This window comes from Aquarana catesbeiana, linkage group LG04 (genome assembly GCF_042186555.1).
Source record: "Aquarana catesbeiana isolate 2022-GZ linkage group LG04, ASM4218655v1, whole genome shotgun sequence".
Lineage (NCBI taxonomy): Eukaryota > Metazoa > Chordata > Amphibia > Anura > Ranidae > Aquarana > Aquarana catesbeiana.
Window position 1 is genome coordinate 17,866,549 of NC_133327.1, and position 447,384 is coordinate 18,313,932.

General features: G+C 44.5%; 1 protein-coding gene across 1 annotated transcript; it reads left to right on the forward strand.

Moving 5' to 3' along the window:
- The first annotated feature begins 220,968 nt into the window (after window positions 1-220,968).
- On the forward strand, window positions 220,969-446,979 carry LOC141141116 (L-gulonolactone oxidase-like). The gene is made up of 12 exons (XM_073628825.1): window positions 220,969-221,097; window positions 278,976-279,077; window positions 285,155-285,280; window positions 307,392-307,486; window positions 322,033-322,123; window positions 329,142-329,327; window positions 358,755-358,862; window positions 361,668-361,744; window positions 435,343-435,492; window positions 438,079-438,243; window positions 443,278-443,368; window positions 446,349-446,979. Exons 1-12 carry the CDS (start codon window positions 220,969-220,971, stop codon window positions 446,475-446,477), a joined length of 1,449 nt encoding a protein of 482 aa, XP_073484926.1. The 3' UTR covers window positions 446,478-446,979.
- The last annotated feature ends 405 nt before the right edge of the window (window positions 446,980-447,384 follow it).

Genomic DNA, 447,384 nt, shown 5'->3' on the forward strand with positions numbered 1-447,384 from the left:
GGAGGCACAAAGCAACCCCCATGAGCAAGGGTGAGATGGTGGAGATTAGGGATGAGCTTCGTGTTCGAGTCGAACCCATGTTCGACTCGAACATCGGCTGTTCGATCGTTCGCCGAATTGCGAACATTATGGGCCGTTCGCGCTAAATTCGTGTGGCGCGTCACGGCCCATAATTCACTGCGGCATCGCAGTGCATTGCTGGCTGATGATTGGCCAAGCATGCACTATGACCCGCATGCTTGGCCAATCACAGCGCCGTCAGTAGAGAGAGCTGTAATTGGCCAAAGCCAGGGTGGCTTTGGCCAATTATGGCTCAGGGGATTTAGTACACACCCCACACTATATAAGGCCGCCTGCATGGCGGCCCTGTGTAGTGTGTGTTCCGGTGTGCTGAGAGATAGAGAGAGAGAGAGACAGTGTCATTTGATTTGAGTTAGATAGATTAGGCAGAACAGTCAGTCAGTTAGCTGCACTTACAGTGTATTGTGTATATATATGCATCCCAGGTGTTGCATATATATATATATACACACTGTATTCAGTTTAGCTAGATCCGTTCCTGTTATCTTCTATCTAGACTATTTACATTTAATGCAGTGCGTCCTGCTCACAGTGTTCAGCTAGATCCGTTCCTGCTATTTACATTTAGTGCAGTGCGTCCTGCTCACAGTGTTCAGCTAGATCCGTTCCTGTTATCTTCTAGACTATTTACATTTAGTGCAGTGCGTCCTGCTCACAGTGTTCAGCTAGATCCGTTCCTGCAATTTACATTTAGTGCAGTGCGTCCTGCTCACAGTGTTCAGCTAGATCCGTTCCTGCTATTTACATTTAGTGCAGTGCGTCCTGCTCACAGTGTTCAGCTAGATCCGTTCCTGTTATTTACATTTAGTGCAGTGCGTCCTGCTCACAGTGTTCAGCTAGATCCGTTCCTGCTATTTACATTTAGTGCAGTGCGTCCTGCTCACAGTGTTCAGCTAGATCCGTTCCTGCTATTTACATTTAGTGCAGTGCGTCCTGCTCACAGTGTTCAGCTAGATCCGTTCCTGCTATTTACATTTAGTGCAGTGCGTCCTGCTCACAGTGTTCAGCTAGATCCGTTCCTGTTATCTTCTAGACTATTTACATTTAGTGCAGTGCGTCCTGCTCACAGTGTTCAGCTAGATCCGTTCCTGTTAAATTCCTACTGACAGGCAGGCTTGTCTGGTTACAGTATATAAAGCTACCTGAAGAAAATTACAGGTGTTCTATTTGATCCTATTAGTACCACGGTCAGGCAGCTAGACTATTTACATTTAGTACAGTGCGTCCTGCTCACAGTGTTCAGCTAGATCCGTTCCTGTTATCTTCCTACTGACAGGCAGGCTTGTCTGGTTACAGTATATAAAGCTACCTGAAGAAAATTACAGGTGTTCTATTTGATCCTATTAGTACCACGGTCAGGCAGCTAGACTATTTACATTTAGTACAGTGCGTCCTGCTCACAGTGTTCAGCTAGATCCGTTCCTGTTATCTTCCTACTGACAGGCAGGCTTGTCTGGTTACAGTATATAAAGCTACCTGAAGAAAATTACAGGTGTTCTATTTGATCCTATTAGTACCACGGTCAGGCAGCTAGACTATTTACATTTAGTACAGTGCGTCCTGCTCACAGTGTACAGCTAGATCCGTTCCTGTTATCTTCCTACTGACAGGCAGGCTTGTCTGGTTACAGTATATAAAGCTACCTGAAGAAAATTACAGGTGTTCTATTTGATCCTATTAGTACCACGGTCAGGCAGCTAGACTATTTACATTTAGTACAGTGCGTCCTGCTCACAGTGTTCAGCTAGATCCGTTCCTGTTATCTTCCTACTGACAGGCAGGCTTGTCTGGTTACAGTATATAAAGCTACTTGAAGAAAATTACAGGTGTTCTATCCCAGCTTAGTGCAGCTACAGGCCATTAGTATGTCTGGAAGGCCAAGAAGGAGAGGCAGACAGTCACAAGCCAATAAGAGAGGGCAAGCAGGCTCTGTGTCTAGTGCTGGTCGTGGAGACGGTGCATCCTCATCAGCACGTGGCCATGGGACACGCTTGGCCTTTTTTTCGGCAGCTGGCCGTGTTGAGCCGCAACATGCGGAAGACTTGGTCGAGTGGATGACCAAGCCGTCCTCATCCTCCTCATCCTCTCTCACCCATGCCCAGGGTGCTTTGTCTGGCAAAGCAGCGGCCTCTTCCCTCAGCTCAATGTCATCAGTGACTCCTTCCCTAGCTCCACCATGTCCTCATGAGGATTCCCTCGAACTGTTTGACCACAGTGTTGGGTACATGCTCCAGGAGGATGCCCAGCGTTTGGAAGGCTCTGATGACGATACTGAGCTCGATGAAGGCAGTAACATGAGCACGGACAGAGGGGGTGTCCAAGAAGGACAGCAATCTGGCAGTCATGCTCCCCCTGCTGCAGCATACTGCCAGGTTTGCTCCAGTGATGAGGAGGGAGGGGATGATGAGGTCACTGACTCAACGTGGGTGCCTGATAGGAGAGAGGAGGAGGAGGAGGAGGAGGAGGAGGAGGAGGAGGCGGCGGCACATCACCAACGAGGCAGGATGCCCTCCAGGGGCCAGCCTAAGGGCAGCACATTGACTGCATCACACCCCAAAGCTCCACATGTGCAGGGCGCTGCAGTCTCTGCGCGTTATTCAAAAAGTTCTTTGGTGTGGGCCTTTTTTGGCCAAAACATCTCCCGCTTGGGTACCACATGCTTGACCAGACATATGTTGACCTGCCATGCAGTTCGTTGGCAAGCGTATCTAAAAGACCCACACCAAAGAACAAAGAGGATCTCTCCTTGCTCCTCATCAGCTGAGATTTCCAACCCCACTAGACCTTCAGTCCTCTCTGAGACCTGCAGTGAGAGGAATGAAGGTGTAGAATTAGGTGTGTCACAGCCAAGTACTTGTGGGCAATCTGCTTTTGGTACACCGACGTCAGATTGTACCAGGCAAATTTCCCTGCCCCAGCTGCTGCACCGCCGAAAGAAGTTTGCTCCCAGCCATCCACATGCCCAGCGGTTGAATGCTAGCTTGGCAAAATTGCTAGCACTTCAACTGCTGCCTTTTCAGTTGGTAGACTCTGCCCCCTTCCGTGAGTTTGTGGAATGTGCGGTTCCTCAGTGGCAGGTACCCAAACGCCACTTTTTCTCACGGAAGGCGATTCCGGCTCTCTACCGGCATGTGGAAGGCAATGTCCATGCCTCGCTGGACAGGGCGGTCAGCGGTAAGGTGCATATTACCGCTGACTCATGGTCCAGCAGGCATGGACAGGGACGTTACCTAAGTTTCACGGCGCATTGGGTGACTCTGCTGGCAGCTGGGAAGGATGCAGGACAAGGTGCAGTAGTGTTGGAGGTTGTTCCGCCACCACGCCTCCAAAATGCTGATTGTGACACACCTCTCTCCTCCACCCCCTCCTCTTCTTCTTCCTCCATGGCCTCTTCCTCGGAACCAGCGGTGCTCCGTAGGCGTTCAAGGGGCTACGCAAGTACGCAGGCCAAAAGATGCCATGCGGTGCTTGAGCTGGTGTGCTTGGGGGACAGGAGCCACACTGGGGCAGAGGTTTTGTCAGCTCTGCAGGGGCAGGTTCAGAGGTGGTTGACGCCACGCCAACTTAAGGCAGGAATGGTGGTTTGCGACAATGGCACCAACCTCCTCTCTGCCCTCCGACAGGGACAAATGACCCATGTGCCCTGTTTGGCTCACGTCCTTAACTTGGTGGTGCAGCGGTTCTTGGGCAGGTACCCGGGCTTACAGGATGTCCTGAGGCAGGCCAGGAAAGTCTGTGTGCATTTCCGCCGGTCATATAATGCCAGTGCTCGGCTGACGGACCTCCAAAAGGAGTTTAACCTGCCCAAGAACCGCCTAATCTGTGACATGCCCACCAGGTGGAACTCAACGTTGGCCATGCTGCAGCGGCTGCACACGCAGCAGAGGGCCATCAATGAGTACCTGTGCGACTATGGCACCAGGACAGGGTCAGGGGAGCTTGGTTTTTTTTCCCCACGCCAGTGGGCCATGATCAGGGATGCATGCACTGTCCTGTCACCATTCGAGGAGGCCACGAGGATGGTGAGCAGTGACAGTGCATGCATCAGTGACACTGTCCCCCTTGTCCACCTGTTGGAGCACGCGCTGCGTGGAATAATGGACAGGGCACTTGAGGCAGAACAGAGGCAGGAAGAGGAGGACTTCCTTAGCTCTCAAGGCCCCCTTTATCCAGACAGTGTTCCTGCGTGCCCGCCGATCACACAGGAAGAGGACGAGGAGGAAGAGGAGGAGGAGGAAGATTGTGTCAGTATGGAGGTGGAGCCTGGCACTCAGCATCAGCAGCAGTCTTTAAGGGATCAGTCCCAAGAAACACATGGACTTGTACGTGGCTGGGAGGAGGTGGCTGCGGACCATGTCGTTCTTAGTGACCCAGAGGACTCCGGACCGAATGCCTCAGCAAACCTACGCTCCATGGCCTCCCTGATCCTGCAAAGCCTGCGTAAGGATCCTCGTATTCGTGGTATCAAGGAGAAGGACCAATACTGGCTGGCAACCCTCCTTGATCCACGTTACAAGGGTAAGGTTGCGGACCTTATCTTGCCATCGCAGAGGGAGCAGAGGATGAAACATCTTCGGGAGGCCTTGCAGAAAGGTCTGTGCAACGCGTTCCCAGAGACTGGGAGGTTACAAACTCCTGTTTCTGGACAACGTGTTGCTGAGGCTTCGGTCAGTCAAAGAAGGAGCGGTGGAGAAGGTGGCCGTCTGACCGATGCGTTCAGACAATTTTTTGGTCCGCAGCCCCAAGGTATGATCGGTTCCAGCAACCATCGCCAGCGTCTGTTTTACATGGTGCAGGAATACCTAGGGGCAAGATCAGACTTGGACACCTTTCCCACCGAAAATCCTCTGGGTTACTGGGTCTTGAGGATGGATCACTGGCCAGAGCTTGCACAGTATGCAATTGAGCTACTGGCCTGTCCTGCATCCAGCGTTCTTTCGGAACGCACATTCAGTGCTGCTGGAGGCGTGGTAACCGATCACAGGGTGCGTCTGTCCACCGACTCGGTCGATCGGCTGACCTTCATAAAAATGAATGAGTCTTGGATCACCACCAGCTACCAAGCACCTGATGCTGATGTAACCGAATAATTTTTTTTGAAATCTCAGATCCCTTCAAAGACTGCCTATGCTGATGCTGAGTGACTATCCCTGAGTAATTATCCTCTTCCTCCTCAATCATCACGCTGATAGCTTGTAAGAACATTTTTGGTTCTGGGCGCCACCACCAGTGCCTAAGGCACAATTTTTCAGCCCCTGTTTAACAGGGGCGTGTAATTACAATTTTTGATGTAATACTTTGCAGCAGGGCTCGTTCCTGCATTCCAACTAGAGTGTCTGTGAGGGGTTGCAGTGTTGTGGCACCAGCACCAGTGCCTAAGGCCCAATTTTTCTGCCCCTGTCTAACAGGGGCGTGTAATTACAATTTTTGATGCAATACTTTGCAGCAGGGCTCATTCCTGCGTTCCAACTAGAGTGTCTGTGAGGGGTTGCAGTGTTGTGGCACCAGCACCAGTGCCTAAGGCCCAATTTTTCTGCCCCTGTCTAACGGGGGCGTGTAATTACAATTTTTGATGCAATACTTTGCAGCAGGGCTCGTTCCTGCGTTCCAACTAGAGTGTCTGTGAGGGGTTGCAGTGTTGTGGCACCAGCACCAGTGCCTAAGGCCCAATTTTTCTGCCCCTGTCTAACAGGGGCGTGCAATTACAATTTTTGAAGCAAAGCAGGGCTCGTTCCTGCGTTCCAACTAGAGTGTCTGTGAGGGGTTGCAGTGTTGTGGCACCAGCACCAGTGCCTAAGGCCCAATTTTTCTGCCCCTGTCTAACAGGGGCGTGTAATTACAATTTTTGAAGCAATACTTTGCAGCAGGGCTCGTTCCTGCGTTCCAACTAGAGTGTCTGTGAGGGGTTGCAGTGTTGTGGCACCAGCACCAGTGCCTAAGGCCTAATTTTTCAGCTCCTGTTCAACAGGGGCATGTAATTACAATTCTTGATCTAATATTTCACAGCAGGGCCCTGTGAGGGCTTACAGTGTTGTGGCCACAGCAATACCTAAGGCCCAAATTTCTGCTGAGTATATAGGGCAGGACCCTACTTTCAAACATCTAACTTACAAATGACTCCTACTTGCAAACGGAAGGAGACAACAGGAAGTGAGATGAAATCTACCCCTAGGAAGGGAAATTCTCTCCTGTAAGAGTTAATATGGGAAAACAATTTCTCCTTTCCACTGATGCTTTCCAATCCTTGTTCCACAAAAAAACCCAAATTTTCAAAAAACATTTTTCATTGGGACAAAAAAGTGAGGTGAAATCTTCTGAAGAGGAGGAAAGACAGCAAAACAAATGTCACAGGGGTGATAACCCTTCCCTATGTTTTCCAAAAAGCTTAGAAAAGATTTTTTGGCTGGAGCTAAACACGTTAAAAATGTTCAAAATTACAAACAGATTCTACTTAACAACAAACCTACAGTCCCTGTCTTGTTTGCACTGCTGTTCAGAGTATATAGGGCCTGGTGGCCCCACACCTTTCCTTATTTTAATTTGGGTGCGGGGTTCCCCTTAATATCCATACAAGACCCAAAGGGCCTGGTAATGGACTGGGGGGTACCCATGCCGTTTGTCTCACTGATTTTCATCCATATTGCCATGACCCGACATGACATTAAACCCGCAAGCAGTTTTAAATGAGATTTTTTCCTTTAAAAATGACATTTGGTGCAGGGACTGTTCTAAACATGGGAAACACGCGTCACTTTACAGGCATACTATAGACACCCCCCAGGTACGATATTTAAAGGAATATTTCACTTTTTTTTTTTTACTTTAAGCATCATTAAAATCACTGCTCCCGAAAAAACGGCCGTTTTTAAAAGTTTTTTTTGCATTGATACATGTCCCCTGGGGTAGGACCCGGGTCCCCAAACCCTTTTTAGGACAATACCATGCAAATTAGCCTTTAAAATGAGCACTTTTGATTTCGAACGTTCGAGTCCCATAGACGTCAATGGGGTTCTATTGTTCGTGCGAACTTTCGGTCCGTTCGCGGGTTCTGGTGCGAACCGAACCGGGGGGTGTTCGGCTCATCCCTAGTGGAGATGGTGCGCATACTAGAGAAGCACGACTATGACTGCAAGCTGCGCAATTATGAAAGGCCCAACAGCCGAAGGGACAGCATTTTGGATAAGGTCATCACCGTTTTGCAGGACGAATTTTCAGTGCAATGAACAAAGGACCAAATCAGCAAAAAAATGGTCTGATCTCAAACACCATGAGCAAGACCAGATGGAGTCCGTACATAAGATCATCAAAAAAGTAAGCAATATTTGTATCTAACCAATATGTATGTGTGTAAATTAGCTGTCTGTATATGTGCTTTCTCCAAGTAGCTCAAGAGAATTATATATAATGTTTTCTATAATCTTTGTCTGAATTGTTATTTTAAAGATGAAGTAAAATAGAAAGCAGATATGAACATTCTTATTTGGTTCTGTTTTTTCACATTTCTTTATTTTTGTACCTAATTTTTTTCTCTTCTTTCAACAGGGAGGCACCAAAAAATGAGGCAACAGCCAAGCCACCAGAAGGGACAAAGGGAGGCTACACTCGCTCGACCCCCAACAGGGGAGGCAACAAGGCCATCTTCCCACCAAAAACGTAAGTGACAACTTCAAACACATTCATTTAGCCACCGACAGGGGATGAATCTAGGTGGGCCAAAGGCCATGGGCTTAGGGCAGAACTGAAGGGGTAAAGAACACTTTCTGGTTGCTGCCTGGCTCATCAGTGCCCATTAATGCAGCCTTGCCAGTGTAGACATGGGTAGAGGAGAGGCCCCAGGGATCACAGTCACACAGAGTCACGCCTGCTAGAATGATTATCATATATCCCCTATCCCATAGAAGACAAGAGAGGTGGGGGGCAACTGCAGGACTTTTTCAATGTTGGCACTTGTCCAGTGTTTGTCCTCTTTAAAATGGCATCACCTTCCCTTTTCTATGCATTTTTCACTGTAAAAAAAAAAAAACACAGTGCAGCATGGTGGAGTCCACTAGTCAGGAGCAAACATTGTCATCAGACCAAGTGCAAGGTTGGTCAACTAATGTAGCAAAATGGATGCTAGAAACAGATGGGACTAGGGATGGCTTAATGAATGGCGTATTGTTTCTTTTTAGAGGAAAGTGAGTGTGGTCAGCTCACCCAGGATGTTGGTTTGGAGGCATGGGATCTGACTCCTGGACCCAGCACAGACCTGTCCGTTGTGGACGTCAAATCCCCTGACGCAAGTCACACTGAGGGCCAAAGCGACCCCGAAGAGGAAGAAAGTATTCGGGAGCCTCTTGTTTGCGCAAGTAAGTATTCTTAGAATCTGGCTTCAAATGTGTATACATTGGATGAGAGTGACATCCGCACTTAGTAAAAACAGCAAAACAAGCAGCTAAGCAGTATAACCCAGATATTTGGCACAAAAAATATAGATAGATATAGATGCAAATATGTGCAAACTAAATATGAAGTGCAATTGTGCACACGTAAACCATAATTAATGTACAATATTCATGTGAATAAAAATAGTGCAAAAGCAAAAATAACTGAATTACAAGCAGAAATTTAAATAAAGTGCAAATTAGACACGTGCAAAAAAGTTCATTGGTGATAAGAGTTCATAAGGAGAGATCCTCATAAAGACATTAAATGTGTATACATGTTGAGTGTTTCGCTGAACAAACAAAACACCCACTCCACACATTAGCAAAGTATGTCGTGCCCTATTGTTAGCATGGAGACAAGAGGTGGATAGAGCTGTCAGTTTTGCTAGGTACCCGAGTTTTGGAGACCCAGGCACCAGGGCCAAGATTACTGAGTAGTAGAAGTGTGTACATTCCTAGTAGTATAGGTGTCTGAAGGGCAAGCAGGTTGCAAGCAACAATAGACTGGGTAGGTAACTATTTCCTGAATTTGACTAGTAACTTGACCATAACTCACTATGTAAGGCCTCAGCCACTTGACCATTGTTCCCTTAATACTTTTTTGTCTTCTTACTAGGTCATTATCTTCCAAGATGCACAATTGGCCGAATGAGTGCAGATATTTTGCATTGTTTGAAGGATCTGGAGCAAATAAAGGTGGCTGCCACTGCTTTACAGCGAAGAATCAGTCATTTTGTAGACATGCTTGCCAAATTCTAATTTCCTCTTGCCTGGTCGGAAGTTTCCACTTGTTGGCTCCTGTTTGCACTTTTAATATTTACCATGTTTTTCGGAATTTTACATGAGAAAGTTTAGTGTCCAAACTCAGTGTTTCTCCACTCCTCTAGGTGCACCACCAGGTCCTGTTTTCTGTATTTTCCTCAGTCTAAAAACGACTGTGTGAATTAAGATTGAAAATGTCAACATCACCTGTGCCAAATTCAACAAATATAGAAAACCTGACCTGGGTTTGCATCTTGAGAAGGAGAGTTGGGAAACACTGCCTTAAGTAATGTGAATTTTAATCTTTCTGTGTTTTTAAGAATAGCAAAGCCAAAATCTGAAGCTGCCCACAAATTGTGCCTTAATATTCTTATTTCCGTCATGATCCCATGCCTAAAATGTGTGTCTTTCCCTACATCTAGTTTGCCAAAACACACTGTGTGTCAACACGTGCTAGCTTCCATCATGGGGTATCAATGGACGTGTTTCGGGGGTGCAACCCCTTTCTCTGACCTACTTTAGTTATGAGGAAGGGGTTGCACCCCCCAAAACGTATCCATTGATACCCTGTGATGGGAAATAGCACATGTTGACACACTGTGTGTTTTGGGGTTTCTAAAATAACATGTTTGGAACTACACACATTTTTGGCAGGGGATCATAAGGGACATTTAATATCTCTGTCTCTACGTGTATGTGGCTTCAAATTTTGGCTTTGAGAGGGGTGAGATCACCCCATCTGAGGAAGGGAACATCCACACAGTCTTGGGATACTAATGTCTCATTTGGCCTTCACTTTACCAAATTCTAACTTTGTAAGTTCCTGAGTTGGGGATGTGTATCTTATGTTTTCGAACATGCCTGTTTAGCCACTAAAAAGGCAAAATAATGGTAAACATACATGTTATACACCAAGATGTTAGTTTGTTTTAAAACCTTAAAACGCACATGTGAATGTGCTTTGAGTAAAATGTTTTTTTCTAAACAATGTGTGGATTATTATTTCAATGCTCAATACCAGTGTATTTGTTAAGTTGTTGTAGTTACAGTGACAATGTGCTCTTAAATGTGGCCAACTCTGACAATTTTTTGGCCTCCAAAAAATTAAAGTTGAAATTAGAGTTGAAAAGCCATAATGTTTTTGAAATTCATGCATTAGATCCATTAAGAACAAAAACATTGTGTGTGTGTGTAGCAGACCCACAGCACACCATAATAGTTAGCTGATGAAGAGATTGTCACCTCATGTAGCAAATAAGGTACGTTTGCACTATTGTAGCAAGTGGCCAAAATAAAGGCCATTTGAGAACATATTATACAGATAAGAAACACAGACAACAGTAGTTCAAATGAAATATGAGTTTATGATCAAATAAAATTATTATTCAGGATCAGCTCCAATTTGCTGCCAGGACACTGCCCATCTGCCCACAAAATAATCAAGGTATTTTTGACATATATCTCTGGCATTTTGGGAGGGCAATCCAGCACGGCCAGTTTCTAGAGCTGGGCCTGCCATTGCAGGGTCCGCATCAGTTGGCACTGAGTTAGGGTAGCTGCTAGCTTTCCTCTGTAAAAAAATTATGGAGTATACAGCAGCACAATACCACATGGTTGATTTTGTATTATGCCAGGTGTTAAAAACAGCCTATACCCACTGTAGAGGATGTCAAAGGCTTTTTCAACCACCCTTCTGGCATGAGAGAGCCTGTATATAAATATTCTCTGCTCTGGGGTGAGGTTCCTCATAGGAAATGGCTTCATAAGATGTTCCCCCAGAGCAAAGGCCTCATCTGCAACAACAAAAAATTGAGGCCCTCAACATTCTCCTCAGCAGGTGGCAAGTTTAAGGTGCCATTCTGGAGCCGCTTGTAGAACTCTGTCTGCATAATGACTCTTCCATCAGAGTTGTGGCCGTTCTTCCCAACATCAAGAAACAAGAACTCATATGTGGCAGACACTACAGCTAGCAGGATTATGCTGCAAAAGCCCTTATAATTGAAATAATATAAGCCAGAGTTGGGTGGTGGGACAATCTGGACATGTTTTCCATCAATAGCACCAACACAGTTGGGAAAATCCCACTGATGATGGAACTGGGCTGCAACGTCCTGCCATTGGCGTGGGTTGGAAGGAAATTGTGGATTCAAAAAAAGGAAAAAGAAATTACTACTTCTGCACATAACATTGCAAACAGATTTGACACAAACATGCTTGGCCAAAATAAGTATAAAACTTAAATGAGTATTTAAAGGCAAAAGTTTAAGGTCAACTTATCTGATTCCTCACCCCCTCTGGTGGCCCATTATAAAAATGTTATGGTGGGGGGGAGGTAATGGGTAGATGTTTTGGACAGGTAACCCTCTCCACTTCCATGAGAGCTGTTTGCATAAATAATGTGTGATACTTTGGCCAGCCCCTCCTTACTTACATTATTGGCAACCCAGTGGACAGGTAAAAAGTGTCATAATCAAAAAATATGGATACACACTGTCCAAATTACAGCACATTTTGACATTCAGAAATAACCCATCAAGATAATAGGAGACAAAAACTTTCTATGTTACAATTTGAAGGTAATCAGGCAGGCCCTTGCACTACGTGCTTTGGTGAATTCATCCAGAAATATGACTACAAAAGAGGAATAGTGTGTATGGGTTTTGCAAAGTCAGCAGATAGAGTATTTGTATCTGTTGACTTAGCATTTGGGGGGGGGGAGGGTTACAAATGAGTTTGGGCCCCAAAAAAATGGCCCTTTGCACTCTGCCTGAATTGGAGGAAAACAACAACATTTGGACACATTTTAGGGGGTGTTTAGGGTAAGCACAAAAATGTAGCTGACAAAAAAACATTGTTAAGTTACTAGACTAGGTGTGTATGGGCCCAGGATAGCATGCTGGGGAGGTTACTGAAGGAAAATATGCATGTAGGCCAAAAAAGAGCAGGAAAAGCTTACAGCATGCATGAGGACAAAGAGGACATTCACAGCATATTACAATACTGTTAATTATGGAATCAAGAAATTAATACAATACATTAGCAAACATTAAATACAAAGAATGTGATGTTAAAGGAAAAAACTTAACTGAATATAGTCCTTCTGCAGGACTTGAATAATGGCTGAGCAGGTATGAGTTCCAGAGCCTGGGGGGAGATCCCAGTGGTAAACTTGAGGTCCTGGAGACTTCTCCCCGTCACCAAGTACCACAAGGTGGCTATGAGCCTCTGCTCAGGAGTAATAGCAAGCCTCATGCATGTTTCCTGCTTCCTAATAGAGGGGGTCAACAATGCCAAGAGTTGGTGAAAGCAGGGGTCCGTCATCCAGAGATAATTCCAAAAATCATCTGGATTATTCTCCTGGAGCTCCCGCAGCAAAGGCATGTGACATAATTGGTCACGATTAAGCAACCAATTTTTGATCCAAGAAATTCTCCTCCTCCTATTCCTGGACTGGACTTGGGTCAAAGCAATAACTCGATCAAGGGGTTAATATGGCGCACAATGGAGGTAGCCGAGTACATATAACTAAAAATGGTGGGGGGAAGGGGGTGGGTTGGGGGTTCCTGAGAGGGGGAACTTGATGGTGGTAGTTAATGTTTCACAACAAGTTCGGGTATTAGTCCATGTAAGGATAAAATGATGCTGAATAAATGGAAGGCAGCCAGTCTATAAAAGCTAGAAGAAGCTCTGGAACAAATAAAAAAGAAAGAAGGACGGCGCCCTCTAAGTGCAGCATGTATGTTAAAAATATTTATTACAATAGATAAAAACACTCACATTTGAGTTGCTAAAAACCAGCATGTAAAGTAGTTTCATCCGCGTGCTCTCGGGGGATGTGGGTGTCACGGGCCAGTTCAGGGGTTCCTGGGATGTGAGTCCTGTAACCTGGGTCCTGGTAGCTGTTCCGGTGGTGCCAAGGGTCCTCAGAGCCTCCGGGCGGCCAGGATATCGGTCATGGATCCTCCGTGGAGCGCCGTGCTGACCTGCGTCTTCACTTCCGGGAGCGGGGTGAGGCGGGCGGTGCTTCGCGTTCGGAGCATGCGTGCTCCTTCATCAGGCTATGCTGGTGGCCATATTCAGTGTGGGAATTTATACCATAGGCAATGGGAGGGGTGGAGAGGTAATTGAGAGGAGGGCGGGACTATGTATAATGATTGGGCACGTAGGTAACCATGGAGATGGGGTGTACACAATGTGGAAGGGGAGTGGAGGGAGACGGGGAGTGGGCGGGGCGGGGAGTGAGGAGGGGGGGAAAAAAAAAAAAAAAAAAAAAAAAAGGAGATATGCAAATGAGTGTGTTGTGGTAAGAACATATATGTGTGTATATGGAATGTGGGGTAAGGAGAAGGCGGTCTATAGGAAGAGGAATGTTGTATTAATCATAGTGGACGGGAACAAAATATATATACATATATACACGTATACATATATACATACATATACATACACATACATACACACATATCTACATATATACATACACGTCAACATATATGGGAAGGGAATACAAAAATGCAGAAAATGGTATATAATTAAATAGGTATACAATTATAGGGAGAGATTGGTGGTATATATGAGAAGAAATGACGCAATGATGGAAAAGGGATAAAACATGTACAATGTATATACGTGTGTAAACACAAAGAACCGTTTAAAAAGGATCCCTTCACACACACATACACATATATACACATTTAAATGACGCGTAAGATTGGGACAAAAGAAGGGGGGGAGTGTGTTTCCAGACGGGTATTTGGGAATGAGAGGAATGTTATGGGAAATACAGGGAAATAAATAAATAAAAGTAAAAATAATAAAAATAATAAAAATATATAGAAATATAAATAAAAATAAAGATAAATATAAATATATATATATATGTAAAAATACAAGTACAAATAAATAAAAAATAAATAAAATTAAAAAATATATAAAAAAATAAGGAAATTAAAAATAAAATATTTTTTAATAAGAATAAAAATAAAAATAAAAAATAAAGATAGGAATAAAAATAAAAATGGTATGTGTTATATACTAGGGCTATGTGGATAGGGGTAATGGGTGGGAGACGGGTATACCCATACACGTGCTCCACGTGGACTGTAAGTTAATGGGGTAGTGACTAGATGATGGATAAAACAATAAATGAGACAACAGGTAGGACAAAGGATGAAACAATACGTGGTGAATTGGGATGAGATGATGTGATGAGGCAGGGATATGGTTGGGGTCACAGCAAAATGTTAATTTCAATGCCTTCATTGAGGCCTCCTGGCGATAAAGTGTCCAGTGTGTATATCCAGTAGTTTTCTCTTTCACACAACCTTTTGTAGCGTTCAGCGGTAGGGAGGGTGGGTGGGATAGACTCAATAACCCACACGCGTAGCCCTGAAGATGTTTGTCCATGATGTTCTTTAAAATGTCTTGGTACACTATGCTTGTCAATGCCCTTCTCTACAAGGTTACGATGCTCACCAAACCTTTTGCGGAGTGGGCGTATAGTGCGGCCTACGTATAGTAGGCCGCAGGGGCATGTGAGGCAATAGACCACATAATCTGAACCACAATTGAAGAAGTCGGGGATGACATATAGTTTACCCTTATGGTGGAAGTCTTTTTGCCTATGTGTAACATGGGCGCATGTGAGGCAGAGGGGCTTCCTACATTGATACATGCCTTTGATGTTAAAGAAGGTTAAGGGGGCACTGACGGTGGGGCGTGCTGTTTTCACTTTGCTTGGTGCTATTTGGGCCTTTATATTCTTAGCCCGTCTGTAGGTGACCAGTGGTTTATCACTTATGGTGGGTTTTAGATGCGGATCCTCACGCAGAATGGACCAGTGTTTGGTGAAGATCTTTTCCATTTGCTTAAATCTGTTGTGGTATTGTGTCACAAATCTGACGGGTTGGGTAGTGTCGTCTGTACTGGTTTGTCTCTTGTCCTTCGCGTTTTCACTGAGATAGTATTGGAAGGCATCTTCTATGATGTGGTCTGGATAACCCTTGTCTTTGAATTTGGCTTTGAGTAGTAGGCCGTGTGTTTCATAGTCCTGTAGGCGCGTGCAATTGTGTTTCAGGCGGCAGAACTGGCTTTTTGGGATGTTTTTAACCCATCGTGGGTGATGGCAACTGTTAAAGTGTAGGTAAGAATTTCCTGAGGTGGATTTTGTATAATTCTGGGCGCAGATGGTGTTTTCATAGTGGAAGAGTTCCAGATCCAAAAAGGCCAGTTTGTTATTGTCTGTGACTGATGTGAATGATAGACCCATGGAGTTGTTGTTGCAGTGTTGGACGAAGGGTAGGATGGTGGTTTCTGGACCATCCCAGATAATGACTACGTCATCTATGTAGCGCCCGTAATAGACTATGTGGGGCGCATATGGGTTATTGTTGTGTATATATTGTAGCTCCCAGTAACCCATGGTAAGGTTCGCGTAGCTGGGAGCAAAATTGGCCCCCATGGCAGTTCCTTTTGTTTGAATATAGAAGTCTCCGTGGGATTCAAAATAATTATGGGTTAGGCAGAATTCTAATATTTCCAGTAAGAATTGGTTCTGACGTGGGTTGAGTGATGGGTCATTGTTGAGGTAGTGTCGTACAGCTTGTAAACCAATGTTATGGGGAATGGACGTGTATAGTGAGACCACATCTAGCGAGAGCCAGCGGTATGTCGGTTCCCAGGAGTAGTATCGTAGCATGTTCAGAAGGTGGATGCTGTCTTTAATGTAGGAAGGTAGGTTCTGTACTATACCTTGTAGAAAATGATCAATGTAGATAGAGAAGTAGCTGGTTACGCTTTCCATGGCCGCCACTATTGGTCTACCAGGAGGGTGTGTGGGGTCTTTGTGCACCTTCGGAAGGTGGTAAAAGTAGGGCCTTTTGTAAAAGTCGTGTTTAAGAAATGAGGCTTCGGATGCAGTAACTATACCATCTGCTTGTGCTCGATCTATTAAGTTGTGAGCTTCAATAGAGAATTTGGGTAAGGGATCTCCGGAAAGTTTTTTGTATGTGGATGTGTCCGATAGGAGTCTAGTTGTTTCCAGCATGTAGTCTGCACGGTTCTGGACTACGATACCACCTCCTTTATCTGCGGGCTTAATAACCAGTTGTCTGTTGTTGGTGAGTGATTTAAGAGCCGTGCGTTCTGCTGGGGTTAAGTTAGATGGTGGATTGGAACGTGAGTTGGACATTTGACACATTCGTAGTATATCAGCATATACAACCTGATAGAAGGTCTGGACGTAAGGTCCTTTGGCAAATGTGGGATAAAAGATAGATTTCGGTTTGAAATTAGTGTGTAAGATGGGTGGAGAGGTAGGTGGATGTTGAGTTAGAGATTCAATCTGGTCGTCAATGTAGAGATCTTCCAACTGGTCTAGGGCTATGAGTTCTGCGGGTCCTAGGGTGGAGGAGTCTTCTGTAGTAGTACTGCATTCAGCGTGGTCATTAGTAGTATATGGAGTAGTGTTTGGGGTAATGTTTGGGGTACCATTACCCTTCTTAGTGTCTTGAATGTTGAAATATCGTTTGATGGTGATATTTCTAATGAACCTATTGAGATCCAAGAAGAGAGTGAAAGGGTTGGGAGATGCTGTGGGGGCGAAGGTGAGCCCGCGTGCTAGTAGAGATTTTTCAGGCATGGATAAAGTGTGATCAGAGAGGTTGAAGATTTTTACAGTCTGCGCAATTTCTCCCTCCTTTTTGTGTCTGTGTCTCCCCCCTCTCCTGCCTCGTCGGTGAGCTTTCTTTTTGGGCAGGGTTGGGGGGTGATCACTAAAAAAGAGGGGGTAGGGGTGGGAGATATATGTTTGTTGGTCGGACTGTAAATGGGGGGTGATGAGATGGCGTGGATACTGGGGTGGTCCATGGTGGGCCCAGATGCTTGAGTGATCTTGGGCTGTGCGGTGTGTAGATTCCCAATACCAAAATCCAGAGTGGATGACTGGGGGTCCTCATAAGTGCTGTGATCTGATATGGCACTGCCGGTCTGTGTTTCTTTGAGGGTAACCGGTATGGGAGGGATTGAGGTAAGGATGCCAGTGTGGGGTTTCTTCTTTATACTCTTGGAAGTTTTGGGTGTACTGGAGGAAGAAACTGGCACGGGGGGTGGTGGACGATGATGGTCCTCTTTTGGTGTGGGTGTGGGCTGTGGCCGTCTGGAAGGTGCCGGTGGCCTATGTGGTTTATAAGGCTTGGTGGAGGGGCCTTGAAAGGATAAGAGGGCCGTGGTGGGCCTAGGTACACATTCCATCAGGGGGACTGGGGCGTGGTTCTCTTGCCCTGATGGGGGTGTGGAGATTGGGGTGGTTGTTAACTTTGGGGGGGGTGTGTATTGCGTCTGGGGTTTTTTCCAACAGTGGATCCTGTTGGAGTTGTAATCGTCAAAGTCTCTGCGTATCTTCTGTAATTTACATTTGATGAGGCAATCCTCTTGGTACTTAGTGTTAAGTTTCAGTTTTTTGTACCATGAGGTGGGTAGGGGTGTAATGTATGATCTTAGTTCATCTATAAGATTGGTTAATTTGGACGATAATGAGTTGAATAGGGTATCCCTTTGCTTGATGATGATTTCCATCCATTTTTGAGTGCAGAATTCGGATATGGTGGACCATTCAGCAGCTAAATCTGCGCCCAGGAATGAGCAAGTCTTTTGGTTTCTGAGACCTCTGGGAGAAATTTTGTAGTTCAAATACAGTTCCAAGAAGAACTTATCCCACCATTGTTGGTTGATGTTATTGATGGTGTCCTCTATTTTGCGAAACTTCGCACATATGTGTCTGTATTCCAGACGGGGGATATTTGCTGATGGGAGGAAGTATCCATCTGGGAAGTGTGCGTATAAGTCATCTAATATGGTGTACTTGACTGATTCTATTTTTTGTATAATTTCCATGGTTACTATACAGCATAGGCTTGAAGTATTAGGTATGTAAACTGGGGGGAAGTAAATCACATAAACATGATGGGGCTGAAGATGAATGTACAATAATAATAATTGGCATAGATCCAGAGGCTGCGCATATATGTGAACTTCTTAAGAGGAGATAAAAAAACGATCAAGGGGTTAATATGGCGCACAATGGAGGTAGCCGAGTACATATAACTAAAAATGGTGGGGGGAAGGGGGTGGGTTGGGGGTTCCTGAGAGGGGGAACTTGATGGTGGTAGTTAATGTTTCACAACAAGTTCGGGTATTAGTCCATGTAAGGATAAAATGATGCTGAATAAATGGAAGGCAGCCAGTCTATAAAAGCTAGAAGAAGCTCTGGAACAAATAAAAAAGAAAGAAGGACGGCGCCCTCTAAGTGCAGCATGTATGTTAAAATATTTATTACAATAGATAAAAACACTCACATTTGAGTTGCTAAAAACCAGCATGTAAAGTAGTTTCATCCGCGTGCTCTCGGGGGATGTGGGTGTCACGGGCCAGTTCAGGGGTTCCTGGGATGTGAGTCCTGTAACCTGGTCCTGGTAGCTGTTCCGGTGGTGCCAAGGGTCCTCAGAGCCTCCGGGCGGCCAGGATATCGGTCATGGATCCTCCGTGGAGCGCCGTGCTGACCTGCGTCTTCACTTCCGGGAGCGGGGTGAGGCGGGCGGTGCTTCGCGTTCGGAGCATGCGTGCTCCTTCATCAGGCTATGCTGGTGGCCATATTCAGTGTGGGAATTTATACCATAGGCAATGGGAGGGGTGGAGAGGTAATTGAGAGGAGGGCGGGACTATGTATAATGATTGGGCACGTAGGTAACCATGGAGATGGGGTGTACACAATGTGGAAGGGGAGTGGAGGGAGACGGGGAGTGGGCGGGGCGGGGAGTGAGGAGGGGGGGAAAAAAAAAAAAAAAAAAAAAAAAAAAAAAAAAAGGAGATATGCAAATGAGTGTGTTGTGGTAAGAACATATATGTGTGTATATGGAATGTGGGGTAAGGAGAAGGCGGTCTATAGGAAGAGGAATGTTGTATTAATCATAGTGGACGGGAACAAAATATATATACATATATACACGTATACATATATACATACATATACATACACATACATACACACATATCTACATATATACATACACGTCAACATATATGGGAAGGAATACAAAAATGCAGAAAATGGTATATAATTAAATAGGTATACAATTATAGGGAGAGATTGGTGGTATATATGAGAAGAAATGACGCAATGATGGAAAAGGGATAAAACATGTACAATGTATATACGTGTGTAAACACAAAGAACCGTTTAAAAAGGATCCCTTCACACACACATACACATATATACACATTTAAATGACGCGTAAGATTGGGACAAAAGAAGGGGGGGAGTGTGTTTCCAGACGGGTATTTGGGAATGAGAGGAATGTTATGGGAAATACAGGGAAATAAATAAATAAAAGTAAAAATAATAAAAATAATAAAAATATATAGAAATATAAATAAAAATAAAGATAAATATAAATATATATATATATATATGTAAAAATACAAGTACAAATAAATAAAAAATAAATAAAATTAAAAAATATATAAAAAAATAAGGAAATTAAAAATAAAATATTTTTTAATAAGAATAAAAATAAAAAATAAAGATAGGAATAAAAATAAAAATGGTATGTGTTATATACTAGGGCTATGTGGATAGGGGTAATGGGTGGGAGACGGGTATACCCATACACGTGCTCCACGTGGACTGTAAGTTAATGGGGTAGTGACTAGATGATGGATAAAACAATAAATGAGACAACAGGTAGGACAAAGGATGAAACAATACGTGGTGAATTGGGATGAGATGATGTGATGAGGCAGGGATATGGTTGGGGTCACAGCAAAATGTTAATTTCAATGCCTTCATTGAGGCCTCCTGGCGATAAAGTGTCCAGTGTGTATATCCAGTAGTTTTCTCTTTCACACAACCTTTTGTAGCGTTCAGCGGTAGGGAGGGTGGGTGGGATAGACTCAATAACCCACACGCGTAGCCCTGAAGATGTTTGTCCATGATGTTCTTTAAAATGTCTTGGTACACTATGCTTGTCAATGCCCTTCTCTACAAGGTTACGATGCTCACCAAACCTTTTGCGGAGTGGGCGTATAGTGCGGCCTACGTATAGTAGGCCGCAGGGGCATGTGAGGCAATAGACCACATAATCTGAACCACAATTGAAGAAGTCGGGGATGACATATAGTTTACCCTTATGGTGGAAGTCTTTTTGCCTATGTGTAACATGGGCGCATGTGAGGCAGAGGGGCTTCCTACATTGATACATGCCTTTGATGTTAAAGAAGGTTAAGGGGGCACTGACGGTGGGGCGTGCTGTTTTCATGGTACAAAAAACTGAAACTTAACACTAAGTACCAAGAGGATTGCCTCATCAAATGTAAATTACAGAAGATACGCAGAGACTTTGACGATTACAACTCCAACAGGATCCACTGTTGGAAAAAACCCAGACGCAATACACACCCCCCCAAAGTTAACAACCACCCCAATCTCCACACCCCATCAGGGCAAGAGAACCACGCCCCAGTCCCCCTGATGGAATGTGTACCTAGGCCCACCACGGCCCTCTTATCCTTTCAAGGCCCCTCCACCAAGCCTTATAAACCACATAGGCCACCGGCACCTTCCAGACGGCCACAGCCCACACCCACACCAAAAGAGGACCATCATCGTCCACCACCCCCCGTGCCAGTTTCTTCCTCCAGTACACCCAAAACTTCCAAGAGTATAAAGAAGAAACCCCACACTGGCATCCTTACCTCAATCCCTCCCATACCGGTTACCCTCAAAGAAACACAGACCGGCAGTGCCATATCAGATCACAGCACTTATGAGGACCCCCAGTCATCCACTCTGGATTTTGGTATTGGGAATCTACACACCGCACAGCCCAAGATCACTCAAGCATCTGGGCCCACCATGGACCACCCCAGTATCCACGCCATCTCATCACCCCCCATTTACAGTCCGACCAACAAACATATATCTCCCACCCCTACCCCCTCTTTTTTAGTGATCACCCCCCAACCCTGCCCAAAAAGAAAGCTCACCGACGAGGCAGGAGAGGGGGGAGACACAGACACAAAAAGGAGGGAGAAATTGCGCAGACTGTAAAAATCTTCAACCTCTCTGATCACACTTTATCCATGCCTGAAAAATCTCTACTAGCACGCGGGCTCACCTTCGCCCCCACAGCATCTCCCAACCCTTTCACTCTCTTCTTGGATCTCAATAGGTTCATTAGAAATATCACCATCAAACGATATTTCAACATTCAAGACACTAAGAAGGGTAATGGTACCCCAAACATTACCCCAAACACTACTCCATATACTACTAATGACCACGCTGAATGCAGTACTACTACAGAAGACTCCTCCACCCTAGGACCCGCAGAACTCATAGCCCTAGACCAGTTGGAAGATCTCTACATTGACGACCAGATTGAATCTCTAACTCAACATCCACCTACCTCTCCACCCATCTTACACACTAATTTCAAACCGAAATCTATCTTTTATCCCACATTTGCCAAAGGACCTTACGTCCAGACCTTCTATCAGGTTGTATATGCTGATATACTACGAATGTGTCAAATGTCCAACTCACGTTCCAATCCACCATCTAACTTAACCCCAGCAGAACGCACGGCTCTTAAATCACTCACCAACAACAGACAACTGGTTATTAAGCCCGCAGATAAAGGAGGTGGTATCGTAGTCCAGAACCGTGCAGACTACATGCTGGAAACAACTAGACTCCTATCGGACACATCCACATACAAAAAACTTTCCGGAGATCCCTTACCCAAATTCTCTATTGAAGCTCACAACTTAATAGATCGAGCACAAGCAGATGGTATAGTTACTGCATCCGAAGCCTCATTTCTTAAACACGACTTTTACAAAAGGCCCTACTTTTACCACCTTCCGAAGGTGCACAAAGACCCCACACACCCTCCTGGTAGACCAATAGTGGCGGCCATGGAAAGCGTAACCAGCTACTTCTCTATCTACATTGATCATTTTCTACAAGGTATAGTACAGAACCTACCTTCCTACATTAAAGACAGCATCCACCTTCTGAACATGCTACGATACTACTCCTGGGAACCGACATACCGCTGGCTCTCGCTAGATGTGGTCTCACTATACACGTCCATTCCCCATAACATTGGTTTACAAGCTGTACGACACTACCTCAACAATGACCCATCACTCAACCCACGTCAGAACCAATTCTTACTGGAAATATTAGAATTCTGCCTAACCCATAATTATTTTGAATCCCACGGAGACTTCTATATTCAAACAAAAGGAACTGCCATGGGGGCCAATTTTGCTCCCAGCTACGCGAACCTTACCATGGGTTACTGGGAGCTACAATATATACACAACAATAACCCATATGCGCCCCACATAGTCTATTACGGGCGCTACATAGATGACGTAGTCATTATCTGGGATGGTCCAGAAACCACCATCCTACCCTTCGTCCAACACTGCAACAACAACTCCATGGGTCTATCATTCACATCAGTCACAGACAATAACAAACTGGCCTTTTTGGATCTGGAACTCTTCCACTATGAAAACACCATCTGCGCCCAGAATTATACAAAATCCACCTCAGGAAATTCTTACCTACACTTTAACAGTTGCCATCACCCACGATGGGTTAAAAACATCCCAAAAAGCCAGTTCTGCCGCCTGAAACACAATTGCACGCGCCTACAGGACTATGAAACACACGGCCTACTACTCAAAGCCAAATTCAAAGACAAGGGTTATCCAGACCACATCATAGAAGATGCCTTCCAATACTATCTCAGTGAAAACGCGAAGGACAAGAGACAAACCAGTACAGACGACACTACCCAACCCGTCAGATTTGTGACACAATACCACAACAGATTTAAGCAAATGGAAAAGATCTTCACCAAACACTGGTCCATTCTGCGTGAGGATCCGCATCTAAAACCCACCATAAGTGATAAACCACTGGTCACCTACAGACGGGCTAAGAATATAAAGGCCCAAATAGCACCAAGCAAAGTGAAAACAGCACGCCCCACCGTCAGTGCCCCCTTAACCTTCTTTAACATCAAAGGCATGTATCAATGTAGGAAGCCCCTCTGCCTCACATGCGCCCATGTTACACATAGGCAAAAAGACTTCCACCATAAGGGTAAACTATATGTCATCCCCGACTTCTTCAATTGTGGTTCAGATTATGTGGTCTATTGCCTCACATGCCCCTGCGGCCTACTATACGTAGGCCGCACTATACGCCCACTCCGCAAAAGGTTTGGTGAGCATCGTAACCTTGTAGAGAAGGGCATTGACAAGCATAGTGTACCAAGACATTTTAAAGAACATCATGGACAAACATCTTCAGGGCTACGCGTGTGGGTTATTGAGTCTATCCCACCCACCCTCCCTACCGCTGAACGCTACAAAAGGTTGTGTGAAAGAGAAAACTACTGGATATACACACTGGACACTTTATCGCCAGGAGGCCTCAATGAAGGCATTGAAATTAACATTTTGCTGTGACCCCAACCATATCCCTGCCTCATCACATCATCTCATCCCAATTCACCACGTATTGTTTCATCCTTTGTCCTACCTGTTGTCTCATTTATTGTTTTATCCATCATCTAGTCACTACCCCATTAACTTACAGTCCACGTGGAGCACGTGTATGGGTATACCCGTCTCCCACCCATTACCCCTATCCACATAGCCCTAGTATATAACACATACCATTTTTATTTTTATTCCTATCTTTATTTTTTATTTTTATTTTTATTCTTATTAAAAAATATTTTATTTTTAATTTCCTTATTTTTTTATATATTTTTTAATTTTATTTATTTTTTATTTATTTGTACTTGTATTTTTACATATATATATATATTTATATTTATCTTTATTTTTATTTATATTTCTATATATTTTTATTATTTTTATTATTTTTACTTTTATTTATTTATTTCCCTGTATTTCCCATAACATTCCTCTCATTCCCAAATACCCGTCTGGAAACACACTCCCCCCCTTCTTTTGTCCCAATCTTACGCGTCATTTAAATGTGTATATATGTGTATGTGTGTGTGAAGGGATCCTTTTTAAACGGTTCTTTGTGTTTACACACGTATATACATTGTACATGTTTTATCCCTTTTCCATCATTGCGTCATTTCTTCTCATATATACCACCAATCTCTCCCTATAATTGTATACCTATTTAATTATATACCATTTTCTGCATTTTTGTATTCCCTTCCCATATATGTTGACGTGTATGTATATATGTAGATATGTGTGTATGTATGTGTATGTATATGTATGTATATATGTATACGTGTATATATGTATATATATTTTGTTCCCGTCCACTATGATTAATACAACATTCCTCTTCCTATAGACCGCCTTCTCCTTACCCCACATTCCATATACACACATATATGTTCTTACCACAACACACTCATTTGCATATCTCCTTTTTTTTTTTTTTTTTTCCCCCCCTCCTCACTCCCCGCCCCGCCCACTCCCCGTCTCCCTCCACTCCCCTTCCACATTGTGTACACCCCATCTCCATGGTTACCTACGTGCCCAATCATTATACATAGTCCCGCCCTCCTCTCAATTACCTCTCCACCCCTCCCATTGCCTATGGTATAAATTCCCACACTGAATATGGCCACCAGCATAGCCTGATGAAGGAGCACGCATGCTCCGAACGCGAAGCACCGCCCGCCTCACCCCGCTCCCGGAAGTGAAGACGCAGGTCAGCACGGCGCTCCACGGAGGATCCATGACCGATATCCTGGCCGCCCGGAGGCTCTGAGGACCCTTGGCACCACCGGAACAGCTACCAGGACCCAGGTTACAGGACTCACATCCCAGGAACCCCTGAACTGGCCCGTGACACCCACATCCCCCGAGAGCACGCGGATGAAACTACTTTACATGCTGGTTTTTAGCAACTCAAATGTGAGTGTTTTTATCTATTGTAATAAATATTTTTAACATACATGCTGCACTTAGAGGGCGCCGTCCTTCTTTCTTTTTTATTTGTTCCAGAGCTTCTTCTAGCTTTTATAGACTGGCTGCCTTCCATTTATTCAGCATCATTTTATCCTTACATGGACTAATACCCGAACTTGTTGTGAAACATTAACTACCACCATCAAGTTCCCCCTCTCAGGAACCCCCAACCCACCCCCTTCCCCCCACCATTTTTAGTTATATGTACTCGGCTACCTCCATTGTGCGCCATATTAACCCCTTGATCGTTTTTTTATCTCCTCTTAAGAAGTTCACATATATGCGCAGCCTCTGGATCTATGCCAATTATTATTATTGTACATTCATCTTCAGCCCCATCATGTTTATGTGATTTACTTCCCCCCCAGTTTACATACCTAATACTTCAAGCCTATGCTGTATAGTAACCATGGAAATTATACAAAAAATAGAATCAGTCAAGTACACCATATTAGATGACTTATACGCACACTTCCCAGATGGATACTTCCTCCCATCAGCAAATATCCCCCGTCTGGAATACAGACACATATGTGCGAAGTTTCGCAAAATAGAGGACACCATCAATAACATCAACCAACAATGGTGGGATAAGTTCTTCTTGGAACTGTATTTGAACTACAAAATTTCTCCCAGAGGTCTCAGAAACCAAAAGACTTGCTCATTCCTGGGCGCAGATTTAGCTGCTGAATGGTCCACCATATCCGAATTCTGCACTCAAAAATGGATGGAAATCATCATCAAGCAAAGGGATACCCTATTCAACTCATTATCGTCCAAATTAACCAATCTTATAGATGAACTAAGATCATACATTACACCCCTACCCACCTCATGGTACAAAAAACTGAAACTTAACACTAAGTACCAAGAGGATTGCCTCATCAAATGTAAATTACAGAAGATACGCAGAGACTTTGACGATTACAACTCCAACAGGATCCACTGTTGGAAAAAACCCAGACGCAATACACACCCCCCCAAAGTTAACAACCACCCCAATCTCCACACCCCATCAGGGCAAGAGAACCACGCCCCAGTCCCCCTGATGGAATGTGTACCTAGGCCCACCACGGCCCTCTTATCCTTTCAAGGCCCCTCCACCAAGCCTTATAAACCACATAGGCCACCGGCACCTTCCAGACGGCCACAGCCCACACCCACACCAAAAGAGGACCATCATCGTCCACCACCCCCCGTGCCAGTTTCTTCCTCCAGTACACCCAAAACTTCCAAGAGTATAAAGAAGAAACCCCACACTGGCATCCTTACCTCAATCCCTCCCATACCGGTTACCCTCAAAGAAACACAGACCGGCAGTGCCATATCAGATCACAGCACTTATGAGGACCCCCAGTCATCCACTCTGGATTTTGGTATTGGGAATCTACACACCGCACAGCCCAAGATCACTCAAGCATCTGGGCCCACCATGGACCACCCCAGTATCCACGCCATCTCATCACCCCCCATTTACAGTCCGACCAACAAACATATATCTCCCACCCCTACCCCCTCTTTTTTAGTGATCACCCCCCAACCCTGCCCAAAAAGAAAGCTCACCGACGAGGCAGGAGAGGGGGGAGACACAGACACAAAAAGGAGGGAGAAATTGCGCAGACTGTAAAAATCTTCAACCTCTCTGATCACACTTTATCCATGCCTGAAAAATCTCTACTAGCACGCGGGCTCACCTTCGCCCCCACAGCATCTCCCAACCCTTTCACTCTCTTCTTGGATCTCAATAGGTTCATTAGAAATATCACCATCAAACGATATTTCAACATTCAAGACACTAAGAAGGGTAATGGTACCCCAAACATTACCCCAAACACTACTCCATATACTACTAATGACCACGCTGAATGCAGTACTACTACAGAAGACTCCTCCACCCTAGGACCCGCAGAACTCATAGCCCTAGACCAGTTGGAAGATCTCTACATTGACGACCAGATTGAATCTCTAACTCAACATCCACCTACCTCTCCACCCATCTTACACACTAATTTCAAACCGAAATCTATCTTTTATCCCACATTTGCCAAAGGACCTTACGTCCAGACCTTCTATCAGGTTGTATATGCTGATATACTACGAATGTGTCAAATGTCCAACTCACGTTCCAATCCACCATCTAACTTAACCCCAGCAGAACGCACGGCTCTTAAATCACTCACCAACAACAGACAACTGGTTATTAAGCCCGCAGATAAAGGAGGTGGTATCGTAGTCCAGAACCGTGCAGACTACATGCTGGAAACAACTAGACTCCTATCGGACACATCCACATACAAAAAACTTTCCGGAGATCCCTTACCCAAATTCTCTATTGAAGCTCACAACTTAATAGATCGAGCACAAGCAGATGGTATAGTTACTGCATCCGAAGCCTCATTTCTTAAACACGACTTTTACAAAAGGCCCTACTTTTACCACCTTCCGAAGGTGCACAAAGACCCCACACACCCTCCTGGTAGACCAATAGTGGCGGCCATGGAAAGCGTAACCAGCTACTTCTCTATCTACATTGATCATTTTCTACAAGGTATAGTACAGAACCTACCTTCCTACATTAAAGACAGCATCCACCTTCTGAACATGCTACGATACTACTCCTGGGAACCGACATACCGCTGGCTCTCGCTAGATGTGGTCTCACTATACACGTCCATTCCCCATAACATTGGTTTACAAGCTGTACGACACTACCTCAACAATGACCCATCACTCAACCCACGTCAGAACCAATTCTTACTGGAAATATTAGAATTCTGCCTAACCCATAATTATTTTGAATCCCACGGAGACTTCTATATTCAAACAAAAGGAACTGCCATGGGGGCCAATTTTGCTCCCAGCTACGCGAACCTTACCATGGGTTACTGGGAGCTACAATATATACACAACAATAACCCATATGCGCCCCACATAGTCTATTACGGGCGCTACATAGATGACGTAGTCATTATCTGGGATGGTCCAGAAACCACCATCCTACCCTTCGTCCAACACTGCAACAACAACTCCATGGGTCTATCATTCACATCAGTCACAGACAATAACAAACTGGCCTTTTTGGATCTGGAACTCTTCCACTATGAAAACACCATCTGCGCCCAGAATTATACAAAATCCACCTCAGGAAATTCTTACCTACACTTTAACAGTTGCCATCACCCACGATGGGTTAAAAACATCCCAAAAAGCCAGTTCTGCCGCCTGAAACACAATTGCACGCGCCTACAGGACTATGAAACACACGGCCTACTACTCAAAGCCAAATTCAAAGACAAGGGTTATCCAGACCACATCATAGAAGATGCCTTCCAATACTATCTCAGTGAAAACGCGAAGGACAAGAGACAAACCAGTACAGACGACACTACCCAACCCGTCAGATTTGTGACACAATACCACAACAGATTTAAGCAAATGGAAAAGATCTTCACCAAACACTGGTCCATTCTGCGTGAGGATCCGCATCTAAAACCCACCATAAGTGATAAACCACTGGTCACCTACAGACGGGCTAAGAATATAAAGGCCCAAATAGCACCAAGCAAAGTGAAAACAGCACGCCCCACCGTCAGTGCCCCCTTAACCTTCTTTAACATCAAAGGCATGTATCAATGTAGGAAGCCCCTCTGCCTCACATGCGCCCATGTTACACATAGGCAAAAAGACTTCCACCATAAGGGTAAACTATATGTCATCCCCGACTTCTTCAATTGTGGTTCAGATTATGTGGTCTATTGCCTCACATGCCCCTGCGGCCTACTATACGTAGGCCGCACTATACGCCCACTCCGCAAAAGGTTTGGTGAGCATCGTAACCTTGTAGAGAAGGGCATTGACAAGCATAGTGTACCAAGACATTTTAAAGAACATCATGGACAAACATCTTCAGGGCTACGCGTGTGGGTTATTGAGTCTATCCCACCCACCCTCCCTACCGCTGAACGCTACAAAAGGTTGTGTGAAAGAGAAAACTACTGGATATACACACTGGACACTTTATCGCCAGGAGGCCTCAATGAAGGCATTGAAATTAACATTTTGCTGTGACCCCAACCATATCCCTGCCTCATCACATCATCTCATCCCAATTCACCACGTATTGTTTCATCCTTTGTCCTACCTGTTGTCTCATTTATTGTTTTATCCATCATCTAGTCACTACCCCATTAACTTACAGTCCACGTGGAGCACGTGTATGGGTATACCCGTCTCCCACCCATTACCCCTATCCACATAGCCCTAGTATATAACACATACCATTTTTATTTTTATTCCTATCTTTATTTTTTATTTTTATTTTTATTCTTATTAAAAAATATTTTATTTTTAATTTCCTTATTTTTTTATATATTTTTTAATTTTATTTATTTTTTATTTATTTGTACTTGTATTTTTACATATATATATATATTTATATTTATCTTTATTTTTATTTATATTTCTATATATTTTTATTATTTTTATTATTTTTACTTTTATTTATTTATTTCCCTGTATTTCCCATAACATTCCTCTCATTCCCAAATACCCGTCTGGAAACACACTCCCCCCCTTCTTTTGTCCCAATCTTACGCGTCATTTAAATGTGTATATATGTGTATGTGTGTGTGAAGGGATCCTTTTTAAACGGTTCTTTGTGTTTACACACGTATATACATTGTACATGTTTTATCCCTTTTCCATCATTGCGTCATTTCTTCTCATATATACCACCAATCTCTCCCTATAATTGTATACCTATTTAATTATATACCATTTTCTGCATTTTTGTATTCCCTTCCCATATATGTTGACGTGTATGTATATATGTAGATATGTGTGTATGTATGTGTATGTATATGTATGTATATATGTATACGTGTATATATGTATATATATTTTGTTCCCGTCCACTATGATTAATACAACATTCCTCTTCCTATAGACCGCCTTCTCCTTACCCCACATTCCATATACACACATATATGTTCTTACCACAACACACTCATTTGCATATCTCCTTTTTTTTTTTTTTTTTTTTTTTTTTTTCCCCCCCTCCTCACTCCCCGCCCCGCCCACTCCCCGTCTCCCTCCACTCCCCTTCCACATTGTGTACACCCCATCTCCATGGTTACCTACGTGCCCAATCATTATACATAGTCCCGCCCTCCTCTCAATTACCTCTCCACCCCTCCCATTGCCTATGGTATAAATTCCCACACTGAATATGGCCACCAGCATAGCCTGATGAAGGAGCACGCATGCTCCGAACGCGAAGCACCGCCCGCCTCACCCCGCTCCCGGAAGTGAAGACGCAGGTCAGCACGGCGCTCCACGGAGGATCCATGACCGATATCCTGGCCGCCCGGAGGCTCTGAGGACCCTTGGCACCACCGGAACAGCTACCAGGACCCAGGTTACAGGACTCACATCCCAGGAACCCCTGAACTGGCCCGTGACACCCACATCCCCCGAGAGCACGCGGATGAAACTACTTTACATGCTGGTTTTTAGCAACTCAAATGTGAGTGTTTTTATCTATTGTAATAAATATTTTTAACATACATGCTGCACTTAGAGGGCGCCGTCCTTCTTTCTTTTTTCAAAGCAATAACTCCAAGGCCAATAATAGCATATATATATATATTTGTGTGCACCAAATGCCTTTGCAAACCCAGATCATACCCTATAAAAGTAGCAGTGGCATCATCACTGTGCTGTGTATAGCCTGTGCAGGGCTGTGGGGGGGGGGGGGTTGTCAGGCTCCACCCACTACAGAAAACTACAGGAGGGTGCGGAGATGAGACCAGTCACCCTGCACAAGGAGAGAGAGCAGCAGTGAGCGGTCTTTATTCCAGGAAAGTCTCTCAATGGATTAATGCACAGGTCTGAAAGAAATACACAAAGCACACCATGGGGTCTGTATTATAAAACATTAATTGGATGAATGTCCCACACATTTGTGCATGCTGTAAGAAGTTTGCCCGTAATTTCTCTAATAGAATAACTCCAGTGATCGTCAGCTCCATGTGTTGGGCAAAATTTGATATATTTTCTCATAGAGATATATATAACAAAAAAAAACCAAAATGATATCGTATTTTGGCCACTAGATGGAGCTGATGCTAGGATTTAATCTATTACAGAATTACAGTCAAAATCCAAGCAGCTTGCATTAATTTGTGTGACTTTCATCCCAACAAATTCTTTATAAATAGACCACCACCATTTTTTTTCACCTACGGAAGGTTTTGCAATTCTCTTAAAATTCGGTCACCTCTGTCGCACTGCATAGCCAGGTCCCTGACCTTACTTTTTCCTACTGCAGTTAAAGCAATACCGCTTGGTCGCTGACCTGCCCCAGGGAGGGAATGCGCAACAGTGTACTAATGGTATCCACATTGTACTCATCTCCTTTTGGCAAGCATTGAGTGTTAGATTTGCATCAAGGTTTGTGTAGTGTTTCTAATTTTTAGATTTTCTTTAGTAATAGATTGGCACAAGGCCAATGAGCATATCTGGGAACTTTTAGAAATTGTAATTCCTGAAGTTGTGGGAGGGGCAGTGGGCAGGGTGGGAGAGCTGAATTTTAGCTGTGAGTAAATTGCGGTAAACATAGGGAGGGGTTTAAAGAATAGAGTTGAGAGTCTACAGCAGTGATTCCCAACCAGGGTTCCGTGGAATCCTAGGGTTCCTCCAGAGGTTGCTAGGGGTTCCTTCAGCATTGGGCAATTTCTGCCTCTCAGATAGGTTCCCACCGACACCATTGATCTTTTTAGCTATCTGTAAGGAGGTAATTCTTCCCAATGACCACAAGTGTAAGGACCATTCCTCTCACTGACCATCACACTAATGTATCATGAGTTGTAAATCTCTAATTTTTAGCAGGGGTTCCTCGAGACCGGAGAATTATTTCAAGGGTTCCTCTGTGTTGAAAAGGTTGAGAAAGGCTGGTCTATAGTGAAATTAGCCAGCAGCAGATTCCGGCACTGCCAGGTCAATTCTGAGAAGTTCACACCTATGCCAATACGGTGCCTTTATTAAAAAAAAATATTGTACGTTTATCTTTTATAGGCAGGAAAATACTCCGCCTCCAGAACCTCTCCCTAACACTAGATACTGTCCCTGAAAGACTGGGAACCTGTCCCTACACTAAGGACTCGCAGAATGCACACCAAGTCAGGGGGGCTTTGCCTAAATAAGCACTGCCCTCATCCAAGATGGCTGCAGGGGTCAGGCGGTGCACCAGCGACAAATCAGGCAACTGCTCTGTCAATGATCCAGGATGTCATAGAAGAATCAAATTATCTTTCAACTTCCCTTCTGTATTGCCACTCAAGTCAAGCACCACCTATATAGGGGAGTACAGACTGCACCTACTCACAAGCAGGATAGACTCCCAGGTATGTGACCACTGTGTCTGTGACAGCGATCTTGTGATTAGGACACCTGTCCTGCCCCCAGACGTAAAGACCCATTTAAAGGGTTGTTGGGGCCGGGTGGAAAGAATTACCAGTAAGTAATGCACAAGGTATTTCTGACTAAACAGGCCCATGGTGAACATTTAAAAATTGCACCATAAGGTGTATACAGGTAGGAGAACTAAACTGTATATTATCTCTATCACTTCCAATACATTATTCATTTATTTCAGATAAAATTATTTACATCTACAGAACAAAACAATACGTTACAATCCCCGAAAGCAGCTGAAGATAAATCTTTGTATGTTTTCAATACCGAGGTGTTTCCCTCCACGGATCTGACCCAGAAAACATGGCCAGACGTAATGTCAGCGCCGAGAACTTCAAGGGAAGAATTCCTGCTCACTCGCCTCTTTTTTCTGTTCTAAGAACCGCTTGTTAGAGATCTGAGCCAAATTATGATTGACAAGATGCCCGGGATCCTCTCCAATAACGGTCCTGAATTATTAAACGCCAAGCAAATGTACTCGTACTTTAACAGCGGAGTCAGGAGCCGCGCAGCGTCAAACTGGCTACCGTAACGGGGAACCTGGAAGAGCGAAGGCAGACGATGCGCTAAGTGAACCGTAATGAACACAGCTGTGGTCCCCGGTGCACATGGTTACTTAAAGCTGTTCTCACTTCTACCGCCGGTGTTTCATGTAATCTGAAAGCGCTTGAGTGGGACGTATGTTAAAGGCCAACTTCACCCAAAAGCGTTTTTCTCTTTTCTGTGGTTGCTAGAGAGTTGAATTAGATTTCAATTTGTTTTTAAATTGTATGTCCTGCCAAAACTTTTTTTTTTTTATACAATGGGTAAGGATTAGAACCCCCGTTGGGTTGGGTGCAATTAGGACTTATGCTGGTGTTACTTCCTGCTTGGTGGGAGAACTACATATCCTGACGGAAGAATTATAGTCACGGTACAATCAAATGTTCATAATTCATAACTCCCCTGTTGTACGATCCAGTGTCAAGTCACTTCTATGGCTTACGGCCACCAACATTTCTAGGTTTCACCTGGAACACCAGTGCCACTGCCACAGCCATTCAGGAGGCAGCTCTCTCCCCTTGGCAATAGCTTCAACGGTGAAGCAATGCACGACTCTGAGTTTGAGCGATGCATTGCAACTCCTAAGCCAAGCCCTGTACTGCATTGACCCTTTGCTTCTGTTTCCTTTAGTGATCCCTGCTCTCCTGTGTTTTTCAGTGACCCTTGCCCTACTGCACCTTCAGTGACTGCTGCACTCTTGTGGCCTTCAGTAACCCCTGTGCTCCTGTACTTCCAGTGACCTGTGTGCTCCTGTATTCTTCAGTTACCCCTGTGCTCCTGTGCCTCCAGTGACCCATGCACTCCTGTGTCCATCAGTTACACATGCACGCCTATGCATCCAGTGCCTCCAGTGCTTCTGTGCCTCCAGTGACACTAATGCTCTTGCATCCATTAGTGACTCCAATGCTCCCATGTCCTTCAGGGACCTCTGTAATCCCTGGACTCCTGGGCTTCCACCAGGCCCGGACTGGGACAAAAAATAGGCCCGGGCATTTTAGACTGAGCAGCCAATTTTTCCATGGACCGGGGGGGGGGGGGGGTGTATCGGTCCTCCATGCTGTAATGTGCAGGAACACTGATATAAATATAAAGGGGACTGCACTGTAATGATTACCCCCCTTACATCAGAGTCCGCACAGAGGTCCCTTACATCAGAGTCCACACAGACCCCCCTTACATCAGAGTCTGCACAGAGGTCCCTTACATCAGAGCCCGCACAGACCCCCCTTACATCAGAGTCTGCACAGACCCCCCCTTACATCAGAGTCCGCACAGACCCCCCTTACATCAGAGTCTGCACAGACCCCCCCTTACATCAGAGTCCGCACTGAGCCCCTTTACATCAGAGTCTGCACTGAGCCCCCTTACATCAGAGTCCGCACAGAGGTGTCTTACATCAGATTCCGCACTGAGCCCCCTTACATCAGATTCCGCACTGAGCCCCCTTACATCAGAGTCCGCACTGAGCCCCCTTACATCAGAGTCCGCACTGAGCCCCCTTACATCAGAGTCCGCACTGAGCCCCTTTACATCAGAGTCCACACTGAGCCCCCTTACATCAGAGTCTGCACTGAGCCCCCTTACATCAGAGTCCGCACAGAGGTGTCTTACATCAGATTCCGCACTGAGCCCCCTTACATCAGATTCCGCACTGAGCCCCCTTACATCAGAGTCCGCACTGAGCCCCCTTACATCAGAGTCCGCACTGAGCCCCTTTACATCAGAGTCCACACTGAGCCCCCTTACATCAGAGTCCGCACTGAGCCCCTTTACATCAGAGTCCGCACTGAGCCCCCTTACATCAGAGTCCGCACTGAGCCCCCTTACATCAGAGTCCGCACAGAGGTGTCTTACATCAGATTCCGCACTGAGCCCCCTTACATCAGAGTCCGCACTGAGCCCCCTTACATCAGAGTCCGCACTGAGCCCCCTTACATCAGAGTCCGCACAGAGGTGTCTTACATCAGATTCCGCACTGAGCCCCTTTACATCAGAGTCCGCACTAAGCCCTCTTACATCAGAGTCCGCACTCAGCCCCCTTACATCAGAGTCCGCACAGAGGTGTCTTACATCAGATTCTGCACTGAGCCCCCTTACATCAGATTCTGCACTGAGCCCCCTTACATCAGAGTCCGCACAGAGGTGTCTTACATCAGATTCCGCACTGAGCCCCCTTACATCAGAGTCCGCACTGAGCCCCCTTACATCAGAGTCCGCACTGAGCCCCCTTACATCAGAGTCCGCACAGAGGTGTCTTACATCAGATTCTGCACTGAGCCCCCTTACATCAGAGTCCGCACTGAGCCCCCTTACATCAGATTCCGCACTGAGCCCCCTTACATCAGAGTCCGCACTGAGCCCCTTTACATCAGAGTCCGCACAGAGGTGTCTTACATCAGATTCCGCACTGAGCCCCCTTACATCAGAGCCCGCACAGAGGTGTCTTACATCAGATTCCGCACTGAGCCCCCTTACATCAGAGTCCGCACAGAGGTGTCTTACATCAGAGTCCGCACTCAGCCCCCTTACATCAGATTCCGCACTGAGCCCCCTTACATCAGAGTCCGCACAGAGGTGTCTTACATCAGAGTCCGCACTCAGCCCCCACTTGTATCAGAGTCCACAGAACACCCCTTAAATTAGTTTTATATACACAATGGAAGGCAGGAGAGAAGGTGAGCTTACTCACCCCAGGATGAGGCTCCGGAGCGGGCTGCCTGCAGCTTTTAAATCTTCCTTAATTCACCACCAGGGATGTGTGGGCGGGGCAGACGCAGGGAGTGTGGGCGGGGCAGACGCAGGGGGTGTGGGCGGGGCAGACACAGGGGGTATGGGCGGAGCAGATAGAGTAGAGGGGCGGGAAGAGGAGGAGCAGTGAAACTGTCAGCGTTGGCTGAGCTGTGTGTGAGAGAGACACACAGCTCAGCCGCTCAGCCAATCAGCTGCTATTGTAGTTGCACCGGAGCCCAGAGATGACACAGGCACGGCCGCATAGCGGTGGGTGAGCGGCGGCCGTGGCCTGTGTTAACCCTGTCCAGGCCGCGGGCGCCGCTTACCTCCCGCTGTGCGGCCTGATCATCAACAGGCTATGGAGCTGGAGGTCCCAGCCCACCGGGCAAATGCCCGGTCTGCCCTATGGCCAGTCCGGGCCTGGCTTCCACTGACCCCTGTGCTCTTGTGCCTTCAGTGACCTCTGCTTTCCAGTGTCTCTCAGTTACACCTGTACTCCTGTATTATTCAGTTACTACTGGGCTTCAGTGACCGCTGGGCTCTTGTGTCCTCCAGTGACCCTGCACTCCTGTGCCCTTCAGTGAACCCTGTGCTCCTGGGAGTCCAGTGACCCAATGCTCCTGTGTCCTTCAGTTACACCTGTACTCTTGTATTACTTAGTTACTCCTGTGCTTCTGTGTCCTTTAGTGACCACTGGGCTCCTGTGTCCTCCAGTGACCCTTCACTCCTATGCCCTTCAGTGACCCTTGCACTTCTGTGCCTTCAGTGACCCAGTGCTCCTGTTTCCTTCAGTGACTGCAATGCTCCTGTGTCCTCCAGTGACCCCTGCGCTACTATTTCCTTCATTTACCCCAGGCACCGTGCTCTGCTCAGAGTGGACCAAGAACTGAGTAACCAACAGTCATGTGATTGCTCAGTTCTCGGGCTTAGAGCCAGTGGGGGACAGCTGCAGCATTACAGCATGGAGTCTGTATGTCTGTTTCTTTTTCATAACCCCAGGTAGGTGCTAGAGTGATGATTTTTCAGAAGAGTAGTAAAATTTAGGCAGGCCTAGCTGGAGGCCTGTTTGTTTTCATTCTGGGCTTGGAGTGGCTCAGAGCAGGCCTGGGTGACTCACAGGTAGCATCATTGACACCTCCCTCTTCGTGCTGGAAGGAGAGGAAGGGAGGAGAGGGGGAGCTGCCTGGGATATCTTGAGGAGCCTTGACCAATCCCCAACTTGGACTGGCAGGGGACAGGCCTCCTTAAATACCCAGGGTCAGCACAGCTGGGGAGGAGTTGTCGGGGGGATCAGCTGGAGCGAGAGAGTGTGGAGGCTGTCGGGGCCCACGGGGAGCTCCCTAGTCTGGGGGGGTGACCCTGGGCCAGGGCTTGGGTGCATCCAGGAGGAGTGACGAGATCCTGATAGGAGAGGCACATGAGAGGGCAAGGAGAGGACAGCAGTTGAGAACACTTTTAAGAGTCTCCAGAGAGGACAACTGGTTGTAGCCAGGAGAGTTGGTGAGTGAGCACAGTCGGGAGGACTGGGGAGGCATGCCTGAGAGAACTTGGAGATTGCAGTTTGAGATGGGTGCAGAACCAGAGGAGAGGACTATGTGAAGGGCAGTGGAAAAAGGTCTTTGCAGCCAGGCTGTCTGGCAGGACCTGAAGAGAGCTATCTGGGAGTGGTAGCTGAATAGGGGACAGCTAGCACCTGAACTATTCTATACCACAGGGGCCCGAGGTCCCTGCCCGCAAAAGGAAGTTCACTGAGACCTGACTGAAGTAGTGTCAGGCCTAACCATGTAGTGCTAGCTAGTCTGGAGGAGTAACGATCTGCAGCAAGTGAAGTGCTGGTGGAGTAATGTTATGAGCAAGTGAAGTGCTGGAGAAGTGAAGTATAAGAGGTCTTGAACAAGTGAGGCATTGGAGTGTATATACTGGATTGTATAACTGGATTGTATATTGAAGTCCTAAGCAAATTTGCACTGAATATTCTGTGACATCCCATAATTCCCACACTATATTACCAAAAGTATTGGTACGCCTGCCTTTACATGCACATGAACTTTAATGGCATCCCAGTCTTAGTTCTTAGGGTTCAATATTGAGTTGGCCCACCATTTGCAGCTAAAACAGCTTCTTTCAGAAGCCCATTTGTGAGGTCAGACACTGACATTGGACTAGAAGGCCTGGCTCGCAGTCTCCGCTCTATTTTATCCCAAAGGTGTTTGAGGTTGAGGTCAGGACTCTGTGCAGGCCAGTCAAGTTCCTCCACCCCAAAGTTGCTCATCCATGTCTTTATGGACCTTGCTTTGTGCACTGGGGCGCAGTCATGTTGAAACAGAACATCCCCAAACTGTTCCCACAAAGTTGGGAGCATGAAATTGTTCAAAATTCCTTGGTATGCTGACGCCTTAAGAGTTCCTTTCACAAAAACTAAGGGGACAAGCCCAACCACTGAAAAATCAACCCCACACCACAATTCCCCCTCCACCAAATGATTTGGACCAGTGCACAAAGCAAGGTCCATAAGGACATGGATGAGAGAGTTTGAGGTGGGGGAACTTGACCGGCCTGCGCAGAGTCCTGATCTCAACCCGATAGAACACCTTTGGGTTGAATTAGAGTGGAGACTGCAGGCCAGGTCTTCTCGTCAAACATCAGCGCCTGACCTCACATTAGTGCTTCTGGAAGAATAGTCAAACATTCCCATAGATACACTCCTAAACCTTGTGGACAGCCATCCCAGAAGAGTTGAAGCTGTTATACCTGCAAAGGGTGGGCCAACTCAATATTGAACCCTACCGACTAAGACAGGGATGCCATTAACAACTTCAGCCCCAGAAGAATTTACCCCTTTCCTGACCAGGCCATTTTTTGCGATACAGCACTGCGTCACTTTAACTGGCAATTGTGCGGTCATGCGACGTTGTACCCAAACAAAATTGATGTCCTTTTCTCCCCACAAATAGAGCTTTCTGTTGGTGGTATTTTATTACCTCTGCGTTCTTTATTTTTTGCGCTATAAACAAAAAAAGAGCGACAATTTTGAAAAAAACACACAATATTTTGTACTTTTTGCTATAATAAATATCCCAAAAATTAAAAAAATAAAATAAAATTTTCATCAGTTTAGGCCGATATGTATTCTTCTACATATTTTTGGTAAAAAAAATTTGCAATAAGCATATATTGATTATTATTATTATTATATAACCATTATTATTGGTTTGCGCAAAAGTTATAGCGTCTACAAAATAGGTGATAGATTTATTGCATTTTTAAAAAATTTTTTTTTTACTTGTTAAGGAGGCGATCAGACTGCGACATTGCGGCAGACAGATCGGACACTTTTGACACTTTTTTGGGACCAGTGACATTTATACAGCGATCAGAGCTGAAAATAGCCACTGATTACTGTATGAATGTCATTGGCAGGGAAAGGGTTAACACTAGGGGGCGATCAAGGGGTTATCTGTGTTCCCTAGGTGTGTTCTAACTGTGGGGGGGATGTGACTGACTAGGGGAGGAAATCGATCGGTGTTCCTACTTAGTAGGAGCGCACAATCTGTCTCCTCTCCCCTGAGAGAGCCGGGATTTGTGTGTTTACACACACAGATCCCGGTTCTCGATCTGTCACGAGTGATCGCGGGTGCCCGGCGGTCATCGCGCCCGCTGGGCACGTGCATCGGGGACATGCTGCGGGCGCCTGCAAAAGCGTCTTAAGGAGCCGACGTACAGCTACAACGGCTCACCCAGGGGAGCCATCCTGCCGCAGTATAACGGCGGCGGCTGGTCGGGAAGGGGTTAAAGATCATGTGCATGTAAAGGCAGGCGTCCTAATACTTTTGGCAATATAGTGTACAGTTGTGGGAAAAAGTATTTGCCCCCTTTCTTATTTTTTTTTTGCATATTTGTCACACTTAAATGACTCAGATCATCAAGCGGATTTTATTATTACACAAAGATAACCTGAGTAAATACAAAATGCAGTTTTTAAATGATGCATTTTTTAAGGCAAAAAAGCTATCCAAACCTGCCTGGCTTTATGTGAAAAAGTAAACCTAATAACTGGTTGTGCCACCCTTGGCGGCAACAACGCAATTAAGCGTTTGCGATAACTGGCAATGAGTCTTTCACATTGCTGTGGAGCAATTTTTGTCCACTCTTCTTTGTAGAATTGTTTTAATTCAGCCACATTGGAGGGTTTTCTAGCATGAACGGCCTGTGTAAGGTCATGATACAGCATCTCAATTGGATTTAAGTCCGGCCTGTGACTGGGCCACTCCAAAACCTAAATTTTGCTTTATTTGAACCATTTGGAGGTGGACTTGCTGTTGTGTTTCAGATCATTGTTCTTCTGCATAACCCAAGTGCACTTGAGCTTGAGGTCACGAACTGATGGCCAGACATTCTTCTTTAGGAGTTTCTGGTAGAGCTCAGAATTCATAGTTCCATCAATTATGGTAAGTCGTCCAGGTCCTGAAGCTGCAAAGCAGCCCTAGACCATCACGCTACAACCACCATGTCTGACTGTTGGTATGATGTTCTTGTTATGAAATGCTGTATTCGTTTTGTGCCAGGTGTACCGGGACGCACACCTTCCAAAATGTTTAAATTTTGTCTCATCAGTCCACAGAATATTTGCCTAAAAGTCTTGGGGATAATCAAGATGTTTTTTGGTAAATGTGAGATGACCCTTGGTCAGCAGTGGCTTTGGCCTTGGAACTCTCCCATGGATGCCATTTTTGCCCAGTCTCTTTCTTATTGTTGGATCATGAACACTGATCTTACCTTAAGGCAAGTGAGGCCTGAAGTTCTTTAGATGTTGTTTTGGGTTCTTTTATCACCTCCTGGATGAGTCGTCGTTGTGCACTTGGAGTCATTTTGGCTGGCCGGCCACTCCTGGTAAGGTTCACCACTGTTCCAAGTTTTCTCCATTTGTGGATAATGGCTCTCACCGTGGTTCGCTGGCATCCCAAAACCTTAGAAATGACTTTGTAATCCTTTCCAGACCGATACATGTCAATGACTTTGTTTCTCATCTGTTCTTGAATTTCTTTAGATCACGGCATGATGTGCTGCTTTTTTAGCGTGCTTCACTTTGTCAGACAGCTTCTATTTAAGTGATTTTTCGATTCAACAGGTCTGGCAGTAATCAGGCCCGGGTCTGGCAAGTGAAATTTCCAAATTTCAGCTTTCCAAATAATTGTGGCTAATCACAGCTCATTCATGATTCAGCATGGGAGGGGGCAATTACTTTTTCACATAGGGCCAGGCAGGTTTGAACAGCTTTTTTTCCCTTAATAAATGAAATAATAATTTAAAAGCTGCATCTTGGATTTTCTCTGGTTATCTTTGTGTAATATTAAAATTTGTTTGATGATCTGACCCATTTAAGTGTGAGAAATATGCATAAAAATAAAAAAAAAAGGGGGGGCAGGAGGCGGAGCCTAGCAGAGCAGACATGCATTGTTAGAGCTCCACACCGCTGAGGAGAGAAGAGAAGGACAAAGCGGAGCCTGCAGGCTCAAAAGGTATCCATTTGAACCTTTTTGCCCCAGGGAACAAACTGTGAAAGTTTGGGCAGGAAATATGGTACTGGGAGGAAACCGTGGCAGAAATAAAAATCACCTCACAAAGAGCTCACAGGCACTCACTGCAGCTGAAGCAGCTCCAGTCACCTCACAAGATACAGCATCAGGGCGCTCTCACAGACAGAAAATGTCACAGCAAGACTCTCCATTTGAGTCAGATACAGAACAAATCCTCTCACAAACTTCTCCACAAGCCTCCTCAGTATCCCCAGTAATATTATTACAATTTGAAAAGATGCTTCATAAGGCTTTAAAACAAACCTCAGACCAAATAACAAAAAGCCTAACCAAAGAAATAAGAGAGCTGGGAAACCGCACCGCAGCCTTAGAAATAAAAATGGATGAAATTGAAATTACAACCCAAGAAAATATAACAGAATTGGAACAATTAAAAAAAGAGAATTTAATACTTCAAACTAAGCTCGAAGATTACGAAAATAGAGCCAGACGTTCAAACTTGCGCATAAGGGGAGTACCTGAAACTGTGACAGACCTGCAATCTACTATTACTGCTCTATTACAAGAACTAAAGCCAGATATCCCTATTGAACGTTTAGAACTGGACAGAGTACACAGAGCCCTCACAGCCAAAAAGAAAGATGGACCCCCACGTGATATAATCACAAAATTTCATTATTACAGAACGAAAGAACAAATACTAATTGCTGCAAGAGAAAAAAAGGAACTTAATTTTCAAGGACACAATTATCACATTTTTGCTGACCTATCCCAACTTACTATTATTAAAAGACGATCCATGAAACCCCAACTAATGGAACTGCAACGCCACAACATTATGTATCAATGGGGCTTCCCCTTTTCAGTCAGATTTAACTACCAAGGTACAATTTACAGAAGCAGATCAGCATATGAACTACAACAAACCCTTTTAAAATTAAATCTGACAGAACCCACAAACAGCAACACTCCCACACGCAGAATAATGGCATCATCTTCACCTTCAGGCAGCACCCAGAAAATTTCAGAACAAAATGGGAATCATCATTCTCACAAAAGAGGCCGTTATGCCACATCATCCATGGACCAAGAAGATTCAATGGACTGACATCCTAATTCCTGATATATCTCTTCATTTATTATACTAAGAGATGGTTCTCTATAAAAAACCTATATTTATAACTGAATGTAACTGCATTCTGATAGTCACACACTGTGTGGGATCATGTTACATTCCAGTTATATTTCTTATTACTTCTGATTCATATAGCCTTAGAATATATAAGTGAAATAAGGAAATTCTTGTTCAGTTATATATTATCAGGTAATAACAATAGATTTATTACTTTTTAGGACAAATATGTTCAATAATCCAGAAGTAATGGAAGCTTTTTCTTTCTTTTCTTAAAACAAATATATTATTACCTAACTAGTTCCTAGAACTATGTTTTTGTTTATTCTAATCTGAAGCAATACAACCTCAATTTTATGAGTTAACATATCTAAACAGTTACATATGAATAAAATATGTAATTGTTTACTCTAAAAGGGTTAAAATCCCAAAATAATTCAAACTATCTTCATCAATACCAAAGTTATTAACAGTACCTTTGTAACTGAATTATTTAGCCTAGGGCAAGACTAACCATATACAACCACCCTGGAATAAATAATTTCAACAAAAACTATATTCTGCACTCCAATTAATGAAACATCATTTTGATGTCTTTTGACATAGCACTTCTCTCCTGTAAGCGGAAGATCCGTGTACCCCCATTAGCCCTCCTCATTCTCCCAACCATATTATGTGGGAGTGTGACGAAGGCACTTATTCCCCTGAGAGAGATATTTATTCTCTTTCACGGGTAAATTGTGATTACTTGCAAAAAATAATTTATACAATGTATCATCTAATCACATATATTTTTTGTTTACTCTTTACTCCAGAATTCACTGGTTTATTTTCTATCTATTCATCTCTTCAGTCCACACAGGTTGATCTGCGCAGTCAGCTCTGCATAACAAAAAGTAAGTCAAAACTATTTGATCTATTGCCATGGCACCACTGAATATACTTTCCCTGAATGTTCAGGGAATAAATGTCCCTCAAAAAAGGACCAAAGCCTTCCGTACTTTCCATAACAAGAAGGCTCACATAGTATGCCTCCAAGAAACACACTTCACCAAAGATTCTACTCCAAAATATATTTCTCCTTTTTATCAACAAATTTACACGGCTTCTGCCTGTACCAAACAAAGGGGAACTCTAATTGCATTTCACCGATCCACACCATTCACCTTATCATCAGAAATTAAAGACCCAGAAGGTAGATACCTGATACTCATGGGTTATATAATGGATACAGCAATCACAGTGATTTCCTACTACGCTCCTAACAAACAACCTACACCATTCCTCTCACATATATTACAAGTGATTAATACACACAAAATAGGAACAGTGATAATGTGTGGGGATTCGAACCAGGTCCTCCTCCCATTTCTAGATAAATCACCTTTTACACCATCCAAAATAACCTCTAGATTACCTTTTTCTCAACTTCTTTCCAAATACAATCTGGTAGATTCATGGAGAGAAAGTAACCCAATGAAAAAGAAATTCACTTATTTCTTGCACCCTCATCAAACCTTCACCAGAATAGATCATATTTTTCTAACAATAGGAATGATACCAGAAATTATTGCATCAGATATAATTCCGATTCCGTGGTCTGACCATAATGCAGTATACACTACTATAGCCTCAGCCATACCAAAAGCGCATGACCCAACGTGGTACTTACCGGACATAATGCTCAAACACCCACTACATCAGATGGCCATTGAACAAGCTTTAAAGGAATACATATCAATTAATAATACAACAGACATCTCCCCAATAACACTGTGGGAAGCTCATAAGCCTGTCTTGCGTGGTACAATACAAAGACAAATGGCACTATTTAAACGGGAACGCAAAAATCTAGCAAAAAAACTAGAACTCAATTTTAATGCAGCCTACATATCATTTCAAGATAATCCATCTCAGAGTACAAAATCTCATCTGGAAAAATCTAGATTGGAATACGATCTATTTCTCACTGAGTCAGTTGATAAATCCCTCAAACGCTCCAAACACAATTTCTACATGAATACAAACAAACCAGGTACATATTTGGCTCGGGCATTAAATTCAACTAACAAATCTTTCAAACCAATACGTTTGAAATTATCAAAAAATGTTTACACTTGTAATCCAGTTAAAATAGTCCATAAATTTCACTCACATCTCGCAACTTTATACAAGACAAACAATGAATTTAATCCTACAGAGGCTGAATCCTTCTTCTCAAAAATAACCTTACCTGAGTTATCTCAGAATCAAAAAAGCAGTTTGGATGAGCCTATAACTATAGATGAAGTTGCTAACGCCATAAAAGACCTAAAACTTAACAAAAGACCAGGCCCAGACGGCTACTCGGCTTTATACTATAAAACATTCTCAGAAATACTCTCTCCCATTCTCACTGAAACTTTTAACAAACTTCTAGATGGACATTCTTTTCGGCAAGAAACACTAATGGCAATTGTTTGTATGATCCCAAAACCCCTTTCTGATGATACTTCCTGTGTGAATTATCGGCCTATCTCTCTGTTAAACCTCGATATTAAATTATTAGCAAAAATAATAGCAAAACGCCTCAATAGCATTATAGGAAAATTAATACATAGAGATCAAGTAGGCTTCATGCCAAATAGACAGGCAGGCGATAATATACGCAGGGCAGTGTTATTGGCACATATTGCTAAAAAACGGAAAATCCCTTTATGTTTTCTATCTCTCGATATTAAGAGGGCATTTGACACAGTATCCTGGCAATATATGCAATATTCATTACAAAAATGGGGTTTTGGACCCCATTTTTTAACATGGATCAAAGCATTATATAATAAACCCAAAGCCTATATAAAATATGCTGGATACAAATCTGAAGCCTTTAATATCGAAAGAGGTACCCGACAGGGTTGCCCATTATCTCCCTTATTATTTGCCCTTATACTCGAACCCATGGCCCAATACATCAGAACAAACCAAACTATAACTGGCATTGAAGTAGGAGGTATTACACACAAATTATGTATATTTGCAGACGATATATTACTTTTTCTATCCTCACCACAGGTCTCTGGTCCTAACTTAATACCAGCTCTTGATGGATTTGCAGCCCTATCCGGCCTTATGATTAATCCTAAGAAATGCCTAGTGCTTAATATTTCACTCACAAACATGGAATTGATCCCGGCTAGGGCTGCACTCCCATTCACATGGGCAGAAAAATCAATCCCATATCTTGGAATTCATTTAACAGCATCTCATTCTGACTTATTCTCAACCAATTATCCTCCTGTATTAAGACAGATCACAAATCTAATAAAACAATGGTCGCAACTTCCTTTATCCTGGATAGGGAAGATTAATGCAATCAAAATGACTATTCTACCCAAATTGCTTTATCTATTCAGAGTCCTCCCTATTCCAATTCCTTCCTATTTTTTTAGAATAGTACAAAAAAGAGCAACTTCGTTTATATGGGGCTCTTCTAAACCACGTATACCTATACACACACTACATCTTCCCAAAAATAAAGGAGGCCTGGGATACCCTAATTTTACTAACTACTACAGAGCAGCACATTTGGCCAGTCTGTCCAAATACCATGCAAAACAGGAAATCCCATTATGGGTATTTATAGAGGCTTCAGAAAATGACCCTCTATTAATATCAAATTTATTATGGCTTGATCCTAAAGACCGCTTTAAAATTCATAATCCCATAACTAAACACTTCTTATCTCTCTGGGATAAACTAAAAACCAAATATCAGTTACAATCTCCACACAATCCTCTCCTTTCTTTTATCAGAAATCCGGCCTTTTATCCGGCTTGGATCTACCCAAATTCTTTTAAAGCTTGGACAACATCAGGCATTCAGACACTAAATGACTTCATAGCATCTAAATCATTCCTTTCATTCCCATCGCTTAGAGAAAAATATGATCTACCAAACTCTGAGATATTTAGATATCTCCAAATCAAAAATTTCTATACACCATTCCTAAAGGGGGATACACCATTATCCCAATTATCCATTTTTGAATCAATCTGTACAAAAGATCCATTTGCTAAAGGTACAATTTCATCACTTTATAATCAATTATATGGAGTACCAAATCTTAATAGACCCTCTTACGTTCAGAGGTGGGAGGAGGACCTGGGATGAACTTTAGAAGACACGGACTGGTCTAACATATGGCTCACATCTAAGTCATCTTCACCCAACATCTTAGCACTGGAGACAAATTATAAAGTCCTAACTCGCTGGTACCTTGTTCCCGCTAGAGTGGCAAAATATTCACCTAATACCTCAGCTCTTTGTTTTCGAGGATGCCCAGAAATAGGCACATATTTACACATATGGTGGACGTGCCCAGTAATCCAAACCTTCTGGAAGGAAGTCTTCGTGATTGCATCTAAAATATTTTAAAAAATAATACAACCAGATCCATATTTAACTTTACTTAATCTAAAACCGGAATGGTTAACACTCTCTCAATTCAAACTTATGATCCAACTAATAACGGCTGCAAAACAAACAGTGGCCAAGGCATGGAAATCTCCTACATTGGTACTAGCAGAAACAATTCACAGAATGAATAATACAATGTCCCATGCTAAGATGGTAGCCATCGATCAAAATCAAATTCCAAAATTTGAAAAACTTTGGCATCCTTGGATAAAACAACAGTTCCTGTCAAACTTCAATGACTCTGTCCTGTTGCCATGGTAACAGATTAAATGACTTACAGAGACACCCATTCTAAGGCTTCAAAGAGAAATAAAAAGAATAATAAACTGACGAGCGGGACAACCTTGTGGACCATACCTCTACCTTTCAACCCTTTTTCTTCTTTCTCTTTCCTTTTCTCCACCTTACGATTAAAGCTCATTATCAGAATTTATTTGACCTATATACACTCTGCTTGTAAACAATATGTATAGTAGGTATAAATCATTTAATTACCTACAAAAGTAACTAAGGAAATGATATATATCTTTAATATAGGTTTACGTGAACCCAATGTTTAATATTTGAAATTTCATGATATTTACCTATATAAACCCTACTGTAAAACAATGAGCTTACTTTATAGATCCTTGTAAACTTACTTTATGTATCTTTATAACATTGTATACTCAATAAACTTCTTTTGACAAGGAAAAAAAAAAAAAAAAAAACAGGAAGGGGGAAAGTACTTTTTCACAGCACTGTATATATACAATATATTATAAACTCAAATAGTTGTCACTGCACAAATATCCAAGAGAAAAATGGGTCCAGGTACTCAGCAAAGCATGAAATACAATTTATCCCCAAAAAATAAACCAACACTCACGGGGCTTGAAAAGCGATGAAGTGATGAAGTGTTCTTTATTTGTGATAACACTATACTGTATAAGATTATTATAATTTTTTTTTCTCTTTTTTGAGGTGTACAGGTGACAGTTGCAGGCATCGTCATCTCCTAAACACTTAAAAAGGAGATTGCTAGCCAGCTCTAGCTGGGATGCTGACAGTCGTTTTGACATGTATGGATTTGGCATTAGCAGGAGTCAGATAAAATCACAGAATAAATCAGAGGCAGGTGACACTGCGGCAGTTACAGGTCTTCTATGAGGGATCCATCACTGGCTAATTGGCAGCCCGGATCTTCTGCTGTACCTTACTGGTCTGAAATATTGTTTTTCTGCTCGGTAACACCGGGGCAGATAGCCAGGTAGTAAAATATTGATCAGCCTTGTGTCATAAGAAACAGGATGGCCCATATAGCTGGTGGTCTATCTTGGATCAAAACAATCAGAACATTTTAAAAGTGACAATTCCCAGGGCAAAAAATTGGGGAAGTGCAAGTGGGAAGTTAGAAAATGGTCTTGGAGAACTGGCACTGCCAGGGGTGCTGTAGTAAACTTTAAAGGGGCAGAAATAAACTTTCAAGCAGTGGTTCTCAAACTTTTTCGTTTCAGGGCCCGGTAAATTTTTCCAAAACCTTCCATGCACCGACATTAAAAAATAAAGTTTTTACTCATACAATATAGGAATACCAAACATATTATGAATGGCTGGAAGTCTCTGGATGGGGCTGGGTGTCAATAGAGGAAGGAGAGGAGATGGAGGTTCTAGAATGGGTTGGAAATTCTGAAGCAGGTGGCCGTGTAGAGTATTTCTTCCTTTCTGGAGAAAGTTGGGGGGCACTGTAGGACACTTTTGGATGTTGATGGCACTATGGAGTGCTGGAGGCTCTGCATCAGGCTGGGGGGCACTGACGGATACTGTTGGAAGTAAGGCCACCATGGAGGGATGAAGGCTCTGCAGTCTGGAGTCTGTGCAACAGGCTGGGGGGCACTGTAATGCCACGTACACATGGTCTGACTTTTCGACCAGACTGGTCTGATGGACGCTGACGGACCAAATCCGGCGGACAATCCGATCGTGTGTGGGCTTCAATGGACCTTCAGCGGACTTTTCCAGTCGCAAATCTTATGGACTTTAGATTTGGAACTTGCTTAAAATCTTTACGTCGTAACTCCGCCAGACCCAGAAATACGCTTGTCTGTATGCTAGTCCGACGGACAAAAACCGACGCTAGGGCAGCTATTGGCTACTGGCTATCAACTTCCTTATTTTAGTTCGGTGTACGTCATCATGTACGAATCCGTCGGACTTTGGTGTGATCATGTGTAGGCAAGTCCGTTTGTTAAAAAGTCCGTCGGAAGTCCGTCAAAAGTCCGTCAAAACGCTGGAAAGTCTGTCAGACCCGTCCGGTCGAAAAGTCCAACCGTGTGTATGCGGCATTAGACACTGCTGGAGTATGAGAGCTCAATTGAGGCTCTGCATCAGGCTGACAGGCTCTGTGCAGGCTCTGTGTTACACTATTGGGGATTGATGATACTATGGGGGGCTGGAGGCTCTGCATCAGGCTGACGGGCACTGTGGGAGACTGGGTGGGCACTGTGGAGACTGATGGATCCTAGGAGGCCCAGGGACACTATGGGACACTTGAATGTTGAGGACACTATGGAGGGCTGGAGGCTCTGCAGTAGGCTGGGGGGCACTGTGGCACACTATTGGAGATTGAGGGCACTATGGAGGGCTGGAGCCTCTGCAGCAGGCTGGGGGGCACTGTGGCACACTATTGGAGATAGAGGGCACTATGGAGAGCTGGAAGCTCAGCAGCAGGCTGGGGGTACTGTGGGACACTATTGGAGATGAATGTCCAAACATAATATTCCCTACGCACACGTTTCTGAAAATGGCTGTAGTAATGCTGGGTGCTGTAATGACCACCGTCTGGAAACCATAGATAATCAGAGTGTAGAAATGTCATCAGCACACCAAGGATTCCTCAAAAGGGTCCAAAGCTGTGTACTGTGTGACCAGGGTCCAAAGCTTTATTCACATGGTCACACAGTACACAGCTTTGGACCCTTTTGAGGAATCCTTGGTGTGCTGATGACAATTCTACACTATCGGAGATTGAGGGCACTATGGAGGGCTGGAGGCTCTGCAGCAGGCTAAGTGGCCTGTAGGGCACTATTGGAAATTAAGGGCACTATGGAGGGCTGGAGGCTCTGCAGCAGGCTGGGGGCATTATCGAACACTACTAGAGATTGAGGGCACTGTGGAGGGCTGGAGGCTCTGCAGCAGGCTGGGTGGCCTGCGAGACACTTGGAGAATGAGATCACTGAGGAGAGCTGGAGGCTCTGCAGCAGGCTGATGGGCACTGTGTGAGACTGGGTGGCACTGTGGAGACTGATGGCTCTTAAGGAGCCTGGGGACACTGTTGGGTGTTGAGGACACTATGGAGGACTGGCGGCAATGCAGCAGGCTGCAGGGTGCTGTGGGACACTGTTGGAGATTGAGATCAATATGGAGGGCTGGAAGCTCTGCATCAGGCTGATGAACACTCTGGGAAACTGGGTGGCACTGTGAAGACCGATGGCTCTTAGGGGGCCTGGGGACATTGTTGGATGTTGAGGACACTATGGAGGTCTGGAGGCTCAACAGCAGGCTGGGAGCACTGTGGGGGGGCACTGTTGGATGTTGAGGACACTATGGAGGGCTAGAACTCTGCATCAGGCTGATGGGCACTATGGGAGACTGGATGGCACGGTGGAGACTGGGCAGCACTGTGGCAGCTGATGGCTCTCAGGGGACCTAGGGGCACTGTGGGCCGCTATGGGAGGTTGGGGAGCTCTATGGGAGCTGGGAGGCACTGTGGGAGGTTAAGGAATCTGCAGCTATTTGGATGCCTTGGAGAAGGTTGGCCATGGTCCAGCACTGGGCCACAGCCTGGTGGCTGAGAACCACTGACTTAAAGGGTATATCAACTCAAACATTCTCTTATTTGGTCACTTTTGACCTGTTAAATATACCATTGAATGCATTTTGCAATATCTGTTCAATGAGCACAAAATATGCCCATTTACTCTGCTTGCTTAACTGCTGAGTCTCTGGCTTCAAAACCTTGAGCCACTTACCCAGAAAAATAAGTCAAATAAGGTCTTATGACTTTTTCTGCAGCTTTCCTTTAAGTCCTCAGGGGGAAAACCACTGGAGCAATTCTATTATTATTCCTATTTATGATCTGCATACTTTTCCTATGTCCATGGTTTAGAAAGAAGTAAATCCAGAGGATCAGCATAACAGCCAGAAAACTAGAAGGAGGTCAGCGAAGGCAGCCCAGGTAATTATGGTTACAAGCTACACATAGTCCACAGTTTATACACGGCTTCGGCTTCCATCCAAATTCCGACATTCACAAGCCAAGGATGGACACAGGCGTGATGATTTGGGGTTTCAGCTTTCATTTGGAAAGTCGCTCATTAAATCCTCCTCTGTGATTAGGCGGGGGACTAAGTGGCGGTTTCGGAGTTCGGCTAAGTGAGCGGAGAGAATGATCCGATGTGGGAGGTTCTGTCCTCCGTGTTACAGAGTTAATTACCCTTATGAATGAGGTAATTACACTCATTACAAATAAGCACTCTGAATGAGATACACACAACTTTGTGAAGGAGACGCAAGTGAAACAGCTAATTTCTTCTCATTAAGGGCTCGTTCTTATGTGCCGCCCCTCTTAAAAGTGATCCGCGGTGCATCTTTTTTCAGAAGGCTTTCAACAAATGTTGAGGAAGGTGATATGCTGGCTTCTCATTGCCTGCTTTAGCCCTCAAAATGTTGACCCACCAGCCACATCTCATGCATTACAGAGCGGTGGCAACATGGCTCCATTGACTTGAATGGGTTGTGTTTGGTGGCTGTACCACCTCCCGAATGGAACATGCTGTTTAATTTTTGCCTTCGCACAGCCCTGAGTGGCTGCAGATCTGTGCTCAGGTGGGTGACAGGGGGTACAACTTCTACTTTTACAACAGTACAACAGAGTCTAATGGGACCTGGAGGGGGTGTCGCTCTCTAACAGTGTCCATTAGACAGCCTCTGTTAGAGAGTGATCCCCCTCCAGGTCCCATTAGAGACTACAAAGGAGTCTAATGGGACCTGGAGGGAATCCAAGTTATTATCCCCTCAACAAAAACAAAGCTTAAGGACTGTTTTCTGTGTCTGGATGCAAGTTGGAAATTCTACAGTATGTGACATTTGCAACTCCTACAGGGGTAGTGCTACATGTGCATGCTCTTAAAGTCAAAATCTGTCTGCTGCATACTATACCATAAAAAATATATCCAATATATACACAATGTTTATTAAAAAATATAAACTCTTACTTTCAATTTGGTGAATAACGCTTGGTATAAGCAGATATACGTCCCCTAATGAAGTCACAAGCCGTGACGTAACGCGTAGGGCATTGCGGGACCGGAAGTGATCTTGGAAGCCTGAATATTACCTTGTATCTGCTTATACTAAACGTTTTTCACCAAATTGAAAGTAAGAGTTATTATTTTTTATTAAACATTGTGATGTTAAACTACTACATCATGGGAGGTCACTTTGCTTTACTTTAAAATATGAATGCTGCGTGGTGGACAAAGCTTTAAAGGGACCATAACAAGGGAATTACCTAACACCTCTAAACGCATTAGAAAGACCGGAAACCGAGCCAGGACTGGTCCAACATTGCCCTAAGCACCAATAGGATTGGTGGAACATAACCCTGAGATTCTTAGTAATCAAAAAGCGCATTTGATTACTCACTAAGGTAAGAGTTCTGTGACCACAGAGGTGTCACCAGGAGGGAAAACACACCACAAAGTTTATCTATGTTCACTTGATAAGCACTGTATTTGGGAATAAGTGATCATTTCAGACACATCACAGTTGGAATATGAACTGTCACATATTTTGAGAGTTATTCACTTGCACTTGCAGATGGACTGCACTATAGATATGCACTTTATATGTTTATAACACCGTGTATAAAATTGTACATGGTTTTATGATACACATTCCAATATAGAGTCAACTTCATTCTTTACTACTACTTCATTGTCTATACTGGTGGCAGGTTGCAGCAACTCGCTTTTACTTTGTATATTTATTGTAGTTATATTTGATATTCTATTTCTTATTTCCACAAGTACACATTTTACTTGGATTATTATCGGGGTGCACATTCACTTTTTAACCCCTCATAATGGACACAGCAGGTGTACAGACCAAAGAAACTCAGCATGGGGATGGTGGGAACCCCTCATAATGAGCACAACAGGTGTACAGACATGGGAACTCAGCACAGGGATGGTGGGAAGCCCTTATAATGGGCACAGAAGGTGTGCAGACCCGGGAACCCAGCACAGGGATGGTGGGAACCCCTCATAATGGGCACAGCAGGTGTACAGACCAAGGAACTCAGCACAGGGATGGTGGAAACCCCTCATAATTGGCACAACAGGTGTACAGACCAAAGAAACTCAGCATAGGGATGGTGGGAAGCCCTCATAATGGGCACAGAAGGTGTACAGACCCAGGAACTCAGTACAGGGATGGTGGGAACTCCTCATGATGGGTTTAGAAGGTGTACAGACCCAGGAACTCAGTACAGGGATGGTGGGAACTCCTCATGATGGGTTTAGAAGGTGTACAGACCCGGTAACCCAATACAGGGATGGTGGGAACTCCTCATGATGGGTTTAGAAGGTGTACAGGCCCTGGAACTCAGTACAGGGATGGTGGGAACTCCTCATGATGGGTTTAGAAGGTGTACAGACCCAGGAACTCAGTACAGGGATGGTGGGAACTCCTCATGATGGGTTTAGAAGGTGTACAGACCCAGGAACTCAGTACAGGGATGGTGGGAACTCCTCATGATGGGTTTAGAAGGTGTACAGGCCCTGGAACTCAGCACGGGGATGGTAGGAACCCCTAATAATTGGCACAACAGGTGTACAGACTCGGCAACTCAGTGCAGAAATCTCACCAATAGAGCGCCCAGAGATAGATAGAGATGAAAATACAAGATAGAAGAAACAGGGCATAGTTGCATTGCTGCAGATTTTGTTTTATGGTCCCCATCAATGTGCCAATATATTTGCTCACAAACTTTTAAGTGCCTGTAAAAAAATGTCACTTTACCCCTTGCTGACATCAGTCGCCTGTGGCTGTGTAATTTCATATTCGGAGTGTATCTGCCTCCAGGCCTTCCATCTATAATCTGTTTACAGAGGAATTTATGTTACAATGTTTAGGATTCCTGGAGTTCTGCTTCAATTACACACTCACAGAGCAATGTTTATGTGATTCTGATGATTATTTTATGATATGGGACATTAGGACGGCAATGGTGCCTCGCAGTATGAGTATTTGGAATGAGGACGCAGTTTAAAATCTTATTGTAATCGCTATGTGAAAATCATTTATATATGACTATGGCAGATTTACTGTACCTGTTCCCACATTGGGATTATTGTATATAGAAGTTCTCTTACATACTTGGTGGTGTTTGATTGGAGGGGAACAACCATCAGGTTGTCACCATCTGCATTGCGCATTGGCTGCCCTATGAGAAACATGCATAAACATGTGAAAATCTGAAATGCTGAAAAAAAAAATCAATGCTCCCAGCGACATGGCATTTTTAAGAACAAAATGTTTGAATTGGTACATATTTGCCAGGGCAGTGCCCACCACTATGCTGTTTTTTTTAAACCCCTTTGCAAAATAGCCCAGAAAATTGGCAAATTGACAGATTTGGCTCCCAATAGGGGTTTGGGTTCGGCATCCAAACTTCTTTGAAGTTTGCTGAACTTGCTCGAACCGAACCCAGGGCAGTTCAACTCACCAATACAGTCAATTATAGTTCCTTCCGCTCTTTTTCTACCGACTTTCAGACATTACCCCTAGGGGGCCCATGCCATTGTGAACTTGGAGCTACCTCAAGAAGAAGAGTCACATCAAAGTGGAATTCTCACACTGGAATCCACCCCTCCACTTTTCATTGTTTGATAAATACCTGACAGCGGTCCTAACCCTTCATTATTCTGCGCAAAGCTAAAAAGAAACGGGACTAGTTATGGCTTTAAGATGTCACATATATATGTAAGAATATTAACGCCCAACCCTGGATTGTTATCCTCTTAATATATATATATTTTTTCTAATATAGAACTATCTCTAATGTACACCACCCCTGAGGAAGGAGTTTAATTGACTCCAAAACGCATTGGGTGCAATTGTACTGCCTCAAACACTGTATATACACTACTGCAATATGGTCTGATCCGCATTCCAAACAATAGAAGCTACAATTGTGTTATATTTTTTATTGTGTTAATTTAATAAATGATATTTTGTACTAATTATACCTTTTTATGGTTTTTATATGTGCCTGAAAAGTCCACCAATAGGGGACCCTCTTTGTTGTTGGTTGTTCTAATTTTGGATGTGGCACAAATCTACAGTTAGCTGCTGATCTACTGTATACGTTATACCTCAAGAAGAAGAGTCACATCAAAGTGGAATCCTCACACTGGAATCCACCCCTCCACTTTTCATTCTTTGATAAATACCTGACAGCAGTCCTAACCCTTCATTTTTCTGCACAAAGCTAAAAAGAAACGGGACTAGTTATGGCTTTAAGATGTCACATATATATGTAAGAATATTAACGCCCAACCCTGGCTGCATGTTCTCTCTCCCAAATGAACCCCCTGTCTACTGTGGCCCCAACTGGTAATATGTTGTGCTTTATTTGTTTTATTATTTACCTTTTCCAAAAATCTTCAGGCCAAGTCATTTTCCTCTTTTCTATTGGCTTAGCAGTCGTTACTGATGCAGGGCTCTATGGTGAAGTACCCTCAGATTGCGAGATCATGACACCCTGCACTCACAGTATGTGCTCAGTCTTCTGGTTGAGTGGCCCTGTGCATCGTTCAACCTGGAAGACTGAGGACATCTTGTGGTAATGCGGAGGCCAGCTCCATTTGTACTCTTCATTTGTGCTAGGAAATCCTAAAGCAGAATGGTGTAGTGAAGCACCTTCAGAGGGCAGGGTAATGACACCCTGCACTCATGGTCGAAGCTACAGGGGTCGCATAGTGAGTCTGCCCATGCTCCAGAGGCCCGTGTTATCACCCTATCACATTAGATACATTCATTTACACAGGGTGATGGGCCAAACTCGATCCCCCATCAGTGCACTCTCTGCTCAGCGTCCCCCCACGCGCCTAGCCCAGTACAGCCCCTCCCTACTCAACTGTGCACGTGCACACAAGGTGGGGGCAGGCAGGCCACACTCTGAGCTGCCGAGTGAAAGTGGTGGGCTTGTATGTGAATCTGAAATCTGAAAGTCAGAGGGCCCACCCTGGACTCCAGATCAACTTTTGCATCGGGGCCCACAAGCTTTAAGCTACTCCAGTGCCTGCACTCACTGTAGGTGCTCAGTCTTCAGGCTGATCCACCCCATGCATCAATTAATCCGGAAGACTGAGAACATCTTGTGGTGAAGAAACGGTACTGCAGCGGCAGTTCCATTTCTACTCTTCTATGGGTTTGGAAGTCAATACTGATGCAGGATGATTTGGTGAAACACCCTCAGAGGGCACCCTGCACTCACAGTATGTGTGCAGTCCTCTGGCTGAGCGACCCCACATGTCAATCAATCTGGAAGACCGAGGACATCTTGTGGTGAAGAAATGGTACTGCAGGGACCGCTCCATTTCTACTTTTCTATAGGCTAAGATTTTCTTACTGTTGGAGAATTATATGGTGAAGCACCCTCAGAGAAAGGCAGGCCATGACACCCTGCACTCACAATATGTGCTCAGGCTTCTGATTATGCAACCCTGGACAACAATTAACCTGGAAGACTAAGGACATCTCGTGGTGAAGAAAAGGTACTGCGCTGAGAGTTCCATTTCTACTTTTCTATGGGCTAGGAAGTCCATACCGATGCAGAATGATTTCGTGAAACACCCTCAGATAGCAGGGTAATGACACCCTGCACTTGCAGTATGTGCTCAGTCTTCTGGTTAAGCGACCCTGCATGTCAATCAATCTGGAAGACCGAGGACCTCTTGTGCTAAAGAAATGGCACTACAGGGACAGCTACATTTCCACTTTTCTATGGGCTAGGAATTTCTAACTGATGGAGAATTCTTTGGTGAAGCACCCTCAGAGGATGTGAGGCCATGACACTCTGCACTCACAATATGTTCTCAGTCTTCTGGTTGAGCAACCTTGGGTATCAACTAATGTGGAAGACTGAGGACATCTTGTGGTAAAGAAAAGGTACTGTAGGGGACAGCTCCTGGATTGAAGGTTTCAACACCTGATAGTCTTTTTAAAAAGTAGACATTTAGCTTAAGAGTTTCCCGAATGGGTTCCCTTTAAGAGCCGACAGAGGGCGCGCACGCTGCACGGCAGGGAACCCTATGCGCGTGGCCCGTGATCGCCGCCGGCCACGCACGATCGTGTGCATGAGAGCCAGGCACGGGGATTTGTGTGTGTAAAGACACAAATCCCTGTGCTGTCAGGGGAGAGGAGACATATCATTTGTTCCTACTAAGTAGGAACAGCGATATGTTTCCTCCCCTAGTCAGTCCTATCCCCATACAGTTAGAACACACTGAGGGAACACACATTATACCCCAGATCTCCACCTAGTGTTAACCCCTTCCTTGCCAGTGACATTTACACAGTAATCAGTGCACATATATATAGCTATATTTATATGCTGTATAAATATCAATGGTCCCAAAAATGTGTCAAAAGTGTCCGATCTGTCCGTCGCAATGTCGCAGTACCGCTAAAAATCACAGATCACCGCCATTACTAGTAAAAAAATAAATAAATAATAAAAATACCATAAATCTATCCCATAGTTTGTAGACGCTATAACTTTTGCGCAAACCAGTCAATATATGCTTAAAGAGATTTTTTTTTTACCAAAAATATGTAGAAGAATATATATCGGCCTAAACTGATGAAGAAATTAGTTTTTTTAAAACATTTTTGGGGGTATTTATTATGGCAAAAAGTAAAAAATTCTGTTTTTTTTATTTCAAAATTGTCGCTCTTTTTTTTGTTTATAGCGTAAAAAATAAAAACTGCAGAGGTGAGCAAATACCACCAAAAGGAAGCTCTATTTGTGGGGAAAAAAAGGACGCAAATTTTGTTTGGGTATAGCATCGCACGATCGCGCAATTGTCAGTTAAAGCGACGCAGTGTTGTATCACAAAAAGTGCTCTGGTCAGGAAGGGGGTAAAATCTTCCGGGGCTGAAGTGGTTAAGGTTGGGCTTTATAGAAAAACGACAATTCCCCTGTAATAATGGCTTGTCAGATTTGAGACAAAATGTCAGTAAGCCAGAAGTTACAGATCATACTATAATATATCCAATCTTAGTACTTGATAACCTTATTGGAAAGCCATCCGGTACGGCACAGGCGGTGTATGTCACACCACCGAAATTGGATGAGCTGTTGGAGGTCCAGAGTCCTGATGGCTCTGGGGTAAGGAATGACAGAGCATTCCCTCTCCAGCCTTATAATCGAATATGAAAGATTTGATGTGATTCAATTGTACCGCACTTGTCTCTATCGCCATTAAATAATGTACGGCAAAATGAAAGCGATGCATTTGGAGTACGTCTTATAACCCGAGGGATGTGCCTTCAAAACAGAACACAAATTAAATGAACTGCCTAACAATAACATAAAGAGAAACCGAGGATGCCCATTGGCTAAGACGGCAGCGATGTATATGTGTATAAACAGAGAAAGCTGATAATTTGCCTCATGCTCAGAACTAAATGGATATAATATAGCTAAGTGAGTTTATACTAAATGTAATGCATGATATTGCTGAGGAGGAATAATCATACCTTTATGACAGATCCTTTAACTCTTTTGCTGTCAGAGCCATTTTTTTTGGCTTTTAGAAGACATGTTTAAAATTTTATTATGGGCCTAAAGATTAGTTAAACCCCCAAACATGATTGATATATATATATATATATATATATATATATATATGTGTTCTAAAAGAAGAGACCCTGGAGCATAAATGGTGGTAGTTTCAGTTAAAAAAATACACTAAAATTCATTTTAGGACACATACATGCAATATATTTCCCAATTGTTTGGTAACATATAAAAGATGAAATAGGTAAATAGACGACAATTTACTTCAGGACCCCATATTTTCTATTGGCACCACTGTAAAACAGTGGTCTTCAAACTGTGTCCCGGGGGCCGGATGTGGCCCTTTGCTTACCTTTTATATGGCCCTTGGGGCAATATTCCTCCCACTGGCACCAACAATGGGGGTATAATTCTTGCCACTGACACCAGTGAAGGGGCACTATTCCACCCACTGACACCAGTGAAGGGGCACTATTCCACCCACTGATACCAATGATGGGACACTATTCCTCTCACTGACGCCAATGATGGGGCACTATTCTTCCCACTGGTACCAGTGATGGGACACTATTCCTCCCGCTGACACCAATGATGGGACATTATTCCTCCCGCTGACACCAATGATGGGACACTATTCCTCCCGCTGATACCAATGATGGGACACTATTTCTCCCGCTGACACCAATGATGGGACGCTATTCCTCCCACTGATACCAATGATGGGACACTATTTCTCCCGCTGACACCAATGATGGGACACTATTCCTCCCAATGATGGGACACTATTCCTCTCACTGATGCCAATGATGGGACACTATTCCTCTCACTGACCCCAACAATGGGGCACTATTTCTCCCACTGGCACCAATGATGGGACACTATTCCTCCCACTGTTACCAATGATGGGACACTATTCCTCCCACTGTTACCAGTAATGGGACACTATTCCTCCCACTGTTACCAATGATGGGACACTATTCCTCCCACTGTTACCAATGATGGGACACTATTGCTCTCACTGACGTCAATGATGGGGCACTGTTCCTCTCACTGACAACAATGGTGAGGCACTATTCCTCCCAATGATGGGACATTAATCCTCCCACTGACCCCAACAATGGGGCACTAATCCTCCAACTGACACCAATGATGGGACGCTATTCCTCCCACTGATACCAATGATGGGGCACTATTCCTCCCACTGACACCAATGATGGGACACTTTTCCTCTCACTGATGCCAATGAGGGGGCACTATTCCTCTCACTGACAACAATGATGAGGCACTATTCCTTCCACTGATACCAATGATGGGTCACTATTCCTCCCACTGACACTAATGATGGGACATTATTCCTCCAACTAAAGATGCGGCATTGTTTACTTCCATGGACACCAGGACATTTTCTACATCCAGTGACCACAGTCCACCCCCCTAATGTCTGAAGGACAGTAAACAGGCCCCTTGTCCCCTTGTTTAGAAACTTTGGAGACACCTGCTCTAAAAGCCCCTGCAGGTCATCAGCTTAGAATTAATTGTGAGCAAGGGACCTAGAATTTTTTCTCTCACTCCAGCATGTACGGCGATATGTAACGTGCTTCGCAAGCAGCAAGTTCACAGTGTTAGAATGACAGCAGTATGCAATGCAATAGAGCCTGAATGCCTTCCTCAGGGCCGTTTTTAAGGCAGGGCAAAAGGGGCAGCTGCCCTGGGCCCTGTCATTGTTGTGGGGCCCAAAGCAGCTGTCTCATACTTGCCAACTATGCTGGTTTAATTTCCCTCGTCCCTTGAGGTTTTAGTCCTGTGCTGTGTCCCAATATCTCAGTGTGAAGTGCTGCTACTAATGCTGCCCAGCTCTGCCCTATTGTTGTGTAAAGATGACTCACCTGCAGACCCTGTGTTTACATGAAAATTACCGGCATTCATATGTAAATAGGAGTGGCCAGCGGCATTGATATGCATATCATTCCCCCCTGAGGTCATATCCACAGTAATCTCTAGCAACCAATCAACAAGCAGAAATCATGTGCTGTAACCTCTAGCAACTAATCAGTGAGCCGTAATGTGTGCTGTAACCTCTAGCAACCAGTCAGTGAGTGCTAATGATACACTGTAACCTCTGGCAACCAATCGCAATAGCTGCCTGTTCTGATTCAGTAAACTCATTTTGAGTCTAGCTGCTATTTATTCTATGTCTCAGAGCAGGTGGAGAGCAAAATTGCATAGGGGGGGCCCCAAGAAAAGTTTTGCCCAGGGTCCAATCAATATTAAAGACGGCCCTGGCCTTCCTGGTGTGGTGACTAATTTACAGGAGATTACAGGAAGCTATAATAAATACATATTCCAGTACTTATATGAGTTGTGCTAAAAGATGAGCTGAACTATGGAAGCTAACCCCCCAAAAAAGGTAAGCAGAGGTTACCAGTATTGTCTGTAGGCTGCTTCCTGCAGACCATCTTTTCTTCCCTATAACTAGTGTAGCAGAATCTCTAACCTCTTGCAGTCTAATGATAACCTTTGAGGCCACAGACCACTGACATCCTTCCATATGTAGTGGGTTGTGAGGCATAGTGGGTGCAAAGGTGGTAAAAGTTATCGGGCAAAAGAAAAGGTCTTGCGAACTACCTATTAAAATCTCCCCTATTACTCAGTGATAAATTGACAGCTGCCAGCACTAATCACGTCCCATACTATCGTGTAATAGCAGAATAATAATAAGTTATGTGCTGTGCTACCTCTCAAATGGTCTGCCAAAAACCGCAGTCAATATAAAATTACAGAAACAAACTAATAAAGCTGTAGTGATATACAAGTGACTGGTGTCACCATACAAAATCCCATAAATGGTGAATAAACACACACATACTTAGAAGATATATATATATATATATATATATATATATATATATATATATATCTGCTCACCTCAGAGCGTGTGACCTCACATTTAAGTTCGGTCAAAACACGCTTTTGTATCACTTTACCAGGATTCCAGGTTAGTTGCATAGGTCCCAATAGTGATGCTTCCTCATACATAAATAGCAAAAAGAAACTCCATAGTGTGACATCATTTAAAAAAGTTTTATTTTAGCAAACAAAACCCTAATACAGGGTACTCACATGGGATTGGTGCGTTAAAAACACCGGGATACACTGAGGTCGTATGCTCCTACTCCGTGAGACAGACCAGCTGTCTCCTTCACCGTCCAGTCCCCTCCCCTACGCGTGTCGATACAAGGGAAATGACGTATCTTCCTCAGGCACTTCGGATACCTTCAGGCTTCACCCCTGCTAACCCGGCTCGGTCCATAGCTTGACACACAAGGCTGCTCTGCAAGCGTCACCTCCGCTGGTTGGGTCCCTGACTTGATCACCGCCTGAAGTTTCCCGTTTCTCCACCATGCCTGTTCGGTGAGAAAACTGCTCCGGTACTTGCTTTAGTTACTCACTGCAGTCCCTGGTGAAGGTGGTTGATCCCTTAGTGGCGACAGCTTCCCCTCTACCTCCGACCACGACAGGTTCTCCGGCCGGCAGAACCTTCACACTTTTGGTTGGACTGCAAGTCGCAGTCCCAACCCTGCTCTGCCCTCTTACTTCTGGATAGGCCCTCATACAGCCTGGCAGCCAGATGTCCACGGGATAGGCCCAATCTCTGGCCTAGCAGCCCGGGGCAGACGACACACGTCCACCTAGAGGGCAGTCTGAGTGGCACAGAACACAGGTCACCTGACTCCACCCGAATATATAGGCTCTCCCAGCAAGCCAAGGGATTCAAGAAAACCCCTGCCCATTGGCTGAGATACCCCATATAGAGATACCCATGACCTGACCTTAAGTTGTCCTTCTCATAACTAGTACCACCAACAGTGTCCGGCCACCTAGTGGTAGAAGAGAAAAGTACAACAAGGCCAAACTTAGGAAGAAATCAATGGATCTCTAACAATTTAACTATGGTAGCTACCCCTGACAAGGAATTTGGTTAAGGAGCTCCCTGACTAAACCCCAGGGCGCTACATCAGTGTATCAAGTCTTCTGCTGCACCGTATCTCTTTGTAGAGGTGGTCAACTTGGTAGAGGAGCTGGTCTGTACTTCCTTACCTTAGAGCTGCCCCCTCATGATTAGGGGGGGGAGGGGGTTAATGATAAAAGGAGAAATAAGCACAGAACCACAGAATGAATGAAGCAATAGCTGAAAGATACTTGCACTTCAGGTCCTCAGGTACAGCTTCCTCTCCAGCAAGGAGAACAGTGATTAGCACAGTAGCGACATCACCAAATCTCACCCCAAATCTGGTGAGACTAGCAGTCAGAGACAGCAGTGCCTTAGATGATCTCACACTGCAGATATACAGCCAGGGCTTTTTTTCAGTGGGAACGCGGGGGAAAGCATTACCGCATCTCCAGCAAGCACTGAATGTATGTAATGGCAAGGAGTGCTGGGTTGTGCAGCAGAGTCTATTAATGCTGGCTGCAGAGGGATCTATTGTTGCTGGAAGGGATCTTTTTTTTGCTGTGGAGGAGGGGTTATTGTTGTTGGGGGGAGGGGTCTATTGTTGCTGCTGGGGGATCTAATGTTGCTTGAGGGGATCTAATTTTGCTGGGGGTCCGGTACAACACACAAAATATCCACGGCATGATCTCCTCACTGCAGGGTGCTCACTCAGTTGCAGCTAAAGCAATAATGAAATTAAAATCCAGATGACTGCACACCAAACTGGGATCCAAATGCTTTTATTGGCATAAAACCATGAAGAACATGAAGAGCAATACATGTACAAGCAAGAGAGAAACGGCTTACGTGTTTCACACACAAATTGTGTTGCGTGTGAAACACGTAAGACGTTCCTCCCTTGCTTGTACATCTAGTGCTCTTCATGTTCTTCATGGTTTTATGCCAGTAAAGGCATTTGGGAGTCTTGGTTGTCTATTGTTGCTGGGGGTCTTTTGTTGTTGGTGGCAGGGGATCTATTTTATTGCTTTTCTTATTATCATTAACAAATTCCATAGAAATTACTTAGTATCTCAACCTGGTTCTGTATTGTCTAAAAGGGGTGGTACTGAAAGGTGGGTAGGGGGTGGAACCAAGGGTGACTCTGAAAAGGGGAATTCCTGCACCTATTCTCAGAGGAAAAAAAGCCCTGTATACAGCTACGAGGTTACAGAACAGGAGTGCCTAGGAAATTGAATAATTCAAGACAAAAGGTAGATTTTTCACAATTAACATTTGTAGTTGCTCCATTTAACCGCTTCCCGCCGGCCGGCCGTCAAATGACAACTGGGCAGCACGGCTCTCGTTCTGGGTGGACGTCATACAACGACCTCCCAGAATAATCGCTCTTACGCGCCCGTGGGGGCACGCATCGCGGCTAACGGAGGTGCATTGTGTCAGTCTGACACACAGATACACCGATCTCGGTAAAGGAAAGTCCATAGTAAGACACAGGCTAGGCGCAGGGCTATCATGACTGGGGCAGCAGGGAAAACCAGCAGTGATGGCCATGCTGGGGGGTGGTACTAGGAGTTCTTTCCTGGTGGTAGGAGTCCGGAGTTCAGTCTCTTATCACCGGCTGAAGAAGCAGCTCCCACCCTCCCGCCCTATGTATATTATATGATGTGTTTGGGGGTAAGTGGTGGCGGTTGGGGATCTTTGGAGGCGTTAAAAAGTAAGTACAAGATGGCATATGTGGGGAACCATCATGGTATGGGATCCTCGTATGATGCCAGTTAACCAAGGTTTAACTGGCATTGGGAGATGGGTGTCAGCGTTGTGGGGTGCAGAGCGGTTTTGTCTTCGAGTCGGCGAGCTGCGACTGGGGACCTTGTGTGGACACGTTGACAGGAAGAAAATTTGGTCTGGGCCTCCAATGATCCTCAACATAGTTAATATATATGGGAGAGTATGGTTAAATAAAGGTTATGTTGTTATGTTAATAAAATGGCCGTTGAGGCCAATTTACTCCAAAATGGGTGTCGTCTGGTTATTTAAGAGGTATGCAGTAAGTGATGGTATTTTAGGTAATATGCAGTTTGCATCTGCTTTACCATAGTCAAGAGCCTCTGATGGAGGCTCTTTACCACATGATCAGCCGTGTCCAATCAGACGCGAGTAGAGGAGAGCAGATCGCCAGGATGCTGCCAGGACCACAAGGGATGGCCACCGCACTGGACCACCAGGTATGCCACCCTAGACCACCAGGAAAATGCCAATCAGTGCCCAGGCAGCTGCCAATCAGTGCCCATCTCCAATGCCTGCCAGTGCCATCAGTGATGCGTAACAATGCCATTTATCAGTACCGCATATCAGTGCCCATCAGTGCCACATATCAGTACCCATCAGTGCCCAGCAGTGCCGCCTATCAGTGCCCATCAGTGCCCAGCAGTGCCGCCTATCAGTGCCACCCATAAGTACCCATCAGTGCAGCCTTTAAGAGCCCATCAGTGTCGCCTACCAGTGCCACCCATGACTGCCCATCAGTGCAGCCTATCAATGCCCATCAGTGCTGCATATCAGTGCCACCCATCAGTGCCGCCTACCAGTGCCCATTGTCAGTGCCTATCAGTGCTACCTCATCGGTGCCGCCTTATCAGTGCCCATCAGTGCCGCCTTATCAGTGCCCGTCGGTGCCGCCTATCAGTGCCACTCGTAAGTACCCATCAGTGCAGCCTTTCAGTGCCCACCAGTGCCACCCATGACTGCCCATCAGTGTCGCCTATCAATGCCCATCAGTGCTGCATATCAGTGCCGCCTACCAGTGCCCATCGTCAGTGCCCGTCAGTGCCGCCTTATCAGTGTCCATCAGTGAAGGGGAAAACGTACTTATTTACAAAATTTTATAACAGAAACAAAAGAAAAACTTTTTTTTTTTTTTACAAAATTTTAGGTCTTTTTTTATTTGTTTAGCAAAAAATAAAATACGCAGAGGGGATCAAATACCACCAAAAGAAAGCTCTATTTGTGGGAACAAAATGATAAAAATTCTGTTTGGGTACAGTGTAGCATGACCGCGCAATTGTCATTTAAACAGCGACAGCACTGAAAGCTGAAAATCGGCTTGAGCAGGAAGGGGTGTAAGGGCCCAGTATTAAGGTCGTTAAGGTAGTAACTCTTCACTTTTTGAGTCTGGTCTATAAAATTACATTTCATGTTTTTTATTTTTACAAATGGTGTTTTTGTTGTATGTGCCTAGAGTTTAGCTTTCAGTCTCCTTTTTATCTTTAGCTACTGAGCAATTAAAAACCTCCAGTGTGGTTAAAGCCCAACAACGTGCTATCGCTCATTAAACGCACTTGGTGTACGATCCCCTCCAGCTGTTTTCTATGGGAGCCAGCAATCCAGCCCTCTCTATTATTCCATTTGCCTGCAGCTGACGAGCTGAGTCCCAGCATCTTGTGTTTGCACATTCTCCTCCCTACGAAGATTATCAATATTATTAGAGCCTCTCCATGGATGTGGCATGCTGCCTTCGTGACGCGGCATACGATGGGAAAACAAGTCATTATTCGGAGCCCAGAGCCCAAATCACAGCGCTGCGCTCCAGAAGGGGAGAATCACATTTATTGAAGACAATGCCGTATTAGCGATGGAAGTAAAGCGCCCCGTGAATAATTTATAGGGAAGGCTTTGTGTGGAATACGGGATGTGGCATTTTTCAGAATGCGGAACATGAATTAACAAAACCACCGAGAGCAGCTGCAGTTCAAACCTCAAAAAACAAAAAAAAACGAACACTATATAAATAAATAAAGCGTCCTACAGAACGTTCACTTTCTAAATCACATGTGTGAAGGTACAGAGTGCAAATGGCCCTGGGCTGATTTATATCTACACTATATTACCAAAAGTATTGGGACACCTGCCTTTACGGCCTGATTCACACCTATACAGGTTTCAGTTTGCATATTGCAGGTGGATTTTGCGCTTTTTCAATACATGCTTTTCATCCATTGAAACCTATGGAACCAAAAACCAGAAAAAAGTCCTTGACCCTTTCCATAAAATGCACAGATGTGAACTACATCCATGGGAAACCATGTGAAATGGACTGTAGTGTGTTTCTGCAAAACTGAAAACAGGCTAAAAAATGCATAGGTGTGAACCAGGCCTTAGTCCGTAGGGTTCAATATTGAGTTGGCCCACCCTTTACACCTATAACAGCTTCAGCTCTTCTGGGAAGGCTGTCCACAAGGTTTAGGAGTGTGTCTATGGAAATGTTTGACCATTCTTCCAGAAGTGCATTTGTGCGGTCAGGCACTGATTTTGGATGAGAAGGCCTGGCTCACAGTCTCCGCTCTAATTCCTCCCAAAGGTGTTCTATCAGGTTGAGGTCTGGCACATGCCAGTAAAGTTCCTCCACCCCCACCCCTTGCTTTGTGTACTGGTGCGCAGTCATGTTAGAACAGGAAGGGGCCATCCCCAAACTGTTGCCACAAAGTTGGGAGCATGAAATTGTCCACTGAAATTGTCCACTGACGCCTTAAGAGTTCCCTCCACTGTAACTAAGGGGCCAAACCCAACCCCTAGAAAAACAACCCCACACCATAATCCCCCCTCCACCAAATGATTTGGATCAGTGCACAAAGCAAGGTCCATAAAGACATGGATGAGCGAGTTTGGGGTGGAGAATTTTTGACTGACCTCAACCCGATAGAACATCTTTGAGATGAATTAGATCAGAGACTGCGAGCCAGGTCTTCCTGTCCAACATCAGTGCCTAAACTCAAAAATGTGCTTCTGGGAGAATGGTCAAATATTCCCATAGACACACTCCTAAACCTTGTTGACAGCCTTCCCAGAAGAGTTGAAGCTGTTATAGCTGCAAAGGGTGGGCCAACTCAATATTGAACCCTAAGACTGGGATGCCATTAAAGTTCATGTGCATGTAAAGGCAGCCGTCCCAATACTTTTGACAATGCAGTGTATGTAGTTTAATGACACACGTAGCACCCTCCTAGTATAGGATGCTAGGAAAATTTAGTTTTTGGTTCCTCTGTAGTCATTGGACCAGCTATTCATTTCTTTGGGCTATTCTAGGTATCACAGGCTGCTGGTTTGGTTGTTTGCCCCCTGTATTCTGGAGGCTTCCAGAACATAGAGGGTTGGGAAAGTCAAATGGGAAGCCTGAATATTTATGGTGCCTCAGCCAATCCCTTAAGATGTGTGCCCAGTAGGTGGCTGAGGGGGACATAAATAATCTGGGACCTGAAGCAGACTGGGGTCTGGTCTTGCTGGAGGAGCTCTAAGCCTCAGGGGCTGCTGTCTAGAGTTGGCTGATGGTCATCGAGGTCCCAGCTGTGGCAGAGCTGGGGGGCCCTCTTCCTAATTTTGTCTGGAGCTAAAGATTTGGTCTGGATGCCTCACTGAGGAATGCCTGGTGCAGCTGCATGTTGTAAGCCAACTCTAGACCCAAGCAGAAGATTCAGTGATTGTGTGCTTCTCGCATGCGAACTGTAGCTATGTCTGAGACTGTTGGCTCCTGCTTAGCCTTTACAGTAACTTTAATATTAGAAGTAAAGATGTCAAAACATCTGACAAGTCCTTTATTAAAAAAATAAAAATCCCAAACAACGTCCCTTGTAAATAATCCATCATCAATTGTGCTGCCCACTGACTCTCTGAAAAGAACAACCTGATGACTCTGCACTCACGACTGATCCTGACGATACCACTAGCCCAATTGTATCGCTACCCTTGTGAAGGGCGCTGATAGAATCTGTACCCTTCTGGTTGTCCCGACTCTGCAAGTCCTCTGACACCCTGGGTTCAGTCATTTTACCAATTGTCACCAATAACAATACACTTACACAATGTAGGTGAAACATTTTAAATTTGTTTACTGAGGCAAAAATGACACATAGAAATGCATAACGCAAAACGGTACGTCATAAGGATGACTTGTTTGTAAATAACATAGCACTAGTATGAAATGTGATTGTACATAGCTCCCAACTGTCTCTGATTTCGAGGGACTGTCCCTGATTTTGAGGGACTGTCCCTGATTTGGAACAATGTCCCTCTGTCCCTCATTTCTCCTCATTTGTCCCTCATTTTGGTCTGATCTATATAGATGTATATAAAATGCATTTTTTATCTATCAAAAAGTGTTTTCCATCACTAAACACTTTTTATCTGATTTTCTAAATGGCTGCATTTGTAAATTCCAAAAGCCAATATAAAAGAATAGTAGTGGTGAAAAAATCAATTGTGGGTTTAACCAGTCTTTTTTTGTAAAATTCTCCTTTAAGGGGGCGTGGCAGGGGGTGTGTCCTATGCCTGCATACTTTTGCTGATAGGTGTCCCTCATTCCCATCCCAAAAAGTTGGGAGGTATGATTGTGCAATCTAGAGATTTCTATTTAGCAAGACAAAATGCAAAGAAACACAGTGCAATCCAACTCATTTAGGTCACAGAAGCCTATGTGAACAGGCAGGCAGAGAGGCAGCAGACTGACACTCAATAGAATCATGTCAGGCCACTCCCCTCTATCTCCTCAGCCCACAGGCACTTAACATCAAACAACTGACAAACATTCAGCAAACTGTTGTGTTTAAGTTGGCTGACTCCTTTAGGCAGAGTTCCAGAGAAATGAGAGCAGGCCCCTTGTGTTAGACAACACTCAGTCACTTGTGACGACAAGGAGAGGATAGGAGGGTTTAAAGGAAACCCCGCAGGATCCAGCAGATCTTCAGCTAGCACTTAAAGTATGATGAAAGAAATAATCCTTGATGTTAAAGCAGAGCAAATTTAGCTGGTATGTGCTGTGAATAACCCCCATTAAAAAAATGCAGACTTTTCCTGTGTGACCTCAGCACAAGTGGTCCCCATATATGTTGCTTCAACAGTATTGTATCCAGTGCAACTACAGATGACAGGGTTGTGAGCAAAGCACAGATGTCTTTATACAGTGTCTGGGATTGGCTGAACTTGCTTCCGGTGGCACTACAAGTATCAGGAATGTGAGCAGAGACAATGATGTCTATAGGATTAAATGGGCAGGTGCCCGCTCACCATCAGCGTAACAGAAGTTGCTGGTAGCGATGTAGATGATGATGAGGGCTCTTTCAGGAACCCTCTCTGGGTCCTGGCTCTGTCACACTGCGCCGCGGCCTACCCGGATCTGAAGTGCAGGTAACACTAACGGATCAGGAACAGCCTCCAAACTGCTATAAATAGGAAGAGCTGCTGTCCGCAGATGTCCCACTAGATGCAGCTGTATAACTCTCTCCAATGCAGGCCGCGACTCGCTCACACTGGCACAGAGCTCCTGCTGGCAGATCCAGCAATCAAGGCCTAAACCAGCCTTTTTATATCCTCGCCCAGCAGTCTGTTCTTCTCTCCTCAGCAATCTGGTGGTTGTAGTTCAAGCCAGTCCTGCTGGGCAAATTGGCAACTATCCCAGTTTAAATTCTCTTGTCCCCTGAGGTTTTAGTCCTGTACTGTGTCCTGATATCTCAGTGTGAAGTTCTGTTACTAATGCTGTTCAGCTCTGCCCTATTGTTGTGTGCAGATGACTCACCTGCAGACCCTATGTTTATATGTAAATACCGACATTGATATGTAAATAGCAACGACATTCGTATGTAAATAGCGGCAGACCGACAGGATTCATATGTAAATAGAGGCGGTATTCATATGTATATTATGCCCCCCTGAGGTCATATCCACTATCACCAATACTAAATGCGGCCCACTGGGGAGGTAAAGGGGCATGCTTGAAAGTCCTGCCTACAACTGTGGTTATTAAGCCTAACATCAGCCTGTTCTGCAAAGGAGGTAAGCAAATTAGTGTGTGTGTGTGTGTGTGGGGGGGGTAGTGTGGGGTGTGCAGAGGTAGGCAGAGAAGGAATTACAGTTTTGGGTGCACAGGTGAGCAAGAAGGGGATGTATTGAGGTAAGGAAGGTGGGTGCAATGATGAGCAGAGGAGGCAGGTAGAGTTAAAGGGGAGGTGGACTGGAGTGGACGGAGGGGGAGTGGAGAGGATGGGGGATGTTTGGGGTGCAGAGGTTAGCATGGGTTTAAGGATGCAAAGGTGTACTGACAGGGTGGATAAACATGTATGTCACGTGTAGGGCAGCCCATTCATTTCAATAGGCTGCTCTATGCGCTGCAAATGCAGAAGAAACTCCCAAACCCTTTTCCAAAATCACACGGTGCCAAGGCACATGTCAGCAGATGTGTGAGGGGGTCATTAACAATTAATGGCACTGCTGTGTATCTGCTAAAGGGCAGCACATTTCTGTGGTGTCAGGAAAGCGATTTTGCATGCTTTCCCAACACATACAAATGTGAACGCAGGCTAAATGTCTCAGTTACATTGGTGGTCAGTGTAAATCTTCTCATTACATTGGGGCTTGGTGTACAATCCTTTCATTCACACTTATGGCCAGTGTGAATGTCCCCCTTACATTGGTGGTCAGTGTAAATCCCTCCTTACATTGGTGGTTACTGTGAATGCTTCTATTACATTAGTGGTCAATGTAAACCCCTATTACATTAGTGGTCAATGTAAACCCCTATTACATTGGTGGCCAGTGTTGAAAATCCTCTTTAAATTGGTAGTCAGTATAAAAAAAATAAGCATTGCTATTGATCACACCCTCCCCCCAGCACTGCCACTGTGCCCAGGAGTCCTAGGATCCCTATAGGAGTTTTCAGTCTATTAATGGGCCCCCTCACCTCCCCAGTCCATGCTGTGCAGGCAATGAGGAGATGATGTGCTGTAACCTCTAGCAACCAATCAGTAAACACTGATGATGTGCAGTAACCTATAGCAACCAATCAGTGAGCAGTATTGATGTACAGTAATCTCTAGCAACCAATCAACAAGCAGAAATGATGTGCTGTAACCTCTAGCAACCAGTCAGTGAGTGGTAATGATACACTGTAACCTCAACCAATCGCAATTTCTGTCTGATCTGATTCACTAAACTGATTTTGAGTCTAGCTGCTTTTTATTGTATGTTTCAAAGCAGGTGGGGAGCGAACCTGCATGGAGGGGGGGGCAACAATTTTTTTTGCCCAGGGTCCAATCAATATTAAAGATGGCCCTGTCCATGTCCTATTGCTTTCTAAACGGTGAGGAAACTGAAAAGGCAGTTTCTTCTAACTTAACCACTTGCCAACCAGCGACATACCTGTACGTCGCTAGACTTCAAGTGGTTATATCTGGATGATGCCTGCACCTGCAGCTTTTTAGAGCCAACGGTCGTCTCTCTTGTAAAAGCAATCCTAGCAGCTAACTAACCACTGGATTGCCTTTACAAGCAGCGGGAGGAGGGGAGTCCTCTTCTGCTGCCTTACCGGAATCTCTCGTCCCACCGGGAGTCCTGCCCAACAGACCAACCGTCGCTTCCACCGGCTAATCATAGAGACAAAGATGACCTTACATCACTTCCAGTTTACCCAAAAACATTTGATTCCACCAATCTTGGTGTTTTGAATGCTTTTAAGGGCAGAGGAGGGATTTGGGGTCTTGCAGACCCCAAATCTCTCCATAAAGAGAGTGTGTGTTTACATTGCTTGTGACGGCAATAAAAGTGATTTAAAAAAAAATTAAAGCGGCAGTGTAAAAATAAAAATAAAAAAATAAATGAATAAAGAAAAACAAAACATTTAAAGTGGGAGTCCGGCGACCAATCTTTTTTTTTTTTTTTTAGGACATTGAGACACTTTGCTAATCCCAAAATAATACTCACAGTTTGGGTGTAATATTTCCGCCTCTGTCTGTTTTCGTACTGAACTTTAAAAATGTGATGCTGGCTGTTTCCATCTTGCTTGTGGGCATATGAAGCCCACAAGCATTGATTTCCTGGATGCGGTGAATGCTGTTCATTCACAGCTTGTTCACAAGCATGATCATTGTTCCCGCACTGAATCTTGGGAAGCCTGACACTAAGCTCACAGGAGACGGCGCCGGGGAAAGGCAATAAACACGCCTACTCCCATGGGAGGAGAGACAGGAAGTGCAACAATAAAGTACAATATAAAGGTAATTACAGCGATAAAAAAAATTTTCGTGCGGCATTTCAACATCTATGCAATTAACTGAGGGGGGTAAGATTAAGTTAAAAATTTGAGTGGAACCCCGCTTTAAAGTGCCCCCATCCCCCTGTGCTTGTGCACAAAGGCAAACGCATGTGTTGGTCCCGCACACACGCAAACAGTGATCGTCCCACACATGTGAGGTATCACTACGAACCTCAGATCATGGGCAGTATTTCTAGCACCAGACCTCCTGTGAAATGGTAACCTGTAAAGACTTGGCTTATGGATCGGGTTATGTAGTGTGTTTTTTGCTTTAAGCGAAAAAAACATTGTGTATGAAAAACTGCTGTGCGAATACCGTGTGACATAAAAAATTGCAAAACCCACCAATATATTCTCTAGGGCTTCTGCTTTAAATAAAAAAATATAATGTTGGGGGGGGGGGGGTTTGAAGATATTTTCTAGCAAAAAAAAAACCCTGGAGCCCCTCAACCTGCCTGGTTGAGAATGCTGGGTTAACCACTTAAGGACCAGCCTCGTTTTGGATTTTAGGTGTTTACATGTTTAAAACAGATTTTTCTGCTATAAAATTACTTAGAACCCCCAAACATTATATATGGTTTTTCTTCTAACACCCTTGAGAATACAATGGCGGTCATTGCAATACTTTTGTTTGCACCGTATTTGCGCAGCGGTCTTAAAAGCGCACTTTTTTGGGAAAAAATTCACTTTTTTGAATAAAAAAATAAGACAACAGTAAAGTTATCCCAATTTTTTTTTATATTGTGAAATATAATGTTACGCCAAGTAAATTGATACCCAACATGTCATGCTTGAAAATTGCACCCGCTCGTGGAATGGCGTCAAACGTTTACCCTCAAAAATCTCCATAGGCGACGTTTAAAAAATTCTACAGGTTGCATGTTTTGCGCTACAGAGGAGATCTAGGGCTAGAATTATTGCTCTCGCTCTACCGGTCGTTGTGATACCTCACATGTGTGGTTTGACCACCGTTTTCATATGCGGGCGCTACTCGTGTATGCGTTCGCTTCTGCGCGCGAGCTCGTCGGGACAGGGGGGTTTTAAAAATTTTTTTTTTATTTTTATTATTTATTTTACAATATTTTATTTATTTTTACACTGTTTAAAAAAAAAAAATTGTGTCACTTTTATTCCTATTACAAGGAAAGTAAACATCCCTTGTAATAGAAAAAAGCATGGCAGGACCTCTTAAATATGAGATCTGGGGTCAAAAAATACTCAGATCTCATATTTACACTAAAATGCAATAAAAAAAAAAAAAAAAGTCATTTAGAAAAATGACATTTGAAAAAATATGCCTTTAAGAGGCGTGGACAGAAGTGACGTTTTGACGTCGCTTCCGCCCAGCAGTGTCATGGAGACGAGTGAGCGCCATCTTAGCCTCACTCATCTCCAGACACACCAGAGAGCAGGACGCGATCGCCTCCGCCGCTACCGACGGCTCCGGTAAGCGGCGGAGGGCACCGGATCGCGGCGGGAGGGGGGGGGCCCCTCTCCCGCCACCGATAAAAGTGATCTCGCGGCGAATCCGCCGCAGGGACCACTTTTATCTGAAAGCCGGCCGCCGCACGAAAACGGGGATACCGGGGTTATGGCAGCTAGCTGCTGCCATAACAACGATATCCCCGTTCAAAGTTTGGACGTACATCGTCGTGCGGCGGTCGGGAAGTGGTTAAAGTGACACTAAAGGTTCGGGTTTTTTTTTTTTTTTAAAAATAACAAACATATCATACTTACCTCCAGTGTGCAGCTCGTTTTGCATAGAGTGGCCCCGAACCTGCACTTCTGGGGTCCCTCGGCGGCTCTCTCGGCTCCTCCCCACATGAGATAACCCCCTGGGAGAAGCGCTCTCCCGGGGGGCTACCTTGCAGGCGCGCTCCCGAGTCAGCATTCGGCCCCCTGGCGCTCACGTCATTGGATTTGATTGAAGGCACTGGGAGTCAATGGCTGCGCTGCTATCAATCTATCCAATCAACAGCCAAAAACCCCCGGGCAGAGAGACAACGGATCCCCGTGGGACAAGTTTGAGGGTTCAGGTAAGTAAAACAGGGGGGCTGGGGGGCCGTTCACTGCCAGTTGTTTTTTCACCTTAATGCATAGGATGCATTAAGGTGAAAAAACACAAACCTTTACAACCTCTTTAACATCACCCTGGTGGGGCATCGCACTCCCACAACATGTATAATTACAAGTTATAGAGAGGAACACTCTTTTAAACCAACACTCAATGATTAGATTATGGTTGAATACCCCAGGTATGTTATTAAAAAAAAAATCTGTAAAATGTAGAATCAATTTTACTGCATGAGGAGGGTCCCCTAGGAACACCGACCTTAAAGTGTGTCTATAGTCTCCTGGATTAAACATTGATATACACGGAGTAGGAAGTAGAACCATTCTGTTCTCCTTGCTGACTGATGTGTCTCAGGAATTGCCCAGGGAAGGACCCACATCATACATTCATGTATGCACATATGGCTTTAGTGAAGCGTTCCCTCTCATGATGAAGCTGTACGGGGTGGGACGCACACACAGCATGGAGGGAAACAAGTTCTCCGAAGTAACTCAGCCTGGAAGCATTAACATTTAATGGAAGCTGATCCTGATGTCACTTCACATTAGACGAGGCTGTGTGATTCCTCCTAACTCAATATGCGCCGAAAAGATCCGGGGGAACCAAGGAACAGGCTGTTCTACATGGTGGATTATCTGCTCGGCCTGTGTTTTCCTATTCAAGATAAATAGGAAAAATTACATTTTTCAAATATCACCTATATAACTGCAACACAAGACATTATACATTTAATTTTATTAAAATTAAATGTGCCGCCAACTTTTTGTCTTCTAAAACTATCCAAATTCCTTTTCCATGAAAACAATTCAAAAGTACGTAACTCTGGTCTTATCATCCTGCTCTTGCAGTTGGCTCACTCTTCTGTAACATTCGCCCCCATACCAAGCTCAGAAGCTACAGCTGGAGAGTGTTCCCTTCACCTTTAGCAACCCCCTGTTCCCTTAAAGAACACCTGAATCAGCAAAAAAAAAAAAAATCTTTCCAAATGTGTAAGAGGTGGGAGATTTGATTATGCAACGTCCAAAGGGAGAGTTAAAGTCCACATTAAGTCAAGCAGGCCTAAGGTCCGCTTTAAGGCAAGCAGGCCTACCAGTACTTGGTAGCTGCCATGTCCTTGCACATAATGCTATAGGTTCTGGCCCGTGGGCACAGGGACTCAACAAAGGTAACAGAAAAGAGTACCTGAGTCTCCCTACCCATATTGTCTCCTACACCACGTTACCAGACATGATGTCTTCCTAAAAAGCTCTTTTAATCCACAGGGACTTAACATCCGGGAGAAACGCTCTCAAATTTTAACCAGAACACATGCTCTAAAATATCCTTTTACAGGAAACATACTTTCGATCTGACAATATTACCAAGCTGCCTAACCGGGCATACCCAACTGTATTTCATGCTACCAATGAGCATGCCTAAAACTAAAGGCATCTCTATCCTGATCTCAAAAATCTATGCAGATTGAGGACTCCCTGGCAGATGATAAAGGCTTCTACTTTTTTTCTCAGAGGATCTCTCTGGGGAAGACTTATCACTTTTGCGAATATCTACAGCCCCAATGCTGCCCAGGTAGGGTTTTTCCAGAAAAATGCGCAAAATCTTGCAAGCGGCTTTACTAATTTTGGGAGGCGATTTTATTCTGGCAACCCACTGGAAGATACCTCCTCAGGCACCTCATCTATGCTATACCGGGTGTGCTCTCAAACAGATCAAATTAAAACTTCATGACCTCTTGCTCCATGACACTTGGAGAACCCTCCACTCCGGGGACAAAACTGCTTCTCAAGAATTGATTATCTGTTCCTCAGTCAAAGGGATCTTCCCTTTCTCTCAGCTGAAACCATCGAACCGGTGGTCATGTCCGACCATCAACCAGTCACACTATTTGGTTCCCTGACAAACTTACATATACCAAAACCTGGCAACTGGACCCCTCTCTTCTAAAAGACCTTGCCAATGCCTCCCAAGTCCATAAAAGCCTACATGACTTCTTCAGTGAGAATGATACCCCAGAGGTCATACCACTCCTACAGTGGAAGGCACACAAATGCATAATAAGAGGGACCTATTTGGGACCTTTCTGGCTTTGGCAGTGGCCCATTTGCTTCTCTCTTGCACAAGGTCTGAAAACTAGAGGCTGCTCACAAACGCACGCAGGCCCAGCAAACCTACTCGGAGCCAATCCACTAAACTGCTGGTCGAACTGGGTCACAAAATGAAATGTAAATTTGGGCTTTCGCAGAAACTCTATTAAGAACAGGGCAACAAAAGCTGCAAACTCTTTGCCAGGGCCCAACAAGCTAGAAAGGCAACTACCACTATTCACCATGAGTGCACCCCCAGGGTCGCACCTTACCGACCTCCACCAACATTGCGGCACAATTCAATAAATACTATTCAGACCACCACAATTTGCCGCCTACACAACACCCTCCAGATGATTCCAAACCTCGCATAGAGGTAATCCATGATTTTCTGACCCAATACTGCCCTAAGCCTATCCCCCACACGGCAGCTCGCCTAAGAGGAGTAAAATCTAGACATTAGGCAATTGAAAACGGGAAAAAGCCCAGTACCTGTCCGATTCACTGCAACCTATTATAAGACATTTCTTGACATTTTAGCGTATCGCTACCTGCATGCCTTCAATTCTTTAGTGACACCTTCCCCTTTACTGCACAACTTATTGGAGGTTCACATTTATCTTATCTCGAAAGCTGGGAAGGATCCCCCTTCTTTTGCCAGCTATTGACCGATCTCATTGCTAAAATTGACTTAAAAATGTTTGCTAAAATCCTTGCAAAGCGTCTTGTCCCGTTGCTTAACTCCCTTATTACTACAGACCAAGTGGGATTCACCCCAGGGAGAGAAATGAGAGACAACATGATAAAAGCCTTAAATATACACCACTGGCTCACCACCTCCAAGCAATAGTTTTCTACCTGTCATTGGACGTGGAGAAGGCGTTTGACAGGCTGGCCTGGGACTACATGGATGCAGTCCTTTGAATGATTGGCCTAAGGGATTGTTTATTTTTTTTAAATTATGTCCCTCTACGCCGCTCCCACCACAAAGGTGCGGGTTAGTGACCACCTGTGGAACTCCTTCTCCATCCATAACGGTACCAGACAGGGCTACCCCCTTTCCCCACTGCTTTTTATACTTACGTTGGAACCACTCTTGCATCGCCTTCGTTCAAATGGGGATATTAGAGGAGTAACAGTTGCAGGTCGCCAATACAAACTGGTGGCTTTTGCTGATGATTTTTTACTCTCTTTTGGAACCACACATTGCCCTTCCAAGTCTTCTGACAGTCTTTAATCTTTTCCAGTGCTTCTCCAACTATAAAATAAATTTCAGCAAGTCACACGCTCTCAATATTATTGTACCTACGCCTCTGGTTGTAGTATGTGCTGCTGGGCCAACTTTCCATTCACTTGGCAGTTGGATGCCATTACTTGCATAAAATGAGGTTTGCATTTGCATGTTAACAGTGAATTCAATTCAATATGACAACATATAAATCAAGTCTAGTGCATAGAAATCAAAAAGTGAGTCCCATGTGGTAGAACAGTCCGTAATGACACAGCATGAAAGTTCCAAGTGTAAAGGTTCCAATTACATTTAAGCCCAGCAAATGTGACCAATGTATGAATATAGATGACAATCCAAAAGGTAAATCACCCAAGTGTGCTTCCGCCATAGGGTAAAAGTTGGCTTCTTACCAGAAATTATGGACTCTTAATTAGAGTCAAAAGCGCTGTATAAATAAAGTATCATATAAAATGTAAACCATTTTAATTTTATGCATGCTATTTACAATTTCATCTGATTGTTTTTTGCCAGCAGCTTGTTCTGTTTGATCTGCTAGCGCAATCATTTTTGTTTTTAGTTGGATACCATTACTTACCTTGGTATTCAGCTGCCTGCCCACCTGTCTGAACTATACTCTAGGAACTACGTACCTATCCTACGAACCATTACGGATAACCCCCAAAAATGGGACAAATACATTTTCTCCTGGTTCAGCAGAGCGACCATCCTCAAAATGAATGTGCTACCACGCCTGCTATAAATCCTTCAGGCAGTTCTGATTGGGCTACCACCTGCTTTCATGCACTCCTACAAGAGGCTTTTCACAACCTTTTTATGGATGTTCAAAATAGTGAAGTGACTTCCGTGCTCCCCTTCCGATCCCCACTCACCAGATCCTATCACCCCTGCAGGGGTAAAGCGCTTATAGTGAGTTGTGTGGCAATTTCCAGAGCGATCACCTCCTCTTTGGCACATCCAATCTTGGGGTATCCAGATCCTTGTTTCCCAAGAGGATGAGGCGTTTGCACTGGGTAAGGTTCAAATAATCCCCTCCTCTGTGGCTCCAGTAGAATATCCTTGTTCTTAGAGTAGTCAGCATCCTTTATGTACGCAGTCCAAATCCCGTTTTACCCCAACAGTATGGTAATGGCACTAATCTATTTCATAGTGCTATTACCATACTGTTGGGTTGAAACGGGATTTGGACTGTATACATAAAGAATGCTGACTACTCTAAGAACAAGGGTATTCTACTAGAGCCACAGAGGAGGGGATTATTGGAACCTTACCCAGTGCAAACCCCTTATGCTCTTGGGAAACAAGGATCTGGATACCCCAAGACACAATCACTATAAGCGCTTTACCCCTGCAGGGGTGCTATGATCTGGTGAGTGGGGATCTGAAGGGGAGCACGGAAGTCACTTCACTATTTTGCACAAGAGCTGGGGTTAAATTCATGCACGAGTCACTTTGGATATCAGCACAAGTCACTTGAAAATTTGCCCTACAAAGACTGGACTGTTTTTTCATTTTCATTTGTATTTGTATTATTATTCTTTTTTTCTTTTATATATATATATATATATATATATATATATATATATATATATATATATATATATATATATATATATATATATATATATATATATATATATAAAAACTTTGATGAGTTTTTATGTGTTTCACGCATATTGTATTTTGTACACTGAATTTCATCTTTTGAGTTACACGATTCTAGACAGAACCTACACATAATAGTCTAATAAGTGATAGACCACTAGATATACACACTTTTTTGGTATAGGATATAGGGTGAGAACCCCTTAAATTACATCAGATTTAAATATTGACATATTACACTGAATGTCGCTTGGTTAAATTGCACTTTCACCTGAGAGAAGTGACTCACACAGGAGGTTCACTCTTTAGGTGACGGGCAGTGCCACTACCCCTACACTTCCATATATTTTTAACACTGTTGGTTCCCCAAATTTTGGAGCCCCTAAGGGGAGGCTGCAGCCTAGCCTACACCTAAGCGCAGAATTTATTAATTTATATATACAAAAAAAAAAATGATGTTCTCCCATATTTCATACCAGGCTCTTTAGGTCTGGTATGATTTTTAAAGTGGAGTCCATGCAAGAAAACAAAAAAAAAAAAGTGAGGTCTCCCACATTGCATACCAGACCTTTCAGGTTTGGTACAGGCTTAAGCGGAAACCCTAGGCAAAAAACAAGAAAGAAAAACTACCCGCCCACCCCCCATGCCAGTTTGCATCCATGCTGGCTGGGAAAGTGGGGGGAAAATGTGCTGTTCCCCCTTCTGAAACATACTTGGCCACATGCCCTTAATATGGGGGGTACCTTTCCAGGGGGACCCCTGTGGCGAAGCACTGTATCCTATTTTAAAGGGGGAAAAGGCCTCTTCCCCTTACAACCTTGGCCTGGGGCTTGTGGGGATTTGCAGGTGGAGAGCTTAGAGGAATCTGGAAACCCTCTTCAACTATAAGGGTACCCCTAGATACCGACCCCCTTATGTGAATGAGTAAGGGGTGCATACCAGTGGCGGTACGTTCATTAAGGGCGCACTGGCGCCGCTCCCTCTGTCGCGCCAGCCCCTCTATGAATAATAGATAGATTCATGCATTGCATGAATCTATCCATGGCCGCCACCCCCTATTGGTGGGGCCGGACGCCTGGCGACTTGATTACAGCAGCGGGGGTGTTTTTTTTTAAGCACCTGGATAGAGTGATAGGCTCTAAAAGGCTGTAAAAAAAGGTGGACTTGGAGCCTGGAACATTGCGCTCACAGTCCACCCAGGTGTATTAGAAAAGCGAATGAATATTTGCTTGTCTAACACTGAACCGCCTCTCTGCCAATCAGGTAGCGCGGCTCTAATACTGTTCACCTGATTGGCTGAAGGCACAGGCGTTCAGACTGAATGCCTAGCAGAATGAGAAGAGACACATGGAGGACACAGGAGCCGTCCCACAGCTCGCTGACGTCACCTGCTGCCTGACCCGCTACCAATATGGGGTAAGTGCCGGGGACAGCGGGCGGGTGGGGGGCACAGTGGTGGCATTTGATGGGCACAAGTGGTGGCATTTGATGGGCACAAGTGGCGGCATTTAATGGGCACAAGTGGCTGCATATGATGGGCACAAGTGGTGGCATTTGATGGGTACAAGTGGCTGCATATGATGGGCACAAGTGGCTGCATATGATGGGCACAAGTGGCTGAGTCATGGATCTGCCACCTAAGGGTTAACAATAGTGCAGACTGATTTCAGTGATTGGCACCAGGCTGCCTTATTTAAACACCTCAGCAGCACTGTGTCTTTGCTGTCTGATCTGCAGCTCATACCTGTTCCCGTGACTTCCTGTTCCTGAGATCCGATCTGTTACCTGTGTTTGACCCGGCTTGTTTGACTACGATTGTTTTCTGTTATCATGACCCCGGCCTACCTTGTAACCACACTTATCTCTACACTGCTTGATATCCTGTTGCTGAACTTTGCCTGTATCCTGACCATTCTCTGCCTGTCATCTATACCTACATCTGATTGTCTGTTACCAAACCTGGCTTGTCTGACTATGTATTCAGTGTCTCCTCAGCCCTGCACCTACCAGCCTGCTTCTTGTTTCCTGATGCACATGCTGAACTGACAACACCAAAGACGAACCAGGCACCAATACACCGCCAGGCTCTAGCGGCCACTGTTGCAACTCCGGTGGCCCTTGAGCCAGGGTTGTACGAGAAAGCCTTCCCACTGCACATCAGGCTTATCCGGAAGGTATGTAACAGGCTGCATTTGATGGGCCCAAGTGTACTGCATTTAATGGGGTCCAAGTGGCTGCATTTGATGGCACCAGTGGCTGCATTTGATGGCACCAGTGGCTGCATTGATGGCACCAGTGGCTGCAACTGATGTTTTTTTTTTTCAGTTTGTTTGCGACCCCCCCCTCCCAAATTTTGAGCACCAGCCACCACTGGTGCATAGTACCCCTACTCATTCACAAAAAATAATGCAAACAGTAAAAAATAACACACACACAGTCTTTTAACCTGAAGAAAAAAAATCCAAAGATGCATGATGTACATCTACCTCTCCCTCTCTTGTGGCATCTTCCCAAACTCTCTAAAACATGTGCTAGTCGCCCCCATACTTAAAAAGCCCTCACTGGACCCCACCAATCTCAACAACTTACGTCCCATCTCCTTACTCTCCTTCTCCTCCAAACTTCTTGAAAGGCTGGTCTACAAGCAACTAAGCGACTATCTGACCATGAATAAACTTCTTGATCCCCTTCAGTCCGGTTTTAGCCCTCAACACTCCTCGGAAACTGCTCTCCTTAAACTCTCAAATGACCTACTAATGGCTAAAACCAATGGACACTATTCTGTACTACTTCTCCTGGATCTCTCTGCTGCCTTTGACACAGTGGACCACCCACTCCTCCTCAAAAAACTCCACTCCTTTGGTCTCCGTGACTGTACTCTTCGCTGGTTCTCATCCTACCTATCCCACCGCTCCTTCAGTGTCACTTACAACTCTACTTCCTCCTCTCCTCTTCCTTTCTCCATTGGGGTCCCCCAAGGTTCTGTTCTTGGACCTCTCCTTTTCTCAATCTACACCACCTCCTTGGGTCAGTTGATTGCCTCCCACGGCTTTAAATATCATCTCTACGCTGATGACACCCAAATCTATCTCTCCACCCCCCAGCTCTCTCCATCTGTCTCCTCACGCATTACCAACTTACTAGCAGACATATCAGCCTGGATGTCACATCACTTCCTCAAACTCAACCTATCCAAAACCGAGCTCATGATATTTCCTCCCTCAGGTGCCGCTTCCCCTGATTTCTCTGTCAATATCAACGGCTCAACTATCAACCCATCTCCCCACGCCAGGGTCCTAGGTGTAATCCTGGACTCTGAACTAACCTTTCGACCCCACATTCTATCACTATCCAAAACTTGCTGCCTCAATCTCCGCAACATCTCCAAGATACGCCCCTTCTTAACCAATGTGACCACAAAGCTTCTAATCCACTCCCTGGTCATCTCCCGCCTCAACTACTGCAACTCCCTCCTCATTGGTTTACCTCTAAATAGGCTATCCCCACTTCAGTCCATCATGAACGCTGCTGCCAGGCTCATCCACCTCACAAACCGCACAGCGTCTGCTACATCCCTCTGCCAATCCCTCCATTGGCTGCCACTCAGTCACCGAATTAAATTCAAGATACTAACTATAAATTACAAAGCCATCCACAACCTGGCCCCCAGCTACATCTCTAACCTAGTCACAAAATACCAACCTCCTGCTCTCAAACTCCCTTGTCACCTCACCAAATGCTCGCCTTCAGGACTTCTCCAGAGCCTCTCCCATCCTCTGGAATGCTCTACCCCAATCCGTCTGATTTTCTCCAACTTTATCCACTTTCAGACGATCCCTGAAAACTCAACTCTGCAGAGAAGCCTATCTGGCCCCACCTAACCACTGTACATTTATCTTCTCAATCAGCACATCACCCACAGTTATTACCTCTTGTATCTCTTGACCTTCCCTCTTAGATTGTAAGCTCTAAGGAGCAGGGTCCTCTGATTCCTACTGTATCAAAGTGTATTGTATTTGTACTGTCTACCCTCAAGTTGTAAAGCGCTATGTAAACTGTTGGCGCTATATATCCTGTATAATAATAATAATCTATAGTCAATTGCGTTATCCAACAATGTAGATCCATGTAAATCAAGATGCCTGATGCCCACCACAATCTCACCCTGATGAGCAATAGTTATCTATCTATTTTTATATACTGTGTGTGTGTAATGTGTGTGTATATATATATATATATATATATATATATATATATATTTTTTTTTTTATTTTTCAGAAATAAAAAAACTGATAATTGACATGTGCGTATGTATTCACCCCCTTTGTTATAAAGCCCATAAAAAGCTCTGGTGCAACCAATTACCTTCAGAAGTCACATAATTAGTGAAATGATGTCCACCTGTGTGCTATCTAAGTGTCACATGATCTATCATTACATATACACACCTTTTTGAAAGGCCCCAGAGGCTGCAACACCTAAGCAAGAGGCACCACTAACCAAACACTGCCATGAAGACCAAGGAACTCTCCAAACAAGTAAGGGACAATGTTGTTGAGAAGTACAAGTCAGGGTTAGGTTATAAAAAAATATCCAAATCTTTGATGATCCCTAGGAGCACCATTTAATCTATCATAACCAAATGGAAAGTACATGGCACAACAGCAAACCTGCCAAGAGACGACCGCACACCAAAACTCATGGACCGGGCAAGGAGGGCATTAATCAGAGAGGCAGCACAGAGACCTAAGATAACCCTGGAGGAACTGCAGAGTTCCACAGCAGAGACTGGAGTATCTGTACATAGGACGACAATAAGCCGTACGCTCCATAGAGTTGGGCTTTATGGCAGAGTGGCCAGAAGAAAGCCATTACTTTCAGCAGAAAACAAACTGGCACGTTTTGAGTTTGTAAAAAGGCATGTGGGAGACTCCCAAAATGTATGGAGGAAGGTGCTCTGGTCTGATTAGACTAAAATGTAACTTTTTGGCCATCAATGAAAACGCTATGTCTGGCGCAAACCCAACACATCACATCACCCAAAGAACACACCGCAAGGATAGAGAGGGTAAAAAAGGGGGAGGGGTATGCCTATATATCAAGAATAATGTACAAGCTAATGTGAGAGATGACATCACTGAGGGAGCTAGAGAGGAGGTGGAATCCTTATGGGTAGAGCTCCAAAGGGATGAAGCTAAGGGGAAAATAATACTGGGAGTATGCTATAGGCCCCCTAACCTGAAGGAGGAAGTGGAGATGGATCTCCTATCACAAATTGGATTAGCAGCAAGGATGGGAAGTGTTATCATAATGGGGGATTTTAATTATCCAGACATAGACTGGGCGGAGGGAACCGCGCATTCATTTAAGGCTCGCCAGTTCCTTAATGTCTTGCAGGACAATTTTATGGGTCAGATGGTAGACGCACCAACTAGAAATAAAACATTACTGGATCTACTGATTACCAACAATACAGACCTGATCACAGATGTTGAAATACGGGACAATTTAGGTAACAGCGATCACAGGTCAATTAGTTTCAGTATAAATCACACAAATAGGAAACATAAAGGGAATACAAAGACACTGAATTTCAAAAGAGCCAACTTCCCTAAACTACAAACCTTGCTAAAAGGCATAAATTGGGATAAAGTATTAGGAACAAAGAATACAGAGGAGAGATGGGTTTGCTTTAAGAGCATATTAAATAAGGGCATTAGCCAATGTATCCCATTGGGTAATAAATTTAAAAGAGCGAACAAAAATCCTGGATGGCTTAACTCCAATGTAAAAATGCATATAAAAGCAAAGGAGAAGGCCTTCAAAAAATACAAGGTTGAGGGATCATCCTCAGCATTCAGACTTTATAAAGAATGCAATAAGAAATGTAAGGGTGCAATTAGGACGGCTAAGATAGAACATGAAAGACACATAGCGGAGGAGAGCAAAAAAAATCCCAAGAAATTCTTTAAGTATGTAAACAGTAAAAAAGGGAGGACAGACCATATTGGCCCCATAAAGAATGAGGAAGGACATCTGGTTACAAAGGATGGGGAGATGGCAAAGGTATTGAATTTATTCTTCTCCTCAGTCTTCACGAGTGAATCAGGGGGCTATAGTAACCAAAACTGCAGTGTTTATCCTCATGACACAACACAGGAAGCACCTACATGGTTAACAGAGGACGGAATTAAAATTAGACTTGAGAAACTTAACATTAATAAATCACCGGGACCAGATGGCTTGCATCCGAGGGTACTTAGGGAACTCAGTCAGGTGATTGCCAGACCGTTGTTCCTAATTTTTACAGACAGTCTATTGACTGGAATGGTACCAGCTGATTGGAGAAAAGCCAATGTAGCACCAATATTTAAAAAGGGCCCAAAAAACATCCCTGGGAATTACAGACCAGTTAGCCTAACATCAATAGTATGTAAAATCTTGGAGGGGATGATAAGGGACTATATACAAGATTTTAGTAATAAGAATGATATCATTAGCAGTAATCAGCATGGATTCATGAAGAATCGTTCTTGCCAAATCAATCTATTAACCTTCTATGAGGAGGTGAGTTGCCATCTAGATAAAGGAAGGCCCGTAGACGTGGTGTATCTGGATTTTGCAAAAGCATTTGACACAGTTCCCCATAAACGTTTACTGTACAAAATAGGGTCCGTTGGCATGGACCATAGGGTGAGTACATGGATTGAAAACTGGCTACAAGGGCGAGTTCAGAGGGTGGTGATAAATGGGGAGTACTCAGAATGGTCAGGGGTGGGTAGTGGGGTTCCCCAGGGTTCTGTGCTGGGACCAATCCTATTTAATTTGTTTATAAATGATCTGGAGGATGGGATAAACAGTTCAATCTCTGTATTTGCGGACGATACTAAGCTAAGCAGGGCAATAACTTCTCCGCAGGATGTGGAAACCTTGCAAAAAGACCTGAACAAATTAAAGGGGTGGGCGACTACATGGCAAATGAGGTTCAATGTAGAAAAATGTAAAATAATGCATTTGGGTGGCAAAAATATGAATGCAATCTATACACTGGGGGGAGAACCTCTGGGGGAATCTAGGATGGAAAAGGACCTGGGGGTCCTAGTAGATGATAGGCTCAGCAATGGCATGCAATGCCAAGCTGCTGCTAATAAGGCAAACAGAATATTGGCATGTATTAAAAGGGGGATCAACTCCAGAGATAAAACGATAATTCTCCCGCTCTACAAGACTCTGGTCCGGCCGCACCTGGAGTATGCTGTCCAGTTCTGGGCACCAGTCCTCAAGAAGGATGTACTGGAAATGGAGCGAGTACAAAGAAGGGCAACAAAGCTAATAAAGGGTCTGGAGGATCTTAGTTATGAGGAAAGGTTGCGAGCGTTGAACTTATTCTCTCTGGAGAAGAGACGCTTGAGAGGGGATATGATTTCAATTTACAAATACTGTACTGGTGACCCCACAATAGGGATAAAACTTTTTCGCAGAAGAGAGTTTAATAAGACTCGGGGCCACTCATTACAATTAGAAGAAAAGAGGTTTAACCTTAAACTACGTAGAGGGTTCTTTACTATAAGAGCGGCAAGGATGTGGAATTCCCTTCCACAGGTGGTGGTCTCAGCGGGGAGCATTGATAGCTTCAAGAAACTATTAGATAATCACCTGAATGACCGCAACATACAGGGATATATAATGTAATACTGACACATAATCACACACATAGGTTGGACTTGATGGACTTGTGTCTTTTTTCAACCTCACCTACTATGTAACTATGTAACTATGTAACATCATTCCCACAGTGAAAGATGGTGCTGGCAGCATCATGTCGTGGGGATGTTTTTCAGCAGTCGGACTGGGAAACTGGTCAGAGTTGAGGGGAAGATGGATGGTGCTAAATGCAGGGATATTCTTGAGCAAAACCTGTACCACTCTGTGTGTGATTTGAGGTTAGGACGGAGGTTCACCTTCCAGCAGGACAATGACCCCAAACACACTGCTAAAGCAACACTTGAGTGGTTTAAGGGGAAACATGTAAATGTGTTATAATGGCCTAGTCAAAGCCCAGACCTCAATCCAATAGAAAATCTGTGGTCAGACTTGAAGATTGCTTTTCACAAGCGCAAACCATCCAACTTGAAGGAGTTGGAGCAGTTCTGCTAGGAGGAATGGGCAAAAATCCCAATGGTAAGATGTGGCAAGCTCATAGAGACTTATCCAAAGCGACTTGGAGCTGTGTTAGCCACAAAAGGTGGCTCTACAAAGTATTGACTTTAAGGGGGTGAATAGTTATGCACGTTGACTTTTTCTGTTATTTTGTCCTATTTGTTGTTTCCTATACAATAAAAAATAAAAAAAATCTTCAAAGTTGTGGGCATGTTCTGTAAATCAAATGATGCAAATCCTCAAACAATCCATGTTAATTCCAGGTTGTGAGGCAAGAAAACATGAAAAATGCCAAGGGGGATGGATACTTTTGCAAGGCACTATATATATATATCTATATATATAGATATATATATAGATATATATATATCTATATATATAGATATATATACACACATATACATATATACCATTTTACATTTCCTTTAAACAAGTCCGGAATCCAGCCATTTGCATGCACACTGTGAGCTCCACTCCATTCTGCAATCCTATTTACAGTCCATCTTAGAGCCTGGAAATTGCCATGGTATTTCCCTTGTAATGATATTCATCTTTTCATGACCCGAAGATAAATTGAAGTGGTGAATTTGCCAGCAAATTGTTAAAAAATTGACCTTTCTTAACCTCGCACTAAATATTGCTGTGGAAATGCATCTGGAGCAGTAGGCGCTGTAGTGTCGTCTCTATAAATCTTGCAGGAGGTCGCAGCCCAAGGTTAACCCTGTAAATCCTATAATAACAGCCTTGACTGCTACTGCTGTCCAAGGGAGGTAATTAAGCATCTGCAATCTCAGAGGAGATGAAATCCTTTCATCAATTAGCAGAAGATCTTACATCAGGGTCCAGGATGACTTTTTTTTTTTTCTTTAATTCTTCTCTTGTCTTTGTGACTGTGATTTGGCTAATTACACTCTGGTGCATTTTCTCCATAGCGATGAATACTCAAAGTACTTGGATGTCTATGTGTAGCAGTGCAGAGAACAGGGGCAAGGTGGGGAGGTCATACATGACTTTGTTAGCACTGTCAGAAATAGCTTGCCTTTAATTCTAGAATATAATGAGTTACTGCTTTGTTACATGTGAAACTGCCATAGTTTTAAGTAGAGACTACCAAGCTTACGGATGACTTAAAGCCATTTATTTTTTTTGGGGGGGGGTTGGATTGAGTGTTCAAGAGTTAGAACCCCTTTTAGGTTTTTATTTCTCCCTGAAGTATTTAGTCTAACCATAAAAAACACTAATAGCAAACATATTAACACTCTATATCCTTTGTGCGAGGAGAACCACCTAACCAAGGCATTGGGGAGACCCCGAACAGCAGATGGCCAAACATCAATGCAAATAACCTTTAGTTTATTTATTGGCCAAGGCTTAACCTTTAAATTACAAAAAGTCATGCCCGTGACCCTAAATCAGAGGGTGGGGCACAAAATAAGCTTTTTTGAGTAAAAAATGTAACAGTAGGCAACCTTTGGTGTCTGGCCCTAGGTTGGGATGTAATACTCACATTTAATTTTAGAGCTGCCCCTTGCTCACCCATGTAGTAGTCTCTTTTCACCAGAAGATGTCCTCAGTCTTCTTGTTTGAATCATGTGTGAGTGCAGGAACCCACCCCCGAGGGGCCATCACCATGGCTCCTTGCACTCACTGTGTAATGGTTCAGAAAGTAAGGGTACATCCACACCAGGTGCCGTGAGACATGCGTTGGGTGGCTATTCCAGGGCAGCCCCATAACATTCATAAAATACTGCTGCCATACCCCACCCATTGACTTATACTCATCACCTTGCACGCCAATGGTTTTAAAGGGCAACAATGTAGTTGGCAGATAATTCATCACAAAGACTTGCTAAAGTTACCCTATCCTAAGGACAGGACTGTGTTCTATTACAGAGTTTACGTTTGCAGGCCTAAACCTAGCCTATTTGTTTTTAAGGGCTCTCAAGTGACATAGGGGGTTATTTACGAAAGGCAAATACACTTTGCACTACAAGTGCAAAGTGCACTTGAAATTACACTGAAAGCGCACTTGGAAGTGCAGTCCCTGTAGATCTGAGGGGGACAAGCAAGGAAAATAAAAAACAGAATTTTAGCTTGCACATGATTGGATGATAAAATCAGCAGAGCTTCCCCTCGTTTCAGATCTACCCCTCAAATTTACAGCGACTGCATTTCCAAGTGCACTTTCAGTGCAATTTCAAGTGCACTTTGCACTTGTAGTTTGCACTTGTAGTTCAAAGTGGATTTGCCTTTCGTAAATAACCCCCATAGTCTGCTCTACTTCTTGATTTCCCCTACTGGGTTGCCTGAGGTGTATTGTCTCATAAGGAGAGCTGCTGTTTATGCTCTTGAGGTCACAAACTAAAATTTGATTTTTCATAAGCACCTCTTGTGGAGTGAGTTACAGCGGGGAAAGTAATTATTTGATCCCCTGCAGATTTGGTAAGTTTGCCCACTTACAAAGAAGTGAAGGGTCTATCATTTTTATCATAGGTGTATTTTAAATGATAGAGACAGAATATCAACCAAACATCCAGAAAAAAAAAACATTAAACAAATTTTATAAATTAAGTTGCAGCTCAGTGAGTAAAATAAGTATTTGATCCCCAAGCAAAACATGACTTGATACTTGATGGAGAAACCCTTGTTGGCAAGCACAGAAGTAAGACGTCTCAGGAGGGATTTTGGTCCACTCTTCTTTACAGATCTTCTCTAAATCCTTAAAGGAGTTGTAAAGGCAGAAGGTTTTTTTTTTTCTTAATGCATTCTATGCATTAACCGCTTCAGCCCCGGAAGATTTTACCCCCTTCCTGACCAGAGCGTTTTTTGCGATTCGGCACTGCGTCGCTTTAACTGACAATTGCACGGTCGTGCGACGTGGCTCCCAAACAAAATTGATGTCCTTTTTTTCCACAAATAGAGCTTTCTTTTGGTGGTATTTGATCGCCTCTGCGATTTAAATTTTTTTACGCTATAAACAAAATAAGAGCGACAATTTTGAAAAAAACGTATTATTTTTTACATTTTGCTATAATAAATATCCCCCAAAAATATATAAAAAAATTTTTTTTTTCCTCAGTTTAGGTCGATCGTATTCTTCTACATATTTTTGGTAAGAAAAAAATCGCGATAAGCGTTTATTGATTGGTTTGCACAAAAGTTATAGCGTTTACTAAATAGGGGATAGTTTTATGGCATTTTTATTAATAATTCTTTTTTACTAGTAATGGCGGCGATCAGCGATTTTTATTGTGACTGCAACATTATGGCGGACATGTCGGACATTTTTGACACATTTTTGGGACCATTGTCATTTATACAGCGATCAGTGCGATTAAAAATGCACTGATTACTGTGTAAATGACACTGGCAGTAAAGGGGTTAACCACTAGGGGGCGGGGAGTGGTTAAGTATGTCCTAGGGGAGTGATTACTAACTGTAGGGGGATGGGCTGTGTGTGTGACGTCACTGATCTCTGCTCCGATGACAGGGAGCAGAGATCGAGTGACAGTCACTAGGCAGAACGGGGAGATGCTGTTTACATCAGCATCTCCCCGTTCATCCTCTTCGTGAGGCGATCGCGGGTATCCCCGCGGCGATCGAGTCCGCGGGACCCGCGACCCGACTCATGAAGGTCCCGGCCGGCGCGTGCGCGCGCCGCCGGCGGCACGCACGCAATGGCACGGCGGGGAATTCAAATGGACGTACCTGTAAGTCCATTTGCCCAGCCGTGCCATTCTGCCGATGTACATCGGCGTGCGCCGGTCTGGAACTGGTTAAGATAAAAAAACCTTCTGTGTGTAGCAGCTTTCTCAGCACCCCCTAATTACTTACCTGAGCCCCATCTCTCTCCAGCAATGTCCACGAATGTCTTAGCCATCTGGGACTCTCCTCCTGATTACCTGAGACACAGCAGTGGCACCATTGGCTCCTGTGGCTGTCAATCAAAGTCAGTTAGTCAATCAGAAGAGAGAGAGGGGCGGGTCGGGGCGGGGCTCCTTGTCTGAATGGACACACGGAGCTGTGGCTCGGCTCGGGTGCCCCATAACAAGCTGCTTGCTGTGGGGGCACTCAACAGGAGAGAGGAACCAGGAGCAGCGAAGAGGGACCCGAGAAAAGGGGGATCCAGGCTGCCCTGTGCAAAACCACTGCACAGAGAAGGTAAGTATAACATGTTTGTAACGAAAACGTCCCACACTCCGCTTGGGTGCTTTCGTCATATACCGCTTCCTCCCAGTCTGAATATAGATTTCAGATATTCCAACTGCTTGCAGCCATAAACTAGGCAGTACTCATTTTGACTACTGACCATGAACTGTTTATTTGAACACAGGCACACAGAGGTATTCAAACTTCTCAACAGTAGACTGTCCAATCAGCAGGGAGAGCTGTTGGAGGAATCCACCCCCCTCTCACAGCTAATCTACTTAGACATATACATCCCATAATACTTTAAGGCATACAGACACAATGGAATACAGCCACACCTCAAACGACCCAGCAGAGATCACACCATAGTATGAGATATACTGTATACATATATATACATTAAAAAAGAAGAGCAACACACACACACAACATTCCAGTGTGGTTGTACAGTGAGTCTGATTAGTACAGATCAGACTGAGGTTCTCGGTCACCCTGTGCCCCTAATAGACACAGGGTGAGTTAGACATTGGAGATGCATGGGGAGCTGAAACTAGGGTTTCCCAACCTCTCCAAGGGTTTCTGGGTTCCACGGGCCCCCCGCCCAAAGTGACTCCCATCACACATCTCCCCTTTCGGCAGGGGATTAACACAGGAGGAGACCCCAGACAGATTGACTCTGAAGTTAGTCAGTAGTTCCAGTCCCCCAATGCTGCTATCCACACAGTACCCCAAATAAATTGTCCCAAACATTGCATTACTTACCCAGCCAAACTCTTCCTCTCCTAGAGAACATACCCGCCGCTGGAGAGTGGACTGGCCCTTCCCCCTGGAGTCCTTTCAGCCACTGCAAAGAAGACAGAGTGGCTGGGCTCACTTCATCATGCTGTTGGGGATCTGGGCCGACTGCCTAGTATCCCTGGAGTATACAGGTGGATCTTTTGTTAGTTGAGGGTAGAGGCCAGCAGCACTCTGCTCTGTTGCAAGCATTTCTGCTGGGTCGGTGGCATCATTCTGGGGTGCCATCTGCTGCTGGGAAGGGGAGCCAGCTGCTCCATCTTCCTTACCCTCATCTGGCTGCTGGGACGACATGTCTCTGGTACTGTCTCCCAGGTGCACTGATCTTTTCTGGGAAGGAAAGATGGCTTCCTCCACCCTGGCCAACTGTTGGGAATGGAGGACGAACACATCCTCTCCCTACCCCCTCTGGATCTTAATCTGCTGCTGGGAAGTGACCATCTCCTTCTCACCCTGGGCCTCGAACTGCCGCAGGTGTGGGGCAGAGGTCTTGGACCCTCTGTCCAGTTGTCAGCGCTTCAGCTAGAGAAGTTTCTGGTAACCCCACAGATTCTGCTGGCAGAAAATCCCATGTCTCTGTCAGTATTGTGGGAGAAAGGCTGACTGCCTCTTCTTTCAGGGAGGCTGAAGCTGCTGTTGGTGCTGGGCAGAGCTCAGTGATGTTTGGCCCTGATGCCAGGTCTTCTGCTGGAGGCTCACCAGGTTGACCTTTCTCAGCAGAGAAGTCTATTAAATCCCCAGTCTCTGGAACTGGTGTCTGGGGATATTATTGTTATTTTTTAAACAAGACTTTACAATCACTTTAAGGTTTCTTGGCTGTTGCTTGGCAACTCAAAGTTTTAGCTCCCTCCATAAATTTTCTATAGGATTAAGGTCTGGAGACTGACTGGGCCACTCGATGACCTTAATGTGCTTCTTCTTTAGTCACTCCTTTGTTGCCTTGGCGGTATGTTTTGGGTCATTGTCATGCTGGAAGACCCATCCATGACCCATCTTCAGTGTTCTGGCTGAGGGAAGAAGGTTCTCATCCAAGATTTTACAATACATGGTCCATCCATTGGTCTCTCAATGTGACAAAGTCGGCCTGTACCTTTTAGCAGAGAAACAGCCGAAAAGCATATTGTTTACACCTCAGTGCTTGACTGTAGGGAAGGTGTTTTAGGGTCATAGTCAGCATTTTTCTTCCTGCAAACACAGAAAAGGTCCAATTATCCACAACGGCTTTTGCAGGGCTAGTGCTACAGTAATGTTCTTTCTCATATTCATGTCCTAATTCGAGAAATATTAAAGTAGAATGATGGAGTCACAGGGGTCATGAGTTGACACAGGATGCTCAGGGTGTAGGAAAGTGCAATCTATTTTCTCCACTGCAGGCGGTGCTCTTTCTCAGCGGAATTGAAGTTGGTGAGGATGCAAAGAGGAGCGTGGTTCCTCTATGGTTTCTTGGGCCACCGGGAAAGCTATCCAAATAGATGCTGTCAGACTCTGGCGACAATCTTGGGTCAGGCAAAGTCAATTTAAGGCCCTGGATTTAAAGCACTGGCTCCCAGGCTTGGCGTGCATTTTGCAAGTGGGTAGGGTAGGGACAGGTACTCTGCCTGGTAGGGACAGAACTAGCTGCAGGGAAAGGTTCCTGAGGAGTAGGGAAAGCATAGGGCTCACAACTTCTCTAGACATCTTCCTGCTTGGGCACAAGATGGCCAGGCCGCATTCTGCCTCTCTGTTGGACCACGCTGTTGGACCTGTGAGTGTTCCCGGTTGGGCTGTCTTCCCATCGGGTTTATTGTGAACTTTCTTTGCATTATTTCAATACAAGTGTGTGTGTTGTTGCTGCCACACTGTGCTGCACCCCACCTACAAGGGTACTCTGCAGTCTCTTAGGTTTTGGGATGGCACAGGATGCTCAGAGTGCTCTGGGTTCACGAGCTGACACTGAATGCTCCGGATGTTCTGGAGTCACTATTCTCACAGAGGTTGCAGGAGCATAAAGGTGATCCTGCAGTAAGGGGTCTCAGATAAGGCAAAGCAACATATTGTCAAAAGACTTCTCTCCTAAATGTCCATGGCACTGGCTCTTCAAGTATAACCTCAAAATGGTGGCAGCCAGCATTGAACCACAGAGGTAAGTACAGTATGACATACATTATTTATATAATTTTTTTATATTTTGACCATTGTTCCAGTTTAAATAGCTCAGAAGAACCTATTTTCGTAGATTCGCCATGGTCACAGTTTATTAATCTGCTGTATCTGATCCGAAATTGTGAAACTTCGACAGCTGCCTTCTACCATAAGTCATTGTAATGTACCCGGTGTATATATTTCATATTAATCCTTTGTTCTGCTTTCTCCATGGCTCTCGCCATCGATTGTCGAAGATGATGTAAATTGCCCGAGGTGACTTACAAGGTCTTTGAAGTCACAATTCTTTCCCATGTATTTGATTTACACCGTTCTTTAATCTCCCCGTGGTGACACAGCCGAATTAATTTCCTTGTTTTATGGCTGCTGCTGTTTTATGTCTCCCACAAGTTCTTTGCATAAATAGACATTAATACATTTTAAATCCTTGCACATTAGGAGAGCCGCTGAGAGCGTACAGACAAGCCGTGGCTGTCAGCTACAAGTGAAACGAGACAAAAAAAAAGGTGACATGAAAAAACTCACACGGAACAATCGACAATGCTTACACATTCAATAGCAGGAGACGTGAAAACCGTGAGTAGACCCCCGCAATTGGCCTGACACCTAGCACAGCCTTCCTAGGTAATCCCCACAAATGGGGACAAGTTATTGCCATGGGAATTCTACTGCTAGTGTGCTTCGGTGTTCTGTCCCCTTCTAAATAAGCAATGCTTTGCAGAGCCATGAAATGCATAGATAATAGGGGTCCATATCCACTAAGAATAGGATTGCCTACCTGAAGCCTATAGGGGACCAAGTGGAGATACAGGTGTTATGGAGGCACACTAGGAGTCATTAAAAGACATGGGATGCACTGGGGTGCACTTGGTGTCATTGAGGTACATAGGGTACACTGGAGTCACTAGATGACACAGCATGCTCTGGTTGGACTAGAGTCACAGGACGCACTGGGGTACACTAGATGAAAGAGGATGCTCAGGGGTGCTCTAGAGTCACAGAATGCATAAGGTGCACTGGGGACACTGAATGCAGTGGAAGTTTTAAGATGCTGGGGCGCCAGACCCTGCCCTTACTTTTTGAACCCTCTTCTAATAAGCCCCATCCCTTATAGACTCCACCCACTCTGTCCCCTGTATTCCACTCAAGGGGCGCTTGAGAATTCTGTGCCCATAAAGCACAAAATGGTTACACCATGTAGCCAGTGACGGCTGGCACCCGCCGGACCACCCGCGGCACTGACCACCCGCGGGTGGTCCGGCAGGACTTACCTGCTGTGTTGCGGGGCTCTCCTCCTCTCCTGCAGTGGCAGGGCTGTCCTCCTCCTCTCCTGCAGTGGTGGGGCTATCCTCCTCCTCTCCTCCAGTGCGGGCAGTGGAGGCTCTGGTGTCCGCTCCTCAGGCTTCCTCCCCCTGTGTCTCCTCTTCAGCCAAAGTGCTAGGCATCCAATGGGATCACCTGTCGCTTTAGCCAATCGGGAAACAGGTCTCACAGCGAAAATTAATTTGCTATTGTCACACACCAGGGTGGGATCAGGACGCAGTGCTCTGAGCCCCGAGCCCACCCTATTTTGAAGCCTATTAGAGCCTCTGGCTCAAAATACCCCCCCCCCCCGCCTATCCCTACCATAGAAATTCATGCGTCCATTGTCCTGAAAAGGGGCTGGGCGCATGAATAGGGAGGGAGGTTGAGGTGTTAGGGGGGAGCGGAGCCTGTTCGCCCACAATGCACGGGCCGCCCCTGTTCGCGGCGATGATGCAGATCTTCCCCAACTTCAGTGTGCAGGTGACGGCAGCCAGGAGCGGGAGAACCAACGGGAGCCACCCACACAATGTGCTTGGGGTCAGCTTGTACCAGCAGCAGAGAGTGCGGACTGTTTGCTGTGCAATCCATACCATCCTTACATACTTCTATGGGGTGCAACTGCATCAGTGGAAGATTTCCACCCCCTGGTATAGGGAGCAAATTGGGGAGATCGATAGGCGGGCCAGGTCGGTATTTCAGCCCGCCCTAACGAGCTCCAATTAAACACAATGGGGGACTGGCAGGTAGCCAGTAAGTGTGGAGAAACTGTTACTCAGTGTTCTAATTTTTCGGATGCACAGTCTGTTGCTAGGCTTCCCGAGAGTGACAATGATTGGCCATGCCTCATAGTGTGTCACCACAGCCGCCAGTAGTCTAGACCAGGGGTGCTTTTGACAGGATGACAACCCAAGAGCAGAATTAGGACACAGGGACAGAGCGTTGTCACCTCATAAGACCTTCATGGCAGGATCAGATATTGGTTTAATGTAAGCTGTAGATTAAAAAAAAGATGAAAACAGTTTTTGAAATCACACAAATGTGCAAAATCTTCTATGGGATTTCAGTGACTGGGTTTACAACCAGATTAACTGCTTGGATGTGGCCATTTTAAGAGAAGGAGTAGAGTGGTGACTCATCTGTATTCAAAGCCCACTGAGCTCAATGATTTATTTAGAACACATAACTTTCATGACAAGAAAGCGAAATCAAGGGGGCAGTTCATGAGGGCAAGATGTATGGAACGGTCAGAGGAGAACAATGAAAAACACGGCTGTGAAGTGGGCTAAATAATTCATTGAGTATGACCGGTCAGCGCATCTGCGGAATAAAAAATGAAATGACAAGATAGGGATTTCCTGCTGAAGAGGGAGGATAATAAAATTAAGAAAACACAAATCATATTTGTTATGCAGAGCAACCAGTTTAATGAAATCAAAGGGATAGAAGAGAAACATTTTGGAACATTTGGCCATCTACGCAAAGGAACTCTGCTATTAACATACAAGAGAGCTGAAGCCAAAGGAAATTCAGTCTACAACAGCCTTTCTCAACCATTAAACCCCAGAGGAAGCCCTTAAATAATTTTCAGATGTAATGTTACCCTCATAGGGGCCACAGGTTTTACCTGGTTCTTTCCTAACAGTACAAAGCCTACCAGCCACCCAAGCAACAATCCAGTCACTCCGGCTCCAAAAAAACAGTCCATGGGTTGTCTATTTGTGATTTATTCCTTGTAGAACTTGTAACAAGAGAGGGATATTCCAAAACGAATTGCAAACAGCAATTAGAGGGCAGTCTTCTTCTAAAGCTAATGTGAGCAATGAACAGTCTTTTCACTCACAGTTAAAGACCATGGGGCAAGTCTCTTTGGCATCTGGTTACCCCGCACCACTGCAAAGCTATTGGTACCCAGTGCAATCTCAGGAACACTGCACAGTACAGGAGGACACTCTTCTCTAAGCTCAAGCTCAAAGTCCAGGACACTGCTGAGGCCAGGAAATGGCCGGTATCTTTGTCCCAAAAGCACACCAAAGTCCCCAGAACAACTGCCACCTTCCAGCTTCCTCCAGACATGGTCCAGTGAGTGGGGAAGTCCTTCTCTAGACCAGGTCCCTATGGTGAAGTCCTGCAGTCAGTTCCAGATCACTTCCAAGTCACAGCTCTGCCATCGCTGAGACCTCACAGAACACCAATACTGTACACAGGCTGCCTCAGGGGCTATAGCCCCCTGAGGCTTGGATCTCTCCTTTCTGGGGAAAGACCTTCTCTTTAGAGCTCCAGATTTATCAGTTTCCCAGCCACCATCTGGGAACACCTCCCCAGGGATTGGATAGGCTCTGATCAATATGCAGGCTGGTTATGTTATTTGAATTCTCTTTCCTTAAGCTCTAGAAACTTTTTCCAGTGGCAGGGGGAAACAATTAAAATCCAAGCCCATGAAACCCAACATACAAGACCAAACATCCTATGCTAGGAGAGTGCTACATAGGTCTTGGGAAAACCCCTTCTAAAACCAGTTCATTGGGGGTCAGAGGGAATAATGTCCCTACTGTAGTGATCAGGAGGAAAAACAGTGGTGATTAGACTGACACCCTTACAGAGAGCTAAAAAGATCATTGGGGTCATGATGCTGGCTTTGGAGGAACCCTAGAGTTCCAGGGAACCCTGGTTGAGAATGGCTGGTCTACAAAGTGGTCTGGTATCAAATTTGGGGCCCACCATCTTTAAAGCTAAAGCTCACTTTGCTTTCTCATTATGATTTTCTTTCTCATTACCACAGCATCTCTGTGCACTACCTCATAAAGCTCACTACACATGTTACAATTCTTCTATACAGTCACATTTAGATCTGCCCACAACTATAGTTTAGGTATGTCTTTATTAGTGATGAGCTTGGGTTCGGCCTAAAGTCATTGTTACAATCTGGTCACCATCAAAGAAAGAAGAGACTCATGAGGTCATTATACCTGACTGTAGACACTAGGAAAAATTATGTTTACAGACTTTTTTTATTGGTCAGGATGGTGGTGGGGGTTTCCAAGTTGGTGGGGATAGCAAACGGGGGCAACCCAAATGCAAATTAGGGCTTTAAAGTTTGCAGCAATTAATGTCCATTTACTGATTTTGTGAAAGTTAAATTTGCTTTCTGTGATCTTCTAAAAAAAATTTTTTTTTTTAGTGCCGAACAGCCTTGACTAGTCTTCTGCAGGGGACGTAGTCTGATCAAAAGATGCTACATGATTAGCTGTGGAAATTGAAAGGAGATGCAATTCTGAGCCAGGTTTGCACCAGAATCAGTTAGTACTCTTATTTCCTGGAGGCTAAAAGTCAAGGTAATTGATATATCAGAGTGCGTGTGCACCATGTTGGCTGTGGGAAAATGAGGACAAGATCTTTTCCCCCGCATGATACGTGTCTCGGAGATGAAGTCATTGCAGCTTTTATATTTCATACTTAAAGTAATACTAAAGCTTCTGTTTTTTATATCAAATATATTTTTCCTGACCATTTTGGCATGGGACCAAACATTTTAATTTTCCAGAAATTCTACAACTGCTTACATTTCAGTGTTTTTGCAGCCTACGGCTTCTGCTTCTCCACATTTCCAAAAGAGTATATTGCCATACCCTTTCATTCCTGGGTACCACTGCAAGGCCTCTTGCCCTAATTTCCGTGTGAGTCCCCACTCCCAATGGGAGCAGATAAAGTGTATAGTTCAACACCCCATTTACTTTATCACGCCACAACGCCTTATCCCTCATTCACCCACCTGAGCCATGTCCTAGACAAGATTATGTCAAGAATAAAGAAGAGATGAACCAGTAGATTTTGGTATAGCAGTTGAGGCTATTCCAGCAGTGGTTGGCAGTATCTTCTCCAGGGTGGGCATGCTTCCTCCTGTCCCTACTACTGCTCCCAGCTAGGGTATCAGGAACTCTCCAGATATTCCCCAGCTGGGGAACACCTTGTACTTTCAAAATGATATGGCTGTGAATATGGCCCTGCGGGCCGCTGTCTGGGGGTAGGTTCGGCATTAATGGGGCACTGGGGGGGAGTGATTATGTCAGCAAGAGCGGTTTAGCCACTCTCCTTGGGGCACCCGAAGATGTCCCAGGTCTTTTATAATCCTATAGTGTATACTATAAAAAAAAAGTGTCCTGTGCCACTAAAGTGTTTGGCTTGAAGAAAAGGGGGCAACCCTAGCTCTGATCCTGCAGCTAAATCAAATGTAGGAGACGGTACTGGCGCTTGCTTGACTCTCTTGAGCACCCTGAAGCCTTCTTCACAATCATTGAACTTCTCTCCTTGAAGTTCTTGATGAATAAATAAATAAATAAATTGATAAATGGTTAATTTATTTGCAATTTTGATTTAGGTGCAATCTTTGTAGCAACAATATCCTTGCCTGTGAAACCCTTTTTTTGCAAAGCAAAGATGACTGCACATGTTTCCTTGCAGGTAACCATGGTTAAAAGAGGAAGAACAATGATTTCAAGCACCACCCTCCTTTTGAAGCTTCAAGTCTGTTATTCTTACTCAAGCAGCATTACAGAGTGATTTCCAGCCTTGTCCTCATCAACACTGACAATTGTGTTAACAAGAGACTCACTGACATGATGTCAGCTGGTCCTTTTGTGGCAGGGTTGAAATGCAGTGGAAATGTTTTTTTAGGATTTTTCTTGGCAAACACGGACTTTGAAATTAATTGCAATTCATCCGATCACTCTTCATAACATGCTGGAGTATACATATGCAAATTGCCATCATAAAAACTGAAGCAGCAGACTTTGTGAAAATTAATATTTGTGTCCTTCTCAAAAATTTTGGCCAGGGCTGTACACCATCATTACAATAGACATACATTTCTGTTAGCTTGGAATACCTTATTAGCTTGCCTGACCTCTAGACTTCCCAATAATTCACTGTAGAGCAAGGAGATATAGGGCTCATTCTCACTAGTGGTTGAGGGTTGGTAAAACTCTGCAGTAGAGCAAGGTTTTCACCTCAACCAGTGGCGTTGCTATGGGGGGTGGGGGGTGCGGGGGGGGCAGTCACACCGGTGACACCCGCCAGAGGGGTGACACCGGGGGCCGCTGCCCACCACTACATACTGTACTAAATTGCTTCTGCTTGTGAGTGTGAGCAGGGCACCAATCCGTGCAGGGGAGGCTGCCTATAACACCCCATCTTAAGCTGTCCCTCTGGGATCTCCAATATCTCCGGAGGCAGCCAGAGTTGGTGGGCGGAGCTGGGGGTGTGGCTGCTTCCTCCACTCCTCCCACAGACTCCTTTACTCTGGCTGATCCCGCAGCTGAAGGAGAAAAAGTTGAGAACACAGCAGCCCGAGTTTCTTCATCTCCAGGCATGCTGTAAGTTACTGCACACCCCAACCTGCCCTATACTACCCCAGCCTGCCCTATACCACCGCAGCCTGCCATATACCACCCTGACCTGCCCTATATTATCCCAACCTGCCCTATGCCACCGCAACCTGCCCTATACCACCTCAGCCTAACCTATACCACCCTAACCTGGCCTGTACCACCCTATACTATCATTTACAGGGGCCATGTGGGGGTGCGCCCTGTGACTGTGTGCTGCCTGCAGGGCACTGGGCGGGATAGACAGGAGAGGGGGTGACACCATGTTTTGCCTCACTAGGTGACACCAACCCTTGTGACGCCACTGACCCTAACTGCTCTCTCTTTACCTACTGAGGCAGCGGCTGAGGTGTGTATACATGATGCGGCTACAATTCTTTGCTTCGCAAATAATTATAACTCATTGTGTTTTTTGCGGGCATAGTGCCCACCAAGCTCGACCTATTAAAGTGAATGAGGCCACTCCACAAGCAATGCACAGAGCAGGGTTCAAGGGGTACAACAGGTGGTAAGGAGGCGATACAATACCTCCTCACTGAATATCAAATGCTCTCTGAAGAACACAGATAACTCTTCAAAGACCAAAGCTAGTATGAACAAGCCCTAGAGGTTGTTTGTTCAATTTTAAAGCTTTAAAATTGTAGATGTGTTTTTGATGCATTTTGCACATGTGTTTAATGTATTTGAGACGCCTCCTTTGAGTTGGTTTTCTACTGGATGGATTCCTGTACTATCATCTCGGCTACTAACACTTTTTGAGTGCTTTTCCAACATGCTGTGAATCATTTAGGAGGAGGCCACATCCTTTTGGCCAAATACAGTAGATACATAGCTGTGATAGGCAAGTGTTCACAAAATATGACCATATCATTTATACTAATATATCCAACCAGATGATATCTAGATTATATAACAGCACAAAACAGGAAATGGCGAAGGACTGCAGCTGAATTTATTATTAAACAATGTATCATTCATCATTATTTTTCTCTGAAATTAATATTTTTGGATTAAACCAAATGAAACTTTTCAGCCAAGAGCAGAGAAACATACCTCCCATTCCCTCAACTATGGTGGCCCAGGGCTGAGAACCAACTCAGAATAATCAACACACTGTGACAATATTAGAGCCCTCTTTTTATAAAGATGATATAATTAAAAGAATACATTCAAATGAGGAGAGTGAGTGTTTGCTTTCACAGCTGAGCTGCCACACAACTGAGCATTATTCCCAGATCCAACCAAAGTCTGCTTCAGTACTGTGCGGTTTCAGGTGACCCGGGGCATTATTTTGATTTGAACAGCTTATGGACATCATTGAAGTTTTTTACTTTATTAGTTTCTTGGACCAAATAAAACAATAATCCTGTAATCAAAAGATGAAAATAAAGCAGGGGTCTCCAAGCTTTCTAAACAAAGGGCCAGTTCACTATTTTTCAGACTGTAGGACGGAACTGTGGCCACTGGGAGTAGAAAATATCAGTGGGTGGAATAGTGCCCCATCATTGGTGTCAATGGGAGATATAGTGTCCCATCATTGTTGGGGGTGGGAAAAATAGTGGTATTGGTGTTAGAGGAATAGTTCCCCTTCGCTGTTGGGGGTGGGAGGAATGGTGCACCATCACTGATATTAGTGGGAAGAATAGTGCACCAACATTGGTGTCAGTGGGAGGAATAGTGCCCCACGTTTGGTATCAGTGGGAGGAATGGTGCACCAACATTGGTGTCAGTGGGAGAAATAGTGCCCCACCCATCATTGGAGCACAGGTGTGTCAGGAGGAAGGTGTCTCTCCTGCTGTGATTCTGAGGCTGCTGCAGGTGATCTGTGTGAGAGGGGAGTGTGGTGGTGAAATCTCTCCCAGCCCTCCTGGCTGCTTTCTGGGGAAGCCATGGAGGCCAGTGGGGCCTCTCCTGCTGGAAGCTCTCAGCCATCTCCTGGGCTGTCGGGTGACATGCCTGCCCCTGTACAAGCCATGGCTGGTGATCTCTCTGCTCCTGGTGAGGGTGAAGGCTCGGAGGCCATTCGGGAGCGAGTGGTGGCCGGGATTAAAGTCCTGAATAGGGAGAGAGACAAGCTCTACAAACTCAGAGCAGAGCTGAAACGTTTGCAAAGGCAGCATGAGGGCTTGCACAGCAGGAACCGCGGATCGATGGATTCAGAAATCCAACGGGCTAAAGTCCGGGTGGAACACCAGGAGACCATTTTGTCCACGATGGAAGGAAGAGATGGGCCCTTCAAGGGGAAGTTTGGCAATGATCAAAGGTTTGGCGAGGTGGAGGTGGAGGAGACCCCGAGATCTAACCCCCTGCCCCCCCCAGGGAGAGGTAAGCAGCCCCATGCCTTCCCAGGAATCAGGAGACATGCTGATGACTATCCAGGCAATGGAGTCTCCTATGCGAGGGGGGGGGGGGGGCACCCTGCGTTTGGTGATGAAGACATTGCTGATGATGTGTCTGATAATGTCAAACAGGGGATAAAACTGTTTTTGTGCCATCTAACACCATCAGTAATGCTGAAAGTGTGCCCAGTGACAATTAAGTTGCTAATCCCATGTGTAGCAATGCTGTACCTGCTGATGCTGCAGTGCAGCAAAAGTTGCATTAAAAAAATTACACTCCTGCAAAAGGAACTACAAGTGTCAGCCTAGCCTGTTAACCCTCCTTTAGCTGAGTCTAAAGCTGTTTGCCCCACAGCTGCTGAAGACTCTACAGCACAGCTTCAGGAGACCACTGGTATTGCAGCAGAAACTGTTACTATTCCTGATGGGAAATTGAATGTGTGTGTGACTGAGCAATCGTCCCAGCACAAGTGTGATGGACAATCGTCCCAGCTCAGTCCAAGCAATTAATAATAATAATAATAATAATAATATACAGACTACTGTGACATCATTGTGGGGCCTTGGCCCTGATAAGGCTACATTTGCTGAGGTGGTAGGCTGTGCTCCTGGTAACTCCACTTCCAAGCGGGTTTTCCCCCTACAAGCTACCACTTTGAGCTCTCCAGGATCTGGTCTTGGATCTCTGGCTTCTGCTGGGGGTCAGAGACGAAATGTAGTCATTCCTAAATGGGAAGGTGGTGCAATCCCTCCAGCACGGCGTGCGGTGGTGGACATGATTTTGGAGATGGGTTTTGGGGCAAACGACCTCTATGCCCCAATACATGCAGCTGGGAGCCGGGAATATACTATTAGCTTCACCAAGCCAGAGGGTCTTCACCCGTTCTGGGAGCGATATGAGGCTCGGTGCAGGTCAAGACCCGAATGGGAAGGTCTGGCCCCAGTCGCAGTTTCAAAAAGGTCAACAGTGAAAAAGATCACAATTATTCTCACTAATGAGAGCGTCCCTGCTCGGGATCTGGAGGTCTGGTTAAAGAATTATGGTGAGGTTTTGACTAAGCCCGATAAAATCCCTTGATGAACGTAACATCTGGACTGGGGGTTGGTCGGTAACAGACAGGTTGGCCAGGGATGGGAATGTTGTCCGTCACCTGCCCTCCTCAGCTTTTATAGGGAGGGATAGGATGACTATTTTCTACCCTGGTTAGCCGAAGCCGTGTCACCGCTGTGGAGAAAAGAAGCATTTCAGCCTTGATATGTTCAGTGTGTTGGGGTCAGGGTCATGTGGCTAAGGACTGCACCGGGATGATAAGGTGCAACCTGTGCCATCGCCTTGGTGACCCCTACAGCTGATGTCCTGAGGCCTGGCACAATATGGCGAAGGAGGTAATAGATGACCTTTTGAGGCTGGACAGGGTGAGGCCCCTGGTGTACCACCCCCCCTGCGGTGACCGACTCCCCTGGTCCTGTTCAGGATCCCTCCCAAATTCCTGTGGCTACCCCTCCTGTGTCTGTAAGTACTCCTTCTGTATCTGTCTCTGTGTCCCTCCAGCCTACTGTACCCACTCCTCTTGTGTCAGAACCTTCCAAGTCTGTGCCCCCCGAGTCAGTCAGCCCCCATGAGTCTTCCCCTCCTACTGTAATGCCGCATACACACGAGCGGACTTTACGGCAGACTTTGTCCGGCGGACTTTTCGACTGACTTTACGATTGACTTTCCAAATGAACGGACTTGCCTACACACGATCAACCAAAGTCCGACGGATTCGTACGTGATGACGTACAACCGGACTCGAGTCCGTCGGACTAGCATACAGACGAGCGGACTTTTCGACTGGACTTGAGTCCATCGGACATATTTGAAAGATGTTTCAAATCTAAGTCCGTCAAACTTTTGAGAAACAAAAGTCAGCTGGAGCCCACACACGATCAAATTGTCTGACGGACTCCGGTACGCCGGACCAAGTATGCCGGAAAGTCCGCTCGTGTGTACGCGGCATAAGTCTGACTTAAAGGAAGACCCTCCCCACCAAGAGTGGTAGCAAGTACTAAAAAGGGTGCTTCTTCTGCCTCTGTAAAGAAGTCTTCTGTGAAGACTTCAAAGAAAAAAACAAGAGATAAGAGCATCTCTGAAGCTTACCTGCAGTACCTGGAGGAGAGAAGGAAGGTTGGGCGGCAGAAGAGGCAGGCGGTGGGGACGGAACGGGGACGGGAAGCTCCAGTGTCATAGGGCCTCTAAGTTAGATATTTCCTCATCTGGGGCTTCTACGGAGCAAGGTTCAGATTCAGAAATGGAGTTGGAAGCGGCCTCAAGAAAGAGAGAGGCTTCTGGTGATGAGCAGCAGAGGGGAGCTAAGAAGCAATCCACCAAATTCCCAAATGGCGGTTCCCCCTCCGTTAAAAGTGCTGTCAATAAATGTTGTCAACATTAAGTCAGTAAGAGCTTGTTCTATGGCCTTCTTTTTGTTCAGCCAATTAGATGCTGAGATTTTATTTTTGCAAAAGACTAGGCTCACTTCCTTGGCAGATATTCATATGGCCAAGAGAGAGTGGAGGTATGGTCCATCTTACTGGTCTCTTACGGCGGTGTTGTTTAAAACTGCCATGGTAACTGTCCAGCGGATTATTGAAGTGGAGATTGGGAGATGTATGGTCTTAGTTGTCCTTGTGGGAGGGCAGGACCTGCGACTAATTGATGTTTATGGGCCGCACACAAAGTGGGACAGGAAATGTCCTTTTACAAGGATCAAGCCATTTCTTTTTACATCTTGGCAAGTGGTCTTTGGAGGTGACTTTAATACAGTAACTAGGCCCAAGGACAGGAAGGGCTTCAAGGACAGGCTGGGATATGATAGCGTTTTTTTAAAATAGTATGGTTAGGGATGCTGGTCTTGTGGATGTGCACATTAAGCACCTCCCAGATGACACCAGGTTCACCTTTCATCGAGGTAGTAGTCAGAGTAGGATAAATAGTTTTGTTTTTTTTAAGCAGACCTCTGCTTTCTCATCCCCAGTGGTGCAGGCAGAGTTCTCTGATCACTGTATGCTATCTGTGGTCCTGAATGCTTCAGACGCCCCTCAGAGGGGCAAGGGCATCTGGAGATTGAATTAGACTCTTCTCAAGGAAGAACGTGTTAGACAATCCTTTGAGGAATTCTTTCAGGCACAGGTGACCATTCTGGACTTTTGTAGCAAGGCTGAGTGGTGGGAGCTGACCAAAAAGAGGATCGCTGGATTCTTCAGGGGCCTAGCCAATAGAAAACAGTTTAAACAATACATGACCTACCAACGTTTACGGAAGAAGCTGGATATTCTTGTCTTGAGAGGAGGAGATCCTGGGGCAATCTCTGAAGTGAAACTCCTTCTCAGGAAGTGTCAATATGACCAGCATGCCTCTTTGGTTCTGGAGAGGGACTATGGGAAGTACCACTCGCCTGACCCTTACCAGAACTGCAAACAAGGTGTAGCAGTTAAAACGATTGTTGGCCTTAAGGATAGTACAGGTTCCTTGACAAAGTCCAAGTAAGGGATCCTGGAAGTCATGAGGTCCTTTTAATGCTAACCTTCTTGGGAGGAAAGAGCTTGCCCGTCTGCATCCGGCCGACAGTGGCGATTGTCGGCTGAAGATCTCAGATCGGTTCCGAGGAAAGTCTTTATGAGTCGAGTCTTGAGTGGAGTCTTTCATGACCCACTGGCCTTAAGGGATTGCCCAGGCCTAGTTTTGAGGGCAGGGTTAAGACTGATTAATTTGGATAGAGTCCCCCTTAAATTTAGGGATCTGGCCTGGTTGTGCTTCCATGGGAGGCTCTATGTTCGGGGCAATTTGAAATTCCGCAGTGAGATGGATCGTAGCTGTCCTCGGGAGGAGTGTACAGATGAGGAGGAGAGGACCATTTTCTGCCTCATTGCCCTTTTAACATAGAGATGTACAAACAGGTAAGGCGGGCCCTCGCTGTTCCTTTACTCTCCAGGCTGGGTTATGCTGAGTGGGTGTACAGAGCATTCAATACCGGTGGAGTTTTTTGTTTGGATACACTTTTTTTTTTAGTTAGCCTAGTAGTCCGTTATTTCACCTGGAACGCACGGTGTCAGGTCAGCACTCGGCACAAAATCCTTCCTGTTGAGATGGTGGTGTATGACATTTTGCATGAGGTGGGGAAGATTCGGGTGACAAGCGGAGTCAGGGGGCTTGGTTGAAGGCGTGGAGGGGTTTCAAGCCTCCCTGACTGCCAGGAGTCTCTTTACCGGGTGTTACTGTCTGTCTCTTATCACCATAGATTTTACATTTTAGGATTCATTTTTGATAAATGGCTGCGTACATAGGTGATGGGTTGTGCCTCTTAGGCCCTCTCTGCTGCTTTATGTAAATAGTTTTCTAAAAATGTTTTGGTAGTGGATTATGTCTATATTGTATATATTCTGAACATGGATGTTTATTCCTTTGATTTCTGTTGAAGTTTTGTACTAACGGTTTTGTTTTTTACTTTTGTATAAAATTGGTTGCTTGATTCTTTTGTATAAAAGATCAATAGTACCCCATCATTGGTATTAGATGAATAATGCCCCATTATTGTTAGTGGGAGGAATGGTGCCACATCATTGGTATTAGTGAGAGCAATAGTGCCCCATCATCGGTATCAGTGAGTGGAATAGTATCCCATCATTGGTATCAATGGGAGGAATCGTGTCCTATCATTGGTATCAGTAGGAGGAATGGTGTCCCATCATTTGTATTAGTGAGAGAAATAGTGCCCCATCATCGGTATCAGTGAGTGGAATAATATCCCATTATTGGTAACAATGGGAGGAATGGTATCCTATCAATGGTATCAGTAGGAGGAATGGTGTCTCATCATTGGTATTAGTGAAAGGAATAGTGCCCCATCATTGGTATCAGTGGGAGGAATAGTGCCCTATCATTGGTATCAGTGAGTGGAATAGTGTCCCATCATTGGTATCAGTGGGAGGAGTGTCTGTCGCTGCCACCCCTGGGGGATTCCAGCAATTGGTACTCTGGCTGTATCCATTGGTGAGTGCGTTTTGTTTTTTTTACCCCTGGCCCTTCTTACCAGTCACCTCAAACATTCATCACTGTCACATATAAATATATTTTTTGCTCTTTTAGATATATCAAACATGCATCTACCCCTGAGGAAGCGAGCTACAGTCTCGCAGAAACGCGTCGGGTCTTTTGATGCCTCTGCATACTGTATGACATTCATGCATTAATGTTAATTTTACTATGTGCAATCTTGTTGGCTCAGCAATTGTTTACATCACCCATGTGTATACTATATTTGAATAGATTTGATTTGATAGTTTGAATAACTATTATTACTACATTTACTCTCGTTACTTAGTGGCTAAATTGTGCTCACCTCATCTAAAGTCCCATGGCGACTTCTTGTATATAGGAGTAGTATCACATCATTGGTATTAGAGGAATACTGCCCCATCATTGGTGTCAGTGGGAGGAATAGTGCCCCATCATTGGTATTAGTGGGAGGAATAGTGCCCCATCATTGGTATCAGTTTGAGGAATGGTGCACCATCATTGGTATTAGTGGGAGGAATAGTGCCCCATCATTGGTGTCAGTTTGAGGAATGGTGCACCATCATTGGTATTAGTGGGAGGAATGGTGCCCCATCATTGGTGTCAGTTTGAGGAATGGTGCACCATCATTGGTATTAGTGGGAGGACACCAAGTTAAATAAGAGATTGCATTTAAAAAACACATGTAAGGATGGATTACTGAAAAATAGGACTGCTTTACTTTGTGTATATTTTAATCTGCTGAGGCACATTCCCCCACCATCTCAGTCCCACCATGGGCACACATTTACTAGTTTAACATAGAAGGAAATGTTGTTAAGCAAACATATCTTTCCTGGACATACAATTTTAGCCCGCATGGTGCCGAATTAAATTTGGCGAGTAGAGAAAAAGACGGCTACGTATAATTGGCGATCAATAGTTCAATTAACTCCGCTCATTCTTCTCTTCCCTTCCGACAAACGCGGTCTAATGGTAGAATTGAGCTTTTCTAGTCATGTGTGTAGAGTTGAGGGAATGTGGAGCGGGTGGAGCGGTGGGACACGCTGAGATGTGTTTACAAGATTAAAAGCATCAGTGACTGGAGAGGGAGGCCGGGGACTTCTGTTCTTCCCGATTTAACAAGCTCATCGTTCCGGGGAGCAGACGGGGATACAGCCGTGTTTTTTCTGTCGTGACGCGCTCTCTTGTGGATCGTCCTGCTTGATTCTTAGTAACTTTGAAAAATGGCAGAAACAGAAGGAAAGTTCCCAATCGGATTGTAATATATGAAAAATAACATTTTTATTTTGAGTTTAATTTGTACTCGAAACTTTGAGGGACCAATCTCCTTTTTTGTGGTGCGTTACGTTCAGGGCTTTTTTTCTCAGAGAATCGGTGCAGGAACTCCTACCTTCTACGTTCCCCCTTGTCTCTGCACTCTACCCTCCTCTGAGCACCGTCCCTTGGCAGCCTGTCCGTACGGCCGCCCCCCTATTCCATACGTCCGCCCCCTAATCTACATGCAGGGCGCCAGACGCATTGATTTCAATGTTGTTGGGGTTTTTTTTAGCACATGATTAGAACCCGAGGCTCTAATTGGCTTAAAAAAAGGGTGGGCTCGGGGCGCAGAGTACTGCGCCCTGAGCCCACCCAGTTGTGTGACAACAGCAGATTAATATTCACTATTGTGTTCATGATTCTCTTCCCAGCCAATCAGGAAGCCCTGATTGACCAGGGAGTCTTAGGTGATCGCCGCTGTCTCCCGCAGGGAGGGGGGAGCGCTGTCGTCCGTCTCCCGTGTGTGGGAGGGGGGTGTTGTTAGTTTTCCGCTCCACCCAAAATATTTAGCACCAGCTGCCACTGGCTAAATGATTTGTGTGTGATTTGTTCCTGTCTATTAACAAGCAAAAGCAGTAAAATTGATCCCCTGGAGCCAGCAACAATAGATCCCTCAGCAACAATAGATCCCTCACACAACAATAGACTCCCCCAGCAACAACAAACCTCACCCCAGCAACAATATACCCCACCCCAGCAAAAATAGATCTCTTACACAACAATAGACTCCCCCAGCAACAATGGACCTCACCCCAGCAACAATATCCCCAGCAACAATAGATCCTTCACACAACAATAGACTCGCCTAGCAACAATGGACCTCACCCCAGCAACTATACCCCCCAGCAACAATAGATCCTTCACACAACAATATACTCCCCCAGCAACAACAGACCTCACCCCAGCAACAATACCCCCCAGCAACAATAGATCCCTAACACAACAATAGACTCCCCCAGCAACAACATCCCTCACCCTAGCAACAATAAACCTCACGCCAGGAACAATATACGCCACCCCAGCAACAATAGATCTCTCGCACAACAATAGACTTCCCCAGCAACAATGGACCTCATCCCAGCAACAATATCCCACCCCCAGCAACAAAAGACCCTACCCCAGCAACATCAGACCCCACCCCAACAACAATAGTTCTCCCACACAACAATAGAACCCCCACAACCACAGCAATAATGGACCACTCACAACAAAATACCACCCCCAGCAACAAAAGATCCACCCAGCAACATTAGACCCCAGCAGCAACAGCAGATCTCCCAGCAGCCAGCATCAATAGACTCTCCAGCAGCCAGCAACAATAGACCTCTCCCTCAACAGTAGATCCCTACCAGCAACATAAGACCCCCCCCAGCAACAATAGATACCCCACGAGCAACAAGCAACAATAGACCCTCACACAAAAACAGATCCCCACCAGTGACAATAGATCCCCCAGCAGCCAGCATCAATAGACCCTCCAGCACACCCCACACCCCTTTGCCATTACATACATTCAGTGCTGGAGGTGCCGGAACTGCGTGCCCCCACGTTCCCCCTGAAAAATCCCTGGTTACATTAACCACCACACTACAGGGTATTTTCACTCCCTTCCTACCCATGCAACACTGTACCCATATGAAGTGTTTATCAATTTTTGGAGACAGATAGCGCTTTCTTTTGATGATATTTAATCACCACTGTGGGTTTAATTTTTTTCTAGATACATGAAAAAAGGAAGAAAATGTTGAAAAATTAGCAAATAAGTAATTTTTCTTCTTCACTGATGGGCACTGATAACATTGTGTCAGCTGAGATTGGACACAGGTGATCACATGGTTAAGGGCCACTGTGATTACCCCTGATCTGTGATACGGTGGACACATAACGGGCATGCAGCGGTTACAGAGCGCATCTGATGGGAACACATGGGAGACGCACAGTGGGGGGATGTCCATGGACATCTTCCTAGAACGGAAGGCTATAACACGGGCGGCAAGTGGTTAAGGCTGCCCATTCACTATAAAAGGGCTGCTAATGCATCCTAACATGCCTTAGGGTGACATTCATTGTACAGTGCTCCCCAATACACTAAGGCAATGCACCTAAATTGTAATGCTTTACAACACACAATTGCACTTCCTTGCCAATTACACTTCCACCAACTTACATATCTGCTCCCAATATACTTCTTCCCATTTGCACTTCTGCACCCATTACTATTCTGCCCATTTACACTTGAGTGGCCATTACCTCTACATATTTACACTTCCTATTCCATTACACTTCTGCTCACATACAATTCTGTGCTTTTCACACTAATGCCCCGTACACACGATAGGATTTTCCAACGGAAAATGTGTGATAGGACCTTGTTGTCGGAAATTCCAACCGTGTGTGGGCTCCATCACACATTTTCCATAGGAATTTCCGATACACAAAGTTTGAGAGCAGGATATAAAATTTTCCGACAACAAAATCCGTTGTCGGAAATTCCGATCGTGTGTACACAAATCCGACGCACAAAGTGCCACGCATGCTCAGAATAAATTAAGAGATGAAAGCTATTGGCCACTGCCCCGTTTATAGTCCCGACGTACGTGTTTTACGTCACCGCGTTCAGAATGATTGGATTTTCCGACAACTTTTTGTGACCGTGTGTATGCAAGACAAGTTTGAGCCAACATCCGTCAGGAAAAATCCATGGATTTTGTTGTCGGAATGTCCGATCAATGTCCGACCGTGTGTACGGGGCATTACACCCATTTACACTTCCATGCCCATTTCACTTACACCCATTTACTCTTCCATGCCCATTTCACTTACACCCATTTACACCTCCACAACCAATACAGTTCCACCCATTTGTGCTTCCACTCATTTACCCTTCCATGGCCTTTACACTTCTGCCCACTTACCCTTTCATACCCATTATACTTCCACCCATTTAATCCTCTGTGCCCATTACACTTCCACCCATTTAATCCTCTGTGCCCATTACACTTCCGCCCATTTACCCTTCCATGCTCATTACACTTCCACCCTTTTAAATGTTCGCGTCCATCATACATTGCCCATTTACATTTCTGTGCCCATTTACACTTCTGTGCCAATTACACTTCCCTCTATTACACTTCTGAGCCTATTACATTACACCTATTTACACTTCTGTACCCATTACACAGCCAATCATTTACATTTGTTTTCCCAACACACATTTCCCATTTACAATTCCTCCCCCATTACACGTCCACACCCATTACACTTCTGCTTATTTATCCTTCTGTGCCCCTTACACTTCTGCCCATTTTCTCTTCCATGCCCATTACAATTCTGCCCATTTTTCCTTTTATGCCCATTACACTTCTGTTCATTTTCCCTTTTGTGCCCATTACACTTCTGTCCATTTACTCTTCTTTGCCCATTACACTTCTGTCAATTTACTCTTCTGTGCCCATTACACTTCTGCCCATTTACCTTTCCGTGCCCATTACTCTTCTGTGCATTTACAAGTCAGTGCCCATTACTCTTCTGCCCATTTACCCCTCTATGCCCATTATGCTTTTGCTCATTTACCCTTCCATGCTCATTACTTTTCTGCCCATTTACACTTCTTTGCCCACTGCAAATCCGCCCATTTAGACTTTAGTACCCATTACACAATCACGTATTTCCACTTCCGTGCCCGTTACATTACCGGCCATTTACTTTTCCGTGCCCATTAAATTTTTGCCTATTTTACACCTCTGCGTTTATTTACACTTATGCCCATTTACACTTCCATGCCCACTAACCTTCTGCTAATTTACACTTCTGTGCCCATTGCAATTCCACCCACTTACACTTCTGTGCCCATTACACTTCCGGCCATGTACTCTTCTGTGCCCATTCCATTTCTGCCTATTTTACATTTGTGCTTTTATTCACGCGTTTGCCCATTTACTCTTCAGCACCCATTACTCTTCTGCCCATTTACACTTCTGTGCCCTTTACAACTCTGCCCATTTAACTTCTACCTCCATTACACTTCTGCTCATTTACCCTTCTGTGCCCTTTACACTTCTACTCATTTACCCTTCTGTGCCCATTACACTTCTGCCCATTTTCTCTTCCATGCCCATTACAATTCTGCCCATTTTTCCTTTTATGCCCATTACACTTATGTTCATTTTCCCTTCTGTGCCCATTACACTTCTCTTCATTTTCCCTTCTGTGCCCATTACACTTCTGTCCATTTACTCTTCTGTGCCCATTACACTTCTGTCCATTTACTCTTCTGTGCCCATTACACTTCTGCCCATTTACCCTTCCATGCCCATTACTCTTCTGTCCATTTAAAAGTCAGTGCCCATTACTCTTCTGCCCATTTACCCCTCTATGCCCATTATGCTTTTGCTCATTTACCCTTCCATGCTCATTACTTTTCTGCCCATTTACACTTCTGTGCCCACTGCAAATCCCCCAATTTAGACTTTAGCACCCATTACACAATCACGTATTTCCACTTCCATGCCCGTTACATTACCAGCCATTTACTTTTCCGTGCCCATTACATTTTCACCTATTTTACACCTCTGCGTTTATTTACACTTATGCCCATTTACACTTCCATGCCACTACCCTTCTGCCCATTTACACTTCTGTGCCCATTGCAATTCTGCCCACTTACACTTCTGTGCCCATTACACTTCTGGCCATGTACTCTTCTGTGCCCATTCCATTTCTGCCTATTTTACAGTTGTGCTTTTATTCACACATTTGCCCATTTACTCTTCAGCACCCATTACTCTTCTACCCATTTACACTTCTGTGCCCTTTACAACTCTGCCCATTTAACTTCTACCTCCATTACACTGCTGCTTATTTACAATTCTCTGCCCATTACACTTTCACCTACACCATATTACCAAAAGTATTGTGACGCCTGCCTTTACACGCACATGAACTTTGATGGCATCCCAGTCTTAGTCCGTAGGGTTCAATATTGAGTTGGCCCACCCTTTGCAGCTATAACAGCTTCAACTCTTCTGGGAAGGCTGTCCACAAGGTTTAGGAGTGTGTCTATGGGAATGTTTGACCATTCTTCCAGAAGCACATTTGTGAGGTCAGGCACTGATGTGGACAAGAAGGCCTGGCTCGCAGTCTACGCTCTAATTCATCCTAAAGGTGTTCTATCAGTTGAGGTCAGGACTCTGGGCAGACCAGGCAAGTTCCTCCACCCCAAACACGCTCATCCATGTCTTTATGGACCTTACTTTGTGCGTTGGTCCAAATAATTTGGTGGAGGGGGGATTATGGTGTGCCTTTGTTTTTTAGGGGTTGGGCTTGGCCTCTTAGTTCCAGTAAAGGGAACTCTTAAGCGTCAGCATAGCAAGACATTTTGGACAATTTCATGCTCCCAACTTTGTGGGAACAGTTTGAGGATGGCCCCTTCTTGTTCCAACATGACTGCGCACCAGTGTACAAAGCAAGGTCCATAAAGACATGGATGAGTGAGTTTGGGGTGGAGGAAGTTAACTGGCCTGCACAGAGTCCTGACCTCAACCCGATAGAACACCTTTGAGATAAATTAGAGCGGAGACTACAAGCCAGGCCTTCTCATCCAGACCATGCCTGACCTGACAAATGTGTTTCCCGGAAGAATGGTCAAACATTCCCATAGACACACTCCTAAACCTTGTGGAAAGCCTTCCCAGAAGAGTTGAAGCTGTTATAGCTGCAAAGGGTGGGCCAACTCAATATTGGACCCTACAGACTAAGACTGGGATGCCATTAAAGTGTGTGTGTTAGTGTTAGTTAGGTGTCCCAATACTTTTGGTAATATAGTTTACACTTTTGCACCTATTACAACTCCCCCATTTACACTTCTGCACCCATTGCACGTCTGTTCCTTTACTCTTTCATGCCCATTACTTTTCTGGCCATTTATACTTCTGTGCCCATTACACTTCTGCTCATTTACATATATAATCTGCCCCTGGTGTCAGCTATGCTAGGTACCCCACTGATGTGGATCATAAAGAATTCATATGCGAAAAAAAAAGATTGGTTGAAATCTTGATTGGTTTTTGGATGAAAGTTGGATAAAAGTTTAGTGTGGTAAAATACTTTTGGAAGTTAAATAATAAATTTTTTATACATCATACAAAAAAGACAGACAATTTGGGAGGGAGGAGGCAAAGAGGGATTTGGTTGTGAAAGAGGAACAGTCCCTACAAATGAGTTATGGGGTCTTCTGGCCTGTCTGGTGTAACAGGTCCTTCTTTATCTCCTGTTGGTGGTGGGTGGTCCATGCGTCCATTTGCATCCAGTTACCCCCAACTCCGTTCAGGTCCAGAAAAACAAAAATGGAATAGGTTTGCATCCTAACTTGGTGATTGGAAGTAGTATGATGTAAACAGCCACCCATAGATCCAACATGGACCTTGAATGCTCTGGTTTTTAAATGGAGCTAAACACTAGGGATGAGCTCAGGCATGTTCAAATACTAGTCTACACCTGTTTAAGCTATCCCACCAAGAAGGCGTCATTCCAAACTGCCAATCATAAGCAGCCAAGGCATTCTTGGCCCCAAGAGAAAAACTCACCCAAGCTCTACCGCTATATAGTATAGTTGGTGTGTAGAGTAGTAGGTGCTCAATAAGCTCACAAAAGATCCATAGAAAGTACAGGCCGGCAACTCGACAGCTTCTCCATAGAAAATATTTGCTTAAGCATTACAGCAATAACATCATCCAAAATTGCTCACACGTTTCGGCCTTAGGCCCCAAAAATGCTCACGCGTTTCGGCCTTAGGCCTTCATCAAAAGTATTCTTGGCCCTACATCTGCATATATTCTAGGGGCTGCGGGGTGGGGAATGCTCTGGCTGCTTATGATTGGCAGTCCACAGTGACACCTTCCTGGTGGGATAATTCAGGCTGGTTCGGACTAGTTTCTGAACATGCCTGAGCTAATCCCAGGACTGTACAGTTGTGGAAAACTCAGGACTGGATAGACATGGATGCAAATCTTTGGCCAGTAACACAACTATTGTATAATTATGTTATCCTATTAAGCTTTTTGCATAGTGTTCAGATCTAAAAGTTCTTTAGAAGACTGGATAACATTAAAGAAAAGCCCTATAATGTGAAAGTAATAATGCCATCGGTATATTTTCAATTCTGTAGATAGAAGCAGAAAAAAAACACGTTTACATGTAACATTCTACTGGAAAATGTTAACAACATTGAAGGTGATTCATGGCGTAGATTAGGCCCAGCGGTGTTCTGCAGTTTTTTTATGAGCGCCATTACATTGGAGGAATTTCATGTGGGACATAATTGGATCTTGTATGGTGCACAGCCAGCGCTGGTAAATTGACACGTAACAGATGAAGGCTATTTCTTGTAGAAAGAACACAGAAAAGAAATAGGAATTGGTGAATAACAACAAGAACAGATCACAACCATGATAAATATATTCCATTTTCGTTAATAAGTCTTGTTTACCCTTCAAAGGATGGCTAAGGGCGCCTTGGATCCAAGGTTATATGAGGGATCCGTAGAGCACAAACTGGTGCAGATAACGTTAGAGAATAGGAAGAACAGCAAAGAGAATTTTCCTACAATCTTCTTTTAAATAGAGATACACTTGTGTATAGGTTTACATACCCCTGGCAGAACTTGCAGGATGTGCACCAAACCATGAGTGATCAGACCAAACACATTTCTTTTTATTTTTAAAGCGGGGGTCCACCTATCTATCGTTTTTTTTTTTTTTGAGTTAATTCACAAACTTTTCTTCTCAGCATTACATACTCACATATTGTGTGTAATATGTCCGCCTGTGTCAGATTTCGTCGGAAAGAATAACTTATATTATTCACTGCAGGCGGTTTCCATCTTCATTGTGGGCATTTGAAGCCCACAAGCATTTATTTCCTGGATGTGGTGAATGCTGTGCTCCCAGCATTCACCGCTCGTTCCCGCACATGCTCAGTGGCATCCTGGGAAGCCTGAGACTAGCTCCCAGGAGTCTGGAAGAGGCTAGAAACACGCCTACTCCCACGGGAGGAGAACCAGGAAGTGCAAAGAAGAATAGAAAAATAAAAGGTAATTACGGCGATTTAAATTTTTTTAAACGGCATGTCAGCATCTAGGCAAGGAAGAGAATACATACAGATATTGTTCAAAATTTGGGTGGAATCCCGCTTTAATGTGACTCAAATTAAACTCTGAGTCATCACTGAACATTGCAACCCTTAAAGTGGAGTTCCACCCACTTTTACAACTCTTCAGCATCCCTCACTAAACTGTGCACTGTAAACAAATTGGATATTTTTTAATTTTTTTTCTCAGCACCTACTGTATATCTGCTGTATTCATTTTTCACTTCCTCCTCCCTGGCCGCGGCCCATCGCATCATTCCTGTTTGCAATGCCTTCTGGGAAGGGGCGGCAACTTCCTCTGAAACTGCTGTTGCTATGGAAACCTGAAACCTATTACACTGCTTGTGCTGCACTGAGCATGTGTGAGATCTGCAAGGATGAGATCCAGGAAGAAATACAGTCTGGCTTCAGATGCCCACACTTAAGATGGCCACGGCCTGCTGTAAGTTTATAAAATAACAAACTACTGCTATAAACTAACAAAACAGACCTTAGTTTACTGACTAACTTTACTAGAATACATTAAGCTTGTGTATTGTAGGGGTATTTTTATTTAAAAAGTATCATTTCGGCCGGAACACCACTTTAAACTGGAGTTTCTCAAACTTTTTTCAATCATGACACAATTTGAAATTATGCAAAATCTTGAGGTGCCCCAATCTAAAATAAGGTCCTCCGTCACATTACAATCCCCCTTTCACATCAGCATTTTCTGCCCATCGCTTCCTCTTTCACATTAAAGTCCTCAGTAACCTCCTTCACATCAGAGTCCTCAGTCCCCCTATCCTTTTACATCCAAGCCATCCTACTTCCTTTCACTACTCCTCTATTCATGACAGCATGGCAGTGTGTTGGATAGCTGCAGCGTGGTCTGGAAGGCAGAAAAGTCCAAACTTGCAAAGCTCCCAACCAGAGTCACTTACAACTGAGCAGCAGATATTTATCAGACAGAAGACTCCTAGATGCCAACAGTGCCTGTCATGAGAAGTGAAGTGCGGCAAAAGGGAGGCTTCCTAAAGAGGTAGGCGTAGGCCCTGCTCTCTCCCTACTCCACGGGGACATTTCCCTAGAGCTTCCGCTGTCCCTGACAGACGGGGTACCTGTCCCTATCCTGTCCACTCACCAAAAGAATGCCAAGCCCAGGAGCCAGGGTCTTCAATAGACTCTGGCTGACCCAAGATGGTCACCAAAGTCACATGGGGTTCCACCATACAGTGGGACAGCTGCCTCCCTGTGACCGAGGGAACAATTAAGGAACTGATTTCCTCCTGACTTCCTCCCCCATCTGCATTCTACAGTCGAGTGCCATCTGTGGCGGAGCATAAAAATTCTACCTGTCTACAAGTGGGCAGGAGGAGAAGCAAATCTAAACAAAGATGGACAAACTTGAACTTCTGTATGGAGGGTGGCAACCATCTGCAGTAAAGAGACAAACCACTAACAAGCACTTTTGATCAGACACAGGCTGAATGTGCTGAAGTCCATTTAAAAGAGAAGTCTGGGTTTTGATTTTCTTTGCTCTGCCCCCCTGTGCCCACTGGAGTGCTGGGCTGTGGAAGGAGCTGGAGCATACTACATTCCTGCAATCCACAGGAGAATTACAGCCAAACGAGCCTTGGCTGTACTTCTCCTTTAAGCACTGCTAATTAGTAATGAGGGTAAGTGTGCACTGCATTGTGACCTGATCTGCAACGCTGAGCAACAAACATTCGGTAGAGAAGGATTAAGGTTGATGGTTATGGTTGCAGTTTTCGACTCCGGGACAATTGACTCATGTCTACTTTTAAACTATGGAGGTGATCTCCCCCTACTTTCTGGGTGGTCACTGGAACAAGAAATGACAACAAATCTACACAAAACTGTAAAGGAAGTAACTTATCTCCACTGTGTGAAAAACAAAAAACAGGTTTCAGCTAAAGGTACACTTTTAAGTGAGTGAAGTGACCCTTAAATTACCATTTACTAGAGACCCCATTGAGCTGAAATATAAACAGGTTCCACTTTCTGTAAAACTCGTTCTTTATAGAGACCCCAAATGTCATCAAAACTTCAACATTTATGGCTGCGACTATTTTTGAAACACATTTTGCCAATGTATATCTGGTTATGCCCACTTATATAATACAGACCTCTTTTTAAATACAAAGCAATACAAAAGTGCCGTACTTCAGCACAATTTCTGTGTTTTAGAATACAGTCAACATAAAGCCATTCATATCAGTTCCTGGTTTTAAAAAAGATTGAACTGTAATCTTCCTTTCACAGCCTTACCTACTATGGCTAGTTTGGTTTACAGGAAATTGAAGCCCAACCACGACAAATTTAAATAAATATTAAACAATAAGTAGCCAAGTTCTTCGAAAAATAAGAAACTCAGAGTTGGCTGACATAGCCACCTCCTTTCTGGCACTGTCCCCTGCACACTCAGGTCTCCATGGTTCAGGGCCAGTCTTTGACTAATGAGGTTTAATGATGCCCAATCCAATTTCTGGGGGCCCGTCAGTATCTTGGTTCCAAACACATCAACGCCACTACATTCTCACACACTCTCCTAACAACCTAAGCCTGATCAAAACCTGTCCAAGCCCTACCACACACCACACAGACTGCCACCACCTTGGGCTCATCATGAATCATTCAGGACTCGTCTTCCAATGGAGAAGGTATAGATGTCTTGTGACCAGACCACACAACCATGAAAACAAGGATTTTATACATATTAAGGAAGCGGGGGGATGTTGCATAAAATTATAAAGGAGGAGGGGTGGTAGGTAACTTTCGAGTTGACCTTCAACCTTTCAATATGATTTTGGATCATGGGTGGAAAGCAAACTATGCAAAGAAGAACTTCAGAGGAAGAGTTGATTCAAACTGCTGGCAGATAGAGTTGTAGGATGAATGCAACACTTGACCCAAGCTGTGCAAGGCAAAAGTATTACTTACTAGGCTTACCAAAATTCAAACCAAATTCAAAACAAACTTGTAGGCAGGTGCAGTCTACTTTTTCCACTGTAGGCGACGCTTGGCCGCAGCGGCATTGCAGTTGGAGAGGAAGTCAAGAGGAACATGGTTCCTCTATGGTTTCCTGGATCATTTCCTAAGCTATCCAAATGGATGCTGCAACCCCATGTGACTCTGGTGGCCATCTTGGGTCAGGCAGAGCCTATTTAAGGCCCTGGCTCTCTGGCTTGGCTCGCTTTTGCAAGTTGTTAGAGTAGGGACAGGTACCCCGTCTGTTAGGGACAGAGCTAGCAGCAGGGATAGGTTCCCGATGAGAAGGGAAACCATAGGGATCACTACTTCTCTGGGCATCTTCACGCTTGGACACAAGACGGCCAGGCCACAGTCTGCCTCTCCTAACAGGTCTTGTCAGTTTGGCTCTACACGCTGTTGAGATCCATGAGTGTTCCTGGTTGGGCTTTCTTCCTACTGGGTTTATTGTGAACTGTCTTTGCATTACTTCAATACAGGTTATTCATACCGAACTTGAACTGTGTGTGTTATTGCTGCTGCACCACGCTGCACCCCACCTACAAACTCTACACCCCACCTCTAACGAATTAAATGGGCAGTGTACAGCGAATCCACAGACATGACTGGCCAGATTTTGACAAGTGGTGGTTATGAAATGCACAGCCACTGTCTCACTAGACCAGGAATAGATGGGTATAGGACTGGGAGGGAGTGGTGGGGCGGGGGGGGGGATATTTGTAATTGCAAGATGAAGTCACGCTTTAAGATTATAAAATCTCTCCTATCCTCCATAATAGTACACACACCCCAAGCATATGTTAGAAATTGTGCTGACTTAAGCAAGATAAGGATACTAGCATTATTCATGACCACTTAGAGTATAGGCTTAGGACTCGCCCGGAATCTTTCTTATGACAGTCTTTTCAATGGCTATAATTGTTCCTGATGTTAAATATAGGACAGAAGGAACAGCGGTGTATATATTTATATATATACACCTTTTATCCCTAGAGGAACAATGGAAAATGAATTACACTTTTTTATAATTTCTTGTATAAGCATTGTCAGCAGGTAAAAGAGAAGCAATGCTATTGTCCAAAAAAAAAGGAAGAAAAAGAAAAAAAAAATAATAATAATTTAAATTTCCATCACCTTGAGGGGATGAGGATGATTGAAGTTGGTATTCAAGGCAGTTGAAAGAAATTGGTTTTTAGCATATTCAGTGATTTCAGAGGCTAATACGCACTCCAGATAACGCAGACGGAAGAAACTAGACCAGAATTAAGTGTATATAAACCCTCACAATAAATGTTTCTTATTTGTTTCCTTTATAGCCTGATAAATATAGAGTTGAAAGTGTTTTGTTCTATCGACTTGATAAGACAAAAGTCCATCCAGTTCAACCAACATAGTAAAATGAAAAAAAAAAAGAATAAACACACACAAATAGAAAACCTCCATATATATAATCCTATACCCACAGTTGATCTAGAGGGAGGCAAAAAAAACAAAAACAATAAAGCAACTTGTTACGCAGGTCTTTTGACTGTTCCTTTCTACCTTCTCATGGCTCAGTGTCTAGCCTGCTTAGTGCATCCATGTGAGAGCTAACAAACTCATTAATTATTTATACACAGACACTAATTTAGAGATTAGTGATTTAAATAGCCACAAATGTGCGAAATAAACCTTTAATTGCCATTTAAACCTGTGTGTGCCACCTTCTGTGTCTGGAGGCCAAACATTCCGGGGTATGTAAATGTTGGATCAGGGCCATTTGGGTGATTTCTGTTATCATTATGATTTAAAAAGGATCCAAAAAACTATGTGATAATAAATGGCTTCATGTGATTGCTATCCTTAAATAAAAGACAGTTTTTTTGCATGATCCGTCATATTTTCAATATTAATGCCAAAATTTCACAATTTCTGGCAGGGTATGCAAACTTTTGAGCACAACTGTATATTAAAAAGTAAGGATCCCAACACTGAACCTTGGGGTACACCACTGATAACCTTAGACCATTCAGAGTAAGAATCATTAACCACTACTCTCTGAATTCTGTCTTCTAGCCAGTTTTCTATCCATTTACAAACTATTTCCAGGCCTGTAGACTTTACCTTACACATGAGCCGTGTGTGGGGAACTGTGTCAAACGCTTTTGCAAATTCTAAGTATACCACGTCCACCGCCATCCTTCTGTCCAAGGTTTTACTTACCACCTCATAAAAAGAAATCAGGTTCAGTGGCGGCTGGTGCTCATCATTTTTGGGAGGGGAGCAAACAAACTAAAAATTTTGAAAAAAAAACATCAATTGCAGCCACTATGCTATCAAACGCTGCCACTGTGCCCATCAAACGCAGCTATGGTGCCCATCAAATGCTGCCAGAGTGCCCATCAAATGCTGCCAGTGTGCCAATCAAATGCTGCCAGTGTGCCCAACTGCCCATCATAGGCTGCCAGTGTGCCCATCAAATGCTGCCAGTGTGCTCAACTGCCCATCATATGCTGCCAGCATGTCCATCAAACGCTGTCAGTATGCCCATTGAATGCTGCCAGTTTGCCCATTAAATGCAGCCAGTGTGCCCCCGCCCGCTCGCTATCTGCCCGGCACTTACCCTGTGCCTGTGGGGCAGCGGGTGAAGGCGACGAGCGGGGTCCTTCATGCGTCTCCTGCCTCCTGATAGGCGTCGCCTGTCGTTGCAGCTGCATCTGGCGGCAGGCGACGGTGGCAATTGACATGCTGCATCTGACAGCAGGTGACGGTAGCAAGTGACACGCTGCATCTGGTGGTAGGCGACGGTGGCATGCTGCATCTGGTGGCAAGTGAAAAAGCTCCGGGTTCCATTGATTCTGCATTATGGTGAGTTGAACTATTTCATTATAAATTCCAATGTAGTAATAGAAATAATGTGATTCAATCATCCTGACACCATATCAAGCATGGTGTCAGGATGATTTAAGCGCTAACACGTCCTTTGGAAGGATTATTTCATTTTCCTTGATCGGTGTTAGAAATGTTGAAGGAGCCAACAGGAGCTGTAGACTTTTACTGCATTCAAGTGTTCATCAATGACAATATTCCCTGCCAGTCTAAAGGTCCCTACACACGATCAGAAAATCGGACAAAAAATACCACTTTCTAAGCGATTGTATGATAATCTGATTATTAGTACACAGCTTACAAGAGCCGTTCATGACAGGTTGTGTGAAATTATTATTAGATGGGACAAGCACAAAACTTTTTCTCGTACAATACCAGATCGTACTATTTTTTCGTTTAATCAGTACAGTTTTTGTCCGGAAATCCAATACAAATCCAATACAATACATTAAATCACTTGCGAAGTTATATTTTGTTGTACAAGAATTTTTGGAACTTTAGTAACCTCTTCATTTTCGATATGGAGACTAGCATGAAAAAAAAATAAATACAATGAAACAGACGATCATTCATCTGATAATCTCATCATGTGTACGGGGCTTAAGTCTTGGAGGGCAGCCTTGGAAAATGTGCTCTCTTAAAGTTGTGTTTTTATGTTTTTAGGATGTACTTGTTGTTTACAGCTAACATTAAATTTTATCTCCGCTCACTAAAATTAAATCCCCCCTGACTATAGAACACCTCCCCCATGTTAGGGAGGTAAGGAAAGAGGGAAGAGTTTTGCTGTCCTAACAAACGTCCTGCCCAAGCGATACAATACTGCTGCTTCATATGCAGATATAGTATGGTATCCCTAGGATAGGAAGTGTTGGCAGAATTGCCAGGTGAAATGAAAACCAGACTAAACCCCTTGACATAAAATCCAAAGGGGATTCTAACTCTTCCCCACTTTGTCCAAAATGTTAAAGTTTTAACAGGACTTACACTTTAAGCTTTTTTTTAAAAGGTCTCAAAACAGTATAGGCCATTTAAATGACGTTGGCCACAAATATTTGGGCTTTTGACACACCTAGAAGATATGTATGAGCTCGCTTTCTGTCAGGAATCCCTAGAAGCAATGTGATGAGCATCCCTGAAGAATTGCTCTTTAGGCTACACTTCTCCTGTAGTGCAGAACGAAGTGCACTCCTGTAACCCAGATTCACCCGACAGCGGTCCAGACTCTGGAGGGTTCCCGATCGGAATCCACCCAGATGCTTGACCAGCAGCTGGCTCCACCTCTTAGCACGCCGCTGAGAGCCTGAGCCAGCCAATCCCGCCCTCTCCACAGGTCAGCGCTCCAGTGAGCTTAGGAAGGGCAGAGCAGAGGCGGTGACTGACAGTCACCAGCTATCTGCTCATTGAAGATCTGAGCGATCAGCAGTCATTGATCACTCAATTCTCAGTCCTAGAAGTGGAGGGGGACTGATGCAGCATCAGATTGGTGCTGGATTCACCTAGGTTAGTATAAGGGTTTGTTTTTTTCTTCAAAAGCCAAATTTATTTTAAGGGTGTTATTTGCCCACTTTTATTTCACAGAAAAGTTAAATCCCACGTTTTAAAACAAAAAAAAAAGTCCAACACAAAACAGCTGCCCTCGCAAGGGTTTTCACCATCAAAGTAGGAAAGAACAAATAATACCCAGCCTCCTATCAGGAAGGGCATTCCAGTAAATGAGCTGGCTCCTCTGGATGATCTTCTGTGCACCTTCACAGGCTAATACATGTTCCTTCCCATGCACCCAGGAATTGGGCACATGATCATGCATGTGCACGATGGTGGGCGTCCCTGTGAACGCTGGCGTGCTCACGTGCACTCATGACAGATGTTGGTGCCAGACGGGCTATTTAAACTGTGTCAATACTCAGGATCAGTGCTGCTTTGTGTTCAGATGCACCTATCCAGGTGGTCGGAAATTTTAATCAGGAACAGTATACCACTGGGTCCTTACCTTTTTTGCTACTTGTGTATATGCCCAACAATCAATAAATTCATACTTTTTTGAGATAATATTGGTATGTTGCCCTTTCATTAACCCTGCTTTTCTCTGCCCCCTTCTGTTTGGGATACTTAGCTTATTTCCTGTTTTTTGGGGTTGAAGAGCAATAACAATATTTATTTAGTTTTTTTAGGCATACACCTGTTACATGGATATCAAGCCTCTTTTTTCTTTTACATTTTCAATTTGTGTTCAGCCTCGAGTGCATCCTGTGATCCTGTATCATGATTCCTGTTGCTGACCTGGCTTGTCCTGACTACCCTCTGAACTCTGACTGCACTGACCTCAGCTTGTCATCTGACCTCTGCTCCAGTCTGTTCCATTGGCTTTTGCTTCACTGATCGGTTCCAGACCTGGCATGTAGCTTGACCACGCTTCTGCCTGTGCGCCTGTACCTGATCCATCCTGCCTGTGTATAACCCGGCTTGCTTGACTCTACTAATTTGCCTGTTGTCACTGGTATCTGCCTACTACACTGCTGTTCCTACTGACCTACAGTTTGCTGCCAGCAACCGTCTCATCTGCCAGTACCAGTCTGCTTCAGTCCACTGCCTGGATGCCTGCCTGTCTGCCTGCTTTATTGAAGACCCCTGACAACTTCACCTACCCAACGTGGACAACTGCTCTGCTGCTAGCAAGACTTACAGCCACTTATGCCACTCTGCACTTCTGCGCCTTCTGTTTACACTATCAGGGGCCCTGAGGCAGAAGTGTAAGAGAGCCCTTCCTCATCATATCAGGCTCTGCTACAAGGTAAGTGCTACCTCCCAGCTCTTTCTCGCAGCACCACTGCTAGGCCTCAAGCTTTGTCCTTGTCGTTGAAAAATTCAAAGATCACACAAAAGGGTTACCCTTGCAGGGGTTTTTGGCATTCCATTGTCATAATGCAAATTTCTTCAGTCTTCTGGCTATAAAGCAGCTCAACCCGGACTACACTGTCTCTTAGCCTGCTAGAATGCAGTGTCTCAGTTGAGAACACAGTGAGGTTCACACACTACCCCTACAACAACTCTATCTAGAGGTGTCGGCCTGGTCAATAAAGACAGAAACCTAAAACTAGTGTGCCTAGACACCTAACGCTCTCTGCAAGCAAGTTCTCTGCAGTAGAGTACCCTGAGCTATAGTTGGTAAACATACTAAACTAGCTATGCACACTTGCACAATCAAAATGTGGGTTGCCAGCAAACCATGAACCCAGGGCTGGAGGAGTCTTCTCTCCAACTCTACAAAGCCTCAAAGACCCATACCAGGACCCATACCAGGACTTGCCAGTCCTCAATAATTCTGCAAAGTCAGTTTTCCCAGCTGAAAGCAAACGCCCTAAATCCTAAACCTTCATGGGTGAGAACTCTGGGTAACATCTATCTCTTATAATCTCTTCTGACACTGTGACATAGCCCTGTCTTGTCACAGCTGTTATTTATTTTTTCTATGTAGCACTACCCCGTAAGGATTGCAGATGACAGGGTTTCCCACTGCTGCACAGTCAGACACACAACAACTTTAACTTTCATCCAGACACAGTGAACATTCCTTGGGCTTTTTTGTGTTTTTTTTTGGGGATAATAACTTAGGGGATGGATTGCCTCCTGAAATACCTCCAGCTCTCTTGTAGATACTGATGCCAGTTCTACCTTCTGCAGAAAATGCTAGCTCACCTGGCTGCTTCTCTTCATCAGACTACCCAACTGACCCTCTTCACCAGTCTACCCGACTGACCCTCTTCACTAGTCTACCTAAGTGACTCTCAGGAGATGTCCCAGGGCAAGGAGGGTAGATTTAAGCACATCGTTATCTTCCAGAGAGACCTGCTACCTTTGGCAATCTTTCCCCTTGTATGCCCTTGTCCCGTGCTGCAGTACTCACACTATCCTCTCCTGGCTCCCACTGCCTCACAGGTAGGAGGCAGCGGGAGGTAGGATACTTCCATTACAGCGACCTGAGCCCCGGCCTGACGTAGAGCTCCTCCCCGGCAGGGGTCCCTCGAGTGCCACAGACAGTCCCCTCAGCACTGCATCTCCATCTTTCACCCAACTCCCCTGCTGGCATGACTCAAACATATTTAAGGGCTCACTTAGCCCCTTGCCAGGACCACCACCTGGGGAGTGACTAAGCTCCCCTAAATAAGTATGCAGGACAACCCTCCTGGTCTCTGCGCTCTAATTTCTGGAACGTTCTCCAACATTCCAGAACCAGGGGGAATCAACAAAGAGCTGCCTGGAGGAGTCACCCAGCCCTGAACTTTAGCAAACCCTGACCCAGATTCCATAACTCAGGCTTAGCCCTGAGCCAAACTATGGTTTACCTATTCTCACACTAGTAGCACACTAGATGATGCTACATTTAATTTATTTTTTTGTTTAATTCAAATAGTAAAAAAATCAATGTGATAAATAAAAATGTTTTACTAAAGGTTGAAACGTTCCTAATGAAAAGTTAAATCGCTCCCTTGCTCTTGTTACCTTGTATAGGGGTCCTTCATTTCAGCTCTGGTAATTTAGTTATGTTCATTACCTTTATGCATCTGAAATTCCCTGATTCAGCAATCTTCAATGCAAGTGGTAACAAGTGCTGGTTTCATCTCTCGTTTGATCCTGTTACTTTATTACAACTATTGCTTTTCTGTGTTTTTTTTTTCCTATAAGACATTAATTTATCAGTAATATACTCCATCCTTTATATGAAAGTTGATATTGATAGCATTTGCAGATGTCTGCTCCCTTCCAGATCCTACTCTGCGCTATTTTTTAAAAATTTTTATTAATGTCATCTTAGCTGCATTGAGCAATGTGAAATGCAGAGACCAGGATGAGTAATGGACCTGGAGATGAACAATGCATCGTGCACCCTCCTGGAAAATGCATATATAGAATTTCATCATTGTAATGCGTATTAGAAACCAAATTATTTATGAATCATTTAGTGCTCTAATTAAGCACAATGCGGGAAAACGTTTTATGAGTCCTACTAGCTTTAGCAAAATGCTGAATTATAATTTTCTTTTCTGCTTAACTGGATCAGCATCAATCAAGAGACATCTGGCATTTGTTAATACAGATGATGGTATTTGGGAAAGTGGAGCCTTCGCTGAAATGTACTTATATAGTTAATAAGGCTGAAAGAAGACCGATCAAGTTGAACCTCTCACAACCTCTCACAGCTTTGGTATAGAGGAAGGCAAAAAAAAAAAACACCCAAATGCAAACACAAAATGTGGCCCCTGAAGGCACAATCATCCTAGTTTCAAGTGTTCCTATATTTCTTTTTTATATCTTTAAAATATTTTGTTTGTTTTTGCTTTTCTTACTATTTGGAAGGATTTGGGTCCTTCTTATCTCCTTTTTTGCCTAGTTGTATGCTGTAATATACAGCTGTGACGATTGCGCTCTCAGCCTCACCTTGTGCTCCACCTTGTGGGACAGCAATCTACGCACCAAATTTCGCACTTAACCCTTTATACCAGTGTTCTCCAAACTGCAACCCGCAGGACGGATGCGGCCCTTTGTTTGCTCTTTATTCAGCCCTTAAGGCACTGTTCCTCCCAATGACGCGAGGCACTGTTCATCCCACTAATACAAAATCAGTATCTCACAAAAGTGAGTACACCCCTCACATTTTTGTAAATATTTTTTTATACCTTTTCATGTGACAACACTGAAGAAATGACGCTTTGCTACAATGTAAAGTAGTGAGTGTACAGCTTGTATAACAGTGTAAATTTGCTGTCCCCTCCAAATAACTCAACACACAGTCATTAATGTCTAAATTGCTGGCAACAAAAGTGAGTACACCCCTAAGTAAAAATGTCCAAATTTGGCCCAAAGTGTCAATATTTTGTGTGGCCACCATTATTTTCCAACACTGCCTTAACCCTCTTGGGCGTGGATTTCACCAGAGCTTCACAGGTTGCCACTGGAGTCCTCTTCCCCTCCTCCATGTCAACATCATGGAGCTGGTGGATGTTAGAGACCTTTCGTTTGGGGATGCCCCACATATGCTCAATAGGGTTTAGGTCTGGAGACATGCTTGGCCAGTCCATCACCTTTACCCTCAGCTTCTTTTGCAAGGCAGTGGTCGTCTTGGAGGTGTGTTTGGGGCCGTTATCATGTTGGAATACTGCCCTGCGGCCCAGTCTACGAAGGGAGGGGATCATGCTTTGCTTCAGTATGTCACAGAGCATGTTGGCATTCATGGTTCCCTCAATGAACTGTATCACCCCAGTGCCGGCAGCACTCATGCAGCCCCAAACCATGACACTCCCACCACCATGCTTGACTGTAGGCAAGACACACTTGTCTTTGTACTCCTCACCTGGTTGGCGCCACACACGCTTGACACCATCTGAACCAAATAAGTTTATCTTGGTCTCATCAGACCACAGGACATGGTTTCAGTAATTCATGTCCTTAGTCTGCTTGTCTTCAGCAAACTGTTTGCGGGCTTTCTTGTGCATCATCTTTAGAAGAGACTTTCTTCTGGGACGACAGCCATGCAGACCAATTTGATGCAATGTGCAGCGTATGGTCTGAGCACTGACAGGCTGCCCCCCCAACTCTCCAATCTCTGCAGCAATGCTGGCAGCACTCATACGTCTGTTTCCCAAAGACAACCTCTAGATATGACGCTGAGCACGTGCACTCAACTTTTTTGGACGACCATGGCGAGGCCTGTTCTGAGTGGAACCTGTCCTGTTAAACCGCTGTATGGTCTTGGCCACTGTGCTGCAGCTCAGTTTCAAGGTATTGGCAATCTTCTTATAGCCGGCCATCTTTATGTAGAGCAACAAGAGCAACTCCTTTTTTAAGGAGTTGACCTTGTAACACTAATGAGTCACGTTACACCGGGGAGGGAAAATGGCTAATTGGGCCCAACTCGGACATATTTACTTAGGGGTCTATTCACTTTTGTTGCCAGCGGTTTAGACATTAATGGCTGTGTGTTGAATTATTTTGAGGGGACAGCAAATTTACACTGTTATACAAGCTGTACACTCACTACTTTACATTGTAGCAAAGTGTCATTTCTTCAGTGTTGTCACATGAAAAGATAAATACAATATTTACAAAAAATGTGAGGAGTGTACTCACTTTTGTGAAATACTGTAGATAAAAATAAATCAGGTAAATGGGTGAATAGTATCATACAAACTTTGCATTTACATGTTTACATATATTTATCATGGGCGTGCTTGATCTGGGACGCGTTTTGTGGACTTCTGCTTCCTCAAAGACCATACAAGCAAGCAAGTGTTAAATTTGACTAAAAATAGAAAAGATCATTTTAGATACTTAGATGCTGTTCTCATGCATAACAAACCATAATTCAGGAAGGGATGGGAGAAAATATGTGTGCAAATCTAGTACACTAATGAAGTTTATGGTTTTTATATCCACAGGAGACGTATGGTTCACAGTTATTTTATTTTGATAGAGGTATTATCACTTATGTATCTGATTGTATTAGCTTAGAAGGATACATTGTTGCAATAGCACGGTTACACATTATTTTAGTAATGATAGACATTCACGTATGAATAGAAATACTTATTTGTTCACAGCGCTGGTTTTATAGATACATATTTATAAAAATTATTTAACTGACTTAATTAATTATTTTTGGTTAATTTTAGTCAAGCAAAATTCTTTGAAATGACACAAAAGATCGGTGTGAGTATGGACAGGAGATTCTAAAAATAAATGAATATTTATTTACAAAAAGTCACTTTACAAACGCCATTAATAGTTTGATGAATATGTTAACATAGACACTGTGGTCTGCAATGAGGATAGAATATTATTTGTTACCATAAAGTATACCTATGAGATTGAATAAAATCATGATTTTCCCCTACTGTAGATATCCTAACTTGCTTTTATAAAATTTGGTAGATAATCATCATCAATTGTAGTTTGCCTTCCAAAATGGCATCTAGCTCAGTTGAAGCTGTGTCCTGGCGTTACTGAGGGGTCAGATGATGGGATGTCTCAGATGATGTGTGTATATCCATATGATGTATCCCTGTAAATGTGCTACTTCCTCTTTTATCTGGTTGTAAATAATAAACTCATAAAACATGCCCAGAAGGTGGCCCAGAATGTGTAACCTAATTCCTATTGTTATTAAACATGTGTTTACTCAAGCATTACCTCCATTGGCCACTGGGTGTCACTCTATGACAAGACTATATTGAGTTTAATTGGAAACTCCCTGGTGATTAACCCTGATATAATAAATTCATACACAATTATGTCAGTTTCTCTGAAATATGTGAAATGACTAAAATAATAGTTCTACACATACAGAGCAAGGAAGAAAATAAATATTTTGTATACTAAACTGCTTATTTGATTATAGATGCCCTATAACACACATATGTTTTTAACAACCATATTTATTTTGAGAAACCCTTTTCTGGTAATAGGAGATTTTGTAAGCATAAGGCCCCATTCACACTTGTGCGACATGAAAGCCGCACGATTTTGCCGCAATTTTTGCCGCAACTTTAACACGATTTTGACGCAACTTTGACACAACTTGAAGCAATGCCTGTGTAATCTTGAGGTCTTGAAGTTGAACCAAAGTAGTGCACGGACTACTTTGAAGTTGCCGCGACTTGAAGTCGCACAGATATGAATGGTACTTATTGGAAATCATGGGGTACGACTTGTCATGTGACTTTTCAGTCCCAAGTCACAGGACAAGTCGCACAGGTGTGAAAGGCACCTAAAAATCTTTTTGTAACCAATCAATAAGGATATCTTGCAGCATTGTGTTACCCTCTAAAGTCCTACATTTATCAATATGCCCATGATAGTCTTTTGTCCATTGAAAGAATTTATAATGCATTGGTTATTAGGCAGGTACAAAGAGATAAATATACATATATATATATATATATATATATTACAACCATGTCATAAGGGCTTAACCTTATGTCTTGCAATATATCGCCTCAGTGTGGCGGCCCCACTGTGAGCACAGAACAGTGGTGATGCGGGCGGTGAGAGATCATCTCTCACTGTCTGCCTGCATTGCCGCTCTTCCATGCCCACAGTGGGGCTGGTATAATGCTGGAAGTGAGGCGGGGAAGCAGAGAGATGAGATCATGTTTAACTGCCTGTCCGCATCACTGCTCTTCCGCATAAACAGCATGGCAGAACACCACTACACTGCTGGAGGTGAGGCAGGGAAACAGAGAGATGGGATCATCTCTCACTGCCCCCCCCCCCCCCATCACCGCTGTTCTCCCTCACTACCCACTACTCCAGGCTTGCCTCTGAACTAATGCGCACCCCTGTGCTGCCACCACTGCAGTGACAATCTTCATGTAGTGACAGGTGACAATCCACATCTGGTGGCTGGCAAGCAACGTGGCAAATGACAATCTGCATCTGGTGGCAGGCGACGTGACAAGGGACAAAACGCATCTGGTGGCAGGCGACAAGGCAAGTGACACACCGCATCTGGTGGCAGGCGACGTGGCAAGGGACAAAACACATCTGGTGGCAGGCGACATGGCAAGTGACACTCCGCATCTGGTGGCAGGCGACGTGGCAAGGTTCAAAACGCATCTGGTGAGAGGCGACGTGGCAAGTGACAAGCTGCATCTGGTGGCAGGTGATGTGGCAAGTGACACTCCGAATCTGGTGGCAGGCGACGTGGCAAGGGACAAAACGCCTCTGGTAAAAGGCGACATGACAAGTGACAAGCTGCATCTGGTGGCAGGTGACATGGCAAGTGACACTCTGCATCTGGTGGCACATTCTGCATTATGGTGAGTTGAACCATTTAATTTTACATTACAATGTAATAATAGAAATAATGTGCTTCAATCATCCTGACACCATATCAACCATAGTTTTTCTTCCACAATGCCGGTCCCCGGTGCCAAAAAGGTTGGGGACCACTGTTATAAATGGACAACTTTGTGTAAAAAAAATGCGTTTTCATTTTCTTTCCAAATTTTCCAAAAACTTGTGGAAAAAAATGACATGTTCAAAAGACTCATAATGCCACATAGAATATACGTTGGGGTGTTTGCTTTCCAAAATGGAGTCATTTTGTGCTTGTTTTCATTGTCCTGGTGCTCCAGGGCCTTCAAACGTGTGATGGGTTGTCAGGAAATTATATGTGTAATTTATACTCCCAGAACGCCTGGAGGTGCTCCCTGCATGTTGGGCCTCTGTATGTGTCCAGGCTGTGTAAAAGTCTCACACATGTGTTTTGGGGTGTAGCTGCAAGTATGCCTATACAGTGTGTGAGAAATAATTTGCTAATATGACAATTTTGTTAAAACAAAAACAAAAAAATCTTCATTTTGCAAAGAATTGTGGGAAAAAAATTACAATTTAAAAAAACTCACCATGCCTCTTACTAAATACATTGGAATGTCTACTTTCTAAAAAGGGGTAATTTGGGGGGTAATTGCACTTTCCTGGCTTGTTAGTGTCTCAAGAAATGAGATAGGCCGTCAGTACATCAGGTGTGATCAATTTTCAGTAATTGCCACCATAGCTTGTAGACTTTCACAAAGACCAAATAATATATACTGTAGCTGTGTGTCCCAGAGAGAGCCAGGAAAAGTCCTGTTTGGGGCTTATACATCTCCCAGGCTCCTCTCCTACACTTTCAGGGATCTCTGATCCACGATCCAGTTCGAATATTTGTCCTCTCCCCCCCAGGCCAATTTAAACTAACTTGTGACAGCCAGCCAGTGCTCTCTGCTTGAGAAAATCAGACAACACCCGTCTGTGAGAGCAAAAGGTTGGTGAAAGCTATCAAGCTGTATATGTGGAAGCTGACAAGCTGTAGGCTTGCTCAGCCTGGTAGTGAAGGCCTGTATATTTTGTATAGTTAGTGCCGAGACACGACTAGGTTTTTGTTTTGCTATTTTTGTTCCTGGTTGTTTTCTGAGACACTGTAACGCACCTGTATATAGACTCTTATATATCACCAATAAACACTGCACTGTTTTGGCACTACCTCACTGGGTTTGGTGTCTGTGCCTAAGAGACTGCTCATCCCAGGGAGCTTTGTGCCTGCTACCTGTCCCCCAGCTTACAATAGAGAAAAACCTTGGATTGTGAGCATAATTCGTTCCAGAAACATGCTTGTAATCCAAAGCACTTGTATATCAAAGCAAATTTCCCCATAAGAAATCATGGGAGCTCAAATGATTCATTCCACAACCATTTATTCATAGGTCCTTCAGTTTATAGCCCATATAAAAAAGATTATAGCAATGTGATTGGTTGTCTAACCATAAAATGTCCATCCACAAATGAAAGCCTCCACAAGGGGATTAGAAGCAAAATCCAGCAGGAGCTCCAGAGCATAAAAGAGAAGAGAGGCGCCTCTAAGTGTAGAAATATGTTTCTAAATGTTGTACCTTCATTAAATGTAACCATATAGCTACACTTAGAGGCGCATCTCTTCTCTTTTATACTCAGTTGTGACATGACGCTGCTTGTATATCAAAACATCGCTTGTATATCAATTCAAAATGTATTTAAAAATTTTGCTTGTCTTGCAAAACGCTCTCAAACCAAGGTTTTACTGTACTTATTTGGGTTATTTTTTACCAAATATATGTAGCAGTATAACTTTTGCCCAAAATGTATAAAGAAAAATTACTAAATTGCAAAATTTTATAACCGAAACAAAGAGAAATGCATTTTTTTACAAAATTTTCGGTCTTTTTTTCATTTATAGCGCAGAAAATAAAACACCCAGTGGTAATTAAATACCACCAAAAGAAAGCTCTAATTGTGTTAAAAAAAAAAAAAGGGACAAAATTGTCATATAGGTGTACAGTGTTGCATGAGTAATTGCCATTCAAAATGTGAGAGAGCTGAAAGATGAAAATTGGCCTGGTAAGGAAGGGGGTATAAGTGCCCAGTGGGCAAGTGGTTAATATAATATTGTGATGCAACAAAACTAAAAAAAAAAAAACCCTTTTTTTATTTTGATCACTGTTAGAAAAATGTTCTGTAGATAAAGTATACATTTCATACTATATCTTCTCTTGTTTTAAATAATACAAAAATGTGATTCTGGTACAAAGCCTTCTGAGTTAAAAATAAAATAAGGGTGTTTTTCAGCGAGACGCTTCAAAAATGAATGATAAAAACAAATGAAAAAAAAAAACTGTTTAATGGTTAGAAAAAAGGAATCAGTAGGAAAATAATAGCTAATGGGAAAGGGGGAAAAGGAGCCAATAAGGGGTTAAATTGAAAGAAATTTTATTAAAACAATTTTTTTTTTTGGCTGCTTTTACTGCCATTATATGAGGATTGCAAATTTCTTTGTTCTGCAGATAATTTAAAGCAAATAAATACAAAAAGAACATGTTATTATCATGCCTAAACACAGTGTCAGCCTGTTTTTTAACAACTATAATAGCTGCCGCATTTACACAGCAACTCCCAGCTGTCATTTTGACAGCCACAAATTGCCAATAAATGTGTGTGTGTGTGGGGGGGGCATCTTTTTCCTGGACTGAGATGCAGGTTCAGTTTTGACACAATTGTATAAACCTGGTCCTTGTGCAGAAGAGCCCCTGCTGAAACTTCTCATTTTGTGACTTTGTGCAAAACGAGTGAGAGTAGTTCCACCTGCCTGCAGACTTATGACATCAGCTTAGCCTAGGCAAAGTCACTGGACTGTAGAGCAAGGATGGTTGTTCATTGAATGAAAATATATTGCTAAGATCCACTTTGAATAGTGATTGAACTTGGTGTCTATTGTGGTTATGTTCTGAGATGCTAAACCTAACCTTCCAGTGAGACCATTGTAGACATAAATTCCCTAGAGGTGGTATGTGAGAGACATTTTGCTCATTTTGCTGTCAGTCAAGAATGCAACAATGACATTTTTCGGTACATGCAGCACTTCTACTGTAAAATAATCCCATCTACAATTCTTTTAACAAAAAGAAATTCTATATCTGTGTTTAAAAGAAAAAGAAAAAAGATATTTTTTTTTCCTTGTCATCACCATTCAACAAATGTGAATGAAATTCCTGAAGAAATCATGAGATGAAATAGATGAGATGACAGGTTGGATAAGGTCTATCCAGATTGCTTCACATCTGAAAATCCCACTATAAATTGGTAATGGCCCATCTAAAATGTAAGTAGACTTAAAGCGGAGTTCCATACAAAAATGGAACTTCCACTTTTCGGAACCCTCCCCCCCTCCTACCTCTAGAATGTTGTTTGAACGTTTGGACAAACAATTATAAAGATCACTAATGTGACTATTCGATGGTACCTTCATGGACTAGACTAAATAGGTAAGGCCTTACCAGATTACTTAATATCTGAAAATCCCACTGTAAAATTGATAATGGCCCATCTAAAATGGAAGTAGAATTAAGCTGGCCTTTCGTTTGAACCTTCAGACGAGAAATTATAAAAAACATCCAACCATTTGATAGTACCTTTATGGACTAAACTTCTTAAATAAGTCCTTACCAGATTGCTTCATATTTGGCCCCCCCCCAAAAAAAAAATCCCACCGTAAAATAACAATGACTCATCCAAAATGGAGGTAGACTTAAGCAGACCTTATACCTCTAGAATTTAGTTTGAACATTTGGACAAGCAATAATAAAAGTCACTAATGTGACCATTCGCATTCGATGGTGCCTTCATGGACTAGACTAAATGGGTAAGGCATTACCAGATTGCTTATTATCTTGGCTAGAAAAAAAACCACTGTAAGCTGATAACGGCTCAGCCGCTCATCCAAAATGACCCTAATCAATGTTCTCACTACAGGCTGCTGAGGTCCGAGGGCCACGCATCATATACCAAGGGGTTGGGCACCAGGACTCTATACACATTGAGAGAATTTTTGCCGTATGTAATTTTGGTAATTCCAAGGGAAGCCCGTTACTATAAATAGGGATTCTTAATCAGATCAAATGTTTTAATTGTTTTTAAGTGATCAATTTTCTCTTAATAAAGGCTGTAAAACAATCTTTAGCTTGTTCATCTTTCAATGCCATTAAAGTCCATAGTGTCCTCCTTTTGTATTGCAGGGGGAAAGGGGGTCAAGCCTCCACAGCTGTAAGAAGGGATAAGCCTTGAGTTCTGCATTTCAAATCTTAGACTCCAAGCTAACATTTGCAACTTTGGCCAGGAAGTGTGACCAATAACAATAGAGGTCCTTTGTTAAAGTTCAGTTGCAAATATTTATTACTAATATCTGTTCTGCAGGTAATTGATTCTCCATGCCAAATTTCCTGGCTGGACTGGAGAAAGGCACCAATTTGTTTTAGCAGACATGAAGTCAAGGATAGGTGAAGATCAGGGCTGGAGGTAGACAATTTACTACCAAAACCAGCCATCACAGAAATTATTGCTGATATAAACCAACATTGTATTTACAAACTGTTGCTCGCTATAAAAATGAATTCTCTACACAAATTTCATCTTTTTTGGAATACGTGGCTTACTCATCCATGTTGCAACATTTGAACTATGTTCTTCATGAGAATCTTGCCTCTAATTTTCCTTAAAGTGATATTATAGGTTCTTTTTTTAATAAAAATAGAAAAACATGTCTATACTTACCTGCTCTGTGTAATGATTTTGCACAGAGCAGCCCTGATCTGCTTCTTCTTGGGTCCTCAGCTGGTGTTCCTGGCTCTTCCCCCTTGACCAGTGCCACCAATAGCAAGCTACTTGCTATGGGGGCACTGCTGTGTGCTCGCTTCCGAGCCCCACTATACATGTCCATAAGACACATAGAGCTGCGGCTCAGCCACCCCACATGCTCTCTGCTCATTGGCTATGATTGGGAGTCAATGGCCCCCCACTGCTGTCTCAGACAATGAGGAGAGAGAGACCCAGGACAGCCAAGGCTCCCGTGCACATCGCTGGATCGAGAGGGGGCTCAGGTGAGTATTAGGGGGGCTGTGGAGGGAGCAGCACACAGATGTTTTTTTTACTTTCATGCATAGGATAGAAACCTTCAGAATTTACAACCACTTAAAAAATTAGGACTTACTACTGGTACTCTTATTGTCTATACCTGACTGGTACTTTATATAAAAATTGTTATAATTTATACTCTTATCCTATTTCTGATGCTTTGTTGTTATCCTGTTTGTTATGACATCTTGCCTTGCACAACTCCGTACTCTAATATGTACTAGTAGACTATATATACAGAATATATTTGTTGGGTGCAGTCCTTCACATCTATGTTTGTCGTTATTAATTCTTCTTTATATTCATGTCACTAAAATTGATTGAATTTTTGTATTGATATTTACTAATAAAGACAAATTGAAAAAGGAAAAAAAAAGCTGATGGTCAGAGTAGGCAAATAGTCTGAATAGTAACCAGGGGCAATCCGATGTAGAGGAATATAATGATAAGCCAAGAGGCAGATACTCAGGACAAGTCGAGTCATAACAGACTATCAGATCTAAGTACACCATAGTAGCCTGGCAAGTATGATTTACAGTACCTCCAAAGTCCTCATCTGTTTATCCCAAAACCCGAGGGCCTAGTCCATCTTGTCTGTCCGCGCTGACTTTCGCACTAAATTGTGGCTTTGTGACTATGGCCAGTTGTACACATAGGCGTGGAGGTGTTTGTTATGCATCAGCGCACGTTCTTTAGCATATGTTAGAGTGTGTCTCTGATGTTGGGCACACACACAAGCCTTGGAGGACATTTAAACACCTTCCCTTATGGTGGCCAGTGCTGTGGCTTCTTGGAGTTACCTAGAGCATGACAGCACTGTTGTATCTGCCTTACCCCTTTCTGACCCAGATTGCATGACTCTGCCGATTTCTCCTATCCCCTTTGCTGACTCTGCCCATTCCTTTTATCCTCTTGCCTGCTGCCTGCCTCGACCCTTGCTTGTTTTTTCTACCTTACCTCTTGGTGACCCAGATTGCCTGACCCTGCCCATTTCTCCTGTCCTCTTTGCTGACTCTACCCATTCCTGTTATCCTCTTGCCTGCTGCCTACCTTGACCTTTGCCTGTTTTTTCTGCCTTACCTCTTGCTGACCCAGATTGCTTGACCCTGCCCATTTCTTCTGTTCCATTTGATGACTCTGCCCATTCCTGTTATCCTTCTGCCTGCCTTGATCCTTGCCTGTTCTTTCTGCCTTACCCCTTGCTGACCTAGATTGCCTGACCTTGCCCATTTCTTCTGTTCCCTTTACTGACGCTACCCATTTCTGTTATCCTCTTGCCTGCTGCCTGCCTTGACCTTTGCCTGGACATTCATTACTTCCTTGCCTGACACACACCTTAACCTTTACCTGGACATTAATTACTCATTTGTCTGCCTTGACCTCTGCTTGTACTCTGACCTTCCATATATATCATAACCATTCTCCACAGCACAGTCAACCTGACCCTGTGACCCCTTGGTGAAGGGAACCTGAGGGCCAAAATCTGCTGTCATCTTTCAGAAAAGTAGTCCAGGGACCAGTGGGGTCACTGGTCCTTCACTCCTTGTGTGGTGCTCTGGTGAAGACCAAATTGTCATTGGTCACTCTGTACCTTGGCTGAGCCCATGTCGCCTGCCAGCGGTGTCACCCTAAAGCTTTTTTTTTTTACAGGAGCAGCCAGGGGGCCATAAATGTAGATGATGGGCAGTTGGGAGGCGGTAAAACCGCTGCTCAAACTAAATTCTACTATTGCAGCTAGACAGGGCTGTACACATGCCACAACCACGATGCTTAGCCACTGCAACTTGGCTTGCAGGGTGTGACTCATGACAGTGTCTGTTAAATGCACATGTTAAGGTCAACGGGAGCCCATGAGATTAAAAAGAAAAAAAAAAGCCCCAGGATGGGGTAGGATTGCCTTCTGAATGCCTTGCAGCCACAGCTGTCTGGAAGGAAAACTCCTTTAATCAAACAATCACTGATCCCATTTTAAACACTACTGATCGGTGCCAGGTGTGTAGCAGTAGCATGACCATGCTGCAGTGCTGAATAAATTCCAACAGAAGGCACGGAAAAGCTTTCAGGTTTAGAAACGTCAGGAAGACCACAGGACGTATATCGATGTGAGCTGATTGTTACAGCACCTCTTTACGACCAACAATCTTGAACCCTGACCCTTAATGGTTCATTTTCCAAGCCAATATTATCTATTCATAACAAAGAAAAACAAAAATGCGAAAAATATTTTCCTTGCCGAAGATATCTTCTTGCTAAAAATTGGGTTCAACATTGCTATTTGTCAGAAATGCAGATGGTAGAAAAAAGCTATAACTATAAAGTCGAACTGCCAAGAGGCACAATATATTCCTCCATGACAATGTATTTGACATTCTACACCTTCGCACTTTCGCTTCATTGTTCTCCTATAATTTGGAACCGAGAAAGTGGGATATAAAGTAAGAGAACACAGATGATTGAGGTTCGTGCCTCTTTTTTTTTTTCTGTCTTTTTCTAAATTGCGTTTTTCTTTTACTGTCCTCTTATGATTTATTGAAAAGAACATCCAAAGATGTGAAAGTAAGAACAAACAAATAAAAATATGCTGCTTGTATATCCTTTTTTTATGGGCAAGCTGTTTTATACCGCAGAATGTACTTCCATTTACTCCTTATGAGTGAAGTGAATGATAGTTTCATAGGATACTTTTTTGGACCATTTCTATATATTTATATAGTTTTGAACACAAGTAAGATGAAAACTGTCTAGATCAGGGGTCTCTAAATTTTCTAAATAAATTGCCAGTCTACTGTTTTTCAGGGTTTTGGGGGAACAGATGGTGGCCAGTTGGGGTAAAAAATGTGCCGGTGTCTCGTCGAATACTGTCCCCCATCCAAAAGTGTCCGCCCTGTACTGCGCAGGCGCAGTACAGAGGACAAACGAGACGCCAAAAGTCTCCGAAAGGTTCAACAGCTGATCGTCAGCTGTACACGGCGCCTGCGCTTTTATTCTTACCCTGTGTCCAGGTTCATTCCCTACTATCTAAGTGGACATAGAGTAAGAATAAATAGATGCCGAGCGCAGCGAGGCCGTGCCCGAAGCGTGGCGAGCGAAGCGAGCCCGCGAGGGGCCCTCTTGCAAAGCCATCACTAATAAGTGCCCAAGCGCCGTGTACAGCTGATGGTCAGCTGATCAACTTCGGACACTTTCGGCATCTCCTTCTCCTCCGTACTGCGCAGGTGCTGCGCCTGCGCAGTACGGGGCGGACACTATCTGATAGGAGGACACTTCTCGTCAGAACACCGGCACCAGCAAAAGTAATCAAAGTCCTAGGCTTAGTGGTCAGTGGGTGTAAAAAAATTACATAGCACCTGTGGTTGGTAGGAGGAGGACTAGACCGCAATCATTGGTATCAGTGGAAGGAATAGTACCCATCAGTGGGAGGAATAGTGCCCCATCATTGGTATCAGTGGGAGGAATAGTGCCCCATCATTGGTATCAGTAAGAGGGCTAGTACCCCATCATTGGTATCAGCGGAAGGAATAGTACCCATTAATGATATCAGTTGGAGGAATAGTGCCCCATCATTGGTATCAGTAGGAGGAATAGTGCCCCATCATTGGTATCAGTAGGAGGAATAGTACCCCATCAGTGGTATTAGTGGGAGGAATAGTGCCCCATCATTGGTGTCAGTGAGAGGAATAGTGTACCATCATTGGGATCAGTGGGAGTAATAGTGCTGCATCATTGGTATCAGTGGAAGGAATAGTGCCCTATCATTGGTATCAGTGGGAGGAATGGTACTCATCAGTAGAATCAGTGAGAGGAATAGTGCCCCATCATTGGTATCAGTGGGAGGAAAAGTGTCCCATCATTGGTATCAGTGGGAGGAATAGTGCCCCGTCATTGGTATCAGTGGAAGGAATAGTGCTCCATCATTGGTATCAGTGGGAAGAATAGTACTCATCAGTGGTATCAGTGAGAGGAATAGTACCCCATCATTAGTATCAGTGGGAGGAATAGTGTCCCATTGTTGATGTCAGTGGGAGTAATAGCGCCCCTTCATTGGTGCCAGTGGAAAGAATAGTGCCCCATCATTGGCATTAGTGGGAGGAATAGTGCCCCATCATTGGTGTCAGGGAGATGAATAGTGCCCCATCATTGGTGTCAGGGGGAGGAATAGTGTCCCATTATTGGTATCAGTGGATGAATATTGGTGTCAATGGAAGGAATAGTGCCCCATCATTGGTATCAGTGGGAGCAATAGTGCCCCATCATTAGTGTCAGTGGAAGGAATGGTGCCCCATCATTGGTATCAGTGTTAGGAATAGTACCCCATCATTGGTGTCAAGGGGGGGGAATAGTGTCCCATCATTGGTATCAGTTGGAACGATAGTCCCCAATCATTGGTATCAGTGAAATGTATAGTGCCCCATCATTGTGGAAGGAATAATGCAGGAATTATGCCCCACTATCAGTGTCAGTTGGAGGAATAGTGCTTCTTATAAGTGGGAGAAATAGCACCCCAAGAGCTGGATAAAGGCTAGCAAAGGCCCAAATCCAGAGACTCCTGACCTAGTTTCATAGCTCCCATTTCTCTTTCTCTGCTCCTCATCAGGAAAGGTATGCCACTTCCTTCTTGGACTACTACCAGTACATTGGTTTTCAGCTTATGAAAATTGGCATGGCTTTTTGCACAGTGGTAATGCACCACGCATTTTGTCATGTGGATCTTCAGAACCAAATAACTTTACAACATTGTGTTTGCATATTGCATGCGATCAACCACCTTGGTTGACCAATGTCTTCATAAATAGCATTTCTACATATTATTGTCTTTTCATTTATCTAGTCATGGCAGAGGTGAGTATATTTTAGCAATTGCAGTATACTACTTATCATGGACAGTAATGAAACTGTGCCAAAAGAATGTTTTTTTAAGGGGTTTTGGTACAGAAATATGGACACTGGTGGATTTCGGTGTAGGACAGGGATATTTTTATGACAACCGTTGTGGTTCCTGGGTTTTCATGAGTTCATTTTAGCAATAGGTTAAAGCAGCCTTCTCGTTTTTAAAATAGAGGAATCTTTGAAATCACTTTTTTGGTCTCGGAACCCCTGCTTATAATTACAATTTTGCTATCTACATCTCATACCTTACCATAATGTTCATTGGGAAGAATGTCTCTTACATTGGTGATCAGTAGGAATAATGCTCCTTACATTGGTTGTCAGTGGAAAGAATGCTCTTCACGTTGGAGGTCAGAAGGAAGAACACTCTTTGCGTTGGTGGTCAGTTGGAAGAATGCTTCTTTCATTGGTTGTCAGTGAAAAGAATGCTCCTCACACTGGAGGTCAGAAGAAAGAATGCCCTCTGCATTGGTGGTCAATAGGGAGAATGCTCCTTACATCGGTGGTCAGTGTGAAGAATGCTTCTTCCATTGGTGATCAGTGGGAAAAATGCTTCTTCCATTGGAGGTCAGTGGGAAGAATGCTTCTTCCATTGGAGGTCAGTGGGAAGAATGCTTCTTCCATTGGAGGTCAGTGGGAAGAATGCTTCTTCCATTGGAGGTCAGTGGGAAGAATGCTCCTTACATCGGTGGGCAGTAGGGAGAATGCCCCTTACACCACTGGTCAGTGGGAAGAATGCTCCTTCCATTGCTGGTCAGTGGGAAGAATACTCCTTACATTGGTGGGCAGTATGCTCCTTATATTTTTTGTCACTGGAAAGAATGCTCCTCACACTGGAGGTCAGAAGGAAGAATGCCCTTAGTATTTGTGGTCAGTAGGAAGAATGCTCCTTACATTAACTGTCAGTGGGAAGAATGCTCTTTACATTGGTTGACCAGTGGGAAGAATGTTCATTCCATTGGTGACCAGTGGGAAGAATGCACCTTATACTGAAGGTCAGATAGAAGAATGTCCCTTGTTGTCAGTGGGAAGAATGCTCCTTACATTGGTGATCAGTAGGAAGATTGCCCCTACATTGGTGGTCAGTGAGAAGAATGCTACTTAAATTGGTGATCAGTGGGAAGAATGTTCCTTACATTGGTGATCAATAGGGATGAGCTTCGTGTTTGAGTCGAACCCATGTTCGACTCGAACATCGGCTGTTCGCCCGTTCGCCGAATTGCGAACGATATGGGCCGTTTGCGCCAAATTCGTGTGGCGCGTCACGGCCCATAATTCACTGCGGAATGGCAGTGCATTGCTTGCTGATGATTGGCCAAGCATGCACTATGACCCGCATGCTTGGCCAATCACAGCGCCGCCTGAACAGAGAGCCATAATTGGCCAAAGCCAAGGAGGCTTTGGCCAATTATGGCTCAGGGGATTTAGTACACGCCCCACACTATATAAGGCCGCCTGCACGGCGGCCCTGTGTAGTGTGTGTTCCGGCGTTCATTGAGAGAGAGAGAGAGAGAGACAGACAGTGTCATTTGATTTGAGTTAGATAGATTAGGCAGAACAGTCAGTCAGTAAGCTGCACTTACAGTGTATTGTGTATATATATGCATCCCAGGTGTTGCATATATATATATATATATATATATATACACTGTATTCAGTTTAGCTAGATCCGTTCCTGTTATCTTCTAGACTATTTACATTTAGTGCAGTGCGTCCTGCTCACAGTGTTCAGCTAGATCCGTTCCTGTTATCTTCCTACTGACAGGCAGGCTTGTCTGGTTACAGTATATAAAGCTACCTGAAGAAAATTACTGGTGTTCTATTTGATCCTATTAGTACCACGGTCAGGCAGCTAGACTATTTACATTTAGTACAGTGCGTCCTGCTCACAGTGTTCAGCTAGATCCGTTCCTGTTATCTTCCTACTGACAGGCAGGCTTGTCTGGTTACAGTATATAAAGCTACCTGAAGAAAATTACTGGTGTTCTATTTGATCCTATTAGTACCACGGTCAGGCAGCTAGACTATTTACATTTAGTACAGTGCGTCCTGCTCACAGTGTTCAGCTAGATCCATTCCTGTTATCTTCCTACTGACAGGCAGGCTTGTCTGGTTACAGTATATAAAGCTACCTGAAGAAAATTACTGGTGTTCTATCCCAGCTTAGTGCAGCTACAGGCCATTAGTATGTCTGGAAGGCCAAGAAGGAGAGGCAGACAGTCACAAGCCAATAAGAGAGGGCAAGCAGGCTCTGTGTCTAGTGCTGGTCGTGGAGACGGTGCATCCTCATCAGCACGTGGCCATGGGACACGCTGGGCCTTTTTTTCGGCAGCTGGCCGTGTTGAGCCGCAACATGCGGAAGACTTGGTCGAGTGGATGACCAAGCCGTCCTCATCCTCCTCATCCTCTCTCACCCATGCCCAGGGTGCTTTGTCTGGCAAAGCAGCGGCCTCTTCCCTCAGCTCAATGTCATCAGTGACTCCTTCCCTAGCTCCACCATGTCCTCATGAGGATTCCCTCGAACTGTTTGACCACAGTGTTGGGTACATGCTCCAAGAGGATGCCCAGCGTTTGGAAGGCTCTGATGATGATACTGAGCTCGATGAAGGCAGTAACATGAGCACGGACAGAGGGGGTGCCCAAGAAGGACAGCAATCTGGCAGTCATGCTCCCCCTGCTGCAGCATACTGCCAGGTTTGCTCCAGTGATGAGGAGGGAGGGGATGATGAGGTCACTGACTCAACGTGGGTGCCTGATAGGAGAGAGGAGGAGGAGGAGGAGGAGGAGGAGGAGGCGGCACATCACCAATGAGGCAGGATGCCCTCCAGGGGCCAGCCTAAGGGCAGCACATTGACTGCATCACACCCCAAAGCTCCACATGTGCAGGGCGCTGCAGTCTCTGCGCGTTATTCAAAAAGTTCTTTGGTGTGGGCCTTTTTTGAGACGAGTGCATCAGATCGCACCGCTGCTATTTGCAACATATGTCTCAAGCGTATCTCACGTGGCCAAAACATCTCCCGCTTGGGTACCACATGCTTGACCAGACATATGTTGACCTGCCATGCAGTTCGTTGGCAAGCGTATCTAAAAGACCCACACCAAAGAACAAAGAGGATCTCTCCTTGCTCCTCATCAGCTGAGATTTCCAACCCCACTAGACCTCCAGTCCTCTCTGAGACCTGCAGTGAGAGGAATGAAGGTGTAGAATTAGGTGTGTCACAGCCAAGTACTTGTGGGCAATCTGCTTTTGGTACACCGACGTCAGATTGTACTAGGCAAATTTCCCTGCCCCAGCTGCTGCACCGCCGAAAGAAGTTTGCTCCCAGCCATCCACATGCCCAGCGGTTGAATGCTAGCTTGGCAAAATTGCTAGCACTTCAACTGCTGCCTTTTCAGTTGGTAGACTCTGCCCCCTTCCGTGAGTTTGTGGAATGTGCGGTTCCTCAGTGGCAGGTACCCAAACGCCACTTTTTCTCACGGAAGGCGATTCCGGCTCTCTACCGGCATGTGGAAGGCAATGTCCATGCCTCGCTGGACAGGGCGGTCAGCGGTAAGGTGCATATTACCGCTGACTCATGGTCCAGCAGGCATGGACAGGGACGTTACCTAAGTTTCACGGCACATTGGGTGACTCTGCTGGCAGCTGGGAAGGATGCAGGACAAGGTGCAGTAGTGTTGGAGGTTGTTCCGCCACCACGCCTCCAAAATGCTGATTGTGACACACCTCTCTCCTCCACCCCCTCTTCTTCTTCCTCCGTGGCCTCTTCCTCGGAACCAGCGGTGCTCCGTAGTCGTTCAAGGGGCTACGCAAGTACGCAGGCCAAAAGATGCCATGCGGTGCTTGAGCTGGTGTGCTTGGGGGACAGGAGCCACACTGGGGCAGAGGTTCTGTCAGCTCTGCAGGGGCAGGTTCAGAGATGGTTGACGCCACGCCAACTTAAGGCAGGAATGGTGGTTTGCGACAATGGCACCAACCTCCTCTCTGCCCTCCGACAGGGACAAATGACCCATGTGCCCTGTTTGGCTCACGTCCTTAACTTGGTGGTGCAGCGGTTCTTGGGCAGGTACCCGGGCTTACAGGATGTCCTGAGGCAGGCCAGGAAAGTCTGTGTGCATTTCCGCCGGTCATATAATGCCAGTGCTCGGCTGACGGACCTCCAAAAGGAGTTTAACCTGCCCAAGAACCGCCTAATCTGTGACATGCCCACCAGGTGGAACTCAACGTTGGCCATGCTGCAGCGGCTGCACACGCAGCAGAGGGCCATCAATGAGTACCTGTGCGACTATGGCACCAGGACAGGGTCAGGGGAGCTTGTTTTTTTTTCCCCACGCCAGTGGGCCATTATCAGGGATGCATGCACTGTCCTGTCACCATTCGAGGAGGCCACGAGGATGGTGAGCAGTGACAGTGCATGCATCAGTGACACTGTCCCCCTTGTCCACCTGTTGGAGCACACGCTGCGTGGAATAATGGACAGGGTACTTGAGGCAGAACAGAGGCAGGAAGAGGAGGACTTCCTTAGCTCTCAAGGCCCCCTTTATCCAGACAGTGTTCCTGCGTGCCCGCCGATCACACAGGAAGAGGACGAGGAGGAGGAGGAGGAAGATTGTGTCAGTATGGAGGTGGAGCCTGGCACTCAGCATCAGCAGCAGTCTTTAAGGGATCAGTCCCAAGAAACACATGGACTTGTACGTGGCTGGGAGGAGGTGGCTGCGGACGTTGTCGTCCTTAGTGACCCAGAGGACTCCGGACCGAATGCCTCAGCAAACCTACGCTGCATGGCCTCCCTGATCCTGCAAAGCCTGCGTTAGGATCCTCGTATTCGTGGTATCAAGGAGAAGGACCAATACTGGCTGGCAACCCTCCTTGATCCACGTTACAAGGGTAAGGTTGCGGACCTTATCTTGCCATCGCAGAGGGAGCAGAGGATGAAACATCTTCGGGAGGCCTTGCAGAAAGGTCTGTGCAATGCGTTCCCAGAGACTGGGAGGTTACAAACTCCTGTTTCTGGACAACGTGTTGCTGAGGCTTCGGTCAGTCAAAGAAGGAGCGGTGGAGAAGGTGGCCGTCTGACCGATGCGTTCAGACAATTTTTTGGTCCGCAGCCCCAAGGTATGATCGGTTCCAGCAACCATCGCCAGCGTCTGTTTTACATGGTGCAGGAATACCTAGGGGCAAGATCAGACTTGGACACCTTTCCCACCGAAAATCCTCTGGGTTACTGGGTCTTGAGGATGGATCACTGGCCAGAGCTTGCACAGTATGCAATTGAGCTACTGGCCTGTCCTGCATCCAGCGTTCTTTCGGAACGCACATTCAGTGCTGCTGGAGGCGTGGTAACCGATCACAGGGTGCGTCTGTCCACCGACTCGGTCGATCGGCTGACCTTCATAAAAATGAATGAGTCTTGGATCACCACCAGCTACCAAGCACCTGATGCTGATGTAACCGAATAATTTTTTTTGAAATCTCAGATCCCTTCAAAGACTGCCTATGCTGATGCTGAGTGACTATCCCTGAGTAATTATCCTCTTCCTCCTCAATCATCACGCTGATAGCTTGTAAGAACATTTTTGGTTCTGGGCGCCACCACCAGTGCCTAAGGCACAATTTTTCAGCCCCTGTTTAACAGGGGCGTGTTAATTACAATTTTTGATGTAATACTTTGCAGCAGGGCTCGTTCCTGCATTCCAACTAGAGTGTCTGTGAGGGGTTGCAGTGTTGTGGCACCAGCACCAGTGCCTAAGGCCCAATTTTTCTGCCCCTGTCTAACAGGGGCGTGTAATTACAATTTTTGATGTAATACTTTGCAGCAGGGCTCGTTCCTGCATTCCAACTAGAGTGTCTGTAAGGGGTTGCAGTGTTGTGGCACCAGCACCAGTGCCTAAGCCTTATTTTTCAGCTCCTGTTGAACAGGGGCATGTAATTACAATTCTTGATCTAATATTTCACAGCAGGGCCCTGTGAGGGCTTACAGTGTTGTGGCCACAGCAACACCTAAGGCCCAAATTTCTGCTGAGTATATAGGGCAGGACCCTACTTTCAAACATCTAACTTACAAACGACTCCTACTTGCAAACGGAAGGAGACAACAGGAAGTGAGATGAAATCTACCCCTAGGAAGGGAAATTCTCTCCTGTAAGAGTTAATATGGGAAAACAATTTCTCCTTTCCACTGATGCTTTCCAATCCTTGTTCCACAAAAAACCCAAATTTTCAAAAAACATTTTTCATTGGGACAAAAAGTGAGGTGAAATCTTCTGAAGAGGAGGAAAGACAGCAAAACAAATGTCACAGGGGTGATAACCCTTCCCTATGTTTTCCAAAAAGCTTAAAAAAGATTTTTTGGCTGGAGCTAAATGCTTTAAAAATTTACCCGTTCAAAATTACAAAGAGATTCTACTTAACAACAAACCTACAGTCCCTGTCTTGTTTGCACCGCCTGTATACTGCTGTTCAGAGTATATAGGGCCTTTCCTTATTTTAATTTGGGTGCGGGGTTCCCCTTAATATCCATACAAGACCCAAAGGGCCTGGTAATGGACTGGGGGGTACCCATGCCGTTTGTCTCACTGATTTTCATCCATATTGCCATGACCCGACATGACATTAAACCCGCAAGCAGTTTTAAATGAGATTTTTTCCTTTAAAAATGACATTTGGTGCAGGGACTGTTCTAAACACGGGAAACACGAGCCACTTTACAGGCCTACTATAGACACACCCCAGGTACGATATTTAAAGGAATATTTCACTTTTTTTTTTTTACTTTAAGCATCATTAAAATCACTGCTCCCGAAAAAACGGCCGTTTTTAAAAGTTTTTTTTGCATTGATACATGTCCCCTGGGGTAGGACCCGGGTCCCCAAAACCTTTTTAGGACAATACCATGCAAATTAGCCTTTAAAATGAGCACTTTTGATTTTGAACGTTCGAGTCCCATAGACGTCAATGGGGTTCTAACGTTCGTGCGAACTTTCGGTCCGTTCGCAGGTTCTGGTGCGAACCGAACCGGGGGGTGTTCGGCTCATCCCTAGTGATCAATAGGAAGAATGCTCCTTACATTGGTGATCAGTGAGAAGAATGTCCCTTACATTGGTGATCAGTGGGAAAAATGTTCCTTACATTGGTAGTCAGTGGAAAGAATGCTCCTTATGCCTCGTACACACGAATGGAACGTCCGTCAGAAAAAGTCCGATGGGAGCTTTTCATCGTATATTCCGACCGTTTGTATGCCCCATCTGACTTTTTCCACCGAAAATTCAGACGGACTTAGATAGTGAACATGTTCTAAATTTTTCTGACGGAACTAATTACTATCGGGAAACCCGCTCGTCTGTATGCTGTTCCAACGTACCAAAAACGACGCATTCTCTGAAGCAAGTACGAGACGGAAGCTATTGGCTATTGCACTTCCTTTTTCTAGTCCCGTCGTATATGTTGTACATCACCGCGTTCTTGACGGTCGGACTTTGGTGTGACCGTGTGTAGGCAAGACCGCTTGAGCGGAATTCCGTCGGAGAAACCTTCAGAGTTTATTCCAACAGCAAAACCGCTCGTGTGTATGCGGCATTACATCGGTGGTCACTGGGAAGAATGTTCCTTACATTTATGGCCACTGGGAAAAATGCTCCTTATATTTATGGTCACTGCAAATAATGCCCTTTTTGCAGATAGTCAAAATTATCCTTGTGGTCAGTGGTTGCATCTCTAATGCAAAAATTACATTTTTCCCAAGAAACCCCTAACCATCTCTGAAGGAAAGACATGGTTTCAAGGAAACATGGTTATGAAAGGCTGGGCTAAAGGTTAGGTTAAGGTGCACGAAATTGATCTAAATTTAACCATTAACTAGTTCCTCAACCCCCCTCAACCCCCCACAACCCACAGACAACCCACAGACAACGTAAATTCAACTCTACATGTAGAAACTTTAATGTATACTCACAAAGGTAGCAAGCAAAAATGTGAGAAAATACAGCATGGTTGGCCTAATGACCCTACTCACGAGCTCCCTGCTTTAGTCATGCTCAGTCAGAGTCTCTGGAGTTTTTTTAGCCCACACAGTAGATGGATGAACTGTAGCCCATAATAACCATGGTGTATTATTATAGCTATGCATGAAGGGTAAAACAATGAGATACAATCTTATATTGAATGTATTTCTAATTTTTATATACTGAACATTGCAAGTATTTCCTCTGAATATTACATTGCTGTATTCTAAAGTGTAATAGACATTTACATGAAATGACTGTAACATCTTGCTCGATGACCGCATTTAAATTTTGCAGCGCTCTATTGCTATATCACTAACAATACAACAATCATTTTTGGTGCCCGTGCACAAAGCTAATGTTTTATACATAGACCCCTATAAGTCAACCAGGCAAAAGTAAAAGCAGAATTGTTCTTCGACCCAAGGTGCAGCTGCCATACATGGAACATGCTGGGAACATCATAAAGAATGTAATTTGAAAAGATCTTCATAGCACATCATAGAATGATGATAGAGACTGAAATGGTCAGAATCTCGGCAAAGACTTCTATTTTAGCTTGTATGTATTTTTGCACCAGCATCTGCTGCTAGACCAGATTCCTGAAATGGCCCCCTGAAACTACTACTACAAGGGCTATTGAGCAACCAGAAATTGTCTTACAATATAAAGAGTGCAGTGGCGGCTCAGTCTAGTCTCCCAGACACCCCCCACCGGTTGATCAGTCCCTACACTTACCCAATCTAGGTTCTAAAAGGCCTCTGTGCGGCATCTCCTCCTTCCTCGACTTCACAGCGGTGCGGCTTCCCCTGCGTCTCCTCCCTCCTCCCAGGCGGCCAATAGGATTGCCTCTCCTTTCAGCCAATCCGGAAACAGGTCTCAATATCGTCAGTGTGACAATAGTGAATATTCACTATGTATTCTGACTCTAATCACGTGCTTTGAAAAAAAAACTCCCGTTGAAAACCATGTGTCCGCCGCCCCACATGTAGATCAGGGGGCCAGACGCATGAATAGTGGGGGCGGCAGGGCTGGGCTGAGACAAAAATTTGGCCCTGGACTTCATCCAGACTGGCCCACTTTAATTTTGCAAACATGCAAAAAACGAGTGAACAAGTGAAGTGGGAGGGCTAACATCATGCAGGAACATTGCTACAGCCTCATTGGCTGGAATTTCAGAAACTGGCATTGATGCACAGTCATTGGCTGCCTTTCAGCAATGCAGCGGCGCTGAGGCTGAGCCGTGTCGCGCACTATAAAGTGAGGTGATGAGCAGTGCGGATGACAGGTCTCTCCCATACCGGTCAGCCAGACAAACCCACCCCCCCGGCTGGCCGGCCAACCCCGATGGCCACCCAAGCTCCCCCCTTCACTGGCCTTTAGGCATTCTGCTTTATTTCTCTTATAGGTAGTGAAGTCTCCAGCTTTCATATTTAGGGGGGGGGGCACATGGGGGGACAGGGACAAAAGTAGGAGGGCCAACCATAAAGCAAGCGGCCCATTGAACCACCAAATCAGCGCACAATCTGTGCCCAGCTGGTTTTATAATGGATATTGATGTTATGAAGCAAGAGAAATATGCGACAATGTGGTAACATAATTTAATGTTAAAAGCAACAAAGGAGGTTTAACAAAAATAATGCATCAATGCAGCCTCAACATACCCATCAATGCAGCCTGATCAGTGCCCATCAATGCAGCCTGATCAGTGCCCATCAATGCAGCCTGATCAGTGCCCATCAATGCAGCCTGATCAGTGCCCATCAATGCAGCCTCACCGGTGCCCATTAATGCAGGCTCACCAGTGCCAATCAATGCAGCCTCATCAGTGCCCATTAATGCAGCCTCACCAGTGTCCATCAATGCAGCCTGATCAGTGCCCATCTTTGCAGCCTCACCGGTGCCCATCAATGTAGCCTGATCAGTTCCCATCTTTGTAGCCTCACCAGTGCCCATCAATGCAGCCTGATCAGTGCCCATCAATGCAGCCTTACCAGTGCATGGTGATTAGAGAGAGGAGAGCTGCTGGATTACACAGAGCAGGGATCTCCCGCTTACAGTCTATCATAGTCCAGGAAGCAGGACTTCATATGACAGCGGTCACTGGGTAAGTGGGAGATCCCCACTCTGTGTAATCCGGCAATGCTCGCCCCCCACTTCCTCTCAGAGGCAGCCCAATGGGCCCAGTGGGACCCATGGTAGGATCAGCCCTGGGGGCCCCCCTCTGCCCCAGCTTTTGGGGACAGACTTGGTCTGGGGATAGTGTCCTCAGTCCGGGGACTGTCCCTGGAAGCTGGGGACTTCTGGTCACCCTAGGCTAGTGGCCAGCAGGCCCCACAGGCCAGCAGCCAACAGAACCAGCAGGTCAGTGGCCAGAGGGACCCACAGGTCCACGGCCAGCTCCCAACAGGACCCACAGCCTGTGGGCTGGCTGCAGACCTGTGGGTCCTGCTGGCCACTAACCTGTGGGCCCTGTTGTGAGCAGACAATATCCTATGGGTCCTGCTGGCCGCTGGCCTGTGGGTCCTGCAGGGAGCTAGTCATGGCCTATGGGTGCTGTTGGCCTGTGGGTCCTGCTGGCCGCTGGCCTGTAAGCCATGGCCAGCAGGACCCACAGGTGACTGGCCAGCAGGACCCACAGCTCCGCGGCCAGCCCCCAGCAGGACCCAGAGGCCATGGGCACTGGGGCAGGGTAAATGAGCTGTATGGGGGGGGAGATAGATGGGATGATCATGTGGGGGTCAGCTGGGGGTGTCAGGGTCTCTTACCTCAGAAATGGGCCAATGGCAGCTGTCAGCTCAGGCTCAGAGCTCAGCAGGACAGGTCTTCCTCTTTGCACAGCTTCAGCCTCCTCCAGTTCTGGGGTCAACTTCTGGTGCGTGCAGCGTGCACACTGCACAGTGTACTGCAGCCAGCGGCGCGCCCAGGCCAGCCACTGGTATGTCCAGTCAAACTCTCCAAAATCGGACCGTAGAAAGTGGGAGTTGCAGCTATCTCACTAGGTTCAGGCTGGCTGCTCTCTAGACTCCACCCAACGGGATTAAGGAGCTTGAGCGTGCAGCCGCCGCCACAGACTACAACTCCCATAAACAACAGCGGTGGATGGCGGCCATCACGTGATGACAGCTAGCCCCGACTACCTCGAGGCTCCAAGACTGACAGACAAGTGACGAGTCAGTCGGACAGCCGCGGCGTCGGCCATTACATGAATGAGTTATACATGGGGGGCACACTATACTATAGCCCCCTCAGGCCCCTCCCCAGTGACACCAGTACAGCGGTGCTCAAAGTAATGGCTGCACGGGCCACGCAGCCATTACTTTGACAGGCTGTCACTGAAACCGGCCCACTGAGCCACCGGCCCACCGGGAAACTCCCGGTAGTCCCAATGGCTAGTACATGCCTGGGCAGCACCCCTGCGCCCCTAATGGACTGGTCGCCACTGGTGCAGTGGTCAGGAGTGTGAAATACACAGCATAGCGTTAACAATGCAGGGATCAGGAGTGTGTAATGCACAGTACAAAGGTTGAGAGTAAATATTGCCCAGAGGGGCAGGGGACAGAAGTGCATAAGACAGAGCGTAGGGGTCAGGAGTGCATAATGCACAGAGTTCAGGGGACAGGAGTGTATATTGCAAAAAGTTAATGGGTCAAGAGTGTGTAAGTCACAGAGTTCGGGGGTCAGGTGTGCATAATGCACAGAGTACAGGCATCCAGGGTGTGTAAGGCACAGAGTGCAGGGGTCAGGAGTGCATATTGCAAAGAGAACAGAGGTCAGGAGTGCGAAAGAAGTGAATAATGCACAGAGTGCAGGGGACAGGAGTGCATATTGCACAGAGTTAAGGAGTCAGGAGTGTGTAAGACACAGAAAGCAGAGGTCAGGAGTGCATAATGCACCACGTGCGGGGGTCAGGAGTGCATATTGCAAAGAGAACAGGGGTCAGGAGTGTAAAAGACGCAGAACGCAGACGCAGAACGCAGAAGTGCATATTGCACAGAGTGTGGGGGTCAGGAGTGCATATTGCACAGAGAACAGGGGTCAGGAGTGTGTGAGACACAGAGAGCAGGAGTGCATAATGCAGAGAGTGCAGGGGACAGGAGTACATATTGTACAGAGTACAAGGGTCATGAGAACAGAGTGCAGGGGAGAGGAGTGCATAATCCACAGTGTTGAGGGGTCAGGAGTGCATATTGCAGAGAGTACCAGAGTCAGGAGTGTGTAAGACAAAGAGTGAGGGAGCAAGAGTGGATATTGCACAGAGAGCAGGGGTCAGGAGTGTGGAAGACACAGAATGAAGGAGTCAGAATAGGATAAGACGCAGAGCACAGGGGTCAGTAATGCACAATGCACAGAGTGCAGGGGACAGGAGTGCATTGTGTTATTTTTATATTATGTTGGTATTGTGTTGCTTTTTTATTTGGGGTGGTGTTGGAGAAAATAGTGTATTATTTGCATTTGGTAGTTTGATTGTCTGTTATTTTAATCTGTGTTATTTATTCTATGTTGTATTTTAATTGTATGGATGTTTTATTTGTAGTGTAGTTTTAATTTGTTTTATTTGGTGCTAATGGCTGCTTTTGGTCATTTTGTTGTGTTTTTGTATCTTGTTCAGTTTATTGTTGTGATCTTGTGTTGTCGTTGTTAAGTGTATCTGTGTCTCAATAATTTTCCAATATCTCTTTGGGATTAATAAAGTATTCTGTATTATGTACAGAGGAGTTAAGGGGCTGAAAGTGTGTAAGGCACCGCATATGGGGGTCAGGAGTGCATATCGTACAGAGAGCGGGGGTCAGGAGTGTGTAAAACACAGAGTGTAGGTGTCAGGAATGCATATTGCACAGAGAGCAGGGGTTTAGGAGTGCATAAGACACAGTGCATAGGGGGTCAGGAGTGTGCAAAGCACATTCAGCACATTACCTCAACATGTGGTACTGAATTAGCAAGCACACCTGGCAGCTTCCTTCCTGGGATCTCAGCAGACAGCAACGCCAGTAACAGCTTCCTTCCTGAGCTCTCAGCCGATAGCCCCCAATAAATTATCTCCTATCATCTCCATCTAGTGTCCAGGATATGGTATTTTTACTGAAATATCTCAATCTAAAGAAAATAATGCATTATGGCCCCTAGATGGAGCTGAAGACCATAGGAAATAATTATATTACAATTAATATGGCAAGAATTCATGGTGCCCATGCGAATGGTTAAGACATCCTCCCAGCAGATGTTTTATACATACTGTAGACTAGGGATGAGCCGAACCCCCAGTTCGGTTCGCAGCAGAACATGCGAACAGGCAAAAAATTTGTGCGAACACAGCTAAAGTCTATGGGACACGAACGTGAGAAATCAAAAGTTCTCATTTTAGAGGCTTATATGCAAGTTATTGCCATAAAAAGTGTTTGGGGACCCGGGTCCAGCCCCAAGGGGACATGTATCAATGCAAAAAAAAGTTTTAAAAACAGCAGTTTTTTCGGGAGCAGTGATTTTAATAATGCTAATAATGAAATGATAATGAAACAATAAAAATGAAATATTCCTTTAAATATCATGCCTGGGGGGTGTCCTTAGTATGCCTGTAAAGTAGCACATCTTTCCCATGTTTATAACACTGCCACAGCAAAATTACATTTCTAAAGGAAAAAAATGTCATTTAAAACTGCTTGCGGCTGTAATGTATTGTCGGATCCCGGCAATATATATAAAAATACCAAAAATACCAAAAAAAAAAAAGGCGTGGCTGTCCCCCCCAAAATCCATACTAGGCCCTTCAGGTCTGGTATGGATATTAAGGGGAATCCCGCACCCATATTTAAAAAAAAAAATGGCATGGGGGGGCCCCCCAGGCACTATATACTCTGAAAAGCAGTATATATACTATACGGCCTGCCCTATATACTCTGCAGAAAATTGGGCCTTAGGTGTTGGTGGTACCAGAACACTGTAAGCCCTCACAGTTACTCTTGTTGGGCGCAGGAACGGGCCCTGCTGTGAAATATTATGTTAAGAATTGCATAAGGCAGCACGACTTACAGCGCGACTGCCTCAGGCGACCCAGGACACGACTCAGCGGCGACTTGCAAGACGACTTCTGTATAGTTGACTTCTGTAAGTCGCCCCGAAAGTCATACAGGAACCTTTTTCTAAGTCGGAGCGACTAGCGACCGATTAGAACGGTTCCATTGTACAGAACGGGACGCTACTTGTCAGGCGACTAGGTCGCCTGACAAGTCGTCCCAGTGTGAACCGGGGCTTAGGGGTGTACTCACTTTTGTTGCCAGCGGTTTAGACATTAATGGCTGTGTGTTGAGTTATTTTGAGGGGACAGCAAATTTACACTGTTATACAAGCTGTACACTCACTACTTTATATTGTAGCAAAGTGTCATTTCATCAGTGTTTTTGCATGAAAAGATATAATAAAATAATTACAAAAATGTGAGGGGTGTACTCACTTTTGTGAGATACTGTATGTATATATATATATATATATATATATATATATATATATATATATATATATATCTCTATCAACAGGGGCGGACTGACCATCGGGCAGTTCGGACGCTGACCAAGGGCCCGTGGCCAGTAGGGGGCCCCATGGCAGCTTCCACTTCGGGACCTGATCTACCCGTCAGCTAGCTGTGATTGACGGGCTGATCGGGTCTCTGCTCACTGCTAAGAGACTGCAGTGTATACACACACCTCGTGATGCGCTCCCCCTCCTCCCCGCCGGCCCCTCCTTCCCTCCCGTCCACCCCAGGTGCTTGTATCTGTCATCACCTCGGACGGACAGAAAAGAGGAGGGGCCGGCGAGGAGGAGGAGGAGCGCATCACGAGAGGTCTGTATACAGCCGCTTCCCGCGCTACTCTGCATGTAGGAAGGAAAGTGCAGCAGCTTGTACCACGTGCTGCTATTAGAAAGTTGCTGCACAGCTTCCCACCCACAGTGTTCCCCTGTGCCCCCCACCTCCCCACAGTGTCCCCCACCTCCCCACAGTGTCCCCCTGTGCCCCCCACCTCCCCACAGTGTCCTCCTGTGCCCCCCACCTCCCCACAGTGTCCCCCTGTGCCCCCCACCTCCCCACAGTGTCCCCCACAGTGTCCCCCTGTGCCCCCCCACCTCCCCACAGTGTCCTCCTGTGCCCCCCACAGTGTCCTCCTGTGCCCCCACCTCCCCACAGTGCCCCCCTGTGTGCCCTCCACCCCCACAGTGACCCCCTGTGCCCCCCACCTCCCCACAGTGACCCCCACCTCCCCACAGTGTCCCCCTGTGCCCCCCACCTCCCCACAGTGACCCCCACCTCCCCACAGTGTCCCCCTGTGCCCCCACAGTGTCCCCCTGTGCCCCCCACCTCCCCACAGTGTCCTCCTGTGCCCCCCACCTCCCCACAGTGCCCCCTGTGCCCTCCACCCCCCACAGTGACCCCCTGTGCCCCCCACCTCCCCACAGTGACCCCCACCTCCACACAGTGACCCCCACCTCCACACAGTGTCCCCCTGTGCCCCCCACCTCCCCACAGTGACCCCCTGTGCCCCCACCTTCCCACAGTGCCCCCTGTGCTCCCCACAGTGCCCTCCACCTCCCCACAGTGTCCCCCTGTACCCCCCACCTCCCCACAGTGTCCTCCTGTGCCCCCCACCTCCCCACAGTGCCCCCCTGTGTGCCCTCCACCCCCACAGTGACCCCCTGTGCCCCCCACCTCCCCACAGTGACCCCCACCTCCCCACAGTGTCTCCCTGTGCCCCCCACCTCCCCACAGTGCCCCCCACCTCCCCACAGTGACCCCCTGTGCCCCCCACCTCCCCACAGTGATCCCCTGTGCCCCCCCACCTCCCCACAGTGTCCCCATGTGCCCCCCACCTCCCCACAGTGCCCCCCACCTCCCCACAGTGCCCCCCTGTGCCCCCCCACCTCCCCACAGTGCCCCCCTGTGCCCTCACCTCCCCACAGTGCCCCCCTGTGCCTCCCCACAGTGTCCCCATGTGCCCCCCACAGTGCCCCCCCACCTCCCCCCTCCCCACAGTGCCCCCCTGTGCCCTCCACCTCCCCACAGTGTCCCCCTGTGCCCCCCCACCTTCCCACAGTGTCCCCCTGTGCCCCCCCACCTTCCCACAGTGTCCCCCTGTGCCCTCCACCTCCCCACAGTGCCCCCCTGTGCCCTCCACCTCCCCACAGTGCCCCCCTGTGCCCTCCACCCCCCCACAGTGTCCCCCTGTGCCCTCCACCTCCCCACAGTGTCCCCCTGTGCCCTCCACCTCCCCACAGTGTCCCCCTGTGCCCCCCACAGTGCCCCCCTGTGCCCTCCACCTCCCCCCTCCCCACAGTGCCCCCCTGTGCCCTCCACCCCCCCCCCACAGTGCCCCCCTGTGCCCTCACCTCCCCACAGTGCCCCCCTGTGCCCTCCACCCCCCCCAGTGTCCCCCTGTGCCCTCCACCTCCCCACAGTGTCCCCCTGTGCCCCCCACCTCCCCACAGTGCCCCCCTGTGCCCTCCACCTCCCCCCCACAGTGCCCTCCACCCCTCCACAGTGTCCCCCTGTGCCCCCCACCTCCCCACAGTGTCCCCCTGTGCCCTCCACCTCCCCACAGTATCTCCCTGTGCCCTTCACCCCCCACAGTGTCCCCCTGTGTTTTCCATCCCCCCCCCCATGGTGTCTCCCTGTGCCACTCACACACAGTGTCCCCCTGTGCCCTCCACCCACCTACAGTGTCCCCCTGTGCCCTCCAACCCCCCCCCCATGGTGTCTCCCTGTGTCCTCCACCCCCACTGTGTCGCCTTCCGCCCTGATGGCTACCCTGAAAGACACTGTGTTAAGTCTGGAGGATCCCAGTGCTCTACTGTGTGCCCTGTGTTTTGGTTTGTGCCCTGCTATTTGCCCTACTGCGTGCCCCATGGCCTGTGATGTGCCCTGCTAGTGTACCCCCTTATGTGCCCTACTCTGTGCCCCTTGCCCTGTGATGTGCCTTGTGATGTGCCCTGCTGTGTACCGCCTGTTGTGCTCTACTGTGTGCCCTGTAATGTGCTCTGTGTGCCCCATGCCCTGGGATGTGTGCCCTTATGTGTACCGCCTGTGTCCTGTTCCCAAGGATGTGCCCTACTGTGTGCCCTGCTGTGTGCCCTACTATTTGCCACATGCCCTGTGATGTGCAGCATGTTCCCTGCTATGTATCTCCTGATGTGCTCTGTGATGTGCCCCGCTGTGTACCCACTGATGTGCCCTGTACCCTCTGTGATGCACCATGCTGTGCTCAATAATGTGCCCTGATGTGTACAGCATAATAAACCCTGCTGGGTGCCCCATTATGTGTCCTGTGATGTGCCCTACTGTGTGCCCCATGCCCTGGGCCCCATGATGTGCCCCGTGCTCTGCAGTGTGCCATGTGATGTGCCTTACTGTGTGCCCCATGTAAGTGGGGCTTTGTGTAGGTGCGGCTTGCATGTGGGCGGAGACACAGGGGGCCCCATGATCTTCTATTGCCCGGGGGCCCCATGAGTTGTCAGTCCGCCCCTGTATATCAAATACACTGCCACTAACTGAATAACATACCTGCTTAATCTAACTCAAGCTCTCTCTCTGTACACTCTCAGCCTTATATAGTGTGGGGCATGGACTGGGGCATAACATGCCCTTGGCCAATTATGGCTCTCTCAGCAGAGCGCGCTGTGATTGGCCAAAGCATGCAGGTCAGGTGCATGCTTAGGCCAATCGTCATACAACAATGCACTGCGATCTAGCAATGCACTATGGGGTGTTCCGCGGCACTCAAATTTCCCGCAAACACCCCATATGTTTGGTTCGTTTTAGAACAAACGAGCATGTTGTTGGAAATTCCGACCGTGTGTGGGCTCCACGATGTTCAGTCGAACTTACATTCGACTCGAACCACTGGCTCATCCCTACTGTAGACACCTAGAAGTCAGCTAGGTAAAAGCAACAACGGAAAAGTTACATTAGTCCTTCGACCCATAGTGCAGCTGTCATACATGGAATATTTTGGGAACATCATAAAGAATGTGCTTTGAAAAACTCTTCTTAGCATGTAACTGTGCTGATAAAGACGCCAGCACCTCGGCAGCGACTCCAATCTGCCCTTATCTGCATTTTGCAGCAGCGTCTGCTCCTAGATCAGAATTCCGAGACGGCCCTCTGGAACACCACCTACACAATAGCCGAACCGGAATTAGGGACGTTAATGAATAATTAACACTGCCAATTCTATGGGGGCCCGCTTTGAGGAACGTGCCACCATTGTGCTTGTTTCATAATTTAAATTAAGGGACTTTCGTCCTTTTGAACAGCTCAACCTTGCAGACATTGTCTGTGGAGCCCAGCATTAAGACTTCATCCTTTATTGTTTTTATTTTGATTAAATTGAATTTTCCTCTTTGATTAAGTGCTGGACCCGGGGGGTCTCTGATATATATTTCTCACAAAGAGGATGCTGAGATGACAAAAAAAAAAAATTAAAGTTCACCATAATGCTAAATTGAGGAAAATGTCCGATCGGAGCGTGTTGTTGGAAATTCCGACCGTGTGTGGGCTCCATCGGACATTTTCCATCGGATTTTCCGACACACAATGTTTGAGAGCAGGATATAAAATTTTCCGACAACAAAATCCGTTGTCGGAAATTCCGATCGTGTGTACACAAATCCGACGCACAAAGTGCCACGCATGCTCAGAATAAATAAAGAGATGAAAGCTATTGGCCACTGCCCCGTTTATAGTCCCGACGTACGTGTTTTACGTCACCGCGTTTAGAACGATCGGATTTTCTGACAACTTTGTGTGACCGTGTGTATGCAAGACAAGTTTGAGCCAACATCCGTCGGAAAAAATCCATGGACTTTGTTGTCGGAATGTCCGAACAAAGTCCGACCATGTGTACGGGGCATTACAGGTTTTGCCCCTCCCCATGGCTGTGATTTGGACAGTAAAAGGAAAAGCAGCTCACTGATTAGTTCATCTCTCTGTAATTCTCTTTTCTCCTCCTATTAGCATGCCCCCTTGTACTGCAGCACAACTGATTGGCTCCTTCTTCCTTCACCAGTCTGAGCTCTGTAAGGGCCTGTAAGTAGGGAATTGCAATTGGTTAGATGTTGACGCCAAGAGCACAAGTCCCTGCCCCTCTCCTCTCCTTCCTAGAACAGTCACCCTTCTGCTGAAGCTGTACCCTCTGCCATCTTGTGCCCACTTCATGCCACAGGCCTCCTCCCGGCATTCCTAACCTTTAAATCCCCCAAAGAAAGGAATGTCCTCATGTAAATAGAGTTGCTGCTCTTTACTGATGGTACTTAGAAAATGGCACAAACAGTCATATCACACCGACATATCTGGGATCACTTGATAGTACATTGTCAATCACATTTACTGTAGTGGATGGTCCACAGTCGTCTCCTCCTCCTTAGGTTCACCTCTCCCAAGATCCCCCAGGAGATTAGCCTCACTCAGGGAACTAAGAAAGCTTATGGTGCTATAACCCCTAAATTTAGTGTCCACTGTAACCGGTGCAGTGGTCTATGACAGGATATATGCTGTACATGCCATAGACAAGCATGAAGAAAGTAGAAGATCACTCAAGGAACTCTTGGCCAGGCGTTAAGACATTTTACAACCTGCCCTAGCCCACACCTCCATAAGGGTCAAGAACTCTACAGCCAGCTCTCCTGAGTGCAGTCTTCTTCTCCCCGGCCTCCAGCCCTGTCCAGGGCCTTCACTTGCTAGCTACATCTGCCTAGATGTGGGGTGTTTGGCTCCCATGTTCCAACTGCACTAGGACTCCTCCCAACCTGGCTTATATCTGGGAACTGACTCACCCATTACATCACTACAGGAGGGCTCTAACTAAAAGGGCCTAGCATCTGATGACACTATCTTCTATAACCAGATGCTTAAACAGAGACACCTAGTGTAGTCTGACCAGATGTTCCCATTTTCCGGGGACAGTCCCCGGATTGAAGACACTGTCCCTGGACCAAATCTGTCCACAGTTGTGTCCCCGGATTGGCAGAGCCACTTCCACCATAGCATCCATGGCACTATCTTTTATTTTTGGCTGCCCAGTCTCAGGCGGTGACCGCTTCTGGTTTCCCTAGCATTTTAGCTTCGGCTGGCTGCCCAAGAGTAGGGCTGTATAGCCTCTGTTGCCTGTTCCATCAGCACTTCCTAGCTCCTCTCTCACTCAGCCGCCTGTCGAATCTGACACTTCGCCTCAAATTGGTGTCCGCCCAACCCTGCCCACACTCCAGCCTCCCGCAGACAATGCATGCACTGTGCTCAACCTACATGGGAGACCAGCCTGAGAAGGAAGGCATAATTGGGGAGTGAGCCATCTGCTCCGTGAACAACCCTCCTCTCTCACCCGACCGACCTCTTTGCTTTGCTTCTTTTCCTTCTCATTTTGTTCGGAGGGGGGATTGTACAAACAGGGTGGGGGATTGTGCAAACTGGGGGAGGGGGATTGTAAAAACTGGGGGGGAGGGAGATTGTGCTGACCGGGGAGGGGGATTGTGCAGACTGGGGGAAGGGGGATTGTGCAAACTGGGGGGGGTGATTGTGCTGACCCGGGGGAGGGGGGATTATATAAACTGGGGGGGATTGTGCAGACTGGGGGGAGGAGGTTTGTACAAACAGGGGGGGACGGACTTTGCAGACTAGGGGGAGGGGGATTGTACAAACTGGGGGGGGGGTTGTGCTAACTGAGGGAAGGGGACATTGTGCAAACTGGGGGGGATTGTGCAGACTGGGGGGATTGTGCTGACTGGGGAGGGGTGATTGTAGAAACTGGGGGGGGGGGGGGGAATGTGCTGACTGAGGGGAGGAGGGATTGTGCAGACTCGGGGTGATTGTGCTGACTGGGGGCAGGAGGAATTGTACAAACTGGGGGGGGTTGTGCAGACTAGGGGGATTGTGTAGACTGGGGAGAGGGGGGGGGATTTTGCAGACTGGGGAGGGGGGATTGTAAAAACTGGGGGGGGTTGTGCAGACTGGGGGGGATTGTACAGACTGAGGGGCTACACAGTGCTCTGGACGGTGGTCTGAGGGGAGGCCTGTAATGTACAAAGTCTCACTATGAGAACTTGCTGAATGGTCTTCAGCTTGTTCCTGTGTTCCTGAGACCCGATCCGCTGACCTTGCTTACCCAGGTGTGACCCAGGTTCCCCCTTGGACTTTGCCTCTGCTCCTTCCTCTTCTCTGTTCATCTGATTAGTCTCACCTCTGCTTGTTTACTGGACTTGACTTTGCCTGCTGAGTCTGTACTGCTTTTCCCAGCTGTTACTGACCCTGGCCTGCCTCCTGGACTTGCTCTGTCTGTCGATTTGGTCCCTTGGCACCTGCCATCTCCATCCAGGCTTTGCTTCTGTTTTCTGCTCTGGTGCCAAGCTGCTTCAGCCACTTGTCCTGAGCACTGCGACTTCTAGCTCTACCCACCTAGAAGTGGATATCACCAACCAGCTATTCCAGCACTCAAGTCACTCCGTGCCTTCAAACTCTCTGTCTCCACCTACAGGAGTGTTGATGCAAGAGAGTTCCCCACAACGTTCCAGTATTCACCAGGTACGTAATAACAGCATTACATTAGCCATTCAGAATTTCATCCCGGTCTAACAGGTACTCTTTAGCTCATTCTAATATATTTTCTCCTTCAGTGTCATCCTTGGAGTGGATTTTTATAATACCAAGAACTACAAATTCCTCTACACGGTTCACTGCGTGTTGTCTATAACCAATCCCATCAATACCCAACACTGTGACTTATGTCTAACGGGCCGATAATTAAGCCACCCCCCGTTTTTTTTTCCTGCATGCCGAGGCTTGTCGTCTTCCCAGCACTGCACGGCAGGCAGCCCATCTATTCCAGCAGCGTGATCTGAAGTCAATTCCTTGTCAATAACTCCCTCCGCGCTAATGAAGACCCAAGTGTGGAGATGGAAGTGTCAACGTGGGGGCCGTATAACCCGCGGCTAACGGCCGTTCTTTATCAGGAAGATAAATGAGCGCTATTACACCGCCTGCTTTCCATTCTCTAATGAAATGCAACTGACAAGATTGTTAACACCATGAAATCAAACTGATTATGAATGCAAATAACAGCATCTGGCCCGCTGCTATGTCATTTTCTGCACCGGAGCTGTAGAATTAATATATGTGCTGCTTTTTAAAGTACAAAACTTACAGACAAAACGTATTTTTTAGTTTTGGATAGAGTAAGTAAGGTTAAAGCTGACTTCTGCCTTTTCCAGTTATACAGGCTCCTCTCTTGTACTGAAATGGCTTACTCTGATCTCACTGCACACTGTAAGCTTCTCACCATGTGCATTAGAAGCTGCAGCAAGTCAGATAGAGCCCACCTCATTTCCAGTCCGGAAGATATCTAGCCCTTTCCCTACTCTGGCCTGACTGTCTCTGGCCCACCCTTGGGCCATGGATTTCATTCATGGAGGCCCAGCATGTTGACATTACCTAGGGAGGTCTGCATGTAGGAGGGCCTGAGCTGCCTCACACGTGGCCATTGCGAGCAGCCAGGTCACCCCCCCTCCCCAGATTTTGCAGATTCCAGGACATGTGTCATTCTCCACCCAATCCGCACTCCTTTTGCGAGGATGGTGTTCGGAGACCAGACCGTTCCACCCTCCTGGTTGCGCCTGCTCATCCCCTTCACTCCCAGGAGTATTCACATGCTGGACCCTCATTCTTTCCAGGACTTGGCAGACAGATTTTTACAGATAATACTTGCTCTCACATTCCCCATTGGCTATGAATGACATTGCCCGAATATGCACAGGGAGGCCATGTCTTAGTATTAACTTCCTTTACTTATTGCAGTTAATAAGCAGCAATACAGATCAAGTTTCGGCCAATCAAGTACAATCTCCAAACACTGGCAGAGGTAGTATCCAACTACCCCATGCTAACAGATGCAGGTGTCTCTGGCTCTAGGCAGCATTAATTGATCTATGACTTCTTCACATATGCTTTCACAATTAGCTCCTTCCTCTCTGTACGGGAAAATCAAGGAAGGGACCAAGTCCTATCTGCCTTTTCCCTTTTTTCTCAGTTCCTCTACAGTTGGGCAGTACCTTCTCCCAGATGTCCTGGAAGGAAATCCCGGACAGCAAGTCCCCCTCTTTCAAAAAAGGGGCAGAGCAGGAACCCCACAACAAACTCCTCACAATCCCCCACCCCCTTCAGCTAATAAATTGGCTCCCGGAATCCTCCATTTTAAGAGGAGCAACCATTAAAGGGTATGGGATACTCCAAGCTACAAGGAGCCATAAGAGGACACTCTTCCCCTGTGTTACGATCCTTAAAAGGAAATCTTCTGCCACAGTTCAGAATACATTCCCCTTTGGAGTGACTAAGCGAAAGGCCAGAGGCAGGGACCCCATGAAAGAAGAACTGCTTGACTCAAAGATCCAAGGATCTTGCGGAACAGTCAATACTCACAAGGACAGAGAACAGCTGTCTCCATAAAAGAAGAACTACTTGGCTCAGATATTAAAGGATCTTGTGGAACAGCATAGGCATGCCAGGGGCTGTGGCAGGTATGCCTGGGCACATCCTAATCACTGAATGCGGTGCTGATTCCTCCTATTGCCTGGGCTTCCCCCCCGTGTTGCATCCCCCCCCCCCCCATAGTACTGCTGGATTCCCTCCTCTTCCCCTGGCTGCTGCGGGGATGTTTCAGAATGGAGAGTGGGGGAAGAGACTAGCAAATATGTCATTTACCTGCCGCTTCCTTTTCTAAATGAACACACTCACCCACTGTGTTCATTCATAACTGAAGCATAGTAAACTGTGTTTACTGTGCTTTTGTCTGTGAATGAACAGGAAGACGCTCAGCACAGAGCACTATCCCGCTCATCTACTGTCCAGTGCTGCTAAGGGAAAGAGAGAAAGCAATGTGTGTTTAAGCTTTGAGGTGCACATCCTTATGCAATAGGCTGCGCACAGCTATGCAGAACAGTAAGTACTCATGAGGCCAGGGAACAGCCATTCAGCTTCCTCCAGATGCCTTCTAGTAGATAGGTACCCCATAAACGAAGAACTACTTGGCTTAGACATGCAAGGATCTTGTGGAACAGTCAATATTCACAAGGCCAGGAAACAGCTGGGATCATTTAGTTTCCTCCAGGTGCCTTTTAGTTGGTAGGTACCCCATAAAAGAAGAACTACTTCACTCAGACATCCATGGATCTTGTGGAACAGTCAGTACTCACAAGATTAGGGAACAACTGTGCCCATTTAGCTTCCACCAGGAGCCTTCTAGTAGTTAGGTACCCCATAAAAAATGAACTACTTGGCTCAGACATCCAAGGATCTTTTATAACAGTCAGTACTTATGAGGTGAGGGAAGAGCTGTAACCATTCAGCTTCCTTCAGATGCCTTCTAGTGAGATTCTGCAGACTGGATGCTTCAAGTGGAACTCGGGGTGTTGAAGATAACCTTAGATGTAGGCCCCCAGCTCTGCCACAGCTGGGACCTCGATGACCAGCATCTGGAATTGGTAGGACTTTTCTTTGGGGGAGGGGGGGCAGTGGAATCCCTTCTACAGAAACACCCCACTACTCTGAAGTTCACACGTTTTATCTCCACCTACTGGGCCACCCCTCCCAGGGTTTGGCTGATATTCAATAGTTATTAGGCTACATGCATATTTGACTCCCCCCTCCCTGCTCAGGAAAGCCTCCAAAAGGCAGGGGGAAATGGTCAAACCTGCAGCCTGTGAAACCCAGAGCAGCCTAAAGAAATCAACCACTGATCCAAAGACTACAAAAGGAGTCATACAAAAAAGAAAATACATTTACCTGAAATCCCAGCAGCCTATGAAGACTAACATCAACATGTCATAGCAACATAAATGCATCATGAGAGTGAAACTTTTTTTTATGGTTTATAGCAAGCTTATCTATGACATACTGGGAAAGAAGAGTGGACAATAGGGATGAGCCGAACATCCGAACATCGGTTTGGTTCGCACCAGAACATACCGAACAGGCAAAAAATTCGGAAGAACACACAAACACCGTTAAAGTCTATGGGACATGAACATGAAAAATGAAAGTGCTTATTTTAAAGGCTCATATGCAAGTTAGTGTCATAAGAAGTGTTTGGGATACAGATCATAGTAAAAAAAAAAAAAAAAAAAAAAAAAAAAAAAAAAAAAAAAAAAAAAAAAACGCAATGGGCGGGGTCCTGATAACCAGTATCGTTAGTCAAATCAGGTAACAGGTTACCGGCTCACCTAATAAGGTGGTGTTCCTTGTCAGAACAGGAGAAGTAGTCAAAATAAAAGGAGATTGGGGATAGGACCCAAGGTGTCCTTACCTTCAGTGAAGGAAAAGGAACAAACTGCGGTTTAACCTGATATAACTTTATTAGAACAATTAGTAGAAAAACATTTTAATCATTGAAAGGAAAGCATAAACAATAGGAGATTGCATAAGGTAAAAACTGACAACGTTGTCACTTAAAAACGCATGCCCATGAGCTCAGCCATATCCAAGTCATCCACACGTGTCAATCATCTCAAGTCATTAAGTGTGACTTAATATATAATGCTTACATATGTTTAGGCGAGGTGAGTTCCGGGAAACCTTGGTAGCACAAGTCGGTACCCGTATTGTGCTTAACCATGGACCTCCAGACTCCCTATATGCCTATAGAGTTGCTGCATTGAGTCTTTACAATGTTAAAGAAAGCATTAGTTATCTCAGACAAATAAATGCAATTCTGGCTAGAAAGTATTCCTGATAGTTAGTGAACAGGACAGGTTTGATTTCTGGATGTAGCACTATCAATCATAGAGATAATATATATATATATATAATAAAAAAAAAAAAAAAAAAAAAAAAAAATGCAGCACGCTGTGATGCAGGCATGCGACTTGAGTCCAGGAGAAACAATAGATCCACAACAAGCTTGTTAGTCATTCAGTACCATGTTTCCATGAAACATTAAAGATAGCACCGCATATGGATTGGATCGGAAAATATAGTCAGCTGAGTCAAAATACAGAGCCTCCAAAGAGAGAGAAAAAAAAAAAAAAAAAAAAAAAAATTTTTTAAATTCTCTTTCCCTTTCCTTCTTCCCTTTCTATTCTTTAAATGTTCAGGCTGTGATTGCTTGCTGGATATACCAGTTGAAAAGAGACTCACTGTTTAGATGATATTAGATTGGTGCTCAATAGCAGCGACAAGGTGGTGAATCCAGAGTCCTTTGCAGGGGTCCACAGGTGTGCAGGATGCAAATCTCTGTATTCCTAGTCCTGGTGACACGCACAGGATGTTATCCACTCAAAACCAGCATGGGGCCGCCTGGCCATTTACTTCCAGTTTTCAGTTGTTTGTGGATTTCCAGTTTGCGGAGATAGGATGAGGGCTAAGGAGTGATGAAAAGCCCAAGTTGGCTATCAGCAGAGGGCATGCGTAGGCACACACACCGACATGTTTCACCCACTTGTGACGTGGGTTTCTTCAGGGTGAAGTGTTTGCATGAACAGAATCCTTTTATAGGCAGAGTGACACTCAGTGAATTACTTCCTGTTACATCACTTCCTGCCTAGACATGGTCATGTTAACCCCATAGGGGAATTCAGACTGCTGTAAGGAAAAAGTGTTTTTACACAGCTGCCATCTTGTGGCAGTATATGACTATTGCAGTTCATAGTATAATCATTGATGTAAAAGGTAAAATCGCCATTCACAAGTTGACATTTTATGCTTTTAATCACATCTATTAAATTCAATAGTAGTTATATTAAGATATGAATGTAAAGCTAAATACAGATAGATACATTTATACAGACTGAGGCTTATTATGATATTTTGACAATCGATCAATTCAGTGAAGATCAACTTATGGAGTCAGGAATACCTGTAAATTCAGCTCAGTGTTTAATCCATTTGGCGCGAGCGTCCCCAGCCGAAAAATCCACTCCTTTTCTTTTTGAAGTAGTATCAGGTCGAAGTCACCTCTTCTTACTGGAAGTTTTAGAGCATAGAACCCCTTAATTTTGAGTCCGTTTGTTTCCCTATTATGATATTTTGAAAAGTGTTCTCCTATGGGGGTATCATCATCTGGGGATCGAATGCTTGAGAGGTGTTCCCCTATACGGACCTTTAAAGGACGCTTTGTTTTGCCTATATACAATTTATGACAGGAACATTCCAGCATATACAGTACTCGTGTAGTATTGCAGTTAATGAAATGTTTAATTTGATACACCTTTCTTCCTGTTGCATCTGTAAATGAGTCAGATCTATCTACAAATCTGCAAATATGGCAACGTTGTCAGTTTTTACCTTATGCAATCTCCTATTGTTTATGCTTTCCTTTCAATGATTAAAATGTTTTTCTACTAATTGTTCTAATAAAGTTATATCAGGTTAAACCGCAGTTTGTTCCTTTTCCTTCACTGAAGGTAAGGACACCTTGGGTCCTATCCCCAATCTCCTTTTATTTTGAAGTGTTTGGGAACCCGGGTCATGCCCCAGCAAGGGACATGTATCAATGCAAATTAAAAAAAAAAAAAAAAAACGCCCTTTTTTTGGGAGCAGTGATTTTTTTACTGCTTAAAGTAAAACAATAAAATGAAATATTGCTTTTAATATCGTGCCTGGGGGCTGTCTATAGTATTCATGTAAAGTGGAACATTTTTCATGTGTTTAGAACAATACCACAGCAAAATGAAATTTCTAAAGGAAAAATTGTCATTCAAAACTGCTCGCGGCTGTAATGAATTGTCGGGTCTCGGCAATATAGATAAAACTCATTGAAAAAATGGGCATAGGTCCCCCCCCAGTCCATTACCAGGCCATTTGGGTCTGGTATGAATATTAAGGGAAAAACCAAACCAAAATTAAAAAAACAAAAATTGCTTGGGGGTCCCCCTAAAGTCCATACCAGGCCCTTCACATCTGATATGGAAATTAAGGGGAACCCTGTGCCAAATTAAAACGAAAAAATAGCTTAGGGTCCCCCCAAAATCCATACCAGAGAAGGGTCTTGTATGGGTTTTAAGGGGAACCCTGCACCAAAATTTAAAAAAAATGGCATAGGACCCCCCCAAAATTCATACCAGACTCTTATCTGAGCATGCAACCTGGCAGGCCGCAGAAAAAGAGGAGGGGGGACAAAAGAGCGCCCCCCCCTCCTGAACCGAACCAGGCCACATGCCCTCAACATGGGGAGGGTGCTTTGGAGTAGCCCCCCAAAGCACCTTGTCCCCATGTTGATGGGGACAAGGGCCTCATCCCCACAACCCTTGCCCGGTGGTTGTGGGGGTATGCGGGCGGGGGGCTTATCGGAATCTGGAAGCCCCCTTTAACAAGGGGACCCCCAGATCCCAGCCCCCATGTGAATTGGAAAACAGGGTACATTGTACCCCTACCATTTAAAAAAGGGGTGAAAAAATAGTAAAAAAGACAAGAGATAGCTTGGGACAAATCCTTTCAAAAAAATAAAAATGTCCAGCAATGTAAATCCACGCCGCCCGACGGACCGAAAAAAAAAAAGCCGCAACCGTCGACTGACACTTCTTCTGGGTGACAGTTCATATAAAGCTGAGGGCGGAGCCACCCGGTGACGTAAACGGGTGACCCCGCCCCCTGTGACGCCACAGGGGCTTCCCCGTGGCGTCAGAGGAGGCAGGGTCACACATTTACGTCACCGTCAATGCCAATGCAAAATTTTTGCATTGATACATGTCCCCTGGGGCAGGACCCGGGTCCCCAAACACTTTTTATGTCAATAACTTGCATATAAGCCTTTAAAATGAGCACTTTTGATTTTTCATGTTAGTGTCCCATAGACTTTAACGGTGTTCCAGCGGCTTTCGAATTTTCCCCAGAACGCCTCATATTGTTCAGTGCTCGCAGAACATCCGAACAACCAAAGTTCGGCCCGAACTTATGCTTGGGCCGAACCGCTCGCCCATCCTTAGTGGACAAACACAGCTTCTTAGAAAAACATTCTCACCGTCGCCAGACCATTTACTTCAACAACAGTCTTCCCATAAGATATGTGCATTCACTGTATTTTATACGTGTTTTTTTTTTTTTTTTTCGCGGTGCAATTGCTTATTTTGGTCTAAGGGAGAAAAAACAGTAATTACTTACCTGATACAGAGCTCCTTAACTCAGCTAGACCAGTCCACACAGCTTTTTTCTCCCCCAAGCTCCAGCGGTCTAGGGTCCTGATGCTAACAAGACCAAAGTAAGGTTCATAGCCCTGCACTGGATGTGATAACACATGTGATAACACAGAGGGACAGGCCACTGCTGAAGTGTGGGGGAGTGCCATCAGCTGGGGAAGAGGAGAATCAAGTATGTAAAACCTGTATGTTTCTCCGACCCTGTAGACAAGATGAGTTATCAACCCTTGCAGTTCAGGTTCAGCCCCCCTGAAAGTGATAATTTTTTATTTGCCTGGGTTCAGGTTGGATTTAACCACTTAACGACCACCCACCCTACATATACTGTGTCAGGGCGGCCACTCTGAACCAGACAGGGCCAGTGCTACCACTAGGCAAACTAGCCAGCCGCCTAGGGCGCACTGCTGCCTAGGGGTGCCCAGCCACTGGTGTTACTACTCTGCTCTCTGCAACAAGCAACTAAAACTCAGCATCAGCAGGCAGCCGCCACTCCATTCGCGCATAGTGTCAGAGGCGCAGTCTCGACTGCCGAATGAATGGAAGCAAGCAAACAATCATTGATGGGCACTAGTAGTCTAGATTGAGGGGCGCTGGTGAGGCTGCATTGATGGGCGCTGGTGAGGCTGCATTCGATGGGTGCTGGTGAGGCTGCATTTGAGGGGCGCTTCATTAAAAATGTAGGGTATACATGGGCAGGAGCCAAGGGGGTGTGTGGCAAAATGAGGTTTCGCCTAGGGTGTCAAAAATCCTTGCACCAGCCCTGGAACCAGATCACATACCTAGCTTGTTAGGTTCCAATGGGCTTCAAGAAAACGGTGCTCGTCCATGCACAGACGACATATCAGTAGGGCCAGCATGTAGCTAAACTGGTGCAGGACAGACAAAATCAGCTTTTCTGGCTCCAATTGGCTTCAAGAAAATGGTGCTTGTCCACACACCGACTCACTGTAAGATAAATCTAGATAGAAGATGGCTTCAACTCATGCTCTCCACCTGTGGAGAACTCTACGATTAAACCCCAAAAAGGGTGAAAAGCGTCTCAGGCTTCTCCACAGGTGGAGAGCATGAGTTGAAGCCATCTTCTATCTAGATTTAACTTACAGTGAGCCATTTGTGTGTGGACGAGCACCATTTCCTTGAAGCCCATTGGAGCCTGACAAGCCGATTTTGTGTGTCCTGCACCAGTTTACCTACGTGACCCAACTAATACAGGTTTTGGGGGGCATTTGAGTGATACTATTTTAATCTGTCTGGGAAATTGAATATTAATTCTACAGAGTTGGGAGTCCCTAGAGTTGGGCTTTAAGCCCTGATGAAGCAGGCAAAGCGTGGACCCAAAACGTGTTAGTAATCAAGTATATTAAATGCTTGAAATAAAATCTTTTTCCTGGGGATTTCAACTTTTCAATGTTGTGCTCCAGTTTTCTGGTCCAACTATTTAATTTATATCAACAAAAGTTTTCCATGGTAGTTTCGTGGTGTACGGAAGCAGCCAATGTATCACTCAAAGGCCCCCAACTGGGATAACATAAGTATAGTTTTGAAAAAAAAAAAAAAAATTAGCAAGTGCCAAGTAATTATCTACCTAAGGTTCCAGCACCATCAAATCCACTACCTCCAACATGATGGCAGGGGGCAGGCTTTTCTACTTGGGGTGGGGCTGCTTTCTGAAACTGCAGAAGACTTTGCACTTTTTTTGTTTTGATAGACCTGGAATGTGTTTAATTGATTCAAAAATGAAAGCTCAGTTGAGCTTTAATAAGAATATACTGAAACAAAAAAGAACAATGTGGACAATGTGAGAACTTGATCCTGTGAATAAAGCTGGATACCCACTATACAATTTTTCTGATTTTTTTTTCCTTTAGATTTACCAAAACCATATAATATGAGGTCAAACTGAAATACTTTCAATTTGTATGCAACCAGGCAGGCTCTTGCACTACATAGTTGAAGGTAAATCTAAAGGAAATCGAACAACAAAGCTTAAAGTCCATGTCTGACCCAGAGTGCTTTGTTTGAAATTGTTTGCACTCAGCCAAAGTCACAGAAAGTTGATTGGATTATGGAAAATGTTGTCATTCTTTCTGCCCCATTACATCCATGTTTCCATCCTCGTGCTTGTTGCCTCCTGCTGCGCCTTTATTTTATTTATAGCGCAGTAATTAGCTAAATGCTGATCATATACTGCAACCTTGGTCTTTCTTCCACCTCATTTATTAAACCATCGTCATCATCACTTACAGCAACTGAATTGTTTTCATAATAGCTTGGCACATTTTTTTTTCTGTATTTTTAATGTTTTTTTTTTTTTTAAAGCCAGAAATCAAAAAGCTCAACACATTACTGGATCGCAAAACAGTAAAAACGTGCTCTTTTGCCCTAAAGGCCCAACCAGACCAGATATGGGTGTGCTGTGGCAAATGAATGGGCTACAAGCACCAAAACTACCACAAAAACGAATATGCAACATTTTTAGCAATGTAGCGCACCACGGTTCACAGTAGAGAGTTACCATGCATTGTAGTGTGCTGCAATACATGTGCTGAGCTGTGTTGCTTTAAGGAGTTGGATTACCATTCAAAAAAAATAGCAATGAAGTGCGCTCATGGAACATGCATTGCACCCACGTTACCGCAATGCACTACAGTGGAAAAGTGTGTTTTGGGCTAAAAGCAAAAACTATTTTGCATTTCTTATTTTGTTTTGTTTTTTTTTTGTTTTTTTGGCAAACTAACTTTTTTTTTTTTTTAGATTAAAATTGATTATCTTAATTTTTAAAATTTTTGACATAAAAAATTTTTTGTTCTTGTTTTTTTTTGGAAACTATTTTGTATGTCTTATTTTGGGCTTTTTTTTGCTTACTAACTTTTTTTATTTTATTAAAATTCATTAACTTAACTTTTTGAATTTTTTACATAAACCATTTTTCCTGACAGACTTCATAGCAGCCTACGTGTGGGTTAACCCTGCCTGCTCTTCCATGCTATAGGACAGCACTCCCATAAATTTGAGCTCACAGCCAGAGACTGCATTCCTTTTTTGTCCTCCTCACATGGACCTACAAGATATGCACTTACGTTTACTCCTATGGCATCCAGTCCGGTTGAAGATGTCTCAAGGCCGAAGTCGGGCATACCAATCAAGCGGTGCAAGTCCAGGGCCCAGCCATGGGTGGGTGAGTGGCTTCAGGCATAGATGCCCCAGCGGTGGAGGGGCAACCTGCGTATGTCCAGGATGGGACGTCTACCGGGTGCAGTCGGCAGCAAGGTCTGAAACCAGCAAAAATGTCTTCCCATGGCAGCAGGTTATATTATTATTGTTTGTCTGTTCGTCTCCCTGTCTCTTTCTTCCTCCCTATTCCCTGGCTCTAGTGGAACGGCCTCTCATGGCATCTGGAATGCTCCTGCGTTCCAGAACACCGTTTATTTCCGGATTACGCCCGCAATAAGCATCTGTGCATGCCACGAGTGAACTGGGAGGGGGCACATCTGCTTCGCTTCCGGCACGACTGGGTGACTTCAATCTTGGACTGCTGGACCATCAGGACATTGTCCGTAGGTCACACATGGTCCTGCACCGGTACTCCTTCCCTCAAGTTTATTCCTACCCTGCTTCCGCAGTCAAAAGAAAAGAAGCAGGTACTACTGTCCTGTGTGGATTCACTGATGGCGCAGGGAGCCGTTATGCCTGTTTCGAAGGTCGAAGAATTCCAAGGGGTGTACTCCCCTCTCTTCTAAGTGCTAAAGAAAACGGTTCATGGTGCCCAGTGATTGACTTAACGTACTTAAATAAGTTTATTAAACATGAAACATCCAAAATGGAGGCTCTATTTACCATTCAGCAAGCCAAGACTGGCTAGTCTCATTTGACTTAAAAGATGCCTATTTCCACATGCATGTAGCGGAAGATTTTCTCAAATACCTCTGGTTTGTGGTCGGGCAAGAATGCAGACAGTTCACCTGCCTCCCTTTCGGGTTGACAACCTCACCTCGTGTTTGCTCAAAGTTCTTCTGGTCGTGGCAGCCCTCATCAGAACAAAATGGCTGTACCACTATCTCCTCTTCCTTCTGTTACTATCTCAAGACAAGAATCAGCTGCTGATCCACAGGGGTCAGGTCATCACAACACTGCTTGTGTTTGGTCGGCTGTTAAAACTTGGAGAAAAGTCTTCTAGAACCAGGGCAATGTATGGTATACCTAGGGGCCCAGTTCGACACTGTGGAAAGTACCATTTCTCTGCCAGTGAAGAAGATCCCAGTCATACGGGAAAGAGTGTCACGGGCTCTAACTGCCTCACATCTGAGGGCCTCACAGTGCCTAAAAAACATTGGCACGATGGTCTCTACGTTTCCCCATGGTCAAATGGTCTCGGTGGAGGCTACGCCCTTTCCAGACAGGGTTTCTCCAGCAATGGAACTCAGGAGACAGCATCCAATTAATTCACATAACAACATTGATGAGGAACAGCCTCTTCTGGTGGCTACAACGCAGGAATCTGCTCACGTGCTACTCCATCTCCCCCGCTTCATGAGTTACAGTCACAACCAATGCCAGTGGTGCTGGATGGGGAGCCCTTTGCAGGTGAAAGTTGACACAGGGCAGGTGGGATGCCCGTCTCTACAACCTGGGCTCAAATGTCCTGAAACTGCGGGCAGCCTGGTGTGCCCTTCAGGTCTTCAGTCACCTCCTGCAAGGGGAATCAGTTTATTGAGAATGGACAACACCACAGCAGTGTCCCTTGTGAAGAGACAAGGGGGGGACTCGGAGCTTCACCTTGCTCCAAGAAGTTGAGCCCATCATGGCATGGGCCCAGGAAAACCTGGCCAATATGTCGGCAGTTTTCGTTCCAGGAGCCCTGAATGTCCAGGTGGGCTTTCTGTCTCGCATGCAACTAGACAACAACGAATTGTCCCTTCACGCAGAGATGTTCAGGTGGATCCTGTCCTTGAAAGTTGATCCTGAAGTAGACCTATTTGCATCCCCCGGCAACTTCAAGATCAGAAAGTATTACACTTGGGGCTGTTGCAGCCAGGCCTTCGGAGTAGATGCTCTGACAGATCAATGGAGCTCCAGCAGGGCATATGCCTTTCCCCCATTCCTGGTCATCCTCAGATTCCTGCAGAGCCCTTGAATTTGCATCAGGTGTAATTTCCAGTCTCATGAGCTCAAGAAGGGCAAGCACAAATATGGTCTACGCAAGAGTATGGGCCAAGTTTGTTGAGTTCTCATTCTCTACGGGATGGTCATTCAGAGATCTGGGAATCCCAAGACATCCTGGAAGTCCTACAATCTGGTGTAGATCTGTCTCTGTCCATCAGACCCCTCAGGGTCCAAGTCTCAGGTCTGTCGGCCTTCTCCATAACATCATGGGCCATTCATCCTCTAATCCGTCAGTTCATCCGAGGGGTGGCAAGGTTCAGGCCCCAAAAGAGGCCAAGATTCCCCAAGTGGGATCTTCCCCTTGTTCCCCTTGTTCTTGACTCACTGGCTGGACTCAGTTCCACGGGAACCATTCCAGTTTCTATCAAAGACTTTTCTGCAAAAGTCGCTTTCCTCGCAGCCATCACTTCGGGTCTCTGGGTACTTAGGTCATAAAGAACCATTCCTGACTTTCTTCCCGGACCGGGTGGTCCTTATCCCTATGCTCGGCTCAAATCCAAAAGTCACGTCAGTGTTCCATGAGAACCAAGAAGTTGTCCTACCTACACGCACGACTCCAGGGGCCGTGGAGACTCACCCACTGGATGTGGGAGAAATACTCAAGGAATACCTGCAAGCTACTTCCTCCTTTAGACGCTCGGAGCATCCGTTTATCCTACACTCCGGGAGTAACAAGGGGAAATAGGCTTTGATCAGAACGATTGCAGCCTGGATCATCTAAACCATCCAGCAGGCTTATAAGGTCAAGGGCTTGGCTCCTCTGGAGGCAGTGACGGCACACTCAGCAAGGGGCATGGCAACTTCCTGGGCGGTGGTCAAACACGTGGCTTCAGATGTCATCTGCAAAACGGCCTCGTGGGCCTCCATTAATACTTTAATGACGCACTATTGTATAGAACGTGTATCTCTATCGCCTGTAAACTTTGGCTTAAGAATCCTGTCAGTTGACGGGGCAAATTAAGAGTTTTTTGTTGATCAGCATACCTGCCCGTATGGTTTGGCTAGTTATTTCCCACATGTAGGCTGCCATGGAGTCTGTCAGGAAAACTGAAAATTTTCTATCAAATATACTTTTTAAGCAAAATAAATGAAGATTTTCTATCAAATACTTACCGTAATTTTCCTTTCCTGATAGACTCCGTGGGGAGTTCCTACCCATTGGTCAAGAGTCGGCTAGTTACGGAAGGCAGTCTCTGGCTGTGAGCTCAAATTTATGGGAGTGGGGTCCTATAGCATTGGAGAGGAGGTGGAGTTAACCCACACGTAGGCTGCCATGGAGTCCATCAGGACAGGAAAATTACGATAAGTATTTGATTGAAAATTTTCAATTTTTTTTGCTTAAAAAAAAATCATAGAAATGCCAATTTAACTAAAAGTAGTAGTAAAAAAAATAGAAAAAAATCTAAAACAAAAAGTCTGCAAAAGAAGACTCTTATATATAGTAGTAGTATAGTAGGTGAGGTTGAAAAAAGACACAAGTCCATCAAGTCCAACCTATGTTTGTGATTATGTGTCAGTATTACATTATAAATCCCTGTATATTGCGGTCATTCAGGTGCTTATCTAATAGTTTCTTGAAGCTATCAATGCTCTCCGCTGAGACCACCGCCTGTGGAAGGGAATTCCACATCCTTGCCGCTCTTACAGTAAAGAACCCTCTACGTAGTTTAAGGTTAAACCTCTTTTCTTCTAATTTTAATGAGTGGCCACGAGTCTTGTTAAACTCTCTTCTGCGAAAAGGTTTTATCCCTATTGTGGGGTCACCAGTATGGTATTTGTATATTGAAATCATATCACCTCTCAAGCGTCTCTTCTCCAGAGAGAATAAGTTCAGTGCTCGCAACCTTTCCTCATAACTAAGATCCTCCAGGCCCTTTATTAGCTTTGTTGCCCTTCTTTGTACTCGCTCCATTTCCAGTACATCCTTCCTGAGGACTGGTGCCCAGAACTGGACAGCATAATCCAGTTCTTTGCTTTCTTCAACAGCTATGGTCTCCAGTAGAATCCTCACATGCAACTAGACAAGTGCAATTTGTTTCGTTACGAATTTGTTTTTGGACAAAATTCTGCATATTCGTTCATTCGGAAGCACCTGAATGAACGCAAAAGACTCTTTTGATGAATGCATATGAAAACGAATTGGCAAAAAGAACGAAAATCCAAAATAATGAGAATCTGAAAGAACAAAAATCCGAAAATACAAAAATCCGAAAGAACGAAAAACAATTCAACCCACGAGTTTATCGAATCAATTACATTCGGATAATTTTGTTTTTCAGACTTTCTATTATAATTAAATATTAACTATTAATATAGTTTTTATTATTATTATTTATTATTTTAAACTATTAAATTATAGGTAAAATAGCTGAAGTCATTAATTCTTCTATCCAGGTCTCTGCGCCATAGCAGCTAATTTGGGATAGATTAGATTTACACTTTTATTGGAATTTCCTTTCAAATTTGGCTAAAGTAACTGTTAGTGAACGTAAAGAATACGAATGGATCTGAAGTTACGAATTATCCGATGTAACGAATGCCGTATCTAAATGAATGGAACGGAACAAATATGAATGCATCCGAAGTTATGAATTATCCGAAGTAACGAATGCCACATCTAAAAGAATTTAACGTAACGAATATGAATGCATCCGAAGCTACGAATGATCCGAAGTAACAAATGCCAATCATAACGAATGATCCGATATACGAAAAAAATAAAAAAATGAATGAAGCGAAAACTAAACTAAACAAATTTTTTGGTAGTGCACATGTCTACATGCAACACACTTCTAGGATTGTCTGATGTCTGTTTCCCCTCTACTGTACCTCAGGACATTCTTCATGTCACTAATGTGACCTGGACTGCCAAAGGAGCTGGCAGATGAAACCACAGAAAGTGGTGAGGGACATAGGCATCCAACACATCCAGATTCACACATGGATCCTGGAGATCCTTATAAAGGTCTGAGCTCTTTAAGTTTTACAAGTCTTCTAATGTAGGCTGCATTTTTTTAGAGTTTTTTTCAAGTCAGTGTCTGTTTTCGTGTAGGAAGTCAATGGGTTCCAAAGGGCGAGTCTAAAAAGCAAAATGTACATGGTCAATAGTACTCGAACACCCTTCCAAATGATTAAGTTCAAGTACTTCCAATGGAAGGTACTGTTGATGCTGCAACATACAACGTCATTAGGACAATTGTGCTCTTCTAACTTTTCTAACATCAGTACCAGACCTCAAAGATGCTGTTTTGGTTGAATGGGCACACATTTCCCACAAACACATTGCAAATTAGAACTCTGTTGGATAAGGTCATCTGATCCAACATCAATATCTGACCTCAAAAATGCCTTTTTTGGCAGAATGGGCACAAATTCCTACAGACACACTCCAAAATCTTGTGAAAAGCCCTCCCATAACAGTGGAGGTTGGTATACCAAAAAGTCTTGGCCATACAGAGTATATTGGCATCTTACAGTGGCTTTACAGGTATGCCAGTGCTGCCCTATAAATTTATTTCCGTAGTGCCAATCTAGATCTCCAAAATGTATCTGGCCAAGAACAGGCCAAAGCCCTGACCTCAACCCTAAGAACACTTTGAAGATTTATTGGAATTCCAAATTAGAACTCTGTTGGATACAGTGTTCTGATCCAGCATAAATACCTGACCACAAAGATGCTCTTTTGGCTGAATGGGCACCAATTCCAAGAGATACACAGCAAATAAAACTGTTGGATTAGGCCTTCTGATCCAACATCAGTGTTTGACAACAAAGTTTCTTTTTGGCTGTATGGGCACAAATTCCCACAGACACACTTCAAAATCGTGTGAAAAGCTCTCCCAGAATAGTGGCTGGTATAGCCACAGAGAGGGAAAACTCCATTTTAATACACATGATTTGGGAATGGAATACACCACAAGTTCACTGTTTACCGAAAAGTCTTGGCCATACTGTGTATTTTGGCACCTTATAGTGGCTTTTCAGGTATCTCGGTGTTGCTCTATGCATTTCTTTTTTTTAGTGACACGACAAGCTAGATCTCAAAAATGTATCTGGCCAGAGCGCGAACCTCAACCTTACTGAACACCTTTAAGATGAATTGGAATGTGATTTGGCATTAGACTCTTTTCTGTTCCAACATGACTCTATGCCTGTGCATGAAGACGGCTGCATAAAGAAATGGTTTGATGGGTTTGGTTTGGAGGAACTCAAGTGTCCTGCACAGAGCCCTGACTTCAACCCTAATGAACAGCTTTAAGATGAATTGGAATGCCAAATTAGAACTCCATTGGTTGAGGTCTTCAGATCCAACATCAGTACCTGACCACAAAGATGCTTTTTTTGGCTGAATGAGCACAAATTCCCCCAATCACGCTCCAAGACACAAGCCAAATAAAACTCAAAAATAAAACTAAAGTTGGATTAGGCCTTCAGATCTAACATCAATAGCTGACCTCAAAGTCACCCTTTTGTCCGAATGGGCACAAATTCCCAAAGACACATTCCAAGTTAAAACGCAATTGGATTAGGCCTTCAAATCCAACATCAGTGCGGCAGTGACTGACCTCCAAGTGGCTAGCTTGGCCGAATGGGCACAAATTCCTAAAGACGCAATTTAAAATCTTGTGAAAAGCCTAAAAGAGTGGAAGCTAATATAGTAACAGGACAAATTCCATTTTAATATGCAAGACAAAAGAATGGAATAGCCAACCAGTTTGTGGCTTTCCACAAACACTTGGGCTTACAGTGTATATTGGCACATATATTTGCTTTACAGGTGTAGCAAATTCTTTTACCTCTCCCAGTCCAATGAGAACCTTCAAGGCCAAAGACAGCTGACATCCTTCAATATGTAGTGGGTTGTGAGGCATAGTGGATGCAATAATAGTGAAAGTCATTGGGCGCCAGACACTTCTTGGATGCAAAAGAGGTTTTATTTATTTTAACAGTCCTTTTTATATTTTGCAAGGGGAAGAGGGTTTGGGCCAGGACATCCTTACAGACGTACAGGAAAAGGCCCCAGCAAGGTACCACTTCTGCACGTTCAGGGGCCTGGTCGGAGGTAGAAAGGAAGATAGAAGGGAAGCTGTAGCTCTTCAGCCCCTTGAACTCCTAGTCTCTCACTGGACTCTATGATTCACTGACTCTAAATCCCGTGACCTCCTCAAGGATTTTGTGGTGGTATCTCCCTCAAGCGTCAACCACACTTCCCTGCTTGGTCCCTAGCTTGGCACTCCAGATACCTTTGAAGCTTCACCACTGCTAACTGGCTCGGTCCCTGGCTTGACACACAAGGCTGCTCTGCAAGCGTTACCTCGGCTGGTTGGGTCCCTGACTTGATCAACCCTTGAAGTTTCCAGATTCTCCACCGTGCCCGTTCGGTGAGAATACTGCTCCGGTACTTGCTTCAGTTACTCATTGTGGCCCTTGGTAAAGGTGGTTCGTCCTTTAGTGGCAACAGCTTCCCTTCTACGTCCGACCACGACAGGTTGGCAAAACCATCACTGTTGGTTGGACTGCAAGCTGCAGTCCCAACTATGTGCTGCCGTCCAACTTCTGGATAGGCCCTCACACAGCCTGGCAGCCAGATGCCCTCAGGATAGGCCCAATCTCCGGCCTAGCAGCCCGGGGCGTACGACACGCATCCACCCAGATGGCGGTCCGGGTGGCACAGAACAATAGATCACCGGATTCCACTCAAATATATAGGTTCTCCCAGCAGGCTAAGGGATTAAAAAAAACCCTGCCCATTGGCTGAGATATCCCATATACCCATAACTTGACCTTGAAATGTCCTTCTCACATCGAATGCCACCAAGTGCCCGGCCACCTAGTGGCAGAAGAGAAAAGTACAACAAGGCCATCAATGGATCTCTAACTATCTACAGTAGCTACTCCTGACAAGGAATTTGGTGAGGAGCTCCCTGACTAAACCCCAGGGCGCTACACAGGTGTGCTAATGCTGCTGTTTAATTTTATGTGTGTAGTGCTATGACTCATTTTTAAAATGTATCTGGCCAAGAACAGGATAGAGACTGCAAGCCAATGTTTTAAAGGAAATGTATATTTTTTTTAATTTGTTATCTTGATTTTCTTTGCATATTTATTATTTCACATTTGCCTAACACAATTGGCAGGGCTTTATGCAAGAGCTCTTGTGGTAAAAATAGAACCAAATGACTCAGAGGAGGGGACACCCCACCTCTCTCTGAACATTTTAATTAGGAAGCATCCAAAGCATCCAAAGCATCCCCTGCGGAGTGTCATGTGCGCCATATACTAAATGTGAATTTGTCAAGAAACATTATCTAACTAAAAAAAAAAATGGAAGATTAATTTAGAAACGTGTACGAAAAAAAGAAAATTAAGATGATGCGAACCAGTTATGGTTAACCTTTTCTCTTCTCCGAGTTTGTCTGACTGAGCAGCTGCAGGAATTCATAGATCTCTATATGTTAAGACTCCATCCGAGGAATTTCCTCAATTACATTTGTGTTATTTTTTGCTGACCCAGCCTGACACATCACATCAGATGAACAATCCTGGAGTCAGCAGTCAAAAAAAATTACACAGCACCTTACAGAGGTCTAGCAAGGGATAGATTATTTCAGTAATTATAATTGAGTTCATTAGGGATATTATCCATGCTTGATGTTAGTAATGGTTTATTATACCAAACACTGGAAAAGAGTAAGATTCCTGTGGGCATTTAAAGCTAAAGTTTGATCTGCTGTTATATTTTGCCTTCCCTTGTTCCTCCCTCCCCTCATCAACATGCTATTGACATTTAAATATAAAACCTTTTTAATGTTATTACAAATACAATGGATACTCCATTTTTTATAATACAATCCCTTTTTGGTTATTCCTGAGGGTCAGAGATGACCCTCTGATGCCTAGTCTGTCCTTGGTACATCTGTTGAGACTAATGCATCCCCATATACATTTTTTCCAGATATGTTTATGGACACCTCTAGACCACTTACCATATAGCTCCTGCAGTCCTTGCTGTGCTTCCTGGTCTTTCCTGCTGCGGTTGTTGGTTGCCACTCCCCCTCAGCCCCCGAACCGGCATTGCTTACTGCCGCCATCTTGAGACCCGGTGTTTTGGTGACCCAATCCAGTCAAGTGGTAAGTACGAGGTCGTTTCGTTACAGACCTCTCGTGCCAACCATCGTGTTCACCCCGACTTATTTAGTTACTGACACACCCTCATTATTTTTAATATCTTTTTTAGACATACAAATTTTGCATCAGCCCCTGATGAGCGAGAGGAGACTCGCGAAACGCGTAGGGCACCATCGATGCCACATGCATGCCCATTCTGCTGGGTATTTGAAGTTGGTCCTATCATGGTCATAGACTGCTGCTATCCATGCATGTGTACTGTGTATTTTCCAAATTCAGATGATGTATGTGTATTTTTAGCTTCTTAGCGATTTACTATGTATAATATCTCTTATGGATGTATAAATCAAGTGTAATGAATTGTATTTGTTTTTACTTATGCTTTAAACTAGGCCACTATGCCGGGTAACGCACATTTATTGCTGATCCCATTTATGTATTTAGCATTTTGTGACCAATAAAACATTTTTTGCTCTTATTACGGAAGTGTTCCGAATCTCTCCCACCTCACTCAAAGTCCCAAGGCCACCCTCCCCTTCTTTTGCTGTAAGTAGATCATGGACAGCGGGAGGGATGTATGTATACAGGAGAGCCCCAGAGTAAATTATAACCCTGACTCTGGTGGTGACTAGGTGGAGAGAGATCTGCTTGCTTTATGGTGGAAGATGACCTCTCTAGTGTTGGCACATGTATTGTGATCCAGGCCCCTTATGTCACATGGGCATCAAAGGAACTCCTGGCACTAGTCTGTAACTATGAAATATGCAGAGCCTTGCAAGAAAGTATCTCCTGGCCAAAGTGAGAGGTCAGATTGGTACATTCGACCAGTGGGGTGGCGAAAAGAGGTTACTGACCCACCAACCGTACACAGTTGTACGAACACATGGAAAGTCTGTGTTGGGTATCTGGGCCAGGGACTGGTTATTGCAATTCTGCCCCTGGGTTACAGATCCTAAGCTCCTGCAAATAGAATGATATGCTGCCAATCTGAAGGGCTGTGGGAAGATCTAGGTGTGGCTTTTTAGTGATAGGGCTAGTCATGATGTCATGATCTAAGCAATTACGAAAGCAGCAAGGGTTTTGAAATCTCTCTTTTTGGCATCCCTTTCATTACACATCCAAAGGGAATGAACTCAACTTACTGTTCACGTTATTGTATCTACAGCTCAGAGTTCATTAATTCTGATCAGAGGTTCCTTAAGACCTGAAAGTTATTTTAAGGGTCCCTCCATATTGATGTTGAGAAAGACTGATCTTAAAAAGATATATGGACTATTCAGTGACAGTGAAACCAACTAACTCTAGTAGGAAATGGGAAATACAGAAAAGAGAAAAAAAGAAAGGTTGGCTAGTCCAAGATGGAGGGCAGGTTATACCTCCTATACTGTTTGCACTGCACTTTGTGTTTCTGCTTTTGGAATTTCCATGGACTTTGGCATCCACATCTACAAAAACGCTTTGCTGCTTCGCTGCTCTCTTGCTCACCGTAAGACTTGAGAGATCCGTCTAATCATTCACACAACAGCCCATTACCCATCTGGATGAATGCTGACTAACATAACCCGCGACCTTTCTATCCGCTAAGTGATTAATACGACGTGTTTGGGCAGCAAAACAGGTCCGAGATACACACACGTCAGCATTTACCCCTGAGCTCTGCACTTGATGTCCCCACTGCGTACCGTATTTCATTCCCACTGTGCTCACAAATGGCATTTCAGGGATATTATAACTGATTTTCACTGAGTACTCTTCCTGAGCTGTTACCGCAAAGTTCACCTGGAAGTAAGTTTTGGTGTGTTTTTACAATGTCTGTATATCAGGCTGTCCAGTCATCTTCCTGAATGTTGAGTTAAGTTTCCAGATTCCTTCTTCTATATATTATACTATACAATCTATTCTGCAAACAGAATGATATGATTTAGAACAACAGAAGAACTTTAGTAAAACAAAGCAACGAAATTCCATATAAACGTGAGTCCACCAGAGTCCCCCCTTTACATCACAGTCCCCAGTTAAGTCCCCGCTTACATCAAAGTCCACTCTTACATCAGTTTTTCTCCTTGTATCATGGTCCCCATCAGAGTTCCCCCCCTTACATCTGGGCCCCAATCAAAGTTCCCACTTACATAAGGGTCCCCATCAGAGTCCCCCCTTACATCAAGGTCCCCATCAGAGTTCCCCCTTACATCACAGTCCCTCCTTACATCAAAGTCCCCCCTTACAAGAATGTCCACTCTTACATCAGAGTGCCGTCTTACATCATGGTCCCCATCAGAGTTCCCCCTTACATCTGGGTCCCCATCAAAGTTCTCACTTACATAAGGGTCCCCATTGGAGTCCCCCTTAAATCAAGGTCCTCATCAGAGTTCCCCCTTACACCAGAGTCCCCAACAAAGTCCCCAGTTACATCAAAGTCCACTCTTACATCAGAGTGTCTTCTTGCATCATGGTCCCCATCAGAGTTCCGCCTTACATCTGGGTCCCCATCAAAGTTCCCCCTTACACCAGAGTCCCCAACAATGTCCCCAGTTACATCAAAGTCCACTCTTACATCAGAGTATCTTCTTGCATCATGGTCCCCATCAGAGTTCCCCCTTACATATGGGTCCCCATCAAAGTTCCCACTTACATCAGGGTCCCCATTGGAGCTCCCTGTACATCAAGGTCCCATCAGAGTTCCCCCTTACATCAGAGTGCTCAAAGCCCCCTTACGTCAAAGTCCACTCTTACATCAGAGTGCCTCCTTACATCATGGTCCCCATTAGAGTCCCCCCTTATGTCAAGGTTCCCATCAAAGTTCCCTCTCACATCAGAGTCCCCAACAAAGTCCCCCCTTACATTAAAGTCCATTCTCTCATCAGCGTGCCTCCTTACACCATGATCCCCATCAGAGTTTCCCCCTTACATCAGGGTCCCCATTACATCAGGGTCCCCATCAGTGTCCTCCCTTACATCAGTGTCCTTATCAAAGACCTCCCTTACTTCAAAATCCACCCTTACATCAGTATCCCCATCAGAGTTCCCCTGTACATCAAGGTCCCTATCAGAGTTCCCCTTTACATCAGAGTCTCCATCAAAGTCCCGCCTTACAGGAAAGTCTACTCTTACTTCAGAATGTCTCCCCATCAGAGTTCCCCCTTACATCATGGTCCCCAGCAATATTTCTTTTTTCTGATTTGTACTGTAGTGAGAAACAGGTTCAATTGCTCCCTGTGACATCATCATCAGGCTTGTTGCAACGTTGTTTAAGCAGCTAATGGGGGCTCAGTTTTTACTGACATCATTTTACTTGATTTACATCAATCATGACCTTTTTTTCCTTTGACATAGTGTTTGGGCATGATCTCGGGGGTCAATGCAGCAGCAGTGTTTTGTTGGAAGCAATGTATGCATGTGGAGATGAAGAAAGATGGGGATGGGGATGAGTTCTGTAGTTTAGTAGTGTCACTTACTTGTATGTAGAGCCTGATATGACAAGTGTTGCTCCTTTCACTATTCCCATCCAAGCACCCCTAGAAGATGAGATCGGGTCTGCAGAGGTGAAGGAAAGGCTGCTGGATCCTCTGGCCAGAGTGAAAGTTCAGGACCTTGGCGTGATATCCACGTTCTGGGCTTGGAGTGGTATTGTGGTCCTGGGCTTAAAGTGGTATTGTGATCCTGGGCATGGAATCGTATCGTGGTCCTGGGCATGGAATCTTATCGTGATCCTGAGCTTGGAGTGGTATCGTGGTCATGGGCTCGGAGTGGTATGGTGGTCCTGGGCTTAAAGTGGTATTGTGGTCCTGGGCATGGAATGGTATCATGGTCCTGGGCATGGAATGCTATCGTGGTCATGGGCATGGAATGGTGTTGTGGACCTGGGCTTGGAGTGGTATCGCGGTCATGGGCTTGGAGTGGTATCGTGGTCCTGGCCTTGGAGTGTTATTGTGGCCCTGGGCTTGCAGTAGTGTCATTCTCCTGGGATTGGAGTGGAATCGTGGTCCTGGTCTTGGAGCAGTATCGTGATCCTGGGCTTGGATTGGTATCATGGTTCTGGGCTTGGAGTAGTATCGTGGTCCTGGGCTTGGAGTGGTATCATGGTCCTAATCTTGGAGTGGTATCGTGATACTGAGCTTGTAATGGTTTTGTGGACCTGAGCTTGGAGTGGTATTGTGGTCCTGGGCTTGGAGTGGTATTGTGGTCCTGGGCTTGGAGTGGTACTGTGGTCTTGGTCTTGGCTTGGAGTGGTATTGTGGTCCTGAGCTTGGAGTGGTATTGTTGTCCTGGATTTGGAGTAGTTTTGTGGTCCTGAGCTTGGAGTGGTATTGTGGTCTTGGGCTTGGAGTGGTATCATGGTCCTGAGTTTGGATTGTTTTCATGGTCCTGAGCTTGGAGTGGTACTGTGGTCCTGAGCTTGAAGTGGTATTGTTGTCCTGGATTTTGAGTAGTTTTGTGGTCCTGAGCTTGGAGTGGTATTGTGGTCTTGGGCTTGGAGTGGTATTGTGGTCTTGGGCTTGGAGTGGTATCATGTTCCTGGGCATGGAATGCTATCGTGGTCATGGGCATGGAATGGTGTTGTGGACCTGGGCTTGGAGTGGTATCGTGGTCATGGGCTTGGAGTGGTATCGTGGTCCTGGCCTTGGAGTGTTATTGTGGCCCTGGGCTTGCAGTAGTGTCATTCTCCTGGGATTGGAGTGGAATCGTGGTCCTGGTCTTGGAGCAGTATCGTGATCCTGGGCTTGGATTGGTATCATGGTTCTGGGCTTGGAGTAGTATCGTGGTCCTGGGCTTGGAGTGGTATCATGGTCCTAATCTTGGAGTGGTATCGTGATACTGAGCTTGTAATGGTTTTGTGGACCTGAGCTTGGAGTGGTATTGTGGTCCTGGGCTTGGAGTGGTATTGTGGTCCTGGGCTTGGAGTGGTACTGTGGTCTTGGTCTTGGCTTGGAGTGGTATTGTGGTCCTGAGCTTGGAGTGGTATTGTTGTCCTGGATTTGGAGTAGTTTTGTGGTCCTGAGCTTGGAGTGGTATTGTGGTCTTGGGCTTGGAGTGGTATCATGGTCCTGAGTTTGGATTGTTTTCATGGTCCTGAGCTTGGAGTGGTACTGTGGTCCTGAGCTTGAAGTGGTATTGTTGTCCTGGATTTTGAGTAGTTTTGTGGTCCTGAGCTTGGAGTGGTATTGTGGTCTTGGGCTTGGAGTGGTATTGTGGTCTTGGGCTTGGAGTGGTATCATGTTCCTGAGTTTGGATTGCTTTCATGGTCTTGAGCTTGGAGTGGTACTGTGATCCTGAGCTTGAAGTGGTTTTGTGGTCCTGAGCTTGGAGTGGTTTTGTGGTCCTTTTTTTTCCTTATTTTTTTCTGCAGCATATTTAAATAGATACAACTTGGGGAAAAATGAATGTATTACAAAGATGTGCTGCATATATATTTTCATTTTGCCCTGACATACACTTTAATTTTTATTTCTGAAACGCTTTGTTATTTGTTACATTTCTTATATAAGGTGTTCATATTCCTGCTCTATGCAATCAAGTGTTGCACCCTTCATTTGTATTTTGTACTGTTCTACTTGCAAGGTTCCCCTGCTTATTCTGTCTGCTTTATTGTGTTATTTTAATTCATTGTTTTTCTGTAGATTACTTCTAAAACCTAATAAAAAATGATTCAAAACCAAACACTGAGCTGTATTGCTAAACAAGAAACCTGAGCTGCCTATATAATGACAAAATATCAATTCCTCTATGAACATATATAATTACAATCTAAACATTAGCATGCAATGTCTGCAAGGGAAATGGAATACAGGAACCCGTTACAAACTATGGGGCCAAAGGACACATTTAGCACTATAATTATGCTTCCTGCCTCCACTATCCTAATCAAATTGTGCTGCCCCCTCCCACCTCAGTTGTCAGTTTGCTATGTGGCAGTACATTTGGATCAGATGACCAGAAGAGTAGGACAAACCTTTACAGTGGTGAACTGTAAGTACACGGTACAATACCCCACCAGCAAAAATGCAAAAACCAACAACAATGTATCTGTACAACCCAGTTAACCATCCAACCATCCAACTCCTTTGGTTTGCCAACGTCGGCAGCAAGATACCTTTTTTGTGGTATGCAAAGACCAACAAACATTGTTGGATGTTGAAAATGGACATTATCTTCTACTAGACCAGCTTTCTCAGCTAGACATGGACATTTCCAGCACAACTTCTGGTATTATATGCACACAACCTTGGAAGAACAAAGCCATTGAAGTAGAAGGTAAGAGCGGAAGCACCACACCAGAATGTTGAAGTCCAAAACAGATCGCAATTAATCTCTTTACTGATTCACATATGGAGTCCATTATTGTGATATCCAAATATAGATCAAGTCTCAAAGAAGCGGGCAAGTTTGAGTCCCCAAAATACGTTGGGTAAATAAAGACTTTGCTTGGACCTTTTATTGGATTAAAGACTTTTGGACTTAAATTCTGGTGTGATACTCCTTTTCTTTCCTCTTCCTTCAGTTTCAGCCTGAAGTGGGAGCCTTTCTATAAAGCAGTCAACACACTGAACATTCAATTTCTAGACTGTTTAGTAGAAATAAAACCAGCTTGGGAATTCTGTGCCATCCAATACCCTTGGATTGTTCTGGCAGTGTTACAGTACACACAGAATTCGTGCTGGGGCTTCTAGAATTCCTGCAGAATCTCTGTTAGGACTTCCAAAACTCCCACTGTCGGAATCCCTGACAGGACTACCAACGGTACATGCAGAATCCCTGCCAGGAATGCTAATGATACACTCAGAGTCTTTTGCCAGCACTTCATAAACTTTCTACTCTCAGAATACCCTACCAGGACTACCAATTGTACACACAAAATCCCTGCTAGGACTGCTAATGATACATTCAGAGTTTTTGCCAAGACTTCCAGAACTTTATTCTCAGAATCCCTGCCAGGACTACCAATTGTACATGCAGAATCCCTGCCAGGTCATCTAATACTAGTACACTCAGAATCTCTGCCACTACTTCCAAAACTCAAGTCAAGTGGGGAATCCACATATCACCACATCACACCCCCCATATGAATGAGTACTCATTCACACAAAAAATTAAACAGTAAATAAAGACACTTACACAGTTTTGATGGGACCTTTATTAAAAAAGAGCCAAAAAAATTATGTAAATCCATCATCAACAATGTCATCAAGTGATACAGATCCACACCAATCATTGGGAACAATGCCCATTGCAAGACAAAAATCCTGTTGATCAATGGACACATCCAATCCCATCACTGAACTGCTGAAATGCATCTCCTGGGAGAAATTGCCGTGGTGGGGTCATTGCCATATATGGCCATATTTGGTCTGTGATGTCTTGCTATCCTTGCAATTTTGTTTATGTAGCACCCTCTAGTTGCTAGATTAGGTAGGTTTTCATAGAGCAGGTAAATTGTTAGGCTTGCCTGGCAGCCAAGCCTGTTTTGAATCTGGGTCAGGGTGAGTAATCCAAGGAGGCTGGATGACTCATCAGACAGCAACTCTAGTACCTCCTTCTACTTGCTGGAACCTTGGAGAATTTTCCAGAAGAATGGGAGGGAGATTAGGAGGAGCCGAATGGAGTATTGAGGAGCCAATCACCAGCAAAGAGGGCTGGGATGGGGTAGGCCTCTCTTAAATACTCAGAGTCAGGCCAGCAGGGCCAATGTGGAGTTCGGGTGGAAGCTGGTGATGAAGTGCTGAGGAGGCTGTCGGAGGCTCTTGAGGGTAGCCCTCTAGTCTGGGGGGTGACCTCGGGTCTGGGGCTCATGTGCTGAAGAGATCTTCTCAAGACACATGGAGGAGTCCTCTCCAGAGGCACGGGAGCAAGAGTGAGGACTGCAGGAGCCAGCTAGCACATTCAGGAGATCTCCAGGGAGAAGACAGCCAGGTGGCTGGTGAGTGAGAAAGTCTGGGAGGACTGTTCGAAGTAGCCAGGAGGGCTAGTGAAAGGGGCAGCTGCAGCCAGACGGCTGGCAGTGCCTGAAGAGGTGGTGCTGGGATCAGTAGCCACAGGAATGTAGCTGGACACTGGACTTTTTCTACACACCAAAGGGGCCCGCAGTCCTTATCTTGAGAGGGCTTTTGCTTGATCTGGCTGAGTGCCTTGCCAGATTCACCAAATAGTGTTCCAGCTGGGTCTGAGTTGTTCTGCAAACAATTGATGTGCTGAAGAAAAGAGGAGGGTATACAGAGAGTGTATATAGTTAGAGTGTCCCTGAAGAAACTTTGTTACAGTCAAGTGTGGGACCCCTATTCACCAGCGGCTCCTACGGGGATGCGCTACAATTACATGTTGGGGGATTACCAGACAATTAATGAATGGGCATGGGTGACGTCACTGGTTGCTAAGGATGCGACAGGTGGCAGCACCCATGGTTGGTGTAGCAAGATAGGAAGCTGTCATGTACAGCAGCGGTAAACAGCTGCTACATATGATATTCAGTTACCACTGAACAGGCTAAAAGTCTGGTGTTTATACAAATACCTGATCACCCAACAGGAGTTCGAACCTAATTTTGAGCTCATTCCTAATCACCACCAGGGCCGGTGCTACCACTAGGCAATCTAGGCAGCCGCCCAGGGTGCACTGTTGCCTAGGGCACCTGGCCACTGGTGTTCCTACTCTCTTCTCTCTGCATTAAGCAACTAAGTCCCAGCATCAGCAGGCAGCTACCGCTCCGTTCGCACATAGTGTCAGAGGTGCAGCAGCAGCGGAGGACTGTACCTGTGTCCTGACTCCCAAAGGAATAGAAGCAAGCAAACATTCATTGATGTGCACTGGTAGGCTGCATTGATGGGCGCTGGTAGGCTGCATTGATGTACACTGGTAGGCTGCATTTGATGGGCGCTGGTAGGCTGCATTGATGTACACTGGTAGGTTGCATTTGATGGGCGCTGGTAGGCTGGATTGATGGGCGCAGGTAGGCTGCATTGATGGGCGCTGGTAGGCTGCATTGATGGGCGCTGGTAGGCTGCATTGATGGGTGCTGGTGAGGCTGCATTGATGGGCCCTGGTAGGCTGCATGGATGGGCCCTGGTAGGCCGCATTGATGGGTGCTGGTAGGCTGCATTGATGGGTGCTGGTAGGCTGCATTGATGGACGCTGGTGAGGCTGCATTGATGGGTGCTGGTAGGCTGCATTGATGGACGCTGGTAGGCTGCACTGATGGGCACTGATAGGCTGCATTGATGGGCACTGGTAGGCTACATTGATGGGCGCTGGTGAGGCTGCATTTGATGGGCGCTGGTGGGCTGCATTTAAAGGGTGCTTCATTAAAAAGGTGGGGTATACATGGGCAGGGCAAAGGGGGTGGAGCCAGGGGGGCGGCAAAATGAGGTTTCGCCTAGGGTGTCAAAAATCCTTGCACCAGCCCTGATCACCACCAACCCAACCTTTAGATGCCAGACTTCAGCACTATAAACACCTCACTGCCCATGATATTCTCTCTCACACACACCAATATTAGGCTTGAATACTGATACTTGAATGACCTTTATTCTCATGCAGCCCGACAGAAGTGGATGGAATCAAAGCCCCAGATAACAGTGCCAAAAAGCTCCCTTCTGATATTTCCCTAAGGCTTTAATTCAGGATCTACATGACAAAGTGGAAGGATGGCATATTTGTATAGCTAAAAAATAATACCAGAGTTCCCTTTTAACCGTACTGCAGGCTTTTATTTCAGAGGTCAACTGTTTCTATTGACGGAGCAGTGGGTCATGTGCATAAATCCTGGTAGAGGGCAGGCAATAACCATGAAAGCGTATATTTCACACAGGCTGAAACTTACTTTAATAGAAGGAGGTTAATGGTCCCAGGTCAGGCTAGTAAATCACTAAGGAAAAAGTCAAGTTCTTCATTTGATACAAACTGCATCATGTATCACAATGTATTCAAATTATCCCTAATAAATAATAAGTTATATGTATTACCCTGGTGTGTGCTTCCATTGGTGCCCTATGAGCCTCAGATCAATACTGTACTGCAAGGGAACCCTATTCCTTCCACTTATTTTCTATCTAGCTTAATTGGGACACCCAGGACTGCTCTATGACAATATTATTTGCAATAAAAAAATAATAAAATAAATTAACAATAATCATGACAAAAATAAGCAAAAAAATGTAAATGTTAGTGGTCGGGGGGAGAGGGACCTACTTATATTTGTGGACACTGGGAAAAAAGTTCCATTACTTTGGTGGTTACATGGAAATCTGCCCCCTACCTTGATGGAAAGAATGCACCTTATGTTGGTGGTTGGTGGGAAAAATGATGCTTACATTGGTGATCAATGAATAGAATCCCTTTACATTGGTGGTCTGTGGAAGGAATGTCCTTGCATAAATTGTCAATGAGAAGAATGCTTCTTGCATTGATGGTCAGTGGGAAGAATGTCCCTTATATTGGTGATCAGTGGGAAGAATGTTCCTTACATTGGTAATCAGTGAGAAGAATGTTCCTTACATTGGTAATCAGTGAGAAGAATGTTCCTTTACATTGGTGAAAAAATGTTCCTTACATTGGTGATCAGTGAGAAGAATGTCCCTTACATTGGTGATCAGTGAGAAGAATGTCCCTTACATTGGTGATCAGTGAGAAGAATGTTCCTTACATTGGTGATCAGTGGGAAGAATGTTCCTTACATTGGTGATCAGTGAGAAAAATGTTCCTTACATTGGTGATCAGTGAGAAGAATGTTCCTTACATTGGTGATCAGTGAGAAGAATGTTGCTTACATTGGTGATCAGTGAGAAGAATGCCCCTTACATTGGTGATCAGTGAGAAAAATGTTCCTTACATTGGTGATCAGTGAGAAGAATGCCCCTTACATTGGTGATCAGTGGGAAGAATGTTCCTTTACATTGGTGATCAGTGGGAAGAATGTTCCTTTACATTGGTGATCAGTGAGAAAAATGTTCCTTACATTGGTGGTCAGTGGGAAGAATGTTCCTTACATTGGTGGTCAGTGGGAAGAATGCTCTTTACATTGATGGCTTCTAGTGAGAAGAATGTCCCTTACATCCATGGTCTGTGGGAAGAATGTCCTTACGTTGGTGGTCAAGGAGAAGAATACACTTTACATTGGTGACAAGTGGAAAAAAATACTCCTTACATTGGTGGTCAGTGGGAAGAATGTTTCTTACATTGGTGATCAGTGGGAAGAATGTTTCTTACATTGGTGGTCAGTGAGAAGAATGCTCCTTACATTGGTGGCTACTAGTGAGAAGATTGTCCCTCACATTAGTGGTCATTGGGAAGAATGACCCTTACATTGGTGATCAGTGGAAGAATGCTCTTTACATAGATGTATATCTATGTAATATATAGAAGAATATCCCTTGCATTGGTGTGAAGAATGTCCTTACATTGGTGGTCAAGGAGAAGAATACACTTTACATTGGTGACAAGTGGAAAGAATTCTCCTTACATTGGTGGTCAGTGGAAAGAATGCTCCTTACATTGGTGATCAATGAGAAGAATGTTCCTTACATTGGTGATCAGTGGGAAAAATGCTCCTTACATTGGTGATCAGTGGGAAGAATGCTCCTTATATTGGTGATCAGTGGGAAGAATGTTCCTTACATTGGCGGTCAGTGGAAAGAATGCTGCTTACATTGGTGGTCAGTGGGAAGAATGCTACTTACATTGGTGGCTATTAGTGAGAAGAATGCTCCTTACATTGGTGGTCAGCAGAAGGAATGCCCCTTTTACAGATAACTAAAACGATCATTGGTATCAGTGGTTACTTATCTAATAGACGAAAGTTGCTCATTGCTCAAGGAACCCCTAGCAACCTCTGGGGGAACCTTCAACAGAGCCCTGGTTGAGAAAGGCTGGTCTATAGCATATTAATATATAACGTACAGGTGACAGTCTGTTCCTCCAAGTTGTGTATAATATGCATTGCCCATATACAGACAGCTAATCCAATTAATTCTTTATATACCCCTGATTTGGTTTGATTTGTTCTGTACATCAGGGAACATTGTGTTTGTGCTGAAAATATTTTATTTTCTGCTTTTTACATTAAATTAAACAGATTTTGTTTCCTCGCCAAGTTAATTATCCATGAAGGAAATACATTCTTTTTATTGCAGCGGTTGAAAGGCAGTTCGGTAATGTATGGCGGCCTCGTCTTTCTGTTTAAAAGCCATCAGAAAGCTTTTACTGACATCCTAAAATCAAATGAGTGTTTACATCGAGATGGCGCTCCTGGCGAACGCATTACAATAAAAACGCTCCTATAGATGATACAACACGACCAGAAATTAAACACAAGGGGCCCTAGATTAACATAAGTTATGATACAAGATCTTGGTGTATATTGAAGAAGATAATTAGAAATGGAGGGAAGTCTTTATTTAATATAGAATGTAAATGTTTTATATTTATTATATTAATCAAAAAAAAAAAAAAAAAACAGCACAAACAAATGCCTGGATGAAAATATTGAGTGTAATATATTGCTTCTATCTCCAGTTAAATATTTTGCATTCAAAGGAATGCTCCAGCTTTCCTGAGGAAATAAAAGCCTCTCCAGGTCAATTATACACATGGCGAGGACATTACTACATCTTATTACAGATCCTTACCTGCTTCTGTTATGTAGATACTAAGCTGAGATATCAGTTCCAAAGCCTGCCCTCCAATAGTACATGCTCTACAAGGTTATGACTAAGCGAAGAAATACGTGAAAAGTGTCAACCGTGCTCCCCTCTGTGCTGTCATGATGCTGTAACTGCGATGGTTTTTCATGTTGGATGTGTTTATACCAATAAAGCAATTTTCCTTATCCTTGGAGTCAATCGTTTTGTCTCCTATTCTACAAGGTACCTCACACATGCATGGTTCATTTTAAGGGGGCTGGACTGCACCTTAAAGCCGCGTACACAAGAGCGGAATGGCCAACAGAAAAAGTCTGACGGAGGCTTTTCATCGTTATTCCGATCGTGTGTGTGCCTCAGCGGACTTTTTTTCTTTTCGAAAATTCTGACGGACCTAGAAATAGAACATGTTCTAAATATTTCCGACGAAACCAATTCCTATCGGGAAAACCGATCGTCTGTATACTGTTCCGACGGACCAAAAAGGACACATGCTCTCAAGCAAGTACGAGACGGAAGCCATTGGCTACTGGCTATTGAACTTCCTTTTTCTAGTCCCGTCGTAAGTGTTGTACGTCACCGCGTTCTGGACAGTCGGACTTTGGATTGACCGTGTGTAGGCAAGACCGCTTGAATGGAATTCTATGGGAGAAACCTTCGGAGTTTATTCCGACGGCTAAACCGGTCGAGTGTACGCGGCATAAGGCTCAATGGGGCAAAAAGAGAAGTATAGCCAAAGCTCTTTTGTCCATATTTCTCATGTGGGTCACAGAAGTGCAGTTACTTGTCAGCCAACAATGGGCTGAAGTCTATTGTTGGCTGACGTCACAGACCTGCTCCAGACTCTGGAGGAATCCCAACAATAATGTCAGGATCCACCCAGATGCCTTACAAGCACCTGGCTCAGTCTCTCAGCGCGCTGAGCCACCCTCTCTCCTGCCTGGTGCTTCCTTAAGCACTGGAGGGGCAGAGCAGAGAGCCAATGATTGGCAGTCACCAGCTGGTGGTGGAAAGCTTGCAGCGTTGGACCAATGCTGAAGCAGGTAGGTCATTTTGTGTCTTTATTTTTTTAAATTGCCGCACTTCTTTAGGCAATTTTTTTGGTGGAATGTTTTTCATTGATTTAAAACAGAAAATACCACATTTAGCCACTAGATGGCCCTGAGTATCAAAGGATACTTAGGGCCATCTAGTGACCAAATGCAGTTCAGTCCCCTTCAAAATGTACCTAAAGAGGAAGTAAACCCTCTGATAAAAAAAAAAAAAATACACCCTGCAAGACAAAGGCATAATGAGCTAGTATGCATAGCATACTAGCTCATTATGAATTACTTACCTGAGATTGAAGCCCCCACAGCGGTCCTCGTTCCCCTCCTCCGTCGCCGCCATGTCTCCCAGAGTGGCTTCCGTGTTCACGGACTCCGGCTGTGTGACTGGCCGGAGCCGCGATGACGTCACTCCCACACATGCGCGAGGGAGCAGCCAGTGACAGTACGATCGCCCTCTGAAACAGCAAGCTCAGTGCGCCTGTGCAGTTGTATACGGCGCGCATGCGCCGTAGACATTGGTACAGTCTTTTTTGCAAATATCTTCTAAACCGTGTAGGTTAAGGAGATATTTCCAGCACCTACAGGTAAGCCTTAATCTAGGCTTACCTGTAGGTGAAAGTTGTCCCTGAGGGTTTACAATCACTTTAAAGCGGAGTTCCCACTGTTAAATTTTATTTTTAGGATGCATATTTTTTTCAGTAATGATTGTTTGGAGCACTCACCTTTGTGTGATTAATTGGCGCTCAATTGCCGATTTCATAGAGGAATATATGTTATATTCCTCTATCGTGGCAGTTTCCATAGTGCTTGTGGGCATGTGAAGCCCACAAGCACTATCTTCCGGGCTCTGGTGCAGCTGAGCGACCAGCATGCAGCGCCCGTTCTCGTGCATGCGCCGTATGTACGGCGCAGCGCAGTACACTTATGATGTTGCCATCACAACGGGCGTCGTCGTCGGAAGTGCCCGCCCCCGTTGTGATGGCAACGAAGCCCTTGGCGCTGCCCAGTGACTCCTGGGAAATGATGACAAGCATCTCCCAGGAGCACTAGCGAGCATGGGGAAATGACATCAGGCGCCTTGGAGAGGAAGAGGCAGATTACGAGGGACCCCCCCTAGCAACAGACCTGAAAAGGTGAGTAAAAAAAAAAAAAAAAAAAAATTTCACAGGTTGATGTTTAGATTTGGATGCTGCTGAATTCTGAAAAAAAAATTATGACTGGAACTCCACTTTAAAGCGGTGTTCCGCCTGGGAAAAAAAAAAATAAAAATCAGCAGCTACAAATACTGTAGCTGCTGACTTTTAATATATATGGACACTTACCTGTCCAGGGAGCCCGCGATGTCGGCTCCCCAGCCGATTTTTGAGTCAGCCGTCGGGTGCTGCCCCTGCCATTCGTCATAAGGGAAACCAGTTCCTTGCTGCGCATGCGCGAAGCGCGCTGCGCTTTCTTTTTTGATTACATACGTTTTTTATTATAGAAAAGATCATGGTACAAAATATATACAATGAAAAAAGTACAGGTGAAGGAGCAGCTTTTGATTACAGATAAACATGCGGTATATCATGAGGGAAATGACAAAATATTTCATAGTAAACATGTAATATATTTTTAGACATAGTTTTGTGTCTAGGGGTTATAGCTTAACCGCTTCAGCCCCAGAAGATTTTACCCCCTTCCTGACCAGAGCACTTTTTGCGATTCGGCACTGCGTCGATTTAACTGACAATTGCGCGGTCGTGCGACGCTTCACCCAAACAAAATTGACGTCCTTTTTTCCCCACAAATAGAGCTTTCTTTTGGTGGTATTTGATCACCTCTGCGATTTTTATTTTTTTGCGCTATAAACAAAAAAAGAGCGACAATTTTGAAAAAAACGCAATATTTTTTACTTTTTGCTATAATAAATATCCTCCAAAAATATATAAAAAAAACTATTTTTTTACTCAGTTTAGGCCGGTATGTATTCTTCTACATATTTTTGGTAAAAAAAAATCGCAATAAGCGTATATTGATTGGTTTGCGCAAAAGTTATAGCGTCTACAAAATAGGGCATAGTTTTATGGCATTTTTATTATTATTTTTTTTTTTTACTAGTAATGGCGGCGATCTGCAGTTTTTATCGGGACTGCAACATTATGCCGGACATGTCGGACAATTTTGACACATTTTTGGGACTATTGGCATTTTTACAGCGATCGGTGCTATATGCATTGATTACTGTAAAAATGCCACTGGCAGGGAAGAGGTTAACCACTAGGGGGCAATCAAGGGGTTAATGTGTTCCCTAGTGTGTGTTCTATCTGAAGGGGGGATGGGACTGTCTAGGGGAGATGACAGATCGCTGTTCATACTTTGTAAGCTGCACTGACAAGACTGCACTGGGGCAAGGCTGCACTGACACTGAAAAGGTAATGTAGTAGGGGGGAGGGGATTTGTGCTAGGACAAAATTTGTTTTGGGGAGGGATTTGTCCTAGGAGGGAAAATATGGGGGGGTTTGTGCTAGGATGAGAGATTGGGAAGAATTTGTGCTAGGAGGGGGGTTTTGCAGTGGGGGAGGAGGAGAGGGGTAGAGGATCTGTACTAAGAGGGGGGAATTTTTTTTTGGGGGGGGGGGGGGTGGTGTAGATTTGTCCTTGGGGCATATGGGAAATGAGAGGATTTGAGCTGGGGGCAAATAATTGTAGATTTGTAGTGGGAGGAGGGGGAATTTATGCTTCAGGGGTAAGCCTGCAGATTAGTGCTTATGTAGCACCCTCTAGCTAGTGAGGTTCTAGAGTGAGATTTTTTGAGAGAGCAGGTAAATTTAGGCAGGCCTAGCTAAAAGCTAGGCCTGTTTGTTTTGATCTGTGGGGCTGGGAGTGGCCCAGAGTAGGCTGGTGACTCACAGATAGCATCTTCTTTCGGTTTACTCCCTTCTGCTTCTGGGAGATTCTAGAAGGAAGGAGGGGGAGAGAGGTGGAGCTGTCTGGGGTATTCTAAGGAGCCCTGACCAATCCCCAACCTGGATTGGCAGGGGGAAGCCCTCTTTAAATACCTAGAGTCGGCCCAGCTGGGGAGGAGTTGTTTGGGTGGAAGAACTGGAGATGGAGTGTTAAGCTGTTGGGGCCTCAGAGGAAGCCCCCAGTCTGGGGGGGGTGACCTTGGGCCAGAGGCTCGGAGCTGTACAGGAACCCCACACAACCAAAGGGGTGTCCTGAACAGGAGCAGCAGAGGACAGCAGGGAATACTGCCGGGCAAGTCTCCAGGAGGGATCCATCAGGTGTCGGTGAGTGGCAGGCACAGTCAGGAGAGCTGGAAGGCATGCCGGAGTAGACTGGGAGTGTGCAGTCTGAGATGGATGTAGAGCCAGCGGGAGAGACTGTGGTGCTGGGAGCGCTGGCAGGGCCTGTAGAGGTCTGACTAGGAGCAGTAGTCCACCAAAGAGGGCAGCTAGCATCAGAACTTTCAATTGCTACACCATAGTGGCCCACAGTCCCTGCCTGTAATAAGGTTTTTTTGCTAAAGCCTGGCTGAAACTAGTGTCAGGCCTAACCATGTGCTAGTTGCACCTGAAGAGCTGCGCTGGAGGCAGAAGGAGAGATAGTCTGCAGCAAGATTTGTGCAGGAGAAGAGTATCTAAATTGTCCCAAGCTATACTAATCTTTCTGGGCAGCCCATGAATTCCTTAACCCCATCCATGTTCTAATCCCTCAATAAAATGCAAAAACAAAGCTGATGGACTTTTTCATTGTTTTGGAGTGTCTATAAATGAATGCCGGGCTGGGCCAGGTGACAGGTGGGCCACATCACTCAGCAGCCCCTATGGAGGTACCGCTACACTTCATTTTTTGGGGGGGTCAGATTGCTAACACATAATACTTATACATCTTAGGGGGGGCGCAATTTGGCATGTTCACCCTGGGCTGACCCCCTAGGCTCCACCTGACTCCACCCCCTTTGCCCTGCCCATGTATACCCCACCTTTTTAATGATGCGCCCATCAAATGCAGCTCACCAGCGGCCATCCAATGCAGCCTCACCAGTGCCCATCAAATGCAGCCTCACCAGCGCCCATCAAATGCAGCTTCACCAGCGCCCATCAAATGCAGCCTCCCCAGCGCCCATCAAACGCAGTCTCACCAGCGCCCATCAAATGCAGCCTCTCCAGCGCCCATCAAATGCAGCCTCACCAGCGCCCATCAAATGCAGCCTCACCAGCGCCCATCAATGCAGCCTCACCAGCTCCCATCAATGCAGCCTCACCAGTGCCCATCAAATGCAGCCTCACCAGCGCCCATCAAATGCAGCCTCACCAGCGCCCATCAATTGCAGCCTCACCAGCGCCCATCAAATGCAGCCTCTCCAGCGCCCATCAAATGCAGCCTCTCCAGCGCCCATCAAATGCAGCCTCACCAGCGCCCATCAAATGCAGCCTCACCAGCGCCCATCAAATGCAGCCTCACCAGCGCCCATCAAATGCAGCCTCACCAGCTCCCATCAATGCAGCCTCACCAGTTCGCATCAATGCAGCATCACCAGCGCCCATCAATGAATGTTTGCTTACTTCCATTCACTCAGGAGTTGGGACACAGCCACAGTCTTCCGCCGCCGCTGCACCCCTGGCACTATGTGTGAATGGATCGGCTGCTGCCTGCTGATGCTGAGACTTAGTTGCTTGCTGCAGAGAGAAGAGAGTAGGAACACCAATGGCCGGGCGCCCTAGGCAGAAGGGCGCCTTAGGCGGCTGCCTAGTTTGCCTGGTGGTAGCACCGGCCCTGTATACAGCCTGGCGTCTAGAGTGAAGTTGCCAAGATACAATATGTCTCTTCCCACTACTTGCATCAAGGCTGAAGTCTCGTGAAAGGAGTAATGAGACAGGGGGCTGTGATGTTTTCAGGAAACACCCTCCCACCAGCCATCATCTGCCTGCATTGCATAGAGAAGCACAGGGAGCCCGTGATGATGTCACTGGGTCTAAAATAAGGTGTGTAACGAAAAAGGAAAGGTTTTATTTTACAATTTCATTAGCGTGTTTATGAGGGGCTTAAGGAGGAACGAGTAAAGGCAAAATATTAAACTTCAGCTTTCATACTGCAAGATTTCCCCCTGCAGAAAACGCATGCCATAGAGACAGATCGTGTTTTTGGCGCACTTTAATTGCTGCAGTGTAATGAGAGCCTTGGAGCATTCTGAAGTCCTCTGCTCTTTTTGTAGATATAGCGATACAGCGGGTGAGTTGGAGTGATGGAGTGATACTTTAAGCCTAATTTGATTTTGCATCTCATTAATTAGTGATTATCATATGTTGTAAACGGTAAGCGATACATTTCCCGCAGCCCCCTGAACAGAACCCGCCACAATTGTTCCAGTACCTGTAAATGAAGATAAACAACATTTGTTATTGTTAGATAAGCTGCCTCCGTAATTAACACCGTAAACCGGTGTGCCACTTGCCGTTACCTAATGTAATTAGTCTGATTAGCGTGAAAACACTTTCCCTTTGTTTAATAAACTGTTATGGAGAGTAATTAGCCAAAGTTTTCAAACTTTCACAGTGTTCATTGCAGATTAGATATTAACAGAAAGGAGAAAAAATTCTCCAGGGAGCACCCAGTGCTGCTCAGCAAACGTTGCCATCTCTGAGCTGAGTTCCCGGGAATGCACAGCAGTTGTTCCCATTATGAGAGACCCCCACCATACCTGTGCTAAGTCATGGGTCTGTATATCCAGGGTGTGCCTGTTATTAGGGGTTCCCACCATCCATGAGCTAAGTTCTTGGGTCTGTACACCTGCTGTGCCTTTTATGAGGGGTTCCCACCTGTGCTGAGTTTCTGGATTTTCACACCTGCTGTGACCATTATGAGGGGTTCTCACCATCCATGTGCTGAGTTCCTGGGTCTGTATACCTGCTGTGCCCATTATGAGGCATTCCCACCATTCCTGTACTGAATTCCTGGGCCTGTACACCTGCTGTGCCCATTATGAGGGGTTCCCACCATCCCTGTGCTGAGTTCCTGGGCCTGTACACCTGCTGTGTCCATTATGAGGGGTTCCCACCATCCCTGTGCTGAGTTCCTGGGTCTGTAGACCTGCTGTGCCCTTTATGAGGGGTTCCCAACATCCCTGTGCTGAGTTCCTGGATTTGCACACCTTCTGTGCCCATTAGGAAGGGTTACCACTATCCCTGTGCTGAGTTCCCAGTTCTGCACACTTGCTGTGCTCATTATGAGGGGTTCTTACCATCCCAGCACTGAGTTTTCTGGATCTACATATAGGTTGTTCACATTATGAGGGATTCCCTACACCCTTGAGCGGAATGTACATTTCTACACACCATTATAAGAGGTTCCCACCATGCATCTACTTAGTTCCCAAGCCTGCACACCTGCTGTGGTCATTATGAGGGATTCCCACCATCATTGTGCTGTATTCCGGGGTCTGAACACTTGCTGTGCCCATTATGAGGGGCTCCCGACATCCCTGTGCTGAGTTGCAGGGTCTGTACACCTGTTGTGCTCATTATGAGGGGTTCCCACTATCCCATCCTGTGCATTACGCCACGTTCATTATTGGCAGGGGGATATGACGTGTATTACATCACTTCCGGTATCATTATTCGCAGGGGGATTGGAGGATGCAATGTGTATTACATTACTTCCAGGTTCCTTATTCGCAGGAATATTGGGGAATGTGATATGTATTACGTCACTTCCAAGTTCATTATTCGCAGGAAGATTGGGGAATGTGACATGCATTACATCATTCCCAAGTTCATTATTCGCAGGAAGATTGGGGAATGTGACATGCATTACATCACTTCCAAGTTCATTATTCGCAGGAAGATTGGTCAATGTGACATGCATTACATCATTTCCGAGTTCATTCTTCGCAGGAAGATTGGGGAATGTGACAAGTATTACGTCACTTCCGGGTTCATCATTCACAGGAAGATTGGGGAATGTGACATGTATTACGTCACTTCCGGGTTCATCATTCACAGGAAGATTGGGGAATGTGACAAGTATTACGTCACTTCCTGGTTCATTATTCACAGGAAGATTGGGGAATGTGACATGCATTACATCACTTCCGGGTTCATTATTCACAGGAAGATTGGGGAATGTGACATGTATTACATCACTTCCGGGTTCATTATTCACAGGAAGATTGGGGAATGTGACAAGAATTACGTCACTTCCGGGTTCATTATTTACAGTAAGATTGGGGAATGTGACATGTATTACATCACTTCCGGGTTCATTATTCACAGGAAGATTGGGGAATGTGACAAGAATTACGTCACTTCTGGGTTCATTATTTACAGGAAGATTGGGGAATGTGACATGTATTACATCACTTCCGGGTTCATTATTCACAGGAAGATTGGGGAATGTGACATGTATTATGTCACTTCCGAGTTCATTATTCGCAGGGTGATTTGGGGATGCGATGTGTATTATATCACTTCCAGGTTCCTTATTTGCAGGTTGATTTGGGAATGTGATGTGCATTGCGTTACTCCCAGATTCTTTATTCGCAGAGGGATTGGGTAATGTGAAATGTATTACGTCACTTTTGAGTTCATTATTTGAATGAAGATTGGGGAATGTGACATGTATTACATCACTTTATTATTCGCAGGGGGATTGGATGATGCGATGTGTATTATGTCACTTCAGGGTTCATTATTTGCAGGGAGATTGGAGAATACAGAGTGTATTAGTCACTTCCGGGTTCCCAGCTATAATTCCCCAGCTACTGTAGCCGAGGATACAGCTAATCATGCGCAATCTAAATTTGATTAGCTGAAGTGGAGTGCAGGAGAGACATTGGGGGTTTTGTTATACCCCCATTGTCCATTGGGAGGACCTGTTGCATGCTCAATGCTATCCTATACTGGCATTCATCAGGATGGCAAGCAGAAGATGTTTTTTTGAGCTTTGCACGTTTATTTTTTTTAATTGAAATGCATTATTGCACACGTCTTGCTTGCCATGTTTGGGGTGCCATTAACATCGCAAGTGCAACACATGCTTTTTCAAGTGTTCATGCGCTACCCTTATGTGAATGCGGGCAAAGGAAGTTCTAACCACTGGCACCTAATCTGGAACACCAGATTGCAGATTAAGGGTCGGTTCACACTGAGGCAGCACGACTTGCAGCGCGACTGCCTCAGGCGACCCAGGATACGACTCAGCGGCGACTTGCAAAAGGACTTCTGTATAGAAGTCAATGCAAGTCGCCCCCAAAGTCGTATAGGAACCTTTTTCTAAGTCGGAGCAACGCAAGTCGCTCCGATTAGAACTGTTCCATTGCAGAGAATGGGACCCTACTTGTCAGGCGACTAGGTCGCCTGACAAGTCGTCCCAGTGTGAACCGAGGCTAAGAGTGGTGGTACATGTAGGGTTCTACTTACTTTTTCTGTATGGCAAATCTGCCATTTTATTTTTTTTACATGGTGAAAATAAAGATACAATGTCAATTTTATGTGTCCTTTCTTCGGGGATATATCCTTTATCAGTAGGCACTATTTGAATCAAGATCTAATGTTTGCCAGTTTAAATATATTGAAAAAAAAAGAAAAGAAATAAATATATTGAAAAGTGAACAATTTCCTTGGGGTATTACATGAGATGAGTGGTCATACAGCTTTCCCCTTGTGGTGGTTCTATGATTATGTATGTTCACCAGTAAATTGTAATGAATGCGGTGATGCATATTTAGCAACAGTTCTGCTTGCTTCAGCATTTTACTGCAAATTAAAACACAATGCAGCCTCTGAATGTATTCTGAAAAGAGGAGTGTGGGTTAAAGGGGAACTCTGTGTAACATACAAAAAAAAAAAAACATCATTTGCATGTTCACCTTGGATGGGAATTTTCACTTAACTCACTGAACGTAGTGAAAATTCATCCTGCTAAGTAGAAAGCCTACTGTAAACTTCTCTAGTACAACCCCTGTTGTAGCTTTGTGTACTGTATAATGTTCAGAACAGCCATGTTAACCCCCAAGATGCAGTCATTAATGCGTCAACATGCATCAGCATGTATTTTGGAAGTGTTGCATCACATGGACTTATTTGGATTTATGATGCCAGTCACGGGTTTACTACCCCTTACAGACATTACCGAGTTTACACTGCAAATTAGGAATGGATTAGTAAACAGTCTTTTGGATCTTTTTATTAGTATAGTCAGTGTTTATCTGGCGCTCCAGATGGAGTAATCCTTAGGGGTATAGTCTGTGGCTGTAATAGCTGGATGGTGATGTATACATAGAAAGGGGTATTAAGGGTTAAAAAGGAAGGCAGCCATCCTTCAGAGTGTGTCCAGAACTCTGCAAGACATGTAAGGAAAAGACAGGGAGGGGGAGGCGCCGACCTGAGTGTAGTATTAAAATGATGACTTTAATAGGATAAGATTAAAAACACTTACAAGATGATAGAAGATGCATGCTCGTCAAAGGACTGCACTTTACTTTGACGAGCATGCATCTTCTATCATCTTGTAAGTGTTTTTAATTATATCCTATTAAAGTCATCATTTTAATGCTACACTCAGATCGGAGCCTCCCCCTTCCTGTTTTTTTTTTTCTTGGATCTTTTTATTGGCTCACTTGTGTCTTTGTTTGTTGTTACCCATGGACAGCAGAGGCAAGACAAACATGCAAGCAAGATCTGACCTACAAATAAAAGGATTATGCCGGCAACTCTGTAGTCCATATAGCGATTTTAATGGTTGGTTACATAAAGTGACAAGCAAAATGTCCGACGCGTTTCTGCAACAGCCTTGGTCATAGCAAGATCTTACCTTCCATTCAGACTGCAAATTTTCTGAGCAATGTAAATGCTTCAAGTATGTACAACGTCAGCCCTACTGAGAGGTGTTGTCCAAAGCAGCCATTATAGCTTCCCTTTTCATTTTCTAGAAAACATGAACAGGAGTTTTCATTGGTCACTATTAGGGATCAGACAAACAGACCTGGGTTTGATTCAAGGGGGGTTGGCAGAACATGATGAAGTTCAGTTTGCCAAATCCATATCTTATTGATGCCAATGAGAGGCAAATGTTAAAAAAAAAACAGTAAAGGCTGGTTTACACCAGATGCAGTCAGTATAAAACGCAGCGTAAACACAGTATGAACACATTTCCAAGAAAATGGGTGTATTCCTGTCAGGGCTGGGCTCAGCCCTTCCTTCTCTGAGCTGGCCACACAGCTGTTGGCTAATTGCCAGCTCCTATCTCTCCACAGTTACTCAGCTGTTGATGATATCCTGCTCGTCAGTCCTGCCTACAGCCGTCCAGTCCAGATGATCTCTGCCTTCGCCTTGGTCAACATCACAGAAACTATCCTCTGGCTCCAGATCCTGCTTGCTGTTCCACTACATTGATCCCTGACTTCTGGCTTGGCTGACTATCCGTTCTGGTTACTGAACTTTGGCTATATTTTGACTACGTTTGTTCTTTTTACTTTTGTTATTAAACAAGTGAAATTCAACTGTACTTCTGTCTCGGCCTAATTTTATGGTTTCTGACAATTTCATTTTACACCGGTTCACATGCGTTTTAAAATAATGACTATTTTCTGCACCAGGATGTACGGCAAAGGTAAACATGCATACGCATGCAAAACGCGTATGAACATGTGCAACTTAGAATAAAGATAATGTAAATAAATGAAAAATGTATTTGAAAAAAAAATCATTGCAAATGCATTAAAAATGCAGTGCAAACGCATGTAAATGCACTGCAAACGCACCCAAATGTGCATGCAAAAATTTACAGTGAGCACAGAGATTGCGGTGTAAATGAGCCCTAATGGCCATTTTCTAGGATATTAGGAAAGGGATTGTCAAAGAAATTACATTAGGGGCTGGCCACTAGACATGTGCAATCCATTTAGTTCCACATTCGTTTAACAAATTTGTTAATTCGGAAATATCTGAATTAACGAAAACCCGTTTATTGAACTTTTCCGAATATTTGTAAATTTGAATATTCGTAAATTCGAGAATTCGTAAATTGAAAATTTGAAAATCCGAAGATCCGAAAATTGGAAAATTTGAAATAATAACGAACTAATATTATTATTATTTATTATTATTATTTAATATTAATTTAACTATTACTAACGCTTGAGAGGGGATATAATTTCAATGTACAAATACCGTACTGGTGACCCCACAATAGTGATAAAGCTTTTCCGTGAAAGAGAATTTAATAAGGCACGAGGGCATTCACTAAAATTAGAAGAAAAGAGGTTTAACCTTAAAGGACTTAGAGGGTTCTTTACTGTAAGAGCGGTAAGGATGTGGAATTCTCTTCCACAGGCGGTGGTCTCAGCGGGAAGCATCGATAGTTTCAAAAAACGATTAGATAAGCACCTGAACGACCGCAACATACAGGGATATACAATGTAATACTGACATATAATCACACACATGGGTTGGACTTAATGGACTTGTGTCTTTTTTCAACCTCGCCTACTATGTAACTAACTATTAAATTATAGGTACTGGAATTTCCTTTCAAATTTGGCTGTTAGTAAATGTAACGAATACGAATTTACCCGAAGTTACGAATTATACGAAATAACGAATGCCGTATCTAAAAGAATGGAACGTAACAAATTAATAATAATAAATAATAATAAAAACTTTTATTATTATTATTATTATTATTATTATTATTATTATTATTAATAATTCTTTCCATTCCACTTGTTTAGATGCAGCATTCGTTATTTCAGATAATTCGTAACTTCGGATAAATTTGTATTCGTTACATTTACTAACAGCCAAATTTTAAAGGAAATTCCAATACCTATAATTTAATAGTTAGTTATTATTAGTTAGTTAGTTATTCTTTTGAATTTTTGGATTTTCTTTCTTATTCTCGGATTTTCAAATTTATGAATTTACAAATTTTCTAATTTACGAATTTATGAATTGCAAACGGATGACCCGAACAACGAAAGAAATAAAAAATGAATGAAACGAAAACGAACACATTTTTCAGCAGTGCACATGTCTACTGGCCACTGTCCTGGGAATATGTACTAAAGCAAAAAAAAATAATAATAAATTCAGCTTGACAAGGAGCAGCGATTTTAGTAATGCTTAAAGCTTAATTCCATTATTCTGTACCAAACCATATATGCTATATGAGGGTCTGATATAGATGTTAGTGGGGGACCCCCACACACAAAAAGATGGCATGGAGTTCTCACCTAAAAATACATACCAGGCCCATTAATGGGGGACCCCCACACACAAAAAAATGGTGTGGAGTTCCCCCTAAAAATATTTACCAGGCCCATTAATGGGGGACCCCCACACACACAAAAAATGGTGTGGAGTTCCCCTAAAAATACATGACAGACCCATTAATGTGGCACTCCCACACATAAAAAAAATAGGCGTGGCGTTCCCCCTAAAAATACATACCAGACCCATTAATAGGGGACTACCATACGCGAAGGAAAATGGGGTGGAGTTCCCCCTCAAAATACATACCAAACCCATCAATGGGGGACTTCCCCACACAAAAAAATGGCATGGAGTCCCCCCTCAAAATACATACCAGACACATTAATAGGGGACCCCCCACACTAAAAAAAAAAAATGTCACAGAGTTCCCCCTAAAAATACATGCCAGATCCTTATCCTTTAGGTCTGGTATGGATGTCAACGGGGACCCTACCGAAAATAAAATTAATAAAAAATTAGTGCCCCCCCCCCCAAAATCCATACCAGACCCAACATGCCTGGTATGAATGGTACAAAAAAAGCCCCCAAAAAAGCATAGCCCCTGCAAAATTCATACCAGACCCTTATCAGAGCATGCAGACTAGCAGACTAGAGAGAGAAGGAAGGGGAGGAGCAGCCCTTCCCCTCCCAAACCTTACCAGACCATAGCATGGGTTCCCCCCTGGCAAAGTACCTTGTTCCAATGTTAATGAGGACAAAGGGCCTCTTCACCACAACCCTGGCCCGATGGTTGTGGGGGTCTGGGGGCAGGAGGCTTATTGGAATCTGGATGCCCTCTTTAATAAAAGGTGGAATCCAGATACCACCCCCCCCCCACCATGTGAATGAGCAAGGGGTACATAGTACCCTTACTCATTCACAAAAAAAATGTAAGGACAAATCCTTAAAAAAAAAAAAATGTTCCAATTGCGTTATCCAATGATGCAGATCCACGTCAATGAATGATGCCAGATGAAGGAAAAAATATCCAGACATGTCCGATGCTGTTGCTGACTAGTGGCAAATAACATCTCCCAGGCCCTGCTGCTAAAATTTGCAAATGGCCGGGGATGCCCTGGGTTATGTCATTGACCAAATATGGCCATATTTGGTCAATGATGTCACACTGTCCCTGCCCCTTTGTTTACATGGTCAGGGATTCCTGGCCAGTAAATGAATGGGACCAGGTGGTGTCACTATTTGCTAAGGGCGGGGTGTGCGCCATTTTCTTAGCGATTATTGACAGATACTAAAGACGTCATATTAGTGATAGAGATACCCTTACTATAATGTATATGATCTTTAGCCCCCTGCCAAAAAAATAAAAAGTTCGAATGAGCACCTGAACGGTCAACGTTTGGTCCCGATTCCAAACTTTGAGCTCATCCCTATTGCCCATATATAGGAGTTCTGATTGGTTGCTATGAAGAACATTTCCAATTTTGTTTCTGTATCTACTCCTTAGAGATCTACCAATGGATGGGAATAACGTACGTAATTTGTTTTCTGTGCTTCCTACCATCCCCGAGGCAGCTGCAACGCAAATAAAATGTGTAAAGCGGTCAATAAAGTTGAGATGACATTCCTCTCATGTTGTTTTATCGGTTCTGCGTCCATTTTTATTGTCCATGTAAGCACTATTTACTAGCAGGTGCAGTATGTATAGGATGGTAATTAGAACCACATGCTGTGCCACACAATGCTTACATAGTTTCCAATGACTTATTTTACTGACGTGGTTGGTCCAGAGTTAACCTCTTCCATTTCACTGTATATTACACCCAGAATTTCCTGAACTATGCCACAAAATGTACAAAGTATGTAGATGAATTATATTCACTTTTACACAAATGTAATGAATTAAAAGTTGTGTGCATCCACTGATCCACAAGGCACGCTGATGGCGACATTTGATGTAAGGGGGCACTCTGATTAGGACAGTTGATGAAAGGGGGGCTTTGATTGGGACAGTTGATGAAAGGGGGGCTTTGATTGGGACAGTTGATGTATGGGGGCACTCTAATTAAGGACATTTGATGTAAGAAGACACTCTGATTGGGACAGTTGACGAAACAGGGGCTTTGATCGGGACATTTGATGTAAGAGGGCTCTCTGACAGGGACATTTGATGAAAGAGGGGCTTCGATAGGAACATTCGATGTAAAGGGGCACTCTGACAGGGACATTTGATAAAAGAGGGGCTTTGATCGGGACATTTGATGCAGGACGGCACTCTGATTGGGACATTTGATGATAGGGGGCTTTGGTCGGGACAATAGATATAAGGGGAATTCTAATGTGGACATTTGATGAAAGAGGGGCTTTGATTGGGATATTTGATGTAGGAGGAGATTTGAGTGGGACAGTTGATGTAGGAGGGCACTCTGATGGGGACATTTGATGATGTAAGGGGGCACTTTGATTGGGACACTTGATGAAAGTGGGGCTTTGATTGGGACATTTGATGTAGGAGGAGATTTGAGTGGGACAGTTGATGTAGGAGGGCACTCTGATGGGGACATTTGATGATGTAAGGGGGCACTTTGATTGGGACAGTTGATGAAAGGGGGGGTTTTGATTGGGACAGTTGATAAAAGGGGGGCTTTGGTTGGGACAGTTGATGTTAGGGGTCACTCTGATGGGGACATTTGAGGTAGGGGGGCACTCTGATTGGGACAGTTTATGAAAGGGGCTTTGATCGGGACATTTGATGTAAGGGGGCACTCTGATGGGGGCATTTGATGAAAGAGGGGCTTTGATCGGGACATTTGATGTAAGGGGACACCCTGATGGGGACAGTTGATGTAAGAGGGCACTCTGATCGGGAGCGTTGATGTAATAGGGCACCCTAATGGGGACAGTTGATGTAAGATGGCACTCTAATGTGGACAGTTGAAAAAAGGGGGGCTTTGATCAGGACAGTTGATGTAAGGGGGGACTATAATGTAGACAATTGATGTAAAGGGACACTCTGATGGGGACAGTTGATGAAAGAGCGCACTCTAATGTGGACAGTTGATGTAAGGGTACACTCTGATGGGGACAGTTGATGTAAAAAAGCACTCAGAAGGGGACAGTTGATGCAAGAGGGCACTCTGATGGGGGCAGTTGATGTAAGGAAGCAATCTGATGGGGATAGGTGAAGTAAGGGGACACTGTTATAGGGACAGTTGATATAAAGGGGCACTATGATGGGGACAGTTGATGTAAGTGTAGCACCCTCTACCTTAGGTAGGTGCTAGTGTAGGTTTTTTGTGTAAGCTGTCAGCGCAGGTAAATTTAAGCAGGCCTATGCTGTGAGCTAGGCCTGTTTGTTTTGATCTGGGGGCAGGAGAGTGGTTTAGTATAGCAGTAGATGACTGACATGTGCCTTAGCTCTTGGGCGCCTCCTCTGTTTCCAGGGAAAAGGTTCTGGAAATGGGGCAGGGCAGAGAGCTGGAGTGACGTGGGGTGCATGTGAGGAGCTCTGACCAATCCCCAACTAGGATTGGCAGGGGGCAGGCCTCCAACATATACCCATGGTCAGCATGCTGGGGGGGGAGTGGTCGGGTGGGTGAACTGGATGATGGAGTGTTAGACTGTCGTATCTGAGGGAACCCTCTTTCTGGGGGGGTGTACCTCGGGCAGGGAGCTCGGGATCTGGGAGGGAGCCTCTCCTTACACGGAGAGGTGTCCTGGAACATGACCATTGTCCTGGAACATGACCATTGTATAACAGATGATCCATACTTCCCCAAAACTGCCCGACCAACCCATACTCCAAGCAGCCTTACCATTAACCCCATTAATGGAGACCACACCAAGTTGGAGTAAATATTGTCCGTAGCAGCCTCTTTATTAACAAACTCAACTTAATTTAACATAATTGTAAAAAACATCTGTTAAACCAAAAACCCATCAGTCAATACTCGCTTTGGTCTTTGCAGGAAACCCCAAACTACAATATGATTTAATAATGCGCTGCGGTACCTTTTCTATCCTAATAGGCCTCCAGCTGACATACTAGCATGGAGACAAACCACTGACCACAGTGACCCTGTTAACCAAATTCCAGCTAAACCATCATTAACTGGAATACCACCAGTGGTACCCATACCACTGATGGGTCCCGAACTCTTCCTTATCGGAGGTTTCTTCATTCACCCACAAAGACCATCACCAGCCAACTGCCACGACATCCTTAGGACCCAACCGCTCTGTGGAAAAAAGGCTTAAAAGAGAAAAACAATAAACAACCACAAACAGGGAGGGTGGGTGGGAAGCTCACTCCTCATGCTGCCACTGAACGCTGGGGAGGGGCCATCTCCTTTTTACTGACTATGCCCCCTCCTCCTCCAGCTGCTACAATCAGGTGACCTCTCTCATTTTTGCCACTCTGTCCCCTGTTTCCCCTGTCATGTAAGCCCTGCGCTATTTTTTTTTTTGCTCCGGGCTTCTTAACTGGAATACCACCAGAGGGACCCATACCACCGATAGGTCCCGAACTCTTCCTTATCCAAGGTTTCTTCATTCACCCGCAAAGACCAACACCCGCCACAGCACCCAAGGGGAAAACCTTACCCTTGTGTGCCCCTCTACACCCTCAACGCACTCTGGATACCATCCTGCAACCCCAGTGCCCACATGTCAATCCCCACCGCATTGAGGTGTACCCCGACACCCCGAAGGTATTGCCAAGTATCCACTTCCAGCTTTAAATGTCTGATAACCAGCCCCCATTCCTAACCACAAATCAGCTAACATCCCTGTTTTTTTCTGGCCTTATTGAGTTGCTCCACCGATCTAGCCAATCGCAAATTCGTCCGAGCAATGATATCGAACCATACAATCAACATCTCCGGAAAGGCCATGCAGAGCCGTAGGAAGTCAAATTTGATATCTCGCGTAATGTCCAACATGGACCTTAAGCCCAAATCATTGCAGCCGATGTGTAACACCAAAACGTCCGGCAGCCTATCCAGATGTGCAAAGCGATGCACTTCTGGGACCATCATGCTCCAGAGCATGCCCGGTACGCCCAACCACCAGACACAGGCTTCCTGCCTAGAAATGCCCAATTGTCTCCCATCAGGCCTAACATCTACTCTTTTTGCCCCCCAAAAAACATATGAGTGGCCCAATATCCAGACCAGGCCCTGCACGCCACCTGAAAGAGAAGAAAAAACATACCACACATAACAACCAATATGCACGCAGAAACATGCATACCCACCCAAACATGCCCAATAAGCTCCCCCTACCCCGTTACTCTGACAACAGGCAAGGACGACCGTATAACTTGAACCAATGTGATTCCCACCTACCAATGCACTTGACCGCCTCTTCATCCAACCCCAATCTAGCAGCCTCCGTAGCCGCCCCAATTCGAAAAGAATGCAATGAAAATTCCTTTTCCCCCAAACCCAACGCCCTTAAGCATTTCCGGAAAACAAAAATTAATCAAAATCTGGACAAAGGAGACCCGTAAGCATGTATCAAAAAGGACCCCACCAAATTCGGGTGCACTGTGAGAAACCCCCTTACCACCTCCACTGGACATAAGGGCGAACCTGGTACCGAAAATACCTGAACCTTCCTGCCCCTGCCCACCTGTTCCGTTTTGGACTTGCGTAACACAAGGGACAACCTATCCTCCCCACAGGTGACTTCTGTAGCCCACATACCCCCCTGTACCCTCTTGGAAGGGCTAATTAGCTCGCTGATTCGAAAAGCTCCAAAGAACGCCAGGGAGAACGCCGTTTTAAACAAGGAAACTTCATAGGCCGATCAACACATAAAAACCAACTGTGCTAAAACCTTCCCCAAAAGCTCAAACGAAACAGGTCGCCTGGAGTGCCTACGCTTCTGAGAGCGCCGATAACCCTTGACTGCTTGCCGTACCCAAAAATCTTTAGTAAGGTCCTAGCAACCCTGCAATTTGAATAAAAATGCCAATCCTGCCAATTTGAATAAAAATGCCAATCCTGCCAATCCTGCCAGATTCCGCAAGACAAAGAACAGAACCACCAACCGCACTTCCTGGCCCAAACTCGGCCTGTTGCAATAAAGACAACCATTCTCGCCAGACCCTGCTATATTCAGCCCACGTCGTATCACTTACAGACTGTCTGATCCATCCGGAGATGACCCCAAGGCAATCTTCCACAGCCAGTGGGGACAAGGAATCCAGCGTTGCTCCGCAGCCAGCGCCAACTCCCAGAACCTGTCCCACTGAAAGTGAGACAAAGCGTCAGCTATTATGTTCTCAACACCCGGGAGGTGTACCGCATAAATAAAAACATTTAACTGCAGACAACGCAACACTAAGTGTTGGAGCAGCCGAACCATGAGCGGAGATGAGGCTGATACCTTGTTGATGACCCGTACCACTCCCAGATTGTCCCCATGAAAGCGCACTTTCAGGTCCGTGAAAGACTCTCCCCACAGCTCCACGGCCATCACCACCAGAAACAATTCCAGTAATACCAGATTACGGAGAAAACCTGCCTCTTTCCATGAATCTGGCCAAGGCCCTGCACTCCAATGGCCTTGAAAAAAGGCCCCAAATATAGTCGAGCTGGCTGCATCAGTGTAAAGTTCCAGGTCAAAGTTACTAACTGGCCCTGACATCCACAATGCCCACCCATTAAAAGAGTCCAAGAACGAGTGCCACACTCGCAAATCCTCCCTGTGCTCCCTTACCAGGTGAATGAAATGAGTGGGAGAATTGACCCCCGCCGTACTTGCCGTCGGCAAAATACCCTCCCCATCGGTAGAATGCGATACGCAAAATTCAACTTACCCAACAACGACTGTAGCTTCCGAAGTTGAACCTTGTGCAATCCCAAGAGCCCCCGAATCTCTCCCTTGAGTGCCACCAGCTTGTCTTTTGGCAGGCGACACTCCATGGCGTCAGAGTCCAATACAATGACCAGGAAACTAATCACGGTAGTCGGCCCCTCTGTTTTTTCCTGGGCCAAGGGGATGCCAAAACGAGCGGTAATGTGTTCCTACATAGCCAGTAGCACCGCGCAGATCGCGGAGGAGGCCAGGCCCACGCAATAAAAATCATCTAAGTAATGGATGATGGAGTTCACCCCTGCGACGTTTCCAACTACCCACTCCACAAAGGAACTGAACTTCTCAAACAGTGCACATGAAATAGAACAGCCCATGGGCAGGCAGCGATCCACATAGAATTCCTCCTGCCAATGACATCCAAGCAAACGAAAACTATCTGGATGGAGGGGAAGCAATCTGAACTCAGACTCAATATCAGATTTGGCCATCATAGCCCCTTGCCCATAACGTCGTACCCAGAAAACAGCCGCATCAAAGGAAGTGTAAGATATAGCGCACATCTCCGAGTCAATCGCATCCTTGACCAACCCTCCCTTCGGGAAGGAAAGGTGGCGAATTAGCCTAAATCTATTGGGCTCCTTCTTCGGCACGACCTAGGGGCGAGATAACCAGATTCGTTAAAGGTAATGATGTGAAAGGGCCACCCATGCAGCCTAATGCAACTTCCTTCCTCAATTTCTCAGAAACCACTTCCGCATGTTGCAAGGCCGAGGGCAAGTTCCGGGACACTGGTGGCGCTTTGGCCAGGGTAGAAGGTATACGTAAAACCCTTGGAGAAACCCAAGCCTAACAACCGTGCTGCCTCCCTATCCAGGTATCTATCAAGGAAAGGCTGCATCCTTTCCACCTTCACTGGCGTAAACCTTTTTCTAACAGACTCACTGGCACAACCCTTCCCCTGTTTGAATCATCGGGACAAGGGATGGGCATTCATGCTTGTATCGGCAACACCCCCCACACTTGCAGGAACCCTCATTATACTGCCAACAGACCCCCCTCTTCTTTGCGGCCGATTGTCGGGGGGTGGATGAGCCACCACCCCCCCCCCCTTAAAAAAGCTGTTTCGGGGCCCTTGCCGATGTCATAAGTCGCATCCACAGACAATGTCCTTGTGGCTGTCGGCTGTGCCCATGGTAGGTGGTTCTGGGAGGAATCCCCCTCGGCAGGAGCAGGACCATGCGGGCGCCGCCCCTGGCGATGAGTCAGCGGGGGTGGGCCCTCGGCACGGGAATCAATCAGCAGCGGCCACCAGGCCCTCCACAGCAGCAGCTGGCAGCTCTCCAGTGCCTAGCTGGCTTCATCTGAGGTCTGAAGTGTGGAAGGATGCAGGACGGCAGAGAGGGGAGTGCTCCAAAGGCCCAGGGAAAGCGACCTGGAAGCGTCTTTTCTGCCTATGTCGCCTCCTCCTCCAGCTGTCCCAATATCTCATTTTTGCCACTCTGTTCCCTGTTTCCCCTGTCATGTAAGCCCTGTCCTTTTTTTATATTTATTTTGCTCCGGGCTTCTCTGGAGCTGGAAGGACAGTTGGTCAGCAAGTCCGGAGTAAAGTCATTCAGGAAGGATCCAGGACAGATGTCAGTGAGTGGAAAGCACAGTGGAAAGCTCTGGAAGAGACATTCCAGGGGAGCTGGTTGTAGAGCCAGAGGGAGAGACTGTGGGAGTTTTGTGTCAAGTCGCTGCAGCCAGGAGGGCGGGCAGGATTTGCAAGTCGCACTTGCTGGGATCAGTAGTCCATCTACATTTAATCTTCTCTATCAAATCGGCTACCACAAAGGGGTACTGCAGACCCCGGCCTACAAAGGGCTATCTAGTAAAGACACTGGGACTTATTCAGAGTGAGACCTAGTCATGTGCTGATGGTGTGACAGGAGTACTAAAGTTGGACAGTGAAGTAGGGTGCTGCAAGAAATGTGCTGGAAGAATTATTATTTGGTCATATTATTACCCAGCCATGCCCCCTTCCCACACTGCCCTTGCTTACAGAGAAGTGATTCCAGGTAGAGGATAGCATGCGACTTCCCCCAAGCTCAGGCCTGAGCAGGCAATCACCAGGCCCGAACACTGTCACTTGTGGGGTGCCATGATGTCACCCCCTTGTCTAAGTTTAGAGAATAGTCAATATGAGCTTGGACATGAGAGAGGATGGTGCAACAGGGTGGCAGTGAAGGAGCCTGGATGGAGTGTTCATGCATGAGGTGGGATGGGCTATGTTGAGCAAAGCAACATCATCGTTTTAGACATAGTGAGCCGGTTACACAAGCAGTCGGTTAAGAATTTAGAGGAATCCTGTCTACAGCTAGAACTATTACTGTTTCTGTCCCACCTAAGTGTATTTTTTTCTGTGTTGTATTCAACTGCAAGTTATTATTATTCGGTAGTATGCTGACCTTTAGTGGTGGTTTTGAGCCATTACAACTTCTTTACTTTGTGGTTTTGGTTTCTTCTTATGTTCTTCCATTCTGTTTAGTGTTTGTGAGTTCAGTCCTAGCTAGATCTTCCCCATTTCTTCCATGTTCCCTCGGCCAGTGTTAGCACTTTGCAGAGACAGAGCTTAGAAAAGGCCCGTAGACGTGGTGTATCTGGATTTTGCAAAAGCATTTGACACAGTTCCCCATAAACGTTTACTGTACAAAATAAGGTCCGTTGGCATGGACCATAGGGTGTGTACATGGATTGAAAACTGGCTACAAGGGCGAGTTCAGAGGGTGGTGATAAATGGGGAGTACTCGGAATGGTCAGGGGTGGGTAGTGGGGTTCCCCAGGGTTCTGTGCTGGGACCAATCCTATTTAATTTGTTCATAAACGACCTGGAGGATGGGGTAAACAGTTCAATATCTGTATTTGCGGACGATACTAAGCTAAGCAGGGCAATAACTTCTCCATAGGATGTGGAAACCTTGCAAAAAGACTTGAACAAATTAATGGGGTGGGTGACTACATGGCAAATGAGGTTCAATGTAGAAAAATGTAAAATAATGCATTTGGGTGGCAAAAATATGAATGCAATCTATACACTGGGGGGGGAGAACCTCTTGGGGAATCTAGGATGGAAAAGGACCTGGGGGTCCTAGTAGGTGATAGGCTCAGCAATGGCATGCAATGCCAAGCTGCTGCTAACAAAGCAAACAGAATATTGGCATGCATTAAAAGGGGGATCAACTCCAGAGATAAAACGATAATTCTCCCGCTCTACAAGACTCTGGTCCGGCCGCACCTGGAGTATATTGACCAGTTCTGAGCTCCAGTCCTCAGGAAGGATGTACTGGAAATGGAGCGAGTACAAAGAAGGGCAACAAAGCTAATAAAGGGTCTGGAGGATCTTAGTTATGAGGAAAGGTTGCGAGCACTGAACTTATTCTCTCTGGAGAAGAGACGCTTGAGAGGGGATATGATTTCAATTTACAAATACTGTACTGGTGACCCCACAATAGGGATAAAACTTTTTTGCAGTAGAGAGTTTAATAAGACTCGTGGCCACTCATTACAATTAGAAGAAAAGAGGTTTAACTTTAAACTACGTAGAGGGTTCTTTACTGCAAGAGCGGCAAGGATGTGGAATTCCCTTCCACAGGCGGTGGTCTCAGCGGGGAGCATTGATAGCTTCAAGAAACTATTAGATAATCACCTGAATGACCACAACATACAGGGATATACAATGTAATACTGACACATAATCACACACAGGTTGGACTTGATGGACTTGTGTCTTTTTTCAACCTCACCTACTATAAACTATGTAACTATAAAAAGTGATTGTCTTTACGCTTCAAAAGACTGGAAAACATCCCCTGTGCTGTAATTATCTGAAGTAAAATTGCATTTAACTTCTGCATCTTATTGAAGAGGTAAAGGCATAGCTCCCAACTGTCCCTGATTTCGAGGGACTGTCCCTGATGAGGAGCAATGTCCCTCTGTCCCTCATTCCTCCTCATCTGTCCCTCATTTTGGTCTGATCTATATAGTTGTATATAAAATGTACTTTTTATCTATCAAAAAGTGTTTTCCAGTGCTAAACCTTTCATCTGATTTCTAAACTGCTGCATTTGTAAATTCCAAAAGCCAATATAAAGGAATAGTAGTGGTAAAAAAAGCACTTGTAGGTTTAACCAATCTTGTTTTTTTGTACAATTCTCCTTTAAGGGGCGTGGCAAGGGATGTGTCCTATCCCTGCATACTTTTGCTGCTAGGTGTCCCTCATTCCCATCTCAAAAAGTTGGGAGGTATGGGTAAAGGGGTTGTAAACCCTCGTGTTTTTTCACCTTAATGGATCCTATGCATTAAGGTTAAAAAGCTTCTGGCAGTCACCGCCCCCCCAGCCCCACAGTTTTACTTACCCGAGCCCCGTATTTCCCTCGGCGGAGACGCGCTGTCCCTCTCTGCACGGGGTCCCGGCTCTTGATTGGATAGATTAATAGCAGCGCAGCCATTGGCTCCCACTGCTGTCAATCAAATCCAATGACGCGGGCGCCGGGGGGGGGGGGGAGGCAGGGCTGAGTCCGGCATTCATGTCTATGGACGCCAAATGCTGGACTCGGGAGCGCGCCCGCAAGGTAATCCCCCCGGGAGAGAGCTTTTCCTAGGGGGTTATCTGATGTGAGGAGGAGCTGCGAGAGCCATCGAGGGACCCCAGAAGATGAGGACCAGGGGCCACTCTGCGCAAAACAAGCTGCACAGTGGCGGTAAGTATGATATGTCTGTTATTTTAAATTAAAAAAACAAGCCTTTATGCCCTGTATACACGGCCGGATTTTCCAACGGAAAATGTGTGATAAGACCTTGTTGTCGGAAATTCGTGGGCTCCATCACACATTTTCCATCGGAATTTCCGACACACAAAGTTTGAGAGCAGGCTATAAAATTTTCCGACAACAAAATCCGTTGTCGGAATTTCCGATCGTGTGTACACAAATCCGACGCACAAAGTGCCACGCATGCTCAGAATAAATAAAGAGACGAAAGCTATTGGCTACTGCCCCGTTTATAGTCCCGACGTACGTGTTTTACGTCACCGCGTTCAGAATGATCGGATTTTCCGACAACTTTGTGTGACCGTGTGTATGCAAGACAAGTTTGAGCCAACATCCATCTGAAAAAATCCATGGATTTTGTTGTCGGAATGTCCGATCAATGTCCGACCGTGTGTATGGGGCATAACAATCACTTTAAGCTGCCTGTGGATAGTGCCATGTCAGCAGATGACCATACTGTTCAGACAGACTAGATCTAAGGAGGTATGTTAATTCATAAAGTGTCAATTGAACCAGAACAATTGCCATGCTTATTTAGAAAGAAGTTTATTTTATTTTTATTTTTTTTTTATTTATTTGTGTTTTTTTTATTTATTTATTTATTTATTTTTTTGGCGGTAACAGAAGATAACAGCTGCTTGCAGATTGAAATGGAAAGTCGATGTTTAACGCCTCTACATTACAAGGATGGGTTGTGTAGCAGTCATATGTTTTATAACATTTTGTAAAAGCTATTATTATTTTTCAGAGCATTCAATGAAAAAAAACAATATCTGCAATTGCTGGACTGAACACTTTAAATTGGACATCATCCAGGATGAAGAAAGAGGAGAGGGGGAGAGGGGAAAGATTCTGAAAAGGGATAAAATATGAAAAGGATAATCAATATTTGTTTCATTTGCCATATCACTGTGCTTTGATTTATACTTTGTATCACCAATTTTATTATATATTACTTATATTAAATCTTCATATAAAGACCCCAATGAACTGAATTGGGTTCATGGTACTGCTAGTTCTAGCAAATCCTCAAATGTACAATACAGACGACTGTCCAAGACTGTTCGAGAGCTCTCAATGCAAGGTAAAGTGAGCATTTCACTGCAGGGGTTACGTCTGTATTTGGGATCACTTTAGAGGTTAGGATGGGTTTGTGTTAGGGTCAGGGGTTATTTTAAAGATGAACTGCGGCCTTCCCTTCAGTCGTGCACAATTGTACTGGCTCCTCTCCTGTACTGAAATGGCTTACTCTGATTTGTGAGCTTCTCACAAGAAGCCGCAACAAGTCAGATAGAGCCTGCCTCATTTCCCGGCACTCCCCTCCATTTGACTTCAGTCAGAAGGAGGTTAGGGCCAGGTGTGAGACAAGCCCGTGGTGTATGTGCCCCTGGAGTGGCAGTCCAGGGGTGCCGTAGTCTCACTGTGATGCGGGTCACTTTGAGTTATGGCACCAAGGTGACTGCACCAACACACTTTTTTCAGCACCTGCCTCTAGGGCCAAGCCTTTTGGCTGGGTCCAGAGGAACTTTTTATTCCTAGCCGAAGGACTGGCCATTTTTTTACACAATGGCACTTTTCACTTTCCCTCTCTACTTCCTTCCCACTTTACTTATTTATTTTTGTGTGTTTGTTGTGTCACTTTCTCCTTTTTTGTTGATGTACACTTTTTCACGTTTGGCTGGGAGGGTGTAGGCCCTCGGGCCTGCCCTGAACGTCTTGGGAAGGGGTGGGCATGGCCTTCTGGCTTAGTTCGCCCTCTCTCATGGGGTCTCCCTAGTACTTGGGTGGGTCTTGGTTTCGGCAGACCTTCCAAAGAATGGGGTCGGTCTGGTTTCGGCCAGATGGACTAAGTGAAGTACCTCAGTCCCCGTCTGGAGTCTAACGCCCCGGGAGATCAGGGTCAAGGTTCTTCCCCTTTGGAGGACCATGTGTACACCCTGTGCACGTTTTGTGTCTCACATGTATGTGTGCACTTTTTTTTGCACCGGATGGAGTTTTTGGAGTGTGTTCACACACCACGGGCTTTAAAAAAAAAAATCATATAAAAAAAAATCTAACTAAACTTCAGCTTTAAAGTAGAGCTAAACCCAAACTAAATAACATTCACTTTACTAAAGGAGTGCATATTATAATCAATTTCCTTTTTCTTCTAGAAATTACTGTTTTCACCTAGTTGTTATGCTTGGTTGCATTTCAGTGCTGCTGATCTCCTGCAGCCTCTTTTAAAACAAAAGGCCAGTTTAGTGTCCTTCAGACTTTGGAAAAGGGGGGGGGGGGTATTGTGGCCAGTGGGGGGTAGAAAATATCCCATGCGCAGTATCAGTGAGAATAATATGGAGTGGGAGGAATAGTGCCCCATCATTGGTATCAGTGGGAGGAATAGTGTCCATCATTGGTATCAGTGGGAAGAATAATGTCCATCATTGGTATCAGTGGGAGGAATAGTGTCCATCATTGGTATCAGTGGGAGGAATAGTGCCCCATCATTGGTATTAGTGGGAGGAATAGTGTCCATCATTGGTATTAGTGGGAGGAATAGTGTCCATCATTGGTATCAGTGGGAGGAATAGTGTCCCATCATTGGTATCAGTGGAAGGAATAGTGCCCCATCATTGGTATCAGTGCCCCATCATTGCTATCAGTGGGAAGAATAGTGTCCCATCATTGGTATTAGTGGGAGGAATAGTGCTCCATACTTGGTATTGGTGGGAGAAATCATGTCCCATCATTGGTATCAGTGGGAGGAATAGTGTCCATTATTGGTTTCAGTGGGAGGAATAGCGCCCCATCATTGGTATCAGTGGGAGGAATAGTGTCCATCATTGGTATCAGTCGGAGGAATAGTGTCCATCATTGGTATCAGTGGGAGGAATAGTGCCCCATCATTGCTATCAGTGGGAGGAATAGTGCCCCATCATTGGTATCAGTGGGAGGAATAGTGCTCCATCATTGGTATCAGTGGGAGCAATAGTGTCTCATCAGTTTGGAGACTGCTAAATAATGAAGAAAAATGGAGAATCACTGTGGCTTAGACAGTACAGTACAGTTCAGTCTAGTACAAATGTACTGTAGTAGTAGTAGTTACTTGCAACTCCACTTCTCTCACAAGGAGGTTGGCTGCAGCCGGTAGCCCAGGTAGTTGGCTGCAGGATCTCCAAACCGGTTCCACAGGGTAAAGGCAAGAAGGAGTCTCTGGTCTAGATGCTTAGGTGGTGAGAGAAGTCCAAGATATGTCTGGAGAGGGGCAGTACTTCGGAGCCAGCATAGTGCCCACCACAGTAACTGGGGCTTAACACTAAGCTGGGTGCTCTCATATGATGGCCCCCCTGCCAGGAACAACAAAAGCGGACCCCTGAACTGATGACAGCTAATATGCTCAACCACTGCTGCCCCATTAGGTGCAGTCTCTTTGAGCACCTGAGCCCGGGGAAATGTGGATCTTATATTTCTTGGATGCATGGCTGCTGATAAAGGGGTACAGCAACCCTCCTGTACTGGGCCCAGGCTCCACTGGGTCGGCAGGAGGGCCTGGGTTCAAGTGGGAACCTGGATGAGTCTGATTGGTAGGGGGGCACCATCCATCAGACCTGTGCTGGTCCTGCCCCATGATTTTGCTTTGTAGCACCTGTCAGGTAGGCTATACGGCGGGGGCCCCATCATTTATAAGCATGGCCCTTCCTGGGTCATGACACCAAACATACTTACGAATACAGTAGATTTTGGGTTTACATACACTTTTAAGATATCACCCAAAGGTGTATCAGACTTGAAGAATCTTTGTTTCGCAAGCATCATCTGAGTTTCTAGTCTGTTTCTTGGCTGTACTGAAATATTTGCTTGCCACGTCCCCGGATGACTGCACACTCAGCACGCCTGCCCATATTGTGATCGCTTTGACAAATGAAAAAATCCAGCTGGATGGAAGAAGCCGCTGATTATTCACTCATCTCGCAGGTATGAAAGACGCCACAACACCACCAGCTCAGAAGACTTTATTCCGCCAAGTACAAGATAACAATACTACACTGTGCACAGATTATTACCTTTCAAACCTAAGACCTTTTATTAGGCAGACATACAGCGCATAGTCTGAAACATACAGAAATTCTGTCTCTTAATGCATAAAAAAACCTTATGGTGACCCCACATCATTATCAACTGATCGATTTTTTTTTATGGGGTTCATTAGAATGTTTGATTGCATTTAAAATTACATTTTCTTGAAAACTTTCAAAACAAATTGATTGTTGAAAAAAAAAGAAGAAAAAAAAAAAAGTACATTTTCTTCATGGTGCTACATGGGTGCTACATTGTCACAATCAATGATCAAAATTAATGTTTTTTTTTTTTTTGTGGTACAACCAGACAGGTAATGGTGAGGTGGGCTAATAGGAACCAAAAAAGCCACTTTTATAGACTCAAACTGTCCCAGATGCTGGAACAATCCTGAATCTAGGACCTCTGTCCCAATGGTGTTGTGTCCTGGGCTGTGTCCTGGGATCACAGCATTACCTTTATTTGGGTTACTGAGCATGTTCAATAACTTAAAAAGGATATTAAGAGCTTGTTCACTGACTTGAATGATTATACTGCTGCCCTTCTGGAGCTCCCTTCTGTTTGACAGGCGCCAGGCACTTGAATGAGTCACGTTCGACGGTGGTACTTTAACATTTGCTGCAGCTATGGCATGGGTACAGCTTTAAGCAGTGGTTGGAGAAAGTCAGTAAAACTCTGGCTCAACCTCATATTTTACTACCCTCCAGCTGAACATGTGAATTAACCCATAACTGAAGAAAAATGTGGTTGCAAGTATTTTGTTCATATATATATATAGGGATGGGCCGAACACCCCCCTATTCGGTTTGCACCAGAACATGCTAACAGGCAAAAAATTCATTTGAACACGCGAACACCGTTAAAGTCTATGGGACACGAACATGAAAAATCAAAAGAGCTAATTTTAAAGGCTTATATGCAAGTTATTGTCATAAAAAGTGTTTGGGGACCTGGGTCCTGCCCCAGGGGACATGTATCAATGCAAGAAAAAGTTTTAAAAACGGCCATTTTTTCGGGAGCAGTGATTTTAATAATGTTTAAAGTGAAACAATAAAAGTGTAATATTCCTTTAAATTTCGTACCTGGGGGGTGTCTATAGTATGCCTGTAAAGTGGCGCATGTTGCCCATGTTTACAACAGTCTGACAGCAAAATGACATTTCTAAAGGGAAAAAAAACTCATTTAAAACTACTCGCGGCTATAATGAATTGTCGGTCCGGCAATACACATAAAAGTTCAATGATAAAAACGGCATGGGATTCCCCCGCAGGGGAACCCCGAACCAAAATTTAAAAAAAAGAATGCGTGGGGGTCCCCCCCAAATTCCATACTAGGCCCTTCAGGTCTGGTATGGATATTAAGGGGAACCCTGCGCCAAATTAAAAAAAAAAAATGGCGTGGGGGTCCCCCTCAAAATCCATACCAGACCTGAAGATTTTAAGGGGAACCCCGCACCAAATTTTTTAAAAATATGGAGTGAGGTCCCCCCAAAAATCCATACCAGACCCTTATTCGAGCACACAACCTGGCAGCAGGAAAAGAGGGGTAGACAAGAGAGCACCCTCCTCCTGAACCATACCAGGCCACATGCCCTCAACATTGGGAGGGTGCTTTGGGGTAGCCCCCACAGCACCTTGTCCCTATGTTGATGGGGAGAAGGGCCTCATCCCCACAACCCTTGCCCGGTGGTTGTGGGGGTCTACGGGCGGGGGGCTTATTGGAATCTGGAAGCCCCCTTTAACAAGGGGACCCCCAGATCCCAGACCCCCCGTGTGAATTGGTAATGGGGTACAAATGTACCCCTACTATTTCACAAAAAAGTGTAAAAAATGTTAAAAAAAGACAATAGACGGTTTTTGATAAATCCTTTTTTAATGTCTTCTTCTTTCCCCACTTCTTCTTCCATCTTCTTCTGGTCTTTCTTAGGTGTTCTTCTTCCTCCATCTTGTTCTTCCCCCACTTCTTCCTCTATCTTCCTCCGCTTTTTCCTCCGGTCTTCTCGTCCAGCATCTTCCTCCGGCTCCTTCTTCTCCGATTCGTCCTCCGATCCGCCTTAATGGGAGTCTCCCGCTGTGTGACGCTTCTGTTCAGGTGACAGCTCTTATATAACAGAGGGTGGGGCCACCCAGTGAACCCGCCCCCCTCTGACGCACGGGGACTTCCCTATGGCTTTCCCCGTGTTGTCAGAGGGGGGTGGGGTCACCCGTTTACGTAAACTGTACCTTCAGGTCTGGTATAGATTTTTTGGGGGGGGGACTTTTTTTCCTTTAGAAATCTCATTTTGCTGTCAGACTGTTCTAAACACGGGAAACATGCGCCACTTTACAGGCATACTATAGACACCCCCCCAGGTATGAAATTTAAAGGAATATTACACTTTTATTGTTTCACTTTAAGCATTATTAAAATCACTGCTCCCGAAAAATGGCCGTTTTTAAAACTTTTTTTGCATTGATCCATGTCCCCTGGGGCAGGACCCAAGTCCCCAAACACTTTTTATGACAATAACTTGCATAGTAACCTTTACAATTAGCACTTTGATATCTCCCATAGACTTTAAAGGGTGTTCCGAGGCTTTTGAATTTGCCGCGAACACCCCAAATTGTTCGCTATTCGGCGAATGGGCGAACAGCCAATGTTCGACCCAAACATAAAGCCCATCCATATATATATATATATATATATATATATATATATATATATATATATATATATATATGGTGAGACAATGTCAGAAAGTGGACATAGTCTGGGGGTGACTGCCTGGAAAATAGGCATGTCGTGTGTGGACCATGGGCAGGGTAACAGTGTCCTGGGGACTGGGACTAGTGTGTTGGTACGTATGCCTATTGAATCTTCTTCTTAGGCCTCATTTACATAAGACGATTTGCAATAATATACGTTACGGCAACACCTTTATTTAAATGGGTTGCCAGTGCACCACAACAGACCTAGAAACTCACTTGCACCATTCTTGCACCATGCCACACAACTCATGGTAGTACATAACTATGCATTCCTTAGGGCTGTAACATAGGTGCCTTTGAGTTGTTTTGCTTTATTGCTCCTAGGTGCAGTTTAACAGGAGAAAGGCTTCATAAATTTCTTGTCAATGGGGCAAAGGGCTCCTTTCATTGGTGGTCATCAAAGAAGAGCCTATTACACTTATGGTCAGTGGGACAAGTGGCCCTTCTCTACCGGTGTTCAGCAGAGAAGGGCCACATAAATTTATGGTCAGTAGGAAAAGGGGCCACTTTCATTGGTGGTCAGCAGAAAAGGGCCTCTTACATTTATAGTCAGTAGGACAAGGGGTCACTTCCATTGGTGGTCAGCAGAAAAGGGACTCTTACATTTATGGTCAGTAGGACAAGGGGTCACTTTCATTGGTGGTCAGCAGAAAAGGGCCTCTTCCATTTAGGGTCAGTAGGACAAGTGGTCACTTTCATTGGTGGTCAGCAGATAAGGGCCTCTTACATTTAGGGTCAGTAGGACAAGTGGTCACTTTCATTGGTGGTCAGCATAAAAGGACCTCTTACATTTATGGTCAGTAGGATAAGGGCTCACTTTCATTGGTGGTTAGCAGAAAAGCCCTCTTACATTTATGGTCAGTAGGACAAGGGACTACTATAATTGAGATGGACTACTGCACACCTCCGTGAAACCTGTGTCTCCATGCAGCCTCAAGTATACTGTTGTATTCTCCTAGACCGTCTCTCTCAGTGGATATGGACCCCTGTCCATAACATGGAATAACATAAATATTCCTGCGCATTTACACCCCCTCTAGATTAAACGAGGTAACAATTTTTAAAATACCTGATCAGAGTTCAGCTTTAAAAATAGTGAACAATTATTTGAAGCAAGCAAATAAGTCATCGGGTTAATGTTAAGTTACATAGTTACATAGTTACATAGTAGGTGAGGTTGAAAAAAGACACAAGCCCATCAAGTCCAACCTATGTGTGTGATTGTATGTCAGTATTACATTGTATATCCATGTATGTTGCGGTCGTTCAGGTGCTTATCTAATAGTTTCTTGAAACTATTGATGTTCCCTGCTGAGACCACCGCCTGTGGAAGGGAATTCCACATCTTTGCCGCTCTTACAGTAAAGAACCCTCTATGTTGATTAAGGTTAATCCTCTTTTCTTCTAATTTTAATGAGTGACCGCGAGTCTTGTTAAACTCCCTTTCGCAAAAAAGTTTTATCCCTATTGTGGGGGTCACCAGTACAGTATTTGTAGATTGAAATCATATCCCCTCTTAAGCGTCTCTTCTCTAGAGAGAATAGGTTCAGTGCTCGCAACCTTTCCTCATAACTAATATCCTCCAGACCCTTTATTAGCTTTGTTGCCCTTCTTTGTACTCGCTCCATTTCCAGTACATCCTTCCTAGGTGCGGCCGGACCAGAGTCTTGTAGAGCGGGAGAATTATCGTTTTATCTCTGGAATTAATCCCCTTTTTAATGCATGTCAATATTCTGTTTGCTTTGTTATCAACAGCTTGGCATTGCATGCCATTGCTGAGACTATCATCTACTAGGACCCCCAGGTCCTTTTCCATCCTAGATTCCCCCAGAGGTTCTCCCCCCAGTGTATAGATTGCATTCATATTTTTGCCACCCAAAGGCATTATTTTACATTTTTCTACATTGAACCTCATTTGCCATGTAGTCGCCCACCCCTTTAATTTGTTCAGATCTTTTTGCAAGGTTTCCACATCCTGCGGAGAAGTTATTGCCCTGCTTAGCTTAGTATCATCCGCAAATACAGAGATTGAACTGTTTATCCCATCCTCCAGGTCGTTTATGAAGACATTAAATAGGATTGGTCCCAGCACAGAACCCTGGGGGACCCCACTACCCACCCCTGACCATTCTGAGTACTCCCCATTTATCATCACCCTCTGAACTTGCCCTTGAAGCCAATTTTCAGTCCATGTACTCACCCTATGGTCCATGCCAAGGAACCTTATTTTGTACAGTAAACGTTTATGGGGGACTGTGTCAAATGCTTTAACAAAATCCAGATACACTACGTCTATGGGCCTTCCTTTATCTAGATGGCAACTCACCTCCTCATAGAAGGTTAAAAGATTGGTTTGGCAAGAACGATTCTTCATGAATCCATGCTGATTACTGCTAATGATACCGTTCTCTTTACTAAAATCTTGTATATATAGTCCCTTATCATCCCCTCCAAGAGTTTACATACCATTGATGTTAGGCTAACTGGTCTGTAATTCCCAGGGAATTGTATTTTGGGCCCTTTTTAAATATTGGTGCTACATTGGCTTTTCTCAAATCAGCTGGTACCATTCCAGTCAGTAAACTAAGACTGTCAGTAAAAATTAGGAACAATGGTCTGGCAATTACTTGACTGTGTTCCCTAACTACTCTGGGGTGCAAGCCATCTGGTCCCAGTGATTTACTAATGTTAAGTTTCCCAAGTCTAATTTTAATTCTGTCCTCTGTTAACCATGGAGGTGCTTCCTGTGTTGTGTCATGAGGATAAACACTGCAGTTTTGGTTACTGAAGCCCCCCGATTCCCTCGTGAAGGCTGAGGAGAAGAATAAATTCAATACCTTCGCCATCTCCCCATCCTTTGTAATCAGATGTCCTTCCTCATTCTTTATGGAGCCAATATTGTCTGTCCTCCCTTTTTTACTATTTACATACTTAAAGAATTTCTTGGGATTTTTTTTGCTCTCCTCCACATGTCTTTCATGTTCTATCTTAGCCGTCCTAATTGCACCCTTACATTTCCTGTTGCATTCTTTATAAAGTCTGAATGCTGAGTATGATCCCTCAACCTTGTATTTTTTGAAGGCATTCTCCTTTGCTTTTATATGCATTTTTACATTGGCGTTAAGCCATCCAGGACTTTTGCTCGCTCTTTTAAATGTATTACCCAATGGGATGCATTGGCTAATGCCCTTATTTAATATGCTCTTAAAGCAAACCCATCTCTCCTCCGTATTCTTTGTTCCTAAGATTTTATCCCAATTTATGCCTTCTAGCAAGGTTTGTAGTTTAGGGAAGTTGGCTCTTTTGAAATTCAGTGTCTTTGTATTCCTTTTATGTTTCCTATTTGTGCGATTTATACAAAAGCCAATTGACCTGTGATCGCTGTTAACTAAATTGCCCTGTATTTCCACATCCGTGATCATCTCTGTATTGTTGGTAATCAGTAGATCCAGTAACGCTTTTTTTCTATTCCACCATCTGACCCATAAAATTGTCCTGCAAGACACTTAGGAACTGGCGAGCCTTAGATGAATGCATGGTTCCCTCCGCCCATCCTATGTCTGGATAATTAAAATCCCCCATTATGATAACACTTCCCATCCTTGCTGCTAATCCAGTTTGTGGTAAGAGATCTGTCTCCACTTCCTCCCTCAGGTTAGGGGGCCTATAGCATACTCCCAGTATTATTTTCCCCTTAGCTTCATCCCTTTGGAGCTCTACCCATAAGGATTCCACCTCCTCCCTAGCTCCCTCAGTGATATCATCTCTCACATTCACTTGTACATTATTCTTGATATATAGGCATACCCCTCCCCCTTTTTACCCTCTCTATCCTTGTGATATAGGGTATACCCTTTGCCAGCCAATCATGAGAGCTCTGAAATTCCCACAAAATCTAAATCCTCCTCGTATAACAGTATCTCTAGTTCACCCATCTTGTCCGCCAGGCTCCTGGCATTGGTGAACATGCCACGTAGTTTAGACCGGTCACACATTATCCTCTTATTGGGTGTTCCCAGATTGCAACTAGGACTTGCTACTATACTTACCTTGGGTTTATGTGCTTTGGTCAACCTACCACTAATGCCCCCAGTACTACCCACTGGAATATGTTCCACGCTGACTATCTCTACCTCTGTACCCCCCCCCCCCCCGTCGCCTAGTTTAAAAAAACCTCTAACTTTTTGGCCATCTTCATTCCCAGCTGATCTGCACCCCCCTCATTTAGGTGCAGTCCGTCCCTTCTATAGTACCGGTTACCGACTGAGAAGTTGGCCCAGCCCTCCAGGAACCCAAACCCCTCCTTACTACACCAGCTCTTCAGCCACTTGTTTTCTTCCCTAATCTCCCTCTGCCTTTCTGGTGTGGCTCGATGTACCGGTAGTATTCCTGAGAATACTACCTTGGGGGTCCTTAACTGAGGTATATGACACTGCTAAATATGGTCTGGGCATCCACGCATCAACAAACTCTGGTCATCAATAGGTTTACATGCTGGCACATACAAAACTTTGCTTTTTTTGCTGCATCAGTGGAGACAGTCCCCAGGAAAGGGTTCAAAAGGGCGCCACAATCAGATACCAAAAACATTTGTTTACAGGAAGATTGGATGTGACAGGTCCACATAATGACCGCAGCTATGTTTATTTATATTTGGGAATAATAAGACTTAATTCATACAGTAAACCGTCCTTTCCTTTTCATTGGTAACAAGCTGAATTTGCAATAGCTGATAGCAGCGTTGCTGGAGAAGAATATATTGCATTTCAATTAAGCGAAACTGAAGACGGAGTCGATGACCTTTTCGAGCTAATCATTATTTTCCCCTGTTTTGCGATGAATAGAGCAGCGGCGAGCACAGTTCATCATGCGATGAGAAATATAATGATGCCGTCATTAATTATGTTTATCCGGCTATAAAACATTTATACTTAGCGTTATGTACAATTGAAAGGCGAATTGCTCTGCCTTGAGGATAATTTAGCTTTTCTGTGTTTCCCGGGCATAATTACATTCTATCTGAACGGAGCCGGGCTGAGTTTGGAGGATGCCGCATAAATCTGTGATAGTGTACCGTTGGTGGTAGTTATCAAATTATTTGGATAGCTTAAAGTAACCTAATCATTGAAATGTACCCTTTACAAGATTCAAAGACAGCCTAGTCCTACCTCCTTCCTAGAACTCATTATTGGCCAATGAGGAGGAGGGAATGGAACAGGGCCAGATTCTTGACTCAGCGACCCAGGAAATACATACATACCAGTTCAAAAGGAAGCCATGCCCATGATCCTATCCTAGGTAGATTAGATCACATGGTCAGCAACTACCAATAGTTACGGCAGCCTTTCTCAACCCTTTTACCCTAAAGCAGCAGTCTCCAAAATGCAGCCCTGGGGCCAGCCCTTTGCTTGTCTTTATGCGGCCCTTGGGGCACCAACAATGGGGCACTATTTTTCCCACTGACACCAATGATGGGGCACTATTACTCCCACTGATACCAATGATGGGGCACTATTCCTCCCACTTACACCAACAATGGGACACTATTGCTCTCACTGTTTTACTGATACCAATGATGGGTCCCCTTCCACCTACTGACACCAACGATGGGAACTATTTCTCCCACTGACACCAATGATGGGGCACTGTTCTCCCACTTACACCAACAATGGGACACTATTCCTCCCACTTACACCAACAATGGGACACTATTGCTCTCACTGTTTTACTGATACCAATGATGGGTCCCCTTCCACCTACTGACACCAACGATGGGAACTATTTCTCCCACTGACACCAATGATGGGGCACTGTTCTCCCACTTACACCAACAATGGGACACTATTCCTCCCACTTACACCAACAATGGGACACTATTGCTCTCACTGTTTTACTGATACCAATGATGGGTCCCCTTCCACCTACTGACACCAACGATGGGAACTATTTCTCCCACTGACACTAATGATGGGGCACTGTTCTCCCACTTACACCAACAATGGGGCACTATTCCTCCCACTGACACCAACAATGGGGCACTATTCCTCCCACTTACACCAACAATGGGGCACTATTCCTCCCACTGACACCAACAATGGGACAATATTCCCCCCACTGACACCAACAATGGGGCACTATTCCGCCTACTGATACCAATGATGTTGCACTATTCCTCCCACTTGCACCAATGTTGGAGCACTATTCCTCCCACTCACACTAATTTTGGGACACTATTTCTCCCACTGACACCAATGATGGGGCACTGTTCTCCCACTGACATCAGTGTTGAAGCACTATTACTCCCACTGACACCAATGATGGGGCACTATTTCTCCCACTGACATCAGTGATGGGGCACTTCTCCTCCCACTTGCACCAATGATGGGGCACTGTTCTCCCACTGACATCAGTGATGGGGCACTATTTCTCCCACTGACATCAGTGATGAAGCACTATTCCTCCTACTGATACCAATGAGGGGGCATTATTCCTCCCACTGATACCAATGATCTCCCACTGGCACCAATAATGGGGCACTATTCATCCCACTGACACCAATGTCGGGGCAAAGTTTCTCCCACTGACACCAATGAAGGGACACTATTCCTCCCACTGACACCAATGATGGGACACTATTCCTCCCACTGACACCAATGATGGGACACTTTCTCCCACTGACACCAATGATGGGACACTATTTCTCCCAATGACATCAGTGATGGGGCACTATTCCTCCCACTGGCACCAATGATGGGGCACTATTTCTCTCACTGATATCAGTGATGGGGCACTACTCCTCCCACTTGCACCAATGAGGGGGTACTATTCCTCCCACTGACATCAGTGATGGGGCACTACTCCTCCCACTTGCACCAATGGGGGGGTACTATTCCTCCTAATAACATCAGTGATGGGGCACTACTCCTCCCACTGACACCAATGATGGGGTACTATTTCTCTCACTGACATCAGTGATGGGGCACTACTCCTCCCATTTGCAACAATGAGGGGATACTATTTCTCCCACTGATGTCAATGATGTGGCACTATTCCTCCCACTAAAGATTTGGCATTATTTACTTTCATTGACCACAGTTGGGCCCCCCTAAAATTTGAAACTGGCCCTTTGATTAGAAAGTTTGGAGACCCCTGCCCTAAAGGAACCCTTTTAATAATGTTCAGGTCTTGGGGAACTCCTAAAACAAATTCATTGTCGGCCAGTGGGACAAATGCCCCTTAAATTGGTGGTCAGTGGGAAGAATGTTCCTTACATTGGCGATCTTTGGGAAGAATGTCCCTTACATTGGTGATCAGTGGGAAGAATGTCCCTTACATTGGTGATCAGTGAGAAGAATGTTCCTTACATTGGTGATCAGTGGGAAGAATGTCCCTTACATTGATGATCAGTGGGAAGAATGTTCCTTACATTGGTGATCAGTGGGAAGAATGTTTCTTACATTGGTGATCAGTGAGAAGAATGCTCCTTACATTGGTGATCAGTGGGAAGAATGTTCCTTACATTGGTGGTCAGTGGGAAGAATGTTCCTTACATTGGTGATCAGTGGGAAGAATGTTCCTTACATTGGTGATCAGTGAGAAGAATGCTCCTTACATTGGTGATCAGTGGGAAGAATGTTCCTTACATTGGTGGTCAGTGGGAAGAATGTTCCTTACATTGGTGATCAGTGGGAAGAATGTTCCTTACATTGGCGATCAGTGGGAAGAATGTTCCTTACATTGGTGATCAGTGAGAAGAATGTTCCTTACATTGGTGGTCAGTGGGAAGAATGTTCCTTACATTGGTGGTCAGTGAGAAGAATGTTCCTTACATTGGTGATCAGTGGGAAGAATGTTCCTTACATTGGTGGTCAGTGAGAAGAATGTCCCTTACATTGGTGATCTTTGGGAAGAATGCTCCTTTTTTTTTAATCACATCATTTTTATAGATTTTTTTTCTTGTATACAACAAAAACACATCGCATCACAAAACATTTCCATCAAATACCCCAGTTTAACAAAACAAAACAAAAAAATCTAAATATTTACGCACACCAGATATTTAAGTCATCAGTCAAATACCTCCATCACTTCAGAACCATTGATCCCCCTTCAGCTTGACAAAGTTATTAGTATTATGAAACCTATTCCATGAAAATTATTACGTTCTAACAGTATTAATTTACATGTGCAGTTATCCTCTGCAGATAGATATTCTATCTCATTATTAGCTTTCCTCATTATCATTAATATGCTCAATTGACTGCTCAGACCGATCGGAGTCTAGCCACCAATACCAGATTTTCACAAATTTTTTGGGGCATCTCCTATATTTATATGTCAACTCTTCACTTCTTAAATTAAGATTAGTTGCTTTAATCCAGTGATCCATTGATGGCGAGTGGTTGGATATCCGTTTATGTAATATGTGTTTTTTTTCTAGCCATATACATAGTTCTTAGCCACATCACATGCATTTCAGCTGGGAAAGTATCCTCAGGTACAATCCCTAACAATGCTATGTTTGGATCAAAGTGAACCTGTGTGAAGCACAAGGATTTCAAAGTGTCAAATACACCTTCCCAGTAACTATGCAGTTTGGGACAACTCCGCAACATATGTATGAGTGTACCTACATCAGTAGTACATCTTGGACAATTTAATGTAGCTGCCTTGCCCCAAGAGTACAACTTCAAAGGAGTATAATGAACTCTATGAATAATAAACAGCTGCGTCAAACACTGTGAGGAGGATAGGGATACCCCAAATAAGTTCTTCAAAGCTTGCTCCCTACTCCTCATCACTGAGTGTCTCCAGATCTCTTCGCCACCGTCTGCTACCCTCTCATAAATTTGTTCTAGTTTTCTCTTGTAGAGAACAATATATGTTCCCGATGAGTCCCTGTTTAGATCGTCTTACAGTTACTGCCATAGCTAAAATTGATGCAGGGTTATATTTTAATAAAAAATGATTTGCTTGACTGTGCAGAGCATGTCACAGCTGTAAATATTGAAAAAATGTCTTATTAGACAAATGATATCTCTCTGTCAGTTTGTCAAATGGTTGCAAAACCTCATTATCATTAAGTTAGCAAAGAAGCAGAATACCAACTCTTTTTTCCAAAAATCTAAATTTTCAAGTTGTGCTACCTCATACAGTCGCGGATTATTCCATATAGGCAAATATTGAGCATATCCCTCATAATGAGTATCTCGTATCTCGAATAGTAGTCCGGATTTTATGAATCAAACAAAATGTGGGATAGTTACGTTTACTATAAAAGTGGTGGGCTACTATTAACTGTACCGGTGGATTTATTGGTAATTGAGAAAATATAATTTGATGTATGGGGTCCTCACAGTTTATAATATTTCAACCATACAATTGCTGGAGTTGAGATGCCAGATAATACAATCTGGCATTAGGAACAGCCAGACCTCCCTCATCCTTAGACAACTGCAGAATTTCCAATCTAATCCGAGGATGTGTTATTCTTCCAAATAAAGCCGCGTACACACGAGCGGACTTTATGGGAGACTTTGCCCGGCGGATGGGATTTCGTCAGACAATTCGATCGTGTGTGGGCTCCAGCGGACTTTGTTTGCTCAAAAGTTGGACGGACTTAGATTTGAAACATGTTTTAAATCTATCCGTCGAACTCGAGTCCGGTCGAAAAGTCCGCTCGTCTGTATGCTAGTTCGACGGACAAAAAGCCACGCTAGGGCAGCTATTGGCTACTGGCTATGAACTTCCTTGTTTTAGTCCGGTCGTACGTCATCACGTACGAATTCGACGGACTTTGGTGGATTGTGTGTAGGCAAGTCCATTCATTCGGTCATAAAGTCAGTCGAAAAGTCCGCCGGGCAAAGTCTGCCGTAAAGTCCGCTCGTGTGTACGCAGCATTAGTTCTCTAAAAAAGGTATTTATTTGTCTAAAGAATTTCCGAGGAAGCCACACAGGACAATTATGTAACAAATATAACAACTGTGGCATCCATATCATTAGCTCTACCTATTATCGTTAAAGGCAACTTACTCCAAATTTTCGAAACCCTTTTGTTTAAATTTCTTAAGCAATGGGTCTAAATTTCTCTCCACATATGCACTTATTTGTGATGTAACTTGTACACCCAAATATTTAAAATGTAGAAACTACCGCTATTTGAGAGGCAGAAATTGGCAGGTTGGTCATCGGGGGGTCCACTGGTAAAATAACTGATTTATGCCAGTTTATTGTAAAACCTGTGAAAGAACCATATGTATTGTTTAAAGACATTACTGCTTTTAAAGATGACGAAGTGTCTTCCAACCATAAAATAATTAAAGCAATCTTGTCCTCTTCCAATGATCTGCGAAATCCAATAATATTTGATGATTGATGGACAGAAGCAGCCAAAGGTTCAAGGGCTAAAGAAAAAAGTAATGGTGATAGTGGACATCCGTGCCTTGTTCCACGTTGCAGAGAAAAAGGCTCAGATACATGTCCATTTACCTGTACCCGAGCCACCGGGGCAGCGTAAAGAAGTTGTATCCAGCTTATAAAATATGGACCAAAACCAAATTTCTTCGAAGCAATGCCATAAAAAATTCCATTCTATACTGTCAAAAGCTTTTGCCGCATCTAGCGACAATATAGCTCTATTACCCAGATTTTCAGAGGGGATCTGCATATTAACCACTTGCCGACCACCCGCCATTATACTGTGGCAGGTCGGCACGATCCCGCGATTGTAGCTATACGTCGATCCCTTTAAGCGGGATAGCAGGCGCACGCTCGCTGCACAGCATGGGGTGCCGTTGCTTATGACCAGCGGTCGCGATGACCGCCGGCCTCGAGCGATCGTGGGCACGAGAGGCAGAACACGGACGTGTGTTTAAACACACACAACCCAGTTCTGTGAGGAAAGGAGATCGTGAGTTCCTACAAGCTGGGAACCATGATCTCTCATCTCCTATAGTCAGTCCCACCCCCCACAGTTAGAACACACACATAGGGAATACATTTAACCCCTTGATCGCCCCCTACTGTTAACCCCTTCCCTGACAGTGACATTTATACAGTAATCAGTGCAAATTTTATAGCGCTGATCGCTGCATAATTGTCGGTCAACCCAAAAATGTGTCAAAAGTGTCCGATGTGTCCGCCATAATGTTAGTCTCAATAAAAATCACAGATCGCCGCCATTACTAGTAAAAAAAATAATAATAAAAATGCCATAAATCTATCCCCTATTTTGTAAAACTTTTGCGCAAACCAATCAAAATACGCTTTTTGCGATTTTTATTACCAAAAATATGTAGAAGAATACATATTGGCCTAAACTGATGAAAAAATTTGCTATTGGGGATATTTATTACAACAAAAAGTACAAAATATTGTGTTTTTTTCAAAACTGTCGCTCTTTTTTTTTGTTTATAGCGCAAAAAATAAAAACCGCAGAGGTGATCAAATACCACCAAAAGAAAGTTCTATTTGTGGGAAAAAAAAGGACGTCAATTTTGTTTGGGTACAACGTCGCACGACCGCTCAATTGTCAGTTTAAGCGACGCAGTGCCATATCGCAAAAAAATGGCCTGGTCATTGAGCAGCCAATTCTTCCGGGGCTGAAGTGGTTAAGGAATAATTGTCTTATATTCACTGCAGTAGATCTATTTGAGATAAAATCAGATTGATTCATATGCACTCTTAGATATTACTTTAGTCAATCTGATGGCTAACGCTTTTGCCAATAACTTCACATCCGATGTAAGTAATGATATTGGGCGATATGATTCTGGATTGCTTGGGTTTTTATCAGGCTTTAACAAAACTATGATGATCGCTTCATTCATAGAGGGTGGAAGGTGACCACTTTCCAATGCTATGTTAAATACCTCTAATAATTCTGTCAATAAATCAGTTCCATAAACTTTGTAGACTTCCCCCGGTAACCCATCTGCCCCTGGGGCTTTATTATTAGTCAAGCTATCTGAAGCAGTTTTAAGTTCCTCTAATGTCAATGGTTGATCCAACATCTCCCTTTCATCTACTGATAATCCTGTTAATTTAATAGATTTAAGAAAGAGCTGCAGTTCATCTTCCAAATCAACAAATACTGATGAGATCTTGAAGGTAGTTTGTGCTGTTCCAGTTGGAGAGATTTGTAATTCTACTACTTGAGTCATTGATTTCTGAGCTTTCGCTATTGTTGCGAAAAGATAACCTGTATATTCTCCATCCTCAAAACAAGGTTGCTGCTTTTTTACGAGAAATATCAGCATATATCTGTTGTTTTTCTATCCACTTCTGTTGGGAAGGGAAGAATGTTCCTTACATTGGTGATCAGTGGGAAGAATGTCCCTTACGTTGGTGATCAGTAGGAAGAATGTCCCTTACATTGGTGGTCAATGGGAAAAATGCTACTTACATTGATGCTCACTGGGAAGAATACCCCCTACATTGATGGTCAGTGTGAAAAATGCCCCTTACATTGGTGATCAGTGGGAAGAATGCTTCTTACATTGGTGATCAGAGGGAGGGATGTTTCTTACACTGGTGGTCAGTGGAAAGAATAATCCTTGCATTGTTGGTCAGTGGATAGGATGATCCTTACATTGGTGGTCATTGGATAGAATAATCCTTACATTGGTGGCCAGTGGGAAGAATGCCCCTTACATTTGTGGTCAGTTGATAGGATGTTTCTTACAGTTGTGATCAGAATGCCACCCATACCAACAGCTAAAAAAAAAGGTCTTTGGTGTCATGCAGCTGGCTCTGCCAAGTAGAGTTGGCCCCAGAACTATGCAGGCACCATCAAATGGAAGTTAATTTAACCACAGCTCTAGGAAACCTTAGCAACCTCTAGAGGCATCCTTGGGTTCCACATTATGTTAGTTGATAATGGCTGAATTAAAGACTGCAGAGAGTATTATTTTTGGTCAGCTAGGCTCCACCTGGTAGACTTTCAGGTAGTCAGTTTGTTCCTATAGCACACCATATACAAATTAAGTGAGATTAGGGAGCTAGAGTGATTCTCAACTCTTATTTGCATGAAACATAGAGAGAAATATGTCACACGCCCATTCTTAATGCAAAGTCCAATTTTTCATCTTAAAATCACATTACCTGTATCTGTGGTGGAATTGGGTTCCACTTTGATCCCCTGCAGCTCCCCTTCCTGGCATCCATAACAAAGTGAGTTCATCCTACTACCTGTGTAAGATGTATACACCTTTTAGACCTCTGACACAAGCTTGAACTTTGCTCTTTACTGATTTGATAGAAAGGGACTTGGGATTGGGCAAAGTAACTTTGGGCACTGCTATCAACAATATTTTTATATGTAATAAAAAAGACAAATGTTTTTAGGTTCAGAATTATTTTAATGGTACTGTTAAAGTCCCTTTTTAATACTTACCTAATTTTGAATAATTTTAATTTTGGGATACTAGATCTCCCCAAAAATGAAGGGATCGTATGTTATCTGGTCCTTGCATTTTATATATACAATATATACTGTTAAGGCCCAGTCTTGCTTATCCACAACTAGCTGTGGAGTTTAGTTGATTAATTTGTTACTCACTATAATTTCTTAATTTAGTTCCTCCTTAACATGAAAAGTAGACAATTTTTCTTGGGATTTGGTGTAATTACAGTTAATGATAGACCTGAAAACCTCTGAAGATCCACTAATGATTCACCACCAGGCTGATCCTTGAAACTTGAACCTGTCTAAAGACATCCTTGCCCAAAGTCAATGTGAGTTACTAAGTATAATCAGCAGATTCCTTATGAGATAGGGTAGCAAATGGCAACTCCTAATTCACAATATATTCTACAATATATTCTTTTACAAGGAAGTCCTCAATCTCCTCCGTAGGCAGCATGGGTTGCACATAGTCAGAGGCCAAGATCTCAGCTCCTTGCACTGCGCCCCACTCTTTGCGGTTCCGTTTGAACCATCCATTCACTGTCTCATACATCACTAGGCCCTCTGGACTGGCCCTCCTAGGTGGAGACATCTTCACAGGCCATGCTGAGCCCTCACTTCCACAGGTACACCACCTGCATGCAACACAGTCCATCAAACAAACTCCTGGGCAATGCTGTTCCCCTGGCTGCCACACACAGCTAGCAGCAGTTCCTGACATGACTCACTGTGGAGCAAGGACCCAGAATCCACCATCTTGTGTCCGCATTCTCCACCACTTGTAACATAGGGGACTATTAGCTCTCGTGGCAGATGCATTTGTCAGTGATTCAAGCCAGTCAAGAACTATATTTTAGGGCATGGTAGCCCATTTTTATTAAAAAGGCAAACAAAGTCCATACATAAAGGTTTCCCACACAGGGGTTCTTCTCCAGCAAATACACACAACGGAAAATACTAGCCCACCTGGCTCTATCTTTATCAGTACCTCTGCTCGTTACGCTGGTCCTCAGACCATAGGTTTCTTCAATGTGGACAGCTTTACATTAGTGCCCACAGCTATGCTCTGGCCTTAGTCCTCAGGCCGTTACTGCCTCTTGCAGTCACACCTTCTGGCTGCCTCCTGCAGCCCTTCTGACTCCTGGGGACCTCCTGTCTCTCTTAGTGTGGAGCAGTCTCCAACTGGGAGCCATGAGGTATTCCCATACCCTTTTTATAAAAGCTGTGCTCACCTGCGCACACACCCTGCTGGTCATCTACAAAATCTGGACACAGGGTTTGAGATTCTGTCCCACCCAAGACACTATGGACTCTCCAAACTACAGAGCCCCATGCCAGAATACCAAAACCTGGAGAAAGCTGTGAAAGCAGTTTTCTCCAGTCCACATCTATGCTCTGCAGTCTTGCACCAAGCCAATGTGCACACCCTGTGTCCCCCAAACCACCAATTTTACAGTAACAGCATCTCCTACATATATATTGCATCTTACCAGTTCTTAAACAAGGTGGCTGCATTCCTTTTCTTTATTCAGTATTTTTTTCTTTATTTTTGCCTGGTGATCCTGTAGGTGGGGTGCAGCACGATGCGGCAGCAATAACACACTCAGTCCCAGTGCGATGAACGAACGCACATTGAAATAATGCAAAAAGACCGTTCACAAATGCCTGGTGGGGAGGCAGCCCACCTGAGAACACTGACAGTTCCAACAGCATGTAGAGAGCAGGTTTAAGCTGAACTGACAGCACCTGTTAAGAGGGGTGGAATGCGGCCTGGTCATCTTGTGCCCAAGCAAGAGAATGTCCAGAGAAGTTACTGTATGAGCCCTTAGTTTTCTTTCCTCGCCAGGAACCTTTCACTGTTGCTAGTACTATAACTGTCCCTACACTACCAACGTGTAAAAGGCATGCCAAACCTCGGAGCCAGGACCTTAAATAGGCTCTGCCTGACACTGGATGGCTGCTAGAGTCACATGGTGCAGCAGCATCCAATTAGATAGTTTCCCCTGTGACCCAAGGAAACCTTAGCGGAAACCCTGTTTCTCTTGACTTTTTCCTCCAACAACAGTGCTGTTGCAGGAGAGCACCACCTGTCGTGGAGAAAGTAGACCATACCTACCTACAGGCAGCATTCAAGGAGGGTCATTACAAAAGCAATGCTCGGGGCTGGCAGCAGCCAATTAAGATGAACAAACTGAAGGACTGGTCAGGGACTGGCCTATAAGGTCCTTAAAGTCAAGTCGTAGTCATAACCAGAGAAGCCAAAACACATGAACGTGCAAACTAACACAGACTTAAGCATTGGCCTAGAAAATGAATCTATTGCTCCAGCAGCAATTGTTGATCGGAGCACAGCTAAATAATGAGGTTGATTGACAGGCTGGACAAAGATTGGCCATGTACAGCCATGACCAAAAGTTTTAAGAATGACACAAATATTAATTTTCACAAAGTCTGCTGCTTCAGTGTTTTTAGATCTTTTTGTCAGATGTCACTATGGTATACTGAAGTATATATGCAAGCATTTCATAAGAGTCAAAGGCTTTCATTGACAATTACATGAAGTTTATGCAAAGAGTCAATATTTGCAGTTTTGACCCATCTTTTTCAAGACCTCTGCAATTCTGTTAATCAACTTCTGGGCCACATCCTGACTAATGGCAGCCAATACTTCCATAATCAATGCTTGGAGTTTGTCAAAATTTGTGGGGTTTTTTTTTTGTTCACCCGCCTCTTAAGGATGTACCACAAGTTCTTCATGGGATTAAGATCTGGGGAGTTTCCTGGCTATGGACCTAACATTTCGCTATTTTGTTCCCCAAGCCACTTAGTTATCACTTCTGCCTTATGGCAAGGTGCTCCATCATGCTGGAAAAGGTATTGTTCCTCACCAAACTGTTCTTGAATAGTTGGAAGAAGTTGCTCTCGGAGGATGTTTTTGTACCATTCTTTATTCATGGCTGTGTTCTTAGGCAAAATTGTGAGTGAGCCCACTCTCTTGGCTGAGAAGTAACCCCACACATTAATGGTCTCAGGATGCTTTACTGTTGTTATGCCACAGGACTGATGGCAGTGCTCACCTTTTCTTCTCCAGGCAAATTTTTTTCCGGGTGCCCCAAACAATCGGAAAGGGGATTCATCTGAGAAAATTATTTACCCCAGTCCTCAGCAGTCCAATCTCTGTACCTTTTTGCAGAATATCATCAATGGCGTCCCTAGGGGGGGCCAGAGCTGGCCCTGACCCCCCCAACATTATGCTGAGCCCCACCATGTGCCCCCCCCCCCATTAAAAAAAAAAGATTTTTTTTTTTACAAAAAGGCAATGTCTAAGAGGGAAAGCGTCCCCAGTCAGCTCCTGCAGGTGATTCCTCCCCCCTCCCTCTGCTCACTGACACTGCATAATGCGAGTGCTCACACAACCATGGCCGCCCGATCTGCTCCTTCCCCTGCATCCTCATTGGCAAGGAGAAGAGCGAGTTGCAGGAAAGACTCCACCAGGACTCTCAGTTACTGAATAAACAAACTGATTTCTCCTGTCCTTAGGACAGGAGAACCAGCCTGTAAATTCCAAGAGATGCCAGACCAGCGCTGTCAATAGCAGGGGCAGGACAGCAAGAGGAGGCTGGGGAACCCCACAGTGGCAGAACATTAGGGCCCGGTGGCAAGACAACCTTTGCAACCCTGATAGTTCTCCCACTGCTTTGGACCCTTATATTTTCTTGGTATGCTGGTGACATATATCTCTTGTTTTCTGCCACCCTGGGGGGGGGCCCAATACAGTAGGAAGGGAGCTCACTGCAGAACATGTGAAAGGGCCATTGTGGGATCGTAGTAAAGGGCCCCAGGATATATATATATATATGCATTTTATAGTTGCCCCCCTACTTTTGTCCCTGTTCCCCCATGTGCCCCCCCTAAATATGAAAGCTGGAGATGCCACTGAATATCAGTCTGTCCCTGATGTTTTTCCTGGAGAGAAATGGGTTCTTTGCCGCCCTTCTTGACACCAGGCCATCCTCCAAAAGTCTTCGCCTCACTGTGTGTGCAGATGTACTCACACCTGCCTGCTGCCATTCCTGAGCAAACTCTGCACTGGTGGTGCCCCAATCCCGCAGCTGAATCAACTGTAGGAGATGGTCCGGGTGCTTACTGGACTTTCTTGGGTGCCCTGAAGCCTTCTTCACAAATGCAGTGGAAATGTTTTTAATGGGATTAGGTTCATTTTTATGGCAAAGAGGGACTTCGCAATTAATTGCAATTCATCTGATCCTTCTTCATAACATTCTGGAGTATACATATGCAAATTTCCATCATAAAAACTGAGACAGCAGACTTTGTGAAAATTCATATTTGTGTCATTCTCAAAAATTTTGGCCACGGTTGTAGGTACTGTATCAGCCAGCAGGTAGAATTTGCCCACATGCAAAAAAGGTTGTAACCAGGTATATGTTGCTAGAACCACCAGTAGCAGTTCAGTATTGCTGCCTATCTGTGACAGTGGGCTTCTTATTTGTTACTTAGCAGTGGCAGTGCGCCCATTAGGGGCACTCGGGCAATGCCCCCTCTGTGTACTATGGATAGATTTATGCATTGCATGAATCTATCTACAGCCACTGTAGACACCCCCCATTCAGGCGTCCAGCCCCTTTTTGGGCACCGGGTGCCTGAATTACAGTGGCGGGGGGGTGTTTTTGAAGCACCTGATTAGGCCATAGGCTCTAATAGGCATCAAAAAAGGTGCACTGCGAGAGCGAAGCAGTGCACACAGGTGCTAATACAGAACCACCTCTCAGCCAATTAGGAGGCCCGGATGTAATGGCTGAAGGTAGAGGCATTCTAATTGGCCGCCTAGCAAATTAGGAAGAAGACACGCACAGAGGATGCAAGAAGGACACAGAGCCATCGCCATGCTACCATTCCCACAGCTCGCCACCTGTCCCGCTGCCTGACCCACAACCACGATGGGGTAAGTGCCGGGCAGACAGCAGAAGGGTGGGGGGGGGCACAGTGGCTGCACATTATGGGCACAAAGACTGCAATTGATGGAGCACAGTTGGCTGCATTTGCGGGGCACAGAGGCTGCATATGACGGGCACAGTTGGCTGCATATGATGGGCACAGTTGGCTGCTTTTGCTGGGCACAGAGTCTGCATATGATGGGCACAGTTGGCTGTTTTGCTGGGCACAGAGTCTGCATATTATGGGCACAATTGGCTGCATATGATGGGCACAGTGGCTGCATATAATGGGCACAGTTGGCTGCATATGATGGGCACAGTGGCTGCAATTGATGTTTTTGTTTCAGTATTTTTCAGAATTTTTCAGTTCGTTTGCCTCCCCCCCAAAAAACTTTGAGCACCAGCCGCCACTGTTGCTGAGCAACATTTCCCACTTATTTACTTATAGTAAATGACCCCTCTCCCCTCGTTTACATGTTAGCACACTGAGAATTCTCTTACACTATAAACAAAACGTTTTCCAATCAGGCAGCCTTCCTTCTGCAATTCCCTGAATCCCTTCCATACATGACATCTGTGAGTGACATCTAGCCAGGGGGGCACATATGCTGCAGCTCCTGCCACCTCACCAAGCGGCTAAACAAGATAAATTGCTTCTCCGCAGAACACAAAGGGGTGAAAGTAACAAATTGTTTTCAATATTTCACTGCAGGAATGGCTCTGCTACTTGTATTTTCATCATCATAGTTGAGTTGACCCGGATTCCTGATAACTCAGCACCTCCTGAATCTTACAGTCACTGGAAACTTGGTGACATCAATTACATGCAACTGCACAGTACAGAGAAAAGGGGCAACACGATCGCGATGAGATACAATCCATCTCCAAACATGAAAAGGAGGAGGCAAGGTGGAAGCTGTATGTGAAACCTTCTTAAAGGGAAACTCTAGACATATAGTTAAATACACCTTGGATAACATAGATAAAAAGAGTTTTATAAAGTACTGTTCATACTTTTGTGTTTTCCAGTCTTAACCACTTGTGGAACAGTCACAGTAAATATACTGCAAGCGGGCAGCAGTTACAGGCTCAATCACTGACATGGACATTTTATAGATCGGCAACTCCTATCCTCATTTTAATTAGTGGTTCCAAATTAATAACTACTGCAGTAGGGAACAGACACAAAAGATACACTCCGCATCTTTCCAAATAACTGTTCTGCTTTATTATGACGCAATTGAAGGTTTTTATACACATGATTACGTAGGTATCACATTAATATTACAATTGTACGTAGGGGCGTAACATAGGCAGACTATTCTAATCAGGACTCGAAAGAATGCAAACATATACTGGAAACCTTATTAGTGCCGTGTGCACAGTGTGGGCAGTGTGCAATACATACAAAATAGAATATATATACAGAACTTACAAATTTCCTTTACATGTTTACCTATACATCGGCTAATTCTTCCAGGTTTGGCGGCACACATGCGCGCACCCCCTGCCAACCCGTGATTGGGCACAGAATGAGCTTGGCAGCTGATTTCAGCCAATGATTTTGGCTGAAGTCAGCTGATCTGCTGTGTCCAATGACACAGTACTCTGTACTCTGTGTACAGGGAACAGCAATCTGGCTGTTTCTTCTCCCTGCAAAGCAGGGGGAAAAAAACAGCCAGATAGTAAAGTAAATGCAGCACACATTACACATTGTTGGGCACACGGTTAACCCCTTAATTGTCCCAAGATGTTAACCCCTTCCCAGCCCAAAGGTGTTTAGTAAGATTAAGGTCAGGTACTGATGTTGGATGAGAAGACCTGGCTCACAATCAGCCTTTCAATACATCCCACCTTTGCAATGAATCGGAACAATGATTGTGAGCTAGGTCTTCTCATCCACCATCACTACCTGACCACAAACCTACTGAACACCTTTGGGAAAAATTGGAATACAGATTGTGAGCCAGGTCTTCTCCTCCATCATCACTACCTGACCTCAACCCTACTGGACACCTTTGGAAAGAATTGGAACAATGATTGTGAGCCAGGTCTTCTCATCAACCAACAGTACCTGACCTCAACCTTACTGAACACCTTTAGGAATAATTAGAATACTGATTGTAAGCCAGAGTGTTCTCATTCAACATCAGTTGGATGAGAAGACCTGGCTCAAAATTAACATTCAGCTCTTTCCAAAGTGTTCGGAAAGGTTGAAGTCAGGACCTGACTCACATTCAGCATTCCGATTCACCCCAAAGGTGTTCAGTAGGGTTAAAGTGAGGGCTATGTGCAGTACACTCGAGTTCCTCCACACCAAACGGGTCACGCCATGGGGTTGATTTACTAAAGGCAAATCCACTTTGCACTACAAGTGCAGTCGCTTTAGATCTGAGGGGAACATCTGCTGATTTTATCATCCAATCATGTACAAGCAAAAATTATGTTTTTTATTTTCCTTGCATGTCCCCCCTCAGATCTACACTTCCAAGCGCACTTGCAGTGCCAAGTGGATTTGCCTTTAGTAAATAAACTCCAAGTCTTCATTAAGCTGGCTTTGTACTCAGGGACATGATCATGGTGGAACAGAAAAGTGCCTTCCCTAATATATTACTACAAGGCTATAAGTGTACAGTTGTCTACAATACATATGTCAGACACAAGGCCCACGGGCTGACTCTGGCCTGCCAGGCCTTGTCATGTGGCCCTCCTACCCAGTTTTGCAGCCAGAACATAGCAGAACTCCCACTCCCTGCTGACACTTCAGTGTTTATAAGGGACAGCTTTACTTTCAGCAGCTCCTGGATCAAACATACACTTAAGACGGGGACAGATCTCCAGAAAGAAAGAGAGAATGATCTCCCTGCCACTCCTAAACCCTACATTCTCTAGATAGCGCACCCCGTATGCACTCTGTACATAGCGCACCTCGGGACTATGCACTCTGTACATAGCGCACTCCTGAACTCTGTACTCTGTATGTAACGCACTCCGGTACTCTGTACGCAACCCACTCGTGAACCCTACACTCTGTAGACAGCGCATGCCTAAACCTTGCACTCTGTACGCAGTGCACCCTGGAACTCTGCACTTTATAGACAGCACACTTCTGAACTTTATACATAACGCACCCCTAAACCCTGCACTCTGTAGACAGCGCACACCGGAACTCTGCACTCTGTACGTAACGCATGCCTGAACACTGCACTCTGTACGTAGCGCACTCCTAAAACCTGCACTCTGTAGATAGTGCACCCCGGAATGCTGCTCTCTCTACGTAATGCACGCCTGAACACTGCACTCTGTACGTAGCGCACTCCTAAACCCTGCACTCTGTAGATAGCTCACCCTGGAACTCTGTACTCTGTACATAGCATAAACCTGAACTCTGCACCCCGTATGTAGTACAATCTTGAACTCTGCACTCTGTACATAGCGCACTCCTGAACACTGCACTCTGTATGTAGCTCACTCCTAAACCCTGCACTCTGTAGATAGTGCACCCCGGAACTCTGTACTCTGTACGTAGCGCAATCCTGAACTCTGCACCCTGTACGTGGTAAAATTTTGAACTCGGCATTCTGTACATAGCACACTCCTGAACTCTGCACTCTGTACGTAACACACTCCTAAACCCTGCACTGAGGAAAAGTTTGCCAGTAAAAAAATATGGCTGTGACGCTTGGCTCGGAAACTGTGCATGCGCAGCTCGTATCCAGGGCCTGCTGAGACCATCCAAGTGCCTGCTACAGTATGTTCTGCTGGTACTGGCGGGGGGCTGGTCTGGTGTTGGTGGTGCCTGAGCGTGTCATGTGATGTCATGGTGCAAGGGAACTGAGCAGAGTGGCCAGAGCCTCATGTGCAGGTCTGCGGCACGGAAGCAAGTCAAGCCGGGAGCGGGACTATCAGTGCTGTTTGGACTGGAGGGGACTGAAGAGACCACCTGGCATGGAGAAAGACTGTCACTGTGACTCAGGAGGGGACGTGTCGTGTCGGTGATCTGTGCTGCTGCACACTGCTCAATTACATGTGTGTGGCCTGTCCATTCTAATTTCCTGCCCTCCTGATTCCTGTCTCTGAGCCACTTGCTTACTATATTGAAAATAAAGTAAGAAATGCTTTTTGCTTTAACATCTACTTTAAATCATACTGATAATTGCATATTGTACTTATTTGTAGCCTAAATACTGAAATTTGCACATAAAACTGTAATTTTGTAACTTTTGGAAATGCCAGTAAAAACTTGGCTGTGCCAGAAAATTTTGGGTGTTGTGTCAATAAATTTCAATCTGGTAGGTTGGGAACACTGACTCTAGGGATGGCTCATCATCCAGCATTCGGCTCAGCCATCCAGCACTCCCCGGCTCAAGGATGGGAGATCGGAGTCTGGGCAGGACAGAGGTAAGGAGGCCGCCTGTCCATCTCCCATGGTGGGGGTGTTCCCGGTGTACCCCGTGTTTATGTCCATCTCCTGACACTGCCTTTGAAGGCAACCATACTGCTGAAGCAGTCTGCGATGAAATTGAGTTTGACACCCTGGTCCAAAATGTCTTTGTATGTTGTAGCATTCACAGTACCCTTCAGTGGAAATACCTGAACTCAATCTTTTGGAGGGGGGTTCACGTATTTTTCACTATATAGTACAGGTGTAACCAAAATCTTTATTTTTTATTTTTTTCTCTTTATCCTGAGAAGTTGTAAAGTCCCTTTATAATATTAGCTCCCAGTGCAGCATTTCTCACCAAGAAAAAGCAAATATCTCTGATTAAGCCCCGAAAAGGGCGAAACGCATCTGAGGACTTCTCTATGGGTAGAGAACAGGAGCTGAAGCCGTCTTTTACCCATCTCATTAACATTTATGCAACAGGGAGTTGGTGTCTGTGCGCAGACAGCCAGCATTTTGTTGAAATCTCTGAGGTGTTGTTTTATTCCTAGAACATATTTATCTGTCCAACCTTAAATGTAGTTTTACATGTGAAGCTGCCTGAGAGTGACAAGCGTTAAATTACATGTCATTTAATAAAACTCTGATTAATTAATGTTTTATTAGGCATAGGTCCAAGCATTTTAGGATGTTGGTTCTGCTCTGTTCACCGGCTAGCCGGCGTACCTAACAGCTGTACTGCACAAAAGGTAAAGATAGTCGCTTAAAGCTTGTCTGCTTTTATCAATGCTTTAATAATGTAAGAAGACAAATTCCAGTCCGTACTGTACAGGATACTATACATTGTATACTGTACCTCCTAATCTGTACATTCTTCTATGCTATACATTATATTTGTTAATATGTTAGTATTTGTAAATTATGTTCTATAAACTGTTCTTTACATTCTATGTTGTTCAATCTACCGGCTAATCGGACTATTGTAGCTACAATATATTGTGCAGAAGGTATAACATTTCAAGTAGAAGGTACATGCTACCTGCTTACGGGGCTGTAGATCATTTTTTCCTTCTGGGGGTGGATTGGGCACCCAAAGAATAATTAGGCAGCCGTGAAGTGACAAATTATAGGTGTGACAAATTTGCGCAGTGAGAGGAGCTTAAAATGTGAGTCTACTCAGGTTACATATGGCACAGTCCATGTATACACAAAATACAGTATGCTTTAATTTCTTAACAGACACACATAAACTCTGGCACAATAATTTGTAAAAAAAACAAAAACAAAACACTTCCATCACATACCGTATGCTTTTCAGCCAACCTTCAGGAAGAACTTCATTAGCATAGTGACTACCAAGCAATCAGTAAATGGTGTATAAAGGGAGCAGTGATCAGCAGGATGTCATATACAGCCCAGTATACACAGTGCAGTGGTCAGGGGTATATAATGTACTTAGAGTGCAGTGGTCAGCAGTATGTCATATACAGCCAGGCGTACAGAGCACGGTGGTCAGGAGTATAAAATGTACTTAGAGTGTAGTGGTCAGTAGTATATCATATACAGCCAAGCAAACAAAGCACAGTGGTCAGGAGTATATAATGTACTTAGAGTGCAGTGGTCAACAGTAAATCATATACAGCCAGGCGTACAGAGCACAGTGGCCAGAAGTATATAATGCACCTAGAGTTCAATGGTCAGGAGTATTTAATATACTGTATGCTTTAATTACTGTGCCAAAAGAGAGAGTCTAACAGACACGCATAAACCTCAGCACAATCATTTGTAAAAAAAAACAAAACCTCTTCCATCACATACTGTATCCTTTTCAGCCAACCTTCAGGAAGAACTTCATTAGCATAGTGACTACGAAGCAATAGCAAATGTTATATAAAGGGATCTGTGATCAGAAGTATGTAATATACAGCCCGGTATACACAGTGCAATGGTCAATAGTATATAATGTACTTAGAGTGCAGTGGTCAGCAATATATCATATACAACCAGGCGTACAGAGCACAGTGGTCAGGAGTATATAAGGTAACTTAGAGTGCAGTGGTCAGCAGTATGTCATATTTATACAGCCAGGCGTATAGAGACCAGTGGCCAGGAGTATATAATGCACTTAGAGTTCAGTGGTCAGGAGTATGTCATATACTGTATGCTTTAATCACTGTGCCAAAAGAGAGAGTCTAACAGACACGCATAAACCTCAGCACAATTTGAAAAAAAAAAAAAGACTCTTGTATTACATACTGTATGCTTTTTAGCCAAACTTCAGAAAGAACTTCATTAGCATAGTGACTACGAAGCAATCAGCAAATGTTGTATAAAGCGAGCAGTGATCAGCAGAATGTCATATACAGCCCTGTATACATGGTGCAGTGGTCAGGAGTATATAATGTACTTAGAGTGCAGTGGTCAGCAGTATGTCATACAGCCAGGCGTACAGAGCACAGTGTCCAGGAGTAATTATTGCACTTAGAGTTCAGTTGTCAGGAGTATATCATATACAGCCCAATATCCACAGTGCAGTGGTCAGGAGTATATAAAGCACTTAGAGTTCAGTGGTCAGGAGTATATCATATACAGTCAGGCGTACAGTATACAGTCAGGCGTACCCAGTATACATAGTGCAATGGTCAGCATTATGTTATATACAGCCCATCATTCAGAGTGCAGTGGTCAGTAGTGTGTCACATACAGCCCACGGAGTGCAGTGGTCTGGAGTAGGGACGAGCTCTCGTTTCGGTCTGAACACAGGTTTGAACTGAGTTTTGCTTGTCCAGGCGCTTGTCCAAACACTAAATGTCAAATATAGCAGACATTTTTCCACTGCTAGTATATATGATAGCTTCTTCTGTCAATTGTTGTTAAGAAAGCAGCACCCGCCCTGTCTTTAGCAACCAGTGATGTCAGTCGACCCCATTCATTTGCTGGCTGACATCACTGACCAAATATGACCACATGGCCATATTTAGACAATGACATTACTGGGTATACCCCACGCCTTAGTTTGCATTATGTATAGTGGGGATCTGCAATTAGCGGACCTCCAGCTGTAGCAAAACTACAAGTCCCATCATGCCTCTGCCTCTGGGTGTCATGCTTGTGGCTGTCAGAGTCTTGCTATGCCTCATGGGACTTGTAGTTCTGCAACAGCTGGAGGTCCGCTAATTGCATATCCCTGATGTATAGTATAACAGCATGCTATATGTGCAGGAGAGGAGTACAGAGGGTATGATAGCTGGCAGTGTGTGCAGATACAGAGTGTGGTGGGGCAATGACAGAGGCACAACTAGTTGGCTCGTTGTGCTGCTCTTCCTTCTCCAATTCTGATCTCTGCTATAAATGAATTCAATTTGTGACTTTTCTATCTGCTTGGAGTTCAGCTTTATATGATACATTCCGCTCAGTACATTACACTAGATGATGTAGGTGCTGCTACAGTATATTTGATTTTACATCCAGCACATTTTAACTTTTTTATTCCCCAGATGAAGATTTGGTAATTTCCCAGTTCTCAGCACACAGGTCTGTAACCGTTCACCGCAGGTGCACCATAAAGATTTTATCGCAGAAGTCATTTATTACGAAGAAATAGAATTTCGCAGGGACTCCACACAGAGTTTTAACATTGTGAGAAAAGCTCATCCTGAGAATTGCCGACATTTCATATACGATCTTCTGTAATATGGTCTGACATTGTGTCGTGTTTTTTTTTTCCTCTGGTATGAAAGCCGCGTCGATTATTCACGGAACCCGCAATCATTAAAAAGTCATTTTGTGAAAGTGGAGAGAACCGATGCAGGGAATCCCTGAAGATGTGGCAGTTACACATTATCCATTCTTAATGTGCACCGTGAATTTGTAACTCAGGTTCCAACAAATGTTACAAGACATTCGCTTACTCATCAGACTTATACTAACTGATATAAGATCCCAGAGGGCAGAGGCTCCTTCTCTTCTTACCCGATCAGGATTACACCTCTGTAGTTCGCTGTCAGCTTTGCCAGACGTGAGAACAAAAATGGTGAGTGACAAATTATCATCTGAACTGTACTGAGGAATCCAGGTGGAGCAGGCACAGGAATGTATCAGATGTGGACCTTACTGGTAGTATTGTGGGTGCTCAGGGTTAAATGGGTCAACACCTGTAGACAGAGCCACCAATAGGTAGGGTAAAGCCAGCCCACCTGTATGGGGCCCAGGCCCCATCAGTTTAGCAGGGGGCCTGGGGAGAAAGACGGGAACTCCTCAAATACCTTTGGAAGCATGCATGGTAATTCCAGGGATCTTGGTTCTCAGCAATTAAATAAAAGTTCCCCAGACTTCATCAGTTCATCGGCAAGGGGACAGAGATGCTCATTTTCAGAACAGACAGTGTTCATTTATGCTGCTGACAATTTAGTTAGGATTCTGGCCCCATGGGACCTTGCCTCCCCCCCTAAACCAATTGGTCTCTCCTGGAATTCATAGTTCGCCTGAATTTTCCTGGTGGACCAATAATGACTTAATATTTTTGAGAAAATTTACAGAAAACTCAATTTTCGTAAAATTCTCATCTCTCAAGCATCCTATCAAATTCCGAACAGGGAACACATCAGGTTTCTTCAAATTAGACATTTCTTTCCCATGGGACCTTGCCCCCCCCCCCCCCCCAAAACAATTGGTCTCTCAATCATTACAGCTTTGGCAACTATATAAACAAAAACTTTCCTTGTGTTCCGAAAATTCCACCTCAAGCATCTTTTCTAGGGGATCCTCCTAGAATTCATAGTTTGCCTGAATTTTCCTGGGTGACCAATAATGACTTAATATTTTTGCCAAAATTTACAGAAAACTCCACTTTCATATCATTCTCATCTCTTCAAGCATCCTATCAAATTCCGAACAGGGAACACTTCAGGTTTCTTCAAATTAGACATTTCTACACCACACACTTTAAAACATCTGACATCAACACCCCCTTTTTTATATGAAAGTACGAGGGGAGGCCAATAAAGTTTTTACCCTCACCATGATCTAGATGTGCTTGGGATCTGAAATTTTGCAGGTTTATAGGTGGATATCTTAGTAATATGCATGCCAATTTTTGTTTTTGTAGGTCGTAGTGAATTATAGTTAGAGCCACGCGAAATGGAGTAGGTGTCATGTCGGACAGGACTGAATACAGAGCTGTGATTAATGGATGAATGTTGCGCTTTAGCCTTTTTGGGGGTGGGTGATGAAGCATGTTTCCATGTTTTACTCATTTTTTTAGTCTCAGGATCATATAGATATACCCAGCTTTCATCCATGGTCACTAATCTGTTTAAAAAGTCCTCCACATCTTTGTGGTACAGGTCCAAAATGCTTTGTGCACATTCCACTCGTTGCTGTTTTTGGAATCACGGCTCAATACTCAACCTTGTCTGGCATGACATCTACTCCATTTCTCTTGCCTCTAACTATAATTCACCACGACCTACAAAACAAAAATTGACATGCATATTACTAATATATCCACCTATAAACCTGCACAATTTCAGATCCCAAGCACATCTAGATCATGGTGAGGGTAAGAACTTATTGGCCTCCCCTCGTATTTGCTATAAAACCCCACTGGGAAAAGTCTGCTTTTAGAGATCTATCATCATTTGGTGAGTACGGATCCACAAGAAAAACTACCATATATACCATACATAATACCATATATGCATAAACGGAATCTGACTTGGTAAACCTACGTAAAAGGTTCTCTCACAGTCTGTGAAACTGCTATAAAACTCTTTACCAGATGATACTTCACACCCACCAAACAGCATGCTATCTTCCCATCAGTCTCTCCCACATGTTCTTAGAAGGTGCCTTCTCAAGGTTCCTTCCCTAATATTTTTGGGGAATGTGAGAAAATATCCCATATCTGGTGTAAGTTGGAGAATTTTGCTTCAACTATAGTGGGTAACCCTGTCCACCTCATATCATCCAATTGTTTTCTATTCACCCCTCTTTCAGAAGTCTCCACCCCCTATATGAGACTTATCCAAACCATTTGTGTTGCTATACACTGGCTTATAGCCAAGACTCAGAAGTCCACTTCAGTCCCAATTACTCAATTGAAGGTGAGAGTGTGGAAAAAATATTCCACACTTTATACAACTCTATGCATTTCTATAACACTAAATGGGATACTTGGTTTAAATATGTTGATGATTTTTTTTCTAGATCATGGACAACTAGATTTTTTTGTGTTAATAATTTATACCTGACTAACCATTACAGCTAATCACTTCACTGTCATCTTTTATAGATGGGGATGGCTATCCCTTTTTGCTCAGGTCGCAATATTGTGTTACTTTTACCACTACGATTTTATGTACTTCTTCATTTAGTGTTATAGGTACTGCTTGGACCTTGAAGAAGGGGACATACCCCGAAAGCTTGTCCTGAAAAATTGTATGTTAGTGCAAATAAAAAAAGTATCACGGACAGTACTCAATTTTCTCTGTCACAATTGCACTAATACGGCTACAATCAAATCAAGTATGTACTTCTTTGGTATATTGCTAATATCAGTGGTGGCCTATCCATTAGGGGCCCCTGGGCACCGCCCCCTCTATCCTCGCCACCCTTTAAATGAATAATGCTTGTGGTCAAGAGCATTACGCCATGAACCCACCCAGGTGTTACAACAGCGAATGAACATTTGCTGTTGTAACTCTGATCCTCAATCCAGCCAATCAGAAGCGGGTGTGAGACCCGTTTTCTGATTAGCCGAAAAGAGAAGACTCCAGATTGGCCGCAGAGAAGGAGGGAGGACGGAAGCCATCACCATGGAGGCTCGTGGAGAGCAGGGGAACGGGAGGCCACCACCGACCGACCAAATGGGGGGGGGTTCTGGGAAGTCAGTGGTATACTGTTTGCCGCATTTTACTATTTTACTATGTGCAATACTGTGCAGAAGTTTTGGCCGGCTGAGAAAAAATAATGCCAAGTACAAATGATTTTTTATATATATATTTTTAACTGGTTTATCAATTTTACACCTGCAAGGTGTACAAACAAAAGAAAAATCTTGACCAAATGATTAAAAACAATCTTTAAATCATCTTTGGCTTAAAAAACAACATTATTTTGAATTGGTACTCTAATAAGACACACAGTCTTTGATTTCAGCAATATATTTACAGTTCGAATTCCCTTTCAAATTCAAATGTAATTCGATTAGAAATTTAATTAGAATTTCGAGAAATTTGGACGAATTTAATTTAGTTATTTGGAGAATTTGGTAAAATTCATTTGTACAGTAATTCGGAGATTCAGAAACTCAGAATAATGAAAAATGTGTCCGAATTTTTATTTGGAATGAAACGAACTGCACATGTCTAAGACCCCTTTCACACTGGGGCGGAGGGTGGCGTCGGCGGTAAATCGCCGCTATTTTTAGCGGCACTTTACAGTGAATTTTGCGGCGCTGTTCGGCCACTATCGGCCGAGAAAGGGTTCAAACCACCGCAAAGCGCTGCTGCAGCAACGCTATGCCGGTGATATAGCCACGCTGCCCCATTGATTTCAATGGGCAGGAGCGGTGAAGGAACGGTGTATACACCGCTCCTTCACTGCTCCAAAGGTGCTGCTAGCAGGACTTTTTTTTAGCGTCCTGCCAGCGCACCGCTCCAGTGTGAAAGCCCTCAAGGCTTTTACATTGGAGACACAGCAGCAGCTCTTTCAGAGCGTTTTGCAGGCTCTATTTTTAGTGCCGTAGCGCCTGCAAAGTGCCCCAGTGTGAAAGGGGTCTTATGCAGCGCACACACGACCGGTTTTGCCGTCGGAATAAACTCCGAAGGTTTCTCTGACGGACCCCATTTAAGTCTTGCCTACACAATGTCAACCCAAAGTCCGACCAAAGTTCGACCATCCAAAACGCGGTGACGTACATTTACACTTACACTTACGATGGGACTAGAAAAAGGAAGTTCAATAGCCAGTAGCCAATAGCTTCCGTCTTGTACTTGCTTCAGAGCATACGTCGTTTTTGGTCCATCGGAACAGCATACAGACAAGCAGTTTTCCCAATAGGATTTGGATCCGTCGGAAATATTCAGAACATGTTCCATTTCTAGGTCCGTCAGAATTAAAAAAAAAAAAAGTCCAATGAGGCATACACATGATCGGAATAGACGATGAAAAGCTTCCGTCTGACTTTTCCTGTCGGACATTCAGATCGTGTGTACGCGGCTTTAGGAACACCAGGGATTTCATACAAAGGAAGCAATACAAAGAGAACAGAATACTTTTTCATACAAGTACATGGTACAGCGGGCACACATCAGGAACATGAAATGTTGGGTTGACATACACTTTAAATGTCGGGAGCAGCAGAACTACTCCATCTGCTTCCAAAAATGAGTAAATAGTAAACATAACAAAGTAATACATATTTTTTTTTGAGGACAAACATGTTTCTTTTGGTGATACTGTCTTGCAAACATATAGCCAAGACTCAGAAGTCCACTTCAGTCCCAATTACTCAATTGAAAGTGAGAGTGTGGAAAAATATTCCACACTTTAGACAACCCTATGCATTTCTATAACACTAAATGGGATACTTGGTTTAAATATGTTGATGATTTTTTTCTAGATCATGGACAACTAGATTTTTTTTTGTTAATAATTTATACCTGACTAACCATTACAGCTAATCACTTCACTGTCATCTTTTATAGATGGGGATGGCTATCCCTTTTTGCTCAGGTTGCAATATTGTGTTACTTTTACCACTACGATTTTATGTACTTCTTTGGTATATTGCTAATATCAGTGGTGGCCTATCCATTATTGGCCCCTGGGCACCGCCCCCTCTATCCTCGCCACCCCTTATATAAATAATGCTTGTGGCCCAGAGCCTTGTGCCATGAACCCACCCAAGTGTTACAACAGCGAATGAACATTCGCTGTTGTAACTCTGATCCTCAATCCAGCCAATCAGAAGTGGGTGTGAGACCCGTTTTCTGATTAGCCGAAAAGAGAAGACTCCAGATTGGCCGCAGAGAAGGAGGGAGGAAACAGAAGCTGTCGCCGTGGAGAGCAGGGGAACGGGAGGCCACCACCGACCGGCCAAATGGGGGGGGTTCTGGGAAGTCAGTGGCATACTGTTTGCCGCATTTTACTATTTTACTATGTGCAATACTGTGCAGAAGTTTTGGCCGGCTGAGAAAAAATAATGCCAAGTACAAATGATTTTAAATATATATATTTTACTGGTTTATCAATTTTACACCTGCAAGGTGTACAAACAAAAGAAAAATCTTGACCAAATGATTAAAATCAATCTTTAAATCATCTTTGGCTTAAAAAACAACATTATTTTGAATTGGTACTCTAATAAGACACACAGTCTTTGATTTCAGCAATATGTTTACAGTTCAAATTCCGTTTCAAACTCAAATGGAATTTGATTCGAAATTTAATTTAGAGAAATTTGGACGAATTTAATTTAGTTACTTGGAGAATTTGGTCAAATTCATTTGTACAGTAATTCGGAGATTCAGAAACTCAGAATAATGAAAAATTTGTCCGAATTTTTATTTGGAATGAAACGAACTGCACATGTCTAAGACCCCTTTCACATTAGGGCGGGGGGTGGCGTTGGCGGTAAAACGCCGCAATTTTTAGCAGCACTTTACAGCGAATTTTGCGGCGCTATTCGGCAGCTAGCAGCCGAGAAAGGGTTCAAACCACCGCAAAGCGCTGCTGCAGCAACGCTATGCCGGTGATATAGCCACGCTGCCCCATTGATTTCAATGGGCAGGAGCGGTGAAGGAACAATGTGTATACACCGCTCCTTCACCGCTCCAAAATGCTACTAGCAGGACTTTTTTTTAGCGTCCTGCCAGCGCACCGCTCCAGTGTGAAAGCCCTCGGGGCTTCCACATTGGAGACACAGCAGCAGCTCTTTCAGAGCGTTTTGCAGGCGCTATTTTTAGCGCCGTAGCGCCTGCAAAGTGCCCCAGTGTGAAAGGGGTCTTATGCAGCGCACGGTTTTGCCGTCGGAATAAACTCTGAAGGTTTCTCTGACGGAACTCCGACGGAATTCCATTTAAGTCTTGCCTACACACTGTCAACCCAAAGTCCGACCAAAGTCAGACCGTCCAGAACGCGGTGACGTACAACACTTACGACGGGACTAGAAAAAGGAAGTTCAATAGCCAGTAGCCAATAGCTTCCGTCTCGTACTTGCTTCAGAGCATATGTCATTTTTGGTCCGTCGGAACAGCATACAGACAAGCGGTTTTCCCGATTAGGATTTGGATCCATCGGAAATATTCAGAACATGTTCTATTTCTAGGTCCGTCAGAATTTTCGAAAAAAAAAAGTCCGATGAGGCATACACACGATCAGAATAGACGATGAAAAGCTTCCGTCTGACTTTTCCTGTCGGACATTCGGCTCGTGTGTACGCGGCTTTAGGAACACCAGGGATTTCATACAAACAGTGCTGGGACAAGGTCATTTAGCGCCCAGGGCAAAGACACCAAACTGCGCCCCCCCCCCCCCAAAAAAAATTTTTAAAAATTGAGCACTAATCGGCCCCAAACACAAATAATACCCCCTATCATCCTTACTAGCATAAATTCTCCCCCCCAATCCCCATTTCTAACAGCCCCAATATTTCCTATCCTAGCACAAATCTCCCCCCCATCACTTCTTCTAGTACAACCCCCCCCCCCAAATCCCCCTCCTAGCACAAATCCTCCCCCCCCCCCCATCTCCACGGCACAAATCCTCTCTCCTGGCACAAATTCTCTTTCCCCTCCCAGAACAAATCTTACCCCTGTCACCCCCCAAAATCCCCCTCCCAGCACAAATCTTACCCCTGTCACCCCCCAAAATCCCCCTCCCAGCACAAATCTTACCCCTGTCACCCCCCAAAATCCCCCTCCCAGCACAAATCTTACCCCTGTCACCCTCCAAAATCCCCCTCCCAGAACAAATCTTACCCCTGTCACCCCCCAAAATCCCCCTCCCAGCACAAATCTTACCCCTGTCACCCCCGAAAATCCCCCTCCTAGCACAAATCCTCCCCCCAAATTTCCCCTCTAGAACAAATACCCCCAATCATCCCTAGCATAAATTCTCCTCCCCAATCCCCATTTCTAACAGCCCCAATATTTCCTATCCTAGCACAAATCCCCCCCATCACCTCTTCTAGCACAATCCCCCCGCCCCCCAAATACCCCTACTAGAAAAAAATCTTATCCTGGCACCCCTCAAATTCCCCATCCCAACAGACCCCCCCAGAATTTTCTTCCTAACACAACAGCACAAATACACCCCCTCCCCCATATTATTCCCACCTAGAAGTAATCATTTTCTCCCTACAAATACTCTCATTGCTCCCCTTGTGTCCTCAGTGCAGCTCTCCTTTCCCTCAGCTTTCCTCATACACAGACCTCAGATACAGAACAGCACGGAGCTCTGTGATTCCCATCTTCTGACGTTCCTCCTCATGTTGTCCTGTCAGAGCTGAGGAGGAGACGATTTCTAAACTTGCCTGTGCGGCAGCTAGTGGGAGGGATACGCTGCTGAAGAGGACCGGGATCACGGCTCAGAGATGCCCGCTTCCCACCCACACTGCTTTCCACTTCCAGCTAGAGCCAGACTCCTCGGCTCCTCTAGGTTGCAGCGCCGCCACAGCTCTCCGTGCTCCTCTGAGTCCTCCCACCCCGCCGCCGGCCGGGACTACGAGGCTGCTCTGTAGGGGGAGTGAACAATGAAGCTGACAGGGAAGGGAGGTGAAGCCAGGGCTTGTTGTGCCGGATGCAGGAGCGCACTCGGCACACTTACAGACAATCTTCCAGTTACAGCTGCAAGGGATAGTGTGTATAATGACAGGTGTGAAGCACATTGCCGGCATTTCACCTGCGCCCCCCCTCCTATAGAAAATCGTACCGCCCAGGGCATCCGCCCCTTCCGCCCCTGCCTTGTACCGGCCCTGCATACAAATGAAGCAATACAAAGAGAACAGAATACTTTTTCATACAAGTACATGGTACAGCGGGCACACATCAGGAACATGAAATGTTGGGTTGACATACACTTTAAATGTCGGGAGCAGCAGAACTACTCCATCTGCTTCCAAAAATGAGTAAATAGTAAACATAACAAAGTAATACATATTTTTTTTTGAGGACAAACATGTTTCTTTTGGTGATACTGTCGTGCAAACATTTAATTTTTTACGCAATTCATAGACAAAAAACATAACGTAACTAAAACACAAAATGCATTTTTTTCTATTTTGAATGGTGTTAGTTAAAAAAAAAAAAAATATTGTTACTGTTGATAAAAAGTATATATTTTATTCTAGAAACTTTCCCATGTAATATGGCATATTTTTTTAAACAAATTTGCATTTTTTAATGTGATACTGAAAACTTTAACTAACAAATAAAAAATAAAAAAGTTTAAATATTATTGGTTAGAAAAATATAAATAAGAGGCAGAAAGAAAATAATAGTTAGTGTTACTAAACCCACGACAGTAAAATCTGTCTGTATATGCAGCATAGCATGCTTGTTATATTCACTGTGGAACCTAAGGTGTTAATCCTCTGCATTGTATAAAAAGGCTGTTTTATCTGGGGAAGGCCAGCTAACACAGGGTAGCACATGCTCAGTTGTGTCTTTTATGCTGGAGAGAACATTTACTTGTTCTCAGAGCTAGCCAGGTCAAATGATATTGACATCACACATGTGGGCGTGTATACAGGCTGTAGTGGAAATCTCCTCCTACCTGAACTCACAGCACTGGAGAAACTGTGCATTTTATCATGTAACCGTGGTATCTAGATCATCCAAACAGGTATATAGTGGCAATATTTTAATGTAAAGAAGATTTATAAGCTGTGGGCACTGTGAGGGGGGGCGGATGAACTATTGTCATATTACTGGGTTTAGTAACACTTTGAGTAGAGAAGGGGAAGAAGGAGTTAATCAAGGTGGTATCAAAAGTGGTAGTAAAGCTTAAAAAAAAAACAAAAAACATACAGTAATGTGCTAATACAGCCCTAAAAAATTCCACTCGCCTGCTCGCATTCTGCTAGTGGATTTTGAAGGCTGGCGAGCTATGCCTGCCTGGGAAGCAGAGGGGGTGAGCACCGCTGGCATACAGGGTTGTATGGGAGTCCTTCTCGCAGCGCTTGCGGAGGGGAAGAGAGGAGAGCAGGCGGCCGGATCATCAGAGCACAGGGAACATCACTAGTGCTTTTAATTTCAATTGCCGTGTGTTCCCCGCACTTGCGGTCACACACAGCCCTGCCCCCTGGTCTCTGGAGTTTGATAGATGGATCACCCGTTCAATCATGAGTGACGTGTATTAAAGTTCCTTGGCCAGCGGGCGGGGCTGTATGTGATGCCAAGTGGTGGGAACACACGGCAATTGAAATGAAAGCTGTGATGTTCCTCGGCGCTCTCACCATCCACCCGGTAATCCTATTCCCCTCCTCTGTTCCCCTGCATGATGGACACAGATAGGCAGCATGGTGGGCACAGATAGGCAGCATGGTGGACAAAGATAGGCAGCATGGTGGGCATGGGCAGGCTGCATGATGGACACAGGCAGGCTGCATTGGTGAACACAGGCAGGCGGCATTGGTGGACACAGGCAGGCTGCATTGGTGAACACAGGCAGGCGGCATTGGTGGACACAGACAGGCTGCATGGTGGACACGGGCAGGCTGCATGGTGGACACGGGCAGGCTGCTTGATGGACATGGGCACATCCGCGCATGTGCCCCGGTGCCCGAGAGAGACAGCTGCGGCACAGAGCTCTGAAGGAAAGGCACAGGTATGCCACTCCTTCAGATCCATGTGCCGGTGACGTCACCGGCTGCTGCTCCCTAGAATATCTCCTAAACAGTGCGCATTTAAAAGAAATTCATTTAACTTACAGGTAAGCTTTATTATAACCATACCTGTAGGTTAAAATCAAAATACAGACTTTACTGTCAAGTAAAAAAAAAAAAAAAAAATTCCTAAATCAGATAAAAAATAACATAACTCACTTGCATTTTTTTTTTTGTTTTCTTTATTTTTTATGCAATCCATAGATTAAAGTGAATGTAAACCCGAAAAAAAAAAAAAAAATTCATACTGTAGAGTATAAGATTTCCTATCATTTGAGCCCAGTCTTGCCACACAGAGTTAATCCATCTCTGAGCAATCCTCTTTTATTGTTCAGTGAGATAAATCTTGACAAACTGAGAAAAACTTTGTCAAATCCTGACCCTTGCTGTGAGTGACAGCCTAAGACACAGGCATGATTTTTTAATTCCCTCCCCCACTCCTTTCTTCAGCAGCCCTGCCAGGATTGGCTGTTCCACACCTCAGCATGATTTGGCATGCTGAAGTCATGTGGTTACTTTCCTGTCTTTTCACTGGATGTTAGAGATCATAGCAGAAGTTCAGTGCAGGAGAAAATGCATATTGACAAGGGGAGTGTAGAGGTGGGCGGGGAGTCTACTGACATCACAACTCCACCCACCGAGCTCCAGACAACAGACCCACCCACAGAATCTGGAGTTTTTCAGCTCTCATAACAGACAGAGGGGAGACATTTGACAGGTAAGGATACATGCAGGAGGCGTGTATATCCTTATAGATAACCCCTATGGCAGTAGTTTAGAAAGGATGACATTGGGTTTACATCCACTTTAAAAACATAAGAGAATTAAAACACAAAATTCACTTTTTTTCTACTTTGATTGGTGTTAGTTTAAGAAAAATGTATTGTTACTGTAGATAAAAAGTATACATTTTATTCTAGAAATTGTCCAATTTAATATGGCACTAAAATGATGAAATCCTGTACAAAGTATATTTAGTTTATTTTTTTTTTAATTATTTAAAAATTAAATGCATTTTTTTTAATTTGCACATTTTAATGCAAAACTGAAAAATGTTAACAAACAAAATGAAAAAAAAAAGTTTACATAATAATGGTTAGAAAAATAGAAATAAGAAGCAGCCAAAAAACAATAATAGCTAAGGGGAGAAGGGGAAGAAGGAGTTAATCAAAGTGGTATTAAAGTAAAAAAATGTGGTTTCCTAAATCAGATTAAAACAACATAACTTGCATGCATTTTTTCAATTGCCTCCTGTGAGCTTAATTTTTCTTTCTCCCCTGGCCAGGCTGCTATATTCCTGTTCATTCTGTGCGACCTGGATAGTAACTTTAATAGAAAAATTGCCCCACTAGTACAAAAAAAAAACTAGAACCAAGCACCAATGGCCTGACAACCTTTCTTCCCACCCCCTCCCCACACCCTTTTCCCCCCATAACTTCTCCAAACTCCCCTCCCCTCCTACCCAAAACCCATCCTAAGCCAACAGAAAAAAACACCACATGAACCACCACCAAAAAAAAAAAGCCAAGAAAAAAAATTTAAATACACGTGAATTTTTTTTTGTCTTTGATTTAGGAATATTTTATTCCAATTTAATGCCGATTATGATAAACTAAATAAACAAAGTATTAATTAGTTATAAGTTAAATAGGACCAAATGTTTATTAACCACTTAAGGACCGGGCCTATTTTTCAAACTTGTTGTTTAAAGGTGAATATCAGTTTTTGTTTTTTTTTTTGCTAGAAAATTACTTAGAACCCCAAACGTTATTTTTTTTTTCAGACACCCTAGAGAATAAAATGGCGATTGTTGCAATACTTTTGCGCCCGCTCGTGGAATGGCGACAAATATTGACCCTTAAAAATCTCCATAGACGACGTTTAAAAATTTCTACAGGTTACCAGTTTTGAGTTACAGAGGAGGCCTTTTGCTAGAATTATTGCACTCGCTCCAACGATCATGGTGATACCTCACATGTGTGGTTTAAACACCGTTAACATATGCTGGCGCGACTTATGTATGCGTTCGCTTCTACAAGCGAGCGTGGAGGGACGGGGCGCTTTAAAAAAAAAAAGTTTTTACTTATTTTACTTTTTATTTTTACACTGTCCCTTTAAAAAATAACATTTTTGGATCACTTTTATTCCTATTACAAGGAATGTAAACATCTCTTGTAATAGAAAAAAAAAGCATGACAGGACCTCTTGAATATGAGATCTGGGGTCAAAAAGACCTCAAATCTCATATTTACACTTAAATGCAATAAAAAAAAAAAAGTCCCTTTAAGGCCGATGAGGCAGAAGTGACATTAGATGTCGCTTATGTCATCCAACATCATTAAGTCGAGTGGAGGCCATCATTTTCTCACTCGACACAGTGCCTCTGAGGGGAAAGGATCGGATCGTCAACGCCGCTACCGACAGCTCCGGTAAGCGGGGGAGACAACCGGAACATGACGGGAGGGGGGTGGTCACCTCTCCCGCCGCCAATAAAAGTAATCTCCCATTGAATCTGCCACGGAGACCACTTTCATCGTAAAGCGGACCGCCCGTTGTTTCAGGAAATACCAGGCTTATGGCAGCTATCTGCTGCCATAACAATGGTTATTCAATGTCAAGACGTATAATGGCGATGGGTGGTCCGGAAGTGGTAAAAAAAACAAAACTTTTTTTTTACTTGTCGGGTTGGTTCATTATATGCAGATGGAAACTCATCCCTTAGACCTGCAAATGAATGAAACAGAGTAGTTCCAACGGTAACAATGTTATCTCTTGCTACATAAACAATGTTACTTTGTATCATTCTATTTAAAAACAATGTTACTTTTTATCTCTCTGTTTATAAACAATCTTACTTTGTATCTCTCTGTTTATAAACAATCTTACTTTGTATCTCTCTATTTATAAACAGTGTATCAGAAGCAGCAGCAGCAGCTATTGCAGCTTCTGTATTCACACGGCAACTGTCGGCTGTCGTTTTGACAGTTGGGAATTGCATGCAAATGTGATAGGGAGGGGGGAAGGGCAGGAAATGGGGAAAAGTGACACCTTGATAATAAACCCCTGTCACTGGTGTCACTATCAGTAACAATAACCTCCCTTCATTGGTGTCAATGGCAGCATTGATAACCCCCAGAATTGCTGTCAGTGGATGCAATAATAAACCCCTTCATCAGTGTCAGTGGATGCAATAATTAACCCCTTCATCGGTGTCAGTGGATGCATAATTAACCCCTTCACTGGTGTCAGTGGATGCAATAATAAACCCCTTCATCGGTGTCAATGGATGCAATAATAAACCCCTTCATCGGTGTCAGTGGATGCAATAATAAACCCCTTCATTGGTGTCAGTGGATGCAATAATTAACCCCTTCATTGGTGTCAGTGGATGCAATAATTAACCCCTTCATTGGTGTCAGTGGATGCAATAATAAACCCTTTCATTCGTGTCAGTGGATGCAATAATTAACCCCTTCATTGGTGTCAGTGGATGCAATAATTAACCCCTTTATTCGTGTCAGTGGATGCAATAATTAACCCCTTCATTGGTGTCAGTGGATGCAATAGTAAACCCCTTCATCGGTGTCAATGAATGCAGTAATAGCCCCCTTCATTGGTGTCAGTGGATGCAATAATAAACCCCTTCATTGGTGTCAGTAACAGCAGCAATAACCCCCCCCCCCCTTCTTTGCCAGTAGCAGCAATAATAACCTCCTTCATTGGTGTCAGTGGATGCAATAATAACCCCCTACATTGGTGTCAGTGGATGAAATAATAACCCCCTACATTGGTGTCAGTGGATGAAATAATAACCCCCTGCATTGGTGTCAGTGGATGCAATAATAACCCCCTTCATTGGTGTCAGTGGATGCAATAATTAACCCCTTCATTGGTGTCAGTGGATGCAATAATTAACCCCTTCATTGGTGTCAGTGGATGCAATAATAACCCCCTTCATTGGTGTCAGTGGATGCAATAATAACCCCCTTCATTGGTGTCAGTGGATGCAATAATTAACCCCTTCATTGGTGTCAGTGGATGCAATAATTAACCCCTTCATTGGTGTCAGTGGATGCAATAATAAACCCTTTCATTCGTGTCAGTGGATGCAATAATTAACCCCTTTATTCGTGTCAGTGGATGCAATAATTAACCCCTTCATTGGTGTCAGTGGATGCAATAATAAACCCCTTCATCGGTGTCAATGAATGCAGTAATAGCCCCCTTCATTGGTGTCAGTGGATGCAATAATAAACCCCTTCATTGGTGTCAGTAACAGCAGCAATAACCCCCCCCCCCCCCCTTCTTTGCCAGTAGCAGCAATAATAACCCCCTACATTGGTGTCAGTGGATGAAATAATAACCCCCTACATTGGTGTCAGTGGATGCAATAATAACCCCCTGCATTGGTGTCAGTGGATGAAATAATAACCCCCTACATTGGTGTCAGTGGATGAAATAATAACCCCCTACATTGGTGTCAGTGGATGCAATAATAACCACCTTCATTGGTGCCAGTGGATGCAATAATAACCCCCTTGATTGGTGCCAGTGGACACAATAATAACCCCCTTCATTGGTATCAGTGGATACAATAATAACCCCCTACATTGGTGTCAGTGGATGCGATAATAACCCCCTGCATTGGTGTCAGTGGATGAAATAATAACCCCCTGCATTGGTGTCAGTGGATGAAATAATAACCCCCTACATTGGTGTCAGTGGATGCAATAATAACCACCTTCATTGGTGCCAGTGGACACAATAATAACCCCCTTCATTGGTATCAGTGGATACAATAATAACCCCCTACATTGGTGTCAGTGGATGCAATAATTAACCCCTTCATTGGTGTCAGTGGATGCAATAATAAACCCCTTCATGCATGTCGGTGGATGCAATAATTAACCCCTTCATTGGTGTCAGTGGATGCAATAATAACCCCCTTCATTGATATCAGTGGATGCAATAATAACCCCCTACATTGGTGTCAGTGGATGAAATAATAACCCCCTACATTGGTGTCAGTGGATGAAATAATAACCCCCTTCATTGGTGTCAGTGGATGCAATAATTAACCCCTTCATTGGTGTCAGTGGATGCAATAATAAACCCCTTCATTCATGTCGGTGGATGCAATAATTAACCCCTTCATTGGTGTCAGTGGATGCAATAATAAACCCTTTCATTCGTGTCAGTGGATGCAATAATTAACCCCTTCATTGGTGTCAGTGGATGCAATAATAAACCCCTTCATCGGTGTCAATGAATGCAGTAATAGCCCCCTTCATTGGTGTCAGTGGATGCAATAATAAACCCCTTCATTGGTGTCAGTAACAGCAGCAATAACCCCCCCCCCCTTCTTTGCCAGTAGCAGCAATAATAACCCCCTACATTGGTGTCAGTGGATGAAATAATAACCCCCTACATTGGTGTCAGTGGATGAAATAATAACCCCCTGCATTGGTGTCAGTGGATGCAATAATAACCCCCTTCATTGGTGTCAGTGGATGAAATAATAACCCCCTACATTGGTGTCAGTGGATGAAATAATAACCCCCTGCATTGGTGTCAGTGGATGCAATAATAACCCCCTTCATTGGTGTCAGTGGATGCAATAATAAACCCCTTCATTGGTGTCAGTGGATGCAATAATTAACCCCTTCATTGGTGTCAGTGGATGCAATAATTAACCCCTTCATTGGTGTCAGTGGATGCAATAATAACCCCCTTCATTGGTGTCAGTGGATGCAATAATAACCCCCTGCATTGGTGTCAGTGGATGAAATAATAACCCCCTACATTGGTATCAGTGGATACAATAATAACCCCCTTCATTGGTATCAGTGGATGCAATAATAACCCCCTTCATTGGTGCCAGTGGATGCAATAATAACCCCCTTCATTGGTGCCAGTGGATGCAATAATAACCCCCTTCATTGGTATCAGTGGATACAATAATAACCCCCTTCATTGGTATCAGTGGATGCAATAATAACCCCCTACATTGGTGTCAGTGGATGCGATAATAACCCCCTTCATTGGTGTCAGTAACAGAAACAATAAACCCCCTCCCCCCCGCCTTCTTTGCTGACAGTAACAGCAATCATACCCCTTCTTCATCAGTGACAGTGGATGCAATAATATCCCCCCATCAATGGTGTCAGTGGATGCAATAATTAACCCCTTCATTGGTGTCAGTGGATGCAATAATAACCCCCTTCCATTGTTGTTCAGTGACAGCAATAATAAATACAGAGAGCATTCCAGCACATGGTACCCTGCTGCCACTCTGCATAGGCCGTAGCTGGGACCTCGCGGACCGCATCAGAAGGCACCGCGGGTCACCAGCCGGATGGCTCTGATAAAGATTATGCTGCTATATTGTCACTTTTCATGCAGAGCCCCCTTTCAGATGTATTATTTATTTGCACCTCTTAGATTTATTATTTATTTGCACCAGAACAGAGATGACATTCACCGTTATTAGTTATGAGTTGTGGTGGGTAGGTATTCAACCAGCCATTGATTTTACAATAATACGTGATTGGCATTGTGATTCCGCATCGCTTGTTAATCTCCAGACCTGTCACAGAGATATTGCTAGTAGAGCTTTAATACGACTGATTGTGAAGTATTTCTTTTACGAGGAAAGGCACTTAACATAATTAAACCCAACGCATCCTTCATTAGACTATAAATCATAAGACTCAACCCGCTAATGCTTACTGCCACTTCCAAGCTCTGCCACTAGCTGGAGACGTTGAGTGGGAATGGCTTTGTGGTGGTTATAAGTCTTCTAATATGTATCCTAATGTTATGTTGTGTCTGATGCTTTGGAACGTCCTCTACTGGAACAGTGGATTATTGTATCATTAGAGAAATATGGGGCATAATCCCCCCCACTGACAACATTGAAGGGGCACAAACCCCCCCCCACTGACACCGATGAATGGGCACAATTCCTTCCAATGACACCAATGAAGGGGCACAATTCCTTCTAATGACACCAATGAATGGGCACAATTCCTTCTAATGACACCAATGAATGGGCACAATTCCTTCTAATGACACCAATGAATGGGCACAATTCCTTCCAATTACACCAATGAATGGGCACAATTCCTTCCAATGACACCAATGAAGGGGCACAATTCCTTCTAATGACACCAATGAATGGGCACAATTCCTTCCAATGACACCAATGAAGGGGCACAATTCCTTCTAATGACACCAATGAATGGGCACAATTCCTTCTAATGACACCAATGAATGGGCACAATTCCTTCCAATTACACCAATGAATGGGCACAATTCCTTCCAATGACACCAATGAATGGGCACAATTCCTTCTAATGACACCAATGAATGGGCACAATTCCTTCTAATGACACCAATGAATGGGCACAATTCCTTCCAATGACACCAATGAATGGGCACAATTCCTTCCAATTACACCAATGATGGGGCACAATTTCTCCCAATGACACCAATAATGGGACACAATTTCTCCCAATTACATCAACAATGGGACACAATACCTCCAAATGACACCAATAATGGGACACAATTTCTCCCAATGACATCAAATGTGGGACACAATACCTCCAAATGACACCAATGATGGGGCACAATTTTTCCCAATGACACCAACAATGGGGCCCAATGACACTGATGATGGGACACAATTCCTTCCAATGACAGCAATGAAGGGGTGTAAATTGTCCCACTAACACCAATGATGGGGCACAATTCCACCCAATGACAGCAATGATTAGGCACAATTCCTACCACTGACACCAACAATGGGACACAATTCCTGTCAATGACACCAATAATGGAACACAATTTCTTCCAATGACACAAATAAAGGGGTGTAATTCATCCCACTAACACCAATGATGGGGCATGATTCCTCCCACTGACCCCAAAGATGGGGCATTGTTTTTTCCGACAGACATCAGAACCTTTTCTACTTCCATTGGCCACAGTGTGGCCCTCCTAAAGTCTGAAGGATAGTAAACTGGCCCTTTGTTTAGAAAGTGTGGAGACCCCTGCTCTAGAGTGGCATAGGAAAGTTGAGCCCAGTGAACATTCATTTGATGCTCTCCCCTAGCTAGAATGAACCTGGAAGCAATGAACTCTGATCACTTCTGGGTTCAGAGCTGTCATTCCACTGCTGCTTTGTCTGGGGGAGAAGCTAACTAAGCGTGATCTATGTTCATTTATCTTCAAAGGAGGGCAGAGGTGACATTAGGGATCTAATGGGCTCCTGATGTCCCCTTACAGAGGACCTGAGTAGGGAGAGAGGAGCGCCTGGTGTCCAGAATAAGTAAACTCTTGATCGAGAATTGGAGGTAAAACATGTACAGATAGAGCCAACGTACTTTGGCAGATTTGCCTTCCCCTTCTTTAGGGCTGTTGGTACGATCTAACATAGATGGGTAGACTCCACAGTTGTACCTAAGCTTGCTGCCTCTGCATCTCAACAGTCATCAGCTTTCATAAGAAACTTAGGTACAACCATGGAGCCCACCCATCTTTATTAGAACGTAACAACAGCCCTGAAGAAGGGGGAGGCAATTTCCCGAATTGCATTGGCTCTATCTGTACATGTTTTACCTACCATATCTCCAAAGAGAGGTCATCACTGTCATTCACCCGCAGAACCACCTAATATCTGTTAAGAATCGTCCAGCGTGGTCTCTAGCTCAAACTAATTACAGAGGACCTGTCAACCGCACTATGTTATGACTTAGGTGGCTTGTCAGGCCCCCTTATGATAGTAATACAGTTCAGTTAAAATAATGGTTTAAAAATAGAGGTTTAATAACGAAATTAAAAAAAAAAAAAAACATTTTAAAAGCTCCCAGTTACCACATACAAGGCCATATATACGTAAACACGACAACGGCAATTGCACCACGCATATTAGGTTTTGGGTTTGATGTCACTTCACAATTGCATGCAATTTTGAGGCTTGACATGTTTGGTATCTATTGGCTCTATGATCTTTAATATTTTAACAAAAATATTGGGTTTGTGTGCACTAACATTAATTTGCATATTTATTTTTTTTAACTGAAAATATGGGTTTGATAAAGAGTTGTGTGAATATTGTGTGAGTACGTTCTATTCTCCAGTGTGTCTGCTTTCAAAAAATACACTATATTGTCAAAAGTATTGGGACACCTGCATTTACACACACATGAACTTTGATATATATATATATATATATATATATATATATATATATATATATATATATATATATATATATATATATATGTACAGTGCAGAGTATATACTACAGTGCATTGAAGTGGTTAAGGGGAACCCTATGACAAAATTTAAAAAAAAAAACAGCATGGGGACCCCCCCAAAATCCATATCAGGCCCCTTGGGTCTGGTATAGATTTTAAGGGGAACTCCATGCCAATTTTAAAAAAAACAGCGTGAGGTCCCCCCTCAAAATCTATACCAGGCCCTTTGGGTCTGGCATAGATTTTAAGGGGAACTCCATGCCAAAATGTAAAAAAATTGGCATGGGGTCCTCCTCAGAATCCAAACCAGACCCTTATCCAAGCAAGCAGACTGTCAGGCCAGGAAAGGGGGGGGCGAGCGAGCCGGTTCCCCTCCTGAACCATACCAGGCCGCTTGCCCTTAACATAGGGAGGGTTCTTTGGGGACAAGGGCCTCCGGACAAGGGCCCTGGCCATTGGCTGTCGGGGTCTGCGGGCGGGGGCTTATCGGAATCTGGAAGCCCCCTTTAACAAGGGGGCCCCCAGATCCTGGCCCCCCCTATGTGAATGGGTATCGGGTACATTGAACTCCTACCCATTCACCAAAAAAGTGTCAAAAAGTAAAAGCCACAACAGACAGTTTTTGACAATTTCTTTATTAAAAAAAAAAAGTTTCCCACGATTTCCATCATTCTTTAATCACGCCACCAAACGGACCAGAAAAATAGAAAAAAACAATCTCCGCCTCGATGGGAGGCCTCCCGGCGACTGCTGTCTCTTGGCTGTGACAGCTGCTATATAGGCAAGGGCAGGGCCACCCGGTGACGTAACCGAGTGACCGGCCCCTTCTGACGTCATGTGACATCAGACGGGGGCGGGATCATCCGGTCATGTCAGGATGGCCCCACCCTTGCCTATATAAGAGCTGTCAAAGCAAAAAGACAGCTGTCGGCGTGAGGCCTCCCATGGAGGCAGAGTTTTTTCAGTTTTTCTTTCTATTTTTCAAGTCCGTCGGGGGGCATGATTGATGATGGATGTACATTGCGGGAAACTTTTTTTTTTCTTTTTTAATAAAGGAATTGTCAAAAACTGTCTATTGTGGTACCCATTCACATAAGGGGGAGGGGGCTTCCAGATTCCGATAAGCCCCCACAGGGCTTTTTTTCTCATAGAATAGGTATAGGAACTCCCCCCTTGTGAGTCAATTCTTGTTTCGGTCCGCCTACCCACCTCCAAGCACCGTCCCTTGGTTCCACCCCCTGCCCAACTCCCAGTAGTGCCCCTTTTAGAGAATACAGAGCCAAGTATCATTTTGTGGGGCTAAGTAATTTGTATGGAATTTGTTAAAGTAGTAAAATAGTTCCCCCACAGCCAGCAGCAATAGACCCCCACAGCAACAATAAATCTGCCCATAAACAAAATACCACCCCAGCAGCAACAAAAGATCTCCGAGCAGCCAACATAAATATACTTTCCTGCAGCTAGCAACAATAGACTACCTCCTTCTTCCAGCAACAATTGACCCCCAAGCAACAATAGATCCACCACCAGCAGCAATAGACCTTCCCAGCAACAATAGACCGCTATGTAAAAATAGATCCCCTCCAGCAACAATAGATCCCCTGGCAGTTAGCATTAATAGACCCCCAGCACACCCCAACAACCCTTGCCATTACATACCTTTAGTGCTGGAGGTGCCAGAACTGAGTTCCTCCGCATTCCCGTGGTTCGGGGGCGAGGGGGGCACTCGCTCGTCCCCCCACCCCCACCCCCCCCCCCCCCGTTTCCTGCCAGGCTGCTTGCTCGGATAAGTGACTGGTATGAATTTTTTAAAAAATTTTGGCATGGAGTTCCAATTATTTGGGGGGGGGGCGTGCTGTTTTAAAAAAAAAAAGGTGTGGAGTGCCCCTTAAAATCCATAACAGACCCGAAGGGCCTGGTATGGACTCGGGGGGAGGGGGGGGACCCACGCCAATTTTTTCCTTGATTTTTCATCTATATTGCTGGGAGCCGGCAATACATTACAGCCGCAAGCAAGTTTAAATGACATTTTTTCCTTTAGACATTGCACAGATGTGCCACTTTACAGGCAGACTAAGTGGACCCCCCCCCAGGCACGATATTTAAAAAAATATTTCATTTTTATGGTTTCACTTTAAGCATTATTAAAATCACTCCTGAAAAAAACGGTTGTTTTATGTCAATGACTTGCACATAAGCCTTTAAAATTAGCACTTTTGATTTTTCATGTTTGTGTCCCATAGACTTCGCATGTTCGCTTGAACTTTTTGCCTGTTCACATGTTCTGGTGCAAACTAAACTGGGGGGGGGGGGGGGGGAGCTTGGGGTGTTTGGCTTATCCCTACTAAAGAAGAAAGAGGTAATTTCCCCCGAAACATGTTGGTTCAATCTGTAGATTTTTATACTCTCAATAAATGATCGTAATCCTACATCGAGAGTTGCATTCATTCCAGACACCAGGTGCTCCTCTCTCTTCATTAAGCACTTCTCACTGAAACAATGGCTCTGTCACAGCAGAAAGGTATCATCCCTAAGGGGGTCCATCTTCACCACACATAGTTGAGGTCAACCCATTGGAAGTGATTCCTTCCTTACTCCCTACGGAACCACCTACTTAGAGCAGTTCAGTATGGTCTCCAGCTCAAACTTGTTTATCCCCAGACACTTTGGTTCACCTTGGTATCCGAACTGCAATATTGAATTACCTTGAATATGTCTGGTGAAATGTGGGTTGTCTATCTCCCGTTTTTCTTTTTCCCAGGTGGCTGGACGAGCGGGATTCAAATTCCAGAACTGGGCACAGACCTACGGATCGAGCCCAGAGCTGTACTTCCAACCAACATGTGCGGAGGAAGTGAAAGAGGTAAGGAGAGGAGTGAACTATCAGCATTGGGCAACTAGTGAAGGATAAACCTTGGTTTGACCTCTTGCATAGGCGAGGAGGAGTGAGCATTTAAGTGCTGTTAAAGATGGAAGGATAGAGACAGACAAACACTTTTTAGTCCTACCCCATCTAAAAGAGTATTGTCTCAGGCTAACGCCTTCCGTAAATGTATTAGGTCACATAGACTTTTCGACTCATGGAGGATAAAACACCCTTCTGCTAAACAATTTACGTTCTACTCATCAGCTCATAATATGTATTCCCGTCTAGATCATTTCTTTATTTCAGCCCCACTTATCCCTTATTTAGTTGATTCAGATATTTCTCCCATTACATGGTCAGACCACGCACCCATTATGCTGGATTTAATGTTATCCCAGACCTATACCAAATCCTGTCATTGGCGTTTCAATGATCATCTCTTGCAGTCTGAAATCTCCCGCTCCACTCTAGCAAATAGCTTGAGTGAGTATTTCTTACTCAACACTGGATCTGTGTCTCGGATTTCCACACTGTGGGAAGCACATAAGGCTGTTTTCCGAGGCACATGTATTGCTGAAGGTTCTCGACTGAAGAGAGATAGAAATAACCTATTACAGTCCCTAATGTCTGCTCTGGTAACTGCTGAGCGGAGACTTTTGGGTGGTCCCACAGTGCCAAAACTTCGCAAAGTCATTCAACTTAGAGAACAAATTAGATCAACAAAACTTAACAAAACAGCTAGATCCATGTTATGGACGAAGCAAAAATTTTATGAATTCTCCAATAAACCTCACAGAATGCTAGTCAATAAGTTATGCCCTCGTCCGTTTAACTCCTTGCCCGATTTTCTTATACGACCAGAGTCGGATCTAGAACTCATTGTCCTCGTGAGATGTCCAAAATTTTTGGCAGCTTTTACAATAAATTGTACAATTGCCTGAATCCGGAGAATCAATTTGAATTCACCCAGGAAAATTTTGAGTCTTTTTTTTCCAATATAAAGCTACCGAAACTATCTACAACGGATTTAGAAAGCTTAAATGTAGCAGTTACAGCTGAAGAACTCTCTGCTATAATTAAAAATCTCCCATTACACAAAGCCCCTGGCCCGGACGGGTTGCCTTATTCATACTATAAATCTTTTATTGATATTTTATCTCCTCATATGCTAGCTTTATATGCATCCTTTCTCAAAGGTACTCCCCCTCATTCACAGTTCTCCCATTCTTTCATATCAGTTATTCCTAAACCTGGAAAGGATCCCTCTCTCCCGGTTAACTATAGGCCCATAGCCCTCTTAAACTCGGACTACAAGATTTTTACTAAAATTCTTGCTACCAGACTTTCTGTATTCATCCCCAAACTGATACACAGGGATCAGGTAGGATTCGTCCTTGGGAGACATGCGGGAGATAACACCCGGCGTACAATAGATCTGATAGATCTCTTGGACAGAACCTCCCGACCGGCACTGATCCTGAGCTTAGACGCACAAAAAGCTTTTGACAGGCTAAGTTGGCCCTACATGTTCGCCACCCTAAAGATATATGGTTTTGTTGGCCCTTTTTTAACAGCCCTAGAAGCCTTGTATTCCAATGTCTCTGCGCAGGTACAAATGTCGTCTTTCCTGTCTCCTGGCTTTCCCATGACAAACGGAACTCGACAGGGTTGCCCCCTCTCGCCATTGCTTTTTATTCTATGCCTAGAACCCCTGGCTGAGTATATTCGGGTTCACCCGGATGTCAGTGGGGTGATGATGAGACAGGGGGAATATAAATTATCGTTATTTGCAGACGACATTTTGCTTACAATCACTAACCCGCTAATATCCCTTCCCTCACTACATAAAGTACTGACCTCTTTTAGTGCTATCTCCGGGTACAAAATCAACACTTCTAAAACTGAAGCCCTTCCTATACACATTCCATCGCCATTAATATCTCAACTTAAAGAATCTTTCCCCTATAAATGGTGTAACACCTCTCTTAAATATTTAGGTGTATTACTTACCCCTTCTTATACCTCCCTATATGATACAAACTTCCCTCCCCTGATACTAGATATTAATAAATCTCTGTCGAACTGGACCAAATACCCCCTGTCTCTATTAGGCAGAATTAATGTTTTGAAAATGTCTATACTGCCTAGATTACTCTATTATTTTGAAACCCTTCCAGTAGCTGTACCTGCCACACAATTAAAAGCACTTCACAGAACTTTCCTGAAGTTTATATGGAATGGCGGCGCGCACCGTATAGCAAGCTCAGTGTTGTTTGCCATTAGATCCAGAGGAGGCTTAGGAGCTCCTGACATCACTAAATATTATTATGCTACACACCTGAGGGCCATTACCTCTTGGTCTTCCTTACATGCACCAAACCAATGGTCTGCTATTGAAAAGGGAGTACTTTACCCGGTCCACCCGGGATCCTTGGTATGGGGCGCTCCCCCTGCTCTGGATCCTATATATAAACGTCAGTGTACTGGACCAATGATACTGACTCTAAATATATGGCGTAAATGCCTTAAACGCTTTTCCCTTATGTCTCCCTGCTCCCCTCTTATAAACGTATTATTTAACCCTCTCATTCCGGATAGTATGTCCTTGGGCAGGATATTCCCATGAGTGAACGTTCACCTCTTTCAGCTCAGGAACCTTATACATCCCATAACAAGGAAACTACATACCTTTAACACTTTAAGTGAGAAATTTGGCCTTACACCACATCTCTTCCACTTCTATATGCAAATTAGACATTTCTTTCATTCTAAATCACCATCCCTAATTCTAGATAAACCAACTACTTTTGAATATCTATGTGCCCAAGGCCCCCATCAATTACATTTAATTTCCTGCATATATAGTATCCTCCATGAGTCGTCTCCTATCACAGAGACATTACATTTTTATATGCGCAAGTGGTCTCATCTAGTGGGCCGTCCTGTTACAATACAGATGTGGGATAGAATCTGGTCCTCTACATTTAAATCTTCCAAATGTGTCACCCAGAGAGAGACAACCATTAAAATTCTCATGTTCTGGTACAGAACACCCGATGTAATTCATAAGTATGACCCTTCAGTCTCGCAACATTGTTGGCGATGTGGAACTGAAATAGGCTCACTGTTCCACATTTTTTGGCAGTGCTCTTTGATTCAACCTTTTTGGTGTGATGTACATTTTCTTATACAAAAGGTGACGGGGGTGTCCCTTCCGATGGATCCCTTGACCTATCTATTGGGCCTACCTCCATCAGGGATATCTAAAAAGACAAACAAATGAATATCCTACATATTACTAGCTGCCAGAAGACTTATTCCGTTATTCTGGCTATCCAATACCCCTCCCCCACGGTCCAGATTACTACTCTTGGTGGCTGAGATTCGGACAATGGAGTATTTGACAGCCTCGGTACACGATTGTGTTTCCAAGTTCACTGAAATATGGGAACCATGGGATCTTTCGGAGTATGGGACCCCCATGACACCAGGCTCACCCTAATCTTAAGTCAACTCTATACTACCTGTGTATATGGCCTGAACTGATCTCAAGGATCCAGACTCCCTCCAATAATACGCTTATTTTCACACCATAGGGAATTGACCTAATATATCTATGTGTTTTGTTACTGTGAACACTTTTTGTCACCTATATTTGTTACTTTATACTTTGTTTTTCTTTTTTCTATAATGATTGCTGTATAATGCACATGCATTGACAATGTAATGCTCGTTTTGCTAAAACTTTGTACTTAAATTTTTGAAAATCAATAAAAATACAATTATACAAAAAAAAAAAAGATGGAAGGGACATGGTCTGAGGTGGGATATATTTAACTGGCTATTAACCATCATGGCTTAGACTCCACCCTCTGTCTGCCTTTGCTGAGCCAATGTACACTCTACTCATATTCACTGGGACCCCCTAAACTGCTTATTCTGGGTCTGGTTTCTGGGAAACTAATTTGCTCATGTCTAGTTACTGTCCATAATTGCTGTCAATTGTAGTGCTATTGTGTAAATCAGAGGTCTCCAAACTTTCCAAACAAAGGGACAATTTACTGTCCTTCAAGCTTTAGGGGGGCTGGACTGTGGCCAGTTGGAGCATAAAATGCCCCGGGATCAACAATGTATCAATGGGAGGAATAGTGTCCCATCATTGGTGTCAGTGGGAGGAATAATGCCCCATTGTTGGTGTCAGTGGGAGTAATAGTGCCCTCTCTTTGGTGTTAGTTATAGAAATAGTGCCCCATCATTGGTGTCAGTGGGAGGAATAGTGCTCTATCATTAGTATCAGTGGGAGAAATAGTACCCCATCATTGGTATCACTGGAAGAAATAGTGTCCCATCATTGGTGTCAGTTGGAGAAATAGTGCCACATCATTGGTGTCAGTAGGAGGAATAGTGCTCTATCATTAGTATCAGTGCTCCTCCTGCTCTCAAACTCCCTTGTCACCTCATCCCATGCTCGCCTTCAGGACTTCTCCAGAGCCTCCCCCATCCTCTGGAATGCTCTACCCCAATCCGTCCGATTTTCTCCTACTTTATCCACTTTCAGACGATCCCTGAAAACTCATCTCTTCAGAGAAGCCTATCTGGCCCCTACCTAACAACTGTACATTTATCTTCTCAATCAGCACATCACCCATAGTTATTACCTCTTGTATCTCTTGACCTTCCCTCTTAGATTGTAAGCTCTAAGGAGCAGGGCCCTCTGATTCCTACTGTATCAAATTGTATTGTATTTGTACTGTTTACCCTCAAGTTGTAAAGCGCTATGTAAACTGTTGGCGCTATATTAATACTGTATAATAATAATCAGTGGGAGAAATAGTGGCCCATCATTGGTATCACTGGAAGGAATAGTGTCCATCATTGGTGTCAGTTGGAGAAATAGTGCCACATCATTGGTGTTAGTGGGAGGAATAGTGCTCTATCATTAGTATCAGTGGGAGAAATAGTACCCCATCATTGGTATCACTGGAAGGAATAGTGTCCCATCATTGGCGTCAGTGGGAGAAATATTGCCCCATCTTTGGTATCAGTGGGAGAAATAGTGCCACATCATTGGTGGCAGTGGAAGGTATAGTGCCCTTATTGATGGTATCATTGGGAGGAATGATGCCCCATCATTGATATCAGTGGGTGGTATAGTGCCCCAGGGACCAGATAAAGGCAAGCAAAGGGATACTTCTGGCCCCCAGGTCACAGTTTGGAGAGCACTGGTGTAAATCACTGTTAATTATGTTATTACAAATTCTAGCATGGTCTGCACCTAACAGGAGACCCATGATGGTTTTATTTGACCAGCTAAAGAAGTAAAGCCTGTAAATGGCCCAGAAATAGCAAGCTATGGATTTCAAAGTGTTAACATATGCTAAGCAAGACTTATGAAAAAATGGGGCTATTTCAGATTTCCTGTAGAGCCCCATGGTGATAGGCACTCATAACAGCACATGGAAACTCATTCAACTGAGGTCCGTAATGGATCGTGACTCTTCACAGATATCTCCCTATCTTTTATTTTTAAGGAGATATCTACCCACCTCTGAGCACCCTAAGTTTTTTGTTTTGTTTTTTTTTTTAATGCAAAGTGGCCACATAAATAATAAAATACAATTTTTAGAGAAAATATTGCTTACTTTTCATGATGTCCCTATGCCATCAACTTCAAGGTACACATGTTCTCCATTATCATGACTGAGAACATCCAATGCAAAAAATAAATGTAAATTAATCCCCACTGGGGTGTCAGAAGGTTGACCTGTTACTCGGTTGAAAGGTAAAGCAGTTACCCTCTGATACCCTGGCCCTTATACCTCATGGATGGGCTCAGTAACCAACAGTGAGATGGAATGGGGTGGGTCGGTCATTGACTTTCCTGCTCCAAGGTGGCATTTGCATAGCTCCCAGGTTATCAGGGGCCCTCGGGCACTAAAAAAGGAACTGAGGGGTAAATGGAGGTAGCAGATAGAAAGGGTTGCTTTTGTTAGAGAAGAGCTCAACTTTAAAGAGCAGGAAAGGGAAGTCTGGTAATGAAGTAGTTATTTGTGAAATTTCACCTTTTCCTGCAGATTCTGGATCTTGCCAGGCAGAGGAGTAAGAGAGTGAAAGTGGTGGGAGGAGGACACTCTCCATCGGATATCGCCTGTACAGATGACTTCATGATCCGACTGGATAAAATGAATAAAATTTTGAAGGTAAAACCATCTGCAACATATAACCTTTGTAATGTAGTCACAGCCCGATGTATGAGTAAGGGAATCTGGCCAAAAAAATTATACATTACTTCACTTCTTGCCTTGTGCTCACCTAAAGTCTTCTAATTTCTCAAGTGCATGCTTGGGCTCAAATGTTAAAATATTGTCCTGTTTACCCATGTGTATCTCTTCTATCAAACATGCTTTACCCATGGCAGTGAAGTCACAGAGCATTATGAGTTTTTTGTAAATCGAACAAGAGCTGTTTGCTTCTAGACTGTCTGTCTAATTGAATCTCCATATGCCCTTGTCTGAAGTCAATCAGCCATGTGTGTGTAAATTTTAGACTTAGCTATTGAGCTCTGTGAACAACAGGCTTTCTTTTTAACATTTAGTTCACCTTTGTATTAAAAGTTACAATGCAATAAAGGAGTCCCAGTATTTTTTAAAAACTTTGCTCAGTGGAGACAAATTACCAGTGCTGGGACAAGTTCATCTAGAGCCCAGGGCAAACATGCCAAATTGTGTGCCCCCCCCAAGATGTATTAGCATTATGTGTTAGCAATCTGACCCCCCCCCCCCCCAAAAAAAATTAAGCACTAATCTGCATGCTTAACCCCTGAAGCATAAATTCCCCCTCCTCTCACTACAAATCTACCCCCTGCTGAAACCCCCTTCCCAGCACAAATATCTGCCCCCCCAACCCCCCCTCCAGCTCAAATCCTCTCATTTCCCATATGCCCCAAGGACAATTCTACCCCCTGAAAAAAATCCCCCCCTCCTAGTACAGATCCTCTACCCCTCTTCCCCTCCCCCACTGCAAATCCCCTTCCCCCACTGCAAATCCCTCCTCCCCAGCAGAAATTCTCCCCAATCCCTCATCCTAGCACAAATCCCCCCCAAACTTCATCTCCTGGCAAAACTCCCACTCCTAGAACAAATACCCCCACCCCAAACAAATTCCTGTCCTAGCACAAATCGCCTCCCCCCCTACCATATTACTTTTTCTAGCACAAACCTGTCAAAATACCCCCTCCTAGCACAAATCTTCTTCCCCCATCCCCCTTCCATCATAAATGCCCTCAAATCAACACTCCTAGCACATCTCCCAAAGTTTTTCCTCCTAGAACAATTCTTATCCACTGCCGCCTCCCAAATTCCCCCTCCAAACACAATTCTCCTCCCCCCAACCTCTTTGTGGTGGCCCCCCCCACCTCACATGATACCACAATGCCCAGGGCAGCCGCCCCTCCTGCCCACCCCTTGTCCAGGCCCTGCAAATTGCCTTAATTTAAATTATATTCCTGTGGGCCATGAGTGGATTCCCGAAAGCCTGGCCAGAAAACTTACATTGAGAGAGATCTGCTGCATCCTGTGTAAAATCTAGGCCAACTAAACCATTAGGCATGCCTCCAACATCTAAGGAATCAGCACTCTTTCTCTGACAAACAACGAGAACTCTTTCCCTCCCTGCTCACCAAGCATGCGTGGTTGTATGTCAGAGGGTTGCTGGTGTTGTGCCCAATAGTTCTTCTTTCTTATATTCTACAGGTCTGAAGGATGATCATTTAAAGCTGAATCCCAGGTACAGATTATGTGGCACTGTTACATTGGTTCAGTGAACCATTGTAAGTATGCATATTACATATCTGTGGTAACCCTGTGAAAGTGGAGAATCACTGTAGTAGTCACCACTACTACAGTGATCGCATCTGTCTTCCAGATTTGGGTGGAGATCATGACCTCACTTCCCCTCCTCTTGACCTCAGGCCCATCCAATCAGAGGACTCCTTGCATTCATTGATAAAAATGAAAGGCATTCTGTTAATGGCACCCATACTAGGTGAACGACCCCCTGTGGTTACTACCGTATGTAGTAGGGCAGCCACTCAGCATGGGATCCGGAAGACATCTGCCATCATTGCCATCACTGTAGTAGTGGACACTCCACTTTCCAGTTTTTACTCGGATCCTCCAGGTATAGCCAAGCTGGACCAATGTAACTATTGTATAAAATACATACGTGGAATTCAGCTCAGAAGTAAGCTCATTTTTTCTCCAATGAACAGTGTTTTACAAAATACGGGGGCCACTTTATTGCATACTAAATTTTATTACAAAGGTGAACCTACCCTTAAGACCTCTTTCACACTGGGGTGGTGGGGGCGTTAGCGGTGAAACGCTATTTTTACCGCTGTTACAGCGGCACATTTTGACCCTTTTAACCCCCGCTAGCGGCCTAAGAAAGAGTTATTAATAGCGCCCGTTTTGCGGCGCTGCCGAAGTGCTTTGCAGGCGCTTCAGCAACACTGCCCAAACATTTCAATGGGCAGGGGCGGTGGAGGAGGGGTGTATTCACCGTTCCCGCACCGCCCCAAAGATGCTGCTTGCATCTTTTTTCCCGTCTTTAAAGCACTCAGGCTTTCACACTGGGGAGGCTTGAGAGGCGCTTTTCAGGCACCTTACATGCGCTATTTTTAGCGCTAAAATGCCTGGAAATGGCCCCAGTGTGAAAAGGGTTTTAAATTAGAACTATTTTTTTTTTTTATTTTGGATATAGTAAGGGAGGGCTATAATCCCTGTCAGATTTTTATTTGCCATCTGTCTCCCACAGGGGGTATTTCCCTTCACTTCCTGTCCCATAGCCAAAATAGGAAGTGAGAGGAACTCCCTACAAATTAAAGGAATTCCTTGGGGACCCACCAGGTCACCAGAGCTAGTGTCCCCATTGGAAGATTTCCCCTCTATTACTGTTCTGAGGACAACCCAAAATTTGTGATTTTCTTTTACTTTCGGTTAAAGCGGAGTTCCACACAAAAATGGAACTTCTGCTTTCCTGTACCCTCTCCGCCCTCCGGTGTCACATTTGGGACCTTTCAGGGGGGAGGGGGGTGCAGATACCTGTATAATACAGGTATTTGCACCCATCTCTGGGCATAGACTCCCGCGGGAGTCTACGCCTCTTCCAGTCCCCCCGCACTGTCTGCTGGGACACACACGGGTCTCAGAGACAGCAGGGACCATTCGGATTGCACAGCGCGACTCGCGCATGCGCAGTAGGGAACCTGAGAAGTGAAGCCGCAAGGCTTCACTTCCTGATTCCCTTACCGAAGATGGAGGCGGCAGCACCCGAGAGCCAAGGGAGAGATCGGCTTCAGGTGCCGACATCGCGGGCGCCCTGGACAGGTAAGTGTCCTTATTTTAAAAGTCAGCAACTGCAGTATTTGTAGCTGCTGAAAAAAAAAAAATTTGGTGGACCTCCGCTTTAATGGGGTAATGGCAAACAGGACAACTAGAGAGGGTGAATCTTCCTAACGGGGTCACGGACAGAAATAAAAAACTGGCAGGAGTCCTAATCCCTCTCTAGTCTATGCAGAACTAAAAAAAAAATGTTTCGCCTTTAGTTATACTTTAAGCAAAGCAGCTATGCTTAGCCTAGTATACATGTGAAAATGAACCTTGAGCTCCATCTACTGTCTAAAAATGACATGCCATATTTCTTATTTACTTGACTAAAACAAAATTTATTTAAAAAAAAAATGCATTTTTAATTCCCGAAAATAACATAAAGAGAGGGAGGGGGGGGGAATTATATATATATAGATCTATATATAGATCTATATATATAGATATCTAGATATCTATATATATATAGAGATACATATATATAGATATCTATATATATCTAGATAGATAGATAGATAGATAGATAGATAGATAGATAGATAGATAGATAGATAGATAGATAGATAGATAGATAGATAGATAGATAGATAGATAGATAGATAGATAGATAGATAGATAGATATCTCTCTCTCTCTCTCTCTCTCTATATATATATATATATATATATATATATATATATATATATATATATTTTTTTTTATTATAATAACAATCTAATTGACTAGTGAGGGGTTTTAATGTCAGGGTTAAAGCTCTCTGGGGACAGGAAGATGGATTCCTCTACAGCTCAAGAAAGTGCAGAGCATATAAAACTCAAAGGATTGACCAAGTCCAAATCTCTGGTACAGCACACAAAGAATTGGTCAATATTTAATTGTATTAACAGGGATGAGAGCCATGTAAAATATACCTTTACAGATACCAATCTTTAGGAAGCCCGACTCTAGATGTATTGTTGATTGGAAATCAAAGCCATTAAAGGAAACAAGTTGTTGAGGATCTCTACAACTAATTCAAGAATGTTGCCTGGTCTCTGTGGAATGACAAAAACACTGTCACTGGTCACCCACCCAAACAAATCAAAAAACAACATTTGAATTCCTACTTTAAAATAGACGAATGAGTATTGGCTGGGGAAATTTTAAAGTGGTATTTAACTTTCATTTTAAAAGTTCCCTTCACTGGAACTAAGGGGCCAAGCCCAACCCCTGAAAAACAACCCCACACCGTAATTCCTCCTTCACCAAATGATTTGGACCAGTGCCCAAAGCAAGGTCCATAAAACATGGATGAGCAAGTTTGGGGTGGAGGAACTTGACTGGCCTGCACAGAGTCCTGACCTTAATCCGATAGAACACCTTTGGGGTGAATTAGAGCGGAGACTGCGAGCCAGGCCTTCTCGTCCACATCAGTGCCTGACCTCACAAATGCGCTTCTGGAAGAATGGTCAAACATTCCCATAGACACACTCATAAAACTTGTGGACAGCCTTCCCAGAAGAGCTGAAACTGTTATAGCTGCAAAGGGTGGGCCTACTCAATATTGACCTCTACGGACTTGGACTGGGAAGCCATTAAAGTTCATGTGCATGTAAAGGCAGGCATCCCAATACTATTGCCAATATAGTGTACATCCAGGGGCGGACTGACCATTGAGCCACTCAGACACTGCCCGAGGGCCCTGGGTCACTAGGGGGCCCCATCAGGGTTGCCAGCCTCAGTAAAACCAGGGACAGTATGTATAAATCTGTGTTTTTTTTTTTACATCTGTCTGTGTATACTGTGTGATTGTATACTTTGTGTGTGTATACTGTATGGCGCCATAATCTCTGATTGCCTGGGGGCCCCATAATCTCCTACTGCCCAGGGGCCCCATGAGTTATCAGTCCACCCCTGTGTACGTCGAAAGATATTTAGCAAACTCATTGCAGATAGTTACCTGGTTCTGTTCTGTAAATACTGACACATTTAGTCACTTCTTCCTGCCTTTTATGTGCGGGTGTCTGGCTGCTACCCCATGAGCCGTTACAGCGTTAGAAGAGTTAAACTGCTGGAAAACGCAGCAAGCCAATCAAATAATTGGGAATAAGCGTTCTGAGGGTGTAGAGTACCCTGCAGAAGATCATGGCAGCATCAGATTCAAATGGAGATGTCATTTTTATACTATAACTACTAAATGGCTTGTGTAGTGCTTCATGAATCTCTAACTCTTAATACAGCATTATATTCCAATTAGCCACAGCTCAAGGAACCACTAGCAACCTCTGGAAGAGCTATAGGTTTCCACAGAACCCCAGTTCAGATAGGCTGGGTTACATTGTATAAAGCCAAGTGCCAGTGTTGCCTCACAAGCCGCTAAGTGCTTCACAGATTTCCAACTGTAGATCAGTGTTATACTGCAATTAGCCACAACTCAAGGGACCCTTAGCAACCTCTAGAGGAACTCTAGGATACCACAGAATTCTGGATGAGAATGGCTGGGCTGGGCTGGGCTCAAATTAAGTACCAGTGCCATCTCAAAAGTTGCTTAGTGCTTCACAGATCTTTGGCCCTTAAGTTGGCCATAGATATATAATTTTTCGATTCCTCCATCTACACAATTGAGGTGGATAGAAGAATCCTCCTTAGGACATTGTATTCTGACAGTGGAAGTCTCCCATTGGCTGCAGCCACTGATCGAGAAAAAAATTCCAATAAGCTAGTTGGATTATTAGACCAACTTCTGTCTAGCGGGAGCGACCACAAATGGATCGAAATTTGACCCGCCCCTTTGAACCAGTTGAATTTTGAGCCATCTATGGCCAACTTTAGTCCAACGGTATATATCGGTTATCCACAGCTCAGTGAACCCCTAGCAACCTTTTTGGTGAACTCTAGATTTCCATGGAACCCTGGCTGAGAATGGCTCTGTTACAGTACATTACAGTGCCTTGAAAAAGTATTCATACCCCTTGACATTTTCCACATTTTGTCATGTTACAACCAAAAACATAAATGTATTTTATTGTTTTATTGGGATTTCATGTGATAGACCAACACAACGTGGCACATAATTGTGAAGTGGAAGGAAAATGATAAATGGTTTTCAACATTTTTTACAAATAAATATGTGAAAAGTGTGGGGTACATTTGTATTCAGACCCCCCGGAGTCAATACTTTGTAGAACCGCCTTTCACTGCAATTACAGCTGCAAGTCTTTTTGGGGATGTCTCTACCAGCTTTGCACATCTAGAGAGTGACATTTTTGCCCATTCTTCTTTGCAAAATAGCTCAAGTTCTGTCAGATCGGATCAAGAGAGTCTGTGAACAGCAATTTGAGTCTTGCCACAGATTCTCAATCGGATTTACTGTAGGTCTGGACATTGACTGGGCCATTTTAACACATGAATATGCTTTGATCTAAACCATTCCATTGTAGCTCTGTTTGTATGTTTGGAGTTGTTGTCCTGCTGGAAGGTGAACCTCCGCCCCAGTCTCAAGTCTTTTGCAGACTCTTAACAGGTTTTCCTTTAAAATTGCCCTGTATTTGACTTCATCCATTTTCCCAGCAACTCTGTCCAGCTTCCCTGTCTCTGCTGAAGAAAAGCATCCCCACAACATGATGCTACCACCACCAGGTTTCACGGTGGGGATGGTGTGTTCAGGGTGATGTGCAGTGTTAGCTTTACACCACACATAGCGTTTTGCTTTTAGGCCAGAAAGTTCAATTTTGGTCTCATCTGACCACAGCACCTTCTTCCACATGTTTGCTGTGTCCCCCATATGGCTTCTCGCAAACTGCAAACAGGACTTCTTATGGCTTTCTTCCAACAATGGTTTTCTTCTTGCCACTCTTCCATAAAGACCAGATTTGTGGAGTGCACGACTAATAGTTGTCCTGTGGACAGATTCTCCCACCTGAGCTGTGGATCTCTGCAGCTCCTCCAGAGTTACCATGGGCCTCTTGGCTACTTCTCTGATGAATGCTCTCCTTGCCCGGCCGGTCAGTTTAGGTGGACAGCCATGTCTTGGTAGGTTTGCAGTTGTGCCATACTCTTTCCATTTTCGGATGATGTATTGAACAGTGCTCCGTGAGATGTTCAAAGTTTGGGATATTTTTTTATAATCTATCCCTGCTTTAAACTTCTCCACAACTTTATCCCTGACCTGTCTGCTGTGTTGATTGGCTTTCATGATGCTGTTTGTTCACCAATATTCTCTAACAAACCTCGGAGGGCTTCACAGAACAGGTGTATTTATACTGAGAATCAATTACACACAGGTGGACTCTATTTACTAATTGGGTGACTTCTGAAGGCAATTGGTTCCACTAGCTTTTAGTTAGGGGTATCAGAGTAAAGGGGGCTGAATACAAACACACGCCACACTTTTCAGATGTTTATTTGTAAAAAAAATTGAAAACCATTTATCATTTTCCTTCCACTTCACAATTTTGTGCCACTTTGTGTTGGTCTATCACATAAATTCCCAACAAAACACATTTATGTTTTTGGTTGTAACATGACAAAATGTGGAAAATGTCAAGGGGTATGAATACTATTTCAAGGCACTGTATAAGCCATAAGCTAATGTCATCTCACAAGCTATTAAGTGATTCATGGATATCCAGCTTGCCCAGCAACAGGGAAGTGAGTGTTCCTCATACACAGCTAGGATCCTTCTTACCACCCCTTCAATGGGTATTTAGCGCTCGCCCCCTAAGGGGCTTGCTGATCTTCCCCAGGTTCCTTTCCCAATCTAGTAGAAGGTTTAGGCCATGGGTGCATGCTGGGGGAGGATATACATATTTGGGACAGGCCATGTGCTTTATCCCTTTCCCTGGGCTGAGGCCTAGGAAGGTACTGTTGAATGGAGCTCTGATGTTTGGCCCAATAGCCTGGTTTGGGACATATATGTGCTGAAGTGGTCCTGAAGTTGTCCTTTCAGGTCTGGAAGGCGTTGTGCTAAGGAGGAGACCCAGAGGAGGCCCTTTGCTGGAGAGAGCCAGGAAGAAGGCTGGTTTCTCAGAAGGGTCTGGTGACTCACTTAGAGGATGCTCTGAAATTTGTGAACGTGCTTAGTGTTGCCAGGTCAGCTTAAGGGTTCTGACACTGTGAAGCTGAATATTGATCTGGATCTGTAGAGTCTGTAAGTGATCTGCTGCGGTATCTGGAACCTATAACCCTCACCTCCTTAAAAGTTCTGCAATAGAAAGATAAAAGTGACCAGAGCCAATATTCTTTCTTGGGCCCCCCATTTTAGCTATGGACTCTGGGGTGAAATGCTAGCCTGCCCCTGCCTCTGGAGATGCTATCCTGCTTTTCGGGTATCAGAGGGGTCATTCAGTATGTTGTCTTATTTATATATCTAATACTACATTGCACCCAAAGATAACTCTCAGTAGGCATCATTCTTGGTTGCACTTGTTTCCAACATTTCTCGATCATGCATTCTGTCTTAACATGTTAACACGTCTGATTTCAGACAAGACTCAGATCTCACGTAGCCCTCAAGTCTTCCATGAAATTATTCAGGCTGCGAACCATCTCCTCCAAAAATGAGTTTCTTTTTCTGAAGAACTTCTTTGAAACTGGCTTTATGTTGAAGAACATCTTGATTATTACAACCCATCCCTCTTATATGATTTCTTTGAGGGATTAACAAGTTTTCCAGATGAGCAAGTGCAGCTGATATGCTTCACGGAGAGGAGCCCGACGTGTTCCCACTGAAAGAATTCTCCTTTTATCACAGGGAAAAGATTACTCCCTTCTCACCTCACTTCTATTCAAACACAAGATTCCATTTAATTTGACATTTTATTCAATTACATCCTTTGGTTTCAATCATTTCGTTTGGTCGGCATAAATCCGTCTTAGCGAGTAAAGCCTTTCTGCTCACACAAAGGCTCAGACTAAAAGTCCCCAATTGTTTGTAGAAGAGATTTAAATCGCTCGTTTTAAATGTAAGTTCTGTAGTTACAAAGTAAGGGGTGCCCACCCCTCTGTGCTCCAACGACGAGGATATGACTTGAGCTATCCACCATGAATTCAATGAAGGCGCGGTACGTGTCCAATTACAATAATCCATTGCTGGGATGGAGAGATTGCCAATTGGTATCAGATTAAAAAAAAGGAACTATAGTTTAAAAAGCAGCAAGTCAGCTCAAAGTAGATGTAAATCCTATCTGATTCACATTTAGCTTGGTACAGCACTGCTTATCATGTACAACTTTCTGAAGACCTTTTCTGACACTTTTTTTTTTTAAATGTACCAACAGTATTTTTTGCTGGAAAATGTCTTACAACCCCCAAACGTTATATATATATTTTTTAAAGCAGAGGCCCTAGAGAATAAATGAATGGGTTTTGCAATTTTTTTATGTCACACGGTATTTGCATAGCAGTTTTTCAAACGCTATTTTTTGGGGGGGAAAAAAATACACTTTTTTGAATTTTAATGCAAAAAAGCACAATACATAACCCAATTTTTTGGTAAAATATAAATATGATGTTATTCCGAGTAAATAGATACCAAACATGTCACGCTTTAAAATTGCACACATCCGTGCAACGGCGATAAACGATGTACATTGTACTATTCATAGGCAATGTTTTGAAAGCCTTTACAGGTTACCACTTTAGATTTACAGAGGAGGTCTGGTGTTAGGATTACTGGCCATGATCTGATGTGCGCCGTGATACCTCACATGTGTGGGGCGATCGCTATTTGCGTGCACTCGGGACCTTAGTGTGCATTGGCCTTTGCACTATAATTATTTTTTTTTATTTTTTTTATTTTTTTTTTACACTGTCCCTTTAATTTTTTTTTTATCACATTTATTGCTGTCACAAGGAATGTGACAGCAAAAGGCATGTGACAGGTCCTCTTTATGGAGAAATCTCACGTCTATAAGACCCCAGATCCCTCTTCTGCCCTTAAAAGCATTCAAAACACCAAGATTGGTGTATTTAAATGCTTTTGATTTTTTGAAAATGGCGCCATTTACATCCATTGGCCATTGTCCATGGCCATTATCAGGCCATCGCTTCCAGGTTACCATAGTCCGGAGTCGAACAAAGCCATCAGGTCTTTGGTTGGCTCTCTGATCAGGACTCCCGGTGGGATGGGAGATCCCGGTAAAGCCGCGGAAGGTGGCGGGAGGGGGGCGTCCCCTCCCGCTGCTTGTAAAAGCAATCCAGTTGCTAGTTAGCAGTTAGGATTGCTTTTACAAAAGAGGCGACTGTTGGCTCTCAAAAAAATTATAACCACTTGAAGTCCAGTGACGCACCAGGTACGTGACTGGTCGGCAAGTCCTCTGTTTCCAGCAGGCCCTTTGCAGCTATTTCTTGTCTACATGCACTCCAGAGATAGTTGTGTAGCACCCTCCTAGTTGAGGTTTAGGGCGCTAGGTACATTTAGTTTGGCTCCTCTGTAACCAGTGAAGCAGTTTTTAATTTCTTAGACCGTTCACTGCTTTACAGGCTGCTGGTCTTCACTGGCCAATGAAACAAATTACCGTCTAAGCACTTGACCGAAACTTTCTTTTGGTGGTATTTGATAACTTATGCATTCATTTATTTTTTGCACTATAAACCAAAAAAGACTGACAATTTTGAAAAAAGTAAATAAATATTGTTTGCTTTCTGTTATAAAACATATTGAATAAAAAAACTGAAAAAAAAAAAAAATTTCTTCATAAATTTAGCCCAATATGTATTCTGCTACATATTTTTGGTAAAAAAAATCCCAGTAATATACACTCACCGGCCACGTTATTAGGTACACCTTGCTAGTACCGGGTTGGACCCCCTTTTGCCTTCAGAACTGCCTTCATTCTTGGTGGCATAAATTCAACAAGGTGTTGGAAACATTTTCCTCAGAGATTTTTGGTCCATAGTGACATGATAACATCCCGCAGTTGCTGCAGATTTGTCGGCTGCACATCCATGATGCGAATCTCAAGGTTCCACCACATCCCAAAGGTGCTCTATTGGATGAGATATGGTGATTGTATTGGATGAGATCTGGTGATTGTATTGGATGAAATCTGGTGATTATATTGGATGAGATCTGGTGAGTGTATTGGATGAGATCTGGTGATTGTATTGGATGAGATCTGGTGATTGTATTGGATGAGATCTGGTGAGTGTATTGGATGAGATCTGGTGATTGTATTGGATGAGATCTGGTGAGTGTATTGGATGAGATCTGGTGATTGTATTGGATGAGATCTGGTGAGTGTATTGGATGAGATGTGGTGACTGTGGAGACCATTGGAGTACAGTGACCTCATTGTCCAGTGGTGAGATGATTGGAGCTTTGTGACATGGTGCATTATTATCCTGCTGGAAGGAGCCATCAGAAGATGGGTACACTGTAGTCATAAAGGGATGGACATGGTCAGTAACAATACTCAGGTAGGTCGTGGTGTTTAAATGATGCTCAGTTGGTACTAAGGGGCCCAAAGTGTGCCAAGAAAATATCCCCCACATCATTACACAACCACCAGCAGCCTGAACCATTGATACAAGGCAGGATGGATCCATGCTTTCATGTTGTTTACACCAAATTCTGACCCCATCATCTGAATGTTGCAGCTGAAATCGTGACTAATCAGACCAGACAACGTTTTCCCAATCTTCTACTGTCCAATTTTGGTGATCCTGTGCGAATTGTACCCTCAGTTTCCTGTTCTTAGCTGACAGGTGTGGCACCCGGTGTGGTCTTCTGCTGCTGTAGGCCATCTGCTTCAAGGTTTGATGTGTTGTGGATTCAGAGATGGTATTCTGTATACCTTGGCTGTAACGAGTGGTTATCTGAGTTACTGTTGCCTTTCTATCATCTTGAACCAGTCTGCACATTCTCCTCTGACATCAACAAGGCATTTTCCTCCACACAACCTCCGCTCACTGGATATTTTCTCTTTTTCGGACCATTCTCTGTAAACCCGAGAGATGGTTGTGTGTGAAAATCCCAGTAGATCAGCAGTTTTTGGAATACTTAGACCAGCCCGTCTGGCACCAACAACCATGCCATGTTCAAAGTCACTTAAATACCCTTTCTTCCCCATTCTGATGCTCGGTTTGAACAAGTCCTCTTCACCACATCTAGATGACTAAATGCATTGAGTTGCTGCCATGTGATTGGCTGATTAGCAATTCGTGTTACCAAGCAATTGAACACGTGTTCCTAATAAAGTGGCTGGGGAGTGTATATTATTATTATTATACAGGATTTATATAGCGCCAACAGTTTGCGCAGCACTTTACAATATAAAAAGGAGACAATACAGTTATAATACAATAAAATACAAGAGGATTAGGAGGGCCCTGCTCAGAAGAGCTTACAATCTAATATATATTAATAGATTTGCGTAAAAGTTATGAAGTCTACAAACTATGGGATTTTTTATTTATTTATTTTTTTTACTAGTAATGGCGGCGATCAGCGACTTATAGCAGGACTGCGATATTGCAGCGGACGTTCTGACACTTTTTGGGGACCAGTGACACTAATATAGAGATCAGTGCTAATAATATGCACTGTCACTGCACTAATTACACTAGCCGGGAAGGGGTTAACATCAGGGGCCATCAAAGGGTTAACTGTGTGCCTAGCCAGTGTTTTACTACACTATGGGGTTGATTTACTAAAGGCAACTTTTGAAAGTGCAGTTGCTCCAGAGCTTAGTAAATGAGGGAAAACTTCACTTTACAAAGAACAACCAATCACATACAAGGAAAATAAAAGAACAGCATTTTTTCTTGCACATGATTGGATGATGGAAGTCAGCAGAGCTTTTGCTCATTTACTAAGCTCTGGAGCAACTGCACTTTCAAAAGTGCACAGTTAATATGACTTTAGTAAATCAACCCCTGTGTGTGCTGCTTTTACTAGCGCAAGAGATGGCATTTCTTTCCTGCTTTGCAGGGACACAAATTCCATCCCTTCGCTCCTGTCAGAACAGCGATCTGCCTTGTTTACATAGGCAGATCCCAGTTCTGTCTCTCTGCCTAATGATCGGCAGGTGCCGGAGAACATCGAGTATCGTGCACCCGCTGATCAGCTTCCGCTGTGTGTAATCACAGAGAAAGAGACGCCAGCGGCTTGCATGCACGCCCCCTACCTGTAGGTGTCAGATCGCGTACTGTATATATGCGTGATCTGGCGCACAGGTGCCGCCCTGTAGCAGTAAAACTGCTATAAATCGGAAGTGGTTAATTATTATTATTATTATACAGGATTTATATAGCGCCAACAGTTTACGCAGCGCTTTACAATATAAAAGGGAGACAATACAGTTACAATACAATAAAATACAAGAGGATTAAGAGGGCCCTGCTCAAAAGAGCTTACAATCTAATAGGCTTGCACCGATACCGATACTAGTATCGGTGCCGATTCCGAGTATTTGCCCGAGTAGTTATTGGGTGTATGCTTCACCCGATACCTGCATTCCGGAAGTCAGTGGGTGGGAGAAGGCGGAGAGCGGGTCCTGGCACAGTGAGAGTCCTTGCAGCATGCAGCGGAGGAAAGTAAGCTTATGGGGCAGGGGCGTGGGTCGTAGCCGCAGCCATCCATCAGCATCGGTGACCCAGGCCATCAGAATCATTAACGGAAGTGACGGTCCGAGTCTCCGACTGAGGATGCACACTGCAACGCCCATCTTGGTACACCCTGCACTCAGCCTCAGTAGCCTGCAGTCACAAGGCGGCAGCTGACATCTTGTTACACCCAGCCCATATAGTACATGTCCGCTGCTGCCTTGTGACTGCAGGCTACTGAGGCCGAGTGCAGGGTGTACCAAGATGGGCGTGCAGTGTACAGCTCACTCTTTTATCGATTTTATTTTAGTGCTGCATTATTTTCAGTGCCACTGCCTACCAAACAGTTCCACCTATCATTGCCCATAAGTGCCACCTATTAGTGCCCATAAGTGCCACCTATCAGTGCCCATCAGTCAGTGCCACCTATCAGTGCCAGCCATCAGTGCCACATATCAGTGCCCATCAGTAAGTGCCAGCCATCAGTGCCGCATATCAGTGTCCATCAGTCAGTGCCACATATCGGTGCCCCCTATCAGTGCCCATAAGTGCCAGCCATCAGTGCCGCAAATCAGTGCCCATCAGTCAGTGCCACCTATCAGTCCTGCATATCAGTACCAGCCATTAGTGCTATAAATCAGTGCCCATCAGTCAGTGCCACCTATCAGTCCTGCATATCAGTGCCAGCCATCAGTGCCACATATCAGTGCTCATCAGTAAGTGCCAGCCATCAGTGCCACATATCAGTGCCCATCAGTAAGTGCCAGCCATCAGTGCCGCATATCAGTGTCCATCAGTCAGTGCCACATGTCAGTGCCGCAAATCAGTGCCCATCAGTCAGTGCCACATATATCGGTGCCACCTATCAGTGCCCATAAGTGCCAGCCATCAGTGCCGCAAATCAGTGCCCATCAGTCAGTGCCACCTATCAGTCCTGCATATCAGTACCAACCATTAGTGCTGTAAATCAGTGCCCATCAGTACGTGCCACCTATCAGTGCTGCAAATCAGTGCCCATCAGTCAGTGCCACATATCAGTCCTGCATATCAGTGCCAGCCATTAGTGCTGCAAATCAGTGCCCATCAGTCAGTGCCACCTATCAGTCCTGCATATCAGTGCCAGCCATTACTGCTGCAAATTAGTGCCCATCAGTCAGTGCCACCTATCAGTGCTCAACAGCGCCAGCCATCAGTGCTGCAAATCAGTGCCCATCAGTCAGTGCCACCTATCAGTCCTGCATATCAGTGCCAGCCATTAGTGCTGCAAATCAGTGCCCATCAGTCAGTGCCACCTATCAGTCCTGCATATCAGTGCCAGCCATTACTGCTGCAAATTAGTGCCCATCAGTCAGTGCCACCTATCAGTGCTCAACAGCGCTGCTGCATATTAGGGCCTCCTTATCAGTGCCACTGCCAGTTACAGTTACAGATCTTCATAATTATAAAGAAGATATTGTTAGTCTGTATTGAAAAAAAGTATCGATACTTGTACTTGGTCTTAAAAAAGTGGTAATACCGCTTTAAATCACTGTTTCTGCAGCAGTGGAGGGAGCCGAGACTCCATAGCCTACAGAATGATCGGTCCATAATTAGATGTTCACAGATCACCAGGTTACTGCCAAGGAGTATATTTCACATCTGGTGTATTTCAGGACATTATTAAAACCCCCCCCCCCCCCCCCCCCATTTAGGTAAATTGTTATCCTTCTAGATTTTTCCCCTTTGCCAAAAAAATGAAGAACGGGCCACAAGTGCGATTTGGAGAGTTGCTATAAGGGAGGGAGCACCTCTGCTGCAACATTATTGCTTGAAGTAATTCTCTTTTATTATGTTTATTTCTTGAGATTTTGGAGAACACTCAAAGCAGGTGTAGGCTATTACTGCAGACTGGATGCCGCTACCATTATCTTAGCACAGCGGCTATAAAACGCGGTAGAGGCGGCGGTAGTTGGCTCATCAGGGGCCTGTAATTGGGCAGATGTTGCTCTTGACATGAAGCGGTTTTCAGATGTCTACGTACTCTTCACTTATTGTTCCTGAGCCTGAATGGCTGCTGCGTTATCAGCAAGAGATGAGCCATCAGGGTCGAAGTGGCTGCAAATGTTCTAAATTGCGGCGGAGAATTACTGTGATTTACTCAAAAATAAATAAAATATCTGGAGAAAAGGCAGTACAGAGTAATGTCACATTATTAACTATAACAAGTCACAAGTTCAGTAAAATGAAGTAGAAACAGCAAGTAACACGCCTGTTCCCACCGCTTCACTCCTGCTGAATGACAGGTCCGGCGAATGACAGCTGTTATAAAGAAAGGGGCGGGGTCTCCTGAGTGATGTCATATCTGTATATGGTAAAAGTGGCGTGTGGGGGTAGAGTGTAATCCAATTCGTACCTTAAGGAGGTACCATCCATGAAAGAGCAAATATAAAAATACATAGTTGTTTGGGACTTTAAGTGTACCTCCTTGGGTCTAATAAACACGAATCCATCAATTATATAAAAATGAAACGTCTTTATTCAAAATATTACACAATTTAAAAAAAAAAAAGGTTTGTTTTAAAAACAAATTCTCAAACTAGTTGTCCAGGCTGATGTTGTCCTGGCCTTGAGATCTGATTTTTAAAGCCAACGCGTTTCGTGGGTTGACCCGCTTCATCTGGGTCTCAGATCCTGTTAGATACTGCAACAGTGTACAAGAAAAATCACATATAAAACAATGAATATTTAATAGCAAGTCACATTACATGTTATATAATATCAAGTTGTGAGAATACTTGGCAATGATGAATAATATCTTAAAGAATTCTATCAATTGTGCCCCAAACCAGAGCTCCATCACCTGGCATTTTCCACCACCTCAGATAGGGTGGAAGCTACCTCTCTCTCTGAGAGAGGACAATGTTCCCAGATGGAGAGAGGAGGAGAAGGGAGGTGGAAAATACCAATAAAATTATGAGCATAATCCCAAAAAATGGGGGGTTCTTTAGCATTTGGATTTAGCCCGGGTTCACACCTATGCGAATTAGATGCGGCTTACACCGCATCTAATTCGCAGGACATTTTAAAATACATTCATATGAATGCATCTGGTTCACATATGTGCGTTGCATTCGCACTGCGCATTGCACAAAAAACGTGTGCGTTTTTTGGGCATTGCGGTGCGAACTACAAGCCTATTATCTCCTATGGGAACGCATCTGATTCGCAGATGCATTGCGTTGTGAACAAGGATTTTCTCTTTCTCCTCACTACACCTCCCCCTCCCCCCCCCCTACCTCCCCCTCTCCCTGCTCTCTAATCCTGAGCAAAAACGCAATGAATCCGTTGAACAGGAGATTGTTATCTCCCCAGTGAAACCTGAGCTTCAATTCGCACCGCACATGTGTGAAACCAGGCTGAAACTTTGTATAGAAATATCACCAAAGCCACAACACCTATACTAACTGAGACTTTTTGCTCCTTGTCTTCCTTTCATTTATTGGATACCTGCTAAAGAACCCTCCCTATGTTGAGGGCAAGTGGCCTGATATTGTTAAAGGGGGCTTCCAGATTCCAATAAGCCCCCCGTCCGCAGACCCCGACATCCACCGGCTAGGGTTGTCGGGAAGAGGCCCTTGTCCCCAACAACATGAGGACACAGTGCTTTGGGGGGGCACCCATGTTGAGGGCAAGTGGTCTGATATGGTTTGGGGGGGGCACTCGCTCATCCCCCCCCCTTCCTGGCCTGCCAGGCTGCTTGCTCGGTTAAGGGTGTGTTATGGATTTCAGGGGGGACCCCACACCATTCATTTAATTAAATAATCGCATGGAGTTCCCCTTAAACTCTATACCAGACCCAAAGCCCTGGTATGTTTTTTTTTCTTAATTCTGTCATAGGGTTCCCCTTAACCACTTCAATACACTGTATTATATACTCTGTACTGTATTATATACTCTGCACTATATACTCTGCACTGCATTAAATACACTACACTGGCTGCACTATATACTCTGCACTGCATTATATACACTACACTGGCTGCACTATATACTCTGCACTGCATTATATACACTACACTGACTTCATTATATACTGTGCACTGTGTTATTTACACTACACTGACTGTACTATATATTCTGCACTGTATTATATACACTACACTGACTGCACTGTATTATATACACTACACTGACTGCACTGTATTATATATTCTACACTGACTGCACTGTATTATATATTCTACACTGACTGCACGCTCAGTCCACTAACTAACCTGCCTAATCTCTCTTCATTCATAAACACTATACACAGCCGCCGTGTAAGCAGCCTTATATAGTGTGGGGCGTGGACTTGCACCCGGCCTTTGGCCAATCATGTCTCTCACTGTACATCGCACTGTGATTGGCCAAGCATAAAAGGCCAGGTGCATGCTTTGGCCAATCAGCAGCCTTCAATGCATTTTTGCGATTTTGCAGTGCATTATGGGGCGCTCGCTGGCGGGCGATCGTCCCGCGAGCGCCCCATATGTTCGTTTATTCTACGTTCGACTCGAACATCGGCCCCACTTCTACTCTAGAGGGACCCTGGGTAGGAATGGCAGCTCTACAGAAACCCTGTATAGTAATGGCTGCTCTAGAGAAACCCTGGATAGTAATGGCTGCTCTAGAGAAACCCTGGATAGGAATGGCTGCTGGCTGCTCTAGAGGTATCCTGGATAGGAATGGCTGCTCTAAGAAGATTGGGAAATTTTAATTGTCTCTGTGCCTATAAGCTAGATTTCTTAACTCTAAGTAGAGACAGGGCTGGACTGGGACAAAAATTTGGCCCTGGACTTCACCCAGACTGGCCCACTTTGACAGGTCTCTCCCATGCCGGCTTGCCACCCAAGCCCCCCCCCCACTAGCTATTAGCCGTTCTACATTATTTCTCTTATAGGCAGTACCAGTGGGGAAGCTAGACATTATTTCACCTGGGGCAAAGAATCAGTTTGGTGCCCACCCCCCCAATGGAACAAGATTAGGCAGGAAAGTGAGGCCGCCCTCCTTCCAGATCGTATGATGAGCTTCTAAGTGTTGACTCCTGAGCATCATGTCTGTATTCAGGCGCGCTGCATAACTAGCCAGGGAGAGGAGGTGAGCACTGCGGGGGGGACAGAGGACTGGAGGGAGGCAGCGGTCCACTGTCACTGAAATCAGCCCACTGAGCCATCGGCCCACCGGGAAACTCCCTGTAGTCCCAATGGCCAGTACATGCCTGAGTAGAGATCTCGGCTGAAACTCTTCTTCTCCTGCACCATGTTTCTGATCAATATACTGTACTGTATGTCCTACTTTTATCTTGTTGGTTTTAAACAGTCCTAGCAACTGATGATTTCAGAGGCAATGGACTTGGTGGGAGTTGTATATCTGCAACATGTGATTTAGTCGTCATTTGTCTACCATGTATGTTGTAGTAGCTCAGCTGGTAATGTTTGTATAATCACATGTCTAGGAGCTCTGCAGACATGTAAACTTTCCACAAGATTCAGTTCATATTGCAGCTACGGCCCTTTTTTCATACACATTTGAAATTCAGATCCCAAACTGCCGCAGACCAAAGATGATGAAGCATGAGAGAGGGTACTTTCAGCACCCTGGTACTCAAACCCAAAGGGAAGCATTCACCACATTAAAGTCTGCAGGAGTGGCAATGACTTTCCCCCACCCTCCAAACGTTTCTTATGCCAACTTTTACTGTCTGAAAATATTAGGGACATTAAGGGATTTTATTGCCTGCGTTGATGAATCGTGAAAAGCATATTTGTAAACTGCAGAAGAAACTTTTTGTTCTTGGATGAAGTGGATGAAGAAATTACTAATGAGGCATGCAAGCACACAGTTAGTTGACATAGGGCTCTAAACTTGCAGCACCGATCTTTCTCTAGCACAGTGGATGTCAACTTTATTAATATAGGGGGGCCTTGACTGTGGACCTAGACATCACAAAACGGCCACACATAATACATGAGTGTAAAGCTACAGAATATTGGTATACTAAAGGTAGACAACAGGAGATGGTCGGAGACTATGACAATTTCCCTAAGCACATCCCCTTTTTAAAGTTTATTGCAGAATAACTTGGAGAGGGTTGAGGGAGCTGCGGGATACTTCACATTACTAACAAGAAAGATAAGGAGACTCTTTCTTGTAGCAGCTCTGCAGAACAGTCCTTTAAGCAGTTGGACAATAGGTTAACAGCACTGGGGCATCTCTAGCAATGTCTCAGGCCAGGTAAGCCCTGTACTCTGTGAAACAAGTTAGCAGAAGCAACAGTCACTGAAACCCTTCCTCTTTAGGTCAGTACTCACAGTGTCCCTCAAGTTTGGAATGTTAGCCTCAGACTCCAGCAAGCAGGTTCCTCTGGGAAATTCTCAGGGCAGGTCTTTAGTAGCACCCATCTTTAGTCCCTTATAGGATTTTTTGGCTGAATAGGCCCTCCAGCTAAGCATGGCTAGGACCCCTGACAAGCAGGTTGGGCCTTCAACAGGACTGCCAGGAAGGCAGACAGCCCTACTGGCTGCAAACCTCTCCTCCAGGGAAAGAGAGCCCCACCCTGTGGTTCCAGACTATTTATGCTTCTTCCAACCACCATCTGGACTCACCTCCTCAGGGATTGGCTGGGTCTACAAAATTTTCAGGTTGCCTGTTTGATTCTCCCACCCACTAGGTTCTGAAAATCTCCAGAAAACAGGGTGAAGCAATCCAACCTTTAACCTGCAGAACTCAGAGAAACCCAAAGAAATCAATTACAGCTCAAATAAATAGAAGAGCCAAAGAACTAAATTTGCCTTATGAAACCTAGCAGCCTAACTAGGAGGGTGCTACACTCCGTATATTACCTACTAGAACAATTTTCTGTGTGCTGGCTTAAGTAAGCACAGAGGTAAAGAAAGTATGGGGGTCCCAAGGGCCACCCAATAAGTGACTAAGGACTGCATGTGGCCCCCTTGTTATCAGGGCCTTGATTTGTTGCCAGCAATGGTCATTCTGGCCAATGTCACCTCCCAACCTCCTCCTTTAAGAGGAACAGAATAGGGTACCATGCCCCTGTAATTTGGGAGAACTCCATTATCTTGCTTATTCACATGCTCCTGGCCTGAGACACACCTCACAAAATAAATGAAAACCCACACAATCAGGCTTTTTTTTACATTTTACTGTAACTGCAACAAGGTCTACAGTTCTTTCCAACATGAATTCCCTACTGCCTCTTTGCACCTGACATTGGCAACACTGAACAGGTCAAATTCAACTTAAACATGGAGATACTGGCCAGCACTTCTAGTTCCTCACTGTAGGTCCCCTTAGACAGGTTCTCCATTGGGACCTATATAGGCCCTACACTTAAGGACTACCAGCCTACATGTTCTGTAGTCAACTTAGGGTTGCCACCCATCCCGGATTCACCTGGACAGTTCGGGTTTTGAATCATGTGTCAGACAGCCTGAAACCCAAACACATTATTTAGACCAGACTATGGCTCCCCAAGTAACCGAATACCACAACCACCGAGTACTTAGGTGTGCACTCGGGCCGGGTACATCCCAATCACCAGGGTTGCCAACAGTCCGGAGGGCTTGCTGCAGTAGTGTAAGTTGAGTGTCTATGAGACTCTCTCTCTCTCTCTCACACTGCGCAGAGCCAGCACAGTTCTTCCCCCCCTACACAAAGGGGAGAGGAGAGGGGGCTTGATCTGCTCCCCCTCCTCCCGCCCATACCCCTCTGTGTCTGCCCACCCACACTCCAACCCTCAGTGCGCTGTTCCTCAGAAAATGGATGTGTGGGCAGGAAATTTGAAGCCCAGCAGCCGGAATATACTTGTTGAATGAAAGGTGCCAATGCCTGAGCCTCCATCCTTAGGTGAGTGAGCTCACCATCCACTGTCTGCAACTGAAGTCTCCCCCCTCCCTCCATTCTCTATCCTGCCTCCAAGCGAGTAACTACACTTAAGTAAGGTGACTCAGATGTAAAGGGTGCTCTGCGGACTCTGATGTAAGGGGGGGAGGGCTTTGCGAACCCTGATTTGAGGGGGAATGCTGGGAGTTCTGATGTAAGTGGAGGTTTTGGTGAGCAGAAATCCCCTTTCATCAGAGATCCTCTTTACACCAGAGTCCACAGCATTTCCCCCCTGGCTGTATGCCGCTAAAAGTGTTTGGGTTTGGCTTGAAGAAAAGGTGGCAACCCTTCCCATCAACCTCTGCCCCAAGATCTCCCAGCCCTAGATTATAAGAAGCCAAGCTAGCCCCACCCATAGTATCCACCCAGGGGAAGATTTTCCCCAAAAAAGAGGTGTGAACTTCTGCTTACACCTGGGTAACAGACTAGGCTCCATGGCTCCAGCATGGAAGAGTACATGATGTGACCCCTTGCACTTTATATTCCAGGTGGACCAAGAGAAGAAGCAGATAACGGTGGAGGCCGGCATACTGCTGAGTGAGGTGAATGAGGTCCTTACCAAGAATGGAATGGCCTTGTCAAAGTAAGTACAACAGCCATAGTTCTTACTTTACCGTCATGTGTTTCTGGGATATATGTCACAGGGTTTCAGGTGGTTGCAGACCACATATCAAGCCCCAAGGGCTTCCAGTGTTCATCAATAATATGGCTCCATCTATGGTTGCCACCTCATCCCTTTAAACCCGAACACATATTAATTACACAGGTTCTGTGGCTGATTAAGGTGGTAATTAAACACACTTGGTGCCTTATCTGCATTTAATTAGCCTCAGAACCTGTGTAATTCAAAGGTGTTTGGGTTTAAAGGGATGAGGTGGCAACTCTAGCTCCATCCCTTACAGCAGAACTTCAGCCAAAACATAACAAGATAAAATAGCCCTTTAAATAACATAACAAGAGCAGCTGCTGATGCAATATTCACCTCCAGTCCAGAGATTTCCACCATAGTACTTTTTTTCTGGGACTAGATGTCCTCAGTCTTATGACCAGCATCATTCAGCCCACTTCCTTTGAGCCCAGGTCATTCTGGATCCACCCCAACCTGGGACTGGTCAGTGAAAAGAGAAGCAGCACAGTGGTGCGCTCATCTCTCCGCTACTCTTCTCTCTCTTCCTATCAGCATGTTCTTTGTCAGCACAAATGCTCTTTGTGCTGCTTCTTCCTCTCACACTCCAACCCTGCTGTATAGGAACTGCATGGTTAAATTCACCTACTTACACTGCTTCTAATAAGAAAAAATGCATGTAATGATGTATTAATGAATACAGAGCTGCACTAATGTGTGTCTTTTATATCCGCCTGAAGTTTAGCTGCACGTGGAACAGTCGCTGGCGATGCAGACAAAAGCACATTTTCAGTAGTATTGCCCTATTTCTTTTTATAAGGTGTCACAGAAAAGGGGAGTGAGGAAAAATCTTCCCAATGGGGTCATAGACAGAAATAAAGTCTGGACACAAATTTTAAGTCTTTCCCACTCCTTTGAAAACGCATTAAAGCTGAAATGCATGCATATAATAAATTATTTTTAATCATTTATACATCACTAATGTCATTTTTTAATGCAAGCAATGTAAGTGCATAAATGTGACCTTGCATCGTCCTCTTGCAATGCCTGTATAACTGAGCTCAGACTGGGGGAGGGGAGCCAATCAATTCATATTCTGACAAGAAGCATGCTGATAGGTGGAGAGAGCCAAGTGACGGAGAGAAGAGGTCATCCATGTGCTGCTTCTCCTTTCACTGTACAGTCACAGGCTTGAGTGGGTTCCTCAAAGGAAGTGCAATGAATAATTCTGGCCATCTAGCGGCAAAAAAAAATGGTACTGCCCGGCAAACCTCTGGATTGAAGGGTCACATTATACAAAAAGCTGGTTTTGTTATTTTACCTTTTTGATGTGCTGTTCATTTTGATCTTGTTATTTTGGCAGGAGTTCTGCTTTAAATAGAATGGACTTTCTGTCTGTGGCAGGCAGTATTAATGGGAAAGTAAAATATATTTTAGTACACATTTTAAGTGATTTGTGTATTTGACTTAATTTTTTTTTAAATATGATCTTCTTCTTCTTACATGTTTGGTTTTTTTTCATGCTTATTTTATTGTGTTAAACACAGATCAAGTAAGCCACTAGATGGAGCTCTCATTGGCTATGTGTAATTACCATGAAGTGTCTATGTCCTGGGTATTTTTCAATTATTTAAACTGCATGTATACATTTCACAATATACAGTAACAGTAAAAAAATATATCTATATATAGATATATATCTAAATATACTGTATCTATACAGTGGGGAAACTAATTATTTGATCCCCTGCAGATTTTGTAAGTTTGCCCACTTACATTTACATTTTTATCATAGGCGTATTTTAAATTATAGAGACAGAATATCAACCAAAAATCCAAAAAAAACTAATTATATAAATGCTATAAATTGAGTTGTAGTTCAGTGAATAAAATAAGTATTTGATCCCCAAGCAAAACATGACTTGGAGAAACCCTTGTTGGCAAGCACAGGGGTAAGACGTTTCTTGTAGTTGGTGACCAGGCTTACACACATCCCAGGAGGCAATTTGGTCCCCTCTTCTTTACAGATCTTCTCTAAATCCTTAAGGTTGTCACTTGTCACTTGGCAACTTAAAGTTTCAGCTCCCTCCATAAATTTTATATAGGATTAAGGTTTGGAGATAGGCTAAAGCCGCGTACACACGAGCGGAATGTCCGACAGAAAAAGTCAGACGGAAGCTTTTCATCGTATATTGCAATTGTGTGTATGTATCATCTGACTTCGTTTTTCAAAAATTCTTGATGGACCTAGAAATAGAACATGTTGTAAATATTTCCGACAGAACCAATTCCTATCGGGAAAACCGCTCGTCTGTATGCTGTTCCGACGGACCAAAAACGACGCATGCTCTGAAGCAAGTCTGATACGGAAGCTATTGGCTACTGGCTATTGAACTTCCTTTTTCTAGTCCCGTCGTACGTGCTGTACGTCACCGCCTTCTGGAGGGTCAGACTTTGGTCGGACTTTGGTTTGACCGTGCGTAGGCAAGAACGCTTGAATGGAATTCCGTTGGAGAAACCTTCGGAGTTTATTCCGACGGCAAAACCGGTCGTGGGTACGCGGCATCAGCCACACCTTGACCTTAATGTCCTTCTTCTTGAGCAACTCCTTTGTTGCCTTGGCGGTATGTTTTGGGTCATTGTCATGCTGGAAGACCCATCAATGACCCATCTTCATTGTTCTGGCTGAGGGAAGAAGGTTCTTATCCAAGATTTTACAATACATGGCCCCATCCATTAGTCCCTCAAAGCGGTAAAGTCAGCCTGTACCTGTAGCAGAGAAACAGCCCCAAAACATAATGTTTCCATCTTCGTGCTTTACTGTAGAGAGGGTGTTCTTAGGGTCATAGTCAGCATTTTTCTTCCTCCAAACCTGGCGAGTCCCCTCCTCAAGAAGGCACATGTACAGTCATGCCATTGAACATCTAAATGATTCAGAGAAGGGTTGGGAGAAAGTGCTGTGGTCAGATGAGACCAAAATTGAGCTCTTCGGCAAAAACTCAACTCGTCTTTGGATGAAGAAAAATGCTGACTATGACCCTAAGAACACCATCCCTACAGTCAAGCACAGAGTTGGAAACAGGATGCTTTGGGGCTGTTTCTCTGCTAAAGGTACAGGCCGACTTTGCCACACTGAGGGGCCAATGAACAGGGTCATGTATTGTAGAATCTTGGATGAGAACCTTTTTCTCTCAGCCAGAACACTGAAGATGGGTTGTGAATGGGTCTTCCGGCATGACAATGACCTAAAACATATCGCCAAGGCAACAAAGGAGTGGCTCAAGAAGAAGCACACTAAGTTCATGGAGTGGCCTAGCCAGTCTCCAGACCTTAATCTAATAGAAAATTTATGGAGGGAGCTGAAACTTCGAGTTGCCAAGAGACATCAAAGAAACCTTAAGGACTTAGAGAAGATCTGTAAAAAAGAGTGGACCAAAATCCCTCGAGACTTGTGCAAACCTGGTAACCAACTACAAGAAACGTCTTACCTCTGTGCTTGCCAACAAGGGTTTCTCCACCAAGTACTAAGTCATGTTTTGCTTGGGGATCAAATATATTTTTATTTTATTTTACTTTTTTCTTATTAAGAAGCCTCCATTGGTCCAGTCCAGTGAATTTGGCTAGGCTGAGTTGATGTCACAGTCTTCTGCAGGCAGGATGAAGCATTTCTTCAGTCTCCCACCCTCAAGTGACCAGGCTGTAACTTTGTAGCAACCTACAAGGTGAGAGGCTACAGCATGGGGCTGATCTGTGTATGTATACAAATGTATACATTTGTGAACACAGCCAAGAACTGTTCATGAAGTCCAGGAAGTAGAGGATGGCCCTGGATGATGCCTGAACAAAGATGGTGCCTTCATTCTAGAGAGAAAGCAGATGCAGGTATTGTCAGGGGGAGAAATGTGATCTCAGTTACACTGACATATTACTTTGCAGCTAATTCCGATGTCAGCTCTGCTTACAAGAAGCCTGTTCACATTTTATGTTCAGATAATCTGGACCCTAATGGACCAGAAATGTGCTCACTGAATGATGTGACACGTGAGGGACGACCGGCAGTGCGCGGTGAGTTTTACACCATGTGATGGATTCTCTCTGACCCGTCTGACAGCGGTCAGGGGTCGGGATGATAAATATCTGCATCCACTGATTGAGTTTCGATCTGATGGAGTCTCTGCAGCTCTCTACTTCCACAGCTGTCACATCTCCCTTTTCAGCAGACATCACCAACCCAACCAATGTCAAGGATATTGAATATATAGGGAGACGGGCAGGAAACAGATGAGTGTAGAAAGGGCGAAGAACACCGATCTGACCATAGAACATCTACTACACAACAGTGTCATCTGTTGTGTAGTAGATGTTCTATGGTCAGATCCGAGTAGGTCCTCAGGTACTTTGCTCTCACCCTTTGTTCCATCTCCCTTATCTCAGTACAGCCTGAATGGAGAAGAACACCAAGACCTCCCATTACAGCACAGGAGGTGGGTTCACACCCACTCAGCTAAGATGGACCTTCTATATCAGGGGGCTCCAAACTATGGCCTGCAAGCCAATTGTGGCCTGCTACAAGATTTGATCTGTCCTGCAGATGGGGTCAGTGGCGTATCCTCAATGTGGGCCCATTGTTCTCCCACACAGGTCTAACTGCCGGTGAGAAGAGGCTCAGAACGGTGAGGCCGGTGAGAAGAGGTCCACTAACAATCACATGGTTGCCCCAGCATTCAAATAAGGACAGAACTTAGGGTTTCCACCTTTTCTTAGAGCCAAACCCGAACACTTTAGCAGCCTGGGACACCTTTGGGTGCCCCAAGGAGTGTAGTAATGTGATACGCATAGCATGCCGCAGCGAACAGTGGGTGTGGCCAAATTGCTCTTGCCTCCCTAGTGATGCCGAACTTGCCCCCCAACAGCTGCCTGCAGCTCCCAGACAGCAACAGATTTGTGTGTGACTATCTTGGTTACTTGGGGAGCCACAGTCCGGTCTGAATAATGTGTGCGGGTCTCAGTCCGCCTGAAACCCGGACACATGATTTGAAACCCGGACTGGCTGGATGAATCCCAGACAGGTGGCAACATTAAAGTGTAAGTTCACCTCTACAGAAAAATCTGTAAGGTGAACTTACACAGAACCCCCTCCTTGATTCCCCCCCCCCCCCCCACAGTCCCAGTGATCTGCATGGAGGCGATCGCCCGTTCTGAGACCCGGTATAGCTGCCTCATGGCTTCTGCGCTTAGAAATCTTCTCAGCTTTCTCTCTTCTTCTTCGCCCGAGAGGACGGGCTACGCGGGTTATGATTGGTTGGCGCCGATCAATTAGAATGCTCCTAAACGTACCTCCTGACGGGGTACATTTGGGAGATTAAGCTCCGGGGATTTCTAAGCCCGGAAAGCTGTAAGGCGGCTATACCGGGGCTCATAATGGGCGGTCGCCGCCATGCAGGTCAGCGGGACTGGGGGGAGTGGGGGGATGGGGAGGGGGTTTTGTGTAAGTTCACCTTACAGATTTTTCTGTAAAGGTGAACTTACCCTTTAACAGAACATCCTGTAATGGGGGGGCACTGATAAAAATGTAGGCTTTGATGTGGCTTTAATATAAGGGGGGACTCTGATGGGGACTCTAATATAAGGGGGGACTCTAATGGCGACTCTAATATAAGGGGGGCCTCTGATGTGGACCCTGATGTGGGCGGGGGGACTGTGATGTGGCCTATGACAAAAGGCAATTTGGCAATTTCATGCTCCCAACTTTGTGGGAACAGTTTGGGGATGGCCCCTTCCTGTTCCAAACATGACTGCGCACCAGTGCACAAAGCAAGGTCCATAAAGACATGGATGAGCGAGTTTGGGGTGGAGGAACTTGACTGGCTTGCACTGAGTCCTGACCACAACCCGATAGAACACCTTTGGGATGAATTAGAGTGGAGACTGCGATCCAGGCCTTCTCGTCCACATCAGTGCCTGACCTCACAAATGCGCTTCTGGAAGAATGGTCAACATTCCCATAGACACACTCCTAAACCTTGTGGACAGCCTTCCTAGAAGAGTTGAAGCTGTTATAGCTGCAAAGGGTGGGCCAGCTCAACAGTGGCGTCGCTATGGGGGGACAGAGAGCGCGGTCCGCACCCGGGTGACACCCGTCAGAGGGTGACACAAGGCCTGGACTGACCCTGGGCACCGCGGCTCCCTCTTTCCCCTCCGGGATCTCCGTTATCCCCTCAGCTGCATGCGATGTGCGGGAAGGTAGTGAGGCAGAGACAGTGCATTGACAGACAGGGTGCCTGGGTCAGATCATCCCACACACTCCCACAATCGCCTCTCTCTTTGGCTGCAGCCTGCAGGAACTCGATCCCATCATAGCTCCATCCACCACCCTGATCCCATCCCAGCTCCATCCATCACCCCAATCCCATCCTGGCTCCATCCATCCCCCCCCCTCAATCTCCCAACCCGGCTCCATCCATCACCCCAATCCCATCCTGGCTCCATCCACCCCCCCCGAATCCATCCTAGCTCCATCCATCACCCCAATCCCATCCTGGCTCCATCCATCCCCCCCCCACCTGAATCCATCCCAGCTCCATCCACCACCCCGATCCCATCCCGCTCTATCTACCCCCCGATCCCATCCTGGCTCCATCCACCCCCCCTCGATCCCATCCCATCTTCATCCATCCCCCCAATCCCACCCTGGCTCCATCCAACCCCCCCCGATCCCATCCTAGCTCTATCCACCACCCCAATCCCATCCTGGCTCCATCCACCCCTCCCAATTTCATACGGGCTCCATCCACCACCCCAATCCCATCCTGGCTCCATCCAACCCCCTCCCCGATCCCATCCCAGCTCCATCCACCCCCCTCCCCCCTTGATCTCATTCTAATTCCATCCACCACCATCTCAGCTCCATCCACTGTGGCGGGTTGGGGGGAGAGCCGCGCCGATGCACTAGCCTGCTCAGTGCCTGGGGTGGGGGGGTGACACCATGTATTACCACACCAGGTGACATCCACTATAGTGACGCCACTGCAACTCATTATTGAACCCTATGGACTAAGACTGGGATACCATTAAAGTTCATGTGCGTGTAAAGGCAGACGTCCCAATACTTTTGGTAATCTAGTATCTCACAAAAGTAAGTACACCCCTCACAATTTTGTAAATATTTTCTTCTATCTTTTCATGTGACAACACTGAAGAAAAGACACTTTGCTACAATGTAAAGTAGTGAGTGTACAGCTTGTATAACAGTGTACATTTGCTGTCCCCTCAAAAGAACTCAACATACAGCCATTAATGTCTAAGCCGCTGGCAACAAAAGTGAGTACACCCCTAAGTGAAAATGTCCAAATTGGGCCCAATTAGCCATTTTCCCTCCCCGGTGTCATGAGACTTGTTAGTGTTACAAGGTCTCAGGTGTGAATGGGGAGCAGGTGTGTTAAATTTGGTGTTATCGCTCTCACTCTCATACTGGTCACTGGAAGTTCAATATGGCACCTCATGGCAAAGAACTCTCTGAGGATCTGAAAAAAAGAATTGTTTCTCTACATAAAGATGGCCTAGGTTATAAGAAGATTGCCAAGACCCTGAAACTGAGCTGCAGCACGGTGGCCAAGACCATACAGCGGTTTAACAGGACAGGTTCCACTCAGAATAGGCCTCACCATGGTCGACCAAAGAAGTTGAGTGCATGTGCTCAGCGTCATATCCAGAGGTTGTCTTTGGGAAATAGACATATGAGTGCTCCCAGCATTGCTGCAGAGGTTGAAGGATTTGGGGGGTCAGCCTGTCAGTGCTCAGACCATACGCCACGCACTGCATTAAATTGGTCTGCATGGCTGTCGTCCCAGAAGGAAGCCTCTTCTAAAGATAATCCACAAGAAGGCCCGCAAACAGTTTGCTGAAGACAAGCAGACTAAGGACATGGATTACTAGAACCATGTCCTGTGGTCTGATGAGACCAAGATAAACTTATTTGGTTCAGATGGTGTCAAGCGTGTGTGGCGGCAACCAGGTGAGGAGTACAAAGACAAGTGTGTCTTGCCTACAGTCAAGCATGGTGGTGGGAGTGTCATGGTCTGGGGCTGCATGAGTGCTGCCGGCACTGGGGAGCTACAGTTCATTGAGGGAACCATGAATGCCAACATGTACTGTCACATACTGAAGCAGAGCATGATCCCCTCCCTTCAGAGACTGGGCCGCAGGGTAGTATTCAAACATAACGACCCCAAACACACCTCCAAGACAACCACTGCCTTGCTAAAGAAGCTGAGGGTAAAGGTGATGGACTGGCCAAGCATGTCTCCAGACCTAAACCCTATTGAGCATCTGTGGGGCATCTTCAAACAGAAGGTGGAGGAGCGCAAGATCTCTAACATCCACCATTCTCCGTGATTTCGTCATGAAGGAGTGGAAGAGGACTCCGGTGGCAACCTGTGAAGCTCCGGTGAACTCCATGCCCAAGAGGGTTAAGGCAGTGCTGGAAAATAATGGTGACCACACAAAATATTGACACTTTGGGCCCAATTTGGACATTTTTACTTAGGGGTGTACTCACTTTAGTTGCCAGCGGTTTAGACATTAATGGCTGTGTGTTGAGTTATTTTGAGGGGACAGCAAATTTACACTGTTATACAAGCTGTACACTCACTACTTTACATTGTAGCAAAGTGTCATTTCTTCAGTGTTGTCACATGAAAACATAGAAGAAAATATTTACAAAAATGTGAGGGGTGTACTCACTTTTGTGAGATACTGTGTTTATATATATATATATATATATATATATATATAGAGAGAGAGAGAGAGAGAGAGGAATCTAGTTATTCTTATCTCAGGCTGGGAAGCTCTGCAGACTCTCAGACCTGGGTCTCCACCTGTCAGAATATCTTCATGTTCCATCAGAGGAGGCTTTTTCTTTGAGGTTCCATTTCCATTTTCCGCTCGCCGTGCGTCTGTCCGGTGCAGACAGAGGATATAGATCAGATCGAGGAGTAAAGGGCCGGCTTTCCATCCATCAGGGCGGCCGCGGCGTTGAGTTTTCATATCATAGCGCGGACCAACAAATCCGCAGACATCAGTCAGGAGAATATTACGGCGTCCTGTCCGCCGCTGTCAGCGCGCGCTGTCAATTTATAGCGAGCCGCCAACTGGCCTGGAATTGTGTTGTCACGTCACCGGCGTCAGGGCTTCTCCGCATTGATCGGCTGTCACTCCCCCCCCCCCCCCCCCCCCCCGAGACGATAAAATGAGATCCGCAGCCGGCGTTCGCCTTTCCAGGAATCCGGATTCACCTTTTTATGTATCAGGGCCGCTACAACAATACAGACACATTCTTCACCGCGCTACAAACACTTCCAGGAGATAGAAACCTTTTCAGCATTCATTTTATAATACATTTAAAAAAAAAATCATAAAAAAAATGACATAGCGGCAGGCCTGGGGGACAAAATAAAAAATAGCGTTTGGCGAGGAGCGGCGATTTTAGTATTGCTTAAAGTGCAACATTAAAAATGCAAAACTTCATTAAATAACATACTGGGGGGGATGCCCTGGCGTTGCATTTCACAGAGATCACAGTTTCCCCCCCCCCCCCGACAATTCCTTCATCTGCTTTATCTCCAGAAGGACGGCACCATCTTTGTTCAGGCATCATCCAGGGTCACCATCTGCTTCCCAGACGGTGTTCACAAATGTCTGACACAGACCAAGCCTCTTACCTTACAATGTATAGTCTGATCGCTGGATCAGAGGAGACTGAGGGAATGCCTCTACTTGCCTGCAGCAGACTGATGACATCATCTCAGCCTAGGCAAAGTCACTGACTGGAGCTGAAAGGTGGAATTTTATTGATAAAAAGGGGGAATTGCAATGTTGCAATCTGATAACTAGGGGGGACACTGAGGAAATGCTTCTACCTGCCTGCAGCAGACTGATAGCGTAATCTCAATCTAGGCAAAGTCACTGAACTGGAGCTCAAAATATGGAATTTTACTGATAAGAGGGGGAATGATAATGTTGCAATCTGATAAGTGTGGGGAGAGGAGACAGAGGAAATGCCTCTACTTGCCTGCAGCAGACTGATAATGTCATCTGAGTCTAGGCAAAGTCACTGAACTGGAGCTCAAAGATGGAATTGTATTAATAAAAGGAGAATGACAATGTTGCAATCTCATAACTGGGTGAGAGGAGACTGAGGAAATGCTTCTACTTGCCTGCAGCAGGCTGATGACATCATCTCAGCCTAGGCAAAGTCACTGAACTTGAGCTCAAAGATGGAATTTTATTGATAAAAATGGGGAATGACAATGTTGCAATCTGATAATTAGGGGGAGAGGAGACAGAGGAAATGCTTCTACCTGCCTGCAGCAGACTGATGACATCTCAGCCTAGGCAAAGTCACTGAACCGGAGCTCAAAGATGGAATTTTATAGAAAAAAGGGGAATGACAATGTTGCAATCTGATAACCAGGGGGGAGACTGGGGAAATGCTTCTAATTGCCTGCAGCAGGCTGATGACGTCATCTCAGCCTAGGCAAAGTCAGTAAACTGGAGCTCAAGGATGGAATTTTATTGATAAATGAGGGAATGAAAATGTTGCAATCTGATAACTAGGGGGAGAGGAGACAGAGGAAATTCTTCCACCTCCCTGCAGCAGACTGATGACATCTCAGCCTAGGCAAAGTCACTGAACCGGAGCTCAAAGATGGAATTTTATTGATAAAAAGGGAGAATGACAATGTTGCAATATGATAAGTGTGGGGAGAGGAGACAGAGGAAATGCTTCTACCTGCCTGCAGCATACTGATAACATCATCTCAGCCTAGGCAAAGTCATTGGACTTGAGGACTTGTGTTTGATCGCTACATATGCATAATGCTTCCAGTTTAGTAATGCTGGACAGTGACTGAGTAACCCATCAGCTGCTATGGTTGCTACATTCCCAATATACAATTAAGCGGCTAGCTGCCATAACCCCGGTATCCTCTTCAACAGCGGGCGGTCCGCTTTCAGATAAAAGTGGTCTCTGCATCATAAGATCACTTTTATCGGGGGCCCCCCTCCCGTCGCGCTCCGGCGCTGTCGGTAGTGGCGGAGGGGATCGGATCCTCTCCACCTCAACAGCCTGGAGCCAAGAGAGGGAAAGACGGCCCCCCACTCGGCTCCATACCATTGGATGACGGAAGCGACGTCAAGCATGGTCTTAAAATGGTCTTAAAGGGGATTTTTATTTATTTTTTTAAAGACATTTATTTATTTATTTATTGCATTTTAGTGTAAATATGAGATCTGAGATCTTTTTTGACCCCAGAGCTCATATTTAAGAGGTCCTGTCATGCTATTACACGGGATGTTTACATTCCTTATAATAGAAATAAAAGTGACCCAAACTTTTTTTTTTTAAAAGGACAGTGTAAAAAAAAAAAAAAAAAAATTGGAAAAAAAAACAAAAAAAACATTTAAAGCGCCTGGTCCCTCTGTGCTTGCACGCAGAAGTGAACGCAATACGTAAGTCGAGCCCGCATGTTAAGAACGGTGTTCAAACTATACATGTGAGGTATGATCGTTAGAGCGAGAGCAATAATTCTAGCCCTGGACCTCCTCTGTAACTTAAAACTGGCAACCTGTAAAAAAATTTGAACCGTCACCTATGGAGATTTTTAAGGGTCAAAGTTTGTCGCCATTCCACGAATGGGCGCAGTTTTGAAGCGTGACATGTTGGGTATCAATTTTTTTTTTTTTCGGCGTAATTATCTTTCACAATATAAAAAAAAAAAAATTAGGCTAACTTTACTGTTGTCTTATTTAAAAAAAAAATTCTCAAAAATTGCGCTTGTAAGACCGCTGCGCAAATACGGTGTGACATAAAGTATTGCAACGACCGTCATTTTATTCTCTAGGGCAGGCATGTCCAAAGTCCGGCCCACGGGCCATTTTCTGCCCGCGCTCCGATTTGATGTGGCCCCCACTTGGAATTTGCATATATATTTTTCTGTGGCCCCCCCAAGTATATCCATCTGTGGCCCCCAAGCTTGGGCTTGTTACGGTTTTTTTTCCGAATAACGAAAAATTTGTCCAAATTTTGATTCGGAATTAAACAAACCACACGTTTATTCGATAGGGTTGGAGCTCCACACCGTAATGAGTTTAATCTAGTCTCAACTTTTTTACCAATTCAACGCATTTTGGGGGCTATAACTCTCTTCATCAGGGCTTGAAGAAACCGAGTGACAAGATACCTAATGACCTAACTATATTACAATATATACAAATTGAGGAACACAGATCAACAGGGTAAAATGGGAGGTGTAAGGAAAAGTCAGAAAGGGGGAACCAAGACTGGGATTAGGAACTAGACATGTGCCATTCATTTAGTTCCGAATTTGTTTTTCGGCGAAATTCGAAAATATTTGAATTTACGAAAACCCATTTAACCAAAACGAAAATGAGAAAATTAGAATATTCAAATTCGAAAGAAAATTCGAAATTCGAAAACCCGAGAATTCGAAAGAACGAAAATCTGAAATTCAAAAGTCCGAATTAGTTTTTCGACAAAATTCGAAATATTCGAATTAACGGAAACCCATTTAACGAATTTTTTCTAAAACAAAAATTCGAAAATGAGAAAATTCAAACGAAAATCTGAAATTCAAAAACTTGAAAATTCGAAAATGAGAAAATTCTAATTCAAACGAAAATCTGAAATTCGAAAGTCCGAAATTCGAAAATCTGAAAATAAGCATGAAAATCCAAAAATTCAAAAGAACGGAAATCCAAAAATAAGAACGAAAATCTGAAAATCCAAAAATAGAAAATCCGAAATAATAACTAACTAACTAATAATAACTAACTATTAAATTATAGGTATCGTAATTTCCTTTCAAATTTGGCTGTTAGTGAACATAATGAATACGAATTCATCTGAAGTTGCGATTTATTCGAAATAACAAATGCCGCATCTAAACGAATGGAATGTAACGAATAATAATAATAAATAATAATAAAATATTTTTATTATTATTATTATTTATTATTATTATTAATTTGTTACGTTCCATTAGTTTAGATGCGGCATTCATTATTTCGGATAATTCCTAACTTCGGTTAAATTCGTATTCGTTACGTTCACTAACAGCCAAATTTGGAAGGAAATTCCGATACCTATAATTTAATAGTTAATTATCAGTTAGTTATTATTTCGGATTTTCTGCGTTTCGAATTTTCAGATTTTCGTTCTTATTTTCGGATTTTCGAATATTCAGATTTTCAAATGTTCAGATTTTTTCATTTTCAAATTTTCGGATTTTCGAATTTTGGATTTTTACAAATGATCAAAATAACGTTTACCTCATCGAAATGAATGAAACGTAATGAATTAGAATTTTTCCCAAGTCACGGATTTATTCGAAATAACAAATTTCGATCATAAAGAATGACCCGAAAAACGCAAAAAAATTAATGAAACGAAAACAAAAACAAATTAGTTATTATTTAGAGATTTTCGAATTTTCGAATTTTGGATTTTTACAAATGATCAAAATAACGAATATCTCATCTAAACGGATGAAACGTAATGAATTAGAATTTTTCCGAAGTTACAAATTTCAAACGACCCAAATGACCCAAAAAACGCAAAAAAATCAATGAAACGAAAACAAAAACAAATTAGTTATTATTTCAGATTTTCGGACTTTCAAATTTTTGGATTTTCAGATTTTTACAAATGATCAAAACAATGAATATCACATCGAAGCAAATGAAACTTTTCCAAAGTTACGAATTTATTCGAAATAACAAATTTCAATCATAACAAATGACCCGAAAAACGAGAAAAAAAAAATTAATGAAGATGAAAACGAACACATTTTTCGGCAGATGTCTAATTACGAACAAGGGGAGCAGGTACAAGGCAACAAGGTACAGGATATAGGTACAAGGCAAGAGCAGGCTCAGGATCAATAGCAAGCGTTATCTGGCTAGCAAGCCAAAATACTGAAAACACAAGGGACATATAGAGGAGGAACTAACTACCCTTACAGCAGACAGCATCAGGTGGAGCAACGATTACTGGGATCTTGGAGACACCCGCTGGTGGACACCGGAACTACAACCTTCCCCCTCTCTGAACCACAGTGCCACCAGTGGGTGATCTAGGTCCTGACAAATGCATAGTTGGGTGTAATGGCAGTGAGTGGGTCTTTACAGCATCCATTGACAGCTGGTTCTAGGAGGTTTTTTTCTCACTTCCTGTCCCAATGACAATTTTGCCTTATGGAGAGGAAATGTGGAAACAAAAAGAGCAATAAAAAGCCATAAAAAGAGTGTTTTATTACTGTGTCCTGTCACTTCCTGCCCTGATGATATGGTGTCACTTTAGAGAGATTTGCTCCCACTTCCTGGTGTGTCTCCACAACAGGAAGTATAGGGAAATCTCCCCAATGGGACACGCACAGCAAAAAGCTCTCTCTCTCTCTCTTTGTACATTGATGCCTTGTGTCTTGCAGCATTGGAGCGGTGTCGGAGGTGGCGGCGGCCGGCGTTATTGGAACGGGGACTCACAATACTGGAATCAGTCATGGCATACTGTCCACTCAGGTATGAAAAATTTTCATTAATTAAAAATTCTAACAGTTATATGTGTCATGAATACATCAGAGTTCTGTTATTGAAGCTGAACTGTAATATGCGCATATAGTCCCTTCCCCTGCACCCCCCATCCTTCCCCCACCTAACAGGCAATTAACATTTTTTTCAGTCAATTTGGTTTTCAAGAAAAACCTCAGTGATGTGGTATTTTGGTATTTTGTTCTAATTTTGGTTGGAGGAGTTAGCGGGCTCCTAAAAATGTAACAGCACCCTGCCTCTTCTCTTTTTTTCTTTATATGAAAGTACAGATTCCCGGCATCCCTTTAGATGTGAATCCCTTTCTGGCCACTGGGTGCTGCAGACTTTAGCTGTGCAATCTGCTGATCAGTTGCTTGATCAAAAACTGAGCTGCAGATTGCACAGCTGATCAGGAGCATGCATGTCTAAAGGGATGCCAGGGATGTGTTCTTTCATTGAACGCACATGAAAAAGCAGTCTGTACTGAACGACTTGTGCTTGATCTGTAGGGCTGGCGTAAGTCACTGTGACTTACGCCAGCCCTACAGATCAAGCACAAGTCATTCGGATGAGAAATGAGGGCAGGCACATGATAGCTGCTGAAGCTTCGAAGGGTTATGTTGTGGAGATGCACGTTTGCTGGAAACTGGCAGTAATTTGTTTCCACACAGGAGAGGACTTTCATGGTGAAGCGTGATAAAAAAACAAAACAAAAGGAGCATATGTTAATACAATGCAACCCAGCTGAAAAGTGTGAACCTACACTGTATTGTCAAAAGTATTGGGACACCTGCCTTTACACGCACAAGAACTGATCACATGTAAACATGGAGATGCTGGTAATCGGCGCTACTCGCCTCACACTGACAGAGTTTGAGAAGAAGAGAGAGCCAATTAGCGGCATGTCCTCACAGAGGACATCTAGGGATGTAATCAGGCCACTGATCATCAGGGCAGTGATTACAATTAATTTCCCACCAGTGCCAGCAATCAGTGGCCATTAGTGATGTCAGTCAGTGCTGCACATCAATGCCCATCACTGCTAGCAATCAGTGCCCACCTTTGCCCACAAATGCCAGAATTCCGTTCCCACAAGTGCCAGCAACCAGTGGCCATTAGTGATGCCAGTCAGTGCTGGCTATCAGTGCTGCCCATCAATGCCCATCACTGCTGCCCATCAATGCCACTGATCAGTGCCGCCTATCCGTGCCGCCTATCTGTGCCCACCAGTGTCACCCATCAGTTCTGCCTAACTTTGCCCACAAGGGCCAGAAATCAGTGCCCACAAGTGCCAGCAACCAGTAGCCATTAGTGATGCCGGTCAATGCTGGCTATCAATGCCCATCACTGCTGCCCATCAATGCTACCGATCATTGCCCACCAGTGCCACCTATCAGTGCTGCCTATCAGTGCTCATCAGTGCCACATATCAGTGCCCATAAGTGCAGCATATTAGTGCCACCTCACCAGTGCCCATCAGTGCAGCCTATCAGTGCCTATCAGTGAAGGAAAAAAAATACTTATTTACAAAATTTACTGACAAACTTTCTTTTTTTTTCAAAATTTCTTTTTTTTTTTTTAGGAAAAAATAAAAAACCCAGTGATTAAATACCACCAAAAGAAAGCTCTATTTGTGTGAAGAAAATGATAAAAAAAATTCACATGGGTACAGTGTAGCATGACCGTGCAATTGTCATTCAAAGTGCGACAGCGCTGAAATCTGAAAAATGGCCTGGGCAGGAAGGGGGTGTAAGTGCCCGGTATTGAGGTGGTTAAAGTTCATGTGCGCATGAAAAGGCAGGCGTCCCAATACTTTTGAGAATATAGTGTAACCTTATTGTGCTCACCCACCCAAGGGACTGGGCTTCTGTCGGCCTCATATTTCTTGTGTCCCTCTGTGCCCAACCATGCCGGTACCACTATACCGGTCCGCAAGACCCGGCCAGCAATCTTTGCTACCTTTATCCACAGACCAAACCTTCACTGTGTCTGTAAGCGTTTTTAGCCGCGGGCAATAAATTCGGTTAAATAAAAGTGATGTGTTTTGCTGCCGTCTTTCATCTCCCAAAAACGAGATTATATACAGCGACAATTCCCGCGCTCTCCATCACACGTCATTTTTATTCTGCGTTTTATGGAGTGCGCCGCGCGGTGTAATAGACTCGGATAATTACTGCGCTGTTAAAGTTTCTCCCCCGCTCTTTGTTCAATGCCGCCGCAGTTTATGTCCGCGCCGGCCTGTTTTCTGCAGGAGGAGAGGAAATGAGACCCGCTGATTGAATCTCTAGTGGCGGTGTTACTGAGCGTCTTATAGATTCCGGCTGCAGCTTTCGCCCCTTCACGTTGCTTGACTTCTAATCCTAGATGAGGCTCCCATGCTTTGGTTTTAAAGCTGAGCTCCAGGGTAATGGATAAATACACACATGAAATGCATACAGGGGGAGCTGCTTTACCTGCCAAAAGATGTGCATTTCTGTCCATCCAGTCCTCAGATTTACACAGCTCTGCCAGACAGCACAGCCCTGTTTGGCAGGAGCAGGAGACCCGATTTTCCTCTGCTGAAGATCACAGGTCTCCTTCCACGCCTTGTGACTGGACAGTGAAAGGAGAAGCAGCAGACTGATGAGGTCCCCATCTCCATGAAAATACACAAGGACACCTCCAAAATGGGCCACCTAATACATTTCTTCCAGTCAAAGTGAATTTCATACATTTTAAGCCCTAAAGAAGTGGCAGGCTTTTCCCCCCCGAAATGTGTTGGCTGCTTTCACTCATTTCATACATTTTAAGCCATGAAGAAGTGGTGGGCCTTTCAAGGCTGATGCAAGGATTTTTGACACCCTAGGCGAAACCTCAATTTGCCCCCCCCCCCTTTTCTGGCTCCGCCACTGACTTCACGCCCTTTTCCCTCCCCGTATATACTACGCATACCTCCCAACTTCTGAACTTGAGAATAAGGGACACTTCGGGTAGATGTGCGCCGCAGCAAAAAGTGGGTGTCGCCACACATGATCATGGGAGGGGTTTCGGGGCCATGGTTAAACCAAACCTGGGTTTACTTGTACCTATAAAATATGAATATGCTTTGATTGCTGAGCCACAAGCTGGAGTCTCAGGGATACATGTAAACCTCAACACAAGCATTTAGAAGAAAAACTTACAATACATCTGGTTTTATTTACACTGAAAATAGATAGCTTATAATAGAGGATTATGAAGGACCTGTGGAACCCAGGATGGAGCCAGAGAATAAGTACTGCAGTATGAGGGAAGGATCACTATGGTACATGGAAGGCAGGAAGGAAGGATCACTATGGTACATGGAAGGCAGGAAGGAAGGATCACTGTGGTACATGGAAGAAAGAAAATATCACTATGGTACATGGAAGAAAGGAAGGATCACTATGGCACATGGAAGGCAGGAAGGAAGGATCACTATGGTACATGGAAGGCAGGAAGGAAGGATCACTGTGGTACATGGAAGAAAGAAAATATCACTATGGTACATGGAAGAAAGGAAGGATCACTATGGCACATGGAAGAAAGGAAGGATCACTATGGCACCTGGAAGGCAGGAAGGATCACTATGACACCTGGAAGGCAGGAAGGATCACTATGGTACAGGGAAGGAAGGGAGGAAGGACCACTATGGTACATGGAAAGCAGAAAGGAGGGATCACTAAGGCACATGCAAGGCAGGAAGGAAGGACCACTATGTCACATGGAAGGCATGAAGGATCACTATTGCATACCTCCCAAAATTTTGAGATGGAGATGAGGGACACCTACTAACAAACGTATGTAAGCATAGGACATGCCCCCTGCCACACCCCCTTAAAGGAGAATTAACCAAAAAAAAAGGTTCCAAATCCACAAGGACTTTTTTTTTACCACTACTATTCCTTTATATTGGCTTTTAAAATGTACAAATGCAGCAATTTAGAAATTGGATGAAAGGTTTATCAGTGGGAAACACTTTTTGAAAGATAAAAAGTGCATTTTATATACAACTATATAGATCAGATCAAAATGAGGGACAAATGAGGGGGAAAGAGGCACAGAGGGACATTGCTCCAAATCAGGGACAGTCCCTCGAAATCAGGGACAGTTGGGAGCTATGCTATTGGTACATGAAAGGCAGGAAGAAAGGACCGCTATGGCACATGGAAGGCATATGGAGCACTATGGTACATGGAAGGCAGGAAGAAAGGCTCACTATGGTACATAGAAGGCAGGATCACTATAGTACATGGAAGGCAGGAAGACTATGGCACATGGAAGGCAGGAAGACTATGGCACATGGAAGGCAGGAAGACTATGGCACATTGAAGGAAGAGAGAGAGGGGAGAGACCACTCACCCAGGGCTGCATTGTCTTCAGAGGCTCAGGCAGCGACATCAGGATAGGAGCACTGGCTGCTTTGAAATCTCCCGCCCACATCCCCTTCCCAGGCACAGATTGGCTGCACGCAGAGGTTGTGGGTGGGCACAGGGGGGACAAGGGGAAGATGTGGGGCAGACCTAGCCTACCTCCTCCTCGTACGGGAAAAACAGTGGACGGGGGATGTGCACAGTGCAGCAGGCAAGCCGGCAGGCAGGGGAATGTGCAGCGGGCGAGCCGGTGGACAGGGGATGTGCGGCAGGTAAACCAGCGGGCGGGTGATGTGCACAGTACAGCGGGCGAGCCAGCGGGTGGGGGATGTGCAGCAGGTGAGCTGACGAGTGGGTGAATGGGCGGTGGAGGTGAGGGCAGTGAGCGAGGCTGTGGCGCCCCCCACTGATGTGCGCTCTAGACCGATGCCTACCTTGCCTATAGGTAGCTCTTAATCATTTCATACATTTTAAGCCCTAAGGAAGTGGTACGCATTCCCCCCGAAATGTGTTGGCTGCTCTTAATCATTTCATATATTTTAAGCCCTGAAGAAGTGGTAGGCCTTTCCCCCGAAATTTGTTGACTGCTCTTAATAATTTCATACATTTTAAGCTTTAAAGAAGTGGTAGGATTTCCCCCCGAAATCCGTTGGCTGCTCTCACTCATTTATTACATTTTAAGCCTTGAAGAAGTGGTAGGCCTTTCACCAGAAATATGTTGGGTATTCTTAATCAATACTCATATTTTACTAATCGAGAAACGTGACCATTCCTTCTAGACACTCCTAGCCCCATAAGAAAAAAAAAATCATCACTAGTCTACCAGAAAGTGGTGAGGTTTACAGAGCCCTGACACTTCCTGGTAGTGTCACAAGCTAGCCTGCTCCAATGTCTTGTGTGTCTCCCTATTGGCCAATGAAGATACCATTCAATTTGATTGGTCAATAGGAAGTAGTGGATGGAGAAAAGGGATGGGCCTTCATCACTAGCCTACCAGAAAGTGGTGAAGTTTGCAGAGCTCTGACACTTCTTGGTAGTGTCACAAGTTGGTCTGCCCCCTCTTGTCTCTTCTGTCTCCCTACTGACCAATGAAGATAACATTTCCTGGTAGTGTCACAAGCTAGCCTGCCCCCCCCGGTCTCTTCCATCTTCCTATTGGCCATTGACAACAACAATCAAATTGATTGGCCTAAAGGGAGTTGTGGATGATGGAAAGGAATGGGCCTTCATCAATAGTATAACAGAAAGTGCTGAAGTCTGCAGAGCTTCAAAACTTCCTGGTGATATCACAAGCTGGCTCACCCTCCCCTGTCTCTTCTGCCTCCCTACTGACCAATAAAGATACCAATCAAATTCACGGGTCAACAGGGAGTGGTGGGTGGTGGAAAGGGGTGGGCCTTCATCACTAGTGTACCAGAAAGGGAAGAAGTTTGAAGAGCTTCAACACTTGCTGGTAGTGTTGCAAACTGGTCCACCCCCTCCTGTCTTTTCTGTCTCATTTTTGGTTAATGAAGACACCAATCAAACTGATGAGCCAATAAGGAGTTGCTGGTGGTGGGAAGGGATGGGCCTTTATCATTAGTCTACCAGAAAATGCTGAAGTTTACAGAGCTCTGACACTTGTTGTAGTGTCACAAGTTGGCCTGCCCCCTCCTGTCTCTTTTGTCTCCCTACTGACCAATGAAGATAACACTTCCTGGTAGTGTCATAAGTCCGTCTGCCCCCTTCTGTCTCCTGAGTCTCCCTATAGGACACCAATCAAATTGAAGGGTCAATAGAAAGTGGTGGAAAGTGGTGGGCCTTTATCATTGTACGAGAAAGTGCTGAAGTTTGCATACCTTCAACACTTGCTGGTAGTATCACAAACTGGTCCATTCCCCCCCCCCCCTTCTCCTGTATTTTCCTTTTGTCCAATGAAGACACCAATCAAATTGATGGGCCAATAGGGAGTTGTGGATAGTGTAAAGGGATGGGCCTTCATATCTAGTATACCATAAAGTGCTGAAGTTTGCAGAGCTTCAAAAGTTTGTGATAGTGTCGCCAGCTGGCCCGCTCCATACAATCTCTTGTGTCTCCCTATTGGCCAGTGAAGATACCAATCGAAGTAATGAGCCAATAGAGCAGGGATCCTCAAACTACGGCCCTCCAGCTGTTGCAGAACTACACATCCCATGAGGCATTGTAAAACTCTGACATTCACAGACATGACTAGGCATAATGGGAATTGTAGTTCCTGAACACCTGGAGGGCCGCAGTTTGAAGACCCTTGCAATAGAGAGTAGTGGGTGGTGGAAAGAGAGAGACCTTCATCTTTAGTCTACCAGAAAGTGCTGAAGTTTGAAGATCTTCAATAGTTTGTGATAGTGTCACCAGCTGGCCGCCCTCTACAATCTCTTGTGTCTACCTATTGGCCAATGAAGATACCAATCAAAGTGATGGGACAATAGAGAGTGGTGGGTGGTGGAAAGGGAGAGACCTTTATCACTAGGGTACCAGAAAGTACTGAAGCTTTGCAGATTTGAGCATTTCTAGACTTCGGGGGTACCCTGGGGCTATGGAGACTTCTAAAAGGACATAAGCAAAGAGATTGCATAAATACTGCATGTTCATGAGGCTAACCTTTCATCCTTCTTTTGCAGGTGTTATCGCTGACGATGATGATGGCATCTGGGGAAATTCTGGAATGTTCTGAGTCGGCGAACCCTGAAATCTTTCAGGCGGCCCGTCTTCACCTGGGCTCCTTGGGGGTCATTCTCACCGTCACTCTGCAGTGTAGACCCGCCTTCCGCCTGCAGGAGATCCAGTTCTCCTCCACGTTACAAGAGGTATTGATGAAAGCATTGCAGATCTTATAACACCAAAGTAACCAACTGGTCTTGGTATGTGCACTAAACTGAAAAAAGGTGCAAAAATATTAAAAAAAAAAAAAAAAACATTCACCAGATACAGGGTAACTGGTCAGAATTCTACTGGCCTTACAGATATATGGTAGGTAAGCAGCAGGTTCCCAACACCTGATCCATGATGGCGGTGGTTGGAGCCTCCTGACTCAAGACCACATGGTGGAGAAGGTGGATGGACAAGAGAACTGTATGTGCTCCTGCTCCAGTAGTCCATTGCTCTGACTCTACCTGGTTCCATGTGGATGTCGGAGGCAGTAAAGTTCCCAAGGCAGTCCTCTAAAGAAAAAGTGTAATGGTTTTGATTTGGTCTGTTTAGAAAACATTGGTTGGACGATTGTCTCACACACATTAGGGCAGGCTGAAGGATATGTGACTCTAGTTTTTTAATAGATCAATCCTTAAAATTGTCAGCTCCATCTAGTGGCCAAAATGCGGTTTCATTTTCTGAAATACCTCAATGAGAAAATAGATCACATTTTGGCCACTAGGTGGAGCCAATTATCATAGGGATTACTCTATTAGAGAAATTACACCAAAAAATACATGCAGTATGCCTGTGACATTTGATCAACTAATATTTTATCTATTTATGTATTCATTTATTACGGGAAAGTTTCACACTGGATTACTGTACAGATCTGGAAGAAATGCGCAAATCATAAGGGGGCGTATTTATAAAAAAAGAAAAATCACATAGCTGTTTATCCATCAAAACTGTAGCCTGAGAACATTCGATGTTGCCCTATTTGCACAGAACATGCAGTTTCGATAGACAAACAGCTATGCACATTTTTTTTTTTTTTATTGATGTGAGAAAATACAGCATTATGGCCACTAGGTGGCGATGAGGAGCCATACCCACTGTCTGAGACAGTCAGTGCCATCTAGTGGTCATAATGTGCTATGTTCAGCATTCACACATTCGATCTGCAGGGAATATATTCTGAAAACATTAGATTTTTTTTCCCCTTTCGCACAGAACATACAGTTTCAATAGACAAACAGCATTGCAAATTTTTTATAAAGACACTTCAGACACTTTGCTTATCCAGGAATTCAGCTTTAATTATCGCCTGCATTATACAATTAATACAATTTGTTGAAATGTCTTGAATTTTGCTGAGTGAAAACTCTCTATTGTATTATATACAGTACGCATTTCACAGATAGAACTATGGATACAGTGTATCTTTATTATTAGTGTCTGATTCCTCTCCAGCCTTGTTGTCAGCCCCGGTGTCCTCTCTGATGTGCTCTCTTCCCCCCAATCCAATCTACATGTCATATCAGCCGAGGTCCACCCCGCATTAACCTACAGGCTCCGTCATTCAGGTTTTCCATCTCCTTCCCTCCACCCCTGTGCTGACCTGACAACCCCATTGTAATGATATGGCCGTCCCCAGTTATGTGTTCCTCTCCGTCCCTCGAGGCGAAAAAAACACAGATTGTGTTCACCGCATACAATTTCCATCTTCTGATTTCCAATAAACACATTAATAGTCACCATGTATAGAATTTAGTTCTAGTTTAGTATAGAATAATATTTGTCACTAAATACACAGTGTACAAATGTATTAATGAATAAATACAATACATGAAACAATTTATAAAATTTTGTCAAGCTGATTCGTTATAATTCCATAATAATTGCATTCCATGGTGCAGGAGGTGGTCAGAGGCTGTGGACATGGTACAGGAGGACATGTCATAGGCTGTGGACATGGTACAGGAGGACATGTCAGAGGCTGCGGACATGATACAGCAGGACCTGTCACAGGCTAAAGGCATAGTACAGAAGGACATATCAGAGGCTGGGGACATGGTACAGGAGGACATGTCAGAGGCTACGGACATGATACAGGAGGACATGTCAGAGGCTGCAGACATAGTACAGGAGGACATGTCAGAGGCTGTGGACATGGTACAGGAGGACATGTCAGAGGCTGTGGACATGGTACAGGAGGACATGTCAGAGGCTGCGGATATGGTACAGGAGGACATGTCATAGGCTGTGGACATGGTACAGGAGGACATGTCAGAGGCTGCGGACATGATACAGCAGGATCTGTCAGAGGCTAAAGACATAGTACAGAAGGACATATCAGAGGCTGGGGACATGGTACAGGAGGACATGTCAGAGGCTACGGACATGATACAGGAGGACATGTCAGAGGCTGCAGACATAGTACAGGAGGACATGTCAGAGGCTGTGGACATGGTACAGGAGGACATGTCAGAGGCTGTGGACATGGTACAGGAGGACATGTCATAGGCTGTGGACATGGTACAGGAGGACATGTCAGAGGCTGCGGACATGATACAGCAGGACCTGTCACAGGCTAAAGGCATAGTACAGAAGGACATATCAGAGGCTGGGGACATGGTACAGGAGGACATGTCAGAGGCTACGGACATGATACAGGAGGACATGTCAGAGGCTGATGACATAGTACAGGAGGACATGTCAGAGGCTGTGGACATGGTACAGGAGGACATGTCAGAGGTTGTGGACATGGTACAGGAGGACATGTCAGAGGCTGTGGATATGGTACAGGAGGACATGTCATAGGCTGTGGACATGGTACAGGAGGACATGTCAGAGGCTGCGGACATGATACAGCAGGATCTGTCAGAGGCTAAAGACATAGTACAGAAGGACATATCAGAGACTGTGGACAGGGTACAGGAGGACATGTCAGAGGCTGCGGATATGGTACAGGAGGACATATCCGAGGCTGGGGACATGGTACAGGAGGACATGTCAGAGGCTTTGCACATGATACAGGAGGACATGTCAGAGGCTGCAGACATAGTACAGGAAGACATATCAGAGGCTGGGGACATGGTACAGGAGGACATGTCAGAGGCTACGGACATGATACAGGAGGACATGTCAGAGGCTGCAGACATAGTACAGGAGGACATGTCAGAGGCTGTGGACATGGTACAGGAGGACATGTCAGAGGCTGTGGACATGGTACAGGAGGACATGTCAGAGGCTGCGGACATGGTACAGGAGGACATGTCATAGGCTGTGGACATGGTACAGGAGGACATGTCAGAGGCTGCGGACATGATACAGCAGGACCTGTCAGAGGCTAAAGACATAGTACAGAAGGACATATCAGAGACTGTGGACATGGTACAGGAGGACATGTCAGAGGCTGCGGATATGGTACAGGAGGACATATCAGAGGCTGGGGACATGGTACAGGAGGACATATCAGAGGCTGTGGACATGGTACAGGAAGACATATCAGAGGCTGGGGACATGGTACAGGAGGACATGCCAGAGGCTGCGGACATGGTACAGGAGGACATGTCAGAGGCTACGGACATGATACAGGAGGACATGTCAGAGACTGCAGACATAGTACAGGAGGACATGTCAGAGGCTGTGGACATGGTACAGGAGGACATGTCAGAGGCTGTGGATATGGTACAGGAGGACATGTCATAAGCTCCGGACATGGTACAGGAAGACATGCCAGAGGCTGCGGATATGGTACAGGAGGACATATCAGAGGCTGGGGACATGGTACAGGAGGACATGTCATAGGCTGCGGACATAGTACAGGAAGACATATCAGAGGCTGGGGACATGGTACAGGAGGACAAGTCATAGGCTGCGGACATAGTACAGGAAGACATATCAGAGGCTGGGGACATGGTACAGGAGGACAAGTCATAGGCTGCAGACATGGTACAGGAGGACATGTCAGAGGCTGTGGACATGGTACAGGAGGACATGTCAGAGGCTACGGACATGATACAGGACATGTCAGAGGATGCGGACATACTAAAGGAGGACATATCAGAGGCTATATTTTAGTATTAACAAAAATATTATTATTATTATTATTTATAATTGTTATTAGATGTTATTATATTATATTTTATTATGGACATTATTTTTTATTTTATTTTTATTATTATAACAATAAATAATGTTAATGATAAAATATAATACAATAATATCTAGTAACAACAACAATAATAATAAAAAATAACAATAATAATGATGATAATAATAATAATACATAAAAATAATAATAATAACTAGGGATGCACCGATACCTCAGCCACCGGAAAATAGGGTTATCTGCATTTTACCGATTGAAAAAAAAAAAAAGCGTCGATAATGGCATGCTGCTTCCCAGTGACTTGAATGCAAAATCGTGTCCCATTTACTTTAATGCAAAAATGCCCCCTTTTGACTGCAATGCAAAATCGCGTCCTATTTACTTCAATGCAAAAATGCCCCCTATTTGCTGCAATGCAAAAATTGCGTCCCATTAATATTAAAGCAAAATCGTGTGCTATTGACTTCAACGCAAAAATGCCAGGCACATTAACTAAATTACATTTTTTTTTTAAACTGTCAGTTTCGGTTTCGGTTTTCAGCCAAGTGCATCTTGAAGTTTCGGTTTTGGCACTGGAATTTTAATTTCGGTGCACCGCTAATAATAATAACAGCAATGAATTTACAGTATATTAATAACAAAATAAAATATAATATATAATAATAATAATAATAATAATAATAATAATAATAATAATAATAAATACAATTAAAAAAAGAATATAATATAAAATGATAATAATAAGAATGATGATGATAGAAACAACAATAATAATATAAATGCATAATAACAGTAATAATAAAATACATAAAATAATATTAACATTAAAATATACAGTATATAAACAAAATATAATAATAATAACAATAAACATTATTATTATTAATATTATTATTATTATTATTATTATTATTAATAATAATAATAATAATAATATCTACAGAGATTCATAAAACCAGCTTTACCATGACATAAAACAAGGCAAGCCTCAATGCTCTCCTCCAGCCCTCAAATATTTCAAGACTTTTAAAATAGTGTCAAAAAATATTAAAACAAGAGAAAAATGTATATCTGGGAACACGGCCAGTGAAAGGGAAAGTCTGAAAACCTCTATTAATGAGGGCCGTGTCTCAGGAACAGCAACAATGTGAAACTTCAACACTTGATAAGTGCAGGCTGGATTGACGGAGAAGATAATTGGCCCTGAGATCTCATGTGACTGCCAGGGTTTTACTTTTTTCTAAAATGTAAATTGTCACCCAGACTTTGCTTAACCACTTGACCCCCAAGCCAGTTCTGACATTTCTCACATACATGGAAAATCAGCTTTCTTTCCACTAGATAATTTCTTAGAACCCCCTAAATATATAAATATATCTTTAAGCAGAGGCCCTGGAGAACAAAATAGTTGTTGTTGCTCAGTTCCTCTCACTCTGCTCAGTGCAGCTGATGCCGCCGGTCGGAAAAGTCCGCCTCCCCGGGGGGACGGAAGAGCCTGGGAATAACGGTGGTGGTGGTAGGGGGGAGGGAACCCCTTCTGCTGCCTGTAAAAGTGATCAAGTGATTGTTCTAACACTTTGGCAACCCATAGTGCTCTGGGGACCCTTTGTCATGTTTTACATATTTATTTGTAAAATAAGGATTGTATATAGGTGGTAAAATATAGTATAATATATAGTATTATATAATAGTATTATTAAATATTTGATGTATTATTATTATATATAATCAGGGCTTTTTTTCTCAGAGAGTAGGTGCAAGAACTCTGCCTTTCTGAGTCACCCCTTGTCTCCGCCCCTTTCCCACCTCCGAGCTCCGTCCCTTGGTTCCTCCCCCTAACCACCTCCCAGTGCCGCGCCTTTTAGAGAATACAGAAGCAAGTATCACTTTTGTGGTGATAAGTAATTTGTATGGAATTTGTTAATGATAACAAGTAATGCAGTAAAATAGATACCCAGCAACAATAGATCCCCCTCCAGCACCGGTTTACCCCCCTACAACAATAGACCCACCCACAACAACACACCCCCAGCAACAATAGATCTCCTCCACAAAAATAGACACCCCCAGTAATGATAGATCCCCCACAACAGTGTACACCCCCCCCCTGAAACAATAGATTCCACAGCAACAATAGACCTCCAGCAACAATAGATCCCCCTCCAGCACTGTTTGACGACCCCCCCACAACAATAGACCCACCAGCAACAATAGACCCACCCACAACAACACACCCCCAGCAACAATAGATCTTCCGCACAACAATAGATACCCCCAGTAATGATAGATCCCTCACAACAGTGTACACGCCCCAGAAACAATAGATCCCACTACAACAATAGACCTCCAGCAACAATAGATCCCCCTCCAGCACTGTTTGACCCCCCCACAACAATAGACCCACCAGCAACAATAGACCCACCCACAACAACACACCCCCAGCAACAATAGATCTCCCGCACAAAAATAGACACCCCCAGTAATGACAGATCCCCCACGACAGTGTACACCCCCTAGAAACAATAGATCCCACCACAACAATAGACCTCCAGCCTCAACAACAGATCTCCCAGCAGCCAGCATCAATAGACCTCTTCCTGCCCAGCAACAATAGATACCACCACAACAATAGACCTGCCCAGCAACAATAGATCCCCCATAACAATAGACCTCCAGCAGCAACAACGTAGATCTCCCAGCAGCCAGCATCAATAGACCTCTTCCTGCCCAGCAACAAATGATCCCACCAAAACAATAGAGCTGCCCGGCAACAATAGATCCCCCCCTAACAATAGACCTCCAGCAGCAACAACAGATCTCCCAGCAGCCAGCATCAATAGACCTCTTCCTTAACAGTAGATCCTTCCCAGCAACGATTGACCCCCCCCCCCAGCAATATAAGACCACCCGTCTTCCCCAGCAACAACAGGTTCCCCATCAGCAACAATAGACCCCCACCCACGTAAAATTAGATCCCTCAGCAACACTACATTCCCCCTAGTGAGACTAGACCCTGGCATCAATAGATCTCCAGCACACTCGAGCACCCCTTGCCATTACTTACATTCAGTGCTGAAGGTGCCCGGAACTGTCCCCCCCCCCCCCCCCCCCCGTTAACACTGAAAAAAAGCCATGTATATAATTATATATAGTAGATCCTTTAAAGTGATACTAAAGTCTATTTTTTTTTTCCCTTTAAAAATAACAAACATGTTATACTTACTGTGCAGTTGGTTTTGCACAGAGCAGCCCCAATGCTCCTCTTTTCGGGTCCCATGCTGGTTCCCCTGGCCCCCCTCCTGTCGAGTGCCCCCACAGCAAGAAGCTTGCTATGGGGGCACCCGAGCTGAGCTACAGCTCCGTGTATCCATGTAGACATGGAGCCGTGGCTCGAACCCCGCCCCCTCTCTCCCCTGATTGGCTAACTGCCTTTGATTGCCAGCAATGGAGCCACTGCTGTGTACCAGCCAATCAGGAGGGAGAGTCCCGGATGGCTGAGACACTCGTGGACATCACTGGACAGAGAGGAGGCTCAGGTAAGTATTAGGAGGGGCTGAGGGGGGCTGCTGCACACAGAAGGCTTTTTATCTTAATGCACTGAATGCAATAAGACAAAAAAACCTTCTGCCTTTACATCCCCTTCAAGTCCTGTAAGTTGCGAGGTGGGGCCGCCATGGATCGGACTTGTTTTCCTAGACTGAAATCAGGAGAATTTGGAGGCCAAGTCAACACCTGAAACTTGTTGTTGTGTTCCTCTAACTCAATGTTTCTCAACTCCAGTCCTCAAGGCGCCCCAACAGGTCATGTTTTCAGGATTTCCCCTCAGATAAAACAGCTGTGGTAATTACTAAGGCAGTGAAACTGATCAAATCGGGAAAAAATAAATAGCTGGATAGCCGCACTCCAAAAAAATTCACCTTTATTGTATAAGAATGGATATCAAAGCATCACAAATGAGTACAGACTAAGTGTACAGCCTCTGACCATGGTTTCCTATGGGCCATGTTACATAGTTACATAGTAGGTGAGGTTGAAAAAAGACACAAGTCCATCAAGTCCAACCTATGTGTGTGATTATGTGTCAGTATTACATTACATATCCCTGTATATTGCGGTCATTCAGGTGATTATCTAATAGTTTCTTGAAGCTATCAATGCTCCCCGCTGAGACCACCGCCTGTGGAAGGGAATTCCACATCCTTGCCGCTCTTACAGTAAAGAACCCTCTACGTAGTTTAAGGTTAAACCTCTTTTCTTCTAATTGTAATGAGTGGCCACGAGTCTTATTAAACTCTCTTCTGCGAAAAAGTTTTATCCCTATTGTGGGGTCACCAGTACGGTATTTGTAAATTGAAATCATATCCCCTCTCAAGCGTCTCTTCTCCAGAGAGAATAAGTTCAGTGCTCGCAACCTTTCCTCATAACTAAGATCCTCCAGACCCTTTATTAGCTTTGTTGCCCTTCTTTGTACTCGCTCCATTTCCAGTACGTCCCTCCTGAGGATTGGTGCCCAGAACTGGACAGCATACTCCAGGTGCGGCCGGACCAGAGTCTTGTAGAGCGGGAGAATTATCCTTTTATCTCTGCAGTTGATCCCCCTTTTAATGCATGCCATTGCTGAGCCTATCATCTACTAGGACCCCCAGGTCCTTTTCCATCCTAGATTCCCCCAGAGGTTCTCCCCCCAGTATATAGATTGCATTCATATTTTTGCCACCCAAATGCATTATTTTACATTTTTCTACATTGAACCTCATTTGCCATGTAGTCGCCCACCCCATATTCACATCTGTGCGTTTTATGGAAAGAGACAGGGACTTTCTTCTGGTTTTTGGTTCCATAGACTTCAATGGATCAAAAAAGTGTATTGAAAACTGCAAAATGCATCCGGAATATGCAACCTGCATAGGTGTGAACCAGGCCTCAAACCATTTTTGCAGTGTGGTAGGGAGCATTATCCTGCTAAAAGAGGTCACTGCTTTAGAGAATACCATTTCCATGAAAGGGTGCACTTGGTCACCAATAATGTTTAGGTAGGTGGTACATTTTAAGCAACGTCCACAAGAATGGCAGGAGCCAAGGCTTCCCAGCTAGACATGTGCACTGACAAAAAATTTGTTCGTTTTCGTTTCATTAATTTTTTTGCTTTCTTCAGAAATTCGAAAATTCGGAATTCGGAAATTCGAAAATTCGGAAATCTGGAAATCCGAAAATTCGGATTTCCGAATTTTTGGATTCCAAATGTCCAAACTTTCGAATTCCGAATTTCCGAACTTTCGGAATTCGAAAATTTGGAAATTCAAAAATTCGAGAATCCGAAAATTTGAAAATCTGAAAAAAAGAAAGAAAATCAGTAAAATTCGAAATAATAACTAACTAATAATAACTAACTATTAAATTATAGGTATTGGAATTTCCTTTCAAATTTGGCTGTTTGTGAACGTAACGAATATACATTTATCTGAAGTTACAAATTATCCGAAATAACGAATGCCGCATCTAAACAAATGGAATGGAACAAATTAATAATAAATAATAATAATAAAAAGGTTTTATTATTATTAGATCGTTACGTTCCATTCTTTTAGATGTGGCATTCGTTATTATTCGGAATTCGGAAATTCGGAAATTCGGAAATCTGCAAATTCGGATTTTCGAATTTCGAACTTTCATATTTCCTAATTCTCAAATTTCCAATTTTCCAAATTCCGAATTTTCGAACTTTCGAATTCTGAATTTCCGAACTTTCGGAATTCGAAAATTCGGAAATTCAAAAATTCGAAAATCTGAAAAAAAAAAAGAAAATCAGTAAAATTCGAAATAATAACTAATAATAACTATTATTAACTAAATACTATTAAATTATATTATTTTATATAATATATATTATTATATTATATTATTGGAATTTCCTTTCAAATTTGGCTGTTTGTGAATACAAATTTATCTGAAGTTATGAATTATCCGAAATAACGAATGCCGCATCTAAACAAATGGAATGGAACAAATTAATAATAATAATAAAAAGGTTTTATTATTATTAGATCGTTACAGTCCATCCTTTTAGATACGGCATTCGTTATTTCAGATAATTCGTAAATTCGGATAAATTCGCACTCGTTACTTTCACAAACAGCCCAATTTTAAATGAAATTCCAATGCCTATAATTTAATAGTTATTATTATTAGTTAGTTTAGATTTTCGAGTTTTGGAATTTTCGGATTTTCATTCTTTTGAATTTTCCGATTTTCATTCTTTTTTTCGGATTTTCACATTTCCAAACTTCCGAATTTTTCAAATTTCCTCATATCGAATTTACGAACTTCTGAATTTCCGAATTTTAGAAATTTCGAACTTCCGGAATTTCGAATTTTAGAAATTTAGAACTTCCGAATTTCCGAAATTCCGAATTTTCGAAAATTCGGAAATTGCGGAAATTGTGGAAATTTGTCAAAATTTGTTAAAAAACGAATTTGGAACTAAACAAATTACACATCTCTATACCCAGCAGAACATTGTCCAAAGCATTACACTGCCTCCTCCGGCTTGCCTTCTCCCCATACTGCATCCTGGTGCCATCTCTTCCCTAGGTAAATGACTCACACACACCCGGCCAGCCCCATGATGTAAAAGAAAACGTGATTTATCAGACCAGTCCACCTTCTACCATTGCTCCATGGTCCAGTTCTGATGTTCACATGAACATTGTAGGTGCTTTTGGCTGTGGACAAAGCTCAACATGGGCACCCTGACCGGTCTGCGCCTACGCAGCCCCATACACAAACAAACTGAGATGCCCATTTTTTTTTTCTGCTTTTAACCCATCAACTTCAGGGAAAACATGTTCACTTGCTGCCTAATCACTTGCCGACCACTGCACGCCAATATACGTCGGCACAACGGCAGCGGTTGGCAAATGGGCGTACCTGTACGTCCCCTTTAACCACTAGCTGTCCGCCCACTGTCATATGACTGTGGGACGAGGCAGCTCTCGTTCTGGGCGGACTTCATATGACGTGACCACCTTCACTAGGGGGTGAAAGTGCTCTGTATTGAGGTGGTTAAATGGTGGGGCTAGCGGGCGCGCGCGTACAGCGTGACTGTGCCCACGGGTCCCGGGGACTCTATGTCCACCGGTCTCCCTATGTAAACAAGGCATCTCCCCGTTCTGCCTAGTGACATGACAGAGATCACTGCTCCCTGTCATCGGGAGCAGTGATCGCTGTCATGTCAGTGGAAGCCCACCCCCCCCAACAGTTAGAATTGCTCCCTAGGACACACTTAACCGCTTGATCGCCCCCTAGTGTTTAACCCCTTCCCTGCCAGTGTTATTTACACAGTAATCAGTGCATTTTTATAGCACCGATCACTGTATAAATGACAATGGTCCCAAAATAGTGTCAAAAGTGTCCGTTGTGTCCGCCATAATGTCGCAGTCCTGATAAAAATCGCAGATCGCCGCCATTACTAATAAAAAAAAAAAATAATAATAAAAATGCTATAAAACTATCCCCTATTTTGTAGATGCTATAACTTTTGCGCAAACCAATCAATATTATTGCGATTTTTTTTTTTTTTTTACCAAAAATATGTAGAAGAATACATATCGGACTAAACTGAGGAAAACATTTTATATATTTTTGGAGGATATTTATTATAGCAAAAAGTAAAAAATATTGCTTTTTTTTTGCAAAATTGTTGCTCTTTTTTTGTTTATAGCGCAAAAAAAAATAAAAACCGAAGAGGCGATCAAATACCACCAAAAGAAAGCTCTATTTATGGGGAAAAAAGGACGTCGATTTTGTTTGGACCGCGCAATTGTCAGTTAAAGCAACGCAGTGCCAAATCGCAAAAAAAGTACTCCGGTCAGGAAGGGGGTAAAATCCTCTGGGGCTGAATCGGTTAATAGACCCCACCCACTTTCAGACGCCCTTGTGACAAGATGATCAATGTTTTTCACTTAACCTGGTCAGTGGTCATAAAGTTATGGCTGATCGGCGTAGAAAACCATTCATTTGGCTATATAAGTACCTGAAATAAATAAATAACAAAGCAAAAAAAGAATAAATAATATATAACACAAAAAAATAAAAAAACAAAAAATTAAATAATGCCACGTAAATGGGAAGATGGTAAAAGCAGAGCAGAGACGTCAATGGAATATTTTACAGATGCGGATTGCGGCGTGACACTCGCAGTGCCATTGACCTTTGACCCTGGAACGGGGCGCCGCTCATCTCCCTGCGGCTCCCGGGAATGAAATTGAAGAGAAGGGGGGGGGGGGATGAGGCTCTGGATATTAGAAGGGAATACACATTCTAGAATGGCGGTGAATACCCAGTAGTAGTCCCTTGCCGACTAAACATCAGACCCCAGCGGGGGGGGGGGGGAGGCTTCGGGGGCGAGGTGATAGATTGGGCTGAATTAGGCAATGTCAGGGGGTCCTAATTTTAAAAATCGACTCCATCTTTATAGCCTCACGCACCACTGAAGCCACAAATGGAAAAGTAATTCATTTCTATACTCTTGGGCTTCTCGGCGCCTTCCACCTTGAACCCGCATAGGTTCTCAGAGTGGAGCTGCTGGCTCTCTAGGTTCTATTCAACCGTATGTCCGTGCAAGGCAATCCTGGGCTAAAAGATGCGCCGTCGCTTTAAATTTCTGACAGCGCTAAGATCATGTGATGTGGCTTTATAAAAAAATAAATAAAATAAATGTTTCTGCGCTCTAAAGCTATAAAAAATCCCACCCAGCTGCAGCTCTTCAATAAGGCTCCATTCACACTAATGCGTTTTTTGATGCAGAAATGCATGGGAATTTTTTAACATGAGTTCCTATGGAACATGTTCACATCAATGCATTTTTGTACCTCTGCGTTTTTGGAAAGGGTCAGGGACTTTTTTTCATGCAAAATGCAGCGTTTTGCATGTAATAGAATTCAATGGACCAGCATCAAAAACGCAAGTACAGCGTTTTTACAGCGTTTTTAAAACATTTTTGCGGCGTTTTTGACTTTTTTTTTTTTTAGACTGTTTACAGTCTAAAAAAAAACTGTAAAAAAAAAAAAAAAACACACAAAACGCGGCAAAAACGCTGTAAAAATGCTGCTCAAAAACGCGACACAGATAGAGCTTTCTTTTGGTGGTATTTGATCACCTCTGCGGTTTTTATTTTGTGCGCTATAAACAAAAGAAGAGCGACAAGTTTAAAAAAAAAAACACTATTTTTTTTTACTTTTTGCTATAATAAATATCCCAATTAAAAAAAAAAAAAACAACAAATTTTTTCCTCAGTTTAGGCGGATATGTATTCTTCTACGTATTTTTGGTAAAAAAAATTCGCAATAAGTGTATATTGATTGGTTTGCGCAAAAGTTATAGTGTCTACAATATTGGGGATAATTTTATGGCATTTTTATTTATTTATTTTTTTTTTACTAGTAATGGCGGCGATCTGCATTTTTTTATCGTGATTGTGACATTGCGGCGGACACATCGGACACTTTTGACACCATTTTGGGACCACTGACAATTATACAGCGATCAGTGCCATAAAAATGCATTGATTACTGTATAAATGTCACTGGCAGGGAAGGGGTTAACACTAGGGGGCGATCAAGGGGTTAAATGTGTTCCCTAGGGAGTGATTCTAACTGTAGGGGGAGGGGACTCACAAGGGGAGGAGACCGATCGGTGTTCCTCTGTACACGGAACACATGATCGGTCTCCTCTCCCCCGACAGGATGTGGATCTGTGTGTTTACACACACAGATCCACATCCCGGCTCTGTTACCGGGCAATCGCAGGTGCCCGGCAGACATCGCGGCTGCCGGGCACGTGCATCGGCTCCCAAGTGACGTGGCGGGGGGGCGCGTGCCCCCCCCCCCCAGACGGCCAGGAAGCCTAGGACGTCATATGACGCCCTCCCAGGATGGGAGATCCCTCCTGCGGACATCATTTGACTATGGGTGGGACCTGAAGTGGTTAATTAGAAAAAAACAAAAAAACACTTGGTGAATTTCTAAAGCATAGCTGTCACAAATAATTCCCCGTAATTTGCCTAATTTGTTTATTTGCTACAATTGTTAGCGCCACCTAGTGGCCATAATGTGGTATTTTCTTCATTAAAGCATTTCAGAACAATACTGCTTCATGGCCACTAGATGGAGCTGACAATTGTAGATGAAATAGCTCCCCAGCGGAAGTCTAAAAGGCACAGGCAGCATGCTGCAGAGAAGGACTCTTGCCCTCTGAAGAGGTCTAATCCCCCCCCACTGAATTACAGCTACACACGGCAATGCACCATAATGCTTTGAATAGCAAAGTGTGTGGCGATTTTCAGGGCATCTTGGTGCATTGGCAGCCCATGGCATTGGACTGTTAACATGAATTGCATTACGGCAGACCATTGAAAATTGTTGGCTGCCAATGTACCAAAACATCCTAAAATGCATCAAAGCCCTGTGAAATTGCAAATGGGCCCAGATGCATCGGCGTAGACTGACAGCCCAGCGAATCAGCGTACGGCCTTGGTATATCGGTCCCGCATGCCTGCTGTAGATGCAGTTGTTTACTTTATCAGTGCCTGAGACTGGACGCAAGAGGAACCTGTTGCTCGGATATATCCGAAGATTAAAGTCGAAGCTCTTGGCAGTGGTATTTAAGTGAAAGTCATTTCAGTAAGATTATAGCCTCGGATCTGGGCAGAGAACGCTCCTAGCCTTTCCCAAGGTCAAAAACTCACATCCCTAATTAATTCCCTGCAGATCTGCCCACGTACATGTTGCATTAATACAAATGTTTGTGCGGCTGAATCTTCCCGACAGCTTTCCTCGCTGTTTTTTTTTTTTTTTTATGTTTTTAGGAGAAGTAGTTGTCATAAATTCCAATTAAATTATTTTTAAAAATATTGCTGTGTCCTGCGCTACAGAGCGAGGTCCCGAATATTAAAATCAAAGTCAAAATAAACTATAAACATTATAACAGGTTGTATAATCAAATGTTAACATAAAGCTATGCTAACAAGTCTTGGGATAGCTAAAATGCAGTTGCTGTAGAAAAAGCTGCTCCAGGTTTCTTTCATGCTTCTCACTATTGAGGAGCTTGGGTCCGGGCATGGGTTCTGTCTTTGGTCTGAGTTTGAGTTCAGGCTTAGGTTCTGACTTTGGTTTGGGCTTAGGTTTAGGCTTGAGTTCGGGCTTTGGTCTAGGCTTAGGTTCAAGCTTTGGGTTGGCTTGGATTCGGGTTTAGGTTCAAGTTTGGATTCAGGTTTGGGTTCTGGTTGGGTTTGGGCTTAGGCTCTGGCTTTGGTCTGAGTTTGGGTTTAGGTTTGAGTTTGGCTTCGGTTTTGGCTTTGGTCCAAGTTTAGGTTCAGGTTTTGGTTTAGGTTTGGGTTCATGCTTGGGTTTGGGCTTAATTTCAGGTTTGGGTTTGGGCTTTGGTCTAGGCTTAGGATCATGCTTTGGGTTTACTTGGATCTGGGCTTAGGTTTGGGCTTTGGTCCAGACTTGGGTTCAGGATTAGGTCCCCCTTAAAATAAACTAGAAGAGGAGAGATTTCCCCTTCTTTCCTACTCCATCTGCCCTCTGGCTTTGGTTTGGGCTTAGGTTCAGGCTTAGATTCAGGCTTTGGTCTAGGCTTAAGTTCAGGCATTGGGTTGGCTTAGGTCCGGGCTAAGGTTCAGGCTTATGTTTGTTTTTTGGTCCGGGCTTGGGTTCAGGATTAGGTCCCACTTAAAATAAACCAGAAAATAGATTTTACTTTCTTTCCTTTTCCATTTGACCTCGGGCTTTGGTTTGGGCCTAGATACAGGCTTTGGTCTAGGCTTAAGTTCAGGCTTTGGGTTGGCTCGGATCCAGGGCTAGGTTGAGGCCTGGGTTTGGGCTTTGATCTGGGCTTGGATTCAGGCACCCTTAAGACATGAATTAGAGAGATTTTCTCTTCTTTCCTGTTTCATCTGACCTCCTTCAAATAGTCAGAAAGTATAAAATATTCCCTTTTTTTCTTCTCCATCTGACTGACCATTTCCCCTTAATTCCTGTTCCATCTAACCCACTTTCTAGCAGGCAGAAAGTAGGGGGTTTCTCCTCGCTCCCTGTTCTGTCTGATCCCCTTCAAATAAACAGGAAGTGATTAAAATTTTCCCAATGAGGATCAGTAAAAATTGTACAGAGGTTCTATCTCCTCCAAAAGCACAGAATGTTTTGCGCAGGAGTTAGGCGCCAACGTTCTTTAGCCCAAACAATTGTTCCAATTACATAAAACTTAAAGGAGTTGTAAAGGCAGAAGGTTTTTTTTTTATTTTAATGCATTCTATGCATTAAGATAAAAAACCTTCTGTGTGTAGCAGCCTCCCCAGCACCCCCCTAATTACTTTCCTGAGCCTCCTCTTTCTCCAGCAATGTCTACGAGTGTCTAAGCCATCCTAGACACTCTTCCTGATTGGCTGAGACACAGCAGTGGCATCATTGGCTCCTGCGGCTGTCAATCAAAGTCAGTCAGCCAATCAGGGGAGAGAGGGGGTGGGGCCGGGTCGGGTCTCCATGTTTGAATGGATATACGGAGCTCTGACTCGGCTCGGGTGCCCCCATAGGAAGCTGCTGGATGAGGGGGCACTCGATAGGAGGGAGGGGCCAGGAGCAGCAAAGAGGGACCAGAGATGAGGAGGATCCGGGCTGCTCTGTGCAAAGCCAACTGCACAGAGGAGGTAAGTATAAAAAAAAAAAAAAAAAGAGACTTTACAATCACTTTAAAAAGTTTGCTATTGTGAAAATCAACCTCCTGCCCTTCATGATGCAGGACAGACATCGGGAGACGGTAGATGGTGCTGGGCATCACCATTTCCCTGTGATTGTCAAGGCTGCTCATCACAAAGAGCATGATGAAAAGAAGCGGCATCTCAATCTAATCAGCAGGGCTTGAAGCCTGACAAAAGGTTAATCTCATTTCTTCTGAACTCCTGATTATCCCGATAAGAACACATTATCTCCGAACTCTCTTTCCTGCTTAACAAACTTCCCAACTGCATAAAGCACTGAGAAATCCCGGGAGGATTCTACTGTGTAAGAAAACCCAAATCTGAAATGCTGTCTATAAAACACTCTTTAGTTTACTTATAGTATGCATAGCTCCCAACTGTCCCTCATTCAGAGCAAATGTCCCTCTTTAGACCCAGATCCCTGCGTTCCTCTTTCCTCTTCAGTTGGCCATCTTAATAGTCTGATGCATAGACCTCTATAAAACATTTCCTTTAACCAAGTCTTCTCCATTAAACCCTTCAACTAACCTATAAATGATTGCATTTTTCTTTTTGAAAAGCAAGCAGAAAGAAAGAGTAGTAGTGAAAAAAACACTTGTGGGTGCAACCAATTATTTTCTGTGTACTAATTCTTTTAACTGGGGATGTGGCAGAAGTTGGTTCTTTTAGCTAGATACTTTGTGCTAAAAAATTGTCCCTCTTTCTCATCTGAGATGCGTATAAATTATCACTTGTGTCACCAAGCCCTAAGTTTCACTCCAGACACCAAGGCTGCAATGAAAGAGGGGTTATTTTTCATACCAACCACCACCAATGCAATAAGGTCCTTCAGCCACTAAGCCTTCCAATAAATAACCACCAACTCAATACGATCCTTCTCTCACTAACCTTTCCAATCACCACTGAGGTAATGATATCCTTCTCCCACTGACCCTGCCAATACCAACCAATGTAATGAGATCCTTCTCCCATTGACCCTGCCAATAACCACCAATGTAATGAGATCCTTCTCCCAATGACACTCCCAATGAAGACCAATGTAATGAGATCTTTCTCCCACTGACCCTGCCAATAACCACCAATGTAATGAGATCCTTCTCCCAATGACACTCCCAATGAAGACCAATGTAATGAGATCCTTCTCCCACTGACCCTTTCAATGACCACCCTAACCCTAAGCCGTCATCATCCCAGATAATGGCTCCTTAGCTGAAACGCGTCGGGTTGATCCCTCACGATTACCGCTACTTGAATTTTGAGCTTTTATGATCTTCTAACATGTGAGTGTACTTTTTATTATTTTAATAAACCAGTGTTAAACGTTATCACGTTATGTGAGTTTTTTTCATTTCTCGCATATGAACATCCATGGCCTTTATGGGATTATGTACGAATATTGTTGAAGTAATATCGCAAATTATTGAAGACATCTGAAGAGACGAGTTATCTAGACCTGTTGGTCATTAAGCCTTTTTGACTTGTATGACGTATGTCTTTTCAAGTCAATTAGTTCTGGTAAGCCTCTTGATGCTTTCGGTGACGGTTCCTGCACCACCAATAGCTCTTCTGTTCACCTGTGTTTTTTTACATTTTTACTTACCTGCCTGATCCAGTTGATCCCTCTTATTGTAATATTTGGGAGGATTTTGATCTTCTGCCTCTGGTAAGCCTCCATAGACCCCTGGTGGTGGTTTTTCTTCACTTTTCACTTCTACAATCAACATTTGTGGACTTTCTTGATAAATGAACTCTTGATGGTGTTATTCCCATTGTTTTTTTTTTTTTTTTACTTTTTCCTTGTTTTTTATCAATTAATATTTTTTATTAATATTTATTATTTTTCAATTTTTTTTGGTACATTAAGTATCGATTTTTAGGACTTCACTTTGCTTCTCTTTGTATTTTAAATGATACATCATAAGTTTGTGATATCAGTTTCATATACACTGTATATTGTTTGATTTATTTAAATTTATTTTGGGGTTTATAGCGCAACACTTTTTTGTATACTGTTTTTAGCCTTGGGTCTAGAGGTGTGTTGGCTGCTATTTGCTTCCATTCTTTAGCGCAGCGCTGTATTTACACATTTTTTTTACTAGCTGCAATGGAGAAAGGGGTGGCAGGGGAGTGCTGATAAGGTCAGTATAAAGCTGGCCATACACCAGTACACCACTTTTTCGTTTGAATGTTCATACGGTAATTCTGAAGAAAAAGTTCAACAGAACTTCATGCCATCATTGAGTCAACTAATTTCATTGCAACTCCCTTAAAGTTTCATCCAGAACTGCTATTTGAATGGAATCCCAGACGTATCAAACTGGTTTCGGTACAACGTGCAGATTTTCCCAATGAAAACCAGCTAGAATTCCATTTGTTCGGGAAACATTTTCCATAATGTTCCTTCAAATTTTCTCTTTACCCTGGTCAAAAACGAACATTGATCTGACACCACTAGTAGGGAATCAAAAGTATTTTCTAAAATAGAAAGTTTTACATTAAAATTCTTATTGGTGTTTGGGCAGCTTAAAGCTTTTGTAACCGTAAAAAAAAATAGATCCTGTTCCTTTAAAGCATGCATAACAGCACAGTGCTTGTGCTGTGTAATTTGGGCCATTCTATCACCCAAAATACCTGGCTGATCCTGCCTGGTTCTGCCCTCCCCTCTGTAAACTGACCACATTTTATCATGGCTGCTGAGCCCTGACATTGTGGTCAGTTTACGTGCCTCTGTCATCTGCTGCTCTCCTCTGTTCTCTCACCCCCCCCCAACCATCAGCTCCTCCCCTTCTGCTGCTAAAATAACTTAGTGTTTGTGCTATAATCCCCTCTGTTACAAAAAATGATGAGCCCCAGTGCATGTGTATTGTAAAAAATACGCCGCTATATACCTTATTTTATAGCGGCGCTCATGTGACCGGCCGCCTCTCTCCGCCTCTTCTCTCCTCCTCCTGGCTGACGACAGCGGAGGATTCTCGGCCCTGCCTGCTTTGCTGTCAGATTGCGAGAGGATAGAGGCGGCCGGTCACGTGAGCAACGAGCGGCACAAAAAAATAAGGTATATAGTGGTGTGTTTTTTACAAAACACATACACTGGGGCACATCTTTTATTATAATAAGGGGGATTGTAGCACCAAAACTAAGTGGCTTAACTACCATTTTAAGGTAGAATTCCAGGCTAAAGCTAACTAGTCTTTCTACCCTCTCCTAACACCGATGCTGACTAACCTGTGTAATAAAGATGTATATAGAGTACTTACCTTTTTTTGGCTCACTCCGGTCTGGTCACATTAACCGGCCCCCCTGTGTCAGCCAGCAGTGGTGGCAGGAGAAAGGTGGGAGCGCTGACATTCGATGGGCCATAGGAGCCTTTGGGTGATGTCACCACTCCCAGGCATTCCGAGCCATTGTTAAGTACTCTCTCCTCTCCCCTGCTGCTGCTGCTGGCTAGCACAGGGGATCACGTGACTGGGCCGCAGTGGGCTTGAAAAAAGGTATGTTTGAGGATACGTGCAGCGTGGTGCAGTAGCAGAAAGCAGTCCCAATGCAAAGATACAGTAATACATTGAATCTATTGTATATTATATATATTATATTATATTTGTATAATATAATATAATATATATAATATAATATATTGTATTATATTGTAACTGAAGTTCAGCAATACAGAACAGGTCAGGCAGGAAGGCAATCCGACCGGGAGCACTCACAGAATAGAACAGAGATGTGGCAGTAGAAGTAGGCCTCAGGTGTGCCAACAGCATTTGTCTTGAGGGGTGGAATGCAGCCTGGCTAGTCCGTACCCAAGTGGGAAGGCTTCCAGATAGGATGGCGTGTCCTTGCACTTTCCCTACTCCTCCAGAACCTCTTCCTGACGTTAAGCACTTTGTCTGCCAGACAGGAGACCTGTCCCTACTCTAGTCACACGCGAAATGTGTGCCATGGCTAGGAGCCAGGGTCTTAAATAGACTCTGCCTGATCCAAGATGGCCACCAGAGTCACCAGCATTCAATCGAATAGCTGCCCTCTGAGACCCCAGAAACCATAGAGCAATACTGTTCCTCCTGATTTCCTCTCTAACTGCAGTGCCGCTGCAGAAGAGCACCACCTGCAATGGAGAAAGTAGATTGCACTTGCCTACACACAGAGTCTCAGTGCAGAGAAACAGGAATATATTGTAACTGAAGTTTGGCAATACAGAACAGGCCAGGCGAGAAGGCAACCAGGACCGGGAGCACTCAGAGCATATATTAGTGATGTGGCAGTAGAAGTAGGCCTCGTGTGCCAACAGCATCTGTCTCGGGGGTGGAATGTGGCCTGGCTGGTCCGTACCCAAGTGGCAAGGCTTCCAGGTAGAATGGCGGGTCCCTGCACTTTCCTTACTCCTCCAGAACCTCTCGCTGACTCTAAGTACTTGCCCTGCCAGACGAAAGACCTGTCCCTATTCTAGCCACACGCAAAATGCACACCAAGCCCGGGAGTCCGGGTCTTAAATAGACTCTGCCTGACCCAAGATGGCCACCAGAGTCACATAAGGCACCATAGAGGAACCATAGAGGAACTAAGTTCCTGTCAACTTCCTTTCCCTCTGCAAGGCTGCTGCGGATGAGCGCTACCTGCAGTGGAGAAAGCAGACTGCACCTGCCTACAAAATATAGAGGGAAGGAAGTATTTTTAAGACTAGTTACTTAGCCTGGAATTTTGGGAAAGTTAAAAATGTCTCTTTGCTGTGGGGCTGTGCAGACGATTTACTTACCTGAGACCGGAACTCCTTTGCACTGCCACACCGGTCCCCGCAGTTTCTTCTTCCTTTCACTCAGCAGTCTAAGGTCCTGATGCCATTAAGACCAATTCAGGATCCATTGCCCTACTTTGGACTTGAAGACATCAAGGGACAGTCCACACCGGTCCCCGCAGTTTCTTCTTCCTTTCACTCAGCAGTCTAAGGTCCTGATGCCATTAAGACCAATTCAGGATCCATTGCCCTACTTTGGACCTGAAGACATCAAGGGACAGTCCACCGCCAGAGCATGGGGGAGCACTGTCTGCCAAAAGAGTGGAGGATTGGGTATGTAAAAGTGTTTTTATTCTCCCCTAGACCTAAATGAGAAGTCAACCCTTGCAGTGTAGGTGCAGCTCCACTGCAAGGAGGAATTTTTGGATTTCCCTGAGTTGGGCTTCAAGGGAGGTCAGTGGGGGGTTAAGGTCTTTGCAAAGACACCGCCACTTTGTCCTGCATGAGCAAAGTGACAGTGTCCTTCTAATGGACCTTATCAACTACTGTTGTGCAGCAGCTATAAGATGTAAGGAATGATATTCTACTTAAAGTGTCTTCAAGGACTACAACATTGTGCTTCCAATGCTTCAATTAGTATTCATTCAGCTGGGGGGAAAACTTGTTTTGAAACACTTAAATATTAGAACGAGCTATAGAAAATAAACCTCAGCCGGCGCGCTTCTCAGCTGGGCGAACAATGCCTTTGTTCCAGAAATGTGTTTTTAGAAATGTAAATTCAGAACTACAGCGCATGACTTCATTCCCTATTCTCTTACATCTCTGCTGCATAATTCTATTGTGTTCTGACATAAAACAAAAACAAAATAATATGCGGGAGGATTGACGAGACGTCGCTACATCCTGTGCATCTTCCCGTCCGCGTGCTCCCACCCCACTCCGGCGTTTTTCTTATTTGGCGGAGGCGAGGAGCTGTGATGAGAGAAGACACAAATTAAATTGCCGCTTACAGCGGCTCCTCATTCTTTTTTAGAAATGTCAACCTGCAGATTCAAAGCTGAACTCTAGGAAAACAGCTGAATATTAAGATGAGCTGTTATACCTACCAAAGGGTTTGTACTTCTGTCCATCCTGTACTAAAGGGCCGTACACACGGTAAGAAAATCTGAAGATAAATTTTGTCCGATGAACGATCTGCCAATTTTTTGATCGTTAGTATGCTGCTTTTGACAGCCAATTACGAATTTTTGGCTGACAAAAACTCAATTTAAGTCAGTTGACGTGTTTCAGCCTATAAGGCCTTAGTCATAACTTATGGTTATGACTAAGGCCTTATAGGCTGAAACGCGTCAACTGACTTAATCTGCTGTTTGTTCACTGTGGCTATTCAATAAAATGAAGAAATTTTAAGAGCAAAAACCGGAGTGCGGATCATTTTTTCTACATTACTCTACTCAGCCAGCGACTGTGGATCGAGTACCTGGGAGCTCTGCTATCTATGTGGTGTATGGGTAGTAGCACTGACTTTTCTGTTTATGCTAAAAACTGGATGTGCAGGTTTGAAATTTTTTGTCTGATGTGACCACAACATCCGATTTTCTTTTCATTAGTCGGTTTTCTGGCGAAAAAAAAATCTGAAGAGCAAGACTAGGCATGCTCATAAATGAAAGAACACATACAAAACAATTCAACACATTACGTCACTTCTGACGTTGAATTCTGTCATCAGAAAATGTTCTGATGGTGAGTACCCTCTTCACTTTCTATTTGAGACTAGCATCAAACAAAAAAACTGATGAAAATTTGTCCAATAATCTGACCGTGTGTACAAGGCTTAGGATTTAAACGGCATTGCCACACAGCCCAGCCAGAGGGATGAACAATTATCCTCCATTGAAGTTAAGTAATACAGCCTGGTCATCCAAGCCTGTGATTGGACATTGAAAGAGCAGTGGCACACTAATGAGGTAATCTCTCCTCCTGTCAGCCTGCTCCTTGTCAACAGCCACTATATTGTCCAAAGTATTGGGACACCTGCCTTTACCCGCACATGAACTTTAATGGCATCCGAATCTTAATCCTTAGGGTTCAATATTGAGTTGGCCCACCCTTTGCAGCTATAACAGCTTCAACTCTTTTGGAAAGGCTGTCCACAAGGTTTAGGAGTGTGTCTATGTGAATGTTTGACCATTCTTCCAGAAGCGCATTTGTCAGGTCAGGCACTGATGTTGGTCGAGAAGGCCTGACTCATCCATGTCTTTATGGCCCTAGCTTTGTGCACTGGTGCCCAGTCATGTTGGAACAGGAAGGGGCCATCCCCAAACTGTTCCCAAAAAGTTGGGAGCATGAAATTGCCAAAATGTCTTGGTGTGCTGATACCTTGTGAGTTCCCAAGAACTAAGAGGCCAAGCCCAACCCCTGAAAAACAACCCCACACCATAATCCCCCCTCCACCAAATGATTTGGATCAGTGCACAAAGCAGGGTCCATAAAGACATGGATGAGCGAGTTTGGGGTGGAGGAACATGACTGGCCACGTCAGGACTCTGTGCAGATCAGTCAAGTTCCTCCACCTCAAACTCGCTCATACGTCCAAGTCTTTATGGACCTTGCTTTGTGCACTGGCCCAAATCATTTGGTGGAGGGGGAATTATAGTGTGGGGTTGTTTTTCAGGGGTTGGGCTTGGACCCTTAATTCCAGTGAAGGGAACTCTTAAGGCGTCAGAATACCAAGACATTTTGGAGCATTTCATGCTCCCAACTTTGTGGGAACAGTTTGGGGATGGTCCCTTCCTGTTCCAACATGACTGCTCACCAGTGTACAAAGCAAGGTCCATAAAGACATGGATGAGCGAGTTTGGGGTGAAGAAATATTTATTCCTACGAGTGCTGAGTTGAAAAAAAAGTTAACCACTTGCATTCTGTTCTGACACTTCTCTCATATATGTAAAAATCTGTGTTTTTATGCTGGAATATATATATATATATATATATATATATATATATATATATATATATATATATATATATATATATATATATATAATTTTTACCAGAGGGCCTAGAGAATAAAAAAGCAGTCATTGCCATTTTTTTTATGTCACACGGGGTTTGCGCAGGGATTTTCCAAACGCAATTCTTTTGGGAAAAGTACACTTAATAAATAAAAAAAAAAACAAAAACACAATATATAACCCAATTTGTTTTGTAAAATATGAAATATGATGTTACACTGAGTAAACAGATACCCAACATGTCACGCTTTAAAATTGTGCACACTCTTGGAATGGCACCAAACTACGATACTTAAAAATCTCCATAGGCGTCGTTAAAATTTTCTACAGGTTACCTGTTTAGAGTTTCAGAGGAGATCTAGTGCTAAAATGATTGTTCTCACTCTGACGTTGGCAGCTATACCTTATTGTTTACATATGTGGGCTTGACCTACGTATGTGTTCACTGCCTGGTCTTCTGGTTCTATATTGTTACACAACTCCTTGCTACATCCCTGCCTTCTTCGATCCTGGCCCCCTGACCCCATTTTCTCTTTGGTTGTATGTTAAACCCTATTAATTTCTATGTGTGTTGAGTTTAAGTTGAAAAAAACAAAAAAACCCACACCACCTATCCTCTTCTGTTTTGAATTACCTGGTTGTAGACTGTCACGCAATCCTTGCTATATCCCTGCCTCTTCCTGGACCCCCCATTGTCCTGGTTCCAAGCCACCTCAAGTCAATCTCCCACATTAGCAACCCCATTTACTCATTGGTTATGTGTTGAACCCTAATATTTTTGTGTGCTGAGTTGAACTTGAAAATAAAGCTTGACCCTCTTACCAGCTTCTTTCCCCCTTCTGTCCTATACTGCCGGTTTCCCGTTTTATACTGTTACGCAATCCTTGCTACGTCCCTCTCCTCTACCGGAACCAACCCCCCATCAATGGTTCCAGGTCTCCAGGTCAGGCTTTCAGCTTATCTCAAGTGAGTCTCACACATTATCAACCCCATTTTCTCTTTGCACGCCCATGAAATAACTTACTCTTAATCATGTTATGTACAGTATGTACCCTTCATGCCAAAATTAAGAACTGTAATGCCCCATGTACATTGCAAATTTCTTCTTTATATTTACAACAAGCGGTACTGCAACATTATTTGTTCCTTAAAAAAATCTAATTAACATACTAAATAAGAAAAAAAAGGTTATATTTTTATTTTAGCTTAACTATCATTTTATTTAAATGAAAGTACATTTTTTGGAAAGCTTTCTCTGCATAGTGATGCCGTTAAGTCTTCACTGATCGGAGGCTACACTGTAACATTACTTAAATGGAGTTGACATTTTCCAATATCCTTGTAAACCCTTCCAGACTGTCTGCGATAAATCTCCATTCACTCTCTGCTTAGTAACTATAGTGACACGCTGCCGGCTGGGATGACATATGCCCAGCAAATGTATAGGGACATTACAGGATACTGCACAGATGTTTGCACAAGGAGCAGGAGAAGCACATCTGGAGCATACGAGATACCATAGATGTTACTTACCACCGCCCAACTGATGGATTTCAGTTTCACTCATTTTGATTTCCTCCATCCCTCTGTCCTTTTTATCAGACACAGTCTTAGTTTTGAGATGTTTTAAATTGATCTGTAGTGTTCTAATATTCATATGTGTGTACACTGTTATAATACATGCAAAATAAAATAAAAAGGTCTGCAGTCACCAGTGATACACCTCCATCCCTATATACATATACAAAAAAAAAAAAAAGAGATTCTCCCTAGGACTTTAAATGAGGTGATCACAGTTAGCCACTGAGTAACAAGAGTAATAGCAGTATAAATGTTTATAAAAATTAATGTACATACATGGATAATATAATATATTAGCTCAGCCAATGGATTTGCACATAATGAAGAGAATAAATAAAGTTGATACAAACGTTATACAATGCAGTATATACAAATGCACGCATCAGAAAACCCGACGCGCGTTTCGCAAGATCATTGCTCGCTCATCAGGGGTGGATGCGGATGAGATGTATCTAAATCTAAAGTTGTATCAACTTTATTTATACTCTTCATTATGTGCAAATCCATTGGCTGAGCTAATATGCTATATTATCCATGTATGTATATTCATTTTAATAAACATTTATACTGCTATTACTCTTGTAACTGTTATAATCAGGGCTTTTTTTTCTCAAAGAATAGGTGCAGGAACTCCCTCCTTCCGAGTCACCTCTTGTGTCCACCCCCTACCCACTTCCGAGCACCATTTCTTGGTTCCACCCCTACCCACCTCCGAGCACCATTCCTTGGTTCCACCCCCTACCCACCTCTGGGCACCATTCCTTGGTTCTACTCCCTACCCACCTCCGAGCACCATTCCTTGGTTCCACCTCCTACCCACCTCCGAGCACCATTCCTTGGTTCCACCTCCTACCCACCTCCGAGCACCATTCCTTGGTTCCACCACCTACCCACCTCCGAGCACCATTCCTTGGTTCCACCACCTACCCACCTCTGAGCACCATTCCTTGGTTCCACCTCCTACCCACCTCCAAGCACCATCCCTTGGTTCCACTCCCTACCCACCTCCGAGCACCATTCCTTGGTTCCACCACCTACCCACCTCTGAGCACCATTCCTTGGTTCCACCTCCTACCCACCTCCAAGCACCATCCCTTGGTTCCACTCCCTACCCACCTCCGAGCACCATTCCTTGGTTCCATCCCCTACCCACCTGTCAATAATGGATACAGAATCAAGTATCAATTTGTGGTGCTAAGTAATTTGTATGTAATTTGTTGAAAATGATAGGAAGGAAAATAGATCCCCTGTAGCCAGCAACAATGGAGCACCCCCAGCAACAATAGACTCTGAATAGCTAGCAACAATAGACCTCTCCCTCAACAGTAGATGTCTCCCAGAAACGATTGTCTCCTAGTAGCATAAGAGTCCACCATGAACAATAGATCCCCCACCAGCGACAACTGACCTCCCCAGCAACAACAGACTCTCCCCCTGTAAAAATAGATCCCCTCCAGCAACAATAGATCCCCCCGCAGCCAACATCAATAGACCCTCCAGTATACCCCAGCACCCCTTGCCATTACATACATTCAGAGCTGGAGGTGCCGGAACTGCGTTCCCCTGCGTTCCTGCTGAAAAAAGCCCTGGTTATAATACATATACAGTACACTATATGACCAAGAGCTTGTGGATACCTGACCATCACATCTGTTTGAGCTTGTTTGGCATCTGAACATGGTCACCTTTATGTGGCTATAACAGCCTCCACTCTTCCCAGAGGACTTTCCACAATTTTGGAGTGTGTCTGTGGGAATGTATGAGGTCAGGTTCAGGTACTATTGTTGGATGAGAAGACCTGGCTCACAATAGGCATTCAATTCACACCAAAGGTGTTTAGTAGGGTTGAGGTCAGGTGTTTGGGTATTAAAGTTGGATGAGGTGACCTGCCTCAGAATCAATGTTGCAAGTCATCTCAAAGGTGTTCAGAAAGGTGGAAGTCAGGCACTGATGTTGGATGAGATGACCTTGTTTTCCAGTTCATCCCAAAAGTGTTCAATAGGATGGAGGTTGGTTCTGATGTTGGATGGGAAGACTCGGCTCACAACTGGTATTCCAGGTCATCCAAAAGTTGTCATGTAGGGTTGAGTCAGGTGCTGATGTTGGATGAGAAGACCTGGCTTACAATCAGCATTCCAGTTCATCCCAAAGGTGTTCAGTATGGTTGAGGTCATGAATTGATGTTGGATGGGGAGACCTGACTCACAATTGGTGTTCCAATTCATCCAAAAGGTGTTCAGTGGGATTCAGGTCAGTTACTGATATTTGATGAGAAGACCTGGCTCACAATCCATGTTCTCACAATATTTATCCCAAAGGTGTTCAGTAGGTTTGAGGTCAGGGCTCCAGGTAGGATACTTAGGTTCCTCCACACAAAATTGATCAAGCCATGTCATTATGGAGCTGGATTTGTACACAGGGACACAGTCATGCTGGAACCGAAAAAGACCTTCCCCAAACTGTTATCACAAGGTTGAAGGAGCACAACTGTCTAAAATGTATGCTGTAGCTTTAACAGTTCTGGAAACACCTGAGCTCAATCGTTGGGAAGGGGTGCACATACTTTCCTTGGCCATAAAATATGCTTGACCATACAAACTTTTCCATCTCCCTCTATCCAGTGTTCTGCAGCATTGGTTCAGCTGGCCAGGTTCGGTCCAGTTCAGAAGTTGGCTTAGCTATTTATTCCCAAAGTGTACCACTTTTGCTCTCAAATTTCAAAAACCTCTACAGAAAGCATCAAACACTGACATGGCAAACAAACCTAAGCTTTGCATATCTTTAAAAATAGCTTCCGTAGGTAACTGCAATTCAGAGTGGCCCCACTGCATTATGAACATACTCATAGTTTTTTGACACCAACAAAAAATCACTATATTTTTCAGCACATGTTCTCCATCAGTCCCCACCCCTGAGGAACTTTAACAGCTGCTACATTCATGCACACATTATAATACCAGCCTGATCAGACGTTGTGGGGAAACTAGAGAACTGGGAGAAACTGCACAAACAGTTACTTTGCTCACTGCACATACATCTGCTGAGCTGAACAGTTCTATTATTTAGTATGTCATTCCTCTATGGACCTTAGTATCCAGAAGAAGAAAATGTCAAGTGGAATAGAAAATGCCTATAAAGCAAATCTGTTCCACCTTATTACAACAGTTCAGTTGTGTTTCACTTTGCTCTATTTGAATTGTAATTCTCCAATATCTGAGTGTCACTCACTTAAACTAACTGCTAGTTGGCAGCAGTTGGAAGACTTATGGAAATCAAGCAGCTTGTGGCCAGGGATTGCCCCATCAGTTGCCACTTTGGCCTTCCTGGTACCTTCTATATAATATAATGTACATCCAACCATTGTGTTGCTTCAAAGAACCCTGTTCTTGTGTCTTTTAGGTCCTTGATAATCTTGACGTCCATTTAAAGGCTTCAGAATACTTTCGCTTCTTCTGGTTTCCACACACAGAAAATGTCAGCGTCTTTTATCAAGACCCTACAGACAAGGTATTGCACTGATTGAAGTTTATGATGATATTTGCTATTTGTGCTGTGCTATTATCCGCATAGTCCTGTGCATTGAGCCGTCACACTGTATTCATCTGGGATATATTACTATGTACAGAGGGATATTAATAATCCAAGATAAGCAGAGAATTAAATATATATGGATAAGTGAAAGAGATGGATTACATGGGAATTTTATACATAAGACAAAGATAACCATGGTGTATGGGGATCACAAAACAATCACACACTGATCCCTGGAGTGTAACAATTGAGCTATCGACATCGGTAATCCAAATCAATGATATACTTTTACACAGGTATACCATAACAATGACATATTAAAATCTAGGGTTCCAGCACAATGACTTATTGACACTAGGGGTCCCAAACCCATGGCATACTGAAGTAAAGGTATACCATAACAATGGCATATTAAAATCTAGGGTCCCAATACAATAACTTATTAACACTAGGGGTCCCAAACCAATGACATACTCACACCGGGGTTTACACCCCAATGACATACTAACACATACAGTAGGTATATCATAACAATGGCATACTAACATCTAGGGTCCCAACACAATGACTAACTGATACCAGGGGTCCCAAACCAATGACGTACTGACTCCGGGGATCCCCATCCATACTGACATATGGGTATGCCATAACAGTGACATACTAACAACTGGGGTCACAACATAATGGCTTACTGCCACCAGGGGTCTCCAAACCAATGACATACTGACACCACAAGCTCCAGCCATGTGACATACTGACACATGGGTATACAATATTAATGACATACTAACACCTGGGGTCCCAACATAATGACTTACTGACAGCAGTTGTCCCAACCCAATGGCACAATGATACCAGGAGTTTGAACATAATGAGTTACTACCACCAGGAGTCCCAACCCAATGACATAAAGACACACTGGTATATCATAACAATGGCATATTAACACCTGGAGTCCCAACAGAATGACTTATGACAGCATTTGTCCCAACCTAAGGAAATATAGACACACAGGTTTATCATAAAAATGGCATACTAACACCTAGAGTCCCAACACAATGACTTATTGAGACCAATGAACCAAACTCAATGGCATACTGACACATGGATATACCATAACAATGACATACTAATACCTGGGGTCCCAACAGAATGACTTATGACAGCATTTGTCCCAACCTAAGGACATACTGATACTAGTGACCCAACCCAATGACATACAGACACACAGGTGTATCATAACAATGGCATACTAGCACCTAGAGTCCCAACACAACGACTTATTGAGACCAATGGATCAAACTCAACGGCATACTGACACGTGGATATACCATAACAATGACATACTAATACCTGGGGTTTGAACATAATGAGATATTGTCTCCAGGAGACCCAACCCAATGACATACAGACACACGGGTGTACCATAATGATGGCATACTAACACCTAGAGCCCAAACACAATGACTTATTGACACCAGGGGATCCAACTTAATTGCATACTGACACATGGGTATACCATAACAATGACATACTAATACCTAGGGGTTTAAACATAATGAATTACTGACAACTGGGGCCCCAATCTAATGACATACAGACACATTGGTATACCATAACAATGGCACACTAACATCTAGGGTCCCAACACAATGTTTTTGACACCAAGGGTTGCCATAACAATGAAATACTAACACCTGGGGTTTGAACATAATTACTTTCTAACACCAAGGATTCAGACTCAATGACATACTGACACCAGGGTCCCCAACCCAGTGACATACTGACGCATAAATTTACCATACGTAGGGTTCCTGCTCTTAGCGGGAGTGTCCCTATTCTAAATTTAGTTCTGCTGGGCTGTACTCAGCCTATGCCTAGGTTGATAGTCCTGACTTCTGTAGCTTCCCCCTAAGCTCAGGTATTCTTTGCATCAGCCTGCTGTTCGGGAGTGTTCTTGGCAACAGTGTAAGAAGATCCAGTTACCTGGGTTATGAATATTTTTATTTGCCTGGTCAACCCCTGAGGTTTATTGCCAGCGGTGCATGTTGGGAAAGGCTTTTAAATGGGAGCTTTTTGGAAGCTCTCTTGCTCCTAGGCTTTGCATGGGGAGGATGTGTGCAAAGCTGCTGATCTTAATGACCTTTGGCGATCTTACCAACCACTGACAGTAGGAAGCTGCCACGTGTAACAGTGATAGCATTATCACTATTGTACATGATGTTCGGCTCCCAACAAATGGCTAATTGTTTGGTTGTTTGGCCAAACGCCAGAACAGCCAAGGTTCAGTCCGAACTTGTGTTTAAACCTTAGGCTCATCCCTAAGTGGTTCAACCTCAAATGCACCCTACACCCAGGATGTAATAAAACCATAGAAGCTTTGTCATGATTCATGAATTTCAGACATTTAACCACACAAAAAACTTTCTGTATGTTATACAGCATTATGGGTTTTGCAGGTCTTTCCTATAACAATGCCTACAATGGTAATCTATGCAGCTCATTTTCTCCAAACTTGCGCTGCAAAAGACAAAGTATGAAGGATTTCTTGCAGATTAATGAGAATTGGAATTGTAAATGCCTTTTTTTTTTTATAAATGATCCACGCTAGGCAGCCTCATTGTCCTCAAACGGAGAATAAACCGCGTTTCTCTATAGATGACGAATTGCCATGCCGACATAATTTTCCAGCCCTTTGATTGCCTATTATGGTATGAATTAGGCTGAGACGGACATTAATTAATTGAGAAAGGTCCTAATTCTTTATTTATTTTCCTTCAGCCTCCGTCTACCAAAGCCAGTTGGTTCTGGGACTGTTTTGTGGGATATTACCTGCTGGAGTTTCTTCTTTGGATAAGGTATTTGGAAATGACTGTATTAGCGTTTTTTTGATTGTCTGCGGTAACTTACATGGTTAGATCTATTAATGTAAATTATATATATATAATGTAAATGTAACAGAAGGTCCATTGCTGAAACTGAGCACCAATGAGGAAGCACTGTTTTTTAGGTATAGCTTCAAAAAAGCTTATTTTTGAAACATGACAACATTCTAAAAAATATCCAAAGCTGTTTATTTCATTCTGGACATCGTAAGGAGTCATTAAACCCCATGGGGTGTCTTTAATTTTTATATTTTTTTCACCATCCCATTTGAATGACAACATGTCCCATTTGGGATATATTCCTTTACTTTCGGTCCTATAGGTCCCATTCAAACTTGAGCAACACTACATCGTCACCTTTTTGGTGTGTTTTTGGAGTGGCCCCATTCATTTGAATAGGCCTGCCTCCGCTCTTAAAAAGCGATACAGAAACTCGTGTACCAAATTTTAGCACTAAGCCAAACGCATTTTGCGTCACCTGTTTCTACCGGGGTTTTACGTGTGGGAGTGTGAAGGCCATAGACACAAAAAATGAGAGTATCAAATACTCCGGGTATGCCACATTTTTTTTATTATTTTATATTTTATTATATCTACAAAATACTAAACTTGCTTATGTACAATGAACTGTAGATCATTTTATTTAGGGGTTTCCAGAGATCTGAATATAATTTCAAGGGTTCCTCTGAGCTAAAGAGAAAAAAGAGAGACTCCCACCATGTCACATATGGAGTATGGTGGTCCCATCCCTATTATTTAGAACAAAAAGGGTAACCCCCTAAATGGGACTTTGACAGACCACTCAATAATAAAATGTAATTTTTTAATGATATAGAGTAAAAAACATGTATAGTCTACACATCTCAAATCACTCTACACACAAGAATACAAAATATGTATCACATGGAAAACAGAACAAAACATGTACAAATATAAATCATCCTGTGTAAATTCCAAGGGATAACATGCCCTAATGCCCGACGCGTTTCCGGTATACAGTGTTCAGATACCTTCATCAGGGTGAGAGTTTGAAAAAATTTACATGTATGTTTACATAGTGCACTTAAAAAATCTGTCCAATATTCACAGTCTGGCGTCCATGCAACATTTAATCGGATTTAATTACCCTTGGTGCCTCTCCTACATGGAATCATTCCTTTGGAATCAATATTTATGTAAATTTTTCAAACTCTCACCCCCTGATGAAGGTATCTGAACACTGTATACCGGAAATGCGTCGGGCATTAGGGCATGTTATCCCTTGGAATTTACACAGGATGATTTATATTTGTACATGTTTTGTTCTGTTTTCCATGTGATACATATTGTGTATTCTTGTTATGTGTAGACTATACATGTTTTTTACTCCATATCATTAAAAAATTAAATTTTATTATTGAGTTGGTGGTCTGTCAAAGTCCCATTTAGGGGGTTACCCTTTTCGCTCTGAGCTAAAGAGGTTGAGAAAGGCTGGGTTAGAGGTTTCTGACTTTTGCCTTGTGTGACTCTGGCTGCCTCTACTTATCTGCTCAGGGGGTCTACTCTATGTCCTGGAGGATCTCGATTAGTCCTTTTCATCCTAACTAATGAGAAATGTGCATATTGGGTGCACTTGAGGCCCTGAGTTGTGCAACCTCATACTGCAGCACCTAAATCCACCAGATCTCATTACAAGTGTCTGATAGTAACGGAAGGGGCGAGGAGACAGTGAAAAAGATGTACCCCTGTGGGAATACAGCCCCTATGAACTTACTCTATGAGTTGGCTCCTGATCAAGTGAAACGCGTAAAGAGATATTGTACATTGGGATGGATGTGTCTGTGGCTGTATAATAATGCGTTTCAAGGCTTTTTTTATCGTGAGCAATTCCCCTTTCTGCTTTGCAGTTTTTCATACTCTATGAACTTGCTAATGGCCAACAAAATATTAACTTTCAAATGGCATATACAATAGTCAGTCACTCAATAGGTAGCGAGGCAAGGATGATTATAACAGGCCTCAGGAACCTTTAAAAAAAGTTGACTGTGGTAGCCCTGTAATATGCAGGGGATTCTATTTCAAGAGAGAATAGCATGAGTGGAGATTCTCAGACATGGCAGGCGTACCAAAGATCTCACCTCTTGGTCAAACGCGAGGCTTTTAAGCTCCTGGACAGGTGCCATGTAGGACTCCCAGACATCACATAAAGAAAGCTATTCTCCAGCCTTAGTGTATCCTTACATTGGACCTGTGTTAACCAATAAATATGTGTAACACACATTAGGGCAGGCCCAGGACAAGGGGTGGGCAGGAGGGGCGGCTTGTCAGAAACCATGAATCAGACTGAGACAGAAGTACAGTTAAATCACACTTGTTTAATAATAATAAAAAAAGGTAAACAGAGCAAACGTAGTCAAAACTTAACCAGAGTTCAGGAACCGGAATAGTCAGACAAGCCAAAACGTCAGGGAGCCAGAGAGCAGCGTAGTAGAACAGCAAGCAGGATCTGGAGCCAGAAGGAATATCAGCCAAGCAAGTCTTTAACAGGAACACAGGAGAGCGTCTCTAGAGATGTGACCAAGGCGAAGGCAGAGATCATCTGAACTGGACATCTTAAGTAGGCAGGACTGAAGAGCAGGATATCATCAACAGGTGAGTCACTGTGGAGAGATAGGAGCTGGCAATTAGTTAACAGCTGAGTGGCCAGTTTGAGAAGTAAGGGCTGAGCCCAGCCCCAACACGGCTGTCCTGGGCACTGTGGTATAATGTGAGGTAGGGGGGCACCACAAGGGATTGGGGGGAGCGCATTTGTGCTAGGGGGTTGGGGGGTGGCTGGGGGTAAGTATTGCTCTAGGAGGGGAAATTAGGGAGGGGGAGTGCTAAGAGTGGTGATTTAAGGGGATTTGTGTTGGGGGTGGGGATATTTGTGCTAGGAGGGGGGATTGGGGGGGATTTGTGCAGGGAGGGAGGGGTGTACTAGGAGGGGGAAATTTTAAGGGCTAGGAGGATTGTGCTAGGAGGATTTAATTATTTTTTTTTGGGGGGGGGGCGGCATTTGGGGGATGGCCGGGCAAAGGTTTGTGCTGAGAGGGGGGATTTCAGCAGGGGGGTGGATTTGTACTGGGAGGAGGGGGAATTTATACTTAGGGGGTAAGCATGCAGATTAGTGCTCAGTGTTTTTGTGGGGGGATTTTTGGTGACACATAATGCTCATACATCTTGAGGGGGGGCCCAGTTTTGTTCGCCCTGGGCTCTAGATGACCTTCTCCCTGCACTGCCTTAGGATACGCGGTGGGAAGCTGACAATTACTGTAGTGGTCAGCGCTACTACAGTGATAGCCATGATCTTCTGAGTCCTGTGTGAGCAGCTTCTCCCCCTACACACTGACCACAAAGGGTCACTCGTGGGGCACTGCCACCAATCACAAAATGCCTTGATTTATTTTGTAATAACATTTTAATAATTTTAATAAATTAAATTAAAATCAAATTACATTATTCATATTAAAATAAAACGTAAAATTAACATAAACAATGTATTTATTAATGTTTAAAATTAAATTAAATTAAATTACATTAAAATACATTTTATTATATTTTAAATAATCTGATTGGATGATGTGGAGATGTGGGGCGATGATATCACAATCTCCACCTCAAACTCGCTCATCCATGTCTTTATGGACCTTGCTTTGTGCACTGGTGTGCAGTCATGTTGAAACAGGAAGGAGTCATCCCCAAACTGTTCCCACAAAGTTGGGAGCATGAAATTGTCCAAAATGTCTTGGTATGCTGATGCCTTAAGAGTTCCCTTCACTGGAACTAAGGGACCAAGCAGTAGTGTATTTAGGTTCTCTGCTGCCCTAGGCCTGACAAAACTCGTGCACCCCCTAATTTAAATATGACCCACCCCTTACTGTCAAGGCCTCACCCCTTGCTCTTTAACCACTTACCGACCGCCGCACGACGATGTACGTCCAAACTTTGAAGGGGATATCGTTGTTATGGCAGCAGCTAGCTGCCATATTTTTATTTAAAGTTAATGTGCATGTAAAGGCAGACGTCCCAATATCTTTGACAATTTAGTGTATGTGATATACATACTTATATTGGTCAATGCTGGACCAATGTTGCATACCTCCCAACTTTTTGAGATGGGAACAAGGGACACCTATTAGGAAAAGTACGTAGGCATAGGACACACCCCCTACCACGCCCCCTTAAAGGAGAATTATACCAAAAATAATTATTATTTAAACCCACAAGTGCTTTTTTTTTACCACTACTATTTCTTTATAGGCATAGGGCACACCCCTACCACGCCCCCTTAAAGGAGAATTATACCAAAAATAATTATTATTTAAACCCACAAGTGCTTTTTTTTTTACCACTACTATTTCTTTATATTGGCTTTTGACATTTACAAATGCAGCAATTTAGAAATTGGATGAAAGGTTTAGTGCTGGGAAACACTTTTTGAAAGATAAACAGTGCATTTTATATACAACTATATAGATCAGACCAAAATGAGGGACTAATAAGGAGGAAAGAGGGACAGAGGGACTTTGTTCCAAATCAGAGACAGTCCCTTGAAATCAGGGACAGTTGGGAGCTACCATGTTGTCATGCAATAAGCAGCATACCAGCTTACAAAATTTGCACAAGTAGCACATAATCAATTGCAAGAGACATTCATTTCTGTTATCTAGAGACATCTTATAAGCTTGACCGACTTCCAAAATACCTTACTCTAGAGACCAATTGTCACTATGCTCTACAACAAGACATTTCAAGGATCCAGAAAAAAAACAATTGGTTCCAATAACAACCTTCTGCAAAATATTTCTAGCAAGCAAACCTGTTATTATAAAAAGTCCTGAACATCGGCATATAAGCACTTAACCACCTCCCGTCCGTGTTATAGCCAAAAGACTTCTGCAGCGCGGACCTAATTTGCCAGGAGGGTGTCCATAGACATCCTCCCGTGCTCAAGCGGCCTGCGCGCCCCCTGTAGGGCGCGCCCGGCATGAGCTGATCAGCGAGTCTATGAGACTCGGCTGATCACAGAACGGAGTAAGGGGTTGATCCCGACCCCTTACAACATGATCAGCTGTCAGCCAATGATCGATCACCGGCGGCTGTGCGAGGGACATCAGTCCCGATCGTGGACAGCCTCTGCAGAGGCTTCTGTGCCCACCTGTGCCACCTACCAGTGCCCACCAGCGCCACCTACCAGTGCTCACAGTACCACCCATCAGTCCCCACAGTGTCACCTCTCAGTGCCCACAGTGCCACCTATAAATGTCACCAATCAGTGCCTCATCACCAGTGCTGCCTATAAATACCACCTACCAGTGCCCATCAGTGCCACCTACCAGCGCTCATCAGTGCCACCTACCAGTGCCCATCAGTGACATCTATCAGTGCCACCCATCAGTGCCACTCATCAGTGCCACTCATCAGTGCCACCCATCAGTGCCACCCATCGGGGCCCATCAGTGCCATCTTATCGGTGCTTATCAGTGCCGTCTTATCAGTGCCTATCAGTGTCGCCTTATTTGTGCCTATCAGTGCAGCCCATCAGTGCCCATGACTGCTGAGGCACAATGAGCCCAGGTACAATTAACCGTAACATGGATGTATAGACAAACCTTCCCCCTTGCCCCCTCACCCCATCAATAAACACACTTACAACCATTAGGTTGGAAAGGGCACAGCTTTATTAAATCCAACACATAACATGTGAACACTTTTCAACCAGTGCCAGTCACAGTTATACTGTGAGCACATAATTCCAAAAGGAGGGCCTGTCCTTACCATAAGTGCTGGACAGGCCGCCTAATTCCGATTTCCATCAAGGGCATAGCTCATTACAGCCATTTTATGCTGGCAAGGTCAAGAAACCGAAGCAAGCTGTGACATACCATAGAAAAAAAGGGGCGCGAGGGTGGGCAGCTCTTCCAAACACGTTTCCTGAAAGACCCAGAATTCCCTGGGGCATAACTTTTACAGAGCTCAGGCCCAGCCCACCCCCCCCTAACAACCAATCCTTGGTGACCACTCAGCCACCTTGTCCCACGCCTGGCCATGCCCCCCATCAGTCAAGGCATTCTTTTACTAAGGGGCTCAAGAGGCCTTCATCAGTGCAGCCCATCAGTGCAGCCTCATCAGCGAATATCAATGAAGGAGAAAAATTACCAGTTTGCAAAATTTTATAACAAACTATGAAACGTGTTTTTATTTTTTTTTTTATTTTTATGTTTTTTTAAATAAAAACCCAAGTGGTGATTACATACCACCAAAAGAAAGCTCCATTTGTGGGAAAAAAATGATAAACATTTGAGTACAGTGTAGCATGACCACGCAATTGTCATTCAAAGTGCGACAGCACTGAAAGCTGAAAATTGGTCTGGGCAGGAGGGGAGGGGGGGTTAAGTGCCCGGTAAGTAAGTAAGAGGCATAGGTGTGCGCACAGGGTGTGCCAGGTGTGCCTGGGCACACCCTAATTGCTTTGTGTGGTGCATATTCCCCCCTGTTTAGACCACTGGTATTTCATCCCCCAAAAAAATCTTACAAAAGAAAATAATTTTTTGGAAAAGAAAATAAACAAAATTACACTGTCCGCTGCCCTACTGACACCATCAGTACATATACACATGCATATGTATTTGAGCTTTGGGGTGCACACCCTAATGCAAGAGGCTGCGCACACCTATGGTAAGAGGTTAAAAACGAATGGAATGATTAGTAAAACATACAGTATGAGAATGATTTCCTCTATCAGCAGTAATGATTATAGATAGTCGGTGTCAGCTGTGCCATTGCAGCGCCAACATTTTCTCGAAAAACAGAAAAAGAAGATATCCTTAAGTTCATATATAATGCATATGTCTGCTCTCACTTGCAGTCATTTAACCTCTGTACATGCAGTTTGATGAGAGGTGTCTGTAAAGAGCCCCACCAGCACACATTATTGGCGCGCCAACATCAAAGTCTTCTTCAAAGCCACGTGACTTTTCTTTCATGTGAAGCTGATTTCCATTTCATAGAGATGAATAGATCGGACTATATCTAAATGATAACTCTCTCATATTATGTCTACAGTAACAATATTCCATGTGATTTTATCGCCTGTTTACTTTAATGTAATATAAAGATTTGAGTTGTGAAGGAAGCTTCCAGTTCCATGTTGCTTTAGATTTCCATAGATGATACAACGTTGCCCCCCCCTGCTGGTCACAAAAAAAAATATTCATCTCAACTTGCAAAAAAAAAAAAAAGGGTTCTTTATGGTAAAAGCCTTAGAAATGTAAAACGTTTTTTCAGAGGAGCTGTCTCTAGGTGATTCTGTAGATAGATTAAGAAAGGATAAGAGTTTATCAAAAAAGTGCAGATATCAAAACTTCCTCAATAATTCAAAAGTTTCATTTATCATGTGAAAAAATACAAAAAAATGATACAGCCTTTAGGGGCCTGACACACCAAAGTTCTATAAAACTATTTTTTGGTGAGATGACTTCTTTTTTAATGTGCTGCTTTCGATGTGGTCACAGTATTGGATAGACCAATGCAGGAATCAGCAACCTTTTCCACATTAAAGGGGTTTATTTAAAATAAAAAATTGAATAGCTATTTGTGTATCGAAAGTTTGTTCTGAATAGGGCAAAATCAAATGTCCGCAGGCTATATTCATGCATGTTATTTATTGAAAAAAAGAAAAACTGTGTGGATGAGGAAAATACTGCATTATGACCACTAGATGGAGCTGAGGAGCATTCCTATGATACTCAGCGATCAATCAAAATATACAAAAATAGCATAAACATATAAATGTTCAAGGTAAAAAAAAACAGTCCCACAGGGATGTTTTTAAAAATGATGAGTAGTTTCAGCAGCCAGAAATCAAAGATGGATTGAATCACCTTCCCTTCACCATAGAGGCCAATCACCCATACCCAAAAAATATGTCCTCTTACCAAAACTCAAGGACCTCATAAAACATTCAGGTCAAACACGCTTCGGGGACTCTCGCCTTATGGCAATGTTCCAGCTGGGATCCTGACAGCCACAAAGATAACGTCTCAGGAGGTATTCCAGAATAGATGTCACCAACTCCCAAGTGTGTTGTATATATGAATAAAAAACACTATATAGTGTAAAATCTTTAAATGGCCTCTTATTAAAAACAAATGTTACTCATTTAAGTAAAAAGAACATGCGCATGTCTCCATCAAAACAATCCCGGCAAAGTAAGATGGCATCCGCCTCCACTTTCGGGTAGCACAATGACGTGACCAAGCCGCTCAGCCCTACGCATTTCGTCACCACAGGACTTCTTCTGGGGCACCCAAGAGACATGTGCATGTTCTTTTTACTTATGTGAGTAGCACTCGTTTTTAATAAAGAGTGCGTTTAAAGGTTTTACACTATGTAGTGTTTTTTATTCACTTATACAAAACACTTATGCTGCGTACACACGATCGCACATTCCGACAACAAAATCCATGTTTTTTTTCCGTCGGATGTTGGCTCAAACTTATCGTGCATACACACGGTCACACAAATCTTGTCGGAAATTCCGAATGTCAAGAACGCGGTGACGTACAACACGTACGACGAGTCGAGAAAAATGAAGTTCAATAGCCAGTGCGGCTCTTCTGCTTGTTTCCGAGCGTGCGTGGAATAGTGTACACACGATTGGAATTTCCGACAACGGAGTTTGTTGTCGGAAAATTTGAGATCCAGATCTCAAATTTTGTTTGTCGGAAAATGTCCGATGGAGCCTACACGCGGTCAGAATTTCAGACAGCGAGCTCCCATCGAACATTTGTTGTCGGAAAATCCGATCGTGTGTACGCGGCATTAGTCTGAAATACCTCCTGAGACGTTATCCTTGTGGCTGTCAGGATCCCGGCTGGAGCATTGCCATAGGGAGAAGGACCCTAAAGCATATTTGACCTACCTGTTTTCAGAGGGCCCTTGAGTTTTGGTAAGAGGACATCTTTTTTTGGGTGTTGGTGATTGGCCACTATAGTGGAGGGAAGGTGATTCAATCCATCTTCGATTTCTGGCTTGCGAAAACTACTTACCATTTTCAATATCATCCCTGTGGGACTGTTTTTCACGTTGGACATTTATATGTTTATGCTATTTTTGTATATTTTGATTGTGTTTTGACTCATCCCTTTTGATATTGCAACACTTTGTATATTCATAAGTTTTGGTGACAAATATCTCACTATTGTGTTTGCAATTTTTACTTGTATATTAAAACAATCGCAGTATTTCTTTTGTTTTTTTTACTATGATTCTTAGGAACCTCCAGTGACCATAATGCTGTATTTTCCCCATTCACATTTTTATTTTCAGTACGGTAAATAACATTTAGATGTGCATAGAATATAGAACATTCGATTTTGCCCTTAGCCATTGCACCCTAGTGGGTTCTCAATTACAGCCAGCGACAGGGGTTGCCAATGCCTGAACTACTGTGTATCTAAAGCCATAACATTATTTTTCTAGTTATGGATAGTGTATGGAAGAGATAGACCATCTGTCACATCTTTATTTTTGGTCCCCACCTGGGAGATTCAACTTCAGTAGAAACCCATGTTTGTCCAAAACTGGAAGGTAGCTGTCAGTGCCAGATCAATGAGTTGTAGGTTGGAGATTCCCCACCCTGTAGGTTCATGTACCCAAGGGAGTGGGGATGCTCGTGACATCATTAATCTAATATGGCATTGACTAATCTATTAGGTGAATGTTAATGACCTTTTATGGCCATGTGGTCAATGATGTCACTAGCATTCTCGCTTCTTTATGAAGGTGCTGGGTGGGGAAGTCCCCTGCCCACAGCTCATTGGTCCAGCACTGACAGCTGTCCATGGGTGCAGCCAAACCCAAGCTCAAGCTCACTCCTAATCATGACCTTATCATGATCCTGGTTTTTGGACATTCAGCTGCAGGCTGGTGAGCTATCACTTGAAGTGAAAGTATTAATGAAGAGGATCGTTGGTAAGGGTCGTTGGTATTAAGTTGCTGGTTCATCATGATCTACAATACTGAATGATGTCATTAATGTTGGATTTACTTCATAGTACTAAAAAAAATACTTTTTCTACTATGTACAGTATGTTTTTTATTTACTTGGTCAACTTTCTTTAACAGGTACCCCTTACTCAATCACATGAGGGCTAAATATCTGGGGTCTCCGTATTTTAAAGGGGGCAACCAGATTCCAATAACTCCTCCTCACAGACTCCCATGTCTATCAGGCCAGAGAATGTGAGGATAAGGCCCTATCCCCATCGAAATGGGGGTACCCTCCTTATGTTAAGGACATGTATCATGCTATGGTTTAGGAGAGGGAGGACTTAGGATAGGGATAGGAGAATGTTTTTTTAAGGAAGAACCCCTTTACGCCTTTTTTTTATTGCTGGGCATTTGGCGCGGTAAGGTTCAGCAGGGGATAAACCGAATTCTTTCTGCCCCCTCCTTTCCTGGGCACCCAGACCACATGCCCAGGTAAGGGTCTGGTAAGGATTGTTTAATTGTTATGGTTTGGCATCCCCCCAAAAATCTAAATCAGACCCTTAACCTAGGTAGTGGTCTTACATGGATTTTTAAGGGGGACTCAGTCTCAACAAAAATAAATGCTATGCCCACAACTGAAAAGTTTAAACCAGACAAACTGCCATGGAGTCTGCCGGCCAGGAAAGGCAGAGGTATCTGCATCTCCCCTTCCACATGGACATACCAAGCCACATGCCACTAATATGGGTAGAGTAACTTACCAGTAGGGCTCCCTGGCCACTTTCACTTTGTGCCTATGTAGGTGGTGGTGGGGTGTGAATGTAAGTTGTTGGGCCCAGAGGATTAGGAAAGATTTCACAATACCCAAGTATCTGGGAAGTTTTTTCACTCAGATGTAGTAGAATAGTAGAACCATTCTGTCAGCGATGCACAATCTAATTTTTGAGGATAAATTTGGCTTACAGATTCCAATCTTTGATGATTACCGAGAGGAAACATGAAATGGATTTTACCTGTTTTTATCTTCACTTTGAACTTAAAACTTCTCAAGCAGAATGTCTGTCATTAAATCACAGCCAAGTAAATGGATAATTAGACCAGGCAGAGACTCGCAGGACCACTCTACCCGCTTGCTTTAGAGAAATAAATGCTATTTGGCGCTAAATTCATTGAAAATTATATTCATTCATTATTAATGTGTCATTATGGAGATGAAAAACATTAATTACTGTAAAGTGTGAGAAGGGAATGCAGGCTGGAAAAGTGGATTAGTTTAGATTAGAGTGAAAGCAAAGAGATGATGCCTGTATCGTATTCTCTCCTCATTGTTTGATGGCTTCTTTTGAAAAATAGCTCCAGACATATATATATATAAAGCATTATTTATTTTCATATAGATATTCCTTATTAGCAATACCAGAATATTGCTGACTGACCGCCATGGAGGCAACCAATATCACAATGACTCTTGGTTAAAATTTGTAGCAAAGCACAAACGACGGCCTGTTCCTCTGATTTTTGCTCTACAGAGCCTTCACATTCAACACTTCTGGGTGTGTCAGATGCCTGGTCCCCTGCTGTGTGCCGTGTTTTCTACAGGACACAACAGTGATGTAGGGTTCAAAGAAAGGAAGCACAGAACGCAGCAGGTGATGCAGACATCGGACACTCCCAGAAGTGTGAAATGTAAGAATTGTTCGGGTGACCATAGCTCTTGTACAAAGCAAAGATCATAGCAATAGGCAGTGGAGTGAGATGGATGCTACACTCCCGGCCAGCCCATGTGAGATGAAGGTAAGGAATGGCCCCAGCCGTTGCTCTTTTAAAAACCATGCCTTCTAATGTGTTTTGCCCTCCCAACCTGGGCTTAGTCATATCAATAGGCAGGAGGATATCTTGATATAAAATATCTGTATGGTATAATGTAGTGTAGTGATCACCCCCAAAGGAGCCGCTGATGTTTGGGTTCCCTTGTTTCGGTGATAATCACTCTTCAGGCAGTACTGAACCCTCTGACACACCAAGGATGAAAGAGAGGCTGTTTTTTTTTTTTTGGAAATGTGTGAGGCAGAGCAAATAACAGCAACAATAATACCAAACAATGGCAAACAGAGGCCAAAGACAATTGCACCAAAAATACAGTTTGAACACAATATTATTAAAACCACTAATGAAGGGTGTCCAAAATTTGGTTCAAGGGGGCAAAGTCTATACCTCCTAGCCCCATGTCCTAAGGGGTTGCCCTAAATATGGGAAATTCAAACAAAGCTATAAGTCACAATCCCTTTTTCTCACCCTCCCACTGGCCAGTGGTACGTAACTGTCAGTGCTGGGGCCCAAGACTACGTTGGAGCACTTTAAACTGAGTTTTTGTAATTCTAATGGGAAAGCGGTAATACTATTCAGAATGAATCTATGGGGGTCCCAAAAAGGAATGAAGTTGCCTATTTAAGGAGAAGTATAGCAAAAAAAATGACGGTCCACCAAAAATGGTGGTCAAAGGCCTCTTATGACTATGAAATCCTTCACAAAGTCTCGTCCCTCTCGTGAGTGCTCAGAACACTAGATACACAAACAGGCTAACTCTCGTGGTCTCTGAGAGTGATGCCAGTAGTACTGAAATAGCAGCGACCCCGGATGAAGCAGCTGGCATTCTGGGTGCAAATGTTCTCTCTTATAGCTCACTGGGCATTGCAGGCCTATGGCAACGCAGATCTGGACATGGCAACATCAGCGAAGTCCCACCTAGGCGGGAAACCAACCATGGTGCACAGTTCCTCACTTCATGGGTCCCTCCAGAGCACGGTCCTCTGTACAAATTCAAAGGTCCCTCTGGTACTGGTGGTCTCTGGGCAGGTGGAACAGTTCAGTACTGACCCAAAACTCAACAGCCTTACCAGCAGGACACTTCTCTCCTTGGCTCCCCACGTAAGACTGACTATTGGGCAGCATGGGCTTCCAGTCCCCTTCCTCTATACACTTCTCCTGGGACTTGTAGCCATAGCCTTCCTCAATGTAAAGTCTCCGGCTGGAGACTACATTCCCAATATTTTCCTGTGGCTCCTGGAGGTAATGGGCCTGCTTGCTTTTAGCAATTTGTGATTTGGATTACATGCTTTTATCAGTGAGAAACACTAGAGTGAAACTGGAGTAGTAATTTCTCCAGGAAAAGTATTGTAGCCCTTCTGTAACAAATTTCTTATGCATTCCCGCTAGACCGTTAACATAACTTTATGTCAATTTTTGTTTAATTTAACATAAATCTACTTTATTTCTCCACCTGCCTTTCTGAGCTGTGTTTTCCAAGAGAAATCTGTAAAATAGTTTTCAGATCTTGAAGAACCCCTGCTTAAACCAGTTCATCAGGGGGCAGTGAGAAAAATACTCCTTTCACTGGTGGTCAGTAGGAAGAATACTCCTTTCATTGATGGTCAGCGGGAAAAAAGTCCCTTACATTGGTGGCCAGTAGGAAGCATACTCCTTACAGTGGTGATCAGTGGAAAGAATCATCCTTATATTGATTTTCAGTGGGACGAATTCCCCCCCTACATTGGTGGTCAGTGGGAAGATTTTTCCTTCCATTTATGGTCAGTATGAAGAATATCCTTTGCATCGGAGGTCAGTGGGAAGAACGTGCCTTACATTGGTGGCCAATGGAAAGAATGCTTCTTACATTGGTAGTCAGTAGAAAGAATGCTTCTTAGATTGCACACAACAAAAAACAAAATAGCCCATGTGACTTTTGCACACCTCAGACATGAAGGGTAAAATTTATAAAGAATTTATTAACAAAATGTTTAAAAACAACACATAATACACAAATAAACAGTTAACATCAGTGCAAGGGTGAATTTGCATAAAACTTTTTTTATATATAGAAAACCTTTCCATGGAACCTAGATATACCATGAGGATATCTGCCAACAGACTGGAACAACTGTGCTGTAGGTCTCGACGTGTTTCGCGAGAGAGATCTTGCTTCTTCGGGGGAAGCACAGGGAAGTAAAGTTGATGGAAAAAACCCCAGTCTACTAATACTGGATAGGCGGTAGACTGTGAAGTAAGCGAGGGATTGATGTATTCCAATACAAATAATCACTAAAAAAGGTATCAAAGTATAAAAATGTAACAATATAAAAATATATAGTACAATGCCACTGGTTTTACCAGTCTTCCCCCGGGAGCTGTGACGGGGCGGGGGATGTGTAACAGTGAAGAGATCAAAGACCAAAATCCAAAAAATGTGTGTCAAACCAAAAGAGGGTTAAACCCCACACCCTAAGGGGAGACAGACCAAAGTATCCGGTGGCCGGTTCCGAGATGAACTGCTTCTATGATTAGTGGCCAATCAGAAGAATGCTCCCTTACATTGGTGGTCAGTGGGAAGAATACCACTTACATTGGAGGTCAGTGGGAAGAATGCCCCTTACATTGGTGGTCAGCGGGAAGAATGCTTCTTACATTGAAGTCAAGAAGAGGGATGCCTGTTACATTGGTGGTTAGTGGGAGAAGTGCTCCCTTCATTGGTGGTAAGTGGGGAGAATCCCCCTTACAATGGTGATCAGTGGGAAGAATGCTCCTTACACTGGTGATCAGTGGGAAGAATTCTCTTTACATTGGTGGTCAGTGGGAAGACTGTTCCTTACATTGGTGATCGGTGGGAATAATGCCCCTTACATTGGTGGTTCGTGGGAAGAATGCCACTTACATTGGTGGTTAGTGGGAAGAATGACCCTTACATTGGTGGTCAGCGGGAAGAATGCTCCTTACATTGAAATCAGTAGGAGGGATGCCCCTTACATTGGTGGTTAGTGGGAGAAGTGTTCCCTCATTGGTGGTCAGTGGGAAGAATGTCCCTTACAATGGTGATCAGTGGGAAGAATGTCCCTTACAATGATGATCAGTGGGAATAATGCTCCTTACATTGGAGGTCAGTGGGAATAATGCCCCTTATATTGGTGACCAGTGGGAAGAATGCCCCTCACATTTGTGATCAGTGGGAAGAATGCTCCTTACCTTGCTGTTCAGTGGGAAGAATGCTCTTTACATTGGTGATTAGTAGAAAGAATGCCCCTTACATTGGTGATCAGTGGAAAGAATGTTCCTTACATTGGAGTTCAGTGGGAAGAATGCTTCTTACATTGGTGATCATTTGGAAGAATGCTCCTTACATTGGTGGTCAGCGGGAAGAATGCTCCTTAAGTTGGTGGTCAGTAGGAAGAATGAGCAGAATGCTAATCTTACACACGGCTAAAAAATCATTGGTGTCATGACCCTGGCTTTGCCCCCCAGAACTATACAGCCACAATCGACAAGGAGGTCAATTGGCTATAGGCCAGGGAGCCCCTACCAACTTTTGGAGGAACCCTCTGGTTCCACTAAACCCTGGTTGAGAATGGCTGGTCTACACATTCTTTATCTAACTCATGGGGAACATCCAAACTAGGTCATTGTGTATTATTGTATGAGTGTTTCTCTTCTACCTGAACTACTGGTGGGGCGGGGAGGGAGATATCGCTCTAGGCATGCAGCGATCTCCAGCGTGGCGTGAAATAGAGACGCTTACACAGGCACCTTCCACGGAAATGGGCAGAAACAGCTAATTTGCTTTCACCATACATGTTTCTGATCACATCATTAATCATAACCTTCCACTTGACTCCACTTTCCTTACTCAGAACTTGTAGAAAACTGTCATATTAACTCCTCTGTGTCCAAGCTGCAAGTATTTTGTTTTTGCTGGAGTTTTGATGTGTTTATGGTCCTATTTCTACCAGAACTTGCTGTGTGATTTGTATACAGGACAAGAGAACTGTTATGCCACCTACACACGATTGGACTTCTCGACGGAAAAAGATATGACGGCTTTTCCGATGGGATTACGCTCAAGTTTGCCTTGCATACACATGGTCACGCAAAAGTTCGCTGAACTTTCGACCGTCAAGAACGTGGTGACGTACAACACTATGACGAGCCGAGAAAATGAAGTTCAATGCTTCCGAGCATGCATCAAATTGTTTCTGAGCATGCGCAGGAATTTTGCGCGTCGGAATTGCCACAGACGATCGCATTTTCGGATCGGAACTTTTCCCGACCTAAAAATTGAGAACATGCTCTCAATCTTTTGCTGGCTGGAATTTGGCCAGTAAAAGTCCGATGGAGCATAAACACGGTCGCATTTTCCGATGAAAAACTCTCATCGGTCTTTTGCGGGCCGAAATACCGATCGTGTGTACGCGTCATTACTGTGCAGAGCCCATACATACAGAATAAGAAAAGAAACTGAGAATTACACCCAGTACACAGGTGAAGAGAAGTGGTACTGAGCAGTAGCTAAACGATTACACTCTTAAATCCCCTATGGAAACCAGAATGTGACATAATACAACTACAGCCTCCCCCCATGCAGAGATTGCCAGCTACAGGACAACAGTCCTAAGCCCCTAGCTGCCTAAGAGGATCCAAGGCAGATAAACCCGCGGTACCCACTAACACCACTCATAGTATCCGCTATTGCAGTTCCAACTTTTTGAAAGAAATGTCTATCACTCGCTGCCACGCCCAAACAGGGATGTAAAAGAGTTTACAGTATACTGTAATGGCTGTGCAGAGATTGTCTGGCTGCAGGACAACAAGCTCCCGTCGTCTAAGGGGCTGTACACACGGCCAAATATCGAGTGGCATTGAATGTTTCAATAGAAACCGGCCGACATTCGACCCCTGTGTATGGCAGCCATTCTGACTGTCAAAGGGGCTTGACCGAAAAAGGCCAATGGCACAGAGCGCTGAAGGGTGTTTTCTGGCGGGGGGGGGGGGGGGGACATGGCATTTGTATACCACTGTCCAGCTGCCATTGCAGCTTAAGGGGGTTGGTTGGGGGAGGGAGAGGTGGGAAGACAGTAAATCTATTTCTTAATAGTTTTAATACTTCAGTGGTATGAAAGCTGCAGTTCCCAAATGCAACCACATTTTGTTATTAATGAGAGCTGGTGTCACACACCATATGACACCCAGTCAAAGGGTCTCAAGGGAGTGGTGGGGTATTTTATCACCCCCAGCAGATACAACTTACAGCCAGCTATTTCTAATAGATCTATTTTTCCATCTGACAAAGTTTTACAATCCAGCAACCAATATATGGTTTAACAGAATGAAATTACTATTCGGTAGAGACCAAAGGTAATATGGATCTTATGTACATCTCACATAGAAGATCTAATGCATCTCACTAACCTTCTGGACCTTATAATATAGGCTTTCCCTCAAGGTTATGGAGATGAGAAACAGGAGTGTTCTGTAATCCTGTCCTAGGGTGACAACCCTGTTCCTAGATAAAGTACGTTGTCACCCTAGGACTGAAAGTGTGTTGGCTGAATTACCAGGTGAAAAAGAAAAAAAAACCCTCTCCGGGATACCTAGTGTAGCACAGCCCCCTTGAAGACTGCTTGGCTTTACCTGCTCATCTGCATCGCCATGACCCTGTGAACATTCCAACCCACCTGACATTCTGGGTTCAGACATCCTTGCAAAACCTTTAAATAATAAGACAACACTCAATATGTTTATATTTTGTTAACCTTTACTGGAATGCTTCAGATAAGATATAGTTGTACAACAAGGGTAATGGTTCAACTGAGCTTTGATTAACAGCACAAGGTCAGTAGAATGATTCCCCCAGTAAAACAATTAAGACAGTTGGCAACAAGAGGAAACTACATGTACAGTGTTGTGTCACTTGAACACAGCCTGAAAGAATAAGAAAAGTTAAGCATAGATTCTGACAATACTTCTAGAAGGAGAAACCTGTTTAACATTTTTATCCTAAAGCGGGATTCCACTGTCTCTAAGTTTTTTTTTTTTTTGGCACAATGACATATATTTATATTTAAGAATAAGTAACTCACGTATTCCGATTTTCAAGATCTTTGCTGTCCGTTTTCTCCATAAAATGAAACTTATAAAATATACTCATCACGGTTTTCATCTTGCCTGTGGGCATGTGAAGCCCACAGGCATCCTCTTCCGGGATACGGTGCTGCTGATCGACCAGCATGCACCGCCCGTTCTATTCAGGATCTCGCGCATGCGCAGTAGAGGTAAATCGGAGCGCCGTCAACAGCTCCAGTTGCCATCACAACGAGCGGCGTCGTAGGAAGTCCCGCCCCGTTGTGATGGCAACGGAGATAAGCAAACACAAAAGGAGGATCAATGAGCGAGACATAGAGGAGAGAGCGGCGCTGGTGTTTGAGGAAGAAAGGTAAGTATAAAAATCTCTTGTTTAATCCTGATAACATAGGATTTTTTTCTGTTGCATTCTCTTTGGGCACAAACATATGGAACAGGCGGCCGCACTGACTCCTGGGAACAATGACACAAGATCCCAGGAGCCAGTGCGGCTTACAGGAAGTGAGTAATTAGCCGCTCTGGACACGCCCCTAACCTCAGCCTGTGCTTCCTGCACAAAACAAAGACAGCTTCAAGAACAATGGTAAAGCCTGTAAAAAAAAAAAAAAAGTGCAGTTTTGTCATTAGGACATTGCGGTAATCAGCTGCAGTTAGTGTAGGGTGGAGCTCCGCTTAATGAGAGATGAAGCTAAACAAGGATGGTATAAGGGCCCTTTAAGCAGCAATGACAGAATGTTCCCGTTGCAGTCGGAGCTTACTAACTGTATCCAATAAGGTGTAGTAACAGAGTGGTAGTATCTCTTATGCTTACTGCAGCTAAGAATGCTTATATAAGTGTTTGAATAAAAGTGCAGTGAAGTGTTCCCAAAGTAAAGCTGTCTGTGCAGTTTCGCAGTAAACAACCAAGGAAAGACTTGCAAAGGTGAGCGATTGCCCTCTCACCAACGACCAGGCCGATCAAGCGCCTTCCAGATAGCAACCTCCAAGTAGATGTCCCAGCTGCGGACCCACCTGTGATGATCACCTGAATGCGGAACACGAAGTGTGGGTTGCTGTATGGTCAGGTTGGTGCTGGTCAAATGTCCGATGAACAGCAGGCAGCGATGGACACCTTCTTGGTTGGGCAGGAATGTTGTACTCATCGTGCCAAGCTGCGCTCTTGCTCTCCCTGCACAGGGAGATCCCTCACACACGAGGCCTGGGAAGAAGAGAGCCTGGGGCAGGTTTCTGGTCTCTTTTATAGCCCTTCCCAGCAGTCTCCCTGATGGTAGCAAAGATTCCTGTGATATGTGGTCCAGGTGTATAGCCATGCAGGGGGGATAGCCACCTGGTGGAAATACTAATCCCACAATCCCTTTGGTTAGGCTCACAAATATGACGTCAGTTTAGTAACACCGGGCACTAGAGGGATAATATAATATACAGATAGGGCAGGGAATGACTGTTCGTTGCAATTGTAGTCCATATTGCTAAACTAGAAATGATCCCTTGTAGTGGGGCTGCAAGAGAGGGGCTGTGTGATTGGGAGGCTCTGAGGGGAAGGACTGTGTGATTGGCGGGCCCTGGTTGAAGAGAGTATTGTGTGATTGGGGGGCTCTGTGTGAAGAGGGTACTGTGTGATTGGGGGTTCTGTGAAGGAGGACTGTGTGATTGGGGGGGGGCTCTGAGATGGGGGGAGTCTGTGGTGATGGGGAGATTTTGATACGATGGAGGGACTCTGATGTGATGGAAGTAATCTCTCAAGGAGGTACTCTGATGAGAAGGGGGGCTCTGATGTAGGGTGGGGCTTTAATGTGATGGAGGGCTTCTGATATGAAGGGGGAGAGGGTTTTGATGTGATGGAGGAACCTCTGATATTATGAGGGGCTCTGATGTGAAGGCGAACCTCTTATATGATCAAGGAACTCTAAAGTAAAGATTAATTAATTAAGTTGGTTGTGTGCATTGCCCCAGGCTCAGGTTTCCCATTGATAAGTAACACGTACATTTTAGAGTGGGGTGCCTCGGGATTTTTAATTAATTGAAAGGGTGCCATGAATGAGAAGAGGTTGAAAAATGCTGAAATAATGCGCATGTGTTAATGTGTGTTATGGCATGAGTTAACATGCCTTGTGTTAGGGCATGCCCAAATGGAAGTAAAATAAAAAGCATGACCCTTCTTAAAAAATGCAGCGCACCACAACACACAATATATGTGCATTGGGATCTACTGTCCAATGCATTGGGGTGCCATTCACAATATGCAATGCACATACAGCAGGTGCATTGCTTTGCACTGTGGTAATGTGCCTCAATGCGTTACTTTAGTGTGCGTTGCCACAACATACAAATGCGAATGAGCCCTGAAAGAAAACTAACATAGCCACCACATCTGAAGACTGGTAAGCTGAAACATGTTAGATTTTGTGCTTAGGTTTTGATACATCTTAGAATCCTTTGATCAATGACTGTAGTGTGGGGCCCTTTAGCCCCCTTAGGGCAAAGGTGTTAAAAACACTGTGGTTCTTCCTAAAGGGCATGCTGAGACCCACAGTCCCTCGGAGAATGCGCATTGATGGTAAAGATGTATTATTTGTTGCATTTGGCTCTTGATCACATCAACGTACCCCTTCTATGTTATGAGTAGGAGAAGTATTTGATCCCCACCACCCAATGTATATTTCCTATTAAATATGAAGCTCTCCCATCATGGAGCTGTCTACATCTTCTCATTACTGTCACTCCAGCAGCCGGAGAACATGTAGAAGCTGTGGCATCAGACGTCTCCTCCACGGAGTCATGTCACTGTGATTCTAGATCGCAGTTGTGTTATGTTCAGGAATAACATGTGCTCTGACTCAACTGTCACCGCCAATGACATTTCTCAAGCAATGACCATGGTGTCATGTGGAGGACTTGTACTGTATTGTGCTGTATTCCCAACCAGTGCAACATTCCTGGAGTTCACAGATGTAAAGATCTTAAAGCATCACTCAAAATTCATAATTGAGTTTGGGGTAGATTCATTCTGAAATTTAATGTGGTTATATGTTGCCTTTCCTGGTAGCAAATAGAATATACCATTGATAATAAGACAAGGATCCAGAGGATGACCTCTAATCCCTATGCCGGGGATGGTTCTGCCTAAGGAGCAATGTTACAATAACAGATTTTTAGTCTGTATTAAACCGTTTCTCTGCTGGCCAGCACATTGGGGCCCAGATGCGGCATTAATGTGTTCAAGATAAGTTCCCCCTAAACCAGGTATAGAATGCTACTCATTAATGGTATGTAATACGGTACAGCCACAAACTCCTGGGATGATAGCAGGTCTCCCTCTGTTCTCCTTTGGCAGCTCAATAAAATGAGCAGTAGAGGCATTCGCCCCAATGATCAGGGGGTAGGACCAGCCAACAATTATGACGTTCTCCACAATGTTCAGGTGACAGCACCAGTAATGCCGCGTACACACGAGCGGACTTTACGGCAGACTTGGTCCGGCAGACCGGACTCCGACGGTTAATTCGATCGTGTGTGGGCTCCAGCTGACTTTTTTTCCCAAAAGTTCGACGGACCTAGAAATGAAATGTGTTTCAAATCTTTCCGACGGACTCGAGTCCGGTCGAAAAATCCGCTCGTCTGTATGCTAGTTCGACGGACTAAAACCAACGTAAGGGCAGCTATTGGCTATTTGCTATCAACTTCCTTATTTTAGTCCGGTCGTACGTCATCACGTACGAATCCGTCGGACTTTGGTGTGATCGTGTGTGTCCAAGTCCGTCCGTCCGTAAAACCAGCGCACCTACGCTACAAAGTCCGTTGGAAAGATCGTCGGACCAAGTCTGCCGTAAAGTCCGCTCGTGTGTACGCGGCATCAGTGACAGTGGTGTTCCCCCCAACCTCACATGCCTGACGAAGGGGTCCTAAGTGACTCTGAAACGTTGCTCTATTCTTTGGATGTGATCATGCATTAAATAATTCGCTTGGACGCTTCCATGTTGATCCATGGTGTGCTGGCGACCATTTTCCTTGTGACTTCTGAACCAGTTCCCAGCTGGTTGTTACTGCAGCACCCAATCCCTTGAGAGCTTTTCCAGGAACGTGTGCAATGGGAATATAGAGTACTCCCCAACCATTAGATGGCACTCTCCCCAACGATCCAGCAGTGGCACCAGTCAGTGACAGTGACATTCTCCCAAATAATCAAGCGGCACCAGCCAGGGACAGTGGCATTCTCCCCAACCATCAGGCAGTGGCACCAGCCAGTGACAGTGGCATTCTCCCCAATGATCAGGCAGTGGCACCAGCCAGTGACAGTGGCGTTCTCCTCAACAATCAGGCATTGGCACCAGCCAGTGACAGTGGCATTCTCCCCAATGATCAGGTAGTGGCATCAGTCAACGACAGTGGCATTCTCCCCAATGATCAGGCAGTGGCACCAGCCAGCGATGGTGGCATTCTCCCCAACAATCAGACAGTAGCACCAGCCAGCGACAGTGGCATTCTACCCAATGATCAGGTAGTGGCACCAGCCAGCGACAGTGGCGTTCTCCCTAATTATCAGGCAGTCGCACCAGCCAGTAACAGTGGCGCTCTACCTAATGATCAGGTGGCACCAGTCAGTGACCGTGGCTTTCTCCTTAGCGATTAGACAGTGGCACTAGCCAGTGACCGTGGCATTCTCCCTGATGATCAGGGAGTGGCACCAGCCAGCAACAGTGGTGCTCTCTCCAATGAACAGGTAGTGGCACCAGTAAGCGACAGTGGCATTCTCCCCAACGATCAGGCAGTGGTAACAGTCAACGACAGTGGCATTCTCCCCAACAATCAGGTAGTGATAACAGTCAGTGACAGTGGCATTCTCCCCAATGATCAGTCAGTGGCACCAGCCAATGAAAATGGCATTCTCCCCAACAATCAGACAGTGGCACCAATCAGCGACAGTGATGTTTTCCCCAACGATCAGGCAGTGGCACAACCAGTGACAGTGGCACTCTCCCTAATGATCAGGTGGCACCTGCCAGTAACAGTGGCGTTTTCCCCAATGATCAGGCAGTGGCACCAGCCAACAAAGGTGGCGTCCTCCACAATGTTCAGGTGGCAGCACTAGTCAGTGACAGTGGCGTTCTCCCCAATCATCATTGCCTCTCGGGGGGATCAGGAATTAACTTTTTCCCCTGCTGTAGCAAATTGGATCATGCTTTGCTGGGGTTTTTCACCTTCCTCTGGATCGACTTTGGGTATAGGATTATGTATATGGGATTGTATGATATATATATATATATATATATATATATATATATATATATATATATATATCAATTTTTTTTTTTATTGGTTGAACTAAATGGACTTTCTTGAACCTGACTAACTATGTAACTATTATACGGCACCAACCAGCAACAGTGGCACTCTCCCCAACGCCAGCCAGTGACTGATGTTCTCCCCAATGATCAGGCGGTGGCACCAGCCAGCGATAGTGGCAATCTCCCAGCCATCAGGTAGTGGCACCAGCCAGCGACAGTGGCATTCTCCCGAACGATCAGACAGTGTCACCAATCAGCGACAGTGGCACTCTCCCCAATTATTAGGTGGCACCAGTCAGTGACAATGACATTCTCTCCAATGATCAGGCAGCGGTACCAGTCAGTGATAGTGGCGTTCTCCCCGACAATCCGAAAGCAGTACCAGCCAGCGGCAGTGGTGTTCTTTCCAATGATCATGTGGCGTTCTCCCCAAAGATCAGGCAGTGGCATCAGCCAGCTATAGTGGCATTCTCCCCAATGAGTGGGGGACAGCATCTAGGGTTGCCACCTTTTCTTCAATCCAAACCCGAACACTTTAGCAGCGCTAAGAAATTTATTTTAAGGGGGAACGCTGTGGACTCTGGTATAAAGGGGAACTCTAATGTAAGGGGGTTTCTGCTCACCAAAGCTCTCACTTTAGAGTTTCCAGCATTTCCCCTAAATCAGGGTCCCCAAAGCCCCACTTACATCAGAGTCCACAGGGCACCCCTTATATTTAGGTCCCTCTTATCTTAGTGTACACACTCGCTCAGAGGTAGGAGAGAGAAGGAAGGAAGGGGGGAGACTTTAGGCATTAGATGTTGAGCTCACTCACCCGAGGATGGAGGCTCAAGCATTGACACCTTTCATCCCCGATGCATCTGCTGGTTTCTGAGCTTCAAATTTCTAGCCCAGGCATCCCTTTCCCGAGCATTGAACGCTGGGGAATGGAGTGCAGGAGGGCAGACAGAGGGGTAAGGGCAGAAGGAGCAAGAGGAAATCAAGCCCTCTCTCCACTCCTGTCCATGTATGGGGTGGGGCCCGTTTGCAGTCCCGATTGTGGTACTTAGTTAATAGGGGAACTGCAGTTCATTCTCAATAATGGAGGTCTGAAACCCGGACACACAATTCCAAACCCGGACTGTCCGGGTGAATCCCGGACAGTTGACAACCCTAAAAGTATCAACCAGCAACAGAGGCATTCTCCCCACCAATCAGGCGGTGGCACAAGTCAGTGGCAGTGGTGTACTCCCCAGCGATCAGGGATCGGTACCAGTCAGTGGCTGTGGTACTTTCCCCACCAATCAGGCGGTGGCACCAGTCAGTGGCAGTGGAGTCCTCCCCAGCAATCAGGCAGCAGTGCCAGTCAGTGACAGTGGAGTCCTCCCCAGTGATCAGGCAGCAGTGCCAGTCAGTGACAGTGGAGTCCTCCCCAGTGATCAGGCGGTGGCAGTGGTGTCCTCCCCAGCGATCAGGCAGCAGTGCCAGTCAGTGGCAGTGGCACTTTCCCCAACAATCAGGCAGTAGCACCAGTCAGTTGCAGTGGTGTTCTCATATACCAGGAGATGTCTACCACTCCAGTCTCTCAAATTCTCTCTCTGGAGGAGTTCTGTAAATATCAAAAGCATTGATGGATGGGGGCTCTATCTGACTTGTTGCAGCTTCTAATGCACAATGTGAGAAGCTCACAGAGTGCAGTGAAATCAGAGTAAACCACAATTGTGCAAGTCTGAAGGGAAAGCTGGAGGTCAGATTTAATGCAAATGTGTATTCTCTATGTATAGAAATAAGACATCTGGATGTATGGACAATAGTCATCCTTGTAATTTGGACCCAGAGGAAGCTGCGCAGTAACTCAGACGTGGTCCAGCACCCAGCCTCAGGCTTCAATGTAATGATGTATGTAGAACATCAACTGTTGGTATGGGAATGGGAAGGAACTAAGTAGGGAGGTCAGAGTGTCAACATCACGTTATACACAATTAACTTCCAGCTACCTTCTCAGACAATCAAATACAATCCCTTTTATCCTTCACCTCACTAGCAGCATCTTTATATGCTTCTGGAATGTGCTTGGGGCAAACACACAACAAGTAGGAACAACGGGCAACAAATCCTTGAAGGCATATAATCTCTAGTCAATGTAATAAGCTTTAAGTGGACCTATCATCAGACGTACGCTATATTACCAAAAGTATTGGGACGCCTGCCTTTACCAACTTCAATACCGGGCCAATTCTGACACTTTGCTCCTACATGTAAAAATCATCATTTTTTTGCTAGAAAATTACATAGAACCCCCAAACATTATATATGTTTTTTAGCAAAGACCCTAGAGAATACAATGGCGGTTGTTGCAACTTTTTATCTCACACAGTACTTGCGCAGGAATTTTTCGAACGCGTTTTTTTTGGGGAAAAAAACAGTTTTGTGTTTAAAAAAAAAACAAAACAGTAAAGTTAGCCCAATGTTTTTGCATTTTGTGAAAGATGAAGTTACGCCGAGTAAATAGATACCTAACATGTCACGCTTCAAAATTGCACACACTCGTGGAATGGCGCCAATATTCGGTACTTAAAAATCCCCATAGGCGACGCTTGAAATTTTTTTACTGGTTACATGTTTTGAGTTACAGAGGAGGTCTAGAGCCAAAATTATTGCTCTCGCTCCAACGTTCGCGGCGATACCTCACATGTATGGTTTGAACACCGTTTTCATATGTGGGCGGGACTTAAGCATGCGTTCGCTTCTGCGTGCGAGCACACGGGGACAGCGGCGCTTTAAAATTTTTTTTTTTTTATTGTTATTTATATTTTTTTTTTCTTATTTTGATACTTTTTTGAAAAAAAAAAAAATTGATCACTTTTATTCCTATTACAAGGAATGTAAACATCCCTTGTAATAGCAATATGACATGTCAGGTGCTCTTAATAGTGAGATATGGGGTCAATAAGACCCCATATCTCACCACTAGGCTGGGAAGCCTGAAATAAAAAAAAAAAATAAAACGATCGCCGCTTCCCAGCCGAAGCGGCGCCATTTTTTTGAATGGAGAGGCCGGGCGTCACGTCATAACATCGCGCCCGGCCTCCAAAGATCATAGAGACTCCGGGGACCATCTGGTCCGCCGGAAATCTCTATGATCTACATCCGGCGCCGGCGGATCCGCTCTCCGCCTCACCGATCGTAACGGTGAGTCGGAGCAAGCGCCTCCCATAGGAACGATCAAGTGGCGGAACGGCCGCTATGATTGTTCCTATGGTGTAGAGATTCGCCTGCTGAAACCGGCAATATCTGAATGATGTCTGTAACTACAGGCATCATTCAGATATACCTGCTCAAAGCCCAGGACGTCATATGACGTACGTGGTATTGAAGTGGTTAAATGCACATGCACTGTAATGGCATCTCAGTCTTAGTCGGTAGGGTTCAATATTGAGTTGGCCCACCCTTTGCAGCTATAACAGCTTCAACTCTTCTGGGAAGGCTGTCCACAAGTAGGGATGAGCTTCGTGTTCGAGTCGAACCCATGTTCGACTCGAACATCAGCTGTTCAATCGTCCGCCGAATTGCGAACGATATGGGCCGTTCGCGCCAAATTCGTGTGGCGCATCACGGCCCATAATTCACTGCGGCATCGCAGTGCATTGCTTGCTGATGATTGGCCAAGCATGCACTATGACCCGCATGCTTGGCCAATCACAGCGCCGCCTTAACAGAGAGCCATAATTGGCCAAAGCCAAGGAGGCTTTGGCCAATTATGGCTCAGGGGATTTAGTACACGCCCCACACTATATAAGGCCGCCTGCACGGCGGCCCTGTGCAGTGTGTTCCGGTGTGCTTAGAGAGAGAGAGAGACAGTGTCATTTCATTTGAGTTAGCTAGATTAGGCAGGACAGTCAGTCAGTTAGCTGCACTTAAAGTGTATTGTGTATATATATGCATCCCAGGTGTTGCATATATATATATATACACTGTATTCAGTTTAGCTAGATCCGTTCCTGTTATCTTCTAGACTATTTACATTTAGTGCAGTGCGTCCTGCTCACAGTGTTCAGCTAGATCCGTTCCTGTTATATTCCTACTGACAGGCAGGCTTGTCTTGTTACAGTATTTTGAAGAAAATTACTGGTGTTCTTTTGATCCTATTAGTACCACAGTCAGGCAGCTAGACTATTTACATTTAGTGCAGTGCGTCCTGCTCACAGTGTTCAGCTAGATCCGTTCCTGTTATCTTCTTACTGACAGGCAGGCTTGTCTTGTTACAGTATTTTAAAGAAAATTACTGGTGTTCTTTTCATCCTATTAGTACCACAGTCAGGCAGCTAGACTATTTACAGTTAGTGCAGTGCGTCCTGCTCACAGTGTTCAGCTAAACCTACAAGTTAGTGGGGTGCGTCCACCTCACAGTGTTCAGCTAAACCTACAAGCTAGTGGGGTGCGTCCTGCTCACAGTGTTCAGCTAGATCCGTTTCTGTTATCTTCTTACTGACAGGCAGGCTTGTCTTGTTACAGTAAATACAGCTACCTGAAGAAAATTGCTGGTGTTCTTTTGATCCTATTAGTACCACAGTCAGGCAGCTAGACTATTTACAGTTAGTGCAGTGCGTCCTGCTCACAGTGTTCTGCTAAACCTACAAGTTAGTGGGGTGCGTCCTGCTCACAGTGTTCAGCTAAACCTAAAAGTTAGTGGGGTGCGTCCACCTCACAGTGTTCAGCTAAACCTACAAGCTAGTGGGGTGCGTCCTGCTCACAGTGTTCAGCTAGATCCGTTCCTGTTATCTTCTTACTGACAGGCAGGCTTGTCTTGTTACAGTAAATACAGCTACCTGAAGAAAATTACTGGTGTTCTTTTGATCCTATTAGTACCACAGTCAGGCAGCTAGACTATTTACAGTTAGTGCAGTGCGTCCTGCTCACAGTGTTCTGCTAAACCTACAAGTTAGTGGGGTGCGTCCTGCTCACAGTGTTCAGCTAAACCTACAAGTTAGTGGGGTGCGTCCACCTCACAGTGTTCAGCTAAACCTACAAGCTAGTGGGGTGCGTCCTGCTCACAGTGTTCAGCTAGATCCGTTCCTGTTATCTTCTTACTGACAGGCAGGCTTGTCTTGTTACAGTATTTTAAAGAAAATTGCTGGTGTTCTTTTGATCCTATTAGTACCACAGTCAGGTAGCTAGACTATTTACAGTTAGTGCAGTGCGTCCTGCTCACAGTGTTCTGCTAAACATACAAGTTAGTGGGGTGCGTCCTGCTCACAGTGTTCAACTAAACCTACAAGTTAGTGGGGTGCGTCCACCTCACAGTGTTCAGCTAAACCTACAAGCTAGTGGGGTGCGTCCTGCTCACAGTGTTCAGCTAGATCCGTTCCTGTTTTCTTACTGACAGGCAGGCTTGTCTTGTTACAGTATTTTAAAGAAAATTACTGATGTTCTTTTGATCCTATTAGTACCACAGTCAGACAGCTAGACTATTTACAGTTAGTGCAGTGCGTCCTGCTCACAGTGTTCTGCTAAACCTACAAGTTAGTGGGGTGCGTAATGCTCACAGTGTTCAGCTAAACCTACAAGTTAGTGGGGTGCGTCCACCTCACAGTGTTCAGCTAAACCTACAAGCTAGTGGGGTGCGTCCTGCTCACAGTGTTCAGCTAGATCCGTTTCTGTTATCTTCTTACTGACAGGCAGGCTTGTCTTGTTACAGTAAATACAGCTACCTGAAGAAAATTGCTGGTGTTCTTTTGATCCTATTAGTACCACAGTCAGGCAGCTAGACTATTTACAGTTAGTGCAGTGCGTCCTGCTCACAGTGTTCTGCTAAACCTACAAGTTAGTGGGGTGCGTCCACCTCACAGTGTTCAGCTAAAGCTACCTGTAGAAGGTTGGTGGTGTTCTCATACTACAGGCAGGCAGTTGATTTTGCTAGCTGCAGTATCAGTACATATATATATATATATATATATATATATCCCAGCTTAGTGCAGCTACAGGCCATTAGTATGTCTGGAAGGCCAAGAAGGAGAGGCAGACAGTCACAAGCCAATAAGAGAGGGCAAGCAGGCTCTGTGTCTAGTGCTGGTCGTGGAGACGGTGCATCCTCATCAGCACGTGGCCATGGGACACGCTTGGCCTTTTTTTCGGCAGCTGGCCATGTTGAGCCGCAACATGCGGAAGACTTGGTCGAGTGGATGACCAAGCCGTCCTCATCCTCCTCATCCTCTCTCACCCATGCCCAGGGTACTTTGTCTGGCAAAGCAGCGGCCTCTTCCCTCGGCTCAATGTCATCAGTGACTCCTTCCCTAGCCCCACCATGTCCTCCTGAGGAGTCCCTCGAACTGTTTGACCACAGTGTTGGGTACATGCTCCAGGAGGATGCCCAGCGTTTGGAAGGCTCTGATGATGATACTGAGCTCGATGAAGGCAGTAACACGAGCACGGACAGAGGGGGTGCCCAAGAAGGACAGCAATCTGGCAGTCATGCTCCCCCTGCTGCAGCATACTGCCAGGTTTGCTCCAGTGATGAGGAGGGAGGGGATGATGAGGTCACTGACTCAACGTGGGTGCCTGATAGGAGAGAGGAGGAGGAGGAGGAGGAGGAGGCGGCACATCACCAACGAGGCAGGATGCCCTCCAGGGGCCAGCCTAAGGGCAGCACATTGACTGCATCACACCCCAAAGCTCCACATGTGCAGGGCGCTGCAGTCTCTGCGCGTTATTCAAAAAGTTCTTTGGTGTGGGCCTTTTTTGAGACGAGTGCATCAGATCGCACCGCTGCTATTTGCAACATATGTCTCAAGCGTATCTCGCGTGGCCAAAACATCTCCCGCTTGGGTACCACATGCTTGACCAGACATATGTTGACCTGCCATGCAGTTCGTTGGCAAGCGTATCTAAAAGACCCACACCCAAGAACAAAGAGGACCTCTGCTTGCTCCTCATCAGCTGAGATTTCCAACCCCACTAGACCTTCAGTCTTCTCTGAGACCTGCACTGAGAGGAATGAAGGTGTAGAATTAGGTGTGTCACAGCCACGTACTTGTGGGCAATCTGATTTTGGTACACCGACGTCAGATTGTACCAGGCAAATTTCCCTGCCCCAGCTGCTGCACCGCCGAAAGAAGTTTGCTCCCAGCCATCCACATGCCCAACGGTTGAATGCTAGCTTGGCAAAATTGCTAGCACTTCAACTGCTGCCTTTTCAGTTGGTAGACTCTGCCCCCTTCCATGAGTTTGTGGAATGTGCGGTTCCTCAGTGGCAGGTACCCAAACGCCACTTTTTCTCACGGAAGGCGATTACGGCTCTCTACCAGCATGTGGAAGGCAATGTCCATGCCTCGCTGGACAGGGCGGTCAGCGGTAAGGTGCATATTACCGCTGACTCATGGTCCAGCAGGCATGGACAGGGACGTTACCTAAGTTTCACGGCGCATTGGGTGACTCTGCTGGCAGCTGGGAGGGATGCAGGACAAGGTGCAGTAGTGTTGGAGGTTGTTCCGCCACCACGCCTCCAAAATGCTAATGATTGTGACACACCTCTCTCCTCCACCCCCTCCTCTTCTTCTTCCTCCATGGCCTCTTCCTCGGAACCAGCGGTGCTCCGTAGTCGTTCAAGGGGCTACGCAAGTACGCAGGCCAAAAGATGCCATGCGGTGCTTGAGCTGGTGTGCTTGGGGGACAGGAGCCACACTGGGGCAGAGGTTCTGTCAGCTCTGCAGGGGCAGGTTCAGAGGTGGTTGACGCCACGCCAACTTAAGGCAGGAATGGTGGTTTGCGACAATGGCACCAACCTCCTCTCTGCCCTCCGACAGGGACAAATGACCCATGTGCCCTGTTTGGCTCACGTCCTTAACTTGGTGGTGCAGCGGTTCTTGGGCAGGTACCCGGGCTTACAGGATGTCCTGAGGCAGGCCAGGAAAGTCTGTGTGCATTTCCGCCGGTCATATAATGCCAGTGCTCGGCTGACGGACCTCCAAAAGGAGTTTAACCTGCCCAAGAACCGCCTAATCTGTGACATGCCCACCAGGTGGAACTCAACGTTGGCCATGCTGCAGCGGCTGCACACGCAGCAGAGGGCCATCAATGAGTACCTGTGCGACTATGGCACCAGGACAGGGTCAGGGGAGCTTGGTTTTTTTTCCCCACGCCAGTGGGCCATGATCAGGGATGCATGCACTGTCCTGTCACCATTTGAGGAGGCCACGAGGATGGTGAGCAGTGACAGTGCATGCATCAGTGACACTGTCCACCTTGTCCACCTGTTGGAGCACACGCTGCGTGGAATAATGGACAGGGCACTTGAGGCAGAACAGAGGCAGGAAGAGGAGGACTTCCTTAGCTCTCAAGGCCCCTTTTATCCAGACAGTGTTCCTGCGTGCCCGCCGATCACACAGGAAGAGGACGAGGAGGAAGAGGAGGAGGAGGAGGAAGATTGTGTCAGTATGGAGGTGGAGCCTGGCACTCAGCATCAGCAGCAGTCTTTAAGGGATCAGTCCCAAGAAACACATGGACTTGTACGTGGCTGGGAGGAGGTGGCTGCGGACCATGTCGTCCTTAGTGACCCAGAGGACTCCGGACCGAATGCCTCAGCAAACCTACGCTGCATGGCCTCCCTGATCCTGCAAAGCCTGCGTAAGGATCCTCGTATTCGTGGTATCAAGGAGAAGGACCAATACTGGCTGGCAACCCTCCTTGATCCACGTTACAAGGGTAAGGTTGCGGACCTTATCTTGCCATCGCAGAGGGAGCAGAGGATGAAACATCTTCGGGAGGCCTTGCAGAAAGGTCTGTGCAACGCGTTCCCAGAGACTGGGAGGTTACAAACTCCTGTTTCTGGACAACGTGTTGCTGAGGCTTCGGTCAGTCAAAGAAGGAGCGGTGGAGAAGGTGGCCGTCTGACCGATGCGTTCAGACAATTTTTTGGTCCGCAGCCCCAAGGTATGATCGGTTCCAGCAACCATCGCCAGCGTCTGTTTTACATGGTGCAGGAATACCTAGGGGCAAGATCAGACTTGGACACCTTTCCCACCGAAAATCCTCTGGGTTACTGGGTCTTGAGGATGGATCACTGGCCAGAGCTTGCACAGTATGCAATTGAGCTACTGGCCTGTCCTGCATCCAGCGTTCTTTCGGAATGCACATTCAGTGCTGCTGGAGGCGTGGTAACCGATCACAGGGTGCGTCTGTCCACTGACTCGGTCGATCGACTGACCTTCATAAAAATTAATGAGTCTTGGATCACCACCAGCTACCAAACACCTGATGCTGATGTAACCGAATAATTTTTTTTGAAATCTCAGATCCCTTCAAAGACTGCCTATGCTGATGCTGAGTGACTATCCCTGAGTAATTATCCTCTTCCTCCTCAATCATCACGCTGATAGCTTGTAAGAACATTTTTGGTTCTGGGTGCCACCACCAGTGCCTAAGGCACAATTTTTCAGCCCCTGTTTAACAGGGGCGTGTAATTACGATTTTTGATGTAATACTTTGCAGCAGGGCTCGTTCCTGCATTCCAACTAGAGTGTCTGTGAGGGGTTGCAGTGTTGTGGCACCAGCACCAGTGCCTAAGGCCCAATTTTTCAGCCCTTGTTTAACAGGGGCATGTAATTACAATTTTTGATGCAATACTTTGCAGCAGGGCTCGTTCCTGCATTCCAACTAGAGTGTCTGTGAGGGGTTGCAGTGTTGTGGCACCAGCACCAGTGCCTAAGGCCTAATTTTTCAGCTCCTGTTCAACAGGGGCATGTAATTACAATTCTTGATCTAATATTTCACAGCAGAGCCCTGTGAGGGCTTACAGTGTTGTGGCCACAGCAACACCTAAGGCCCAAATTTCTGCTGAGTATATAGGGCAGGACCCTACTTTCAAACAACTAACTTACAAACGACTCCTACTTGCAAACGGAAGGAGACAACAGGAAGTGAGAATAAATCTACCCCTAGGAAGGGAAATTCTCTCCTGTAAGAGTTAATATGGGAAAAACATTTCTCCTTTCCACTGATGCTTTCCAATCCATTGGGACAAAAAGTGAGGTGAAATCTTCTGAAGAGGAGGAAAGACAGCAAAACAAATGTCACAGGGGTGATAACCCTTCCCTATGTTTTCCAAAAAGCTTAAAAAAGATTTTTTGGCTGGAGCTAAACACGTTAAAAATGTACTCGTTCTAAATTACAAAGAGATTCTACTTAACAACAAACCTACAGCCTGTATACTGCTGTTCAGAGTATATAGGGCCTGGTGGCCCCATACCTTTCCTTATTTTAATTTGGGTGCGGAGTTCCCCTTAATATCCATACAAGACCCAAAGGGCCTGGTAATGGACTGGGGGGTACCCATGCCGTTTGTCTCACTGATTTTCATCCATATTGCCAGGACCCGACATTACATTAAACCCGCAAGCAGTTTTAAATGAGATTTTTTCCTTTAAAAATGACATTTGGTGCAGGGACTGTTCTAAACACGGGAAACACGCGTCACTTTACAGGCATACTATAGACACCCCTCAGGTACGATATTTAAAGGAATATTTCACTTTTTTTTTTTTTACTTTAAGCATCATTAAAATCACTGCTCCCGAAAAAACGGACGTTTTTAAAACTTTTTTTTGCATTGATACATGTCCCCTGGGTAGGACCCGGGTCCCCAAACCCTTTTTAGGACAATACCATGCAAATTAGCCTTTAAAATGAGCACTTTTGATTTCGAACGTTCGAGTCCCATAGACGTCAATGGGGTTCTAACGTTCGTGCGAACTTTCGGTCCATTCGCAGGTTCTGGTGCGAACCGAACCGGGGGGTGTTCGGCTCATCCCTATCCACAAGGTTTAGGAGTGTGTCTATGGGAATGTTTGACCATTCTTCCAGAAGCACATTTGTGAGGTCAGCCACTGATGTGGGCGAGAAGGCCTGGCTCGTGGTCTCAGCTCTAATTTATCCCAAAGGTGTTCTAAAAAGTTGTGGTCAGGACTATGCAGGCCAGTCAAGTTCCTCCACCCCAAACTCGCTCATCCATGTCCTTATGGACCTTGCTTTGTGCGCTGGTCCAAATCATTTGGTGGAGGAGGGATTATGGTGTGGGATTGTTTTTCAGGGGTTGGGCTTGGCCCCTTAGTTCCAGTGAAGAGAACTCTTAAGGCGTCAGCATACCAAGACATTTTGGACAATTTGGGATGAATTAGAGCGGAGACTTCGAGCCAGACCTTTTCGGATCACCATCAGGATAATCCAGGATCATCCCCACAGCCAGGAGATACAAGAGCCATGGGGAGGTCATGGACAACCGGTGACGGTCCCCTGTACTCTACAGCTTCCTCGGCTTCTCCTCCTGGCCAATCTGATCCACCTCCTGTCCTGATTGGCCGGGAGGAGAAGCTGGAAGACAATAGCAAATAATAATTCGCCATGAGCCCACCCTTTTTCAAGCCAATTAGAGCCTCAGGCTCTAATCGTTACATAGTTACATAGTAGGTCAGGTTGAAGAAAGACACAAGTCCATCAAGTCCAACCTATGTGTGTGATTATGTGTCAGTATTACATTGTATATCCCTGTATGTTGCGGTCATTCAGGTGCTTATCTAATAGTCTCTTGAAGCTATCAATGCTCCCCGCTGAGACCACCGCCTGTGGAAGGGAATTCCACATCCTTGCTGCTCTTACAGTAAAGAACCCTCTACGTAGTTTAAGGTTAAACCTCTTTTCTTCTAATTTTAATGAGTGGCCGCGAGTCTTGTTAAACTCTCTTCTGCGAAAAAGTTTTATTTCTATTGTAGGGTCACCAGTAGGGATGAGCTTCGTGTTCGAGTCAAACCCATGTTCGACTCGAACATCGGCTGTTCGCCCGTTCGCCGAATTGCGAACGATATGGGCCGTTCGTGCTAAATTCGTGTGGCGCGTCACGGCCCATAATTCACTGCGGCATCGCAGTGCATTGCTGGCTGATGATTGGCCAAGCATGCACTATGACCCGCATGCTTGGCCAATCACAGCGCCGTCAGTAGAGAGAGCTGTAATTGGCCAAAGCCAGGGTGGCTTTGGCCAATTATGGCTCAGGGGATTTAGTACACACCCCACACTATATAAGGCCGCCTGCACGGCGGCCCTGTGTAGTGTGTGTTCCGGTGTGCTGAGAGATAGAGAGAGAGAGAAACAGTATCATTTGATTTGAGTTAGATAGATTAGGCAGAACAGTCAGTCAGTTAGCTGCACTTACAGTGTATTGTGTATATATATGCATCCCAGGTGTTGCATATATATATATATACACTGTATTCAGTTTAGCTAGATCCGTTCCTGTTATCTTCTATCTAGACTATTTACATTTAGTGCAGTGCGTCCTGCTCACAGTGTTCAGCTAGATCCGTTCCTGCTATTTACATTTAGTGCAGTGCGTCCTGCTCACAGTGTTCAGCTAGATCCGTTCCTGTTATCTTCTAGACTATTTACATTTAGTGCAGTGCGTCCTGCTCACAGTGTTCAGCTAGATCCGTTCCTGCAATTTACATTTAGTGCAGTGCGTCCTGCTCACAGTGTTCAGCTAGATCCGTTCCTGCTATTTACATTTAGTGCAGTGCGTCCTGCTCACAGTGTTCAGCTAGATCCGTTCCTGCTATTTACATTTAGTGCAGTGCGTCCTGCTCACAGTGTTCAGCTAGATCCGTTCCTGCTATTTACATTTAGTGCAGTGCGTCCTGCTCACAGTGTTCAGCTAGATCTGTTCCTGCTATTTACATTTAGTGCAGTGCGTCCTGCTCACAGTGTTCAGCTAGATCCGTTCCTGTTATCTTCTAGACTATTTACATTTAGTGCAGTGCGTCCTGCTCACAGTGTTCAGCTAGATCCGTTCCTGTTATTTACATTTAGTGCAGTGCATCCTGCTCACAGTGTTCAGCTAGATCCGTTCCTGCTATTTACATTTAGTGCAGTGTGTCCTGCTCACAGTGTTCAGCTAGAGCCGTTCCTGCTATTTACATTTAGTGCAGTGCGTCCTGCTCACAGTGTTCAGCTAGATCCGTTCCTGTTATCTTCTAGACTATTTACATTTAGTGCAGTGCGTCCTGCTCACAGTGTTCAGCTAGATCCGTTCCTGCTATTTACATTTAGTGCAGTGCGTCCTGCTCACAGTGTTCAGCTAGATCCGTTCCTGCTATTTACATTTAGTGCAGTGCGTCCTGCTCACAGTGTTCAGCTAGATCCGTTCCTGTTATCTTCTAGACTATTTACATTTAGTGCAGTGCGTCCTGCTCACAGTGTTCAGCTAGATCCGTTCCTGTTATTTACATTTAGTGCAGTGCGTCCTGCTCACAGTGTTCAGCTAGATCCGTTCCTGCTATTTACATTTAGTGCAGTGCGTCCTGCTCACAGTGTTCAGCTAGATCCGTTCCTGCTATTTACATTTAGTGCAGTGCGTCCTGCTCACAGTGTTCAGCTAGATCCGTTCCTGTTATCTTCTAGACTATTTACATTTAGTGCAGTGCGTCCTGCTCACAGTGTTCAGCTAGATCCGTTCCTGTTATTTACATTTAGTGCAGTGCGTCCTGCTCACAGTGTTCAGCTAGATCCGTTCCTGCTATTTACATTTAGTGCAGTGCGTCCTGCTCACAGTGTTCAGCTAGAGCCGTTCCTGCTATTTACATTTAGTGCAGTGCGTCCTGCTCACAGTGTTCAGCTAGATCCGTTCCTGTTATCTTCTAGACTATTTACATTTAGTGCAGTGCGTCCTGCTCACAGTGTTCAGCTAGATCCGTTCCTGTTATCTTCCTACTGACAGGCAGGCTTGTCTGGTTACAGTATATAAAGCTACCTGAAGAAAATTACAGGTGTTCTATTTGATCCTATTAGTACCACGGTCAGGCAGCTAGACTATTTACATTTAGTACAGTGCGTCCTGCTCACAGTGTTCAGCTAGATCCGTTCCTGTTATTTACATTTAGTGCAGTGCGTCCTGCTCACAGTGTTCAGCTAGATCCGTTCCTGCTATTTACATTTAGTGCAGTGTGTCCTGCTCACAGTGTTCAGCTAGAGCCGTTCCTGCTATTTACATTTAGTGCAGTGCGTCCTGCTCACAGTGTTCAGCTAGATCCGTTCCTGTTATCTTCTAGACTATTTACATTTAGTGCAGTGCGTCCTGCTCACAGTGTTCAGCTAGATCCGTTCCTGCTATTTACATTTAGTGCAGTGCGTCCTGCTTACAGTGTTCAGCTAGATCCGTTCCTGCTATTTACATTTAGTGCAGTGCGTCCTGCTCACAGTGTTCAGCTAGATCCGTTCCTGTTATCTTCTAGACTATTTACATTTAGTGCAGTGCGTCCTGCTCACAGTGTTCAGCTAGATCCGTTCCTGTTATTTACATTTAGTGCAGTGCGTCCTGCTCACAGTGTTCAGCTAGATCCGTTCCTGCTATTTACATTTAGTGCAGTGCGTCCTGCTCACAGTGTTCAGCTAGATCCGTTCCTGCTATTTACATTTAGTGCAGTGCGTCCTGCTCACAGTGTTCAGCTAGATCCGTTCCTGTTATCTTCTAGACTATTTACATTTAGTGCAGTGCGTCCTGCTCACAGTGTTCAGCTAGATCCGTTCCTGTTATTTACATTTAGTGCAGTGCGTCCTGCTCACAGTGTTCAGCTAGATCCGTTCCTGCTATTTACATTTAGTGCAGTGCGTCCTGCTCACAGTGTTCAGCTAGAGCCGTTCCTGCTATTTACATTTAGTGCAGTGCGTCCTGCTCACAGTGTTCAGCTAGATCCGTTCCTGTTATCTTCTAGACTATTTACATTTAGTGCAGTGCGTCCTGCTCACAGTGTTCAGCTAGATCCGTTCCTGTTATCTTCCTACTGACAGGCAGGCTTGTCTGGTTACAGTATATAAAGCTACCTGAAGAAAATTACAGGTGTTCTATTTGATCCTATTAGTACCACGGTCAGGCAGCTAGACTATTTACATTTAGTACAGTGCGTCCTGCTCACAGTGTTCAGCTAGATCCGTTCCTGTTATCTTCCTACTGACAGGCAGGCTTGTCTGGTTACAGTATATAAAGCTACCTGAAGAAAATTACAGGTGTTCTATCCCAGCTTAGTGCAGCTACAGGCCATTAGTATGTCTGGAAGGCCAAGAAGGAGAGGCAGACAGTCACAAGCCAATAAGAGAGGGCAAGCAGGCTCTGTGTCTAGTGCTGGTCGTGGAGACGGTGCATCCTCATCAGCACGTGGCCATGGGACACGCTTGGCCTTTTTTTCGGCAGCTGGCCGTGTTGAGCCGCAACATGCGGAAGACTTGGTCGAGTGGATGACCAAGCCGTCCTCATCCTCCTCATCCTCTCTCACCCATGCCCAGGGTGCTTTGTCTGGCAAAGCAGCGGCCTCTTCCCTCAGCTCAATGTCATCAGTGACTCCTTCCCTAGCTCCACCATGTCCTCATGAGGATTCCCTCGAACTGTTTGACCACAGTGTTGGGTACATGCTCCAGGAGGATGCCCAGCGTTTGGAAGGCTCTGATGACGATACTGAGCTCGATGAAGGCAGTAACATGAGCACGGACAGAGGGGGTGCCCAAGAAGGACAGCAATCTGGCAGTCATGCTCCCCCTGCTGCAGCATACTGCCAGGTTTGCTCCAGTGATGAGGAGGGAGGGGATGATGAGGTCACTGACTCAACGTGGGTGCCTGATAGGAGAGGGGAGGAGGAGGAGGAGGAGGAGGCGGCGGCACATCACCAACGAGGCAGGATGCCCTCCAGGGGCCAGCCTAAGGGCAGCACATTGACTGCATCACACCCCAAAGCTCCACATGTGCAGGGCGCTGCAGTCTCTGCGCGTTATTCAAAAAGTTCTTTGGTGTGGGCCTTTTTTGAGACGAGTGCATCAGATCGCACCGCTGCTATTTGCAACATATGTCTCAAGCGTATCTCGCGTGGCCAAAACATCTCCCGCTTGGGTACCACATGCTTGACCAGACATATGTTGACCTGCCATGCAGTTCGTTGGCAAGCGTATCTAAAAGACCCACACCAAAGAACAAAGAGGATCTCTCCTTGCTCCTCATCAGCTGAGATTTCCAACCCCACTAGACCTTCAGTCCTCTCTGAGACCTGCAGTGAGAGGAATGAAGGTGTAGAATTAGGTGTGTCACAGTCAAGTACTTGTGGGGAATCTGCTTTTGGTACACCGACGTCAGATTGTACCAGGCAAATTTCCCTGCCCCAGCTGCTGCACCGCCGAAAGAAGTTTGCTCCCAGCCATCCACATGCCCAGCGGTTGAATGCTAGCTTGGCAAAATTGCTAGCACTTCAACTGCTGCCTTTTCAGTTGGTAGACTCTGCCCCCTTCCGTGAGTTTGTGGAATGTGCGGTTCCTCAGTGGCAGGTACCCAAACGCCACTTTTTCTCACGGAAGGCGATTCCGGCTCTCTACCGGCATGTGGAAGGCAATGTCCATGCCTCGCTGGACAGGGCGGTCAGCGGTAAGGTGCATATTACCGCTGACTCATGGTCCAGCAGGCATGGACAGGGACGTTACCTAAGTTTCACGGCGCATTGGGTGACTCTGCTGGCAGCTGGGAAGGATGCAGGACAAGGTGCAGTAGTGTTGGAGGTTGTTCCGCCACCACGCCTCCAAAATGCTGATTGTGACACACCTCTCTCCTCCACCCCCTCCTCTTCTTCTTCCTCCATGGCCTCTTCCTCGGAACCAGCGGTGCTCCGTAGGCGTTCAAGGGGCTACGCAAGTACGCAGGCCAAAAGATGCCATGCGGTGCTTGAGCTGGTGTGCTTGGGGGACAGGAGCCACACTGGGGCAGAGGTTCTGTCAGCTCTGCAGGGGCAGGTTCAGAGGTGGTTGACGCCACGCCAACTTAAGGCAGGAATGGTGGTTTGCGACAATGGCACCAACCTCCTCTCTGCCCTCCGACAGGGACAAATGACCCATGTGCCCTGTTTGGCTCACGTCCTTAACTTGGTGGTGCAGCGGTTCTTGGGCAGGTACCCGGGCTTACAGGATGTCCTGAGGCAGGCCAGGAAAGTCTGTGTGCATTTCCGCCGGTCATATAATGCCAGTGCTCGGCTGACGGACCTCCAAAAGGAGTTTAACCTGCCCAAGAACCGCCTAATCTGTGACATGCCCACCAGGTGGAACTCAACGTTGGCCATGCTGCAGCGGCTGCACACGCAGCAGAGGGCCATCAATGAGTACCTGTGCGACTATGGCACCAGGACAGGGTCAGGGGAGCTTGGTTTTTTTCCCCACGCCAGTGGGCCATGATCAGGGATGCATGCACTGTCCTGTCACCATTCGAGGAGGCCACGAGGATGGTGAGCAGTGACAGTGCATGCATCAGTGACACTGTCCCCCTTGTCCACCTGTTGGAGCACACGCTGCGTGGAATAATGGACAGGGCACTTGAGGCAGAACAGAGGCAGGAAGAGGAGGACTTCCTTAGCTCTCAAGGCCCCCTTTATCCAGACAGTGTTCCTGCGTGCCCGCCGATCACACAGGAAGAGGACGAGGAGGAGGAGGAGGAAGATTGTGTCAGTATGGAGGTGGAGCCTGGCACTCAGCATCAGCAGCAGTCTTTAAGGGATCAGTCCCAAGGAACACATGGACTTGTACGTGGCTGGGAGGAGGTGGCTGCGGACATTGTTGTCCTTAGTGACCCAGAGGACTCCGGACCGAATGCCTCAGCAAACCTACGCTGCATGGCCTCCCTGATCCTGCAAAGCCTGCGTAAGGATCCTCGTATTCGTGGTATCAAGGAGAAGGACCAATACTGGCTGGCAACCCTCCTTGATCCACGTTACAAGGGTAAGGTTGCGGACCTTATCTTGCCATCGCAGAGGGAGCAGAGGATGAAACATCTTCGGGAGGCCTTGCAGAAAGGTCTGTGCAACGCGTTCCCAGAGACTGGGAGGTTACAAACACCTGTTTCTGGACAACGTGTTGCTGAGGCTTCGGTCAGTCAAAGAAGGAGCGGTGGAGAAGGTGGCCGTCTGACCGATGCGTTCAGACAATTTTTTGGTCCGCAGCCCCAAGGTATGATCGGTTCCAGCAACCATCGCCAACGTCTGTTTTACATGGTGCAGGAATACCTAGGGGCAAGATCAGACTTGGACACCTTTCCCACCGAAAATCCTCTGGGTTACTGGGTCTTGAGGATGGATCACTGGCCAGAGCTTGCACAGTATGCAATTGAGCTACTGGCCTGTCCTGCATCCAGCGTTCTTTCGGAACGCACATTCAGTGCTGCTGGAGGCGTGGTAACCGATCACAGGGTGCGTCTGTCCACTGACTCGGTCGATCGACTGACCTTCATAAAAATGAATGAGTCTTGGATCACCACCAGCTACCAAGCACCTGATGCTGATGTAACCGAATAATTTTTTTTGAAATCTCAGATCCCTTCAAAGACTGCCTATGCTGATGCTGAGTGACTATCCCTGAGTAATTATCCTCTTCCTCCTCAATCATCACGCTGATAGCTTGTAAGAACATTTTTGGTTCTGGGCGCCACCACCAGTGCCTAAGGCACAATTTTTCAGCCCCTGTTTAACAGGGGCGTGTAATTACAATTTTTGATGTAATACTTTGCAGCAGGGCTCGTTCCTGCATTCCAACTAGAGTGTCTGTGAGGGGTTGCAGTGTTGTGGCACCAGCACCAGTGCCTAAGGCCCAATTTTTCTGCCCCTGTCTAACAGGGGCGTGTAATTACAATTTTTGAAGCAATACTTTGCAGCAGGGCTCGTTCCTGCGTTCCAACTAGAGTGTCTGTGAGGGGTTGCAGTGTTGTGGCACCAGCACCAGTGCCTAAGGCCCAATTTTTCTGCCCCTGTCTAACAGGGGCGTGTAATTACATTTTTTGAAGCAATGCTTTGCAGCAGGGCTCGTTCCTGCGTTCCAACTAGAGTGTCTGTGAGGGGTTGCAGTGTTGTGGCACCAGCCCCAGTGCCTAAGGCCCAATTTTTCTGCCCCTGTCTAACAGGGGCGTGTAATTACAATTTTTGAAGCAATACTTTGCAGCAGGGCTCGTTCCTGCGTTCCAACTAGAGTGTCTGTGAGGGGTTGCAGTGTTGTGGCACCAGCACCAGTGCCTAAGGCCCAATTTTTCTGCCCCTGTCTAACAGGGGCGTGTAATTACAATTTTTGAAGCAATACTTTGCAGCAGGGCTCGTTCCTGCGTTCCAACTAGAGTGTCTGTGAGGGGTTGCAGTGTTGTGGCACCAGCACCAGTGCCTAAGGCCTAATTTTTCAGCTCCTGTTCAACAGGGGCATGTAATTACAATTCTTGATCTAATATTTCACAGCAGGGCCCTGTGAGGGCTTACAGTGTTGTGGCCACAGCAACACCTAAGGCCCAAATTTCTGCTGAGTATATAGGGCAGGACCCTACTTTCAAACATCTAACTTACAAACGACTCCTACTTGCAAACGGAAGGAGACAACAGGAAGTGAGATGAAATCTACCCCTAGGAAGGGAAATTCTCTCCTGTAAGAGTTAATATGGGAAAACAATTTCTCCTTTCCACTGATGCTTTCCAATCCTTGTTCCACAAAAAAACCCAAATTTTCAAAAAACATTTTTCATTGGGACAAAAAAGTGAGGTGAAATCTTCTGAAGAGGAGGAAAGACAGCAAAACAAATGTCACAGGGGTGATAACCCTTCCCTATGTTTTCCAAAAAGCTTAGAAAAGATTTTTTGGCTGGAGCTAAACACGTTAAAAATGTTCAAAATTACAAACAGATTCTACTTAACAACAAACCTACAGTCCCTGTCTTGTTTGCACCGCCTGTATACTGCTGTTCAGAGTATATAGGGCCTGGTGGCCCCACACCTTTCCTTATTTTAATTTGGGTGCGGGGTTCCCCTTAATATCCATACAAGACCCAAAGGGCCTGGTAATGGACTGGGGGGTACCCATGCCGTTTGTCTCACTGATTTTCATCCATATTGCCATGACCCGACATGACATTAAACCCGCAAGCAGTTTTAAATGAGATTTTTTCCTTTAAAAATGACATTTGGTGCAGGGACTGTTCTAAACATGGGAAACACGCGTCACTTTACAGGCATACTATAGACACCCCCCAGGTACGATATTTAAAGGAATATTTCACTTTTTTTTTTTACTTTAAGCATCATTAAAATCACTGCTCCCGAAAAAACGGCCGTTTTTAAAAGTTTTTTTTGCATTGATACATGTCCCCTGGGGTAGGACCCGGGTCCCCAAACCCTTTTTAGGACAATACCATGCAAATTAGCCTTTAAAATGAGCACTTTTGATTTCGAACGTTCGAGTCCCATAGACGTCAATGGGGTTCTAACGTTCGTTGCGAACTTTCGGTCCGTTCGCGGGTTCTGGTGCGAACCGAACCGGGGGGTGTTCGGCTCATCCCTAGTCACCAGTATGGTATTTGTATATTGAAATCATATCCCCTCTCAAGCGTCTCTTCTCCAGAGAGAATAAGTTCAGTGCTCGCAACCTTTCCTCATAACTAGGGATGAGCCGAACACCGCCCGGTTCGGTTCGCACCAGAACCTGCAAACGGACCGAAAGTTCGCACAAACGTTAGAACCCCATTGACGTCTATGGGACTCGAACGTTTGAAATCAAAAGTGCTCATTTTAAAAACTAATTTGCATGGTATTGTCCTAAAAAGGGTTTGGGGACCAGGGTCCTACTCCAGGGGACATGTATCAATGCAAAAAAAACTTTTAAAAACGGACGTTTTTTCGGGAGCAGTGATTTTAATGATGCTTAAAGTAAAAAAAAAAAAAGTGAAATATTCCTTTAAATATCGTACCTGAGGGGTGTCTATAGTATGCCTGTAAAGTGACGCGTGTTTCCCGTGTTTAGAACAGTCCCTGCACCAAATGTCATTTTTAAAGGAAAAAATCTCATTTAAAACTGCTTGCGGGTTTAATGTAATGCCGGGTCCTGGCAATATGGATGAAAATCAGTGAGACAAACGGCATGGGTACCCCCCAGTCCATTACCAGGCCCTTTGGGTCTTGTATGGATATTAAGGGGAACCCCACACCCAAATTAAAATAAGGAAAGGTGTGGGGCCACCAGGCCCTATATACTCTGAACACCAGTATACAGGCGGTGCAAACAAGACAGGGACTGTAGGTTTGTTGTTAAGTAGAATCTCTTTGTATTTTTGAACGGGTACATTTTTAACGTGTTTAGCTCCAGCCAAAAAATCTTTTTTAAGCTTTTTGGAAAACATAGGGAAGGGTTATCACCCCTGTGACATTTGTTTTGCTGTCTTTCCTCCTCTTCAGAAGATTTCACCTCACTTTTTGTCCCAATGGATTGGAAAGCATCAGTGGAAAGGAGAAATTTTTTCCCATATTAACTCTTACAGGAGAGAATTTCCCTTCCTAGGGGTAGATTTCATCTCACTTCCTGTTGTCTCCTTCCGTTTGCAAGTAGGAGTCGTTTGTAAGTTAGTTGTTTGAAAGTAGGGTCCTGCCCTATATACTCAGCAGAAATTTGGGCCTTAGGTGTTGCTGTGGCCACAACACTGTAAGCCCTCACAGGGCCCTGCTGTGAAATATTAGATCAAGAATTGTAATTACATGCCCCTGTTGAACAGGAGCTGAAAAATTAGGCCTTAGGCACTGGTGCTGGTGCCACAACACTGCAACCCCTCACAGACACTCTAGTTGGAACGCAGGAACGAGCCCTGCTGCAAAATATTGCATCAAAAATTGTAATTACACGCCCCTGTTAAACAAGGGCTGAAAAATTGGGCCTTAGGCACTGGTGCTGGTGCCACAACACTGCAACCCCTCACAGACACTCTAGTTGGAACGCAGGAACGAGCCCTGCTGCAAAGTATTGCATCAAAAATTGTAATTACACGCCCCTGTTAAACAGGGGCAGAAAAAATGGGCCTTAGGCACTGGTGCTGGTGCCACAACACTGCAACCCCTCACAGACACTCTAGTTGGAACGCAGGAACGAGCCCTGCTGCAAAGTATTGCATCAAAAATTGTAATTACACGCCCCTGTTAAACAGGGGCAGAAAAAATGGGCCTTAGGCACTGGTGCTGGTGCCACAACACTGCAACCCCTCACAGACACTCTAGTTGGAACGCAGGAACGAGCCCTGCTGCAATGTATTGCATCAAAAATTGTAATTACACGCCCCTGTTAAACAGGGGCAGAAGAAATGGGCCTTAGGCACTGGTGCTGGTGCCACAACACTGCAACCCCTCACAGACACTCTAGTTGGAATGCAGGAACGAGCCCTGCTGCAAAGTATTACATCAAAAATTGTAATTACACGCCCCTGTTAAACAGGGGCTGAAAAATTGTGCCTTAGGCACTGGTGGTGGCGCCCAGAACCAAAAATGTTCTTACAAGCTATCAGCGTGATGATTGAGGAGGAAGAGGATAATTACTCAGGGATAGTCACTCAGCATCAGCATAGGCAGTCTTTGAAGGGATCTGAGATTTCAAAAAAAATTATTCGGTTACATCAGCATCAGGTGCTTGGTAGCTGGTGGTGATCCAAGACTGATTCATTTTTATGAAGGTCAGTCGATCGACCGAGTCAGTGGACAGACGCACCCTGTGATCGGTTACCACGCCTCCAGCAGCACTGAATGTGCGTTCCGAAAGAACGCTGGATGCAGGACAGGCCAGTAGCTCAATTGCATACTGTGCAAGCTCTGGCCAGTGATCCATCCTCAAGACCCAGTAACCCAGAGGATTTTCGGTGGGAAAGGTGTCCAAGTCTGATCTTGCCCCTAGGTATTCCTGCACCATGTAAAACAGACGCTGGCGATGGTTGCTGGAACCGATCATACCTTGGGGCTGCGGACCAAAAAATTGTCTGAACGCATCGGTCAGACGGCCACCTTCTCCACCGCTCCTTCTTTGACTGACCGAAGCCTCAGCAACACGTTGTCCAGAAACAGGAGTTTGTAACCTCCCAGTCTCTGGGAACGCGTTGCACAGACCTTTCTGCAAGGCCTCCCGAAGATGTTTCATCCTCTGCTCCCTCTGCGATGGCAAGATAAGGTCCACAACCTTACCCTTGTAACGTGGATCAAGGAGGGTTGCCAGCCAGTATTGGTCCTTCTCCTTGATACCACGAATACGAGGATCCTTACGCAGGCTTTGCAGGATCAGGGAGGCCATGCAGCGTAGGTTTGCTGAGGCATTCGGTCCGGAGTCCTCTGGGTCACTAAGGACGACATGGTCCGCAGCCACCTCCTCCCAGCCACGTACAAGTCCATGTGTTTCTTGGGACTGATCCCTTAAAGACTGCTGCTGATGCTGAGTGCCAGGCTTCACCTCCATACTGACACAATCTTCCTCCTCCTTCTCCTCCTCCTCCTCCTCCTCCTCGTCCTCTTCCTGTGTGATCGGCGGGCACGCAGGAACACTGTCTGGATAAAGGGGGCCTTGAGAGCTAAGGAAGTCCTCCTCTTCCTGCCTCTGTTCTGCCTCAAGTGCCCTGTCCATTATTCCACGCAGCGTGTGCTCCAACAGGTGGACAAGGGGGACAGTGTCACTGATGCATGCACTGTCACTGCTCACCATCCTCGTGGCCTCCTCAAATGGCGACAGGACAGTGCATGCATCCTTGATCATGGCCCACTGGTGTGGGGAAAAAAAAACAAGCTCCCCTGACCCTGTCCTGGTGCCATAGTCGCACAGGTACTCATTGATGGCCCTCTGCTGCGTGTGCAGCCGCTGCAGCATGGCCAACGTTGAGTTCCACCTGGTGGGCATGTCACAGATTAGTCGGTTCTTGGGCAGGTTAAACTCCTTTTGGAGGTCCGTCAGCCGAGCACTGGCATTATATGACCGGCGGAAATGCACACAGACTTTCCTGGCCTGCCTCAGGACATCCTGTAAGCCCGGGTACCTGCCCAAGAACCCGCTGCACCACTAAGTTAAGGACGTGAGCCAAACAGGGCACATGGGTCATTTGTCCCTGTCGGAGGGCAGAGAGGAGGTTGGTGCCATTGTCGCAAACCACCATTCCTGCCTTAAGTTGGCGTGGCGTCAACCACCTCTGAACCTGCCCCTGCAGAGCTGACAGAACCTCTGCCCCAGTGTGGCTCCTGTCCCCCAAGCACACCAGCTCAAGCACCGCATGGCATCTTTTGGCCTGCGTACTTGCGTAGCCCCTTGAACGACTACGGAGCACTGCTGGTTCAGAGGAAGAGGCCATGGAGGAAGAAGAAGAGGAGGGGGTGGAGGAGAGAGGTGTGTCACAATCATTAGCATTTTGGAGGCGTGGTGGCGGAACAACCCCCAACACTTCTGCACCTTGTCCTGCATCCTTCCCAGCTGCCAGCAGAGTCACCCAATGCGCCGTGAAACGTAGGTAACGTCCCTGTCCATGCCTGCTGGACCATGAGTCAGTGGTAATATGCACCTTACCGCTGACCGCCCTGTTCAGCGAGGCATGGACATTGCCTTCCACATGCTGGTAGAGAGCCGGAATCGCCTTCCGTGAGAAAAAGTGGCGTTTGGGTACCTGCCACTGAGGAACCGCACATTCCACAAACTCACGGAAGGGGGCAGAGTCTACCAACTGAAAAGGCAGCAGTTGAAGTGCTAGCAATTTTGCCAAGCTAGCATTCAACCGCTGGGCATGTGGATGGCTGGGAGCAAACTTCTTTCGGCGGTGCAGCAGCTGGGGCAGGGAAATTTGCCTGGTACAATCTGACGTCGGTGTACCAAAATCAGATTGCCCACAAGTACGTGGCTGTGACACACCTAATTCTACACCTTCATTCCTCTCAGTGCAGGTCTCAGAGAGGACTGAAGGTCTAGTGGGGTTGGAAATCTCAGCTGATGAGGAGCAAGGAGAGGTCCTCTTTGTTCTTTGGTGTGGGTCTTTTAGATACGCTTGCCAACGAACTGCATGGCAGGTCAACATATGTCTGGTCAAGCATGTGGTACCCAAGCGGGAGATGTTTTGGCCACGCGAGATACGCTTGAGACATATGTTGCAAATAGCAGCGGTGCGATCTGATGCACTCGTCTCAAAAAAGGCCCACACCAAAGAACTTTTTGAATAATGCGCAGAGACTGCAGCGCCCTGCACATGTGGAGCTTTGGGGTGTGATGCAGTCAATGTGCTGCCCTTAGGCTGGCCCCTGGAGGGCATCCTGCCTCGTTGGTGATGTGCCGCCTCCTCCTCCTCCTCTCTCCTATCAGGCACCCATGTTGAGTCAGTGACCTCATCATCCCCTCCCTCCTCATCACTGGAGCAAACCTGGCAGTATGCTGCAGCAGGGGGAGCATGACTGCCAGATTGCTGTCCTTCTTGGGCACCCCCTCTGTCCGTGCTCATGTTACTGCCTTCATCGAGCTCAGTATCATCATCAGAGCCTTCCAAACGCTGGGCATCCTCCTGGAGCATGTACCCAACACTGTGGTCAAACAGTTCGAGGGACTCCTCAGGAGGACATGGGGGGCTAGGGAAGGAGTCACTGATGACATTGAGCCGAGGGAAGAGGCCGCTGCTTTGCCAGACAAAGTACCCTGGGCATGGGTGAGAGAGGATGAGGAGGATGAGGACAGCTTGGTCATCCACTCGACCAAGTCTTCCGCATGTTGCGGCTCAACATGGCCAGCTGCCGAAAAAAAGGCCAAGCGTGTCCCATGGCCACGTGCTGATGAGGATGCACCGTCTCCACGACCAGCACTAGACACAGAGCCTGCTTGCCCTCTCTTATTGGCTTGTGACTGTCTGCCTCTCCTTCTTGGCCTTCCAGACATACTAATGGCCTGTAGCTGCACTAAGCTGGGATATATATATATATATATATATATATATATATATATATATATATGTACTGATACTGCAGCTAGCAAAATCAACTGCCTGCCTGTAATATGAGAACACCACCAACCTTCTACAGGTAGCTTTAGCTGAACACTGTGAGGTGGACGCACCCCACTAACTTGTAGGTTTAGCTGAACACTGTGAGCAGGACGCACTGCACTAACTGTAAATAGTCTAGCTGCCTGACTGTGGTACTAATAGGATCAAAAGAACACCAGCAATTTTCTTCAGGTAGCTGTATTTACTGTAACAAGACAAGCCTGCCTGTCAGTAAGAAGATAACAGAAACGGATCTAGCTGAACACTGTGAGGTGGACGCACCCCACTAGCTTGTAGGTTTAGCTGAACACTGTGAGGTGGACGCACCCCACTAACTTGTAGGTTTAGCTGAACACTGTGAGCAGGACGCACCCCACTAACTTGTAGGTTTAGCAGAACACTGTGAGCAGGACGCACTGCACTAACTGTAAATAGTCTAGCTGCCTGACTGTGGTACTAATAGGATCAAAAGAACACCAGCAATTTTCTTCAGGTAGCTGTATTTACTGTAACAAGGCAAGCCTGCCTGTCAGTAAGAAGATAACAGAAACGGATCTAGCAGAACACTGTGAGCAGGACGCACCCCACTAGCTTGTAGGTTTAGCTGAACACTGTGAGGTGGATGCACCCCACTAACTTGTAGGTTTAGCTGAACACTGTGAGCAGGATGCACCCCACTAACTTGTAGGTTTAGCAGAACACTGTGAGCAGGACGCACTGCACTAACTGTAAATATTCTAGCTGCCTGACTGTGGTACTAATAGGATCAAAAGAACACAAGCAATTTTCTTCAGGTAGCTGTATTTACTGTAACAAGACAAGCCTGCCTGTCAGTAAGAAGATAACAGAAACGGATCTAGCTGAACACTGTGAGCAGGACGCACCCCACTAACTTGTAGGTTTAGCAGAACACTGTGAGCAGGACGCTCTGCACTAAATGTAAATAGTCTAGCTGCCTGACTGTGGTACTAATAGGATCAAAAGAACACCAGTAATTTTCTTCAGGTAGCTTTATATACTGTAACAAGACAAGCCTGCCTGTCAGTAAGAAGAGAACAGGAACGGATCTAGCTGAACACTGTGAGCAGGACGCACTGCACTAAATGTAAATAGTCTAGCTGCCTGACTGTGGTACTAATAGGATCAAAAGAACACCAGTAATTTTCTTCAAAATACTGTAACAAGACAAGCCTGCCTGTCAGTAAGAAGATAACAGGAACGGATCTAGCTGAACACTGTGAGCAGGACGCACTGCACTAAATGTAAATAGTCTAGAAGATAACAGGAACGGATCTAGCTAAACTGAATACAGTGTATATATATATATATATATATATATATATATATATATGCAACACCTGGGATGCATATATTTAGACAATACACTTTAAGTGCAGCTAACTGACTGACTGTCCTGCCTAATCTAGCTAACTCAAATGAAATGACACTGTCTCTCTCTCTCTCTATTTCTCAGCACACCGGAACACACTGCACAGGGCCGCCGTGCAGGCGGCCTTATATAGTGTGGGGCGTGTACTAAATCCCATGAGCCATAATTGGCCAAAGCCTCCTTGGCTTTGGCCAATTACGGCTCTCTGTTAAGGCGGCGCTGTGATTGGCCAAGCATGCGGGTCATAGTGCATGCTTGGCCAATCATCAGCAAGCAATGCACTGCGATGCCGCAGTGAATTATGGGCCGTGACGCGCCACACGAATTTGGCGCGAACGGCCCATATCGTTCGCAATTCGACGAACGATCGAACAGCCAATGTTCGAGTCGAACATGGGTTCGACTCGAACACGAAGCTCATCCCTACTCATAACTAAGATCCTCCACACCCTTTATTAGCTTTGTTTGTCTTTTGCCCTTCTTTGTACTCCCTCCATTTCCAGTACATCCTTCCTGAGGACTGGTGCCCAGAACTGGACAGCATACTCCAGGTGCGGCCGGACCAGAGTCTTGTAGAGTGGGAGAATTATCGTTTTATCTCTGGAGTTGATCCCCTTTTTAATGCATGCCAATATTCTGTTTGCTTTGTTAGCAGCAGCTTGGCATTGCATGCCACTGCTGAGCCTATCATCTACTAGGACCCCCAGGTCCTTTTCCATCCTAGATTCTCCCAGAGGTTCTCCCCCTAATGTATAGATTGCATTCATATTTTTGCCACCCAAATGCATTATTTTACATTTTTCTACATTGAACCTCATTTGCCATGTAGTTTCCCACCCCATTAATTTGTTCAGATCTTTTTGCAAGGTTTCCACATCCTGCGGAGAAGTTATTGCCCTGCTTAGCTTAGTATCGTCTGCAAATACAGAAATTAAACTGTTTATCCCATCCTCCAGGTCCCACCCCTGACCATTCCGAGTACTCCCCATTTATCACCACCCTCTGAACTCGCCCTTGTAGCCAGTTTTCAATCCATGTACTCACCCTATGGTCCATGCCAACAGACCTTATTTTGTACAGTAAAGGTTTATGGGGAACTGTGTCAAATGCTTTTGCAAAATCCAGATACACCACGTATACGGGCCTTCCTTTATCTAGATGGCAACCCACCTCCTCATAGAAGGTTAATAGATTGGTTTGGCAAGAATGATTCTTCATGGATCCATGCTGATTACTGCTAATGATACCGTTCTTAATACTAAAATCTTGTATATAGTCCCTTATCATCCCCTCCAAGAGTTTACATACTATTGATGTTAGGCTAACTGGTCTGTAATTCCCAGGGATGTATTTTGGGCCCCTTTTAAATATTGGTGCTACATTGGCTTTTCTCCAATCAGCTGGTACCATTCCAGTCAGTAGACTGTCTGTAAAAATTAGGAACAACGGTCTGGCAATCACTTGACTGAGTTCCCTAAGTACCCTTGGATGCAAGCCATCTGGTCCCGGTGATTTATTAATGTTAAGTTTCTCAAGTCTAATTTTAATTCTGTCCTCTGTTAACCATGGAGGTGCTTCCTGTGTTGTGTTATGAGGATAAACACTGCAGTTTTGGTTACTGAAGCCCCCCGACTCACTCGTGAAGACCGAGGAGAGTAATAAATTCAATACCATCGCCATCTCTCCATCCTTTGTAACCAGATGTCCTTCCTCATTCTTTATGGGGCCAATATGGTCTGTCCTCCCTTTTTTACTATTTACATACTTAAAGAATTTCTTGGGATTTCTTTTGCTCTCCTTCGCTATGTGTCTTTCATGTTCGATCTTAGCCGTCCTAATTGCACCCTTACATTTCTTGTTGCATTCTTTATAAAGTCTGAATGCTGAGTATGATCCATCAACCTTGTATTTTTTGAAGGCCTTCTCCTTTGCTTTTATATGCATTTTTACATTGGAGTTAAGCCATCCAGGACTTTTGTTCGCTCTTTTAAATTTATTACCCAATGGGATACATTGGCTAATGCCCTTATTTAATATGCTCTTAAAGCAAACCCATCTCTCCTCCGTATTCTTTGTTCCTAATATTTTATCTCAATTTATGCCTTTTAGCAAGGTTTGTAGTTTAGGGAAGTTGGCTCTTTTGAAATTTAGTGTCTTTGTATTCCCTTTAGGTTTCCTATTTGTGTGATTTATACTGAAACTAATTGACCTGTGATCGCTGTTACCTAAATTGCCCCGTATTTCCACATCCGTGATCAGGTCTGTATTGTTGGTAATCAGTAGATCCAGTAATGTTTTATTTCTAGTTGGTGCGTCTACCATCTGACCCATAAAATTGTCCTGCAAGACATTAAGGAACTGGCGAGCCTTAAAAGAATGCGTGGTTCCCTCCGCCCAGTCTATGTCTGGATAATTAAAATCCCCCATTATGATAACACTTCCCATCCTTGCTGCTAATCCAAATTGTGATATGAGATCTGTCTCCACTTCCTCCCTCAGGTTAGGGGGCCTATAGCATACTCCCAGTATTATTTTCCCCTTAGCTTCATCCCTTTGGAGCTCTACCCATAAGGATTCCACCTCCTCCCTAGCTCCCTCAGTGATGTCATCGCTCACATTTACTTGTACATTATTCTTTATATATAGGCATACCCCTCCCCCTTTTTTACCCTCTCTATCCTTGCGGTATAGGGTATACCCTTGAATGTTTGCCAGCCAATCATGAGAGCCGTTGAACCAGGTCTCTGAAATTCCCACAAAATCCAAATCCTCCTCGTACAACAGTATCTCTAGTTCACCCATCTTGTCCGCCATGCTCATTGGTGAACATGCCACATAGTTTAGACCGGTCGCATATTGTCCTCGTATTGGGTGTTTCGAGATTGCAACTAGGACTTGCTACTATACTTACCTTGTGTTTTTGTGCTTTGGTTAACCTACCACTAATGCCCCCAATACTACCCTCTGGAATATCTTCCGCGCTGGCTATCTCTGTCTCTGGACCCTCCCCCCCATTGCCTAGTTTAAAAACTCCTCTAACTTTTTGGCCATCTTCATTCCCAGCAGATCTGCACCCTCCTCATTTAGGTGCAGTCCGTCCCTTCTATAGTACCGATTATCGACTGAGAAGTCGGCCCAGTCCTCCAGGAACCCAAACCCCTCCTTACTACACCAGCTCTTCAGCCACTTGTTTACTTCCCTAATCTCCCTCTGCCTTTCTGGTGTGGCTTGATGTACCGGTAGTATTCGTGAGAATACTACCTTGGAGGTCCTTTTCCTCAATTTAGCTCCTAAGTCCCTAAAATCGTTCTTTAGGACACTCCATCTGTCTCTGACTTTGTCATTGGTGCCAACGTGCACCATGACAGCCGGGTCTTCCCCAGCCCCTCCCAGTAATCTGTCCACAAGATCCGTGATGTGCCGAACCCGAGCGCCCGGTAGACAACATACTGTTTGGCGCTTCAGGTCTTGGTTACAGATTGCCCTCTCTGTCCTTCTAAGAATTGAGTGCCCTACCACCAGAATCTGTCTTTCCTTTCCCTTCGCTGCCCCCCACTCTCACTGGAGGAGTTCTTCCCCCGGCAGCTAGGAGAGTCCCTCAGCTCCAGCAGTGCTGGTCCCTGACTGGTTTCACCAATGTCACTCAATGGAGCGTACTTATTGGGATGCTCCAGTCCTGGATCGGCCTCCCTAACACTTCCCCCTCTACCCTTCCTGACTGTCACCCATCTACTCTTTGCTAGTGCCTGCACCTCTTTGTCTCCACCCGCCTCTGTGCAGGCCCCTGCCGGCACCTGCCATGTACGTTCCTGGCTCTCCTTTAGTATGGAGGGACTTCTCAGTGGTGACAGTTGCTTCCCCAGATTCAGAACCTGGGCTTCCAGGGAAACAATGTGCTTACATTTTGCACAGCAGTATTCGCCCTCGATCGGATGATCAAGGAACGCATACATGCAGCAAGATGAACAAAGAGTCGCCTCTCCACACCCGCCGGGCATCGTACCTATTAAATTTAGTGAGGATTGGGGATTTTACCCTGTCCAAATTACCTAACAGCTAGCTTCCTGGCACTAATACTCAAGACAATACACAGGTACACAACAAGACAATACACAGGTACTCAAGACAATACACAGGTACACAGGTACACAACAAAATACACAGGTACTCACAGACCTACGTGCACTCGCAATACTCAAGTATACAGTACACAATACACAAGTACTAACGATCCACACACACTACTCAGACAACACTCAGGTACTCACACTACACAGGTACTATGACCCCTGTTATAACCTCCTGTTTTAAACTCTGGTTTTTAACTCACCACTTAGACCAGTTCCACTTACACAGAGTTCCAACAGCCTCACAATGAGCAGGCTCACTTATGAGTCCTACACAGAGTTATATAGGCCTCAAGCACCTGTGAGCAATTAACCACTCCCCTTAATTGTTAGTCTGAAACCAACTAATCATGTGGCTTGCAAAAAAAAAACCTTCTGGCACCCTGTGGGGGGGGGGGCGCCCTTGCACCCCTAATGGACCGGACGCCCCTGTTCCAAGGTCACCATCTATTTCCTGGACTGAAGTGCTGGCCTCAGAGATGAAACGGTCATGTGGAGGCCCAGCTCTTGGCTATGTTTTTCACCAATGCCTGACACAGATCAGCCCCTGCTGCAGCCTCACACCTTTTGACGTGCCATGAAGTTATAATGTGGCGATCTGATCACTGACGGGAGGAGACTGAGAAAAGGCCCCTGGGGGAGGGAGGAGAGACTGAGGAAAGGCATCTTCTTGCCTGCAGGAGACTAATGATGTCAACTCAGCCGAGGCAAAGTCACCTTATTGGGGATTCAGGGACAGCTTTTTTTTTTTAAATAAAAGGAGGGATTTTTGGAAAATGATGGATATTGTGACTTTTCAGGAATTTATGCAGACTGATTAAATAGATACTTTACAACTTTTAAAAAGTTAAAGTGTTACTAAACCCACAACAGTAAAATCAGTCTGTATATGCAGAATAGCATGCTTGTTATACTCACTGTGGATTAACCCTCTGCATTGTTTAAAAAGGCTGTTTGATCCTGTCTTCTCTGATTCTCCTCTTCTTCTACTGTCCCCAATCTATCTCCTAATAAGTCAGGGCCTTTGGAGTCACTCTGCACATGCTCAGTTTGGTGTGTATTGCTAGAGGGTTTTTTTTTCTTGGGGGGGGGGGGGTGCATGTAATCAGCACAGAGCCAATTAGCACTGTCCAGACAGAAGGTCAGGGTTCCTGCAGCCTCATAGGACAATCAGAGTAGAAAGAAAACTCCTCCTACAAGCTATAACCAGACACTGATAGAAGTCACAAGACTGCTATATAATGCTGATGAGAAAAGGTATTTAGCAGTTTATATTTACTAAAATAATTGCATTTCAATGTTCTGTGTACTGTGGGACACCAGATATAGTGAATGCAGGGTCCTGGGGAGCCCAGATATAATGAATGCAGGCTCCTGGGGAGACCAGATATAGTGAATGCAGGGTCCTGGGGAGACCAGATATAATGAATGCAGGCTCCTGGGGAGACCAGATATAGTGAATGCAGGGTCCTGGGGAGACCAGATATAGTGAATGCAGGCTCCCAGGGAAGACCAGATATAGTGAATGCAGGCTCCTGGGGAGACCAGATATAGTGAATGCAGGCTCCCAGGGAAGACCAGATATAGTGAATGCAGGCTCCTGGGGAGACCAGATATAGTGAATGCAGGCTCCCAGGGAAGACCAGATATAGTGAATGCAGGCTCCTGGGGAGACCAGATATAGTGAATGCAGGCTCCTGGGGAGACCAGATATAGTGAATGCAGGCTCCCAGGGAAGACCAGATATAGTGAATGCAGGCTCCTGGGGAGACCAGATATAGTGAATGCAGGCTCCTGGGGAGACCAGATATAGTGAATGCAGGCTCCTGGGGAGACCAGATATAATGAATGCAGGCTCCTGGGTTTAGTAACACTTTAAATATGCCTATGTTTTTCCTTTCTTGGCTCCTCCTTCCCTCCTCATCCACATGATGAAGACATTTTTCCATTTTCATGACATACATCATTTTGGACCCAATGATATCATCACTGGGTCTCTGTGTTGCTCTATGCAATGCAGGCAGCTTCTAATGCACATTGTGAGAAGCTCACAGTGTGCAGTGAAATCAGAGTAAGCCATTTCAGTCCAGGAAAGGAGTTGGTACAACTGTGCAAGCATGAAGGGAAGGCCAGAATAAAGATTTGATAACAGTAGATTACAGAATACTTTATCCCCCCCCCCCCCCCCCAGACATCGATCGGTGCGTTCATTGCCGCACTGACATGGTGCATCCCCTGAGGTGGCATTAAACTATCTCTCACAGGAAGCACAATCTGCGGTTATACGTTGATCAGAAATCCCCTGCAAGGCTTTGCTTGGCTGTCTTTTCTTTTCATTATAATTTTAGAAAATAAATAATTTCATGCACTATTTCATAGGAACAAATGGATTTTCTTCATTATTATAAGTCATCTCATAGGTACTGTATGTATCACAAGCAGCAAGACATGAAATGAGCAGGGGAAAGCATAGGCGATGCTAATCGTAAATACCCCTACAGTGTGACATACATTCATTTAAAGGGCAACTCCACTCATAGCTGTTATTTTCCATTTCACATGGTCAACCTGTCACATGGGCTAATGGAGACTGCCATTGGCATTTGCAATATTCATTACCCAGGCATGGTCCATAGATGTCACCATTAGGAAACCCATCCTGAGAAATGCCATGCAGCTCAGATAATAGGTACAGGAACTCCCCCCTCCCGAGCCACTTCTTAGTTTCTGCTCCCTACCCACCTCTGAACAACGTGCCTTGGTTCCATCTCCTGTCCACCTCTGAGCACCATCCCTTGGTTCCACCTCCTACCCATCTCTGAACACCGTCCCTTGGTTCCACCTCCTACCCACCTCTGAGCACCATCCCTTGGTTCCACCTCCTACCCATCTCTGAACACCGTCCCTTGGTTCCACCTCCTACCCACCTCCGAACACCGTCCCTTGGTTCCACCTCTGAGCACCATCTCTTGGTTCCACCTCCTACCCACCTCTGAACACCGTCCCTTGGTTCCACCACCTACCCACCTCTGAACACTGTCCCTTGGTTTCACCTCCTACCCACCTCTGAGCACCGTCCCTTGGTTCCACCACTTACCCACCTCTGAACACCGTCCCTTGGTTCCACCTCCTACCCATCTCTGAGCACCGTCCCTTGGTTCCACCTCCTACCTACCTCTGAGCACTGTCCCTTGGTTCCACACCCTACCCACCTCTGAGCACCATTCCTTGGTTCCACCACCTACCTACCTCTGAACACCGTCCCTTGGTTCCACCTCCTACCCACCTCTGAGCACCGTCCCTTGGTTCCACCCCCCACTCACCTCTGAGCACCGTCCCTTGGTTCCACCTCTTACCCACCTCCCAGTACCACCCCTTTTACAGAATACAGAACCCAGTATCATTTTCTGCTACTAAGTGATTTGCACTATACATTTGCAGAACGAAAAATTTGTTTCTTTTCATTTAGGTTTTACATATATTTGTTTAATTCGTTTTTGGAATTCGTTTCGTTTATTCAAATTTGAATCTTCTGAATTTGGAAAAATTTGAATCGATTCAAATTCCATTTGAAACTGAATTTATTCTGTTTGAAATTTGAATTTTGGAAGATGGTTATATTCTTTCTATTCCATTCAATTGCTTTTTCTATTCTATTCTTTTATTTTCTATTCTATTCTATTTCTTTTCTATTATATTCTATTCTTTTCTATTTTATTCAATTTCAAATTTATTTTATTCGAATTTTGGAAAACTATTATATTGTTATATTCTTTCTATTCTATTCTATTGTTTTCTATTGTTTAGTCTATTTTAGTCTTTTCTATTCTATTATTCAATTTTCTTTTTGGGTTCGAGCCCAAAAGAGATTTGGGTCCAAAAGACAGACAGAGGGTCTGAGTAAAGAGGAGGAACAGATAGTTTGGGTCCAGAAGAGGCACAGAGGGTTTTGGTCCAGAAAATGCAAAGAAGGCTTGAATCCTGAAGAAGGGCCAGAGGTTTTTGATCCAGAAGGACAGCAAGTTTGGATCCAGATAAGGGACAAATGGTTTGGGTCCTGAAGAGGGATCACGGTTTTGGTTCCAGAAGACAGACAGAGATTTTGAGTCCAGAAGTGGAATGGTGGGTTTGGGTGCAGATGAAGAACTGAGTGTTTGAGCCCTCAAGAGACACAGAAGATTTGGGACCAGAATAAGAACAGAGGGTTGGGGTTTGGAAGAGGGACAAATGATTTGGATTCAGAAGAGGGACAAATGTTTTGATCCTGAAGAGGGACAGAGGTTTTGAGTCTAACAGAAAGACAGAGAGCTTGAATCCAGAAGAAGGACAAATGGTTTGGGTCCAGTAAAGGGAGTAAGGTTTTAGGTCCAGAAGAGGGACAGGGAGTTTGGATCCAGAAGACGTACAGAGAGTTTGGGCCCAAATAAGGGACAGATGGTTTGGGTCGGAAAGAGGGATCAAGGTTTTGGATCTAGAAGACGGACAGAGTTTGGGTCCAGAAGTGGAAAAGTAGCTTTGGGTGCAGAAGAAGGGGGGCCAGGATCGGCATTTTCACGGAGCTCCCGCTTGTTACCCTGAATTGATCGTGTTCCCGGTGCAGCAGGCTCATTTTACCGGATGCCCGAAGGTTCCAGTATTGCTAGCAGTGTTGCCAACCTACCAAATTGAAATTTACTGACACTACACCCAAAATTTACTGGAACAGTCACGTTTTTACTGGCATATTTAAAAGTTACAAAATGACAGTGCAAATTTTAGTATTTAGGCTACAAGCAAGTACAATATGCAATAAGCAAAGTGATTTAAGGTAGATATTAAGGCAAAAACATATTACTTATTTTGTTTTCGATATAGTAAATAAGTAGCTCAGGGACAAGAATCGATAGGGCAAGAAAGTAGAATGGGCAGCACAAACACATGCAATTGACTCTCACAGTGACACAGACAGCAGTGTACAGCAGCACAGATGATAATGGCACCTAACCAACATGACACCTCCCCTCCTGAGTCACAGTGACCCTCTCTTTCTCCATGCCAGGTGGTTCCTTCAGCCTACCTTCTGTTCCACAGACCTGCACATGAGGCTCAGTCTGCTCCGTTCCCTTGCACCATGACTTCACGCGACACACTGCTGGCACAGTCCGAACACACTGTAGCAGGCACTCGGATGGTCTTGGCCAAACGTCATAGCCATATTTCTTATTGGAAACCTTTTTCTTTCACTGGCATTTACTGGCAGGAGAAAAGTGCCCATGTTTTACTAGCTGCCAGTAAAAATACTGGCGGTTGGCAACACTGATTGCTAGTGACCCTCCTGGCCCGCTTGGTTCATTCAGATCCATGATGGTTACACGTAAGAGCAGGGAGGAAGCACAGCACATGGAGCAGCAACATGGTGCGGCTACAGCCCTCCCACAGCGCGGCCCACGTGGCACGGAGAAATCCAAGGAAACAGTGAGTAAACCACCCAAGACCCCTAAAGCTAATGCTGGGGATCCCCCTAGAGGTATGCGTTATTACGCACAGAAACTGTCTGGGCCGCCTGATCCCTTGGAATCCCAGGAGGTGGAGGATGTAGCCAAGGGTGAGGCCACAGAGCAGGAGGAGGTGGAGGGAAATCTGGCACTGGATGCCATTACAGACCAGCCAGAGCCACCAGCAGTGAGGATAGAGGAAAGAGAGGATGGAGGGGACGAGGAAGATGAACAGCCGACCCTTGCTGAGATACTGAGGGCAGTCAACAGGTGCACAGCCGTAGTAAACATATTGCAAGACTGTTTTGGAGGATTAAAGGAGGAGGTGGTACTGATCAAACAAGATCTCCAAAAAAATCGGGTGCAGAAGAAAAACAGAGGATTTAAGCCCTTAAGAGACAGATTTGGAAGAGGGGCAAATTATTTGGATCCAGAAGAGGGACAGATGTTTGGATCCCAAAAAGGGGCGGATATTTTGGGTCCAGCAGAAAGACAGAGTTGCTTGAATTCAGAAGAGAGACAGATGGTTTGGGTCCAGAAGAGGGAGGGAGATTTTGGGTGCAGAACAGGGAAGGAGGTTTTGGGTCCAGAAGAAGGACAGGGAGTTTGGGTCCATATAAGGAACAGATGGGTGGGTTTTGGAAGATTGATCAAGGTTTTGGGTCCAGAAGACAGACAGAGGTTTTGGGTCCAGAAGTGGAACAGTGGGTTTGGGTGCAGAAGAAGAACAGAGGGTTTTAGCCCTTAAGAGACAAAGAAGATTGAGACCAAAAGAACAGAGGGTTGGGGATTGGAAGAGGTGCAAATAGTTTGGATCCAGAACAGGGTCAGATGTTTGGATCCTGAAGTGGGACAAAGGCTTTGGGTCCAGAAGGACAGGGAGCTTGGATCCAGAATAGGGACAGATGGTTTAGATCCAGAGGTGGAACAGTTGTCAGCTCCATTTGAAGCTTTCTAATAAAACACAAACATAAGACAGGGAGTAAGGCTGTCACGTGGCTGGTTCAATGCTCCATCTCTTCACATGAAAGGCCTCTCCTTCTGAAAGAAGTATGAAGAGAAAAGGAGGAAGAACAGCTGGGGAAGGTCGCTGCTGAAATCTCCGTAGACAAAGTGAGACCGCAGGCAGCACAGACTTGAAAAGACCTCAGCAAGTTTAATTGACAGACTGAACCCTAATAGCTCTTCACAAGAACTCAGTGAAATCACAGCTAAACATCGTGCCAAATGAGTGTGATTTGCTACAGTAGTTATCCTGAGCGCAAACCGTCTATGCTTTGCGGGCTCGGATAAATCTGAATTCAATAACCCAAAAAATTATTATGCAATATGACTGTTATAAAAGAACAGTGGGAGCGTACATCTTTTACAAGCATTCATCTAGAGAAGAACCTGGGCATGAGACAATTAAACTCATTCAAAGGTCTATTGCCAAGGTGGCTTTTTGCATGCAAAGCAGGGACTTTTACACCCTTTCCTGGCAGTGCAGTGCCTAAGTGGTTAGCAGTGTTGCCATGCACCATCATGATTGTAAATTCAGCCCACAAGATCTCTCTCCCACGCCCAGAGTATAGAATATGTGTGGTTATTAAAGTGTATTTCCAAGCACTGCTCAAATTGACCCCATGTGGAAGGCTGCAGCTTTTATTACTTCCCATGACGCCATCACCAGGCTTGTAAAATTCTTGCAGGGGTAACTGCTGGATGCTCAGTTCCCATTGACATAGGCACGCCCCCAGAATGACCTCTCCCAAGAGCCCTTTCCCTACACATGGTATGTAGGAGAACTCTTTGGAGTTAAGGTAGCAGCATTGTGTTAGTCCGGTGTCACACTTGGAGACCAATAGCTATAGCAGTGGAAAACTCCCACTGACCAGCAGGGTAAGTATACAAACAGGTCACCCTGGCAGGATTATAAAGGATTAATATAGGTGCAGCGGTCTAAATACTAACTGGTATTCACCAGAGCTCCTGATAATGGATATGGGTTTTGCTGCATGTTAGTACCAGGTCGCAGTCCTCAGGATCACCCCACAAAGTGGTGAGGAATCCAGGGTCCACTTGCAGACATAGCAGGTTGGGATCAAGCAGAGGCATAGTCAGTAAACAAGCCAAAGGTCATTAACAAGTGGTTGCAGGTCAGGATCAAGCAGAAATGTAGTCAAGGAACAAGCCAAAGGTCAGTAACGAGTGGTAGCGAAGATACAGAAGACAGCAGGAGGGACAAGAGCAAGATATTGGCTGTAGAGAGCTCAATAATCTGGCTAAGAGAAAGTGTAAGGGCATGGCTTAAATGGGAAGTTCATGAAAGAGCAAGTTTTCAAGGTTCAGGAGAAACAAGACACAAGGCAAGGTTTGTTTTAAGAGAGCTGTCCAGCATCTCAGGTGGTTTAGCAAGAAGAGTTACTGCCAGACCCAGAAATGGTCCTTGGTTCAGATCCAGGTTCTAATATTGGAAAATAAATCAATATTTGTAAGTGGGAAGAGATAGAGGAGCAGGGGTGGGTGGAGTCCTGTAGTCCAGCATGGGCACTGGTTGGGTAGCTCTCCGCTTACACATTGCACCAGCCCTTGAAAAAGTGCCACGGCAAGCACAAAATATGTTGAAATAGAACCTGTTGTTGCTGGCTGTGTTAATAAAGGTAGAATATTATTTTACATCTAGGTATGCATTGTTCCTGATGTTGGATTGCTTTGGTGAAGACCTGCACCAAAGCCAGCACCTGAGATGTGATTGTTGAGTGTGGTGCCTGATCTCACCTATGGGTACTGTTTGAGCTTTTACTGCAGAAAGGGCAATGTATTAGCTTAGTACAAAAAGTTAGACGTTTACTGGACTTCTAGTAGATGCAATTCTGTATGTCTAGTCCAGGGACATTATGTAAGATCCTCTGAGGTGGAGACTAAAAGAAATGGTTCCAATTGAAATTGTATTGGAAATTATGTTATTGATCCTGTATTATTTGTAAAAGGCTGCACTGTATATTAGAGTTGTATAAATAATAGCAACAGTGCAAGTAAAGAATTTGTTGATTCTTCGGGGGCGGAGACTGATGTAAGCTATTCCGTTTTTTCTCAGTTCTCTGTGCTGAGGAGAACACCAGAACTACATAAATGAGAGTAGCTACTGCTTAAAATACAGACACAAGTGCAATAATCAATAGGCTCACATCTGAGAAGTGCTTCATCAGATAGTTGAGCTGGAAGTTTCAATTAGACAAACAAGCCTCAAAGCAAGCAAGAGACAGTATACTAGCCTCTCCCTCAATTGCAGCACTACAGCCTCCATCAGTCTCTTCCCCATTAGACAACCCTCATTATAGGGCTCAGCACTGACATCCAGTTTGGACGATGGAACCACTCCATGCGCTGGAGAACACAGCATCTGACAAGTGTTGAATGCCAAAGAAGCTGATGAAAGCTGCAGCGCTGGAACAATTGGAAGGTGGGAAAAATGGGTCACAAAGTAGTGCTGCTGCTCCTTACATTGGTGGTCAGTGGGAAGAATGTCCTTTACATTGGTCGTCAGTGTGAAAAATGTTCCTTACATTGGTGGTCAATAGGAAGAATGCTCTTTACATTGGTGGTCATTGGGAAGATTGCTCCTTAGATTGGTGGTCAGTGGGAAGAATGTTCCTTACATTGGTGATCAGTGAGAAGAATGTTCCTTACATTGGTGATCAGTGGGAAGAATGCCCCTTACATTGGTGGTCAAAGGGAAGAATGTCCCTTACATCGGTGGTCGGTGGGAAGAATGTCCCTTATATTGGTGGCCAGTGAGAAGAATATCCCTTATATTGGTGGTCAGTGAGAAGAATGTCCCTTACATTGGTGGTCAGTGGGAAGAATGTTCCTTCCATTGGTGGTCAGTGGGAAGAATGTTCCTTACGCTGGTGTTCAGTAGGAAAAAAGCTCCTTAAATTGGTGGTCGTGGAAAGAATATTCCTTACATTGGTGGTCAATGGGAAGAATGTTGCTTACTTTGGTAGTCAGTGGAAAGAATGCCCCTTACATTGGTGGTCAGTGAGAAGAATGCCTCTTACATTAGTGGTCAGAGGAAAGAATATGCTAACTAAACCCTAGTTTTTAACACAGACTGTTGGACAGGTTAATTCGGTTGGTCAGCAGACTGGTTGGTGAGTTGAGCTATGGAATGTTCTGTTTTTGTCTTTCACGTGTTTGCCCTTCCATGTGCTCATTGCTGTGAAGGTCAGCTATAGGTGGGGGGCAGGGGCCATTTGTTTGTTACAGAGGGAAGAATGTCCCTTACATTAAGAAGAATGTTCCTTACATCGATGGTCAGTGGGGAGAATGTTCCTTACATTGGTGATCAGTGAGAAGAACGTCCCTTAAATTGGTGGTCAGTGAGAAGAATGTTCCTTACATTGGTGATCAGTGAGAAGAATGTTCCTTACATTGATGGTCAGTGGAAAGAATGTTCCTTCCATTGGTAGTCAGTGGGAATAATGTTCTTTACATCGGCGGTCAGTGGGAAGAATGTGATGTTCCAATGGTGATCAGTGGGAAGAATTCTCCTTATTTTGTTGGTCATTTAATTGGTGGTCAGAATGCCACATTTGAAGACAGTTAAAAAGATCATTGATGTCATGCTGTTGGCTCTGCCGAGTGGCATAGGTCCCAGAACTATGTAGGCACCATGAAAAGGGAGGTCAATCAGCCATAGCTGATTGCGACCTCTGAAGGAACCCTAGTTGAGAATAGTTTCCCTAAATTATTGAATTCTTTATTTAGAAAAGCCAATTCAAGGCAAAAATAGCGGTGAAAAAAATCCCAATACCGATAATTTTTGCAATGAATTCTTCATCATCAGGGGAAGTGGCAAGGGCATGTCCTTCCCCTATATGATTTCTATTAAAAGAAGTCCCTCCTATTAATCCCATAAAACTGGGAGGTCTGCAATACCAATATTGTTAGGAGGAAGATGTAAATACTGCTTATTATCCCCAGCAGCTAACCTGAAAAAAATAAGTTTGACTTAGTCTGTGAATTGATGAAAACAGATCTATAAAGATTTTACTACATAATAAAGTAGAACATTACGATAGGAGAAGCAGGAGAACATAATATAGACATAACTATTATGCCATTCACCAATAGATATATTACACTCAGACCTTACATAGTTAACATTTTTGTCTTTCAAAAGTTTTTTTTTCCCCATGTTTTCTTGGAAGAAAGTAGCTGCCCCCTAGAGGATTATCTTGAAAATGATATATAAAAAAATTAATTAATTAATTAATTTAAAAAAAAGATCACAGACAGTACTCAGATATGTTCTTGAAAATTGAAAATACAATTTTTTTTTAGGCTTTATTTGGCTAAAAAAAAAAAATCTCATCAGTGTCACTTAGTAATGTTTGCTCCTGATTTGACATTGACCCCCTACTTCCGATCAGGGGTTAATGCATATAGTCAAGCAAAAATATTTTACGATTACAGGGGATGGGCATTTGTAAAGAGTGTTTCCTCACAGTGCTGGGTCAACAACATCTAATTTTTGATGGAAATGTAGCAATGACATAAAGCAGCCATGCTGGGAAATAATCAAATGCTTTGAGATGTATTTATATAAAAAAAAAAAAAAAAAACAGAAAATAAAAAAAATGCAGTTTGTCCAATGAAGGTGCATGTACAGCACATATGTTTGTGCAAATCTGGTAAAAGAATATTATTATGGCATTTTCTATGCTTGACGAAAGCTATTCATTGATTTAAAATTGAAAATATGGCATTTGGCCACTAGATGTCACTATGTACCATAGATTATGATACCTAGCTCCATCTAGTGGCCAAGTGCAGTGTTTTCTGTTTTAAAGTTAATTTCACACAAATTAAAGTGAACATATCCTTTGTTATAATCTTGCATCTGACCTCCGGCCTTTCCTTTAGTCTTGCACAGTTGTGCCACCTCCTCTCCTGGACTGAAATGGCTTACTCTGATTTTACTGCACACTGTGAGCTTCTTAAACTGTGCATTAGTAGCTGCAGTGAGTCAGATAGAGCCCTCCTCATTTGCTGGCTGGTGGATGTCCAGCATCATCAAGGCCTTTTCTCCTGAGCTTGCTTGTTCCTGGCCCGCCTTAGATTTCAGTTCTTTTGATCATGGAGGCTCAACGCATGTGGGCGTTACCTATGCAGATACAGCCTGTCTAGGAGCGCCCACTCTTATCCATCAAGGCATTTTGATAGTTGCATAACCCCTTCAAGAGGGAGCCCACTGCTGCTTTAGGACTGAGGGCTCTTGAGAGGAGTACTGAGGGATGTTTTCAGGAAGCAACCTACAGCACCCTGCCGGCCCCTCCCACCAGTCATGATCTGCCTGCATTTCATAGAGAAGCACCGAGACCCAGCAATGAGATCACTGGGTGTAAAACAAGGTATGTAATGAAAATGGAATCAAACTTAATCAACATGTTGATGAAGGGGGATGGAAGAACCAAAATATAAGCTAATCAAACCTTAAGGACAAAAAAAAATACAAAAAAATAAAAAACATTTTTAGTTCGTATTTTTGAGTTCCAGTTTAATTTCAGCTAGTTTGCAGAAAAAAAAGCTTCTGGGTATATAATGGATATAACAAACCCTCCCCCTTTCTTACTTTTCTATGCAGGCTTTCAATTAGAGAGAGCTTGCCTGAAGCACATAGCTGCTTCTGGATATGTGAGAGTGCTAGCACCTCAAGTGGCCGGATTGGAGAATGCACTCCTGGGAAGAGAATCTTCCACACAGCTTGTGATTCTGCTGTTTGGGATTTTATATAAAATCTTCAATACAGTATCTATGGTCTTTGTTAATTCTGACTGATACGATGTTGCTTGGAATGAAGATCTTGACATTGGATAGTGGTCAACCCTAAAGTGCTTCAGCCCATAGGACCTTTTATTATATGAAAAAAACCTTACAGAAGCACTCAGTTATATTATAATATTGACACTGTATCAGGATAGGGAACATATAGATGGATCCTTTCGTCAGCATATTGAACATATTGTAGCGAAGGGTTCAGAGAACATACAGTGTAGCTGTAGGAGGCCTTCCACGCCTGGTGGGCTGCTGCCCCCATGTGTTCAATGTCTGGTATCACATGATTCACTGTGCGCATAACTGCCAACACCGAGCAAATAATTTGTATTTAAATATTCTCATAAAAACTCAGCAGCTAGTAATTACATCCTCACTCAGAAAATTACACTGGAGCTAAATTATACTGACACAAAACCACGCCATACATATGAATATCTTTAAAGCTGAACTTCAGTACTAAAAAAATAAATAAAATGGGAGCCCTTTTTTTTGTTGTTGTTGTTGTTGTAGTGTGGGATGATTGGAATAGGAGATAATGTAGGAGATCCTGTGTAGGTGATAGAGGAGATAGAGGAGAGAGAGAAGGCTATAGAAAGGGAAGATAACTCAACACACGGCCATTAATGTCTAAACTGCTGGCAACAAAAGTGAGTACACCCCTAAGTGAAAATGTCCAAATTGGGCCCAAAGTGTCATTATTTTGTGTGGCCACTATTATTTTCCAGCACTGCCTTAACCCTCTTGGGCATGGAGTTCACCAGAACTTCACAGGTTGCCACTGGAGTCCTCTTCCACTCCTCCATGATGACATCACAGAGCTGGTGGATGTTAGAGACCTTGTGCTGCTCCACCTTCCGTTTGAGAATGCCCCACAGATGCTCCATAGGGTTTAGGTCTGGAGACATGCTTGGCCAGCCCATCACCTTTACCCTCAGCTTCCTTAGCAAGGCAGTGGTCCTCTTGGGGACGTTATTATGTTGGAATACTGCCCTGTGGCCCAGTCTCTGAAGGGAGGGGATCATGCTCTGCTTCAGTATGTCACAGTACATGTTGGTATTCATGGTTCCCTCAATGAACTGTAGCTCCCCAGTGCTGGCAGCACTCATTCAGCTCCAGACCATGACACTTCCACCACCATGCTGGACTGTAGGCAAGACACACTTGTCTTTGTACTCCTCACCTGGTTGCCGCCACACACGCTTGTGCAATTTTCGGTAAATCACACCTAGGCAGGTACCGGTCAGAAAAAGGTATCCACTTCCAAAAAAAGGTCTAAATATGTTAGAGAAGGAAGGATTGTCAGATTAGCAGTACCTTCACTGAAGGTACCCTTTAATGAGCATTTGTCCCTTGCAGTGCAGGGAGGCTCCACTTCAAGGGTAGTTTTTTTCAGCTGCCCAGAGTGGGGCTTTAGGCCTGGTTCACAATGATGAGGTGCGGAATTCATAATGAATTCTGCACGGTTTCCACACCACATCAAATTTGCACGCCACTCATGCGAGCCTCTGGGGGTGTGTATGTTAAGTTAACGACAACCCGAAATTGGTTCATAAATGCAGTGTGATTTTCAGAATCAGATGGGATTCTGGTGCGGCAAAAAAAAAAGAGTACTGCACGATTTTGGGGCGGATGCCATGCAATTTGAGCCATACAGAATGAATGGCTCAAATCACACTGCTGTACAATCGCATGTGATTAGAACAGGAATGCTGTGCGATTCCTGTCCAAATCCCATGTGGTTCTCCACATCGCATAAGTGTGAGATCAGTGATGAAATTTTCAATTGAGGGGATTGTCCTTCAATTGAAAATTTCAACACCTGCTAAGTAGAATGTATGTTATGGGTGTTAAAACGGCCACATTCCAATTTACGGAGGAGGATCGTGATAGTTGTTAAAGAGAATTTGGGTGCCCATTTGCCATAGATGTTTGCTTTTCAATTGGAGAGAATCCTTATGTTAAGCTGTTATGACTGCTCTATAATTTGAGGGTCATAATCCTCTGGTAAGCCTCCTTTTTTACCCTATCATTATAGTCTGCACCCTACTTCCCACCAGACAACTGAAGGAAAACTAGTGAGCATGGTACCCTCCGACAACAACAGCCTGTTGCTGAGGAGACACAAAAGGAGGGTGGTGAGAGGATCTTTGTTAGTCTGGTTGCTGACTTTAAATACATCCTTCCTCTTTTAAGGAACTTACACTTCAGTTGCATGTATGCCAAATTGTCCTAATGCTCTTCTGTTCTGCTGGATTAGACAAAAACTGCCACACTGCCTGGCAATCCAACTCATTTCCATAGTGTCTTAAAGACGCCTACTACCTTCAAGCCTATCCCACTGGGTGCAGAACTATAAACACTTATGCCGCGTACACACGACCGGACTTTACGGCAGACTTGGTTCGGCGGACCGGAGTCCGTCGCACAATTCGATCATGTGTGGGCTCCAGCAGACTTTTTTCCCCAAAAGTTGGACGGACCTAGGAATGAAACATGTTTGAAATCTTTTAGACGGACTCGAGTCCGGTCGAAAAGTCTGCTCGTCTGTATTCTAGTCCGACGGACAAAAACCGACGCTAGGGCAGCTATTGGCTACTGGCTATGAACTTCCTTGTTTTAGTCCGGTCGTACGTCATCACGTACGAATCCGTCGGACTTTGGTTGATCGCGTGTAGGCAAGTCCGTTCATTCGGAAAGTCCGTCGTAAATTCCGTCAAAAAGTCCGCAGGACAAGGTCTGCCGTAATGTCTGCTCGTGTGTACGCGGCATTACATGCATAGAAATATCTCTGTCATGCAAGCCAACGTCTTCAAGGGCCCCAACATAGCCGGCAGAAGAGTAACTTTAAGGACTGTATTCAGTTTATTTGTTCCTGAGGGAAGATCAGTTTACTAATTTAAGTTTTTAATAACAGACCTGGGCTTAGCCCCTCATTGCGCTCCCAAGTGAATTAGCCTATAGCCAATTTGTTTACCCACCTGTGTCACTTGCTGCGGCTCATTCTATGAGGAGAGCTACAGTTTATTCTGTTGGGGTTAGAGTGCATTCTGGGATTTAAAATCATTGCAAGGAACCCTCTATCTATCTATCTTTTCAAAAGTATTGAGACGCCTGCCTTTACACATGAAATTTAATGGCATCCCAGTCTTAGTCCGTAGAGTTCAATATTGGGTTGGCCCACCCTTTGCAGCTATAAAAGCTTCAGCTCTCCTGGGAAGGCTGTCCACAAGGTTTAGGAGTGTGTCTGTGGGAATGTTTGACTATTCTTCCAGAAGCGCATTTGTGAGGTCAGACACTGATGTTGGACAAGAAGGCCTGGCTCGCAGTCTTCCCTCTAATTCATCCCAAATGTGTTCTATCGGGTGGAGATCAGGACTCTATGTCTTTATGGACCTTGCTTTGTTCACTGGTGCGCAGTCAGGTTGGAACAGGAAGGAGCCATCCCCAAACTGTCCCCACAAAGTTGGGAGCATGAAAATGTCTTGGTATCCTGACGCCTTAAGAGTTCCCTTCACTGGAACTAAGGGGCCAAGCCCAACCCCTGAAAAACAAACCAGCACCATAATCACCCCTCCACCATATTATTTGGACCAGTACACAAAGCAAGGTCCATAAAGACATGGATGAGCGAGTTTGGGGTGGAGGAACTTGACTGGCCTGCACAGAGTCCTAACCTCAACCCGATAGAACACCTTTGGGATTAATTAGAGTAGAGACTGCCAGCCAGGCCTTCTTGTCCACATCAGGGCCTGACCTCACAAATGCGTTTCTGGAAGAATGGTCAAACATCCCCATAGACACACTCCTAAACCTTGTGGACAGTCTTCCTAGAAGAGTTGAAGCTGTTATAGCTGCAAAGGGTGGGCCAACTCAATAGTGAACCCTACTGACTAAGACTAGGATGCCAATAAAGGTCATGTACGTGTAAAGGCAGGTGTCCCAATTCTTTTGACAATATTATCTATCTATCTATCTATCTATCTATCTATCTATCTATCTATCTATCTATCTATCTATCTATCTATCTATCTATCTATCTATCTATCTATCTATCTATCTATCTTATCTATCTATCTTATCTATCTATCTTATCTATCTATCTTATCTATTCTAGACTGACATGAGGCATTTATTGGACCCCCCCGATGGATATATCTGGCCATTACAAGGACAATATGTTTAGATTCTCTGTAGTTTCTCCGCCATTTTCCTTTTCCTCGGCCCCGGGACAGTAACAGCTGCCTCACCAGATGACTGCCAGATCTGTCCTCTCCCCCCGGGACAGATTAGTGAAAATGTCATTTTTTATTTTCCTAATTCTCCGAATACTCTCCTGGATGTGAGGATATGAGAGCGATCACTCTGCAGACACTCTCCATATCTCCCCTCCACCGAAATCCCACATTAAAGAGCTATTCCATAATCGTTTAGTCTTCTGTATATTTTTCTTTGCTTTCTTTATTTTCTCGTATGATCCTGTTTCATTTCCCCTTTTCACATTTTACCACTTTACCTAAACTCTAAAGCATTCTATTAATCAATGGCAGTACTCTACTACTATGATGGAATGTACCACACTTTCCTTGACTGGGTGTCATTTAAACTCCAAACTTTCTGTTTTGAGCGTTTTAAAAGTTTTATCAACTATTTTATATGATTATTATTTACTGTCTGCATAGAATTCCCATTTTACAAAAAAATTTAACTTAGTTTCTTACATCATTCAGCCCCCTCCTCCTGTTGTGTCGCAGGAGCTGATACATGATCACAATGTCAACAAAGCTGTTAATCATAACAGCCCTGTTTCCTATACCGGTGAGCTGTGATTGGCCTAAAGCTATTACATGGTACCTGGGCCAATCACAGCACACTGTACCATGTGATTAGCTGTAACCAATCACAGATCACTAGTAATCAATAGAAATGTGCACTGCTGAAAAATTTGTTAGTTTTCGTTTCATTTGTTTTTTGTTTTGTTTTTTTGTTTTTACGTTTTTCGGGTCATTCATTATGATTGCAATTCGTAAATTAGAAAATTCATACATTCGTAAATTAGAAAATTTGTTTGTTTTCATTTCATTTCTTTTTCTTTTTTCGTTTTTCGGGTCATTCATTATGATCACAATTCGTAAATTCGTAAATTCGTAAAATCGTAAATTTGAAAATCCGAAAATAAGAAAGAAAATCCAAAAATCCGAAAATAAGAAATAAAATCCAAAAATTCAAAATAATAACTAACTAACTAATAATAACTATTGATTAAATTATAGGTATTGGAATTTCCTTTCAAATTTGGCTGTTAGTGAACATAACGAATACGAATTTATCCATAGTTAAAAATGATCTGAAATGACGAATGCCGCATCTAAACAAATGAAACGGAACAAATTATTAATAAATAATAATAAAAAGTTTTTATTATTATTATTGTACTTTATTATTATTACTTTGTTATGTTCCTTTCGTTTAGATACGGCATTCGTTATTCCGGATAATTCGTAACTTCGGATAAATTTGTATCCGTTACGTTCACTAGCAGCCAAATTTGAAAGGAAATTCCAATACCTATAATTTAATAGTTAGTTATTAGGATTTCAGATTTTCGATTTTTCGAATTTACGAATTTACAAATTTTTTTTTTTAATTTACAAATTTACGAATATTCGGAAAAGATTTGTTAAATGGGTTTTCGTTACGTTTTCGAATTTGTCAAAATCCATTAAAAACTGAATTTGGAACAAAACGAATTGCACATGTCTAGTAATCACAGCTGTTATGAATGAAACTCATTTGTGACAGTTCAAAGCATTGCTGTTACAATGATCATCAAGTGTAAAAAAATCTAATAAAAATCCCTGATCACCCTCATAGTAGTACAGTATTACTATGGTGACATTGAACTACTCTGATGAAACTATGTAAAAAAAAAAAAAAAAAAAAAAGTTAAAATAAAATAAAATGTAATTTATACAATTGAATAAAAAGTATTTAAAAATATTTTTTATAGTTATTTTTTAACATACTGTAACCAGTCAGTGTCCCTGATCACTGCCACACCAGTCATATGATGACGCTGTACTTTGCTGGTGACAGTATACAAAAAAAATGTATTTCATTTCTTCATTTTCCACAAAAAATTTACAAAAATTACCACTTCAAAAAAAAAAAACTTGTCATGCCTCTTCACTAAATACCTCAGACTGTCTACTTTCCAAAAAAGGGTCATTTTGGAGGTATTTGTACTTTCCTGGCATTTTAAGGACCTCAAGAAATGAGATAGGCCAGTCAGTACATCAGGACTGATCAATTTTCAAATATATACAGTATTCCATAGTTTGTAGACGCTATAACTTTCACACACAACAATTGATATACACTTTTTGGGATTATTTTTTTACTTTAAGATATGTAGCAAAATAAATTTTGGATATGTTTTAATAAAAGAAAGTAGAACATATAATTTTTTTTTTCAAAATGTTCTGCATTTTTTCATTTATATAGCATAAAATAAAAAACCCAGTGGTGTTCAAAAACCACCAAGAGAAAAGTCTATTTGTGTGAAAAAATATATAAAAATGTCATTTGGGTTCGGTGTTGCAGGACCACACAATTGCCAGTTAAAATAACACAGTGCTGAATAGCAAAAAATGCCCTGGTCAGGAAGGGGGTTAAACCCACCGGAGCTTAAGTGGTTTATCTGTGTTGGTGGACTGATGGTGTGAGATCCTTTTTTTCTTGCAGTACTTTCATATCCAGCCTTGTTCCTCCCATAAACCAATTCTTCTTCTGGCTGCTGTTCAGCGGTAGAAGTGAGCGTGTGGACATCAGCTATAAGGTCTTCAACTTTGACTGTCTCTTCAAACAGCACGTGCAAGACTGGGCCATCCCCATGTAAGTGCGGTTCGTATAATTCCCATGTAAGTGGAAAGCAAAGGACAACTTTTTTTGCTTTGGATAGTTTTGGGAAAGCAAAGAACCTCTGTTAGGTTTTTATTGCTGTCTGTGTTCCTGCTGGGGAAATTTCCCCTTACATCCTCCTCCAGTGTCCAGGCATAGGAAGTAAGAGACATCTCTAAGGAGGTTACAAATATTATTCTAAGATTTGCACCCATGAACAATATTATTCATCTCTTTAGTACATCTATAGCATTCATAGGTGCTTGAATCACAGCAAACCCTACCTTATAGACCCCCAACTGATTTATGGTGGGGTAGGGGAGTGAAGGCAGGATAGGTCTCCCTGACGAGATGGGTTTTCAAAGATCACCTAAAGGTAGACAAAGTAGGATAAAGATGGACAGATTGGGGTAAGGGGTTTCAGAGGATAGAAGAAGGTCTAGAGAGGTTCTGGAGGCAAGCATGGGAGGTGGTGATGAGGGAACCAGATGGCAGGAGATCTTGGAAGGAGGGAAGAGAATAGTTTGGTTGGTATTTTTTCATAACTATATTTTTATTGAGTTTCGAGGAAAATTAACAACGCAAATGGAAGAGGCAGCAGCAATCGTGACAAGTAGTGTGAAGAGAAAATACAATCTCCAAGGACACTACAAAATCGTATGTTACAGAATAGATAACATAAGTCAAAAATAACAATAAACAGGTAAATAAAAAGTTAGTTAGGCAGCAGAACCAATGTTGAATACCGACAAAGAGGCTTGACATATATAGAGTGCAAAGGGCCTATAAGGAAATTATACATAGTATAAGATGGCCAAAAATAGTGGAAATTCAAGATAGTTAATCACCATACTCAGACTGGTTCCAGAGTTCCCAAATTCTGTTGAATTGTGGAAGGGCATCATTAACAGTAGCAGTTAGGCATTCCATTCTCCAGATTTCAGCTGCAAGATGTAAGAACAGAAAATGGGATGGTGGATCAATAGACATTCAGCACAAAGGAATGGATATTCTAGTGGCCAGTAGTATGTAGGAAATCAGGCATTTAACAGGTTTTGCAATGTGGGAGAAGGGAAGGCCCAATAAATAGCGGACAGGATCTAACGGAAAAGACATACAATAGCACATTTCGAAGTAACGTCATTGCATCAGTCCAGAAAGGTTGTATTTGAGAACATTTCCAAAAAAATATGGTAATGAGAGCCCACTTCAAGACCACAGCGACTCCATGGATTGGTTGATATTTTGAGACATGGTTATTAATTATATTTTAAGATCAAAACTTTGAAAGGATATATTAAAAAAATGCTGTCAACTACACCAAAAAATAAATAAATGGGAAATTTAAAAAAAGAAAAGATAAAATATCTCACAAACCAGTTAATAAATATTCTATGACAGGATTTCAGTATACCAATGTCAACAAAAAACAGCATAATACATAGGCAGTTGATAACTGTGTCATTCACATAGGTCCATACTTTAGAGGATAATTCTATTTTAAAGGGGTTGTAAACCCTCATGGTTTTTCACCTTAATGCATTCTATGCATTAAGGTAAAAAACCTTCTGTGGTGTTGCAGCTGCCCCCCAGGGCCCCCGTTTTACTTACCTGACCCTGATCTTTCTACGGCCCGGGAACGAGCACACAAGCTCTAGCTGGTGTCTCGTGTCCTGAGTGGATAGATTGATAGCAGCGCAGTCATTGGCTCACGCTGCTGTCAATCAAATCCAATGACGTGGCGCTGGGGGGGGAGTCCTGCATTCTGTGTGAATGGACACAAATGCGCTCTCGTCCACCAACGAGAGCGCTTCTCCAACGTAGACACTTGATGTGGGGAGGAGCCACCAGCGCCGCTGAGGGAGGTAAGTATGACATGTTTGGTCTTTTTTTATGAAAAAAAAACAAGGGTTTACAGCCCTTTTAAGATCAAAACTTTGAAAGGATGTAAAAAAACAAAACAAAAAAAAAAAACCCTGCAAACTACGCCAAAAATAAAAAAAAATTGGGAAGTAAAAAAATTGATAAAATATCTCACAATTCAATTTAGTAATTAGTTCATGACAGGATTGCATTATATCAATGTCAACAAAAAACAGCATAATAAGTAGGCCGTTGATAACTGTGCCATTCACATAGGTCTTTACTGCAGAGGATCTTAAACCAGTCATAGACGGTTTGAATCTTGGCTGGTTCAGCAGGAGCTGGCTGAGATTCGAACCATGTATGGGCAGGCTGAATGTACCCAAGTTATTGCAAGTGGCTGTTATAATCACAAAGCCGTCCCCGCCGGGAAAAGACAATTACTCGGCAGGAGGGATTACCCTGTCAACATTGACTGTGTTGATGGGGGAATCAAGCAAATTTCCCTCAACAATGTCCACCTCCCACATTCCATGACCAATTAGTCATAAGTCAACCAACCCATCATGTGTCCATGTGTTCGGAATTCATCTGTGCAAACAACAGATAGGGGGCCAGGTAGTAACACTGCAGCACTGTGAGCCAACACCGTTAACCGGTTAGCTGTACTCCTGCCATCTTGTTTTCCATTTACTCACAGATTGTTGTATCTTATAGAGAAAAGACCAAGGAAGCAATAATGCAGCTGAAATCCTGGTTAGAGAAGAACCCACGTGTGAGGGCCCATTTTCCCGTAGAAGTCCGCTTTGCCCAAGGAGATGATATTTTATTGAGCCCATGCTTCAATCGAGACAGCTGCTATATGAACATAATTATGTACAGGTAAGACTATTATATAAGGAACAGTTTTTAGAAGGCTTGGAAAGAACATAGATGATTGTAAAATTACAGAAGGTGATTATTTGGCACTACTGGACAATGTAGCTGTAAGAGAACCACAACATTTTCTAAGAACCTGGTTCCTAAAAAAAATAATCTAAGAACATTCAATCCAAAGAGAAAATACCTTAAGAACATTTAATCCTAAGAGAAAAGAGCCTAAGGACATCTGATCAAAAGAAAAAAATACCCACAGACATGTTTGGGGCCCGCAAACTAGGGACACAGGACTAGTAGAGATCAGTCCAATAAGCTCTGTGCAAATCAGTGCTCCTATTTCTACTTCTGACTGCTGAGATCCAGGGGCCACACAAAAATTGCCAAAGCCAGCGGGTGTCCTTGAGTCACAGGTGGTCACCAGGGGCCTACAGGCTCTAGAGATGGAGATCCAACCCTTGGTATACCACTTTAACGGCTTGAAAAATGGATTCTCTTATTCAGTCCAAGGTTACACCAGCAACACACCAACCTGTTAATTAAACTTTTATTAAACACATTTCACATCTAAAACTCCATCTGTATATCTGGAAATTGAGAGGATGTGTTTAATTAAGGTGTAATTAATGGATTGGTGTGTTGTTGGCATAAATAGATTTTGGCTTGAAGTGAGAGGTACCGTCTGCCACTATGGCAGCCTTATCGAGCCTTAAGGGAACAGAGTGGGGGCTCTCTCACCAACTGATCTTCAGTTAAGACTGGAAGTGGTTTTGTGTTAAATAAATATAAAAAAAAAATGTCCATATAGTAAACTTTGGTGAAAGTTGTTTAAAAGCTGAACTAAAGTAAACTTTCAAAATAAGAAACATGGAATTGCAAGTTAAAATTCTGCATGCATACCAGTGTTAATTTCGTTAAAGAAAACATTTTCCTTAGCGCCATTTTTGCATTGACGAAAACTAAACGAAAAGTCTACCACATTTTCTGACGAAAACTATGACGAAAATCAATTTTTCATTACCGAACAAAAACGAAACGAAAATGTGAGGCAGGGACGTTTACCCTTGGAACTTCCAGTTTCCACAGAGCTCCGCCTGCTTTCTCTGGATGGAGCTCGGCATTTGTAGATAGGAGGCTGTCCAAGCGGATGGTTAGACCATCAATGGCTGTTATCTGCAGCCTGAAGGGAAATGTTCTCTTGGGATGGTGAGGGCTTGGCTGTGTAGTTAACCCTCTCACACACTGCCTCTGTAGATACATGCCTGCTGGACTGATTGGATTTCTACTAGTCCAGTGAGGTAAGGGCTCTGTGTCCCGGAAGATGGAGTGCTCTGATCACACTGATCCTACAAGGACTGTGGGCTCTCGGCTGTCTGTGGACATACAAATAATGCATTACAATTGAACTAAACCCATTCGATTTTAGTCGACTAAAATGTACTGGAGATTTAGTCGACTAAATACGACTAAACCTAAAACAATTGCAGGTGACTAAAATGTGACTACAACTAAAATGGCATTTTAGTCTTAAAGTAACTGAAAAAGCCTTTTTTTTAAAAAAATAACAAACATGTCATACTTACCTCCACTGTGCAGCGCGTTTTGCACAGAGTGGCCCCGAACCTGCTCTTCTCGCGGCTCCTCCTCACATCTGATAACCCCCTCGGAGAAGGGCTTCCCCGAGGGGCTTACATTGCGGGCGCTCTCCCGAGTCCAGAATTTGCATTTATAGACACAGAATGCCGGACTCGGGCCCCGCCCGCATCTTTGGATTTGATTGACAGCAGCAGGAGCCAATGGCTGCGCTGCTATCAATCTATCCAATCAAGAGTCAGGAGCCCATGGAGAGAAAGACAGCGTGTCCCCGCTGACTGAATGAAGGGGTTCAGGTAAGTAAAACGGGGGGGCTAAGGGGCCGGTGACTGCCAGGTGTTTTTCCATCTTAATGCATAGTATGCATTAAGGTGAAAAAACACAAACCTTTACAACCCCTTTAAAGGAGTTGTAAAGGCAGAAGGTTTTTTTATTTTAATGCATTCTATGCTTTAAGATAAAAAAACCTCCTGTGTGTAGCAGCACCCCCCAATTACTTACCTGAGCTCCTTTTCTCTCCAGCGATGTCCACAATCCCCTCAGCCATCCAGTACACTCCTTCTGATTGGCTCAGACAGAGCAGCTGCAATCAATCAAAGTCAGCCAATCAGGGGAGAGAGGGGGTGGGGCCAGGTTGGGGCTCCGTGTCTGAATGGATACACGGAGCTCTGACTCAGCTTGGGTGACCCCTGTAGCAAGCTGCTGGCTGAGGGGCACTCAAAGGAGGGGGGGGACTAGGAGCAGCAAAGAGGGACCCGAGAAGAGGAGGATCGGGGCTGCTCTGTGCAAAACCAACTGCACAGAGGAGGTAAGTATAACATGTTTTTCTTTTTCTTTTTTTTTTAAGAGCCTTTACAATCACTTTAAGACTAAAACGAAATCGAATTTGGCTGCCAAAAATGAAAACTGATGCATACCTGTAAATCTGTGTTCTCTTTTTCTCTATCCATAGTTTATATTACCATTAGGGATGAGGTTTTCGTTCCCTGCTATCTTGAGCTCCAGGTGAATCCCAACGGTTTGACATTTGTGTTCCTGCCAAATTTTTGTGCAGATTTACCCAGGAAAATGCTATAGGCAGCAGGGTTAGAAGGGCCAATAAAGGACTTTTGGTTAAGCCCTTTATTGGGTGGAAATGGAGAAGGCATAGTGTCTGTGTATTAGAAGCTGTTGTAGGGAACGGATTGGGAAAGCTGACAATTTTTTGTTTCTGTCAAAGTTGGGGTATTTTCAAGTTTTTATTTATTTTGAGGGTTTATTCATTTCTGTTGTATGTATGTAGATAAGGCCCTTTTTTAGGCTGAACAGATTTTTTTTTTCTTTTTGCTGCAAGGGGCTTTTTTAAATTTTGAGGTGTTCAAAGTAAAGCATTCACTTACTGAACATATGCTCTTGTAATCGCCTTTTGTTCGCAGCTGCATCCTTTGGAAGAAAAAAAAGTGCAAGAACAGTTACGTCACTTCACATTATACCAATCACATTCAACGCACCTCGTTCATCCCCATAGATAAAATAAATGTTAGGTATACACTGGTTAGGCCTTTTATCCCTTATTTAAAAATGTCCTTTTGCTGGATATGTTTACACTGCTGAATCCCTTGCAATATCTTATTTTTTGTACTAAAATTCCAACTTGTGCACTTTACCTTCGTAAACTCTGTCCTGCAGCTTCCCAGTTTTACACTGCTGTATCATCTGCCTACTTTTTATCTCCAGTATATTTCAGCCAATTCTTCCTCATTAAAACTGTCCCGCTGCTACCCAATTAAACACTGCTGTGTTAACTGCTGTCTCCGAATTCTTGTACTAAAACAATTGCTTACACTCTTTATGTCAGGCTTGGAGACCAGTAGCTATAGCAGTAGAGAGGCTCCCACTGACCAGCAGGATAAGTATACAAGCAGGTCATACTGGCAGATGCAGGGTTGAAGCACTAACCGGTATTCACTAGAGCTCCTGATGGTGGAGATGGGTTTTGCTGCATTTTAGTACCAGGTCTCAGTCCTCAGGGTTGTCACACCAGTATTTGAGTAATCTGGGGTCCAGTAGCAGATATAGTAGGTAAGGATCAAGCAGAAGTGCAATAAGTAAACAAGCCAAAAGTTGATAACAAATGGTTGCAGTTTGGAATCAAGCAGTAGCGTAGTTGAGGAACAAGCCAAAGGTCGGTAACAATTGGTTGCAGGTTGGGATCAAGCGGAAGCGTATTCGAGGAACATGTCAAAGGTCAGTAACAAATGGTAGCGGATGGCAAGCAGGAGTGACAAGTGTGAGATATTGGCTGGAGAGCACAATAATCTGGCAAACAGGAAGTGCAAAGGATTAACGTAAATAGGAAGTTCATGGGAGGTGCAAAGAGTTCAAGGTTCAGCAGAAAAAAAGTTTGTCCAAAGAATTGACCAGGGAGCTGTCCAGCATCTCAGGTGGCTCAGCAAAAAGAAGAGGTTGCAGGTTCAGATTCTGGTCCTCTAGTATCGTTCTCCTTTATTAGAAATGTCCTGCTCCTGGCCAATTTTACACTGCTGTACAATCTTCAGACTCTTAATCCTTAAAGTGGTAGTAAACTCTTTTTTGTTATTTTTACTAACAGGTGAGCTTATAATAAAGCTTACCTGTAGGTAAAGATGGAAGCCTTAGTCGCGGTGACAGAAAGCCGCTGGAGGCCTTCGTTTAAAGGTAAGTCTTTCATGTAAGTCTTTTCATTCTAGTAAGCTGTGCATACTAGCATATTATGATATTTTTCTTTTTTCTTAAAGACTTTACTACCGCTTTAAAGAGAGCTTGAAAAAAAGACGACCAATTGCTGTATGTAAGCCAAACTAATTGTAAAAGAAAAGCCAAATATGAGCTGCCAGTGTACAGAGGCACCAAGACTGTAAAAATTATACTGTTCCACCACATACAGATTTAGGTTACCAAATACCAAAGAATGGTATTTAAATGATTTGTGGCTTGTCACTGTTGTCCTCAAAGCCACATGAAACAATACTCCCCCACTCTATGGTATGTTTTTTTTTCCATGGGTACATGTTGTTGTATATGTGTTTAGCACATGCTTAATTAAAGTGTAAGTAAACCCCCTATTGTTTTCAGCCAAGGAAGCTGCCATCTTGGCCTCTGTTTAACCTTCAACTGCCATGATGCTGCACATGTGATCAGTTATGACACCAGCCATTGGATGGTCTGACAGTTTGTTTGAGAGCACAACCAATAGGAGTGTTACATTTTCGGCACGTGCCGGAAATGAAACTGATAAATAGATGGGATTACTTCCGCTTTAAGGCAATGGCCAGTTGGGGGCAAAATGTATGCAGAGCCATAAGTGCTGTGCACTTCTACGTTTGTTTGATAACATGAGCACATACTATATATCTAAAAAAGAAAAACTCTAAAAAGACTATAGACATCTTTACATTTTAAAGCTTTTTTTTTTTTTTTTTTTTTAAGGCCATATGGAAAAGATGTCCCACATGGAGAATACTGGCTAGAATATGAGAATATTATGAAACGTGTTGGAGGACGACCTCACTGGGCTAAGGTAATACAAGCTTTAAGGGGGATTTCCATGTGAGCTGTGGATTTGTCCTATCATATCTTCCACACCTTGACACTTAGGGGTGCATTTACAAAAGGCAAATAGACTGTGCACTTTGCAGGGATATTTGTACTCTGTAAGGGCATTTTCTCCAGAGCTTAGTAAGTGAGGGTAAACTTCCCTTTTGCAAAGAATATCCAATCACAAGCAAGAAAAATAAATTTAACAGCATTGCTTGCACATGATTGAATAATGGAAGTCAGCAGAGCTTCCCCTCATTAACCGCTTGCTGAATGTATACTGTATAATAAGGGCAGCAAGGCTGCTCTCCTGGGCAGGATTGTGTACATGTACGTGATCCTGAACTTCCAGGTCTGGGGCGCTCCCGTGCGCCACCAGTGACCCGCTCCCGCTGTGTTGACCAGCTGATCGTTCGGGACACAGGCAGAATGGTGGTCTGTAGAAAGAAAAGGTTGTGATCCTAGCTGCTGTAGCAATGTGTAAATCTGACAAGTCGACCGTCAGCTGTCAGATGGAAATGATCAAGTGCCTGTAGGCAGGTGCCTACTTTGGGTAATACCTGGTTATGTCCTAACTCATTTTGTAATTTACAGTATCTTTTGCTGTTTAAACCTATTTAGTATGTAGTTTGGTACCAGGCTGCCCAAAAGGGGTTAATGCTGCCAGCTTCTGGGTGTTCGTAGCTCTGCCCCCTTATGGTGAGCTATAAATACAAAGGCTGGGTCCTTGGATGGGGAATTGCATGGAGGACTGCCGCCACATGTAACTCTGTTCTCACCTTTGGGGCTCCCCTTTGGTGGGTACCCAGTCGAGGTGTTGAAGGCAGATTCCTGGACTTTATTCAATGGACTTTGCACTATTCATAAGGTATGATCTGTGGCAGCCTGAAGTTAGAATCACTGGAGCAATGTATGGAGGAATTATGGGAAAGGCTGTTTTGTACTGACATGTGACTAAAAAAGATTTCTGGTAAACATTCTGAAGTTCCAAAATGGTGCTTGGTTTGATTTACTTCAAAAGGGGTGCATGACTGGTGTATCAGGGCTTAGAATGGAGATAAATAGAAGTTAGTGCAGGTACATTACAAAGATCTAACCTGCAGTGGAAGTAGAAAAGGCTATATTGCCATTGCTACGGGCAACCAGAGTAATGTGGGGTGCTTAAGCAGCCAGCCAACAGGGAGTCATTGGTGACCTGACAAAGGTGACAGAAGGCCCTGGTATTGAGGGGGGCTTGTGAGCTTGGACCCCTCCCTTAGCGACTGGTACCCCATATACCAGGACAGATATCATGGCACAGGGCGTCCTACAGTAGGTACCTAGCCTGAAAGGTCACAAAGGAGGAGTAGACAAGAGAGTGAAAGTCCTCGAAGGGAAGAAGTTCAGGAACATGAGGAGAGATGATCTCTTTGTGTTAGGAAGAAGTCTCGTAATGTCACTGGGAGTGAGGTGACATATTGGACTGTGCTGGTGGAGTGTGGTACAGACTCCGCAGTACCCATTTGGAATTGTTGCATTCACTGGGTGAGGTTAAAGAGCAGCCAGAAATGAGGTGTGCACAGTAAAGAAGGGAAACAAACAGGAAGGTTAACTGTGAAAATAGAGAATGCTTGCTTCTAAGATGGAGTGCTGCCTTAACAATGATTTCACGTAAACATAGCCTCAGCCTGTAAGTTACAGGGAGTAGTGAGAGTTACTATCAAGTCCCTACTTGTCCGTGTTAAGCCCCAACCACACTCCTGTACAGTTCTTGTCCAATCAGAGATTGCTTTGCATTCATAGAGAGAATGGCTGACCTCCTGTGTTTAGAATGCAGCAGGGCAGCAGCTTGGTACAGGGCCCAGAAGCTAGTGGCGATCACTGGAGTCGCAGTGCCCACTAAAGTAATTTCCAGCTTCTAGAGGAATCTCACAGGTATGGCATATGCATAACCAGGGCAGTTCTGGCACCTCTAGCACAGAATGTATGTAATTTCAAGGGGTACTAGTGTGTGCTGGAGGGTCTAATGATGCTGGCTTCTGGGGGATCTAAGGTCGCCGGGGGGATCTATTGTGGGGGGTCTAGTGTTGCTGGGGAGTTTTAATGATGCTGGTGGAGGATCTATTGCTGCTGGGGGGTCAATTGTTGCTGGGAGGGATCTACTGTTGAGGGAGGGGTCTATTGTTCCTGGCTGCTGTAGGGTCTATTGATGCTGGCTGCTGAGAGATCTGTTGTTGCTAGTGGGGATCTATTGTTGCTGGGGTGGGGGTAGGTTTTGTGGCGGCTCTATTGTTGCTGGGTGGATATTTTGTTGCTGGGGGGTCTATTGTTTATGTGGGGGGTCTATTGTTGTTCGCAGGGGATCTAGTTTCTTGTTTTTATTGTTATCAGTGTCAAAATATTATACAAATGACATCCATACAACTTACTTAGTTCAGTATTCTCTAAAAGGGTTCTTATTGGGGGTGTAACCAAGGAATGGTGCTAGAAGGTAGGTAGGGGGCGGAGACTAGGGGTGATTCGGAAGGGGAGAATACCTGCACCTATTCTAGAGAAAAAATGCCCTGTGCAGAACAATGTAAAAATATTCATACCTAGAGTTCTTTTTTAACTTAACCACCAGATTTAACCTAACCCAACCCTTGAGCATGAACCTAGCCCCTAAACTAACCTTAGCTTTAACACAATCATAGATGGGCTTCACATTGTTTCAAATTCATTGCAGCACACACATAGGTGTAAATGGGCCCATATAATTTTCTTACTACACTAAAATGTAGTACATGTGAACTAGCTGTACAGGAAAGAATGGGACTTCTACTTAACTTGGGCCATTGAGAGGCAGCGGGAAGCGGTTAACATAGAATTTCAGGTCTGCAGTTTCATGTGTTTTAAATTGAAAATACATCAGAAAATATTAGTGCATATCCACTTATTTTTTGGGGCTAAAAAATGTGTAATCCATGTCTGTGTTCTTGTCTCAGGCTCATACTTGTACCCGGAAAGACTTCGAGAAGATGTATCCTGCATTCGCCAAATTCAAAAACTTAAGAGAGAAGCTGGACCCGACAGGGATGTTCCTCAATGCTTATCTGGAAAAAGTCTTCTACTGAGAAAGAGAAAAACTGTTCCCGATAATAACTTCAGCCAATAATCCATCCACAACTACATCACCAATGCACAACAAAACATAATTACAGTTTTATTGTTGAGTTATATGTCATAGCACCTGCTTGGCAATACAAGGAACCCCAAGGATCAGTTCACTGAACACTCACCCTATTAACACATTCCAGTAAATGTGCTGGATTGAAGAGAATCCAAATTAATATTAATGTACATATATAAAGAAATAATTAAGGAGGTTAATCTGTGTTGATGGAATTACATTGTGTGGGGGACGTGTTATGGTTCTAGGCTGCTGCCTTTCTGATCATGGTAGACAAATCGTTCATTGGATGACCTATTCTTGGATTTGGAGCCCTAAGCTCGTAGGACAAATGTCCATCTCATTTGGTGATTCCTTTAAAGTATTTATCGATTAAGAACATCAGATAGAACCAACTTTTGGAGTAAAGTCTTTCCTCATCTTCAGGGTTTTAAACAAATGGTTCGTAGTTAGATTTGGACCTTGGCTTCCTTCAATGCTATTAGGAAATGTTGGCAAGTCAGCCTATTTTAGCTTTAACTTAGACTTTCTAGTGAACTCTGTTAAGATTTAACTACAAACCATTTGTTCAAACCCTGAAGTAGGGAAGGCTTTTTTCCAAAATGTGATGGCTACATGTGATGTTCTTAATAAATATTTAAAATTAATCACCAAACGAAGTTTACATTTGTACTAGGTGTTCCTAACCACATCTAAAAGAATAGTTCATTTTATAAACAATTTGTCTAGAAATCAGTCTTTGTACTAGGTGTTTCTTAGCACAAATCCAATCAGTATTATTCAGAAACTCTAGTGGAACTTGAGTGACCCAGACTGGATTTTGCAAGGAATTTTGTTTTGGTGTGGTAATG

Coding starts and splice junctions, on each gene's coding strand:
- LOC141141116 (XM_073628825.1), top strand. CDS start 220,969: ATGGGCTATGTTGAGCAAAGCAACATCATCGTTTTAGACATAGTGAGC. Junction 322,124..329,141: donor ATGGCATACTGTCCACTCAG/GTATGAAAAATT, acceptor CTTCTTTTGCAG/GTGTTATCGCTGACGATGAT. Junction 329,328..358,754: donor TCTCCTCCACGTTACAAGAG/GTATTGATGAAA, acceptor TGTGTCTTTTAG/GTCCTTGATAATCTTGACGT.